This window comes from Rosa chinensis, chromosome 5 (genome assembly GCF_002994745.2).
Source record: "Rosa chinensis cultivar Old Blush chromosome 5, RchiOBHm-V2, whole genome shotgun sequence".
Classification (NCBI taxonomy): Eukaryota; Viridiplantae; Streptophyta; class Magnoliopsida; order Rosales; family Rosaceae; genus Rosa; species Rosa chinensis.
Window position 1 is genome coordinate 3,021,727 of NC_037092.1, and position 500,806 is coordinate 3,522,532.

Sequence of the window (500,806 nt, forward strand, 5' to 3'; positions counted from 1 at the left end):
AAATTTCTCAATCCCAAAGTTAGATTTTAAACAAATCTACAAAAGGGGAAAGTTTGATTTAATGGATAGCCATTATTTTAAACTTCTGGAAATTACAACTCCAGCTACAGCAGGAGGAGAGACTGATCTTCTATTAATCACTCCTTCAGAAGTTGCCAGAGCTCAAGCAAAAAAATATCAATTTATGCATATTGGAGCAGTCCAAGTAGGCATAAATCTGCTTGCACGTGAAGGCATAAACTGTTCGGTCCTATGTGTCCTACAGGACAACAGGTTAACAGACTTCCAAGCTAGTCTGTTGGGAACACTCGAAGCATCCTTATGCGACCAAGTAGCATATTTCAACTGCTTCCCCAACTTCACCACCAGCTTGAAAGATGCAGCTCATTGTCTCAGACTGAGAGTCAAGACAGATGGTATATCCATGAAAGAAGATATGCAAGAACTTGCTATAGTATATAGAATATACTATAAATTGATGAGTACTACAGTAGCCCCTAAGACAAGGATAACAAATATCCCAGGTCTTACTACTGGATTCCTCACCAATCAGAAGAACCATTCACAACAAATCCACAAAGTTACTTGGAATGAAGTAACTTTTCCTCTTGAATGGAAATTATCCGGTCCAAAAAAGCAGCCGGAAAGAGCAAAAGCAAAGATCTACGAGAGTAGAAAGACTGGAGAAATTAGTCTTAATTTTGACAATCACAGAAGAAGTGATGTCTGTCCTGAGAATCTCAGGATAAACAAGAACAATCTTCTAAGAAGAAGCTACAGCACTAGAGAAGCTAGTGTCAGTGGTATAAAACCCACTATTGAAGAGCCAATTTCTGAAGAAGAATTGGAAGCTGATCTGAACAGACCAGTCCATATGTTCAGAACTAAGAAGCTCTATGATCTTTATGAAGAAGCTGGGAATTGCGAAAATCCTGAACGATTAGAAAAACTAATCGAAGAAATGAAAGAATACAAATTCAGGAAGACAAGAAAAGTCTTTCCTTATCAAGATATTGAAATGGAAGAAGGAGAAAGCTCCAGAACTTTCATTAGCAGAGAAAAAAAGAAATAAAACTCCCATTTCAGAAAGCCCCCACGGGTAAAAAAGGAGAAAGAAATTCTCAAAGATTTGTCCCAGAGGACAATCTGCCTAGAGTTCCGATCACGAACTATGGCATATGGTTAAATCTAGACAAGAGTCTAGACAAAAGAAAAACCATTGACCAATGGGTAGACAGCCTGATGATGGCTTCTGCACTCACCCTTGGCAAATTTGAAGCACCAGATCTGCAGGTGTACTATGAAACTACTCTCACTGGAGTAGCAAAAAAGTACTACCTATCTTTCAAAGAAACTGCCAGAGGAAAAGACTGGCTGGAAGAAATCAAAAATTCAAAATCTCCGTATGATTTTGCAGTACCACTGTACGATCAGTTCTGTGGAGATCTTTCAAATCTGAGTGAAAAGGCCAAAGAAACGGCAAAATCGAATATCTATGCTCTTAAAATCTGTGACATGAGATATTTCGAAGAATACTTGAATGAGTTTCAAGAGTACTACTGTACAATTGGTGAACTAGAAAATACTGATCTAGTTAATCTGTTGCACAGAAAACTCCCTGAACCATGGAGAACAGCTGTGAGAGAAAGCATAGCTGAAAAACCAATTGAAAGATTTTCAGTTGGAGGGATTGCCGATAGAATCCGGCAATTACTGAAAGAGCAATGCAAAGCCAATCTTAGAGCTAAGATGGCCAAGAAACAACTCAAAGGAGTTGAAAATTTCTGTTATGGAATATTAGATATGCCCACAAACTGGGGATGCCATGACTCCGAATTCCACAGAAAGAAGAAAAAAGAAAAATATTACTCTAAAAAATTTAAAAAGAGTAATCAGAAGAAGAATTGGAAATTCAAGAGAAGTTCCAATTACAAAAAGCAACAGGATGAAGATCCTAAAAAGAAGAATACTCATCAGCATAAACAGCCTAGCAAGAAAGCTTGCAGATGTTGGTTGTGTAAAGCTGAAGGACACTATGCAAATGAATGCCCGGAAAAGGGTAAAAGATCTACTAAGGCTCTCTTTGAAGAATATGAGCAAATAGTAGAGGTAGCAAACATGAAAGGCTACGAAATAGCCTATTCTGATGATGAAGATGACGACAGGTCAGTCTACTCTGCCTGGTCTGGAGAAGAAGAAAGTTCATCAGAAGAGTCTGAGATTGATTTTGAAGTAGAGTACTTCGAATCTAGACAACAGAATGTTTTGAGAATAAAAAACTGGGAAGAAAGCAAGACAGAATCCTTCATGTCTTCTTATCAGGTGAACCCTGGTACATTCGTTTGTGACTACTGCTTTTGTCATGAAAAGAATGGTCTCCCAATGTTTTGTGAAGAGTCTAAGAAGACTTATCACAAAGAATGCTTCATAGCTGAAGCGAGAAGAAAAACCAAGAATGGTCTTGTCAGCCAATTGGTTAAGCAAGAATATGAAGAGTATTTTGCCGAGCAAAAGGCAAAAGAAATTGAAACTCTTTTCCAGGAAACCATGGAACCATCTTCCTCGAAAAAGGAAGAAATCGTCGATGAAGAAAAAGTCGATGAAGATATTGAACTGGTTGAAATACCAGAAAATGTAGAACTGGTGAAACCACCAGAAACTGTTCATCTCTTAGAAAGACAAGAGGCTACTGACACATGGGATCTACTTGGCCAACCTTCTGGCAAGTATGATTATAAAGTCAGCTATGATCCTCCGTCCTGGTTCAATGATCCAGACATTAAAGAGATAATTCCTACAAACTGGGATGATAGTGAAGATAAATCACCCATGCAGGAAAATGTTTCAGAAGAATGTAAACCATTCATTCCAAAAGAGCAAGCTCAAGAAAATGAGCCTCACCAATCGAAAGTCGTCTCTACAAGTAGATACAGCAACTACATAGAGATCGGGCTCAAGTTCCCTGATCACAGAAAATATCATCTACATGCCTTTGTAGATAATGGATCAGGTTTTACTGTTGCAAAGAGATTTGCAATTCCAGATGAACTCTGGAAAGAAGATAAGAAAAAGTCTGCTACTGGTGTTACATTTGATGGAAGCCATCTCACCATGAAGAAAGTAGCAAAAAATGTTCATATCACCATTGGTGGAGGAACATTTATCATCCAGAATGTTTGGCAGTCAGAAGGCCAAGGATCTGATTTCCTGTTAGGAAATGATTTTATTCTCCAACAAAGATTTATTCAGGATGAAGAAGCGATAGGCTTCAGGAAAGGAGGACGGGTGTTCTGGGCAGACCGACTCACACATGCATTCAGTGTGGTAGGTCCCGGTTTTACTACTCACTATCAGAGATCGCAACAGAATAGTGGTGATCTTACCCCCTACAAACCCAAATTCGAGCCCATACTTCAAATCAAACAACAAGAAGAATTGCTTGTTGAAGAATCTTCAGAAGAAGAAGAAGAAGAAGTTAGTGAAGATGAAGAAGCTAGTTTCATCCATGAACACAACCTCAAGCACTTTCAGAATAAGCTTGAGTCTCAGCAAATTCCCACTCTTGAAAAAATCAAGAAACTACTCGAGCAGAATGTGGATACAAATCCTCAAAAGTTTTGGGAAAAAGACCCAGTGGTCTGTGAATTGAAATTGCATGACATGAATGCTATCTGCCATGTCAAAGCCATTCCTCATTACAAAGAAGAAGATCAAAAAGAATTCAGAAAAGATATTGAAGATCTCCTGAACAAGAGATTGATTCAACCTTCCACTAGCCCTCATCATGCTCCAGCATTCTACGTGAGAAATCATGCAGAAACTCTAAGAGGAAAAGCTAGAATGGTGATTGACTACAGAGATGTCAACAAGAAGACTGTCAAAGATGGTTATCAAATTGCTCAAGTAAGAGTACTGATCAACCAGCTCAGAGGAGCCAAAGTCTTTTCGAAATTCGATGCAAAGTCGGGTTTCTGGCAAGTCAAGATGCATCCCGAGAGTGTACCTCTCACTGCATTTGGAACACCACAAGGTCATTACGAGTGGTTGGTGATGCCTTTTGGTCTCAAGCAAGCTCCCTCAATCTTCCAAAGAAAGATGGACAACATCTTTAAGCATGTGGCGGAGTTCTGTGTCGTCTACATAGATGACATTCTGGTCTTCTCCAAAAACAAAGAAGAACACATGAGACACCTCCATGAGGTAGTAAAGCTGATAGTTCAGCATGGAATTATCTTAGGAGAAAAGAAAATCTTCTTTATCCTCGATGAAGTTGATTTCCTAGGAATAAACATAAAAAATGGGGTCATAAAACTCCAACCTCATATCCTTGAGAAAATCTGGAAGTTCCCAGATAGAATTCCTGATGCTAAGAGTCTAGAGAGATTCCTTGGTGTCATAAATTATGGGAGAGACTTCATCCCTAAAATCTCAGGGTTAACAGCAATGTTATCTCCTAAGACAAGTTCCAAAAGAAAATGGAACTTCACAGAAGATGATGAAAAGATTGTGAAGCAGATAAAAAATCTCTGCAAAAACCTCCCTCCTCTCCAACAACCAGAAGAGAATGATGAAATTATCCTCCAGACAGATGCGAGCGATAATTACTGGTCCGGTGTTGTTCTGGCAAGAGCGCCTGGAACTAACATTGAAAAAATCTGCAAATTTTGTAGTGGCAAGTTCAGCCCTGCAGAACTGAATTATCCCACAGGGGAAAAAGAAATTTTGGCTGTCAAAAAAACGATTTTAAATTCACCAGCTTTTCTTGGAAAAACCTTTACTGTCCGCACCGATTGTGCCAGAGTAAAGAATTTCAAAAATTTTAAACTTGATAAAGCTGCTGATAGAGGAAGATTAGCAAACTGGCAATTATTTCTTAACCAATATGATTATAATGTTGAATTAATTGCAGGAAACAAGAATTATCTTCCAGACGCATTAACCAGGGAAATGGCAATGTTTAGCCAAAGAGAAGACGACGAAGGTCGTAATCCCAGAAGCAGAAGGACTGGGAAAGAACATGAGCATCAAGAAGATCCTATGGAAACCAAAGAAAAAGTTCTTAAAAGGTTTCTGCTAAGTCCTAAAGGACTAGCCTCAACTGATCAATCCCAGGGTAAAGGATTGGCTAGCCCGTCTCAAACGGCAGACGGTAAAGGCTCATCAAGACCGTTGACGGCTGCTGCTTTGCCAAAAAGCAGACCAACTCCAACTGGAGTCATAAATGTTTTTAACTATGAATTAAGAACTTTTGACACTCCTGTGTTCAGAACTGGCAGGAGACTAGCTTATCACCAGAAGGCAATCCTGGATAATCTCTTATTTGCTTTTCAAGAAAGAAGCAGTGGTCTAATGTTCCCGGCACTCTTTGCACTAGCTGAAGAACTATATGAGAACGCCAGACCACAATTTGAAGAAAGTCATATACAGGAGAGTGCTGCAAGAAAAGAAAAAATTCTCTTCCTTGAAAGTCCAGAAAGTGCTAGAGTTCCTGTCATGGCACTTAATGAATCAGACTGGCATGAATTCCATAGTCTGATAGGAAGACATAATCCAGAAGACCTAGTTCCTCCAACTCTCTTTATTGTTTCAGGTCCTTATGTTGGAAGATACCTGGTTAATGTTCAGAGTGAACATCCTCAAGAACACAAGCTCTGGCTTGTTGAAAATGGTTTTGTCCATAATCTGTGGACTAAAACAAATGATGATCTAAAAGGTTTGCCGCCTATCATTGTCAATACAGTCAAAAATGTAAGAAAAAATGACTGTATGCTTAGACTGAAGTTCAGATCCACTCCTCCAGAATGGATCCAGAAGGCAAGCGGTGAAGTTGAATATATTCCTCCTTATCATTATGTAAGAATTATTCAGAGGAAATATCTTCAACCAGCCTGTGTAGGGTACAATGGCCAACCAAACTCAAGTATCCATTGGATGAAAGCCATGACTCTAGAATATATCAAAAAGATCATCTCTGAGGATACCTACAATACCTTCCTGGCAGCAGGAGAGAAAATTATCATCACTGCTTACGATCATCCTGACGTAGTCAGCAGTGACTTGTTCCTATCTCTTACCAGAAAAGAGATAGATTCGACACTGGCATGCTTACGATGGGTGGAAAAACTTGAAACTGACAACCACTACAAGATGTATGTTGATACAGATGTCGAAGACAATGCAACAACAGTAAGGATGGCCCAGGCAGATAACGACTCGTTTGTCCTTGGTCACAATTCAGAAACCGACGAGAACATGTGAAGCAGCAGGTGTAGAAAACACCGAAAGTCCTTTTGGATTTTTCCTAAAAGTGACTTTTGCTTTTCAAAAAACAGGTGAAAAACATTTCACCTAAAAGGAATCTGCTTTTCCCCGGCCGACCTCCACCAGCAGGAGCACTAAGGAAAGCAGGAAATCACGGAGTCGTTCTGTACATTTTGTTGTTTTGAATTGTAATTTGAGTTCCGCTCCCTATATAAGGAGCTTTAGTTTCTCTTAGAGGGCATTCGAAAAAAAAAAGGCATTAGTTCTATATTCGAAAATCTCTAAGATCAGCATATCTCAGTAGCAGTAGCAGTCCGTCTGTGGACACAGTGTGCTTTCTATTACAAGTAAGTGTTTGTAAATCAGTTATGAGTAGCTAAAACAGCTTCTAGCTGTTTGCCCAAGAGTGAGGCTCTGGGTTCTGTATCTGTATTTATGTTTGAATAAATAAATTCAGTTTGTGCCCAGTACTCTGTCACAAAAATATTTTACTGTTTTTGCATCTATGTTTTGGTAGCAGTAGCAGTCAGTAAGCAGTAGCAGTCTTTCTATAAAAACTGACCCCTATCATACTAAGGCAGCAGTGATTCCGCCCTGGTAGTAGCCGCTTAGACAGGAAGTCGTTAGGTGAAATTGTGGCATGTTGAAGGCTAGTCCTTAGGCTGATACTGTGTTAGTTTGGAAAAGAAATAGGCTGATACTGTGTACTGTAGCTGATATTATGTAAAAAGCAAAGAAGGTAAAAGGAGAATAGTGTTTGTCCTTAATTGTATAGTGGAAAAGGTTGTGGACTTAGTTGTCAAAAAATATGTTGTCTGGTAGTGCTTTGTAGTTAACCCAAAAAAAATCTCATCAAAGAAAAATTCATATTCGTCTGGGTGCGGCTGGAATGCGCCCCTGTGGGGCAAGCCCGTGTGGGTGGTACCTATCCACACAATTTGAAAGTGAAGGGCACAGTAGTAATTGCCCAGTTAACTGCCGTTATAACCAATCTGTTACGAGTTAGGAGGTAAAAACGTGTTGCTTGGGTAACTGATAAAATTACTTAGGTAAATTGTTTGGTAACTGATTAGACACTCCCTCTTTTATGAATTTGAGTTTAATTGATGGGGTTCCTTGCTTCCTCTTCCTCTTGTCCCATCGATTACCTCTGGTATTTTGATATGGTGGTTTACTGGGTTTGAGCAAGAGAGGCGGCCATGGCATCCTGCATTTGGAGAATGAAGGTCATGTCGAGGTCGGACTCGAGGTACTAGTGTGAAGGCGGAATGATTACTGTCTCAAATTTCTGAGATTCAGATCGTCAAGACCCGTATCAAAGGCGATCGGATCACCACTGGCAATCGGAAAAGCAGCGTATCCTTGGGTAAAGGAGGTGATGGTTAAATTTTCATTAAACCAGGGTAATATCTACAACAATCGTAATATGTAAGGAAGGAAAAGTGGAGGTCCGTGAATTTTCGGAGATAGGGGCTCTCTGTGCTCTGTCGTTTGGAGGTGGAAGAAGAATCAGTAGAATTGTAGAGATTTGAGGTCGAATTGAGGTGAAAGGTCCGAGCTTTGGTGGGTGGGATTTGTGGGGTTCGAAAGTCTCTCATTTGCGTAGAGACTAGGGAACGGAAAAACCAGAAACTACCTGGTTATATTCCAATTGAACGACAATAATTCAATTAAGATTGGTTAGAAATAATGGTGAAGCCACATAGCACTACTTGAGTTGGCTGCAAAGGTTAGAGCCACGTGGGCTGGATTTTATTTTATTTTGGTACAAATTTATTTGGTGGTTTTTTTTTTTTTTTGGAATGGATTTGGTGTTTTTGATAAATGGCAATTTAATTTGTTTAACTTTTTTATTTTTTTAATTTACTTTGAAATAACCGTGTAAAAAATTATAATAAACAGATTTATTACATTACACCAAAAATGTTTAAGAAACAATAAGTAAACATTTTAATTTTAATGTGGACTAATTATTGTTTAGTACCCTGCGATATGGGTCCAACATAAATTCAGTTCATCGACTTTCAATTTCATCAAAAACACCCTCACACTATTATTTCTTGTCCAATAGGTCAATCAGTTATGATTTCGTCAATTTCAGCCGTTTAGCTGCTGACGTGCCGATCCAACTTTGCATAGGTGGGGCCCACATGGAGGCGAATTTCCCAAATTGACCCTCTCTCTAACCCATACACGACATCCCCAAATCCCATTATGCCTCCCGCCTCCCTCATTACGCAATCTAAAACCCTTACCACAGCCCCAAATCGCATCCCTTTGGAGAAACCCAAAATTTGGAAAACACCCAAGGAATAGATGGTTGTTAAAGAAGGAGAAGGCTATATATTGAAAGCGACGCCCTAAAATCTAGAAGGAGACGGTCAATTGATAGCTGGAGAAGGTTTTGACACAGCCGATGGTGTGCTTGATGTTTGGATACCCAGAAAAACGGAGGATGGAGATGACATCCTTCATTACAGTGAGAGTGGGTTTACTGTTTTGCATTACGGTGATCAGGGATTAAATAATTTCTAGTTTAAGTTTTGAAATTTAGGGTTTCAATGTTCGAAATTGGGGGGAAATGGTTTACGGGTTTTGTTTGAAATCTTCTAACTTGGTAATAAGGTTTAAGGTTTTAGAGTTTGGAATCTGATAAAGGGTTTGAAACTTTCAGAAATGGGAAAAAGGGGTTTGAGTTCTTTGAAATTTGAAACCTGGGTTTACAATTTCTGTTTCTGATATGGGTTTTAGAAGTTTAATCTCGACATGCTTTACTGATATGGGAAAAAAGGGTTTGAGGTTAGGGTTTCAATCTGATACGGGTTTTAGAAGTTTTGAAATCTTCTAACTTATAGGTTGCAGAAAACATGCTTTAATCCCGACACAACAAAGTACAATATAAAACAATGTTGTTACCCTTTCCAGAAACATGCCTTTTCTATTCTGACTCCTGTTTTTGTCGCATATGATGGATTTAGCTTCTACTTTTTGTGTCATACTTATTGAATCACAATAATTGTGAACAATAGCCTGCAATTGTATACCACTAATACATATTAAAGTACGAATTGTTGTCTGTTTGTGAAGGATTGACCTTTAAAGTAAGAGATTAAAGTAAGGTGGTGCATGTGAAAGTTGTTGGGGATAATGAATGAGGGTTTTAATATTGTTGTAGTTATGGTTTGGATATAGTTGTTGTTGGATGTGGTCATTGTTTGTCTTGTTTGCCGACTTAGTAGTGTTTTTATAAGTGTCTTATTGTTGGGTAATGACTGACAAGCTATTGCGTTTTTTTGTTCCATGCAGATGACCCCGATAACTTCACTATGAAGATATATCATAGGGGTAACATACTTGGAAACAAGTACGTTGGTGGGAAGATATCCTTCTATGATTATGTTGACAAGGATAGGATGTCGTTGACCGAGTTAGATAACATGGTCCAAGGGTTGCAGATTATGTAGGTACTAGGATTGATTATTGGTGGAGTATAGGAACAAAAGATGATGCTTTGACAAAAATAGCGGATGTGTGCACTATGCTATGTTGTGTACCCGAAGTGAGATTGGTTGTTGTGTACTTAGATCATATTCATGAAGGTGATGAGAGCTAGAGTGAAGATGAAATCTATATATATCCAGCTGGTTTTGATATGTTTAGTCAATCCGGATCTACTGGAGTTGTGATTGAAGAGCTCCCTAATGAGCAAAGAAAGAAGGCTACATGTGTGATTGAGGAGATTATTGAGGAACCAAAGCAGTCTATTTGTGAGACAAGAAAACCAAGGCAACAAGGTATAGTCATCAGAGAACCAGAAGTCTCCATCCCAACTCAAGGCAGCAAGGTGGCTGAAACAAATCCAAAAGATAAGGGTAAAGGAAAGATGTACCTCGAGATAGGTCTTGTAGCAAAGAGTGTTGATGGTGTAAGTGGTATAGATGAAGAGATGCTTTAAGATATAGATATTCTATATTATATGCAATCATTTGGGTTAAACCCTAAACAAGAAGATGAAGTGGATAGCAGTGAGAGTGATGAGGATGATGAATACATACCTGCTGCTGAAGATGATGAATATGATCAGTATGGTGTTGATGACGACTATTGGTTAGAGGAAGCTGATATAGGGTTTGAGGTTAATGACAATGGTGAATGGGTTGGATCAAGTAAAGAAGCTGTTAAGAATGTGGAGATGGAAAGTGGAAAAGAGTTTGAAAATCATAAAGATATGTTTGGATCAGCCGAGTCCAATGAAGAGAAATTGCGGCCTGCTTTGAATTCTGATGGTGAAAAGGAAGTACCATTCCCTGAGTTTAATCCAAAAACATATATGAAGGACCCGGTCTTCAAGAAAGGGACAATATTTGGCAGCGCTCCATTTTGAGAAAGGCCATAAGGGAGAGGGCTATTAGAGATAGTTGGGAGGTATATTTTATCATAAATGACCGGAAAAGGTTGAGGGCTATATGCAAGTCCCAAGACTGTCCATTCGAGCTCTATGCATCTAGGATGCAACATGATGAATCGCTTATGATCAAGACTTATGAGCCGGAACACAAGTGCACGAGAGTTTTTGATAACAGCATGCTCAGTGCTAAGTATTTAACTAAGCGTTTCATGGAAAGGATCAAGCTGAACAGTGGCTGGAAGACAGGTATCCATTCTAATCTCTTCATGTTTTTGTTTGGTTACTGTTTGTTGTGTAGTTTTTCTAATTTTTTTGACAAGTTTGGTTGATGCAAGTAGGAAATTATAGTGCAGAATTCAGAATTTTGTCTTGTTTCCTTTTTTTTTGTTGCAAAGTTTGGTTGGTTGCAGCAAGTTGCAGGTGTTATATGATTTTGTACATTCCTAAGTTCTTCTGTGAAAAGCTTGTTTCAATGGTTGCTTGTTTGAGATCTGTTAGTTCATTATATGCTTACAGGTTTTAGAGTAATTAACCAGCTACTGTACAGTTTTAGAGTGATTAAGCCTTCTTGTTTGTATTTTTCTTCTTTTAGTGTAATTAACCAGCTAATGCTTCAGTTTTGGAGTACAGTTTTTTTTTGTGTATTGTTTGAACAAGAATATTTTTTTTGCTTGTTTTGCTTGCTTCAATGGTTGCTGATCCTTGTTTTGGTTTTTTTTTGGGTAACATAATCCTTAGCTCAAACTATGTCTTCAGAAGTTAGAGTAAGGGTCTCCAAGCAGATGGCTTATCAAGTAAAGAAAGCAGCCCTTTTGGTGTTGGAGGGAACTATCATGGAGCAGTATGCCAGACTCTGAGATTATGGGAATGAGCTGAAAAAGGTGGACCCTTCTACAACCGTTGACATAAAATGTGATTTCAGCAAGGGAGAGAGCTTTCCAATCTTTAAGAGGATGTATATCTGTCTTGGAGCTCCTGAAAATGGATTTAAAGCTAGATGTAGGTCTGTCATTAGGCTAGACGGTTGCCATTTGAGGTCTGCATATGGGGGTCAGCTCTTGACAGCTGTTAGCATTGATGCCAACAACACTTCATGGGTGATTGCCTACACAATGGTGGAGATTGAAAGCAAAGACTGGTGGATTTGGTTCCTAGAGCTTCTGTGCAAAGACCTGAGTATCCTTGAGGATGGAGTAGGTTGGACTTTCATCAGCGACAAGCAAAAGGGTTTAATCCCTGCCTTTGAAGAAGTGGTTCCGTTGGCCAAGATTAAATTTTGTGTGCGCTATATGTGGACAAATTTTACGAAGCTGTTTCCGGGAAAGTTACTAAAGGATCAAATGTGGAGATGTGCAAAGTCAACTACACTTCCTTACTTTGGAAAGGCAATGGAGGAAATGAAGGCTTTGGATAATGAAGCGTACAAGTGGATGACACGTAAGTTTTCGAGTTTACAAAGTTGCTGATTTTTTTTTGTTTTGTTTGTTTTTTTTAAGTTGACCCATATCAAGACTAATGGCTACTACTACTTGTTTTGTAGATAAGGATAGGACTCCACGGCATTGGTGTAGAACACACTTCGACACTTGGTCGAAGTGTGACATTATGATTAACAACTTATGTGAAAGCTTCAACTCGTTCATTTTTTATGCTAGAGTAAAACCACCAGTAAGTATGTTTGAGGAAATGAGAGTAAAGCTAATGAAGAGAAACCAAATCAGAAATGATAAGATGCAAGCAGTGGTGGGAAATCTGTGCCCCAAGCCTAGAGAAGTACTAGAAAAGAACAAAAGGAAGGCTGCTTCAGATTGCATTTCTACTGGGAATGGTGGTGACCAAGTGGAGGTGGAGACTTTTGAAGGAACAAAGAATATGGTCAACCTTACTGCAAGGACCTGCACATGCCGAATGTGGGACTTAAGTGGTGTTCCATGTAAGCACGATGTCTCAGCAATATACAACAACATGGTAGATCCAGAAGACTTAGTTGCAGTTTGCTACTTAAAAAAGACGTACATTAACATTTACAACAATTTGATCAAGTCGGTGAATGGAATGGAGATGTGGACTAGGAGTGAAGAACCACCAATTCTGCCTCCATAGTATTCTAGACAGCCCGACGAACAAAGAGGATTAGAGATTTATCGGAGAAGTTGGCTGAAAGGGAACAAAGCTTGGAAGAGTTCGGTGGTCGTTGAAGTGTAGCAATTGTCAAAGAGTTGGCCACAACGTGAAGACATGTCACTGACATCTTCCACCAAAAGATAAACAAGCTGCAAATGTGAACAAGAAAAGGAAGCTGAACAATGGAGAATGAAGTTCATCACAAAAGGCCCAGGTAATTTCTGATTTTTTTTTTTTTTGCATATGTTTAGTGTACTTTTTCAAATTATTTTGTTTATGAAGCAGCTTGTTTATGTTTCAGTTTTAAGGTTGATCCCATATTTTTTTGCAGCCTAAACCTAGAAGAAAGCCACCATTGAGTACGAATGACTTGAGGAAAAACCATCTAAAAGTGATAGAATATCAAAGGGTATGAAACATGGATTTTAGCTTGTAAACTTTGTATGTATTTGTTGATGAATAGGTCTGTGATTGGGCTAGTGATGCTTTGCTTTTGGTAAGTATGTGTTGACAATTATATTCTTATTTCTGATTTTTTTTGTGAGTGTAGAAGAAGATGGCTACATTGAAGGCATCTAGAAAAGCTGCTGCTGCCACCCCTGCTAGGCTTAGTTTGGGATTGCTGTGCTGTGAGAGGAAACACTTCTGAACTTGTTGTGAGAGGAAGCACTTCTAAACTTGCTGTGAGAGGAAGCAGCTGAGGTGTTTGGTAAACTGTTTTTAAAAGTGCTATGAGAACGAAAAGCAATTTCTAGGTGTTTGGTAAGTTGAAGGCAAAAGTGCTTTAGGTGCGTATAATTACCGAAATGGTCATACATCCTAAGATATGCTACTAAAATACATAATTTTGTTTTTTGATTATGTAACCATACCAAATAAAAAAATTTCTCATGTATTATCCTTGTACCTTTGCTTGGACCGAATAAAAGATTTACTTTAAACCCTTCGATATGCATATTATTTTTTTAATATTACACAAAATAAGTCAAGAATATTTGGATTAATTTCCTGACCATAGTTCAACGGGAACCATTACACAAAATATATTAAAATCACTTGAAATTTGCAACTAAATGCTAATTAAGTAGATGCATTCATTAGACTTTGTGCAATTATATTTCTTAACACCTTCATTTCTTGTCTTCCCGAACCATCTCCTTCATGTTTATTATCCTCCCTGAACCATGTCTACATTAGAAAAGGAGCTTGCTAGGTAAATTACCTCCCTGATTGCCAAGGCCTTAGCTGCCATTGGCGAAGGGGCTAACAATGTCACTGCCCTTCCAGCAATTAAGCAAGCAAGGAAGCAATCAGAAGTTTCTCCTCCTTACTATCAGATACTGAACAAAGCAAGGAACAAGCAATTCACAGCCAAATAAGTGAAAAGGAGAAATCTGTGGTATACAGAATGCAAGTAGAGACTTGGAAGCTAAAGAAAACTTGTTATGAGGAAAAATGTGGTGAAATTCATATGATAATGAACTTGTACACAAAATTTGGCAATGCTGCCTTATAAATGACTCCCTTCTCCACCATATTCTGCCCTCTTCAAAACTAATGCTTTGGAGCCTCTGACTTGCTGAAGTACTTCTTCAAAACATCCATATCGACCCAAAATTAGCCCTCACTAAATCCGGTGGGTTAGCGAACCGGCAGGCCAAATCCGGAATCTCTTCAGCGCATACACAGCACAGATAGATGCAAGATTCGATTCTCATAAGTTGCATAATTACTGGGTTTCTTGTTCATCATCTGGTTTCCAAATACATAAAGAAAATTAAAAAAATTGCAAATATTAGAATCCAAATTCTAATTTACTTGAGTCTGTAAGATTGTGACAGTGAGACTGAGTTAAGGATCACAGATTGCTTTAATTTTTTGATTATTTGGGTGTACCTAGGTTGGACTGTTGGAGCGATGCATCTGAGGCACCAATCAGACCTACATTTGACAAGCTGTGGGGTGGCCATGACAGATCAAAGAAGGGTAATTTTCTTGTAGACACAAAGCCTGCTTCATTTACTTCTTTTTTTCGGCCCTCGTCACTAGGAGATTAATTCCTTTTTGCAGAGGATTGGGCAAGTACTCATGCATCCAATATTTGATTGGGAGCCCAGCCCAGGTCTCAGTTCCCTATTCCTTTTTGCTTATACGAATTTGCCTGTATGCTGATCTCTACTTGTGCTGAGAGGATAATCAAGGTATGAGTAACAGATTTTATTATTATCTTACAATTAGATAAGTTGATTTTAAGGAAAATATATAGATAGAAAATCATAGGGTGCAAGATTGTTATATGTGCTGTCATTCCAACTAAAAACTGTAATGAGCAGAGAAAATTCCTGTAGAAATCTGTAAAGTAACATGACTATCAAAACTTCAACTGATATCAAGAAAGTTTTATGGACTTTCTAGTACTAATTATTTACAATATCATAAGCCTGTTACAATTATACTATCAAAATAGCTACATGCCAGTATATACCTGCTTGAAGTTCTTGAGTTTTGAGTGTCTGTGGGATTGATGCAAGCAGAACCAAAACCCAACCAAATGTGTGCCCATCACTTCCTCACATTCCTTCCTTTCATCCATACCAGACTCCTCAAAATTATTATAAATGCATCTTTCTCCAGTCTATCTACCTATCTTTCTCTAATCATCATCAATCTGCTCCCCCACTTCAAACAGAGTGTGAGTCTGATCTCTAGCTAGCTAGCCACTCAGCATATATATGACAATAATTCATGCATGTTGTCTGACACGACACATTTTTTCTTCTTCGAATTAAAAGGGAATACATATATATTCGAAGTGAAAGACAAGCTATATATTTAGGGGGGGTGAAATTGCACACCCCATATTACAATCTGCACACCCACTATCAATTTTAATATTTTTATATGTTCTCTATATATGTCTTTCCAATATTACCCTTATATATTACTACATTTTTCTTCAGTCTCTCTCTCTCTCTCTCTCTCTCTCTCTCTCTCTCTCTCTCTCTCTCTCTCTCTCTCTCTCTCTCTCTCTCTCTCTCTCTCTCTCACGTGTACAGCAGCTACTGGCAAGAGTTCTTGGAGGAGGGTTCTTGGAGGAGAGCTTGTCGAGGCTAGGTTTACAGAAGCTGAGCATCAACAAGGCGTTGAAGATCCCGTGGCAGGATCTTGAGGATGAAATCAAACAATGGATCAAAGCAGCCAACGTCTCACTTAGGATTCTATTCCCGATTGAGCGTAGATTCGTTGACCGAGTCTTCTACGGCCTCTCCTCTGCCGCTGACCTCTCGTTCATGGAGGTCTGCCGAGGATTGACGATTCAGATACTCAACTTCACCGACGCCGTCGTAATCGGAAGCCGATCGCCTGAGAGATTGTTCAAGGTGTTGGATGTGTTCGACTATGCACTACTTGATGCCCGAATTTGATTCCTTGTTCTCAAATCAGTACTCTTGTTTCTCAGGAACGAAGCAATTACGATCCAGAAAAGATTAGGTGAAGCAAGCAGAGAGGCAGTTGATCGAGAATAAAACAGAAAATGAGCTCCTGCAGGAACTTGGTTTCCCTCTGGTGCAGAGAGGAAGTTGATCTGTTCCTTTGTGAATGGTGGTTTGGATAATGGAGAATTTTGAAAGATTTGTGGTAGAATTTTGGTATCAATTTAGAAGATTTGTGTTTTAAAATTGGGCATCAATATTGGGTGGCAATCGTACTTTCATAGTGTTCATTGGGTAATCAATCTGAATCTGGGCAGTTTAATTTTGGAGAGTGATGATCGGTAGGTGAAAAGGAGAGTGTGTGTCTTGAAAGCTGAGAATAGGGGAAAATGTGGGATAGTATAATGAAAAGGTAGAAATGCAAGCAAAAAATATTAAACAAATGTAAAGGGTGTGCAAATTGTAATATGGGGTGTGCAAATTTCACTACCCTATATTTATTACTGGGCAAAAGGAATTCCAGGTATTAGATTATATATAACCATGCACAGTCGATTTGTTGGAGTGTGAAAGAAAAAAAAAACAAAATTAGGTTTATATATATTGAACTCAAATTCATAATTTGTATGAATTCAACCTAGATCTCTAAATTACCGAACTTTCTTAGCAAACAGGCACATGGAAAGTGATGTAGAATTAGGGTAAGATAATGAAGATAATAAATAAAACAATTCACTTGAACATTCAAATTCCCACAAATTTGGTGTATTTCAATGAGTAGAGAACGACTCACAGCTGATGCTTTAAGAGAACCCACAGATTGTCTCCATATGGGATTCTAGGAACAAACCCAATTTCAATTGGCTCCATCCCATAATAGAGATAGCTGGAACAAACAGAAAAAGAAACACGAACTCAAACAACCAACCAAAACAAACTAATCTTGCAATATGAACTCTATGATGTTCAACCATATTTGTTGTGGAATCAAGTCATCAACCCAACCATTGTCACACAGAACGCACGTTATTGTGCAGGGCTTTAAGTTTGACACTAATATACAAAGGTTGAAATATATACATATAAACCAACCAGTAGCAAAAAAAAAAAAAAAAAATTCCCAGGTAGCATCATAATCAAAGAAATGAAATCAAACTACGAAAATCTGGAGTGACTGAAATTGAATTGAAAGAGTGATTCTTACTTACCCCGTCTCTGCCTGCGGAAATTTAGTACCCAAAATACCACAAATTGACCAAATCTAGAAATAGGTCAGGCCGCAGCTCTTGTTTCTATTTGCTACTACTTGTTCTATAGGGGACCCATATAGAGAAAAGTAAGAACTTTAGAGGAGAGAAAGAATAAGAAGCGCAGTGAATCGAAGCAGCTTCAGCAATATACTATAAATTTAGGGAGAGATGGAGAAGGAGAGGACTTATCGTGGAGTTTGATTCGCTGAATCAATTCATCACTTTTGGCTCAATTTGCTGCTGAGTTTGAGTCAGAGAGAGAGAGAGAGAGAGGCCGTGAGAGAGAAAATATGGCGAAGCCTTGAAGATGTGGGAGACACAGAGGGATCTCTCGAGCTGGGAAGAGAGAATGGAGACGCTAAAAGCAACTCTATTGGCTCAATGTAATTGTTAGAAAAGGAAGAGGACATAACAGGTCATTTGGTAAATTTCATTAAACATACACTATTCACTCTGTGTTTTCCACAGAAGCATAATCCAAAAGCTGGGCCTTGGCTGCTTCTCACTTTTAGCTTCCGTGAGAAGCTATTTGGACCAAAAGCAGTTTCTAGTGAATTTACCAAACACCATACCATAACCCCAAAAGCAGAAACACCCCCTAAAGCAGGTCCAAAATCAATCCCAAACTGGGCCTAACTCTACCAAAGCTGCTGCTGCTGCTGCCACATCTACCTCAGCAACCATGAGGCCTCCGACATCAAGTAAAGCATCAAAAGGTCAAACTCCAACACCTTCCAGATCATCTCAAAGGATTAGGCAAATTCCAAGCAAGGGGGAAAGTAGGAGGAAGTTTGGGGAATGATAAGCAGGGCCTAATATTTTTTGTGCAAACTTGGTGTATGCTACCTAGGTTGCTAGCTCTAATTTTTTGGGAGGATGATTAGAGCTATTTGAAATGCAAACATTTGAGATGTTTTAAACATTTGGGCTGCTTATTTTGGTGGATTTTAAGAAAGTTCGATGTTGTTATAAGATCAAATGTAGAATTGGTGCTTCAAGTCAATAACATGTTAGTTAAAAATGTAGATTGGTTCCTTTGAAGTACATGTTGTTACTTTGAACATTTACAGGTCAAATGTTATTACTTTGATAAGCCATTCTGCAAATACATTATTTTGAGCTGGAGGATACAAGCTTACAAGTATTTAGGTCTTCTTTGGTGGGAAAAATAGGACTTGGAGCTGTGATAGAGCCAAGGTCAGTTTGGGAAATTTGCCTCCATGTGGGCCCCACCTGTGCAGAGTTGGATCGCCACGTCAGCAGCTAAACGGCTGAAATTGACGAAATCATAACGGATAACGGATGGACCTATTGGACGAGAAATGATAGTGTGGGGGTGTTTTTGATGAAATTGAAAGTCGAGGGACTGAATTGATGTTGGACCTAAACCACAAGGTACTAAACAGTATTTAGCCCTTAATTTTAAGGGTCCTTGCCCAAAAGCACCAAAATGAGCCAAATTTTTCCCATTTACCCCAGCAACAGATTTTTATTCTCACTAACCCAATTCAGAGTACAATGACAAATATACCCTCAGTCTAATTAAACAACTTCATTTTATGCCATTCTCTCATCTCTCTCTCTCTCTCCAGCACAGCACGATATTCTCTCTCTCTCTCTCTCTCTCTCTCTCTCTCTCTCTCTCTCTCTCTCTCTCTCTCTCTCTCTCTCTCCATAATCCCGTACAGATAACCGGCCATCTTCATAGGAGAAAGTTTCACGGCGACATGGAGAACTATTCTTCCCGGACGACGACTTATTCAATCTCGGAGGCGACGCAAAAAACCCATGGCTCTACACTGTTCGACGTTGTCCGATTTGGACCGGACGATTTACAAAACGGCAGCTGGTGAAATTTTTAGCAAATTCAGGTGGGCGGTAGCTGGTGACCGGATTCTGGCAGCCGGTGACAGGAATCCAGCGACCGGTGACGGACTTCGGCGGCCGGTGACGGGGCTCCGGCGAAGTCTCCTATGATTTCTCTCTCTTCCATTCTCTCTCTCTCCCTCTCTCTAAGTAACAAAGGGGTGAGGGTAAAATGGTATTAAAAAAAATTAAAAAAAAAAAACTTAATGGGGTATTAGAGAAGACCTCCTTAGAGTGTTTTGGGTAAGAGGGAATTAAAAAAAACTTAATGGGGTAAGTGAGAAAAAAATCTCTAAAAATGGGGTAAATAGACAAAAACCCTATTTTAATAGTACTGGAGACAAACTTTTAGATAAAAGAAAACTCTTTTTAATTAAAAATGTAAGTATTTTAATTTCAATAAGTAATCGATAGATTTGACATTATCTATGTATTTACTTATGTCAAATTTATCGATTTTCAATAATTTTTGGAGCACATACAATGTTTATATGTTGTTTAGTATGTTTATTTATTATTATTATTTTTTTAAAGGGGTTTGGAACCCAGCCTAACTGGGAGGCTCAGCCCCACGCCCGGTTCCATTTATTATATTACTAGTAAAATTTTGCATCGAGGGGGACATAAAACCTGAACCTCCAGCTACATTAGATACGTACGTTACAATAATCCTCGTAGAGAACGTCCTGAATAATAGCAGGAGTCTCCCTAAACCAAACATCATCAATCAAGCCAACACTAGCAAGGTGCGCTAATCTATCAGCTACACCATTTGCTTCTCTATAGATGTGACAAATGTTGACTGACTGAAAAGCAGACATATATGCTCTACAATCATCCAACACACGTCCCACCACCGACATATCTTCCTCACCTCGTTTCAGGGTAGCAACCAAAAGGATAGAATCGCTTCCAATGTCTACTTCTGTCCAACCTTGGTGGATACCAAGTAAGAGACCTGCTCCACATGCTTCAATCTCCATATTTAATGCTGAGAGAACATGCACAACATGCCTAGCTAAAGCTGCGACCCCCACACCTTGATCATTTCTCACTACTACCCCAATACCACCGGAACCATCTTCCCTTCGAAAGGCTCCATCAATATTAATTTTGAGTCTCCTACTTGGTAGGCACTCCCAATTCGTCACCCGCCTCTTCTGCTTCACACTAGGCTTGCAGTGATACTTCTGAAATTCATTCAAATACTGCACTGACCATTGAGCCGCAAATGAAGGTTTGAAAACAGCCCCATTCTACACCACTTTATTTCTCTCGTTCCATAAGGCATACAATGCCATGAAGAAAGTATAAATCTGTTCACCACCCAACTCATCCATAATATTCATTACCCAATCCTTCACGTTAAATGCATGGTAGTCCTTGGTATTCAACTTAAGAGGTCCCACATACCAGAACCAATCAACATGCACACAATCCCTAAAAACATGCAAGGTAGTTTCATATGTAGCAGAACAAAAAACACACCTGGGATTGGGAATTTGAACTCGTCGATCCATCAAAGCAGTGCGTGTGGGTACAATCCCACTCAATAACTTCCAGATAAACACTTTAACCTTTGCTTACACATTAGCCCTCCAGACGGTCGACCAGTAAGCCCCCAATAATCCTCCGACCTTCGAACAAGATGTAGAGGCATGGTTGTCCTTCACAAACTCCTGTCTCCATATATAATATCCACTTTTAACATTGTAGACACCTTTAGAGTCGTAATGCCAGATTAACTGGTCCTCAGGTTGTTTGGTATGTTTATTGGTTGTGGGAAAAAATATACCTTCCAAAATGAACAAGATGAAGGAAATAGAATTCGGCAAATTCGACCGTTGGATTGATCAAGGTGGGGAAATATGGCTATGATAAAAAATTTACATGTTTTCGTCATCGTTTAGGTCTCGATCCACTTGATCAACCCTAAACTCTAAATACCCGTCAAATTAAAACACCCGTAACCGCTCCCTAGCAACTTCTTTTCTAGATCTGTCAGCACTCACACTCTCATGAGGACGAGGCGTATAAACCTATATAAAAAATTTGGGGCATTTAGGTCCCTATGATTCAACTTCCCTTAGGGGAGCATAAGCACATAGTGAGTTGACTCCTTTGACCAAAATGAAAACGAAGGCCGATCAAGTTGATTTTTTTTATATGGTACCTATTAATACGAGTTAAATGCATGGAGAATGTCAAATCTACCAATTTCCAATTTTAGTTATTTGGAACATACAAAATTCTTATATGCCTACTAATGTTGTTTAGCATTTTTATTGGTTGTAGGGAAAAGTATACCTTTCAAAATGAACAAGGTGGAGAAAATTGAATTCGGCAAATTCGGCCATTGGATGTGAACAAGGTGGGGAAGTATGGCTATGATAAAAAATAAGGGAAATGATCATTTACCCAATTTCAGCTTAAAAATTACCCACTTGCTCCACTAACAGTTTTTTAACCCGTTTACCCAAAACACTCTAAGAGATTATTTCCCTAATACCCAATTAATTCTTTTTTATTCTTTTTTATTTATTTTTGGGACTTTTTTGCCCTCTCCTTCTTTCTCACTTAGAGGGAGAAGTCATCCTCCACCTTGCCGGACTCCGGTGACCAGTGGCCTGCTGCTGACTAGTGTGATGGGAATCCGGCGACCGGTGACCGGAATCCGGCGCCCAGTGACAGGAATCTGGCGAGAGGTGAACGGACTCCCGAATCCGACTCCCGGTTTGGTGACCGGATTCCGGCGTCTGATTTTATTACCCCCCAATAATACCCAGTAATCATATTATTACCCCCCAAGAATCATATTATTGCTCCCCAATAAACATATTATTGCTCCCCAATAACAAGAGTATTAGGGATCAATAATTAGTGAAAAATGAAAATATTTATAATTTTGAAAGTTTTTGTAGGTTTATCCAAATAACTAATCTTATTATTGCCCCGTAATAATCTTATTATTGTCAATAATAATTTTACTGCCCCCTAATAATTATATTATTGACCCGCAATACACATGCATAACTCCTCGATAAAACCTTTTTTTTCCTTTCTTCTTTCCTCTTTCCTTAGACATGTATAAGCCTTATGCTAAATTTACCCCCAAAAAAAAAAAATTCCAACAGAACGATGCGTCTGAGCGACGTTGAAGCGTCAACGTCCGAGCAAAGCCCAAACTTGAAGAACGACGCCTTCTGAGCGACGTTGAAATGTCAACATCCGAGAACTTGGAGAACGACGCTCTGAGAACTTGAAGCCCAGACCCGAACTTGGAGAACGACGTCGTTTGAGCGATGTTGAAGCATCCGAGCGAAGCCCAGACTCGAACTTGGAGCGTGGAGCTTCGAAGCGTCGCCTCTGTCCAGATTGCCTCTGTCTGGGAAAGGAAAGCCGCAAGGGAAAAGCAGCGTAGTCGGCGTCACTCAGCCTCACCGTGTTATTGCCGCCGTCTCCGTCGCCATCAGGATCCGAACCTGCGCCGCCAAAATTGATGGGGATGTTCCTCGCCGGAAAGAGATGAGAGAGAGAGAGAGAGAGAGAGAGAGAGAGAGAGAGAGAGTCTGCAGCTGCAGAGAGAGATAGAGGAGAGAGAGTAACCTGTAACTTTTTAATTAGTTGAAGGTTGAAATTGTCATTTAACACTGAATTGGGTAAATGAGGTTAAAAAACCTTTAGTAGAGCAAGTGGACAATTTTGAAATTGAAATTAGGTGAGTGGTCACGGCCCCTAAAAAAATATACATGTTTTTGTCATCGTTTTAGCCTTAATCCTCGTGGTCAACCCTAAACTCGAAATACTCATCAAAGTAAAATGCTTGTAACCATACCCTTACAGCTTCTTTTCTTGATCCGTTAGCGCTCACACTCTCGTGGGGAGGAGGTATATCAACGTATGTAAAAATTTCGGGACGTTTAAGTCCCTGTGATTCGGCTCCTCTTAGGGGAGCATAAGCACATAGTGAGTTGACTCATTTGACCAATATGAAAACGAAGGCTGATCAGGTTGATTTTTTTATATGGTACCTATTAATACACGTTAAATACATGGAGAATGTCAAATCTATCAATTTCCAATTTTAGTTATTTGGAACATACAAAATTCTTACATGCCTACTAATGTTGTCTAGCATGTTTATTGGTTGTAGGGAAAAGTATACATTTCAAATGAACAAGGTGGAAGAAATGGAATTTCGCAAATTCGACCGTTGGATGTGAACAAGGCGGGGAAATATGGCTATGAAAAAAAATTTACATGCTTTTGTCATCGTTTCAGCCTTAATCCACGTGGTCAACCATAAACTCTAAATAGCCATCAAAGCGAAACGCTTGTAACCATGCCCTCACAGCTTCTTTTCTTATCCGTCAGCGCTCACACTCTCGTGGGGACGAAGTGTATCAACTTATGCAAAAAAGTCGGGACATTTATCTATCTGTGATTCGGCTCCTCTTAGGGAAGCATGATCGTGTATTGGGTTGACCTTTTTGACCAATATGAAAACAAAGGCCGACAAGGTCAATTTTTTTAATATAGTACGTTTTAATCACTACACCAAAAACATCCTTTTACCGCCCACAATGTGCGCCGTAAATACCCTTTTACAGCTTACAAAAGTAGGCTGTAAATGCCGGAGCCGTAAAAGACATTCCTCTTTAACGGCGTGCATAAGAAGGTCGTAATTGTGCATCCATGCAGGCCGTAAAAGACATTCCTCAATAATCCAATTTGATTTGTGGGATGTTTGCACGCTGTGAATGTGAAGAAAGCATGCCGTAAATGACTCTCTGACCACTTATTTACGGTGCACTAGGCATGCCGTAAAAGACTTTATTCACGGCCTACGACGAACGCCGTAAAAGACTGTTTTTATGGCACACTTTTGCATGCCGTAAAAGAAGTAATTGCCCAATTTTTTAAGGCCCAATTTGCACGCTGTAAAAAGATTTTCTGTCAATTTTTATATGTCATTCACGACGCACATAACCTGCCATAAAAGTCTTTGTGGCAAAGAGGTTTCCTGGCTGCTCATAATCCAAAAAATGATCAACTAACAAAATGACTTGAGCAAAAATAATATTAACCTCAACGTACAGGTGAAACAGCATATATATCATAGATAATAGAAAGGGTTTTAACAAACTTTTTATATACAATCTGCTACAGACCAAGTACAATTTCTAGCAAACTTTAGTTTAAACTTATGTTAAGAATATAGCATATTACAAAATATACTACATCATCTTTTAAACATTTAACTATCCAAATGCAGATTCTCTCAATTGACCATCACTTTGAGCACTTTATCATCAGTAGGGCATGTTAATAGAAACCTCAAAAAGTGGAAGTCCCTCAAAAACTCGAAGTCCCTGTTATAAATGTAAAGCACAGTTAATAATAAATGAAAGCAAGTACTCAGCAAACTATCTAATAGCAGATGACCATCTGAGTTAAACATACATATGAAGATGTCAATTTTCCTGTAACAGTAACAAGTTCAATTATCCAATACTTCACAACAACTTTTCTGAAAACAATCAATGACATAAAAACACAAAATAGACAACAAACACTAAAGGAGAGAGTATCCATAGTGCTTTTCCATTCCTCCAAACACACCAAAAGTAAAACCCCGGCTCTCAACTCAGGCAAGGAAATATGAACTCTGTAAAATAGAACCTGTATATAAACCCAAAATCTAGCAAAAAAAGTGCAGCTCTTTCAGACTTTCCAACAATGCAATGAAATCTGATGCTAAATGAAAACTCAGATAATTTAAAATGAAACTAAGAAGTAAGAACCAGAAAATCAAAGAGAACAAAAGTAACCTTATATCTGCATATAGATATGGAAGAAAAGGAGATGACGGAATAAATTACCTCAAAGTTTCAATACTAGCTAAACCAGATTGATGTACTTGATAGGCCATGCAATTGTACTTCCTTGAGCCATACTTAGCGTTCTAAACTCTCTCGTTGGTCGATACAAAGCTATATCCTCCAAAACATCAAGAACCCAAACTTTCCAACAAAGCTATATCATTAACATTAAAAAGAAATAACCCTGGGAAATCTTTAGTCCCTAGTCTATACCAAAGCAGTCATCATACCCTCAAAAAAAGTTTACAAAGCTTGAACATTCAATCTTAAACATCTCTGACAATGTAAGAAAAAAGTGGTCGACAATGTAAGAAAAAAAGTGGTCACCAATTGGGAAAAAGAATTACCTTGCTCTGGAGGATAAGCCATCAAACAGATGTGAGCAGGTGTCAAAGATTCTAGATTGGTAGTGGCTTCTCACTCTAAACATATAGGAGTACAAATAAGAAAGGTGCTGAAATTACATATATTTAATCAGAAATATGAAAAAAGGATATGCTCAATTCATGGGAATTTTTGCAGCATGGCTAGTTTCAACATTGAATGTTTTGGAACAACTTGGAGGCTGTAGCGTTTTCCGATCACTTTCATTAGGACTCCCATCATCATCGACATTACAATTTCCAGTATTTCTAAATAAATAAATAAATAAAAGAGTATATCAAAATTTAAGGAAGGCAAAAGATGCAGGTACTAAATACGTTACACCCTTCCTCATACCTGTTGGATGGCGCATCCTCCAGAAGCCCAAATCTTAAAACATCAACTAGACAAAAAACCCAATTCTACCTATCAACAACTCATCTGAATAAATTTTTGTTTTAATTATCATGATTATTTTATATTGTCCATCTTTTTTATATGGTTCAAGGCACAACAGTCAGAATTACTCAACTATTTATACAACAGTAAGAATTCTCAACTATTTCTCAAATAAGGAGCTGCTTCTTGCTTTGCTTCTCATTACATTTTTCATTTTCCTCTTACCCATACCACCCCAAATCAAAACTTTACTCAGTGGAACTTTCTCCAATCTTTCAGACTTGTTAAATGAAAGGCTGCTGCTAGCACATACCAGTTTCGCAGATAAAAAGCCGCTGCTAGTACATTCTTGTATCTTTACATTGTGATCCAGAGTTGGTACCTGCGAATAATCAATCAAAATATTTAAACAGCTTGACCCTATTTGCAAAAGTGCAGAAAAATTTAATTTGGGGCAAAATTCAAGAAACTACTTTCAAGAAACTCAAAGTAGTTTCTTTAAGCAATTCTATTTCGATGGGTTCAATCATAGTAACTGAAAGTATTTTCTTTGTATTTTTAGCACTTGCCTATTTCCATGTATTCTTTAGCTGAAAATATATAAAATTATATTTCTTGACAGCATTAGAGTAACGGATCAAACCTACATTTTAAATTTCTAGACAGCTTCTCTTCTATCTTAGCAGGTATTTATGATAAGAATCTTTGACTCTATTGATCCAGACCCCTATGATTAAAAGTGTTTAATATTTTTCTTATAGTCATATGGATGAAATGGTTATCTAAACAAACTAACAAAGTAGAGAACGGTTCAGAAGATTTTGACAATCTCTATGGACAAAGCAACTCAATGGAGCTCAAGCTCAAGTTTATTACCAATCTCTATGGCATTAATTGAAAATCCAAGGGATGCGAAATTACAATGAAAATGCTCAGACAAAATCTGTCATGTAAAATTTTGAAATAGCAAGACAGTAGCAAGAGCAATCTTAGTCAATGACCATTAATTCTAGAATTGTCCAATTACACATGAAAACAAACAACAAAACTTAAACACAGATTATGAAATATAATCAGAAAACAAAAACTGGAAATCAAATAATAACCTTATAGAGAATGGTCGCCTATCGGGTTGAGAATGGACTATGATTTAAAGCCGGATCATAGTCCTTATCCCAAAAGAGGCACCAAGAAGACAAAATTTGCTCCTCAAACTTTTGGCTATCCGAACAATGATATTGCTGCTCTTCATCCTCTTCTTCATCCCCTGATTATTAGGAATAAGCAAGGCCCTGGTGTATCGTCTCTAAGTCCACCACAATCTTGAACCCCTCCTCTTCTCTTTCCCACCCCAGCAACCTACGATGACATCAAATCAAAATTGAAAATCTCAAATCCGGCAAATAAGTTTAGGAAACCAAACCTGTCCTACTCGTTTTCAGTCCAACCTCTCTATCTCAGAGCCTGATCGATGCTATTAACTGCCATCAAAACCTAAATATCAAGGTTTCTGGGAGAGTTCTGTCTACCTGATTTCAATTACAAACATGATTAGCAAACATAGGAAATCTTCCAGTTACAGTAAAATCATCTGAAACTCTGTGGCTATCCTGTTTACTCAACATATGATCCTGACATGCACAGTCCAGAAGTTCCAAGAACACTCACCTTCAATGATATATAAATGGAGCATATATAAATCCAAGTCTCAAATGTCTTCTTGAATAATAACATCAGGGTATAAAAACAAAAAAGAAAACCTAGAAAAAATCAAAGTCACACCCAATAAAACAAACAAAAATAATGGATTCTTGAAATTGCTTAGCAACGAATTCGCGCTTTTTCAAAAAAAAAAATACCAGCTAAGGAATGCTTTCACATAAAGATCAAAACTTTACCACAACCCAAATGAAAAAAGTTACCTTCTTGGCTGGTCGAAGCTTCTTGATCCAAGCAAATTGGCTTCTGATTGAGGAAAGAGTTGAAAGGAAAGATCTTTGGAAGAGTAATAGGTGGCTTTCTGTAACTGAAGCTTGGTGGCCTTTTCTGGTAGCCAAGATAGCAAATGAGCAAGACAAGGCCAAAGTTCTCAACTTTCTCCAAATGGGTTTCAGAAACTTCAAGACCCGGATTCCGGTGGCCCGAATATCCCAGAGCGGTGATCACTTCAATGTTCTTTAATTTAGAGCTCAATCGATCCACGGAATCTCGATGATAGGGGCAGAAAACGTGGTGGTGGTGGGAGGTGGCCGGCGACTCGGCAGTGGAGCAAATCCACTGAACGGCGACTCGGCGATGGGAAGAGACGTGGAGGGAAGAGATGGAAAACTAAGGTCCGTCGGGGAGAGAGAAAAGTTTTGTTTTATGAAATGAAAAATAAATACAATTAGAAAGTGTAGAGGAAAAAGATGGAGGGAAATAAAAATTTTGGTGAAAATTTCGCGCCTTTTACTTTTACGGCACACATTAATGCATGCTGTAAAACACCATATTAAAAACCACATTAAGCACACACTTGCAGGCTGTAAAAGACCAAACTACAATAGACATTAACGGCGTGCATTAATGCATGCAGTAAAAGACCAAACTAAAATAGACAATAACGGCGTGCATTAATGCATGCCATAAAAGACTAACTAAAGTAGACATTAGACATTAATGACGTGTATTAATGCATGCCATAAAAGACCAAACTAAAATAGACATTAACGCACGCCGTAAAAAACCATATCAAAAAGTGTATTAACGGCATGCCGTAAAAGTGCGCCATAAATGTATGTCTATTACGGCACGCATTGATGCATGCCGTAAAATGTGCGCGGTAAAAGAGTCATTTTCTTGTAGTGAATACGTGTTAAATATATTGGTAATGTCAAATCTATCTTTTTCCAATTTTGATTTTGCGGATCGCTAGAAATACCTATGTGCCTACTAGTGTTGTATAACTTGTAATTGCTTATATAGTGATGTGGACTTTTTAATAATAACAAGAACGAAGAAATTGAATTTTGGCAAACCAACTGTTGGATTAGATGATTAAAATGTTTTATATGGTCAACCGATTATACATTTATAACACTATTTATTAATTACATTCCTCTAAGGACAACCCCCTCAATAGGGCTGTCAATGGGTCGTGTCAGGTTGGGTTCGTGTCGGGTCAAGGTATTTGTCGTGTCGCAAGATACAAACCCAAACCCAACCCATTTAATAATCGTGTCAAAAATTTAAACCCAAACCCAACCTATTTATTAAACGGGTTACCCGTTTCCAACCCGCTTAACCCATTTAATAAATAGGTTGTGTTGTTTTTGATAAAATGACTCATTTAAGGGTCAACAATGCGACCCATTTAACTAAAAAAATGCATAAATTGATTAAATTCACTAAAAACTCCATAAGACGAAGAATGTAAATAATTATATATTATTCATAAATAATTAAATCCAATAATTATAAAGCAAAATATTTCAAATTGTCTAATCCTATGATCAAATACTCCCAACGTCTAAAATTTCAGGATGAAGTATAGCATAATCGGGTTATACGGGTTCACTTCGTGTTGGCGGGTTGACCCGTGGCCGACCCATTTATTAAATGGGTCATGGCGGGTTGACCCATGGCTGACCCGCTTTTTAATCGTGCGGGTTCAACCCGCTTTATTTCGTGCGGGTTTCGAGTCGTGTCGGAATTGACAGCCCTACCCCTCAAGACATAAGACTTAAGAAAAACTGACTGTTGGATGCAATGATTGAGATATTTTTTGTTCACTTTTTTTTCTTTCCAATTCATTGTTAGGTCACTAATGTCATCGAAAATGAGAACAATAACCAACAAAATTAATTTATAATAAATTGGAACAGTCTATCTCCACTATTAAAATTAATAGAATAATTTTCTTATCTCAAAAATTAAACATTTGTATTAAAAAAATTAGTTTATTATAAATTTTTTAGGCGGTTATAGCTAACTAAATAAAAATAATAATAAGAAAAAGCTAAAGAATTAAATTGCCCATTGCCAAAAAAGACCCAAATGAGTTGCAACCCCTGTCTCGAACCTTTGCTGTCACGTGTCAACACAACTGCAAGGTGGCTGCACCACTATGCCAACCAATCAAAATTGAACAGTTCTCTCTGATCTGTGAGACTTGTTCTTCTTTTAGGCTCGCAGACGTTCTTCAAAGAATGAGCAGACATGTATAAAACTATAAATTTACATTATTGCACTACAGGAAAACAAGCCATTTACGACGTGCAAAACACGCCGTAAATGACAATTTACGACGTGAAAATCCGAGCAAAAATGCGCCATTATAGACTGCGTCGTAAAAAAGGAAATTTTTTAATCTTTTTACGGCGTGCAAAATGCACGTCGTAAATGACCCAAAAGCATGCCGTAAAATTTAGTACGCACGCCGTAAATGACCCAAAAGCATGCTGTAAATTTTGGTTTAAGGCATGCTCTGCACGCCGTAAATTCAATTTTTTTTAAATAAAAAAAAAATTCTCTGTTGTTCCAATGTCACTCAGAAACACTATAAATAAAAAGAATAACAAATCTGTCAAATTCTTTACTTGTTGCAATTTCATAAGAGAACATTCACTTGTATAAAAAGTTGAGCAGTATACAAACAAATGTTGTGGATGCAATAACAAATGAAGCTTATAGCAAAACCAATACAAATAAAATGAACCTAAACTGGTAGTGTAAAGCCATTGGGGTGGATTGCCTCAACCGTTCACTGCACATTACCACATTCCACTTCAAATACATCTTGTGTCTTAAAAGAACAGCTTTACTTGGATCTTCATGATAAATTCAACACTTACGGATGCCTCTTGTTTCCCCATTGAAGTTGGAGCTGGACAATATTGAATGACATTAATAAAGAGCTACAAAATTTACTATTTCAGTTTAACCCTGAAGTTATTTCATAGAATTTACAGAGAATGCAAAGCTCTCAATTCTCCAAAAAAAAAAAAAAAAGATCAGGAGGAAGACAAGGCTGGTGTTCAAAATAGTTTCTCCAATAAGATGGTATTGTATTTTGACCCCCCACATCCCATATACCAAAATCATATAAATACAAATTCAATAAACCGAAATCATTGCTAGTGTTGCATAAAAGAAAGAAGTTACTTTTGGTAAGTGAGGGTGTTGATGTTGAAGCCGAGAGTGGGAGTGACAAGGCTGGTGTCCTCCCCATTAATCGTGAGCACAATCCTAGTCTTGCCCGAATTGTCAACCCCACTGCATCAACAAAAACAAGAACCAAATAAATGAGGCAGCCATTAAATTCTCATATACGTGTGTGTGTCTATTATGGAGCGAGACTCACACCATGAATTGTCTAACTGTTACTATATATACACAGATACTAAACTAAGGATCAGCTAATTTGTTTGTATAAACATACACATAAATGAAGTACAGAAACTCTTGTACCTTGATTGAATTTGCGAACACAGGGGCCATCTACGCCATCACAGACAAAGAAGTAGAAAACAGAAAACAGTAATGTTACACTCTGTATCTAGGGTTCATGAGAAGACATTGCATACATCTTTGCAAAGGTTTTCCTGAGAAATCAGTCGAACTACCGGCAGGTAAACAAAACTTCATCTTACAAACAACAAAAGGAAGGTATACCATATATTTAAAAAGATAGTATTAACATAATGCGATTATTACTTGGGAGCCCCAAGGTCAAAGCAAGAGAAAAAAAATAATGCATTCAAGTATTATTGTCTATGCCTGGCCAGGAGTGGATGATTCCACTAACAAATGGATGTCAAAGCTTTGAGAAATACCTGCCCAGTTCAATACAATGTTGTCCCTCAATCAATGGCCTGTTTTGAATTAACCATTCTGCAAATGCAAATGTCCCTGGCCAGAGTAAATTGGCATTCAGCTGATGAAATGAAAATTCTTGAACGATCAACTCTTGGAACAAGCCAAGATTCACATATTTATTTCAATAATTTGAGATTCAAACTCTATAGGCCAAGGAATAACAAAGACCAGGCGAAATACACTGAAAAATAGAAATCAAATACAGAATTTTAAGTGCCACAACCTTCTAAGAAATACTCGGGAAGGATAAAAAAACCCAGGGGGAAAAGGTCAAAATAACTCTTGTAGAAGAGCTGCTGCTACTATGTAAGTAAATGCATCACTAAGTATCCAATTAAATACAGTTGAATACATACATGCTCGTCTATATATTTGATTCCTCCATTAAACACCAGATAAGTATGAAGTTAAAGTTTGTTTCTAAACAAGAATAGAACATGTAAACTCTTCACAAATTTGCAAATTTCATTGCACAGCTTCCACATTCTGTCACTACCAAAGCTCAAATGTACTATATTACTCCTAAACAACTCATGAAAAGCATTTGCTTGTCACCAGCCATAGAAATTTAAAGTGGAAGCTCACACATTCCATCATTCAAGCTCAAAACTTTCAATAGGGAAAGATCAACTCTGACATTATAAATATCAATACAAGTTTACAAATGGACCAATGAAAGTCAAAATTACGTTTCTGGGTGTTGACCTGACAAAAAAAGAATAGATATTTACCATTCCAGGAAACTGATGCTTCCTCTCTACGAAGCTTTGCTGGGTCTCTGTGTTTTCCTCACCTGCAAATAACAACATGCACCCACCCAGTAAGTCAAAATTTCACTAAAATTGAGAGTTGGTTAGAGAAACAGAGAGAGAGTGTATGTATGTACCACTGGAAGAGTCGTCTTTGCCATCACAGACAAACTCTTGATCACTGTTTTAATATCCCTGGTGATCGCAAATTTAATCAAATCTTACGCCATCTACTCCAATTAACAAGAATCAGATCAAACTGATATACAAATCCAAATCGAGTAAATAACGTATACATATGGATTGAATTGAATGATCGTTGGGATCAAATTCAAAAATTCAAAACGAAAAATTCAAATTGAAAACCCTAGATTACTGACCGATGAGCTGCGAGGAGCGAAGTGCAGAGCATCAAGGATTAGAGAGTCGACTATTTGATCGAAACGGTGCGCATTTGAAGAACCGAATCAAAAAATTCGGAAGTGAGTCCCTTGACAAAGGCTCTGATATCGTCGGAGACACCGAACTTATCGAGCTCCGCCTCCGATGGCTCACTAGCGAAGGCGGAGGCGAAGGAGAAGGTGGAGGCGGATTTGACAATTGAGAGGTTGGAGAGCTGAGGGGGTGTGATCTCGGAGACAGAGAGTGACTTGATTTTTGCAGAGGAGCTGCCGAGCTGGTAATGGTTTGAGATTTCTCGAAGCTTTCAATGGAGAGAGAAAGATAAGAGCGAGGGATGGACTGAGAAGGAGATTTAACTTTAATTTTGGCCAAATTTCGTAGCTATTTTGATTACACAAAGACGGCAATACTCCAAACGCGTCGTAATAAACATTTGCACAATAACAAACACGGCATGCTTTCAGTGTACGCTTTGCTTTATTATTTAAAAATACAAGTTTCACGGCGCACATTCAATGCACGCAGTGAATGAGTATCATTTACGGCATACATTTAATGCACGCCGTAAATTCAGCGTCGTGAATGATCAGTTTTCTTGTAGTGTTGGTTTCGCCTTCTTGGCTTACTCTTCTTATATGTTTTCATCTTTCATCTCACTTTGTTCCATTTCAATCTCTGTTTCTGATCAATTAATCTACTTTCTGGGTCCTGGTTTTCTCATTCTTCCACCTACTCTTCTTCCACCTCCAAAAGACAGAGACCAGAGAGCCCGACAATCACATTAGTAGTGAGTTTGCGTTCAGCTTCCCCATATATATGTCTATAACTCTTATATCATACAATTGCATCAGATGAAATAACTTCATCCACCATACCCACCATTGTCAGGACTTGGGACAAAGCAACCATCTTGATGCCGTCTCCATTGCCCGACAACATACAGTCCGATCTCGAAAGCTTAATCTAGTTTTATAGGAACACTCTGAATTGATGGGTACCTCGAGTCCAACCTCGACATGGCCTTCAATCTCCAAATGCAGGATTACCAGAGGTCGTGTTGCTAACTGATTACACATATTTATATGCATGTAATTGTATCTAAAACACTAGAAATAAGTTAATCCTCAAGTCAATTATTATGTAATTAATCCATTTTTATTTATTTTGTAGTAAATAAGCGGAGTTGTGGATTTCGGAAGAAGTTGTGCGAAATTGAAGCTAAATGGAGTTTACTACAAAATAACGAAAAGTCAACACTAGTCAACCATGATCAACTCGAGCGTGAGAGTAAAAGTCAACCATGATCAACTCGAGCGTGAGAGTGGAATATGTGAAAATGTCACGGGGAAGAAAGGAAAATGACAAAAAAAAAAAAAAAAAAAAAAAATTGCAGAAAGATCAAAAAAGGGGTGGTACTAATCGAATAATTGATCATTGATTAATTAATCAAATGTGATTAATCAAATGATTAATTATCAATCTCACCTCCAGTCATTCACGTGGTGCAGCACAATAATTTCCATGAGCCAATTGCATGCATACAAGTGGCAGCTCCCATTCTTCTTTCTCACAACCAAGTGCCGTTTTTGCTTCTTCCTCCCTCCCATTGAAACGCACCGGATCACAATTAGCATCTCCTTTCTCCTCTTATACGACAACAGCCACATATATATCAAGGACTGAAAAATCGAAAATTTCGTTTTTTTTAGGGTTCGATATATCCGTAACATACCAAGCAACTTTCGGACGAAATTTTGGAAATTTTCCGATATATCGGATATATCGCCGAAATTAGCGATATTTCCGAAACTTCCGAAATTTCTCATGATTTCTCTCCATTCTTGCATGATTTCTCCTTTCTCATGATTTCTCTCCAAACTTCACACATGCAACACAAGATGAAGATCATGGGAGTAGGAGAGCAGGATCGGGTATTGGTGCTATAGGAAAACACTATACACCAATGGAAAGAGGTTAAGGAAGCATGTCAAGGCATGAAGATGATTCTTTATCACCCACTTTTGACTCATTTGGTGTGGGAGGAAGCAATTATGAACCTTACTCTTATGGGCAAAACTTGGCAATGCCTTACCCAGCATACATGACGCCTTATGGAATGCAATCAAGTGACAACTCATGGACACAATCTGAAGGACAATCTTCAAATGATTATGGTTATGGCCAAAGTCAAGCAATGCATGATCCCTACTATAACTACCAGCACCAAAACCCGCAACCAATCCCCCCGGACCCATATGGTTGGCATGTAAGTCAATACATGCAAAACTACAGAGGGGAGGTATCATTTAATGACTATTCTTCACAATACACTCAAGACTCCACATATAGAGATGATGAAGATAGTGAAGATTTTGTACCTCATAGGTCTTCTACGTGGTTCTAAGTTACTCATGTAATTCAAGGTGTAATGTATGATATGTATAAAGAATGTATATAAGGCATGATGGCCTAGCCTCCCATTGGGTTTCCAGCCATCAAAAAAAAATTAGATGTTTATTTCAAAAAATTTCAGAGTTGTCGACGATTCAGCAATGACCGTTTTATGTTAAATTATAACAAATTACTATATAACAATGTTTATTCAAGGTTTTCTTTTCATATATAGTAGACAACTGATAAAACAAACATATCCAAAAGTTTCACTTAAAATTTCCATTATTTTTCTTGATTTTTTATCGAAATCGATATATCCTCGAAATTTCCGTTTTCGGGACCATCGATATTTCCTCGAAACTCGATATTTTGGTCCTTGATATATATACGATCATTTCTCCTTCTATCCCTATAGACCTACAGCGCCGCTCAACACAAAAACAGGGCAGCCCAAAGCAGCCCAAACCTTCTCTATTTTTCCAGATTTTTGTTAGTTTTATTTTAGAGAATTGAAGAATTACTCATCCAAAGCTTCATGGATTCATCAAAGTCCTCTACCTCTACAAGATTCAAGACTTGAGTAATTGTGGGAGTTGTAATTCAAGACTAGTCATGCTAGCTTTTTAGCTATTTGTGATTATTCTTATTTTCTCCTACACTTCTATACTTTAAATTTTGTATATTTGATGTTCATAATTATGGGTTGTGAGTAATTTTCTTGTTGGGGGTTAGGGTTGTGTCCAAATTTTGTGTAAAAGATGTTTAATTTAATGTAATGATGCAATTTTCATATGATGGATGCTTATATCTATTTTTTGTTGGGTTAAAATGCATGTCTAGGAGCTTAGTCAACTCTAGGGTGTGTATTTTGAGCATGTCTAGGATGGAGTTAGGGGTTTGACCCCCTCTAATTCCTAAGCTAGAAACCTTCAATTTCGTATTCGAGGGGTTATAAGCATAGTGATTTACACCCGTTGCGTGATTGCGCGGGCGGGTAGCTTAGTAGTCTAATTCTTCGATCTCTATGCCTCTTGATGTGAATTAGTGACCCTTGAACCGGCCTTAATTCATGTCAAGTGAGTTCCTACGACCCTTGAACCGGAGTAGGAATACCATGAAAGGGAATTTTGGTCTTTGAGCCTTGAACCGCCTTGGATAAGACTACAACCAAAGTAGGAATTTGCATCTACATTAGATTAGCTTCTGACACATAGAATTTGGGTGAAGGAGCCTCCCTAACACCCGTCATTCTCATTTTTATTGTTTACATCTCATTTTTATTAATTGCTTTACATTTCATTACATTTTGTTAATCTAAAATCAACTCTCAAAATATTGAACTCCAACTCATTGTAAATATTCATCACTAGGCTCTTAGTTTTGATTAGGCTTTGGTGAAAATTAAAGTCGAGCATTGCTAAGGCTTGGTGCCTTAGATTAACATTTTTATTTATTTTTTTATTTTTTCTTTTCTTTGTTTGCTAAGTGTCTTTATTTCTGATTACTTAAGGATTGTGGGTTAGCCACTAATCCCTGTGGTACGATAAACTTGGGCTTAATATTTCCCTATCTTGACAATGATATGTACGCTGCGTAAATGTGTATCAAGTCACTAACGAACACGTGAGTGGGAGGTCGCCACAGTTAAAACATATTTACGCACCACACCTTGTTTGTCGTTTATGGAAATGGAACTGACCATTTTGTCCCTCCGTTAACATCCATTTGGGGCGCACCCTACACAGGGAACATTCCAGAATTCTCCTATTCGTCTCCAAGTTAGTTTCTCATTAATTTCAAAAGTACCACACACATGGATTGAACTATTGAAGTATGCATGCACTAGCAAAACCCTCAATAAGTTGATAAGCGGCAGATACTAGAATGGCAGACGAAGTCTGAACCCTCTTCTGCGAATACTCAGTACATGATCAAAGACGATCTGCCAATTACAAGCCGAATATTTGGAAGTAGGATTTTCTGGAATCCCTCAAACAGCAAATTTGATTTGATTTCTCATTAACTACATGTTAATGCTCAAAGTCCAGCGGTAGCCGATCTTTCGTTTAACGCGGGTCCGGTGGGCGGACCGCTACTCTAAGGATTTGATGGCCTCCGCTAGCTGTCACACGAGAGACAGGACGTCAAAGGGAGACCGCGTTGGGCGGTCTTCACTTCTCCGATGCCTAAGTCAGTCAATGCATATAGGCAGCATAACAATAAATGAGTAGTAAATGCGTAATTAATGAGGAGAGAGGAGAGAACCTTTTATAGGTGAGGAGAAGGTTGATCTTCTTCTTGTTTTCGATGTGGGACTGATGTGCTTCGATTCCCAGCGTCTGGAGCTTCTGATACTACCTTGGCGCAGCGCGTGGCGGGGCGTCAGCTGTGATCTGGGGGCGATCCCGGGCTCGGGCGGTAGCCCGCCTGGCTGTGTCTCCGCAGGTCACCCCCTTGGTGAGAGTCGGTACCTCTGGCGGTACAATGAGCGTGGCTCATTATAGCCAATTATGCTTGCAAATGTACATGTAGGTACAAGTCCCCCAAGTCCCCAGTCAAGGAGGGCAATCTTGGTTGGGGAGTTGATCGGCAGTGTGAAGCGTTATCTCCGCTTAGACTTGCAAAAGCATAATTAGCGTCAGTGCGTTGTCAACCATGGATTTACTGAGCGAACGCTTTATACCCTTTCAGATGGGCCCCTGCTAGGCCCGCCAGGGAGTCCCCCACTCCCTAACCAAGACGGACCTCCGGATGGTCGGTAAATTGTTTGTTGAGGGGGAGCTGCACGGAGCAGAGGGTGTTGGGTAGCGAGCCCAATCTTAGTACCCAAGTGACGGGGGTCAACGTACCTGATCAGGGCCGTCGTAGACTGTTGACAAGTCCCCGTGTCCCGTAGGGACGATCTGACCATAACGCCGCGTGGCAGTCGTTGTCAGAGTGAGGCGTAGCCTCGAGATTAGCCTCTGGCGGATACCCCCCGCTGGTTGTAGCAGGAAACAGCGTCGCATAGACGTGTTTGGTGGTATTTTATTGAGCGGTGTTGCGCTCAGCAAAGCACGGGGTTTGCAAGATGGAGGGAGCTCTGCCGGCAGTGTTGCGTGTAGCAGAGGCTGCCTGCTGCAAGTTGATGAGTGGAAGTTCCGCTGGCGGGGTTTTGCTCAGCGGAGACTTCGACACTTGGAAGGTGCTAAGTGAGAAGTTCCGCTGGCGGGGTTTCGCTCAGCGGATTTCAACGCTTGGAAGTGCTAAGTGAGAAGTTCCGCTGGCGGGGTTTCGCTCAGCGGACTTAGACACTTGGAAAGTGCCAAATGAGAAGTTCCGCTGGCGGGGTTTCGCTCAGCGGACTTAGACACTTGGAAAGTGACAAGTGAGAAGTTTCGCTGGCGGGGTTTCGCTCAGCAGATTTCAACGCTTGGAAGTGCTAAGTGAGAAGTTCCGCTGGCGGGGTTTCGCTCAGCGGACTTAGACACTTGGAAGGTGCCAAGTGAGAAGTTCCGCTAGCGGGGTTTCGCTCAGCGGATACTGCCGACGATTTGGCGCTTTCTTCCCAAAAGTGGTGGCTTCCATTAGACTCTTCGTCTGATGGTGGTCGACACGTGGCGATCCCCTAGAGGGTTAGCGTGCGGAGGCGTTTCTCCTCCGCCTAGTGGTCTCCCTACCATTAATGCTAACTAATGATGGATCTCGTAACCGAGGCGACGCCTCGGTTAATCCGGAGAGTAAGTGGAATCGTGGGACACGTGTACGGGTGGTATGTGATGTCGTTTTTCAGTGGACGGCGTAGAACCGTTTGACGTTGACATAAAAGGGGGGGAAGTGAGCGAGATGTGACACTTTGCTAAAGCTTCAAACTGCATTCTTCGTCTTCAAGCTCTGTTCGTCTGAGATTCGAGAGGAAAAACCGCGGCGATCTGGGGGAGTTATCATACCCGGAGCGACGACGACCTCCTGCCTCGAGGATAAAGCGCTCACGATCTCACCAGAGATTTCATCACCAAGGTTAGCACTCTGTATCCATGTTTCATTGGTTGTCTGGCACAGCCAGTTTCTGGGTTTTGGGTCATCTTGTTGATATGTTCTTCGTTGACGTGTTGTGAGGGTGTGAGAGTGGGTTTGGGGATGGGTTACTGTGTTTGACAAAGTTGGGGCTTTTAGGGATTTGCTAGATGGTCGCATCTGGGTTGAGTGTGTTTGTTCTTGTTTTGGTATTTTCTGGGTGACTGTTCTTGATGTTCTTGGGCACTAACTGATATAGGGATAGATTAGATCTTGTGTGAGCTAACTGATTTGGGTTTTAGGGTTTTGGGATGGCCGACGTCATAGAGATTTCAAGCAGTGAGGATTCCGGATCTGAAGTGTCATTCGGCGCGGCGGATAGAATTTTTATTGACTCGTTGCGTCCGTCTGCCCGTGCAGGAACCTCACTGCCAAAACCGCTAGAGGTTGAGCCACTACAAACCATACTGTGGGAAGTAGTTATGGGTCGTGCCTTGCGTCCAGAGAGTTCTAGGGCAGGGGAGGCTGCCGCTGCCCACAATATACGTGAAGAGCTGTTAGCAAGCAATAGTGCCGCCAGTGGTTCTGCGGACGGGGGAGATGTAGCTGGAGAGGATGCTGAGTCGGCGTGGGTCCTCCAGGACGGCACCTCCGTCGACGAGGCGGGAGGTAGGATGGCTGTTGTTGTCGTCAACCGGCTGAAGCAGATGTTCCGGTTGCCCGGCGTGGTGAAGTTACGCCCGCCAAAGGTGGAGGAGAAGGCCTCGATCCTGCCAGCGGGCTTTGCCGCCGTGCACGAGGCTATATTCTGCCAGGGAGTAACCTTCCCGCTGGTACCCAACCTTCAAATTTTGGTGTGCGAGTTTGCCGTTGCCTTTGGGCAGATCTGCCCCAACATGTGGTGATTGATGCTGGCGCTGAACTCGCTATGGCGGTTGTCGAGTTGCGAGGGACCGACTGTAGCGGAGGTGCTGCACTTCTACGAATTGGTGTATGTGAAGCGCCAAGGTTGCAGAGGGCAGGTGAACCTGAGTCGCCGCCAGGGGGCACCAAAGCTGATCGAGAACCTGAGGGATTCAATGTCGTATTGGCGGGGGACCTTCTGTGTCATCACGACGGGGTGGGAATACCAGGCGGGGTCCAACGAGGGGGAGCCGACGTTTAGGATTAAGTCGGAGTTTCAGCCTATCCGAGGTTGTTTGTCGGTCTCCGCCGAACATGACTGGCGGGTTTTTTTTTTTTTTTTTTTTTTTTTTTTACAGCCTTGTATTCTGTACTGATAATGACCTTTTTTGTGCAGCGGGGTTGCGGTATAACCTGACTCGCGAAGAAGAGTCCCGCGTGGCACGTATCAGAGGTTGCTGGCGAAATCGCAACTTGCTGGATTTCCGTCTCCTTACAGGCTGGGAGTTGTTGGTCGATCAACAATTGACTCGTGCCGTTGGTAAGCACTCTCCGCCATACCGCACCTTTAAAGAGATTGTTCCATGCTGACTAGTTTGTTGCTTTTTGTAGAAACTCCGCAGGGGAACAAAGCGAGCCGTGATGCCTTTGCGAAAGCCATGGACCGCGCTGAGATCGACAACTTCTTGGAGACCATGTACGCTTCCGGGCTGGCAGCTCAGAAGACGGTGGTGAACCCAGAGACGCTGGCGCTGAGCCCGTCCGAGGTTCCCGTGGTGCTATTAATGCCGCACCACTCCCATCTTGGCGATGACGGGCTGCCTGCAGTTCAGGCGGGGACCCGCACGGTAAGCGAGGCAGTGCTGCAGAAAGAGAGAGCGCCGGCCACCCGGCGCGGGGTGCAGAAGAAAACAATGCGCCCAGCGGAGGGTGTCACTATAGAGGGGTTGGAGCCGCCGACGAGGGGTTCGAGGCTTGCCCTCGCTGGAAGCATGCGGGTGCTTCAGCGAAAACGCCATCAACTTGACTCCGGCGGGGAAGAGGAGGATGCCGTGAAGATTACTGGGGCCCGCGAGCCGAAGAAGGCAAGGCAGGGTTCGCCCGAGGCTCCTGCGGACGTGGTGAAAGCGACGGCCACGAGCGACCTGGACTCATTTGCCGCGTACGCCGAGTTCCTAAACGACGGTGAGCGGGAGTTCCTTTATCACCTCTGCGAGCGGCTGGGGTTCGGCGGCTTGGAGGGGATTGTACAGTTGACCGCCGTTAACCAATCGCCCTTCAACACGGCATTTGGGCACATCTCCGTTGGGCTGCATGAGATGTTCCTGGCGGCGTCGAAACAGCCCCTGGTTGAGAGGGAGCTCAGGGAGGAGGTGGCGGGCCTGCAGAGGGACTTGGAGGAGGCCCAGGACAGGTTGGTTGATGTGGAGCGACGCCTGACAAAGGCCGACTGTGATGCGGCAGATGCCTGTGGCAAGTTGGCTGTTGCCATTGAGCGGGACCTGGCACGGAACGAACAATTCGCCCAATTGGGGCAAGACATGTCCCTACTGCAAGACCGGGTGGCCGCCAAAGATAAAAAGGTTGAGATCCTTCAGCGGGAGTCTGCCGCTAGGCTGGCCGAGGTTAAACGACTGGAGGGTGAAGTCGCTCGGCTGGGAGCTGAGGGGAGCTGCGCTATGACCGCCGCTGTAGAGTCATACAAGCAGTCAGCGGAATATAAGAAGGCGCTGACTGAAGCGGCGAAGGCCGGTGCCCTAGCCAATATGGAAATGCTACAGCAGAAGGGCGCCATTGACTGGGCGAAGGCGTCGACGCCAGTTGTGCCGCCAGCGAAGGAAGCTCTGCTGACAACAAGTACTGCCCCTGCTACCGCCCCTGGTCAGGTTGAAGGTGGCTGCTCGGGTAGTGGGGAGAGTAGCGGACCCCCGGAGGGCGACTCTCAGCGGACTCCTACCCAGTCTGAGGAGTCCCGTGCTGGGTTCCTGGTGGCCCACACCCGGGCGGATGGCACAATAGAGACCCCCAGTCCTACAGCCCGAGGATCAGACCAAACAAGCCGTTCACATCCGCCGCAGGCTGCAAGTGGAGATGCCGAAGGTAGTGGAGCCAACCCCGCCAATCCCTGAAATGGAAGTTGGAAAAAAATTTGTAGCCGCTGAGGCGTAACTTTATGTAATTAACTCTCTTTGGGTGGGGGAGCCCAGCCCTAAATATATGAAGTTTCAGAATTTAGGCTTTTTTTTTTTGTGATGATGTATGTACCGCTAGAGTTTTTGACAGTTTTGCTTTTGCCAACGAATGAAACATTAAAGGAATTAAAATTGGTCCAAGTGCACAATGTAGCGGACGTGGTCCGCTGACTGGCGTTGCCAGTTGCCCCTAGTGCTAGACTTGGTAACAATGGTTTGAATAATTCCTCGTTTCATTGATAGCTACCTGAACAACGTTTACAAAAGCGGGGTCGTACCCGTTGGGTAGCTTCCCTTAGCTAAATATTGAACAAAAATTTAGCTAAGTCAAGATGCTCTTGGGTAGCGGCATGACTATTTGTAGTAATACCGAAGGTGTTCAGTGTTCCAAGGGCGTGTCGTTGTGACGCCATCCTTGTCAATTAAGTAGAAGGTGTCTGGGCTAACGACTTCTACAATTTTGTATGGACCTTCCCAAGTTGGGCGGAGTTTCGTTGGCAGTGGTATGACTTCCTTCATTACCCAGTCCCCCAGTTGAAGGTTGCGGGCTTTGACCCTGGCGTTGTAGAAACGCGATACCCGTTGCTTGTTCTGGAGGTTGTGCAGATGGGCTTTATGTCGTTTTTCCTCTAGGAGATCCCTGTCAAGGTTGGCGCCGTCGCTGTTGGTCTCGGGGCAGTAGCCTTCGACCCTAGCGGTTGGTTGAGTTACCTCAATGGGCAGGACGACCTCAGTTCCGAACATCATACAGAAGGGGGTTTCACCAGTGGCAGAAGTTGGGGTCGTTCTGATGGCCCATAGAACTTCCGGGAGTTTCTCCACCCACAAACCCTTGGCCTCGTCGAGTTTCTTCTGTAACAGCTTCTTGATTATCTTATTTGCCGCTTCGACCTGGCCGTTGGTTTGGGGGTGAGCGACAGATGCAAAATGCATCTTGGTACCCAGGTTGGCGGTGAAAGATATGAGTTCCTTGTTATTGAACTGTGTCCCGTTGTCTGTGATGATTGTATGCGGAACACCGGAGCGACAGTAGATGTTCTTCCAGAGGAAGTGAATTACTTTGGCGGTAGTTATTGCCGTCAGGGGCTCCGCTTCTATCCATTTGCTGTTGTAGTCGATAGCAACAATGATGTATTTGAACTGGCCCTTTGCGGTTTGGAATTTGCCCATCAGGTCAAGGCCCCACGAGGAGTGAATCCATGGACCGATGATGATTGATAGTGGTTTCGCCGGGGCATGTGGAAGATCAGCATATTGTTGGCATTTGTGACAAGATTTCGATATTTGTCGGGCGTCGTCACCGAGTGTAGGCCAGAAGTAGCCCTGTCGCATTGTGCGATTGGCCAAGGATCTGGCGCCCGAGTGGTTTCCACATTCTCCGCCGTGTATTGTTGCCAGCACGACCTTGCCCTCCTCTGGGGTTAGACAGCGGAGGTTGGGGTGAGTGAATCCCTGGCGGTAAAGTTTGCCGTTTTGGATGTTGTAGCGGGTTGCTCTCTACTTGAGTTATCGTGCGTCGACTTTGTCCTCTGGCAATGTCCCGTTGTGCTTATATTTGATAATCTCGTCCATCCAGCTAGGATTGACCTCAATGTTGAAGATCTCCGCCAGGGTTTTCGTGATACTTGGCCTGTCGAGACATTCTACTCTTGTGTCCGCTGGACTTTGGTGTGGCTGGGCAATTGCCAGTCTTGCTAGTGCATCAGCCTTGGCGTTCTTTTCCCTGGGGATTTGTGTGATGGTGTGAAATTTGAATTTTTTAAGCAGTGTCCTGACGTACCCTAAGTATGCTGCCAACTGCCGGTCCTTGGCCTGAAAGCTGTCGTTGACCTGGTTAACGACTAACTGAGAGTCGCTGAATATGTTGACACTGTCGACCCCTGAATCGATGGCCAGGAGTAGGCCGGCAATGAGTGCTTCGTACTCCGCCATATTGTTGGAAGCCTTGAAGTTGAATTTCAACGCATACTCCACTTTTAGCCCCCCAGGACCTGTCAAGATAACCCCGGTGCCGTTGGCCTTTGCGCTAGCGGAGCCGTCGACATGCAGGTTCCAGTCTGACTGCTGGGGAGCTGGATTTTCAGTGGTCATCATTTCCGTTGCGGGTTGTGCATCAGTTTTGGGTTGACGCTCGGTAAGCTCAGCAATGAAGTCTGCCACCGCCTGGCCCTTCATGGCGGTTCTTGGTTTGTAATTGATGTCAAACTCGCTGAGCTCAATGGCCCACTTGTTGAGGCGCCCCGAATGTTCAGGGTTCTTCATTACTTGTCTCAGTGGTTGATTGGTTAGCACATGGATTGTGTGGGCTTGGAAGTACTGGCGGAGGCGTCTGGCGGCAACGATGAGTGTGAGAGCAAGTTGCTCCAAGGGAGGATACCATGTTTCCGCTCGTTCATGCCTCGGCCGACATAGAACACTGGGAGTTAGTCCTGGTTCTCCCGCCGGACGATGGCGCAGCTTACCGCTGATTGCGATACCGCTAGGTATATGTATAGTGTCTCGCCTTGCACAGGAATGGAAAGTAGTGGAACTGCCGCCAGGTACTCCTTCAGGCGCCGGAACGCCGCCTGGCACTCTGGGTTCCAATCGATGACTTTCTTGTGGGTTGTTGTTTTAAGGACTTTGAAAAATGGGGCGCACCTGTCGGTCAGTCTGGAGATGAATCGAGACAGGGCAGTTAGCTTGCCCTGGAGGCATTGGACGTGCACTTTCCATTCTGGGTCCTTCAAGTCGAGGATGGCTTGCACCTTGTCAGGGTTGGCCTCTATGCCCTGTTCACTGATGATATAACCCAGAAATTTGCTGGCGGTGACGCCAAAGAAACATTTTTCTACGTTGAGGCTCATACCGTAGGCCAAAAGGATGGTTATTATGATTTTTAGGTTTGCCACATGTCCGCTGGCTTTTATACTCTTGACCAACATGTCGTCTACGTAGACCTCGATTATCTTGCCCAGATGTTCCGCGAACATGGCGTTCATCAGTCGCTGATAAGTTGCTCCTGCGTTCTTCAGACCAAAAGGCATGACATTATAACAATACAGGCCTTTGTCGGTGGTGAAGGTGGTGCATTCCCTGTTGTCGGGATGCATCCTGATCTGATTATAGCCGGAGAAAGCATCCATCATGCTGAGGAGCTCGTGTCCAGCGGTTGAATCAACTAGTTGATCAATGCGGGGTAGTGGGAAACTATCTTTGGGGCATGCCTTGTTAAGATTTTTGAAGTCAACACACATCCGCCACCTGCCGCTAGCCTTTTTGACCATAACCAGGTTGGAAATCCATTGGGGATAGATGACTTGGCGGATGAATCCAATGCTTCGCAGCTTGGCAACCTCTTCTCCTATAGCACGGTATTTCTCTTCGTCGAAGGCTCTGCGCTTCTGCTTGATAGGGTAGAAGGATGGTTTGATGCTCAACTTGTGCGTGATGATTTCAGGGGAGATACCTGGCATGTCTGCATATGACCAGGCGAAGACCGTAGCGTTATCACGTAGGAACTGAGTTAGTTCCGCCACCAGCTCTGGGTCTAATTGAGTGTCTATGTGGACTGTCCGCTCAGGGTGCTCGTCAGAGACGCTGACAACCCTCAATGATGTTTCTGGGTTGACCAGCTCATTCTTTACGTACTTCTTTTCATCATCCCTGGGGTCCTCAAAGATATTTGGTGGCGGTACCAGACTCCCTACCGCTAGGATCTCATGGCAGCTGGTTGATCGTGCTATATTAGTCGAATAACATTCGCGTGCCAACTGCTGACTTCCCCTGACACAGCCTGTGTCGTTGGGTGTGGGGAACTTCATGAGCAGCATGTATCCGGCGATGATGCACTTGAGTTTGTTGAGTGCTGGCCGACCAATGATGGCGTTATATGAGCTGAAACAATCGACAATTATGAACTCCGTATGTATCTCCGCCATATATGGACTAGTACCGATAACTAGCCGCATATAGTCTGAACCCAGCGGTTGCGTGATGTCACCGGAGAAACTGAGCAGTGGTTCATGGTCTTGGAGTATTTTTCTGTTTCGCTTAAGGTCGTTGTAACAACCGCTGAATATGACGTTGACAGCGGATCCGCTATTTACCAGAATTCTTCCGACTGACATTTTGCTGAGAATGGCGTCGATCAAGAATGGGTCATCATGTGGCAGATGCACTCCGCGTTCCTCCTCCTCTGAGAAGGTAATGGGCTCCCAACCAGACTTTGGGAGTTTTGCGGATCTTTCGTAGCGGATGTTGCAGACTTCCTTTGGGTGATTAGCTCGCGCATAACGCTTTCTTGCCCTTTGAGACATGTTGGTGATTGGAGCACCCCCGTCGATGGTGTTGATGTGGCCTAAGGGTTCAATGTCGGCGATCACAGGTGGTGGTTGGCGCACCTTGAATTGCTCCATCTTGCCATCACGGTACAAGGTCTCAATGGCCGTTTTGAGAGCATTGCAGCTGTTGGTGTTGTGACGGCTGTCCTTGTGGTATTTGCACCACCTGCCTGTGTTCCTTGGTTTGCCCGCCTTTGGGTATCTTCCCTGGGGCAGCGGTGGGATCTGATCTTTGTACTGATTGTATATTTCCTCATAATAGGCTGTGAGGACCGTAAATACTGCATACCGCTGAGAGGACTCCGTATGTTTATTGCGGTTATCCCCATGGGATGGGCGGTTTCCCTTGTAGTGTTGGTCCTTCTGTCGCTTATTCTGGTATTGGCCCTGCTGCCACTCCCTCTTTTTGTCAGTTGGCGGCGTGTTGAGGGTTTGTTAGCGGTCCCCTGCTGACTGGAGAAGGGTTGTGTCGACTTTGCTAGTGCTGCTGGTGGCGGTGGGGTTTCTCTATATGTGATGAATTCTGCTTGGGCATGAATGACCGCCTCACTCATGAGGTGGTCATATACCGCATTTGGATGATTGTAGTTGAGGTGATAGAGGAATGGCCCTTTGAGGAGTCCCTGCTTAAAAGCCGCCGAAGCCATTGTTTTATCAAGATCACGACATTGAGATGCTGCCGCCCGCCACCTTGTGACGAATGCCTTTAATGTTTCCTCCGTACCCTGCTTGACGTTGAACAGTTGGCTTGTATTTTGGTGCCCGGCGGACAGTAGGATGAACCGAGAAAGGAAAGCGTGTGATAATGCCTGGAATGAGTCAATGGATCCCGGCGGGCATTCGAAGAACCAATTCATTGCCTCATTGTCCAGCGTTTCGCTGAACAAGTGGCATAGGGTGGCGTCATCGAATCCTTTGTTGTTGGTGACCTTCTTGAAGGTGTCCATATGGACGAAGGGGTCAGTCTTACCGCTGTAATGTGACATCTTTGGAGTCTTTGCGTACGCCGGTCTGACAGCCTGTAGAATTGCAGCAGTGAATGGTCCTGGCCTGGACGCGAAAAGTGGATTTGAAATTGGTGCTGGGGTGCCTAACTCCGCTCGGATTAACCTTTGCTCCAACTGCTGCATCCTTTCCAGTATTTGAGCGGTTGTACCGCCAGCGGGGTCCGGCCAGGCACTCCGCTGGACTGATCCTTGCCTGGGGACCGGTGGGTTTCCCTCAGTTCTTGCCCTTAGTCTCAAGCGGTGGGGTTGCAGCGATGATTCTGCCTCCTGGTCTAACATTAACTGGGATGCGGGGGGCGGCCCCATTCCCAATAGCTCTGGTGGGTTCAGCGGGACCTGCATATGTACGACTGGTGTTGGTATCAATGCGCCTGTACTAGGTCGGCTGTGCCTGGTGCTCCGTGACTGTTCACTCCGTGCCGAGTTGGCAGTTACCTCTAGTGTTCTTCTTAGTTCATCAAAACGTGATACTAACGTGGCCACCTGCTTTTGGGCCTCGGCCTTTTCTTTGCGCTCTTGTTCGCGTTCTCTGTTTGCCGTATGAAGATCCGCCAGTGCCAGCTCATATAGGGAGGTGAGGTCTCGGCCTGGTGGGCGGCTGCTACCTGGGTTTGTCTCACCGCCAGGGTTTACCTGGGTGCTGAATAATGCGCGGTTGACGTTTACCGCCGGGTGGGTATGTTGGGGAATGGCTGACTGGTCTGCCTGCTCTTCAGCGTTTCCCCCGCTATCGTTAGTCATCGTGATTGTGGCGGGATGATCTTTTGTTCAAGAGTTCCCACAGACGGCGCCAATGTTAATGCTCAAAGTCCGGCGGTAGCCGATCTTTCGTTTAACTCAGGTCCGGTGGGCGGACCTCTACTATGAGGATTTGATGGCCTCCGCTAGCTGTCACACGAGAGACAGAACGTCAGAGGGAGACCACGTTGGGCGGTCTTCACTTCTCCAATGCCTAAGTCAGTCAATGCATATAGGCAGCATAACAATAAATGAGTAGTAAATGCGTAATTAATGAAGAGAGAGGAAATAACCTTTTATAGGTGAGGAGAAGGTTGATCTTCTTCTTGTTTTTGATGTGGGACTGATGTGCTTCGATTCCCAGCGTCTGGAGCTTCTGATGCTACCTTGGCGAGGCGCGTCAGCTGTGATCTGGGGGCGATCCCGGGCTCGAGCGGTAGCCCGCCTGGCTGTGTCTCCGTAGGTCACCCCCTTGGTGAGAGTCGGTACCTCTGATGGTACAATGAGCGTGGCTCATTATAGCTAATTATGCTTGCAAACGTACATGTAGGTACACTACAATTGCTACTTCTTCGACGCCATTTTACTACATTAACTTGTAATTAATTAATGTGTAAATGCATGCAGGGAGAATATTATCAAATTCAGATTAAGAAGCTAATAGAATATGTTATGGAATTGTTTGTTGAATGTAAGGAATCAGATTTAATAGCGAAGTTTGAGCTGATTGACAGCGTCTAAACACTAGGCCTCAAGAACTACTTTGACAAGGAAATCAAGGAAGCTCTAGACACCATAGCATCTAATTGAACTCGAAAACAACAGCACTACGTACTCTTTCAGATTCTTTGCACCATATATGGTTATAAAGTTTCACAAGGTACACATACAGATATATTGATTAGTCATGATTCGTTAAAAGATCTAATAACGTACATAATGATCCAGTTTCCTGAACTTTTCAGATATATTTGGGGGTCTCAAACTTAGATGGGGATGTGAAAGGAATGCTTGAATTTTTGGAGGCCTCAAACTTAGCTTTAGAGCAAATGCACCTATGAACCAAGGGCAATTGCTTATTTGCCAACTAAATTTATACTACCAATCTATTATTCATCCCAAATTGGTAATTGCCTCTAGCTTACACAATGCACCAATGAAAGACAATTTGCCTGCCAATCCACTATTCACACTTCAAATTTTCATATGCCATCAATTCAAGATAATTTTAAACTTATAATTTAATTAAGTAAATCATTATTAATTAGAGGAGGTTATATGTTTTTCAGTGATCGGGCAAACGGTCTTACATGCCCATGAATCGCACAATTGAATTTGATCATCGGCTTGCCGATTGGAACCCGAATCTCCCATTGTTGGACATTTAGCCGCGGTCATTCACTAGTCGCGATCATTTGATAGCCGCGGCTATTCAACCGTTTGTTACTGCCAAAAGCTAGAAAAACTCGCCGGTACCACCCAAAGAGTTAAGGATTAAAGATTATACGTTCTATATGCCCAGTAGACAATTAGTTAACCATAGACCTTTATTAACTGCATCCGTTCTATTGCGGCTCTTCAACAACCGTGGTACTCGTGATACCAACTAGCCGTTCACGTACCCACTAAACAATTATTCAAATGTGGTCCTTTGCCGGCTACGGTTATTCATTGAATTCATGAGATGTAGCCCCCCCCCCCTCCTCAAGTGAATCGACTATTGATTGTCTAAGCATCAAGTCGAATCACTTAACTTGTTACTAAGGTTCTGACATCTCCCATGCAGTAGGATAATACTTCTTCAAGTGCTGGCCATTGATAAGCATGTAATGGAGCTCGCCATCAAGGTCCCGAAGATGATACGCTCCATTACCAAGGATTTGATCCACTACGACTGGTCCTTCCCACTTGGGTGACCATTTTCCTTATTTTGGATCTTTTGCGGTCTCAGGGAGGACCGCCTTCCAAACCAAGTCATCCTGAGCGAAAGTCTTGCCTCGAACCCGTTTGTCATAAGCCCTTGCCATTGCACATTTTTGAGCTTCAATCCTGTTGTAGGCATCCAATCTAGCTTGGTCCAGTTCTTCCAATTCTTGTAGCATTGCTTGAGTATAATCACCAGTAGTTAGACTATTTTGTTCTGCTTCTAGTAGAGCTTAGATTTTCATTTCAAATGGAAGAATGGCATCATGGCCATATGTCAAGGCAAATGGTGTTATACCAGTTGCTGACCGCTTGGAGGTTCGAAGGGCCCATAACGTCTCGGACAAAATGTTATGCCAATCGCGCGGTTTGTCTGTTATCATTCACTTTAGTACATTAATCACCACCTTGTTAGAAGCTTCTGCTTGGCCATTTGCTTTGGGGTAATAGGGGGTAGAATGAATCATTTATATTCCCAAATCCTTGGCGGCACTATGTACAACATCAGAGATAAAGACGGATCCACGATCCGCAACAATTGTTTCTGGGACGCCAAACTGATGTACAATCTCTTGGTTAATGAAGGTAATCACTGTTTCACTTGAGATAGAAGTGTACGGCTTGGCCTCAACCCATTTTGTGAAGAAATCTGTCGCGACAAGGATCCACACATGTTGCTTGGATGGGGGATGAATTTTTTCCAATTATATCCGTGGCCCAACTATGGAACGGCCACAGTTTAATAATAGGATGCAATAAATCAGCCCCTCGTTGACGTGAACCATGGATTTGACATTGTTTGAGATGTATTGAGATAAAATTTGAGTAATCATGTAGAGCGTTTGGTCGAGGACCCCTAACAATGAATCCTATGGTCCTTTTTATAGTGAAGCTAAACTACTGAATGAAGGAAAAGAAGCACTCTCAACCTATACAGCTAAGACCGCATTGATTACAAATAGAACAGTATTCATGTTTGTGATATCGTTATCAATGATTAGTTCTATCATGAGCAATCAATCAGGTCTTGTAACTAATGATTGGCAATAACACCTCCTGATGCTCATTCAAGTTAATTGCCCCAAACTTCGGTAACGTTTCTCCTAACAATCAACCTATTTGATGTGCCACGGCTAATTAGCCGCGGTCATTTATTATGACTTGTGGGTCATTTGATCTCTTCCGATTTAATAACGGCTCTTTGCACATGTTATTTTTTGTCATCAATTTAACAATAAACATTTATTGTGTCGCCACTACTTAGCCGCGGTCCTTTATTAGCTGCTGTCCTTTATTAGGCCTTACGGGCCAGGTCCACTTATCTGCTACGTGGGCCTTGCCAAATATAGGTTCAAACAATATTGTGTGTGTAGATATTTCAGAAATTAAGAATTTCGTTGAAATGTACTGAAAATTTAGGGAAACTTCTGACGAAAATGATATAGCATATGAATTTCGTTTCGGTACTTCAAAATTATGGCAGTTTCGGAGAAATTTAAAACCTTGGTATATATACATTAGGGTAGAAATAGAATTCTCGTAAACTTTAATAGAAAATTACATATAAGTGTCAATTTGAGATTTATATTAGTCATAAGGCCACCTAATTTTTTTTGTACATATAAGGCCACTTTAGGGCAGAAAACCATTAGCTCATTTTTATGTTGTACCTATTTTACCCTCAGCTGTCTCTTTCTTTCTCTACCATTTATCATTTCAGTTTCAGTTTCAATTAACCACGATTTCTCTCTCTCTCTACCACAATGAAGCTCTCTATCTCTCTCTCTCTCTCTTGCACGCAGATGAAGACGAACCTCTCTCTAGATCGTTGCAGAAGCTCTCTCTCTCGTCGAATCAATCTCAATGTTCTCTCTCTCATCAAATCGATCTCAGCGTTCTCTCTCTCATCTAATCGATCTCAACGTTCTCTCTCTCTACACTCTGTAGTCCGTGAATTGCACACTCTCTAATCAATCATTGAGGTTTGATTCCATCTCTCTGCACTCTGTTTAGCTTAATTTATACTTTGATTTTCATCACTATGCTTTCATTTTTATTTTTATTCGATCTTAGCTTTCTCTCTCTGCACTCTGTTTAGCTTGATTTGTAGTTCAATTTTCATTACTGTGATTTCATTTTTGTTGTTAAACCTAAATCATGCGTAGCTAATAGTTAAAGAAGCTGATTGTGCTATAGAAAAATGTACAGAGAAAGTTACTAATGCAGTGTGTAATTGTTACTGATACAGTTAAAGACTGCAACTAACACATTGAAATAATTCTACATCTATTGTTTTGTTATAAATTCTTTGTTTTTTCCTCTTGCCTTTTTATTCATATCAAAACTAGAAGCTGATTGATAGAGTTATAGGTTTGTGGTGCAGCGACACGCTTCTTTCTATTAATTCTTGTCATATATATCTTTGTTCTTCCATTATTTTTTCATTGTTGATTGTATTCAATAGCTTTATATAATTGTTATAGTGACTTTACCTTACTGTGATAGTAGTTTTTTTCTTCTGTTCTATTAACTTTACGTTACTGTGACTTTAGCCTACTTGTGTTTATTTTGTGTTTTCATTCGTATCAAAACTAGAACCTTATTGATAGAGTGATAGGTTCGCAGTGCAGCGGCACACTGTTGTCTTCATTATAATACCAATCTTTATAACATGTCTTTGTTTTCCTGTTATTTTTTCCTTTTTGATTACATTTAGTAGCTTTGTATAACTATTATAGTGACTTTACCTTACTGTGATAGTAGCTTTCTTCTCTTCCGCTAGTACTTTTTCAATTTGATTCTAGTAGGTTTTGTGTTTTCATTGATATTGAAAATAGAAGCTAATTGTTCTTCCTCTAATGTGAAATTGCAGTAACTTAGCCATGGATGCAAAACCTTATGTGAAGTGCACGTATATGTCCGAGATAATCATGTTCTTTCTTGATATGAAGCATACGTTCGATGATATTGTGAGGGAGGTTTTATGAAGATGCGGCGAGTTCAACTTCTGTGGTCAAGCCTCCATTGGTTAAGAGGTCATTTGGTCGACTCAAATCTGTTCGAATGAAGTATATTGCGGTGCCACGATAAGGCCTATCAAGTGTGGTCGGTGTGGTGAGTTGGGGCACCACAACAAGATAACGTGTATTGCACAAATCTGAAAGCCGACAGTAGTACATGAACAGATAGAGTATCTTTTTACAATAGCATTAAGAGTAGTTTTTGATAATATTTGTAGTAGTTTTTATAGAATGGGGAGTTCTTACTGCTGATGTAATAACTTTTACCATATTGTCATCTTTCAATATTTAGAGTAGCTTTTGCAATAGTTTTCGAGATTGATGTTGAACTTTGCTGTTTAACTTTGTCATAATTCGGATAGTTTCAGTTTATTGAGAATCTATTAGATGTTGAAACTTTTAAGTTCATTACATTTCTACAATTTCTGCTTTACTCTTTTTTGTTATGTTTTTAAGTTACACAATATCGAACGCAAATGGGCTAAACCTGTTGTAACTTCATTAAGAGTAGCAAGAAATGTTGTAACTTCAAAACAAACCTGCAAATGGACATTCGTGTCAAATAAGAAATTCAAAGCTAAAAATAACAAAATACACATTAATTTCCATCCAATATCAAAGTTGAAAATTAAACATAAAGCTATTGTTAACAGTTCATAAAGCCACTTTCAATACTTTAAATTACTATTGTCACCCTCACATCATTTTCCATCAAATATCAAATCTGGAAATCAAACAAACATAAAGCTAATGTCCAGACATGAAAAATCTACTTTGATAGACTAAGAAACCTACTGTCACCACTACATAATGCTATTGTTTCAATTATCATCTAATGCCTTTTGCCTCTCCTTGTTCTTTTACTGGCATACATGAACTCCTTGTCTTGACCAACCTTCCTTTTTTCTTCTTGATTCGATCGACCATTGAATTTCTCTTTACAATTTGCTTCTTCCCTTTCTTCATCTCTTCAATTGGTTCCTCTTCAAGGTCTTTTTCTTCATCAGCAGTAGCTTTTTTTACCCTTTTGCTTCTTGTTGCTTGTCCTTTTGTTTCCTCTTTTTCAGAAGCCCTGCTTTTTTTTGGATTTTCTTGCTACTGTGTGCTTCTATCTTCTTGTCCTCACTATGGATTCTTCTTCTATGTCTTCATCATCGTCTCCATCACTATCACTATGGATTCTTCTTCTACGTTTGATCTAGTTGATCGAATTCGAAACGATAACCAAATTGGCTGGATTTTCTACAATCACCATAAAACATTACAATCTCTCCATCGAGCGGTTGGTTTCTCCGAATTCATTTTCTACTTCATGGTTGCTTTAGAATGAACCTAAACAATTTAAATGTAATGTATAAGTCTTACAACTTTAGGAATAAAATTGGTACAGACCAATGTGTTTGTAATTAAAATTAATTTTTTTTATCTTATGTCCACGCACATCCATTGATGGAATATATACAAACGTGATGTGAAAAAATAAGCACGTTTCGCGGTTGTCACGGCATCGGTCAACCAATAAAACATATAAGTGACTACGGTTGACCAATCCGATCGGATTCGAAAATATGGTGAAATTGGCTAAATTTTTTATCACACTCATAATTTATTGTAATAAACTCATCTAACGGTCGGTTTTTCCATTTTCTTTGAATTGATAGGGGTTGCTCTTTGGAGTGTATGATATATAAATATAGGTTTATAAGAGTAACTACGTTTGACCTAGTTGATCGAATTCGAAACGTGAACCAAATTGGCTGGATTTTCTATAACCACCATAAAACATTACAATCTCTCCATCAAGCGGTTGGTTTCTCCGAATTCATTTTCCACTTCATGGTTGCTTTAGAATGAACCTAAACAATTTAAATGCAATGTATAAGTCATATAACTTTAGGAATAAAATTGGTATAGTCCAATGTGTTTGTAATTAAATTTTTTTTTTTTTTAATCTTATGTCCACACACATCCATCGATGGAATATATACAAACGTGATGTGAAAAAATAAGCACGTTTCGCGGTTGCCACGCCATCGGTCAACCAATAAAACATATAAGTGACTACGGTTGACCAATCCGATCGGATTCAAAAATATGGTGAAATTGGCTAAATTTTTACCACACTCATAATTTATTGTAATAAACTCATCCGACGGTCGGTTTCTCATTTTCTTTGAATTGCTATATGTAGCTCTTTGGAGTGTATGACGTATAAATATAGATTTATAAAAAATTAGTGTCTTTAAAAATTTATTTATCAACAAATTAGTATCTATATATAAATGTAGATTTTTTTGGGTACAATATAGTTATATAGATTGTTATCTTTGGTTGTATTTGATCATTATCCATTGAATTTCCAAAGCTTGATTAAAAAAAAAATACTCGTGCCTTTAAATATTTATTTATAAATAAAGCCCGCAAGGCCCGGCCCAAAAAAGCCCGCAAGGCCAAGCCCGGCCCGGCCCGAAAAAGCCCGCTTTATATGGACGGGCTTGGATCCTTTGATTTTTAATAAAGCCAGGCCCGGCCCGGCCCGCAATTATTTAAAAATATAGCAAGGCCCGGCCCGGCCCGTTGACGACCCCTACCTATACTTATAGGATTCATCGTTTCAGTCCCTGACCTTCGAATTTCACCTAAAAAGTCTCTGAACTCTCAATTTCCTCCTAATTCGTCCCTGCTGTCAAGCTCCGTCCAAATTGTCCTTTAAATTGCTGACGTGACATCCATTTTACACTGAAATGTTCATTTTACCCTCAATTACTGTTTTTTTTTTTTCTCTCTCTCTCTCTAGAAATTTTAAATACACACCCCAAACTACTTAATACACATCTCTATTATTTTATATTTCAAATCAGATTTCATAGGTAGATTAAATGACCAAAATAGACATCTATGTATTAGAAGAAAAATAAGAATAATCATATCTTCCTTTTTTTTAATTCTATAATTATAAACACAATGAACTTCTATAAATGACTTCCTCATTTAAAACAAGAAGTAAAGTTAGAAACCATCTAATTTAAATTTTCCTTAAATAAATTGTAATTAAATGGGGTGAGAGTCTGAGAGACCCAATGGCATTAAGTGTTTTTAAAACATATATCGCTTTATTCCCACTTTTTAGTTCATTTTTTTTTTTCCTAAAAGTTATGATTAGTCAATTTATTATCTAATATAAAACATTACAGGTATAAAACTTTGTAATTGTTAATTTGTTTGACCATCCAATGACAATTTCGTAGTTTTGCCACTGTGGAGAAACTACGGATACAATTTTGATTGAATGTTCAACTCAAAATTTTATACTTGATCAATAGGGTGTTTCAGTGTTTGGTGAATGAGAACTCAAATAATACAAAACCTATTTCTAAGCATCTATTTGAAGGGAACAATGATGAATCTTTATGGATTTCCCAATAACTAACACAAGTAATTAATATGGTCAATTATATATACTAATCAAATTAAATAGTAGCCCTAATGTAGTTAAATAATAGTGTATTTCAAGGTTTTTTAGTTTAAGGATGTTTTAGGTAATTTGGGTTGTGTATTTAGTACAATATTAGAATGAGAAATTAAATGGTAAGTGTATTGAGTAAGGAGTGTGTATTAAGTAATTTGGGGTGTGTATTTAAAACTTCTCCTCTCTCTCTCTCTCTCTCTCTCTCTCTCTCTCTTCTTTTTCTTTTCCTTTTTTCTTTTTACCGGAACTTCTCTCTCTCCCTCTCTTTCTCTCTTCCTTTAACCAATGTTAACGACCACTCACCACCACCATCACAACCCTTATTCCTCTCCTAAGTTACGCCTCCCTTCTCTCTTTATCCCACACCCTAATGTCCTCACCCACCTCCTGTCGGCGCTTCCCACCGCCGTACTTAGAAAATCAGATAGCCACAAACTAATAGATCAAACCCCTAAGTTGGAAACCTACAAGTTGCTATTATTTCAATTCCAATTTTGCAACCCAGTTCTCAGAATTATGAGACTTTGTGATGAAAAAAACAATTACCAACAGCCTAATTCTTCCCCTGCATTTGGCCAATCCAATCTCGACTCGAAAAAGCAATCTATGCCCCATAAGTTCTCCCAACATTTCTCATACACTCTTAGACATGAAGTTGAACTTACAGTAAAACCCAATTGCCATCAAGTAGCCCTGGGTTCTTCGTCGGCGCTGGAGTGAGATTCGCCACCTTCAACTGCATGGTTAACCAACTCCACCACTTCTGCTCTCACCTCCGACCTGGCTCGAAAGCCCAATTCAGTCCCATAAAACAAATCTACCAAGCACCTCTTCAGCTCAGTAAGCTTGGAGTCCACTTTCTCCGTGCTTTCAGCCTAAACTTTGGTCGGACTTCCATTCCCGATCTTCACGACCTCATTAGTTCCTTCCCACTCGTCCTCGTTCACTGGAGGATCAGATTAAGAGATTTTCAACTCTGGCTATGCCTCCTCGCCCTACTCGTTGGTGATTTTCACCGCCAGATGGTAGCCATATTGAAGCAAATTATGTATCTGGATCAGAACGATTGGAATGATGTCGCCACCGCTCTCGCTGCCCAATTACCCCTCGTCTCGCCGTCTAAGACCATCGTGCAGTGCCACAACAAGATCGAGAAGCTTCGAAAACTGTACCATTCTGATAAGCAGCGTCCCCGATCGATTCTTACCTTGGGTTTTGTATCGGTTTATGGAGGAATTAGAGGTCGAGTTCGGGTCAGGCCACACAGACCATAAGGCTCGTAAATGTGAGGTGATTTTGTTTTAAATTATGCTGAGTTTGCTAGGCATATTCATCTCCAAAGAAGAAGAAGAAGAGAGAGAGAGAGAGAGAGAGAGAGAGAGAGAGAGAGAGAGAGAGAGAGAGAGAGAGAGAGAGAGAGAGAGAGAGAGAGAGATGGGTTTGGTTTGGTTTGGGAAGAAGATGGAGATAAACAGAGGAGGGGAGAGAGAACCTAGAAGAAGAAGTGATAAAAAGGAAAAGAAAAAAAGAGAGAGAGAGAAAAAAAAATTAAAAAAAAACAGGAATTGAGGGTAAAATAGACATTTCAGTGTAAAATGGATGCCACGTCAACAATTTAACAGACAATTTGGACGGAGCTTAACAGCAGGGAGGAAATTGAGAGTTCAGGGACTTTTTAGGTGAAATTCGAAGGTCAGGGACTGAACGATGAAACCCTATAAGTATAGGGAGTAAACAGTATTTAACTCTAGATAAAAACACCAATTTAGCAATCTACTACAATACTAGTTAATTACTTGTCCATATAAAATATCATAATTCTATTATAAATGTATAATTTTAGAGATGTTACATTGTAAATAGATTTATTATAGGTTAGTTTAGTCTATGTAAAAGTTTCATTCAAAAATATCATTTTATAAATGCAATTAATTTAATTTATTTATTTTTAACTGAAATTTCCACTGAAATATCCTTAAATTTAAAGTACCGAAACCGAAACCGAAATTTGAAAACTTGATATATACTTATTAACCACCGCCATAAAACCCAAGCAGATGATCCGGGTTTGTATTGTTGGGCCGCGTTTCATCTGGACCTTGGGCTTCGAGAATCTCCACCACCCGAGAAAACTTTATCGAGCTTCCTGCCAAAAAGGAACAGAGAGAGAGTAATAGCTTGGTTCGGAATATTTTAAGAAGTAGGTCGGTGGATGATCGGACGGTTCAGGTAGTATTAAATCATCATCATCTGATTGGGAGTGTTTAACGAACAGTACGGACAAAAAAAAAAGGCGAGAGAGAAGCAGAGGCGCGCGATCTCTAAGGTTCCTTCCGGCGGGTTTCTGAAGCTCTCCCCTCCTCTGCTTCTTCTTCTCCGATACGTCGTCGTTTTGCTTCCCTCCGCAGCCGTCACCATCAACAACCGCAGCTAAAGGGTTAGAAGAATTTGAGGTTCGATTTGAAGAGAGAGAGAGAGAGAGAGGGAGGGGAAGAGGAAAATGTCGAAGAAGAAAGTGAGCGGAAACACGATGACGCTCAAGGACTTTCACGGCGGTTCTATTCCCTCCGATCTCCCTCTCCCTTCTGCTCCCGGTGTGTAAGTCCCTTTTCATCCCTATTCCTCTTGATTCCGCACTTGTTTTGATTAGTCTTTTGTGGTTCGAATCCTCGAAGAAAGTAGGATAATCGATTAGATCTTGTGCGTTTTGAACTTTTGATTGGATCCATTAGGTAAAACCCTAGCTAATGGTGAAACCGGTTTTGGATTTTTTTTTTTTTTTTTTAATTCGCAGAATTGTTAGGGCTACGGATCGGCCCGGTTACGACCGGCCGGCCGCTTGGGGAAACCCGATGGGACGGCCCGATCACCGTTCCCGGCCACATACGTCTCCCGCCACCAGGCACTTTGATGACAAGACTCCGTTTCTAGCGCACTCTGTGCACATTGGGCGGAACTTTGATGAGGATGAACGCAAGCCACTGGATGGTGTGTCGGTGCCGCGCCGGATTATAAGCGATGACAGCATTCGGGTGGCCCCAGCCCTTGCCGAGCCGAAACCGGTGTTTGCATCCCCTGGGGGATTATCAGGCGTGCAGGGATGGGCTGCGGCGCCGCAGTCCCCAGGGAAGCGGTGAGTTCTTACTCGGAGAGGGTTAGTGACGCGGTGGGGGTTAATTCTCAGAGTGTAAGTGGTAATGGTGGGCGTGGCGGTGGGAGTGGTGCTCAGCCAAATGCGTGGGCAGTTAGGAAGGAGATGGCGGGTGTTACTGAGCCGGTGCAATCTGCATGGTCCGGACAGAGTGCTGTTGTGAAGTTGGCTCATGCTAGTGCACTTGAGAAGGTGTCTTCTGGTAGATGGCAATCAAAGCCTTCAATCCAGTATCAGGCGAATAACATCGAGGTTGCTAGGTCAGCTGAAACAGAGGGTGGTGTACATTCCAAGGGTTATGGTAGTGACGCTTACAAGAGGATGGATGTGATGGTTGAGCGGCAAAACTATGATGCCACCTTGGCAAGACAAATTGAAAGAGGTCTACAAATGGATGATGGGATTCAGAATGTTAGGAAAGAGTTGCCGGATTATGAGAGGGCTAGGGGACCCATCATTTCAGAAGTAAAAGAAAGGAGCCCAATGGTTCGGAAGGAGTTGCCTGATTATGAGAGGGCTAGGGCCCCCATCATTTCAGAAGTAAGAGAAAGGAAGCCAACTGTGTATAGTAACAGGGTTCAACCTGCTCAGGCTGATGGCAAATATGGTCAGACTGAAGTGCAGCCCTTTACTTCTTCAGAACACGTAGACCGCCCTAAGTTAAAGTTACTTCCAAGAACAAGGCCAGTGGACCATTTGGAAGCTCCAGTTGGTGATCATGCACAGGTATCTACAAGGTTACCAATTCATGTTTACCCGTGTTTGAGTATTTTCTTTATCAAATATAATGACTCAGTTCCACTTAATGAACTAATTTCACCTTCTTTGGTCGACTATAGGAGTACCAGCACCCTGTTTATGTTGAAACTGTCAATGAAGTGTATGGAAATATGAATTCTACAAAACCTGGTTCAGCAGGCTCTGAGAGTGGGAAACTGGCCGTGGAGCGTCCAAAATTGAATTTAAAGCCCCGGTCTCAGCCTCTTGAACAATTGGATGCAATTGCCGAAAGAGAGAGGTAATGTTTCTTTGGCAATGATTTTGATTGCTCATTGCTGTATACTGTGTTTATCTATGCGTTTTCTATCAAGAGGGTGAATGCAATGATGTAAAGCTGAGTGAAATGTTAGAGATCATTTGGTACCATGCATCACTGTTTGCTCATTTTCGCATGCAATCGAATGAGTAGTGTGTTCATTATATGGTGTCTATTTCTTTCAATCCCAACTTTTTCTGTTTAATAACTGAAAAAATAAGTCTCATTATGGACTGACACTTGATGCTTTGTAATATTATAGTTTTAAATATCTATTACCCTCTCTCTCTCTCTCTCCGTAGTTCCCCCTGTCCAAATTTGGTGAAAATATTGGTAACTGCCCTTACAATGAAGGGAAGAAGGGAAATCATTTATTATGGATATAGTCTCTGTCTCTGTGAAAATTAGTAATATGTTTAAAGAGCATTTCTAGAACATAGGCTGCTGATTATCATGTCAAAATATGGGATTGAGGATTATGTAACATAGTTTATGCATTCTTCATCTAGAATTCTACTCATTTTCTGTTATGGTGTCTAAATTCTGAAATTCGGAAAAATTGTTATATATTTTTTTGTTCGTCATTTGTTTCCCTTCACATTCTTGTCATCTACTTTACATCCATTACACATCTTGCGTGATACGAGAAAGGACTTCTCCTATACTGCACACCCACACTACGGTTATTACATTTGATAACACTACGCAGACACAATGCTTTAGTATTGCGCATTGTACTGTTGTGTGGGTACTGTTTTTAGAAGTGGAAGCTAGTGGTCTTTAAAAAAGTTTGTGCTTCATTTCTGTAATTATTGGGCCTCTACTCTGGTACTTGCAATTTACATTTGATGATATCATGCAGGAATGGGTTATTTGGTGGTGCTCGCCCACGAGAACTGGTGAGTTTTTAAAACTAAGTTTGAGATTTCATTTCCTATAGGTAACTTTATGGTTTGTTTAAAGAGAACTTATGCAAGTTCTATACTTGCTTTGACATGTGGTTGTGTCCAAGCCTCGGAAGTCAGAACTGTGTAGTTTAGATTCCTGTTGCAACCCCTTGCTTCATGCCTCCAACCATTCATAATTGGCTTTTTTAATCTGGCTTACTATTAATCACTCAATAGTACTGAAATCATTTCCGTTGAATTCTCAGGTTCTTAAGGAGCGAGGGGTTGACGATGTTGTGATCAACAATGCTGACATAGTTCAGCATTCTGACAAGTAGGGTTTCTTTTATATCTCAAAATTCTGATTGTTACACTTTCGTCTGTAGACAATTTGTATATTTTCTTACAATAATGTGGTTTATTGCTATTTCAAGGGTTGAGCATCATGTTGCCAGGGTTGAAAATCATGTTCCAAGGGCTGAACATCTCTCTCCAAAGCCTGATAGAGTTCCTGGGCATTCCAATCCTACTCGCCACCCTGATAAAGCTGAGAATCATCCTTTTGATCAGAGAACTGGAAAGAAATTTGATAGGAGGGATAATCAAGTTGAGAGAATAGATATGCAGAGGAGGAATTGGCGTAATGATGGGAGGAAGAACAACAGAGAGACTGATAGGCAGCCGCAACAGTCAGAGAGGCCACCATCACCAGAGACCTGGCGGAAGCCTGAACAGCCAAAACCATCATCTCCTGATGGTGCTGGCCTGCATCACGGAAAAGCAGCTTCAGCTCTTGAGCTTGCGCAAGCATTTTCCAGATCAGTCTCAGATCCAAAATTAAACGATCGAATTTCTGGCCAAAGGGGAATTCCTAGCCGCGGTCAAATACCTTTTTCACGGTTGATGGGCCCAAGTCCAAGGCCTCAGATAAATGGTTACTAAGTGTATGCATGATTTCCATGGCCGTTTGGCATCAATTCGTGGTATACAGATTCGGAGTTTTACTGGCGATTTTGTTCAGTTCAAGTAGCTGGGATAGAAGCAAGCAAGCTGACAGAGTGCATTCCCTAGCAAGTGAGTGCCTCCACCAGATATTTCCAGTTTCTTCGGAATAATTACTGCCATACAAAACTGATTGGAATCTTCTAGCCTGAGTGGTGTCTTGTCTCTGCAACCCTCATCTTATCTATGTTGTTCCTTTCATATTTTTTCTTTTTAATCTTTTTTTGGGGTTCGCTTGTCACCATTGTCAACTGTATTTGCTCTCACCTTAAAGTGGAAGAAGTGCTCTATTGCCTATTTTATTGAAGAATGAAGCCAGTGTAGCAAGAGTTAAATTATAGATTATTTATTTAAAGAGTCTTCTTTTATTTAAAGGCGTGGATATATTATATTAGCTGCTTTTAGATTTCTTGTTTTTTAGGTAAAAATTCATTTCTCTTTATTCTAGTTCTGGTTATGGTTATGTTTTCAAATCAGCTTCTAGGCTCAGAATTTTTCTTCTCTTTCTGAAGCAAAGTGTGTTTGTTGGCAAATCTTGAAAACACTAAATTATTGAAAATTTTGTTCAAGGTTTTTCCCTGTTCTGATCAAACAAATATTTGAATGAACATTATAGAAAAACCTTTTTATTTTTTGTTCAAATAATTTATGGAAAAGCCTTGAACAATGAAGAAGAAACACACAATTTGGCGATTTGATATTTGACAAAACTTCTATGTAAAAGTTCAGAAATCATCTCTTATATTGGATGCAATCATCCCGACAAATTTTCTTCGTAATTGCGGTCTAATGAGTCATATAATCTCCTACATTGAATTTATTTCCTTTCTTATCTTGCTGACTTAAAAATTTAATTGACTCCTAATATGTTCTTATTTAATATTTTTTAATTGAAATCAATACATTAATTGTAATCTTGAATTCTTGCTAATGTGATTAATAGGTTGATTTTAATATCAATAATTTCTTAATTGAATTCAAAAAAATTAAAGCTAATTGGATTGACAGATTGACAATTCTGAAGAATATAATATGTATCAATTAGGACAGTGTGGACCTTAATGACGTTTAGATTTTGGGTCCTGGGGATGTCCCTCAAGCTTTGTTTTTATCTAATTTAGTAATTAATTTTAATCTTTTTTAAAGTGCCCTGGTTTACTCTTATTCCCTCCATTGTCTCCTGACTACTAGCAGACATTGCCTTCTATGCTCTCATTTACCCATAAACAGCATTCAAATTTCAAAGCCAACCCTTTCATCTTTCTCTTATTCTCCTTTTTGGGTCACTCTGGAAAGTACATATGTTGTTCCTGACACAAAACCTCTCTTCAAGTTTTCATGGATGTTATGCTTTGATTTGAGATTTTCTTCTTTGCTGTTTCTGTGGCAATGGCAATGTTCTGTGATCTCCAAGTCGATGTCAATGGCGAAGAAGTCTTCATGGTGAACAAGGTAATGGTTCTTCATTTACTTATATAAGTTATATCGGTTCATTGTTGTTGAATTATGAATTTATGACTGTTTCCCAATGAAGAAAGCTGAGATTTCTATCTTCTTCAGCTCTTTGAATGGAACTATTGGGTTCAATAGGTTCAATTTTCATTTTCTGTACAGAATTTGGTTTATTTTGAGTTTCTCCACAGCGTTATTGTTTTTCGGTCCTTGCTGTATCATTATTATGCACACTTTTTTTACATGACCATTTAATTTGCACCTTCTATTTCAGAAGGAGGTAGCCATGTAGGGCTCATGAGTTTTGTCGTTCTAATTTTCTTTATCTGGATTCATTGATTCATTGGAATTGATATTGTGAGATATCCACTAATTTCCAATGAATTAAATTGGACCACCCCTACAATTTTATTGTCAAAAGCAACCTCTCACAAAATGTTCCTGTGGATTCCCTCGTTTGTTGCTCAGTGACACTAATTAATGCTTTTGTTGGGTCTGTTGGTCTTTACCAATTCAAGATCAGTCTGCATCTCAAATATTGGAGTGCTTCTTGTTCACAAAGTTCCTTATCTTGTTCATGACTGAAAAGAATGTTATTATGCAAACATTAACCATGCCATATATGTTTGCAGAAAACTTTGGCGTCTTTCTCTTGTCGATTAAGCAAACTATTTGGTAAATCAATGGGTACAACGAGCCTCAAAGTGATATTCCATGACTTTCCTGGAGGTGCAGAGGGTTTTGAGCTCATGACAAGGTTTTGTTACAACAATGGAACAATCGAAATAACTCCTTCCAACTTAGTCCTTGTATACTGCATTGCCAATTTCATGGAGATGGATGGTGATATACTATTGCAAGCTCAAAACACTCTTGATGGTATCAGCTCTTGGACGTGGTCTGAGCTTCTAGTAGCTCTGAAGCAGTGCCAAGATTTACTTGCCCCCTCAAATTCTTCATTGATATTGCAGATAGTCATGGACTGCATCATAGGTAAGCTTTCTTGTCCATTTTTTCCAACCCCCAATGATACTACTTCATCAGAGAACGTGAGTAGTTTCCAGTTTTCTAGTGGTTCGAGGAGCAGTTATAATCTGAAAAGCAATTGCTCTATGAAAACATGGTGGTTTGAAGACTTGATGTTCTTAAATACCAAATCGATCGAAATGGTTATAAGAAGCCTGATATCCAAGGAGATTGAACAGTCTACAGTTTTCAAGTTTCTCCTTCGTTATCATCAGTCAAAGTGTTTTGGTGCCAAACCAGAAGAGAAGTGCAAGATCACAGAGGTTGTTATCGGTCTACTTTCTCTGCTTGATAGGCGCTCCCTTTCTTTCAAGGGATTATTCAATATATATCAAGCGGCTTTGAACATGAAAGTAGGCAAGAAATACAAAAACAAGTTGGAGATTATGATAGGTTCACACCTGGATCAAGCAACAATCGATTATTTACTTGTTCCATCTCCCTGTGGGAAAAAGTATGTTTATGATGTGAATTTGATTTTGAGGTTAGGGAAATCATTTCTTCTTCAAGAAGGGGTTCATTTATCCCGGAAGAGTCGCTTCACAAAGGTCGCCAAGTTGATGGATTTATACCTTGCAGAAGTGGCTCCAGATTTTCATTTGAAACCTTCAAAGTTTGCAGCATTAGTTATGATGTTGCCAGCGTCTGTGCGAGAATCTCATGACAGACTTTACGAGGCCATTGCTGTATATTTTAAGGTATGCTAGTTGTAATTAATGTGTTCATGTATAAAAATAGACGAAAAAAATTCATCATGTGTATTCTCTATTCTTGAATGCTAGAACTGACTTATAGTATTTGACAGTGCCACACTGGTCTATCTGAACAAGAGAAGCTGACAATCTGTTGTGCACTGAACTATAAGAAGCTCTCAGCAGGACCTTTGAAACAAGCCTCTCGCACAAAGTTCCCTTCCAGAAGAGCAGTAGAAGCTTTCAAGAAACAGCGATCCAAGCTCAGAAGCGTACACCAGGAAGTCTACTACATCCGAACCAAGGATAAGAAAGAGGAAATTGAGTCAGTCCTACTTGACGCAAAGAGTCTTGATCTCCCAACAGAGGCTCAGAAGCTCAGTGCAGATTTGATGCATTTGAAGGCATTGGAATTGGGGAAGGTTTTCGGGACAATGCAGATACGAGTGACAAGTGTAATCAAATCAAGATTGCCCTTTCAGGCAACCAATACTCGATACTTGTCAAAACTCTTTCCATAATACAAAATTTCCAACAGTTTGCCATGTAGATTTCTCAAGACCAAGAAAATCAATGCAAATTCTTCTCCTTCCTTCCTTGTATCTACTACGTACATCCAAAGGGCATAACTATAATACTAGTTGCTCTTTGGGTATTATCAGACAATTGAGCACTGTGTGAGGACCAAGACCAAAAGTTATACTTAAAATGAGCATTTGGATGATCGCAGGAATTGGATGTTTCTAAAGAATATCGAAGTGAGGTAAATGGCACGGCAAACCATTATGCAGAAACCTATACTGCAGTTGCAGAAACCAAAGCATTTTTTACCAATTCATGACTGTAACAAATACTGGTAATAATGGTTTAATGATTAACAATGTTACAGGAGTACACAGTCAACTGTGGATGTGGTAAAATACTAAAATGCAATGGGGGTGTGTGTCTGTGTGTAAGAGCCATAGATTGTGCAGCTTAACCAAGGAAATAAAGCTTCTTACTGGATGAACTCCAAGACCAACATTTGTTTCTTGAAGGTAACTTCAAGACCAACATTACATTTTCTAAACAAAAACATTTTTGATTACTGTGAGATTATTAGACTTTTAACTAGTTGGAAGCAGTGATCATTTAATGGAAGGACCAAGCCAAAGAGAGAGAAGCTTTTCTTTGAACTTCTTTTTCTCTTCCTTCAATATTAGACTACTTTTGGTTTAGTTGTATTTTTCTTCTTTTCGAAATTCTAAGTTTGAAGATCAAAAGGGGTTTTACTTTCAAGTCTCGCATGAGATCGCTGCAGTACTGCTAGAACTAAATAGTGGTGGTCTTGTTTAAACATGATCTTAGATACATGGATTATGAATGCATAATCATAATCAACATTTATCACGCTTATTTTAGATGTTAAGTAAGGTGTATCTCAACAAAACCTATTTATTTTGTTTTTCAATTGAGGCCTAAACCGTCGTCGTCTTACACCCTAACAAGAATGACATTGTTTAAGGGTGTCACCCAATCGGAATCACGGAATGTTAAAGTTAAAGTTGTGAATTTGTTCATCGACCACACAAAAAAGTCATGATTTGTCTCTCTTTCTAGGTTCTTAAAATGTCTAGCAAATTAAAAAAGGAGCTTTAAAAATCATAAGAATGAAATTTCGGCTGATACTTTCTTAGGATGAGGAATAAAGAATACAAAGAGGACGAATAAATTCATCTTTATTCTTTAGGGTTCTCTCTTTTCTCCTTGGCAATATGATTACTGTGGAACATTGTTACCCAATTAATGTCCTTGGGCCGTTGGATGCTGAATAGAGTTGGGCCTTCTTCAACTTTTGGGCCCGTCATAATCCAATGTCATGCTTCCCGCAGCCCAACGAAGAACGACACCGTTTAGCTGCATCTACCTAGACACGACTTTTCTTTCCTTCTTCTCTGTTCTCTTCTCCCAAACCAATAAAAAAAGGAAAAATTGAAATTGATTTCAGCTGCAAATAATTGAATTTGATTTTTCGGTTTGTGGGTTTTGGGAATCTTTGATTGAAATCGAAGCAGAGAAGATGCTGGAGAAGATCGGGTTGCCGGCGAAGCCATCACTGAGAGGGAATAATTGGGTGGTTGACGCCTCACACTGTCAGGGATGTTCTTCTCAGTTCACCTTCATCAATCGCAAGGTTCATTCTTTTGCCTTCGATCCAAATACCCATCACCTTTTTTCAACTTTCTTGAATACCCATGTTGTAAAGTTTTGTGCTTTTTTAAGTTTCTCAATGTTTTGGAAAAAAAAAATATAAAAAAAAATTGGGTTTGTGAGATAAAAAAGAGCATTTGCTATCAGACTTGAGCTTTTTATTGTTCTTGATCGTATATATGCATTGTGTAATGCTGAAAATATAGACTTTTTAATAACAGAGTTGAGTTTGTAGTTGGATTTGTTGTGATGGTTGTTTTCTTGTTCTTGAATCTTGATCATGTACATTGTGGAATTTCAGCATCATTGCCGGAGGTGTGGGGGCATTTTCTGTGGCAGCTGTACACAGCAGAGGATGTTTTTGCGTGGGCAAGGCGATGCGCCTGTGCGGATATGTGAGCCTTGTAAGAAGCTAGAAGAAGCAGCGCGGTTCGAGAGATATGGACACAAGAGTAGAGCTGCGAGAGGTACACTTCTTGATTACTTTTTGAGGTTGTTAGTTCATTTCTCTATCTTGTTACTGTTTGTACTCATTTTGCGATAAGCCGTGTGCATTGTATTTTTAGTTAGGAGTGGTCAATGTAGAGTCAATTTTCTTCCTCAGACATTTGCATTCTGTTAGTGGCACACACGAAAGGTTGAACTACTGTAAATGGTGCCCGTCTGTATCAACGTCTCAACCCTCTTGTGCAGGCAGTTCAAATTTGACATCAAAGCCTGAGGATGAAATTTTGAACCAGATACTTGGTAATGAAGGGAAGGAATCAGGACAAGAGGTTAACAAGAATGTAGTTTCCAGTATGCTGAGGGCAACTAGTAGTGCATCATGTTCAAATAGTCGAGGAGATTCCAGCCATGATGCGGTGGGAGAAATACTTAGTAGTGTTTCTGTTGATAAGTTTAGTCAATTACAGAATGATAGTCAATCTGTTACTCCTGAGGAATTGCGTCAGCAAGCTTTGGATGAAAAAAAGAAGTATAAAATTCTGAAAGGAGAAGGGAAGTCTGCGGAAGCATTAAGAGCCTTTAAGAAAGGGAAGGAGCTTGAGAGGCAGGCTGATGCGTTGGAAATATCCTTAAGAAAAAAGCGTAAAAAGGATTTACTCTCTGACAATGTGGCTGAGGGCCAGACTAAAGATGACTCTTCCCAATCTGGAAGAAGAAATAGGGTCACTCCTCCAGTGGGTAAAGAAAAAGATGACCTTTCAGCGGAGCTTAAAGAATTAGGGTGGTCTGATATGGATCTCCGTGACAAGAATAAAAAACAAGCGAGTCTGACTGTGGAGGGCGAGCTGTCTTCTCTTCTGGGAGAAATCTCACAAAAGAGCAATAAAAGTAAGGCTACTAGTGCCATTGACAAAACACAGGTTGTTGCACATAAAAAGAAGGCTCTCCAGCTGAAGCGTGAGGGCAAGCTTGCAGAAGCCAAGGAAGAATTAAAGAGAGCTAAAGTTCTAGAGAAGCAACTTGAAGAACAGGAATTGTTGGGTGAGGCTGAAGAGTCCGATGATGAAATATCTGCACTGATTCGTAGTATGGATGATGACAAAGAAGATTTTTCAATTCAATATGAGCAGGAGGATGCCTTTAATTTTGATAGTCTTATTAATGCTGCTGATGATCATATTATAGATAGTAATTTTGAAGTGACAGAAGAGGATATGGAGGACCCAGAAATAACTGCTGCCTTAAAATCTTTAGGATGGGCTCAAGATTCAAATAATCCTCCTGAAACCTCTGCTACCCAGATAGCTTCAGTTGACAAGGAAGCACTATTAAGTGAAATTCAATCCTTAAAAAGAGAGGCTGTAACTCTTAAACGAGCAGGTAATGCCACAGAAGCAATGGTGCAGCTAAAAAAGGCAAAACTGCTTGAAAGGGACCTTGAAAGCATTGAGTCCCAAGAGGGCAATGTCGTGAAACCTTCTGCAACAGTTCATAATCAAACTATTGATAGATCATCAAAGTCATCTATGGTGGATGATGGAAATATTAGTGCAATGGAACATATTGACTTCAAACCTGCGAGGAAGAGTAAGTTAATGATTCAAAAAGAGCTTCTGGCTTTGAAGAAGAAGGCCCGTGCTCTGAGACAGGAGGGACGATTAGATGAAGCTGAAGAAGAGTTGAAGAGAGGCAGGATTCTTGAGCATCAGCTTGAAGAAATGGAGAATGGTAAGGACTCAGTTTTGGAACATGAGCATGCCAATGTCTCTGGAAGTCTGTTATTTGCAGATGAGGAAGGAGAGAATGTAACAGATCAAGATATGTATGATCCAACATATCTTTCCATGCTAAGGAATTTGGGTTGGAATGATGATAATGAAGTTGCAAACTCTTCATCAGCACCTGATAAGAAAATAGGTAACATGCAGGCTAGTGAATCTTCTGGAGCACAAGCCCGAAGTGATTTCCCGGTTGGAGGATCAAGGAAAAGTAAATCTGAAATTCAGAAGGAACTATTAGGGTTGAAAAGAAAGGCTCTTGCTCTGAGGCGCCAGGGAGACACCGAGGAAGCAGAAGAAATGCTGAAAAAGGCAAAAGCATTAGAGGGGGAGATGTCGGAGATGGAAGCACCGAAGAAAGTTCAGTCGGACTTTGGTAGGGACAAGGACAATTTCATTGATAATCTTCCTTTCAGTGTAGAGGAAGAAGGTGATGGCGGGGATGTAACAGAAAATGATATGCAGGACCCAGCACTACTCTCAGTGCTAAAGAGTTTGGGGTGGGAGGATAAAGAGCATTCTGTAGAGGCATCTCCTCTGCAATCTTCTTCCAAACTTGCTGTTGCTGCACCAAGAAGTAAGGGTGAAATCCAAAGGGAGCTTTTGGATTTGAAAAGAAAGGCTCATGCATTTAGACGAAAGGGGCAGACTGAAGAAGCTGAAGAAGTGTTGAAGATGGCAAAGGTACTAGAAGTTCAAATTGAAGAGTTGGAAGCCCCAAAGGGTTTACCAATGGAATTGGGTCCAGGTCGCCCAGACAACCAGAGAATTGCTCAAGGCGCTAGTCAGTCTTCACCTGCCCAATCTGGGAACTTCGCAGATTTATTGACGGGGGATGACTGGAAAGGTTCTCCAGGGTCTGCTGAAAAACAATATGATAACCTATCTTATTCTGTTGATTCTGTTAACGCCAGTCCTCCCATTCAGTTGAGATCCTCACAGGAAGATCTGAGAAAAAGAGATGATGCAATAATTAATAAACGGGAAGATACGATTGTAGCCAATGAGAAGCAAGATGCTAAAGACGTCAATTTGGTTCTGGGATCTTCTTCACAGAAGAATGAAAGTGCCAATGAGAAGCAAGATGCTACAGAGGTCAATTTGGTTCTGGGATCATCTTCACAGAAGAATGAAAGTGCCATTCGGCAAGAAATCGTGGCTTTTAAGAGGAGGGCATTAGCTCTAAAGAGAGAAGGAAAACTGACAGAAGCCCGTGAAGAACTTAGGCAGGCTAAAGTGTTGGAGAAGCGTCTTGAGGAAGACAGTCCTCAGTCCAAAACTAGTTCGAGTGATGTGTCCGGTTCTGCTAACAATGTTCCTCCAGCTGCCCAAAAGCAGCATGGATCACCGTCGTTGGGCCAAAAACCAATGTCCAGTCGTGATCGCTTCAAGTTGCAACAGGAGTCTCTAGGTCACAAACGTCAAGCCCTGAAGCTGCGAAGGGAGGGTCGGATTGAAGAAGCGGAAGCAGAGTTTGAATTGGCCAAGGTACTTGAGGCTCAGTTAGAGGAAAGTGCTACTCATGATTCCACTAGTGTAGCACCAGTGGATGATGCGGCCGTAGAGGGACTTCTTGATCCTGAACTTCTGTCTGCCTTAAGAGCAATTGGAATTGAAGATGCCAATACATCATCTCAAGGTCCTGGAAGACCAGAGCATTCAAAACCCAATGTTGGCAAGAGTGACGATGTAATCCAAGATAGAAGTAATCTGGAGGAACAGATCAAGGCAGAGAAGGTGAAGGCACTAAATCTGAAACGTGCAGGAAAACAAGCCGAGGCCTTGGATGCTCTTCGAAGGGCCAAGATGCTTGAAAAGAAGCTGAATTCCTCGGCTCCAAAGTGAATTTATTGTTGAAGCAGGATGACTGAGGATATAAAACGGACTCTTTTTTTTTTTTTTCTTTTTCTTTTTTCCATTTCAATCATGTATGTCAGTTTTACTCATTGATTTGTAAACCAATAGTATCATCATAACGTTAAAGTGCCTTCCCTGCATAACTGGAGATGTGTAACATTCTGCATGTTTGTGTTTCAGATTCTGTATCATTGAATTAAAGGTGTAATAAGATTGAGATAAACGAATGCTTATAAATCCCTTGAATAACTCGTCTTTTTTATTACTGTTTGGTAATGGGGAAAAATGATGCTGACACTCACAAATATATGTATTAGTAATTGTCTTTAATTAAGCATGGATCATGTGCAGCATATATAGCCAGTTCATCGATCTAGTTAGAAATTTAGGGTTCCAGCTAATTCACAAGTCAGCCTCCGAATGATAGTAGCGGTGGACTAGTACTATGCCAAACATACTTTCTGGAACCCCCAAACTACCAAAAGGGAAGTAGTTCATGAAGATGAGACCTGTCTCACTGTCTCTGCAATAAATCAATGCGCCGATTCTTGAGATGCTGTTCATCACCCCTTTAATCGAGGACATAGTTCCAGCAACTTGACCAATTCAATGGTCTATGAGGTGTTTAAGTTTTTAGTTCAGAAGATATTATAGTGCTAATAATAGTTGGATCATCGATATATAGTTAAACTAATGGGACTAATTGAGTGAACTAATTAACTAAGAGAAAATGTTACAAACAGTATCCAAACTAAGGCTCATTCTTAACTTCAGTACCTGACTATGCAAAACTATCACTTTGGTACCCCAAGTTTGAAGTCCGACCCAAGAATATATAACGCCGTTATCTAGCTAACCACGTGGCATATTTTGGGGGCCCTCATGGTTTGCCACGTAGCAAAGACTTAACGCTGTGATGAACGGCGTGTACTATTCTTGGGTCGAGCTTCAAACTTGGGGTACCAAAGTGATAGTTTTGCATAGTCGGGTACTGAAGTTAGAAGTCGGCCTTAATTCGAGTACTGTTTGTAAAATTTTCTCATAAACTAAATGTAAGACGAGGCGTAAAATGGGAATGACGGATCATGCATTGAGGGCTACATAAAAAGAACATCAAGGCTCTTGATCAGTTGAAGAGAGGCACAAGCATTTGTTATCCGAAAGATTTCGGATCAATGGAAGAACCTCAACCAAGAATGCTTCTCTTGTAATCCGTATTCAGAGTCTTTCACACAACTCGCTCTCAGTGTATCAAAAATGGTTCCGATGATGTACGACTACAATGCTCAATTGCTCATCATCGTCTTCCAGGTCTCGAGGGAGGAGAATATGAAGTCGCTGCTTTAAGATGGTTCTCTTGCAAAAGACATCACTCATGGCTAGCTAGTTAAGCCCAATATAATCGAATTGAGCCCGAAAGAAAAGCCTCTTTTTTTTTCTTTTTTGGTCGAAGTGGGGTGAACGGTTCAGATTAATGTAAGGATCAGATTGTGAAATACCGAATTAACACTTCCGTTTTTTTTTTCATTTGAACACTATGGTCATGACAAGTCAATAAAGTCAATGTTCCAGTAAAGTGGAGAATGAAGGCCACATGTCTCTCATCCAATGATTCTGTTAGGAGAATAGGAGGTGATCACTGCTAATCAAAGTATAAATGGCCTGTATTAGTTACATTTTCTTTTAAGCTTGACTTTCGATCTATTTCCTTATTAATTATTCTCTCTCTGTTTATACAGATATTGCGATTAGGGTTTCCATTGTAATCGTTATGTGATTTTTCTTCTTGTGATCCTTCTAACTCATTAGGATGAGTTTTTCTATTGGAACCTCCAAATTTACTCACTTGACCTCTATACTTTTTACACCTCCTATCAAATTTTCAAATACTAAATTTACTCATTAAACCTCACTAAAGTTCCTCAAATAACCTCACTCATATAATTTACAAACAAACTAAGATCTTTATAATAAAAAACTTAATCATTTCAATGATTTAATTACTCTATAAATCTTAATTACATCTCAATTCCTTAATCAGACAACATAAATCTCTTATCCAATAAAAAAAAAAAATCAAACACAAGGTATTGAGTTTTAAAAATTAATAAAAATAAAATAACATGAACTATTATGTGATTTTTTTATTTACTTTTTCTTTTTTAGTTGTGCAAAAAAAAAAAAACTGATTAATCATTTTTACTTAATGTTTCTCTATTTTCTGTACCTCATGATTAATTATTTAAATATTTTTTTATTTATTTTTATTTGCTAGCTCTATTTTTTTTTTCTTCTTTTTGCAAATATAATGGATAGATTTAGATTTAGGTCATAATACAATTTATTTTGTTCTCCCTGACCAATATGCGTTCAATTTGCATATCATACATTTTTATCTTAATCATAGTTTTATTTCTTATTATATATATATATATATATATATATGAATGCTTTAATGACCATGTAGTGAAATTGGAAAATGAAAATAGATAGGGAAAATAATAGTGAATGCAATCTAATATTATTGAATTGGAAAGTTTAGAGAAAATAAATATAACAATTTTTTTAGTATAATTATTGTCTTTAATAGTCATTTTATAGTAGGTTATATATGTCATTTAATAATTCATAATAAAGTGAGGTCAAGTGAACAGATTTGGAGTTCCCAATAGAAACTCTCATAATGGATTTATCAACTATCAAGCTTCTCCTATGAGCTCTTATAATGCATTTCATATCCATGGAAGCAACGTACTCGACAAAGAACCATAATGTTTCGGATCAATATATGGAAACAACTTGGAATAATATGATTAATGCTTCTCGTCAAGCATGATACACTAAAATATGTGTTCTATATCCAAGGAGTGATCATCGCCACCCGCTCCATGTGATGTGGGTCTCCGTTTCCATAACAACCATAAAAAAAATCATGATGATAATGACTTAATGTGACATTGTGATCGGGATGCCAATTTTTCATTTCCCCTCGGTTTGTTCTTTGGAGACTTCGTGTGATTTGAGATAATTGTGTGATGCATGTCTCTTAAATGTAATTTTGTTGTTTCATTATTTTCAAAAAAAAAGAAGTTGTTTTCATATTTTTCGAGAATGAAATCAAGTTGCCGATGCTTATTCTTTATGAACTTTTGTCATCGGGATCAACTTGATTTACCTCATTTTCGTTTTCTCCAATGAGTTTCATTTAGTTTTAATTGCTAATAAAATTTTATATGTAGATTGCTTTATCTTTTATTTGATGGGGTTTTGTTTGGCTCATTTTGATATTTGTTTTATCCCAATATCATTTAGTTTTCTGCTCATAGGTGGTTGAAAGTGATGAGTTGAGATATTATGTTTCTAGGAATCTTCTTAGTTTCAAGCAAAAAGTTACAGTTAATTATACTACTGTATGCTTGTCTTTCTCGTCATTGAGTTATATTTCTTGATTTGATTGATATCTATCATACATTTCTTTCTTTAATCAAATAAGGAAGAACATATATGCTGAGAATATATACATCGATCCCACATGAAAAAAATGGGACATTGCCTGTGTATAAGGGTTTGTGTCACTTCATCCATTGCCAATTAGTTTTAGATGTGAACCTCATATTACTTTATCATGATATCATAGTGGGTTATCCCACGTGCATGTCTCACCTCCACGCAAGCTCCACGTTACCCACTTACCCAAAGTTATGCACATGATCCATTGTCAGTTGATTTTGAATGTGAATCTCAAATTTCTTTTTATCAATATATACGGTTAATTATTGCTCATATTCAACAAAAGAAGCTTGTCTTTCTTTGATCATTGAGTTATTTTACTTGATCTGATCGATCATCGCTCATATATACTTGTCTAGTTGTCGTGATTTCTTAATCAAATTAGGAAGAACGTACGTATACTCTTCTTTTTGGGGCAAACATACGTACGGTTTTGTTGCTGGTTTTGTTGCATGTTTATATTAAAACTTAAAAGAAACCACAATTAAAACTATTAAAGCTTCAGTAGTGTGTACTTTCATGTACTTTCATGCATCTAGTTAGTTCTAATTAAAGCGATTGAAATGTTTGAATCTTGTGAACCTGCCTGGTCTTGTGAACCTGCCTGGTGAATTGAAAGTTTACACAGAACATGTAAGATTTATGAACTTTGCCTTTTATGATGGTTCAGTTTACCTGTGTCGGTGGACTATTGAAGAAATAATCGAAACTCCTTCACTTACGTGCTGTACCATTTGCTTCAGCAATTGTAGAATGAGGTGAGTCACAGAGTCAGCTTGTCTCCGCGGGGTAGCTATGCACATTATGAGTTATTCGTTTTGTGTGATTGAGATAAACCCTCCTCCTTTGTCCAAGAAATAATAATAATAATAATAATATATGCCCGTCAGCAATAATTTATTTGTTTTATAATCGCAAGATTTTTTTTTCTTTTTTATTCTTTTGGTCGGGAAATTAATTTTATTAAGAGGCAACAGCCCAACACGTCAAATTTTCTTTGCGAATTTTGATTCTACAACACTCAATTTGGAAAATTATATGCCACATGAAACTGTCTGCAAATATTTATGACCAACATACAGTGTCATGTGCCGTATCTAATTAATGTAACTAATAGTCTTATTTTTATATTGCATCTCAAAACACAAAAATTAAAAGCAACTCCAACAGCTTCTCTATAATTTTTGTATTATAGAGAAACAAAAGTTAAAGGTTTAAGTAATTTTTATTCTCCAACTCTAAATTTTATATTTTACAACAATTTCTAAAATCTCCATAATTCTTACTTAAAATTTTAGAGATTGTTGTAAATTTAGAGAATTTTATTTTCTCTTTCCTCACTATCCCTAAAATGGGAATAGTGATAGGGAATCTGTTTGAGCAAAAGATACTCATTTTTCCCTATAAAATAGAGAAAAATCAAAATATGGGGTAAAATATTGGAGTTGCTATAATGTGAAAAAACAAATCATGTCAAACTTAATTGCCATGCATGGATCGTTAGGGAATAAAAATTCTTTAAAAAAAAAATGAAAAACTGGGAAGGTGCCTTGATAAGAGAAAAAATCTGCATGCTCCCGACTCTCAACTTTCTACTTCTGAATCTCACTAAAGTAGATCTAAGTGATCTAAGTCTGGTTCTTGAAGAGAGGGGATGATGGGGGAGAGGGACATCTACATTTCTTATTGTACCGTCGAAGTGATAGACTAAAATAAATCATCTTTCTTGACTCCCTATTGATGCATTACTAATTGATTAGTATTAGTTAAATAACTCATTAAGAGAAGAAAAATAGCAATTTAGAAGCTAGGGAACCAAACCAAAGAACTCTACAAAGTCAAGGAAAAAGAAATAAGCTATCGAAACCAAAAGTCAGAAAGACTATTAGTGAGCGTTGCACCACACTATGTTAGAGAAAGTCGCACTATAATCTATTAAAACATCGGCTACCTTATAATTTCCTTTGTGAAAAATATGTGAAACACGTAACTCATTTGTGTGCAAGGGACTATTCACATCATGAGCTTATTGAAACCCTACATATATCAATTGCAAACATGGAAGGCGTTTTGTGGTCCCCTATCAACAAAGTTAGGAATGTCAAGGTTTGAAGCAAAGCACCAAGGAAAAATCTCCGACATACCACAAAGAACGCGATGAGAAGTCAAATCAATCCCGCAACACTACAATATATCGTCCGATAACACCCTATGCCGCAATACTTTTCAAGAATGAAGAGAAATACGGAGGATAATGAATTTAGACCAGATGATAAAAGATAAGATAAAGCAAAAGATGGAGAAGCGACCCACCACATTATATTAGAAGAGTTGGTAGCATAGTTCACCAAAAGTGTCGGCTATTTTATTACGTTCGCGAAAAATATGAGACACTGAAAATTCATTTGAGAAATTCAGTATAAGCAATTAAACCAACTAACACAAATTTGTCATGGAATTATGGAAGGAGATTTAATAAAATCAATGATCGAGAATAGTCAACTTCTAGTCTAGTCATATGTGGTTCAAATTATGAACATGCGGCAATGAAACTTGGGATATCAACACTATAGCATGCAGAGACAGCTATTTGTTCAAGAGAAAATGCTACAAACAGTACCCGAATTAAGGCTCATTCTTAACTTTAGTACCTGACTATGCAAAACTATCACTTTAGTACCCCAAGTTTAAAGTCCGACCCAAGAATGGTACACGCCGTCCATCACGGCGTTAACTAGCTAACCACGTGGCATATTTTGAGGGCCCTTATGGTTTGCCACGTAGCAAAGACTTAACGATGTGATAGACGGCGTGTACCATTCTTGGGTCGATCTTCAAACTTGGAGTACTAAAGTGATAGTTTTGCATAATCAGATACTGAAGTTAGGAGTCCGCCTTAACTCGGGTATTGTTTGAAATATTTTCTCTTTGTTCAATTAGACAAGTCTTTAACTTTCAATAGCCAAAACCAGCAATTAGAGCAAGTGCACCCGTAGTCAAGAAAAGGCAAAGTCGAGAAGTCAAAAATTCGACCAGTCAAGTTACTATTCACTGCCACTGGACATAGGTTTGCACCCGTTTTTTTCTTGCCCGGTCAACACTGTTCACTTTTTTACTGCTCACTTTTACTGTTCACACTTTTTACTGTTCACTTTTTTGTTTTTTTTCTGCTTTTTTTTACTGTTTAACGTTCTGCGTTTTTACTGTTTACTTTCTGCTATTTTACTGTTTCATTTGACTCGTCTGACCCGACCCGCCTGTTTCTCCCTCCTCCGGCGTCCTCCGTCCACGGACCCGGCTCCCCCGAGGTCGCCTCACCTATTCCGGCCACTCCGTGGCGTCAGCCGGCCCGGACGCTGCCCCTAGGCCGAGATCGAAGCAACCCCAGGCCGAGATCGAAGCAACCCGAGGTCGCCTCACCTCATCCGGCCACTCCGTGGCGTCAGCCGGCCCAGACGCTGCCCCCAGGTCGAGATGGAAGCAACCCCAGGCCGAGATCGAAGCAATTCTGTGGCGTCTGTTTCTCTTCTCTCTCCGCAGCCCCTGTGAGGTCAGCCACGTTCTGTGGTTGGCCGAGCTGGCAGCCGGATGACTTCGGGCAAGAGTTTAGTCATGGGCTTGCCCCTTTTTTTGACCTCAGTCATGGAAAGCCAAAGTTTGGCTGGTCAAGAGTTTGCCGGTGGAAGCTGGTTTCTCTCCATGCCCGGTCACCACATCATCATTCTCTCACTTTGCCCGAGCAAAGTCATACCGGTGGACTTGCTCTTAGATGCAGAGTTGGCTACTTGGTTTGAACAAGTCAAAATAAGCATTGAACATTTGGGCATTTGAGCCGGTCTCTGCCCAAAGACTTGAGAGCTAAGACTTAAGACACATGCACTGACTTGTCACCGTCACATCAATTAAGAATTGAGACTAAACGAGATTGGTGTGCAACACACATTCGCAAGCGACCATTCACATTTCACGAGCATATTGAAACCCTACATGGACTCACAACTAATTGCACTAGTGGAAGGCATTTTGTGGTCCCCTGTAGATTGTTATGTTTTTTCCCAGATGTATTTCGTGTGTGTTAACCCCATTCAACCACGCGGCAGTTTTTCATTTAGTAAAACACTAAAGCAATCAAAACGTTTCTCTCTGCCCATTTTACCCTCTGTTTCTTATATCGGGTCTTTTGGTTGGTTCTCTTCTCCCTCATCATCTCTCCGTTCTTCTTCCTGAAGAAGTAGAGCCCAGCCCAGCTTCTAATTTTGTTCTACTTATTGCACCTCAAAATTCATGGAGAAAATACCAAAATTATTATAATTAATTATTAAATAAAAGGCTGCATGTTTCTTTGAGTTCCTAATAACAACAGCTTTCGGGAAATCTGAATCTTCTGAGAATTAAGTGCTAATCATTTGATTATTAGCTTTCTGAATGCATAGAATATTTTCGTCCAGAAGCAAAAATTTAAGTTGTTTCCAACTAGTAACCCATTATATATATATAGCAAGAAGCCAGCAATTTCCAAATAGCTTATCACTAGGTCTTCTCTAACTAGATCTGTTTATGGTTTCTTTCTTTTTTTGTCCTTTTTCAATGAAGTTGGTATTTATTCTGTCTGGGCTTTTGTTCTTCAGATCATCTGCCTTTCACACCCCAACATAATCAAATCTCAAATGGAAAAGATTTTTTTTTTTTTTTTTTTTTTGAATTTCTGCAAAAGTTTTGAACCGAACGAGAACGAGTTGAAAACTCCGGGCAATCCAATCTAATTTCTACCTCCGAGAATTAAACTAAAAAGCATAGCAGATCCAACGCAATTGCAGAAGGAGTTTTACGAACTCAATTTGGAATCGCATCCTAAACTTGAAGTGGTTAGATCCGGTAGGTTTTCGTTATCGGAGAGAAGGCTTTGGTCACGAACGATTTGGCATGTTGGGCTCGGGTCAGGCAGACAGGAGAACACAAAGGTCGGGTCGGGTCGGGTCCGGGTAGGTGGAGGACTCTGAGAGAAGACGCAGAGGGTAAAATAGGGAGAGAAACAATGCCACATGAGGAGAGAGAAACGATTTGACTGTTTTAATTCTTTAACAAATGAAAAACTGCCACATGGCTGAGTGTGATTAACACACACATACACTTCACTTCCCATCACGCTTCCGTTTCCTATAAATGGGGTCACCCTGACCCTCCATTATTACACCAAAACCAGCATCTCTCTTTCAAGCTTCTAACTTATTTCTCTCTAGACTTGAAATAGTCAATGACGTTCATTCTTCAAGCTCATTCTGCCTCCTCAAAGTCTCAGACTGTAAGTAGATTAATAAAGCTCATCGGTGGAAATTTGCCACAGTTTCTTTTCCTTTTACGGGTTTCATCCTTACTCTGTCAAGTTTTTCACTTTTGCATGATATATACATACAGGCTGATCTTCACGTCCGTCATCAAGAAAAACTGAAGGAGTTGAAGGAAACACTCGCAAATTCCGGGGAAGATCAACTGCAGCAATTGGTTGTGGTTGATGCCATGCAACGCCTCGGCGTCGCTTATTACTTCCAAGAAGAAATTGATGCAATTTTAGAGAAGCAATACACCAGGTCATCAGCTTATAATGATAATGACGATGGCAATCATCAACTTCTTGAGGTTTCCCTACGTTTTCGACTATTAAGACAACAAGGCTTCCCTGTAACTCCAGGTAGATATTGTTCTTCTCATCTTGTCTTCACTAGAATTCAACTATATATATGTAATTTACATATCATTAGAGAAGGGATAGTCCGTCTCAATCTATTAGTTTAGTATGTTGTCGAAATAATTACTTTCAGCCGGGGTAGAAGAGTATAATGTGGTCAACTGGTCATATACTAGGTATTTAAGGTGGGGCTGTGCTTTTGTAACATTTGAACATGAAAAGGAAAGTCGTCGATAATATGTACTGACTTAATGAGGGTGACAGATGCAGAGGCATGTAACAAGATCAAGAACAATGAGAAACTCAAATCCGGACTAATAGCTGGTGATGAAGACATAAAAGGATTAGTGGAATTATGTGAAGCATCTCACTTGGGTTTCCACGGAGAAGAAACGCTTGACGAAGCAGGAAAGCTCAGCCGCCAGCTACTCACTGCCTGGGTCCCCAACAATCTCAAAGATCATCGCGCAGCACTTGTCTCGCACACACTGGAGCATCCTTATCACAAGAGCTTGACAAGATTCATGGCCAAGAACTTTTTGAATAATTTTCAAGGCCAAGAGAAATGGGTTTGTTCTTTACGAGAGCTAGCAAACCTAGAGTTCAACATGGTTGAATCCATAATCCGAAATGAAATCCTACAAGTATCTCGGTCAGTATACTAACTAGTACTTCATTTAAAAGAATGTTAAATCATTTTTGGTTCTTATTGTTCTTTACTTAATCTGAGTTTTTCTTTCAACATCTTATAGATGGTGGAAAGAACTAGGTTTGACCAAAGAGTTGAAGTTTGTGAGAGACCAGCCAATTAAATGGTACACATGGCCGATGGCGAGCCTCGTTGATCCACGATTATCAGATGAAAGATTTGAACTCACAAAAGCAATCTCTCTTGTTTACATTATAGATGACATTTTTGACGTTCATGGAACTCTGGATGAACTCACTCACTTCACAGCAGCAGTTGCGAGGTATATATGCGCATATGCATAATGCACGTGCATGTACATATAACCTCACATCACAAAAATCTAATTAGTTCGTTCCTAATTGAAATATATATATAAAAAATATGCAGATGGGATACTGATACAAATGATGAGCTACCGAATTACATGAAAACATGTTTCAAGGCTCTTAATGAGATTACCAATGATATCAGCGAGAGTGTCTACGAAAAGCACGGATGGAACCCTATTGAAACCCTAAGAGAGTCGGTATGTGTACATATATCAAGTAATAAGTGACTAATTAGCCATTTAATTAACTCTTGTTTGAATATTTATCACTGAGAACGTTGTATTGATGCTACAGTGGGCAAGATTGTGCAAGGCATTCTTAGTAGAAGCAGAATGGTTTAGACGTGGGCAGTTGCCAAACTCCGAGGACTACTTGAAGAATGGGATTATCAGTTCAGGGGTGCCTGCAGTTTTAACCCATGCCTTCTTTATTCTTGGTCAAGATATGACCAAGGAAACCATAGATCTTTTCAACAACATCAACTTACCTAGTATCGTGTCTTCAACGGCCACGATACTTCGGCTATGGGATGACTTTGGAAGTGCCATGGTAATGTGTTCCTATAACCATTTTAGTTGGATAGTTTAATAAAGCTTAGTTAAAAATTAATGGGACTAATTTATCGAACTAATTAACTGCAGGACGAGGAGCAAAATGGGTATGATGGATCATACATGCAGTGCTATATGGAAGAACATCCAGGCTCTTTGGTCGAAGAAGCGCAAGCATATGTAATCCGAAAGATTTCGGATGAATGGAAGTACCTCAACCAAGAATGCTTCTCTTGCAATCCATTTTCAGAGTCCTTTACACAACTCGCTCTCAATGTTTCTAGAATGGTTCCCATGATGTACGATTACAATGCCCATCGTCGTCTTCCAAGCCTTGAGGAGAATATGAAGTCGTTGCTTTTGGATAGTTTTTTTTCAAAGGCATCACTCATGGCTAGCTAAGCGCGGGAAACCCATGCAGTAGATCAATTTATGAATGAGGCCGGCCATAAACAAAAGCTTTCTAGATTTATGTAAAAGCGCCAAGATTGAATGTCTTGAGAACTATAAAAAAAAAAAATGTTTTAAGAAATGAAGGAATGAGTAATAAATAAAGTCTCGTTTGGTAAGATTTTTGTTCTTCTATCTATTTATAGTTGTAATTTTTTTATTTCATGATATAGGAGAAACATATGGCAGAAGTGAAAGAGTATGTATATCTGAAACAAAAATTTAGAAACGTTCAAAAATTATCTGAAATAGTGTGAAGCATAAAGTGTGTAGAAAATATATGAGCTTTGGTCATTTATATTGGAAAATGATTATAGATTGAGCTACCTACAAGCTAGTTCCCATGTTGCAGTGGACTCAACCCCAAAATCTAAAAAGAAACATATCATAACCTTCCAAAATCTAATGGCTCTAAATTATTTTGGTTTTCTTCTAAAAAAAAGTTTTTTTTTTCTTTTCATTACACTCATGCTTAGATTTAAACAACAATTTTTTTCTTCAATCAAGAATTCTATTCATTTCATGTAATTCAATCGATTTGCATATATATTCGATCAATTGATTTGTATAACACATTTATAGGAATATATGTATATATATTTTTCGTCCAATATATATATATATATATATATTTATTCAAAGCGAGGCCTCACTCTGAAATTAAAGTGTGAGGTTAGAGTTTAGAGTCATTTTTTGGTCTCATATCCACATCTCGACTGTTCAGTTTTTAGGTACTAATGTATAGATCATCTTTGCAAATTTTCAGCCAAATTGATGATTTTTAAGGTATCTAACTTATTTAAACCAATGGACGAACTGACTATGTCCAACCTTAACCGTACTAGCTTTAAGGCAGTTATCAATGCCTTAACGACTATCAATTTGGTTGAAACTTTGCAGAGATGATATATCTATACACTAGTACCTAAAAACTAAATGGTCGCATATTAGTCGAGATGTGAATATGCGACCAAAAAGTGATCATAAACTCTAAAAGCGTACTTTAATTTCAGAGCGAGGTTTCACTCTGGATAGGATTTGATATATATATATATATATATATATATATATATATATATATATATAGTTAGTTAGTTAGTTAGTTAGTGTTGTGGTGTAAAAAGTTGTTTGTAAATAAATTTAATAAAATTAATTTGGACAATTGGACATACGTATTTTTTAAATTCAATTTATTAATGCTATTTTTTTTAGAATAAGAAACAAATTTTATTCCTTAATTGAAAATAATGAATGTCCTTGATTCACCCCTTATGAATCTAAAAGGAAATATAAAAGGGTAAATTTGGTGTTGCAAGATTATGATGTGGCAAGATATATTATGTGGAATTGAAAATAAATTTTTTATTTGCTTACATGGCATAACACTTAAAATTTGAGGCCACAAATCTTAGACCTCATTGAAAGCCCCTATCATTGCCCTTAAAAGTATGGAGCACAACAACGATATGAGATAGCTAGATTCAAATCTATAGACATTATCATGCAATTGTTACGTTTTTCGGCCCCCTGAAATTTCCTAAAGATGGATCATGTGCAACAGATGAACAATCGTTACGTACGTCGGTACAACATGGATCATGCGCGTACTACTAAAAGGCATCAAGCATGGATCACGTGCATCATATATAGCCAGTTCATTGAATTGATATCTACTAAAAATTTAGGGTACGTTCTACTTTTGAAATCATGTGCATATATAGTACGTAGTAGACCACTATGCCAAACTTATTTTCTAAAACCCCCAGATTACTTTAAAGGGTAGTAGTTCATGAAGATTAGACCTGTCTGTGCAACAAGCCAACAAATCAATGCGTCAATTCTTGAGATGCTGTTAATCACCCCGTTAATCGAGCACTTTTTTTTTTTATGACAAATCGAGCACATTGTTTGTGCAACTTTTATCAACTGTTTCAATGATCTATGAGGTGTTTTGCAAGTAAAAAAAAAATTAATAAAAAAGATCTATAAGGTGTTTATGTTTTAGTTCAAAAGATATTAGTACTAATAATAGTTAGATCATCGATAGCTGGCTTTTCTTTTAGAATGGAGTTTGTCAGTTCCCCTTTACATATCGAACGACTAGTCTTGAAGAATGGATTAGAGCTGTTGCAGGCTATGCAGATTACACGAGCTGTTGTGGAGATCGACTGCTTACTTGTAGTTCAGGCTATTAACTCATTAACTGTGGATATTTCCCCATTGAGTGCCTTGATTACTGATAATCTGATATCAAGGCTCTACTAGCTGCAAGTCCGGATTTTAAACTCTGTTTTGCTCCTCTACAGGCTAATATAGTAGCTTACAGATTGGCTAACTTTAGTTATGAGTCTAATGTCCACATAGACTGGTTTGTTAATGCTCCAGAATTCATCCTGAATGCCCTCATATACGATTTTAATTGTATCTAGTAATAAAATTCCTATCTTCCTCAAAAAAACAAAAAATAGTTGGCTCATTGATATATATTCTTATTTGTTTTTTTTGCTATATTATAGATTGTTTTGAATATATCAAACTAGGTATATACAAATAAAATTTATTTTAATCTCGCGACCATCAAGTTCGAGGTACGTGAGAAGTGTTCGTTATCGAGTTAAGTTAGGTTTTGATAACTTCTTAATTTCTTCTTTTATGTGTTAATAAAATGAAAACTCGCGGGTAGCTCTTCCCCCCGAGTTGTTAGCCCTTTTCTATTAGACTGCAGGTAATTCATACTAGAACTGACTAGGACTAAGATGCTAATCTCGTCTAATCTTATATTTAATGTTTATCAATGTACATGTGTATCGACTAGATTTTACCAAAAGTCAAGACCTAATCAACAAGCTCGTTCCCCTGCTAGGTAGCAATACTGAATATAACAGTTTGCTTTTATGTGATTGTTGGGATGTCATTTCCTGCTAGCAATCCTAGCATGCATGTGCTTGGTGGGTCGGCTCCGTCCTTCTTCCCTGAGTCCTTGTTATAGCCCCACTGAAATAAGGAGCCACATGCATCTGAATAATGTCAATCTGTGTGCTGTGTGTGTAGGAGGATGGGTTCGTAGTCATAATTGATTAAGCACACAGTGGATAATGAAAGACCAGCATTTGTAGGTTTTCTTTCTCTGGTCATAAGTGATCAAGCACACAGTGGATATTTCCGACCAGAAAATTAAAGACAAGCGGTACATTTGTATCCGCATAATATCGTCTTCCTAAGGGAATCTGACCCACATAAATAACGCCATTGACGAAGAGCATGAGTGATTGGGAGACCTATGATGGTGTCCCCTAGATATTCTGGAATCTCCGCGCTACGTTCGGCGTTTACACGGTGATGAGGACCTAGCATCCTATGATTTCTTATGGCCACACACGTGTTTTTGTGTATCACGGTCGCTCACGTTTACCCTACTAGCTCACTTTTACACGTAGTTGGATCAATTCTACAGTAGACGCGTCTCTACAATTTATAATCAATTAATCATGTTGCAGACCTTCCTAGCTCGATCATTTTTAAGATGTTTTTAGAAGAAGTTTTGTTCAAATATGAATCAATCCGAAATTAGTCAACTATTTGATTAATATCAAATTCTGATTTAACAATAAATTTATGTTGAGGGTGATTGTTTCAAATGAAGCTAAGAAATAAATAGTTTAATCCTTGAATTATAATTTATATTACATAAATATTTTCATTTTCATTCTTTAGAAAAATTAAGATCATTTTAACCAAATGATAAGTACGTGGACATAACATGCATGGTTGGTGTGGGGGGAGTTGTACAGCACTACAGTGCATTATTTAGAAGAATCAAATCAATCAATAGCCTCCACTAGATATGCATTAGCATTTTGCGGCAGATAACTATAAATTTTATCACGTGCTATAATCACGAATTTGTTTAATTATTGGATTCCTTGTTCACTCGGCTATCGATCTCCTGGTCCAAATTTGAGCATTGTGTAGTCCATTTATTCACCCGTACGGCCATACCTAGTACAGTAGTACCCTTGGAATTGACAGGAAACACAAGAAACATGCGATCCTTGTCTTCTTTCAATTTCTCAAGTTTTCAAAAACTATTTGATCTTTTTCTCTTGGGTCTAATCTTTGAAATTATATCATGCATGACGAGATCATTTGTGTTATGTACTGAAACTGAACAGTTGCAAATCGAGACTGCGTAAGCATTAAGCATATTATAGTCTTATTTACATAAGCATTATGGTCAAGTGAGGTTCACATTATGAAAACCAAAATCCCTCTGTTTCATCCATCCAGCATTATTACACTCTAGTATCTTGAATTCGTGATCAGATAGAATCTTTCATTTTCTATATCACACCTTAGTATTCACTCCAATTGTATTGGATTCACAGACAAGTTTTAAGAAATTTCAACTTTCAACTGTATTAAATTCATGGACTACTATTAAGAAATTGTTTATTGAGTTGGTAGAAAAGAAAAACTTGAGTTTGAGGGAAAAAAATACAAACAGTACCCAACCTATGGCCCACTAATAACTTCAGTACCCAAGTTTTCAAAACTATCACTTTGGTACCCAGGTTATCTAGCCCGACCCAACTTTAGTACCTAAAACACTGTTGACCGTTACGGTGTTAGCCACCTGGCAAACTTTGAAGGGTATTATAGTCCCTTCGCTGTTCATCTTCTTCTTCCTTACACTCTCTTCGTCTGATCAGCCATCACCCATCTTTCTCTCTTTTTTTCTTTTCTTTGGGCTGGGTCACAATTTTTTTTTTCCACTCTTTCTCTCTTCTTCCTTTTTTCTTTTCTCTCTTCTTCTTCCACTCTTTCTCTCTTTCTTCTTCTTTCTTTTCTTTTTCTTATTTTTATTCCATTTTCTCCTCTTTTCTGTCGTCCCCTCCCCACCGTTTCTGCACTTTTCTTCTCTTTTCTGTCTTTTTCTCCTCGTCTTTTCTCCTCTTCTCTTTCTTCTCTTTTCTGTCGGCCATCCTCATCCTTTCCTCCCTATTCTCCTCACCTTTTCTGTTTTCTTCTCTTTTATGTCATCTCCTCCTCTCCCCAAAATCAGCTCACTTCCTCTCTCCAAAATCAGCTCACTTCACACAGGAAACACACTACACTCTCTGCTTTCCTATGGATCCACCACTGATTAACGATGCTTCTTTCTTGGCGATGAACCCGACGGGGTACAGCCTGGCAGAGATTTGGCCGTTCGGCGGCGAGCCGGGCCGGTTGGAGGAATCGACGGTAACGGAGTAGAGTGGTGACGGAGCAAATTTGGGTGTAAGTTGTAGATTTCAAACTGGTTTGTGATTGTTTGTGCAAATTTGGTGTTGGAATTTGGGAAATGGATAGTGAAGACAAATCTTCCAAAAGAACCCAAAAAAAAACTTGAGGAAGAACTTGGCAACCTAAGATTTCGCCCCCTCAATTTAATTTTCTGGTTCCGTCCCTGTTGTTGGCGAGGGTGCCGTAGTTGACGCCGATGGAGTACGCGGTGGTGGCGAGTTGAAAGAGGAGAAGGGAGAGGACGAGGTTGGTTGCTGCTACCATGGTTTAGGCGGGGGAGGGGGGGGGCTGCTGGAAGAATTTTTTTTTTTTTGGTCGTTGATAATGGTTAGAGAGAGAGCGAAGAAGAGGTAAAAAAAAAAAACAATATATATAAATAATGAATTAAATCTGAAAAGACGAAATTACCCTTCAATATATGCCACCTGTCAGACGCCGTTACTGAGTTAACGGCTTCAGGTACTAAATTTGGGTCGGGCTAGATAACCTGGGTACCAAAGTGATAGTTTTAAAATTTGGGTACTGAAGTTATTAGTGGGCCATAGGTTGGGTACTGTTTGTATTTTTTTCCCTTAAATGATTAAATCAATACATAGTTCAATACTATTTAGAGATTATCTTTAAAGAGTGTTGGTAAAATGAATTCTTTCGAGCATGACCCTGGAGTGCCGTAGGAAAAAAAAACGTGAATATAAATGATTTGGCAGAAATTATTATGGACGCACAGAATCATCATTGGCGGACCCAATTAAGGACAACCGAGGACTTATTCATCCACCGACTCTTTGCTATAACTCTTATAAACATCGTTGATCCATCATATATATGCCCCAAATGCTCAATATTTTCATTTTCTACGCTAAAATAAAGAGATATGCCCCAATACTTCAAATAATATATTAAGAGTTTTTCTATTGGAACCTTCAAATTTGCTCACTTGACCTCTATGCTTTTTGCACCTCTTATCAAATTTTCAAATACTAAATTCACTCACTACACCTCACTAAATAACCCCACTCATATAATTTGCAAACAAACTATTATCTTTAAAATAAAATAAAACTTAGCCATTTCAATGATTAGTTACTCTATAATTTTAATTACATGTCTATTCCTTAATCAGACAACATAAATCTCTTATCCAATAAAAAAAATCAAAAATAAAATAGCATGAACTATTGTGTGATTTTTTTTTAAACTTTTTTTTTCTTTTAGATGTGCAAAAAACAAAAAGTAATCATTTTTTTCTTAATGTTTTTTTTTCTCTATTTTCTGCACCTCATGATTAATTATTTAATTTTTTTTTATAGTTTTTCTATAAATGCTAGCTCTTTTTTTTTTTACAAATATAATAGTTAGACTTAGATTTAGGTTATAATATGATTTATCTTGCTCCCTCACAATATGTGTTCAACATGTATATCATATATTTTTATGTCACATGATCTTAATCATAGTTTTAGCTCTTATTAAATATATATGAATGCTTTAATGAGTATGTAGTGAAATTGGAAAATGAAAATACATAAGGAAAATAATAAAGAATGCAATCTGATTATTATTGAACTGGAAAGTCTAGAGAATAAAAATAATATTTTTTTGATGTAATTATTGTCCTTAATAGTCATTTTATAGTAGGTTATATATGTAATTTAATAATTCGATTATAAATGAGGTCAAGTGAGCAGATTTGGAAGTCTTAATAGAAACACTCATATATTAATATATATATATATATATATATATATATAAAATACAAATTGATAAGACAAGTCCAAAAGCTGTAGGCCTGTCACTGCCAAAAAGACAATTTTTTTTTAGAGTGCTATTAAACAACATTTAATAAAGGAAAAATTTTACAAACAGTATACTAAGTAAATGCCACTAATAATTTCTATACATAAAGTTCTAAACCGAGCATTTTGGTACACGAAATCTGAAATTCGACCCACTATCTAGACATGACGTCAATAACGCCGTTAATTTAAAGAGTAATATGGTCTATTCAGATTTTTACTATGAGCAACCGACCTTCTCTCTCTGGGCACCCAGCGTTCCCTCTCTCTCTCTCTCACTGTGATTCTATCAGCACCCCATCTCTCTTCCCCCCTCCCAATCCCGATCACCTCTGCAATTCCAACCATCCACATCTTCTCTCTATTGGATTCATCAAACAACCATTGCAACAAGAGCAAAACTTACAGTAAATCAACATATATCAAAAGCACTATTCAAAACTAGTTCATACGAGGATTCAATACAATCTGGACACTTGACCACCAACGCAATTTCCATGTTTTTCAATTCTTAATATGGTAGCTAATCAACATGATGCCAATTCCATTGTCCAGCATAATCAATCAACATATAATAGAGCCAAAATAAGCATATGTCCACCACCCATTCCAATTCTGCACCGAGAAGAACAATCGCAATGCCCAGACCTTAGGATTCAGAATTTACCTTCGACAATCATAATAGCTCAATCTGAGCTAATAGATTGCTGAACAAGAATGAACTTGCAGCCACGCTACTCGGTGAACGTCGAACGAAACAGAGCACATCCCGATCTTCTCTTTCATGCCGCAGTCCAGCAAGGACCCAAGAGCATCTTCTTGATCCTAGAATCGAGGCCGGCCGCCAGAAGAATGGATTGATCTGAAAGGGAAGATGGAGAGGAGATGGGTTCTGGGGACAGAGAGGTGTGAGGATAGTGGCAGCTGTGCTGGTGCTGAGTCGGGGTCGAGAGAGAGAGAGAGAGGAGATCTGTTTTTTTTTTTTTTTTTTTACTAAAAAAGTGAGTGAGAGTACTAAATTACCCTTTAACAAATGAACAATGACATAAAAGTTAACAGCGTTATTGACGACGTGTCTATATAGTGAGTCAGGCTTCAGATTTCGTGTACCAAAATGATCGGTTTGAAACTTTATGTATCAAAATTATTAGTGGACTGTTTGCAAAATTTTCCCTTTAATAAAAGAAGAAATCCAAATAAGGCCTACAAACTTGACTATTTAATCCCTATCAAAGGGTGGCATATTTCCAAAATGAAATAGAGAATAGGGAGCCACAAAAGTCAATACCATTGTCCTATATATATTGCCAACATTTCTGAAAACTTTCAATCTTAATTCCCGAACAAAGAGCAAGAAGAGCCAAAGTAATACCATCTCCCACCTTCTTTGGTGCTGATATTTACAGATCAAATGCAATCTTCTTCTCTGGCCTTCTTTAGAATCTGCAATCCCTAAATTTCTCCAAAAAGAATCTCACATATTGGCCACTCTAACCTCATACATCTTACACCTAAGAAGCGCCCTACTACTCAAAAATGCGGCATTGCCCAAGATCTTAGCTTGCTTTCCAGTTCCAGTACTCCAATAGAACTAATTAGCTACGAAACTAAGCATACTAAAACTATGGTAATTCTCGGAGCTTTACCTGACGTACATTTTTTTGAATGATGCTAGCCACTAAACATATAGTTAAAATTGACTCTATTAATTTCCATGCAGGATGACATTTTTGTCCAACATTCTCAGAAGTTGGAGTTATTCAGGCATGTACTGAGAAATGTAGCAGAGCTAGATGCCCTTGAAGGTTTGAATGTGATCGATGCTGTTCAACGGCTAGGCATTGATTATCACTTTCAACAAGAAATCGATGAAATACTTCACAAGCAGATGAATATGGTGTCTGCCCATGATGATCTTCATGAGGTTGCACTTCGCTTTCGACTACTGAGACAACAGGGTTACGTCGTGCCTGATGGTATGTATAATTTTTGGGGTACTACTGCACTAATTTTAGTTCACTAAACGATGTGGCAATATTTCATTCATTAAACAGCTATAAAGCATGCATGTATAATAGTACCAAGTGTTTGCTACAGATGTGTTTAACAACTTCAAGGAAAGCAATGGGATGTTCAAGCAAGCTTTGGGTGAAGACATCAAGGGATTGATCAGCTTTTATGAAGCTTCACATCTAGATACAGAAGGAGAAGATACACTTGTCGAAGCTGGAAAATATAGTGCTCATCTGCTAAAGACCTCTTTGCCTCATCTTGATCATCATCAGGCGAGAATTGTGGGCAATACATTGGGGAATCCTCATCACAAATGTTTGGCCTCATTCATGGCCAGGAAGTTTTTTGTTACTTCTCAAGGAACCAATACATGGTTAAATTTGCTAAAAGAAGTAGCACAAACAGATTTCAGTATAGTCCAGTCTTTGTATCAGAATGAAATTGTTCAAATCTCTAAGTAAGTTCGACAATGACTCATCTGGACATTGATACTTTAACTCACATAGCAGGTACACAGTTTAATGATGTGTCTATTTTTGAAATTTTAGATGGTGGAAGGAGCTAGGATTGGCTAAGGAACTGAAGTTTGCAAGAGACCAACCACTGAAATGGTACATTTGGTCCATGGCATGCCTAGCAGATCCAAAGTTATCAGAGGAGAGGGTTGAGCTCACAAAACCCATCTCATTTATCTATTTGATAGATGACATTTTTGATGTTTATGGAACCCTTAATGAACTCATTCTCTTCACAGAAGCTGTTAATAGGTATATACTCGTCAATGATGAAATAAATTTAGAATTGATACCAATTCATAATTGATGAACAAACTATTGCATATATACAGATGGGATATTGCTGCTATAGACCATTTACCAGACTACATGAAGATATGCTTCAAGGCTCTCTATGATATGACTAATGAAATCAGCTGCAAGGTCTATAAAAAGCATGGATGGAACCCCTTGCAATCTTTGAAAAAGACGGTATATAACTGTGACTAATCTACCACATTTAACGGGATTATCATTAAAATCATGTTCTTGCATTAGAAGGTTTACATTGAGGCTATTCATTATGTTGCAGTGGGCGAGTCTTTGCAATGCATTTTTGGTGGAAGCAAAATGGTTCGCATCTGGGCAGCTGCCAAAGTCAGAAGAGTACTTGAAGAATGGCATTGTTTCTTCTGGGGTAAATGTGGTTCTTGTCCACATTTTTTTTCTCTTGGGTCAAAACATAACCAACCAGAGTGTGGAGTTGTTGAATGACACTCCAACTATTATATCGTCCACAGCAGCAATTCTTCGACTTTGGGACGACTTGGGAGGTGCAAAGGATGAGAACCAGGATGGGAACGATGGGTCGTATGTAAGGTGCTACTTAGAGGAACATCAAGGCTGTTCCATTGACGAGGCGCGAGAAAAGGCTGTTAATATGATTTCAGACGAATGGAAAAAGCTGAACAGAGAATTGCTCTCTCCAAATCCATTTTCAGCAACATTCACTTCGGCTTCCCTTAATCTCGCAAGAATGGTCCCCCTGATGTATAGCTATGATGGCAACCAATGCCTTCCATCACTTGAAGAGTATATGAAATCAATGTTGTATGAGACTGTATCGATGTAATAAGACTATCAGAAATGTATTTAAACCTCAAAGGTTGTCAAGACCAACAAGAAGCGTAAGGTTGCTTTACAGTTTTATGTTCGAGACAATTTCTGTAATAAACTGAATAAGAATAAACATTGTCTCGCCATTATAGAAATTCGTATGTTACTAAGAATGCTTATTTGAAACAATAAAAATGAAAATTGAAAATTGATCAAACTGTGACCTGAATAGAGTTGCGTGTTTATCTTATATTTTTGTGTTTCAAAACTAAAAGGGAATTCAGCATACAAAAGAACGCAGCAGAAAGAAACGAAAGACCCTATTTATCTGAAGTCAGCTTCAGATTAAAACGCCTGTAGTTAATTATTAGTGTTCCCAAATTTGACAAGTTCCTTTGCCTCCTCAATCATGGAGGCCTTGACCAGACCATCCACCACAGGCTGCAACAGTGCCGCACACACAAGGTGGCGCCTTTGGAAAATGTCCTTGCAGAGCTCAAAAGCAAACTCCACATCACCCTTCTCACAAACAAAGGGAGCAAGCATTTCGAAAGTACGTTTATCCGGAGCACAACTACTCTTCTCTGTTTCACCATACCACCGCTTAGATTCATCCAAGTTACACTCATTCCAATACTCCTCAACTCTTCAACTAATTGAGCCCCTTCTTCACTCCTCTTCTCCAAAGCCAACCCCAGTAACTTGGCATTATAGCTCCTAATATCAGGAACAACATTCTTCTTCGCCATTTGACCCCATATTTTTTCAGCATCTGAAAACCGCTTACTCCCATACAAGCAATCCAAAATCGTATTAAACGTGATTACATTCGGCTTCACACCCTTCTTGTCCATCAGCTCAATCACCGAAACCGTACAGTCAAACGAATCCATCTTACAAGATGCCTCGATCACAGTATTGTACGACACCAAATCAGGCTCAATCGACAACTTCTCCGGCACGTCCCCGAAAATTTTCTCAACCATATCAAACTTGTTGGAGTTCACACAGGCCCCCAGGAGGACATTGAAGGACAACATTGTACGCCCACAGTTTCTCTGAGGCATTTCGTCAAACACCTTCTGGGCATTATCTAACATGTCGGCGGGCATTATCTAACATGTCGGCCTATCCATAAAGGGAAATGATTCGGACGATGAAACCCTCGTCGGAGAAATCTGGGTATTTCTTCTGGTCTTCTAGGATTTCTTAGATAGCACGGAAGCGCTTGGCATTGGTGAGGTCGGCGGAGATGGCTCTGATGCTCTTGGCGGTTGCGGGTTTGGGCTGGATGGTGGTGGTGGTGGTGGTGGCGGTGGAAAGTAGCGGAGGAGGCAACAAAACGACATCGTTTTGGGGGGTGGCTGGGGTTTTGGGCTTACGGTTAGAGTGTGACCTTGAAGTAGAAGTTACCGTAAATATTTTGGACTGGGTTTGGGCCTAAAGGACTATTGTCTTGGGTCTTGATGCCTTTTACTAATTTATTCAATTTGAACCTAATTTGGAACAATATATGCTGAAGATAACAATTACAACATGTTTGCTCGCAAAAAGAACAGTTTTAGGATCCGTGAGGGACAAATGTATCTCAACCACGTGTATTAAATGAAAAGAATAAAATTATAACAATTTAAAACTGTGCATTTATTTTCAGCCATCAAATTTATTTATTCCTCATAATCTCTTAAAAATTGTCTCTTAAGTAAGCTGGCCTCGCAATCACAATATATGAAATATGTTTCGGACTTGATTTATTATTATATGATTTAAATTTAAGTAGTGGTAGTGAAGTATGATGTGCGAGAAACACTAAAATTTGACACATAAACACACCTGGCGCACTAAAGTAACAGGGATGGCATTCACACAGGCATGCATGTGAATGGTGGGTCGGCTCCGTCCTTCTTCCCTGCGTCCCTGTTATAGCCCCACTGAAATCAAGAGCCACACGCATCTGAATAATGTCAATCTGTGTGTGTAGGGGGATGGGTTCGTAGTCATAATTAATTAAGCACACAGTGGATATTTCCAACCAGAAAATTAAAGACAAGCGGTACATTTGTATCCACATAAATATCGTCTTCCTTTTCTTGAATCTGACCCACATAAATATCGTCATTGATGAAGAGCATGAGTGATTGGGAGACCTATGATGGTGTCTACCTTCGGCATTTACACGGTGATGAGGACCTAGCTTCCTATGATTTTTTATGGCCACACATAGAACATGATTTACGTGTTTTTGTGTATCACGGTCGCTTTACCCTACTAGCTAACTAAGTAGTTGGATCAATTCTACAGTAGACGCGTCTCTACAATTTATAATCATGTTGCAGACCTTCCTAGCTCGATCATTTTTAAGATGTTTGTAGAAGAAATTTGTTCAAATATGAGTCAATCCGAAATTAGTCAACTATTTGATTAATATCAAATTCTGATTTAACAATAAATTTATGTTGAGGGTGATTGTTTCAAATGAAGCTAAGAAATAAATAGTTTAATCCTTGAATTATTATTTATATTACATAAATATTTTCATTTTCATTCTTTAGAAAAATTAAGCTCATTTTAAACAATTGATAAGTACGTGGACATAATTGAACACAGAATTAGCTTCCCACCATGCATGGTTGGTGTGGGACTGTGGGGGGAGTTGTAGAGCACTATAGTGCATTATTTAGAAGAATCTATCAATGGCCTCTACTAGATGCATGTTTGCGGCAGATAACTATATACTTTATCACGTGCTATAATCATGAATTTGTTTAATTATTGGATTCCTTGTTCACTCGGCTATCTACTGCTCCAACTTCGAGCACTGTGTAGTCCATTCATTCACCCGTACGGCCATACCTAGTATAGTACTAGTAGTACCCTTGGAATTGACAGGAAACACAAGAAACATGCGGATACTTGTTTTCTTTCAATTTCTCAAGTTCTCAAAGCTAATTTGAACATTTTCTCTTGGGTCAAATTAATCTTTGAAATAATATCTTGCATGATGAGATCATTTGTGTTACGAGTCAAATAAGACACGATTGAGAAAATAATTTTCTGATATGATATTACACCCATTCTGTGGTGTATATAAACAGATTACAATCGTACTACACCTATTGTGTACTACTGTACTACAACACATACAAGGTAAGTATTTACAACAATATATTCCCTTGTAGCCTATTCCTAATAGGTAACGATGACTCACACTAACACTCCCCCTCAAGTTGGCGCATATACATCAACCATGCCCAACTTGCTTAGTGAGTCATAAAACGCCTTCCTGGAAACTCCTTTGGTAAGTACATCTGCAAGTTGCTCTTCAGTTGGAACAAAAGGAAAGCTAATGATTTTGGCATCTAGCTTCTCCTTTATAAAGTGACGATCAACCTCCACATGCTTAGTACGATCATGCTGTACTGGATTCTGTGATATGTCAATAGCTGCCTTGTTGTCACAATACAACTGCATGGAATTTTTGAGTATGAAACCTAGATCACGTAACAGATTTCTTAGCCACAACAATTCACACACTCCGTGAGCCATACCTCTATACTCCACCTCAGCACTAGAACGTGCCACAACTTTCTGTTTCTTACTCTTCCATGTAACCAAATTACCTCCCACAAAGGTAAAGTAACCTGATGTCGACCTCCTGTCTGTGATATTTCCAGCCCAATCTGCATCTGTGAAGCCACAAACCTCAAGAATGTTGTTGTGTTTAGAAAATAGTACTCCCCTACCTGGAGCTGACTTCAAGTACTTCAGAATTCGCATAACAGCATCCATGTGACTCTCACTCGGATTATGCATGAACTGACTCACCACGCTCACTGCATACGCAACGTCAGGTCTGGTATGAGCCAAATAAATCAAGCGCCCAACTAACCTCTGATAGCGAGCTCGGTCAGTTGGTACCTGATCTAGATACTCAGCTAAACCATGGTTCTGCTCAATAGGAGTATCAATAGGTCTGCAATCTAATAAACCTGTCTCTGTCAACAAGTCAAGAACATACTTCCTCTGGCACAGATAGATTCCTTCTCTCCCCCTGGCTACCTCAATTCCTAAGAAGTACTTAAGCTCACCCAAGTCCTTCATCTCAAACTCAGAAGCTAGCTGTCTCTGCAGTCTATCCATCTCAACAGTGTCATTACTAGTGATTACCATATCATCCACATAGATAATTAGAGCTGTTACCTTCCCCTGTTGATGCTTGAGGAACAAGGTATGGTCTGAGTTGCTCTGCCTGTAACCAACCTTCCGCATGAACTGTGAAAATCTTCCAAACCAAGCACGAGGTGACTGTTTGAGACCATACAGAGACTTTCTCAATTTGCATACAAACTCACCAGGAGAAGCAACTACATACCCTGGTGGGAGGCTCATGTATACTTCCTCGGCTAACTCTCCATGAAGAAATGCATTCTTGACATCAAATTGTCGGAGTGGCCAGTTTAAACTAGCAGCGAACGAGAGCAGAACCCGAATAGTATTCATCTTGGCAACAGGAGCAAAAGTTTCATCATAGTCTATACCATATGTCTGAGTAAATCCCTTTGCTACAAGACGTGCTTTGTATCGATTCACTGATCCATCTGCATTATGCTTCACGGTAAACACCCAACGACAGCCTACAGCCTTCTTGCCTTGTGGTGGAGACACAAGTTGCCAAGTACTGTTCTTCTGCAACGCCTCCATCTCTTCATCCATAGCCTTCCTCCACTTTGGATCCCCCAATGCATCCTGCACTTTGTTAGGTACTGATACAGCAGATATTTGATTCACAAATGATGCATATGACTTAGACAACCTCCTAGTGGACATATAGTTGGCTACTGGATATGTTGATTTGGCAGTAAGAGTAGGTTCATATCTTTTGGCTGATTGACCTCGAGTGGTCCTATGTGGTAACACATATTTCTCACCATTAGACTCACTACTACTAGTATCAGTGGATGGACATACCTCAAATGGATGATCTTCAGTACTAGGAAGCTGTGGGTCAGGGGTAGAAGCGATGGCAGGAGGGGCAGTTGTGTCTTCAACCTCATTCTGAGTGATGGGAACTGGTGCTTCTGCTGCTGGAGGAGGCAAGCTAATAGTTTCAACCGGATTCGTCAAAATACCTCCTGGCTGTGTGCCTTCTCCTTCTCCCTCTGATTCCTCCCCCTCTCCATGATATAGCTCTTCAAAATATGAATTCTCCCCCTGAAGAGCTGTATCTGAAGAGGAGAAATAACTCATGTCTTCAAAGAAAGTAACATCCATAGTGACATAATACTTTCTGGTGGGTGGATGATAACACTTGTACCCCTTCTGATGACCTCCGTAGCCAACAAACACACACTTAAGGGCCCAGGCATCCAACTTAGACCTCTGATTTTTTGGTACATGGACAAAGGCAACACAACCAAAAACACGAGCTGGAAGATTGTGAAAAGATGGTAAGGAGACATGAGAGGCGAGAACCTCAAATGGAATTTTGCCCTGAAGGACACTAGATGGAAGACGATTGATAAGATGAGAGGAAGCATGTATAGCATCGCCCCAAAGATACTTAGGCATATGAGCACTAAAAAGAAGGGCACGAGCCATATCAAGTAAATGACGGTTTTTCCGTTCGGACACTCCATTCTGTTCTGGTGTTTGTGGACACGTGGTTTGGTGAACAATCCCATGGTTTTGAAAAAACTCTTGGAACACATGATTAACATACTCCCCCCCATTGTCAGAACGAAGGACTTTAATGGTGCTATGATATTGTGTCTGAACAAGATTACGAAAGGTTTGAAAAGCAGGGAAGACTTCATCTTTGGTTTTAAGAAGAGCAACCCATGACAGTCTTGTACAATCATCAATAAACAACACAAAATATCGCATACCCGAGACAGTAGGCTCTCGAGAAGGTCCCCAAACATTAGAATGAATCAACTCAAAAGGAATAACACTTTTATTAGAAATACTAGGAGAATAAGTAGCACGATGACTCTTGGCCAAGACACATGTTTCACAATGTAAAACTGACTCATCCACACCAATAAACAGAGTAGGCATGGTTTTCTTCATAAGACTAAAAGATGGATGCCCTAAACGGCGATGCCACAACCAAATCTCACTTAGCTTATCAGAAGTCGAAGTCAAAGCGGCTCGGGACGGGGCTCCTGATTTCTCTCATGCGTATGTCTGATCCAGATGGAACAACCGGCCCCTCAGATACCCCCGACCGACTATCTCCCTGGTGAGAAGATCCTGAAAAATCACATACATAGGATAAAAGGTTACAGAGCATTTAGACTCAGTGTTCAATTGTGGGACAGATATCAAGTGATGAGATAAGTCAGGCACATATAACACATTATGAAGTTCTAAGGTAGGAGTAAGACGCACTGACCCTGACCCTAACACAGGAAAAGCCTCACCATTGGCATTGGTTACATAGGACACTGATGGGGAAGACAATTCAGTAAAATATGATTTATCATAAGTCATATGATCGGAGGCACCCGAATCAATAATCCATGTATCAGAACCAACAAAGTTAGAAATCTGTAAAGCCATACCAATTTTACCTCGACCAGCTATAGAGGCTGTAGGGGTAGCTCCACCTGCTGTATGATGATCTTGGCCAGCCACTCCGTAGAAATATGGTTCTTGGACCAAGTGAACCGCAGCTGCTTTCCCCTTAAGGCGATAACCTTGTTTTTTAGGTTTAAGATGTGGGTTCAACTTCCAACAAGTCTCCCGAACATGCCCAAGATCGTTGCAATAAGAGCATTGAGGACGAGGACGGTTGGAGAAGCCTTGCGGGAAACCTTGCTGATGAAGTGGGGCTGAACTCTGTTGCTGAAGGAAAGGTGCAGGTGACTTGGCCTGAATGGCTAGGCTAGAGACTTCAACCTGTGCATGTTTGACACTTTCCTGCTGAGACTCATCTTTGCGGATGTATGTAAAAGCTGTGTTCAAACTAGGAGGGTCTGTCATTCTGAGCAATTCTCCCTTGGCACTGCTATGCTTCTCATCAAGGCCTCTTAGGAAGACATGAACCCTTTCTAGCTCCTTCTCCTTCTGGTACCACACAAGATCTTCCTGATTCTTGATCTTGCAGGGACGCTTCTGATCAATTTCAGCCCATACATTCTTCAGCTTGGTGAAAAACACTGACACTGGTTGCCCATTCTGTTGCATTCCTGCAGCTTTGCACATGAGTTCATGAACCTGTATAAAATCAGACTCATTTGTATAGAGATCTCCTAACGTCTTCCATATTGCCTCAGCAGTTGCACATTCCTCTACCATCTGTAGCACATCATCAGTCATGGCTCTAAATAAAATAGACATTACTAACCCATCATCATCTTCCCACTTAGCATAGGCTTCTATGTCATCTTCACTAGGAACCTTGATTGTCCCTGTCACATGTCCCATCTTGTGTATCCCGCGAAGATAAACGGACATAATCTTCTTCCATGTTCGGAAATTGGTACCAGTGAGTTTGGTACCACCAAAAGAACCACCTTCTGAGCTCTTAACAGAGACCTCAACTTTCTGAACCTCAGTGGTCTTAGAACCTTGACCTTCACTTTGATCACCACCCATCACAACAATTCAGTAGTAACAATCACAAAGTATGCAGCGGAAAAGAGGATATTCCAACAATTGCAGCGATATATATATATATATATATATATATATATATATATATATTTGTTTTTTTTTTTTTTTTTTTTTTTGAAAACTGTTGGAGTTGACTGAGTTACCGAGTTGAATGGGTTACCGAGTGGACCGGGTTACTGAGTTGACCCGGTTACCGAGTTCAGCAGGTTCTGACAGAGGGAGAGGGACAACCGGAAGAGGGACGTCGGACTGATGGGTTTCGGCGATCTGAGGTAAACAACAGAGGACGAAGACCGATCTGATGTCGGAGACAGACGAAGACGAGGCCGGAAGTCTGGGCGGTCTGGACTGATGTCGGAGACAGACGAAGACGAGGCCTGAAGCGGGGCGACGCCGAACTGATGGGATTCGGAAGCGGGGCGATCTGTTGCCGGACACAAGACGAGCCGGTCTGGACTGAAGGTCTGGGCGATCTGTTGCTGAAGACGCAGTCGAGCGAGCGAAGGCTCTTGCTGAAGACGGCGTCGAGCGACCAAACAAGATGAAGAGGACGTCTAAACGACGTCGTTTCAAAGCCTGACCAAAGAAGTGGCTTTTAACCCAATAGTTTTTTCCTTGGATTGAGAAAAAAACTGAAAGAAGAGACAAAGTCCTCTCCGGATCTTTGCTCTGATACCAAGTCAAATAAGACACGATTGAGAAAATAATTTTCTGATATGATATTACACCCATTCTGTGGTGTATATAAACAGATTACAATCGTACTACACCTATTGTGTACTACTGTACTACAACACATACAAGGTAAGTATTTACAACAATATATTCCCTTGTAGCCTATTCCTAATAGGTAACGATGACTCACACTAACATTACGTACTGTTTGGCTCCAAAACCAGTATGAGTGCAAACTGTCTCTTTTGAGCGTGTGCGCAGGCGTGCCAGCACCGTGGGGTGCAGTCGTCGGAGAATCCCTTGACCTGAATTCTTGATCAAACGATGTGGACGAGGAGAGCACCAATCTCGTCACAAGATTCTTTTATCTGCCTTCCAGAAAATGACTTCTTGCCTTACGGGTAAGGGCTTTGGTTGTGATCGCGTCACCGAATCGATACTCAACATTGTAGGTTGAGCAGAACAATCACTGGGAAGTTGGAGAAAGCATGGGTTTTGCTAAAGCGTGACTTTAGCTTCGCTGGGTTGCGAGGGCGTTACCCTTGCTTCGTTGGTCGAGATAGTCTCGGAGGCAGTGGTACTGGCAGTCGGCTCCTGGGGAGACTGGGACTGGAAGTATGGTCGCTGGGTTGGTTTGGTGGCACTGACAGTCGGCTCTTGAGGAGACTGGGACTGGAGTGTGGTCACCGGTAAGAGAGGTTGCTCCGGGGAGACTTGGATAATCGTAGAGATTAATTGGTTGATTGACTGTCCCTTCTATATCGTCTTAAGCTTCTATATATAGGCTGCCCGTAGATTCTCCTTCCTAATAGGAATGAAATACTATATTTTATGCCACAGTTATTGGCATTTGAATCAAATCAAAACTCTTAATACTTTGAATGTGAATCTATTTGATATACATTAATTGAATATATATCTTCGCGGGGACTCCGTAGCATAGTGGCATGCAATCAGAAAGTCTTGTTTATTGCAATTAAGCATGATTGCATGCTACTTGAATTGTTCACGTCCATGAATCCTTATTTGCATGGGAGACTTGATTACTTGCATGACATGAGCCCACCATAGGACTTAATTGCATGACAACTATATATATATAATCATACTTTCCTTGATGATTGCAATCAAGATGGTTGATTACTACCCATACTGTTTGCGCTCTTGATGGCTTGCATAATCTTCCCGTCTCGCACAGTCTTGATAACCAAGCAAATCACCATTAATTATCAAATATCTTGATAATTAAATAGTAAATCAATGAATATCCAAAGTTGCCTCAAGATTGCTTGACCTCCAAGTAGGCTTTATTTAGCCTCTAAGCAATATATTTTTGACAAGTCAATATATTTCGAACTTGTCGAAAATATATTGCTTGGACCACGGATATTGGCCGGGTTCTCTTCGAGTCCCCCTTGTCGGGAAAAAATGTTATTTTGGGTTCAAACACGTACTGAAACTGAACAGACTGCGTAAGCATTAAGCAGATTATAGTTTTATTTACATGAGCATTATGGCCAGCTGAGGTTCACATTTTTTGAAAACCAAACTCTCTCTCTGTCTGATCCATCCAGCATTATATATGGTCTGGAAAGGTTTAGCTCCTAATTTTTGTCATCTTACACTCTAGTATCATGAATTCGTGATCCGATAGAATCGTTCATTTACCATATCACTCCTTAGTATTCACTCCAATTGTATTGAATTCACGAATAAGTTTTAAGAAATTTCAACTTTCAACTACATTAAATTCATGGACTACTATTAAACAACTGTTTATTGATTTGGTAGAAAAAAAAAACCTGAGTTTAAAAGATTAAATCAATACATAGTTCTATACTGTTTAGAGATTATCTTTAAAGAGTGCTGGTAAAGTGAATTCTTCGGAGCATGACCTTGGAGTGTCAAAGAAAAGAAAAACATGAGTTTAAATGATTTAGTAGAAATTATTATGGACGCACAGAACCATCATTGGCAGACCCAATTAAAGACATCCGAGAACTTATGCGTCCACCGACTCTTTACTATAACTCCTATTAACATAGCTGATAAATCATATAGCTGCCTCCACAACCCAATATTTTCATTTTCTACTCTAAAATAAAGAGATCATAAAATGGTGGTCGGGTGGGACTACCACTCCGGGGCCGAGAGCAACATGGGTAAGACCCCTTCCCATAGAGTGTTTTTCACATGCGGATGATCGAACCAGTGACCTCCTTACTACCAGGAGTATCACTGTAGCGTTCGCCCAACATGCAGGACCAGCTTGCTACCACTGGACCAAACCCATGGGTCTAAAATAAGGGAGAGGATCCTCTCCTGAGCAAATTAGAGACCTGAGCTGCCTGAACTTTCTCTCAGATCATGACACGTGTAAAAACAACATCTAACGGTTTACATAATGCCACGTAGTGATTGACTCTCCCAACTCCTCTTTCTCTCCCTAACCCATAGAACCACCGCCATCAGAACCCAGAGAAAGAGGGGAGACCCGTACCTGAGGAATCTAAATCGAGTGATCAGTGAGGGTCGGGTGGGGAAATCCGTACCTGAGGAACCTCGGGTCGGGGTTTTCAAGACTCTGGAGCTTAGATTTGACGTCCTTGGCGAGGCGATCGTAGACCATGGCGGTCGACAGAAGAGGCCTCGACAGTGGGGTTGAGAATGAAGGTGTGATGACGGGTGAGGTGGAGCTGGATCGAACGGCTTGGGTCAGCACCGGCGAGGCCTTGACCAACCGGCGGCGGGCCAGCGGTGTGAGAAGGTGCTTCACCGCCATGGCTGTAGCTCAGAGAAGAGCCTTACCGTTTGGTGATACAACCCAGTTTCACAGAGAATACTCTCTCTCGCTCTGTTAAGTTTTTTCACTCGTCCTTATGAATTTTGGTGGTTGCTAAATTTTCTTCTGGGATTGGTTGCGATTGAATTGATAGGACAAAATTGCTTGGGATTCAATTGATGGGTTCAATTTCTGGGGCTGGGTGTTCAAATGATGGGTTTCTTCCCTGTAAAATTTCATCAATGTAGATTAAGTTTGGTTATTTGAATTGTTTTTTATTTTCACTGGGTGTTCAAATGATTTGTATCTAGTTACGGGTTTGTTCTAAGTTCAATATATGCATGTTCTTGGATTTACAATATTCAATTGTTAATTTAGATCTACTTTCTCATTGGTTTAGCGACCTATGTATTATGAGTTTGTTTCTTGATCTTTGCAGTTTTACAGCTATGTTGTAACCAGCTGAATGCGAGCTTACCTACACAGATACAACTCTGCTCTCTAGGAGCTAGAATAATGAAAGCCCTGCTTTGAAGAGGTTAAGTGTTCTTGCTTTGCAGTATAACAGAATAACTGGTCAGATTCCTACAAGCTTGGGGAACTTGGAAGAGTGAGCTTTTTGGGATTGATTCATGCTTGATGATTATCATAATTAAGTACTACTCAAGCTCATACTTGCAATGCATTTTCTTCTCTAATTTTGAAGCAGCTCAGTTTAAAGATTTCCTCCAGTCGTTCCAAACTGAAGGTAAAATGGTTTGTGAATGGACCACAAAGCATTGTGTTGAAATTCTGTTTTTCAAATAATCTATTTTGGATTGGTGGACTCAAAAACAGTTTGTATTGAACAGCAGGGTTAGATATAAGTGCTGCAGTTCTGAAGAATTTGAAAGCATCACAAGTTGCTGGTAGAGCCAAGGAAGTATGTAGAGAAGCCAGCCAAGTTTGCGAGTCCAAAATGCAGCTCCCGCTTCATCCAGCAGCCTCGTTGAATTAGCTTACCTCTTATGTAGTTTAGCCAATGGCAAAACCAAAGTACTTGTCATGTACAGTTCCTTAGTAGAGTAAAAGAGATGTTAGCCGTGATCTTTTCATGGATTGGCTGGTACTTAGAATTTTCTTTGTTTTTGTTTGTTTATAAAGGATAATCAAAAAACCTTACTTTTATGTAATTAATCATGTTGAAGATAAATAAATTTTCTTTTTACCATTCTCAATTCATTTAATCTTGTTTATTGTTAGCAAGTCTTCAATATGAACTAAAGCAATGAAAAGAGTGCCAAATCAGACATAAACCAGTTTGGAACCCAGAAATTGGTATTCTATATATGTAACCCAGAAATTGGTTCCAGTTTGGAAGTTAGCAAGTACAAGGCTGCACATTTGCCCTCTCTTAAAGAAACAAAACAGAAAGCTGCACATTTGCCCTCTTAAACAAACAAAACAGTAAGCTGCAGAATTGCCTTCTCCATTTCCTACAAAAACTATACAAAAGCTGCAGAATTGCCTTCTCCATTTCCTAGAAAAACTATACAGAAGCCTGCACTGCACAATTGCCTTCTCCATGAAGCCTGCACTACACAATTGCCTTCTCCATTCTTTACAAAAACTGTACAGAAGCGTGCACTGCACAATTGCCCTTTCCATTTCTTATAAAAACAAAACAAAAGCCTGCAACTCTTCTCTTACAAAAACAAAACAGAATGATGCACAACCTGCTAAAAACAAACCAATTTCATATAAATTACAGAGACAATATATGAAAGACCAATATATGACATAACAATATATGAAGACAAACCTTTCATATCCAGAGGCCATGAAAAAATGCATTTCATTGGGTATCGTTGTTTAAATCAAACTCCTAGGATATATATAGTGAAACACATAATGGTTAGTGATATTGAAATCTAATACCATAACTCTTAAGACCAACTAAATAAATATTGATATACCTGGCTACAAGCAAGAAATCTAAGTGAAGATGCAGATATATCTTGTTCCAGAAATTGGTCTGCATTACTTGTTAGATTAGCAACAATATTCTCTTCATCACATAGTGGATCAATAGACACCTTGTATACATTATTCATTGCATCAGGAGTTACCTGAATTATAAAAATTCAAGAATGATATCTGTAAGTAAATTTAAACAAATTAGTTTGAGATTAGTTTTATAGAAACAAGAATACCTCAATAGCTTTTTTACTAGATTGTTTCTATCTTTTATTTTGTTTCCATGCTTATCTCCAATTGACTCTTGATTCGCCGTTTTCTTCCTCTAGAAGATTCCTTTTTCTTCAGTCCCTTTGCATTCACCACATTACCATTGAGTTGTTCAATAGGAGTAGATTGAGTTGTATGTTCATTCTCATCCCCATAAGCATTCATTTCAGACCGTAGCAAGTCTTCAATTTCTTTTGCTAATTTCTCTGCATGTATCATTGCTAATTTGTATGCCTTTTCATTTTCAGAACCCCTGCTTGATATCCTAATGTAGGTGGAACATAAGGATCTGTACCAAGAGGCTTGCTGCAACTTAGGGTCGGGTTGAATTTCACGCCCATGCATGTCTTGAACACTTTCAGCTCTAGCTTTTTTGGTCCATCTTTTTAAGATATAATGCTCAGGAATTTCTTTGATTTGGATCACTTCTCTAAGGACCTTGATAATGTGCCTACATACAACCCCTTTCATCTCAAACAATCTGCAACTACAAGACACTATATCATCACTATCTCTCTTCACTTGGCGTTCTCTAGAGTAACCATCTCTAATAACTGTATATATCTTTCCACCATCAATATCAACACAATTTGTTATAGAAGCTTCAAGGGATGATTCAAATTGATCCTGAAAATCTTCAAATATCAGCTTAGTGTAAACTTTTCTTGCTTCATATAGCATTTTCACATGCATTTTCAGAATAGGCAACCTGAAGCACATATCATATTCTGCTTCTAACTCCTTGTACCTTTTATTAGCAACCATCCTCTCAATGATTTTAATCCAGCATGAAAAACCCTAGGTTTTCTCTCTAGTGTGAGAAAACTCTTAAGGCCGGCGGCGTCCGTGTACGTGCAGATCAGCCTTGTCCGGTGGCACTCGGACATCTTTGCAGGCCTCTAGCCTAGCCGACGTGCCGCGGTCTGCTGCCGGACGGGATATTGATGCTATTTGCCCAAGAGCTTTCATGGGAGAGAGGTTTTCGCTTGTGGTTGCGGTATGCTGGTTTTGGTGGAGTCTCTTGGCGTCGTCTCTAAATCACAGTGGGTATTGGTGCTTCGTCGTGGGTTTCCAGGACCGACGTCCGACGTTTGGCTCGAGGAGGCTTTGATCTGGTGCGTTGCATCGTCGTTTGTTCGTAGTGGTGCGGACCGGTTTGCTTAGGTCGAGGTGGCGTGGTACCATGGCAACACGGCGGTACGAGTCGCGAAGGCTGAGGAAGCATGGGATGTGGCGGTACGGGTCACGGCGCGGTGGCGGTAAGGTAGTGTGGCGTTGTCATCTCCTGATGTGAGGGTGTGATGACGTTTTTGGGCTGGGATCATTCTAGTATTGCTGGGCCATGGATTGTGCCTTTTCTCTTTAGGGCTATTGGGCCTTCTATTTATGGTGGGTTTTTTTTAGCCCTAAGCCCAACTCTAGGATAGTAATTTTATTACTTTCAATAAGTCCCTAATTGTTTTAGGGAGCTACGCACTTTTGTGCCTCTAGCGAATCTTCCAGAGTAGTACCGATGGAAGATTCATGCTATTTTGCTGTATTTAATGTCAAATGAGTGACCTAGTTCTATGTACCACTGTGGGTACTAACACATCTTCTTGTCCGTCTATAGATGGCAGCGGAAGGGTATGTAAGGGCCATTCTGTCTTTTGATCAATATATTGGCTATTGCCTTCTTTAAAAAAAAAAGTGTATAAAAAACTCTGACAGATTATGGTCAGAGTCTAAATATTTTTTCAAGGTCGAGTTAAAACTTTCACTCAGTTGAGTGCTTCTTATTCCAACTGACCATGCTTGCTTAACATACGGAAAGCCCCATTTTTCTCTTAAATCATATATGCTACTTAACCAAGTATTGTCACGAGCACCATATTTATCAAGCATAGCCTCCCAAGCAGATATAAACTCATCTTCCTCCTCAATATTTTCCATGAACCTTGACAAAACACTTGTGATCCCACCTTCTTCTGTCAAAAAACTATGTCCATGCTTTATGGCATTTTGCATCATATGCCATTTGCAAAGCCTATGATATGCATCAGGCATAACATGTCAAAGAGCCTTTGCCATTGCAGCATCTTGATCTGTAAATATTGCATTTGGAGCCTTTCCAGACATTGCCCTCAAAAATGTCTCAAACAACCATATAAATGAATCGACTCTTTCATCATACATTATAGCCACCCCAAATATAATAGTCTCGCGGTGATGATTGAATCCGACAAACACAGCAAGAGGTCTATTAGATTTGTTAACCTTGTATGTTGTATCAAAACTAACAACATCCCCAAATTGGCCATAATCAATGATCATTTTAGCATCTGCCCAAAATAAGTTTGTTATTTGCTCCTCACTATCTAATTGCATAGCATGGTAGAATGAAGGGTTTTCCAATGTTTGATCTGAAAAATATTTCATAATATATCCAGCTTCTCCATACTCCAAGCTTCTCTGTCTCCTTGATTGAAGGTAGTTTTTTACATCCTGTTTTGTATACCCAACAACATCTCTTCCACCTGCTTGCTTACCCATCAATTCATATAGAGAAGTCACACCAATTCCAGAATCGTGTGCTAAGTCTATGTCAATGCCTTGAGAGTCTTGTACTTTCCGTTGTGAAGGTAGCATGTGGGAACATTCTTTCCCCACAAGAAGATGATTGTGCTCTTCAACAAAATCGCTAACAAAGAACTTATTGTTCCTCCTATTCAATTTAATACAAAGTTTAGCACCGCAACCTGTTCTTGTCTCTGCTTTGGGTTTTCTGATCATGTAATCCCTCTTATCTTTAGATCGAATACCTTCCTTACAGCAAACAAATAATCTTGAAGTGAGTTCTTTTGTTCTTTTATTCTTACCATGAGTCTCCCTTCTAATACTAAACCCCTTTTTTCCTCCATATCTATTGTAGAAGTCATAAGCTGCTTGTTCAGAATCAAACTCCATTCCTTTTCTAGGTTTCCAATCCAACTTCAAATCAGAATTCTCAATATCAATGTCTGTAGCACCCAATGAATTATCCATCTGCAACCAATTTCTTATATAGTAATTATAACAATCTGCAATTGACACTTATTAAACTAAAAAAGGACAACCGATACAACAAACCAATGCAGCTACAGATCAATAATCAGACCCAAAAAAAAATAATACTGTAGATACAAAAATTACATTGCCTTGATGCGTTCTTATGGTTTGATATCAATAATGAAGCACTGAATCCTACTTGGTCAATATCAAATACAAGATTCCTACACTCTATATCACACAATATGAAGAGAGAACTTTGAAAAAAAAAAAAAAAAAACCCAAAATAATGGAGTATAACACTTACCTCTGGCAATGGAATGCAGGAGAAAGTGAGAAGACTCAAAGCTAAAGTTTTGAACTTTTGATTAGATCTCCCTGCACATAGCCATTGAATTTAAAGACTGAAGACTTGTGTTTTTTTGTTTCATAGCAGAAGAGGCCAAGAACAAGAGGAAGCGAGCGGGGAAACGAAACCAAGTTCGCGGCAACATAAAACTCAAAAAAAATTTGAGATAGAAAACTTAAATTTATTGTGAGCCATCAGATGTTAAGTTGGCCACGTGTCATGATCTGAGAGAAAGCTCAGGCAGCTCAGGTCTCTAATTTACTCAGGAGAGGATCCTCTCCCCTAAAATAAAGAGATATGCCTCAATACTTCAAATAATATATTAATATATATAATACAAATTGATAAGACAAGTCCAAAAGCTTTAGGTCTACAGCAGTCAAAAAGACAATTTTATTTTTAAAAAAAGTGCTATTAAACAACATTTAATAAAAGACGAAAACCAAATAAGGCCCACGAACGAGATTCCCCCACGAACTTGAAATAGAGAAATACGGGAGCTACAAAAGTTAATGCCATTGTCTTATATATATTGCCAACATTTCTGATAACTTTCAATCTTAATTCCCGAACGAAGAGCAAGAAGAGCGAAAGTAATATCATCTCCCACCTTCTTTGGTGTTGATATTTACAGATCAAATGGCATCTTCTTCTCAGGCCTTCTTTAAATTCTTCAATCCCCAAATTTGTCCAAAAAGAATCTCACATATTGGCCACTCTAACGTCGTACGTCTTACACCTAAGAAGCGGCCTACTTCTCAAAAATGCGGCATTGCCCAAGATCTTAGCTTGCTTTCCAGTTCCAGTACTCCAATAGAACTGATTAGCTATGACACTAAGCATACTAAAACTATGGTAATTCTCGGAGCTGTACCTGACGTACATTTTTTTCGAATGATGCTAGCCACTAAACATAGTTAATTGACTTTATTAATTTTCATGCAGGATGACATTTTTGTCCAACATTCTCAGAAGTTGGAGGTATTCAGGCATGTACTGAGAAATGTAGCAGACCTAGAAGCCCTTGAAGGTTTGAATATGATCGATGCTGCTCAACGGCTAGGTATCGATTACCACTTTCAACAAGAAATCGACGAAATTCTGCACAAACAGATGAATAGTATATCTGTTCATGGTGACCTTCATGAGGTTGCACTTCGCTTTCGACTACTAAGACAACAGGGTTACTTCGTGCCTGATGGTATGTATAATTTTTAGGGTACTACTGCACTAATTTTAGTTCACTAAATGATGTGGCAATATTTCATTCATTAAACAGCTGTAAAGCATGCACATATAATAGTACCAAGTGTTTGATACAGATGTGTTTAACAACTTCAAGGAAAGCAATGGGATGTTCAAGCAAGCTTTGGGTGAAGACATCAAGGGATTGATGAGCTTATATGAAGCTTCACATCTAGGTACAGAAGGAGAAGATACACTTGTTGAAGCTGGAAAATATAGTGCCCATCTGCTAAAGACCTCTTTGCCACATCTTGATCATCATCAAGCCAGAATTGTGGGCAATACATTGGGGAATCCTCATCACAAAAGCTTGGCCTCATTCATGGCTAGGAACTTTTTTGTTACTTCTCAAGGAACCAATACATGGTCAAATTTGCTAAAAGAAGTAGCAAAAACAGATTTCAGTATGGTCCAGTCTCTGTACCAGAATGAAATTGTTCAAATCTCCAAGTAAGTTCAACAATGACTCTTCTGGACATTGATACTTTAACCCACATAGCAGATACACAGTTTAATGATGTGTCTATTTTTGACATTTTAGATGGTGGAAGGAGCTAGGATTGGCTAAGGAACTGAAGTTTGCAAGAGACCAACCACTAAAATGGTACATTTGGTCCATGGCATGCCTAGCAGATCCAAAGTTATCAGAGGAGAGGGTTGAGCTCACAAAACCCATCTCATTTATCTATTTGATAGATGACATTTTTGATGTTTATGGAACCCTCCATGAACTCATTCTCTTCACAGAAGCTGTTAACAGGTATATACTCATCAATAATGAAATAAATTTAGAATTGATACAAATTCATTATTGATGAACAAACTATTGCATATATACAGATGGGATATTGCTGCTATAGACCATTTACCAGACTACATGAAGATATGCTTCAAGGCTCTCTATGATATGACTAATGAAATCAGCTGCAAGGTCTATAAAAAGCATGGATGGAACCCCTTGCAATCTTTGAAAAAGACGGTATATAACTATGACTAATCTACCACATTTAACTAGATTATATTTAAAATCATGTACTTGCATTAGAAGGTTTACATTGAGGTTATTCATTCTGTTGCAGTGGGCAAGCCTTTGCAATGCATTTTTGGTGGAAGCAAAATGGTTCGCATCTGGACAGTTGCCAAAGTCAGAAGAGTACTTGAAGAATGGCATTGTTTCTTCTGGGGTAAATGTGGTTCTTGTCCACATTTTTTTTCTCTTGGGTCAAAATATAACCAAACAGAGTGTGGAGTTGTTGAATGACACTCCAACTATTATATCGTCCACAGCAGCAATTCTTCGACTTTGGGACGACTTGGGAAGTGCAAAGGATGAGAACCAGGATGGGAACGATGGATCGTATGTAAGGTGCTACTTAGAGGAACATCAAGGTTGTTCCATTGACGAGGCACGAGAAAAGACTGTTAATATGATTTCAGATGAATGGAAGAAACTGAACAGAGAATTGCTCTCTCCTAATCCATTTCCTGCAACATTCACTTCGGCTTCCCTTAATCTCGCAAGAATGGTCCCCCTGATGTATAGTTATGATGGCAATCAATGCCTTCCATCACTTAAAGAGTATATGAAATCAATGTTGTATGAGACTGTATCAATGTAATAAGAATAACAGAATTGGATTTAAACCTCAAAGGTTGTCAAGATCAACAAGAAGCATAAGTTGCATTACAATTTTATGTTCGATACAATTTTAGTAATAAACTGAATAAGAATAAACATTGTCTAGCCATTATAGAAAGTGTATGTTACTTAGAATGCTTATTTGAAACAACAAAAATGAAAACTGAAAATTGATCAAACTGTGACTTGAAAAGAGTTTCATGTTTACCTTATATTTTTGTGCTTCAAAACCAAAATGGAATTCAACATAAAAAAGAACGCAGCAAAAAGAAATGAAAGGCCCTATTCAGCTGAAGTCAGCTTGGGGTTAAAATGTCAATAGTTATTTTGGTGTTCTCAAGTTTGACAAGTTCCTTTGCCTTTGCAATCATGGAGGCCGTGACCAGACCATCCACCACAGGCTACAACAGTGCCACACTCAAAAGGCGGCGCATTTAGAAAATGTCCTTGCAGAGCTCAAAAGCAAACTCCACATCACCCTTCTCACAAACAAAGGGAACAAGCGTCTCGAAAGTCCGTTTATCCGGAGCACAACTACTCTTCTTTATTTCACCATACCACCGCTTAGCTTCATCCAAGTTTCCCTCATTCACAAAGCCCTTAATCAAGGTATTGAAGGTGAACACATAAATTGTCAGGAGCCACACGCAGCTGAATAATGTCAATCTGTGTGTGTACGAGGGTTCGTAGGTAGATATGTTTCTTTATCTGGTCGTAAATTATAATTGATTAAGCACATGCAGAGTGGATATTATATTTCCGACCAAGAAATGAAAGAAAAGCGGTCGATTTGTATCCACATAAATATTTTCTTCCATATCTTGATCGAATCTCAGACACATAAATATTGTCATTGACGAAAAACTCAAGTGATTGGGGGACCTATGATCTTTACATGTCCCCTAGATTTTCTGGAATCTGCCCAATACCTTCGGCATAATGAGGACCTAGCTCCCTATGATTTTTTATGCCACACATAGAACATGATTTATGTGTCTTTGTGTGTCACAATCACTCACTTATGCCCTATTAATTTAATTGATTACTTGGGTCAATTCTACAATAGACGCATCTCTGCAAATTATAATCGTGTTGCAGACCTTCCTAGCTCGATCATTTTTTAAGATGTTTGTAGAAGAAGTTTGTTCAAATATCAGTCAATCCAAAATTAGTCAATTAACTATTTGATTAATATCAAATTCTGATTTAACAATACATTTATGTTTTTTTACTAGGAACAATAAATTTATGTTGAGGGTAATTGTTTCAAATGAAGCTAAGAAATAAATAGTTTAATCCTTGAATTATAATTTATATTACATAAGTATCTTTATTTTCTTTTTTTTAGAAAAATTAAGATCATTTTAACCAAATGATCAGTAAGTGGACATAATTGAACACAGAATTAGCTTCCCACCATGCATGGTTGGTGTGGGACTGTGGGGGGAGTTGTAGAGCTCTATAGTGCATTATTTAGAAGGATCAATGGCCTCTACTCAACATGCATTAGCATTTTGCAGCAGATAACTAGATATTTTTATCATGCGGTACAGAATCACGAATGTGTTTAATTATTGGATTCCTTGTTCACTAGAGTCCAAACTGGAGTACTGTGTAGTCCATTCATTCACCCATACAGCCATACCTAGTACCCTTAGAATCGACAGGAAACATGAGAAACGTGCGATCCTTCTTTTCTTTCAATTTCTCAAGTTTTCAAAAATACTTTGAACTTTTTCTCTTGGGTCAAATGACTCAAAATCTTTGAAAGCATGATGAGATCATTTGTGTTACGTACTAAAACTGAACAGACCGCGTAAGCATTAAGCATATTATAGTCTTATTTACATAAGCATTATGGTCAGGTGAGGTTCACATTATGAAAACCAAACTCTCTCTTTTTGATCCATCCAGCATTATATATGGTCTGGAAAGGTTTAGCTCTTAATTCTGTCATCGTACGCTCTAGTATCATGAATTCGTGATCAGATAGAATTGTTCATTTTCTATATCACACATTAGTATTCAATCCAATTATATTGAATTCACGGACAAGTTTTAAGGAATTTCAACTTTCAACTGTGTTAAATTCATGGACTACTGTTAAGCAACTGTTTATTGATTTGGTAGAAAAGAAAAACGTGAGTTTAAATGATTAAATCAATACACATTTCAATACTGTTTAGAGATTATCTTTAAAGAGTGCTGGTTTAAGATCAGAGACCCAGATCAAGTCCACAAAACTGATTTAAGATTCAACATCTGGTTTAAGATCAGAGACCCAGATCAAGTCCACAAAACTGATTTAAGATTCAACATTATGTAATTTTTGAAAGAAAAGTAAAGCTAAATGATTAAACTGTGAATAGAGTAAAGGGTTTCATTATCTGGTGCTGCAAATCATAAAAGTTCAAAACTTTAAGAGCCCAGATCGAGCAAACTTGAAAGAGAAATAGGGTCTAACCTCAAATGTGTTCTTCAGCAGCTTATCAACTGTAAAGTTCAAAAGCACAAAAAACGACAAAGCAAAAAAAAAAAAGAGAACAAATTTCAGATCAAACAAAAGGATGATCCCATTTACATATTTGAAATGGGTTTTTCAAACTCTACCTTCCTCCATTATCAATTGAAACTGCTTGATCACAACTGGATTAGGAATACCCATCTTCGTTTCTGTCGGTTCCCTTTGCAGATATTTAAACATAAAGAAAGAATGCAAATTTCAGTTCAACTACTGTAAACCCGAAACAAATTGCAGAAGCATTTCAATTCTGTATTAATAAAATTCATATACATCCCAAATTCAATCAATCTAATGGTTTTATACATCAATTCCATATATTCATCTCCAGCACAAAATAACAGATTTAATTAATCTCAATATCCCAACAGAAACACATTCACAACTCAAAGGCTTGGAATTCTTACCTTGTACCACTTCTGCCGAGACCATAGTCTCAAGGACCTGCTGCTTCCTGCAGTCCTCCTTAGTTCCTCATCATCCCTTTAAAAACTCAATCGAAATCAAGACCAGAAGCTCCCCTTTACCTTTGAAATTCCCCCATTTCCTCCAAGTACGAAATTCTAGAACAATCAAAAGAACTGAACATTCATAACTTCATTACAGTGAAATTGGAACTCAGCCTATAAGTAGTGAAAGAAGTTTTTTTTTAGAAAATATAGGTAAACAGAACTACCTTGCTTATAAAAGTCTGGGAGCAAAATATGAGAGTTTCCAGATTGCTAGTGACCTCATGAAGGAAGTTATCAGTGACCTGAGAGAAAAGCAGTACATTAGAGCTCCTAAAAAGTACAATGACATATTTGAATTGATAGGAAAAGAGGTACTGAGGCTTTGAAAAGTAAATTAATCTTGTTTTGTAGATGACCAAGTTGAAAACTGATTACAATGTTTAGTCATAATACAATCAGAATAAGCAAATCCATTTTAATATCTGAATTTGTGTAAGTTGTATATAAACAGATACAAATTCTAGGTGTCAACTTCATTCTGTAGTTTGGTTAAAATCTATTACATTCACAACAGATTTGAAACAGATGGTATTGAGTGCCCTCACATTAAATTGGATAAAGGCTATCTAGAAGTGAGCTACCGGGAAAGAAAAAGAGATTGGATCCATGGCAAACTCTATTAGCAAACTGAAAAAATTCCTTCACACTATAAGCAAACAAAAAGAAAACCAATTACTGATTGATTAGCTTGTGATAGCAGAAATCAACAAAAACTCAACTGACATAACATGCGCACAAAAAAAAAAAAAAACACAACTTTCCAAGAAAGACAGATATAACATATACATACTTGCATATACAGATACTTAACAGAAACATAAGATAAGAAGGACTTGCCTGAGAGAGACAGAGTTCTTGCACTTGTAGAGATATAGCAACCGAGTCAATGAAATGCTAAGTGATAAAATGATTGATATAAAACTTTTGCTTCTTTGTTACCAATTGAAACAACCCTGTGCAAATATATAGCAAATTAAATTGAATCACAATTGATAGAAATAAGCAAAAGGTTAAAGATGTTTCTGATCAAGTGACAAACTGAAATTTCTAAATAAATAGCTTCTAGAGAAGCAAGTTTCTTGTATCACTCCAATAAGTAGTTGCATGAATTGAAACAATTCAATATCTTCATTGACACATGAGCATTTTCACCATATCGAAAGTGAGTAGAATTTTAATGTTTGCTGTAAATAAAATGTGTGATTATGAACGAAATTGCAGATATGTACAGTAATCAAATGAGGCCTTTACTGGCAAATTGAGTTCAAATGAAAATAATATATTGTGTTATTTATATGCAAAGGGGGTTGATGTATTGCACAGTCTGGTATGGCATTTACCTTGACTTGAGTCACAACGGAAAGAAATTAAAAGGTTCAAGTTTTACATATATCCACTTAAATGTGAAAGAGGCTGCTAGAGATGGATCAAGTTGTGAAGCTGTGAGCTAAAGCCACCAAGTCCATACAGTACCAAAAAAAAAAAAAAATCACAAAAAACATTACACTCTATCAACTGAAATCGATTCTCACATCATCCATATAACAACATGAAACAAAACACTTAAAAATTGAACCTTCAGGGCTGCAATTCTATCAGCATGCAATTTTTCCAGCTCAGGATCCTAGAAATAACCAAAATTCACGTATTATATCATTCTTTACTAAAAATTGAAATGCAATTTGCAAGAAAGAATTAAACTTACATCCTTTATGTCAAGGTCGACCTCCTGGTCGCCGGAGCTTTTCCTTCGGCAAGAATTTCCTTCTGGTAATTGCAGGCAGTGGTGGCCATTACATTTCCAAATGCTATGTTTTGGAGAATGGATTTGATTGCATCTGGATCCATCTTTGGAGAAGCACATGCATGGTAACCAGAATGAAATTGAACATTGTTTCTCAATTCAAAACTGAGAATGAAGGAAAAAAACTGAAATTTGCATTGAAAAGTAACAATAATGAAGTTTTCTCAATTTCTATCGGGTAAACTGTGCCTTAATCCTGAAGATCGAATCATAAGTCTCTGATTGAAAACAACAGAACAAACTCAGAGCAAACTTGATTGGAGACGATGCTTCCGGAGAGAGAGTGATCGGGGGAATTTTCTCCTCTGCACTCTGCTTTCTCTCTCTCTCATGCCATTGTTGAAAGTAATTAGGTGGTGGCTCTGCAGATCAACAGGTGGTAGTGTAATTTGATTGAAAAGCATTACTCAAATTGTTAACACACTACATAATTCTCAACAATTTCGATAGATTCTTAGAAAATTAACACCAATCAATACCAACCAATGTAATCAACAATCACAAAGTAAATTTTTGAACTAATCTCATAAAAAATCACAAAGTAAATCCAGGTCAAAACCATACCAAACCAAACTCCTAAAACGTAAAAACCGATATCAATTCAAGACAAACAACAACAAAAAACCCAATCAAACAACAAAAGAAACAATAGCAGAAAAGTGCTAAACATCAAAACCATACCTTGAAACCTTTCCAATCATTCACCAAGATCCTAGAGCCGAAGATAAACCAAACCCCTAAAATGTAAAAAACCCATATCAATTACACACCAAAGCACACAAAAACTAACAAAAACAACAGCAGAAGAAAACTTCCAAACCTGCAATCCTCACTCTCGCCAAACCCACCAAAACCAAAATTGGGTGTTGTCGAAACCAAATCCTCTTCTTTCGCTTTCTATTCGAGCGCCACAGTATTCTCCAAACCAAACCCAGTCCCTTCTAGAGCATCAAAAAAACAACAGGAAAGCAACGACCACTCTTAACCCAAACTCACAGTGGCACCCCGTAATTGATGGGGAAAAAAAAGAAGAAGGGCAAGAATGGTCCCCCTGATGTATAGCTATGATGGCAACCAATGCCTTCCATCACTTAAAGAGTATATGAAATCAATGTTGTACGAGACTGTATCAATGTAATAGGACTATCAGAATTGGATTTAAACCTCAAAGGTTGTCAAGACCAACAAGAAGCATAAGCTGCATTACAATTTTATGTTCGAGACAATTTCAGTAGTAAACTGAATACGAATAAACATTGTCTAGCCATTATAGAAATTCGTATGTTACTAAGAATGCTTATTTGAAACAACAAAAATGAAAACTGAAAATTGATCAAACGCACCCTTGAAAAGAGTTCCATGTCTACCTTACATTTTTGTGCTTCAAAACCAAAATGGAATTCAACATACAAAAGAAAGGCAGCAGAAAGAAACGAAAGGCCCTATTTGTCTGAAGTCAGCTTCAGATTAAAACGTCTGTAGTTATTAGCGTTCCCAAGTTTGACAAGTTCCTTTGCCTCCTCAATCATGGAGGCCTTGACTAGTCCATCCACCACAGGCTGCAACAGTGCCGCACTCACAAGGCGGCGCCTTTGGAAAATGTCCTTGCACAGCTCAAAAGCAAACTCAACATCATCCTTCTCACAAACAAAGGAAACAAGCGTCTCGAAAGTCCATTTATCCGGAGCACAACTACTCTTCTCTATTTCACCATACCACCGCTTAGCTTCACCCAAGTTCCCCTCATTCACAAAGCCCTTAATCAAGGCATTGAAGGTGAACACATCAGGTTTCACTCCAATATTCCTCAACTCTTCAACTAACTGAGCCCCTTCTACACTCCTCTTCTCCAAAGCAAACCCCAGCAATTTGGCATTGTAGCTCCTAATATTAGGAACGACATTCTTCTCCACCATTTGACCCCATATCTTCTCAGCATCCAAAAACCGCTTATTCCCATACAAGCAATCCAAAATCGTATTGAACGTGATTACATCCGGCTTCACACCCTTCTTCTCCATCACATCAACCACCGAAACCGCAGAGTCAAACGAACCCATCTTGCAAAATGCCTTGATCACAGTATTGTACGACACCAAATCCGGCTCAATCGACAACTTCTCCGGTACCTCCCCGAAAATCTTCTCAACCATATCAAACTTGTTGGAGTTCACGCAGGACCCCAGGAGGGCATTGAAAGACAACACGGTGCGGCCGCAGTTTCTCTCAGGCATTTCGTCGAACACCTTCTGGGCATTCTCAAACATGCCGGCCTTTCCATAAAGAGAAAGGATTCGGACGGCGAAACCCTCGTCGGAGAAATCCGGATACTTCTTCTGGTCCTCTAGGATTTCTTCGATCGCACGGAAGCGCTTGGCGTTGGTGAGGCGGCGAACGGTCTCTTCGTAAATGGGGGTTTTGGTTCGGAAGCGGTAGAGCTCTGAGGACTCTTTGAACTTCTTGACGAGGCGTTTGAGGTTGCGCTCTCTGTCGAGGTCAGCGGAGATGGCTCTGATGCTCTTGGCGGTTGTGGGTTTGGGCTGGGTGGTGGCGGTGGAAAATGCACGGCGGAGGAGGCGACAAAACGACATCGTTTTAGGGGGGGTGGCCGGGGTTTTGGGTTTAACGTTAAAAGAGTGTGAGAGAAAATGAGTGTGACCTTGGAGTAGAAACATTTTGGACTGGGTTTGGGCTAAAGGACTACTGTCTTGGGCCTCGATGCCTTTTACTAATTTACTCAATTTGAACCTAATTTGAAACAATATATGCTGAAGATAACAATTACAAGAAACAGTTTTTAAGTTTTTCAAAAAAAAATATAAAGAAACAGTTTTAAGGACTGTAAGGGACAAATGCATCTTAATCATGTGTATTAAATTAAAAAAATGAAATTATAACAATTTAAACATGTGCATTTGTTTTCAGCCATCAAATTCATTTGTCCTTTATAATCACTTAAAAATTGTCCCTTAAGTGAGCTGGTCTCGCAATTACATTATCTGAATTATGTTTCGGACCTTCATGTTAGAATTTGGATTGGATTGACTTGATTTTCTAGTATAAATTTAATTTCCAATTTTTTTTTTTAATCACTGCACCGCAGACGCACGAACCATTGAGTGTTTTAACTAACCCGGGTCCCTCAAATCTGCTGGCCACGGGTTGGAGCTGGGATTAGAACTCTAGACTTGGGGGTTCCAGACTAGGCAGCTCGACCAACACACCACACCACATGGTTATGGAATGGTTAGTTGGTTACTGACGAAGTTAAGAGAGACACACACAAAAAAAAAAAAAATCAATAATTATATTCCATGATTTAAATATGTATTTTTTAATCAATTATCTATTATTATATGGTTTAAATTTAATTAGTTGTAGTGAAGTATGATGTGCCAGAAACACTAAAATTTGATACATAAAAGCACCTAGAGCACTAAAGTGGTTTTTATCGTTCCTTGGTACATAAGAAGTCTTAACATGCACAAAATCTGAATATATACACTAGTTGGATATGTACATATTTCTGTTACAAACTTCAAACTTAGAGTCAGATAACAGGAAGAGAATATGTCTCCTCTAACAACCTTCGTTCTTTTGATCTTTTTTCCAGTCAACAATACCAAAGACCATGACATGAATCACATGCACCATGCCAGATATTTTTGTAGTGATTGTTATTGGCACTCCTAATTTAATATCTTCCACTCCAAAAATTATTTACTGTTGTATTTTTATTGCTACGATATCTTTATTTCAATAAATTTGGAGTGGGAGAGCACTTTGCTCTTCCCGACTCCTGTTTTAACCAAAAAAAATAAAAAAATTATGAGTGCAAATAGCATTACACCTAATAACACAAAGAAATAATAACAATAAATAATTGAACTCTCTAGAATAAGTATCAGTCTTTCTCTCTCTAGTTAGTTAGTCTATATAGTATGAACTGTGCTGTTGTGATTTTTCACAGCTGCAGCACCAATTTCTTCCCTATCTTGCCTTCCTCTACACACACAAAATGGCATGACACCCTTGTGAGCACCACATATATGAATCTTGCCCCAAATACACTCCCACTTTGGAAAATGCTTGTTGATCATTATCTGAACGATATGGAATTTGTAGGCTCTGCCTTGGATGAGCTATGCCTAAGTCCCGATCAAGAAGGCTGCAGCCAAGGAGGTAGGATGGGTCGAAGGAGATACAACGACCAGGAAGATGATTCGATTTACAAATCCAAGAACCTGAAAGCCGAAAGGAAGAGAAGAGCGAAGCTTAGTGACAGGCTCCTCAAGCTACGATCATTGGTTCCCATCATCACAAATGCAAGTACTCAAAAGTTCTTGACGAGCATTCGTGAAAAAAAATAGTTTCTAACTGTGGTAATTTCTTGCTTTGTTTCAGATGAATAAAGCAACTATCGTTGAGGACTCAATCACTTATATCTATGAGCTGCAGAAGAATGTGAACATGCTCCAGGACCAGCTCTTTGAGATGGAAGCATTGTCTTCACTGGAGGTGCCGGAGTCAAAGCCGAGGAAAGAAGAAATTGATGCTGCAGAAGAGATGAAGAAATATGGGATTCAGGTAATAATGTTCTGTATATTTCATCTCCTTGAAACATGGCTCTTCTACCTAGTTAATGTTATTGGTAATTCGATTTGCAGGTGGAGGTTAGTGTGACTCAGATTGATGGGAACAAACTTTGGATAAAGGCGGTTCTTGCGAAGAAAAGAGGTGGATTCACCAAATTGATAGAGGCCATGACTGAGTTTGGCTTTGAACTCACTGATACCAGTGTCACTACCTCCAATGGAGCAATGCTTGTTTCATCCTGTCTCATTGTAAGTACTGAAATTTTCCCAAACCTAGTACTCTTCTGTGGTACTGTGGTACCTAAAAACTACATGCCAAATCAAAGGGAGCTATGCACAGTACAGAATAGACATAGATGAATATACCTTGATAGAACAGATTCACTGGACTTAACGGATAATGCAAAGTTAATATAGATCTTAATGATTTCAGGGATTCCATTGCGATACACTTGCAGTCGAGCAAACCAGGGAATTGATGCTGGATATCATTAATGGAATATAGCTAGAGCTAATGGAAGTAATGAAGTACCATACAGGACTATGTATTCATTTTCCTTTGAAGTTCATACTCAAGTCCTTTACTAGTTGGTCTTTGTGTTTGGTTGGCATATACCAACCCTGGAAAGAATAATGTATCAATTTTATATATTTATTAAGGAAATGGAAAACTGTGTTAGATGTTATAATTTGGTTAACAGTATAAGTTGATATATATAAAATTTGATTACTTTTCCTTCCACCAATTCGAAGTAGTACAATTGAACAATAAAGAGTTGTTATACATCACAAATGATCAAGAAGGTGACGGAGAAGGCAGGATTGGTATAAGGAGACACAACAACAAGAATGGTATATCGTTCAAACCAGCATGTTGAGAGGAGAAGGCAGAAGCTCAGTGACTGGTTCCTCATACAATTAAGGATCATTAGTACCGGCTATTACTCATGCAAGTATTCAAAGCCCTTGGTTAGCACATATGATCAACTGCATTTTAAGTATCCAGGACAAGGTCTTTGAGATGGAAGCATCATTCGACATTCGCTAGAGGTGCTAGAGGCTAGACAGAGCTGCGGAAAGAAGATACTTATGCTGCATGGGAGATGAAGGTAGAGAAGAAAAGATTATGGGAACAAACTTTTGGTAAAGGCCATTCTTAGAGAAGAACAGAAGGGGTTTCACTACAAGAAAACTTCGGAAACCTATTCTATGGTAATTACTTGAAAACCTAATGCTAATTCAAAGTACAGCAAGGTCATAGATGAACAAACTTGGTGAGTCAGATTCCACTCATAAGTGATTCCATCATTTATTCCATTCAATTATCAAGGCTTCAATTAATGCAAACACTTCAGCCTCCACCGCGCTGTGACCTCAACTCTCTGAGAGAATGAACCTAAGAATGCCGCAGAATGATTGCGAAAAATACCACCGGCACCTGCCTGGCCTGGGCCATGAAATGAGCCATCTGTATTAACCTTCACCCATGGGGGATCCGGAGGCTTCCAAACAACTGGGATGAAACTTGGGGCAGCAGCTCTCAACGGGGATAAATTCCACTGTTTGAAAATAGGCAGATTATTAGCTACTGGACTAGCTTGCTTAAAAGCTAGGCAGGCAAAGTCCTTGAGTGCGGTACAAAAGAATCGCCGAAACCGGATTGGACAGAAAATACCTACCTTCTGCCTCAACCGATTTCTCTCAAACCAAGTACACCACAACATGCATGTTACAACCTGCAATAAACCAAAGTAGCTTAGTAGAAGAGCTAAAACCATTTAACAAAGAAGCATTGAAGTAATCATTTAGAGACATACCCGAATCAAAAGCCCGTTGGAAGAGAGCTGAAAGCCACTCCCATAACCCCAAAATTAATGGGAAATCCCAGAACAAATGTCGACCGATCTCCCTAGCATTCAAACAGATTGCACACCTTGAGCATAACTGAACACCCCTACGCTGAAGAAGCTCCTCCGTTAGGATCTTATTACATAACACTTTGGATTCAAATTTGCTCACCACCAAATAAAAGTGGTGAGCAAATTTGATTCCTTAGATTTTAAAATGATCAATGGTTCATATTTATTATTTAAATGGTGTCAACATACAATAAGGTGACGTGACAAATGACATGACATTACATATTTCTAATATAAAATTAAACTTTTCTTTATTAAAAGAAAATACAAAAATTAAAATTTGAAAAATCAAAACCAACAAAAACTAAAAAGAAATAAAAGAGGAACAAGAATTACATAATAAGAATTAAGAAGTACTATTCTTATCAACACTGTACAATATCAAAAGAAAAAAAAATTAGCAGAAGAACACGCCACATCGATTGCAGGTATATCTTTTGACATCCTAAACTCTTTGTGGTCTGGCTGTCGGGACACGTGCTAAACTTATCTATCATCCACTTGATGTGGTCAAGAGAAAAGATTCCAGGTATATATATGGAGAAGAAAATGATGACTTTTGCTGCGCTGAAAGTCATACGGAGAACAAAAGCATCAGTCCAAACAAAAGAAACAGAAAATTTAGGCAACAGAATTTGTAATTTCACATAAAGAAACAGATTTATCATTTGATTTGAATACAAGAAGCCTCATCACTGTTACAACTTTTTGCTGACTTGGAAACCAAGCACTAGCTACAAAAATCCTACATGTTTGAGATGCCGTGGAAATATAGAATTCTCTATCACTTGCTCTATGAGTCTCGGCAATGAGCAAATTCCTCCCATTGACATGGTTTGCCATATAAGTCCCTATATCTTCAAATTTCCGTATTCAACATAAAACCCAGTTAGTACGTAGTGTAGAAGATCAACCACAGCTCTCAGTCTCCCTACTAGAAAAACAGGTCATCTTTTCACACAGTACAACCACGGATTCAAAGTTTGTGGGCGTACTACGGATTCAGAGTTTGTGGGCGTTGCGAGCGTTGCTAATACTCTTTCACACGGAAAAGTCTGCCCGTGTAAAATACTCATACCGACCCCAATTCAATTTCAGAACTGCAATCCATGTGCAATTTAGATATTTATTGAATTATTAAAATATTTAAATATATATTTTTTGGTTCCCCAATTTATTGTGGTTCACAGTGAGTTTGTTGTCTGGAGTTTTGCAGATCTGCAGTGTTTCGACCTTGAGAAGAATGGATGTCGACAATCTTCTCATTCGCTTAGTTTCTTCGGCATCGAGGTACAAAGAAATCAAAAATATGGTCCATGTAATCAAAAGCTGAAGAACAATCAATTCTTCAGCTTCTAAGGTCTGCATTGCCTTGGCTTTAGCTTCACTTTCCCATGTTCTCTAGCTATATATAAATCTACAATGAACTAACATAAAGCAATTAGTCTCAGTAAATAGGACCCCAGTTCCATTAGAAAAAATTGATTGATGATGTGATAAAAAGAACCTTAATTAATCATGGTGTACATACCTCCAACAATATGGAGTATTTACTACATCATCAAGCATAAGTAACACCCTCTTTGAGACACCCACAAGCCATGGTGAGGCCCAACCGAGACATGCATCTTGTAGCCCTATGTTCAAGCTACGCTACGGTATCCGGAAGTCGCAAATCCGTCGCCGGGAAGCCACCTTCCCGACCTTGCCAACATGCCCTCACAAATAGGCTCTCTAGACTAGAATGGTTATGGTTGCTTGTCCCACATCGAAAACAATGTAAAGGAGAAGCATTCCTTCACCTATAAAAGGAATGCCTCCTCCCACTTAAACACCATTCAACATCATCCCATTACATCTCTTGTAATCTTGTTAGGCCTCAAGGCTTGACACACTAGTACACATTCAAGTGGACGTAGTTTCCCGCTAAGGCGGGAGACGAACCACTATACATCTCATGTCATTCTCTCTCTCTTACTTATCGTTAATTAGATCCCCACGGATACAAACATTAACATTGGCGCCGTCTGTGGGAAGCCGACACACAAAGGCTTCGTCACCTACCACGAACTTTGACCCGAAAATGTCGAGTCGACGCTCATTCAACATCAAATTGGGGTCGGTCAATGGTCGGTCAACGCCCATGGGTCCGGTCAACGTCTGGTCAACGCTGACAAGGTTGGTCAACGCTGAACCTTCAAAAAAAAAAAAAAAAGAGTTGTGCCAATTTGCTGTGGACACCCAGAAAACTTCTCTGGGCACCCATGTTCACTCTTCAAATCATGCATCAGCGGTACATTTCCCGCCAGATACTCCCAGCAGAAGCAACCTCCGCTCCGTTAGCGACAACCCAGTCCGCCAGCGGACCCCCGCCGGCATCCTCCTCCGCCGAGCTCCTGTTTCGCTCAACTCCTGGCTTTCTGCGACGTCCGCCGAACTGCAGGCTTGCTGCTAGTCTCCGCCGAACTAGCTCCGACGTTCCCCGTCAGCTGCACAGTTCCACCGGATAGGAACTCCGCCACCCAAGATCTTCACTCCGCTGGACAGAGGCTCCGTCGGCCACAGATCACTGCCGAACTCAAAACCTCTGCTTCCCGCCGAGCATCACTGCACAACACCTCCGCTGGTCACAACTTGCTGCCATCAGAGGCCAGCCACCGCAGCTAGCCAAGGCTACCGCCGGCAAAGTTTTCTCCGCTAGCCCCCTCCAACGGTAGCAAGAAAGCAGGCCCCCGCATACCAAGCCCAACAGCCAACACACCAGCGAGGCCTCCCAACCAATCCCCGCTAGCTGCCTCCGCTGCAACTTCTCCGGTCAACTCCGCCACACATCCCTCCGCCCAGTGCTGCACCGCCCGGCCCCCCAAGACTGCCAGCACCGCTCCGCTAGCCAGCTCCGCTCCGCTGAGCTTGGAGCTCCGCTCCGCCGAGATCGCCAAAACGCTCCACTGCGCTCGAAGCTCCGCTTCCACGCACCGCTGAGCTCCTATTTCGCCGGACACCGGTTCCGTCGAACTCCTGTTCCGCCGGACCCCAGTTCTGCAGCTCATCACCTCCGCTAACGAATACCAGCGGCTAACCTCCGCTGACCATACTGCAATCTCCGCCGAACCTCTGCTCCGCCGGAATACTCTGCTAGCCAACTCGGCCGAGCACTCCACTCCGCCGGACAACCCCTAAAACACTTGCACGCATAGCTCTCAGCAGCAACCCAGCGCATATCAGCCGGCACCGCCTGCATAACACTGTAGCCAAAGCCAACGCCGCCGCTAGGCCTATCCTCCTGCTGCCCCGCTACTGCAAACTGCTGAGTTCCAAGTACCGCCGAACTCGGAGCCTCCGCCAAGCTCCAGGTCCGCTGCACCCCAGCACCGCTGAACTCGGATCCTCCGCCGAGCTCCAGCTCCGCTGAACTCGGAGCCTCCGCCAAGCTCCAGGTCCGCTGCACCCCAGCACCGCTGAACTCGGATCCTCCGCCGAGCTCCAGCTCCGCTGAACTCGGAGCCTCCGCCGAGCTCTAGGTCCACTGCACCCCAGCACCGCTGAACTCGGATCCTCCGCCGAGCTCCAGCTCCGCTGAACTCGGAGCCTCCGCCGAGCTCTAGGTCCACTGCACCCCAGCACCGTTGAACTCGGATTCTCCGTCGAACTCCGAGTCCGCTGCTCCGCCTTACTCCGCTAGACATCTTCTGCCTGGCACCACCGTCATTGCCAGCTTTGGATACCCAACTGATCGCACAACCACCACTGCTTTTCCTTCTTGGCCATCAAGCTGATTTCTCCTTCAGTTAACCAACCCACGCTCGACTGAGCACCTGCCTTCAGTCATGGCTTCAAGCTTCGCACTTCGCACTTCGAGTTGCTGTGCTGTTCAAAATAGTGAAGCTAAGTCTCCCTCCGCTACACACTTATCTTATCTTTACTGATATGCACAGTTGCACACCACGTGCTTACTGGTGGACATAAGCATGAATTCTAGTGTTGACACGCTATATGCTTATTTGTACATACTCTGTATACTTAAATACCTGCAAGACTCTGCTCATCAATCACATTTTCTCTAACTTGTCATATCTCACCGTCCACTTATATGCATGGTTTACCTTACTATGCTCTACGATCAACTGCCACGCACTAATAGCACAAACACTTGTCTACCCATACACGTACAACTAGCTAGGCTAGCTTGCATAAATTGTCAAACCGCCATTTACTTGGACATGACTTTCTGATACACATTAACATGTTATTAACTATCCCTCCAGTCGTACATTAGCTGCATGTGCCTTGTTCTCAACTTGTGGACACCTATGCATGCTATATTGAGGTAATTATCACACAACCACATTTAGTTATGGGCTGCTTGGCGGTATCTACAACCATCTTTACTGCATGTGCATATACAGGTACATAGTCAACCTCATGGTATATGCATATACCCCCACCGCCCAGGTGCCATTAATATGCCATGCAATTACACATGCATATAATTGTCACTTGCTCTCATCTATCTCTATATATATGCCACCACTTGATGACTATTGTGTCATAAGTCCAAATTACATGTGATAATTATTATGCATAATTCAGTTTGGCTAACATAACATCACACACATATGAATTTGCCGGGGAAGTCAACCATGCATGTCTACCTAAGTCCAAAGGAAATGATGTGTATACCATATGTACCCATCTTTAATTAATGGGTCTTTCATACTTCTACGGCTCTCTATAGTGAAAGTATACATCTCGACAAAGTTATACCCAATCTGTTTCGCCTACTTCAATGTCTATATTGATATATGCAAGTTGTTTGTCATCGACTACCACTCTGCTTACAATTTTATCAAAGTACATATGCAAATTATTAGTGTTGATTTTTCAAACCTACATATTAATCATCTATTTTGTTTCAAGGAAATTCAACTATTTCTATTGAGCATTCAACCTCAACTACGAGTTGACGTACATTATCGGAGTACTTTATCCGCCACAAGCAATGAACCTCAAATCGACACAAGATAAGTCACTACATCTTATCTTTTACGCTCTTTCAAATTGAGCTAATGCCATGCCAATCACATACTTTTACTGCTTCTAAAGCATGCTTATAGAATATCACACTTGATATGTATTTACATGCTTCTATGACCCTTAAGCATGCCTACAAAATGTTATTAGCAACTTTACTACAAGAACATGCTATACACATATGCCATGCTAGCTATGCCATGCTTCTTATATCGATCTCAAACAATCTCTAAGCATGCCTACAAAAATATAAAATATTATTAGCATCCACATTATAAATATATGCTAGACACATATGCCATGCTCCTATTTAATTGCAACCCAATTAAATAAACATGGGACATAAACAAAATATTATTACTTGCTCTATGTGTTTATCATTTTTCATACAGATACAAACTTTACGAGTCTATGTTCTACGACCAACCGCCAGGCGGTAAGGCAACGCCTCATAATGACAATGACCGCTACGCGGCATTGCAGTCAAGTTTCTCTTTCTAGAAAACAGCTAGGGACTAGTTAACATAGCCCACGGCAGCCATTGATCCGGCAGTTAACCCCGACGCTTGGGTATCTAAGATTGGGCTCGCTACCCAACACCCTCTGCTCTGCGCAGCTCCCCTCATCAAACAATTTTCCGACCATCCGGAGGTCTATAGCCAGGAGTGGGGGACTCCTCGCAGAGCCTAGCAGGGGCCCACCAGAAAAGGGCAAAAGCGTTCGCTCCAACAATTCTAGATGGACGACGCACTCGCACTAATTATGCTTGATATACGACACAAAGCTACGCTTTGGTATCAACCCGCAAGGACACCCTCCTTGATTGGGGACTTCGGGGACTTGTACATACAGCCCAGCATAATTAGCAACGGTCACGCTCATGCCTCAGGGCATCACCTTCGAGCTACCCGTTAATGCCTTCCCGGCAACCCTTGAGCTTCCGCTCACGAGCTTTACGCTCATGCCTTCCCGGCACCCACGAGCTTCCCGCTCATGCCTTCGCGGCACCCACGAGCTTCCCGCTCATGCCTTCCCGGCAACCCACGAGCTTCCACTCATGAGCTTCCCGCTCATGCCTTCGCGGCACCCCGAGCTTCTGCTCATGCCTTCCCGGCAACCCTTGAGCTTCCGCTCACGAGCTTTACGCTCATGCCTTCCCGGCACCCATGAGCTTCCCGCTCATGCCTTCGCGGCACCCACGAGCTTCCCGCTCATGCCTTCCCGGCAACCCACGAGCTTCCCGCTCATGCCTTCCCGGCAACCCCGAGTGTTTCGCTCATGCCTGCCCGACAATCCTCAAACTTTACACTCATGTCTACTTGACACACCACACGTTAATGGAACATTGAATTCTTCTACCATTTGTCGCTTGTGACAAATCGAATTCTTTTCACGTTCCATTAATACGAGCGACAACCAAACAAACACAAACGTTCAAGCATTCAACACTCACGAATTACAAACGCTTACCTCCGCAACGCTCATACAACTTACATTTATGCAATCCATATGCTCACACGACCATACGCGTTCTCGAGTTTGTACGTCATAAGCGATCGTACTCGGCGCCATTCGGGTGTATACATCAACATGTATCATGCACCCCGTACGTTCGTATATGCCAACGCATATAATTGCAACTCACATTTGTTGCCCAATGCAACGAGAATCCTACATATGCCTGTTTTTTGTCTTTGTTTTGCAGGTTCACGAGTCCCTTCTTGCTTACGGAGTTCGGGGACTTGTAGGGGCTCCGTGCCGCCCGGTTACTTATGCTTGATGACATCGTGGTTATAACTCCCCAACCAAGAAGCTCCTCTTACTTGGGGACTTCGGGGACTTGTACATACCTCCAACAATATGGAGTATTTACTACATCATCAAGTATAAGTAACACCCTCTTTGAGACACCCACAAGCCATGGTGAGGCCCAACCGAGACATGCATCTTGTAGCCCTATGTTCAAGCTACGCTACGGTATCCGGAAGTGGCAAATCCGTCGCCGGGAAGCCACCTTCCCGGCCTTGCCAACATGCCCTCACAAATAGGCTCTCTAGACTAGAATGGTTATGGTTGCTTGTCCCACATCGAAAACAATGTAAAGGAGAAGCATTCCTTCACCTATAAAAGGAATGCCTCCTCCCACTTAAACACCATTCAACATCATCCCATTACATCTCTTGTAATCTTGTTAGGCCGCAAGGCTCGACACACTAGTACACATTCAAGTGGACGTAGTTTCCCGCTAAGGCGGGAGACGAACCACTATACATCTCGTGTCATTCTCTCTCTCTTACTTATCGTTAATTAGATCCCCACGGATACAAACATTAACACATGGGCAGGACAATGGCAAAGAAATTGTAAACAACATAAGTCATGCCAAGCACAAAATTAATCGGTGAAGTTGTTCAAGACTTTGATGAGATGCAAAGGACTCATGACCCTGACAACACATCAAAACAAAACGAGACTTTTTACCCAATTGAAAGAAAACAAAACGTTTTTTAGGCATCGAGATGAGGCCGAAGATCACGAACCCAGACTTGAAGTGGGAGACCCATTATGATTCGAATCAGAGCCGTCCCTTGACTGAGACAACCAAGGCAGTGGCCTTGGGCCTCAGTTTGGGGAAGGCCTCCATCTCAAAAATAAATAAATATATATATATGTTAAAAAAATAGTAAAAGAAAAAAGACGCAAAACTACAGTTTGTAGAAGAGTACGTTGAGGCCAACGAAATCAAACCCGTGACTCCATGAGGCCTCAAAATTTCTTTTTTTTCTTTTGTATTTGTAAGTTAAACACCCTAAGCTTTCCTCTTTCTCCATCACTTTGGGATTAGAAAAGAAGATAACCAAAAGTTTTGCTCTCACTTTCACTAATTTGGGTAAAAATAAAACATTGGCTATTGAAACATGAATTTTTTATTCCCCTCTGATTCTTTCAAAGACAAATGGTAACATTTCTTCCTTTTATGTCTATGTAAGCCATTGACAGACTCTCATAGATGCATAGAAACAATCGTTCTCTTCCTTTTACTCAATTCTGAATTTCACCCTTTGTTCTAATTTCGTAATCATGATTCAGATAGTTGATACAGTTTTAACAAACCGTCAAGGCTTGAAGTCCAAAATTTTGTGGTTAGAAAATTAGGTTCTAATGTTCTTTATCAGCATTGTTACCTTTTATTTTGTTTATATAATCTACTTTTTTTTTTTTTAATCAAGGAGGTCAGATATATTAATATTCAGCAAGCAGTACCAGACACGACACACCCCAGAGGGGCCAACTGAAAAAGCCATCCTTTAGGACATACAAAGAGTCTATTCTAAAAACAGAACATCGCACTCCTGGGTACACCCACCTTTTAAGGACTAATAAACACCTTTATTCTTGCAAAATCTAGTAACTCAGAAGCAAAGAAATGTAAAAGTAACAACCGAGCCACCAGATTCTGTGACCTATAGAAATTTAAACATTACTAGTTGAGGATGGAGCTCCAGCATCCCCAACAATGCCAACACCTGCCGGCACCTGCTCCATGTATGCAGAGGTACTACTCTTTTCCTCAATGACTTGACCATTACTATCGCTTTCCCGAAGTTTCCACTTCTTTGACTTCCTACCCTGGAATTCATTCTCCAGAACTTTTGCACATTTCAGCTTGTTCTTGCTTCCCTTTGGTCTACCCAGTTTCTTCTTCCTTGGTGAAACAAGTAGATACCCATTCTTATGTTGCAAGACAAGTTGCATCCCATCATCAACTTGGAGTAAAGGTTCATTGTTAAACACACATCTCTTGCCCAACCGTCCCAGTCCCTCCACAGCCTTACGCTTAGTACCTGAGACAGGATAGGTATGAGTTGAAGCGACCATCATTCCTGTATCCTTACCCTTATCCAGGCACGGGGGTTTGATAACAACCATCGGAAATGTCTTCCCCACTTTTTCCAGAGGAGGTTGACTAGCTTGCTTTGTCCAAGTTTCCAAAAACGCAGCTAGATTAAAATCTGCGAACATTGAAGGAAACAATGCAACACTACCAGACAACGAGGACTGATGTTGTGGATCAGTTTCCAATATCACCGGCCCCCTACCACCTGTTCCGGTTCAATCACCATCACCCTATGCACCTGTAGATCTTCCCTATCAGGCCGAGGACCACGTTTCCTATCAGATAATGATAGCCCAGCCATAGCCTTCGCCTGGATCTGAGCCATGATCTCATCTCTCTCCTTAGTCAACCAGGCATCACATCCGGTCTCACCATGTATGAATAAGCCACAGCTCCGATCCGACAGAAACCTCGTACCTTTTCAAAGTTGAACGACAGCTCAAGCGCCACCGTCGCTGAAAACTCAAAAAGTATCCAAACCCTAATCCGCCTTAGAACATCAAAGACTAACCGGATCCTTTGCTCTGCCTCCTTCTGATATAGGGCATTCTGATCAAAGCAAATCACAAAGCCCAGAGCAGAACCGACCAAGTTCAGCGCAGCCTTATTGCGAAGCCCCACCAGAAGTCCCTTAACTGCAACCCATGCTTCCACCAGATTCAGAGGAATCTCATGCACCGGACCAATACAGTCATAGCTGCAAAGCACCACCATGGTATTTCAATAGAACCAAGGTCCTCAATGCAGGATCTTGTTTCTTTTAGCCTCACGCTCAAATTGAAACACAAAACGCCCCCCCACTTCATGAATCATCAGTCCAGATTTCATACGCCAAATAATAGATATAGGACTTGAGAATCCTGGAAACTTGCTCTTCGGGCCAAGCAAACGAGCCACTAGATACCAACGATCAGCCTGCAGCGCTACAAGTCTCGCCGAACCCAAAGATACCCGCGCCGTGTCTGCCAGATGAAGATCATCGAGATTGCTCTCCACCCAATGAGCCATGTCGCTAGAATTCTTGGAATTTTACTCGAGATATCGAGGAAACCCTTGCAGACGGCTAGGTCAGAGTTTGACATAAAATAAGATTACACTGTATAATGTTTATATAATCTACTATGTTTTAGTTTGAACTTTGGTTTGCTGACATTTTTTTTTTCTTTTCAATGGACAAAATTATTAGGAAGGTCTCTCTAAATTTTGCCTTAGGCCTCACTTTGTCACGGGATGGCCCTAATTCGAATCTGAATTAGAGGACTTTGGAAGAGAAGTGGGTCAAAACATCTTATTAGAACCAGCAAGATTATACACTTATTAAATTTTATGTATTTAAATTGTTTTCTGTTTATTTTAAAATAAAATTGACACAGATTTTTGTGTGTCACACATTATTTGATATAAATTTTTCTTTTATCTTTTAATATACACACAATTTTTATCTGTGTAAAGGTCTGTGACAACCTTTTCTGTGTGAAAAGGCTTGTTTGGCTAGTACTACTAACAAACATAGAAAGATACAATCTTGACGAGAAAAGTAGAATCCAAAGAACCCAATAAACCAAAAAAAGATAGGAGCTTTGATTAGTACCACATGGAGAGGAAGTGATCGGAGAATAGAGGAAGACGAAGACGAAGATAAATATGTCGACAACAGAACAAGATAAATACATATGTGTGTGTGTTTTTTTTTTTCCTTGTTGTAAGTAATGTTGAGTTCCAATTAGCAAAGTAACTGGGAGGATGGAGATGAGAGCTTGGAGTTGGAAAGGACAATGAGAGCTTGAAGTTAGAGAGACGATCGATGTTCCTTTTGGCGTTTGGCATGTTCTTCAGCTATTTTTTTTCTTCTTCTTTTGATCATGTATAGTATTGATAAGAATAGTACTCCTTACTCTGTTGTTCTTCTTCCTCTTTTATTTCTTTTTACTTTTTGTTGATTTTGGTTTTCTAAATTTTAATTTTGAATTTTCTTTTAATGAAGAAAAGTTTAATTTTAGATTAGAAATATATAATGTCATGTCACCTTGTTGTATGTTGACATCATTCAATCAATAAATCTGAACCACTGACCATTTTAAAATCTAATGGCTCATAAGGTGTGTCAAAATTTCTGTAAAAAAAAAAAGTGTCACTTGATCCGGATTTATTTATTTAAAAAAAAATTGGGATTTGAAACCTAGCAGAACTTAGAGGCTCAGCCCCACGCTCTTTATTATTTATTATAGAAACAAAATGACTCGGAGGGGACATACAACCTGAACCCTGAGCTGCATAAGATAAGTTACAAATATCCTCGTAGAGATCGAACGTCCTGAATAATGATAGGATTCTCCTCTAACTAAATATCATCAAGTACATCAAATCTAGCAAGTTGGGCTAAACGATTAGCTACAACATTTGTTTCCCGATATACATGTTGAATATGGATGAACTGAAAAGCAGACATATAAGTCTTATAATCCTCCAAAATCTAACCTACCTCCGAGAAATCTTCCCCACATCAATTTAGGGCAGCAATCAAAAGGGTAGAGTCACTCCCAATATCAATTTCCGACCAACCTTGATGAATACCAAGTAAAAGCCCCGCTCTACAAGCCTCAACCTCCATATTGAAAGCAGATTGAGCATGTACAAACGATCTTGCAAGTGCAGCGACTCCCAAACCTTCCTCGTTATGCACCACCACCCCAATACCACCATTACCATGCTTTGCATCAGAGGCCCCGACTATGTTAATCTTGAGTCTTCCCCTAGGAGCAGGGGCGGAACTATTAAAGAGTCTGTAGGGGTTCAGACACCCGCCCCGCCCCCCCCCAAAAAAAATCAATTAAACATAACAACTAATTAATACATTAATTATGTATAATTATATATAATAGTTAATATGATTTAGCAAATCAGACCCCCCAGGCCCGAGGGATGAAATCAGCTGTCCCCATTATTCTATCTCAATTCTGTTCCCTCAACATGATTGGTCCACAGAGATTAAAAAAATATTTTCGTAATCTTTTGTTTCATTTTTTAATCTCTGTGCACCAATCATGTTGAGGGGATAACATTGAGACACAGAAATCTAGAACAGCTGATTTCACACCCCCCCCCCCCCCCCCAATTATTCTATCTCAATTCTGTCCCCTCAACATGATTGGTCCACAGAGATTAAAAAAATATTTTCGTAATCTTTTGTTTCATTTTTTAATCTCTGTGCACCAATCATGTTGAGGGAATAACATTGAGACACAGAAATCTGGGACAGCTGATTTCATCCCCCCCCCCACTCCTTATTGCACAGTAATTAATGTAGTGATACTAAACCTCTCATTATTATTAGGGTTATTATCACAAATGGTACCTGAACTATACCTCAATTTTATTGATGGTACTTGAACTTCAATTTTGATCACAACCAGTACCCGAACTTTTCGATTTCATTTTAAATGGTACCTAGAGCCACCTCCGGTCACTATTCTGACTAAAAACGGCATGGGAGGCGATCATAGTGATGATTTTTGATGATTTCAAGGGTTGTGATCATATATAGTGATGATTTTTTTGTAATAGACTTGCCTTGAAATTATTTTTTTATTTTTTATTTTTTTAGATTTGGGTTTTTTGGCCGGAATAGTGACCGAAGGTGGCCTTAGGTACCATTTAAAATGAAATCGAAAAGTTCGGGTACTGGTTGTGATCAAAATTGAAGTTCAGGTACCATCGATAAAACAGAGGAAAAGTTCAGGTACCATTTGTGATAATAACCCTTATTATTATGTTGGTGAAAAAGCTCATTAATTATTTACTAAATTTCATAAGAATTCATTTATTAGAATTCAATCATATATAAGGAAATTTTTTCTTGTGGAATTTCAACATCTTTTTCTTGTGTTAATTTTTTGGGTTTTTGTCCATTTACACCATTTTTAGAGATTTTTTTCCCACTTACCCCACTAAGTTTTTTTAATTCCCTCTTACCCAAAACACTCTAAGGAGGTCTTCCCTAATACCCCATTAAGATTTTTTTTTTTGTTTTTATTATTTTTTTAATACCATTTTACCCTCACCTTTGTTACTTAGAGAGAAAGAGAGAGAGAATGGAAGAGAGAGAAACCATAGGGGACTTCGCCGGAGTTCGATCACCGGCAGCCGGATTCCGGTCACCGGACGCCGGATTCCGGCCAACTTCGTCGGAATCAGGCCAATTTTTGCCGGAATCCGATCACCGGCTACCACCCACCGGAAAGTTTTTTGCCCCCAATAGACGTCTATTGCCCCCCAATAGACGACTATCAGCCATGTATTGCCCCCTAATAGACGTCTATTGCCCCCCAATAAAGGGGCAATAGACGTCTATCAACCATGTATTGCCCCCCAATAGACGTCTATTAACCAATTTTCGCCGGAATCCGGTCACCGGCCGCCGGATTCCGATCACCGGCTACCAACCACTGGAAAGTTTTTTTGCCCCCAATAGACATCTATTGCCCCCTAAGAGAGGGGCAATAGACGTCTATTGGCCCGCAATAGACGTCTATTGGGAGCCAATATTGCCCCCTAATAGACGACTATTAGCCATGTATTGCCCCCCAATAGACGACTATCAGTCATGTATTGCCCCCCAATAGACGTCTATTGCCCCCCAATAGAACTTTCAGTTACCGAAATGAGAACTAATCTCTCTAAAATTAGACAAATAGAACTCTAATTACCAAAAAAAAAAAGGAGATTGCATCAATTTAAAACATGTATTGCCCCTCAATAGACATGTATTATCCTCCAATACACCTTAAATAAAAGTTTATTGCCCTTCCAATAGATGTATTGAAAAGCCAAACTGCCAAAGCACTAAAGAAGCATGCTTTTAGTATTTTTTAATTAAAGAACAGAGACTCTCTCCCAACTAGTTTAATTAACGACTTAACAATTCCAATTTTAAAACCATAGACATCGAATCCAGGTATAAAACTCTGATAGCATAGAGAAATAGAATGATTTAATTCATTTCTCTATGCACGAAATGGTATTCTTATGACTATAAAACTATTAAAAACAGAGCAGAAATAGAGCATATGAAGGTGATGGAGAGAATCGGGAGAGAAGCGAGAAGGTCGAGCATGGCAGCTGCTGCAACTGATGGACTTTTCGGCCGCCGTGAATCAATTTCTCATCCAAGGACCTGGACGACGTCGTTTTCCGATCGATCACAGTGTCGCGGTCAGAGCCAACCCCTCGGTGCTGTTGCAGCTTTTGCTCATCTTCTTTGATGTAATCTTCGTTGTCGTCGTCGTCGTCTTCGAAGAGGACGCGAGACGGCCGCTTGCGGCGGATCTCGGTGAGGCGGTCGATGACTTGGTCAATGCTGCGTTTGTAATGTAAAAGGCGGAGACGGCCATAAGGGAGGCGCCGACTAAGGCGGCCATGGCTAGGTTCAGAGCAGAAGTTGATGAGTAGAAGAAGATGAAGATGACGAGTCCATTTTCCGAGTGGACTCAGCGCAGTGGCTCTGTAAGTTGAGATGGCTATGGGGGAGTGTGAGGAGAAGAGAGTTGTGCATCGTGACTGGAGAGAGAGGAGAGAGAGAATATCGTGGCAGTATTATAGTTTAGTAATTAGGGTGAGGGTATGTCTGTCAATTTGTTTTAAATTGTGTTAGTGGGATTAAAAATCTGTTGGTGGGGTAAGTGGGATAATTTTTGCTTATTTTTGGGCTTTTGGTCAATGATCCTAATTTTTTCTTAAGGTTTGAGGTTAATCTTTTAGATTTGAAGTTTCATCACAAGGGTTGAAGAATAACATCTATAAAGAGATTGTTTGCTATAGTTGAAGTCTAAATAAAAAAATTGTGAAGTTTTTTTTTTATTTTGTTTTTAGTTATATGTTTATTTGTGTTCCGACCCCCGCAGGTTACGCCTCTGCCCGGATGTCGATGTCATAACTCATACGGTGTTTCCTGAACTCATGCAAATATTGAACAGTCCATTGCGCAGAAAATTCCCTTGTTCCACGACACCCTGTTTCGTTCGTACACCACAGTAACCGTATAGCAACAAAAAAGGGTTCAAGATGCTCGGGCCCAATGAATCCACTGTTGTGAGAACACGGGTGCTCAGTGCTCACTCACTTTCATATTTAATGCATCCACTGACCAAAATTAGCCCACAGTGACTTTTATCTCTTATTTTATTGCTTTCTTTATAAAATAACTTTTTTGTTTTTTTTTTTGAAGTACAAACTGACGATTGGGTTTAGAGAAATTGATTTGGGTGGGGTCCCATTTGACCACACCATCTGTACGTGTTAACATATGTTTGCCGCAAAATTAAGGGGCGGAAATCATGTGTGTTTAAATAATCAAATCATTAAAACGTATTTGCCGCAAAGCTAGGATGGGGTCCGCACCCCAGTCGTGCGGAACTACTGGTCTTATATATAGTGCCAACATTTCTGATGACTTTCGATCTTAACCCAAACAAAAGACCAAGAAGAGCGAAAGTAGATATCTCCCTCCTCCTTTGGTGCTAATATTTACATATCAAATGGCATCGTGTTCTCGGGCCTTCTTGATAATCTTCAATCCCCAAATTGCTCCAAAAAGAATCTCGCATGTTCGCCACTCTAACCACATACAGCCTACACCTAGAAAGCAGCCTGCTTCTGAAAAATGGGGCATTGCCCGAGATCTTAGCTTGCTTTCCAGTTCTAGTACTCCTACAGAATTGATTAACTACGAAACTAAGCATACTAAAGCTATGGTAATTCTCACAGCTTTGTCGACGTACATTTATTTGAATGATGCTAGCCATTAAACATAGTTAATTGACTCTGTTAATTTCCTTATAGGATGACATTTTTGTTCAACATTCTCAAAAGTTGGAGTTATTCCGGCATGTACTGAGAAATGTAGCAGATCTAGATGCCCTTGAAGGTTTGAATGTGATCGATGCTGTTCAACGGCTAGGCATCGATTACCACTTTCAACAAGAAATCGATGAAATTCTTCGCAAGCAGATGAATATAGTGTCTGCCCATGATGATCTTCATGAGGTTGCACTTCGCTTTCGACTACTGAGACAACAGGGTTACTTCGTGCCTGATGGTAAGTATAATTTCAGGGGTACTACTGCACTAATTTTAGTTCACTAAACTATGTGACAATATTTCATTCATTAATTAAAACAGCTATAAAGCATGTATAATAGTACCGGAAGGAAATCAACTGTCCTCATTTTTCCTATCCCAAACCTATCCCACCAATTATATTTCGCCACAAATTTCTTTACTAACAGAAACATAACACCGTTTACGTCCCCTTAAAAAAAGAAAAAAAGTCTAATTTTTTCTTGTACTATTTCTTTCACTCTCATCAAAACCAGAAGCTGCGAGGTTGAACTTTCTTTCATCAAAATCCCAAAAGTTGTTGAACACTTTCTTTCTCATCAAAACCCAAAAGCTGCCATCCAGATGAAGTTTCCTTCTTCTTCTTCTTTTTCCTCAGCAAACCCATGTTAAATCCCTCAATCTCCTTTGACTAAATCCAAAATTTTGATTTTGAAGCGTGTATTCTATCTTTTAGATTGGAGAGAGAATGCTAAATTAACAATTGATTTCGGTGACTAGAAAATTGGGTACAAAATACTTGCTTTGAAAATATGAGATCTAAATCATAAAGAGCTACAATTCAATCTCTTCCCTTTTCTTCAATTTGCTCAAATTAGTTTTGATGAAACATGTATACCATGGTTGGTGGCTCTGTGCTATGAAATGGTGGAGACTGGCCGACTGGGGAAGAAGAGGTCCTCGGTTTGTGACTTTGTGTCAAAATATATTATTTTTCTTTAAGGGTTTTTGTCTATTTACTCCATTTTTAGAGATTTTTTTCCCACTTACCCCATTAAGTTATTTTAATTCCCTCTTACCTAAAACACTCTAAAGAGGTATTCCCTAATACCCCATTAAGATTTTTTTTTTGTTTTTTAATTTTTTTTAATACTATTTTACCTTCACCCCTTTGTTACTTAGAGAGAGAGAGAGATAAAATGGAAGAGAGAGAAACCATAGGAGACTTCGCCGGAGCCCTGTCACCGGCCTATGGAATCCGGCCAACTTTCGCCGGAATCAGGTCAGCGTTCGCCGCCCACCGGAATTTATTGAAAATCTCACCAGAAAGTTTTTTTTTGCCCCCAATAGACTACTATCAGCCATGTATTGTCCCCCAATAGACGTCTATTGCCCCCTCATAAAACTTTCGATAGCCGGAATCAGAGCTAATATTCCTAAAATTAAACAAATAAAATTTTAATTAAAGAAAAAAAATGAAGAGATTATATCAATTCAAAACGTCTACTGCCCTCCAATAAACGTGTATTGCCCCCCTATAATAGACATTCAAAACTTTTTCTTTTCTTTTCTTCTGCTCGTTACTTTAAAAAATATATATATTGATTTGGGCACCCTGAAACTGCTCTGGGCACCCAGTCATCTTCTTCCCCCTTTTTTCCCAGTTGCAGACCATCGAAACCCTTTCTCCTTCATTGTTTTCCCCAATTTCAGAATTTTTCCATCATAATTTCTTTTGATTGATCTGCACCCACAAAATCGTTCAATCACAGCCTTAGATTCTAAAACGAAAGGAATTAGCAACTAAAAGAGAGTGACAGAGAAAGTACAAATGCAGAACATGACACCGGCGATGCCGAAGATGACGATGACGACGTCGGTGCTGGAAAACGACAGGAAAAAAGCTGACGGAGGGATGAGTGCAGGGAAGAAGGCTGGACTTTCCGTCTTCTATTCGTTGCAGTGTCGTCGTTGCCTCGGCGTTCCGTCGCCGTTCAGATCGATCGGCTCGGTCACGGGAATTGAAGAAGGCTCCAAAACCTCGGTTGCCAAGTTCTTCCGTGGCTCTGTCGTCCCTGAAATATAGTACCGGAAACGCCGTCGCAGTGGAAATCCACCGGCGTCGTGCTGGAGAGAGAAAGAGGGGGCGACGGGGTCGTGCTGGAGTTAGAGAGATGAGGAGTGGCAGTGTTGTAGTTTATTAATTAAATTAGGGGTAAAATAGTCATTTCAGTTTAAATTAAGTTAGTGAGAATAAAATTTTGTTGCTGGAGTAAGTGAGATAGTTTTAGTCTATTTCGGTGCTTTGGGTCAAGAACCTTTTCTTTAATATATATTTGTTTAATTTTAGTTTTTAGTAAAGTTAACAGAGTTAGGGCAACTCTAAGTCTCTAACAATAGGTTCTATTTAGGGATGCTATTCTCATTTTAGCACCATTTTGTTGCACTATTCATGTAGGACTCAATTCTCATCTCCAACAATGAGATGCTATATGGGGGTGCTATTTTCACTATTCTTGATTAAAATATAATATGAGAATAATGCATGTTTATGAATATTATATTAAAAATATGTTAATTTAATTAAATAAAGAACAAATCTTAATTTTAATTTTTTATGAAAAGAATGGGTTGGTATTTATAGAATTTCTTAAAAATCACTATTTCCTCCATTTTCTGGTATTTTTTTAAAAAAATATTTTTGGTTAAAAATGAAATCAATAACCCTCGATTTAATAAGAGCCGTTGATCTTTTTTTTTCTCTCTCAAATCTCAACCCACAGATTGAAAATATAACCTTTTGAAGAAAAAAAAAAAAAACACAAGCCCAACATCGGCACCGTCCATATTCAAAATCGACGGATCAAAACCGTTAATTACATTAGTAAGAGACAGCTCGTGACCCATAGGCCCCACTGCAGCAGAACTCAGCTGACTTTTCTCTCTCCAGCGCACCGTAGCGCGCGCCCTTCTTCTCCTTAAGCTTGTGCGCGCGTCTCTTTCAACGTGCCTTCCTAGCACGTTTCGTCCAAAATTGGGCTGTCACAGCCCACTTGGTGGCCCCATCTACAGTGAACGGGTCTTGGTTCTGAAAAAGTCTCATATCTAAGACTTGGGATGAGCCCAAGTCCTATAATACTAGGACCAGCTCCCCCTAAAAGCCTTGTTGGAGATGAAAAGTCCTATAATTTTACAAAATCTGGCATGAAACCCTTTGTTGGAGTTGCCCTTAAGAGCATCTTTAGCAATTCTAGCCATTTTTTATTCAAATTTGTGCCAAAGTAGCTAAAAAGTCATTTTGACTATCCACTTTAGAAATACGTCTGTATTAGTGCTCTCTATTTTAGCTAATTTTAAATTTATATTATTATTCAAATGAAAACTAAATAGTTTAAATGTATTTATAAATTACATAAAATAACTCAGAATGAATGTTTTAAAATTATAGAGAGCATCATCTCACTCTCTATATTTAATAACGAGATAGCTAAAAGTTATAATGGAGAGCTACTTAAGAGTTTGGTGCAGCTGCTAAAATAGATAAAGAGCTAGACATGCTCTCTAAAATAGCTAAGGGACCAAAATAGAGAGTCTGCTAAAGATGCTCTAAGAGTAGGTTAGTAGTCAGGACATGTGTCAATAAAATATGGAAATGACAGAATTGGGACACCATATTTGGGGACAGGTGATTTCATGCCTAATAGTACCAGTGTTTGATACAGATGTGTTTAACAACTTCAAGGAAAGCAATGGGATGTTCAAGAAAGCTTTGGGTGAAGACATCAAGGGATTGATGAGCTTATATGAAGCTTCACAGCTAGGTACAGAAGGAGAAGATACACTTGTTGAAGGTGGAAAATTTAGTGGCCATCTGCTAAAGACCTCTTTGTCACATCTTGATCATCATCAAGCCAGAATTGTGGGCAATACATTGGAGAATCCTTATCACAAAACCTTGGCCTCATTCATGGCTAGGAAGTTTTTTGTTACTTCTCCAGGCACCAATACATGGTTAAATTTGCTAAAAGAAGTAGCAAAAAAAGATTTCAGTATGGTCCGGTCCCTGCACCAGAATGAAATAGTTCAAATCTCCAAGTAAGTTTGACAATGACTCATCAGGACATTGATACTTTAACTCACAGTAGGTACGTAGTTTAATTATGCATCTATTTTTGACATTTTACTATTTTTGACATTTTAGATGGTGGAAGGAGCTAGGATTGGCTAAGGAACTGAAGTTTGCAAGAGACCAACCACTGAAATGGTACATTTGGGCCATGGCATGCCTAACAGATCCAAAGTTATCAGAGGAGAGGGTTGAGCTCACAAAACCCATCTCATTTATCTATTTGATAGATGACATTTTTGATGTTAATGGAACCCTTGATGAACTCATTCTCTTCACAGAAGCTGTTAATAGGTATATACTCATCAATGATGAAATAATTTTAGAATTGATACCAATTCATTATTTATGAACAAACTATTGCATATATACAGATGGGATATTACTGCTATAGACCACTTACCAGACTACATGAAGATATGCTTCAAGGCTCTCGATGATATAACCAACGAAATCAGCTACAAGGTCTATAAGAGGCATGGATGGAACCCCTTGCAATATTTGAAAAAGATGGTATATAACTGTGACCAATCTACTACATTTAACTGGATTATCGTTAAAATCTTGTACTTGCATTAGAAGGTTTACATTGAGGCCATTCATTCTGTTGCAGTGGGCGAGTCTTTGCAATGCATTTTTGGTGGAAGCAAAATGGTTCGCATCTGGGAAGCTGCCGAAGTCAGAAGAGTACCTGAAGAATGGCATTGTTTCTTCTGGGGTAATTGTGATTGTAGTCCACTTTCTTTTTCTCTTGGGTCAAAACATAACCAAACAGAATGTGGAGTTGTTGAATGACACTCCAGCTATTATATCGTCCACAGCAACAATTCTTCGACTTTGGGACGACTTGGGAAGTGCAGAGGATGAGAACCAGGATGGGAACGATGGGTCGTATGTAAGGTGCTACTTAGAGGAACATCAAGGTTGTTCCATTGAGGAGGCACGAGAAAAGACTGTTAATATGATTTCAGATGAATGGAAGAAACTGAACAGAGAATTGCTCTCTCCTAATCCATTTCCAGCAACATTCACTTCAGCTTCCCTTAATCTCGCAAGAATGGTCCCCCTGATGTATAACTATGATGGCAACCAATGCCTTCCATCTCTTAAAGAGTATATGAAATCAATGTTGTATGAGACTGTATCAATGTAATAAGAGCATAAGACTATAAGAATTGGAGTTAAACCTCAATGGTTGTCAAGACCATCAAGAACCACAAGCTGCATTACAAGTTTATGTTCGAGACAATTTCACTATTAAACTGAATAAGAATAAACATTGTCTAGCATTTATAGAAATTCGTATGTTACTAAGAATGCTTATTTGAAACAACAAAAATGAAAACTGAAAATTGATCGAACTCTCACTTCAAAAGAATTCTATGTTTACCTTACATTTTTGTGCTTCAAAACATAAAAAAATTCAACATACAAATTGATCGGCTCACAACTTGTTTTTGGGTTAAATCTCTCCCAACTTGTTTTTGGGTTATATTTCTCCTAACTTTTGTTTGGGTCAAGTCTCTTACAGACTTTCATTACCTTTTATTAGGCCTGCAAGCCTTATTCGCTTGGACTATTGTATTATGGTGGTTTTTTTCGAATATCTAATACAATTTTCCCTCTTTCGATAAAAAAAAAAAAAAGGACAGCAGAGAGAAACGAAAGGCCCTATTCGTCTGAAGGCCACTTTAGATTAAAACGCGCGTATTTAGGAATTAGTGTTCCTAAGGTTGACTAGTTCATTTGCCTCCTCAATCACGGAGGCCTTGACCAGACCATCCACCACAGGCTGCAACAATGCTGCACCCACAAGGCGGCGCCTTTGGAAAATGTCCTTGCAGAGCTCAAAAGCATACTCCACATCACCCATCTCACAAACGAAGGGAACAAGCGTCTCAAAAGTCCATTTATCCATAGCACAACTAATTGAGCCCCTTCTTGAGTCCTCTTCTCCAAAGCCAATCCCAGCAACTTAGCAGTGTAGCTCCTAATATCAGGAACAACATTCTTCTCCACCATTTGACCCCACCTTAATTGCAATACGATTGCAGTCGAGCAAACCAGGGAATTGATGCTGGACATCGTTAATAGCATGTAGGCTATATGATATAGCTAGTACTAACGGTAGTAATGAAGTACCATACCGTACTATATGTTAATTTTCCTCTTAAGTTCATACTGAAGTCCTGGTCTTTCTGTTAAGACTCTATTATGTATCAATTTTATATATTGATTAAGGAAATGGCAAACTGTGTTAGATGCTATAACTTGGTTAACAGTCTAAAGTTGAGCTATATAAAATTTGATTACTTTTCCTTCCACCAATACAAAGTACAAATGAACAAAAAAGACTTGTTATACATCACTGCTAATCGAGAAGGCAACGGAGGAACCGGGATTGGTAAAGGAGACCATTCTTGCGAAATGGATCATAAATCGTTCAAACCTGCATGTTGAGAGGAGGAGACAGAAGCTCAGTGACAGGTTCCTCATTCAAGGATGATTAGTACCGGCTATTACTAATGCAAGTATGCAAATCAGGAGCTGCAGAAGAATGTGAACATCCTCCAGGACAAGGTTTTTGAGATGGAAGCATCATTCGCTAGAGGCGCTAGACAGAGCCGTGGAAAGAAGATAAGTATGCTGCATTGGAGATGAAGGTAGAGAAGAAAAGATTATGGGAACAAACTTTTGGTAAAGGCCATTCTTGAGAAGAACAGAAGTAGTTTCACTGAAAAACTCAGAAACCTATTCTGCGGTACTTAAAAACCTAATGCTAAGTCAAAGTACAGCAAGGTCATAGATGAACATACTTGATATTAAATCTCTGCTTACTGAACAGATAATACAAAGGTAATACAAGTTTTAAACTTTAATGCATGATTTCAGAGACTCCATTGCGTCACACTTGCAGTTGAGCAAAACCAGGGGTTGATGCTATATCATTGTTGGCATAGAGAGCAAATATATACGCACATATATTCATTTTGAATCAATCAAAGTAACAGATTTCAGATTGAAGTTGCATACTGCTTAATCATAGTGTTGGTGGCATATAACAATCCTGGTGACAATATTATGCATCACTTTAGATGATATATTATTCAAAGAAATGGGAAACTGTTTTGGATGGTATAACTGGTAAGCAGTCTAAATTACTGGTAATGAAGGTATGCGAAAACTACAGCTCCATATCCATTAATAGTCTGGTAGCTGCACAAACCCAAACTACGAACATGAATTTTCATTTCAATGATTCTTCTGATTGGGTTGGTTGGCCATTGTAATGCTCTATTGAGATAAACTAGACATAATATCATAACTTCAGAAGCAAAGACTCACAACCATCATACTCCAAGACTATCATTTGATTCCAAATATCATACTCAGTATATCTTTTATACAACCCTAAGAGCTTCTATGAACACTGAACATTAACCCCCTTTTTCGTCACTACAACCAAAACACACCACAAAAAGAAGGATAAAGCTATCTGTCACTGAAAGAACCTCATGTCTGGGTCCGAAATCCAGTTTTCTTCTCCCATCCTCCTTTCGAAATCAATAACTCTGGCAACTTCCTTAGCCACAGACTCAAATCCAAATTACTAACTGCAATCCAAATTCCAAATTTCATGCTTGCACTGAAGCTGAAGACCACAAGTATTCAAGCAAATACCGCACATAATAGATAAGACCTAGTATCACAAGCAAATACCACAACCAACAGAAGGAACAGAATTCCAAAGTTCTACCATTTGATTCCAATTCTTTTACTTTTTTACAACCCTATTAGCTTCTATCAACATTAATCTTCCATTAAATACAAAAACAACAGCACACAGAAACAAGAGCCAGAAATTTATCTGTCAACGAAATAGACTGATGTTCTCTCATCTTTGCGCCTCAAATCCAGTGTTCTTCACCACATCCTCCTTCAGTGAAACCCCTGCATCAATTTCAATTCTATCACACTCTAATCCAAATTAAGAACACCAATCCACGCAAATTGGGGAACAAAGATAGTAAATTTGGAGTTACCTTGAGGGTTACAAAGCGGAGGGTCTTCAAAGAGAGAAAGAGAAAGCTGCTTATGGGCAACACCAATATCAAACAAAATCAAACCAGAAGATGGATCACTAACTGAGATTCCTTTGACTGGTAACCACAGAAACAGCTCTTCTTGAATCAGACCCTCCAAGCCTTTAAGCACACCAAAGCTGAGATTGGCTCTGACTGTGTTGTCGAAGTAGACCCGATTCTCGAACTTGGCCATGCAAGAAGAGTCCAGGTGGACCTCGAGGCGGCCCATCGGGTCGAGATTGTAGGACTTGACGTTGTTGGGGAAGAGGCCGCCGGGGAGGCCTTGGCTCTGGAGGAGGTTGTGGAGAGATGAGGTGACTGTGGAAGGAAGATGGAGGAGGAGGAGGAGAGAGAGAGTGAAGAGAGATACGGGTGTCAGAGACATTGTGAAAGAAGGGACAGAGATGAGTGCGAAGGTGTCTGAGGTTTTCAATGTAGAGGTTTGGAGACCCTAAAGGTTTTTATTTCGGAAACTACGATGAGAAGGTAATTAATTCTTATCTTTTTTCTTTTTTATTGTTACAATGAGAAGATAATTGATTAATAAGCAAGAAGTCCAAAATTAATGTAAAATGCTTGATTGGCTCAAGTCTTGCATATTAGTTCAAATTAATTTCAAAATAGTGGGAGAGGGTAGAGAATTGTGGTTATGATCGAGTTAAATCATAAGTTTCATTTCCTAGCAAACCATAATCAATTGAAAGCGAAGTTACTTGGCACTATTTTTGCAAGTGCTCGAGTACTTCGAATTATGTAGCACTAGTCGCTCAAGTCTCATCGCATTACTTGGCACTATCTCTCCACTTGGTCATTTTGTCACGAAAATGAGAGATTTATATGATGAAAAGTATAACGAGAAAATTGAAATGTTCTCTCATTTTAGAATATTCTTGAGTAATGAAAAGAGACTAGACTAATTCGCATTATAAAAAATCTGTAAGTGAGCTTGTAGGAGAGTGCTCTGCTACACCTACACTGCTTGCATAATGATATTTTTCATTTTTTCTGCGTTAAGTTTAATTACTTTGTAAGCAAGATGATACTGATGCATCAGAAGGTTTGGGGCAGCATAACAATCAAGTCACAGCCATGCCTTAACCATTGTCATTATCAGATCTAAGAAAATGCAATGAATATCAACAATCCATTAAAAAGCACTAAGAAAAAGACAATGACCAACATAATTATTCAAGTTACATCAAGATTAATGACCAGAAATTACAGGCTCCACTTGGATTCAGAATAGATCCCATAGAAAAGATGTGTCCAAATAAGTTGTGGACAATTAATTATCCTCGGTAGTCTTCATACTCATAGTAAGTGGTTCTTTCTCCCCCATATGGATTTGAGCTCCCAAATAGATAATCTGCAGCTCCTTTCCATGAATTTTCATACCTTCCTTCACAAGAATATCGCAGGTCATTGCCTGGCTCGCAATTCGATCTCCTCAAATCACGAGCCAGACAAGGCCAGTACCCAAATAGACTCTCACACATGTCCATGGCTTCCAATCCATACCCACTAGGCACTCGATCATATAACCCTCTCCCACTTACAGACCCAGAATTGTATACCTCACCTTGATTAGTCTTTCCCTGGCTTTTAGTGTCATCCCCATTCTCAATTGCAAGTACCTGCCTTGGCTCTTCTTCCTTAGTAGGTTGGCTAATTTCCTTGATGGGTTTTGCTGCTTGCTCATCAGCAATTGGTTCATTACCACCAACACTAACTGGAACAATGGCGCCATTGAGATTTGGGGGTTTTAGATCAAGAGGAGAGGACGAACCGCCGCGAGGATAACAAGTTTCATTTGAAGGTGGAAGGGGTTTACCATACTGTGAATCAATGTTGTATCCACCACCGTAAGGTGTTGGATCATAATCATCATAATCATCAATTTCAGGGTCATTAAACTCAGGGGAAACAGAGTAAGAAATCAGAAACTGAGTCACACCAGTCTCATAACTCTGTTCATAGAATTTTGGGGGGTCATATTGAATTGAAATGGGGTTGCTGTAAGCAGAGGCAGAGTGGTAATTGGCATGATAATATGGAGTTGGGTTTGGATATTGATATTCAAGCAAGTTCTGAAAGCAGGGATCTTCATAGCTAGAATAAGAAATTGGAGCAGAATCATCAGGATTATGAGTATAAGAGGTTAAGTAATACTCACCATGATCATCATGACCAGTTTGATAGTAGCTGGAGCTGTAGTAGGCCATTTTACATCCACACAGAGCTTATCTATTGAACTCTGAACTGAGAATTGGAGAGCTGAGAACTTTGGATTGAAAGATTTGGATTTTTGAATTTTTAGTTTGTTCATTCGGTGGGGTTTGGACTTTGGAGGATTTAGAAGTGGATGAGTCGTGCCAGTATGCCATCATGTGGAGGCTGCACTAAAGTCACTCCATTCGTTGTTGTTGGTGGCTTGTCTCGGTCATTCATGGTCCCATAAGAAAAAACGGATCCAATTGATCCAACGTTACCTCTGTTTGGCCCTTGGGTGATGCTAAATTGCTAGTCATGCTATAGTTTGATAGAACAATACAAATCCAATTAACAGTGGAAGGAAGATTATACTACTTGTGATCAAAATTTTATAATAGCCAAGAAGAAAGTTTTGGCTTTCCAAACTGGATAATGGTTTTAAGACATGATACTTCCTGGGTTCCTCTACGCTTCTTAATTTTCATGACATCATTTGTTAATAGTAATTAGCTCTAGCTTTGACACGCATTTTGCTTTCTCTTTTTTTCTTTTTTTTTAAGAGAAACGCAAACACCTTTATTGATCAGAATTAAGTACAATCAGTAATCAAAATATCCAAAAACTATTTTTGCGTTGCCACTACACAATTTTATGTTGAGATTCGAACGTATTCGATTAGTGATATGAACTTTTGTAGTCAAATGTGTACCTTCAAATTTACCAAGTGAGTTCTAAAAACACAAATGTCTTTTTTGACCTAGCCATCTCTGCTAGGGTTTCTCGGTGATTTTTACATCGATAATTCCAAAACTTCATCGATCTTGTATCGATCTCTCTTTTCCTCTTATTGCAGAAGGCACGAATGGGCTTCTTGCTTCATCCATCGATTTGGATTCGTCTTTGGTTACGTTGGGGGATGCAGGGGCTGCTGTGTTCAATGAGGGCTTTTGGTACTTGGTTGGCTGTCTGTTGGCCCCTAAAGCCAAGTTTCCAGGTTTCAAAGGTACCATAGCTGCTATTTGGCACCTTCGATCAGGGCTTACCATACAAGATGCAGGGGAGCGTTTCGTTTTCCAATTTGAAAATGAAGCAGTGCAGAATCGTATATTGCATGGGGGTCCTTGGTTCTATTGCAACACCATGCTGGTGGTGGGAGAGGATGATGGTTTCCCTCCGGTGGAGGCAGTGCCGTTGAACACAACGGAAACTTGGGTTGCTATTAAGGGTCTTCCTTTTTCTCTGCGCAACAAGACGACACTCGAATTGGTGGGGGCGTCCTTAGGGTTCACAGTCCGAGTGGATCAAAACACTGTCAAGAGGAAGGAGGAGGAGCAGCGGATTAAGATTGTGTTTGACGTCCGACGTCGGATCCGAACGTGTAAGGTGTTCGAATTCTCTCCTGTGGTGAAGCCGGAATTGTCCTTCATTTATGAGAAGGTCAAGGGTTTTTTCCGTGAATGTGGTTTGTTCATACATAATGCCCTAGGATGTGATAAGATGTTGATAAGAGAGAAGGAGGCGATTCAGGCCGCTCCACCAGCGTTTGCCATGGCTGGGTTGTCTCTGAACTCAGGGTCAGCTGTCCATCGTTCTCCGGCACTGCATGGAGGGGCCTTGGAGATTGTGAACTAGACGCCGAGAGGCAATTCTGCTATTGTGGAGAACGGCTCGCAGTCAAGTGGTGATGGTGCAGGAGCAGCTCTAGCTGGGGAGGGAGGCCAGGCGGCTTTACTAATACCCGGGCTCTTGGGCATGATGATGGGAACTCCCATTTTCTTGGATAACATCTTAACTGGTATCAAGAATGTCGGCAGTGTGCAACTTCCAGTGTTTGAAGGTGGGGTTAGTGCTTTATCACATGCTTTGGTGCCAACTGCTACGATGACTAGGAAAGAGACTGCTCAGGTGAAGTTGTCCTCTATGCAAGTGGTGTCTGCGGGGAGGAAAAGAAAAGCAAGTACAAAATTGGATCGGTTTGGGAAAAAATACTTGGCATTTCATAATCCATCGCTAGAGGTAGAAGATGATGTTTCGCTGATTTTGTAGTATAAGAATAGGAGGATTGTGGTCTTACCGAAGAAGAAGAAGAAGAAGGTTGGGCGCCCCAAAGGAAGCAAGAATAGGGTGAAAGCCACTAATGAGCAGGATGAGAAAAAGCTTTGTAAGTATAAGCGTCGGGGAAAGTTTTGGGTTTTGATGCAAACCTTGAAGGGTGTGATCCTGATAGGGTTGGTGAACAAGCTGTAGTGCTAGAGGGGGTGAATGCGACTATTCATTCGTCGGCTTCTGGTGATGTGGAGGGATCAGTGGAGTGTGATAGTGCACACTCTACCAATGATTTGGTTTAATTTTGTTTTGGGTCGCAAAAACCAGTGCCTTAGTTAGAATCCTTTTATGCAAGTTTCGAGGTTACTAGATTTTTGTTAGAATAAATTAAAGTGCGTAAATTTACCAAAAGGTGGGACTCGGGATTTCTTGCGATTTTATTCTGATAGGATAGTGTCTCTTGTGGTTCTAAGGAACGATTCTTTCTGTCGACCCCAAATGGGTGTTTCGTTTTTGTACTGCTTGCTGAAGATTAATGAAAGGGCTGACCTATTTCCATAAATAAAAAAAATAAAAAAAAAAGTAATCAAAATATCCATCAAGAAACTTGGGGTTTAAAACTTTATTTGTTAATAGTAACTAGCTCTTTAACACACATTTTGCTCTTGTTAAGTTCAAATGTGCAACAATTTTCTTGACGAAAAAAAATGTGAACGTATGAACTTTTTCTCGTTTCTTCTTATGGGGGTTGTTTTTGGTGAATGAGGTTTTGTTTATGACTCCATTTCTTAATTGTTTCTTTTTCTAAGGAACATGTATTGTTGGAGATCATGTCAAAGAATAGTTGATTTACTAAAACTTTCGGTAAAAGAACAAATTTTAAATGGTTTACATATATAAATGGGAAAAACTCACAAACAATACCTGACCTACCGACCACTAATAACTTTCGTACCTCAAGTTTAAAAAGTATCAGATTGGTACCTGGACTTTTAACCTCGATCCAATATTGGTACCTGAGAACAGTAAAATCGTTAACTAAGTCAACTTTTGAAGGGTAAATATGTCCTTCCACTGTTCATCTTCTCCAAAACTCTCTCCTCTCTCTGCAATCTCAAATTTTTTCTTCTTTCATACAAAGATGGAGCTTTTCATATCTAATGACAGAATCATCCACCATTCAAAGGCTACACCAGTCATCAATTTCAAGTGGATACAAAGAGCTTGTGGACGAACCATGCGGGGAGTGAATTGCAAGTTCGGGTTGAAGGACCCGACCTGAGTGGAGGCATAGAGCTTGTAACGGTAATAGCCATGGCCTTCACCGCCAGAGAGGAAAGCGTAGTTCTGATTATCCTACTGCTTCTCTTGAATCATGGCTTTGAAGTCAGGTCCGTTCTTGGCGGTGTACTCGACGAGCTTGTCGATCCGTTTGTGGAGCTCTGGTGATCGAAGGAGCTCGAAGGAGGAAGGCCGACGTGGAAAGGAGGGGGGATGAGCGGAGGGGGGAGGTGGTGGGGGGAGAAGGCAGCGATGCGTGGGAGAGAACCTGGGGCGACGGTTGCTGTTGCAAGTGGGGTGGTTGGAGAATTGTTGGAGGGGTGGGTGTGGCCATTGCTGTGCATTGGCCATTGCTAGGTGACAAAAAATGAGATTCTGGTGCAATTGAATCATAATAATTCGGAGAAATTGAATTATAATGATTAGAAGGGGTTGCCCAAGGAGATGGTGATTGTGATGTTGGTGGTGGTGAGTAGTCCGACGAAAGATGTGATGGTGTAGGTTGTGGTGAGGGAGAGTGAGATGAAGGAGGTAACGGTGGTGGTGGTGGTGGTGGTGGAAGTACTAGAGGGGAATAATTAAAGGGGATGGTGGTGGTGGTGGTGGTGATAGATGTGACGGATGTGATGGAGATGGGGCGATGGTGAATGTACTGGTGGAGAGTAGCGAGGTGAAGATGGTGGCGGTGGTGATGACAAATTTGTGGGTGGGAGTGTTGGAGTAGTTTTGTTACACGTACATGCTGGTGGTGGTGGAGGTTAAGCTTTGTAATAGCAGTATTATTACACGGTGGTGGAGGTGGAGGTAGAGAGAGTTTTGGAGAAGACGAACAGTGGAAGGACATATTTACCCTTCAAAAGTTAACTCAGTTAACGATTTTACTGTTCGATTTTACTGTTCTCAGGTACCAATATTTGGTCGGGGTTAAAAGTCTAGGTACCAATCTGATATTTTTTGAACTTGAGTTACGAAAGTTATTAGTAGTCGGTAGGTCAAGCACTGTTTGTGAGTTTTTTCCTATATAAATAGAGAGACGAAATACTAAAAAGATTGAATTACGATTAAGATGCGTCATTTGCACGTACAACGTACTAAATTATAATTTTATATGCAAATACAGTGAAAATGCGGAATGTTTTATCTTAATTTGACTCCTTCACCTCAAGTCTTAACTGTGGTTTTTGATCAATTCCGAGCATCAGAACCCTTGGTTGGCGTCACCAATCCCACCATCAAAGAGCACAAACACCGCTATATTCATCTTTCCCAAACCTTCCATACCCGGACAGTCACAACCCATTGTCGACTTGTCCTCTTCGTCGTCGTTCGTCTGACTCTGTGGTGGCGTCCATATTTATATGGTGGCAGTTGATATAGAAGGAAGAGGGTGGTGGTAATAATTAATATATGAATTTCTACTGTAAAGCTAGTGTAAACAAATAAGGCAGAGGCAGAGAGGAGAACTCTACCAAATGAAGCAGAAGAGCTAGAACAGAAAACAAAGAGAAGTTAGGATGAAAGGCAAATGGATTGGTCGTTTTTAGATCCCCCAACCCTGGTTATTGAAGTGAGGGATATAAATGAAGTGGATGAGTATCTAGAAGTTAAAAGTAATGGTGGTGGGTGAAAAACAGTGAATGTGAAAAAGGAATTGCATCAACTTCTGATTCAAAAACCCTATATTCACTTCAATGCAAATTTGAGACTGATTAATCTCAACCCTAGCTTGAGGCAATACGTATTTTGGACCACATATATTTCAGACGGTCAAATTTTTTCTGTCAAATGTACCAGTATGTAAGTGAGTCAAACTGACCATCCAGAAGTTTTGATTCGACCTTTTCAACAACCCTACTTCAAAGTGGTAAATCTCCCAAAGCTAGCTGTTTGTATGTTTCTTCAATTTGTTAATTAATTACTTCAGTAATTACATATGCCTCAAACCAAGTTATTCATAATGTAATTCTTTGATAACTAATTCTGAGCAATTTTTTTAGTGGCGCATTTTAGACTTATTCAGATTACCTGCAAAACCATGAATGAATTAATAATTTGCTACCGGCCGGTCAAAACTCAAAAGTAAGCTAAAAGGAAGGCTTGTAGTCATTTAGTTACTATTCTCTTCATTTCACATGAAACATCAATACATTAAGTTCTATATAATTTTCGATGAATTCAGAAAAAGAAAATATAATTTTTGATTTAGAACTGGGCATGCAATATGCCTTTGCAGATGCCAGTCATACCACTACTAAAAGGCTTTGTGACATAGAACGGGCCAGACAAATGGCTGAATATATATAGCATATGATAGAAGCAAGGAGCCCAACTTAATTTGGGGTGCCCAATCGAGTTCAAATCAAGGTCTTCTCCAGGCTCCAGCCACAATTGACTTGTATAAGCGCGTAAAGATCTGAAAGGATTTTCTCCAAGGAAGAAAGTCCTATATCAACCATGGCAGCTGCGTTTTACACATATCAGGTACTTAATTTCCTGAGTAATTACAAGATTAGGTGCTGTATTACATCACTAAAATTGTCCACTATAGTTGAATTAATTAAGAAAATCAAGAAAAGTCCTAACTAAGATACGTCAATGATAATTCAGTCCCTTGAAAAATATGTGAGGCTAAGGGATGTGTATGATTTTGATGTTTATTTTATGGTTATTACTTGACCAAATCTTATTTATATTAGTTGTTGAAAAGAAACCGGCTTATTTAAAGGATTTGCGAGGAGCTTACGAAATAGGGAGGTAATTAATAAACCAACAAAACTAATTTTTTTTCATGCGTGTTTTTGTGTTGTATCGGTAGTTAATACACATATTATGCTCAACATGTGTTGAATCTCTCCTTTTTTTTATTTCATTCAATTTACTTGAGTTTTACGCTAGAAACCTCTTGGATTTGATTAGGGTGGTGAAGTCTGAGAAATAAGTTCTGATCTAGTTAGGTTTCAGGTCTCGTTTGGTTTGTGGAAAGCAAATTGGTTCCATGGCCTTTCCTATGAGAATAGTTTCCCAAATTTCCCACTAGTTTCACTTCCAATGTTTGGGAATGTTAGGAAAGTAATATGAAAATGTATTTTATTTTCCTTTCCGATGTTTGGTTTGTGCATAAATAAGAAAGTAAGCGACATCAAATTTTCAATGGTATCCTTAATATAAAAACATAAACACTTCAAGATTCAAAATTTGCTTGGACAATTTGGTAATAATAATCTTTAAAATAATATTTAAAATAGGTAATTAATGTGCAATTAATAAAGGAAAAGTAGAAGGGAAAGTGAATCTCTGAGGTGTGGGAGGATCCACTTTCTCCCTATTTTCCCTTCATGTAGGAAATTTGTTCATTTTCTAGGGCGTGCCAAACACAGAAAATGATAAAGTTTCAATTCCCAAGCTTTCCATTCTGCGAACCAAATGAGGCCTCAATGTAGCATAAAGTATTTTAATTTTCTTCATTTCACATAAGAGAAACCAACTATCTAGGCCATTGCTTCTCTAATTTCAATGAAAATGAAGCATATATCCCAAGTAGACATATGACTAATGTCACGATAAATAAAACAAACATGTTATAGATAATAACTTATAATACAATTTATAAGTCAAATAGGTCGTTCTTTTAACATATAAACCAAACATGTTTCATGAATTATAACAACAATATATAGAATGAACAACTAAATTAATTACACACTCTTTTGGAGGAAGAAATGAGAAGAAAGTGATGATCTTGCATGTACTCATTGATCAAAAAATTAAAGTCAATATCATAACCAATTCTGTTGTTTGAATCTTTGGCTTCCGTGTCATGATTAAATAAAATTGTATAGGTCGACTTTTGGAATTTAATTCTTGGACGCAGGTAACATTGACCCTTAGGCTATATGGTAAAGGCCGGGGTGTCTCACAAATTTTGACTTGGTTAAATTGTTAATATAAATGATGATACTGTCTCGTGTTGTTCCCCATTCTTAATTGATTTCTTAACTGTCTCTTATCCCACATAATACAAAAAGCTGTTGTATGTGACTCTTCTTGATTGTTTGATATCAGTTTTAGATCAAGTATACGTATGTTCATTATATGATATCTACAGGGCAAGTTACTTAATCATCCAACTTTCTTCACCAGCTACAAGAGCAGCAACTGTTTCCAATTTATATATCTTCCTGTATTGTTCTTTCAAAGCAACCTAACCTGGGGATATCACTCTCGTTCGATCATATCTAATTATTCATCTTATGGCCACGACTATGATGTTTGTTAAACATTTTATTACTTGCACAAAGTTAGACTTGAGAACTAATTAAGTAGTGATATCAGATAGGGAACAAAACAGACGTAAGAAAATTATGCATGTCTTTGTTTTTCAACAGAAACAAATAGAGCAAATTGCGAAGTTAGAGAAGAAACAGAAAGAGCAGGTCCAACCCATCTCTCAACTCCATTTTACCATCTTCAAACCTACTGTATATATTATTTTATCAGATGTCCCCGAAGGGACACTGTATATATTATTTTAAGCCGTCTGAAAGGAGCAAGTCCTGTTTTTTGGTACATGTTAATTGATTTTAAAGTCCTTTGATCAATAATAACACAATTGACCCATCTTAAAAACTGTCTCTATAATGTTGATCATATACATCGATTTACTTTTCGAGTTTTCGTACACGAGGATACGATGAGAAATTAACCTAGTAATCATATTATTACGAGTATGAAATGTTTCATATCCAAACAAATTAGCTTTAAGCGTCTTATTCACGGAGCATGATGATGGGATCAAGAGATTTTGTAGGATTGCCTGAAGAGCACGCATGGGACAGAGAATGACCTTATTTCAATCAATGTCCTTATTAATTAAGAATAAACTTGGGTGTTGATTTTAATCAGGAATTCAAGATTAAAATTAAAAAAATTAATTAATTGACGGTTTATGAGATGAGTAAAGGACCCATTAATCATCCATGTCAACCCCATTGCCAAGCTAGCTGGGGCCAGAGGAAGACCAATTTGGTGACGAGTAATAGCTAGTTCAGCAAAGCCAATGATTAATCATGACTTGTCATTCTTTAGAATTAGGATATAGGAGATTGCCATCTCTTTAATTGGTGAAAATTAAATGCATTACTAATATGTTAATAGAATTATCTATATAGACTCGTGCAAGTCAATCTTGACAGAGATGGCCATGGAGGGATCAAGTTAGAAATATATATATATATATATATATATATATATATATATATATATATATATATATAAGGTTATAATGGGACTGCATTTTGGATACTTAATGATAGAGAGTAGGTAAGGGCTCAAAATTAATACCTACTCGATCAATTATATGACATGAACATATAAGCTATAAGTAGGAAAAGGCATAGTCTTGAGCTTTAATCAAGTTTCGATTTCTCATGCCATATCTGCATCAATATAATATGCTTAGCTGCTTTACTTAGAAAAACATAGTTAGGATTATTGCTTGTCTCCGAACCATTAGTTGATATAATTCAATCCCCACATTAAACTATAATCACTGCCTCACTTTAATTTTGTTTAGTGATTTACTTGGGATTGTTATCAGATTTTTTTTTTCTGACACCCTCTTTTCAAATTGTTCACGGTATTTTAAAAACTTCCTAGTCCCAAAGGTTAAACCTCTGGGAGACCGAACGGCCAACATGGTATGCATCCCCTCCCCTGAACAAGTTTATAATTCAATAAATAACACTAAACCAACCCAGCGTTCGAACGTAGGACGTAAGGATTCCAAATCTTGAACATTCCCGTAGAGGGACCTAGTGCATCCACTAAACCACTTGCTAAGATTGGATTGTTATCAGATTATTAGTTAAGTAATGGTGATTGACGAATGGAAAGTATAAAGTAGAATGTTCATAACACATAAAACTCTGCGATAACTCTGCGATCAAGCAAATAGCATCTAAATATGCAAATATATATCATTTTCAAACTAAATCATCACTCTTCTGTTTTGATGATCCTCGTAATTGTTATTGATCAATACTAGCGGAACTAGCTAGTTTGTGGATTTTAGAAAAAAATAATTATGTCGAACCAAAATAATATATACTCTACTTTATATTTATAACACACTTTATCCTCAAACAAGGAGAATATCGAACGATCATTTTGAATAACAAGCTCTTAATAATAATTTTTTTATTAAATTAGAAAAGGAAAAGAGTTAAAAATAAAAATATAAAGAGCACATTTAGAAGAAGAAAAAAGAGCGTGACTAATTTATGTATGCATAATATGTATTTCCACTCTTGATGAGTATTACTTAGTCTAATCCGAAGATTATGTATCATATATAATCCATCACGAACCATGTTTGCCAACATAAATTTGTGAAACACTTGCAACATACAAATAGTATACATAGTCCTCAATCACTTAGGGTGGAAAAAGAGAATGTTAAATGTATATAAAAACAACAATTTAGTAGGACAATGGACGGCTCGAAATATGGTGCGTGTTTCACTTAGTTTGGAGTTGACTAAAATGGTTGGGCAAACACGTTTAATTTACAAAACAAAATGGTCCAACCCCTAAGAAAAATATGGATTCAAATCAGATGGTCAACACACACTCGTGTTTTTTATTTTCAACGCATATGATAATGAGTACCCTTGAGTATTTTTCTTTTTTCTTTTTTCTTTTTTCTTTTTAGGGCAACTTGTTAGTATCATTTTCATGGGTTGCTAGATAGGGCATGCCCCGTGGGGTTACTATTCCTTTCATAGGTCACACCTTTCTTGATGGGTCCAACTTGTCTCGCCAGGTGTTAATTCTTTTGTCATCATGTACACCTCAAAATGACGCCAGCATGACATCAGTTTTGTGGCAATTGACTATTATCCATATCTAGCATTTTTTATAACATATTTTCTTAATAATAGTATCGATTAATTAGTTTCATAATTAGGTTAATAATCAATTTTATGTTGTTACATGCATGGTTAAACCCTAATCCAACTACTTGTGGATATTAGAAGGCAAAGATTCATAATAATCTGGTAAAGTATATAGATAGATACGATCATGGGTTGGGGAACAGTTGAGAAGCGAGGATTGATTATATAAACAATTGCGATGACATCAGTTTAGCTTGAGAACAAAGATATGCACAACTAATATGATCGGCGGTATGGTAGACAGTCACAAGATATGACATGAGCATGAGGGTCCAAAGTGGTCATTTTCTTTTCAGCAAAGGAACATTTCTGAATGCAAGAGGAGACAAAAAGAAAATCCAAGGGTTGGATGGGGGTGACAGCCTAATTAGTCATATCATTTTTCTTTTCAAGACTATCAAGAATGTGAGGAGCCGTAGATACTAGATAGTGTCTTGTTCTTACTCGAGTGCAAGCCGACTCTTCTCTTAAAATTCACGACTGCTTTGTCACAAACATACAAATTCTCGATGGGAGTTTTTAATAGAACTAGAAAATTAATTCTTATTATTGTAGTCTACATATTTCAATAAATTCACTTTAATATAATTGCAAATCAGTACAAATGTGGAGCTTTGAAGAGCTCTTGATCCCATTTTCTTTCTCTGCAGACATTTTGTTCTCTCTTATTTTGCCATGCGAACACCTCTACAGCCAAATGATAAATAGTGTGTTACTCTAACTCAAACGCATGCACGTCCAGTCTCGACTCTCGAGTCTTTTTATATACGACTTTTTGTTTTTTTTCAAATGGTATGGTCTATGATTTGTACACCTTTCGAGGTTTGATTTGATGAGACGCCTGTTATTATTCGGGATATCCTCTATAAGGATCAAAGTCTTGTACACCTTTTAATGTTGATGAGACGCTTGTTATTATTCGGAATGTCCTCTATAAGGATCAAAGTAATGTTTTAAGGGATTTGGGCTTGATGTCCCACCCCCCCCCCCCCCCCCCCCCCGCGGCGCCAATGTACTCTTTCCTTATTAATAATAATCAAAGCGAGACACCCCTACCTAAGAAGACTACGTACTCTGCCATTTTTAAAACAAAATAAAAAAATTGTACATTTAATTAGGATTTTATCAGTTTTTTATTCATTTTAAATTCTCAAAAAAGAAGAAAAAAAGTTTGTTAGTAAAAGAAGTAATTAACTTAGTTTAATACTTGAACATTGAAGAGATCCATTTGAATCTCAACCTTAAGCAGTTGAAACAGATCGAGCTCAACCGGTCAACCCTAACGAAAAAAGTCTAGTCGAAAGCCGCCCAGGTCAGTATCTAGCCCCACACGGTGTGTGCAGATTTGCGGTAGAAAACTGCAAGATTTGATTCACTGCTGTGATTGGAAGGGAGGTCAAGATAGATATGCCTTTCTTTTACCACCCAATATAGTCGACGGAAAAAATTTCTCGGTCACTCTCGGCCTTTGACTCTGGTAGGGCTTACCTAAGCTAAAGAGAGGCCCAGGTGTACGTCTTGTCACGCGCGCGTGCTCGTTTGGGTCCCTGGTTGACTCATCTTGTTTCTCAGACAACACGGGTCTTAAACAACCCCCACTTTGCCCTAAATTAATCCAACCATCTTCCTCAACTCAGATGATGAAGCTTTTGTTTAAGAGTTTTATTGAATCAGTTAGGTTAATTCTTCTCGTTTCTTCTGAAAGATTGAGCTAGTTTGAGCTTGAAACCTAAACTAAAAGCAGGTACATCAAAGTAGTTGACTTTTTGAAGTCCAGATTAGGTGGTAATCCACTATAAAATACCACATTAGCAATCTAAAATTCTATATACAGAACTTTATATGATTACTCTCACGATTAAAACTTTTATATGATTAATACAGCTAAAACCAAAAAAATTCCACACGTGTATGGGTCGCTGAAAAAGTGCTTAGACATAAGATCGATGCATAGATGATAAGTAGAATCACTGTCAAAACAGATTGCTTCATTCTCCTGAAACTCATGGATCTGACCTAACTTGAGCCTGTTGAATTTAAATGTGTAAGGGGTCAACTATATTCTTCTGTAATGTTTTAACTTTTCTCTGCAGAAGTTTTGATGGTACGTAACAGCCAACAATATCTATCATCGACGATCTATCTGTGGCTTGTGAAGATTGCGTTTTGGTTATTTTGATTTTGATGTCGAAGTTGAAGGAATAATATTCATTCAGTACATGCATAATGTGGACCTTCTCGGCATGAACTGATCCTTCATTAGGGAATTAATTGACTGTAGAATTTAACTTTCACGGCATCCAAATTAGGAAATATCAAACTCAATTCCATTGTGGAAAAAATTCGAGGAGCACACAATTTACTTATAGCTAGTCAAGTCCACTACTGCGCTAGCCACTCATTAACTACCCACCATTCGCTGACTTTAAAGAGTTAGTCTGGTTAGAGCCATCGATATTCTTCCTTTGATTAATTTCCTTCCAACGCCCAAGCTCGTTGGCTTATGAGTCTTATCCTTTTGATTTTTTGGTTGACATCAACCGAGATTAACCATACGAAACTTCAAGTGATAATGTTGTCCAATCACCTTATTGATTGGGGGTATAACTTTGCATCTATAATACAACAGCTTCAGAGGGAATAAATTTCCGTTGACACTGTATATTAGTGTATATCTTATGCTAGTTAAGCATGTTATACATGTTGTGTGTGTGTATACATTCTTGTCTCGAACATAATTCTAAGTGAAAAGTCTAGTTGATGTATCTAAAAGGAACTCGGTTATAATTTTCGATTGTAATAGCGACAGTATGGGTCTTCCTTAGTTTCGGTTTTGCTAGTTTTGTTTCATTTCATTGTTAGTTTGCTACGAGAGGTTTCGGTTTGGTCTCCGTCTCTTGTTATTTACTTTTTCTTTGTTTAATTCAATAGTGTTAGGGAGGTTTTTCACTCATCTTTCCACCAAAAAAAAATTTCGATAAAAAAAAAAATTTCTTAAATGAGTTTTTCTATTGAAATCTCCAAATTTACTCACTTAACCTCTATGTTTTTTACACCTCTTATCAAATTTTCAAATACTAAATTTACTCACTAAACTTCCTCAAATAACCTCACTCATATAATTCGCAAACAAATTATTATCTTTAAAATAAAAAATTTAGTCATTTCAATGATTTAATCACTCTATAAATCTTAACTAAATATACATTTCTTAATCAAACTTGAGTTTAAAAAATTAATGTCTAATCAATAAGAAAATGCCATGATCTATTTTTTTTTAATTTCTATTTTAGCTGTGCAAAAAAAAAAATCATTTGTTTTTATTCTAAAAAAAAATTTGTTTTTTAATATTTTTTTTTTATGTATTTTTAGTACCACATGATTAATTATTATTTTTGTTTTGCAAATATAATGGATTGACTTAGATTTAGGTCATAAATCACAGGGAAAATGATCATTTACCCAATTTTGGGGTTAATTAACCCATTTATCCAAACACTCTAAGAGATTGTCCACTTACATAATATTTATTATTTAATATATATTTTGCCCTAATACCCAATTAAAGTTTTTTTTTTAATTCATTTTTATTTATTTTTGGGACAATTTTGCCCTTTCCTTATTTGTCACTTAGAGAGAGAAGTCATTGGAGACCTCACCGGACTCCGTGACGGGTGGCCGGCCACAGACTCTGAAGACCGATGACCGGAACCCGGCAACCGGTCATCAGAATCCGGCGACCGACCACCGGAATCCCGAATCCAGCGTCCGATTTTATTGCCCCTAATAATACTCAGTAATCATATTATTGCCCCCCAATAAACACATTATTACCCCCCAATAAATACATTATTACACCCCAATAATCATATTATTGCTCCCCAATAAACATATTACTACTCCCCAATAATTATATTATTACCCCCCAATAATTTTTTTATTGTCCATCCATAATAGTGTTACAATAACGCCAGCTCTTCTGCTTAAACATAGCAACTTTGCCCATACGTTTATAATCTTTTGAAGAATCAATTATTAGTTTATCAAAATTTGCACTTCATCTGATGACCAACATTCAGTCTGCAGCTAACAAATATGTACCAAACACTACATCTTGCTTCTTTATAATCCAAAAGAACTACTCACCATGCCATTCTTTCTCGCAACACCTAGTAACTACAACAATGCAAATTGGTAAAGAAAAGTGTCACACATCTTTAAAAATCTTGTAATACCTTTTTGAAAATCCAATCGCACAAAAATCAGACACTTACCAGGTCAAACTTCCAGTCATCCATGGAGGCCACGAGCATGCATTTCATGCCCAATCACGTTGATCATGCCGTCCACGGCGATGCTTTGTTCGGTGGCAACAAAGCTCCCATCCTCTAAGGATGGGATGAGGTAGATCTCGTGCTCGTGTTCGACCGGGAATAGAGCAGATCTGACAGAGAGGCGCACCACTGCTGGCTACTTCAACTTCGTCGCCGTTACGGTTTTGATTTCACTACTCTTCAGAAATAAGACATGCATCTTTCTCCACCTGCTTCAGCTTCTTCTTAGCTGAAGAAGAAGCCGGAGAAGTCTGAGATCGCTTCAACTTACGCTTGGTGGCCATTGAAGAGATGAGAATTGAAGCAATTTAGAGATAAGAGGGAGTAGGAGAGAGAGAGAGGAAATGAATCAGCGCCGATCTGGTCTATGTAGAGCCAAACAGTACGCCACCACTCAGAGATGGAGGACGACGGGGCGGCACAGAGAAGTCTCACTCATCGCCAATGTCGCCGGAGTTGGCAGAGACTCAAAGCGGTTAGAAATTAGGGTCAGACTGTATGACTCCGCCAAAAGGAGAGAGAGCGAGAGAGAGAGAGAGAGAGAGAGAGAGAGAGAGAGAGAGAGAGAGAGAGAGAGAGAGAGAGAGAGAGAGAGAGAGAGAGAGAGAGAGAGAGAGAGAGAGAGAATGTCTGAGGGGAGTAGTTGTTAATTAAAATGAGGGCATTATACTGTCAATAGATGTTAAATTGGGTAAATAGGAGTAAAAAACTCTTAATAGAGTAAGTGGGAAATTTTTAGACTCAAATTGTGTAAATGGTTATTATCCCTAAATCATAAGAGGATTTATTTTGTTTTCCCTCAGCAATATGTGTTCAACATATATATCATACAGTTTTATGTCATATGATCTTAATCATATTTCCAATTCTTATTAAATATATATATGAATGCTTTAACTATTAATACAATCTAATATTATTGAATTGGAAAGTTTACATAAAATAAATATAATATTTTTTTGGTATAATTATTGTCCTTAATAGTCATTTTATAGTAGGTTATATATGTCATTTAATAATTTATAATAGAGTGAGGTCAAGTGAGCAGATTTGGAAAGCCAAGGTTCCAGCCTTCCAGGTAAGGTTTCAATTTGCCTTTGGAGAGCTTGTCATAATATACTTCCCACAAGAGATTGTTTGAGCAAAAGGGGATATTCTTGTGAAATGCGTTGCTTACTTTGTCCTCAGTGGTATGAAACTGTGAGTCATGTTTTTTGTGGTTGTTCTGTGGCAAAGGAAATCCTCACATCCCCTCCATTTTCTATGCAACTACCTATTTCTCCTTCTTTTATGTTTAAGGAATGGATGCTTGAACAGGCGATTTCTTTGTCTGATGAAAACTTTGCTAAGTTGTTGATGATGATATTATGGGGTTTGTGGAAAAATAGAAATGAGAAGCTTTGGAATGATTCTGCTATTGCTACTCTTGCTATTGTCGCTAGTACTATGGCCTGGTTTGAAGAGTATAGCCTCATAAACAAGGCTACTGGAAGTCAGGCTTCTCCTCGAATTAAAGGCAATCAACCTTGGCGCCCACCTATAGCAGGGATGCTAAAATTGAACACAGATAGAGCATTTCTACAGTCAGCAACTCATGGAGGGGTGGGAGGTGTCTTGCGGAATGAAAAGGGTGAATTCATTGCTGGATTTGTTTATCATAAAGAGTATGTCACTTCTGGAATGCATGTGGAACTTCTTGCAATTAAACATGGGCTAGAATTGTTGCAAGCCATGACAGTAACGAATGTTATTGTTCAAAGTGATTGTCTCTTGGCTGTAAAGGCTATTTGAGAGGAGGGTGAGGATTTCACAACTCTAGGCAACTTAGTGGCCGATATCAAGGCTCTTCTTCATCAGTTGCATTCGATTGGGATACAACATGCTTATCGAACCTCCAATAGAGTAGCCCACAGGTTGCAAGTTATGGTTTTGATGCTAATACCCATATTGAATGGTTCTCAAACACTCAAGAGTTTGTTCTGGATGCCCTCATTTACAATTGTAATCGTATGCTTCAATAATAAAAGTCATTTTTTTCTTTTAAAAAAAAAAGTAAGCAGATTTGGAGGTCCCAATAGAAACTTTTTTCTTAAATAAACCAACCAAGTTTATATTACGAACCAAGAGCCAATACTTCAGCAGGGTTCACCCTTGGCATTCAACTATAAATGTTAATCAATAAATCCCGTTTTTCATCTTTATTTGTTTGATTTTTTCTTCTCTAGTGTCAATACAAAAAGGTCTCATATAGGGTTTCTGACTCTACTTCGGAAAGCTAATTAATCTACTACTATAAGAAATTATTGGATTGATGTATAATGCACCTCTAACTTTTCCACAATGAATAATGTGCAGCAGATTAAATCTCTATGAAGAATCGTAACACATAAGCATACACCTGGTCCATATAGTCCCCCATGTCCATGGGTCCTATTCTTTCAAGATTTATGATAATCACAGGTCTTGGCCTTACAGCTTACAGTATTATTCTGAAACCCACAACGAATTTCAACCGCCTGATTACATTAAAGACAATGTTAAAAAAGTGAGCGTTATTCCTTCGAAACAGTGACTTGGGCAGAGTCAGATCAAATACCGTCATCATCATCATCCGACCACCACATCGCTTTATTCATAAGGAATACCAGAAATTTTCAACACAAAAATCATACAACACAGAATAAATAATAACAGTATGAAAAACAAAAGCAAAGCATAAAAAAATGAAATTGGATAAAAGCGGAATAGACAATACAACACAATAATAATCAATTGAAAGCTCACAGAAAATTCGATTCAAAATGCCCTCTCATTTGTCCAATCATCAACCTCTTTCAGTCTTTCAGAAAAGAAAATGTCAACCGGATTCCTGTAAAATAATTTTCTTCTGTCCGTACTACCCCTAACCGTTCGATATATAAATGCAACTTTGCAAGTCACAAAAGCATATTTCAGCTTTGCTTACATATTAAGAGGAAAGAGCAAGCGACATACTCAAAAGAGATTAATTAAGCGGTCGAATATTATTAAGGTTATGGCAGAGGAGTATCAGGGCGGGATTTGCGGTGGCAACTGGTGGAGCAGTGCATCGAGACATGCGCTCGTGGCGACGTCGCCGTGTTCTGTAGGTTTCAATGATCATATGGGAAGCTTTGGCTGCCCGAACGACGTGGACATGATCAAGTCAAGGTCTACTTGCGGCGGTGAGATTAATATTAACTCATCAGATGTAGTCTCGCTTAATATGGATCATGATCAAGATCATGTTCAAAATCCTCATGAGAATACTGATATTTCTGCTACTGATTCAACCTTGCAAATGATAGGTTTTGGTCTTAATTCATCGTCTTCCACACTGCCCTCAGATTTGAACCAAGCGTTGCTCCTGTAAGTTTACTTGTTTACTTCTTCTCGTATGTATTAGTCAATCTAAGATCCCTCCAAGTATGTTTATATCCCTATAAAATCCCTACAATCTTAATTTGCAGGATTCTCTTTTTCTTCTTTTTTGGTATCAATGAATCAGATTCTATATTTGACTTATTTATTGCAGTCGCGGTAGTAGTGGAAGAGGTGAGAGCAATTTTCATAATTCCATGCTCCAAGAAGACATGGGTTCTTTCAAGCAGCCTATGAATAATCAAGATTTTCCATTAGACCAAAGCAGCTCCTCCTCTGGGTTTCCTATAACCTCATCGCCAGCTAATAATTCTTACGGTGGGGGCTTCCCTTCACAATTGTTGCAAAGTTTGTATGATCCGGAAGAAGTAGTTGTACCCCAACCACAGCTACAATCACTATTCAACAACGGCTCGTCATCCATGAGTTATTCTTCAGCTGAAAGTTATGGCACACTTGGTTCCAATGATTTATTATCATCACCAACTTCTAGTACTACCTGTTGGCCTAGATACTCTCCCAGCTGCCTAAGACCTTCCCTGCAGCCAAGGCAACAACAACAACAACAACAACCCAGAGGCGGCAGTGGCAGTGGCGGTGGCGGTGGATTGCACTTTTCGAATATTAATACACCCTTCTGGAATGCTCCCGCGGCCGCTTTAAACCATGACATCCGATCAACTGGTCTTTTTCCCTCATTGTCACAGTCACAATATACAGCACCTACTGCAGCAATATATGATGAACATAAACCCATTACTTCCGGTAACTTCACTAAGGTGAATATACCTATATTGAAATAGAGATACTTAATTTCCTCGTGATGTCTACTAATATTGACTGCCTAGCTAGGGTTCGAGGCTAATCATTTAGATGTTGAAATTTCAGCCCACTACTACTGAAGATGTTCAGGACTCGAGCTCCAGTACAGTCAAGAAGAGCGGCAGCAGCTTCTGTAGTAGTACTGAACCCGTATTCAAAAGAGCTCGGATTGAAACACCTTCACCATTACCGACTTTTAAGGTACCACAGTCGAACCAAAACTTTCCGATGATCGAGTTTTTCTTTTTCCTTGACAGAGTTGTTTTTTGTTTTCTTTAATTCAAAGTTTAAGTTGTTAACTGGATGATTAATTAGGTTCGGAAAGAGAAGCTAGGGGACCGGATCACAGCTCTCCAGCAATTGGTTTCGCCTTTCGGAAAGGTGATGTAGTTTTGGAGTTTTCTGTTCCATCTCTTCTGCTTTTTCAAGGACTAGTACATTACATTGAAAAAGGAAAAAAGCTTTTTTTTTTTTTTTCTGTTAAATAAAATGTAATAATAACTTGCCTCCATTCCTTTTGGTATTTTTTTTTTCCTTTTTTCAGACCGATACAGCTTCTGTCCTCCACGAAGCTATTGAGTACATCAAATTCCTCCACGATCAAGTCGGTGTATGTTTCATATATTAGTTTCTTATTTATTTCCGTTATTGTTAGAATAATTGAGATCATTTCAAACTAGGAAACCCTAGCTAATGGCCTTCTTCATGTAATTTCAGGTTTTAAGCACTCCATATATGAAAAATGGAGCTCCCATGCAACACCAACAGGTAATTAAGGTTACATTATTGCATCTTTGTCGATCTTAGTATTTTTCTATATATGAAGTTCATTTCAGCATTGAAGACTATAATTAAGCAAACATATTCCCTATGGATTTTTTCTACTACCATATATACAACAAATGCTACTATAAGAACCAATCTACTGAAATGAAAGCCTATTTCACTCTCTTCATAATCCAATATCTCTGTTCATATATGTATATATTAACAATGACTTTTTGTTAGTTTACACGTACCTCAGCAACACCTGAGTTGTTGTCTATTGTTAGGCTAAAACTTACCTAAAACCCAATTTATTTAGAAAACGTACATTTATGTACTGAAAAATGTCGCATCAACTATTCCACTTTTAATTTACAGGGTTGTGATAAATTGAAGGAGGCAGAACAAGAAGGAAAGCACGATCTAAAAAGTCGAGGGTTGTGCTTGGTTCCAATTTCAAGTACATTCCCTGTTGCTAATGAGACCACGGCTGACTTTTGGACTCCGACATTTGGAGCAACGTCTTTCAGGTGATCGATAACACGAAGAGGCCATAGGAGCCAACTGAGGAACCCATTTAATTTTTCTACTAGGGAATTACTGTGTTGTAAGCAATTAAGACCAGAGACCCAATATTAATGATTAATGAGCTGAGAGTACTTAGCTAGTTAGATCAGGTGGGGGTTTGGAACAGGAACAGGTGCTAAATTTAGCGGAAGGTGTTGACATTAGTTTAATTAGTAGTTGTTAATTTTTGTTAACAATAGCTGAATTTAGCAGATGGGGTTCGATAAACTGCCCTTTTTGTTCCTGTTCATGTATTAAGTTGTCAGCTAGGGCTGGCAGCACCACCTTTTAATTATTATCTCAGAGAAAAAAGAAAAGAAAAAGAAGATGAAATAAATTAAGAGATTATTGTGGATCTATTTTATCTTTGAGTGGAGCTTTTTTCACTTCTCTTTTTTTTTTTTTTTTTTTTTTTTTTTTTTTTATGATTGGAATTTATGTGATAGTGGGAAGTCAGAGGGCGGCCCATTGTGTTCTTCCAGCTTTTAGGGCTTGCTTTGTTTTTTTCTTTCTTTCTTTCTGGTCATGACTACTCATCATAACAGATCAGACAGAGATAGAGATGTGTGTGCATGCGCGAGTGCATGTCGATCTGTATTTGCGCGCGTGAAGAACATAATCAACTAATGCAATATTAATTATGATGTAATTAACCTTATTGATGAACATAATTGATCATTCCTTAGCTATGTCTTCGATGATCGAGGCTTTCAATGGTTTAAAGATTAGGCCTACTAATTATTTGGGAAATAAGAATACAAGGTATCTTACGGATTAGCTCAACAAGTTCCTAACCTTAGAGTTCTGTATTGTATATGAGTTGTTGTATATAGGATTAATTAGTTTTCAAGCTAGCAGCCAAGAGTAGTTAACGTTTCATACATGTACGCAAGTTCGTTTCCCCTTTTTTTCCTTTGTTACATTAGAGGATGGATCAAACTTTTAATCTATTATAAATTTATAATCTTTTTTTTTTGTCAAGTATAAATTTATAATCTTAAGGACTAGCTTCTATCATTTCGATTATAATTTATCTTGTGTGGCAAATAGACAACTAGAATTCGGTTAGTTGATTAACACACTCAAATTAACTTTTCTTTTGTTTAATTACATCTAACGTTCTTAATGAAGGAATGAGATTTTTCATATTGTTCCAAACACGAACAAATGTGAAGGTAATAAACCGGTATATCGTTGTCTACATTGACATTATAGGATGAGTTTTCTCACTTCATTCTTGACCAATGTCGATGAGATAAGTTTGGACTCCCTATATTTCGTTTTTATTGATTTGTTCTTTTTCCTTGTAATAGTTGTATTGTTTAGATTTGATGTCATTCGCTTTGTTCTTCAGGGGTTTAGTTATTGTGCCACCCTATTAGATTGTATATTATCTTTATTTCAATAAATTTGGGGTGGGAGAGCACTCTACTCTTCCCAACTCATGTCTTTTTTCTTTTCTTTTTGTTAAATGATTATTATGAGAATAGAGAGTAAACTCTAAGTTGATTTCATAAAATTTTCTGCCTCTTCATCTGCTCATTACTAATTAGTCTTGAGTCAATTAGACGTTCAAACTTCAATATAATACAAGCACACAAAGCTCTACGTTACTCGGTATAAATTGAAGAATATATGCTTAGACGGTTTATTAATTACCTTTGCTAGACAACAATTATATTGAGTGGTGGTATCACCACCAATATAATATTGGTGGTGAGCAAATTTGAATCCCATTTTGTATCTTTGTAATTTTGTATGACATATTATCCCATAGACCTCACGAATTTGTGAGATCTAATTATAAGCATTAATTAATTGTATTATTATAATTATTATTATTGATGAGGGGAGATGGATAAGAGTTTTTATTTTTATTTTTATTTTATTTTTTAAAATTGGATAAGAGCATCTTTAACAATGATTTTAGCCAAAATAGCTAAACAATATTTTGGTTAGCCACTTTAAAAAAGAAAGAAGTAAAAAATAAAACCAATGAGGAGAGGGATGAAAACCAGCTTCTCTAGAAACAACACAGAAGGGAAAAAAACCCTTCATTTAATCAACAAGAAAGATCAGCGAATCTGAAGTTAAGAAGTCCAAACATATTCTGCCAATCATTTAATTGTATCAATTCTTTCACTTTCCCTAGCTAACTTCTATAAGCATCCGTGCACATATGACATGTGAAAATCCAAAAAAGTGTAAGATATATTACCAGTCATTGTTCTTTGATGTTACTTTGAACAAATTCTAAGTTTTAGATATGATCGAATTCTATACATATAATAAGTTCCTGAATTAAACCAAAGCTTTTTTTTTTTTTTGAGAATGAATTAAACCAAAGCTTAATAATAGAAACACCAAGGAATCAACTGAAGAGCCTAACTAATCAAGTATGCAAAATCCAAGAAACTAGATATTGTTAGCTTACTATTGAAGAATCGCTTTAACTTAAAATCTAGACATGACTAATCATGAGGGGAAAAAAAGAGACCCACTTTTTAATGGTTAGAAATGATCTGTTTGATTAGTATCTCTTGGCGCTCACTTTAATTATTACCCATCTTTTTTTGTGACTTGTGAATTGATCGGCCGAATTGTGGCATACCCTACTTAATTTGAAGCATCAGGATCAGTACCATTGGCTCTCTCTGGGGTATACTCCATGGAATTGAATTCTAAATTCTTGATGTTCTTGAGCTTGGCTCTATATATTCATATAGTTTACTTATATTGAAAAGAAAAAACATGAAAGGAATACTTCAAAGGAAAGCATCTAGGAATCATTGTGTTGTTAAAATAAAGCAAATGTATGACTTCCAGCAATTACAGTCTAGTATACTTTAAATCTTTAATAGAAAGATCGATACTTCTTTTTCTTGTTCTGGCTAATCAATTGAGGGATCAAAACCCTATTTTTGTCTTCTGCTTCACGTTTTCCAGCTTAAAGCCCTATTTCTTTCTGCAACTTTGGATCTTTATCTTTCAGCCATTCACAAACACTATAATAAGCTAAACATACAGGTTAACTAGCCTCCTAAGAAACTGAAATTTGAAATTTGACACCCACCATATATAACACTCACTTTGATTTGAACCCATGCTGAGAGCTAGGACATTAGCTCTCCCCCTCTCTATATGGATGAAAAGATAACCAAGATTCAATTAGAGTTATGGGGAAGCTAGGTAGGTGTTTCAAGTGGTTGATATGAGGACCCAAATCTTTTTGGATATTGGACTAGCTAGCTCACTCTTTCCTTTGTGCTCACTGCTCATTGGATCATGATGATCTATGATGGTAGAATGGGGGTTGATACAAGGAACTTCATCCAAAATCCATCCTCTGAAGCTATGACAAAGTTATGTGATAAGATCACATGGACCACTTATCATGTTGATACTCTACAATATCATGGAGGAAATTTTTCGGCAGGCCTGTATGCCTAAATTTTTCACCGTCAATCTAATAAGCCGACAGATCTAATTGGGAAAATTTCCTCCTGTTTGCCACTCCAGTATTGTAGAAAGGCTATATGTATACACAACATTGTCTACATATCCAAGTAAGAGAATCCCATATTTAGCCAATCCATATTGGGGTGTCAAAAATTGCCACATTATAGACATCATCTAAGGAGACATCGGTTTTTTACTCATATTCAAATGAACATATTGTATCGTTCATTCGGTAGCATGTGCCACCCAAGTTACATATTGGGTGTCGAAAATTGTCACATTATAGACATCATCTCACGGAAATTGTCACATTAGACATCATCTAAGGAGACATCGGTTTTTCATTGAGATTCAAAAGAAACGTATTGCATCATTCATTCAATATTTGTAGCAGTTTTAGCATAACTGTGATTTTAGAGGAACAGTTCATTCGTAGCACGTGATAAAAATGGATGACTGGCATAAGTGGAGGAACGGACTTGTGTGTTGGCCCTCTCTCACTATGAGAGTATATATGAGGAGAGTAGCAGCTTTGCCAGTTATATGACACTTCCTACGCAACGGCAAGTCTTTCAATACTATCGTTGAGCTGCGTAGCTAGTAACAATGATCGATGTTTTTGGGGGTAAAGCACAATTTACTTGATCATCAACTTAAAACAAGCTGGCGATCGAGCAAACGGATTGGGACACTTATTCAGGCAAATCATGTACTCTATAGATAGAATTGGGCTTTATACCTTGACAATAAATATACAAACTTTTTAGTAATATTGTGACAACAAATATATTCAACAAAGCACAAAGTTATTTTGGAAAGTGAAATTCTGCCATGGGAATTTAAGTAACAAAGAAAATGTGCATGTATAGCGTACTAAACAGAGTCCATAGTCAAGCAGTAGTCCCCTTGAGTTTCTTGGCAATGCTGGCGAAATACTTTCCCTGGTGGAAAGCTTGCTGTAATTCGAGTTCAGAAGGTTGTCTTGTGCCATCCCCGGCATAAGTTCCTGCACCATAGGGGCTGCCACCCTTGATCTGCTCCATCTCAAACATGCCAGCTCCAAATGTGTACCCAATTGGCACAAACACCATTCCATGGTGAACAAGCTGAGTGATGGCTGTCAAGCTGCATACCAAAAATCAAACTCGAATTAAATTTAACTAAACTGCAATGCATGACCTAACAATAACAGAGAAGCAACAGTTGTTTAGAAGAAAACTGACGCGGTAGTCTCTTGTCCACCTCCTTGAGAACCAGTGCTGTAGAAAATTCCTGCAGGTTTGCCTGCTAACTGTTGTGTCCTCCATAAACCTCCGGTTGCATCTAAAAATGCTTTGAACTGTGCAGCCATCATTCCAAATCTAGTAGGGAAACCAAATAGTAAACCATCGGCATCAGAAAGCTCATTGGGTGCAATAATAGGTACTTCGCTCTTTGGTGGTGCACCCATCTTTCCGAGAACCTCATCTTGCAGTGTTTCTGGTACCTGTTAAGGGGTCAATAGGTTGAATCAGGCAATCCCATTCAAGAGAAACTGATATCCTTTTCAAACAAATTCCCAAATTACCATGAAGCAGGTTACCGAATACAAGAATTTATTGCAGTACACCATTTAGAACACTACTTCACTCCGCAAGCCTATACACTAAAACCATATGATATTTTAAATGAATTTTGAACAGCAGGCAACACACAGCAGGAGGTTGAAGAAATACCAGATACTTGGATTCTAAACATAAAGGTATCATACTAGACTTCTTAACAACCAAATAGATTTTCAACGAACAACAATCAGCAAGAGAGCATCATGGTAAGAATATCAACTCAAGGGAAGGCTGCAAATTACTAAAGGAATAGTTTCTGAGAAAGATGTTCACTTCTTAAAGTATCCATTTCAGTCAGTGAGGGGGAAAAAAGGAAAACCATTTCCTAAGTCCTCATAGGATTAGTGTACCATATCAATCCTGAAAGCTTAGTCAGCAAGTAGTTTGGTCCTCAAATCAAGGTCAAAAGTGCAAAATACTTGGTAGTACAGATTCTAGAGAGTTGAAAATTAGATAAATCTACAGGTAACTTCACTAAAATTCTCAAAACTGATCTTACTTCATGGGAAAACTAAATTTTGAGAATAGCGGTCAATGTTCTGTCTAACAGATAGTTTATGCAGCTTGTTGATTTACAGTATACCAATTCCATGATATGAAGTGATAGATTAATTCTCACACCTGATATAGTTGGGCTTCTACTCCTTCCACAGATGCAGCTCCCTTTTTAATCTCTTCAGCCAGCTTCTCAACATGTCCATACATAGAATAGTAACTGCAATATGCATTAAGGATCTTCAAAATTAACCCAAATTTCTACTGGTATGTAAAACATCATTTGGAAATCAATATTGTAGTGTTACGATCTTAATGGAAAGCAAAGTCTGGCCTAAAGGATATAAAGATAGGAAACTATGTCACTATCAATACAGCAATAAGTTAAGGTAAGGTAAGCTTTTCAATCAACTGTGATGTCAAAACATAATTACATTACTTTCCAACACGTATGGTTTGAGTGTTCAATTTTTTTCACCGGAAGTGCAAAACAGAAAAAATGCTAAACATTTCAGAAGCAAATCCAGAAAGGCTAAAAGCCAAGAAGTGAGTGCCAAGTAAAATGCATATCTACACATACAGACAGAAGCTAATAGCAATATAGGCAGAAGGAACTAATCTTAATAATGATGCATTATTCTGGGACCACAAAAAGCAGAAAAAAGCAGTGGCTTTACCTTTCAATGTTGGTTTTGGTTTGTAAACTTTCTAAAAGGTAGGTCAGTTCTCACAATCACTTTCTAGTCGTTGCTGGGTTAACATCACAATCCCACAAATTTTTTTTAAGCAATTGGTAGAGATCGGAAAAACTCCAATAATTTCTACCCTAACAGTAGTGAAAATCAGTTCATAACATCTCAATCGCATAACATAACCAAAAAGAACAACATAAATTTATCAAGGATTTTTTTATTCTTTAAACATAATAATTGTAAACCAGAGGAATTCTCCTAAAGATTTGCTCTTTCTGTTCCAATGCACTCTGAAAGGAACATCTTAGCACTCCAAAAACAGAGGTCTGGAAGTGGAAGATCATTAAAATTAAAGTGAATTCAATTGGGTTAAAATTAAAATCCCCGATGCAAATTCAACTCCAACAAAGTACCCATCTTTTCAATTACTTCACTCACAACTCTCAACTCACATCCCATTACCTCCCAAGAAGCAAACTGAACAAAACCCAGAAATGTTATAGCTTTCATTGATCGAAGATCATAGTCACTTTAAGTCAAACATTGAAATAAAACCCAGAAATCATTCTCTACCTCTAAGCACTAAATTATATTAATCAAGCACTGAGCACCAAAGAGAGGGATAGAGGAGTAGAAGACTTACACAATGTAGACTTTGGTGGCCATTGATGCAAAATGTATGTCTGTCTTTCTTGGGTTTATGCGCTTTGTGCTTTGGAGCAATGAGAGATGTTGTGAGTGAATGAAACTTTGAACCGAGGGACCCCTATTTATAATGAAGCATAAGCCCTCGGAGCTTTGTGTATTTTAGTGCATTCCTTTACAATTAAGCACACTATATTAATACGAGCTTATTGGCATAATTAATGGATCATGCTTCTTGACACCTAATATGCGTCGGTTTTTTGAGGTCATACCACACATCATTACTCATTAAGAGAAAAACTAAGTAGGTTAACATGAGTTACACTATTCAAGACATTCATAGTTTGAGGTCATACCACACATCATTACTCATTAAAAGACATACTCAGCAAGCTAACACGAACAAGTTACTATTCAAGTCTTTGATAGGATATTTCAGTGTTTATTCTTTTCTTTAAAGAGACAAAAACCTTGACTTTGACAATATCAAGCATTTCAGCACAAAGCCATAATCAAGGGTTTAATGCATCTCATTGCTTGAACGTAACAATGAGGTATGCATCTCATCATGCCAGTGGTGATTGACTTTGTATATGCCAAAGCCAGAAGTTCATGGCTAACAATTTCAAGTCAGAGCCACCCTACTCCATACATGCTGCAAATTTATGAATCTTTTCTAGTACAGTTTGGAACATTATTTATGATATATTATTTACTATATGATAAGAAATGGTGTGGTCAAACCATACATGATGGAGTGATCCCCTTGAGTTTGAGACTGATTTTATTGCACTTGTGCAAATTTGAATAGGCAATGCTCCTTAGTGCGTCAACTAACAACTGCTTCATTATACCAAAATTAAGAAGGGAGTTGATGGCAGCCTTCTTTCCAAAGTTGATGTTTCTCGGAGGATTTAAACGTTGGTGGTGGACATCAAAACTTTTTCTCAATTTTCTACTATATATTGCAAAATATCTATATAGAAGCGAATTTTGTTGCTGATTAGTTAATTTCGTTAGGACATAACCTTTGTAATACTTATGTTTGATTTTATTGTCTCCCCCTTTCTATGTCCCTAGCATTCTGCTTTGATCAAGTGAGAGAAAGTTGTCTTCGTGATTTATTTTATAATTTTGTTTTTAGCTATATAAAATATAAAATAAAATAAAACAGTTTAAGAAGGGACTGTGTGGCATATTGGTCCAAATTGTCTACTTAATAGAATGTAGGGTAATGCTTAAAGCCTTGTACGAAATGATTTTGCCATCAAAGTGTGACAAGGCCAAATGATGAGACTTTGCTGTGAAACCTTGCTCATTGTTTGTATCTTTGGAGGAACAAACCTGAAAAAGGCCATCAATGGCCTTGTCTTGAAGCGTGCTTCTCTTCTTATAACAACCATCCATGCCCCTTAAATCTCATCGAGTAACATTGCCATTATTGCACATGATTTATAACCCACGATGATGATCATTCACCTTATTATTTTATATTTGAATATGAATGCTAGTAAGTAGTAACTAAGGCAATGATGGGATCTTCGATGATATCAAATCCAAGAGAAAGGGAATTGCTTGTTAGTTGTTAGAGAAAGAGAAAGACCGGACTGAGGAGAGATACGCTACTCAAGAATTACATCTTCAAGAAATAAATTAACAGTGTATATCAAATTTATGTGATCATGTCCTGGGAGAGTTAAATATTAAAGAGCAAAGTTTAAGGGGTGGAAATTTAGGCCTGGGCCTCATCGGAAATAGGATTTAATACCGGCATATGTCAAGCTAACCCTCGGTTACTTTTTCGTTGAATTGCAAAACTCAATGAACTAGAGAAGTGCCCCCGTGAAGCCCTGAAACTACTCCACAATCATGGCTTTGATTTTTGCTTTTTGCTTTTTGCTGGTGGATGTTCTCATCCGAGAAGACAGCATTTGTGTTTGTACAAGCTTTCTTCTTTAACAATGCTTGGTTTCACTGTTCACAAATCACAAGCCACAGTAAACAGTAGCTACAATGCGCTTGGTTTGGTCAACCACCAACAACACCACTGCTCACCGGTCAAAGGGTCCATCTCATGTCCCCCCACCACTTTGTGTTTACAGTTTTGTTAATGGAGTTGGTCATAAAATGCAGGCGTCATAATCATGGTCCAAATGTCAAGCATGGAATATTCAAGCCCAGTTCAATGTTGGACACCCAATGAATATCCAAACAGGCCCATTTAGTGAACCAACAGAATCATAAATGTTGCTGCAGATTTTGAAACCACAAAAGCCAAGCTCAAGGGAGGCAAATCTACAGGAATCAAACCTGTCTTCTTCCTTTTTATATCAAAGAAGATAAAGATTTGTCAAACAGAGTATATTTCCTGTCAAAGCAATGAAAGACCAAGAAAGCATGTACTAGAGTAATCAATCCTTTCACTTTTTTAACACAAACAGAGGAACCTGATCTCTATATTGTTTCTTTCAATAGCATAAATGAGCAAAAAGACCGGCAGCGACAGCTCACCTAAGATATGTATGCATATACATCATTCATTAAGTGTTTTAGGGGGCCCTGGAAAGAGATGTAAAACAAGGTCAACTTTAAGTGCTAGAGGAGAGTTATCCAAGAAATTATTTAACAAGCTCCCCATGCTTCCTCAAATGGCAGAAAAAGGACTACTTATCTAAAGAAAAGAAACAAGAAGAATCAAAATTTTAAGTGACCTACCAGGTACCAACCAAACAGAGACAGACAAGGAGCCTTTTTGTACCAGATATACCAACATAATTAGCAGGATCTTCATTCCAAATCATAAAATGCAGCATCCAAATTTCCGATTTTGACAATCTAGTATCAAATCGTATAATAGATATGCAGAAATTTGCATTACAAATAAAGATCAAAAAATATATATCAGGAATATCAGGACATAGCTAAGCCAAAACATCAAAAATCAGTCAACATTCATAGGCAGCAAATTGCTTCATTACAATAAAAGTAGCAATAAAAAAACACAAACAAGAGGACTTCACAGAAAAGGCCGTATTACCTACGCCTGAAAACTATAAAGGTTAAAAAAGATTAAAGCGTGCAACATGTTTTGCAAGATAAGAGATTAGCAGTTACAAAATGCCTAACAAGAAATGCCCTTGAACTCAGAGAGAAAAAGCCATTGAACTCAGAGAGCTCTGAGTCTGACAATACACTTCAAGCTTGAAATTCATTACTTTCCTAAGTGCATCTTTCCCACAACAACAATTCAACAGCTTAATTATCACCAAGAGTTACTTCAAAAAAAAAAAATTATCATCAAAAGTTAGAAAGACATCATATGGCTTAAGCTTAGCATTTGTGGGACGTCAAATGCTAAAGCTACAGGAACAAAACTGAAAGGAAGCTAAGTATTACAAAGAGACTACACCAAATTTCAAATGCCAGTTCCTTATTCTACTTGATTCACTGAACTTATAGAAGAAGCATCAATACTCATGGCTAACTCGTGCATAATCATGAAAACTATAGCAAGTCCATAGAGTACAAGTTCTAAGCCATTTTAACTCTTCATAAGGAAGGCATGAGAATAGCAGGACTTCCGATTGCAAAATGTGAAAGCATTCATGTGTCATTGCATAGAGAACATAAAAGTCTCTGATCATTACAACTACCAACCATATATACTTGAATCCAAAATAGGATACTAGTAAAGTACTTTACTTTTGTAACCTTCTTGATCAAGAAATTATTGTATGCGCCGTAACACCATGTGACATATTGGCCTAGCAAAACAAATCCATACAAATTGTAACAGGCTGTAACACCGTGCCTACACGGTGTTGGTGTTAAAGTCCCATACCTCTCATCATTTCCGAAAGAATGTTATTGACCAAACTTTCCTTGCTTACTACAATCCCACAAAGAGTTAAAAGTTCATATCATACAAGTACAAGTACAATGCTATAATGATCATAGGGGTCCAAATGAGCTGGCATTGAAGCATCTAAGATAAGGCAGAGGTTTCATTTCTGCAAAATTCTATAAGCTGAGACACATTACAGTTCAGATGACTGATTTTGAAACTTTCATAATACAAACATTTAGCTCATTTGTGTACTCTTTATTTAGAATGTACAAGATACAAAGAAACAATATCCCAACCAAAAAAAAAAAAAAAATCTAAATCATTTTTTGTACAAGAACTATCCCAGCAAAAGTAAGAACCAATAAATCAAAATTCGGACTGACCTCCACCGATGAAAACACCTCTAACCCGCAAAGCCCATCACTTTCTGCACTTCTCATTCGTAACTCAAATCATGGAATGGTTCCCATCCAGAACCTGAATCAAATAAGAAGCATTTTTTCTAATCTTTTCGTTATCATCTTCAACCAAACGCATGCAAATCGCCAGGACGCCTTCTTTTCTTGCTTCCGCACACATTTTCTCACTGAAATGGCAGAGCGAACTCAATGTAAGCAGAGCATACTGAACTCCCCTGGAGCTCCCATTCTCTAAAACCCTCACTAAAATCCTCACACACCCACTAAACCTCTGCATCTCTTCTCTCCCATCCTTGCTTTTCGCCAACAGGCCCAAAACCTCAACGGCCCGCTCCAAACCCGAATCCGCAATTCGGATCAAAATCGAAACCGCACCGCACTCCACCGCCCGCCGCCGATTGTCCGGAAACGAACAGATAGCATAAAGCGCCGTCGCCGCCTCTTTCTTCTCCCGGCCCTTGCCGTCCCTGAGAAGCGAAACAAGAGCCCGAATTGCATACGGGTACGACCCGATTGTGGCCTTGTTGACCTCCACGACGGCCAAGCTGGTCAACATCGTCGCCGCGACGGCCCGGCTGTTCGGCGAGCCGCCTTGCAGCACCGCCACGACTCTAGCAATCGCTCCTTCCGCCACCAGACCCACCTTGTTGTCATCGTCCAAGCTCACATTCAGCAGCAGAGTCAGAGCCTTCTCCTGCAGGCTCGGCTCGTCGGAGTCCACGCACTTCAGCACGGCGGCGACGGCGCCGGACTCCGTCAGCTTGGCGCGAAACGCCGCGTCCCGCTTCGACAGGCGGTTGAGCTGGTCGAGCGACTCGAGCTTCGAGTCCAGGCTCGACGCCGCCGAAGTCAGGGTGGCGATTAGGGTTTGGGGTTGCTGGTTGGGCTGGCTCTGGCTCTGGTTGGGGAGGTGGGTGTTGTGTAATTGTGTAGGGGAGGGAAGGGTATAATTGGAAATCAAGCTGCGGAGGGCATGGTTGGGGATGAGGGAGGGGTGTTCGGGGAGGGGTAGTTTGGTAAGTGGGCAAGTACGGTGGCCGGCGTCGAGCCAGCGTTGGATGTTGGGCCGGTCGAAGGTGTGACCCGAAGGAAGTATAACCGGGTCGGACATTATTTCCAGCGAAATCGGGCACTTGAAATCGTCCGGGAATTGAGTCGCCATTTTGGGGTTTACGAGGGTTTCGGGGGAAGTGTGAAGAAGAAGAAGAAGAAGTGAAATTTGGAGGAATTGAAGGGAGGAGAAAATATAGAGGAGACAAAACAGAGACTTTCTCTCCACCAAAAATCCCCCACACACTCTTTTTCTTTCAGAACTCTCTTCTTACACTTCCCCGAAATGTTGAGATTACGGTTTTGCCCCTTTCGTCTTTCGCCTCCAATCTCCGGGGTGGGGGGTTGGGTTTTTCAGCTCCTGAATTGACATTTGACGTCGACGTTGGGAGGCTGAAATAACTGTAATAGGCTTCTTAAAAAGGTGAGAAAATTAGAAATGTGATCACGTGTATCTATCATTATTTATCTATTTTAGATCGGATAATTAAAAGATGGTTTAAAAATAATTGATTGCGTATCGAATCTTATTTATTATGGAAAATCTGATGTGAAACTAGAAATTATTGATCTTTTTGGTTGCGTATATGAATTTATTCATCGACTTTATATCAGATAACTAAATATCGTCAATTTTAATTGCATATCTAATGTCCGTTATCATTGAAAATTTGATTCGAAACTATATATGATGATGTTTACATTGTAGTTTCGGTTTTAAGAATAAACTAGCCTTAAGCATGTGTGGAAGAGCCGCGCTAGCGTGTGCGTATTTTGTTTTTGAAAAATACATTTTACATACGCACATTGTCCTTCCTTTCTTGCTATGCATGTGTGAAATGTCGCTCGGGAGTGCAATGTGATTTTCGTGTTGCATATTACCTAACTCTTACCACATGCTAACATTATAAATGTTGTACATGCCCTTTAGCAATCCATTAGTGGGAAACATAAAACTTTGTACAAAAATATGCATTGGCATATACAAATCCCAAGTAAGATCGGTTCAGGATCATGGGATACAATTTTAATGGTTGAAACTCAGTAAGAGGGTAGGTCATCATACCTTTTAGGTCTATTTATTATTGAAATTGGTTAACTACACATAATATATACCTTTTTAAAATAAAAATGTTAAACTCTTAAATTAGCCTACTAAAAATGCAAAATATAGTAAATTCAAGATGTTATCGAATAACACCATTAAATATCTCTTATTGATCATATTTAGTTTGAACATACTCTAATTTTCTATGTGAAAATTTATTTGAAGAGTGGTGTCGGTTACTTACCGAAGGGTAAGGGAGGGGACTTTTCTTTTCGATTAAATGGAAAAAGTCATCATTCCCTCTGCTCTTTTTCCAAATTGACAAGAAAAGTCTCAACTCTGGCAGAAACTGCAGAAGGGTGTTCTAGTAAATTCACTTCCTGCCTGGTTTCTAACGGTCCTCTGGGTTTGTTATCGCTGTCACGGGAAAACCTCCCACCGTTATCCGGTAATCGAGACACAGAATCGATCACAACCTTTACGGGAATTACCTAAATATCCCTCTTAAAGTCAATCTTGCTGGCCGGAAAAAAAATAATAATAAAAAGGTTTGTACTCGAAACACGTGGTTCCTTTCTTGTCGTCACGTGAGTAACCAAACTTGTGAGTTGACATATATGCCCTCTGATTATGTTTGGCTAAAGTGCTAAACTTAACATGAATGACTAGACCATTAACTAATAACCATATTTGGGTACCATTTCAAAAAAAAAAAAAAAAAAAAAACCATATTTGGGTATACAACATAGTAATGATGATTAACGAAACTCCCTAATTGGAGAATCTGTCAATTTATACCCAAACTTATAGAAGGAAAACATGAAGAACGTGATAGAAAAGAAATGTGTGATTCCCTCCAATGGCCTCAAGGTAATTCTTAATTTGGTCATTAAAGGTTTTTTTTTTTTTTTACCTTCTTAAAAAAAAGAAGGTATTTCTATAGTTTTAATCATATATATGACTTCTTTTTAATGCAAGTAATGTCATAGAGTCTCTCAAAAAAAAAAAAAAAGTAATTTCATAGAGGATTTTTATTGGGACATCCAAATTTACTTATTTGACCTTTATATCTTTAGAATTATTGAATTACATATATATCTTCTTACAAAATGACAATTATAGACAATGAATTATAATCAACTAGTATTTTCTTTACAACCTTTCCACCTAGTTTTAACACAAATTAAAAACTAAGAAATTGTTCCAAAACTTTTATTGAGTTCCTAGTCTAGACTTCGTTCAAAGTTTGGTTGGAGGATGAGAGTTTTGGGTGGGAGACGGTGGTTTTTTTTTTTTTTTTTTTTTGCTGTATTCATGAGCTACGTGTTTCTTTCTTTTGTGTTCCGAGGTTTTTTTTATTTATATCAATTTTTGTAACGTTTCATTTTTTAGAAGGGTTAGAAACGTAGGAATTATAGTCTAATAATTTGATTTATGACATTTTGATCAATTTTTGTATTATGACAGTTTGATTCATGATTTAAAGTTCTAGAAATCTATTTTGGGTATTTTTTAGTGTTTCATGCAAAAAAAAAAAAAACAAGGAATGGAGGTGTAGTGAGTGAATTAGAGGTATAATAAGTATTTTATTGTCTTGTATGTGAATAGTATAATTAAGGTTATTTGAGGAATTCAAACAGAGGTTTAGTGAGCAAATATTTGTATTTAAAAGTAAAAAAGAGGTGTGGAGAGTATGAGAGGTCAAATGAGCAAATTTGGAAATCTCAATAAAAACTCTCAATGTCATATAAACTCTCGGCTTATATGCAAATAAGACGATCATGGCACTGGTATGTCTAGCTCATTAATCAAATCAATTTACCATAGTTATAGTATCATATGACTGATCATTGTGATTCAAATAATTAGCCAGTCAGACGCATCAGGTAAATTATATTTAACAAAAATAAATTTTATACTTATTTTTTAATTACGGTTGAACTTTACATGAATGACTGCATCGTAGACCTTAATAACTTAACACAATGCATTTATATTCAACTTTTAAAAGTAAGGACAACATGAAGATAGACATGAAATATGTGACTGGTCCAAAGCCTCAAGATACAAATGTAACTACCCTTAAACACTATTATTTTAGTTACAACAATGACCTTCCTTTTATAAGTTTTCTAATGCAAGCAATGCCTAAATTCCTATTGCAGTTGTTATCTCACCGTTATAAATTAAATCAATTTGCAAAAAAGAAAGAAAGAAGAAGATTTAATAGATTATAATGGTGGCATCATGAGGAAAGTGACACGCTTGGGAATCCTGGCCTTAATTTCAAGATTAATATACGAAAACGATGGATGATGTAGAAGACATTGAACACATAAAAGCCCATATTATGTTAGAGATTTCTTCCTCTTCTTGGGGGTATTAGATTTGTTAATTGTCAGCTAACTAATTAGATAGGTAGTTAGGACAAATTATCCATCTTTTAGGACTTTATCACAGGTGTAGGACCATCACTTTTGCTAATTGCTCCTCTAGAATAAGTAAAGCCCTCAGATGTCAAATCATACATTTTATTTTGACAATTTGATTGGAAAGGCTCCAAGAACTTTGTTAAGCTAATGTCAAACCGTTGCTTAACTTAGAGGATTATTCATTGAGCTCAACAATTTGATGGTACCGGAAAGACGAGGGTCACCTTGAGGGTAGGAAAACCGTTTTGTTAGTGTCTCCGTGCGTACAATGATCGAGCTCGAAAGTTTGTGGTGAAGATGGTGGTCCGGATGATGATTTATCGCATATTAATTACTTTATTAAGATTAAGAGGATCCAAAATAGTGGTTCCAACTTTGGTGTTTTAGTTAAAATTTTAGGGTTCCATTGCTTTTAGAGTTTTAGGTGACTTTTTTCTATTATATTGCTATGCTTCTTTATGAATTTAGGGTTAAGTTTTTCTATTATGACCTCCATATTTGCTCATACCTCTCATGCTGCTTACACCTCTTATTTGCTTTTTAAAAAGTAAAATTTATTATCTAAACCTCTTTCAAATACCTAACTTAACTTTACTTATAAATGGAATATTTCGAGCATTAAAGATGGGTTTTACTGCTTCCATAATTATTTGTTTGCCAAAAAAAGAAAATTTACAATAATTTGAAAAAAAGTCATAGCTTGATAACTAAATAAACTAATTAAAAAAATATCACCATAATTGTTTTCAAGCCTAATTTTTCATGTTTTATGGTTATAAAAATTAAATTTGCTCATTTTATTATTTTTATTTAACTTTATCTTATATGCCTTTGATAAAAAATAAAAAAAAATTATCTTATATGCCGCTTTACAGGCTTATTTGGTTTAGATTACACGATGGCTCTCTATCCCTCGTTTCATGATCTTGTTATACTAATGAGAAGAACATTTATCTAATATTTATCTATTGCATCATAGTTTTGTTCTTGTATAATTCACCACTAGCCCTTTAACATGTGCTCCGCACATGTCAATTGGCTTTTTATTTATTTATTTTTAAATTAAAAAAGTTACAGCAATTTCTCTCCTCATTTTGGGGAAGTTTCTTCTTTTTTCATGGAATGTATTGCAATTTTTTCAAATATGATATAGTCTATTGACTATCTTATCCTCATATAGAAATAATTTGTTTATTAATATCTATATTATGTGAGGGCATATATGGTAGTTCAAAAATTTAACCATTCTCTCAAGAATTGGCTTAATTAAAAGTTATAGCAATTTCTCTCCTCATTTTGGGGAAGTTTCTTATTTTTTCATGGAAGGTATTGCAATTTTTTCAAATATGATATAGTTTATTGACTATCTTATCCTCATATATAAATAATTTGTTTATTAATATCTATATTATGTGAGGCATATATGGTAATTCAAAATTTTAACAATTCTCTCAAGAATTGGCTTAATTATATAAGAAGTAATTTTAAATGCATTTTCTTTAAAAAGATTCAAATCTTTGAAAGCTTTCATGAACAAATAAAATCATAAATGAGATTTGAAAATAGAAATGAATAATAAAATTAGTACAAAGCTTTGGAGAGAGAACAAAAATGTATATTTTTTTTTAATATTTTGTTGTCTGTAACAGTCTTTTCATATAAGGATATATATGTTATTTAATAATTAAAAAATAAGGGATGTCTAGTAAGTAGATTAGGAGGTGGTCCCAATAAAAACTCTCTTTAGGGTTTAACTTTCAAGAAAAAGAAATTGATTACCATTTATTAACTTACACCGAATCTCTAGCAAGAATGCAAGACTAAAAAGTCTCCACTTATGAGGTACCTAATTTTGGAGCTAAGAATGGTGTGAAACTGATACACGTAATCAAGTAGATAAGAATCTAAACCATCTTTTGGGATGTATTTAACCTTTTACTTTCCCCATTTGTCAAGTTCAGTTTGCATAACCTCTTCCTCTTACGTAACCAAAGTACGCGGATACAACGAACTATGCTTAGCCTTGGATAAGATATACCATTTTTTTGCTCGTGAATAAAAGCTTACTGTGTTAATCAATTTGATCTCTTCCCTATTATTAATCAAATGAAGCTATAACAAAACACAAATTATCATTATTTGCATATGATCTACATCCTATATTCATTTCACGGTTAATCTAACGATGGAAAAAAGGAGTTCTATACACGTATTAAAACTTCACATATAATATTTTGGAGTTTAACGAAGATCTGTATGGAGGTAAAAAGAAAAAGTTTTACTCGTTTATTGAAAAAGAAGAGGCTAAAATCGATTAGACAGCTGTGAAAAAAGTGATGGGCACAGATTATTAGATTGAACAACGAAATTAAAATGGAGAGGATGAGAGTGATGGAATGAGACTACTATAAATTTCTCTACCTCATATTATTGTTTTGGTCTCGACTATTCTACCGTTTTAGGAGGGAAAAGATGGAAAAAGAAAGGCTGGAATAAGACGTATTAGAGAAATATAAAACGGAACGTGATCCACGATATTGCCACCTGTCTGACCGTTAGAGGTGTTTATAAGGTAATCAACTTTATAGTAATCAAAAATATTAACACTAGCCTTTGCTTAACACACAAGCTAGGTTTTAGAGGGAGCCTCAAGTCTTTAGCGAGCTTCAACTATAGTGCATGTAACATAATTTATGGAATTAGCATCTCCAGTACTTGTGCTGGGGTCTCCACTGGTATAGTTACTTCTCTTCAACAAAAATCCAGGTTTTCTTGGTGAAGGAAGAGCTGCATCGTTGCCTAATACGGACACAACTTTTGACATGGTCGGTCGGTCGTCTACGTACTCTTGCACGCACAGAAGCGCGATTTGAATACACCGTAGAACTTCACTTATGGGATAGGATTCACCCAAAGATGTGTCGATGATTTCCGAAGCTCGGCCTTCTTTCCACAAGTCCCAAACCTGAAAACCATTTACATCGATCATCACGTTAATTATCCAAAATAATTGAGTAGATTCATAAAGTCGTGATTGATGATTGTGAAAATAGCTAGACTAGCCAGTACGCTTACATGTCCAACCAAATTTGAATCAGGATTATCATAGTAGTACCCGGTGTTCTTTCTACCAGTAATGATTTCTAGCAGCAAAACACCGAAACTGTATACATCAGACTTCACTGAAAACAATCCTTCCATTGCATATTCAGGTGACATGTAACCACTATAACAACATAGAGAAAAGTGTTATCAAGCACACTTCTTTCATTAGTTAAACAAATATGTAGTCTTTGGATTGTGTACTTGGTGAGTTTTTGGTGGTCATAAGATAGAGGAAATGAAATAACACACAACATTAGGACTGAGAATATAGTATGACATCGATCAAATTGGAGGAGACTTACTATGTTCCAACTACGCGATTTGTATTTGCTTCAATTTGGTTTGCTCCAAATATTCTAGCCATACCAAAATCTGCAATTTTGGGGTTCATATCATAGTCCAGTAGAACATTGCTAGCCTTTAGGTCTCTATGAATGATTCTTAATCTCGAATCTTGATGAAGATATAAGATCCCTCTAGCAATGCCAAAGATAATCTCCAAGCGTCTTGCCCAATCTAGAAATGCCTTTTTTGTTTCATCTAGAAATTGCAAGATGTTTTTAGATCATATAACTTCTTGCTAGCTTTTAACTTAATTTATGGTACTAGAGCAAGAGGAAGACATACTGAAAATGAAAGAGTCCAGGCTTTTGTTAGGCAGGTATTCATAGATTAGCATCTTCTCTTCATCTTGAACGCAATAACCTAACATTCTCACAAGGTTCCTGTGTTGAAGTTTAGCAATCAGCAGCACTTCATTCTTGAACTCTTCATTTCCCTGGCCAGAATTCTTGCATAGTCTTTTCACGGCTATTTCTGTTCCAGTAGAAAGCACACCCTGACATGATAATTCAAGACCTTACTTACGAGAAAATACTAGTATGATAATTCATGCATTCAGCCGGCCCTTGATAGTGCATTTACATAGTGCATGCATTCTGAAAAGAGTGAACAACAATCTGAGTTGGAGTTGATTGAGACACTAATTAAGGACAATTACCCTATAAACAGGGCCAAAACCGCCTTCTCCAAGCCTGTTCGAATTGGAGAAATTTTTTGTGGCTGCAGATATGGTGCTTAGATCAAAGAAAGGCAGATCTGACTTTAATCCGCTATCATCAGGATCTGTTCTACAAGGAGAATTTTCCAAGTAGATTGAACGTGTGGCACCAAATGAAAATAGATTTGGTCTTTCCTTACCTGTCACCAGTTATAGATTTGAAGCAACTTGAAATTCTTGCATTTATGTAGTGTGCTAGAAGGTACTACCTGAGCTGAACTGCCCATAAATACTGAAAATATCATCTTGGTAAATCAAACTGTTGACATAATGTAGGAAAATAAGTTTACCTTTTCTCTTCATCTTTACAGACCAATATGCGATAAAGATCACAAGAAAGAACACTAAAATAGATGTTATCGCAATTGCAAGCTTCCCCTTCTTGCTAAGAGAACCATTCGACTTCTTTGCGTATTTAGCTGGCGAAATAATTAACACAATGAACTTAAGAAAATGAGTAACAATAGATTAAAAATGTATCCTACTATATATGAAATGTGAAACCAAATTTAGGTTTGAACAAAGGAGAAGGAAGAATTACCTAATTCAATTGAATCAACTCGAACATATAAATCTTGACCGGCATTCGTATAAGTCCTTGTATCCATCAAGTCCCCATACCATGTCACACATCCATTCCCTCCTTGCAAGTCATATGCATTCGAGTATGCCATGCAAGAGCAATTTCTTAAGCATTCCTCTTCACATTCTTTCAGACCTAAGTTCAAGTTTACACGTGCAGTAGATGAGTCTGGTGCCTTTACTAGTGACACCTTCACGAACCCTTCTCCGTTTTGACACACGGATACTCCTTTTTTCCTCACACACCCACCCGAGCCATCTCTCAAGTACCATTCACGGAGCAACTTAGGTTCAAACCCAGGTAGGCATGTACACTCGAACTTATCAGCATGATAAGGGTCACAGTTGCTATTTGGACCGCATTTTCCGTAGTTGTCACATAGCTCTACTGGGGCAGACCAAAACTTGATCCATTGGTGTACCTGATCATGCCACGTGGACCGTTCAACGATTCCCGATTCATTAAGCACCATCCTTGAGAAGATTGAGTCGTCGGTAATACCATACATGATGGATAACTCATCTTGATTGTTCAAAAAACTAACGTTGAAGATGAAATTTGGAGTCATTTCGGGGACACCACTCCATCTGTGCCCGATCCAAGATCCGGCGCGCCACCAGGGAGCTCGACCCTTGTACAAAAACAGCTGCGGAAACCCATTTGGATCAATCCTATATGAACAATTTCCCGTTCCCGGGTCATCTTGAGATTTCCAAGAAGTTAGGAACCGGTTGAACCTGGACCGCCGGTTCAGCCCAATTTTCATAAATGGAAGCATTGTATTTGAGGGATAATCAAACCCTTCCCACAAAACCCTCTGGCTTCCATTCTGAAACAAAACAAAATTTCCTGTATCCAGCAGCTTGGCCGTGGAATTTTTTGGAGAAGAGAGAGTAACATTAGCAGACCAAAGAGGGATTGTTCTGTCCTTTCCATATATGACAAGGCCTCCATCTCCATCAATCACTAAAACTCCAGAGGTACCATTCACAGGATTGTCTCTATTTGCAACCCAAACAATGGTCTGCTCCGGAACTTTGTTATACCAAACTCCAACATAACGTTTGCCAGAATTTCCAGGGCTGAAAAACCCAAGTGCAAAGCGCTTTCTGCTCGAGACTAAAACGTCGCCGTCTTTGATGATTTGGTTTGATGTAATGGAATCAATGGAAATGCAAGAGGGGAGATGAAGAAGAAAGATGAGCAATGCTGTGATCTTAGACCAATATTGACTAGAATTCATGGTTGCGTTTCTAGATCAGTGAGGCTGAGATTGATTGATATGGGGGGAGTAGCTGAGATCTTAAATGCTATAAGAGCTGGACTTAATCAAACAGAGGTCCACCTGAGTGTGGTTGTAAAGAGACCCTGACATAGACACTCAACCAGAAAAGTTCATCTAGCTGTACAAAATGTGAAACAAGTATCCTGAATTGAAAGAAAAGATGAACCTCAAAATCTACTTCTTACTTGACCAGTTTCTACACTAATATTTGACATGGGTTTATGTACAAGTAGCAACAATCTGAAAAAGAACTTTATATTCATATTCATAATCATGTAGAGTACGTCAAATTCATCGTGTCATTGTGACACAACATTTTGTTATCATAACTCACTCAAAGCTGGACACTGGAAACTATATATATCACCCACGTAATGCAATTGTAGACTTGTTGTAGACATTTCAGTCTTTAAGTCCAGCATTGATGTGTGATCAATGCTGTCATTTTAGGTACGGTGTTGTCAATACATGTAGAGACCGATAACACTAGAGCCATGCCCTCCACTTGATCGTTATTGTTCCACGTACGTTCTTTAGAAGCCGAGAAATTGTTAGACTACATAGTATGAATCAAATCGAATAAAATTTTATTAGTTATACTTCTTTTGCTAATTATTGCTAATTCCAGTAGCTTAACACACAACCATTTGGATCCCATGGGCTTTTGCCGTTTAGCGAGCCTCTACAATAGTACATGTGAGGTCATTCACAGAATTAGCTCCTTGAGTCCTGGTATAAGATCTATTCATTACCAAAAATGGAGGTTTTCTTGGCGAAGCAAGAGCTGCTTCATTACTTAAGATGGAAACAACTGTTGACATAGTCGGTCTGTCAGTCGCGGACTTTTGCACACACAAGAGGGCAATCTTGATGCATCTCAAAACTTCATTGACAGGGTAAGATACACACATAGATGAGTCGACAATTTCCGAGGCATTACCTTCTCTCCACAAGTTCCAAACCTGAAAAAAATGTTTACATCATAAAGTCAGCATGAATAAGTTTGATATAGTCTATATATGCAAATAGACTAGTATACTTACATGTCCAACCAAATTTGACTCGGGATAAGCCTCATTGTAATAACCACTATTCTTTTTGCCGGTAATAATTTCCAGTAGTAAAATGCCGAAGCTATATACATCAGATTTAAATGAAAAATGGCCTTCCATTGCATACTCAGGTGACATATAGCCACTATACCAAAAGAACAAAAACAATCAAGTTCAGATCTAATGAATCTTCAAAACTAGTGAATTTTTATTGTGTGCTCTTGTGACATGCATTATCACCTAGGTTGTGGTAAAGTGAATGGATCGAAGCAATTGAATAACATCAAGGAGTACTAGAAAACTTATGGTATTTATCTTCTCTATTTTACAGGAAATAACTTACTATGTTCCAACAACACGATTGGTGTTTGCTTCACTTTGGTCCCCTCTAAATATTCTAGCCGTACCAAAATCTGCAATTTTGGGGTTCATAGAAGCATCTAGAAGAACATTACTTGCTTTTAGATCTCTATGGATGATTCTTAATCTCGAATCTTGATGAAGATATAAGATTCCTCTAGCAATTCCACAAATGATCTCGAAGCGTCTTGTCCAATCTAATAGAGCTCTGTTTTCTACATCTTGGAAGTATAAGAAACTTAGACCAAAATTCTAGCTTGCTTGGTAAGTTCAAGAAATATAAGAAGAAAAAAGACTTACTGAAAATGAAAGAGTCCAAACTTTTGTTTGGGACGTATTCATAGATTAGCATCTTCTCATCATCTTGAATGCAACAACCTAAAATCCTGACGAGGTTCCTATGTTGGAGTTTCGCAATCAATACAACCTCATTCCTGAACTCTTCAATTCCTTGGCCTGAATTCTTCGATAGTCTTTTCACTGCTATTTCCTTTCCATTATAAAGCACACCCTGACATTATAATAATATTCCAGTTTAACTAATGCGTATTCCATTTATCCTGCCCTTGAATATCTATGCATACATACGTAATTTGAATCTAACTAATAACACATCCTATTTAATTTAATTTTTTTTTTGAAACGAACACATCCTATTTAATTATGAGTTGAGAAAATCTTCTGATCAGGGCACCTACGTACCTTGTAGACTGATCCAAAGCCACCTGTTCCAAGCTTGTTTGCGACAGAGAAGTTATTCGTAGCGGATGCTATTATTGTTAGATCAAAGAATGGTAAATCTGAGTTTCTACTTTCATCATCAATATTTGCAGTTGAGTTTTCCAAGTAGGATGACCCTCTGGTAGCTCTGAAGAAATATTGATTTTGTCTTTGTTTACCTGCATACAGAACAAGTAATTAATTTGTAGAACAAAGTAATTAAGGTGAAATGGGATGCTGGATTAATGGAAGACAAAAAGGTAAAAGGAAAGGTAATTACCTTTTCTCATCCTTCTTACTAACCAATACAAAGGGCAAACTAATATAAATGAACATAGAACAGAGGCTAGTGAAATTGCCAGCTTTCTCTTCTTGCTACGAGAACCATTTGACATTTTCGCATATTGAGCTGCAAGATCAAAACTATCAAAAAAAAAGATAAATCCAATGAACTTAAGCCTAGAAATTAGAGAGATAAACAAAGTATCTACCTAAGACAGTTGCATTAACTCGTATATATAAATCTCGACCAGCATTTGGAAGTGTCCTTGTGTCCATCAAGTCCCCGTGCCATGTCACACATCCAGTCTCTTCACCGCTATCATCTGCACTCGAGTATGCAGTGCAAGAACAATTTCTCAAGCATGCTTGCTCACACGCTTTTGTACTCATAGTCATCATGTCTACATGTGCCATAGACGATTCTGGTACTTTAACATGTTCCACCTTGACAAACCCTTCCCCCTTTTGACATGAAGATACTCCTTGTTTCTTTAGGCATCCACTGGACGCATCGCTCATGTACCAATCAGCTGGGGACTTGGGTTCAAAGCCAGGCAGGCACAAGCAGCTGGGGGCATTAACATGGTAAGAATCACAGTGACCATTCGGACCACATTGTCCATAGAAATCACAACGCTCTAGTGGGGCAGACCAATAATCGGTCCATTTATGTGCTCGATCATTCCATGTGGATCGCAAAAGGACCCCCGATTCATCTAGCACAGTCCTTGTTACATTTGACTGATTGGTGGTAGCGGTATACATAACAGACACCTCATCTTCATTGTTCACCACTGTATATACACTACCCCATGTCTTGCCGATCCTCATTACAGACCGCCACCGTGGAGCTCCGTCTTTGTAAACAAACATCTGAGGCATCCCTCTTGGTTGAACTCCATATGAACAGTTCCCGGTTCCTGGGTCATCTTTGGACTTCCAAGATGTTAGGAACCGGTTCAGCCCCGACCGCCGGTTCAACCCAAGTTTCATAAATGGAAGCAGTATATTTGTGGGATAATCAAAGCCTTGCCACAACACCCTTTGCCTATCCCCATTGTCAACCAAGACAAGATTTCCTGTATCCAGAAGCTTTGCAATTGAATTGTTTGGAGAAGAGAGAGTAACATTAGCAGACCAAAGAGGGAAACTTTGGTCACTTCCATAGATGACAAGACCTCCATTTCCATTAATGGATAGCACTCCAGAGGTATCAGGGACAGGGTTGTCTCTGTTTGCAACCCACACTACTGTTTGGTTAGAAATTTGGTAATACCATATTCCAACGTAACGGTACCGAGAATTGCCTGGACTGAAAAAACCAAGTGCAAAGGTGTTCCTGCTGGAGATTAAGATATCGCCATCTTTGATGGCTTCGTTTGGAGTAATGGTATCGAGGGAAGTGCATAAGGGAAGAACAAGCAAGATCAGCATTATACTGATAAACCACTTGTTAGTAGAATTCATGGTTCACTCAATGAGGAATGTAAGTGCTACAATTGGATAAATGAGATTTTCCGCTGATGGAAAAAAAAGTAGACAAAGGTGGCTTTGACACAATCTTAATCTAAGATATAAACTGTTGTGAAAAATGAAAACAACCTAAATTCCACATAATTTTATTATTCTATCTCCTCTTGAAGGAAAACCAATCACTTAAGTTGCTTTATTATTAAGCTGTCCTTAATGTGCATGCACAACTGGATTCATATTAGAACTTAAAATATAAAGTGTTGAACAATATCATAGACCAAGACAGTCTCCGACTGTTAATTAAACACAAGTTTAAGTCTTCAAGCTCTTGTAGTTCAATGTTTTCAAACTCGGTGAGTTTGACAATCGTTTTTATCATTTTCACACATGAGCTTCGTTTCAAAATTTTGAGAATTTAATTCAACTTTTCTCCATACTGATGTGATTAGGTTCAAGTTATATACTGAAAAATATAAAAAAGTCCTTATATTCAAAGACTTCAAGTTTACAATAATTTTTCTGACCTTTCATCTCCTTTCTAGCTGATTCCTAGCTTCAATTCTTCTCCATCCCGTAGTTCCCATTGATCGGATATATTCGTCTCATCCTTTACTCTCTCTTCCATCTTTTATTCAACTCGAGCGACCATGAATACTCTCACGTCCAAGTTCTAAGATGTAATCACCTCCAACGTATAGTATGTCTATTACTTCTGGTAAAAAATTAGTATCCAATCTGGGTTTTGTTAATTCAGTAGTTGGTGGGTGTAGACAAATCCAGTAATTAAACTAAGGAAGTCAACTCCCCGCATGTCCCTCTTGGCTTGGAAAGTTTTAAAAGGACGTGTTCTTTCAGAGGATTTTCTTCAAAGACGGGGTATCTCTTGCATCAAGATGTGTTCTTTGTCATCATCATGGTGAGTCCGTTGATTATATTTTTTTGTCTTGTTCCTTCGCGACAACAATTTGGCAGCGTATGGCAGAGTTGTTTGATTTGGGTGGGCTTCATGGTTCTCTTCTGGACATATTGCATCATGGGTTGGCCGGTCGTAGTCCCCAACTACGTGAACTTTGGCTTGCATCATTTGTGGTGGTGCTATGGTGTATCTGGCACTTCACAAACAAGGTAAAATATGATGGAATTATTGTCGAGCTACCCAAGGCATATTAATTTATTAATGGTCAGATCTTAGCTTCCAGTAAGCTTGATTCAGGTACTATGTCTAATAATGTGCAAGAGCTAATTGTTTTGAAAAGGTTTGGGGCTACATGTAGGCCACGTAGAGCTCCTTCAATCATTGAGGTTAATTGGATCCCTCCTATAATGGGTTGGGTGAAAATTAATACAGATGGCTCTTGGAGGAGTGCCTTAGGTCAGGCTGTTTCGGGATTTCAAGGGTACATTTCTTGGTGGCTTTTGTTCTAATCTTGACATTCCAAGTTCAGTGGCAGCTGAGGTAATGGCAGTTATTAAAGCCATTGAGCTAAATTGGATTCGAGATTGGAAACTTGTGTGGTTAGAGGTTGACTCAACTCTAGTTCTTCATTTTCTTAAATCACCCAATTTGGTGCCTTGGCAAATTCGAGTGGAATGGGGTAATTGCTTACACCGCATCTCTCAAATGCAATTCCGGTGCTCTCATATATTTCGGGAAGGGAATCAAGTTGCAGATGCTCTTGCAAACTTTGGTCTCACTTCAGATACTATGGTTTGGTGGGACTCGCCCCCGGATTTTGTTGCTTCTTTTTGCAATAGAGATTTTATGAGGCTTCCTAATTTTCGCTTTCGGTAGTTTTTTGCTTGGTTGTTTGGTCTGTTGTCTTTCAACTTTCTTACTAGAGGGGTTAGGTTCCTGTCTCCCCCCCCCCCCCCCCCCCCCCCCCTTAAAAGGACGTGTTCTTTCAGAGGATTTTCTTCAAAGACGGGGTATCTCTTGCATCAAGATGTGTTCTTTGTCATCATCATGGTGAGTCCGTTGATTATATTTTTTTGTCTTGTTCCTTCGCGACAACAATTTGGCAGCGTATGGCAGAGTTGTTTGATTTGGGTGGGCTTCATGGTTCTCTTCTGGACATATTGCATCATGGGTTGGCCGGTCGTAGTCCCCAACTACGTGAACTTTGGCTTGCATCATTTGTGGTGGTGCTATGGTGTATCTGGCACTTCACAAACAAGGTAAAATATGATGGAATTATTGTCGAGCTACCCAAGGCATATTAATTTATTAATGGTCAGATCTTAGCTTCCAGTAAGCTTGATTCAGGTACTATGTCTAATAATGTGCAAGAGCTAATTGTTTTGAAAAGGTTTGGGGCTACATGTAGGCCACGTAGAGCTCCTTCAATCATTGAGGTTAATTGGATCCCTCCTATAATGGGTTGGGTGAAAATTAATACAGATGGCTCTTGGAGGAGTGCCTTAGGTCAGGCTGTTTCGGGATTTCAAGGGTACATTTCTTGGTGGCTTTTGTTCTAATCTTGACATTCCAAGTTCAGTGGCAGCTGAGGTAATGGCAGTTATTAAAGCCATTGAGCTAAATTGGATTCGAGATTGGAAACTTGTGTGGTTAGAGGTTGACTCAACTCTAGTTCTTCATTTTCTTAAATCACCCAATTTGGTGCCTTGGCAAATTCGAGTGGAATGGGGTAATTGCTTACACCGCATCTCTCAAATGCAATTCCGGTGCTCTCATATATTTCGGGAAGGGAATCAAGTTGCAGATGCTCTTGCAAACTTTGGTCTCACTTCAGATACTATGGTTTGGTGGGACTCGCCCCCGGATTTTGTTGCTTCTTTTTGCAATAGAGATTTTATGAGGCTTCCTAATTTTCGCTTTCGGTAGTTTTTTGCTTGGTTGTTTGGTCTGTTGTCTTTCAACTTTCTTACTAGAGGGGTTAGGTTCCTGTCTCCCCCCCCCCCCCCCCCCCCCCCCCCCCCCAAATCTAGTTAGTCTTTCTTCTTTCTTCTTTTATTAATAAATTTGGGGGGAATTTTCCTCTCTTATTCAAAAAAACTAAGGAAGTCAAATTATTGCCTCTGACCCTATCAAGTTAATATTAGTAAAGCAGGACTTTTGAGTTTTGATATATGACACAACTTCCAAACTACTGAAATATTGAATGAATTTTTATTTATTTATTTTTAAGAATTTTCTTTGCTTTTCTACTTTGAAAAATCATAAGAAAAAATCGTTATAGATTTCGGTATTATATCAATTGGAACATATTTTTAACATTATGTTTCACCATTAGTGACATTAAGAAACATGAAAGTTTGAATATAAATGGGGCCGTACATGATTTTGCATATTGGATGGTGTCATGGAGTGCCCGTGGATTACAATAGCATGTTGAAGCATGTTAAAGAAATTGATTCTTTAATAGCAGACCAAGTAGGCTTCCTTTGCTCGTAAGATGAAGTTTTGGTGATAATGAGGTTTTGAGACATAATGGTGATGAATTAATTTTTTTTTTTCCTAAACTTTTGGGGTTTTTCGGAATATTACATCAGAATTTGTAGTAAATGGCAAGATCACATTTGCAGTAGGAACCACAACGTTGGAAAAACGAATCTCATTCCTAACCCAAGTTTAGAAAACAACAAAAGGAGCGGAACGTAAATTCTACAAAATGTCAACTTACCACAAAGTCTAACCATAGACTCTCACAACAGCATCCTATTTTTCGACATAACAAATAGAAAAAACTACAAACTGATCAAATGGAAGACAGAGCTAGAAAAATCTCTAGGACATCCACCCCTAAACTGATCAAATGGAAGGCAGAGCTAGAGGAAAAAGGAAGGGCGCCATGCCGAAGACGTACCGATTAGGATGACCCAAATTTGCCAAAGAATCAGCCACAAAATCAGCCAATTTAAAAATATGATGGAATGAAATCCTTGGAAATTGTCGAGCGAGGATCTGAATATCTTGCACCAGAAACTTAATTCTCCAAGGAATATCTATCCGGTCATTTAGAGCGACGATCAGGATTTTCGAAACCCCTTCTACAATAAGATCTGAAAGACGATATGGAGCAAGGATTGCAAACCGTCACGAAGTGCCATTGCCTCCGCTACAAAGATGTCCATAAATCCTAGATAGGATAGGAGAACCATGAATATTACGAATCAAAAAACCCGCTGCAGCTTTATGAACAGAGCCATTGAAATTCATCTTCAAGGACAGATAAGGTGTTGAGAATATATACATCCCACATGGGAAAAATGGGACCTTGCCTATGGATTTATAAGAGTTTGGGCCACTCCATCCATTGCCAATTGGTTTTGGATGTGAACCCCATATTACTTTATCATGGTATCAGAGCGGGTTACCCACGTGTGGATGCCTAACAGCCACACGGGCTCCACGTCACCCAAGTTGTCCACGTGTATGGCTTGAAAATTCGCCACACATGTGGGGGCGTGTTGAGAATATATACATCCCACATGGGAAAAATGGGACCTTGTCTATGGATTTATAAGGGTTTGGGCCACTCAATGCATTGCCAATTGGCCAATTGGTTCATAAGGAGCTAGGCGGATGCCACTTGATATGTTGAGAAAGATGTTTACTATCAAATGGAAGAGTAGGATTCGCCCTAGTATATTGCAAAAAATGTAGAAGGTAGCAGCTGCACAGACTATATTGGTAGGCTTGCAATGAACATCTTATAAGATTCTTTTATTGCGTGCCCTCCAGATTTGATGACAAAGTGTTAGCACTTTTTTTTTTTTTTTTTTGAGACCTGACAAAGTGTTAACACTTGGCCAAGTAATTCGTCCAAATGAGGAAGCAGCCTTAAAGAATCCAACCAATCTACAAAATGAAAATGCCAGTTATTCAATGCAAAGCTGCTCTGCCCCAGATTTGATGAGTTAAAGTGCAGTGCATAAATAAATGATCTAACAATTCTTCCTGATTTCCACAAAAATCATAGAAAGAAGGAGTAACGTACATTAGTATAAGCATGTAGCTGCTGCCTTTTTTTCAATCTCTCGCAAATGAATGACCAACTGAATACTTTTAGTTTTGGGTGAATGATCAGTTTCCACATTGCAGTTAGCAATTTAGACTTGGCACGAGAAGCCACCTTAGCAGCTTGAATTTCAGAAGCGGATTTTATAGAAAATTTGAGATTCTAGTAGGGCCCCAAATGGACTCATCTGGTCTTTCTTCAATTGGGAGAGGCAAAGAAGCAATATGGCAAATAGTATCTGTAATTCTGTACTAAGAGAGTCTTGAACTGCTGTCAAATCCCACATATTATTAGTAATCACTTCTATAGTATCATATATGATCAATACAGTCAAATCCCACATAATATTAGTAATCACTTCTATAGTATCATCTATGATCAATACAGTGTCATAATGGCATTGTACATGTTCATTTGTGTCTTGGTCAATGATTTTAGTCATTAATTTACTTACTAACCAAATACATCTTACACTGTTGGCCTCTACCGAGCTCCTACAATAGTACATGTCACATAATTGATAGAATTTTCTTCACTGGTACCAGCTTTCTTCACTAGAAATGCAGGTTTTCCTGGCGGAGGAAGAGCTGCATCATTACTTAACATTACAAGAACTGCTGACATGGTTGGTCGCTCGGTGGGAAAATCTTGCACACACAAGAGCGCAATTTGTATACATCTCAGAACTTCATCAAACTGCAATGAGTCTCCCAGAGATGAATCAACTATTTCCAAGGCATTATCTTCCCTCGACAAATTCCAAACCTGAAAACAAATTACCTCATCAAGTTAGCATGAATTGTAGGGGATAAACAATTGGCAGGGTCATTATTTGGATATACGTGTAAGCTTACATGGCCAACTAAATTGGAGTCGGGATATGTTTCATCATAATAACCAATGTTCTTTCTACCACTAATGATTTCTAGTAGTAAAATGCCGAAGCTATATACATCTGACTTTACTGAAAACAATCCTTCCATTGCATACTCTGGTGACATGTAACCACTGCAACAATAAAACAATAAAACAGAAGTGTGAATGCTACAACAAGTATGTGGTTTTATGACAGAGGGAATGGGTAAAACACAACCGAGTATGTGTCGAGATTCTACTTTGGAGGAAGTTGACTTACTATGTCCCAACCACACGATTTGTTTTTGATTCATTCTGATCTCCTCTAAAGATTCTAGCCAAACCAAAATCTGCAATTTTGGGGTTCATAGAAGCATCTAGTAGAACATTGCTGGCTTTTAAGTCTCTATGGATGATTCTTAATCTTGAATCTTGATGAAGATATAATATCCCTCTAGCAATCCCACAGATTATCTCAAACCGTCTGGTCCAATCTAAAAGTGCTCTGTTGGTTTCATCTGAAAAATTTAACAAATTTAGACTAGGTTCTTATTTGCTTTTAGTGTTTGAAGTGACAATATATTCAAGAACGCAAATAGAGGGCATACTAAAAATGAAGTAGTCCAAACTTTTGTTTGGCACATATTCATAGATTAGCATCTTCTCTTCATCTTGAACACAACAGCCTAAAATCCTCACAAGGTTCCTGTGTTGTAGTTTTGCAATCAGCATAACTTCATTCTTAAACTCTTCAATTCCTTGGCCAGAATGCTTAGACAATCTTTTCACTGCTACTTCCTTCCCATTAGAAAGCACACCCTGAAAATATGATCAAAATTTAAACTTAGCAAAACCCAGTTCAATGTCTTGCCATGGTAAGTATGCTTACAATTTGTAACACATTCAAGAAAGAACAATTCTAGGTTCACCCCTAGGCTGAACAAGCATATTCATCCTTATTGTCGATTAACTCACTTTTACTTAATAAATTTATAATCCAACGGTCCATATCTTAAATTAGCATTTAAAGATCAACTCTGTAAAAAATCAATCGAATCGAAAATTGTTTAATTATCGAATTGAATCAAACAAATGGACGGTTCTAACAACACTTACTGCTATTATGATGAACCGTCCATGTATTTCATATAAATGAATAACTAAAAGGTCTTCAATTTGATTGATTTTTTACAGAGCTAATTTTTGTATTACATTATATATACAACATGAATGGTTGGATTAGAAAATTATAAAGTTATTATATGTTAATCACAAGAGAGGGTGAATATGCTAATTCACCTATGGGGTGAACATAAACACCAATCAATGCATAAAGATATACACCCTATTCAACCAAATGTCAGATATATGATTTGAGACATTATTCGAAAGAAACTACCTTATAAACGGAGCCAAAACCGCCTGCTCCAAGCTTGTTAGACACTGAGAAATTGTTTGTGGCTGCAGATATGATGCTTATTCCAAAAAATGGTAATTCGGATGAGTTTATTGTACTCTCATCATCAATATCTGCAGTAGACTTTTCGAAGTACATTGATCCTTTGGGAACTCTTGATACAAATATATTTGGTCTTTTCTTTTCTGCCATCATATAAAAAGAAGTAACCAATCAAAGTCTATTTGTCACTTTCATTCACTATTGAGAGAGACAAATTGTGCAGAACTAATAGCAACTGATTCATTTCTCGACCTAGAATCATAGATCTTGATGTAAAGGAATTGGAGATTTTGTTGATGTGAAAGATTTGAGGAAAATCCAAAAATGTAGCCAGTGAATTGAAGAAATAACAAAAAAATTATTTACCTTTCAACTTCCTCTTCACCAGCCAGTACACAAGGAAAACCACAAGAAAGAACAATAGGACAGAGACCATTGAAATTGCCAGCTTTGCCTTTTTGGTAAGAGAACCATTGGACTTGGCATATTGAGCTACAGAGAAAATATCTAATTATGAACTCAAGTTTAGAAAATAATCAATTCATACAATGTGGAAACTTCAAGTTAAGTTCTATATAAAAATTAGCGTAATTGTTGAATCTTTGAGGCCACTAATCATAAAATGTAATGCATATTTACACATTATTTCAACATCAGAAACCATTATTTGGTTTTACTAGAAATACTTTGGTTAGATAAAATCGCCATTTTCCTAAATATCATTCATTCTCTGACATGGTAGGGAAATTTTTCTGAAGAGATAATTGGATAACTTGAAGCTATAATTTCTGTTCATTCAATAGAAGATATATGAATATGAAAAGTTAAGAATAAACGTCATCAAGATCGTGGGTATAAATCATCATGAGCAGGGGAAATTTAGTAACCAGAGAGGAACCAGAACAGAGAAGGATTAATTGTTACCCAAGACAGTAGCATTAACTCGAACATATAAATCTTGGCCAGCATTTGAAAAAGTCCTTATGTCCATAAGATCTCCATGCCATGTCACGCATCCAATTCCTCCCTTGTTCTCATCTGCAATCGAGTATGCAGTGCAAGAACAATTTCTCAAGCACTCTTGTTCACACGCTTTCAAACTCATATTGATGTTTACACTTGCCATAGACGACTCTGGTATCTTTACTCGTACAATTTTCACAAATCCTTCCCCATTTCCACACATGGATACTCCTTTTCCCCGAATACACCCACCGGACCCATCTCTCAAGTACCAATCGGTGGGCCGTGGGCGACTTGGGTTCAAACCCAGGTAGGCATGTGCATTCAGTGGTATCTATATAGTCCGGGTTACAGTTACTATTTGGACCACAGCGTCCATAGTAATCACACCGCTCTACTGGGGCTGACCAAAACACGTTCCATTCGTGTGCTTCACCATTCCATGTGGACCGTGCCACGGTTCCTGTTTCATCTAGCACGGTCCTAGTGAAGATTGAGGAGGCATTATTAACAACATACATGACGGATATCTCGTCTTGATTGTTCACAAAACAACTATTGAAGATGAAATTAGGTGATGAGACAGGCACGCCACTCAATCTCAGGCCGGTCCAAGTTCCAGCTCGCCACCACGGAGCTCCATCCTTGTACAAAATCAGCTGTGGAAATCCACTTGAGTCAATCCGATATGAACAGTTCCCGGTTCCTGGGTCATCTTGAGACTTCCAAGATGTCAAAAACCAGTCTATTCGAGACTGCCTGTTCACCCCAAGTTTCATAAATGGAAGCATAGTATTTGAAGGATGATCAAAGCCTTCCCATAGTACATTTTGGCTTACCTCATTCTCCAGCAATACAAGATTTCCTGTTTCCAAAAGCTTGGCCATAGAATTGTTTGGAGAGGAGAGAGTAACATTAGAGGACCAAATAGGAATCTTTTGGTCTTTCCCATAGATCACAAGGCCCCCGTCTCCATGAATTGCTAGGAGACCAGAGCTTCCATTGACAGGATTATCTCTGTTTGCAACCCACACAATTGTTTGGTTAGGAACTTGGTAGTACCAAACTCCAACATAACGGCTGTGAGACTTTCCGGGGCTGAAAAATCCAAGTGCAAAGATTTTTCCGGTTGACACAAGAACGTCGCCATCTTTTAGAGGTTGGTTTGGTGTAATAGTGTCGAGAGAAATACAACAGGGTATGAGAAGGAGGATGAGGAATTTACTGATCATAGATCCTTCAGTAGAATTCATGGTGAGTTTTCTGTATGAGGAATATTGTGAGGGCTGTGGGCCGGTTAATGATTGATTGGCCATTGAGAGGGAAGAAAAATATGACATTGACACAAACTTAATATACAAAATCAAGGAGAAGTAATACCTTGAAACAGTCTCAATGACAATTTTTTTTATGTTAAGAATTGAATTTTTACACACCGGTCAACTATAAGGACTGGAGAAAAATGTCACCAGGATAAAGACATCTATAGCCAGGTCTGATCAGACAGAAACTTGAGGATTTGTCTTCAAGTCCAAGAAATGGAAAAAGTAAATCTACTAAAAAATGACACCTGATATATTAGGGCACCTAAGTAAAGACTAAAGCTCCATGAATTTAAATTTTTCTACTCAATTAACTAATTTTGAATCTCAATGAATTTTCTCTGTCTTTTTTTTAGAAATAGATAACTTCATTAATTTATCCATGACCAGAAGGCACATACATCACAAGCTGTTTCATACCAATAGTTCTAGGTGGCACAAGACATCAAACAGATGACAAGTGACCCTCATTGCAAACAAATACGCACACTTATTGAAAGTGCCTAGCTAAAAGCTCAAAACCCAAACTATCCAAGTTCTTGCTATAGCAACCCTACTCTCCTAGAGACCTCAATTGGTGTACGATTAGAGTGACTAACTTACATAGCACTAGACTTTAAAGCAAATGCTAGGCACAGAGTCGAGAAACTTAAAGTTTCTCCTTGCCCTTAGTTTTAGGGCCAACCTCTTGAGTAGCAGTAGCAGCAGAATAGGTAAGACGTAGAGGAGTCAATCCTACTTTCTTGTAAGATCGGGAACTCTTGTTTTTGCTGCCAAGCGGTCTACCTAATCTCTTCTTCAATGTTACAAGCGCAACATCATCATCATCAGCAGCCAAACCAAGAGCTTCAGCTTGTAGAGTGAGAAGCTTGCCTCCCAAAATAGTTTTAAATTTCTTAGGAGATGGTTCAGTGACCTCTTGTCGACCTCTTTTCTTATAGGTCATAGTGTGTTGCTGCCCATCTTGCATAATAGAGGCAGGTTGGAGGTCTTTAGTTCCGAAACCAGAAGGGTCCATTGAGATCACCTCATCCGGCAATGCAGCCTCATGTTCCATACCGTCCAAACCTGACGTGTGAGTCACGGTATCTTCAGAAGGTGTAAGTTCGGTCAAAGATCGCTCTAGGCGGTGAATAACTGGCTTCCTTTTGTTCAGCAGGGAAGGAGAAGGCCTAGGGAGATCACGGCAGGACTGGGCAGAGAAAGCAAAAACACCACCAGAGGTGGAGGTTCCGACACCAAATTTCAAAGCCCTAGATCGGAGAGAGCAACATACTCCTCACACTTCGCCCCTGAATACGTTAACATGCCACACTGAGGGCATCTACCCTTAAGATGCTCAAACTGGAACTGTAGAATATGTTCGACACCTAGAGCCAGGAAAACCCTTCGCTCGAGTAGAATCGGTTTGGAGATATCATGAGAGAAGAAAATACGCACAACTCCTTTGCGAAATTCTCTCTTATCATAATCCAGATAGCCTCCCAGAAGGTTGCTAATGAGAATAAAATTGTCAGGTTCCTCGTAAAGGGGAGGGATACTCGAAACCCTAACCCATATCCTTATATGTTTCAGGGGAACATCAGCAATGGGGGTGACCCCATCATACTCCTCCAGACAGACTGGAGCCCGTTCATAGGACCATACCCCGCCTCGAAGCACCTTGTTCCTATCCCTGGACAACTCGAAAGAGAACAAGAACCTGTTGTCTGCCTTTTCTTGGATCTAGAATTCCTTCTCCACCATCCAAGTGCGGAAAAATTGAGATTTGAAAGCGTTGGAATCCACTGGTTTGTGGGTGAGTGGTTTTCCGAGAAGAAAAGATTGAGCAGATCGCCGAACCGGACCTCCTCCAAGTTTTTCTAGATCTGGGGCTTTACCCCCTTCAGCCAACGCCAGAGAGGCTGCAAAGCTAGCAGTGACGGCATCGATTGAGGCCATGGAGCAGTGAAGAAGAGTCGAGAGTGGCTGAGACGCCGACTAGGGAGCTAGGGTTTTAGAGAGATTCGCTAGAGGTCGAGAGGAAATCTCGCTTGTTAATGTTTCTCTGTTTTGTTATGTCATGTTGCTTTAGTACATTTAAGTTGCTTTAGGGTAACGTAGCATGAATCAATTTTGACGTAACTCTCGAGTGTAAGTCATGATATAATGAATTTTCTCTGTCATTTACAAGAGTGTTGCACAAACACATGCAAAACCAAGAAAACATATATGCTTGTGAGTCCTTTCAAAAAAAAAAAAAAAAAAGCTTTCTGAAATTGTTTTATATATACCCCTTCTTGATACGCACTAGCCCGAAATGCAGAATTCATTCCCAAATCTAAGTGTCTATACTATTAAAATATCAAATTAAAACTAGAATAGGTGCCCGCGCGTTGCTGCGAGTGTTCAAACAAAATCTGCTAGTTTGGACGGCTAGAGACTTATGTTTGCAACTAACATTACCATTAATATGAATGTTCTGATAATGTGCAAATATACAATATAACTGTGGTTGACACAGCTTGTCAAAAATATATTGTTCTACTTATAGGCTAACCTAGCTACATTTCCTCTGTTTGCTGAAAAGAGGTGTTGATGTTCGTTACCATGTATCAGCAGAAGGTTCTTCAAAATGGTGCTTCCTCCAGTTACATTTATACCAAAAGTGACGGCAGTTGTTGAAGAGTTGTTAGCCTAGCCAAAAAGGTGGTAAGTAGTTGTGGAGGTTGTTCAAAAAGGTGTTTCCTCCATTTGTATTTACATGAAAAGCGTCATGACACTTCAATCTATTTTTTCTTTGTTCAGAGTGTCTAGTGTTGAGGCTGCTGATTCAATGCTTGTCTCTGTATCACTGTGAAAGCAAGAAGTTATAAAAGGTGTGAAAGAATTTATGAGTGGAAAAATGGAGTTGAAATGTATGTAGTTGTTACCAGCGGGGTTTTTTCTCTGGACTGGTAGCAAACAATTGTTTCTTGCTTCTATCAACCAATCTTTTTTTTTTTTTTTTCATACAGTGGATGAGCTGGTGTGCTGGTATCTGGTTGATGATCTGTGTCTGGAAAGATTCCTTTTACTATGAAGTCGTTCGTCTCAGTGATTTGGATTTGAAAAACATGGATCTGCCCGTGTTTGTAATATCTCTGGTGGCAATGTTTCTTGTGGTGCATAGGGGCACTTGTTCAAGAGTTCTTTGCAAGTTATTCCGAATAACTGTTCAGCTGGTTTTCCTCTAAGCTTTACTGTGGCTTCACTGTTTGGATCTTCAATGGTGACATGAAGCCTGTAACTGTAAAAATAAGAACAGTCATTGTGTCATTCAAAATTTGTGAAGAAGTTTATATTTAGAACTTAAAAGAGTTGGTAGACAGAGGATAAAATGAAATTTGAGGTACTTAATGTGAAAGTAGAGACGGAGTCATGTTTATAGCAATGTGTTTTATTGAATAATATATGAAAAACACTGTCAAGCAAACAGAGGATAGATCATACTTTCATGTCCAATTAAAAAATTTACTAAGCTCGGACATCAACGCTTAATAGATTTATTAGCATTTTCCTTGTTTGACATTCCAATGGCTTTCTATCGCAAACAAAGATTTTCACAGTCCTGTCTCAAATAAAAACACTTAGAACACAATGTCTTTGAGACCCAACTATCACGTTTGAAAATGACCAAGACACAAACAATGGAACAAAACTTTGACTTGAATCAAAGTAGTCTAGAACTATAGAAAAAGACCAAACCTTTAGCAAAGAGTTTGCATCACAAAAAGTAACAACAAAAAGGCAATATAATCTTTCAGCAGAGTAGTTGTCAATACATGGGGACTGGTTTTGAGGGATAAATGAATATGAAGAAGTTAGGATTTTACCATGGAAGAGGTATTTGCATACCATGCTCTTGACAGATTCGTAGATCACTATTTTTCTTCACTGTTAGTTGTTTGTAGCATTGTGGACATGCCTCATACCACCAGCCTTCATGTGTTGAGAATGTGCGAATGGAAGCCTTGCAGTAGACTAACTGATTCTGCATTAGAACAAAAATGTATTAGAATTTGAACAGTTTTTGTTACTTATTTGTAATGGTATGTATCTAGACCTACAGAGTTTGAGTTTTCTACCTTGTACTTTAGTGGATTATGTTTATTCAGCTGGTGCACTGTGGTCTTGGTTTCTTTTTCGACTTCTGCTGCTGTTATTTGTTTTTATGGAGCACAAAGTTTTTTCATACTATCAGTTGGCTTGGAGAACCTAGGATTTTGCAAAAATGTTAGAACCATGCAGTAAGAAAGAAGATGCGGTGCATGGAGACATTTTAAACATTAAGTTTACTCAATTATGTAGTGTTCTATCTCTGGGAATTCTGGATTGATGAAAATGCAGGTATGGCTGGTGTTTGAGGGTGCAGGCTTTTCTATTAATTGAGGAATGAAATTAGGCAACTTTGTAAATTGAAATTGTTGTAGTGTGCTAAATTTTCATGTTTGCGTTACCTTTGAATTTCTTCACTTTCAAACTGGTTATCACCATGAGTATTGGCGGAGGCAGACTTTCGATAGCTTCTATGTCAACCATTCTAGCACTATCTCCCTATAATGTGATGTTGATTTCTTCTCTTCTGCATTTTGGGTATGGAAGATTAATCATATGTATTTATACAGCTGTTAGTAATAACAGAGTACAAAGTTGTGTAGATTGTACCTAAAGTTTTGGAGATTGATCTCACATTTTGACGCTAATCCTTCTTTGGTATTAACTTCCTCAATTTGCATGATTGATTTCACACAACCAAAGAGATCTTATTTTTTTACAAAAAAGAGGTGTTAACAATAGCTGCGAAATTATGAATGTAAGGATAATGTTGTTATTTATGAAAAGTTCGTAAACTTGCCAGTAAGAAGATCGGTTTTATTAATGCGCGCGTTTTTCAGCTGACTGTAATCCAATAGATGGAATCGGTGTTGTGGAATTTGTGGGAAGCTGTTGTGGAGCAGTATGAACTCTGTTTTTCCATTGAAGTGAGCTTGCATTGAATTGTCCACAACTTTAAAATCATCTTGACTCTGTCGTACATAAAAGTTCGAGATCATGTATACTTCTCTTTGTTTCAATTTTCTGGAAACTGAGGAATAATTTGCCTCGTTGACTATGCCATGAATTGCGTCACCCTAAATTTCATATAAACAATAGTGTGTAAATGCAGTTTGCTTTGTTAATATTGAAGTTTTTTTTAACTACTATTTTGTTGTAATTTGAAGGATAAATAAATGATTACCCTTTCATCAACCAGCACACAATGGAGGCCATCATTTCGATCTGGTTTGATCCTTTTTCCTCGCCACAGTCTGCATACACGAACTCTTATTTTGTAATCTTCCTCTGCATAGGGCTGCAGTTCACGTATCAACAAAGGGTTCGTTGTCTGTTGAACCTGTCAGAAAAAGATAGCATGTTAAGCAATTATCTTATTATTTCGATCTATATATATGAAATTTGCTGATATATAAGATAATAGCAGCTTTAAATTTCACTGTCACCTGCTTCAGAGAAGTTTCTCCTTTGGAATAGAGATACAGCCAACCAAACAAAATAATATGATGACAATAAAGAAAGGCCTGAAGTTACACTCAATTTTGATATGTTCCAAACATCATATATGAGCTGTTTTGATGCGGATTTATTAATTAATTCTAGGGTTCTGAGAAACTGTAACATTTTTGGAGAGATCCCTACATATATCTGGTCCATGAAGAATCTGGGAATGCTGTAAGTAATGAAAGTTGCATAAATTACTTTTGATGTTTGAATATGACCAACAGACACAAATAATTATGTGTCTATCAACCTTTGAAAGTAATCAATGTATGTTTGCAATCCCAGTCTAGTGATGAATTGAGCCGTGTGCTCGATCAATTATATTTTGATAGAAAAAAAAAGGGAAAAAAAAATGATATAGTGATAGATACTCATGCATACCTTTAATAAGGCTGGACTTAAATTCGAAGGAAACAATTACTTATTTGATAGTTGACGATCCAAATCAAATGAAGCAATAGGGCACCTGCCACAAATATCAAATGAAAAGGGCATCACTTCCTTGAACCCATGAACACACATTTTACTTCACCATCATTATCAAGTAATTGCACCCAATGGTTGGGAAAGTGCTTACAGATACTTCCATATAATTCCTAATTGCATTTACAGAACACATTAAACACAGAGCAGAAAGCATATATCTACACTTTACATATCCACAACTTTGAGTTCAACAAAACTAAGAATCAATGTTCGAAAGTCTCAGCAAGTAAAACTGTATTAAATTTGACCATTGTGACTAAACAGAGACAAAGAGTTGACATTTTGCTTCTTGAATGCATTCACCCAGTTCAAATAAACATAAGATACAGTGATAGAATGATAGAAATTAGCGAACTGACCATACCCAAACACCAAAATTGACGAACCAGTAAAAAGAACTTAAATTCTACCGCTAAATGATGTCTTCTAAGCTGCGTCTTCAAATTTATGATGACCTTCCTTTCTTTTAAAAAAAGGCAGTATTTTTAATCTGCTAATACACATGACAACAACGTCTTCTTCTTCAATTCACTATTAACTGCACCGATAATCACAACCCAGAATGCAGAACTACAACAATTAGCTCTCTCTCTTTCTCTCGCGCTATTTCTCTCTCAAACTGAAGCTCTCTGTCTATCTACCTCTCGGTGGAGTGAGGTATCATAGACACGATTGTTGAGCAGCACCCAGGTGTCAAAGCAAGAGAAACACACACTGTGTAAAGCGAAGAACAGAGACACGAAAGCTTTGAAACGATAAACAGGTATCGGGCAAGAGAGATGACGCAGGGACAAAATAGTCTTTTCAGCCATAACCGGCTCGGCTCGAGCCGGCACTGTTCATCGGCATTGAGAATTAGGGGGGTGTATTGTATATGGAATTAGTGGAACTTTTAAAGAAATCTATGAAATTTAAAAGTCTGGATATATTCAATATAGACTTTTAGTAGTCCATGAAAGTCTTGAGGTATTCAATTAAGATTTTTAAAGACTTCATGAATTCCACCAAAATCTAGGGGTATTCAATTAAGACTTTTAAAAATGAATAAAAGTACAGAGGTATTCAAAATATCATTCATACTTATGGAATTAGAAAATCATGGACTTTGTAGTGTTAACCATACATACTAAATTCCAATAATCTTCCAGCCTCCAGACTAAAGATTTGAAAAAGTCTACCAAAGTTTCCTCTTAACACCAAAAAAAAAAAAAAGTCTATCAAAGTTCTTCTGTCTACGCACGAAGAAGTTGGTCATTCATCATCTCTCTTTCTTAATTTTTTGTATCTGTAATTTTTTATGATATCAACATGTTCATTTTAGTTGTTGAATGTGAATTTTTTTTTCAATTGTGATACTTCGAACCCTAATAGCAATAAAAATGATTTATGAAACCTTAAAACTCAAATATTGTGGTCTACCCCTAAGACCTTGAACAGTGTTGCTATGACATACTAAATTTTATCTTATTAATTAATTATTCTCATTAATTTGAATTTATATTATGGTTCAAAGAAAGGTTGAACAATTGAATTTCAATTGATTGATTATAGATTAAGACAGTGACCAATATTGCTACAATATATGTTAATCGGCAAAAACAAAATTGATGAGAATAATTAACCATAAACATCAAGTAATCTATATTGTATATTTATGTTGTTGGGAGATTAGGAATGAGAACAAACTCGCTAGACAGACTAACAATCATTCATTTGAGTCAATTTCTATTAGAAGATACTTGAACATTGAAGAAGCAACGAATTATTATCTTGTTTTGTGTTTGGGCTGCATTTGTTTTGTTTTTTGTTTTTATATTTTGTACATGCTAGGAAATCTGTAGAAGTCATTCATAATAAAGTATATAGATTTTCATGAATCAATAAAAGTTTGTTGGTAAAATCAATGGTTTTAAGAAATCTATAACAGTCTATCGACTTTTTAAAGAGTCTATGAACTGTTCAAAAAGTCTGTCATTTAAAAAAAATCTGCACAAATCCAAATACAATACACCCCTTTTAGTATATAGTAAATATGGATATGTGTTACTAAGAGCATGTGGTAACGATAAATTTAAGAGAAGAAAGAGAGTGGAAAACGAATACATACCCAAGACATTTGCGTCAACGCGTAAATACAATTCTTGACCAACATTTGCAAACGTCCTTATGTCCATCAAGTCCCCATACCATGTCACGCATCCACCCTCAGATTTTCCATTCGCAGTTGAGTATGCAGTGCAAGAACAATTTTTCAAGCACTCTTGCTCGCACTCTTTCAAGCTCAAGTTCATGTTTACAAGTGTGCCTTAGATGACTCCGGTATCTTTACTCGTGACATCTTCACAAACCCTTCTCCCTTTCCACACATGGATATATCCACAGATTATCCACATATTTTAATCTGTGGGTAATAAGACTTTCTCACACAGATTTCAGTGTGTGATAGCTTTTACCCACGGTACACTCACAGATTGAGTTACCGTGTGGTTTGGAGGGGGGGTAATGCTCATCTCACACGGATTATGTTGTCCGTGTGAATATTAGACATGGGCCACACTATCTTTCCATAAATATAAATTACCGTAATGCAACACAGTCCGTGTGAACAACTCTATTTCACACGGATTTCTGTAGCAAATGTATAAACTCTATTGCACACTGATTTCTGTGCCAAATGTGTTTCACACAGATTTCTGTGACAAATATATAAACTCTATTTCACACTGATTTCTGTGTCAAAACCTATAACATTATTGACACAGATTTTCGTGTGAAATTTATATAATCTAACTCGCAATGATTTCAGTGTGTAAAAGTGACCGCATTTTAAAAAAAAAATTTACTAATTAATCTGCAACCTGAACATAATAATACTTTTATTTTTCTACAATAAATATACTTCAAATATTGCTTATAAAATGAACAAATCCACAACTAAATCGAAAATATTAAAACTTTACATTCATAGCAAGATGTTCTTTACATTTCTAGCAAAATACATTTCATATAAAGTTAAATTCTTGGATTACAAAAAAAAGGTAAATTCACTATCATCAAATTGGACGTTGTCATGCATCGATGGTAGGGCATCATCATCCAACTGGAAATCCATGTCGTAATTGGACATATATGCAATTATTGAGCAGGCATCTCAGATAACATTAACATATTAATATCAGCAATATGAACCATAAGTACTATAATCACACTTAAAAATAGGGGGACAGGCGGTGGGTTCCCAGAGTGTGGCAAACCCCTCTCCTTTGGGATAGAGGGTGGGACTTGTTCCCTACATCGTTTGCCTCTGAGGAGCTAATATCGCCTAATCCCTTATTATTCAAAAAAAAAAAAAAGTTTATATGACCATATGAAAATATATAAGCTTATCAAATTGAGTCAATTATGAATGCACACCTATATTTCTCTTACACTTGCAGACCGAGCCTTTTTGTAGAAACAGATTGTTAGTCTAAATCTGCAGTATGGCAATGTATGTTAGAAGACAAAAGGAGCACATGGAAAAAGTTTACCAAACACCTTGGAGGTCAAAGCAATATTGCATATTGAGAAAAAAAAATCGAGTGGACATGGTTTATGGTAAAAATATTTTGAACAAGAAAGAATAAGCTTGTGAACAAAATTAATTATCTGGGATATGAATAGGGAAACTTGGTTAGACTGTAAGATATGTTAGCAGTATTAATATCACACACTATAATCACAAATGTCATCAATGGTATATCAACTGTTGCATCATGTTTCTGCCCAAAACCAAGAGGTTCAGATGCCAATGGTGGAATCCGTGATTTCCCATTCGAAAAGGGATTGACCTCGAGCTCTTCTTCTTCAAAGGGATTGGGGTCGTGATGCCGATTCTGGTCTCTCCGCGCTAGTATATGGCTGCATGAACGAAGAAGTAGATCCCCAAATTTTGCAGATAATTTAGAGAGAGAAAAGGATACCAAACGAAGAGAGGATTCTGTTGCAAAAGCTGGTCTCCCTGATGATGGAAAAAATTGGCCTCCATTCTTTCAGATTATTCATCATGATATTGCCAATGAAATTCATGTACTTGCTCAAAGGCTACAGTATATGGCTTTTGCAAGTTGGTTTCGTATAGTTCTTTGCTTGTGTTCAATGTAATTGCTGTTATCATCTGTTGGGTTAGAGGAGGAGGTTCCAAAATATTTTTCCTTGCAGTCATCTATGCTCTACTTGGAATACCACTCTCATCAGCTTATAGGAAAACCACACCAGACCAACCTAATATGTGATATTAATATTGATAACAAGATATAGAATTGAGAATGCTGCTGATTCGTTGAACCATCTGTATGTTCATTGTAATTTTTCATAGCCATGCAACATACTTTATTTTGCCCTCCTCTTATTTTCAGTACTAAAGATCATGCCAAATTTGCAACTCTTATGCTCAGGTCTGTGGAATAAGGTTCATAGCAATGCCCTTCCCCTTCCTCAATTAGGGATGGCATTAAAACCCATGGGTACGGGTATCCGCGGGTAATTATTCCTTTTGGATATTTGTTAATGGGTAATACCCATAGTTTATGGGTATGAGTAATTACAAAATACCAGTATAAAAATGGGTGGGGTATGGGTATACCCGTGGGTACCCAAATTTTACCCGATTTACCCATATAAAATTGTAGACCACACCCAAATTTTTTTTTTTAATTGAGAACTATTATTTTTCAACCAACATATGAGACATTTTTATAATTTTCTTATTCTAAAAAAAAAAAAAAAACAGAAAACCTATATGGGGTGTTGCGATGACTTTGTGGTCTCGGATGAGGATCTGACCGTTGGATCATAGTATAATTATGAAAAGTTGGTTCAAAAGGCGATCTATTAGGATCTGACCGTTGGATCATCGTATAATTTTGAGAGGATGATCCTAAGGGCGATTCGTGAGGATCTGACCGTTGGATCATGGTATAATTGTGAAAAGATGATTCCAAAAGGCGATCCGTGAGTATCGGACCGTTGGATCTTCATATAATTTTGGGAGGATGATCTTAAGGACGATTAGTGAGAATCCGACCGTTGGATCAACGTATAATGGTGAAAAGACGATTCCAAAAGGCGATCTGTGAGAATCAGACCGTTGGATCATCGTATAATTGTGAAAAGACGATTCCAAAAGGCGATCCGTGAGAATCTGACCGTTGGATCATTGTATAATTGTGAAAGATGATTCCAAGAGGCGATCCGTGAGAATCCGACCGTTGGATCATCGTATAATTGTGAAAAGACTATTCCAAAAGGCGATCCGTGAGACTCCGACCGTTGGATCATCGTAAAATTGTGAAAAGACGATTTCAAAAGGCGATTAGTGAGAATCCGACCGTTGGATCATCGTATAATTGTGAAAAGACGATTCCAAAAGGCGATTCGTGAGAATCCGACCGTTGGATCATCATATAATTGTGCAAAGATGATTCAAAAGGTGATCCTTGAGGGTGGTTCATTTACGATCCGAATTTTATTATTTTACATTTAATCGTGACATTCTAGCTATTCCTGTATCTATTGTTGCCTCAGAGTCGGCATTTGGAACTGGTGGACGGATTGTGAGCCCGCATAGGAACCGACTTAACTCAAACACAATGGCGGCTTTAATGTGTGCTCGTGATTGGATGTGGAGTGAGATACGAGATGCTCCTAGCACATTAGAGCATGATGTTGATGTTGATGAGGAGTCTTGCCATGATATTGATGATCATCTTACTCTACTTCAGAGGATGCAGGGGGACATTTATACACCCAGAGGAAGAGCACACTCTTCACCTTTATTTTAGTATATAGGATTTAGATATTAGAATTCTCATTTTGTAATTTTTTTCTTCTAATCATTGAAGTTATATTTAGAAGATACTTATTCATTTTCATTATCTGAGTCGGTGTTGAAAAATAAATTTAATTTTATTCACGAACTTAACACTAAAGTAGAAATATTCAGATAAAAAAAAAAAAACCAATAATGTAGTGGTAGATGTTTGTAGCAAGTATAAAGAAAAAAAATTATAAATAAATAAAAAAAATTGCCCATATTGAAAACGGGTGAATGTTTGTAGTGGTAGAAAATTAGAAATATTAAGATTAAAGAAAAACAATAAAGTAGTAATAAAAATGGGTAAATAGGTGGGTATGAGTTTTACCCATTTAGAAATAGGTGGGTAAATACCCACACCCGCTAATTATTTGATGGGTATTACCCGTTGGGTGATTAAAATTCTTTTTACGTTCTATGCAATGGAGTTGTGTGATATATTTTCAAGCTTCTCAAATGCTGAGGGATTTCAAGGTTTTCTAAACAATCACGCAGCAGCCTAAACATATGTATCAAGCATATAAAAAGTGCATAAAATCCAAGGTCAATAAACATATCAATCACACCTCAACAAGGGTGTTTCAATCAGTCTTGCAACATATATAAAGACCTCAACAAAGCTATTCCAATCAATCCAGCAACATATATAAAGACCTCAACAAGGCTATTTCACATCAATATTGCAACATATATAAAGGCCTCAACAACACATCAATCAAGCATCAACAAAGCTACTGATATTATGAATAAGAAAAAGCATTTATACCTTTCTTCTGAAGACAATCACATTATTCACTACCCGGAACCAACTTGGGTTTTTGACACTGTGGCGTGAACTGCAGTAATGCATACAAGTGGATTGTCAATATAATCTTCGAACCTCACTGGAAAAAAAAATTGCAAATGTGGAACTTATTTTTCTGAAAGTGATTGTGTATGGACAAGAATCAAGTATGTTATTCATTAGTTAGAAATTGAAACAAGCCAAAGAAACACCAAGTGATAGAAATCAGAAAGGTACCTCTACATTGAAATGGAGACAGAGAAGGAATAGATTTGGGGGTTTCCCGATTGCACCAAATTCCAACAATGGTATCAAAGCCACAAATTCTAACAGTGGTATCAGAGCTTGTTCGATCATCTATTTGGGGAGTTGATTTGTGTACGTCTTCCACCATGTCTACCTCCACTTCCAACGTAACATCAATTCCTCTTCCCATCTTCAAGGGAGAAAACTATGATTTTTGGAGTATCAAGATGAGAACCTTCTTCATGCCTCAAGATCTATGAGATTAGTAGAGAAAGGATTCTCGACTCCGAAAAATCCAATGGTGGAGTAGTTGAGGCAAGAAAAGAAAGAAAAACTAAGAGACGCAAGTGCTCTTTTTGCCATTCAACAAGCGGTGGACGATACAAATTTTTCATGAATCATGCGAGCAACTACATCAAAAGAAGCTTGGGATCTACTAAAGGAGGAGTTTCAAGGAACTAGAAGGGTACGTTCCGTCAAATTACAAACTATGAGGAGAGATTTAGAAAATTTGAAAATGAAAAATTCTGAGATCGTTAAAGATTACTATTCCCGGTTAAAGGAAATAGTAAATCAATTAAGAGCCTATGGTGAAAATATTAGTGAGACTAGAGTAGTTGAAAAAATACTCATTAGCCTCACTGAAAAATATGATCCAATAGTAACTGCCATCGAACATTCGAAAGACATAACGAATCTTTCAGTGACAGAATTGATAGGCTCTTTAGAAGCTTAAGAGAAAAGATTGAGTAGTCGGAATAAAAGTCCTATAGAAAGTGCATTCTGATCTAAACTCAATATTTGATCTTAGAAAAATGAAAAAGAAAAGAAGGTTGAAGAATTTTCTAGAGGAGGAGATTGTAACGCCCCAAATTGCACCTCGCCAGCTTGAGCACGTCACAGTGCCGCGAGACTCTAAAACATAAACCGAATGCTCGATTTACATTCTAGAGAATCGCAAGGCATTTTTGTTGATAAACTTTTTTGTAAATCGCACAGCGGAGACTTTAAAATACTTTTGAGGTGAAAGCTTCTTGAAATTACAAAATTCACTTTGTTCGTCTAGAACTTGTCATTTTTGACTGGTCGAGGACTAATAAACTTAACCACACAATGAACACTCAACAACAAGTTTCAGAATGGCGTGGATCAAGAAATAAAGATCAAGAGTACATCAGAAACTCGTTTACCGTCCGGAAAGGTTATCAAATTCCGCGCACCCAGCTCCGTCCGCTACAATCCCGTTACCAGTGCACAGTACCTGCACATACACTGTTGTAGGGGTGAGCTTTCGTCCTCGCTGCTCTATGGGACCTACTCCGGCTAAGTTTGAAAATCAACTAAAACTTTGTAATAATTTGGATTTGGGCCCAGTGTGAAAACAAAGCGAATATAGAGGTAAGAATGACAAACTTAAAATATCATTCATCTTAAAACTCGATGCATGATTAGAAAACTACGTGCGATTTACCTGATGGCTTGGTTCCATAGAACCAACATCTGACCTTACCAGTCACAGAGCGCCAAACTTTAACACACTAGCTACACACACGGAACCGGGTCGTCATTGCGATTGCGCACCGTCCGACCGGTGTAGCTAACCCTCAGGAGGTTTAGGGGTGGCTAATCCCCAAGGAAGTCATCGACCACCTTTCCGCTCTCACACACCGCCATCAACAATCTTATACGCACGTTAACTTAAAAACATTTCAAATTTGAACTACAGTATACTTTCATCATGCATCAAATATAATCAAACATGGAAAACCATTAGCCAATAGAGAGTCCCGAGTCCCCTACCTGGATTTTGAAGCTTTACCATTTCACGTTGTTCGGAGATCACGAACCTTCCGTTCCTCGGGTAGCTGGAGTCCTAAGTTCTGACATTTCGATAGTTAATATATTTTGAACAATTATTTAAATCTTGACGATTAATAAATCGTCCGACCAACTTTTCCTAGTTTGACTAGGAGTTGACCAGTTAGACCAACGGTAATAGGTTCGATAATTAACCCAAATTACCGAACATTTTACGTGAAATTACGATATCGACCAATTACGACTATGTCGAAGTAAATCAAGCAACGACTTAATTTCAAACATATTAGGTGTACCTGAAATTTGCTAAGGCCACCCAATACTTTCCAATTTTCATACAAGGTGAGCCCAAAACTACTAAGGGCACCCAACCCTAACTTTTCTCCTTAACTGAAATATAATTTCTTCCGATTCACATCAACGCAACCACTAACATAACAAATTGCCTTAGCAACCTTAACTAAATATCAAACTGATAAAACCAACTCCCTTACAAACAGTAAGTACCAACCAGAAACGAACCCATACCAATTCAATCCACCATTCTCAACACAACTTCACAGTAAACTTGTAGACACAGGCATTCAACTTCAGAAGCAAACTATACAAACAAGTTCCCAGAACTGTCAATGGATTCTAACTAACCTTGCCATCAAACTCGATCACAAACAAAATCCCAAATTGCAGGTCGGCTCTCTGTCGAAGAACACAGCAAACCGGAGTCAGCCTAGTCGATTCTGAGTTGATCAACTCAACCCAAGACTGCAGATTTATCTCGACCAAGACCCAAGTGGTGGTTAGGACGCAGAAGTTAAACCGAGGAAGCCAAAACAACCACCGGCAACGTCAATTTCGACGGCGTCCGAAGCATACCCAGAAACACAATCCATTAATCTCAATCGAATTGAAAAACTAATTAGACTAACGTGCAGAGCGTGATGAGAGTGAGTTTCATACCACAAGCGGCTCTGTCAGTGGCCCGAGTCGCCGGAGTTTGCAGAAATCGCCGGAGGAGACCCAAGGCTTTCAGTCGTCGAATCCCCGCTTCTAGTCGCTGCATGTAAGATCTGGAACCACAGGGACGTAGACGACGCGGAGGCGAAGGGAATGGTGGGTGTGCGCCGTCGTGGGGTGGCCGGATGGTGGCGCGACGGCCGGGTTTCTTCTTGGGTCGCAGAGGCGTCTGGGTCAGAGAACTCTAGTTCTCTCTCTCTCTCTCTCTCTCTCTCTCTCTCTCGTGTTTTCTGATTCAATCTCTGTCCTTGATCTAATCAAGGGCCCTATATACCTCAACCAAAATAGAAATCAAGGGCCAGGATGAAGCGGTGATAGATCAACGGCCAGGATTGCACCGCTGAAAATCTTATTTCTTTAATTTATTTTCTAAAATTCCACAACTTCGGAAAATAGCTATAAATGGCTCAGGTATCCGGAAAATTCCCAGAAAATTTCCACGAACTCGTTGTGACATGTACTTTATTATCCAACTCCTAAATTGAGGATTTCACTTTATGAAAATTTCTGAAAATTTCCTCGAGCATCTTAACCTTTTTCGAGATCGTTGAATAGTTTCGCGTACGATCTCCGTTAAGCTCGATACATTTTTCCGGGGCTCACAGAGATAGACCCAAATATTGGGCAAATACAAAAGATAAAAAGGAGAAAATAAATTATTCTCCATGTGGAATTTGCCACAAAAAAAATCACCGAGAAACAAACTGTTGGTTTCGGGAAAACCAAAATGCCGAAATTGCAACAAATTTTGTCATATCGAGGAAAACTGTTTCCTCAAGAAAAATCACCAAACAGACTTTTCAAAAGAAAATGAGCCAGATGAGCGACTCTTCTATACATGTCACCCGACGATTGAAGAGAAAAACAAGAAGTGGTACGTGGATAGCGGCTGCAACAATCACATGTCAGGAGACAAAATCATTTTCTCCAAACTTGATACTTCACAAAAGTCTCAAGTGAAACTAAGAAATAGAGAAATGGTGAAGACTAAAGGTAAAGGTACGATTTTCATCCCAACTAATTTAGGAACTAAAAATATTAATGATGTTCTATTAGTTCCTAGCTTGGAGCATAATCTCCTAAGTGTCGGACAAATGATGGAAAATGGATATGATATATTATTTCATGGAGACTTCTGCAAAATATTTGACAAGAAAAATAGAAAAATAGAAATTTTCCAGTCCAATGGCAACAAATGGCCATGAAAGTAGAAGTCAAGAAGAAAAATATTGGCCTAAAGAAAAAGCAGCCGAGGACTTCACCAAGTCATCAAGCAAATAAAGAAGGAAATTCCAATCCTTCAAAGTCTAAAAGATGTGAAGTTGCGATGAAGAAGAAAGCCGGAGAAAGGCTATGGAATAAGAAATTAAGCTGAAGGAAGGCCATGGAAAAAGAAAGCAAGAACGAGAATACCTTTGCCAAGGCACTTCCAAGATCGAGACTTGAATTACTACGAGTTTACTCTGAGTAACCCAATGCGCATTAAGAAGGAGTGTTAAAACAAGTAATGCACGTACATTGGATTTTCTAGATCTTTCTCTAGCTATCTAGATCATGTCTAAGTCTAGAATGATCATGTAAATAATCATGTGTAGTATGTTCTAGAATTGTCTATTACTGAGTGGTTAGCAATTAACCACACATGCTTGGTCAGTGACTAAGTCGGTGAAAACTCCGTATAAATATGGGATGCATGTACGTTGTAATCAATCAAGGAGCAAAGCACAAATCAAAAGCTTAGCTCCTCTGTTTCAATTGAATATCTCATCTGTTTCAACTACTCAACCATCTCCTCTACTCCTTCTCCCAAACCCTTGCTCCCAAAACTAAAGTCCTAAACACATTGTCCTAGCCCACTACTCCTAAAGCTTCCGCACCAAATTCCAACAGTGGTATCAAAACCACAAATTCTAACACTTTCTTTGACAATACAATCAAAGACCGGTCATATGATTATAAGAAAACCTTTTCCTGAAGTTCATACTGTATTTTCAAGTCTAACATAAATGTTCACGAAGAGTAATGCAATCTGAAAAACATTACGTATGTACTGGAATTACCACCTACATATGATCTTAATTCCAATGATGGAGAATTATGTTATGTTGCTGTACGTACTAAATTAGTGTGTGTGTGTGTGTATATATATATATATATATATATCCTATCCAGAGTGAGGCCTCGCTCTGAAATTTCAAAGTGAGGTTAGCATTTAGGGTCACTTTTCGGTCGCATATCCACATCTCAACCGTTCAGTTTTTAGGTACTAATGTATAGATCATCTCTGCAAAATTTCAGCCAAGTTAATGGTCAATGCCTTAAAGCTAGTACTGTTCAGGTTGGATAGATTCAGTTCGTCAATTGGTTTAAGCAAGTTAGATACCTTAAAGATTATTAATTTGGCTGAAATTTTGCAAAGATGATCTACACATTAGTACCTAAAAACTGAACGGTCGAGATGTGGATATGAGACAAAAAAGTGACCCTAAACCCTAACCTCTCTCTGGATAGGATCTGTGTGTATATATATATATATATATATATATATATATATATATACATATCCTATCTAGAGCCGAGCTCCGCTTTGAAATTAACGTGTGAAGTTCGAGTTTTGGGTCACTTTTAGGTCGCATATCCACATCTCGACCGTTCAGTTTTTAGGTACTAGTGTATAGATCATCTTTGAAAATTTTTAGCCAAATTGATGATCGTTAAGGCGTAGATAATCAATGGACGGACTGAATCTGTCAACCTGAACTGTACTAACTTTAAAGCAGTTATCTATGCCTTAACGATAATCAATTTGGCTAAAAATTTACATCGATGTTCTATACAGTAGTACCTAAAAACTGAATGGTGGAGATGTGGATATGCGACCGAAAAGTGACCCAAAACTCGAACTTCACACGTTAATTTTCAAAGCGGAGCTCCTCTCTGGATAGGATCTGTATATATATATATATATATATACACACACACAGAGATGCGACCGAAAAGTGACCCAAAACTCGAACTTCACACGTTAATTTCAAAGTGGAGCTCCGCTCTAGATAAAATCTCTGTGTGTGTGTATATATATATATATATATATATATATATATATATATATATACAGATCCTATCCAGAGCGGAGCTCCGCTTTGAAAATTAACGTGTGAAGTTTGAGTTTTGGGTCACTTTTCGATCTCATATCCACAGCTCGACCGTTCAGTTTTTAGATACTACTGTATAGAACATCTATGTAAATTTTTAGCCAAATTGATTATCGTTAAGGCATAGATAACTGCTTTAAATTTAGTACAGTTCAGGTTGACAGATTCAGTCCGTCCATTGGTTTAAGCGAGGTTAGGTATTGATAACTGCCTTAAAGCTAGTACGGTTCAGGTTGACAGATTCAGTCCGTCCATTGATTTAAGAGAGTTAGATACCTTAACGATCATCAATTTGGTTGAAAATTTGTAGAGATGATCTATATACTAGTACCTAAAAACTGAACGGTCGAGATGTGGATATGCGATCGAAAAGTGACCCAAAACTCGAACTTCACACGTTAATTTTAAAGCGGAGCTCCGCTCTGGATCGGATCTGTATATATATATACAGATCCGATCCAGAGCAAGGTTAGGGTTTAGGGTCACTTTTTTGTCTCATATCCACATCTCGACCGTACAGTTTTTAGGTACCAATGTATAGATCATTTTTGCAAAATTTTAGTCAAATTGATGGTTGTTAAGGCATTGCTAATTGCCTTAAAGCTAGTACGGTTCGGGTTGGACAGATTTAGTTTGTCCATTAGTTTAAACGAGTTAGATACCTTATAGATCATTAATTTGGCTGAAATTTTGCAGAGATGATCTATACATTAGTACCTAAAAACTGAACGATTGAGATGTGAATATGAGACCGAAAAGTGACCATAAACTCTAATCTCGCTCTGGATAGGAACTGTATATATATATATATATATATATATATATTGTAGATAATTGATAATTGTATTGTATTCATCTCACCATGAGGTTTATATAGGGTTACATCATGTATACAAAAGGCAATACATAATAGTTATACTAATCAATCGCACATTACAAGTATGTCAATCGCATACATTACGAGTCTGTCAATCGCATACATTAAGCAATACCTATTGCATGAATAGTCATTATCATTCACAACACTCCCATTTGGATATTCCATGTCAATAGTGTTGCCTCTGCTATGCGCTTCTAAATTGCCTCATCAAAAACCTTGCCAAGTAATAAAAAATATGTGGGAAAAACAACCTTGGTCGAAGGAGAAAAAGAGCACAATGCGCGTGAATGTGGAGTAGTCGATATCCTTCAACACTCCCCCTTGTGCCGCTCAAACTCGGTGATGACGCTTTGATCGTTGCCTCACTAAAAACCTTGCCAGGTAACAAAAACCCTGTGGGACAAAAATAACCCTGGTTGAATGGCAAAAAGAGCACAACACGTCCTTCACTCTTCGAGATCGAACATGTAGCTAGACATCATACCTCCCCCTGATGTCAAGGTCTCCCCCTGATTTCTACAATTATGGGAGTTCGGATAACTTTCTTAATCCGATGCTCTTCACATGTTTCTCGAAGGTGGATTTAGGTAACGACTTGGTAAACAAGTCTGCTACATTATCCTCTGAACGGATTTGATTCCCTTCAATATTTAGAAGTGTTTGTTGTTGCTGATTGTAAAAGAACTTAGGCGATATATGTTTGGTGTTGTCGCCCTTGATGAAACCTAACTTCATTTGCTCAATACAAGCTGCATTATCTTCATAAATGCATGTAGGTTCATCTGTGGTAGACCTCAAACCACAAGTTCCTCGAATGTGTCTAACTACAGACCTTAGCCATATGCATTCTCACACGGCTTCATGTAGAGCGATAATCTCTGCATGATTTGAGGAAGTAGCAACAAGGGTCTGCTTTATAGACCTCCAAGATATCGCAGTGCTTCCTATGGTAAAGACATAACCAGTTTAGGAGCGACCTTTGTGAGGGTCAGAGAGATACCATGCATCAGCAAAACCCATCAAGACATCGTTGTCATTTTGATGGAAGGGAGGAGGAGCACGGAAGGTGGCGTTTTGCCTTGTAGAGTCCGATCCCACACTTCCATTATGTCTTTTCTCTCTATAGGGATAGAACCAGCCCATATCAATCGTACCTCTCAAGTATCGAAAGATTGTCTTTATGCCAATCCAATGGCGGCGTGTTGGCGCAGAACTGTGTCGAGCTAACAAGTTCACTGCGAATGAGATGTCCGGTCTTGTGCATTGAGCTAAGTACAATAATATGCCTATTGCACTTAGATAGGACACTTCAGCCTCTAATAAGTCTTCGTCCTCATCCCTTGGAAGAAACAGATCTTTTTCAGGCTTAAGACTACGACCGATCATGGGAGTACTCACAAGCTTTTCTTTATCTTCATTAAAGCGCCTTAATAATTTTTGAGTATATGCTGACTGATGGATCATAATCCCATCACTACGGTGCTCGAGTTCTAGTCCGAGGAAAAACTGTGTTTTCCCAAGATCTTTCATCTCAAATTCAGATTTCAAGTACTTAGCAGTTTCCTAAAACTCATCTAGAGTTCCAATTAGGTTCATGTCATCGACATAAACTGCTACATTGAAAATCCAGAACTTGTCCTCTTTATAAACACGCATGAGCATATTTCATTGTTGACATATCCCTTCCCAATCAAGTAGTCACTTAGACGGTTATACTACATCCTTCCTGATTGTTTCAATCCATATAGTGAGCGTCTCAATCTTATTGAAAACGCGCTCCGTGGTTTAGAACCACTTGACTTGGGTAATTGAAGTCCATTTGGAACCTTCATATATTTCTCTGAATCTAGATCCCCATAGAGATATGCTGTAACCACATCCATAAGCTGCATATCAAGTTTTTTAGAAACTACCAAACTGACAAAGTAGCGGAATGTTATAACATCCATTACGGGAGAATATGTCTCCTCGTAGTCGATTCCAGGGCGTTGTGAGAAATCTTGCGCCACAAGGCGGGCTTTGTAACTAACAACCTCATTTTTCTCATTACGCTTTCTAACAAAGACCCACTTATGGCCAACATGTTTTATACTTGGGGGTTTCAGCGTTATAGGCCCAAATACATGTCTCTTTGTTAGTGAATCCAATTCAACCTGGATCGCGTCTTTCCATTTAGACCAGCCTGCTCTTCATTGACATTCTTCAACGGAGCGAGGTTCGATATCATCGTGTTCTATAATTCCTTGAGCAATAGAATATGCAAACATATCATCAAGGATAATAGAATCTCGATTCAACGTCTCATGTACACTAGTGTAATTCATGGAGATCTCCCTATTCCCTGGAATTGGTTATAATATTAGAGCGTCCCCCAATGATGTCTCTTGGACATAACCATAATCCGGAATATCTTCATGAGACGGGTTATTTATGTCGATGATTAATGGATCTTTTTGTGCCAAACTTGCTTTCTTTCTCAGGCGAGAATCCATCGAACCTTTGGGACTCCCATGTTTCCTTGCTGGGAGCCCGACCTGAGCCACATTGCCATCACTATTAGTGGTGGAGGCGTCATGCCTAATACCCCTAGGAGTGGCGCCATGTCTATGATTTTTAGGGACATCAATCCTTGTAGGCACGTTTGCAGCAGGTATATGTGATCTTGTCACTTTAGCGATATCAGAAAACGCATCAGGCATCGATTCTGCTACGTTTTGAAGATCGAGAATTCTTCGCACTTCAATTTTGGACTGTGCGGTTCGGGGATCAAGATGATACAAAGTGGGGACAGACCACGACAATTCCTGTCGTTCCTGTTGAACATTATTATTCCTATCTCCCCCTAACGACGGGAAGACTGTCTCATCAAAGTGACAATCCGCAAATCTAGCGGTAAATAGATTGCCTGTCAAGGGTTCTAAGTAGCGGATAATGGGTTGGAGAGTCATATCCAACATAAATGCCTAATCGTCTTTGAGGACCCATTTTGGTGCGCTGTGGCGGCGTAATTGACACATAAACTGTACACCCAATTATGCGTAAGTGTGAGACATCAGGCTCATATCCAGTAACCATCTGGGACGCAGAAAAGGGTTGAGTGGCAGTAGGCCTCAGACGAATGAGCATACCTGCATGCAATATTGCATAGCCCCAAGCAGAAACAGGGAGATTGGTGAGCATAACCAATGCTCTAGAGACCATTTGAAGTCTTTTAATGACAGCTTCTGCGAGACCATTTTGGGTGTGAACATGAGGAACAGGGTGTTCAACTTCAATCCCAATGGACATGCAATAGTCATCAAATGTTTTTAATGTAAACTCTCCAGCATTGTCAAGACGAATTGACTTAATGGGATGATCAGGGTGGTGAGCCCTTAATTTAATGATTTGTGCTAAGAGTTTAGCAAATGCAGCATTTCTTATGGATAATAGCATGACATGTGACCATCGTGTCGATGCATCAACCAACACCATAAAATATCTAAATGGTCCGCAAGTTGGTTGAATAGGTCCACAAATATCACCTTGGATTCTTTGTAAGAATGGAATATTTTCCTTAGTGTCCTTTGCATAGGATGGTCTCGATCCTAATTTTGCTAAAGAGCAGGCTTTGCAAAACGAAAGATGGGCTTTAGAAGAAACCAGGGAAGTATCCGGTTGAGCCACGAAGTCACAATTGACTTTAGAAGTAGAAAAAGGAACCAAGGAGGTATTGGTGGCGTCAATACCACTTTTGGGCCGCAGGGGGTAGGTGTTGCCAGCCCTACCTTGGATTGAATTTTGGTTCTAACTTCTTTTCATTTTGAAAAATGGATGTTCGTGTGAAATCTTTAATATACGGATCATCATATCACGACCTGGGTGTCCCAAACGGTCATGCCAAATCCTATATGTGTCAGAATCCCATAAGTCATCTCTTATGACATGGTTGGATTCAATAATTCGAATAGTGCTTGCGTACAACCCACTAGATCGACACATAAGTTTCTCTAATACTCATTTATGTCCGTAGTCATTAGAGGTGATGCAAAGAAACTCTTGTCCATTCTCACAATATGTTTCCACATGAAAACCATTGGCTCTTATATCTTTAAAACTCAATAGGGTCCTTCCAGCCCTAAGAGCATATAGAGCTTTGGTGACATTAATACTTATGCCATTGGGCAACATAAATTGAGCTGGCCCTCGACCATGAATCAATTGTGATGGTCCAGCCATCGTAGTCACAGAAGATCGACTAGGAGTCATCGATAGAAATAGTTGCCTATGTCGCAATATAGTATGTGTGGTGCCACTATCAACAAGGCATCCCAACTCTCCAGGAAACATACTGAAAAATAATAAAGTTTGGAATTAAAACATCTCCATGACATTGAATAATAATACGATACTTTATTAATAAAGATAGCCAATGATTACATCAAAGGTCCCAAAAAGTCTAATCTAAAATAAAATCAAACCAAGACACATTGTAGTCATTTATCCGTTTGGTAACTCCAATCAAATATGACCAGGAAAGTAGAGAGAGAAGTTGGTGGAGCGAGGCTCTCTTAAGTACCATTAATCTCAATGACTTTCCTAGACATCATATTTCATTGGGTGGATCACATAAGAAAGAGTTTAATGCAATTGTCATTTATTGAGTAAGGCATGTTGCCATTACAAAAATTCTTGGAAAATAAAAGGACTAATCTAATCAAAGTCTGCGACATCCTTGTGCACTTCATCGTCAGCTTTGAAGTCCTCTATGGTGAGATTGACATCTCCACCTTCTTCTTCTTCTTCTTCTTCTTCTTCTTCTTCTTCTGCAAGGTATACTTCTTGCTCCCTCAGGTCCCTGTATGCCCTATATCTTGGAGCTAGTTGCTCGCTTGCCTTGCATTGCTTGAACCAATGCTCACTTGATCCACATCGATGACACATGTCATTGTGGTTGCCTCCCTTTAATTGAGGTGCATGTTGTGGGCGTTCCCTAGGAGGGTTGACGCCGCCACCACGACCCATGACGCCTCCACCATGAGCCATGGCGCCACCACCACGACCACCTCTCCCACGTGTGGCATTGCCACCACGTGTATTCACACCAAACCTGCGGTTTCCTTCCTTTTTAGGGCGGTTATATGGACCCATACGTCCCTCATATCCCTTATTATTAAGGTTCCGCTCCTTGTGCCCTCTTTTGGGTGCATTATAATTCCCCTAATGAACGCTCTTAGTTCCAATGGGCCTTGAATTATAATTCCTCACGAGTATGTTATCATGTTTCTTAGCTATAAATATGAGATTGATAAGCTGATGAAACCTCGTAATCTGTCCAGCATTGACTTCAGTGCGGTATTGCTTTGATACCACAATGGCTGAAATAGGGAAGGTGGAGAGAGTTTTCTCAATTAGCTCTTACTTTGTGACAGCTTGTCCACAAAACCTCAATATGGACTGTAGGCGAAGAGCTTCTGAATTATATTCAGCAACATACTTGAAATCAGCAAAGCGCAGATTGTTCCATTGAACCTTCAAGTCAGGGAAGAGGGAATCTTGGACATTGCCAAAGCGCTCTTCTAGTGCTACTCATAACTCTCTTGCATCCTTGATCGACATATACTCCAATCTGAGTGCCTTGTCCATATGGCGTCGCATCAAGATAACTGCTTGAGCATGCTTTGTAAGTGTTCGCACGAATACACGATCCGGGTTAGGTGCCTGGATTATGGGTAATATTCCCTTTGAAGTGAGGTGGTTCTCAACATCGGTTACCCAACTGTGGTAATCCGAGCCTGTTGAGTCAAGCATGGGAAAATCGAGTCTAGGTTCATTCGACATCCTGAAAATAAGAAGAGAATATATATTAGTTTCGGAGCTAAACTTCCACGAAAACTAAAATAATAAGATTTCCGAGCTATGCTACCAAGAAAAAAATTTCCAAGAATCTCTTTTGGATTAGACCAAACAATAATGTTTTAATATGGTCATAATTTGATGCTTACGGACGCTCTTAGTCCGAGCATTATGAACACTCTTAGTTCATACGAACACTCTTAGTTCGTTAAGCATGAATCCCCACAATTCCGCTTTATTAAATAATCGAACCCATGTTCGTATATTGAAAATCCTGCAGAAAATAAAAGAATTTAAAAGACAAGAAAGCAGGAACTTTAATCATTAAAACTTACTTGTTGAAATTTAGAGCAGATTTGCTACTGAATAGCTCCCACTTTGAATGGTATATAGATCTCAAAACGACTCCAATAGGGCTGAAATTTGGAGGTCAGATAGAAGAGGAGAGACAAACAACTTTGATGAAGGAAGGATTTTTATTTGAGGTCCCGATCAAGACTTTTCGGGGCGTGCAAACAGGCTCATCTGCACAGGAACGAGCGTGCTGCTTGTACTGCAGGGGCAGCAGGCGTGCGACGATGCTGCAGGGGCAGTAGGAGGCACACGGGTGCTCAAGGGCTGCAGGAGCAGCGCACGGTATGGCTAGCAAGGGCTAGGAGCTTGTGGCAGTTTTTGGTGAAAAAAATTTTGGGTGTTAGTTTTTTTTTTAGCTAGGACTTGGGTTACAGTATCGTGCTGATAACGTGATGTAGAGAATTGGATAATTGTATTATATTCATCTCACCATGAGGTTTATATAGGGTTACATCATGTATACAAAAGGCAATACATAATAGCTATACTAATCAATCACACATTACAAGTATGTCAATCGCATACATTACGAGTCTGTCAATCGCATACATTAAGCAATACCTATTGCATGAATAGTCATTATCATTTACAACATATATATATATATATATATATATTATCATTGGCTCTTAGCGAAAATTCACATTAAGATTGTACGCTCCTACCGAGCTTCTACCACACTACATGTGAAATCATTTAGAGAATTAGATCCTTCACGGGTTGACAACTTGCCACCCATAGAACTGCTACTTCTCTCCAATAAGAATGCAGGTTTTTGTGGTGAAGGAAGAGCCGCATTGATACCTAGCATGAAAAGAACTTCAGACATTGTTGGCCGGTCAGCTGGATACTCTTGCAAGCACAAGAAGGCAATTTGAATACATTTCAGAACTTCGTTGACGGGGTATGATTCACCAATGGACGAATCAACTATTTGCAAGACTTTACCTTCTCTCCACAAGTTCCAAACCTAAAAACAATTTATGTTGAGTAATTAATTAGCAACGATAAGTAGGGGGATAACACTGTTTGCTCTCAGAATAGTGCGCTCACATGGCCAACTAAATTTGAGTCGGGATGTTCCTCATGGTAAAAGCCATTATTCTTTCTCCCGGTAATGATTTCTATTAGTAAAACGCCAAAGCTATATACATCTGACTTCACTGAAAACCTTCCTCGCATTGCATACTCTGGTGACATATAACCACTGCACAAACATAAACAAATAGTTGATTATCAAGCTTCTTTCACCAATCAACAGGAAATTAGCATTTGGATTGTGCAGTATACTGGAATGCATGCATTATCAAGTTTATATCATCTCACTTGGAGAAATTCACTTACTATGTTCCAACCACACGCTTTGTATTTGCTTCATTTTGATCTCCCTTAAAAATTCTAGCCATACCAAAATCTGCAATTTTGGGGTTCATAGAAGCATCTAATAGAACATTGCTGGCCTTTAGATCTCGGTGGATAATTCTTAATCTTGAATCTTGATGAAGATATATAATTCCTCTAGTAATTCCGTGGATAATCTCAAAGCGTCTTGTCCAATCTAAAAGTGCTCTGTTGGTTTCATCTGCAAACATTAGGAAATTCAGACTAAATTCTTGGTTGCTTTGTTTTAAGTGAGAATTTAAGAAATAAAAAGCAAAAAAGAAGACATACTAAAAATAAAAAAGTCGAGGCCTTTGTTTGGTAAGTACTCATAGATTAGCATCTTCTCTTCATCTTGAACGCAACAACCTAATATCCTCACAAGGTTGCGATGTTGGAGTTTCGCAATCAACAAAACCTCATTTTTAAACTCTTTAATTCCTTGACCCGAGGTCTTCGATAATCTTTTCACTGCTATTTCCTTTCCATTAAAAAGTACACCCTGAATTCATGTTTGACATATAGTATATACTTCAGTAAATTATGAATGACGCATTCAGTTAGCTTACACAAAAATATCACATATCCTCATCAAAATGTACTTACATAAACAATACATAATATAGATAGATGTAAATCAGCACAAAATTCTCATTTATGATTTGAGAAGTTATCTGAGGGAAACTGTAGTACCTTATAGACGGAGCCAAAACCGCCTGTTCCAAGCTTATTTGCAAGAGAGAAGTTGTCTGTGGCTGCTGCTATGGTTGTTAGGTCAAAGAATGGCAAATCTGAGCTCATGCTACTTTCATCAGGTTCCATTCCACCAGTAGATTCCTTGAGGGAGCTAAATGAATATTCATCTCGTCTTCTTTTACCTATAAATATTAAATTATTACATATAGAGCTGGGTGAAATATAATTGTGCTATATATAGAACAAACACTAAATAACTGAATAATGAATCACTTTTCATGAAATCAAAAAAGAGATAGGACCATGAAAAATATGCATCTCAAAAAAGAGTGACGTGATCACCTTTTCTCTTCATCCTCAGCAACCAATAGACAAGGAAAACTAGTAGAAATAGCGCTAAAACAGATAGTAGTGAAATTGCCAGCTTTGTCTTCTTGCTAAGAGAATCATTTGACTTCTTTGCATATTGAGCTACAAAGAAAATAAAAATAAAAAGAAAGAACTTAATAAGAAAGATTAGGGAAACAATAAAACGAGGAGGAACGTACCAAAGACGATTGCATCAACTCGTACATATAAAGTTTGACCAGTATTTGGCAGCGCCCTTGTGTCCATCAATTCCCCATACCATGTCACACATCCAGTCTTGTCGCTGCTACTGTATGCAACGCAAGAACAATTTGTCAAGCATCCTTGCTCGCACGCTTTCATACTCACATTCATATTAACAAGTGCCCTAGACAAGTCTGGTATTTTCTTACTTTCCAGAGGCACAAATTTTTCCCCATTTCGACATGTAGAAACTCCTTTTTTCTTTACACACCCATCCGTCCCATCTCTCGAGTACCAATCAGTTGGCGACTTGGGTTCAAACCCCGGAAGGCAGGTACAATCTATAGTATTAGTAGCGTAGGGATCGCAGTTACCATTTGGACCACATTCTCCATAAAAATCGCAACGCTCTATTGGAGCAGACCAATATTCTGTCCATTTTTGTGCTCGATCATTCCACGTGAACCGTCCTAATGTTCCTGATTCATCTAACACCGTCCTTGAGAAATTTGACTGATTGTTCTTAGCTGATGACATAAGGGATACCTCATCTGCATTGTTCACTAAAATTGTTGCAGTACCCCATGTCTGGTCAACCCAAGATGCCACTCCAGCCCGCCACCATGGAGCTCTATCCTTGTACAAAATCGTCTGTGGAAATCCACTAGGGTCAAGCCGATATGAACAGCTGCCGGTTCCTGGGTCATCTTTCGACTTCCAAGATGTTAAGAACCTGTTCAGCCCAGACCGCCTGTCCAAACCAATTTTCATAAGTGGAAGCATTGTATCAGTGGGATAATCAAATCCTTGCCATAGAACCTTTTGACTATTCTCATTCTCGAGCAAGACAAGATTTCCTGTATCCAGAAGCTTGGCAATTGAACTGTTTGGAGAAGAGAGAGTGACATTAGCAGACCAAAGAGGGAAACTTCGGTTATTTCCATAGATGACTAGGCCTCCATCTCCATTTATGGATAGCACTCCAGAGGTATCAGGGACAGGGTTGTCTCTGTTTGCAACCCACACAACTGTTTGGTTAGAAATTTGGTTATACCATACTCCAACGTAACGGTTAGTAGAATTGCCTGCACTGAAAAATCCAAGTGCAAAGATTTCCCTGCCGGAGACTAACACATCACCGTCTTTGATGGCTTGATTTAGAGTAAAGGTATCAAGGCAAATGCAAGAGGGAAGAAGAACAAACGAGATGAGCAATATTTTGTCAAACCACATGGTAGTAAAATTCTTGGTTTACTCAATGAGGAATGAGATTGCTCAATAAAAGAACAAAAATAGATACAAGATCTTCTTATCTGGAATACTGTTCTGTTCTGGAGTGGTTGGCTCTCCTTATTTGACTTTCTGTTCTTGTGCAGCTGAGAGTCAATTAGAACTTAAATACACAATTTCATTTCCTTCCTACTTCCTCTTCATCCCCACTCGATGAAGCTTCCTCCTCTTTTTGTCTCATAGGCGACTTATCCTCTCTTATTTGACTTTCTGTTCTTGCCTTAATAGCATCAACTTCAAGATAAAGCTTTTACACATTTAAAATCTTTTTCCTCGCATTTGCGAGGTTTGATTAAAAAAAAAAAAAAAAAAACAAAAAAAAAAGCTTCTACACATTTAAAGAATGATTAAGAGTCTTGTTAGGGGGGCTTTACAATATACCTCATTGAGTCATTGTCAAAGTGTTCTAGACTTTCCTGCCCTGCCCGACCCATTATATTTTTATTTAGTGAACTAGTACTTCCATAGCCATCTATCTATCGTCATAAACTGGATCGTAGATTTACTCGTAAGTCATGCAATAACGGAAACTAATTTTAAAGTAAGTGTACAGTACAGAGTTCTAGTGATGCAACAGGCAACCAACGATGTATATATTTTGATTTGTGTATATTGCAGCTTAATTTGGAGTAACGGTGTCAAGGGAGATGCAAGACGGGAGAAGAACAAGGAAACTGATGAACCACCTTGTAGAACTCATGGTAAATTTTTCAATGAGCTAATGAGGTTGCTCATTGATGGATTGGAGGGGTTCTAGAAACGGTGACCAGACACCAGTCTCAAAGAGTTTGTTTATATTGTTCTGGTCTAGTTTTTTAAAGGCAACGGTCAACAGGGGACTCGTGATAAAAGTGACAGTGACAAAGACAGAAGCCAGCAAGCTTAGCTAGGTACTCATTTTAATGCGTCTTATGGCCTCAGGCTCATTGTGTAGGTGTAACTATAACATAACTTGTTTCCTAAGGTCATCATATCATATTTGACAAATCATAGTTGTTGCCTTTCTCTAGAAAGTCCACTAGATGATCACCATATATCCAGTATATTTGACAAAGAAAATTTGTTGATACTTACAACGTCTGCTCTGATTTAAAACAGGACACGAACAAAAATAGGGCAAGATGCCTTGAAGAGTCTTCAGAGTATATTGAACTGGCATTTGACATTGATAAACAATTTGGGTTGACCCTCTATACATTAACAAAATGATAAAGTAAATAAGCTCTTTTCTCACAGTTAAATTCAAACAAAAAGTTGCAATGGGGAAAAAATCACAAAATTGTTCTGGGATGATGAAATTTTTCTGTGTTTATGTACTTCCAGCATTCTAGGTTTCTGAAGTCAATAGGAAGAGAGCTTCCTTTAATTTGAGTATCAAGATCCAATGACGAAATTACAGAAACCCAGCAATGACGCCTAAGCTAAGTTTGGGAGATCAAAATCAACTGGCACAATGGTTTTTTGATCCAGCTTATAAGTCCAAATGCAGTAAGAAACTTCTTCCATAGCCAAACAAGACCAGCATTACAACTAGGCATACAATTGGATCCTAGGCCGTTAGCGAGCTTCTACCATTGTACATGTGACATCATTTACAGATAGCTCTCCATCAGAATAGATTCTCTTCACTAAAAATGCAGGTCGTCTTGCTGAAGCAAGAGCAGCATCATTACCTAACATGAAAACAACAGTTGGCATGGTTGGTCGGTCCGTTGCAAATTCTTGCACGCACAGGAGAGCAATTTGGATGCATCTGAGAACCCCATTGACAGGAAACGCTTCGTCTAGACAGGAATCAACTATTTCCAATGCTTTACCTTCTTTCCACAACGCCCAAACCTAGATATGATTTCCAGAGCATAAAGTTAGCAATATTAGGAGGGAATGAAGTGTAATTAAACTTGTTACTTGTAAGCTTACATGGCCAACCAAATTTGAATCCGGATACTTCTCATGGTAATAACCAGCATTCCTTTTGCCTGTAATGATTTCGAGTAGTAAAACGCCAAAACTATACACATCAGACTTTACCGAAAACAGTCCTTCCATTGCATATTCTGGTGACATATAACCACTGCAACCAAACATAAAGAAAACTATATATCAAGGCAAGATTTGCATTAACAACTAGTTTCTACTGCTTCAGCTTGTGGTCGGGAGATAGAAAAATTGAGTACCACAAGGGAGTACTTGAAACTATTATGGTATATATCTCCTATTTTTGATGAAATTACTTACTATGTTCCGACAACACGACTTGTACTTGCTTCACTTTGATCTCCACTAAATATTCTAGCCATTCCAAAATCTGCAATTTTGGGATTCATGGAACCATCAAGTAGAATATTGCTTGCCTTTAGATCTCTATGGATGATTCTTAATCTTGAATCTTGATGAAGGTATAAGATCCCTCTAGCAATTCCACAAATGATCCCAAAGCGTTTTGTCCAATCTAAAAGTGCTCTTTTTGTTTCATCTGGGAAGTTTAAAAACTTAAGAATAAGTATTTTTTCTTTTAATGAATTCCTGAGTGGTAAATTAAGATATAAGACTCAAAAAGGAATTAAGACATACCAAAAATGAAAAAGTCCAAACTTCTGTTTGGCACGTATTCATAGATGAGCATCTTTTCTTCATCTTGAACACAATAACCTAGAATCCTTACAAGGTTCCTGTGTTGGAGTTTTGCAATCAGCACAACTTCATTCTTAAACTCTTTGACACCTTGGCCAGAATGCTTTGACAGCCTTTTAACTGCTATTTCCGTTCCATTACATAGGATGCCCTGCAATTGTAATCCGAATAACAAAGTAAAAAAAAAGTAGTAAAATTGATGCATACACATCTAAAAGTTTGGTTTATGATCAAAATATGTGTGTGTGTGTACACCTTATATACTGAGCCAAAGCCACCATTTCCAAGCTTGTTTGCAATTGAAAAGTTGTCTGTAGAAGCTGCTATGGTTCTCAGGTCAAAGAATGGCACGTCTGAGTTCATCTTATTTTCATCATTAAGATCTCCAGTGGAGTCTTCCATGCTAGCTCGGAATATATATTTCTCTTGTGTTTGCTTAGCTGCCATTTAGTACAGAAAAAGTGAGTAATCTTATAGCTTTTCTTCCATTAGCAATCAGAAGATTGAAAACAAGAACTTATTTTTTTGCTTCTAAAGAAAAAAAAGAACAAATCATATATGATACATTTTTCGGTTGTCAATCATATAGATGGCGGTGATGTGAGTGCTAACAAATAAGGTGAAAAACTGATGCTCGATGGAATAGGTGACTGCAAATTTGCTTACCATTTCTCTTCCTCCGCATGAACCAATACAAAAGGGAAACTAGTAAAAGTAAAGCGAGAACAGCTGATGAGGCTAATGAAATTGCTAGCTTTCCCTTCTTGCTTAGAGCATTTGACTTCTTTGCATATTCAGCTACAAAGAAAACATGAAAAGATAAATTAGAAAATGATAGTCCAAGAAACTCAAATGTTAGGGATACTTGGAGCTGGCTAAGCACATTCACCCTACAACGACAGATGCTAATACATAATTGGTTTTTATGATTAGGAAAATGTTTAAAAAGTTCTAACAGAATATGAATCATAAGAAAGGAAAGCTCTACTCATATTAGGAAAATGTACCTACCTAACACCGCTGCATCAACACGGACATATAAATCTTGCCCGACATCTGGATTAGTTGATGTGTCCATCAAGTCCCCATACCATGTCACACATCCAACCTCTCTGCTGCTCTCATTGGCACTTGAGTATGCAGTGCAAGAACAATTTTCCAAGCACTTTTTCTCACACTCTTTCAAACTTAAACTCATGTCTACACTTGCCAGAGAGGAATCTGGTAGTTTTACATTTTTCACCTTCACGAAACCTTCCCCACTCCGGCACATGGATATTCCTGTTTCATTTACACAGCCACCTGACCCATCTCTCATATACCAATCTTCCGGAGACTTGGGTTCATACCCGGGCAAGCAGCTGCAACCGATTGTAATCAGTGTGGTGTCAACAGTATATGGGTCACAGTTACCATTTGGACCACATTGTCCATAGAAATCACAACGCTCTATTGGGGCAGACCAATAGTCGGTCCATTGATGTAGCCTATCGTCCCACATGAACCGTCCAAGAATTCCCGATTCATCGAGTACTGTCCTGGAGAATGTTGACTGATTGGTGGTAGGGATAGTCACCACGGTGACCTCATCTTCATTGTACACAAAAGTTGTTACAACACCCCATCTCTGGCCAGTCCAAGATCCAATTTCGGACCGCCACCTTGGAGCTCCATCCTTGTAAAGAATCATCTGTAACCCACCTGGATCAACCCAATATGAGCAGTTCCCTTTTCCCGGGTCACTTTGGGACTTCCAAGATGTGAGCGACCGGTTCAACCCAGACCGTCGGTCCACCCCAAGTTTCATAGTGGGAAGCATTGTATCTGTGGGATAATCAAAGCCTTGCCACACCACCCTTTGACTATCCCCATTCTCAAGCAACACAAGATTTCCTGTATCCAGAAGCTTGACGATGGAACTGTTTGGCGAAGAGAGACTGACATTAGCTGACCAAAGAGGGATATTTCGTTCATTTCCGTAGATAACAAGGCCTCCATTTCCTTGAATTGCTAGGAATCCGGAGGTATCATTTACTGGATTGTCCCTGTTTGCAACCCAAACGATGGTTTTGTTAGGAACTTGGTTATACCATACTCCAACATAACGCTTACCAGAATTTCCTGGGCTGAAGAACCCAAGTGCAAATATTTTCCGGCTAGAGACTAATACATCGCCATCTTTGATTGCTTGGTTTAGAGTAATGGTTTCAGTTGAAATGCAAGATGGAAGAACAATGAAGATACACAGTAAGGTTAATCTGATGAACCATTTTTTAGACTCCATGCTTCACTCAACCTCAGTTAAGGGAAAGAGAAACAGAGACAACTCGAACAATAAGACAGTCTGAATTCTCGAAGACAGTTTTGAATGCCAAAGTTAGACATTTTCAAGGTTGCGGTCAATAAAGAATGTCAGCCATAAAGCTCAGTTTGTGACTTTTCACGCCTTTCAGGTCCAAGCACTGATGGCTAACATGTCCATGTATTTGACAAAGCTTTCATTTCCGCATGCTTTGTTGACAAAGTTTATCAACTCCGGTCTCCCTTTCGAATCCCTTTGTTGACGAAGTGCATCAACTCCGGTCTCCCTTTCCCATCTCAGAAGTTTCCACTCAATATCTTTAAAAGTGGCTAGCAACGGTCAACACGTATCCACTAGATTACACAAATAATATTGGAAAAACGTACCTCATTTTGCATGTGAAGAAAAAGGCCTTGTGAAAGCCGAACTGATTTGATCCTCAAGGTGCATCTTTTTACACCTGACAAATGTGCATTGTGAACAGGAATTTCAAAGGAAAGTTGGCTTCTCTTGATGAACGAAAATATGACATTCATGCTTACAATTCTGCTCCTGAACGGGACACGAACAAAAACAGGGAAGATATCATCAAAGCTGATTAGGTTCGGTGGCATTTGTTTAAATAAACATATAAGCTGCCATTCCAAACAGTACAAATTATGAATTATCTTGATGGTGCAGTAATAAAAGTTATGATGTACATTGCAAATATACTTGGGTGCAATGGGGTAGAAACTTACGATTAAAACTCCTCTGGATGGAGATCATCTTTATCTCTATATGCTTCAAGGTAACACTCCAATTACATTCTACATTACTCAGAAGCCCAGTTGGAGGATAATAGAATCTTCCATACATTGCTCAATTGGATTATCGTTGCAACTAGACATACAAATAGCCTTTAGCGACCTTCTACAATTGTACATGTGACATCATTTACTGAATTAGCTCCTTCACCGCTGGATGGTTCTCCACTAGGAGTCATTCTCTTTAGTAAAAATGCGGGTCGTCTTGGTGAAGGAAGAGCTGCATCATTACCTAACATGGAAACAACTGCTGACATGGTTGGTCGGTCTGTTGCATATTCTTGCACGCACAAAAGCCCGATTTGAATGCACCTTACAACTTCACTAACAAGGTATTCTTCTATAGATGAATCAAAGATTTCCACAGCTCTGCCTTCTTTCCACAAGTCCCAAACCTGAAAATAGTTTAAACACCATCAAGTTAGTGTGATAAGTACGGAGTATATTATGATAGTCATTGTTTGCAAATAGCTAGACTTGCATGCTTACATGTCCAACCAAATTTGAATTAGGATACTCCTCATGGTAATAGCCAACATTCTTTTTGCCAGTGATGATTTCTAGCAGTAAAACACCAAAACTATATACATCAGACTTGATTGAAAACAGTCCTTCCATTGCATATTCCGGGGACATATAACCACTGCAGAAAACAGAAAGTAAATGTTAAGCTTCATTCAATAGAATATATCAATGACGTCTGCTAAGAGTATGATCACACAGACCAAAAATTATTAATGACGTCTGCTAATTTTGTAGGAAACTTACTATGTTCCAACCACACGATTGGTATTCGCTTCACTTTGCTCCCCACTAAATATTCTAGCCATACCAAAATCTGCAATTTTTGGGTTCAAAGAATTATCCAATAGGACATTGCTGGCCTTTAGATCTCTATGGATAATTCTTAATCTCGAATCTTCATGAAGATATAATATCCCTCTAGCAATCCCAAAGATAATCTCGAAACGTTTTGTCCAATTTAAAAGTGCTCTCTTTGTTTCATCTGGATAGAGTAAGACATGTAAAGTTTGAAGTTACAAATAATAATTGTAGACATATATAACTAAAGATATATATATACATATATATATAAATATAAAAGACTTACTAAAGATGAAAGAGTCCAAACTTTTGTTTGGCAAGTATTCATAGATTAGAATCTTCTCTTCATCTTCAACACAACAACCTAAAATCCTGACAAGGTTTCTGTGCTGGAGTTTTGCAATCAGAAGAATTTCATTCTTAAACTCTTCAACTCCTTGGCCAGAAAACTTGGATAGTCTTTTTACTGCTATTTCCTTTCCATTGTGAAGTATGCCCTGAAATTGAAAAGAGAGTAGTTGAAGCGAGTGACGCATCCACCAATTTTTTTATATTTTTTTTAATGATTTCAGACATAATGTAAGGGCAACTACCTTATAAACGGAGCCAAAACCTCCTTCTCCAAGCTTGTTTTCAATGGAGAAATTGTTTGTGGCGGTTGTTATGGTTTTTAGATGAAAGAATGCTAACTCTGAGTTTATTCTACTATCATCAAAAGCTGTTCCACCAGAAGATTCTTCGAAGTAGGTTGACCCGGCCGTAAGTATAAATGAACATTTATTTCGTCTACGATTGCCTATCATCAAACAAGAACAAGTGATCTTTATAACCATACTGCCATATTCGATCATATATATCTTGACAGTTAAGCTTAGTTAGCCTCATGAGGTGATATTCGTAATGCAAAACAGGGGAGTAATTTACATAACGGTGAGGTGAAACATGTTGATGAATGATTAGAAGGCGAGATCAAGTTTATTCACCTTTCATCTTCATGCTTACCAACCAATAAAGGGTAAGTAAGAGAAGGAAAACTGTAACAGATCCTAGTGAAATTGCCAGCGTCGCCTTCTTGCTAAGAGAGCCATTTGATTTCTCATATTGAGCTACAAAGGTATGGAATAAGAAATCATCAGTTTTGGAGATTACTGAAGATTAGGAACAGAAGATTAATAACAAGACCAAACAAAAAAAAAATCCGAAGAACAGAAGATTAAGAAATCCTCAATTTTTGGTGATTACTGAAATTTTTAAGTTTAGAGGCAAAGGAACATAACCGTAATGAGCAACCAATAATGGATCTCGGGTGGGAACTCACTGGTCGCCATGGTTTCGTTGGCGGCTTGGATGTCGGTGGCAAATGGCCGTTGAAGGATAAAGGTGGCTAGGGTTCCTTGTTGGATATGGGTTAGCATTAAGCTTAGAGCTAGCTAGTTTTTGGACTGATGCTTTTGATGCTTGGTCTGCAAGTTCATCATTTTATTTACATAAAAATGGCCCCTTCTATTCCAATTTCCAAAGAAGGTGGCCTATATAAGTTTCTGAGTTCATACCACAATTAAAATTCTGTAGTTGTTTTTTGTTTTATTTTTTCTATGTTTCATTGAACGACCACAATTAAGTTTAGTGTAGTATTATAAACATAAAGAAACGTACCTAGAGAAGTTGCATCAACTCGAACATATAAATCTTGACCAACTTTGGGGTAAGTCCTCGTGTCCATCAAGTCCCCGTGCCATGTCAAGCACCCATTTCCACCTCCCCGCTCATCTGCACTCGTGTAAGCCGTGCAAGAACAATCCATCAAGCACTCTAGCTTACAAGCTTCCAAACTCAAACTCATATTCACACGTACTGCCGTAGATGAGTCCGGTACCTTTACACGATTCACCGGCACGAACCCTTCTCCGTTCCGACACACAGACACTCCTGCTTTCCTAATGCACCCACCCACGCCAATTCTCAAGTACCAGTCACTAGGCGATTTGGGTTCGAAGCCGGGTTGGCAAGTGCAAGCAAACTTATAGTCATTGTATGGGTCACAGTTACTATTTGGACCACAGAGTCCATAGTTATCACACCACTCATTCGGGTCGGAGACCAATTCGATCCATTTGTTTTCCTTATCATTCCACATGAGCCGTTGATATATTCCTGATTCATCTAGCACCCCCCTTGTGAACAATGAGTCATTTGCAACAACACGCTTGTAGGATATCTCGTCTTCATTGTTGACAAAACTTAAATTGAAGAGTCCAACGGTACTGCTTAGTTGGGGTTCACCGCTCCATCTGTCCCCGATCCAAGGGCCGCTCCGCCACAATGGGCCTCCCTCCTTTTTCAGAAACAACTGCGGAGACCCCCTCGGGTCTATCCCATATGTACAGCTCCCGGTTCCCGGGTCATCTTTTGACTTCCAAGACGTTATGAGCCACTCCAACCCGGACCGCCGGTCCAGCCCAAGCTTCATAGAGGAAAGCACTGTATCTGAGGGGTAATCAAAGCTATCCCACACAACTCTTTGGTTTCCATTCTCAAGTAAAACAAGATTTCCTGTATCCCGAAGCTTGGCTGTGAAATTGTTTGGAGAAGAGAGAGTAACGTTTGCGGACCAAAGAGGGGTACTTTGGTCCTTTCCGTGTATGACAAGGCCTCCATCACCACTGATCGATAGCACTCCAGAGGAATCATTGACTGGGTGGTTTCTGTTCGCAACCCAGACAATGGTTTTCTCTGGAACTTTGTAAAACCAAACTCCAACGTGGCGGTGCTGAGGATTTCCGGGGCTGAAGAACCCTAGTGCAAAGAGTTTCCTGCTAGAGACTAAAACGTCGCCGTCTCTGATGGGTTGGTTTGGCGTAAGGGTGTCAAGGGGAAGTTGGCAGATGCTAGAGGGGAGAAGGAGAAAGATGAGCAATATCTGGATAAACGCTTCGCTACTGAAACTCATGGTTAGTTTTACTCGATGAAATTTTTTGCTTTGGCTGAAACTGATGTATTTGCACAGCACTTATTTCAGTTGGACTGACTTCATTTAAAGCCAATTGACTAGTGACTAAGTCCTTAACCTCACAATTAAAGCTGGTTTGCACGTCACGTGCATATATATCCACACCAGATCAGAAATCTAGGGACAAGACTATTATTAGCTAGACATTTCTAAAGTAATGGGTTCACGGGAAGAAAAGTACAAACCATTTTTGAAGAAGAGCAAGTGTACGTGTGTTTGGCAAGTCTACGTCATAGGTCAACAACTTGTTGTATGAACCAAAAGCCTCATCAAATTCCTGTATATAATGAACTAATTAAAAACATATGTTTGTATTCCAGCTGCCTGCTTATTGATACAAATATTACGCATTTGAATTTTGAACATCAGAAACAATCATTATCATATGTAGCTTATATATTTCTACATATATGTATCATTAATTCAAGATTTGAGGCTCTTATTAGGGAGCTCCTACTGAAGTACATGTTACATAATTTACGGAATTAACTCCTAGAGAGGTCGGGTCTTCACCAGTAATAGAAGTTGTCTGCAAAATCCAGGTTGTTTAGATGAAGGAGTTGCTGCCTCATTAGCTAACTACACCAATTTCGGAATCAGACAACACATATCAGACGACAGCAAACATTTTAACTGTCGTCTGATTTAATCAGACGACAGCAAGAAATATTGTGTCGTCTGAGCTTTCGAATTAGACAACAGTTTTTTCTTGGCTCTTGTGCAATAGCATTTCAGACAATGGTTTATTTTTTTGATGTTGTCTGAATGAATTAATTCAGACAACAGTTATTATGTGATGTTGTCCAAGGTTCATTTATACAATGGTTGATTTTTGCTGTTGTCTGATTATTTTCAGTCACACAACTGTTATTAGGTGTCTGTTGTCTGATATCTTGTAAGTTAATGGCTACTGAAAGATGTTGTTTGATTTAAGTGGTTCAGACAATGGTTTTTAATTTGTCTGTTGTTACATGAGTTTCAGACAATGCACTTTATTTAATGTCGTCTGAGTTTTAGATTTTTTTTTTTGGATACAATGAATAGCTGACTTTAGTTAGGGTTTGACTTATACTTTTAACACTAATACTCTTTCAACTCGTTCCCTCTCCATTCCATCGAGCAAAACACCCAGTCCGCCTCCAGCTGAAAATCACTCTCTCTCACTGTCATCCCTCAGTCCCGCTCTCAGCCCAGCCCTCAGCCCGCTCTCAGACTACGAACCCTTCTCTCTCAGCCCCGTCCTCAGCCCGCTCTCAGACCACGAACCCGTCTCTCTCGATCAGCCCCACCCTCAGCCCGCTCTCAGACCACGAACCCGTCTCTACTAAGCAGTTTGAAGGCAGATCCTCTCAAACTTAACCTCCATCAACAACAGCTTCATGGTCTGGAACCCGCCGGAGTTCGTCAGGGATTGTATGGATGATGGGGAAACCATGAGAAAAGAGAAGAAACAGTAGTGTGAATCCTGAAATCCTGTTCGATATCATGTCCCAGTAGGTTGTTAAGAGATTTCAGGCAAATAGGCTTGAAGTGCGAAGTGTTAGATGTGTTTTTTTTTTGGGTTGCCCAAGCTCGATCTGCTCCGACTCATTCACCCTGCTCCCTCTGAACTTTAGGTACTCAACTTTGTTTGATTTTACTCTCTGGGTATTGCTGAATATCCATTTGTGTGATTAAAGTCTGAAGCTTTTGATAAACTTTAGAAGAAAGATTGAAACTTTGGTTGCTGTCATTCAAATTTTGCATATCTTTTAGTTATATGCTTAGCTTTTGATAAACCCATTTGATATATTAAAGAAAGAATGAAATTTTGGCTGCTGTATCATTAACATTTACATATCTGTTTTATAACAGTAGGTGTAATTAGTCTTTTTAGCCTATTGATGAAGTTGAGTCCATCTGAAGCAGAAGAGCTATCTTACCCCCACCCCACCCCTTTTTTTTTTTTTTTTTTTTTTTTTTTTTTTTCAGATTTTGCATATTTATTACGGACCTATTGATGAAGGTATTGTTTCCCAGATTTCTATGTTTTTTTCGTTTTTGTTGGGGTTTTTGTTTTCTCTTTTGATTCATGTTATTGACTCTGGGTTTCGGAAATTGGGAATTGAGTTTTATTGTGTTGAGTTTGATTAGCTTTTACGGTTAGGGTCACTGAATTGGGGTTTTTTTGGGTGATTGAATTTGATTCTGTAATTTCAGAGTTTTGATTCTGAGTTTGTTCTGTTTATGCTTAATTGAAGAGTTGGCTATCTGCCAAGGCCTTTAAGTATTGTAATAGCAATATAATTTTTTTTTCCAAATGTGGTTCAGTGGTGTGTTCAAATGGTAGAGGAAGAAGAGGAGTAATAGATATGAGTTTGGTTTGGAGAGTAGGGATTGCAGGTTCGGAAATTTGTGTTTTTTGGTGTTGTGTTCTTCTTCTTTTAGTTTTGTTTGTGCTGGGGTTAGAGATATAGGTATTTGAGTGGAATGATTTTATCAACTAGATAAATTAATCCTCTTTGCTCTGTTTATATGTTTGTGAAGTAAAATTGGTCGCAAGGAAATCCATATTTTCTGGTTGAAGTTGCCTTTTTTTATGATCTGTACTGGACTATGTATTGGAATTATTGTTAACTAAGGCAAATATATATTGTTTGTAGTAATTTCTGTAATTTTTGGTGATTTTTTTTTTCGTGAGAGGATTTGCTTAGTTTTGAACTTTGTATGTGGTAATATCTGGGGACTGGGATCTCTTTCATTGCATGTTATGGGGTCTTGGTTTGAATTGAAATTCGTTTTTCGTTTAAGTTTTTGTTGTTGAGTGCCATTAAGGCTTCTGTAATTCCAACTGGTTGTTTTCGAGTTTGGAAATTTACCCAAAGACATTTTGAAGTTTGGGGCATAGAGCATAATCACTCTACCTCTCTAAGAAAAAAAAAATTCTTTCAAGTTCGAAAGGTTAAGCATCATGTTTTTTTTTTAACTCAATCTTATTTGGTGGTACATTCAAGTGGTATGGTGCTTGTTCAAGTGGTACATTCATTGAGCTGGAATAATCCCCTAGTGTCTGCAGTAATAGGTCATATGATTGTAATTAAATCAATAATTTTGCTTCAATAATGAACTAATGCACGAATCCCTGTTTTGCATTAATCGGTAAGCATTCTTGTACTGTGTGTGTATGGATGGGGCAGCTTTCGCATAAGAGGAAGGTGACAGTTCAGGAGTTCAAAGGGAAACCATTGGTGTCGTTGAGGGAGTTTTTTACTAAAGAAGGCAAGGAGCTCCCTACTTCTAAAGGTATACCCTACTTGATTTTTCTATTATAGCAGATTATATGCTATGTAATAGTGTTCATATATGTGTCTAAAAGTAAGTTGGCTACAAACTTAATTTGACATTGGATGAATTGAAATGGGGATGAAGTTGGTCCATATGGAATTCGATAACATGTGTTCCAGAATGTATGCAGGGTTTGACTCCTATAATGTGTTTGAGAAAATCTAAAAATGGAATACTGTTTTTGGTGGTACTATACTAGTATCTAATATAATAGTTGTAATCTCAACTTTCCCTACTCTTTACCTTACCTAATATTCTTTTTGTTCTCCTAACATTTGCAGGTGGAGTATTATTTCAGTGATCTGAACTTAGCTACTACTGATCATCTTATGAGGTTCATAAACAAAGACCCTGAAGGATTTGGTAATTACTAATCTGTTTGTATTGTTTCTTTCCTTTGAGAACTGTTATGGTTTTAAATGTGTGTGAGAGAGTTAGATTCAGTGTTTGTGGGCTCTGTAATATACTTAATATGATGCTTAAGTGTCAAGTTAAAGGGCAAGATTTGTCCCTGCAAAAATACCTAATTTGTTTGTGGTGCTGCAAACCAGTTTTATATGCAAGGGTGTATATTGATTTTGCATTGGAATTCAGTGGGTTGAGTTTTCATCACTATTAACTGTTTATTATTCATTCTGATATAGTGCCAATATCTGTTGTTGCATCTTTCAAGAAGATTAAGGCCCTAGTAAGTAGTCATTCCTAGCTTGCAACTGTATTGCGGAACTACTCAAAGCTTGTGAGTTCACTTATTTGTGCTCTGGCTTCATATTATGTTGTTGTACATAAAGGCTCTTAACTCAAATTCTTTATTCGGTGATCACAGATTCTCAATCTGTTTCATGGATCCTAATAAGTGCATGTTCTTTGACAGTGTGAAGACAATTCGTACTTGCCAGCTGCAAACCTCAAATAGTAATTCTTCCTTAGCATCCAGATCAGCAAAAGCAGATGGCATGCATTTCAGTAACAATGGAATACTGAAAATGGAATACTGTTTTTGGTGGTACTATACTAGTATAGTTCCTACAATGAATACTGTTTTTGTCAAGCTAAAATCTTGTATGTCTTTTGCAAATGCTTTAAGCCATACTGTTACTTTTGTGTAATTGCATTTACTTAATCCGGACAGATTGCCCACCTCAAATTTATATTCCAGTTTTCCACACCATAGAGTTAAAGACCACGAGTTTTACTGAGAGGTATGTTTGATTTATACTTTTGATTTTCTTTCTGGTGTTGATGAAGGTTATACATGTCGGTTTCGTGGTCGTAGTGGAGGACTAGACCTCACATTAATAGTTTTTTTACTTTATTCTCTAGCCAAGTCCAAACTAAACTATTTGATTTGTGCAGAACAAGAACTTTGAATTGATAAAAATAAAAATAAAATTAAAAAATCTATATCAGTATGTGTAGATATGCATTTTAATTGGCTTTTAGTCTTTCTGGAATTGCTTCTGCAAACCTGAGATAGTTGGGAGTATAAGCCCAACTATCTCAGGTTTGCAATTGTCGATCACTTCATATTATGGAATTGATATACAGTAAATCAAGAAGCTGCATAAACTATCTGTTAGCTAGAACTTGGACCACTATATTTGAAATTTAGTTTCCAATGAAATGAGATCAGTTTGAAAGAACTTTAATGAAGTTCAACATGAGATCACATTATACGCCTTAAATGGGAATGCAATCAAATACAGCCTGCCTTTGTGCGCCGTAAATACCCTTTTACGGCACACATTGTGGGCCGTAAAAGACTCTTTTTGGTGTAGTGTGAGTGGTAGTTAATATGGGTTGGAGTACTTGACTTATGGGTCTTTGTTATTCAGGGAAATGCTTCCTCTGGCATGGGTGTTGCTGAGGACTGCTGCAATACATTCTTGGAACTGCAGAGAAAGAAGGCCTTTCGCTATGTGATTTTTAAGATTGATGAGAAGAAGAAAGAGGTTGTGGTAGAAAAGACTGGAGGCCCAGCTGAAAGTTATGATGATTTCACTGGTTCATTGCCTGAAAATGATTGCCGATATGCAATCTATGACTTTGATTTTGTCACTTCAGAGAATTGCCAGAAGAGCAAGATCTTCTTCATTGCATGGTTTGTTTCTTTTGGTTATTATGTTTGACTGAAGTGATGGTGTGTTTGACTGAATTTTTCTCTTGGGCACTATGTTTTATTGAAGATAATGGCATGCTTTGACTTTTTATTATCAGAAAAGATCAGCCAGAGGATGAAAATTCTTCAGGATTTGGTTCCTGGATGTAATAAGGTATTTATGTACATTACCTCTACTTGGTTTTAGGTCAGTCAAATTACTTAGCACATGTAGGTAGTATTTCCTATAGAATGAAGTATAGGGAATTGAAGATGAATTTGGTATCTTTGGTACTACTTCTGATTACTAGACAACTCTAAAAACATCTCAGTAAATTATCTAGGGCTCTGTATTCTGAGTTTAATTTTGTTTCACTTAGTATGTTTCCTTACATATCCTGGTGTACTTTTTTTTTCTGAGAAGGTTATTGGGAAAGCACTTGTTGTTGATGAGATTATTAATTACATCCAGTCACTGCAGCGCCAAGTCGAGGTATCTATCCCCATCAGGCTCTGTCTATTGCTAACTGGTACATGGTTTTGCTTTAAACTGTTAAACCTGAATCTCTCTGTTAATTTGGATTCTTTAGTTCCTTTCGTTGAACCTTGAAGCAGTCAATTCAAGGGTGAACATGAATCCCGCCATTGAAGTGTTTCCTTCAAAAGATGTAAGTCTACTGCACCTTAATACTTACATAGAGGCCACTGACTTGTGAAGTTTGAAACCATTTTCTGTCTGGAAATCTAGATCATCACCATGTTGGTTCGCACTATAATTCTCAAAAATGCTTTCCTTTCTATTAACACCTTGGCATTTACCCATCTCTATATCCTCGAACCTTCTAGTCTTATTTGGTGGACGTGACATGTTGAGTAATCTTGTTATTGTGAATATTTTTACGTTCTATATGCTGTAAAATTTTCTTACCTTAAAGGTGTTTTTCCTGGTGCACAGCAATTTGATGCAGCTGCGTTGTTATTTGGACCACACACACCAAGGGAGTATGTGCAGGGCTCGCAAGCCGAATGGCTGCATATGCAGGTTGGTGGTAGCTTTGAAATGACAACATAAACTCGGAATATAAACTCTTCAAGTCCCAATTGGTTCGGAATGTGCTTAATTAGTTTTGCATCTGGTGTAATAGAAATCTATTTTCTGAATGTACTAATGTAGTGTGAACCTGGTAGTATATCATATTAGCAGTTACAAGACGGCTGCCAGTGGATTCTCTACTAAGCTCACTCAACAGCGAAAGTAAAGGTTGTTGTTGATGCGAAAGTAAAGGTTGTTGTTGATGCAACTTCTGCATTTTACTAAATTGTGTTCTTAAAGACTTGGTTGGTTTCAACATTTTACTAAATTTTGTTAGAAAACTAGTTCAGTTGATGTAATGACTTTGTTGGATATATGGATGAATGTATTGGATTTTAACATAAATGAATGTGTTTTGGATGTGATGTCATTTTGAATGTCTATCATACCGTTCCATCCAGCTAAAAACTATTGTCCAATAATTGATCATCACAAAATGCCTAACAAAAACTGTTGTATGAGCCGTCTAACTATAATACGATAAGGACTAAAAGAATGAGAAAGTCATTGTCCAGCAAAACAACAAACAACCGTTTTTTGGAGAAATCTATAGTATCAGTAATGGATGGACAATGGGATTTGCAAGTACATATTGTCTGATTAAGCCTTCAGACAACAGCAAGCATATAAGCCCCTGTTGTCTGGCACAACATTCAGACAACAGTAAGTATATAAGCCGCTGTTGTTTTTCTTGGTGTTCAGACAACAGACAGCATAGTAGTCGTTGTTGTAGTAAACTTTATCAGACGACAGTTTTTTGGTATTGTCTGATCCATGTATCAGACGGCATTGAGATAAACAACAGCAAAGTCTATAAGATTGAAAAATTGGTGTAGTATATATAACAGGAAATTTGAAACAACAACTGACGTGGTTGGCCGAGACAAGAACAACTCCGTCTATAGATGACAAGCCCTCCTTTCCATATAGGGGTACTTCGGTCCTTTCCATAGATGACAAGCCCTCCTTTAATTTCCATGTAGTGCTAGGAGTCCAGAGGTATCATTGACAGGTTTGTTTCGAATTGCAACCCACACAACTGTTTGGTTGGGAATATTGTTATACCAGACTCCGACATAACGCTTGGTGGAATTTCCTGGGCTGAAAAATCCAAGTGCAAAGATTTTTCGGCTCGAGACAAGAACAACTCCGTCTCTAATGGGCTTGTTTGGAGCAATGGTGTCAGAGGAAATGGAACAGGAGAGAAGAAGGAAGATAAGCAATATGCTGATATACCAATCAGCAGAATTCATGGTTTAATGTGATTGATTGCTCATAAGTGGAAAAAAGGAAAGAGAATTATAAGGTTGGTAGTCTTTCTTGGTCAGGTGACTCATGTCTTTCATATATATGCTGATTAATTTTTACAGACTAGGTCAAACTGTGACATAAAAAGCGCCATGCATGAGCAGATATATTGTAGCGAAGTGTACGTGAATGAGGCCAATGGCCCAGGGCCTGAATAAACGAGAGGCACACTGCTTGGTCTTTACCCCGAGGACAAAATTCTCCAAATTATTGGAAAGCCATCATCCCCGATATACTATAGTAAAAGTATTGTCTGGAGAATGTATATGCTTCATCTTTGAACGAGTCCCTAGTTTGACCTAATCTGTAAAATTAGCATATATATGAAAGACATGAGTCACCTGACCAAGAAAGACTACCAATTAACCTTATAATTAATTCCCTTTCCTTTCTTCCACTTATGAGCAATCAATCACATTAGACCATGAATTCTGCTGAGTGGAATATCAGCATATATATTGGTTATCTTCCTTCTTCTTCACTGTTCCATTTCCTCTGACACCATTTCTCTTAACAAGCCCATTAGTATATAGTAAATTTCAATATGCTTGTTTCTTGGATTGAGAGGTTTTGGACACCTCCTTTGTAATCTTTTTTTTCCTTTAATCTCATAGAGTGATAGAGAGGACCAGCATTAATTTGAAAGCATTCTTATATATGTCTATCGAGTCCCTTAGCCAAGTTACACATCCATTTTCTTCGTTGCTCTCCTCAACGATCGAATATGCCATGCAAGAACAGTTTCTCAAGCACTAGCTCTTGCTCGCATGCTTTCAAGTTCAAGTTCATATTCAAACCTGCCCTAGACCAGTCTGGTACATTTCCAAGTTCCACCTTCACAAATCCTTTGCCATTTCCGCATGGCCAGTTCATGAGGAAGATGACTGTGACTACATATTTGACATTTCAAGAACAGAATTAAATATATTGAAACAGTAGTTCAACCCTTTTGACGTTGAAAACAGTTCATCGATCATTCGATATATTAATCAACACACAGCAGCATGAAGTCTACGCCAATAATTCGAAACAAGCAAAATTTTTAACATATATAGGTTACTTGAGTCGGTCGTTTGAATTTGGAAATGTTTTAAAATGCCAAGAAAGGATCTTGAAATGGAAATGGATGATGGGAGGTGAACCTCAAATGTATTACTATTCACGATAACATTACTATTTGTTACTATTCATTATTGTTTTTAGTTGTACATAAAAGAATTACAAAACATGCAGCTACGACATTTTCAGGGTTATATCACAACTTATCAGTCAGAAACCTGAAGCATCAAAAGGCAGAGTAGGTGTAAAATCGATATTCTCTGGCTAAAGTATCAACATTCATCCTTTAAGATAGATCGCAGGCTCTTATCTAGCGAGCTTCTACCATAGTACATGTCACATCATTTACAGAATTAGCTCCATCTTGGGTTGATGAGTCTCCAGTACTAGTGGCACTTCTCTGCAATAGAAATGCAGGTTGTCTAGGTGAAGGAAGTGTTGCATCATTACCTAACATGTTAAGAACTGCCGACATGGTTGGCCGGTCAATTGCATACTCTTGCACACACAAGAGAGCAATTTGGATACATCTCAGAACTTCATTCGTGGGGTATGATTCACCCAGAGATGAATCAACGACTTCCAAGGCATTACTTTCTCGCCACAAGTTCCAAACCTATGAAAAATTTACGTCATCAAGTTAGCACGGGTATTACGGGATAAAGTTGTTTCCAAAGAGCATTGTAAACTCACATGTTCGACCAAATTTGAGTCGGGAGATTCCTCTTGGTAATAAACTCTGTTCTTTCTGCCTGTAATGATTTCTAGTAGTAAAACCCCAAAACTATACACATCTGATTTTACTGAAAACCGTCCTCCCATTGCATATTCTGGTGACATATAACCACTACACAAGGAAATTGAATAAGTAAGTGATTATTTTACGTAAATAGATCAACATAGCATATATATATATATATATATATATATATATATATATATATATAAGAACGAAATAGGGGAGTGAAATTCACACCTTTTATTTTACAATCCACACTCATTTTTGTTTGTTTATTACAATTCTTATAAAAAAACAAAATTTAAGTTACTAAAAAAGTAAAAAGAAAAGAGTGTGGATTTCACTCTCCATAAAATAACATGAAGTACTACTCTGAATAATAATGTTGTGTCTATCTTCTATTCTGAAGGAAATCAGTATTACTCACTATGTTCCAACCACCCGATTTGTATTTGCTTCATTTTGATCTCCCCTAAATATTCTAGCCATACCAAAATCTGCAATTTTGGGATTCATAGAAGCGTCTAGTAGAACATTGCTGGCCTTTAGATCTCTATGGATGATTCTTAATCTTGAATCTTGATGAAGATACAAGATCCCTCTAACAATTCCACAAATTATCTCAAAGCGTCTGGTCCAATCTAAATAAACTCTGTTGGATTCATCTGGAAGGAAAAAAAAAAAAGCAAGACATTCAAAAATTAAAAACAATTCTAGTTTCCCTATCAAGTTACGGTTAATGGTGCAAAAGCAATATTGACTTACTAAAAATGAAGAAGTCTAAACTTTTGTTTGGCAAGTATTCATAGATTATCATCTTCTCTTCATCTTGAACACAACAACCTAAAATCCTGACAAGGTTCCTGTGTTGGAGTTTTGAAATCAACACAACTTCATTCTTGAATTCTTCAGTTCCTTGACCTGAATTCTGCGATAGTCTTTTGACTGCTATTTCCTTTCCATTAGAAAGCACACCCTGAAGTTATAATATCCAAATTCAACTTATACTGCAGCCTTTCCCTGAGTAACTTATGAATGCAGAAAATATGTAATAGATAGGGCCAACTTGAAAATATGCATAAAATAGGAATCCAATTCACTTGAAAATTAATGTACTAAGCACATTCAGAAAAGTCTATTGAGGAAAACTACCTTATAGACAGAGCCAAAACCACCTGTTCCAAGCTTGTTTTCAATAGAGAAATTATTTGTTGCTGTTGCTACGGTTGTTAGATCAAAGAATGGTAGATCTGGGTTAATCCTAGTTTCATCAGCATCTGTTCTACCGCTAGATTGCCCCAAGTACGTTGACCCTGTACTATGTCCAAATAGATATTCATTTTGTCTCCTTTTACCTGCCATCAAACACAGAATAAATTCTTTTAGTCTACTCTTGTCATTGACAATGATCAGAACAAACTGAATCACACAGAGTGAGAGAAGTTAATTGGTGTGTGTGATTTGAGCATGGAATAAAAAAGGTGAAAAATGAAGTTGAATCAAGAATCAAAATAGTGGAAGACAATTAATTTACCTTTTCTCTTCCTCCTTAGTAACCAAACCAAAAGAGAAAACACAAGAAAGAGCACTAGAACAGATGTTAGTGAAACTGCTACTTTCTGCTTCTTGCTAATAGAATCATCCGACTTCTTCACATATTGAGCTATTAAGAAAGAAAAAGAATTCTATGAACTATACAGCTTAGGAAACAATTAAGTTTTGATAATTGCAACAAAATTTCAACAGACTATAAAAAATGAGTGCACATTATGATATATAATTTGGCTTTTTCCTAAAGGAAAGACTGTATGAGCTAAAAATGCATCATCACATTTCAATCTACCTAGGAGTCATATGAATTCTAACTTTCTGAGTATCCCTAATATAGTCCCAACTCCAGGGGTCTAGACATTTTTAAAACTCTGAGCAGTAGAAGAGGGATATGATCAATACAGTATTATATATTACGCACCTAAAACAATTGCATCGACTCTTGCATATAATACTTGACCAGCATCAGGAAGCGTTCTTATGTCCATCAAATCCCCTTGCCAAGTCACACATCCGCTGCCCTCATCGGAACTCGAGTATGCCGTGCAAGAACAATTTCTCAAGCACACTTGCTCACATTCCTTCAAATTCAAGTTCATGTCGAAAGATGCCTTCGACAAGTCTGGTATTTTTACACGCTCAACCTTTACAAATCCTTCCCCATTTCCACACATTGACACTCCTTCTCTCCTTAAGCACCCACCTGATCCATCTCTCAAGTACCAATCAGTTGGTGACTTTGGTTCATAACCGGGTAAGCAATTGCAATCGATGGCTTTCACATTGTATGGGTTGCAGTTGCCATTTGGGCCGCACTGTCCATAAATATCACAACGCTCTATCGGAGCAGACCAGTACATGTTCCATTCATGTACTCGGTCGTTCCATGAAGACCGTTCTAAGGTTCCTGATTCAGCTAGCATAGTCCTTGATAAAGCTGAATCATTGGCCGGAACATACATTATGGAAACCTCATCTTGATTGTTGATGTAACTCACCGTACCCTTCCATCTCTGCCCGGCCCAAAATCCGATTAGAGTCCGCCACCGGGGAGCTCCACCTTGGTGCAAAACTAGCTGTGGGAACCCACTTGGGCTAATCCCAAAAGAGCAGGTGCCGGTTCCTGGGTCATCTTGGGACTTCCAAGTTGTTAGCAACCAGTTCATCCCGGACCGCCGGTTGAATCCAAGTTTCATATATGGAAGGAGAGTATTTGAGGGGTAATCGAAACCTTGCCATATTACCTTTTGGCTCTCATTCTCAAGCAAAACAAGATTTCCTGTATCAAAAAGCTTGGCAATAGAATTGTTTGGTGAAGAAAGAGTAACACTAGCGGACCAAAGAGGCTTACTTTGGTTCTTTCCGTAGATGACAAGACCTCCATTTCCTTGGACTGCTAGGAGTCCAGAGGTATCATTGACTGGATTGTCTCTGTTTGCAACCCAGACAATGGTTCGGTTTGGAACATTGTTATACCAAACTCCAACATAACGCTTGCGAGAATTTCCTGGGCTAAAGAAGCCAAGTGCAAACTTTTTTCCGGTAGAGATGAGAATGTCGCCGTCTCTAATGGGCTGATTTGGAGTAACGGCATCAGAGGCAATGCAACAGGGAGGAGGGAGAAGAAGAAAGATGATTAATATGCTGATATCAGTAGGATTCATTGTTTATTTTCTCAGAATGGGTTGGCTAGTTCATGAGGAATGTGACTATATGGCTGTGTGACAAATTTGACATTTCAAACGCACGATATTTGAGAACCAGTTGTCAACCTTTGGACTCTTAAAGCACTGCCGTGTGCCCGTGTCTCAATTGGTTGTCCACATGGAAACAATATAGAGTTGTTTGAACATAGAATATCAAAGCATCTCCAATGGCTTATTCTTTTGGTATGAGTCAAATTTAAATTTGACATATGACATGGCAAATTTGATATAACAACATTTTGACATCCCTTAACTCCAATGGCTATGTCAAATTTGAATATTACTTTAATATATAAAATTCTATTTATGTTGTTTTTCCTTTTTTGTTTTTTAATCTTATAAATGAAAAATCATACAATGAATGGTGCAATTGAGAGATGCAATTGAGATTATGAGACATTTGAGATATGGGAATACATAGCAGGAAACATAAACCCTGTTTAAACATAAACATCAACATCAAGTACACCCCTGGAAACCAACGAACTGATCCAAACAAAAAAATCTAGAAGGCTTTCATGACCACCTCCATTCTGCAATGCTGCATATTACAAGACCAAGTAGTGTTCAAAAACAATCGGAGGAATATTGCAGCATAAACTTCATATATCACATTGCAAAATTTTCATCTGAAAGCCAAGAGAGATTCTTTTGAGATTACATGCAAAACACCATTGAAGGTTTTAATTGATCAACCAAAAATATAAAAACTCCAAAATCTCAATTGCAGACGGAGAGCCACACAATAATCTCAACAACCAAACAAGACGCTGCGATACAAAAGAAGAACAGAAATTTAGTTTTAGATTGAAAAAGAAATCGGAAAACTCTATGATGGCACAGTCAAAAGGTAAAGTTACAAATGGAGAACCAGAATTCGATCAAAACAGCCAGAAATGTTTACCTTGGTCGATGACACCTCACACTTTGGAGCCTCACTCTCAACGTACGCCATCATCTCCTCCTCCAAATTCTCAGGATCATCATTATCCTCCTCGTCATCGTAATAGCCTTCGTCCTCGCTTCTCACATAATAGTCGTCCTCCATTGTTGAAAACCAAACCAAAATTGCTGCAGAGAAACCAAGACTCTGATGAGGGAGAAAAGAGAGATAAAAAATTTTCCGGGGGAAAAAAGAAAGCTTCTAGGGAAGCAAAACCCCTAGAGAGAATGAGTCTTTTTTCCCCTTTCCCTTCTTCTCTTTGTTGCTCTTCTTCTTATTCTTCTCTTGTGTGGAATTAAACGAATCGGAAGGAGCCATTGTGGGGGGTTTATATAGTGATCGGGTCCGATTGAAACTCTCCTTCTTTATGATCACCCGAGTCATCTGCAATCTTGTGCTTACTACATGCTAACAGCTAATTTATGATCATGAGCCAATTAAAAGTCAAAACCAATCAAGATGCCACTGAAGAAATAAATACCAGATCTATTGATACAAACTGAAGAAATAAACAGAGACAAACTGCAACTAGATGCCACTGGATACCACAGGCCTTGTTTTGTTCTGCTAATTGCCTTAAACAACAACATAAATAATGATCACCATGTTCCATATACTTACTGATATACAAGTCTTTAGGCTATAGCAACTCTGTTCTCATCTACGAGCAAAAGTCTTCATTCGCAGCATCTGAAGATGAATATGAGCATCTTTGATCCATGTTCTGGTTATTCAAGAAGAGACGTGAGATTTGAAGACATGCAAAGTGTTTGAGTTTCTGGGTGAGATGAAGGAAGAAAGATGGTGAAAAGGGAAAGAGAGACGCACTGAGAGAAAGTGATCGAGAAACAATAAAAAAATAAATGACAGAAAGGGAAGAGGCTGTCAAATTTGACAGAGGAGAGAGTTAGGTCAAATCCACGTGGAAAAAACAGGCCGGTTGGAGAAGGGTTTGGGCTGTCAAAAATTTCCGTTGGGCTTCCACATGGCATTTGACCTCTCCATTGGAGATGGTCTAACATCGCTAGAAGCATCATAGAAATTGAACCTCCACACACTTTCAATTTTGAACTTGCAAGTTTTTGAGGGCGCGAATTGGTGTGTATAGGGAATTCCGCTTAGTGGTTATGTTTTTAGAAGTCGAAATTACAAATAAAATGAATGTATCATGTTAAACAGTGATAAATTTGGTTCATGGCTTACCTTAAAGTTTTGGGTTTTAACATAAAAGACTTTAATACAATTGGATAACAGCCACTTATTTATCAGTTATATTTTCTTTTGTTACTATTTTAATGTGAAATTTTTCCTCTCCAACGTACCCATTTCCTTTGCTAAATATTTTTCAAGTTATACATGCTATTTTTATAGTGAATACATAAAAATTAGAGAAGAGAAAAAACAAGATAAAGTGAATACGTACCTATTAACCCGTACATACAAATCTAGACCGGCATCTAGAACCGTTCTTATGTCGATCAATTCCCCGTACCACTATATCTCAGCCCGGTCCGAGATCAGACTCCGGTCCGCCACGAAAGAGGGGTGCTTTGGTCCTTTCCGGATATCACAAGGCCTCAATTCCATGAATGGATAGAATTCCAGAGCTATCATGAACTGGGTTGTCTCTGTTTGCGACCCAGACGATGGTTTGGGTGGGCACATTGTTGTACCAAACTCCAAGTTTAAATCTTTCTCCGGCGGAGACAAAACGTCGCCGTCTCTGATGCGGTGGTTCAGAGCAATGGTGTCGGAGGATGTGCCACTGTGGAATTGGAGGAGAAGAAAGATGAGCAATCTGATGGAGTTCATGAGGTTGCAGAGTCCAATGCTCATTGGGGAAGTACTATGTATGATTCTATACGACACATTTGACATTTGAAATACACATGTTAAACCACCTCACTAATCTTATTCAGTTGACTCTATACTGGTTTCCATAATAATACTGCAGTAAAGTAATTAACACTAGGTTACTAAGCAGAAAATTCCGTTAGATTTTTTGTTTCGGAAACATGTGTAAAGAGGAAATCTTGATACTTGAATAAATGTGTGAGAAAAGACAAATTGAGGTCTCAGTAATCACCACAATGCAGACATGTGTGAGAAAGTTTTGAGGATACAATTCACAAGCTGCGCCTTTAGCGTGCTTGAAGCATAGTTATAGTTACATTATTTACGGAATAAAGTCCAAGCTTTTTTTTGGCAGGTACTCATAGATCAGCATCTTCTCTTCTGAGTTGATGCAGCAACCATAAAGCCTCACCAGGTTCCTGTGCTGAAGGTTTGCTATCACCATAACCTCATTTTTAAATTGTTCTAAACCTTGTCCAGAATCCATTGATAACCTTTTCACAGCAACCTCTTGTCCATTAGCTAGGAGTCCCTGCCATTATATTCCTGACTTCAGTTCAATAGTTGAGATTATAACGGAACTAGAATTTCAATGTGTCATGTAATGGGTAGGAGGGCTTATTTGCAACTTTACGTCTCTGTCCTTGCTTGACAAGTGCTTAGTCCTGTAAATTAATAGTAGTAATGCAAATAACTGATTGAATTGATTGGTGTTTAATTAGGAGTGCGCTTATTCTTTACAGGGATATGTAGCTACCTTATAGACTGAGCCAAAACCACCTTCGCCGAGCTTGTTAGCAATGGAAAAGTTGTCTGTGGCAACAACTATGCTGTTTACGTCAAAAAATGCCAGGTCTTGGTTCATTTCCCCATCATGCGAGGTCAGTGGAATTTTACTGTCATCATGCTTCATTTGCCTCAGAGATCCTTTAAAACATAGATTGAAGTAGCATGTTTTGTGCCAGTAACCATTTTTGGCTTCCCTTTTACACACTATGCTTCATAGATTATCAAAGAAGTCAATAATTATTATGATCTGAAATAAAATATATATCTTGATCAAGAAGTTTTGCTTACTTTTTGTCTTCCTCCTTGAACACCAACGTGCAGAAAATATAATGAATATCATTGCAATAGTTGGCAATACCAAAATCAACAACATCCCCTTTTTGGCAAGGAACCTCTTTGACTTCTTTGCATATCTTGCTAAAGAGTGGGAAAACAGGGAAAATATACTTGGATATTGTCAATGCACGATAAATAAAACATATGGAATGATAGATGAAGAAATTCTTACAGAATAAAGTACCTGCCACTATTGCATCAGCACGTATGTAAAAAGTCTTGTCCTTGTCATTCAATATACTGCTTAGTATCCATTAAATCTCCATACCAGGTCATACATCCACTTCTTCCATTCCTGATATCTGCACTGGCATATGCCAGGCAAGAGCAGTTACTCAAACACTTCTGCTCACATGCTTCCATACTCATATTCTTGTCCAATTCGACTGTGGAAGTATCTGGAACATTCACATTGTCCATCCTTACAAACCCCTCACCGTTCCTACACATGGATGGAGCCCCCTGTTGCCTCTTGCACCCACCTGACCCTTCTCTTAATTTCCAATCCTGTGGGAAGTTGGGTTCGTATCCAGGAAAGCATGCACATTTCATCCAGTTTTAGCCGTGTGTGTATTGCAAACTCCAAATGGACCACATGTACCATACTTGTCACAGACATCCGTTGGTGCTGACCAAACGACAACCCACCCCTGCTGCTTCCCCTGCCATGCTAGCTGTTTAACTGATGCGGATGTATCAGACTCAGATATCACTATTATTGAGAAAACCGAATGGTCAAGAACAGCCCATGGCGTCGTAATCTCATCTTCATTCTTCACAAGAATTATGTCAAATGTATCACTGCTGCTTCGCCTGCTTATCTTAGGTGACTCACTCACAAAAACCGCATCGGGTTCACTTAACCGCCACCACTTAGCATGATTGTTGTACAATATTATCTGAGGGGATCCATATGGTTCTGTCGTAAATGAGCAATTCCCCGTTCCAGGGTCATTGTTTGAGTTCCACGATGTGAGATACAGGTTCTTACCATGGTCCATCCCAATTTTCATATTTGGAAGAAGAACATGTGTGGGATGATCAAAGCTCTGCCATAAGACACTGTTGTGGTTGGTGTCTTGATTAACCAAAACTAGATTTCCTGTATCCAGGAGTTGCGCCATGGTATTAGTGGTACTTGTTGGTGAGACAGAAACATTTGATGACCACAGCGGGAGGCCTTGCCTATTACTATGCAATAGAACGAGATTTCCATCAGTACTAATTGTGAGAATTCCTAAGGTATCATTGACAGGATCGTCTCTGTTAGCTACCCACACAGCCATGTCTTCTGAGAAATTGTACCAAATTCCAACACAGCGTTTTCTGGATGTGCCAGGGCTGAAGAATCCAAGCACAAAGGTCTCGTCGTGGGAGAGCAACAAGTCACCGTGTCTGATTGATTGGTCAAAAGTGATGTTCGTGGTAGAAGAATTGCACAACTGGAGAAGAAGAAACTGAAGTAATGCATTCAGTAAACCTTTTCCAGAGTGCATTGTTGCAGAACAAGGTTGTGAAAGGAGTGTTTCTTCTACCTTTTTGTTTATTTCTCTTCATATTTGAAGGTTGTGAAAGGAGAGTTTCTTCTACCTTTTTGTTTCTTTCTCATTTTTTATTTGAAGATAAAGTTAGCGCTAGATCATAAAAATCCTGCCAAAGTTGAATTCGATTTGGAAGAAAATGAGAGCCTTGATAAACTAATGGGACCTTTTTGTCATTTCAGATTATAAAAGTGACGAAGAATTTGATGAAACTTATGTGGTGGTTAAACGTGATATTCATGTTAGGCATGATGAAATTTATATCTTTTAATCTCGAATTTTGTCATGAGAGCAAAGTTTTGATGGAGTTGACACCAGAGCTGACACGGAAATTTCTCACTCAAGTTGATGTTTCTTGACTTGGGTACTGTAAACATTTCTAATCTTAGTCAATACTAAATTACATTGTTAAATCATTAGATTCAAGAACAGTAAAATAAAAGGCGAGGTAACAAAACAGGGGAGCAGGTTTTTCATGAGTAAACCATACATACTCGTCCCAAAACAGAACAAAAATTAGTGCAAAATCTTCCTAATCCTCATCAGAAGAAAATTTTGTCTTCTTCCTCCACCGGTAGGCAGCTTCCAAAATCTTGAGATTTGTCGTCGCACTTTCTTCTGGGAACAGGTAATCGATGTATTCCTCGTACCCAGCAGGACCGTCGTCAGTTATTGTTTGCCTCCTCTTCTTCAGTTTCTTTGGCAGCTTAGGTTGAACTAAGCTTACACCACCCAGATCCCCAAAGCTAGCCTCCATATTCAACCATTCTTCTAGCAACATGTTTCTTTCTTCCTTCTTATCAGGTGCTGAAGTTATAAAATAGTCAAGAGCTCTCTCAAAAACCCTTCTAGCACGCTTGATGCATTGTCTCTTCTCTTCAAGAAGATCATCATCATCCTTGGCAGGAGCTTCTGCCTCAAATTTTGCATAACTGATCCACACCAATTCAGGATTGTCAAGTTCTAGTTGGCTGATTGCGAGTTCAAAAAGTGCCCTTGCTCGTTCTGTTTCACCTAAAGATTTCTCAAACTCTGCATACTTGATCCAAACATAACAACTCTGCGCATTCCAAAGCAGATACTTATCATACAACTTCCGACAACGATCTATCTTTGCAAGTTGCAGCTCAATCTCAATGTACTTCTTAAATATCTTCTCTTTAGGTGCCTTACCTATAGCAGTACCAAGAATGTGGCGTGCGCCGGTGAGATTCAGCTGTCGAATCTCAAACTCGGCAGCTAGAATCCATATTTTCGCAAATGAGAATTTCTTATGAGGAATCAGATTAAGGCACTCTCTATAGACCTCTCGTGCACGTTCCACCTCTCCGGTATCAAGCTCCTCATATAGTGCATAGTTAATCCACAGATAAATATATCGCTTCCAATACCGCTTCTCATTAGCTGGAGGAACATTAGCAACAGCTCTCTCGTAAACCTCTCGGATTCTTTCCTTATTACCTGCACTCTCTTCTAGCCTTATGTAATCAAACCAGGAGTCGTAGTTTAGAGGATTCTTCCTAATCTCATCCTCATACTCAAACCTCCTTGTTCCCACAACTGCATCCTCAATCCCTTCTCTATCCCCATATCGCTTCTCAAAACACACAAACTTCTTATACAAATCCTGTGCTCTTCCTTTCGGTATTCGATCCAATGCAAATTTATAAACACACCTTGCTCGATCAATATCTTTGCACTTCTCTTCGAACTCAGCGAAAGCCAAAAACAGCTGCTCGGCCTCCTCATCATCGGCTAGAATCTCCACTGCCCTCTCATACAATTTCCCAGCCCTTACAACATCACCACCATTCTTCACCTCAAACTTGGCATACCGGATCCAAGCTCCAACTCCAGGATGACACTGTACAAACCTCTCAAAAATCCCTCTAGCACGCTCAACTTCGTTATACCGGACCTCAAACTTGACATACGAGAGCCAGCCTTCCTGCTCCGGCATCCAAGTCATCCACCTCTCAAAAATATGTCTAGCACCGGCCACATTCCCAGTCATCTCTTCCATATGAATGTACTTGTACCAAAGTCGGTCCACTCTAGGCAAGAGTTGGACGGCACGGTCCAACACATTCCTAGCATGGTCGATGTACTCGTTCTTTATCTCCATCTCCGCATACTTGATCCACAGCGTGTGGTTCCTATAATCGACTTCGAGGGCTCGCTCCCAAACAGAGCTTGCACGGTTCAAGTCCTCCTTTTCCTCCCATGTTGCATACTTGATCCACACACTGATATCCTGCCTTGCTCGCCGGACTTGGTCCTCGAATAGCTTACGTTTTCGGAGACGATCATCTGCAAGCTCAGTTGGGTCTGTGATTTTCTGTTTGGGAGGTCGGAATTCTGGCTCCTGTTGCTCACGGGCCTCCCGGAGGATTTGCTCGGCGGTGATTTGAATAGGGGCTGGTGTTTTGTTCTTAACCCTACTCGGTCTTGGTAGATTGACCTTCTTATTCTTTCGTGTTAGGTCGTCTGTGTCTTTGTCAGAAACCATTGTATGTAGTGGGAGAGGAGAAGAAAGGGTGTTAGGGGCTTAGGACTTACAAAAAGAAGGGTGTGCGGAGCCCTTTTATTGGTGATTACAGGTTTGTTTAAAACTCTGTATTTTCCTCGCAAAATAAGGATTCGGGTAAGCTTTTCCCATTTAGATTAGGAATCCTTGCTCTAGTCATATTTGGATTTACAACTAAACCTTATGAAAGGAAGACTTCTACCTTTTTGTTTATTTCTCATTGATACTTGAATCAAGTAGCTGCTAGGTTATAAAAATCCTGCATGAGGTACATCAGCAGGTGTTACAATAATACGTAGATGAGTTTTGGCTGGTACAACCACTAAAGTTGAATTCAACTATGAGAACTGGGACAATATTTGACTATTTGTGTTTCCCCACTATAAAAAGCCTTTGTCCTTTGACATTGTTGCTGATGTTTCTGGTTCACGCATTATTGTTAAATGCTAATCAAATATTGATGTTCATGTATGTTTGACTGTAAAAAAATTCCTACGTCAGGACAGTGCACCTGAGATATATATGACAGTGTCACACTTGTAAGTTGCATCTTCCTTCGATGGATTGAAAAGAATAAGCATTAGTTAATACACGCATGCCGGGTTCTAAATAATGACACTCTAAATATTAATTAAGTTTGGTAACACAGGACATTACAGCAGACTTGTGCACTCGACACCTTCAGCGTGCTTCAGGCATAGTTATGGTTAGATCATTTAGCGAAGCAGGTGCTCCACTTGATGCTGCTGAGTTTGGATTGCTAGACTGTAATATGAATGCAGGTTTCTTAGGAGAATGAAGAGGTGTTTCGTTACCCAACATGGAGACGACTGCCGACATGGATGGCCGATCCGATGCAGATTCTTGCACACACAACAGCCCAATCTGGATGCATCTTGAGACCTCATGAGCAGGATAGGACTGACCCAGAGATGGATCAACAATACTTAATGCTGTATTCTCTGTCCACATATCCCAAATCTAATGAAAACTAAAAGAACACTCAGCACCCACATTCAAAAGTAAAATCATTACTTTCATAGATGGTTAGAGATATAAATTCCCGTACCTGTCCAATTAAATTTGGGGAGGGATCTTGAGTATCGTAAACAGTGGCTCTTTTGCCACTAATGATCTCTAGCAGTAAGACACCATAGCTAAAAACATCAGATTTTGTTGAATATCGCCCTTCCATTGCATATTCAGGTGACATATAGCCACTGCATTTACAATTCACAAAACATGAGATAAAACCATATATGAATTGAGCTAGGTATACGCGCTCTGTAAAATACTTACTAAGTTCCAATCACTCTGTTTGTTGTTGCTTGAATTTGGTCTTCCCCAAACATTTTGGCCAGTCCAAAATCTGAGATCTTTGGGTTCATTGTAGAATCCAATAGGGCATTGCTAGCTTTTAAATCCCTATGGATAATTTTCAGTCTTGAGTCTTGATGAAGGTATAAGATCCCTCGAGCAACTCCAATAATAATCTCAAAACGCTCTTTCCAGTCCAACAAGGAGCTACTATGTCGATCTTGTCGAGAACATAAACCACCATTGAGAGATTTACAGTGAGGAAAACAAGCATAAGATCTACATAATTCTTTGTACTTTAGTTCATTTAAGTTGTAAAGCATTCATATATCAGATGAAGTAATCAGTACTACATGAGCTGAGGTATATACCAAATATGAAGAAGTCCAAGCTTTTGTTTGGTAAGTATTCATAGATCAACATCTTCTCTTCTGCATGGATGCAGTAACCGAAAAGCCTCACCAGGTTCCGGTGCTGAAGTTTTGCAATCAACATAACTTCATTCTTAAATTGTTCTAAACCTTGACCAGAATTCTTTGACAATCTTTTCACAGCGACCTCTTGTCCAGTAGCTAGTAGACCCTGAAATGTCATCCTGATGACTATAGTACTTTGAAACTTGACAATATCCACCACATATGCTTCTACTCATAAAGGGTATGATGCAATTAAGCAATTGAACAAATATGATTAAACTATAAACTCAGATGCTCTATGTGCATACCTTATACACTGACCCAAATCCACCTTCACCGAGCTTGTTAGCATCAGAGAAATTGTCTGTTGCAGCAACTAAGCTTTTCAGCTCAAAAAAAGGCAGGTCATGATGAGTTGTACTGCTATCATGCTTTCCCTCCATCTGACGGTCTTCAGAAGACATATTGAAATAACATTTGCATCAATAAACAATTTGGTTTGCCCTTTTATACAGGAACAAATTATGCTTGATAGATCATCAGACTAAATACTAAATACTAAGCTTTATTGTAATGGGAAAGACTGTGTTGATAAACTAACATGAACCTAGCAGTGAAATGTGCATAGACACGACTCACATGATATAAAGAAAAAAGAAAGGAAGTAAGCTTACATTTTTTCTTCCTCTTTGAATACCAACATCCAAAGAAAACAAAGAGGAGTATCAGAGCAATGGACACTACTAAAATCAAGAGCATCCCCTTTTTGGAAAGAAAATCCCTGGACTTCTTGGTGTATTCAGCTAAATCAATTGCATCTACGCGTACGTATAAATCTTGACCCCCTTCAGCAAAATTGGTTGTATCTACTAAATTCCCGTACCATCTCATACATCCCTTCACATTTTCTTTGGTTCCATGAATTGCGTATGCAGAGCAAGAGCAGTTCCTCAAGCACTCCTGCTCACATTCTTTCCAACTCAAGTTCATATCCATGGTTGCTAGTGACATATCAGGAACTTTCACCATTTCCTTCTTCACAAAACCTTCTCCATTGTGGCATGCCATGCGTTTCCTCATACAACCATCCGATGCATCTCTCATGTCCCATTTATCTGGTGACTTGGGTTCAAATCCAGGAAGGCATTGGCACTCAAACAGGCTAAGACTGGAAGAGTCACAGTAACCAAATTCTCCACACTTGCCGTAATAGTCACATTTGTCCATCGGCGCAGACCACATTTCTTTCCATCCAAGGTTTTCTTGAAACCACGTAAGCTGTTGGATTGATCCGGAGTCATCTATTACCATTATTGAGGAGATAGAGGAGTTAAGATGACCCCATGTACTACTGATCTCATCCTGATTGTTCACGTAGCTGGCATTGAAAATGAAAGGAGCACTCAGCACTACCCGGGTGTTATTCCACGACCACCTAATGCCATTCCAATTGCCAGTTTGCCACCATCGAACATCACCTTTGTACAGGATCATTTGAGGAGCTCCACTTTCGTCCATCACAAAGGTGCAATTCCCCGTTCCTGGGTCATCTTCCGACTTCCAGGAAGTTAGGAACCAGCTGAATCCCGTGTGCTTGTTCACTCCTGTCTTCATATATGGAAGCAATGTATTCGAGGGATAATCAAAGCTTTGCCATGTTACCTTTTGGCTCTCCTTGTCAATCAAAACAAGGTTTCCAGTGTCCAAGAGCTGAGCTTTAGGATCAGCATGTGTTGAAACATTGGAGTTGGTGGACCAGAGATGAACATTGCTTTCGTTCTTGGCATAGAGGACGAGGTTTCCATGATCAGCACTAATTGTCAGGACTCCGGAGGTATCATTTATAGGATTATCTCTGTTTGCAACCCATACAACCGTTTTCTTCATATCTTTCTTGTACCAAATTCCAACATAGCGGTAAGTGGATTTTCCGGGGCTGAAGAACCCCAGCTCAAACACTTCTCCCTTAGAGACCAGAAATTCACCATCCCTCACAGGTTGTACACTTGTTATGCTATCTACCGAAGCACTGCAACACCAGAGAAGAACGATTTGAACAAGTGTTGTAAGAAACAGCGCTTTTGTAAAAATCAAGATTTCTGCCATATTAAACATGACTATTTAGAGAGGATCTAGTACACAAATTTGGAGACTACTCTTTGTAAACTGGTTATAACCAAATAACTCTTGCAGGTAAACAAAATCTATCCCTGTCCGAGAAGAAGTTATCATTCAATATGAATAAAGAAAAATATATCACACATTCCACGTTCAAGGATTATCTTTACTTGACTAAGAAGTCCATTACGACAGCTCTTAATTTCGTGTTTCGTGTCAATCTTGTTGATGACATCATGTGCGGTTGAAATATTGGCTACACTACAGTTTCTCTGGGTCATTCCAACTACTAAAACTCACATCAGTATTTATTAGCAAAACAATAACTTAAAATGTAAAAAGAGTGTGCCAAAAAAAAGCAAAATTTTCATCACAGATATCTAAAAGCACATAACTTTTTACCTCTATGAAACACAGAGATTGAGTTTGAAGATATGTGTTCTCCGAAAACCCGCATTGCTTCTGCAAGTGAAAAAGCTCGACCATTCCTCCACACATTTTCCATCAAGCTTCGTAATGAAAAGCACATTTTTTTTAGACTTCAAAGAATAAAAGGGGAATGATCATATGAAGCAAACAGAGTGAGAACAGAGTCAAATGGGCAAAAGAAGCTTACCCAATACCCATGTCGATCGTAATCCGGAGGCCCATTTACACAATCAAGATCTTCATGGCTGGAGAGCTCAGCCCCTGGTCTCACTTTGCTTGGTTTCAATGGATGCCGTTCAGAGTTTTTGGGTTTAATAGTGAGCAGAGGAGACGAAAAGAAAGAAAGAAAGACTGAAATGACGAAATATCCTAGGGTCACTTTAAGCAAGGAATTTTGATAGAAAAACTGATAAAAGTATATAGAACACAGTCAACACACCCTGGGGGAGTGGTGGTTGGGCCGGGCCTTTGCTTTTGGGCCTTGCTGGTGGTCTTTAATTTCTAGTTATTTAGCTTCTTGTTGTTTTGATAATAAGTCTCTGCCTTGTTTCGGTAGGACGTGAAGGGCCTTGTGTCGCTCTATGCACCTTGTGTGCCTTATTTACTCTAGGTAGGTGGCTAATTCTTTGTTTGGTCAAATGGTCGTAGCCTCCTAGTGGCAGGATGAAACTAAGTGTCGTCGGGTTTATCCTCCGGAGGCAACATAGTAGGGAAGCTGTGCAATTGGTAATTATGCTACGTTGTAATCGTATTACGTACATATCTAGTTATCTTTCCGTTATGTCACCGCTATGTTAAAGCAAATGGAGTAGCCAGTAGAGCACTCTTTGTTAGTTGGTGCTTGTTAGAATACCTGTACTTTGTAGAGATTCCTTATATTATTTAGGGATTTCCTCTAGATATCTTAATAAGGGGTTTAGGTTTTATGTCCCTCATTTATATTCGACAGTTTCATTAATCAATGCTTGAGGGCAGCAGCACCAGCCTTTTATTAAAAAAAAAAAAAAGTATATAGAACAAGGACAATAAATGTACCACATCCTCAATTCAAACTCAAAATGCACATCGTAGAGTCAAATGGTTAAAGACTTAAAACGAAGTTAATTTATGATAAACTAGCCTTATATTTGTATGATTATCTGTGGCTAACTGATTGATGCATGTCGTTTGATTGTCACTTTCTTTTTTTTTTTTTTTTTTTTTGTATTTATGTTTTTTTGCTTTTTTATTGTACTAAATAAACTCATTATGATTTTTTATTTTTAAATTAAAAAACATTTTGGACAATCCATAATAATTGATCATGTGTGAAATTTGCGCTTCTTTTTGAGAAGAGAAGAAAATTTGCGCTATACTGCAGATATGGTTATGTCCATCATTCGGTTATGTTCTAGGGGTCCTTTCGTCAACCCAGCTGTGTTGGGCCTCTGCTGTTTTTATATCTGTTGGCCCATTTGTTGTTGTAACTTCTTTTGGAGATGGTCCATTATGGACCTCATCGATCTTCGTTTTAAAAATAAATAAATAAACAAATATAAAAATTATTTTACTGTCCATTTTCGTAAACCCTAAAGTCGTTCTCTACTTCTCTCTCCCACGTCTTCAGTTGAAGTTGGAACATTGGTATGTTCGCATCCGTCTTCTACTAGGTATTCCTCTTTTCTTTTTTCAGTTTCTTTCTTTGTATTGGTAATTCTTAGGTTGCGGTGCTATTCAAAGATTGCGCGGAGATACTTGGTGTTCGGTTTACTTTAATATCCTTGCAAAAGAAGGATCAGGATCAGCTTTTCCCATCGTGAGGTAGCATTTCTTGTTCTAGTCATATTAGGATTATGTATTGACTTTCCTAGTCATATTAGGATTATGTATAACACTCATCAAAGCTTATATACAATCAGAAAACCACAAGTTTCAGAAGTACTCTGGTGAAGACAATGGAGAATCGGTTGCTCGTGTTGCAATACTGAACTCTGACAAATGCAAGCCTAAAAAATGTTGCCAAGAATGCAAGAGGAGTTGTCCCGTTGTCCGAACAAAGTGCTGAACCTGCATCAAAGATTGCTTTTATCTCCGAAGAACTGTGCATTGGTTGTGGTATATGTGTTAAGAAGTGCCCATTCGGCGCAATTCAGATCATCAACTTGCCAAAGGGTCTGGACAAAGATACAACCCATCGCTATGGGCCTAACTCTTTCAAGTTGCATAGGTTACCAGTCCCAAGGCCAGGGCAAGTTCTTGGTTTGGTTGGAGGAATGGTACCGGGAAGTCAACTGCCCTCAAAATTCCGTCCGGCAATCTGAAACCAAATTTGGGTCGTTTCAATAAACCTGCGAATTGGCAGGGGATCTTGACTTACTTTCGACGGTCTGAGTTGCAGAATTACTTCAGTCGTGTTTTGGAAGATAATTTGAAGGCCATTGTAAAGCCGCAATATGTTGATAACATTCCAAGAGCAACACAAGCTAGGAACTATAGGGGAGGTGCTCAACAGGAAAGATCAGTGGGGGTTGAAGGAAGAACTATATATGTGTCTATCTTGAGCTCAACCAGGTTCTAGATCGCAATGCAGGCGATTTTTTTCTGGTGGGGAGCTGCAGCGTTTCGCCATTGCTGCAGCTGTCATGCAGAATGCCGAGATATACATGTTATATGAACCGCCTTCAAGTTACCTCGACGTCAAACAAAGGCTTAAAGCAGCCGGTCATTTTGTTTCCGGGATGAATCTTTGACGTTTAAGGTTTCCGAGACTCCACAGGAAACTACCGAGGAAATTCAGACCTATGCCCCGATATAGATACCCAACAATGACTAAAACTTAAGAGAAGTTCAGGCTTCATGTGATGGAGGGTGAGAATGGAACAGGGAAATCGACATTTATCCTCTTGCTGGCTGGTCTATTGAAACCTGATTCTGAGTCGAATGTGGAGATACCTGAGTTTAATGTATCTTACAAGCCCCAAAAAATTAGTCCCAAGTTTACAAGAACTGTCAGGGACTTGCTTCATATGAAAATTCGTGACTCGTATACTCATCCTCAGTTTGTATCGGATGTCATGAAATTGAGTGGGTTTGAAGCGACGTCGTTTTTGAAACGGATTGGGTTTAAAGCCTTGTCTCTTTCTAAAGGCAGCAAATTCGATGCGTAACCCAGAGTGAGTGTTGGAGTTCGATTTCGATTCGCAGCAGTCAATTTGAAGGTATGCTTCCAATTGATTCCATTATAAATCTTGAAAAATTGAGTGTTTGTAACTTTGAACCAAGGCTATATTTATCTGGGTAATGTCAAGAATATTTATGTATCTGGCGAATGTGAAACCTCCGATCTGTATCAAGTTCCTCTCTGCTTCTGCCAATGAAAAAGTCGAAAAACTTTTATCTGGTCATTAGAGTATATCATTATAAATTTAGTTGCTGAGTTGATTTTCAGGTGATTGTGTTTATAGTGCAGGTTGCTAGAATAATTGGATTTCATGGCAAATAAGTTGGTTTATAGTGCAGGTGATTATAATTGATTCTCAGCAGTTTCCGTGTACCAGTAATCAAAATTAGGAGAATCCAAATTAGGAGAATCAAAATTAGGTTGCTAGAATAATTGTGTGTATATCTACTTTGCCTTCTACTGCCATGCAGGGCCTTACAGAGATCCCATACATTGCTGTACAGACAATAGTATATGGATTTTCATGTATTATGTTCTCTCTCTCTCTCTCTCTATATATATTGTGTGTGTGTGTAATTTTTTTATATCATAAGGCTTACAGCCTTACGCCTTACGCCTCGAAACTTACGCCTTTGCAAGGCTCTCCCGAAAACGCTCGGGTTGCTCCTTAGGGTTTTAAAACATTGATTTTAACCCAAAAGAAAAAAAACTTATTTCCAGATTAGGATATGCCAACTTCTGTCTGCTGTTTATGGGATCATCATCTTCTTCTTTTGTCAGGTATTCCTGTTATGTTGTTTTAGTTTTTTTTCTGTTCTAATTTCTGATATAGATAGCCTATAATTAAGATTTCATTTCAGGGTTTTGCTTAATTGAGATGTAGGAATGAATATGGGGGACAATATTGAAGATTGAAACTTGGCTCAGGGACTGGTTAATCTTTGGAGGTGTATAAAAATAGGATTATAGCAAATGTTGTCCCAGAAATTGATGTAAAAAAGAGAAATTGAAAGTTTATTTTATTCACAGGGTATTAAAACTTGAAAATTGGGTCGAAAACTGTTACCTCAGTGACTACTGCAATGCAGAAATACATTCCTAAGTCTGATAATATATACAGAATAGAAAGTTGAGGTGATTGAAGTACAGCAGACTTATTGGAAGGAAAAAAAAAAGATTGGGAATGATTTATGTCCTGCGGCTTTAGCGGGCTTCAAGCATTGTTATTGTTACATTATTTAGAGAATGTCCTCTTCTTGGTGCTTCTGAGTTTGGATTGCTGGATTGTAATATGAATGCAGGTTTCTTAGGAGACGTAAGAGGTGTTTCTTTGCCCAACATGTAAACTACTTCCGACATTGTTGGCCGATCTGTTGTAGATTCTTGCACGCATAGTAGCCCGATGTGGATGCATCTTGAAACCTCATGAGCAGGATATGAACTCAAAGAAGGATCAACTATTCCCAATGCTTGACCCTCTCTCCACATATCCCAAATCTGATGCACCATTTTAGACCAAACATTTGCAAACTGGTAAGTCATTAATTGCATATATTATATAGAGATACAATATAATATATATATATATATATATATATATATATATATATATTAGATGTTCATAGTGTTTTTAATTTGCTTACTTGTCCAATCAAATTGGGGGAGGGGCTCTCAAGATTGTAGTTAGTGTTCCTTTTGCCACTGATGATCTCTAGCAGTAAGACACCAAAGCTAAAAACATCAGATTTTGTTGAATATCGCCCTTCCATTGCATATTCAGGTGACATGTAGCCACTGCAGTAAGAAAACATGAGATAAGCAATTGAACATATTCTGCATTGTTTCATATGAAATCACTATATGCTTTTAGTTCTGGTTCCTATATACTCGGTGAAGTGTGAACTACTTACTACGTTCCAATCACTCTGTTTGTATTTGCTTGTATTTGGTCTTCCCCTATCATTTTAGCGAGTCCAAAATCTGAGATCTTTGGGTTCATTGTGGAATCCAATAAGACATTGCTAGCTTTTATGTCCCTGTGGATAATTTTTAATCTTGAGTCTTGATGGAGATATAAGACCCCTCGAGCAATTCCATTTATAATGTCAAAACGGTCTTTCCAGTCTATCGACAAGCTTCTACTTCTACCTGACAAAAAAAAAAAAAAACCTTCAATCAGAGAATTAATACAGAGTGAGGTATGCAATATATATTGACTTCTCTTATTTCTTTATGCTTTACTTCTTTTATGTTGTAAACAAGCTTTCAAATGTCAGATGAGATAAATCAGTAGTTCTAAAATAAGAGGCATACCAAATATGAAAAAGTCCAAGCTCTTGTTTGGCAAGTATTCATAAATCAACATCTTCTCTTCTGCATTGATGCAACAACCAAGAATCCTGACCAGGTTCCTGTGCTGAAGTTTTGCTATCAGCTTAACCTCAGCTTTAAACTGTTCTAAACCTTGTCCGGAGTTCTTTGATAATCTTTTCACAGCAATCTCCTCTCCATTAGCTAGTAGGCCCTGTGAGGTCCATCCTGCCTTTAGTTTAATAATTGAAATAGTAATGGAAAACGACAATATCTATACCACTTTGTCCCTGCTGAACATTTGTCTACTTACATAAATTTAAAATAGTGATGCAAATGACCAATCAAATAAGATTTGTTTATTTCAGAGTAATTATCTTGCTTTATGGGGATCTATACCTTATACACAGAGCCAAATCCTCCTTCGCCTAGCTTGTTAGCAGTGGAGAAATTGTCAGTGGCAACAAGTATGCTTTTTAGGTCAAAATATTCTAGGTCTTTGTGAGTTGTACTTCCATATTGCTTCGTTTCCCTTAGAGAGCCTGCAGGGCAAAATTGAAGCAGTATTTGCGTCAATAAACATATTGAGTTGCTGATTTACACAGTATTAAGTTATGCTCGAATAATTTATAGTTGTTAAATCATCAAGAAGAAGTTTGCTTACCTTTTGTCTTCCTCCTTAAACACCAACATCCAAAAAAGATCAAGAATATCATAGCAATGGGTGGGAATACCAAAATCAACCACATCCCCTTTTTGGCAAGGAACCTCTTTGACTTCTTCGTGTACTTAGCTAATGAGTGGGAAAACCAAAACACCAAAACTCACATATTGCACATTCATAAGAACTAAAAGATATGCAATGATAGACCATTAAGGCTTTTGTTTTAAATTATGGATTTGATTTGATGCATTTAGATTTGGAGCTTTCAAATCCAAGTAAAGAAGTTATTTAGAAAACAGACTACCTGACACTATTGCATCCGCGCGTATGTAGAGATCTTGTCCTTGTCCTTGAGCAAACTGAGTAGTATCCATTAAATCTTCATACCATGTCATGCATCCGCTGCCTCCATTTCTCACATCTGCACTGGCATAAGCCAAGCACGAGCAGTTATTCAAACACTTCTGCTCACATGCTTCCATACTCGAATTGATGTCCAATTTGATTGTGGAAGTATCTGGAACCTTCACGTTTGGTATCTTTACAAACCCCTCTCTATTCCTACACATGGATGGAGCCCCCTGCTGCCTCTTGCATCCACCTGATCCTTCTCTTAATCTCCATTCCTCTGGGGAGTTGGGTTCATATCCTGGCAAGCATCCACATTTCACCCAGTTAGCAGTGTACGCTTTACAAACACCAAATGGACCACACGTTCCATACTTGTCACAGACATCCGTTGGTGACCAGAGTTTGACCCACCCTTGTTGCTGTCCCTTCCATGCTAGCAGTTGGAGTGATCCAGATCCGTCAATTTCTATTATTGGGATAACTGCAGGGTCAAGAACAGCGAATTTTGTAGTAACCTCATCTTTGTTGTTCACTAATACAATATCAAACGAATTATTCTTGCTTTGCCTGTTTATATTAGGGAATCCATTCCAGTGAAGCCCATCCCAGTGACCTGACCGCCACCACTTGGCCAGATTCTTGTACAAGATTATCTGAGGTGACCCGTTTGGTTCTGTCTTGATTGAGCAACTACCAGTTCCTGGGTCATTTTGCGAGTTCCAGGATGTAATAACTATGTTCTTACCCTGTTCCAACCCAATTTTCATGTTTGCTAGAATAATATGTGTAGGATGATCAAAGCTCTGCCATAAGACACCACTCTGGTTGTTGATCGGCTGATTAACCAAGACGAGATTTCCTGAATCCAGGAGCTGCACCATAGTACTATTGTTACTTACTGGTGTGACAGAAACATTCGTTGACCACAGAAGAAGGCCTTGACTGTTGTTATGAAGTAATATGAGATTTCCTTCAGTACTAATAGTGAGGATTCCTGAGGTATCATTGACAGGATTGTCTCTGTTAGCTACCCAAAGAACTTTGTTTTGTGAGAACTTATACCAAATACCAACATAGCGGTTGCTTGATGTGCCAGGACTAAAGAACCCGAGCACAAATGCCTTGTTTTTAGAGATGAGAAAGTCACCATCTTTAATGGATTGGTTAAAAGTGATGGTCGTGCCCAAAGAATTGCAAGACTGTAGAGACAGAAGAGGAAGAAGAAGCCGAAGCAACAGATTCCGCGGGCCTTCTGCAAAAGGCATGATTGCATATCATCAAACTGAGAAAGGCCTTGCTTCCTGAATTAAAGATTCATCACTCTTATCTTATTCTTGTTTTGTATGCTTCTCTTTCCATATTTTATTAGTGGCTGCTGGATTATAAAACTGTAATTGCCAAAGTTGAAAGTTAGCAAGACAGTGAAAGGACTTATACCATTTGGACCAGAAATGTTTGACATGATGAAATTTAGAACTATAAGAATGTTCTGATATGATATTTGGTCATAACAGGAGAGCATATGGTATGCTATTGGCCATTGACAGAAGAGCCAGGCTTTCATGAAGTTAACACCACAGTTGACCATCCTCCATTCCACTTTTACATATAAGCAGCTCTGCACTGCACCAATTAAAACTTTGTTGAATATATCTTATCTAAGTCAATATTCCTAGCATCACATTTTAGTATTCTATATAGGTATCAAGTTTTCTGTAGCAGCCAGGGAGCTGGATGCTACAGACATATCAGGGCCAAGACTTTTGTATTAATTTCTGAATGTCAATATGCTACTCAGTTCTGCATAAGTAATTATGAGTTGACCAAATATGAGTCGTTCTATTTGAATTGAACAGCTAGGTGATTTTCACTCAAGCCGACAGTTGTTTTTTTTATTATAAGTTTGCATATATCTTGGTCTTCAAAGCAGAGAAAACACGCTGGAGCCATTCCATTTGTATGGGACAAGAATCATATCCTCTTTAGTAAATTATACAGTGATGATGTTAAGGTATTGTGCTAAACTCTATCCACTGGCGAATGAAATACCATTTGGTTCTCAGTAATCTCTGAACAATGAACAATTTAGTGTGCAGTGCTTATATGTAATAGAACAGAGATCAGTTTGGAAATGTGAAAGTACCATTCGAGTAGAAACAGTTAAAGAAAATGTGAAAATCTATGAAAACTTGGAAAGCCAACGAGCTTCGATGACTCTAACTGTTACATCATTTAGAGAAGAAGCCTCTATTTTTGCAAATGAATGCAGTCTTTTTTGCAAGTGGAAGACTGGTTTCATTCCGCAGCATGAATAACTCTGTAGGGATTTGGGAGGGGGAGTGAGGGAGCCACCACCCTCCCACCAGACATTAATATGTCCGAGTAGCAATTATGCGACATAAAAAAATAAATTGCTTGGTAAATTTTCTAGATATTTTGCATTCAAATTAAGAAAATACGATCCACATGCAGGAAAACAAAAGAGCATATTTTTTGGCTTTAAACTTTTTGTTATACATTCTTTTTGTTGGAAAATAAGGCAGAGGAAAAACTCCATTCTATACTTTAGTAAATTTGCAGGAAGGTCCTGTTGATTGAATTAGAGAAAGTTTTGTGATGTTTGATAAACACTAGAATAGACTTATTTAAGGAATAAAAATATTGATAATGGTGTATGTCACTGCACCTTTAGCGGGCTTCAAGCATGGTTATTGTTACATTGTTTATAGAAGGTACTCTTCTTGGTGCTTCTGAGTTTGGATTGCTGGACTGTAATATGAATGCAGGTTTCTTAGGAGAAGTAAGAGGTGTGTCTTTCCCCAACATGCAAACAACTTCTGACATTGTTGGCCGATCTGTTGCATATTCTTGCACGCAAAGTAGCCCAATCTGGATGCATCTGGAAACTTCATGAACAGGATATGACGGACTCAAAGAAGGATCAACTATTCCTGATGTTTGTCTCTCTCTCCACATTTCCCAAATCTGATGCAATTAAAACTCCATTTTAGACCAAATATTCGAAAGTGCAAACAGGTAAGTCATTAATTGCGCGCGCGCACACACACACTCATACTATTTCTAAATTACCTACTTGTCCTATCAAATTGGGGGTGCGGCGTTCAATATCGTAGTCACTGTTCCTCTTGCCACTGATGATCTCTAGCAGTAAGACACCATAGCTAAAAACATCAGATTTTGTTGAATATCGCCCTTCCATTGCATATTCAGGTGACATATATCCACTGTAGTCACAAAACATTAGATAAGGTATTGAGTATGTTCCATAATTTTTTCATATGAAATCCATATATGCTTTTAGTTCTATGTCTGCTTATACTCTGTGATGTGTAAGGTACTTACTACGTTCCAATCACTCTGTTTGTATTTGTTTGGATTTGGTCTTCCCCAATGATTTTAGCTAGTCCAAAATCTGAGATCTTTGGGTTCATTGTGGAATCCAATAAGATGTTGCTAGCTTTTATGTCCCTGTGGATAATTTTTAATCTTGAGTCTTGATGGAGATATAGGACCCCTCGAGCAATTCCAATAATAATGTCAAAACGTTCTTTCCAGTCTAACAACGAGCTTCTACTTCTATCTGATCAAAATGAAACCATAAATCACAGAAATAATGCAGAGTGAGGAAAGCACATGTACAAAAGTTCTGCCTTTATTTGTTCATGCATTACTTCATTTAAGTTGTATAAAGACATTCATATATCAAATAAGATTATTCTCTTCTTGTAAATTGAGAGGCATACCAAATAGGAAAAAGTCCAAGCTTTTGTTTGGTAAGTATTCATATATCAACATCTTCTCTTCTGAATTGATGCAACAACCAAGAAGCCTCACCAGGTTTCTGTGCTGGAGTTTTGATATAAGCTTAACCTCAGTTTTGAATTGTTCTAAACCTTGTCCAGAGTGCTTTGATAATCTTTTGACAGCAATCTCCTCCCCATCAGCTAGTATACCCTATAAGGTTCATCCTGCCTTCAGTTTAATTATTGCAATAGTAATGGAAAGTTGGAAACTCTAATTTCCATACCAATTTGAGGCTGCTGAACATTTTTTTTGTTATATAAATTAGAGATAGTGGTGCAAACAACCAATTGAAAAAGATATCTTTATTTCTGAGTGATTTCAAGCATTACATGGATCTATACCTTATATACTGAGCCAAATCCTCCTTCGCCTAGCTTGTTAGAAGCAGAGAAATTGTCAGTGGCAACTAGTATGCTCTTTAGGTCAAAATATTCCAGGTCTTTGTGAGTTTTACTTCCATCTTGCGTCGTGTCCCTATAAGGGTCTTTAAAGCACAAAAAGAAGTAGCATTTGCATCAATAAACATTTTGAGTCGCTGATTTACACAGTAATGAACTTTACTTGAATAAATTGTCCTTGTGAGTACTTATGAAGAAGATGTGTGCTTACTTTTTGTCTTCCTCCTTGAACAACAACATCCAAAAAATATCAAGAATATCATAACAACGGGTAGAAATACCAAAATCAACAGCATCCCCTTTTTGGCAAGCAACCTCTTTGACTCCTTTCTGTACTTAGCTAAAGAGTGGGAATACAAAAGCACCAAATCCTCACATATTGTCTATGCATGATAAATGAGATATGCATTGATAGACTCATTAGGCATTTATTGTAATTTGATATGATGCATTTGGATTTGTCTCTCTAAATCCAAGTAAAATGACTGTGTAGAAAACAAAGTACCTGTGACTATTGCATCAGCTCGTATGTACAGATCTTGTCCTTGTCCCTGAGTAAATTGCGTAGTGTCCATTAAATCTCCATACCATGTCATGCATCCGCTGCCTCCGTTCCTCACATCTGCACTGGCATATGCCAAGCATGAGCAGTTACTCAAACACTTCTGCTCACATGCTGCCATAGTCAAATTGATGTCCAATTTGATTGTGGAAGGATCTGGAACCTTCACGTTTGGTATCTTTACAAATTCCTCTCCATTCTTACACATGGATGGAGCTCCCTTCTGCCTCTTGCACCCACCTGACCCTTCTCTTAATTTCCAATCCTCTGGGGAGTTGGGTTCGTATCCAGGAAAGCATGCACATTTTTCCCAGTTAGCAGTGTATGTATTACAAATACCAAATGGACCACATCTACCATACTTGTCACACACATCTGTTGGTGCTGACCAGATTGTGACCCACCCTTGCCGCTGTCCCTGCCATGCTAGTTGTTGGATTGATCCAGATCCGTCAATTGCTATTACCGAGATTACTGATGGGTCAAGAACAAGCCATTTTGTAGTAACCTCATCTTTGTTGTTCACAAAAGCTATGTCAAATGCATGATTGTTGCTTTGTCTGTTTATGTTTGGTAATCCATTCCAGTGAAGCCCATTCCATTGACCTGACCGCCACCACTTTGTCCTACTCTTGTACAAGATTATTTGTGGGGACCCGTTTGGTTCTGTCTTTAATGAGCAAACCCCAGTTCCTGGGTCATTTTTTGAGTTCCAGGATGTGAGGAATATGTTCTTACCATGGTCCAACCCAATTTTCATGTTTGCAAGAAGAACATGTGTAGGATGATCAAAGCTCTGCCATAAGACACCACTCTGGTTGTTGACCAGCTGATTAACCAAGACAAGATTTCCTGAATCCAGGAGCTGCACCATAGTACTATTGTTACTTACTGGCGAGACAGAAACATTTGTTGACCACAGAGGAGGGCCTCGACTGCTGTTATGAAGTAGTGCAAGATTTCCATCAGCACTAATTGTGAGGATACCTGAGGTATCATTGACAGGATTGTCTCTGTTAGCTACCCACACAACCATGTCTTCTGAGAACTCGTACCAAATACCAACATAGCGGTTGCTTGATGTACCAGGACTAAAGAATCCAAGCACAAAAGTCTGGTTTTCAGAGACAAGGAAGTCACCATCTTTGATGGATTTGCTTGAAGTGATAGTTGTGTCCAAAGAATGGCAAAGCTGAAGAAGAAGAAGAAGCTGAAGCAATGTATTCAGAAAGTCTTTTGCAAAATGCATAATTGCATATCTAAATTTGCGGAAGGACTTGGTTCCTGAATTTAAGATTCCTCACCCTTCCTTTTGGTTTATATAGTTGTCATAATTTATTAGTGACTGCTAACTTATAAAATTTTGTAATTCCAACCTCCATATGCGAGAAATTGAAAACACTCACTAGCAATTATGTGGCCGAATAAGTTAGTTATGATAGAATTAACAACTATAAGAATAATCAGATGTCAGATTTGGTCATAAGAGGAGGGCGTATTGTATGCTATTGTCCATTTTCAGAAGAGCAAAGTTTTGCTGAAGGTGACACCATAGTTGACATCAACACTTTGTGCTGATAACCCTCAATTCTAGTTTGAAGAGAAACTCTGCACCAGTTAAACGCTTGCTTAAGTATATGTTATCCAAGTCAATAATTGAATGAGTTGAATTCCTTACATTTATGTATTAAATCATCATGTTTAAGTAATGCTATAAAGTTTTCTGTGGTACTCTGAATCAAAACAAGGGCTGGATGCTACAAATTATGAAGGCCAAGATATAAATTTCATAATGCCAATTTGCTAGTCAGCTCTGCTTCTGCATTCATGAGTTGACCAGATATGAGTTTCTCTATATGAACTGCACCGTTAGGTTATTTAATTCGAGGCAACTGGTGTTATTTATTTATTAATGTTAATTTTTCTTTCTCAAGTGATTTATTGTAACCCAGTATTGTGTAATTGAGTTTAGTCAAGTGATGTTCATTTGTTATTATAGGTTTGCATTTTGGTCTTTAAAGCAGAGTAGGCACTCTGGAGCTATTCAATTTGTGTGAGACATGGAACATTCTCTTTTCTAAGTAGACGGTGATGTTGTTGAAAAGGTAATCTGCTATACTCTATCACTGAATGAACTAAGAATGAACAATTTTGTGTGAAGCGCTTATGTTAAAGACAGGAAGATCAGTTGGAACTATAATGTGCCCCCTTGACAAATAATCTTCATGTACAAAGAATTCTCTATTTGATTACGTAGAAACAGTTAAAAGTTAATGTCAAATTTAATTTTATATAATCCTGGAAACTCAACGAGCTTCTATAACTGTAACTGTTACATCATTTACAGAAGAAGCTCCCCTAGATGTTGAAGAATCTGGGGCACTGTTCTTGAAACTAAATGCTGCCTTTTTCGGACGCAGTAGAGTAGTTTCATTCCCCAGCATGAATACAACATCCAACATTGTTGGTCGATCTATTGCATTTTCTTGCACACATAAAAGCCCAATTTGGATGCATCTCATAACTTCATGAGTAGGGTATGACTGACCCAACGAAGAGTCAACTATATCCAAGGCTTTTCCCTCTATCCACAAGTCCCATAACTGAAATGTTTGAGCATAATATTTAGATTGACTATTTATAAGGCAAGTTTATAATCTGAAATCAATATTTGTATACTTACTTGTCCAACCAAATTCAGATAGGAATCTTCGAATTGGAAATTGTTCTTCTTGCCACAAATGATCTCCAGTGCTAAGACTCCAAAGCTAAACACATCAGATTTTGTTGAATACAGTCCATCCATAGCATACTCGGGTGACATGTAACCACTGCAATGGCACAGAATTGGTACGTAAATACTATTGATTCCATCTCTATTTCATTTGTAAATCATGTGTTTATGTATATGGTTTGGAATTGAGACAGATAGAGAGAGATTTACTATGTTCCCACGACTCTGTTTGTATTTGCTTCGATTTGGTCATCTCCAAACATTCTTGCCATGCCAAAATCTGATATTTTTGGGTTCATTGATGAATCCAATAACACATTGCTTGCTTTCAGATCCCTATGGATTATTTTCAGTCTCGAATCTTGATGAAGATATAGGACTCCCCGAGCAATCCCGATAATAATTTGAAACCGCTTTCCCCAGTCCAACAATGACCTTTTGTTTTTATCTAGAACCAGAACATGATAGCTTTATCAGATGATGCATGATGAAAGTGCAATTGATATCTGATGACAGTATGTGTTATGTGAAAGTATATAGCAGTTTGTAGAGATTGCATACCAAAAATGAACAAGTCCAAGCTTCGGTTTGGCATGTATTCATAGATTAACATTCGCTCTTCTTTATCTATGCAGCAACCAAAAAGCCTCACAAGATTTCTATGTTGTAGTTTTGCTATAAGCTTTACTTCATTCTTGAATTCTTCTACACCTTGTCCTGAATTTCTTGATAATCTTTTGACAGCTATTTCCTGTCCATCAGGTAGACTTCCCTGAAATCACAGTCCAGACTCAAAATGTTATGAAAATTTCTGATCACTTTGATGATTCATAATGTGAATTTATCACTGGACTGAGATGATCGATCACAATGTTTCAGGGAAAGTACCTTATACACTATGCCAAAGCCACCATGTCCAAGCATGTTAGCAGAAGAGAACTCCTCTGTGGCTTCAACTATGGTGCTTAAATAAAAAAAAGGTAAATCTGCCTTTCCTCTCTGTTCATCAACATCATTTTCAATTGGCAAATCTTCACGGCTCCTTGAACCAGAAGCAATATCATTCAGCAATTTCGGTTGTTCTCTTCTCCCTGTTTCACTCATACCAATTTTGCTATTTTAAGAAGTAACAAACAGAATTCTATGTAAAATCCAAATCATTTTCTAAAGCAATTAGTATATCGTCTAGGAAATGATTTACAACAATGACAGTACTGGCATAAGACGTGCACATCCAATTGAAACTTGAGCCGAAAGAAAGCTGTAAAATGAATTTACAAGATGGGTTAAAGGGTAAATCTTTTCATACCTTTATTTCTCCTTCTCTTAAACCAACATAAAACAGCAATGATGAGAAATGAGGTAACAGAAATTGACACTCCCAATATAATAGCTAGTCTCTTATTGTTGGCAGAGGAATCTCCTCCTGACTTCTTTGTATACTGAGCTGAAAATAGAAAAAACTACTTACTAATAGTTTAACTAGTATTTTTCTTAAGTTATTCCTTGGTAAATAGAGTACCTGAAACTAATGCATCAGCTCTTACATACAAAGCTTCCCCTCCTTCTGTAAATTGCTTAGTATCCATCAGATCTCCATACCATGTCATGCATCCACTCCCACCATTCCTCACATCTGCAACCGCATACGCCAAGCACGAGCAGTTACTCAAACACTCCTTCTCACACGCTTCCAAACTCAAACTCCTCTCTAATTTGATTGCAGAAGTATCTGGAACCTTCACATGATCCATCTTCACAAACCCTTCGCCATTTCTACACATGGATATTGACCCCTCCTGTCTCTTGCACCCACCTGATCCATCCCTTATATCCCAATCTTGAGGTGAGTTGGGTTCATATCCCGGAAAACATGTACAATTGAACCCACTGACTGTGTAGGGATCGCAATTCCCGAATGGACCGCACTTCCCATACCTGTCACAAGCATCTATTGGGTCTGACCAAACTGCAACCCAACCTTGCTGCTGTCCCTGCCATATTAGCTGTTGTATCTGTCCAGACCCATCTACCGTTATAACAGAGAAAATTGAAGGGTCAAGAACTTTCCATGTCACAGTAACTTCATCTTGATTGTTGATAAAACTAATGCTGAACACATTGTTGGGGGTCATTCCTGGTATGCCACCCCACTGAATCCCATTCCATTGACCCGACCGCCACAACTTTGCCTCATTCTTGTACAAGATCAACTGTGGAGACCCATTTGGTTCCATCCTCAACGAACAATTCCCAGTCCCCGGGTCATTGTTTGAGTTCCAAGAAGTCATATAGCGATCGATGCCCCTTTTCCTGTCCAACCCAATTTTCATACTTGCAAGAAGAATATGTGTAGGATGATCAGAGCTTTGCCATAAAACGTTCTGGCTTTCTTGTTGGACCAAAACAAAGTTTCCTGAATCCAGTAGCTGTGCTGCTATAGTGTTTTTACTTGATGATGAGACAGAAACGCTTGTTGACCAGAGAGGTAGGCCTAGGCTGTTGTTTCGAAGTAGTACTAGATTTCCATCAGAACCAAGTGTGAGGATTCCTGTGGTGTCATTGACAGGGTTGTCTCTATTTGCCACCCAAACAACCATATCATCTGAAAACTTGTACCATATACCAACGTACCGGTTGCTAGAAGTGCCGGGACTAAAGAATCCAAGCACAAAGGTTTCATTTTTCGAGATCAGAAACTCGCCGTCTTTAATGGATTGATCAAAACTGATGGTGTCTAAAGCAGTGGAGATCTGGAGAAGAAGGAGCTGAAGCAATAATGCATTCAACAGACCTTTTGGAAATTTCATAATTGCAGGAACAGATCATATGGTTGCTGAAAGGAGCCTTGTTTCGCTGGATGGTGAGGTTAATCACATTCACTATCTGTGTTTATTTAAAAATAATTCGGGACCACCACAAGGTCCAAATGGGAGAAAATATGGTCATAGAAATATGATAGATTAGCATGCAATTGTGCACCCTCACACCCTTTAAGACTTTGAACAGGTGGTGGGATATTAGTCTCCGAGTCAAAAACATATGCAAAAGGTTAAGGCTTTATCAATATGTCTAATATACCTGTCAATATCACAAAGCTTGGGAATTGAGGAAAGAAAATGACTGCACCACTAGAAACGTCTGAGATTTTGAAACTTGGAACGTTGTCGTTTGAATTCTCAAAGAAAATTAAGATGATGGTAGCTGTCGTCAATTTTTTGGTGCTGCTGTGCTTTTACAGCTTGAAATCCACTTAGGAATTTTATCACGAACTTAGATGCCTTCAACCACTCGTGTATTAGTTAGTCACTTTAAATCTTTTCTTATACAATGCTTAACCCCTCGCACTATCATACATATTTCTCAGCGGTGACCTGGGTCTTACAAATTAAAAATCCCCTCTTTGGACAAAGTAGTCATAGAAATTCAAGGTAGTTGGTGTCTTTCCTTTCACACTTTTTAAGCTAATGAACCCTTTAAACCAATACATACTATTGAACTCTATGAATATATATATATATATATATATATATATATATTTGATTATTGCAGGAGGGAGTCATTTGCTGTATAATGGTGGCTCATCGGCTCGTTCAAAGATCGGTCCACTGTTCCAGGCTAGCCAATAAAGCAGAAAGCTCCATGGTTTATGGTTGAGATGGAGACATGTAAACGTTGACAAACCAACAGATTGAAACTTTTCAGTCGGTGGTGATTGTGAAAGAGGAAGACTGTGCGCAAAAGCCAAGTTCAGGAAGAACAGTCAAGGTGAGTTATCACATGCATTCATTTGGCTTCTTGAACATTCAGTGTTTCTTTTTTTAGACTATCTATACAGAGAAAGAGAACTTGTTATCATGAGAGTAACTTAAACAGAACTATCAGTCTCAAGAAGGAAAAAAAAATATTATGCAGAATGATACATTTTACACAGTATCACTTACAATAGGAGTGCTAAAATCCTCATTAACTTTACTCTTGAGGTAACCACAAGTACCTAACTAGTTTTCTATTGATTGATGCTGTCTTTGATTGTGTATGTGTTGTTGATCAACCTATATATCTTATGAGAAGCTTAAGATTATGATTCCTCTTAAACTGAACCTATTACTTGTACCTCCTCCTCATGATTGAAAATCAAAAATATTGTTTCTTCATGCAATATCAGCTTTTTGCTTTTTGGCCAATTCCCTAGAGACTTGGACAGAACTGTCTCTTTTCAGAGTCCAAGTCTGCAATTCTTATCATTCTCTGAATATACCTTCATCTCCAAAAAGAGAGAACAATCTTGTATATGTAGTAGTAGCATGGAACCTTCATATGAACTATCAAAATCCCCTTGATCATTACCAATAAAAAATTCCTTAAAATATCCAGTTTTAATGCCATAGATATCTAACCAAAGATATTAAACAAGTGTTAATTTATAAATGAACCATGTTTGATTATCTTAAGTTCCCAAGATTGCAAGCCAAGTAAAAATTAGTTAACAAGTATCGATTCATAGTCATGAAGACTCCTTGCTAGACATAATTGGACTTTTGATTGACAAGGCGCTGAGCTAATAGCCTCCTTGGCACAAATTCAATGTATCAGCATTGCCGATGTATGTAACTTTGTATAACACACCAAATGACAGAACATAAGTGGATGATCACCAATTCATATATGCAAATGCCCATAAAATGTTACTGAAAGCCTTACTTCTGTTCTGCCACTTTTCATTTTGCATTTCCAGGGGTATCAGTAGATGGAATGAAGAACAAGTGAAGGATGGTGACCTTTTAGTGTCCAAAGAAAGCAACTTTGAGTTGCGTTTCTTCAGCCCGGCAACTCTAGCAACCGGTACGTTGGAATTTGGTATTCTAAGTCTAAGATATCTGAACAAACAGTTGTATACTTGTGTGGGTTGCAAATAGGAACAATCCCATCTGTGATACCTCTGGTATCCTCACAATAAGCAGGTATGGAGGACTAGTGCTCTATGCTCATAACATGGAGAGTATTCCTATGTGGTACACAAATGTGTCGCAGTTGGTCCAAAACTCAAGCACTTTATCTGCACAGCTTTTAGATACAGGAAATTTAGTTCTCTTCCAGGATGATAAAACTAGGATATTTATATGGCAAAGTTTTGATTATCTTACAGATACTCTAATCCCAGGTATGAAAGTGGGGATAATTGGGAAACTGGGCTAGAATGGATTATAACATCTTGGAAGTCACAAGATGACCCTGAAGCCGGGGACTATACCGATAGGCTGTATTCAAATCAAACTGCAATCCATGAATTTTTGATATACAAAGGTACACACCGGTATTGGAGAAGTGATTATTCTGGGATTAATTTTGTCAGGAACCAGTACAATACTAATATGTGGTATGGACAGTGTGGTGCCAACAGTTAATGCAGCCCTGACAATGCCAAGATGTTCGAGTATGATTTACCAGGGTATGAACTGAAGTCTTTAAATGATTGGAATCAGAGAAATGGGTCAGATGGATGTGTCAGTAAGCGAGTTGAAGTGTCAAAGTGTGGGAATGGAGAAGGGTTTGTGCAGATGGTAAAAGTCAAGGAGCCAGACACATCCAAATCTGCAAGGTAGGAAAGAATTATGAGTGCCAAAAAGTGCAAGCAGCACTGCTTAAGAAATTGTTCTTGCACGGCATATATGAGCATGGACATTGAAGGGCGCATTGATTGCTTGACATGGTATGGTGAGTTGCTGGACATCACAGAGCACACTGCAGTGGGATGAGATCTTTATGTTCATGTAGATCATATGGAGTCAGGTACTAACTTGCAAATGAAGAAATTTCAATTAATTTTTTTTTATTCAAGAGAATCTGTGAAAATGACTGGACTGGTTGTTTGTCCAGGTAATATCTCCTAGTCATGGCTTTCTAATTCTTTGTCAAACTGTTATATGTAGCTGAGAATGCCAGAAAATCAAAAGGCTTCTTTGGAAGGAGGGTGATGCTGACTGTTCCAATATTGTCTGTTCTTCTGCCATTGGTACTGGTCATTGGCTTAAGAGGAAAACAGAAGGTATGAAAAGTTTTCATACTCTCATATATTTGGAATTTATGTTCCTTAACCAAGAAAGAAAAGTATTTATATATATGGGCCTTTAAATTCTGTGCTATTAGCATTACAGATTGTGTAGTTTGTAAATCACATGAAATCACTCAACTTGAACAGGATACATATTGAAGCATTTTCAATGCCATTGCCAGTTATAACATTGAGCAGCAAATGATGTAGTTTTTTTTTTATTAATTTTATTTTTTTGTAATCAACGATTTTACAGAGGCCGATGAACTTCAGGAAACGAGGAGACACCCAGAATTACAGTTTTGCGATCTGAACACACTAAAAGATGCCACGGAAAACTTCTCTCCAGTCAATGAACTTGACCAAGGTGGTTTTGGCTCAGTCTATAAGGTAAGTTGCATATCACCATAATTGGGCAATTTCTTCTTTGTAGTTGAAAATGATGTTGGTCTGTTTCTCAGTGCTGGTCTAACCTTTTCTTTTACTCAAGTAATCACACTATAATTACTCCTTAAAAGTGATGATGTGTATTCATTCTGAATCATAACTTCAGGGTTAGTTACCAGACAACAAGAAGATTGCTGTAAAAAGATTGTCCAAAAATTCAGGACAAGGGATTGAAGAATTCAAAAATGAATAGGTAGACTTCAACACAGGAATCTTGTGAAACTGTTGGGATGTTGTATAAAGGGAGAAGAAAGGATGTTAATCCTGGAATACATGCCATACAGTAACTTGGACTCCTTTCTTTTTGGTATCACTCTAGCAAATTTACATTTGTATATGCCTTATCCAAAGACATGAGGAAATGTAGCTACGACCAATAAACATGTACCCCATTTATTGACATAAAACCCAAATCTCTTGATATAGATCATAGAAGAAGCACATCCTTAGATTGGAACGAGCGCCTTGAAACTATCAATGGGATTGCTCGCAGACTTCTTTATCTTCACCAAGACTCGAGACTGTGGATTATCCACAGAGATCTGAAAACCAGCAATGTTCTTCTAGATGCTGAAATGAACCCAAAAATTTCATATTTTGGCATGGCAAGAATATTCCATGGCGACCAACCCCTGGAGAAGACAAACAGAGTTGTTGGAACATAGTAAGACTAAAACTTGCACGCTCATACTACTTGACTAAATCACCTTTCATATTCATTCGACAATGCATTTTGGTTGTAACATTGTGTTTTCTTCATATGCAGTGGCTATATGTCACCAGAGTATGTTGTATTTGGAATTTTTTTCACAAAATCCGATGTCTTTAGTTTTGGGATCATACTATTGGAGATTCTAAGTGGCAAGAAAAGTAGCGGTCTTCAAGAGGATCATTCCATGAACTTGATAGGATATGTGAGTAACGAACCATGCTAAAGAAGTTAGTCATCCCTATGATCTTTCAAATAATCCTTTCAACTACAGGTCTGCCAGTTGTTGAGAGAAGACAGAGCCTTAGAAATGTTGGACTCATCACTAGAGTCATATCAGCCTAATGAAGTGTTGAGATGTATTAAAGTTGGGTTGTTGCGTGTAGAAGAGGATTCAAATGGACGACCAACCATGTAAGCTGTTTTTTTTCATGTTAAGTGGTGAAGCATCCCCACCATCTGCTCAACAGCCAGCATTCGTCTTCAAAAAGCTTTCTAGCCATGATGCGATCCATTTAATCCAAAAGGATTATATGCTGTGAATAGCTTGACAATTAGTAGAGAGGAAGGTTGGTATGAGGCACGTTTTTGCTCACATAATTACTAGAAATTTTGACCCGCACTTTGCCGCAGGATCTCCATTCGAATTGAAACTTAAAGCCAAATTATTTTCATTCACATGTTAACACAAAATTTAGTAAGAAAAAACTCACCCGAGCAGAATTTTAGATAACTGAATGAAACAATTTTGATCAAAATTTTAGCAGCCACTTCTTTTGAAACAAAGCTGAAGCTTCCTCCAAAAATTGACCAAAATCTTGGATCTCTCCTAAGGTCCAGTGCATCATTGCCGGTCTAAAGTTCTACCAATCTCAGTCCCTGCAAGGTAAAATGGTTGAACATTAAATTCCACAATGCATATTTGACAAATTTGCTCAATCTAATATGGAATTATATCAAGAGCTAGAGAAGTTGATATGATCATGAAATTTTGAAGTTGTTGTGACTTCATTATCGTTTACATCTAGCTATTCCTATATATGCTTATGAAATTCATGGAATTGTTTAGTTGGTTTTCTAGATTTGAGGATTCTGCAGCTGATTTGCATAATATCTGTAGAATAGTAAGCTTAGAAGTAATATGGGGAAATTCTGCAGCTGATTTGCATAATATCTGTAGAATAGTAAGCTTAGAACCATGTACTAAACAACAAAACACAGACACAGATAAAGATGATAACGCAAGAATTAAATTCACTACTGAATCACAAAACTGCTTCTCTTACCAATAGACCAACCAAAATGAAAAACCCACTCTTGAAAAAAACAACCTTCTCTACCAAACAAATTTCAATAAGCAGTCATCACTTTAAATACATTTCCTGATTATCTTTATTTTCAATGTCTATAAACAACGATAGCTTAAATCAAATAATACTAAAATGGTTATCAACCCCTCCCATCCTAAACCACCAATAAACAGTAAGAAACCACTGAGAACAATATACCAGTTCATACGATGAAAACCACCACAAAAAAAAAAAAAAACCAATTGTTTCCCCATCAAAAGTTCCGATACTTGCAGGACAAAGCCAATCCCTAAACTCAATCACCAAACACCAATATTTTGAACCCAAATCAATAACGGAAACCATTACTGGTCGGATTCACCAATGAAGGAAGCAAAAACAGTGAGATTCTCCGGTTCCCGTAAATGGTGAAATTTCGTACTCGTTTTCAACCCAACCTCTGTATCTCAGAGCCAGATCGATGTGGTACAGCTTGATGGCCTCTCACTTGTAAAATTGGAGATCAAACTGATTTGCCTTCTTCTCTTCTCTATTGCAGTGCCCAAGGTTTTGCAAAGACTGCAAATTATGGAAAATTAATTTTAGATAAATTGATTTTTAGACAAATAGAGACCTAGTTTTGATATCAGAAGTTAGAAACCATAAAATGGCAAAACCCATTGTAAAATAACTAAAATTAAACTCAATGTAATCTATCTGTAAGAAGAAGAAAATAAATAAATAAACTAAAAAAAAAAAAAAAAAAAGATAAATGGCCAAGACAGTCACATTTGTGGCCTCTCAATCCGGCGAACACAGGACCAACTACTTGATAATTTTTGAAAGCAAGCAATGTACTTAGATTAGAAAAGACAGAGAGTAAAAGATTGAAGTCTTACTTGTGAAATTGCAGATCAAACTGATTTGCCTTCTTCTCTTTTCTATTGCATTGCCTGTGGTTTTGCAAACACTGCAAATTATGGAAAATTAATTTTAGATCAATTGATTTTTAGACAAATAAAGGAGACTTAGTTTTGATATCAGAAGTTAGACATATACAAATATCTGATTCATTTAGCGTTCAGAGTATATGAAGGTTAGAATTTCATGTTTATCACCAATGCATAAAGGCATACACACTACACTGCCCACAGGTTTCTCTTATTCCCTATTTCTATCTAAACCCTATAATTATAATTGGTTGCAAAGTTTAGCCAAAGTTCCACCTTATGATACCTTTGCACCAGAACAGTGGATTGTCTGATTTCATTTCAACAATTAACACTAACAGACTATTTCATCTGATACAGATCAGTTGGGGAACGGGAGCGGGAGGGGAGTTAATCTAATTCAAATAGTGCAAACCTTGATGTAGAATAAGTCTAATATATTGTAAACCCATGTGGATTTTCACTTAGAATAACAGACTTTCCAGTGTTGAGTCTAATATCAATTTTTAAGCCTAAAGGACTACAGACCTTGCTAAAGCAATTGGTTCAGTTGTTCCATTCCAATTAACATTTGGTTAGGAAAAAAGTAATGCTTCTTTTGGTTGCTGGGATTCTGAAACTGGACTAAAAGTCTCCGATTTCAAAGTTCCTAGAAATCAGAGATACATAAAATTGAGGAAAAAAAAACTCAATCAAAACTAAATAAGTATCTGGACTTTGTTCTCATTCTCAATAAAAAGGTTGATGCCTACCTTCCCGAGGCATAATGGATCATCCCTTTGCATGTGGGACTGGTATGATATGTATAATAAAAGCTGGGAAGCTTTAAGCCTTTTCGACTACTTCTAGGAATCTAGTTCCATACTTCCATGCAATTAATCCTTAAATTAATATATGATATGTATAACTTCCAGTCTTCCACCCCCATTTTACTGCTTGAAAAAAGAAAAAGAAAAAAGAAAAGGAAAAGTAGTACTATAACATCATGGGATATTAGGAAGTTCAAGTTTACGCTCAGAAAAGAAGAGAGCAGCTTACATAAAACTCAAGTTTATTTCAGTTTTGCTCTGTATCACTTAGATAAAAACAAATAGTTAAACGTACTAAAAGGTCTAGACCAAAAAAAAAAAAATGCTAAAAAATCCCAACTCCTAAGTGCCATTAATTTAATTTGACTTGAGCCTCCAAATTCTCCGGCTCTGCGCAGACTTTTTCCATTAAAGATGAAAGGACTGTAGAATTTCCGTGGCTAATAATCTACTCCACAATGTTAAACTGAGCAGAAGGTATGAGTATGACCCATTAAAAGTGAACCAAGTTAGCCCAACCTTCAGAAGCGTAAGAACAATTCCCAACTATGCCTGTACTTTTTGTGTTTCAATTTTCAATTTTAGCTACCACTACGTATGATTTGTCACTTGCAATGCCAGAAAAATAGGGTCTATCTTCTCCAGACAACGTGAGGCAACACTAAAACAGATTTAAGGACATTATCATATTGAGGTAACAGATGCATTACAGTCTAAAACTTCTAACAGCAGACTTTAAGATCATAGTTACATTAGGATTGAAGAACAGCAGACTTGATGAAAATCTCTAAAATAGAAAACGCTTACCATTTATTATTGATTAATGAACTACTGAGAAGAGAAGAAGAAAGGAAGTAGCAAATATAAAGGACCCACACACATATGAAATTCATATCACAACAGCACACATTGAAGCGTTGTCCAGTGGCATTTCACTTTCTGTTCATAAAAATTGTGGTTGCAGTTCTATGCTTTCTCTACATGTATGCAATCAACTCAACTATAACAATCCCCTCTATACTACCTACTTCCTCTGCCTCCCATCATCTTAAATAGATATGGGATTCCTCTACTCCATCCGCATCTTCATATTTTCATTACTTTCTTTTCCTAAACTTCTTCTCTTTCCTCACACTCAAAATCTTCACAGGCAAATCCCTTGGAAACCCAAACCATGCAACAGTGAAAGGCAGTCTTTCACCTGCTATGACCACCAAACCCGAGTGGCTAGAGGAACCCCAACTCAAAAGGAAAAACAAAGTTTATGACATAGACCCAAAATCTGGAAACAAAAGGTTCGCTTCAATCAATCATATTAGCTAACTCTTCAATGAAGCCTAAACACAGCAAAGTGACTAACTGAATTTAACTTTAAACAAACTCGGAATTGAAATTCTGAAATGAGATAATCAAATTCAATCACCCAAGAAAACCCTCCATTCAGTAACCCTAACCCTAAAAGCTAATCAAACAAAATTAAGGCCCTAAATCTTTCTGAAACCCTAAATCACAAACAGAAAGCGAGAAAGATAAGAGAAACGCACCAAGATTAGATCGAAGAGCCTGGCTCCGACACGGGTGGTGGTGCGGTGGGTTTGGTGACGGCGTGGTGATGGTGGTGCAGCTGCTGATTTGGGTCGAGGAGGATTGTTCTCTCTGCGGCCTTGGGCTTCTGGAAATTTCCGACTTCAGATGTGATTACAAAGCCATGAAATGGTTCGAGCAAGAAGTGTGTGGGATTGGCTTTGTTTGGCGAATGGCAGCGATGTGATTACAAAAAAAAGGAGGGGCAAAATCGTCTTTTCCTCCCCTCTATGAACAGTAGTAACAGTGAACTCACCTTTCATATATAAATACAATCAAAGATTGGTAGATGCGTTGTTGACCCGGAATACGTATTTCTTGCATTTAGTAGCTGTAGCTTTACGCTAATAATTGTACCCCCAGAAGATTATCAATACGAGTCACAGTCAACATGGGCACAAGTTCAGTTGAGCTGAGAATGACGGCTTTCAGATGAGTTATTGTCATCGTTTTTCTTGCATTATTGACAAAAATGACCCTAGTCGGATAAGTACAAAGTAGAAGAATTGTCCAGAAGATCAACCAGCTCAAGTATTCAAAATGAGAAACAAGATGCCATTGGTTCATTCCTACAGAATTGAAAATGCAGAGAAAATGGTTTTGAAAGCTCTGCTTCTCTTCCTCCTCTTTCAGTTCTGCACTTGCAGGGACACCATGAGAGGGAACGGAGAACAATTGAAGGATGTTGATGGTGACTATTTAGTGTCCAAAGAAAGCAAGTTTGAATTGGGTTTCTTCAGCCCTGGAAATTCTAGCTACCGGTATGTTGGAATTTGGTATTCTCAGACTAGAGTATCTGAAAAAACAGTGGTGTGGGTTGCAAACAGAAACAATCCCATCAATGATACCTCTGGTGTGCTCACATTTAACAGGTATGGAGAACTAGTCCTTTATGCTCACAACATGGAGAGTATTCCTATATGGTCTACACATGTGTCGCAGTCGGTCCAAAATGTTAACACAAGCACTTTATCTGCACAGCTTTTGGATACAGGAAATTTAGTTGTGTTCCAGGATGATAATAATGATATCTTTATATGGCAAAGTTTTGATTATCCTACAGATACTCTGCTTCCAGGAATGAGACTTGGATTGAATCGGAAAACTGGGCTAGAATGGGCTTTAACATCCTGGAAGTCACAAGATGACCCTGGAACTGGGGACTATACACATAGGCTTTATTTGAATCAGACTGCAACCCCCCAATTTTTTACATATAAAGGTTCAAGTAAGTATTGGCGAAGTGATCCAGGGCCATATGCTACGTTGGTCACTAATCAAGACGAAACGTATTATTTCCTGAATAACACCAATGGAATTGCAAGAATAATTTTGAATGGTTCAGAGTTACAGCGCCTTACATGGAGTGATGGAGACCATCAATGGAAGGAAACCTATGCTGTACCGACATTCCGGTGTGACTGGTATGGACATTGTGGTGCCAACAGCAAATGTAGCCCTGACAATATTAGTCTGTTTGAGTGTGACTGTCTACCCGGTTTTGAACCAAAATCTGTCAATGAGTGGAATCAGAATAATGGGTCAGATGGATGTGTGAGTAAGCGAAATGAAGTTTCTAAGTGTGAGAATGAAGAAGGGTTTGTGAAGGTCACAAGAGTTAAAATTCCAGACATATCAATAGCAGCTCGATTGGAAGCACGTATGAGTAACAAAGTGTGTAGGCAGAAGTGCTTGGCAAATTGTTCTTGCACAGCATATATGAGCATTGAAAATGAAAAAGGGGTTGCTGATTGTTTGACATGGTATGATGATTTGATGGATATTTTAGTGTACACAGAGGTTGGACGAGATCTATATGTTCGTGTGGATCGAATCGAATTAGGTAATGTACTACATCGCTTGCAATGGAATCAGGCATAAGTTTTTATATCACAATTCCTGTTTTGTTTTTTATGCTTTTCTAAACCTTTGTTACTCTCTTATATATGTAGCTGAGAATTCTAGAAAATCAAAAGGTTTCTTGGAAAGAAGGGGTATGCTGGCTATTCCAATACTCTTTTCTCTGCTAGCACTGGTACTAATCATTATGTTCGCTTGCTGGTGGCGTAAGAAAAAAAGGAATACAACAGGTACAATTTGCTCTTATCTACTTTTATTTGTTATCTGCTTTAATTTTCATGAGCTGATAAGGTTGTGCAGTAGGTCATATTAATGAAAGAACTCCAAGATCAAATGCATTTAAGAAAATGCACTGAAGTCATTATGTCATGCAGTCAGAACTGTGAGGTTCAAATATTGGTGTATAGAATAATTGTTAGTTCTTTTGGCAGAAATTGTGGAGGCGGATGAACTTGAGGAAACTAAGAGACACCCCGAATTGCAATTTTTTGATCTGAACACACTAATGGCAGCCACAGATAACTTCTCTCATGTCAATGAACTCGGCCAAGGTGGTTTTGGCGCTGTTTATAAGGTGAGACCAAATTTTGAAACACTTTGTAATTGAATGATTTCTTCTGAACACCAAAATTCTATTTCTCTGGTTATTTGATTGTGTTATACTATTCTTCTTTAACTAATCAACAATTTAGTGAAAATTTTATATTAATCTTAAACCATAACTTCAGGGTCAGTTACCAAATGAGCAGAAGGTAGCTGTAAAAAGGTTGTCTAAAACATCAGGACAAGGGACTGAAGAATTCAAAAATGAAGTTGCACTTATAGCAAGACTTCAACACCGCAATCTCGTAAAACTCTTAGGCTGTTGTATAAAGGGGAAAGAACGAATGTTAGTCCTGGAATACATGCCGAACAAAAGCTTGGACTCATTTCTCTTTGGTATGTCTTTGGTAAAGATTAATTCATTTGTGCCATTTTAAGATAATAACATATAGAGCTTCAAAAATATGTATCATAAAGTAACAAAAAGGCCAAATATCTGATGTAGATCACACAAGACGGTCCTTCTTGGATTGGGAAAAGCGCTTTGAAATTATCAACGGGATTGCTCGTGGGATTCTGTATCTTCACCAAGACTCAAGATTGAGGATTATCCATAGAGATCTAAAAACCAGTAATGTTCTTCTAGATGCTGAAATGAACCCAAAAATTTCTGATTTTGGCATGGCAAGAATATTTGACGGGGACCAAATTCAGGATAAAACAAACCGAGTTGTTGGAACATAGTAAGAACCATAATGTAACTTTTCATATTCATTTTACTATGTTTGGCTGTAACGTTTTTTCTTTTCTTCATATGCAGTGGCTATATGTCACCAGAGTATGCAGTATTTGGCAGATTTTCTACTAAATCTGATGTCTTTAGTTTTGGGATCATTTTGTTAGAGGTTGTAACTGGCAAAAGAAACAATGGTTTTTCTCAAGAGGATCCTTCCATGAACTTGATAAGACACGTAAGTTGCACATATTTTTCTATGAATTTACCCATAGTACTTGTTCATCCATTTCTCAAATCATACATCCAACTACAGGTTTGGGAACTCTGGAGAGAAGACAGAGCCTTAGAACTTGTGGATTCGAATCTGGAGTCATATAATTCTGATGAGGTCATGAGATGCATTCAAGTTGCGCTCTTGTGCGTGCAAGAAGAATCAAAGGACAGGCCAGCCATGTCTGCCATTGTTTTCATGTTGAGTGGTGAAACATCTCCTCCATCGCCTAACCAACCTGCATATGTTTTCAGAAGAACCTCCAGCATTGATGCTGATCCATCAGTACCAATACGATTATATTCTATAAACGACTTGACAATAACTGCAGAGGAAGGTCGGTAATGATACAAGCTCCTGCTATTTGTAATTATCATGTAAAAATAGATTTTCATTGATTTGTACAATTGCATTCTTTACAATATATAGGAGTATGTACCATCAGTTCTACATGAGACAATAATGCTGTATTAACTACATTAATAACAATATCAAAACTGATGCAAGATAGCAAAACGAATGCAGGACATTATAGCCATATTATTGGCTATTCAATGGAGAAGAGTGATTGTCGCTAACAGCCCCCCTCAAACTTGGCGGTCCTGGATGGACAAGTTTGGAAGAGAAAAGAAGATGACTAGATTTGTGAAGCGGCTTTGTTAGCAAGTCAGCTAGCTGGTCTCTGGAAGGAATGAAGCAAACTCGGTGACTACCACGAGCAACCTTTTCATGAACGTAGTGGTAATCAAGCTCAATATGTTTCGTGCGAGCATGGAACACAGGATTGGAATCCATATAGGTGGTGCTGAGATTATCACAATGGAGCAAAATTGGAAACTGAATTTGGGCACCAAGCTCATACAATAAATAACCCAACCATGTTGTTTCGGCACTAGCATGAGCAAGAGATCTATACTCGGACTCAGCACTAGACCGTGCTATGGTGGGCTGCTTTTTAGAACACCAAGAGATGAGGTTGGAACCAAGATAGACAAGATAGCCAGATGTGGAGAACCGACAATCAGGACAACCAGCCCAGTCAACATCAGAGTAAGCCGAGAGATGAACCGGTTGACGTTGGGGAGTGAACAACAAACCATGACCAAGAGAACCTTTAACGTAACGGAGAATGCGCTTGACAACTATAAGATGAGGGACACGAGGATGACTCATAAACTGGGAAACCAAGTTAACGGCAAAGGCAATATCAAGCCGAGTGATGGTAAGATACTGTAAGGACCCAACAAGCTCACGATACAGTGTAGGATTTGGAAGCATAACTCCATCAGTAGAAGTAAGATCAGACTTGGCAGACATGGGTGTGCTGACAGGCTTGCTGAACAAGAGATCATGTTTGGAGAGAAGATCATGAGCATATTTAATTTGGTTTATGGGCAGGCCATGGGAATGTTTAGTGACCTGCAACCCTAGAAAATAATGAAGAGGACCTAGATCCTTGATGTCAAAACCACGACCAAGAGCATCAATAAAACATTGGAGGAGATAATCACTGCTGCTCATAACAACAATATCATCAACATATAGCAGAAAGTAAATTGTGTGTAGCCCATGTTGATAATTAAACAAAGAAGGGTCTGCAATACTCTGAATGAACCCAACAGATAAAAGAAATGTACTCATGCGATGAAACCAGGCACGGGGTGCCTGTTTCAAGCCGTAAAGGGCTTTGTTGAGTTTGCAGACATGAGTGGGGCGAGAATCATCGACAAAACCAAGTGGCTGAACCATATACACATCTTCCTTAAGAATGCCATGAAGAAAGGCATTCTTGACATCTAATTGACGAAGAGACTAACCCCGAGACACAACAAGAGTAATCACAGTACGAATAGTAGCAGGTTTAATCATAGGGCTAAATGTTTCATCATAATCAATACCTTGCTATTGATGAAAACCCTTGGCAACAAGACGAGCCTTGTATCACTCAACCGAACCATCAGACTTCTGTTTGACCCGAAACACCCATTTGCAGCCTACTGTATTTTGTGTGGGGGAGGAAGGCACCAAAGTCCATGTGTTGTTCTTCAACAGAGCATTGATTTCTTCGGTCATAGCTGCACGCCATTCTGGTTTCTGAGAGGCTTGAGAGTAGCAAGTAGGTTCAACTGTATCAACCAAGGTGAGAAGAGCCCGAGGAATGGGATACCGTACAGTACCATCGGTGCGGGCGAGGGGCTGAACAATTCCTTCGCGAAGGCGGGTGACCATAGGGTGGATTGGGTGAGGAGCGGTGGCCGAAGGAGGAGCGGTGACAAGGGGAGGGGCCACCGGCTGAGAAGAGACACTAGGGGATGTAGTGGCGTCATGGGACGGGGCAATTGGAGAAGTGGGGGAGGCCGGAGCCAGACGGTGCGGGCTGGGTTGCTAGAAGCGCTGGGGCCTGAGGAGGCGCGGCTTGAGCAGGGAGAATCTGAGGCGCAACCGCTTGGGGATGGCGCGTGTAAATGAGCAGCTAGAGGAGCGACGCGGGTGTGCGTCGACGACGGGAGTGGAGAGGCGCCGGAATCACCGGCGGTGGTTGGCAATGGCAGATCGACCGACAATGTAGGGGAGGGCACCTGGGAAGGAGAGAGCAGATGTGGCAGTTGTGCTGGTGTGGTGGACTGAAGAAAGACAGACGCATTTGCGTCCGATGCACCAAGGCTGGGGGCTGATGGACCTGCGTCTGAGGCAATAAGAGAGGGAGCTAATGGGCTCGGCAGGGGGGCTTGCGGAGAGAATGGACTGGACAAGGAGATGAATTCTAGTAGATCAGTATTAGTATGGACCTGCAATTCTTTAAATGGAAAATGATTTTTGTTAAATAAAACATGACGGGAGACATAGACTCGACCAGTTTTGGGATCAAGACACCTATAACCCTTATGAGTAGGACTATACCCAAGGAAGACACACTCAACGCTTCGACTAGAGAGTTTGTTGGAAACATAGGGACCTAAATGAGGAAAACAAGAGCATCCAAAGACACGAAGGGAAGAATACGAGGGAGGAGTATGGAAGAGACGATGATGAGGAGTATCCCAATTGAGTACAGGGGTACGAAGAAGATTAATGAGATAGACAGAGGTCAAGGTGGCCTCAACCCATAAGTTTTGAGGCACAGCAAAGGTGAGAAGAAGAGTGCGAATCACGGTGGCGATGTTTGCGTTCAGCGAGGCCATTTTGTTGTGGGGTATGGGGACATGAAAACCGTTGTTGGATACCCAAGGAGTGACAAAAATGAGAAAAGGCGTTATTGACATATTCAGTGCCATTGTCACTTTGGAGGAATTTTATGGATCCATTAAAGAGATTAAGAAACATGGCTACCAAATTTTGGAAGTGTGTAAGGACCTCATTTTTGCGACGCATTGGAAAAATCCAAGTGTAATGGGAGAATTCATCAGTGAAAAGAACATAGTATTTAAAGCCACTAACAGACAAAGCGGGGGACATCCAAACATCACTATGAATAATATGAAATAGAGTGGTAGCAGATACATTATTGGAAAGGAAGGGTAACTGATGTGATTTTCTAAGTGCACAATCACGACAAAAATTATTAAATGTAGAATAAGATCCAAGAGCAGTCTTTAACGAAGCTAAAACTAGATACGAAGGGTGACCCAGAAGATTATGCCAGAGAGAGGAGTGAATGGTGGCTAGAGCATGAGGGGTGGTGGGGACAGACGACAAACGAAGTGGATACAGGCCATCTTTACAGGGGCCCTGAAACAATAGACAACCGGTTCGTAAACAACGGATTTGATAAAAGTTAGGAGCAAAAAGAAAATAAACAAGATTATCTTGAGTGAAACGAGCGACAGACAATAGATTTTTATGAATGGAAGGAATATGTAAGACAGTTTCTAAGAAGAAACGAGAACTGCCTAATGATAAAGAAAGGGTACTAGAATGGGAAACCGGCATTGTATCACCGTTACCCATATAAACATTGTGTGGGCCACCATAAGGCTGAGAGTTTTGGAGAGGCATGGCTGTCATGTGGTGAGTAGCACCAGTATCGGGATACCAATTCGGTTCACCAAGAAAATGGGCACAGGCAAATGGAGGAACGGTAGTTGGGCCGGAAAAATGATGTGGGCAATCAGTGACAGCATGCTGATTTGTTTGACAATTGGAACACCACTGTGGGCCTGGATCAAGTAGCCCATTGGACCATGTAGGACGGGCATACTAAGGAGCTAAAGGGAAAGGTGGGTTCGAGTTTTGATGGAACGCGTTGTGTTGAGGCCGTGCACCCCCAAGGCGGTAACGCTGGGTATTGCGCCCACCAAACGGCGGTCGGTGACTGTCACGGCGAGTTTGGGGAGGACGGGGCTGTGGCTCGGGTGCTGGGTTTTGATGAAAGAGGTCTATGCCTGAGGTAGGATCAGAAGAACGAGTCTGTTGAGATTCAAAAGCAAGGATGCGAGCACGGAGGTGGGAGAAATCAGGTAGGGATTAAAATTAGGCAAGGGCAGTACGGAGCATGAGGTAATCTGGACCAAGCCCATGAAGGGTGGCGACGACTAGATCAGCATCAGAGACCGGTTGATTGATGGAGGCCAGAGAATCAGCAATGGATTTGTCTTGTTAAAGATACGCATCTACGAATTAGGAGCCCTTTTGAAGATCAAAGAGTTGGAGCTTGAGGCTGGTGGCGCTGGTAACGGAACGTTGGGAGAAGTGGCGGGCGAGGCAGTCCCATATCCCCTTGGATGTATCAAATCCAATGGTAAGACGAGCTACGTTTTCGGTCAATGATGTTGTGAGGATGCTTATAATTTGTTGGTTGGTGGTGAACCATTTTTCGTGCTCGGGATTCGGAACAGAGGTGGCAGGATGGCCGTCAGTGGCAGCGGTGGTGGTGGTGGCAGAGGGTTCAGGAATAGAACCATCGACATAGCCCCAAAGTTTGGCACCATGAAGGTAAGGTTTAACCTGACGGAGCCATACCAGGTAGTTTGTGTCATTGAGTTTGGTAAACTGGGCAGTATTTTGGGAAGGAGGATTAGACAAGGAAGAAGCCATGATAAAGGAGGAAGTAGGAGCTGGAGAGAAAGAGGAACACGACACAGGAGGGAAGTTTGACACCCTAAACAACTGATACCATGTAAAAATAGATTCTCATTGATTTGTACAATTGCATTCTTTACAATATATAGGAGTATGTATCATCAGTTCTACATGAGACAATAATGTTGTATTAACTACATTAATAACAATATCAAAACTGATGCAAGATAGCAAAACGGATGCAGGACATTATAGCCATATTATTGGCTATTCAATGGAGAAGAGTGATTGTCGCTAACATATCACTACACGTAACTCTTTTTGGTTTTAGTTCGTTATTAAATTTACTGCTTTGTTAGGCATGCATACAATTAAGTTTATCATCATGTGATGTACTATCACATCCGTTGGCCTTTAATTGATACATTAGCATTGCAGTAGTAGACAATCACTCGCTGTTTCATTCTGGTTCCGGAAGAAAAGGTATACATAGAAGAAAGGTACATACATAGGCGCAGACTAAAAAGAATGTTTTGGCGTTTCTCCCTTATAGTTTTCTGTTTTTGTCAAACGAAAACAAAATAATATATTATGATCCTACAAGCAAGAAATCAGATACTTCGTTAGTGCATACTCCATTAAGTCTCAGCAAAGAAAATCATTTTATTACATTATAATATGAATCATATAGTCAACATCCAAGACCATTTTAGTTTAAAACTCGATCAATTTTTCCTCGATCAACATCCAAGACCATTCTAGATAGCTCATTCTCAATTTGTTGTGCATAATTGACAAAATGTGTCCTATTGGACTATTGGGGAAGTTCAGAAAATAAGAAGATCAACGTAAGACAACTATAAAAATTAGAAAAATGTCACTGTTGCGTACCAACAAAGTTGCAAATGCCCAAAAAATGTTCTTCAAAACTCTGCTTCTCTTCTTCCTCTTCCGATTTTGCGATTCCAGGGACACCATAACATGGAACCAAGAACAACTGAAGGATGATGGTGGAGTTTTAGTGTCCAAACAGAGCAAGTTAGAATTGTGTTTCTTCAGCCCCGGAAATTCTAGCAACTGGTATGTTGGAATTTGGTATTCTCAGACTAGAGTATCTAATAAAACAGTGGTGTGGGTTGCAAACAGGAACAATCCCATCAATGATACCTCTGGTGTGCTCAAAATAAACAGGTATGGAGAACTAGTCCTTTATGCTTATAACAAGGAGAGCACTCCTATTTGGTCTACTAATGTGTCGCGGTCGGTTCAAAATGTTAACATAAGCACTTTATCTGCACAGCTTTTAGATACAGGAAATCTAGTTGTGTTCCAGGATGATAATAATGAAAACTTTTTATGGCAAAGCTTTGATCATCCTATAGATACTTTAATTCCAGGTATGAAAGTTGGGGTGAATTGGAAAACTGGGAAAGAATCGGTTTTAACATCTTGGAAGTCACAAGATGACCCTGCAATTGGGGACTCTACCTTAAGGCTCTATCCAAATCAGATTGCATCCCCTGAAATTTTTATGTACAAGGGTTTGAGTAAGTATTCGCGAAGTCTAGGGCCATCGCCTAGTGTGGTCACTAATCAAGAGGAAACTTATTATCTCATGGATGACACCAATGCAATTACAAGAGCAACAGTGATTGATTCTGTGCACAAGCGCTTTACATGGGATGATGGTGGCCTTCAATGGAAGGAAGAATACTCTTAACCGAAGTCCCTGTGTGACTGGTATGGACAGTGTGGTGCCAACAGCAAATGTAGCCCTGACAACATTAATGCTATGCTGTTTTGGTGTGATTGTTTACCAGGGTATGTGCCTAATTCTATAGGTGTTGGAATCAAAGAAATGGGTCAGGTGTATGTGTGAGTAATCGACCTAGTTTGTTGAAGTGTGGTGATGGAGACGGGTTTATGAAGGTGGCAAGAGTTAAATATCAGGACACATCGACAGCAGCATCGTTAAAATCAGGAATGAGTGACAAAGAGTGTGAGTAGGAGTGCCTAAGAAATTGTTCTTGCACTGCATATTTGAGCACTGAAAAAGAAGGGTTGATTGCTTGACATGGTATGATGACTTGATGGACATTTTAGTGTACACAGAGCTTGGACAAGATCTTTACGTTCGTGTGAATGCAACCATGTTAGGTACTAATCTGCTTGCAATTGAAGCAAACTTAACTAACTACATATAAGTGTTGAATGTCAAAATTACTTGTTTTTTTATGTCATTGTTTACTAATCATTTGTCACCCTCTTATGTAGCGGAAAATGTTGGAAGATCAGAAGGTTTCTTGGAAAGGAGGGGTGTGCTGGCTATTCCAATACTATCTACTGTGCTAGCATTGGTACTAATCATTATGCTTACATGTTGGTGGCGTAAGAAGAACAGGAACACAAAAGGTGAAAGACGTCAACGTTCTTATCTATTTTAATTAACTAGTTAAACTGCTTTAGTTGTTATGAGCTGGTAATACTTGTTCCATCGATCTATAAATCACATGAAAGAACTTCAACAAGATCATCTGCATCTTGAAAACATGGACTAAAGTGATGATCTTATGCAGTTAGAACAGCGAGGATAAAATGATGTCGAGAATTATTGTTTATTGTTTAGGCATAGGCTTTGGTGAGGCAGAGGAGCTTGTGGAAACCCAGAGACACCCAGAATTGCAATTTTTCTATCTTGACACAATAACAGCAGCCACAGACCACTTCTCTCGTGTCAATGAACTTGGCCATGGTGGTTTTGGCTCTGTTTATAAGGTATAGCAACAAATTTCTAAACATTTCTAGGCTCTAAAAATCTCTTATTGTTATGGCTATGTTAGGTTCTGGCATGGCTGTTTCTTTCACTATTCTTAATTAATTAATCAACAGTTTAGTTGCTCCTTAAAGGTATTGACTATGTGAAAGATTGATATTGAGATTAGACATAACTTCAGGGTCAGCTACCAAATGAACATAAAGTTGCTGTGAAAAGATTGTCCAAAACTTCAGGACAAGGGATCGAAGAATTCAAAAATGAAGTTTTACTTATAGCAAGACTTCAACACAGGAATCTTGTGAAACTTTTAAGCCGCATGTTGTATAAAGGGAGAAGAAAGGATGTTAGTGCTAGAATACATGCCTAACAAAAGCTTGAACTCCTTTCTTTTTGGTACGTGTAGATGAAATAGTGATTGGTTCAAGCCATTTCTCAAATATAAAAAAGGGTTAAATACTTGTTACTCCTCAAACTTTTGCCTGAAAAACAGTTTAGTCCCTCGCCTTTCAAATTAAACTGAATAGTCCTTATTCTCTCTAATTCTCACACAACAGGTCTAAAATGACTATTCTATCCCCAAGATCCTTTTATTATTATTATTTCTCTCTTTTTTTAATTTCTCTCTCTCTTTTTATTTATTTTTGCTTCTTTTCTCTCTCTCCCTCTCCACAAATCAATCTTGTCCTTCTCAGTCTTCACTACTCTCTATAATTTTTCATCTTCATCTTCTTCTTCAACTCTCCAGAACCCACCACTAAATGGGTCTTCGTCTTCCTCTATCAGAGTGCTGTACTCGAAGCCCGTCCGCTTTAAGCAACCCTCCACTCCGTTTCTCGCCAGATGATGAGGTTGTCGGAGACGCCGGCGGGTTCTTGGGGCTCCAGAGCTTGGAGGACCAGGGTTCGGGTTCCAGGTCGAGCTTCGTGGCGGTGGACCTCGTGAATTGCTGGATCGAATTGGTAAATTGGTTACCCTTCATCCTTCTGAAATCTCAACCCGACGCCTCCAATTCTGATCGACAAGGCCCAGCCTAAATTCAGAACCCGAAGATGATTTTGGTGACCGGCAACAGAGGAAGAGGATCCACATCGCCGGAAGATGATTTTGGTGACCGGATCCACATCGTTAGGGTCAATGTCGTCGTTTGGGATTGGAGAGCCCGGATGTCATTTGGGACGGTTGGTCTATTCCCTCTGGTGCTCAACCCAGGACCTCCGGCGCTCAACCTCTGGTGCTTGACCCAACTCTCTGGCGCTCGACTCAGGCCAGTGGCAGATGAGAATGATAAACCGGGTGCCCAGAGCTTTTCTCTGGGTGCCCAAAGCAATTATTTTCTTTCTTCTTCTTTTTTCTATTTTGGTAAAATGGGATCGGAGCTGGGTGGAGATGGTGGAATTGGTCTATGAGGTTTGGTTGAGTTGGGCAGAGTGGTGTGACGAGGCTGTGGGCGGAAGAGACTGTCGAAGTGGGCGGAGGAGATGTTGAGGTCGAGGGAGAGATCTCCTCTGGTCCAATGGCGCCAGGAAGTTAGTCTTGGCCTTGTTGACAAGGAGAGACCTAGCAGCGCCGCTGTAGACGAGAGCTGAGATGGAGAGAGAGAGAGAGAGAGAGAGAGAGAGAGAGAGAGAGTTAAGCAGAAAACATAAAATAAAATAAAATAAAATAAAAAGAGAAAAATAAAAATATATATATAGAAAAAGGAACTGAGGGGTATAAATGTCATTTTGGACATGTTGTGTGAGATTTATAAAGAATAAGGACTATTCAGTTTAATTTGAAAGGCAAGGGACTAAACTGTTTTTCAGGCAAAAGTTTGAGGAGTAACAAGTATTTAATCCTATAAAGAATATCTTTGAAGCTTCTTTACTAAAGAGTACCATTTGCATTTTGATGTAGATGACACAAGACGGTCCTTCTTGGATTGGAAAAAGCGCTTTGAAATTATCAACGGGATTGGTCGTGGGATTTTGTATCTTCACCAAGACTCAAGATTGAGGATCATCCATAGAGATCTGAAAACTAGTAATATTCTTCTAGATGCTGAGATGAACCCAAGAATTTCTGATTTTGGCATGGCTAGAATATTCCACGAAGACTCTCTCTACCTTCCTCGTCTCTGCATTGATGGTTGCTAAGAACTATCGAATTGATGTTACTGTTAGACGGATTAGAAGGTTTCATGAGCTCATTGGAGCTATGAATGTCGCTGAAAAGCATGACAACATCCTTGTGAATAACTATAATTTGAGATCCGAGGGAACAGAGCACATTCTGGAATCCAATTATAATCGCGCCCCAAAGAGAGGGCGCCAAGAGCGAAACCTTAATCTTAGGGATACATTTGGACGTTCTGCTCCATATAATCGCTCTACTTGGGAAGGCAACCGCCAAAATAGGCGAACACGGAACCGAAGAGGTCAACGTGGAAAGAGAGAGGGAGGCAACGCCTCTGGCCATGTTGGTGGCGCCACCAACACTAAGAGCCATCTAAATGACGCTTTCAAAGCGCCTCAAACAATGGAGTTTGAGCAAAGAGATGTATGTTCTCGATGTGGAGTGTCTGATCCTTGGGCACATATTTGTAGAGCTTGTGAAGAACTAGTCACCGCCTACAAAGCATATTGTGAAGCAAGAGAAGCTCACTATGTGGAACAAGAAGATCAAGAAGATGATCTAGAGTGAAGGGTTGAAGACTACAAATCTGGCTAGGATCAATGGATCGTCAATTCTGTTTAAGTCTTTATTTTTCCATGAGATGTAATAGACAATTTCCATATACTTTGTAGTAAATACCAATGGCTTAGTCGTTCTTCAAAGTAGGCTCACCCAAAGTAAGTGTGATGTCTAGGAAGGTTTTGAGATTAGTGGTACTTAAGCAAGCCTTGCTCCACTGACATCTCTTTACTCACCTGGTCACATTTATTTTGGAATTACCGAAATAAGTTAGACAACTACCATTGTTTTGCATTAGCTAGCATTTTGGATTAGATTTTCTTTGGTTAAAGAGACAATGATGTAACTCCGTTGGCTTATGAATAAAATTTCGAGTTCTTTTCATTATGACTCCATTTTGATTATGAGCATATGACTTTGTGATTACAACGGCTGGGCCATCACTATTAATCCAAGGACATGGAATAGCCCAAGTTCCCCTTACCAAAAGGCACCTTGATTACTGTCGCAAAAACTCTCTGCGCTCCTAGGGCAAATCGCACCTATGAGTAGCAAACGGATTTCATTCAAAAACGCATGTAGAGAACGGAAATGAGTTCCTTTGCAATACCTCTAATGACTGCGAACAAAGACACGTCTTAGAGAAGTTTATGTGTCTCTCTAGTGGACTCTATGTCACTATTCGAGCTATTAATCCAATAAAAGTTATGAGAGAAGATCTCTTGGATTTAGACACATATTGGCTTTCTCACGACAGGATAGGTTATCCTGGTCATGATATGATGATCCGTCTACTAAACACTTCACATTGACATCTTTTCTCTCGAGCGAAATGAAGCATGAATCAAAAGTTGATTCCTGGACTAAGTGTGACCGACGTTGCTGCCTAGGGCACCATCTCCGTCCACCACACACCTAGGGCTGGCGCAGTCCCTCTCCATAACACTATGGATGGCGTCCATCATGGTGATTGCGCCCCAGGTGATGTTGCAATCACCAACTTGCTTCAAAATAACGTTTAAGACGCTCAGGCATAACCAAAATTCTCATTGGTTGCTTCTAAAGCCTCTCGCTCGTTTTACAAAGCCCGTTTCTTAGGGAAATTAGGACTGAGACCGTCCTATGAAAAGGATATGAAAATACTCATTATGTTCTTACATAGAATCCGTGGGGATTCTGTGGACTAGTTCAACCAACTTGCAGACGCTTAAATATTTCATGATATTGGTTGACACGCAAACACGCTGGTCACGTGTTGTACCATTGTCCACCTATAAATGATGCTTATGCTCCACTCCTAGCACATATCATATAACAACGGGCTCACTCCCCGGATCATCCTATTCCATCAATTGGACTTGACGATGCTAGCGAGTTTACATCGAAGACTTTCGATGGTTATTGCATTGGGACTGATGTTGGACATCATATTCCTATGTACACACCCAAATGGTCTTGCGGAAACGACTACGATGGTAGTCCGGACATTGGTAATGCGCACCAATCTCCTTATATCCGCTTGGGGTGATGCAATATCGCATGCAGCTATGCTAATTCGTCTACGACCCACCGTCACTTAATGTACCTCTGCGTTACAACTAATGACTGGGTACAAGTATCGTACTTACGCATATTTGAGTGTGCCTTTATGTGCCAATTGTGTCGCCACAGCGCTTTATGACAGGTCCTTACAGATGAATGGGCAACTACGTTGGATTTAAGACTCTAACAATCGTCCGCCACTTAATGCCCTTGCAAGGCGATCTCATTACTGTTAGATTTGCGGGTTGTCACATTGATGAGACAGTCTTCCCGTCATTAGGGGGAGATAAGAACATGAATGTTCAGTAGGAACGATAGGAATTGTCGTGGCCTGTCCCCACTATGTCTCATCTCAATCCCTGTTAAAGTGACGAGATCACACAAATATGCTGCAAACATGCCTGCAAGGAAGTACGACCCTACGAGAGGACGTAGCGCCACCCTACACGGAGGTAGGCTTGGCGCCAATGCCATAGAGAGTGACACTTTGGCATTATAGGCCATGGCCCCAGCTAGGATGCGTGGGAGGCCCGTGGGTTCGAATGATACTTTGGCACATTCCAATCCTTGATCATCAAGACTCAAAATCCGTCTCATGAGAATCTTCCAGGTTATGGTTATTATTGGGGGACGCCTCAACGTCAGAACCTATTCCTGAGAATATAGAGCTCTATGAAAATTACACTAGTGTACATGAGACGTGGGATAGAAACTCCATCATAATTGATTATGTAGTCGCACATTTCGTTGCGCATGAGTTTGTTGAGTCCGATGATATCGAACTACGCTCTGTTGATGAATGAATGCTACAACGTAGAGAAATTTGGCCTAAATGGAAAGATGCTATCCAGGTTAAGTTGGATTCTCTAACGAAGAGGAAGGTTTTCGAGCCACTGATGCCAACACCTCCTAACATAAAACCTATTAACTAATGGGTCTTTGTTAGAAAGCATGATGAGAAAAAGAGATGACAATCTCGCCTTATGGCGCAAGGCTTCTCACAAAACGCCCTGGAATCGACTACGATGAGACATATTCTCTCATAATGGATGTCATTGCACACTACCCTGTCAGTTTGGTAGTTTCCGAATAATTGATCATGCAGCTTACAAATGTGGTCACTACGTATCTCTATGGGGATCTAGATACGGAATATACATGAAGGTTCATGGTGAACTTCATTTACCCAAGTCAAGTGGCTCTAGACCACGGAGCGCGTTTGTAATAATTTTGAAACGCTCACTAAGACGACTAATTGATTGGGAAGGGATATGCCCACGCGTTTCCATAACAAGTTTTGGATTCTATCGCAGTTCATGTTAGACATGATCTTTATTAGAAGCCCTTAAAGAGTTAAGGGAAACCGCTGAACACTTGAAATCCGATTTTGAGATGAAGGATTATGGGAGAACACGATTATGTCTCGGTTTGGAACTTGAGCATCGTGTCGATAGATGCTTAGGCATTTTGACAAGGTCAAACCTTCAAGCATCCCCATGATCGTCCTTAGTCTTGATCCTGTAAAGGATCCTCTTCATCTGAATGATGATGACGAAGATGTGCTAGAGGCAGAAGTGCCTTACTTGAGTACAATAGGCGCATTATTGTACTTAGGTCAATGCACAGGACCAGACATCTCATTTGCAGTGAACTTGTTAACTAAGGTATAGCTCTGCACCAACGTGACGCCATTTTGATTGGTGTAAAAGACATCTTTCAGTACTTAAGATGTACGATTGATATGGGCTTGCTCTATCCCTACAGAGAGATGATGGATTCGGACCCATCACACACCAGAAACGCCGCCAGCGCTGGCCTGCGTTCTCTATCCCCACCATAAAAACGACATAAGTGTTTTGGAAGGTTTTGCTGATATTGGGTATTTCTCTGACCCATACAAAGGTCATTCCCAAAATGGTTAAGTGTTCACCATGGGTAAAGACCATGATATCTTGGAGGTCTACAGAATAGACCCTAGTCGCTATATCTTCAAACAATACAGAGATTATTACTCTTCACGAAGAGGTTCGTGAATGTATATGGATTGGATCCATAATTACACATGTTCGAACAATTGTGGTTTGAAGTCTACCACAGATGAGCCTACGACCATTTAGGATAATGCTACTTGTTTTGAACAAATGAAGCAAGGCTACATCAAAAGCAACAGCACCAAGGATAATCAGCAACAACAGACTCTTCTCAAGATCAAAGTGAACTAGATTCAATCTGAGGACAGTGTGGCAGGCTTGCTCACTAAGTCATTGCTGACTTGATACACATTTACGCAAGCGTACGTATCATTGTCAAGATAGGGAAATATTATGCCCAAAGTTTATCGTACCACGGGGCTTAGTGGCTAACCCACAATCCTTGAGTAGTCGAACTAGAGTCACTAAGCAAATAAAGGAAAGTAAAACAGATAAAAATGTTAATCTAAGGCACCAAGCCTTAGCAATGCTCGGCTTTGATTTTCACCAAAGCCTAATCAAAACTAAGAGCTTAGTGATGATTATTTACAATGAGTTGGAGTTCAATATTTTGAGAGTTGATTTTACATTAACAAAAGTAATAAAATGTAAAGCAACTAATAAAAATGCAAAGAAATTAATAAAAGCGTAAACAATATAAATGGGGATGTCAGGTGTTAGGGAGGTTCCTTCACCCAAATCTCATGTGTCGGAAGCTAATCTAATATAGATGCATATTTCCTATTTTGGCGGTAGTCGTATCCAAGGCGGTTCAAGGCTGAAGGACCGAAATTCCCTTTCATGGTGTTCCTACTCCGGTTCAAGGGTCGTAGGAACTCACTTGACATGAATTAGAGCCGGTTCAAGGGTCACTAATTCACATCAAGAGATCAAGGAATTAGACTAGTAAGCGACCCGCCCGCGCAATCACGCAACGGGTGTTAATAACCATGCTTATAACCCCTCGAATACGAAATTGAAGGTTTCTAGCTTAGGAATTAGAGGGGGTCAAGTCTCTAACTCCGTCCCAGACATGCTCAAAATACACACCCTAGAGTTGACTAGGCTCCTAGACATGCATTTTAACCCAACAAAAATAGATATAAGCATCCATCATATGAAAATTGCATCATTACATTAAATTAAACATCTTTTACACAAAATTTGGGTTAGGGACACAACCCTAACCCCCAACAAGGAAATTACTCACAACCCATAATTATGAACATCAAAGATACAAAATTCAAAGGGAAAAGAGTATAGAAGTGTAGGAGAAAACAAGAATAATCACAAATAGCTAAAAAGCTAGCATGATTAGTCTTGAATTACAACTCTCACAATTACCCAAGTCTTGAATCTTGAAGTGGTAGAAGCCTTTGATGAATTCTTTGAAGCTTTGGGTGAGTAAATCCTTCAAAACCCTAAAATAAAACTAAAGAAAATATGGAAAAATGGTGGAGAAAGATGGGAAAGAGAGCAGCCCAAAGGGCTGCCTCTGTTTTGTGGTGGTGCGGCTACGTTCTAGCTAGGGTGATCTCTCCTCAACAGACGGCGAGGAGTGTGTGTGTGTGTATATATATATATGTATATATGTATGTATATATATATGTGTGTGTGTATATATGTATATATACACACACAATGCTTCTCAGTTACGGAGGTCAGTAACTTTTGAATTCTGCGGATTTGCAACAGTAGCCATTGGATCTGCTTAAATGATCCTCTGCGGCTATGATTAAAACAAGAAGGCATGGATCTGTTTAAGGTCATACGGGTTTGGAGATTAAAATGGATCCGACCTGGGTCTTATATAAGACCCACCTGCAAAGGTTTGAGTTGAATCTCGATTCTTCTCAAGCTGTCTTCTTTAGCATAACTTCGTCCCTTTCTTCAGTCCTTCAAGCCCACCCCAACTCCCGACCAGGCTTCAGTTACTTCAAGGTTGTTGCGTACTGAAGAGCTTCACTCCTTCAATCCTTCAAGCCCACCCAGAGTCCCAACCAGGTGACCACGATCGTCGAGCAAGGCAGCAAGGTGCTGCATTCCTTTCTCTTCTTCTCTCAGAGTCTTAGAGATCGAAGGCTCATTCTCTTCTACTCTTCTTCTTCTTTGGGGAAATCAATTGAATGTAGTGTAAGTAAGATTCAATTTTGTTGTATTTATTCAATTCAATTTGGGGAAATTTTTAGGGTTAAGAATTGATGTTGATTTCAATTTCATGGGTGTTGATTTTGGGTCTGGAACATGCTCTCTTGCTTACAATTTATTGTGGGTTTCTCCTTCTCTTTCTTCCAATTTGATGTGAGCAACTGACTCAACTGAGGACTGAGCCACTGAGGAACAATAGTTTCAAATTTATTGGTATGGTTTTAGTTTAATTTTCTTATTGGTATGGCTTTATAGCAACTGACTCAATTGAGGACAGAAGCTGATATTTCTAGAAAGAATCTGCACCTCGTTTTACTTTAGCCTTTAAAACCTTTACACTTCACATGGCTTCACTCCAAAATTCTATAACCATTTCATTCTTACTGAGTTGGTTGTTAAACCATCTTCTTTCCAAAATTTTCCAAGAATCACCTCAAGTATTTTGGACACTTTTCCTTGCCCCTTAACAGTTCCTACTTAAACTCTGTTTCCAGCTTTTGACAATTCATCTTCTAAAGATGTTTTTGCCACTTTTTCCTGAAAAACCAACTCTCCCTTAGAGCCCTCTTGGTCTGGTTATTAGTTAGTAATTAGGTTAAAGGGAAGGTTTTCTTCGGAGAGTATTGAGAGTGAATAGCTAGCCTAGTTTATCGTTATTAACGTCGCTTATTGATCTAGGCACGATACTGTGGTGGAATCTTGTGAAGTTGGTGGTTGCTACAAGGTTGCATTGAGCCCAAGTGCTGCAAGAGAAAGCTCAAGTTCCAGGTAGGGGATGCCTTTAACTCTATCTATGCTTTTCTTGTATATACTATGTTTTATATGAGGCCTCTTGCATGGTTTTTGGAAATTATCTGTTTTACAATTGAAATGGTTTGCGTGGATTGGATTGATGTGTTGGCAATTGATGGGGATGTAAGGAGAGGTCAGTTCCTCCTTGAACCATGCCTTTGTTATTGAATACTCCCCTTTGTCTCTAGCCTTGTGATTATTGAATTCCGGAAAGTGATTGGCTAGATGATGGAAGTGTGAAGGATGATCAATTGCCGTGGGATTGGAATTACGTGGTGATGATCACGTGGAAGCGCAAACCGGTTTTTATCTACTTCTTTTATTCAAAATGATAACTCTTGTTTTTTAAACTTAGATATGGGGGTGGGCATGGGCAATGACTGGATGTAGGAGCCTAACCCCTACTTTAGTTTGTTTTGCAGGCTGTTGTTGTCAAAGCTTGGGTACGGAGGATAATCCTTGGAGGACACAATTTGTTTTATTCTATTTAAAGTTTATTTCTTTTTGGCTTGCTTGATTTCACTAAATTTTTGTAACGTTATGTATGGTTGATGATGTGTGTGATTGCTTACCACCAAAGTGGAACCCTAGGGTTAGAACCTCCATTTGAGTTTAGGTCCTAGTGGGCTAGACCTAGAAGACTCACGTAAATTACCATTCAATGAACTTAATGCAAACTTGGGCTAAGAACTAAAAAAATGACATAGGTTCTAAAACTCAACACAACACCACCTTTCTTTCCTCTTCCTCGCCTAGTTCGCAATCTTGTGATTACGAGCCAAGCCCACTATACAAGCCCAAAAATTTCGGGTTTATAGATTTCTTGTTTTCCAACCTAAAGGCCTTGTCTCTTTGAGGAATTCTAGGCCCAAAACACTTACTCCAAGTGTCGCGGGTGTAGGGTTCCTTGGGGAGGTGGCGTTGTGGTAATCCGGTCTCTGAGTCGCCACATTATCAATGAGAATACACAGCAATTTTCTCTCAATTCTTATTTCCCTAAAACACCACAATATTAATGATATTTTCATCCAATCAATTGTGAAAATTTGAGAAATATGTATTAGAATGATTGGGAGAATTGATTAACGAAAATGTTCATCTGGTCAGTTATTGACCAAGAAAATAATGTTCAACCACTCTTGGATGTAAATCCAATGGCAGAAAGAATTATTATTAAGTTGAGGTGTTTTGTTTTCCACCATTGGATGTAAATCTAAGGGTTATTGAGCATAAAATCTTTGGTCAGCAACTGATCAGGTGAACACCACTAAGTGATTAAAGTGAGAAAAAAAAAAACTCTTTGGGTGACTAAAGTGATTGACAGTGTAATAGTTGAGTGACCAAAGTGATATATTTAAAACTTAAGTGACCAAAGTGTCGAATGAGTCATAATTGAGTGACCATTTGTGGAATTCTTCCTATAACTTATTATGACTAATCAAATTATGTTTGATAAAATAGTCATGCCATGTCTATAGCATATTGAAAGAGTGGCATTTTAGTCATCGAACATCCACATTGGTTATTGTTAAGTCATTTATTGAACATAATCCATTTGCAAGGGATGGACCATTACTGCATGCACTTTTTCTAAAAACAAATGCAGGCTGCTTAGGAGTTGAAAGAGATGCTTCACCACTCAACATGAAAACAGCATCTGACATGGTAGGTCGGTCCTTTGAATCTTCTTGCACACATAAGAGCCCAACTTGAATGCATCTCAAGACTTCATCAGGTTGATATAACTCTAGTGATGAATCAAGAACTTCTAAGGCTCTGTCTTCACCCCACATCTGCCAAACCTATAGTTCAAAGAATCAATTCAGAAAATGGATGAATAGGTCGGCAAGATGGTGTTAATAAAAGGTACATCGCCAGCAAACTTTTGTTACTTACATTTTCTATCAAGTTGATGGAATGATCCTCCTTATAAGAACCAGAGTTTTTCTTGCCACTTACGATCTCCAATATTATGATCCCGAAGCTAAAAACATCTGATTTTGTTGAATATCTTCCAAAAACTGCATATTCTGGTGACATATACCCACTGCACATAACAACATAAATTCACATTAAGAATAGTAAAATAAACATTGAATAGTGACACTAATTCTTTTGAATGCATGTTTTACTGCAACTCTACAAGTGCGATTCTCACTATGTTCCAACAACTCTGGCTGTCTTATCCTGCAATGGGTCCCCAGAAAATATTCTTGCCATGCCAAAATCTGAAATTTTTGGGTTCATCTCAGCATCTAGAAGAATATTGCTGGTTTTTAGATCCCTATGTATAATTCTAACTCTCGAGTCCTGGTGAAGATAAAGAATCCCACGAGCAATCCCATTGATAATTTCAAAGCGCTTTTTCCAATCCAAAGAGGACCTTCTTGAGTGATCTGCATCAAATATTTGGATTTTATATAAATAAATGTTGGACGGTATACATACTTCTGTTATGTTAGAAATGGCATAAACAATTGATCTTTCCTCCGGATGTACCAAAAAGAAAGAAGTCCAAGCTTTTGTTCAACAAGTATTCAAGGACCAACATCTTTTCTTCTCCCTCTATGCAACAACCCAAAAGTTTCACAAGGTTCCTGTGTTGAAGCCTTTCTATAAGCACAACTTCATTTTTGAATTCTTCAATCCCTTGCCCCGAAGTTTTGGACAATCTTTTCACAGCAATCTTCTGTCCATTTGGTAACTGACCCTGAAATTATGATTAGGTAGTAAGGTTTCAGATAATGGAAGTACCAATGTAATTGCTACTATTTGAAGATAAATGTGAACGAAGCAATCAAATCCTAAAAGAAATAGAACATAAGCAGTACTTTGTTACTAAGCAGAAATGCTACAAATGATGAAATTTTGAGGACATCTAATTTGGGACTTGCCTTATAAACAGATCCAAAACCACCTTCCCCAAGCTTATTTCCAAAATGGAAGTTGTCTGTGGCTACAATTATTGTGCTCAGGGAGAAAAATTGCAGATCAGGGTGTTTCCTGGCTTTTCCAAGTTCATCCGCCACTGCAGAGTCTTCATCAACACAAACAGAAAATTATTGGAATCATTTTCTCCACACTGTACTAGGAGTATGTCTGTATGTATTAGAAAAACAAGTTGAAAATGCTCGTGCATGAGGGATATGGATATTATTTTATAGAAAAAGACTAATCCGGCAATGCCATACTTCCATGAGCACTGTATTCCTATTTAGTAGACCAAAAGTTGAAACTCATTTGTTTCTTGATCATGGAATATTATATATACTTCCACCTTTGCCTGAACTAGAAAAGACAAACAGTTCTAACCTCTTGTTTTCCTCCTTTTCTTAAGCCACCAACAGCCAAACACAGGGATTAGTGCCAACACCACCAAACCAGACAATAATATTGGAATAGCCAGCATCCCCCTCCTTTCCAAAAAACCTTCTGATTTTCTGGAATTCATAGCTACGTATGAATACAAGAAGGTATTAGAGAAGAACTTACATGGATAAGTAAACCATTATAGTAACTTTCATAGTTTTGTTCTGTTCTGTTAATAGAACACTGACATTATTTGAGGGTAAAAAAAACCACACGACTTGGAGATATTTAACTCAAATTACAAATAAATTCAGAATCTTCAAATTAAATTTAACTCTTTTAAACCTTTTTTTGACTTTGTCAATGGGAACCCAAAGGCTTCCTAAGCCTAAGATAAACTCCTTCGGTGCATGTGAAATGCTCAAACTGTGCAATACAGCACAGTGCCTGACCACTTTGACAGCTTTGGGGTTCGAACCTAGGTTGGGGAGCATACTCAACTAGGCAAGAACCACTAAGCCACTTGCAGTGGTTAACTCTTTTAAACCTTAACAACAGTTGTTAAGATGAAGTTCCTCATGCACAATCATGTTTGCCGGATTAAATATGACATTATCATCGACCCAAAAAAAACAAAACGAAATACATAATATTCCGAAACTTGCAAGAATTTGCTTCATTAGCAAGCAAAGTATATTACCTAACTCGTTTTCATCCACACGAACATATAGAACTTGTCCTCCATCCGTGTGCTCTACAATATCCAGCAGCTCACCATACCATGTCAAGCAATCAATGCGCCCTTTATTATTGAAGCTCATACATGCTGTGCAAGAACAATTTCTCAAACACTCCTGCTTGCACTCTGTGGCACTCATACCAGTATCCAGTCGTGCTACTACTGTCGATGTGTCTGGAGCTTTCACCCTTGCCACCTCTAAAAACCCATCTCCAACTCCACACTTTGACACTCCAACTCGCTTACTCCGACATCCATCTGACCCATCATTCTGATTCCAGTCATTTATAGATTTAGGTTCATACCCTGGTAAACACTCGCACTCAAACATATTAATATTGTCAGGGTTACATTTACTATAGGCACCACACTGTCCATACATGTCACAACGGTATTTCGGTACAGCCCATAGTTCCTTCCATTGATGGTCACCATCATTCCATGTCAAATGCTGCAATAACCCAGAATCATTCACAACCATTCTAAATTTTCTAGAGTTATCACTATATTGTAGGTAATATGTTTCATCATTATTACTAACAAAACTGCGCCAATTAGGCCCAGGATCACTTCTCCAAACCCTAGTAGTTAAACCCTTAAACAGAAAAAATTGTAGCACAACCGTCTGATTCCAATAAAGCCTATGGCTGTAGTCCCCAGTTCCAGGGTCATCTTGTGACTTCCAAGACGTTAAAAACCACTCTAAACCAGTTTTCCAACTCACCCCAAGTTTCATACCAGGGATTAGAGTATCTGTAGGATAATCAAAACTCTGCCATACAATAAAGCTTTCACTTTCACCATCCTGGGTCAGAACTAAGTTTCCTGTATCTAAAAGTTGTGCAGATAAGGGGTTTGTGTTTATGACTGACTGAGACATATTTGCAGACCATATAGGAATGTTCTCCATATTGTGAGCATAAATGACTAGTTTTCCATACCTGTTTATTGTGAGAACACCTGATGTATCATTGATGGGGTTGTTTCTGTTTGCCACCCACACCACTGTTTGGTCAGATAGCTGAGACATGGAATACCAAATTCCAACATAGCGGTAGCTAGAGTTTCTGGGGCTGAAGAAACCCAATTCAAAGTTGTTTCCTTTGGACACTAAAAGGTCACCATCTTTTACTTGCTCTTCGTTCCATGTTATGGTGTCCTTGGAAGTGGACAGTTGGAAAAGGAGGATGAGAAGCAGAGCTTTCAGTAACATTTTCTGGAGATTTGCAGGTATGAAAAACTCAAATGTAGTTTAAATTTCAGTCTAAGTTTTTTTTTGTGGATTGGTGTGTACACATCGATATTGTTTGAACTGGTTGACAGTTTTGTTTATGGTTGTAATTTAGTCTTAAGGGCGTCTGGTAGTTTTTTTTCTTCGAATATAGACATTGATTAATCAAGGATATTTGTGTTGAAAATTTGACAACGAAACGATTACTCAAAGACCAACTTGAGCAGAAAGATAAAATTTTAGTTTAACGTATGCTAGCTCCTTGACTTATCAGAACATTGTAGTCTTCATCTAGAAGGAAGGGGCTATATAGCTAAGCAAAAGTCCAATCTAGCTTTCTTCTTTGGTTGGCCTCAGTCTTACACAGAAATTTACTTCTGTGGGGGGTGATGTAAACTAAAGATTAACGAATTCTTTCTTCAATGATTCTGATATTTTATTGTGGTTTTGAAGAAATTTTTTTAAGGTTGTGTGATGCAGAGGACCCTATCAGGAGGTTATCTGGACTCTACAACCAGTTTATTTTTATGAAATGGTTCTCTTTAGTCTCTCCACATTTTTTGCACTGCAATTTTTAATTCTTCATTGTGTCAGACTTCAGAAAGCAGTTCACAACTCACAAGATTATTTGGTTCATCTTCATTGTCAAGTACCTTTCCGTCTGTGTGTGTATGTGGAGATGGAGTAGGCTGTCTATCATTTGGTACATCGACAGCTGAGTTTTCAACTAGTTAAGTAGTTATCAATGCCAAAACAATTCATAAACATTTAAGATAAAGATATACCAGGAAGAATAGTGGTCAGTATGCAGAAAGTTCAGGTCCTGAATTGCACAAAGAAATATTCTATTCTTGGTCCAATTTTGCTAGCAAGTTTGAAATGAAATGAAAGGACTAATGACATTGTTTATAGTTTATAAACCAACTTGATCACATGTTTAACATCTCATAAATTTAAGTGAAAGACAATTGATACAGAGTCTAGATCAACTTGTAAATTAGCCAAAATGTTGCCGAGTACTTTGCTTTTGTTCCTTCTCTTCCCATTTTGCAGATCCGTAGGCACCATAGGACCAAACCAGTATGTCAAGGATGGGGACACCATAGTATCTAAAGAAATAAAGTTTGAGTTAGGCTTCTTCAGCCCAGGAAACTCTAGTTACCGGTATGTTGGAATTTGGTATGCTAAAGTACCTCAAAAACCAGTGGTATGGGTGGCAAACAGAGAGAAGCCAATTACTGATTCTTCTGGTGTACTCAAAATAAACAGGAATGGAAGCCTGGTACTTTTTGCTGACAATAAGGAGAACTTGGTAATATGGTCAACAAAGATATCAGGCAAAACCAATAGTAGTGGTACTTCAGTTCAGCTTTTGGATACAGGAAACTTGGTTTTGGTCCAAGGTGAAAATAGTGACGATGTATTATGGCAAAGCTTTGATTATCCTACAGATACTATGCTTCCAGGAATGAAACTTGGGTTAAATCGGGAGGTCCAGCTGAACAGCTTCTTAACATCCTGGAAGTCACAAGATGACCCAGGAACTGGGGACTTTTCATATAGGCTAAACAGTACTGGCTCTCCAGAATTCTTTTTGTACAATGGTTCAACTCGGTATTGGCGAAGTGGTTCATGGCCATGGCGAAATATATCAGTCTCCACAAGTCACTCAAATCCTTTCATTTTTGTCAATAATCAAGTTGAGACATACATAATCGATTCTGCTCATAACACCTCTGAACTTTCAAGATATGTGGTGAACTATCATGGGACACTTCAGCGCCTAACGTGGAATGATATTGAGAGTCAATGGAAGGAAATATGGGCTGCTCCAAAGTACCCATGTGACCAATATGGAGAGTGTGGTGCCTTCAGTACATGTAGTCCTGACAATATTCAAGGTCTTAAGTGTACATGTTTGCCGGGCTATGAACCAAGGTCTTTTGAGGATTGGTATCAGGGAGATGGATCAGATGGTTGTGTGAGTAAGCAGCCACAAGTGTCGAAGTGTGAGAATGGAGGTTTCAAGGTGGTGCAAAATGTGAAGCTTCCAGATGCATCAATATCAGCTTGGATGGACACAAAAATGAGTGCCGCAGCGTGCAAACGTGCATGCTTGAGGAATTGTTCATGCCTTGCGTATTCAAGCCTAGAAATTGAAGGAGGAAGTGGTTGCTTGGCCTGGTATGGTGAATTGATGGACATTTTATTGTTTGCAGAGGAGGGAAGCGACTTCTATGTTCGAGTGGATTCATCTGAATTAGGTACATGTTTCCTATTCTAAGGCAGCAAACATGAGTTGTGACAAGAGCTTTTGTTTCCCTCAAGTGCAGTGTTTGCTTATTATTATTTTGGATTAATTTCAGTTTACCTACCTGAACTTTCACTCATTCTTCATGTTAGTCCCTGAACTTCTAATTTCATCAAGATTACCCCTGAACTCCCAATTTTAATCACCCGTGTCCAATTTTCAAAGCTCCGTCTAATTTGAACGTTAAATCTGACGTTGGGGCCCACTATAAAGGCTAAAATGGTCATTTTAAGACAAAAAAAAAATCATAACAAAAAAATATATCTTCTTCTTCCTTCAAACTTCTCTCTCACTCTGACGTCTTCTCTCTCATCTCTGACCTAATCTAACCTCTCCATTCCACAAATTCTCCACTTCCTCACCGAAAAACTCCAAACCCAAAATGGCGTGGCTGCTGACATCAGGTCGAAGCCCAGATCGAGTCTCCACTAACCCAGATACCCGTGATGGAGACCGGGCCATTTCTCCTTCCTTCGGCCACGAATCGGCGGCAGACTGGTGGCGTTAGCTTTGTCTTGACGTCACCGTCCTCTCTGTGTTCTCTATTTCTTCATACAATTTCCGGTGAGAGAGAATTGAAGCCCAAACATTTCTGGGTTCGCCGATGGGTTTTCCGATTCCGGTCAAATCGTGGCGGCTTACCGGTGTCGAAGCTTTCTCTCGTCCTTGACGACTTATCCGTGGCGTTCGTTGTCCAGATAACAAGTTTTGAGGGAGAATCGAAGAAGATAACTTTTCTAAGTTTCCCGGCGATTTGCCATGTTTTCCGGTGATGCTAGGCTTCAAACCCGGTATCAAACTTCATCTCCTTGTCGAGCTCTACAAGATGGTATAATCAATTTACAGTTTTGTTTAGGATTCAAGGAATTGCAATTTTGGGATATTCTGTTCTTTCGAGTTTCACTATTCATGGTGATTATCCGACTTTGCTTGGTTAATTTTCGATGACTTATGGATCACAGAACATGATTTTGGCTCTTAGATACTAGATTTGCAGAAATTTTTTTTTCTGTGTGTTTGAGCACTATGCTCTGATGAAATGTGGTGATTTTGAAGTTCTGTTGCCAATTTTCGAGCAATTATCTCTACTGTTGTTTAAATGGAGAATTTGTGGTGACAATAAGAATTGGGTGGAATTCCAGAATCTGGCCATCGAGAATTTGTGTTATGAAACTATGGTTGTTTGGATTGAGTCTACATGAGGCAGCGGACCATGAGGGAGTGGACTCCAAATTGAAGGTTGTGCAATTGTATATGCAGATGAGGATGTGCGGCTTGGACATGGTTGGTGAAACAAAGAAAATTGAAGAAATTTTTTTTTTTTTTTTTTCTGTTTTCTTCTCATTTAGGTTTGACAAGGGGTATTATAGAAATTTAACAATTCCATCTCTTGCCACGTCATCACTTAAAGTCCAAATTGGACGGAGCTTTGAAAATTAGACACGGCTGATGAAAATTGGGAGTTCAAGGGTAATCTTGATGAAATTAGAAGTTCAGGGACTAACATGAAGAATGAGTGAAAGTTCAGGTAGGTAAACTGAAATTAATCCTATTATTTTATGCCTTGATTAATATGTGAGGCGTTCCTCTTTTCTTTTTCACTCTCATTTGCAGCTGCCGGAAAATCAAGAGGTTTCCTCAGAAGAAAGGGAACACTTGCTATCCTAATTCTGCCAATATTAGTGGCACTGTATCTCATCATGTTTGCTTATCGGTGGCTTATGAAAAAGAGGAAGAGAACAGGTATGAGAGTTTCATCTCCCATGAGAAGAACATGGTGGAGACAATACTCTCACTTTAGTCATTACACCGAGTCTATGGAGGAGAATAAGCTAGAGGACACAACAAACCATCCCGATTTGCAACTTTTCCATCTGAGCACGATAATAGCTGCAACAGAAGACTTCTCTCTGGCTAACAAACTAGGAGAGGGTGGATTTGGCTCTGTTTTTAAGGTGAAGTCCCAATTTAAAATTCCAATAATTAAGGAGCTCTTAATTTCAAATCCATGCATTTTGAAGTACAAACAAATATAACTTCTAAATGAAGATTGTGAGTTAAGGAATTGAACTTTATGACCAAACAAATTGATAACGCAAATACTTTACGTTGGATTATTGATCCAGGGTCAGTTATCCAATCAACATATGATTGCTGTGAAAAGATTGTCCATGAGTTCAAGACAAGGCATTGAAGAATTCAAAACTGAAGTTATGCTCATCGCAAAACTTCAACACAGGAATCTGGTGAAACTATTAGGATGCTGTATAGAGAAAGAAGAAAAGATGTTAATCTATGAGTATTTGCCAAACAACAGCTTGGACTCTTTTCTTTTCGGTACATTTGGACAGATTTTTTTACTTTTTGTATTTTTATTTTTTATTGCCAGTTGTTTTATGTCAGTTATGAAAGTCAAAATCTTGATACAGATCAAACTAGAAGATCCATCTTGGATTGGAGAAAGCGGTTTGACATAGTCATTGGAGTTGCTCGTGGAATATTGTATCTTCATCAAGATTCAAGGTTGAGAATTATCCATAGGGATCTAAAAACCAGCAATGTTCTTCTAGATGCTGAAATGAAGCCAAAAGTTTCAGATTTTGGCATGGCCAGAATATTCAATGAGGATCAACAACAACATGAGACGAACAGAGTTGTTGGAACCTAGTAAGAATCACTTTTGCACACATATTTGGAATCAAATGCCATGTAATCACTTCTCATATTTTTATTTTATTTCTTGTCCTTTTGGTATGTGCAGTGGTTATATGTCACCGGAGTATGCAGTGTATGGGAAATTTTCAACAAAGTCAGATGTATTTAGTTTTGGGGTCATATTGTTGGAGATTGTAAGTGGCAAGAAAAACAATGCTTCTTATCAGGAGGATCATTCTCGCAATTTGATAGGTCATGTAAGTAAAAGAAATTTATGCTAACAGTGAAATTTTGTAATTTTTTTCTTATTTAGATGATGCTTTGAGCTGCACAGGTTTGGGATCTATGGACAGAACAGAGAGCCTTAGACATTGTGGATTCTTCACTAAAGTCATATCATATTGATGAAGTCCTGAGATGCATTCAAATTGCGCTCCTATGCCTGCAAAAAGATGCAGCGGATAGGCCAGCTATGTCAGAAGTTGTTCTAATGTTGAGTGGTGAAAGAGCTCTTGCATCCCCTCAACGGCCAGCATTCATCTTCAAATGCAATAATCCTGATCCATTGATAGAAGAAGGATCATATTCTACTAATTATCTGACAATGACTGAAACCGTAGGTCGATAGAGAGGCAGCTCTAAGTGGCTGCATATAGACTGCTTTTATGGGACTATGGTGAACATACATGCGCAGATCAAGAAAACTTTGGATGATCAATGTTCTTCTTCTCTTTCTTTTTCATTACTTTGCCGCCTAGGCTGGAGGAGACTTTGGTAGAACAACACTGCTTTCTTGAGGCAAGATGTTTATTTTTCATTTTTGCTCTCTGAATTACATTAAGATTTGAAATGCATGTAATACATTAGGAACTCATAGTCATTCTGATTACATACCAAACTTCTAGACCTGAAAACAATGTGTTAATTGTCATGAAATTCCTATATGATGAATTGTTAATATGAAGATTGTGAGGATTTTTTTGTTCAATAATGTATCGAACCTGTGCATCCAGTATCATTAAAGGAAAGTGATGGTTGGGGTGAGAAACTGTTGGTCTAAGTCAGGCTTCGATGTATATTTCTATCTCTTTCTTCAATAGTTCTGCTATTTTATTAATATTAAGGTTTGATTATTCAAGTTAGATAATGCAGATAATTCTTTTCGATCAGGAGGACTATGCATTCTAAACACAATGTTTATTATATGGTCTTCTTTAATCTTGCCACATCTTTTGCATTGCAATGTCCGCTTATAAATAGGATTCACTAAAGTATTCCTATAAACATTCAGCCAGAAAGAAAAAGATAAGTTACCAGGAAGCTGTTTATAGCATACACGTACGTAGCTCAGTCCATGTTTAAACAAACACGTAGTTTTTAGTCCAATCTTTCCTTGCAACTTTGAAATAAAACGAAAGGATTAGCTAATTAACCAAATTGATTATAATTTATAGACCAACCTCAAGGGGTTTACTATTTCTATAAAATTGAATCAAATGACCACTGAATCACTGGCAAGTTAGCCAAAATGTTGCTGAAGAGTTTGCTTTGCCATATAATAAAGCTTTCACTTTTACCATCCTGGGTCAGAACTAGGTTTCCTGTGTCCAAAAGTAACGCATATAAGGTGTTTCTGTTTATGCCTGATTGAGACATATTTTCAGACCATATAGAAATGTGTGAGCATAAATTACTAGTTTTCCATACCTGTTTATTGTGAGCACACCTGATGTATCATTGAGGGGGTTGTTTCTGTTTGCCACCCACACCACTGTTTGGTCAGATATCTTAGACATGGAATACCAAGTTCCAAAATAGCTGTAGCTAGAGTTTCTGGGGCTGAAGAAAGTCGTTGCCTCTGGACACTAAAAGGTTACCATCTTTTACTTGTTCTTCGTTTCATGTTATGGTGTCTTTCGAAGTGCACAATTGAAAAGGGAGGATGAGAAACAGAGCTTTCAGTAACATTTTCTGGGGATTTGCAGGTATGAAAAACTCAAATGTAGTTTAAATTTTTTTTTATGTGCATTGGTGTGTACACATCGATATTATTTGAAGTTGACAGTTTTGTTTATGGTGAGGCAGGTCTGGTAATTTTGTCTTGTAATGTAGACTTTGATTACTGTTGTATTGAACAAATAATGAGGAAATGATTATTGAAAGGCCAACGTGAGCAGAAAGACGAAGTTTTGGCTTAACTACGAATCCCTTGACTTAGCACAACATAATCAATGGGAACCACCCCCTCAAAAAAAAAAAAAAAAAAAAATCAATGGGAAACAGAAGGAAGGCCAAGTCAGCAAAAGCCTTATCTTTCTTCTATAATTGGTTGGCCTTTGACTTTGTGTAACTTTGTATATTGGGGGATGATCATCATGATGATGTAAATTAAAGATTAACAATGTCTTTGTTGAATGTTTCTGGGGGATGATCATCATGATGATGTAAAGTAAAGACTAACAGTTTCTTGTTGAATGTTTCTGATATTTTCTAGTGGCTTTGAAGAAATTTTTTAAGTTTGTACATGTTATGCAGATGGGCCTATCAGAGGGTTATCTGCACTCTAAACCCACCTTTTTTAATTTTGTGTGTGAAATGGTCTCTATAGTCTCTCCACACTTGCGTGGAAAACATGACGAAAAAATGGAAACTAAAAGGTTTGGATGTACATTTATACATATACTATTTTTTTACTTCAATAATTCTGATATTTTATTGCGGTTGGAGAATTTTTCGAGTTTGTATAATGCAGATAACTCTATCAGATGGGTTATCGTTCTGTACTCTAAAATACTAAACCCCATCTTTTATTATATGATCCATCCTCTTTAGTGTCTCCACATTTTTCGTATAATTCTTCATTTTGTCAGACTTTCAAAGCAATTTCCCACTGGCAAGAATAGAAAGACATAGCCAATTACCTATAAGTCTGTGTCTGTTCTTGAAAAACAGCTGATACAGAGTCTAGCTTGGACTTGGAAGTTAGCCGAAAATGTTTTTGAATACTTTTCTTCTGTTCCTTCTCTTCCCTTTTTGCATTTCCATAGACACCATAGGACCAAACCAGTATGTAAACGATGGTAAGACCATAGTGTCTAAAGAAATGAAGTTTGAGCTAGGCTTCTTTAGCCCTGGCAACTCTAGTTATCGGTATGTTGGAATTCGGTATGCTAAAATACCTGAAAAACCAGTGATATGGGTGGCAAACAGGGACAATCCGATTAATGATTCATCTGGTGTCCTCACAAACAGGTATGGAAACTTGGTTCTTTATGCTTATAAGGAAAACTTAACTATTTGGTCCACAAAGGTGTCAGACCAAACTACTACTAGTACTTCAGCTCAAATTTTAGATACAGGAAACTTGATTTTGGTCCAGAGTAACAGTGAAGACTTTTTATGGCAAAGCTTTGATTATCCAACGGATACTATGATTCCAGGAATGAAACTTGGGTTGAATCGTGAGACAGGTCTGGATAGCTTCATAACATCGTGGAGGTCAGAAGATGACCCTGGAACTGGAGATTATTCATATAGGCTCAACCTGACTGGCTCCCCACAATTCATTCTGTATAATGGTTCAACTAGGCATTTTCGAACTGCTATGTGGCCATGGAGCCCATCACCGAGTACAACACCTTATGCATATGACTACACTTTTGTCAATAATCAAGATGTGACATATTTGATTGATTCTTCTAATAAATCCTCTGAAATTTCAAGACTTGTGGTTAACTATTATGGCACACTTCAGCACCTAACATGGAATGATGTTGAGGGTCAATGGAAGGAAAAGTGGGCTGCACCAAAGTTCAGGTGTGACCCATACGGACATTGTGGCGCCTTTAGTGGATGTAGTCTTGACAATGTTCAATCTGAGTGTTCTTGTTTGCCAGGGTATCAACCAAGTTCTTCAGAGAATTGGTCTGAGAAAATTTGGTCAGATGGGTGTGTGAGTAAGCAGGTAGAAGTACCTAATAAGTGTGGAAAAAGTTTCGTGAGGGTGGAACATGTGAAGCTTCCAGATGCATCAATATCAGCTTTGCTGGACACAAATATGGGTGAAAGTGAGTGCAAGAAGGCATGCCAGAATAATTGTTCATGCGTCGCATATTCAAGTCTAGAAATTGATGGAGGTGGTGGTTGCATGGCATGGTATGGGGAATTGGTGGACACTTTAATACTGGCAGAGCAGGGACGAGATTTCTATGTTCGAGCAGATGCAACTGAGTCAGGTACTACTCGAATGAAATTATGATTTAGCTAGGCACCACTTTACTGGAATTTGTTGGTTTACATGTAAATACTCCTTGTCATGGTGATATCCTTTTTTTTCCTCTTTCTTTTTTGCTTTCACTTGCAGCTGAGAATGACAGAAAATCAAGAGGTTTCCTCAGAAGGAGGGGAATGCTTGCTGTTCTAATTATACCTGTTCTGCTGGCACTTTCTCTGATCATGTTGGCCTATTGCTGGTTTATCAAGAGGAAGACTGAAGGTATTAGTGTTTCAACTCCAATGAATTGTCTCTGTTATTACTATGTTGCAAAGGTGAAATTGGGTTCACATCCAAAACCAATTGGCAATGGATGGAGTGGCCCAAACCCTTATAAACTCATAGGCGGTCCCATTTTTCCTATGTGGGATGTATATATTCTCAACACGCCCCCGCATGTGTGGCGAATTTTCAAGCCATACACGTGGACAACTTTTGGGTGATGTGTAGCCGTTAGGCATGCACACGTGGGTAACCCGCTCCCATTTTTCCCATGTGGGATGTATATATTCTCAACAGAAACCACATTTTATATTCCATGATTTGGTTGATTCCTATCAAGTTATCAATTTTTTTTGTTTGTCAATGTAGCCGGTAGATTGAGAAGAACATGGGGTAGACAATACTCTCATTTTAGTACTTACAATGAGTCTATGGTGGAGAATAAAGTAGGGCAAACTAGTAGACACCCAGATTTGCAACTTTTCCATCTCAGCACAATAATAGCTGCAACAAATGACTTCTCTCTGGCTAATAAACTCGGAGAAGGTGGTTTTGGCTCTGTTTATAAGGTGCATTCCCAACTTTTTTTTTTTTGAAAGGGTGCATTCCCAACTTTAGACCTGTATTGTTTGAAGTAATTCAAGTCCACGCAATTTGCAAATGGAAATTTCCAATTTGAAAATAAAAAATGTAAGCTAAAGGAATTGAACTTTATGACTGAAAATTATGTGATTTCTTTGCGTTGGATGATTATTTCAGGGCCAGTTATCCAACCAACAGAAGATTGCTGTGAAAAGATTGTCCAAGAGTTCAATACAAGGGGTTGAAGAATTTAAAAACGAAGTTACACTCATTGCAAAACTTCAACACAGGAATCTTGTGAAGCTATTAGGTTGTTGTATAGAGGAAGAAGAGAAGTTGTTAATCTATGAATACTTGCCAAACAAAAGTTTGGACTTCTTTCTTTTTGGTATGTCATTATTGGCCGGATTTCATTTGGTTTAGTTTATTTTGTGTCAGTTATGAACTTATGACCTTGTTATATTTGAAACTTCCTAGCTAAGAGTATATTATCACCGTACATGTTGACGTAGATCAAAGTCAAAGGTCGGCCTTGGATTGGAGAAACCGATTTGGCATAATTACTGGAGTTGCTCGTGGAATTTTGTATCTCCACGAAGACTCAAGGTTGAGAATTGTCCACAGGGATCTGAAACCCAGCAATGTCCTGCTTGATGCTGACATGAAGCCGAAAATTTCGGATTTCGGCTTGGCCAGAATATTTGATGGGGACCAACTGCAGGATGAGACAAAAAAAATTGTAGGGACATAGTAAGTAACCAAGTATCACACTTGCACTCAGAATATGGAATGAAATGTTATATGATCACCTCTCAATTGTTTATCATTACTTTTCGCCTGTGCAGTGGTTATATGTCACCAGAGTATGCAGCATATGGAAAATTTTCAACAAAATCAGATGTGTTTAGCTTTGGGGTCATACTGTTGGAGATTATATGTGGCAAGAAAAACAATGCTTCTTATCAGGACGATCATTCCCTCAATTTGATAGGACATGTAAGTAAAAGACATGTATATATGATAACAATCTACCCCCTAGTTTGTACTTATTAATTTCGTTTTAGATGATGCTGTGAACTATGCAGGTATGGGACCTATGGAGAGAACAGTGTGTCCTAGACGTTGTAGATTTCCTACTGGAGTCATATAACATTGATGAAGTCCTGAGATGCCTTCAAATTGGGCTTTTATGCCTGCAAGAAGATACAACAGATAGGCCAACTATGTCCGAAGTTGTCCTAATGTTGAGTGGTGAAAGAGCTCTTGCATCCCCTCAAAGACCGGCATTCATCTTCAAAAACACTTGCAATTGCCACAATAGTTCCGGCTTATCAATAACAGGAGGATCTTATTCTGCTAATGATCTGACAGTCACTAAAGTCGTAGGACGATGAAGATTCAGTCTCTCAGTGGCTGCATATGTTTCTTTAATGGGACTCGGGTGAACAAAGCTGTAGGTCAAGAAAATGGAAGTGTTTTGTGGTTTATGATGGATTTTTTGTTTTGCATTCCTCTGTTTTCTTCGACCGTGCAAGTGTTTCTAATCCAGGCTGAAGGAGACTTAGGAGGACTGTTTTCTTTTGCATTTTCGCTCTCTAAATTACCTTGCATTCATAGTGTAATACTCTGTAAATTTGTGACACAGACTATATAATTAGTTACAATTAGTTAATTTATGTAAGCCTAGGAAAATTAAAGGAGTTAAGATTAAGCTTTTGAGATTAGTCTTTTTATCTCAGTAATTATTAAGCATGCGTAGGACAAATTTTTCTGAAATTTTGATGAGTGATGATGTCCAATTTGAGGACTTACTTACGTATTAAAGTTTGTATCGAGAGACTACGATGAAATTTTTTAGCTGCTTAAGCTATTTATTATGTTTTTTTTTTTTTTTTAATTTGAGAAATAAGAAAATTTATTTGGAATAAAGAAAATTGGCTGAATCTGGATCGTTGTCTACCACAGCTTCATCTTGGCCATTGAAATATAGGTCTATATAAGTTCAGCCCCTGAAGGGGGAATTCTCTCGCTGTATCTAGAACTCTCTCTCTCTCTTCTCTCGGAGGTCTCCTCCTAAGGATTTACTGTTTGATGATGTGATCCTACCACTCTGTTTATGAGATCACCGATTACGATGAAAGCGAATCAGTCGGGTGGGTCTGGTCGTTTCAAATGTTTCTTGTACTTTTCAATTGACTCAGGTATCTTATTTAACCTAGACAACAAGGTCTATATGATGATGTGGTTTAATTTCATTTTGATATATTGGTTGAACGAATATGGTTTTTAGGGGAAATATCCCAATTCACCCTCAATCCGGATTCGTTTCGATTAATCCGGGTTGGGATGTTACACATAGATTATTGTGATTTGAAATACATCAGTTGTACATCAGAAACTCAAAATCTGTGTGATTACATACAGAACTTCTGTATCACCAAGGATGTGTTACATTCAATGAATTTCCTATATGATGAACTGTACAAAAAGAAAGACTGAAGATTTATTTATCTTCAGCATTTGTACATTTAAATTCCTCTATGATTGTGTCATACAATTGAATGATTCATTTACCGTCCAGCTAGAATTGTGACTGTTACATCATTAGCGGTATGAAGTTTCTTTCCGCTTGATGATGTATCCCCCATGGGAAGAAGTTCAGTAATAAAACCAGGTTCTTTCGGTTGGGGCATCAAATAATTCTCATTAGACAACATCAATAAAACAGTTGACATAGTTGGTCTATCATCCATCCGTTGCTGCACACACAAAAGTGCTACTTGAATACATCTTATCACTTCATTGACAGAAGAAGATTTCTCTATCTGGGCATCCAGCAGTTGCAATGGATTTCCTTCATTCCACAGATTCCATGCCTGAAAAAAAGTTGAAGCCAACATCATGAAAATTGAGCTAGTGTCAGAAGAGCGAGTACATATCATGTTTCATTTGAATGTGCACTTACATGTCCTAAAAGATTGAGGTCATGTTCAGGGTGATGAAATCCTGAATTCTTTCTGCCACTTATTATCTCCAAGACCAGCACACCGAAGCTGAATACATCTGATTTCACAGAGAAGTGTCCACTCATAGCATATTCTGGAGACATATAACCACTGTGTGCCAAGCCAAGAATTCGTTAAATCGTAGCAATGTAAAATTGAAATATATACTCTTTGAACACTTACTATGTTCCGATCACTCTCCTGGTCATTTGTTCAGTCTGTTCTCCCCCAAAAATTCTTGCTGTTCCAAAGTCAGAAATCTTCGACTTCATCTCACTGTCTAGTAAAATGTTGCTTGCTTTGAGATCTCTATGGATAATTCTCAGCCTGGAGTCTTGATGAAGATAAAGTAGTCCTCTCGCAATTCCCATAACAATGTCAAAACGTTTCCTCCAAGTCAATACTTCTTTTCTTGTTCTATCTGAGAAATTTATTGTGCAGAAAGGTCAATGCAAATTTATAATGGATAACCAAATATATGAGGACACAGGGCTGCAGATATACAAACCAAATAGAAATTGGTCCAAGCTCTTGTTGGGAAGGTACTCGTAAATAAGCATTTTTTCTTCTCTTTGTATACAGCATCCCAGGAGCTTCACAAGATTCCGGTGTTGAAGCTTTGCAATCAAGACAACCTCATTCTTGAATTCTCGGAGGCCCTGTCCAGAATGCACCGACAGTCTCTTCACTGCAATTTCTTGCCCAGAAGGTAATACACCCTACAGTGTATCATAATGGATTTAGCAACTTAGTCATTCAAGAAGCCATTTTACATATGGTTCTTATGATAAGTCCATAACATTAATAAAGAACTACCTTATATACAGTACCAAAGCCACCCTCTCCAATTTTATTTGCTATGGAGAATTTGTCAGTAGCAGCTGAAATAGAATCAAAATCCAAAATAGGTAACTCGAGGTCCTCTTCCTGCATTTCTTCTCTGTGTACTTGATACGGAACTTCTCTCCTTTCAGCTGGTTTATTGAAAATTAATCAGTAGGAGAAGATAAAAAATGAAGTGAAATAATCACTAAAGGGATTTCATAAACTGTAATACCTCTCCTCTTCGTCTTCCTAATCCGATTAATGATGCAGACAACAACACCAAAAATAAGCATCCCACTAAGTGATGAAAGGACAATGGTGACAGCCACTTTCACTCGCTTTTTCTTCTTAGCATCAGCAATAGACTCTAAGCAACCAATAAACTGAAACATTAGTCACTATGCTTTGTAATTAACTAATTATCAGTATATTTCATGCACATATACACAGTCTTAACTTGCACAAACTAAAGCAACTTAATATGAAGGGTGAAGCAAGACAATACATACGTACCTAGTTCTTTTCTTGCCATTCGAATATAAATCTCTTCTCCGCCATCAGGATAGTTTCTCATATCAACCAATTCATCAAACCACATAACACAGTCTCCCCCTCTTGCATGAATATCAATCCTAGTATAAGCCATACAAGAACAGTTCTTCAAACACTCTGCCTCACATTCCTTGAGGCTCAAACTCCTGTTTGCAAACAGGAACGAATTATCTGGCAACTTCAATCCCTCGTACCTAACAAAGCCATCTCCATTCTTACAATCCAAGTCCCAATTTCGCACACAGCCTCCGGTCCAAGTGAGCCGCTGCCATTCCTGTGGTGATTTGGGAGCAAATCCTTTCAAACACATGCAACTAGGACCCTTGGAGTCACAACTACCATAAGGACCACAGATTCCATACCCATCACAAGTGTTTTGTTGAAGTGTCACCACACCACCCCATTGATTGTCGCTTGCTCTCCAAGTAAAATATACAACCGAGCCATCTTGATTCATCACAAACCTTGATAAAGTAGATTTGTCTATAAGTTCAAATGTGTAATAGACCTCTTCACTGCTTATATTGAAAATTGGAGTGAAAACCGGATTGGACTTGAGCTCATTGCTACCACTGAATCTGACTCCATCCCAAGGCCCCCATCTATATAGCATCGCAGACCTTTTCCTAACCACCAACTGAGGTGCTTGAGCAGGCCTGTCCACACTGAAAGTAAATTCTCCGGCAGAGGGGTCACTGGAGGACAACCATGACGTCATATTCCGGTTTAAACCTGTGACCAAATTCCAGCCAAGCTTCATTTCAGGCAACAAAGTGTCTGTTATGTCATCAAAACTCTGCCAAATCACATACCCCTCTGCATCTGCACCACTTTCATCTCTCAAGATCAGATTGCCATTGTCCAAGAGTTGCAATATGGGACTATTTAAGACCACAGAGACATTCACAGACCACACAATCAGAGACTCATTAGTGGAAATCGAAAACCCCGAAGAGCCTAGAGATAAACTTGCTGAAGAAGAACCAGGAATAATAGGGTTGTTTCTGTTGGCCACCCAAACCACAGTTTGAGGGAGAATATTCTTGTACCAAATACCCAAGAAACTGTTTTTTGAGCTTCCGGGGGTGAAGAACCCAAGCTCAAAGCTTTGGCTTGAAGACACCAAAGTCCGGCCATTTGTAAAAATCTGATTTGGCCTCAAAGTATCTTCTGCAATTGAAATTAGTGACTTTGAAGATAGCAAAATGTAACAGAAAGCTAGCAAAAGAGGGTAGCCCATTTTGTCTTAAAATCTCCAATGGTATGAAAATAGAAGCAACTGTCTGTATAAGATTAGTTGATTACTAGTACAATACAATTCAATAACGATTTTGATTAGTATTTCTGGTTTTTATGTGGACAAAGTCAGACTGAACTAATGCGCGTACTCTACCAAGTCAAAGGGTTTACATAATCATGTGAATATGATTTAGATTTGATCGACTAAATAAGAATAAACAATATTAGAGAGGAATTTTGCCTCTTTTAGTACAAAACTTCTTATTTATTAAATGATTTAAATCGAAACTTGAAAGAATAATAAATTTTTCAGCATCTATCTGTTGAACTTTCATTTTCTTCTGGATATGATAAAGGATGGTCGCTTCAGGAACCAAGGCTATTTGTCATCCACAATGGACCAGAAGACTTCTTCTGTCTTTGAGGTAATGTTGACAATTAAAAGTTGCAAATATAATGTCAGAAGTTTCAACTCTTGGGGGTGATATATATAGTAGTGACCAAGAACTAATATAAATTTCATTTTTTCACAACTAAAATCAGATTGTAAAATGAAACAAGGATTTCTCTTCTATGTTGCCTTGTAGACGATCCGTTTATACACAAGAAAATTGTCATCTTTTGTGTGATATACAGATATACAGGGTGTGCTAGTTGATGAAGAGGAGGAGACTTGGGAGAAGGATTGTTTTCTTTTGCTTTTGGCTCTCTAAGTGAACTTGTATTTATAGATTATTGTGATTTGAAATACAACTGTTGTAGATTAGGAACTCAAAATCTGTGTGACTACATGCAAAACTTCTATACCACCAAGGATGTGTTGCATTCAATGAATTTCCTATATGATGAACTGTACAAGAAGAAAAACTGAAGATCCATTTAACTTCATCATTGTACATTAAAATTCTCTGTGATTCTGTCTTTCACTTGGATGATGCATTTACCGTCCATCTTGAATTGTGACAGTTAAATCATTAGCAGTATGAAGATACTTTCCACTTGATGATGTATCTCCCATGGGAAGAAGTTCAGTAATAAAACCAGGTTCTTTCGGTTGAGGCATCAAATAATTCTCATTAGACAACATTAATAAAACAGTTGTCATAGTCGGTCTATCATCCATCCGTTGCTGCACACACAGAAGGGCTACTTGAATACATCTTGTCACTTCATTGACAGAAGAAGATTTCTCTATATGGGCGTCCAGCAGTTGCAATGGATTTCCTTCATTCCACAGATTCCATGCCTGAAAAAAATTGAAGCCAACATCACGAAAAGTGAGCTAGTGTCAGAAGAGTGAATACATATCAAGTTTCATTTGCATGTGCACTCACATGTCCTAGAAGATTGAGGTCATGCTCAGGGTGATGAAATCCTGAATTCTTTCTGCCACTTATTATCTCCAAGACCAACACACCGAAGCTGAATACATCTGATTTCACAGAGAAGTGTCCACTCATAGCATATTCCGGAGACATATAACCACTGTGCACCAAGCCAAGAATTTATTCAGCTTCGTAAAATTATAGAAATGTAAAATCGAATTATATACTCTTTGAACACTTACTATGTTCCAATCACTCTCCTGGTCATTTGTTCTGTTTGTTCTCCCCCAAAAATTCTTGCTGTTCCAAAGTCAGAAATCTTCGACTTCATCTCACTGTCTAGTAAAATGTTGCTTGCTTTGAGATCTCTATGGATAATTCTCAGCCTGGAGTCTTGATGAAGATACAGTAGTCCTCGCGCAATTCCCATAACAATGTCAAAACGTTTCCTCCAAGTCAATACTTCTTTTCGTCTTCTATCTGAGAAATTAATTTTGCAGAAAGATCAATGCAAATTTATAATGGGTAACCAAATGATGAGGACACAGGGCTGCAGATATACAAACCAAATAGGAATCGGTCCAAGCTCTTGTTGGGAAGGTACTCGTAAATTAGCATTTTTTCTTCTCTTTCAATACAGCATCCCAAGAGCTTCACAAGATTCCGGTGTTGAAGCTTTGCAATCAAGACAACCTCATTCTTGAATTCTTGGAGGCCCTGTCCAGAATGCACTGACAGTCTCTTCACTGCAATTTCTTGCCCAGAAGGTAATACACCCTACAAAGTATCGTATTGGATTAAGCAACTTAGTCATTCAAGGAGCCTTGTAGCCATATATATTTTAAGATAAATAGAGAACTACCTTGTATACACTACCAAAGCCACCCTCTCCAATTTTATTTGCTATAGAGAACTCCTCAGTAGCAGTCGAAATAGTATCAAAATCCCAGATAGGTAACTCGAGGTCCTCTTCCTGCATTTCTTCCCTGTGTACTTGATATGGATTTTCTCTGCTTTCAGCTGGTTTATTGAAAATTACTCAGTAGGAGAAGAATGAAAAAATGAAGTGCAGTAATTTAAGGAATTTCATAAACTTTAATACCTCTCCTCTTTGTCTTCCTATTCCGATTAATGATGCAGACAACAACACCAAAAATAAGCATCCCACTGAGTGATGACATGACAATGGTGACAACCACTTTCACTCGCTTTTTCTTCTTAGCATCAGCAATGGACTCTATGCAACCAATAAACTGAAAAATTAGTCACTAATCACTATGCTTTGTAATTATCAGTATATTTCATGCACATACAACTTGCATAAACAAAAGCAATTTGATATGAAGGGTGTAGCAACAGCTCACATATACCTAGTTCTTTTCTTGCCATTCGAATATAAATCTCGTCCCCTTCATCCGGATAGTTTCTCATATCAACCAATTCATCAAACCACATAACACAGTCTCCCCCTCTTGCAAGAACATCAATCCTAGTATAAGCCATACAAGAACAGTTCTTCAAACACTCTGCCTCACATTCCTTGAGGCTCAAACTCCTGTTTGCAAACAGGAATGAGTTATCCGGCAACTTCAATCCCTTGTATCTAACAAATCCATCTGCATTCTTACAATCCAAGTCCCATCTTCTCACACAGCCTCCAGTCCAAGTGAGTATCTGCCATTCCTGTGGTGACTTGGGAGCAAATCCTTTCAAACACTCGCAACTAGGACCTTTGGAGTCACAACTTCCATAAGGACCACAAATCCCATACCCATCACAACTGCTCTGTTTAAGTGTCACCACCCCACCCCACTGATTGTTACTTGCTCTCCAAGTAAAATATTCAGCCGAGCCATCTTGGTTCATCACAAACCTTGTTAAAGTAGATTTGTCTATATCTTGAAATGTGTAATAGACCTCTTCACTGCTTATATTGAAAATTGGAGTCCATACCGGATTGGGCTGAAGCTCCTCGCTACCACTGAATCTGACTCCATCCCAAGGCCCCCATCTATTTAGCTTCTCAGACCCTTTCCTAACCACCAACTGAGGTGCTTGATCAGGCCGGTCCACACTGAAAGTAAATTCTCCGGTAGAGGGGTCACTGGAGGACACCCATGATGTCATATTCCGGTTTAAACCTGTGACCAAATTCCAGCCAAGCTTCATTTCCGGCAACAAAGTATCTGTTATGTAATCAAAACTCTGCCAAATCACATACCCCTCTGCATCTGCAGCGCTTTCATCTCTCAAGATCAGATTGCCATTGTCCAAGAGCTGCAATATGGGACTATTTAAGACCACAGAGACATTCACAGACCACACAATCAAAGACTCATTAGTGGAAATCGAAAACCCCGAAGGGCCTAGAGATAAACTTGCTGGAGAAGAACCAGGAATAATAGGGTTGTTTCTGTTGGCCACCCAAACCACAGTGAGAGGGAGAATATTCTTGTACCAAACACCCAAGAAGCTATTTTTTGAGGTTCCTGGGTTGAAGAACCCAAGCTCAAACCTTTGGCCTGAAGATACCAATGTCTGACCAGTTGTAAAGACCTGGTTTGCCCTCAAAGTATCTATTGCAATTGAAATTAGTGAGTTTGAAGACAGCAAAATGTAACAGAAAGCTAGCAATAGAGGGTAGCCCATTTTGGCTTCAAATCTTCAATGGCATGAAAATAGAAGCAAGTGTCTGTATAAGATTAGTTGGTTACCAGTACAATACAATTCAATAAAGATTTTGGTTAGAATTTCTGGATTCTGGTTTTTATGTGGACAAAGTCCAATGACTAATGCGTGTACTCCACCAAGTCAAAGGGTTTACATAATATATGATTCGTTGAAGTGAACATGATTTAGATTTGATAAATTAGTAATAATAAACAATATTAGAGAGGGCATTTCCCATGTTGATACTAAACTTTCTTACTAATTAAATCTAAACTTGAATGAATAATAAATTGCGCAGCACCTATCTTCTGGATATGATAAAAGACGGTCGCTTCATGGAACTAAGGCTATTTGTCAAAAGTCTTCTTCTGTCTTCATGCTAATGTTGACAATTGAGCCTTGCAAATTTAATGTGAGAAGTTTCAACTCTTGGGGGTGATATCAGTAGTCAGACCAAGATTACTAAACACATCTTTTTTTCACAATTAAAATCAGATTGTACAGTGAAACAAGGATTTCTCTTCTATGTTGCCTTGTAGATGATCCGTTTATACACAAGAAAATTGTGATCTTTTGTGTGATATACAGATATATAAGCTATGCTAGATGATGAAGATTATACCTTACACTACCTAGGATCTAATATTGTGATAGTTACTTGGTTTACAGTGAATGACTCGTCTTGCTTGCTTGAGGATGACTCTGTTTCTGGTTTCTTTCCTAGGCAAAAACCGGGGTTTTTAGGCTGCGGTAGTGGTGCATTTTCACTACTTAACATCAGAACCACAGAGGACATTGTAGGCCTATCTTCTGCACGCTCTTGGACGCATAAAAGCCCAACCTGCATGCATCTCAACACCTCAGATTCCGAAAATGAAGCACCAACCGAAGAATCTATTATATCCAATGCACGACCTTCATTCCATAACTCCCAAGCCTGCAACAATTCATAGCATTTCTTTGTTAGTAGTTATAAAATTAAATGACATTACAATATGCTCATGATGTTGTTTCACTTACATGTCCTAGGAGGTTTAGCTCATTGTTTGAATAATAAAATCCTCTGTTCTTTTGACCACTAACAATCTCCAACACTAGAACACCAAAACTAAATACATCTGACTTGATTGAGAAGAGGCCATCCATTGCGTATTCAGGAGACATATAGCCACTGCAGATCATCGATAAAGTCAAATTAGTATGTATGGTCTAAGCATGATTTATTGAAATTGAAAGCTTAGTATGGTACTCACTATGTTCCCACTACTTTTTTTGTATTGGCTTCTGTCTGATCCTGACCAAATATTCTTGCCATTCCAAAGTCCGATATCTTGGGGTCCAATTCTCCATCAAGCAGAATGTTGCTAGCCTTGAGGTCCCTATGGATGATCCTGAATCTCGAATCCTGATGAAGATAAAGAAGTCCTCGAGCAATCCCACATATAATGTTGAAACGCTTTTGCCAATCCAGCAAATACCTTTTCGCTTTATCTACAACCATTTGCAACTTAAAACTACATTCCAACTCAAATTGGTTTGTATGTAGAAAATTAAAGAACTGCAGCTATTAAATAAAGGTGAAGTTGAGGCATGCACTAACCGAATAAAAAAGAATCGAGGCTTTTATTTTCCATGTATTCGTAAATCAGCATCTTTTCATCCACATCAACGCAGCAACCGAGCAATCGAACAAGATTTCTGTGTTGAAGCCTTGCAATTAACTTTACTTCGTTTTTGAATTCTTCAGTTCCTTGTCCAGAGTTTTTTGAAAGTCTCTTCACAGCGATCTCTTGACCTTCGACCAACCCCTGCATTAGCCCCAGATAACCATGCCATGTTACCTCTTTCTGTGCATTTGCAAATTCTTTTAAGATTCTAGTGATTTGTAACATAATATTTACCTTGTAAACACAACCGAAACCTCCTTGTCCCAGTTTATTTTCATCAGAAAAGTTGTCCGTAGCCGCTACTACAGAGCTGAAATCAAACAAAGGCAACTCTAGGTCATCATTGCTCCTGTCACCAGAGTAGTGATCCTTCTTACTTGAGACTACCACACTGTTTAGCAGAAAATCCTGGCTTCTTTCAAGCGGACCTGTTCAGAAGTAAGCAAAACATAGAAAAACAAAAATTTGGTAAATATGTTTGTTAGCTAGGTTTTCACTTGTTGAACATGTATAGAACTTCCTTTTGTACCTTTTGATTCCCTCCTATTTAAAGTGCTACCCGAATTCCTCCTCCTCCGCACAAAACAGATAATAAGACCAGCTGATAGCAGAACGGCAATACCAACTACAATGCCGACGATCATAATTATTTTTGTTTTCCCATCACCATCTGGAATCAAATTATCATACAAGTGGTTAGTGACACTGAATCTTGTTACAATTTACTGTGCACATGTTACGGATCATAAGTTTACAAGTTTAATTTGATTAGTGCTGGTGATCAGACTCCACATTTACTGTTTTTGATTGGCAGCATGAGTAAAAATATGTACAAGATCAATTACATGCAAAGGGGTACCAAGACACCAAATTGATGTGGAATCATACCTACCCACCAATAAAATTGACCCACATTTCTTTCATTGTCCATATAATTGGTAGACAGTAACAGCTATGAACATAAATGAATCAATGGCAAGATTATTAGATCTCTGACATTAGACATTTACTAAACCTATTTGAATTTCTCATCGCATGAGGTTTACAGAGGTGCTCTCGTATTAAACAAAAGTACGGCCCAAACGAAACTTTACGGACTCATTGGGGCAGTGAATAGTATGGTACAGACAACCACCTCCATTTCAAATTTTGTTCACCCATCAAATCCATCAAGCCTCTCAGCAAGTTCCAATTTATATGTCGTTGTATTTTTTTTCTAAAAGCATCGTAACTAGGTGTTCGACAAATTTATTCAAATACACTAGGAGAAAGTTCAATAGACAAACAAATTAAATTAGCAGCGGGTGAACTTCTACGTGTTGTCTCTAAATTAAAACTTTCCAATCCGACTTGATGAAGATGAACGAACTCTGTATTGAGGAGAAAGTCTTGACTATTCATTCTCTCGAAGAATGCAAAAGACTCATATTTGAAAAACGGGTTTTAAAGTCCTATTTTCAAAGTATAAAATTGTCGGAAACTATCACATTGGACCGGTAAAAGAAAATGTTCAATTTCTATGCCCTTTATTTGTAGGCTCCCACCGTATTATTGTCCCGCTTCTAATATTTAAAGTTTTAAACCATTTGCCATGGTATAATTTGTCCAAAGCAGAGAACGAAAAGGACCGCCGGCTCTAGCTCCGCAAAACCTAAACCAAGTCAAAAATGTCGGCCAACGAACGTTCAGATTTTCCCTAATCTGCCAAAACGTTTATTCATGATTCCATGTGGCCAAGTGACCGTCCAAGAAAGCAGTTAGAAGAGAAATATGACTCCAAAACTCAACTTTGCTTAGATTTCTGGCTTAGATCACGCAACTACCGGTGATTGAGTGGAGCCTTTTCCAGTCACCAAGAAACAAATAATTCCAAGCATGAGTCACCTTCATCTCTTTGTCTACCACCAAATGATAAATGTTTTATGTGAAAGCATCACAACAAAAGTGGTCCAATTTCATGAAATTGACAAATATTGAGTCACACTTCCATGTAATTATTTCCCTTATTATTTTGTTCCTCATATAGTTCCATAAGTTCTTTGTCTGCAGGCTAACTGTTAATTAAAACTGATAGTTGGTATTAGGTGGGACGGCCGTGCCATATAGCACACTAGATCTGTGGACCCTTCGTCTTATTTGAACAAAATAAAATTTTAGCATTCAAACCAATCCTACTAGTCTTACTGAAAATTCTCCCCCTACCCCAGGCTGAAACGTCATCGATGGGTCAAGAACTTCTCCTTAATTTCGAGGATATATATTAAGGAAGTGAAAAAGAGAGGAGGATGTTCCACAATTTGTTTTTCTAGTTTACTTTTTTGTTAGTTACCGACTGGCTACAATGTTATATATGATGTTCATGGGTGTCATTTTTTCCTTTAATAATACACTATAAAATGACTAGAAACTTGTTGAAAATGACTTCAATTGGTCGAACTCTTTTGGAGACCTGTAGTCAACATTAAATTCTTTGAAAATTCACATACTCTGTAAATATTTTCAAGAAATTCGACCATCACCCTCAAGAGTTCAGACAGTACTACTCAAGAAATCAATGACTATTTTAACTCCTAATTTGAACCAAATAAGATTTCAATCTAATGCTACTTAATTCTATGAGTGTTCTGGTGAATATAATCTCAAAATTCTAAATGTACTAAACTAACATTAACATGAACGATAATCTTATTAAAAAAAAAAAAAAAGATGATAGTTATGATAATAGTAAAGAAAGAAAGTAGAGGAAGAAGAAGGTGGTACCTAGTTCAGAAGCTGCTAACCGGAGATAGAACTCTTGCCCGCCGTCGGCATAACTCCTCATATCCATCAACTCCCCAAACCACATCACACATCCACTTCCTCCATTCTGAATCCTCGCCCTTGAATAACCACTACACGAGCAGTTCCCCAAACACTTCACCTTACACTCCTCCAAACTCATCCCCATGTCCACCACCGCTCCGCCGCTCTCCGGCAGCTTCACATTCTCCACCTTCATAAACTTGTCCTTATTCCCACACTCCAGCTCCGTCTCTCGCTCACACCCGTCGGAGCCATCTCTCAAGCTCCATGCCGAAGGGTTCTTAGGTTGGAACCCCTTCATGCACTTACACACTGGCGAAGCGTTGGCGTCGCAGACACCGTAGGGCCCGCACTCTCTGTAACTGTCGCATTGGTCCTTGGGAGCGAACCAGTACTTATTCCAGACCTTGCTGCTCTCGATCCACGTCAGCCGTTGGATGTTGCCGGAGGGAGCTACGATCAGCCTTGAATTCAGAGCTGGATTAGTTTCATTGCCTTGTTCCGAAAACGAGTAGTACACTTCCTCATCATTTACAACGAAGTTGAAACCAATACCATTACCGGCGTTCATCTCTGGAACGCCGCTAAATCTCAGTCCATTCCAGGGCCCGCTCCGGTATATTATGGACTGTTTCTGCCGGAGGAAAACCTCCGGGAAACCGTGGTAGTCGATCTTGAAGGAGTAATCACCTGTAGAAGGGTCTTCTGGAGTTTTCCATGACGATATGTATCTGTCCAAACTAGTATTCAAGTTCCATCCAAGCTTCATCTCCGGCAACAAAGTGTCTGTGGGATAGTCGAAGCTCTGCCAGAGAAACTTGTTAGGGCTGATATCATTTGCTTCTTTGAGGACCAAATTGCCGGAGTCCAAAAGCTGCAGGATTGGATTTTTAGAGACGCCAACAAATTGTGATTGATTGCTGGACCAAGAAACGTTTCCGGATTCATCCACAAGAGAAAGTTTTCCATCGTAACCAATTTTGAGACTGGATGAGTTGTTTGGGAGCGGGTTGTTTCTGTTGGCTTCCCAAACAACAGTTCTTTGTTCGATTTTCTTGTACCATATGCCCAGGTACCATCTTGAGTCTGTGCCTAGCTCGAAGAAACCCAATTCGAAAACCTCACCGGCGGAGACGAGGGTCTGGTTTGGTCCGAGAGATTCAGTTGCAGACAAGGTGTCTTTGGATTTGGCAACGGAGAAGAAAGAGAGTAAAGTGAGGAGAAGAATAACGGTGGAAAAGCAATGGGGCTTTGCTAAATCTCTCATTGTTGGTGAAAAGCATAGGGGAGTAATTTGGGTTGTTCATTTTGAAGAAGACATATATGGTAGGTAGTATTATTATATGCAATTGATAGGCAAAGCCGCCAAGGGAAAGAGAGCTACTCTGGCAGTGGCTCTTTATGAATTTATTTTTGTTGGTCTTTCACTCTTTCATATGCATTTAAATAAGGCAGTGAAAAGAAACATACCATATATAACGTTGGGTTTGAAGGCATTTAAAATATGGCAGTTACTTGGATTCTTTCCTAGTCTAACTTGATTTTGCTCAAGATTTGAATATAGTTTTCCAAGAAAAGCTCGGTTGATTTGCCCAAAATTTATATTCTTTCTCAACTTAAGCGGGTGTACTATTCAGTTCAGATTTTAAAAAATTTTGTTTGATTTTTTTTTTTTTAAATGGGCTGGTGCGACTGCCCTCAAGTCTTGATTAATAAAACTGCATAATACAAATTAAGGGGGGACATAGAGCCTGAACCCCATATTACAATATCAAGAGAACATCCCAAAATAATATCAGGAGTCTCCACTACATCTATGTATTCTACTAAATCCATGAATTTACTTAATCCATGGATTATTTGAATTTTTATAATCCATGGATTTATTTAATCCACGGTTTGTTTAAATTCTATATGGACTCTGATTGATTATAATAGATTAATTTACTAGTATTTGTTTAGATTTTACAAATCTTTATGATGTTTTTGGTAGGTTAATTTTTTTTCCTTCTTCTTCTTTAATTAAGTAATGAATGTATGGATTCAACTATAATGATATGACAATCTACCATTCTTTATCTTGTGTATAATGATATATGAACAATAAGAGAAAATTAACTAGCCAAAATGTTACACAAAAAATAAAGTAGTAAACTAATGACATAATTTATTTCATATCTAATTTACAAAAGAATCATGTGTGTATGTATCATCTTAATAATACCATTGAAAGTGAGCTTAATTAGCTAGAACGATTAAGACTTCTAGAGCTATAGTGATAAAATTAAAATAAAAAATTATTAGATGAGTGTCACATATTGAGACTTGCTTAGTTGCTTTTTCTTTTTCTTTTTTTTTTGGTGAAGACCTTCTTCATTTTTTGAGTGAGAAAGAATCTTTTGGGAAGTGGTTGGATTGTTTTAGAGTTTTGATATGTATAAAAAACACTATAAAATCCTCCAAAATCTAGCATTTAATGAAATCCTTAAAAATCCGTATACTTTTGAATATCAGCATAGTTAAATGGATAGTTTTAAATCTTAATTGAATACATCAAGATTTTAAAGGACTATTTAAAGTCTCAGTTTTTTTTTTTTGAGGGAAAATGAATCAGGTTCCAATATATTACGACGTCACTGCGTCAAGCTAGAGGGCTACAAGAACCACTCATAGTACAAAATCAAGCACAATACAGACTGCACAGAGCAGCCAATCAAACTGCATAATCAGAATGACAAATAACAAAACAAACAAACTAAAAAAGAAAATGCAGAAATTAAACAACCCCTACACCTATCCAACCCTAAATCAGTGCCACTAACTTGACAAGCTTTGACGCCTAAGACCTTTCTGGTGTACATCGCCACTCATCAACCAGTATACGGCTACGACCACGGTTAGACAAGGTAAGAGCACTTATTCAAAGCAACAAAATAAAATTGGGCTTTGCCACTCCCCAAAGGTCCACAACATTCCCAAACTAACAGAAAAAGGAGAAAAGGAGGGTAGGCTAGCCCAACCAGACCACAGAACAGCAGCCCAGCCAGACTAGGCCCATGGCCAAAGCCCACCTCCATCCACCACTCTTCCCAGATAGACCTGCTATCAACCATCGAGAGAGCAGCCTCCCCTCATCAATCCGGTGGCCGGCCCCGTTGCTCCATCATCACTGATGTTCGGTGAAGATCAAGCCCTGTCGCCGAGGTCAGTTACCCCTGGATCACCGCACAAAAAGCCGCCCCAAAGCACAGAGCCTTGACGCGAATGCAATCCCCACCGCTGAGACGAACCTCTCCGGCCCCAGGTCTGCACCCTGAACCGCCACACCCGAAACTGCCGCAGATTAGAGCATCGCAAGCTTTCTCTTTGAAACACCAATCTAAAGAATCCAGAGGACTGCAACGCCGCCGCTCCTTGCCCTCGCCGTCGCTGTCCCGTCACCGCTTGGTCTGGGGACCGTGAGATCGCCGCCTCCAGCAATCGAAACCCTAGGTTTCGCAATCGAGGTCGCTCAGTTGAATACCCATAAACTTCTAAAATACAAAAAAAATCTTATAGACTCTTAAATGAATGCACCCCCCTTAATTTGGATTAACTTTTATTACTGGAATATAATGATAAAATAAGTTTGAGGCAAGAAAATTATATCCAATACATTGATCGGTTAAAATATCATGCTCTGATTCTAAGTGTGACCACGTAATTCACTATTAATTTAACGATCACCAATTATGTACTCTTCAACTTAAACCTCTTGTTCGTATAAAATAATAATAATAATAATAATAATAAAAACTTAAACCCCCTGTACATAAGTTTTTAAAACTCATTTGGCACCCTTTCCTTTTTCCTTAACTAGGTATCAATTGACTATGTAAGCCATACGTGCAGAATTCGTATTTTATGTATAGTTGTTGCGCTTTGTCTTGTAGTATCAAGAGTCGTATTTGAATTAGGGAATTTAGAGGTAAGTGTGTCTACAAGTCTTCACTTTTGTATCAAATCTAGAAAACATGACTTCTAAAAAATAAAGTTTAGCTGTTTAGTCTATCAAATGTATGATGATCAGCCCCAAAGGTCAAAATTGTGAACAAGGAGCAGTACATATTGCATCATCAAGCCTTGCTTAATAAACTACATAATATAATACAAAAAGAAATGAAATATATTTTAGACATTACGTTTCAAAAAGTGATGAGATAACATCCGGAATTATAATAAGAGCCTCCTCTAATTTCATACATCCAACCTAATTAATGTTTATTCTTTTCAATATTCAAGTTTGCAAATTGCAGCCCTTGTTGGATAACACGCATGATAATCGATAAACACACCCAAAAAAAAGTACGTTTGGAATGAACCGCAAAAAATGGGGAATTAAAGCTACCAACCAAGGTCGTGGACGTGGTGCACATGTTCTGAATTCTCTGCTGAATTATTTCGATACAATCCGTTGTATAATAATTTTCATCACTGACCAACTGATGGAAAATTTCAGAAGTCGCTTTTCTATCAGTTTACATTTGGTACCGACTAATAAACCAATCATTTGGATTCTTTCTTCATTCATCCGTTGTAGCTTTTCATTTAAAATACCTAAACAGGTCGCATTCTTGTTTAGTTCAAAATTAATGTAATTACTTTAGTTAAAGAGCCACTTATCAATCAGTTATCACGTTATGAACGAGTAAGTCATGATGTACAATACTAAGTGCGGTTATATGATCAGTTGATTCAAGTTATATATTGCACTCGATTATCTTGTTCTTTCTCATATTACATTTAGGCTTTGACCTACCTTGCATGCTAACCAGGATGATGCCGGTGATTATTTAGGCCATGTTCAGTACTGTTTCCCAAACCTGTTTTATGTTTTGCAAAATCAAAAAAGCATGAAAACGCGTTTAACTGGCGTATTCCAAAAACTCATAATAAAATACACAAAATACAACTCTTAATTTATGAGTAAGTTTGGAAAACATCCATACAACGTTGATGGATGATAGAGATAAACTTCACCAAAAATTTGTTGATGGTGTTTTGATAGGAATAATCTTACAAAAGACATTATTTTTAGTTTTAGATATACTATTAAACATGTTTTTACTTTTTTATTTTTGGTAAAACTCTTTTACAATTTTGCAACTACACGCATATTCAAATCCTAAAAATGAAAAATTTGATTATCCATTTTCATTTTGTAATACAGTTTTTCAAAAATGACTTTGTAAAACGTTACTGAACGGGCCCTTAGTTAATTTGCAAGGAACTCGAATCAAAACAAGCTCAAACACATGTACGTGCAGGGGTTGAATTAGTTATATTGTATGTGTGTCAGTTTTTAATATAGGATATATATATATATATATATATTTTTTTTTTTTGATTAACTGAAAGAAAACAGGAAAGCAAACTACAAATACACGATGGTTTTTTGGTTCTATACATGTAATCTTGACTAAACTTTAGAAATGAGTCCGAGATCCAGGCCTTCTATTGTGAATATATGACATACAAAGGGGAGATTACTGTTTAGGTAACCAAACTGAAGATACTACCTACAGATTTTTTTTTGTCATAAATATCTGTAGGTAGTTTACTCAAAAGGTGGATCATGGAAGATCGGTTTCACTGAGTAACATGACAATTATTACATCTCGTATTGTTGGCTTATCCATGGTATGGTCTTGAACATAAGCGCAACCTGTATGCATCTTGTAACTTCTGATGAGGAAAATGATCAAGGCTGCCAATGCTTCATCATTCAACTCAAGGGCCCTGCCTTCCTTCCACAAATGCCATGCATGTATTGAAGTAGGGGTCGTCAATGGGCAGCCCTGCCCAAAATTAATGGGCTCGGGCCGGGCCGGGCCAGGCCAAAACATATATTTTTTATTTTTCGGGCCGGGCTTCTCTTAAAAATCAAGGCCCAGGGCCGCCCATGGGCCCAGGGCCTTACGGGCTTTTTAGGGCAGGGCCGGGCCGAGCCCATTATATTTATATGTCATATTATTTTGTTAAAAAAATACAAAAACCTATGAAAAAATGATGATATGTTAATTATTGAACAAAATAAAATACAAAATTAAAAAAACATATGGCCTAATGCAATAATTAGTTCAATATAACTACATAAAAATATATTAATACAAAAATTGAATGGGCTTTCGGGCGAGCTTTAATGGGCATATAACGGGCCGGGCCGCGGGCCGGGCCTGGGCTTTGAACCCTCCGCCCTAGCCCTGCCTCGTGCCCAATGGGCAAGGCCGAGATGGGCTTTTCTGCGGGCCGGGCGGGGCGGGGCTTTTGCCCACTGGGCCGGGCGGGCGCCCATGGGCTTTTAGGCCCGCGGGCCAAATGATGACCCCTATATTGAAGGAAATGATCCCAACTGATTCTGTAATTATCTTGTATTGAGTAGATAATCTCTTGTAATCTTCTGTAGTTATTATTTTTGTTTTGCTTACCTAGAATAGCTCCTAGATGTGAGGATATCAGAATAACAGTAGTTGCATATATATGCCTTGTAATCTTGTTTGCGAAATACATAGAAGTATTCAACACCACAATTCTGTTTATGGTATCAGAGCAACACTCTTGAGACCTTAGAACATAATACAACCATTACCCCATGGCTGGTGACGAAGATCGTTCGATCATCAGACAAGACAAGGGTTCGAACACTTCCAGGACTGCAAAACCATGGGAGAATTCCAATCACCCACTCTTTCTCCATCATTCGGATCAACTAGGGGCAATTCTTGTCTCACAACCGTTGATGGAAGATAACTACACAACGTGGGCACAATCAATGAACATGGCGCTCACTATCAAGAACAAGAAGGGTTTCATTGATGGAACCCTGAAACGACCGGCGCACAACGCCGATGAACAAAACCAATGGGATCGATGTAACACTCTTGTCAAAATTTGGCTTCTGGCAGCCATGTCAAAGGAGAATCAAAGTAGCATTGTTCACTGCAAGGATGCTCGAGGTATGTGGCTAGAATTGCAAGAGAGATTCTCTCAGACTAATACAGTTTTGTTGTTCAATATAGAGAATGCTAGACATGGATGTGAACAAGGATCAAGCTCAGTCAATTCCTTTTACACGAAAGCGTTGTTCATTGCAAGGATGCTCAAGGTATGTGGCTAGAATTGCAAGAGAGATTCTCTCAGACTAATACAGTTTTGTTGTTCAATATAGAGAATGCTATACATAGATGTGAACAAGGATCAAGCTCAGTCAATTCCTTTTATGCGAAACTCAAAGGTCTTTGGGATGAAAAGGATGCTCTTTGTTCCTTTCCTCCTTGTACCTGTGAGGCTGAAACGGAGGTCAAGACTTTCATTGAAACTTAAAAGACCATGAAATTTCTTCTGGGGCTAAATGAGAGTTTCGCACAAACCCGCAACACCATAATAGGAATGGATCCTCTTCCCAATCTCAACAAAGCTTATGCAATGGTGTTACGCCAAGAGAAGCAGGCGGAAACTGCCGCTAATAAATCCACACTTCCATTAGAATCTTCTGCCTTTGCAATCAAGCGAGTGAACAGAGCCTACAATCCTAAAGGAGGAGAGAACTGCAACTTCAATCCTAATACGGGAACATCAAGATTTTGTGAGAAGTGTGGGATGGATAATCACACTGCGCAGTATTGCAGGGCACACTTGAAGTGCACATACTACGAGGGCAAAGGGCACACCTACTCATATTGTCGCAGAAGGAAGAATGATAATGCTGCTGCTGAAGGTGGACAAATTCGATCCAAGGAAAATCATGTTAAGGCACAGAATGGTGACAAGGAAGCTGCTTCTGTCAATTTTCCATTCACAAAAAAGGAGTGTCAACATCTCCTCAACCAACTCATAACTCAAACAAAGCCTGCATCTGCCAATTTGGGCGTTAACATCTCAAACTATGAGGAACTTTTAGGTAAAATCTACCATCTTGCACAAAACAGTAAAGAGCCAATTTGGATCCTAGATAGTGGGGCTAGCGATCATATTGTTTGCAGTCCTAGTTTTCTTACCTCATTTAAATCAGTACCTAATCAAAAAGTTAAACTCCCTGATGGAACCACAATGCATGTCACTCATATTGGCACCGTTGTTTTCTCTCCCCATTTTGTTCTTCATAACGGTCTTTGTGTTCCGCTATTTTATCTTAATCTGATTTCAGTGAGTAGGCTAGAATCCGACTCTTTCTATATTACCATCTTTCTCAGACACCTCTGTTTCATACAAGATCTACGATCGGGGAGGATGATTGGGACGGGAACTGAAAAGGAGGGACTCTACCGCCTCAATCTGCAACGGGAAGGAACATGCAATGTGGTTCATGCGAGCTCGTATGCCTTGTGGCACCAACGAATTGGCCATCCTTCAAATAAAGTTTCATCATTATTTTCTTGTCTTTCAAATAAAGCTTGTGATTCAAACTCTTGTTCTATTTTTCCTTTAGCCAAACTTACTAGGCAACCCTTTCCTTTGAGTGTCAATCGTAGTGCATCTTGTTTTGAGTTAATTCATGTTGATATTTGGGGTGGTTATCGTGTTCCAACTTATTCGGGTGCAAAGTATTTTTTGACAATTGTTGATGATCATTCACATAGCACTTGGGTGTATTTGGTGGCACAAAAATCTGAAGCACGCACTTTGCTCATCCATTTCATCCATTTAGCTGAAACTCAGTTTGGTAAAATTGTTAAGGTTGTTAGAAGTGATAATGGTCCCAAATTCAACATCCCTAATTTTTATTCTTCTAAAGGCATCATTCACCAAACTAGTTGCGTCAACACACCTCCACAAGATGGTGTGGCTGAGCGCAAACATCAACATCTGTTAAACGTTGCTATGGCCCTTCTTTTCCAAGCACATTTGCCAAAATCTTTTTGGGGGGATGCAATCGTCACTGCGACTTACTTGATCAATAGGACACCAACTCCAAATCTTCAAGGTAAGACACCATTTGAAATTTTTTTTAACAAGGAGCCTAATTATTCTCATTTAAAAGTTTTTGGCTGTAAATGTTTTGTGTCCACCCATCCTACACGTCCTTCCAAATTTGATCCAAGGTCAACTGAATGCGTTTTTGTTGGCTATCCAAATGGGAAAAAGGGATACAAAGTCTCTGATTTGACAACCAAGCAACCCCTAGTTTCAAGGGATGACGTGGTCTTTGTTGAACAAGAATTTCCTTTCAAAACAAATTCTGTTTCTTCTTCACCTCAAAATAATTTGTTCCCTTCTTTGACTTATTCCCCTCATTATGATGTTTTTCACACTTCAACTCCTACAATCTCTCCTTCAAATCCCACACAAGAGTCTCTGACGTCAGTTTCTCCTCCAAGTTCTCCCAGTTTTGCCGAACCTAATTCTCTTCCTCCAAATTCTCAAACTTTCGCTGCAACTGATCTCCTCTCTTCTCCTTCTAAAACCGCAACAGATTATACTTCTCCCATTCTCTCAGAACACCATTCCTCACCTTCTCCTCCAACTTTAGCTACACCACATCTCCGCAAATCCACTCGTGCCACCAAAATTCCCACGGCATTGCAGGACTTCCACATTGAAGTGGCCCTTCCCTCACGACCCGCTCCATCATCTTCTTCGGATGAGGTTCACTGTCCTAGTACGGCTCATAGTATCTCTCAGGTTCTTTCTTATGCCAACCTTTCTTCTTCTCACAGAACCTTTGCTACTAATCTTTCTCTGCAAGAGAATCAACTTCCTTTTCTCAGGCTGTTAAAGATCCTAAAGGGAGAGAAGCTATGCAACTTGAGATTCAAGCGCTACAAGCCAATCATACATGGAGTCTAGTTCCTCCTCCAGCCCACAAACAACCAATTGGCTGTAAATGGGTGTACAAGAGATGGCACCATTGAAAGGTATAAAGCGCGGTTAGTTGCAAAAGGATACAGCCAAGTCGAAGGTCTTGATTATCGGGAAATATTTGCGCCTGTTGCCAAACTCACCACAGTCCGGTTATTACTCAGTCTTGCAGCTCAACAGAATTGGCATCTCCACCAATTAGACGTGAACAATGCATTCCTTAATAGGGACCTTTATGAAGATGTGTACATGCAACTTCCACCTGGTTTTGAACGAAAGGGGGAGTACAGAGTTTGTAAATTACACAAGTCATATTATACGGCTTGAAGCAAGCCTCCAGACAATGGTTCTTGAAGCTCTCCTCAGCACTCAAGTTCGCTGGTTTTCGACAATCATGGTCTGACTATTCTTTGTTCGTCCGAAACCATGAAGGTATCTTTACAACTTTGTTGGTTTATGTAGATGATGTGATTCTAGCATGCAATAGTCTAGATGACATCACCAGAACCAAGAATTTTTTATCAAGTCGTTTTAAGTTGAAAGATATGGGGCAGCTGAAGTACTTCCTCGGATTGGAAGTAGCAAGGTCTAAACGAGGCATTGTGTTGAGTCAAAGAAAATATGCACTGGACATACTTGAAGGCACAGGTTTTCTTGGCTCGAAACCCTCAACGTTTCCAGTTGATTAGAATACCGTTCTCACGAAGGCAGAAGGGAAGTTGATAGAAGATGTATCTCAGTACATGAGGCTTGTTGGACGCTTCATTTATCTAACCATCACATGGCCAGACCTTGTGTACGCAGTCCATATTCTCAGTCAGTTCATGGACAAACCAAGACAGCCTCATTTGGACGCAGCATACAAAGTGCTGCGATATCTCAAGCAAACCCCGGGTCAGGGGATTTTTCTACCTTTTACAAGACCATTGGAATTAAAGGCATATTGCGATGCGGATTGGGCGCATTGCAAGGACACAAGGAGGTTGACAACAGGCTATTGCATCTTTCTTGGAGATGCTCCCATTTCATGGAAGACTAAGAAGCAAACAGTTTCACGTTCGAGTGTGGAAGCCGAGTATCGGTCTATGGCCACCACTTGTTGTGAGATTCCTTGGTTGTTATACCTCTTGAATGATCTGAATGTTAAACAGGTGCAACCGGTCAAGTTGTTTTGTGACAACAAGGCAACCATACACATAGCATCTAATCCCGTGTTTCATGAAAGGACCAAACACATTGAGATCAATTGTCATGTTGTACGAGAGAAGCTGCAAAGGGGATTGGTTCGAACAATGCATGTCAAGACGAATCAGCAACCATCGGATATCTTCACCAAGCCCCTCAGTTCGAATCAGTTCACTGTGTTGCTGCGCAAGTTAGGAGTGATCAACATCTACACTCCTAACTTGAGGGGGAGTATTGAAGGAAAGGATCCTAACTGATTATGTAATTATCTTGTATTGAGTAGATAATCTCTTGTAATCTTCTGTAGTTATTATCTTTGTTTTGCTTACCTAGAATAGCTCCTAGATGTGAGGATATCAGAATAACAGTAGTTGCATATATATGCCTTGTAATCTTGTTTGAGAAATACACAGAAGTATTCAACACCACAATTCTGTTTAGAAACATTCAAAGATTTTATGAAATATGCCACATAGAAGAAGACTGAAGTGAGGTATTTCCCATGCAATATAAGGAGGGCACATACATAACCAATCAGGTTTAGATGTTTCTCATGATAATCAGGGTTTCTGTTCCTCCTGCTGCTAACAATCTCTAACTCCAAAACTGAAGATATCAAATTTCTCAGAAAATATTCCTTCCATGACGTACTCGGGTGACATATAGCCAGTGCATAGACAGAGATAAACAATTGAGGTGTTCGATATTCTTCTAAATAAATTGAAGACACACAATGGCTTTGAAATCAATAGCTTAGTAGAGAAGAAATGATGCTTACAATGTTCCCACAACTCTGCGAGTGTTTGCAAGATCTTGTGTTCCTTGGAAAATTCGTGCCAGCTCAAAGTCGGAAAATTTATTTGTTCGAAAAAGTATGTCCAGTAGTTGCATATATATGCCAGCTCAAGGTCCTTTGATAATGCCCTTGATGATGTGGAACCTTTTATTCCAACTTAGCTGCGCAATTGTGGAAGAAGAAGAAGACAGATGGATGACCTAGCTATAAGAATGCTTTATGAAAAATGGCACTGAGCTCACGAGGCAAAGACTGCTTGTGAGATTACTAGAATTGGTTGTTGGGAACCATGTGATTTTCCAAATCTTGTATAGTTACTATGTCCGTGATGATGTAATTCCACGTATATGGGAGAGATTAACAATTTTTCCGATAAGTATGTTATTTCCAACCAAGGATTTATTCCAATCTCTAATAATTATATAACAAATTAAGTAACAATGTATCCCACGATTGGCCAAGCTATTGTCTACTTTTGTGAAACCTTCAAAAACTGTCCCAAGAGAAAGAAAAAAAAAAAAGGATTGGTTTCTACATCAGAAGGCAAACATTCAATATGTATAATAACAGTTTCGAATGATCAAAAGTCATTGCATTATGATGTACCAATTTTCTATCATCTATCGTCCTTCGATCATTGAAATGGTAGCTTCATTTGCAGAGAAAGCATTTACATACTGTGGTTGGGGATCACAGACTGGGCTTTGGAAAGTAAATATAGGCCGCTTGGGTACTGGACCATCGGTAACACTACTAATTAGCATGAAAACTACATCTGCCATGGTTGGTCTATCTGCAGCATTGTCTTGTACACAAAGAAGCCCAATATGCAGGCATCTCAACAATTCTGAATAGGAATATGAACTAGTCAATGCTTCATCTGCCAAATCCAATCCCCTGCCTTCGCTCCATAAGTGCCATGCCTGAGAAAATTCATATATTGTTTCAAACTGTTATATTGCTGCATTTATCTACATATAAATTGTTGAAGCTCATCAGACAGACAGTACTCATAAAATATTAATACTTAAGCGTGTGTACTTACATAAGGTAGGAATCCTAGCTGTTGTTCGTTGTAATAGAAGCTGGTATTCTTCCTGCCGCTAATAATCTCTAATAATAAGACCCCAAAGCTGTACACATCAGATTTTTCGGAAAATATCCCTCCCATGGCATACTCTGGAGATATGTAGCCACTGCAGGCAATACATACAGTATTAAAATGAAAAATTGCTTCATGGTATCAGTTTTAAGAAAAATATGACAAAGCTAATATATCTAAACTCGATGTAACAGACCTTCGGTTAAGTTTTAACCCACATGAGATTCCATGTTGTAATTAGAAGGACCTACATTCTGATTTACCAACATGCTATCCCACTTCCACTATTCAGAAAAGCTGTTATTACCGGTCCTAGTTTTGTCATTCTACCCTCCAAAACCAATATCTCAGTATCTTAGAAACACTCAACAAAAGGAGTACAAGAATATGAATGGCGCTGCTAAACATTAATAACTTGAGGAGAAACAAAAACTACAAGTACTGGAAAGAAATGATACTCACAGTGTTCCCACAACCTTGCGAGTATTCACTAGATTCTGTGCCCCTTCAACTATGCGTGCTAATCCAAAGTCTGAAATTTTTGGATTCATTTTCTCATCCAATAGGATATTACTGACCTTCAAATCTCTATGTATTACCTTCAAACAGGAATCATGATGAAGATAAAGAAGTCCTCTAGCGACACCCTGAATTATGTTGAAGCGTTTGGCCCAATCAAGCAGTGATCTTTTCGTTGGATCTAATCAGTAACCAATAATGTCATTCACATATCCAATACATTATCCAATGAAAACATTGACTATCACTATCTATCTGGCCTTTAATTACTAGAAAATACTAGCACCGTTGTTCAAACAATACTGAAATAGGGGCAAATTAAAAATCAGTTAGTCTCTATATATTGGTTGAAAGAATTCCATGATTTTATGTACCATGATTATTTAGTTCATATGAATTGATTCATATAATGTTAGCAGACAGTTGTATTGCTAAAATCGAATTTTACTTTATGAATAGAACAAATAATAATGTTGCATCAGCCCAACTTCAGGATATAATTAAGAGCCTATAGTAGAGATTACCAACTATATTGAAAAGATACGAGAGGTAACAGTAAGAAATTGCAGCAATTAGAAATCACTACTGAAACTAACCGAATAGAAAAGTATCCAAGCTTTTGTTTGGCATGAACTCATAAATTAGCAACTTCTCATCCTCTTTAACGCAGCAACCCAAGATTTTAACAAGATTTTTATGTTGGAGTTTGTAGATCAACAGCATCTCATTCTTGAACTCTTCTATGCCTTGCCCAGAGCTACTAGATAACCTTTTTACTGCTATTTCATTCCCATCTTGCAGCTTACCCTAGATGAGGTCCTCAAATTAATCATTGCATTCATGGAATCATGTGGGTATTTTGCAATTGTAGTTATAACTGTTGTACTAATACATTTTCATTAGGGAAAATTTTGTATAAGAAAATAGTTACCTTATAAACTGGGCCAAATCCTCCTTCACCAAGTTTGTTTGTGTTACTGAAAGTGTTTGTAGCAACTAATATGCAATCAAAATCATAGATGAATAGCTCCGACGGATCATGTTCTCTTATATATTCTTGCAGAGGGTCTGTTGAGGTCACAGTTGTACCAGTCGATCCAAAGTACTTCGTTTTTACTTGCCTTTTTCCTGCAAATATAGCCACGAAATTCAGAGTCCAATGAAACAAAGCAGTTACATGTTTGGCTCATCAATCCATCACAGCAAGGTTACCAAGAAATGGATATCTGCTAGACAACTCCTCTGTTTCTAAAACACAAAAAGCCCTCCTTTGATACTCTGTTTCATATCCTCTGTCCTAAATTTCTTGTCCAAACCACCTTACCTAAATACCTTCTTATTATTTTAACAATATCAACCCCTCAAGAAAGTTAGATTAATTGCATCCCTCTATCATTCCCTAATGTAGTAATTGAATCCCTCTACTCATTTGCTTACCCTTTTTGTTCCTTTGCAACCTGTGCCAACCGAACACAATGGAACCCAATATACTGATAAAACAAATAGCTGCAAGGCTGGCAATTAATTTTATCTGCTTTCCTTCGCCTGAAAAGAAAAGAAAAAATTAAACAATCAATGAATTTGGAGTACATAAAACACAAGACAGAGAAAGATACTGCTAATCCAAGAATGCTGCAATAATGTTGTTTACCTAGGTCTGCATGTGCTAGGCGAATGAAAATGTCTGTTCCTCCAAAGGAAAACTCCTGCATATCAATAAGGTCTTTGGACCAGACCAAACACCCTATATTATTAACAAATGCATACGCCAGGCAAGGACAATTATTTAGGCAATACATCTTACAGTCTTCAGATTCCAAAGATGTGATATATTCGTGAAAATCTGGTACCTTCAACCTTACCCTCTTCTGAAAACCATCTCTTCCTCTGGATGAGACAGACTTATTTGTGTTGCTGTCACAGAACAATTTGGTTTGCCTCACACACCCTCCTGTCCAGTTTTGTTTTCTCCATTCCTCATCTGACTTGGGTACAAACTTTTCCAAACACTTGCACATTGGAGATTCAGAAGTTGTACAAACCCCAAAAGGTCCACAAACTCCATATCTGTCGCATGGGCTATCGGGTGCCCCCCAGTTACGATACCAGTTGGAGCCATTTTCTGAAAGCATAAAGTTCAATAATCCTTTGGAAGAGATATCAAGATATGAGATAGTATTGTCAAGCAAAGTATAAGAGAAATACTTTGTCCCCAGTATGGGATCATCGTCAAGCTTAAATCCACTTTGATATTGATGATCCATTTCTGGTAGGCCAATGAACTTTGTTCTATCCCATGGACCACTTCTCCAATAGGGAGTTGATCCATTATTAATCCAGATAAACACTTGTGTTGGCGTCTGTGATTCAAGTCCAACCAAGAACATCCCCGCTGATGGATCATTATCACCTTTCCAGGAAGTCAAGAACTTTCTCTTTCCAGATTTGCTATCAAATCCAACCAACATGCTTGGAAGGATTGTGTCACTAGGATAATCAAAGCTCTGCCATACAACATCTCCCATACTGTTTTTGACAACTAATTCTCCACTTTCTAGCAGAAGGGCAGCTGCTGAAGTACTATTAGATGAAGACACCTGAGTAGTAATATTAGTTGACCAGACAGGATTTTGTTTACCAGCTACAAGCTCCAGATTCCCATTGCTACCGATTCTCAAACTCGACAAGGTGTCTGTAAGAGGCTTTTCTCTGTTGGCCACCCATACAACTTTACGAGGAGATATATTCTTGTGCCATATCCCCACGTACTTACTACCATCGAAGAAGCCCAATTCAAAAAGGTGACCAGGGGAGACAAGAATTTGTCCCGGTGCTAATGGCTGTGAAGAAGTTATGCTATAAACTTCAGCACCATATTGTGATAGAAGCAAACTGAAGATGAATAAGAAAAACAAAAGACCAATACCTATATGCATCCCAATCCCAATCTACTTCCCAGAAAGATCAACTATAGAGTGGTTTAATAGATTAGTGGTGCTATTGAAAACACTAAAGCATCTACACCACACAGAACTGAGCATAGACAAGCTAACTAGAGTTTAGTTTATATGCTTGTTACCCTGCTCTGTTTTGTGCAAAAATGCAAACACTACTACACTAAACTATTCTATTAAGATCATTCTGAAGCTTGTTAATCTCCTTACCAAACCTTCAAATATCTAATTGTTGACAATTTTTTGTCAACAAATAAAGCATATATTAGTGAACTAGAAGACCTTTCGTTCTTTTGATATGGAGAGAGATCTATGAAAGTTCTGCCAATGCTTTCAAAGTCATAGCAGACAACTTTGACATAATCTTAGGCTCCTATTGGAGATCATTTGACTCGGTAACGTAGAGTCCAAGACTCCTATATGTGGTGCACTGGTAATCTACCCCCATCGAGTTGAAACTTTTCTTCTCTACCACAAAAAAAAAAAAAAAAAAAATTCACTTTGCAAAAGAAAAATGAAAAGGCCAGCCATACCGACTTGCACATCCCCATCACTGAAAGTTTATGCATTGCAACTGTGTTGCTGTGAATGTTAAAAATTGCATAATGAACTCTCGGCGCGGAAATGATAAAATTGCATGATTAACTTTCACAGAAATTCGAAGTTAAGTAGAAAATAAATTATTTAAAATCAGATTCAAGCATTCAAAGAAATCATACATAGAGTTTTGAGTAATATGACGTAAACTTACAAACAGCTACCCGCTGTGGAAATTGAGAAGCCACAGAGCAGCAAGATACAACGAAAACAAAATTTCATGCATGAGGTTTCACCATTGCAAGAAACCTTATACATCGAGCAATAGGTCAGAGAGCAGTGTCGCCGTACGATCTTGACACGTATTGCATGATGTACAAAGTTACCGGAGATAGGAGCTCTTTTGTTGCGTTCGGTGGTCTGCAAATTCGAGCCACTAGAGATTTCGCATTGTTCTGGGCCAGTTACAAATCTAGGCCAATACAGTGTTGGGCCATAAATTTGTTACAAAATTCTACACATTTATTTTCTCGTCTTTGATTTTTCTTTTTATTCTTATCCTTCTTTTTTTCCCATGCATTCTATATGCGCAGATCGTTTTATTTTATTCTTTTTGTAAATTCACAAAATTACAGAATGTTTGATGATGATTTCGGTCCTAAACTGAAAAGCTGCAGATGGTGTTGTCAAACCTGCTTTGTAGAATAATATCTACCTATTGATTTAGAATTCTTCAAGTGGCCTTGTAAACCACGGCCATCATAACCTGTCTTTTCGACTCTTTTCCTAATCAAAATCAGATTATCATAACAATAGACCATATCATCTATTCAAATGAAAGTTGGAGGCTGTTGTTAATTCTATCACATTAACTACTAAATGCCCATGATCTTGGACAACCGTTTTTTCTTTTTTTTCTTCTTTTTTTTTTGAGAAGATCTTGCACCACTGTGTTCCTTAACAATGAATTAAAAGAGCAGGATCCTCCAGAGTTAAAAAGAGGTAGCTCATACCACAACGAATTGAACTTGAACTCTTAAGAAGAGATTAGAGAGAAATGGAAAAAACAGCTGAATAAAAAGAGAATGGAACACAGTAGATGCGTGACTAGATGGATAGACTTGAGGAAAAGAATGAGGGCAAGAGTTGAAATAAGACTAGCACATGGAACACAATCAGGATGTAACACCTGATTGAAACCCGAAGGAACCTAGAGAATAAAATCACAATATGCTCTTTAGGACCATTCAAATTACAAGCAAAACTGAAAAATATGCAGTCAAGGACATTGGCTTCACATTGGTGGGGATTGAACTGCAAGCTCTACTCTGCTCTCAATTGAATTGGGTGGTTGGTGCAAATCAAAGGGTGTACTTAACATCTGTGTGCAGCTACTATGGTCGAAGTGTGATTGCCTGAAACTCGATCTGCAACTGTTACTACAGACTAAATTATGACCACACAAGTTACATTTATAATGAGATAAGAGTTTTGTTAATTTGGCATCAAGGACTTCTTCAACATGTTCTTTAGGGTAGTAAAACTCGCTACCTTCAACTTATAATATGCTACTGAATATGCCTATGACAGAAAATCAAAGAAAAAAACAGACCTCTATCTGATACCAAAATGGAACTGTCAAAGTTTGCTTCAGCACATAATGAAAATTTCATTTTCAGCACCAAACTAATTACTATGCTAAGCTAGAGGAAATGTGCATGACCCCTTTTCCTGAGGAGGGCTCTTCCTTGACTAGTTACTACAAAAAAGGCTAATAGTGCCATATGAGAAATCAAGACAGCAGCAATTGATCTCTGTAAATTTTGGTGGACCTAGAATTTTAATCTGGGAAAATGTTAAACAGTTTTGACTATAAAACTAGTTGAATGTACATACACCTTCACTGACTAAGTACACTGAATAATTATGATTACCGTCCTTCAATCACTGTTATGGAAGCTTGATTTGTGGAGGAAGTATTTTCATACTGTGGTTGAGGATGAAACACTGAGTTTTGGATAGTGAATACAGGTTGCTTAGGTTCTGGACCATCTTTGTCACTACTTAGCATCAAAACTACATCAGGCATGGTTGGCCTATCCATGGCATTATCTTGTACACAAAGAAGCCCAATATGAACGCATCTCATTACTTCTGATGAAGAATATGAATCATCCAATACTTTATCTAACAATTCCAATCCCCTGCCTTCATTCCATAACTCCCATGCCTGAAAAGGGAAATATATGTTGGAAATAGTAGTTAAGATCGTGCAGTATTTAGCATTCGTGTGGTTTAACCTTATAAAATAGAAATGTTCACCAAAATAATACAAGCTTCTGCTTATAAATTAGTATTTACTATTTAGACTATGAACTTACATAAGCTAGAAATCCTAGCTGTTGGTCTTGGACACAGAAGCTTGTATTCTTCTTGCTGCTAATTATCTCCAATATCAAGACCCCAAAGCTGTAGACATCAGATTTTTCAGAAAATATCCCGCCCATGGCATACTCCGGAGACATATATCCACTGCACAGGAAGCTCAGTAGTATGAAACTAATAAATTACTTGGTTTTTGACTTGGGAAAAATGCCACAAAAATTTTATATCTAATGCAATGCAAACAATCTGTGGTTAAGTTTGAACCAAAATGAGAGGGGAGTCTGTTAGATTGCACGTCTGAAATAAGTAGAGACTGTACCATGCTAATTAACTATTGACTACCATATCAGTTTGCCTGATATCATGCCATGCATTTGAACTTGATTTATAAAAGAACAAACCTGAGAATAGGAAAGATATGATTCATACCGAGTTCCCACAACCTTCTGAGTATTTTCTAGATTCTGTGTCCCTTGAACTATTCGTGCCAATCCAAAGTCTGAAATTTTTGGGTTCATTTTCTCATCCAGGAGAATGTTGCTAACTTTCAAATCTCTATGAATTATCTTCAAATAGGAATCATGATCGAGGTAAAGAAGCCCTCTTGCAACACCTTGAATAATATTAAATCGGCTATTCCAATCAAGCATTGCTTTTCTGGTTGGATCTAATAAAACAATCAATACAACCATTAGCATGTAATCAGTAATGTAAGTCACAATTCCCATCGACACACTGTTGTGAATGTATGGTAGAGAACTGAATCAAACTGAACAAACATGAGCATCTACGTACATATGCAATTCAATATATTTAGATTAGTTTGTTTGTACTGGAGAATAGATTCCTTGTGTATCGATCAGAAAGTAATTCAATGATAAGAAACTGCAGTACTATTGCAAGAGCCTATACTAGCCAAAGATAAGAAACTGCAGCCCAATGAAGCGCCAATAATATTAACCGAATAGCAGTACTATTGCAAGAGACTAGCAGAACTATATTGCAAGAGCATATATTGCCAGAGATAGGAAACTGCAGCCCAATATAAAGCGCTGATAATACTAACCAAATAGAAAAGTATCCAAGCTTTTGTTTGGCATGAACTCCAAAATCAGTAACTTCTCCTCTTCTTGAATGCAGCAACCCATGATTCTAACTAGATTTTTGTGTTGAAGATTGGATATCAACAACATCTCATTCTTGAACTCTTCAATGCCTTGTCCGGAGCTACTAGATAGTCTTTTTACAGCAATTTCCTTCCCTTCTGGTAGCATACCCTACATGAGGTCCAAACTTAATCATATCATTCATGCCTGCTGCTATATCATCATTTAACGGAAAAAAAAGAAATTTACCTTATAGACTGGACCAAAGCCTCCTTGCCCCAGTTTGTTTGTCATGCTGAAATTGTTTGTAGCAATTAATATGGTATCAAAATCATACAACAATAGCTCTGAAAGATCATGCTTTCCCATGTATTCTCGAAGAACATTTCTTGAAGTCTGCATTGTATCAGTCGGTTCTAAGTGCTGTGGTGTAAATATGACATGTCCTAACTCTGAAATTAATCATCAAACACTGAGTCAGAGCAAAACATCAAACAAGTTGTAGATAGAGCAACCAGTACCATCCAGTAATGCATGGAAGTTATTAACATCAGAGAAAGTGAGGTAATGTGCTAACGCTGCAAATATGCCCCCCCCCCCCCCCCCCCCCCAACAAATAACATTCTCTTACCCTTGTGCTTAGTTCGCAACCTGTGCCAAATGAACACTATGGCAACCAAAGTAATGGCAGAACAAATAGCCGTAAGGCTGGCAATTAATTTTATCGGCTTTCCTTTACCTGAAAATGGAGTTTAGATTACAAAAAACAAGCATGAGACAGAAAAGAAAAGATACTGCTACTCAGAGTTGTGCAAGAAATAATATATCATTACCTAGTTCTGAATGTGCGAGGCGAATATAAAGATCAACTCCACCAGAGGAAAACTCCTGTACATCAAGAAGGTCTTTGGACCAGACCAAACAACCTATGTTATTAACAAATGCATAAGCCAGGCAAGAACAATTCTTTAGGCACCGTATCTTGCAGTCGTCAGCTGAGTTTTCATCATCCAAAGATGTAACAACAAATTCATGAGAATCTGGTACTTTCAACCTCACCATCTTCCAAAACCCATCATTGCTGGTGTTAGTCTCACAAAACAAATTGGTTCGCCTTACACACCCTCCTGTCCAGTTTCCTTTGCTCCATTCCTCATTTGACTTTGGCATAAACCCTTTCAAACACTTGCAGATTGTAGATTCAGAAGCCTTGCAAACACCAAAAGGTCCACATGTTCCATAGTAGTCACATGGATTACTTGGTGCCTCCCAGTTAAGAGACCAATTGCCACTATCTGAAAGCATAAGGTTTGATATCCCTTCTGAGGAAATGGCTAAATATGAGACACCATGCACTGTCAAACAAATTATAAGAGAAATACTTTGTTCCCTGTATCACATTATCATCTAGACTAAATCCACTCTGATATCGATCATCCATATCCGGTATCCCAATGAACTTTGATTTATCCCATGGTCCAGTTCTCCAATGAGGAGTTGATCCATTAATCCAAACAATCACTTGTGATGGCGTCTCGGGGGTAAGTCCAACCAAATATTTCCCAATCGATGGATCACTCTCACTTTTCCAGCAAGTCAAGAAGTCCCTCTTTCCCGATTTACTATTGAATCCAAGCAGCTGGCTCGGTAGGATTGTGTCAGTAGGGTAATCGAAACTCTCCCATAATCCAGCTCCCTTATCATCCTGAACAACAAAGTTTCCACTGTCTAAAAGAACTGCATTTGAGCTATTAGATGACCCTGAAATATTAATATTAGTTGACCACACAGAACTCAGTTTTCCATCGACAAGCTCTAGATTCCCATTGCTGCCAATTCTCAAACTAGCCAAGGTGTCTGCAACTGCAAGAGGCTTTCCTCTATTGGCCACCCATACAACTTTATGGAGTTATATTCTTGTGCCATAACCCCACATACTGATAATCAGAATCATTAGGAGTGAAGAAGCCCAGTTCGAAAATATGACCAGGGGAAACAAGAGCTTGCCCCTGTGATAATGGTTGCGAAGCATTTAAGCTATAAACTTCAGCACAATCCTGCAACGAAAGCAAACTCAATATGAACAACAAGAACAATGACAACTTCAAAACACTGAACCTTTTGATCCCAACAGCCATTTCCAAACAAATATGTGTTCCTTACAACCAATGAAAGCCAAAGCATGTATTAGGATAAATTTCAGTCACAAACTTTGTCAACTAATATCCAATGCCATATAATAGTAACTCATTCTGCAAAATACAATGATTGCTTTCAAAGTATTGCGCAGTATACTTTGAAATATGTTGACACGTGTTTTACCAAAGACAAAATGAGAAGCCGCCATATGGCGGCTTTGCCCCCCAATCCACATCAGAGCTCGAGTGGATTGCAGCTATTACTGGTGAACAGAACCAATTGATAAGATAAAAAATGACAATTCTGACTCTAAACAGGACCAGTTGATCACTAGTAAACAAGAATGCATGGGACATACCAGAAAACAATTATGGGCAAAGGCTTCAATCTTTAAAAGGGTCAAGCAGCCATTGCTGGCTATTCTTCCCTCATTTTGGTTTTTAAAGAGCAAAGCTGGTGGGCTTCAGAATGTCTTTTAGTGTAAGGTGCAGTGAGCATTAGTCTGGGTGTATTAAGAATTAGCCGCTAAAAAATTGGCGGAAAGAGGGAAGGACAGGCGAGCTGGCATAGGCCCACAGCTAGGGTGTGTTGGTGGCAAACGTGAGGCCCAATAGTTAGAATGTCGTTTAGTGTTGGGTGTACTGAGCATGAGATTGGGTGTGCAGTGACTTGTCCGCTAAATAATTTGGCAGGAAGAGGCAGCACTCCATTTTGAAACGAATGTCTAAAGTTTAAATGTTTGGGCCCCTCTTTGCATATCTAAACAGATTGAAAACATTTGAGTAAATATCAAGGTCGATCTTTGCAATTTATTGGATGATTGTGATGCAACAATTTCCAGTCGCTTATCGTCCTCCAATCACGGTATGGTGGCTGCATCATTAGGAGCAAATATTTTCACACTGTGGCCAAGGATGAAAAACCAAGTTTTTTAATATTGGCCGATTAGTTTGAAAAAGGACACTTCAGAATGTTAAAATAAGCAAAGCACATATAGGCTACTGAATATGCTTTTTGGCAGAAAAAAAAACAGTGAAAAATAAGACTTCTGAATACCAAAACAGAAGTGTTACGCGTTTGCTTCTAGAAGAACATTTCATTCTAAGCTCCAAGGTACAGATTAAGCTAAGCGCGAGAAAATGCACATGACCTTTTATTAGAGCTGCAATTATTCTCAGGAACTATAAAGAGACCTAGAGATTTAATCTGGGCAATGTTGATCAGTTCTGGTCAATATAACTTACTGATTAGAATCACCAGATACATTGAATAATTATTATTACCGTCCTTCAATTACTGTTATTGTAGCTTCACTTATGGAGAAAGTATTTTCATACAGTGGTTGAGGATGAAAAACCGAGTTTTGGAGAGTAAATACCGGCTGCGTAGGTTGTGGAATATCTGTGTCAGTACCTAGCATCAAAACTATATCCGGCATGGTTGGCCTATCTGCGGCATTGTCTTGTACACAAAGAAGCCCAATATGAACACATCTCATTACGTCTGATGAAGAATATGAATCAGCCAATTCTTCATCTACCAATTCCAAGCCCCTGCCTTCATTCCACAACTGCCATATATGCCTGAAAGAGTTCATATATATTGCAAACACTTGTTAACACCATTTAGTCCGTACTGTGTTTAGCTTCACAATATAAAAATTCACCAAAAGTAAGAGACTGCTCATGAATTCTCAACTTCACGTTAATATTTAGACTATGAACTTACAAAGGCAAGAAAGCCTAGCTGTTGCTCAGGGATACAGAAGCTTGTATTCTTCTTGCTGCTAATTATCTCCAATACCAGGACCCCGAAACTGTAGACATCAGATTTTCAGGAAAATATCCACCACCCCCCCCCCTCCCCCCCCCCAATGGCATACTCTGGGAACATATAGCCACTGCACTAAAAGTCATTATTAGTCTATAACAGATAACATTGCTACTTGGTAAAGAAAAAGTCACAAAACATTACATATCTAATGCCCTGCAAATAATCTGTAGTTAATTAAGTTTAACTCAAACGGGATGTCAGACTAATGTGGCTGAATTTAGAACTTTAGTTGTGAATTAAAGAACATGTCCAAGAATAGCAAAGAAATGGCTCATACCGTGTTCCCTTCTAGATTCTGCGTCCCTTGAACCATTCGTGCCAATCCAAAATCTGAAATTTTTGGATTCATTTTCTCGTCCAAGAGAATGTTGCTGACTTTCAGATCTCTATGTATCACCTTCAAATAAGAATCATGGTGGAGATAAAGAAGCCCTCTAGCAACACCTTGAATAATATTGAACCGTCTGGCCCAATCAAGCACTGCTCTTCTCGATTCATCTAACCAAAAAATCAATACAGCTATTAGAATGTAATCAGTAATGTCCTTAACAATTCTAGTGAACATCAGATTTTAGGTAGAGGTTAAAATTAGATAGAACAAGTGAAAATTGCAAGGAATTACAGACATAATTGTTATTGTTTAGTAGAGATCTCAATCTATATATATTCCTACAGGCATTGTAACATATACAATTCATCTTTTAAATAGTCAAAAGCATTAAATTTGCAGGGCCGAATATCTATATTAATTTATTTGTGTAGTCATATAAAAAGAGTAGATTGCTTGTATTGATCAAAAAGTATTTCAAGGATTATTGATCATGCTGGTAATTAAGTCCACCTGGATTAATTTATAGTTTAATGTTAGTGGGCATGAAATTATGAAATATAATCATGCTTTGGTTGAATTCTTATCGATGCTTTTCCCTTTTGTAAGAAATGGTATCTTTTACTTTAGTGAGAGACTGAGAGTCTCTTTCAAGGTCCTAATTTTCCACACAGTGAGCTCAGATATGACCAATAATATGAATGAACAAGATTAATAAAGATAAGAAACTGCAACCAAACATAAAGCGATAGTAAAACTAACCAAATAGCTAGAAAAGTATCCAAGCTTTTGTTTGGCATGAACTCATAAATCAGTAACTTCTCCTCCTCTTTGATGCAGCAACCCATGATCCGAACAAGATTTTTGTGTTGAAGATTAGAGATCAACAACATCTCATTCTTGAACTCTTCAATGCCTTGTCCCGAGTTGCTAGATAGTCTTTTAACCGCTATTTCCTTCCCTTCATGTAGCATACCCTACAGGTGATCCCAACATTAATCATTTTTTTCATGTATGTATTATGCACCTGTTCTAGTTCTATATCATTTGAGGGAAGAAAAAAATGATTACCTTATAAACTGGACCAAAGCCTCCTTGCCCGAGTTTGTTTGTGATGCTGAAATTCTTTGTAGCAATTGATATGGTATCAAATTCATAGATCAACAGCTCTGATAAATCATTCTTTCCTATATATTCTCAAAGAGCATATTCTGAAGTCTGAATCGTACCAGTCGATTCAAAATGCTGTGTTGTTGATTTGATCTGTCCTGATTCTGCAATATAATCATCAAACACTGAATCAAAGCCAACAACAAACACTTTGTAAACATGCTCCTATGTCCTATCCAAAGAAAAGGTCACTTTCTCATTCTCTTACCCTTTCGTTTAGCTTGCAACCTGTACCAAATGAACACTATGGAAACAAGATACTGATAGAAAAAGTAGCTGTAAGGCTGGAAATTAACTTCATTGGCTTTCCTTTACCTGAAAAAGAAATTTAGAATACATGCAAAACAAGCATGAGATAGAAAACATAAGATACTGTTAATTCGTTATGCAAGAAATAGTAGCAATCACCTAGTTCTGAACGTGCTAGGCAAATATAAAGATCTTCACCACGAGAGGAAAACTCCTGTATATCAAGAAGGTCTTTAGACCAGAGCAAACAACCTATTTTACTAACAAATGCATATGCCAAGCAAGAACAGTTATTTAGGCACCGTATCTTGCAATCGTCAGATGTGTTTTTAGCATCCAAAGCTGCCACAACAAATTCATGAGAATCTGGTACTTTTAACCTTTCCATCTCCCAAAAACCATCATCATTTTGTTTTCCTGTTGATGAGACTGCCTTGCTTGTGTCACTCTCACAAAACAATGTGGTTTGCCTTACACACCCTCCTGTCCAGTTTCCTTTGCCCCATTTCTCAGCTGACTTGAGTACAAACCCTTTTCAAACACTTGCATATTGGAGATTCAGAAGGGTTGCAAGTACCAAAAGGTCCACATGTTCCATAAAGGCTGCATGGATTTCGTGCCTCTGAGCCAAGTCTCCAGTTCTTGCCATCTGACACCATAAGCTTTGATACTCCTTCTGGAATCTGGAGAGATGTATAAATATTAGAGAGTGTCGAAAAAACTATATGAGAAATAAGTTGTTCCCTGTATCAAACTATCATCTAGACTAAATCCACTATTATACCGATCATCCATAATTGGTATGCCAATGAACTTTGATTTATCCCATGGCCCACTTCTCCAGTAGGGAATTGATCCATTAATCCAAATGAACAGCTGCGATGGTGTCTCTGCTGACAGTCCAACCAAGAATATCCCCATTGATGCATCCTTATTACTTCTCCAGGAAGTCAGGACATTCTTCGTACCAGATTTAGTATCAAATCCCTGCAGCTGAGTCGGTAGCAAGGTGTCACCAGGATGATCAAAGCTCTGCCATATTGATTGACCAGCTCCAATAACATGTTTGACAACAAAGTTTCCATCGTCTGAAAGAACTGCAGCAACTGAACTAGTATTAGATGATGAAACCTGAATCATAGTAACATTGGTAGACCACACAGTATTCTGCTGCCTATCTACAAGCTCAAGATTGCCATTGCTGCTAATTCTCAAACTAGCCAAGGTGTCGGTATCTGCAAGAGGCTCTTCTCTGTTGGCCAGCCAAACAACTTTGCGCGGAGATATATTCTTGTGCCATAATCCCACATACTGATTAGCAGAACCATTGGGACTGAAAAAACCCAATTCGAAAATACAGCCAGGGGAGACCAGGGATTGTCCATGTGCTAATGGTTGCGAAGCAGTTATGTTATAAATTTGAGAACAGTAATAATGAGATGGAAGCAAGATTAAGATGAATAAGAAGAACATGGAGCAATTTAAAATGCCAACGCTTTCGATTCCCATACCCATTTTCTTCCCCAATCCCATTAAGTTGTCAAAAACACAATGACAATAGTATATACTGCAACAAAGGATTGAAAGCTGTTGGTCATTTCTTAATCAGATGCTAGTTAACTTTTAAAAGCATGCATATTCATATTGGAGTGGGAACTCCATTAACGGATCGATAATAATTTAAATAATTTTACCCATCAAGGTACAGAAATCAGTCTAGATGAGCACCATGTTTCTACATTACAAAAATAATAAAGCATCATGTTTCCTACATAAAAATAAAAAAGCAATAGAAGAAAAGAAGCAGATGGCCCCTCTTATTACTATATTCTGATGAGGAATCAGGAATGTGAATTAGCCAATACTTCATCTACCAATTCCAATCCCTTGCCTTAATACCATGCCAGACGAAATCCATACACATTCACTTGAATGTTAGACTCTGCTGTATTTAGAATCATGTAATTACCTTCAGTTAAATATGTAAGAAACCACCACTCTTGAATACTCAAATTCACATAAAGATTTAGTGTCCACTTACATAAGCTAAAAAGCCTAGCCGGTATTCTTCTTCCTGCAAATAATATCCAATACCAAGACATCTGGAATTGGGAATGTAAAGAGCCAACATTCTTGTCTCAGCTTCTTATTCGTCGTCATCATCATCAGGAATTCACTTCTCACGTTTCACTTGGTTCAACTCCATGCCCATCAAGTTCAAGCAGCTGCCATCGCCCTCTGTTTTGTAAAGGGTACAGTTGGTGGGCTTCAGAATGTCTTTTTAGTGTCGGGTGTACAAAGCATAAGTTTGGGTGTACAAAGAAGTGCCCTTTAATGTTCCGAACTGCTATACTCAAGACTCAAGAAAAACTTCCACTTTCGTCTTTTCGCCTCCTCTCTCTGGTGGCGGGTCTCCTTACCCTTTCCTCTTCCTTCGATGGCGGCGGAAACTGACAGTGGCGGGGTTGTTTGGGTTTCGACCCATCCTTTCTTGGCGGCAGAAGGCCGCTTTGGTGTGGCTCAAGGGCTGGATCGGGATCATGGGCCTGCTGGTGGTGGGCTTACAGTTAGGGTTTGGACTCCTAGTCTACTTCAGAGTTCAGACTTTTCCTTGGTCTGCAATTACTCTTTTGGGCCCCTAGTTTTTTTTTTTTTTTTTTTTTTTTTTCATTGAACCTAGGTAGGGGTCGTCATGGGCCGGGTTAGGGTCGGCCCTATCCTAAATTTTTGAGCTTAGGGTCGGGCCTAGTCAAAGTCAACAAAATTTAGGATCAGGGCTTAAATATGCTAACCCTTACCCTCCCTAAAAGCCTGATCTATTAGGGCTGAAAGGACCGGGTCTGGCCGACCTTCCGAATAAGGCCAAATAGGGCCGAAAATGGCCTTACTTTGTTTAATAAAAAAAAACTTACATTATTTTTTTTTACTCAAAATGTGGCTCAATGGTTATATAGGTAATATAAGACATTGTTTTTAGTTGATCATATTTAATATGTGTGTGTGTGTAGGAATTAACTTATAACATTTATTAATATTAGTTAAAGTGGTTATATTCAATTAACTATCTCTCTAAATCTCATAATATTAATTGTTATGTAACAAAGAAAATAAAAACTAAAGAAAACAAAGCTTAAGAAATCAATTACAAAGAAAGAGATAAATTGCATATTATAGAAAAAAGAGAAACATGATTAAAAAATAGAAAATTATTAGGGCTTATCCAACGCACTGGCCTTGGCCCTAAAGGGCTCAAATGGGCCGGGCCGGGTTTCATTCTCATGGCCCATACCCTACCCTATTTTAAAAAGGGTCGGGTAGGGCTTCGGCCTTACGAGCAGAGCGGGTTTAGGGCCTAAGGGCCAAATGATGACCCCTAAACCTGGGAAGTCTTCTCTACGTAGGGTGCTTCTTTGGGAATAGGCCTCATCATTTAGCCCTTCAACTCTAACCTCGCCCGGCCCATAGGGCTGAAGCTCGACCCGGCCCTTGCATTAGGGCGGGCTGGCCCTGCCCTTTCTCAAATAGGGTAGGGTAAGGGTCATGCAAATGAAGCCTGGCCCGATTGAGCCCATAAGGGCCAAGCCCGGCCCGGCCCTAAAAGCCCTACCCGGCCCAACTCTAAAATTTATATATTATTTTTATTATTTTCTATTACATAGGCTTTGTTTTCTTTAATTTTTATTTTCTTTGTTACACAACAATTAATATTGGGAGATTTAGAGAAATAGTTAATTGAATATAATCACCTTAACTAAATTAATAAATGTTATAAGTTAATTTCTATATGTGTGTGTGTGTGTGTGTCTTGTATTAAATATGATCAACAAAAAACAATGAGTCTTGTGTTATCTATATAATCATTGAGTCACATTTTGAGGAAAAAAAAATTATATATATATATATATATTTTTTTTTTTGTTAAACAAAATCAGGCCCTATTCGGAAGGTCGGCCCGACCCAGCCCTTTCGGCCCTAGCGGATCAGGCTTTTTGGGCGGGTAAGGGTTAGCATATTTAAGCCCCGGCCTGATCCTAAGCCCTAAAATTTAGGGTAGGGCCGGCCCTAGCCCGGCCCATAATGACCCCTATTTGGGAACATGATTAATATTGGAGAAGACTTTTGACTGCATTCGAAGGCTTCTCTGTTCGAGTGAGTCATTTTGTAATGTTTCCTTCATTACATTTAATGGATTGACACCCCCTTTGATAAAAAAATAATAATAATAAAAAATAAAAATAAAAAACTTCCACTTTCTACTAATCAATATGTTTTATGGTATATATATATTTCAACCCAAGATTACAAAAGTAAAAGTTGCTGAAATAATTATGAGTACGACTTAACTAAATGATTGTGCAGTGGAGAAACTTTAGTAGTCGCTTGTCTCATTTATTATGTGTGGTAAACGATTTGCATGACCATCTCACCCAATACTTTTTCCATGTTGTGATCTAAAAAATGATATTTAAGTCCAAAATAAAATAAGGAGAAGAAAAGCCACAAAACATATACATCTTATACCGATTGAAAACATTGAATAATTAGCAACATTCGACACATTTTATTCTAATGATACTGCAATTCACCAATTCGCTATTGCCTATCGTCCTTCGATCACTGTTATGGTGGTTTCAGCATTACTAGAGCGAGTATCAACATCATGTGGTTGAAATTGAGAGACTGGGTTTTGGAAAGTGTAAGCAGGCTGCTTAGGTTTTGAAGAGGCATCTATCTCACTACTTAGTATGAAAACAACATCATGCATAGTTGGCCTATCTGCTGCATTGTCTTGTATACAAAGAAGCCCAATATGAATGCATCTCATCACCTGTGATGGTGAATATAAATCACCCAATACTTCATCTACTAACTCCAACCCCCTGCCTTCGTTCCATAATTGCCATACCTGATTCATATTATGTTTGAAAGAACTTTTCAGACTGTGCTTGGTATATGAGAGAAATTACCATAATTTAAAACTACGAACTTACATAGGATAGAAAGCCTAGCTGTTGGTCATGGATAAAGAAACTACTATTCTTCTTGCCACTAATAATTTCCAAGACCGAGACCCCAAAGCTGTAGACATCAGATTTTTCAGAAAATAACCCTCTCATGGCATACTCTGGAGACATATAACCACTGCACGTACAGTAAAGTTATTAGTATATATGCAACTCACAAAACTTGCTTTTTTTTCTTCTATCACAAAATAAGATGCCCGCAAGATTGTATTTTGAAGGCTCTGCAGTACGGAGTCGATCAAGATTGCAATACTGTAACTAGAAGGGCTATCCCGGACCAATAAACCACTCAACATATTAATTAATTTGTGTAATACCATGTATGAGAATAGGAAAGATCAGAAATAATTTCTTACATTGTTCCCACAACCCTCCGAGTATTTTCTAGATTCTGAGTAGCTTCAATTATACGTGCCAACCCAAAATCTGAAATTTTTGGGATCATTTTGTCATCCAAGAGAATGTTGCTGACTTTCAAATCTCTATGTACCACCTTCAAACAGGAATCATGATGAAGATAAAGAAGCCCTCTAGCAACACCTTGGATAATGCTAAAGCGTGTAGCCCAATCAAGCACTTTTTTTCTCGTTTGATCTAATCAGATTATCAATATAAACCATTAGAATTAATGTACTTGGTAATGTTAATCACAAATCTCATGCATTGTACAATTGAAATGAAGACAATCACAATTCTCATGAATTACTTTTTCTAACTCCACGACATAATGAGGCTTCATTGAAAACTTATTTCGAGCCAAAGAGCTTCAGAATTGACCTATACTAATGAAAGAACAAGATTGCTAAATAAAAGAAACTGCAGCAAAACATATATAAAGTGCAAGTGAGACTAACCGCACAACAAAGTATCGAGGCTTTTGTTTGCCATGAATTCATAAATCAGTAACTTCTCCTCATCTTTAATGCAGCAACCCAAGAGCCTAACAAGATTTTTGTGCTGAAGATTGGAAATGAACGACATCTCATTCTTGAATTCTTGAATACCTTGACCTGAGCCGCTAGATAGTCTTTTTACCGCAATTTCCTTCCCTTCTTGTAGCATACCCTACAGAAGTACCAGAAATTAATCACATCCAAGTGTGAATTTTGGACCTTTGATCCATATGAAAAAATAACAAAAAAAGTTACCTTATAAACTGGACCAAAGCCTCCTTGCCCGAGTTTGTTTGTGATGTTGAAATTGTTTGTAGCAGTCGATATGGTATCAAAATCATAGATCAAACGCTCTGATAGATCAGATTGTCCTATATATTCTCGAAGAGCATCTCTTGAAGAAAGAATCGTATCCGTTAATTCCATATGTTTTCCTGATTTTGCAATTATAATCATCAAACACTGAGTTAGAACAAAACAACAAACATGTACATGTTGTGGATATAAACCAATAAATTAGTTAAATCTCATTGTCTTAACCTTTTTGGTCAGCTCCAAGCCTATGCCAACCATACACTATGGCCCCCAGGATAGTGATAGAACAAATAGCTGTAAGGGTGGCAATTAACTTTATTGGTTTACCTTCATCTGCAGAAAGTTCACAAGATAAAAACAAGCATGAGACATCACAGAAAATAAAACACGATGCTAATTAGACAGAGTTTTGCGAGACATGTAATCCTTTACCTCGTTCTGCTTCTGCTAGGCGAATATAGAGATCTTCTCCGCCAAACGAAAATTTCTGTATGTCAATAAGCTCTTTGGACCAGACCAAACACCCTATTTTATTTACAAATGCATAAGCCAGGCAAGAACAATTGCTTAGGCACTGCTTCTCGCAGGCACCATGCTCGTTGTCAACATCTAAAGATGTAACAACAAATTCATGAGAATCTGGTACTTTCAACATAGTCATCTTCTTAAACCAATCATCATCTTCTTTAGCTCTCAATGAGACTGACTTGATTGTGTCACTTTGACAAGACAATTTGTTTCGCCTCACACAACCTCCTGTCCAGGTTCCTTTGCTCCATTCCTCATCTGACTTTGGTACAAACCCTTTCAAACACCTACATATTGGAGATTCAAAAGCTTTGCAAACACCAAAAGGTCCGCATGCTCCATAATTGTCGCAGGGATTAGTTCGTGCACTGAAGTTTGGATACCAGTTCTTGCCACTTTCTGACAGCATAAGCTTTGATCTTCCTTCTGAAGAGATGTCTAAATATGCGAGAGTACTGTCAGAAAAACTATAAGAGAAGTACTTTGCTGTTAAATTCTCATATAGACTAAATCCACTTCCATATCGATCATCCATATCTGGTATGCCAATGAACTTTGATCTATCCCAAGGCCCACTCCTCCAATAGGGAATTGATCCATTGATCCAAATGAACACTTGTGATGGTGTCTCAGGTGTCAGTCCTACCGAATACTTCCCAGTTGATGGATCACTTTCACTTTTCCAGGAAGTCATGACATTCTTTCTTCCAGATTTGCTATCAAAGCCCAGCAGCTGGTCTTTTAGGATTGTGTCAGCAGGGTAATCAAAACTCTCCCACAATTGATAGCCACTATATTCGACAACGAAGTTTCCATTGTCTAAAAGAGATGCAATGACTGAACTAGTAGTAGATGATGGTACCTGAAAAGTAGTATTGGTTGACCAGACAGATATCTTCTTCCCATCTACAAGCTCCAGATTCCCATTCGTGCCAACTCTCAAAGTAGCCAAGCTGTCTGCAACTGCAAGAGGATTTTCTCTGTTGGCCACCCACACTATTTTACGCGGAAGTACATTCTTGTGCCATAACCCCACATACTTTTTAGCAGAACCATTAGGACTGAAGAAACCCAATTCGAAAATGCGGCCAGAGGAGACAAGAGTCTGTCCATGTGCCAATGGTTGGGAAGGAGTTATTGTTAAAACAACTAATGCACATTGGAGTTCTCTAAATCTTTCTCTAACTATCTAGATTAGTCTAGAACTTGTTCAAGTACTGGGTCTAGATTAATCCATAATGATCATGTAATCAAATGTCTAGAGAGTTCTAGTGTTGCTCACTAATGTGTGGTTATTAATTAACCACATGAGGAAAGTCGGTTGACTTGGCCTATATATATATATGTACTAAGCTTTGTGCAATTAAGAATGAATCATCAATTATCAAAACTCCTCTGTTTTACATTCATACACCTCCTCTGTTTCTAACTCTTTAGCACCTCCTCTACTTCTAGTCCTAGCTCACCTAGCTCCTAAACATCTTTTTCTAAACACATTGTCCTAGCCCACTACTACTACAGCTTCCGCACCAAATTCCAACAGTGGTATCAAGGCCACAAATTCTAACAGTGGTATCAGAGCTTTCTTCGATCAAATTTGGGGCGTTGATTTGTGTCTTCCACCATGTCTACCTCCACCTCCAACCAAACATCAATTCCTCTTCCCATCTTCAAGGGAGAAAACTATGATTTTTGGAGTATCAAGATGAGAACCTTCTTTATGTCTCAAGATCTCTGGGACATAGTAGAGAAAGGATTCTCGACTCCAGAAAATCCGACGGTGGAGCAATTGAGGCAAGAAAAGAAAGAAAAATTAAGAGATGCTAGTGCTCTCTTTGCCATTCAACAAGCAGTGGACGATACAAATTTTTCAAGAATCATGGGAGCTACCACATCAAAAGAAGCTTGGGATCTACTAAAGGAGGAGTTTCAAGGGACGGCAAAGGTACGTTCTGTTAAACTACAAACAATGAGGAGAGAGTTAGAAAATTTGAAAATGAAAGATTCTGAGATCGTAAAAGATTACTATTCCCGGTTAAAGGAAATAGTAAATCAATTAAGAGCCTATGGTGAAAATATTAGTGAGACTAGAGTAGTTGAAAAAATACTCATTAGCCTCACTGAAAAATATGAACCAATAGTAACTGCCATCGAACATTCGAAAGACATATCGAATCTTTCGGTGACAGAACTAATAGGCTCTTTAGAAGCTTATGAAAAAAGATTGAGTAGTCGGAATGAAAGTCCTATAGAAAGTGCATTCCGATCTAAACTCAATATTCGATCTCAGAAAAATGAAAAAGAAAAAAAGTTTGAAGAATTTTCTAGAGGAGGAGATAGACCCAAATATTGGGCAAATAAAAAAGATATAAAGGAGAAAAGAAATTATTCTCCATGTGGAATCTGCCACAAAAATAATCATCAAGAAAAAGATTGTTGGTTTCGGGGAAAACCAAAATGTCGAAACTGCAACAAATTTGGTCATATTGAGGAAAATTGTTTCCTCAAGAAAAATCACCGAGCAGATTTTTCAGAAGAAAATGAGCAAGATGAGCAGCTCTTCTATGCATGTCACTCGGCGATTGAAGAGAGAAATAGGAAGTGGTACGTGGATAGCGGCTGCAGCAATCATATGTCTGGAGACAAAACCATTTTCTCCAAACTTGATACTTCACAAAAGTCTCAAGTGAAACTAGGAAATGGAGAAATGGTGAAAACTAAAGGCAAAGGTACGATTTCCATCCCGACTAATTTAGGAACTAAAAAGATTAATGATGTTCTATTAGTTCCTATCTTGGAGCATAATCTCCTAAGTGTCGGACAAATGATGGAAAATGGTTATGCTATATTATTTCATGGAGACTTCTGCAAAATATTTGACAAGAAAAGAAGGTTGATATTCAAAATAAGGATGAAAAATAGAAATTTCCCCATCCAATGGCAACAAATGGCCATGAAAGCAGAAGTCAAGAAGAAAAATATTTGCCTAGTGAAAAAGCAGCCGAGGACTCTACCACGTCAAGCAAATAAAGAAAGGAGTTCAAATCCTCCACAACCAAAAAGTTGTGAAGTTGCGATGAAGAAGAAAGCCAGAGAAAGGCTATGGAAGAAGAAAGCTGAAGGAAGGCCATGGAAAAAGAAAACAAGAGTGAGAACACCTTCGCCAAGGCACTTCCAAGATCAAGACTTGAATTACTACGAGATTGCTCGGAATATCATCAATGTGCATTAAGGAGGAGTGTTAAAACAACTAATGCACATTGGAGTTCTCTAAATCTTTCTCTAACTATCTAGATTAGTCTAGAACTTGTTCAAGTACTGGGTCTAGATTAATCCATAATGATCATGTAATCAAATGTCTAGAGAGTTCTAGTGTTGCTCACTAATGTGTGGTTATTAATTAACCACATGAGGAAAGTCGGTTGACTTGGCCTATATATATATATGTACTAAGCTTTGTGCAATTAAGAATGAATCATCAATTATCAAAACTCCTCTGTTTTACATTCATACACCTCCTCTGTTTCTAACTCTTTAGCACCTCCTCTACTTCTAGTCCTAGCTCACCTAGCTCCTAAACATCTTTTTCTAAACACATTGTCCTAGCCCACTACTACTACAGCTTCCGCACCAAATTCCAACAGTGGTATCAAGGCCACAAATTCTAACAGTTATGTTATAAACTTGCTGAGAACAATGATAATGTGGTGGAAGTAAGATTAAGATGAATAAGAAGAACATGGAAAGATTTAAGCAGCTAACACTTCCAGATTCAATATCCATTTGATATGTTTCCCATGAAAACAATGACAGTTTATATGCTGCTGGTTATGGACCCGAACTACTTAATTTGTGAATTCATATTGAAGCTGGTTAGACTTTGAAAAACTTGGAAGACGTTATGGTGGAGCGCGCGGAAGAAGGATGGAAACTTCCTGATTGGCTCATAAATTTGCCACTTGTTAGCTTATTAACTACTTTGTTTTGAATATTAATTGCTACCTGTAACAATTTCCTGGAAAGATTTCTAGCCAGAAAAGTTTTGCAGGGCTGCACGGTTCCGGTTTTTTCTGGGTACTTGTAATTGCTCTCTTTGACAAAAATTTGTACAGTAGGCTCGTTTGGGTTTGCTTCACATTTAACTCGTTTATTTCTTCAGTATGCTTTTAACTCGTGTATGCCGTCTTCTTCAACATTCTGTGAAACACATGGAAATGGAGCGGCAGCAGCATTCACGTACAACAAATTTTGTTTCTATTTTTTTATTTAGTCGTAGAAAAATTTAGCTATACTGATCAATAAATGTGGTAGCATTACAAGAGAATCTATCATGTAGTGGCTCGATAAAAAAAATTCTCACACATAACACTACTGTCACTAAATTAGCATATGCATGATGCACACAAATACAAACAAAACTATACAGACTAAAAATAAAAATAACGTCAAACCCCGTACTTAAATTTAACCATGAGGGACCAAAAAAAATAGGACTAGAATTTAGTCTCTCTCAAAGTCGGCCTGAACCCGAACTCCAACCCAGCCTGCACCTGAGGCCCAACCACACCCATGTCGGAGACGTCATAGACCGAGCACTACTGCAAACAGCCACTCATGACCAGTCACAAGCCGCCACATAAGCTCTGATGCAAAAATCTATCTAAAACCATTGCGGGCAGCCGGGCACCACTGGGACACTACCTCCATCAAACCAATGAATGATTGTCATGAGATTGTTAACTTTCACCGTACCTGTTCAGTTTTTTTTTTTTTTTGAAATAGGACCAGTACGGCTGTCCTCAAGTTTTGATCATTAATGAAACCTCAGAATACATGGGGGGACATGATACCTGAACTCCAAATTACAAGAAGCATAAAGATAACATCATGAGATAATAATGAGAGTCTCAACTAAGAATATGTATTTTATCATGCACCAATTAGCGAAGAGTGCATCATTGACTACTCCATTCGCTTCACAAAGGTGGTGACATACCGGAAAGATATCGTTCACGCGGAGCCATAATTTACTATTACTATCAGCTTTCCCACTATGTTGCCACCTGAAAACAAGTCCGGTGACACTTTGTTTCATCCTGCCACTGAGAGGTTGCGACCATTTGATGAAGCAAATAACTCGCAGCCTAACCAGAGCAGACAAGGCACACAAGGTGTGCAGTCCGGGACAGAGCCCACGTCGCCCTACCAAGTGATAGGGACTTATTTCTAGCATTAAGCCACATCTAATTAAAAATAAATAGCAATAAAACAATAAGAGAAAAACATTCTAGGCCCAGAGCCGAAGCCTAAGCCCACAAACAAACATGTCCAAGCCCAAGCACCAGAGGGCTGGAGGCACGACGCCAACCCCATACCTGCACCACCCATACTTTCCGGCCACCGGCAACCCCGTCGCCACCACCAGCTTGACGCCGCATGATTGTGATCCACCCAGTATACTAGAAAGAGGCACCTCTCCTCCCCAGATCAAACCGCCTAGAGCAAATCAGATCCCACAGATCCGATCAAAGAACCGTCGAACCCAACGCTGCCGTCACGAAGACATCACATCCAGGCAGCCTGCGATCTTGCAGCACCAACTCCAACCAACCCCCAGGCCTATCGCGCTTCAATCTCGATTCAATCGACACCATCCCCGACTCAAACCCATCAAATCCACCAACCGTCCTGGGCAGTACCGCAGCACTGGCTTCGACTGGACCTCTCTACTATGACACCAGGTCCCCTCGAGCTCGTCCAATGACAACGCCGCCAAGGCATGCCATCAGACACGGCATAAGTTTCGCAACACGGCTAGGTTTTCCCCCGCTTTTTGTGGAGCTCACTTATCTTTTTGGATATTTTCTATACCATATAGCTGTTGTTTCAGTTGTTTGATGTAATTGAATGAGTAAACGATTTTTGTTTACAATGAATTTTTGCAAAGATGATCTATAAATGTTGATTTAACTTTTGAACAGTTAAATTATAGATTTAGATTGCTGACTGTAAGTAAATAAAAGATAATTTGAATGCTCACATACATACTGATTCAAATGCAAGTATTTTCTTAAATAATTTTTTTAATTATTATTATTATTTTTTTTATAAATCTTAGCACACCCCACCCTTACATATGCTAGTGAGAATCGAACTTATAATTTTTACAAAATATGATTCAACAAGAGTTGAAGGTTGAACTGGATCAAGACAACCTCCATGCGCCACCTTTGTTTGCCGTATTGATTGACAAACTAAATGCGGATCTAAAAAATTATAGCATTTGGGAACATAAATTGATTATATGGTGAGAGGACCTTTTTTGTTTTGTTTTGAGGCACCACCAGGAAAATGCCTACACTATGGCTAAGCTCCTACAGCATTGCAATGCTAAACTTATTTAGCCTAAACGGAAAATGAAAACCTAGCAAATAGATATTCTAGAACTTACTGCACGCTTATTCACGCTTATTCAAAGCGACTACAACAATAAAACATAAATAATCAATTAATGCATCACTTCACATAGAACTCAAGAAGACTGGGACCATGCAATGATGCAATGGTAAGAGGAATTTCTTTGCCAAAAAGTATTAGGTGTTGCTAATGTAAGACTGTCACGATGAGGTGCAGATTTTTGTGGAATTACTTTATGTGAGATAGAGTTAAATGCAAGAAGCCTTCTTGATCGAGGTAGCTACGGAAAAGAAGTCAAGGAACATTTCAATACAAACTGTAAAAGTATTCAATGGAGGTCCAGGTTGGTGTCTATATATTTTGGGGAAAACATTCATATACTACATAGCCCAAGAGAATGGGGTTATTTACTATATATCACTTATCGCCCTTCAATCACTGTAATGCTAGCTTCATTTTTGGAGGAATCAATATTTTCATATTGTGGTTTAGGATAAGAAACTGAATTCGGGATAGTGAACAAAGGCTCCTTAGGTTGTGGACCATCAATTTCACTACTTAGCATCAACGCTATATCTGTCATGGTAGGCCTATCCGTAGCATTGTCTTGTACACAAAGAAGCCCAATATGCACACATTTCATTACTTCTGATGAGGAATATGAATCACCCAGTATTTCATCTACTAACTCCAATCCTCTGTCTTCCTTCCACAACTTCCATGCCTGATCCAAAAAAAATAAAAAAATCATATTTGTTGCGAATAATTATAATTATTTATGGTTTAAGAAAAATGAAAGAGATTTCTAATAATTCAAAATAAGATTATAAAGAATATGAACTTACATAGGCTAGAAAGCCTAGCTGTTGGTCATATAAATAAAAGCTGGCAGTCTTCTTGCTGCTAACAATTTCCAATACCAAAACTCCAAAACTGTAGACATCAGATTTTTCGGAAAATATTCCACCCATGGCATACTCTGGAGATATATAGCCACTGCAAAGAAAACTGATCAGTATGTAAAAGAGAAACTTGATTTTTTGGGTTTCTGGCTTTAAGAAAAATGCCATGCAACTAATCTGCAAGTAAGTTTTGACCAAGCAGGTCAATCAACCATTTAGTAAACATTATTTTTCTTGATAAAATGTCCGAGATATAATAGGAAAGAAATGATTCTTACCGTGTTCCCACCACCCTCTGAGTATTTTCTAGAATTTGTGTTCCTTCAACTATGCGTGCCAATCCAAAATCTGAAATTTTAGGATTCATTTTCTCATCCAAGAGAATATTGCTGACTTTCAGATCTCTGTGTATTATCTTCAAATAGGAATCATGATGGAGATAAAGAAGCCCTCTAGCTACACCCTGAACAATATTAAAACGTGTAGCCCAATCAAGCACTGCTCTCTTCGTCGGATCTAATCAAATAATCAGTAACGTTAATCATAATATTGACCATCACGAGATTTAAAATTGATGAAATCAGTACATTCCTAGCCTTTATTCTCTAATGAATAGGCACGGTTCCAGTATAATATGTAGATGAAATGTAGTGAGAAATGAACTTAACAAACAAACAAATGTTGTACAGATAAGTTCTAATATGTAATGAGTTTCTCATTTATTTTTGTGATTGAGAAACAAAATCAATTGCGAATTCCTTACATATATTGCGATGTTTTTCCTTAACCAAAACAATGATCCTTTTGTATGTCGATGGGTAAACAAGTGAATGATAGATTATTTGGTCCATGGTACGTAGTTTAGTTAATGTGAATTGAGTCATAGCTTTATATTAGAAATTTACATTTTACAAAGATCTAGTTCAGCTATACAAAATTATATTTAAAAAGAAGACGGGTAAAACATAGTTACTGCAGCCAAATATAAAAGCACTGAACTCACCAAATAGAAAAGTATCCAAGCTTTTGTTCGGCATGAACTCGTAAATAAGTAACTTCTCATCCTCCTTAACACAACAACCCATGATCCTAACAAGATTTTTGTGTTGAAGCTCAGAGATCAATAGCATCTCATTCTTGAACTCCTCAACACCTTGTCCTGAGCTACTAGATAGTCTTTTTACTGCTATTTCCTTCCCTTCCGGTAGCATTCCCTACATGAGTTCCACAAAACAATAATTCTATTAATTCCTATATCTTGTACCTGTTGAAGTGCTGTATATGTTTTTCTTAGGCAAGAAGATATATACCTTATAAACTGGGCCAAAGCCTCCTTGCCCGAGTTTGTTTTTTATGTTGAAGCTGTCTGTGGCGATTAGTATGCTATCAAAATCATATATCTTTAGCTCTGAGGAATCATGTTTTCCTATATATTCTAGAAGACCTTCTCTAGACCATTTCATTTTCTTACCCTTTTGGTTGGCACGCAATCTGTATAAACCAAAAACTATAGCAGCCAACAAACTCATAAAACCAATAGCTGTGAGGCTGGCAATTAACTTTATTGGCTTTGCTTCAACTGAAAAAGAAAAAAAAACTTATAGTTATATATATCATCATACAAAGTTACATACACAAGCATTAGACATAAAGAAAAGATCAATATTGCTATACGAGTTGTGAAAGAGCTCATTTACCTAGTTCAGATTGTGCTAGGCGAATATATAGATCTTCTCCTTCAGAGGGAAACACCTGTATATCAATAAGGTAATTGAACCAGCGCAAGCACCCTATAGTATTAACATATGCATAGGCTAAGCAAGAACAATTTTTCAGGCACACCATCTTGCAGTCTTCAAATGTGTCTGCATCGCCCAAAGAAGAAATATATACATGATGATCTGGTACTTTGGACCTTGCCATCTTCAAAAACCCATCATCTTGTTTTCCTGTAGTTGACACTGAGATATTTGTTTGTCTCTCACAAAACAATTTGGTTTGCCTCACACACCCTCCAGTCCAGTTCCCTTTGTTCCATTCGTCGTGCAATTTGGGTACAAACCCTTTCAAACACTTGCAGATTGGAGACTCAGAAGCTTTGCAAACCCCAAAAGGTCCACATGTTCCATAAATGTCACATGCATTATTTGAAATCTTCAAGACAGCACTCCAGTTCTTGCCATTTTCTGAATACATAAGCCTTACTGAACCATCTGAAGACATCTCTGTATATCCAGTAATGTTGTCGACTAAATTATAGTAAGACAAATACTTCGTTCCTTGCTTCACATCATCCTCTAGAGTATATCCACTTAGATACTGCCACTGGGAATCCTTGTCCACTACCCCAATGAACTTTGATTTATCCCATGGTCCACTTCTGTAGTGAGGAGTTGATCCATTGTTAATCCAAACAAACACTTGTGATGGTGTCTCTGCTGAAAGTCCAGACGAGAATATACCCATTGATGGATCATTATCACTTTTCCAGTTAGTGAGGACATACCTCTTTCCGGATTTACTATCGAATCCTAGCCGCTGGCGAGGTAGCATAGTGTCACAAGGATAATCAAAGCTCTGCCATATAAACTCATCAGCTCCCATATCATCTTTGACGACAAAGTTTCCAGTGTCTAGAAGAACTGCAACAGCTGAAGTACTATTAGATGATGATACTTCAATGGTTGACCAGACAGAGTTCTGTTTCCCATCTACAAGCTCCAGATTCCCATTGCTGCTAATTCTCAGATTAGCCGATGTGTCTGCACTTGAAAGAGGCTTTTCTCTGTTGGCTAGCCACACAAATTTCCGGGGATATATATTGTTGTGCCATAACCCCAGATACCTATTAGTGGAATTACTCAAACTGAAGAAGCCCAATTCATAAATGCGGCCAGGGGAGACTAGAGTTTGTCCTAGTGCTAATGGTTTTGAAGGAGTTATGTTATAAAGCTGAGCACTATACTGGGAGGGAAGCAAACTGAAGATGAACAGGAAGAACAACAAAACAATGCCCATTTGTTTAATTGTTTACCAGGAAAAAAAACTCTGAATTATATAGTTTTTTGAAAAATAGCTCTGATATTGAAAGAAGTGAAGCACCTAGGCCACACAGAACTGCAGTCGATGAAAGTTCTATGATAGGTCTGCCAATAGTTCAAAAGTCATGGCAGACAAATTTGACATAACTAGCTTTAGGCTCCTTGGAGATTTTTGACTCGAAAACATTGGGGTCCAAGACTTGGTGGTAACTTCTCCGCCACAAAAAAAAAAAAAAAAAAAAGAAAAGAAAAGAAAAAGAAATTGAAGCCAGGCCAGCCATACCGACATCAGGCAACATCCCCATCAAAATGAAAGCTAGCTTGTGTATTTAGTTAAACTAGCGTCTTCGTTATCCAGGTCACTCGACAGGTCAGTTTCCTGACCCAGAGCAACTGGTATCCAGCGTGGAGGAGGTAGCGCGTGTTGGGCTTCGCTTGTCGCTTGGTGTGGAGGAGAGCAGCGGGCGTTGAACGGTAACTCCGACGACACCCCAAAACACCAGTTGGAAATCAAAACTCAAATAAAAAAAACCTAATTATATCTAGATTTAGAGTTTGACGAGATGATCATTTTCCATACTTCATGCATCTCCGATGATGATCTGAGTCGCCGGAAAATGCTGAAACACGGACAGAAATACCAAGAGCTTCCCGGCTTCGACTCACATTCCTTGTTTAGATTTTGGATGAAATGTCCCCAGAGGGAGATCGGCGATGAGAAGAGGAGTAGTGAGAAACTGGCAATCTGGCATAGGCCCACAGTCAGGGTGTGTTGGTAGTTTAATGATGGGTAGTGAAGCAAAGGAAATATGAAAGTTGGCGTGGTGGGAAAAGAACCGGAAGCAAGTAGGTAAAAGCAAAAATTATTAAGGGTCAAAACAATAGAAGAGAACTGAATTTTTTGAATTTTGTACTTCAAGTGTGATACAATCTAACCAATTTAAACTCCGATCAGATCAAATCTGTTCAATTGCATACTCAACTCCCAACCATTTCATAAAGAATACCAAAACTTCAACTCCTTGTTTTCCAAAAATATAAATTGAATACAACATTGAATAATGATTGACCTGAAAAGCAGTTTAATCTACAGAATCTGAATGGATATTTTTTACATGTAGCCACCATATGGATGATGGTAAGCATGGCATGAAGCTACAAATAAAGTCTGTCTGCTATGGAATTGTGTAGGCAGGATAGCTATTTGATATGCAACAATTTGTTATTATCTATCGCCCTTCGATTATCGTTATGGTAGCTTCATTTCCTGAACAAGTACTTTTCACATACTGTGGTTGAGAAGGAGAGACTGCGTTGTGGAAAGTGAATATAGGCTTCATAGGTTGTGGACTGTCTGTGTTACTACTTAGCATGAGAACTACTTCCGACATGCTTGGCCTATCCACAGCATTGTCTTGTACACAAAGAAGCCCAATCTGCAGACATCTCATTACTTCTGTTGACGAATATAAATCAGCCAATACTTCATCTACTAACTTTAATCCCCTGCCTTCACTCCACAAGTGCCATACCTGAAAAAATTTGAATATGATGACTACAATTGTTAGACTAATGTATTTAGCTTGTTAAGTATTGTTTAAGCTATACGAAAGAGACTGCTCAAGATTTGAGATTGAGATTTAGTGTGTGAACGTACATAAGCTAGGAGGCTGGGCAGTTGGTCATTGTAATAGAAGCTGTTATTCTTCCTACCGCTAATAATCTCCAATACCAAGACTCCGAAACTATAGACATCAGATTTTTCAGAAAATATCCCTCCCATGGCATATTCCGGAGACATGTAGCCACTGCACAGGAAATTTATCAGCAAAGTTGATAAAATTGCACCAAAACCAGAATACCTCCACATATGGCATGAAACTATCTTCAGTTAAGTTTAAATGACAAAGGGGAACAGGAGTTGATCTCTCCATTCATTCAGTATATCATTACAAATGATAGAGTATAACACTAGAACTTTAGTCGTAAAAGAACATGTCCAAGAAGAGGAAAGAGATAATACTTACCGTGTTCCCACAACCTTCTGAGTATTTTCTAGATCTTGTGTCCCTTGAACAATTCGTGCCAATCCAAAATCTGAAATTTTTGGATTCATTTTTTCATCCAAGAGAATATTGCTGACCTTCAAATCTCTATGTATTACCTTCAAACAAGAATCATGATGAAGATAAAGAAGTCCTCTAGCAACACCCTGAATAATATTGAAGCGTCTGGCCCAATCAAGCTCTGCTCTTCTTGACAGATCTAATCAACACAAATATTGGAAATGTAAACAGTATCCCATGCATTGGACAATGAAAACGTTGACCATGACAAAATTACTAGCCTTTAGTTGCCAGGAAATTTTTGACAAAGTTGTATGAACAATAGTGAAACAGGGCTATAATTTAGACTAAAATTGGTCCTGTTTAAGATAGTTCTCCAAGGAAATAAAAAACTGAATGTGTACTCACAGAAATTGCATAATAGTTAAAGAGTACTAAATCAGAGGGTTATCTTGCTTGATTGTCTAATTGTTGAACATAATTCAAGGATTTTTCCTTCCCTGATTATTTAGTACAGGAATTCATTAATAGCTCTGTAACTAGGCAGTTGTATTGCCAAAATCTAATCTTACATTCTGAGAGAACATCGAAAGGGTTCAGAGATCACCAATTATATAGAAATAAAAAGAGAGAGATAAAGAGAAATTGTAAAGTGCTAGTGAAACTAACCAAACAGAAGGGTATCCAAGCTTTTGTTTTCCATGAATTCATAAATCAGTAACTTTTCATCCTCTGTGACACAGCAGCCCATGATCTTAACAAGATTTTTATGTTGAAGTTTGGAGATCAACAACATCTCATTCTTGAACTCTTCTACTCCTTGTCCTGAGCTACGAGATAGTCTTTTTACTGCTATTTCCTTCCCTTCTTGTAGCTTACCCTACACAAGGTACACAAATTAGCCATCGCATCATTGTACATGTCTTGTAAATTTGTAATTAATACTACAATGTCTAGGGGCATGGAACAAATGATAGAAACTCACCTTATAAACAGGGCCAAATCCTCCTTCGCCGAGTTTGTTTGTGGAGCTGAAATTGTTTGTTGCAATTAAGATGCTATCATAATTATACATGAATTGCTCTGCCCGATCGTGCTCTCTTATACATTCTAGAAGAGTGTCTCTTGAAGTCTCAGTCGTATCAATTGACTCAAAGTGCTCTCTTACCATTATGTTTCCTGCAAATATAGCATGCATAAAATAAAGAGTCAGAATGAAACAAGAAAAATGTCAGATCAATTAGCTCACAATTTTATCAAAGTAAGGCAACTCAAGAAGTGGATATCAACCAGCGAATACACTCTTAATATAAACTTATGCATGGAAACTGTACTGACTACATTAATACTAAGAGAAATGAGGGAAATCATGGCCTAATGTAGTTGTACCTTTGTAACTCAAACTCTTACCCTTCTTTCTAGCTGAGAACCTGTGCAAACCGAACACTATGAAACCCAGAATACTAATGACAAAAATAGCTGTGAGGCTGACAATTAGTTTTGTCCGCTTTTCATAACCTGGGAAAGTTGAAATTATAATACTTAACACAAGGCAGAAAAAAACAGATACAGCTAATCCTAGAATTCTGGAAATTTATAGTTCACCTGAATCTGGAAGTGCTAGCCGAATAAAAATATCTTCACCGCCAGAGCTAAACTCCTGTATATCAATGAGGTCTTTGGACCATACCAAACACCCTATATTGAAGACATACGCATAAGCCAGACAAGAACAATTACTCAAGCACTGTGTCTTACAGTCCTCATTCACATCGTTAGATAAAGATGTCAGATATTCATGAAAATCAGGTATTTTGGAGTTCTCCATCTTCCAAAACCCATCTTTCTTCCCCATTGACGAGACTGATGTATTTGTGCGTCTCCCACAAGACAATGGGGTTTCCCTCACACAACCTCTTGTCCAGTTTCGTTTGCTCCATTCCTTGCCTGACTTGGGTGTAAACCCTTTCAAACACTTGCAGACTGTAGGGTCAGAAGCTTTGCAAAACCCAAAAGGTCCACATGCTCCATAACTTTCACATGTATTAGTCGGTGCAGCATAGTTAATACTCCATTTCTCGCCATTTTCCGAAAGCATAACCGTTAAGATTCCATCAGAAGATATGTCCATATATGCAAGAGTTTTGTCAAATAAACTGTAGGAGAAGTACCTTGTTCCCTGTTTCACATTATCATCTAGAGTAAATCCACTTAGATATTGAGAATCCATATTAGGTACACCAATGAACTTTGATTTATCCCATGGACCAGTTCTCCAGTGGGGAGTTGATCCATTTTTCCAAATGAACACTTGTGTTGGCATCTGTGCTGACAATCCAACCGAGAATATCCCAGTTGATGGATCATTTTCACCTTTCCATGATGTCAACAAATTCCATTTTCCAGTATTACTATCAAATCCCAGCAACATGCTTGGCAGAAGTGAGTCACTAGGATAATCAAAACTCTGCCACAAATCAGCTCCCATATCATCTTTGAGAACAAAGGTTCCATTGTCTAAAAGAACTGCAGCTGAACCATTAGTTGACATCGAAACATTGGTTGACCAGACAGAACTCTGATTCCCATCTACAAGCTCCAGATTTCCATTGCTGCCAATCCTCAAAGTAGCCAAGCTGTCTGTAACTGCAAGGGGATTTTCTCTGTTCGCCACCCACACAATTTTACGAGGAAATATACTTTTGTGCCACAACCCCACATACTTATTAGCAGAATTATTAGGACTAAAAAATCCCAATTCGAAAATTTGACCAGGAGAGACTAGAGTTTGTTCCTGTGCTAATGATTGTGAAGGAGTTAGATCATAAACTTCAGACCAATGTTGTGAGGGAAGCAAGCTGAAGATGAATAGGAAGAACATGGAGGAATTTAAAACACTAACACTATTGGTTCCAACACCTATTGGCATCGCAATAGTGAGACCATCAAAATAATGAAGAGTATGAACTGGTTTTTGATGAAATTCAGAAGCAGAACTTTATTAACTGAAGATGATAGATATTCATGTATCAAGGGTGTTAATTTCTTACCAGACACGGGATGCTTAATTGTCATTGTCAACCAATAAAGCATATATTACTGAACTGTCAATGTAACCAAATGAAATTATCATTTTTTACTATATAGTAGAAAGTTCTGTCAAACCTTTGAAAGTCATGACCAGAAAACTTTAAATAACCCTGGATACCTGTCTCAGCAAAAATAAACAACTCTTAGGTTCCTTGTGTAGCAAGACTGACTTGTGGAGGTCATTTGACTCAGTAAACATAGTTCCATATAACCAATTCAATTGGGTACTTAATATACATGTATCAACAGTTCAATTCCCATCCACCTATTAATCTAGACGCCAACAAATATATGAATGGCACATACTAATTGGGATGAAATAACAAACACGAAGAGTGTCAGGCTCCAACGCACACAAGTAAGCCTGTGAAAACCTTGAGCTGTTACAGCACAGATCATTGACACAGTCCACATTTCACTATCTTCTGTGGTCGCTTTCAGATTTTCAACTAAGGGCATGATTAATATTGAGAAAAAGAATTGAAGTTTAAGTGAAGGAAGCAAAGACCGTATGATACTCTCATCTTGAGAGAGACCCAGATTACATGCAAAGAAAAGAATCCAAAACTATGATTCCAAGAACTGGAACCTCAATTGAATCATCTGATAGGTAAATCTTTTGGATAGACATCTGATAGGTAAATTCAGCACGAAGAAATTCAGAAAAAGTCAAACAAACACAGTAAATATAACCCATAAATCTTCTCCCTCAGTCCCTCACCTAAAACCAATCAATCTGTACACGAATCTATCAAAACAATCATCATGACAAATAGCTCTTCAAGAGCCCAAACCATATAGAAGCAGAAATTGATAGTTTCCAATGTTCTGATGCTTGTAAAGATCTAAGGATCCCAAAAAGGGTCCAATGGGCAACAATCAAATAAAATTGCAATGCCAAACTTACCCAGAATCAATTCATTAGAACTATAGTAGTGAACAAGAATCCAACATACCAGAAAGGAATGGTGGAGACTCAAAATTCCGAGAACAAAGATAATAATGCACCATTTGAGGAACTCACCAAGCTGCATTTCATCCCTGGAACAGAAGCAGAAGAGACATGTCCTCACCTCTAGCGCAAGCTTGAGGAAGATTACATGGATGGCTTTTCTTCTTCATAATTTCTCATATTCTCAGTCAGTGCACCAATATGAACACAGTCTTGTTGACATATAAAAGTTGAGAATTTCAGAATTTTTTTTTCTTGGGTGTACAGAATATATAGGTAGTCAACTGGCATAAACTGATTCACACTAATTAAGCCTATAGACTACAATCAAATATTCAGAGCAAAAAAGAGAGAGAAACGCAAGTCATTTAGGTGGTTGTGTTTTTTCTTTGATGCAACAGTTTGCAAGCACTTATCATTAACAATCACCGTATATTATCCCAATATGCAAGTATACCCTGAGAAAGAGAATAAGAGAAATACTTTGATCCGAGTATATTATCTTCTTTCAGACTAAATCCACTTCCATATCGATCATCCATATCTGAAATTCCAACGAACTTTGATTTATCCCAAGGCCCACTCCTCCAGTGGGGAATTGATCCATTGATCCAAATGAACACTACTGTCACTAAATTAGCATATGCATGATGCACACGTTTTTTATACAGACTAAAAATAAAAATAACATCAAACCCCATACTTAAATTTAACCGTGCGGTTGCCTAACTCCTCAAAAAGTTTTGTAGGCCACCTCTTTAGGAGCATGAGGGGCCAAAAAACTAGGACTAGAATTTAGTCTCTCTCAAAGTCGGCCTGAACCCGAACTCCAACCCGGCCTGCACCTGAGGCCCAACCACACCCATGTCGGAGACGTCATAGACCGAGCACTACTGCAAACAGCCACTCACGAGCAGTCACAAGCCGCCACATAAGCTCTGATGCAAAAATCTATCTAAAACCATTGCGGGCACCACTGCCAAGGACACTATCTCTATCAAACCAATGAATGGTTGTCATGAGAATATGAGATTGTTAACTTTCACCGTACCAGTTCAGTTATTTCAGTTGTTTGATATAATTGAATGAGTAAACGATTTTTGTTTACAATAAATTTTTGTAAAGATGATCTATAAATGTTGATTTAACTTTTAAATGATTAGATTATGAATTTAGATTGCTGACTATATGTAAATAAAAGATAGGGTTAATGCTCATACACTCGGATTCTATCAAAATACCTCCCAAAAACCCTAACAAATTATTTTTATCCCTCTTCACCCAGCCTCATGTCCTTTTCTTTCCTATCTACCCAACTTATCCATTTTTCATACCATCTGTACCCTTCTGTTGATTCTTTGCTTTAATTTATAATATGTTTAATATTTTTTACATTTGATGAAACGTAGTGGGCCCATTCTTAAAGTTATTTGTTTAAATAGAAGTGTGATAGAATTCATCCTCTACCTCAAAGATAAACAGTACGTTTTATTATTCATAATTTCGATCGTTGACAGACTTGAATTAGTTGCTATCTATAAGAATATTAGCAAAAAATTGCAAAAAGAAAGAGAAAAATTGAGAAAATTGAAAGAATATAAAGAAAGTTTTAACAGAGAAACTCCCAACTATTGGGATATCATCTATAGACTGCAAACCAAAATTTATAGAATGGAACAAGATATTGATAATCTTTTATATGTTCTGGAAGAGGAACAAAAACCTCTTGATTATTTGAGTATTGGTTAGATCCGCAAATCACTGGTATCAGAGCTTGTAAAATAGCTCAAAGGGGAATCCCTCCTAATGGGGACAATGTCAGAATTGATATTAGAGAAAATAAATTCTCTATTAAATTCCTCTGATGAGAAATATCAGAGGCTGTTACTAGAATTATCTAGATGTCAAACTCATCTAGAAAAATTACCTGCTATAATCCACCAATTAGAAAAATTGGAAAACAAATTGGATTATATCAAGGAACTTCCAAAAACGGAAGAAGAAAAACTAACAGTCGTTAGTAGAAAAATCAATGAACAGCAAAAAATGCTGGATTCTATACTGAATGACAAGAAAGTGCCTACAGTACAAACAAAGAAAGCTAATAGATTCAAACCATTAGAAAAACCAGACAAGAATCTTGTTCCAAACATGATTTTTCTGGAACCATCTACTAGTCAGACTAGTATCCGGTATGAAAACCCGGAAAAAAGAGATATCAAGATGTTAAGCATCTTTGGAAAAAAGAAAGGAGTACAGCTCCTAAATGCTGAAGAATTCGAATTCAACTAAATCGAACAGGAGGTAAAAAACTCTTCAATTCCAAAATTAGATTTTAAACAAATCTACAGAAGGGGAACGTTTGATCTAATGGATAGCCATTATTTTAAACTACTGGAAATTACAACCCCCTCTACAGCAGGAGGAGAGACTGATCTTCTAATGATCACTCCTTCAGAAGTTGCTAGAGCTCAAGCAAAAAAATACCAATTTATGCATATTGGAGCAGTCCAAGTAGGCATAAATCTGCTTGCTCATGAAGGCATAAACTGTTCGGTTCTATGTGTTCTACAGGACAATAGACTAAAAGACTTCCAAGTCAGTTTGTTGGGAACTCTTGAAGCATCTTTATGTGATCAAGTGGCATATTTCAACTGCTTCCCAAATTTCACAACCAGCTTGAAAGATGCAGTTCACTGTCTACGACTGAGAGTCAAGACAGATGGCATATCCATGAAAGAAGATATGCAAGAACTCGCAATAGTATATAGAATATATTATAAATTGATGAGCACTGCAATAGCCCCCAAGACCAGAATAACAAATATTCCGGGTCTTACTATTGGTTTCCTCACCAATCAAAAGAACCATCCACAACAGATTCATAAAGTTACTTGGAATAAAGTGACTTTTCCTCTTGAATGGAAATTATCCGGTCCAAAAAAGCTACCGGAGAGAGCTAAAGCAAAAATCTATGAAAGTAGAAAAACTGGAGAAATCAGTCTCAACTTTGACCATCACAGAAAAAGTTATGTCTATCCTAAGAACCACAGGATAAATAAAAATCTTCTCAGAAGAAACTATAGCACTAGAGAAGCTAGTGTTAGTGGTACAAAACCCACTACTGAAGAACCAATATCTGAAGAAGAATTAGAAACTGATCTAAACAGACCAGTTAATATGTTCAGAGCAGAAAAGCTCTATGAACTCTATGAAGAAGCAGAATCTTGCGAAAATCCTGAACGATTAGAAAAACTAATCGAAAAAATGAAAGAATTCAAAATCAGAAAGATAAGAAAAGTCTTTCCTTATCAAGATATTGAAATGGAAGAAGGAGAAAGCTCCGGAACTTTCATTAGCAGAGAAAAAGGGAAAACAAAACTCCCAACTCAGAAAGCCCCCACGGGTAAAAAAGGGGAAAGAAATTCCCAAAGATTTGCCCCAGAGGACAATATGCCCAGAGTTCCAATTATGAACTATGGCATCCGGTTAAATCTAGACAAGTGTCTAGACAAAAGAAAAACCATTGACCAATGGGTAGATAGCCTAATGATGGCTTCTGCACTTACCCTTGGAAAATTTGAAGCACCAGTTTTGCAGGTATACTATGAAACTACTCTTACTGGAGTAGCAAAAAAGTATTATCTGTCTTTCAAAGAAACTGCCAGAGGAAGAGACTGGCTAGAAGAGATCAAAAATTCAAAATTTCCTTATGATTTTGCAGTACCCCTGTATGATCAGTTCTGCGGAGATCTCTCAAATCTAAGCGAGAAGGCTAAAGAAACGGCCAAATCAAATATTTATGCTCTCAAAATCTGTGACATGAGATATTTTGAAGAATACTTTAATGAATTTCAAGAATATTACTGTACAATTGGAGAACTAGATAATACTGATCTAGTTAAGCTATTGCACAGGAAACTCCCTGAACCATGGAGAATAGCTGTGAGAGAAAGCATAGCTAAAAAACCAATTGAAAGATTTTCAGTTAGAGGAATTGCCGACAGAATACGGCAATTACTGAAAGAGCAATGCAAAGCCAATCTTAGAGCTAAGATGGCTAAGAAACAACTCAAAAGAGTTGAGAATTTCTGTTATGGAATACTTGATATGCCAACCAACTGGGGATGTCATGACTCCAAGTTCCACAGAAAGAAGAAAGAAAAATATTACTCTAAAAAATTCAAAAAGAGTAATCAAAAAAAGGATTGGAAATTCAAGAAAAGTTCCAATTACAAGAAACAGCAGGATGAAGATCCTAAAAAGAAATTCTTCAAGAAAAAGAAAAATACTCATCAGCATAAACAACCAAGCAAGAAAGCTTGTAGATGTTGGTTATGCAAAGCTGAAGGGCACTATGCCAATGAATGCCTGAAAAAGGGTAAAATGAGCAGATAGTATAAATAGCAAATATGAAAGGCTACGAAATAGCCTATTCCGATGATGAAGAGGACGACAGGACAGTATATTCTGCCTGGTCTGAAGAAGAAGATTCATTTGAATCCGAGTCAGATTCTGAAGTAGAGTACTTCGAATCAAGACAGATGAATGTTCTAAGAATCAAAAATTGGGAAGAAAGTAAAACAGAATCTTTAATGTCTTCTTATCAGGTGAACCCTGGTACATTCGTTTGTGACTATTGCCTATGTCACGAAAAGAATGGTCTCTCTATGTTTTGTGAAGAGTCAAAAAAGACTTATCGCAAAGAATGCTTCATAGCTGAAGTAAGAAGAAAAACCAAGAATGGCAGTGTCAGCCAATTGGTAGAACAAGAATATGAAGAATATTTCTCTGAGCAAAAAGAGAAAGAAGTAGAAACTTTGTTCCAAGAAATCATGGAACCATCTCCTCACAAATAAAGGAAGAAGTCATCGATGAAGAAAAAAACGATGAAAATATCGAACTGGTTGAAACACCAGAAATTGTTCCAAAAGAATGTAAACCATTCATTCCAAAGGAACAAGCTCAAGAAAATGAGCTTAACCACTCGAAAGTCGTCTCTACTAGTAGATACAGCAACTGCATAGAGATTGGACTAAAATTCCCTGATCATAAAAAATATCATCTACATGCCTTTGTAGATAATGGATAAGGATTTACTGTTGCAAAGAGATTTGCAATTCCAGAAGAACTCTGCAAAGAAGAAAAGAAAAGAACAGCTACTGGTGTTATTTTTGATGGAAGTCATCTCACCATGAAGAAAGTAGCAAAAAATGTTCATATCACCATAGGTGGAGGAACATTTATCATCCAGAATGTTTGGCAATCTGAAGGCCAAGGATCAGATTTTTTGTTGGGAAATGATTTTATTCTCCAACAAAGATTTATTCAGGATGAAGAAGCTATAGGCTTCAGAAAAGGAGAACGGGTGTCTGGGTAGACCGACTTACACAAGAAAAAAGTGTAGTAGGTCCTGGTTTTACTACGCAATATCAGAGATTGCAACAGAATAGTGGTGATCCTACCCCCTACAAACCCAAATTTGAGCCTATATTCCAAATCGAACAACAAGAAGAATTACTTGTTGAAGAATCTTCTGAAGAAGAAGAAACTAGTGAAGATGAAGAAGCTAGTTTCATCCATGAGCATAACCTCAAGCACTTTCAGAATAAGTTTGAGTCTCAGAAAATTCCCACTCTTGATAAAATCAAGAAACTACTCGAACGGAATATCGATGAAAATCCTCAGAAGTTTTGGGAAAAAGACCCAGATGTCTGTGAATTAAGACTACATGATATGAATACAATCTGTCAAGTCAAAGCGATTCCTCAATACAAAGAAGAAGATCAAAAGGAATTCAGAAAAGATATTAAAGATCTCCTGAACAAGAGATTAATCCAACCGTCCACTAGCCCTCATCATGCTCCAGCATTCTACGTGAGAAATCATGCAGAAAATCTAAGAGAAAAAGCTAGAATGGTGATTGACTACAGAGATGTCAACAAGAAGACTGTCAAAGACGGTTATCAAATTGCTCAAGTAAGAGTTTTGATCAACCAGCTTAGAGGAGCTAAAGTCTTTTCAAAATTCGATGCAAAGTCGGGTTTCTGGTAGGTCAAGATGCATCCTGAGAGTGTACCTCTCACTGCATTCGGAACACCACAAGGCCATTACGAATGGTTAGTAATGCCTTTTGGTCTAAAGCAAGCTCCCTCAATCTTCCAGAGAAAAATGGACAACATCTTCAAACATGTTGCGGAGTTCTGCGTCGTCTATATAGATGACATTCTGGTCTTCTCCAAAACCAGAGAAGAACACATGAAACACCTCTATGAGACTGTAAAGCTGATAGTTCAGCATGGAATTATCCTAGGAGAAAAGAAAATCTTCTTTATCCTCGATGAAGTTGATTTCCTAGGAATAAACATCAAGAATGGAGTAATAAAACTCCAACCTCATATTCTTGAGAAGATCTGGAAATTCCCAGATAGAATTCCTGATGCTAAGAGTCTAGAGAGATTCCTTGGTGTCATAAATTATGGGAGAGATTTCATTTCCAAAATCTCAGGGTTAACAGCAATGTTATCTCTTAAAACAAGTTCCAAAAGAAAATGGAACTTCACAGAACATGATGAAAAAATTGTGAAGCAGATTAAAAATCTCTGCAAAAACCTCCCTCATCTTCAACAACCATAAGAGAATGATGAAATTATCCTCCAGACAGATGCAAATGATAATTATTGGTCCGGTGTAGTCCTGGAAAAAACACCTGGAACTAACATTGAAAAAATTTGCAAATTTTGTAGTGGCAAGTTCAGCCCTGCAGAACTGAATTATCCCACAGGGGAAAAAGAAATTTTGGCTGTCAAGAAAACAATTTTAAATTCTCCAGCTTTTCTTGGAAAACCTTTTACTATATGCACCGATTGTGCTAGAGTAAAGAATTTCAAAAATTTTAAACTTGATAAAGCTGCTGATAGAGGAAGATTAGCCAACTGGCAATTATTTCTTAACCAATATGATTATAATGTTGAATTAATTGCAGGAAACAAGAATTATCTTCCAGATGCATTGACTAGAGAAATGGCAATGTTCAGCCAAAGAGATGATGACGAAGGTCGTAATCCCAGAAGCAGAAGAACTGGGAAAGAACATGAAGAAGATCCCATGGAAACCAAAAAAAAAAATCCTCAAAAGGTTTCTGCTAAGTCCTAAAGGACTAACCACAACTGATCAATCCCAGGGCAAAGGATTGGCTAGTCCCCGTCTCAAACGGCAGACGGTAAAGGCTCATCAAGACAGTTGAAGGCTGTTGCTTTGCCAAAAAGCAAACCAACTCCAACTGGAGTTATAAATGTTTTTAATTATGAATTAAGAACCTTTGATACTCCTGTGTTCAGAATTGGCAGGAGACTAGCTTATCACCAGAAAGCAATCTTGGATAATCTCCTTTTTGCTTTTCAAGAAAGAAGCAGTGGTCTGATGTTTCCAACACTCTTTGCACTTACTGAGGAACTTTATGAAAATGGTAGACCACAGTTTGAAGAAATTCATACACAGCAGAGTGCTGTAAGAAAAGAAAAAAAATTCACTTCCTTGAAAGTCCTGAAAGTGCTAGGGTCCCTATCATGGCACTCAATGAATCAGACTGGAATGAATTCCATAGTCTGATAGGAAGTCATAATTCTGAAGATCGAGTTCCCCCAACTCTCTTTATCATTGCAGGACCTTATGTTGGGAGATACTTAGTCAATGTTCAGAGTGAACATCCTTAAGAACACAAGCTCTGGCTTGTTGAAAATGGTTTTGTCCATAATCTGTGGACTAAAACAAATGATGATCTGAAGGGTTTGCCACCTATCATTGTCAACACAGTCAAAAACATTAGAAAAAATGACTGTATGCTTCGTCTGAAGTTTAGATCCACTCCTCCAGAATGGATCCAAAAGGCAAACGGTGAGGTTGAGTATATTTCTCCATATCACTATGTGAGAATTATCCAAAGGAAATATCTGCAGCCTGCCTGTGTTAGGTACAATGGCCAACCAAATTCAAGCATACCATGGATGAAGGCCATGACCCTGGAGTACATCAAGAAGATCATCTCAGAAGATATCAGCAATACCTTCCTGGCAGCAGGAGAGAAAACTATTATCACTACTTACGATCATCTTGACGTAGTCAGCAGTGACCTATTTCTATCTCTCACCAGAAAAGAGATAGATTCGACAATGGCATGCATGCAATGGGTGGAAAGACTTGAAACTGACAACCACTACAAGATGCATGTTGATACATACGTCGAAGAAAATGCAACAACAGTCAGAATGGCTCAGACAGACAATAACTCCTTTGTCTTTGGCCACAATTCAGAAACGGATGAGAATATGTGAAGTAGTCACGGGTGAAGAAGAATAGCACCAAAATTGCAACTGTTGTCTTTAAGACTTCTGCTTAAAGCAACCTTTTGCTTTTTCCAAAAGAAAAGTAAAAAACATTTCACCTCTCACCTACCAAGACTTTTGGCTTTTCCCTGTACGACCTCCACCAGCAGGAGCACTCAGAAAAGCAAAAGTTCACGGAGTTGTTCAGTACATTTTTATGTTTTGAATTCTAGTTTGAGTTTCGCTCCCTATATAAGGAGCTTTAAGTTCCATTTGTAGGGCATCAGAAAATTGAGTAGAAGAGTCTTCTCTCAAGAAGTAAGAAAGCCATAGTATCAGTGTGTTTTTTCTTCCTGTTCGATGTGCAGTAGTGTGCTTTCATTACAAGTAAGTATCTGTTCTCATTCTTATGGATAGCTAAACAGCCTTTTGCTGTTTACATGAGAATGAGGCTCTGGATTTCTAGCATGTATTTCTATTAAATAAATAAAATAAGAATTACCCACCCATTTTGTCAAAAGTAGCACTCTATCTTTAGCAATCGCTATCTGTTTCATAGTTTTGCATTATATCCGTAGCTATCACTATCCGTTTCCTATATGCAGTCTGAAGTTTTAAATGTTTTGCCTACCAGAAAAACCAGTTTTAAAATTAAGATTGAGACAAGCAGCAGTGATTCCCCCTATTAAAGTAACCGCTAGGCAGGAAGCCGTTAGGTGAAAAACTTGGGCATGTTGAAGGATAGTTTTGTTTTCATTTTTGTTTTTAAACAAAGTTTCTAAGGTAGACAAAAGATCTAAAAGCTCAGGACAGCATAGGATACTACCCCTTTTAGTCTTTTCCTAAGCAAATAGTAAGATACGAAAAGGTTGGTGCATTTGGGCACAATACATAGAATTTTTGGGCATACGGGAAATATCCCTAAAAGATAATTTGAATGCTCACATACATACTGATTCAAATGCAAGTATTTTCTTAAAGAATTTTTTTTAATTATTATTATTTCTTAAATAATCGAACTCATGGTTTTTACAAAATATGATTCAACAAGAGTTGAAGGTTGAACTGGATCAAGACAACCTCCATGCGCCACCTTTGTTTGCCGTATTGATTGACAAACTAAATGCGGATCTAAAAACTTATAGCGTTTGGGAACATGAATTGATTATATGGTGAGAGGACCTTTTTTGTTTTTGTTTTGAGGCACCACCAGGAAAATGCCTACACTATGGCTAAGCTCCTGCAACATTGCAATGCTAAACTTATTTAGCCTAAACGGAAAATGAAAACCTAGCAAATACATATTCCAGAACTCACTGCACGCTTATTCAAAGCGACTACAACAATAAAACATAACTAATCAATTAATACATCACTTCACATAGCACTCGAGAAGACTGGGGCCATGCAATGATGCAATGGTAAGAGGAATTTCTTTGCCAAAAAGTATTAGATGTTGCTAATGTAAGACTATCACGATAAGGTGTAGATTTTTGTGGAATTACTTTATGTGAGATAGAGTTAAATGCAAGAAGCCTTCTTGATCGAGGTAACTACGGAAAAGAAGTAAAGGAACATTTCAATACAAACTCTAAAAGTATTCAATGGATGGTCCAGGTTGGTGTCTATATATTTTGGGGAAAACATTTATATACTACATAGCCCAAGAGAATGGGGTTATTTACTATATATCACTTATCGCCCTTCAATCACTGTAATGCTAGCTTCATTTTTGGAGGAATCAATATTTTCATATTGTGGTTTAATTAGGATAAGAAACTGAATTCGGGATAGTGAACAAAGGATCCTTAGGTTGTGGACCATCAATTTCACTACTTAGCATCAACGCTATATCTGTCATGGTAGACCTATCCGTAGCATTGTCTTGTACACAAAGAAGCCCAATATGCACACATTTCATTACTTCTGATGGGGAATATGAATCACCCAGTATTTCATCTACTAACTCCAATCCTTTGTCTTCCTTCCACAACTTCCATGCCTGATCCAAAAAAAATAAAAAAATCATATTTGTTGCGAATAATTATAAATATTTACGGTTTAAGAAAAATGAAAGAGATTGCTAATAAATTCAAAATAAGATTATAAAGAATATGAGCTTACATAGGCTAGAAAGCCTAGCTGTTGGTCATATAAATAAAAGTCGGTAGTCTTCTTGCTGCTAATAATCTCCAATACCAAAACCCTAAAACCGTAGACATCAGATTTTTCAGAAAATATTCCGCCCATGGCATACTCTGGAGATATATAGCCACTGCACAAAAAACTCATTAGTATATATAAACGAGTAAATTGATTCTTTTGGTTTCTGGCTTTAAGAAAAATGCCATGCAACTAATCTGCAATTATGTTTTGACCAAGCAGGCCAATCAATCATTCACTAAAACATTATTTTTCTTGATAAAACGTCCGAGATATAATAGGAAAGAAATGATTCTTACCGTGTTCCCACCACCCTCTAAATATTTTCTAGAATTTGTGTTCCTTCAACTATGTGTGTCAATCCAAAATCTGAAATTTTTGGATTCATTTTCTCAACCAAGAGAATATTGCTGACTTTCAAATCTCTGTGTATTATCTTCAAATAGGAATCGTGATGGAGATAAAGAAGCCCTCTAGCTACACCCTGAACAATATTAAAGCGTGTAGCCCAATCAAGCACTGTTCTCTTCGTCGGATCTAATCAAATAATCAGTAATGCTAATTGTAACAACCATGCATGTTACTATGAAATATTGACCATCACGAGATTTAAAATTAATGAAATCACTTCATTCCTATAGCCTTTATTTTCTAAGGAATAGGCGTGGTTCCAGTATAGTATGTAGATGAAAAGTAGTGAGAAATGAACTGAGCAGACAAATAAATGTTGCACAGATAAGTTCTAATATTTAATGAGTTTGTCATTTATATTTGTGATTGAGAAACAAAATCAATGACAAATTCATTACATATATATTGCAATATTTTGCCTTAACCAAATCAATGATCCTTTTGTATGTCAATGGAGAAACAAGTGAATGATAGCTTATTTGTGCCATGGTACGTAGTTTAGGTAGTGTGAATTGAGTCATACCAATATGTTAGAAACTTAAATTTTACAAAGATCTAGCTCAGAGATAAAAGATTATATTTAAAAAGAAAACAGGTAAAATATAGTTACTGCAGCCAAATTAGTGCCTTTATAACTCACCAAATAGAAAAGTATCCAAGCTTTGGTTTGGCATGAACTCGTAAATAAGTAACTTCTCATCCTCCTTTACACAACAACACATGATCCTAACAAGATTTTTGTGTTGAAGCTCGGAAATCAACAACATCTCATTCTTGAACTCCTCAACACCTTGTCTTGAGCTACTAGATAGTCTTTTTACTGCTATTTCCTTCCCTTCCGGTAGCATTCCCTACATGAGTTCCACAAAACAATAATTCTATCAACCCTTGTATCTTGTACCTATTGAAGTGCTATATATGTTTTTCTTAAGAAAGAAGATATATATACCTTATAAACTGGGCCAAAGCCTCCTTGCGTGAGTTTGTTTTTGATGCTGAAGTTGTCTGTGGCGATTAATATGCTATCAAAATCATATATCTTCAGCTCCGAGGAGTCATGTTTTCCTATATATTCTAGAAGACCTTCTCTAGACCATTTCGTTTTCTTACCCTTTTTACTGGCACGCAATCTGTATAAACCAAAAACTATGGCAGGCAACAAACTCATAAAACCAATAGCTGTAAGACTGGCAATTAACTTTATTGGGTTTGCTTCACCTGAAAAAAAAAAAGAAAAAAAAAAGAAGCTTATGAGTTATATTATCATATATAGAGTTACAAACACAAGCATTAGACAGAAAGAAAAGATCAATATTGCTATACGAGTTGTGAAAGAGCTCATTTACCTAGTTCTGAGTATGCTAGACGAATATATAGATCTACTCCATCAGAGGGAAACACCTGTATATCAATAAGGTAATTGAACCAGAGCAAACACCCTATAGTATTGACATATGAATAGGCCAAGCAAGAACAATTTTTTAGGCACACCATCTTGCAGTCTTCAAATGTGTCTACGTCGCCCAAAGAAGACATATATTCATGATGATCTGGTACTGTGGACCTTGCCAACTTCAAAAAGCCATCATCTTGTTTTCCTGTAGTTGAGACTGAGATATTTGTTTGTCTCTCACAAAACAAATTGGTTTGCCTCACACACCCTCCAGTCCAGTTCCCTTTGCTCCATTCGTCGCGCGATTTTGGTTCAAACCCTTTCAAACACTTGCAGATTGGAGATTCAGAAGCTTTGCAAACCCCAAAAGGTCCACATGCATGTTCCATAAATGTCACATGCATTATTTGGAATCTTCAAGACAGCACTCCAGTTCTTGCCATTTTCTGAATACATAAGCCTTACTGAACCATCTGAAGACATCTCTGTATATCCAGTAATGTTGTCGACTAAATTATAGTAAGACAAATACTTTGTTCCTTCCTTCACATCATCCTCTAAAGTATATCCACTTAGATACTGCCACTGGGAATCCTTGTCCACTACCCCAATGAACTTTGATTTATCCCATGGTCCACTTCTGTAGTGAGGAGTTGATCCATTGTTAATCCAAACAAACACTTGTGATGGTGTCTCTGCTGAAAGTCCAGACGAGAATATACCCATTGATGGATCATTATCACTTTTCCAGTTAGTGAGGACATACCTCTTTCCGGATTTACTATCGAATCCTAGCAGCTTGCCAGGTATCATAGTGTCACAAGGATAATCAAAGCTCTGCCATATAAACTCATCAGCTCCTATATCATCTTTGACAACAAAGTTTCCAGTGTCTAGAAGAACTGCAACTGCTGAAGTACTATTAGATGATGATACTTCAATGGTTGACCAGACAGAGTTCTGTTTCCCATCTACAAGCTCCAGATTCCCATTGCTACTAATTCTCAGATTAGCCCATGTGTCTGCAACTGAAATAGGTTTTTCTCTGTTGGCTAGCCACACAAATTTCCGGGGATATAAATTGTTGTGCCATAACCCCAGATATCTATTAGTGGAATTACTCAGACTGAAGAATCCCAATTCATAAATGCGGCTAGGGGAGACTAGAGTTTGTCCTAGTGCTAATGGGTTTGAAGGAGTTATGTTATAAAGCTGGGCACTATACTGGGAGGGAAGCAAACAGAAGATGAACAAGAAAAACAACAAAACAATACCCATTTGTTTAATTGGTTACCAGGAAAAAAAATCTGAAGTAAATAGTTTTTTGAAGCATAGCTCAGCTATTCAAAGAAGTGAAGCACCTAGGCCACACATGATGAAAGTTCTATGATACTTCTGCCAATAGTTCAAAGTCATGGCAGACAAATTTGACATAGCTTTAGGCTCCTTGTGGAGATTTTTGACTCGATAACATAGGGTCCAAGACTCTGGTGGCAACTTCTCCACCACCAAAAAAAAAAATTGAAGCTAGGCCAGCCGTACCAAGATGAGGCAACATCCCCATCAAAATGAAAGCTAGCTTGTGTACTAAGTTTAACTATGCTAACCACAGTGCTTAGAATAATCTAAGCAAATCAAAGAGGCATATAACAACAGTGAAATATGAAACTCATTTGGAGATGGAAATGGCAATGGCAATACTAGACTACTTGAAGAAAAGAACCGGCAGCCAGCAGGTAAAAGCGAGAATTATTAAGGATCAAGACAATAGAAGAGAACTGAACTTTTGAATTTTGTACTTCAAGTGTGATACAATCTAACAATTTTAAACTCCGATCAGATCAAAATGTTCAATTGCATACTCAACTCCCAACCACTTCATCAGGAATATCGACACTTCAACTCCTTATTTTCCAAAAATCTAAACAGAATATAACATGGAATGATGATTGACCTGAAATGCAGTTTAATCTACAGAATTTTTTATGCAACAATTTGTCATTTTCTATCGCCCTTCGATTACCGTTATGGATGCTTCATTTCCGGAACAAGGACTTTTCACATACTGTGGTTGAGGAGAGACTGCGTTGTGGAAAGTGAATGTAGGCTTCATAGGTTGGGGACTGTCTGTGTTACTACTTAGCATGAAAACTACTTCCGGCATGCTTGGCCTATCCACAGCATTGTCTTGTACACAAAGAAGCCCAATCTGCAGGCATCTCATTACTTCTGATGACGAATATAAATCAGCCAATACTTCGTCTACTAACTCCAATCCCCTGCCTTCACTCCACAAGTGCCATGCCTGACAAAATTCAAATATAATGGCTACAATTGTTAGACTAATGTATTTAGCTTGTTAAGTATTGTTTAAGCTATAAGAAAGAGACTGCTCAAAGATTTGAGACTGAGATTTAGTGTGTGAACGTACATAAGCTAGGAGGCTTGGCAGTTGGTCATTGTAATAGAAGCTGTTATTCTTCCTACCGCTAATAATCTCCAATACCAAGACCCCGAAACTATAGACATCAGATTTTTCAGAAAATATCCCTCCCATGGCATATTCCGGAGACATGTAGCCACTGCACAGGAAATTTATCAGCAAAGTTGATAAAATTGCACCAAAACCAGAATACCTCCTCATATGGCATGAAACTATCTTCAGTTAAGTTTAAATGACAAAGGGGAACAGGAGTTGATCTCTCCATTCATTCAGTATATCATTACAAATGACAGAGTATAACACTAGAACTTTAGTCGTAAAAGAACATGTCCAAGAAGAGGAAAGAGACGATACCTACCGTGTTCCCACAACCTTCTGAGTATTTTCTAGATCCTGTGTCCCTCGAACAATTCGTGCCAATCCAAAATCTGAAATTTTTGGATTCATTTTTTCATCCAAGAGAATATTGCTGACCTTCAAATCTCTATGTATTACCTTCAAACAAGAATCATGATGAAGATAAAGAAGTCCTCTAGCAACACCCTGAATAATATTGAAGCGTCTGGCCCAATCAAGCTCTGCTCTTCTTGACAGATCTAATCAACACAAATACTGGAAATGTGAACAGTATCCCATGCATTGGACAATGAAAACGTTGACCATGACAAAATTACTAGCCTTTAGTTGCCAGGAAATTTTTGACAAAGTTGTATGAACAATAGTGAAACAGGGCAATAATTTAGACTAAAATTGGTCCTGTTTAAGATCGTTCTCCAAGGAAATAAAAACCTGAATGTGTACTCACAGAAATTGCATAATAGTTAAAGAGTACTAAATCAGAGGGTTATCTTGCTTGATTGTCTAATTATTGAACATAATTCAAGGATTTTTCGTTCCCTGATTATTTAGTACAGGAATTCATTAATAGCTCTGTGTAACTAGGCAGTTGTATTGCCAAAATCTAATCTTACATTCTGAGAGAACATCAAAAGGGTTCAGAGATCACCAATTATATAGAATTAAAACGAGAGAGATAAAGAGAAATTGTAAAGTGCTAGTGAAACTAACCAAACAGAAGGGTATCCAAGCTTTTGTTTTCCATGAATTCATAAATCAGTAACTTTTCATCCTCTGTGACACAGCAGCCCATGATCTTAACAAGATTTTTATGTTGAAGTTTGGAGATCAACAACATCTCATTCTTGAACTCTTCTACTCCTTGTCCTGAGCTACGAGATAGTCTTTTTACTGCTATTTCCTTCCCTTCTTGTAGCTTACCCTACACAAGGTACACAAATTAGTCATCGCATCATTATACATGTCTTGTAATTAATACTACAATGTCCAGAGGCATGGAACAAATGATAGAAACTCACCTTATAAACAGGGCCAAATCCTCCTTCGCCGAGTTTGTTTGAGGAGCTGAAATTGTTTGTTGCAATTAAGATGCTATCATAATTATACATGAATTGCTCTGCCCGATCGTGCTCTCTTATACATTCTAGAAGAATGTCTCTTGAAGTCTCAGTCGTTTCAATTGACTCGAAGTGCTTAGTTGTTACTTTTATGTTTCCTGCAAATATAGCATGCATAAAATAAAGAAAAGAAAAATGTCAGATCAATTAGCTCACAATTTTATCAACCAGCGAATACGCACTTAATATAAACTCATGCATGGAAACTGTACTGACTACATTAATACTTAGAGAAATGAGGGAAATCATGGCCTAATGTAATTGTACCTCTGTAACTGAAACTCTTACCCTTCTTTCTAGCCGAGAACCTGTGGAAACCGAACACTATGGAACCCAGAATACTAATGACAAAAATAGCTGTGAGGCTGACAATTAGTTTTGTCCGCTTTCCATCACCTGGAAAAGTTGAAATTAAAAATTATAATACTTAAAGAAACACAAGGCAGAAAATAACAGATATGGCTAAGCCTAGAATTCTGAAAATTTATAATTCACCTAAATCTGTTTGTGCTAGTCGAATAAAAAGATCTTCTCCACCAGAGGTAAACTCCTGTATATCAATGAGGTCTTTGGACCAAACCAAACACCCTATATTAACGACATATGCATAAGCCAGACAAGAACAATTACTCAGGCACTGTGTCTTACAGTCCTCGATCACGTCGTTAGATAAAGAAGTCCGATAATCATGAAAATCGGGTATTTTCAAGTTCTCCATCTTCCAAAACCCATCTTTTTCCCCCATTGACGAGACTGAAGTATTTGTGTGTCTCTCACAAGACAATCTGGTTCGCCTCACACAACCTCCTGTCCAGTTTCTTTTGCTCCATTCGTCGACTGACTTGGGTATAAACCCTTTCAAACACTTGCAGACTGGAGGGTCAGAAGCTTTGCAAAACCCAAAAGGTCCACAGGCTCCATAACTGTCACATGTATTCGTCGGTGCGGCATAGTTAAGACTCCAGTTCTCGCCATTTAGCAAAAGCATAAGCTTCAAGATTCCATCAGAAGATATTTCCAAATATGCAAGAGTATTGTCATATAAACTGTAGGAGAAATACCTTGTTCCCTGTTTCACATTATCATCTAGAGTAAATCCACTTAGATATTGAGTACTCATATCAGGTAGACCAACGAACTTTGATTTATCCCATGGACCACTTCTCCAGTGGGGAGTTGCTCCATTTTTCCAGATGAATATTTGTGTTGGCGTCTGTGCTGACAATCCAACCGAGAAAATCCCAGTTGATGGATCATTTTCACCTTTCCATGATGTCAACAAATTCCAGTTTCGAGTACTACTATCAAATCCCAGCAACATGCTTGGCAGAAGTGAGTCACCAGGATAATCCAAACTCTGCCACAAATCAGCTCCCATATCATCTTTGAGAACAAAGGTTCCATTGTCTAAAAGAACTGCAGCTGAACCATTAGTTGACACCGAAACATTGGTTGACCAGACAGAACTCTGCTTCCCATCTACAAGCTCCAGATTTCCATTGCTGCCAATCCTCAAAGTAGCCAAGCTGTCTGTAACTGCAAGGGGATTTTCTCTGTTAGCCACCCACACAATTTTACGAGGAAATATACTTTTGTGCCACATCCCCACATACTTATTAGCAGAATTATTAGGACTAAAAAATCCCAATTCAAAAATTTGACCAGGAGAGACTAGAGTTTGTCCCTGTGTTAATGGTTGTGAAGGACTCAGATCATAAACTTCAGCCCAATATTGTGAGGGAAGCAAGCTGAAGATGAATAGGAACAACATGGAGGAATTTAAAACGCTAACACTATTGATTCCAACACCTATTGGCATCGCAATAGTGAGACCATCAAAATAATGACAAGTATGAACTGGTTTTTGATGAAATTCAGAAGTAGAACTTTATGAACTGAAGATGATAGATGTTCATGTATCAAGGGTGTTAATTTCTTACCTAACGCGGGATGCTTAATTGTAATTGTCAACCAATAAAGCATATATTGCTGAACTTTCAATGTGACTAAATGAAATTTCATTTTTTTGCTATGTAGAAAGTTCTGTCAAACCTTTGAAAGTCATGACCAGAAAACTTTGAAAAACCCTGGATACCTGTCTCAGCAAAAATAAACAATTCTTAGGCTCCTGGTGGAGCAAGACTGACTTGTGGAGGTCATTTGACTCAGTAAACATTGTTCCATATAACCAATTCAATTGCGTACTTAATAAACATATATCAAAAAAAAAAAAAAAAACACACAGTTCAATTCCCATCCACCTATTTACTATACACACCAATAAATATATGAATGGCACATACTAATTGGGATGAAAATAACAAATACAAAGAGTGTCAGGCTCCAACGCACACAAGTAAGCCTGTGAACACCTTGAGCAGTAACATTGTTACAGCACAGACCATTGATACAGTCCAGATTTCACTATCTTCTGTGGTCGCTTTCAGATTTTCAACTAAAGGCATGATTAATATTGAGAAAAAGAATTGAAGTTTAAGTGAAGGAAGCAAAGACCGTATGATACTCTCATCTTGAGAGAGACCCAGATTACATGCAAAGAAAAGAATCCAAAACTATGATTCCAAGAACTGGCACCTCAATTGAATCATCTGATTGGTAAATTTTTTGGATGGAATTTATTTGTGCTGAATTTACCTATCAGATGTATTTGTGCTGAATTTACCTATCAGATGGTACCTATCAGATGTATTTGTGCTGAATTTACCTATCAGATGTACCATCTGATAGGTAAATTCAGCACAAATAAATTCAGAAAAAGTCAAACTAACCCAGTAAATATAACCCATCAATCTTCTCCCTCAGTCCCTCATGTATACACGAATCTATCAAAACACTGAACAATGTATGAAGAGGATCATAACAACAATCATCATGACAAATAGCTCAAGAACCCAAACCATATAAAGCAGAAATTGATGAAAAGGATTGATAGTTTCCAATGTTCTGATGCTTGTAAAGATCTAAGGATCCAAAAAAGGGTCCAATGGGCAACAATAAAATAAAATCACAATGCCATACCTACACAAGAATTAATTCACTAGCACTACAGTAGTGAACAAGAGTCCAACATACCTGAAAGGAATCAAGGAAGTGAAAGCAGAGTAATGGTGAGAACAAAGCTATAAATAGTACCATCTGAGAAATTCAACAAGCTGCATTTCATCCCTGAAACAGAAGCAGAAGAGACCAGTCCTCTCGTCTAGTGCAAGTTAGACTGCTTGAGGGATGGTTATTCTTCTTCATGACATCTCTTTCTTTCAGATAAGTCTTGGTCAGAGCACCAAAATGTACTAGTTTTGGTTGAAAATATAAAATTTGGGATTTTTAGATATTCTTTTTGTTGGCTGTACAGAGTATATGAATTAACTGGCACCAACAAATTCTACCACATAATCATATAGACTGCAGTCAAATATTCAGAACAAAAAAGAAAAGAGTGCCAGTCATAAATGTGGTTCTGGACCCTAATAAAGACATTCACCGATAGAAACATTGAATGATTAATATTACAATGCAGGCTGTGATATACATTGATTCAACAGTTTGCAATCGCTCATCTTCCTTCAATCACTGTAATGGTAGCTTCATTTGTAGAGTAAGTATTTCCATATTGAGGTTGAGGATGAGAGAATGAGTTCTGAATAGTGAATACAGGCTCCTTAGGTTTTGGACCATCCGTGTCACTACTTAGCATCGAAACTATATCCCCCATGGTTGGCCTATCCACAGCACTGTCCTGTACACAAAGAAGCCCAATATAGGCGCATTTCATTACTTCTGATGAGGAATATGAATCACCCAATACTTCATCAACTAATTCTAGTCCCCTGCCTTCATTCCACAAGTTCCACGCCTGACAATATTTAGCTTCATATTAATTTAGCTTTGCATTTATGGTTTCAGCTATGTAAAAGAAACTACTCAGAAATTCACAATTTTACATTAGGATTTAGTGTATGCACTTACATAGGCTAGGAAGCCTAGTTGTTGGTCATATAAACAGAAACTGGTATTCTTCTTGCCACTAATAATCTCCAAGACCAAGACCCCAAAACTGTAGACATCAGATTTTTCCGAAAATATCCCACCCATGGCATATTCTGGAGACATATACCCACTGCACAGCAAACAAATTAGTTTATAACTGAGGAAATCGTTTCTTTCAGTTTCTGACATCAAGGAAAATGTGTCATACTGCTAATCTGCAGTCAAATATGCCAACTAATTACCTTTCCATAGTACATTATTTTTCCTGACACTGTCCGTGAATAGAAAAGAAGTGATTCTTACCGTGTTCCCACCACCCTCTGAGTATTTTCTCGATTTTGTGTTCCTTCAACTATGCGTGCCAATCCAAAATCTGAAATTTTTGGGTTCATATTCTCATCCAAGAGAATGTTGCTTACTTTCAGATCTCTATGTATTACCTTCAAATAGGAATCATGGTGGAGATAAAGAAGCCCTCTAGCAACACCCTGAATAATATTAAAGCGCCTAGCCCAATCAAGCACTGCTCTTCTTGTTGGATCTAATCAAACAATAAATGCAAATATTAGAATGTAAACTATGTCATAACATTTATAATATTATGATAAATTGATTATGATTATCTTGTGAAGGTTAAAAGTAAACAGAGCCTAAAAAGAACCAGAGAATTACCAACACAGTTGTGAATGTATAATAGAGAACTGAATTAAACTGAACAAGCACAGGCATTGTACGGACACGATGCAGTATTAAACAGTTATGACCAGTAAATTTGGAGGGCTGAATGTCTAGACTATTTGTTTGCGCATTAGAAACAATGAGTGGCTCCCTGGTGTATTGATTGGAATGTAATTCAATGATGGATTGTTTGTGCAGCCATTCAATGATGAACTGAATATTCTTTTCATTCTGTTAAGCAAAAAAGGATCTGGCATTTCAACATCTTTCAAAGGTCCCCAAAGTTCAAGGTGTTACAAAGAGCTCAAAGACAATGAACACTATTGAAAGGATAAGACAGCCAAAGATAAGAAAAGCATCAGAACTAACCGAATAGAAAAGTATCCAAGCTTTTGTTTGGCATGAACTCATATATCAGTAACTTCTCCTCCTCGTTAAGGCAGCAACCCATGATCCTAACAAGATTTTTGTGTTGAAGGTTTGAGATCAACAACATCTCATTCTTGAACTCGTCAATACCTTGTCCTGAGCTACTTGATAGCCTTTTCACTGCTATTTCCTTGCCTTCTTCTAGCATACCCTGCATGAGGTCCATAAATAATCATTGCAATCATGTCTGAATCTTGTACATGTTGCAATGCTGTATTACACATAAAAGAAAATGATTTTACCTTATAAACTGGACCAAAGCCACCCTGCCCGAGTTTGTTTATGTCGCTGAAATTTTTCGTAGCTATTAATATGGCATCAAAATCATAGATCAATAGCTCTGATAGATCATGCTTTCCTATATATTGTCGAAGAGCATCTCTTGAAGACTGAAACATAGTAATCGATCCAAAATTCTGTGTTGTTGATTTGTTGTGTCCTGATTTTGCAAATATAACCATCAAACACTGAATCAGAGCAAACCAACAAAAAAGTTGTGGATATCAAACATTTGCTCCTATCCAGCTATGCATCAAAGTATAATTTGATTGTTACATTAGAGTTGGAAAGGGAGACCCCACAATCACATTCTCTTACCCTTTCGGTTAGCTCGCAACCTGTGCCAACCAAACACTATGGCAACCAAGATACAAACAGAACAAATAGCTGTAAGACTGGAAATTAACTTTATTGGCTTTCCATCACCTGAAAAGAAAAAAAAAAAGGAACTTAAAATATAAAGATAATCATTTGTTAGAAAAGAAATGATACTGCAGATTAGAGTTATGCAAGAAATAATGATAAAAAATTACCTAGTTCTGATTGTGCTAGGCGAATATAAACAGTTTCTCCACCAGACGAAAACTCCTGTATATCAATAAGGTCTTTGGACCAGACCAAGCACCCTATTTTATTAACAAATGCATAAGCGAGGCAAGAACAATTATTGAGACACCGTGTCTTGCAGTAATCAGGTGTGTTTTCACCATCCAAAGATGTGAGAACTAATTCATGAGAATCTGGTACTTTCAACCTTACCATCTTCCAAAACCCATCATTGTTTTGTTTTGCTCTTGATGAGACTGAGTTGGTTATGTCAGTAACACAGAACAATTTGGCTTGCCTTACACAACCTCTTGTCCAGTTTCCTTTTCTCCATTCCACATCTGACTTTGGTACAAACCCTTTTAAACACTTGCAGATATGAGATTCAGAAGCTTTGCAAACCCCAAAAGGCCCACATACTCCATAACTGTCACATGGATCATATGGTGCTTCCCAGTCAAGATACCAGTTCTTGCCCGTTTCAAAAAGCATGAGTGTTGCTATTCCTTCTGAAGAAATGTCAATATAGGAGATAGGATAGTCATAAAAATTGTAGGAGAAATACTTTGATCCCTCTATCACATTATCGTCTAGACTAAAACCACTTTGATACCGATCATCCATAACTGGTACGCCGATGAACTTTGATTTATCCCATGGCCCACTTCTCCAGTGCAGAGTTGATTTATTAGTCCAAATGACCACTTGTGATGGTGTCTCAGGTGTAAGTCCAACCAAATATTTCCCAGTTGATGGATCATTCTCACTTTTCCAGGCAGTCAAGAAGTTTTGCTTTCCAGATTTACTATCAAATCCTAGCAGCTGACTTGGTAGGAGTGTGTCACAAGGGTGATCAAAACTCTCCCACAAATCAGCTCCCCTATCATCTTTGAGCACAAAGTTTCCAGTGTCTAAAAGAACTGCAGATGAACTATTAGATGACGCCGAAATATTGGTTGACCAGATAGAATTCTGCCTCCCATCTATGAGCTCCAGATTCCCATTACTACCAATTCTCAGACTAGCTAAGGTGTCTGTAACAGCAATATGACTTTCTCTGTTAGCCACCCATACAATTTTACGAGGAAAAACACTTTTGTGCCACAACCCCACATACTTATTAGCAGAATTATTGGGACTAAAGAAGCCTAATTCAAAAATTTGGCCAGGAGAGACAAGAATTTGTCCCTGTGCTAATGGTCGTGAAAGAGTTATATCATAAACTTGACCTGAATACTGAGAGGGAAGCAAGCTGCAGATGAACAGGAAAAACATCAAGCAATTTAAACCACCAACTGTTTTGGTTCTAACACCCATTGGCATCACAATGTGAGTCCTATACAAATAATGGCACCTAGGTACTGGTTTTGGGATGAAACTTAGGAAAGCTCTACTGAAGGTTTTAAATTTCTTACCAAATGCAGGATATTTAATTGTGATTGTCAACCAAAGCATATATTAGTTTATACTTTATAGAGGGTGATAGTATCTTTTTCTCTCAAATTGTAGTTTTTAATAAGGTCACATTTCTTCCCCTTGCTTGGAAGCTGATTTATTTAATGCAGTTCACATAAAAAAAATATGTATTGCTAAACTTCAATCTGACCTGAAGCACATTTCATATTCTAATGGAGAAACTTCTGTTAATTTTCTGAAAGTCATGAACACACAAGACTTTGATCAAATCCTGGTGCCCTGTGGAAATCATTTGAACCGAGGGAAAAAATATTGCTTTATGACCAATTCAAATTGAGAGTAAAATAAAGTATAAAAAAGTTTGTACGCTTCCAATGGATTCAAATGAAGTCGCTAAATCAAACAATATGGCAATGCTAAATTATATCGAATATACCTCAGAGGAATGAAGGGAAGTGAGAGCGGCGGAAGCTGTGCAGACCTGTGAAACTACTACAACGCCGACCGGCGCACCAATATGGCTCTCCATTCATATTAACGCAACTACACGTTCGTGCTCTAAACCCCTTCTCCTTCTTCTGATTTTTTATTTTCACAAAATACACACTTGCACAGTTACAAGGTCCAATTTATCAGTTTTTTCTTTTTTTTGTGTGGGCCTTTTGTATTGGGTCTACCGAGTATTTGATTAGTTGGGCCGTTTGTGTCGGATGCACTAAGTATCTGATAAGTTGCCTTAATCAATGATTCGGTGTCATAAACAGATGATTTATAAAAATAAAACAACAAAGGACAATTCACTTGAATTCGATATGAAAATGTAAGGTGAAAATACGCTGACCACTGGCTGAAATTTCATTAATCACAAATAGGGAAAGTCAGCAAGTTCACTAATGTTCTCTCTTTTTATAGCTTTAGATACATTAACAAACAAACAAACAAACCAAAAAAGCCATAAAACAAAAATGAAAGCATCTTGACTGAATAAATACACTAAAGATAAATGGGATTATGCTATAGCAAACAATTTACTAACGCTTATCGTCCTCGAATCACCGTAATAGTAGCTTCATTTGTGTAGGAATTAGTATTGTCATACTGTGGTTGAGAATGAGGAATTGAGTTTTGAATCGTGAATACAGGCCTCCGAGGTTGCAGACCATCTATGTCACTAGTTAGCATCAAAACTATATCCGGCATGGTTGGCCTATTAGCTGCATTGTCCTGTACACAAAGAAGCCCAATATGCATGCATTTCACTACTTGTGATGAGGAATATGAATCACCCAGTACTTCATCTACTAACTCTAAGCCCCTGCCCTCATTCCACATTTTCCACGCCTGCCAATATGTAGCTTCATATTTATGGTTTCAGGTATATGGAAGAAACTGCTCTGAAATCACGAATTTACATTATGATTTAGAGTATGAACTTACATAGGCAAGCAAGCCTAGCTGTTGGTCAAGTAAACAGAAGCTGGTATTTTTCTTGCTGCTAATAATCTCCAATACCAAGATCCCAAAACTGTAGACATCAGATTTTTCGGAAAATATTCCGCCCATGGCATACTCCGGAGACATATAGCCACTGCACAACAAACTAATTAGTATATAATTCACGGAATTGCTTCTTTTGGTTTCTGACTTTCAAGAAAAATGTCATGCTACTAATCTGCAGTCAAATATGCCAATTAGCCTTTCACTAGTACATTATCTTTCCTGATACCATGTCAGCAAATAGGAAACAAATGATTTATACCGTGTTCCCACAACCTTCAAAGTATTTTCTAGATTCTGTGTTCCTTCAACTATGCGTGCCAATCCAAAATCTGAAATTTTAGGATTCATTTTCTCATCCAAGAGAATGTTACTGACTTTTAGATCTCTATGTATCACCTTCACATACGAATCATGATGGAGATAAAGAAGCCCTCTAGCAACACCCTGAATAATATTGAAGCGTGCAGCCCAATCAAGCACTGGTCTCTTTGTCAGATCTAATAGAATATTAAATGCACCCGGTTAGACTGTAATCAGTAATGCGTATTCATATTTCCCATGCACATTACAATGAAACATTGACGATCACGAAAATTCTAGCCCTAAAATTTTTGTTAAAACTAGATTTCTAGCCCATAATTGCAAGGAAATACAGACACACTTGTATAAAAAGGATGCATAATAGAGATCTGAACTGAATAAACACAGACAGTATTGTAAAGACACATTCCAGTGTTTGATAGTCATGAGCATTAAACTTGCATAAATGAATGTCTCCCTTACTCAGAGTCAATAATTCTTTGTTTATCCATCGACAAACAAATCAAGGATGGATTGTTTCTCACTTGGTAACTTAGTTCATGTGAACTGATCCATAGCTTTATGTTCAAAAGAAATTTACAAAAAACTTAGAGATGTAAAGATTATATTGAAGAAGACGATAGACAAATATGAGCAACTGCACAGAACATAAAGCACTAAGGAAACTAACCGTATAGAAAAGTATCCAAGCTTTTGTTTGCCATGAATTCGTAAATAAGTAATTTCTCATCCTCTTTAACACAACAACCCATGATCCTAACAAGATTTTTGTGTTGAAGATTGGAGAACACCAGCATCTCATTCTTGAACTCCTCAACACCTTGTCCTGAGCTACTAGATAATCTTTTTACTGCTATTTCCTTCCCTTCTGGTAGCATCCCCTATACGAGGTCCACAATTCAACAATTCCATTAATGTTGGTATCTTCAACATGTTGAAATATTCTTAAGAAATAAAATACCTTATAAACTGGGCCAAACCCTCCTTGCCCAAGTTTGTTTGTGATGCTAAAATTGTCTGTAGCAATTAGTATGCTATCAAAATCATATACCTTTAGCTCCGAGGAATCATGCTTTCCTATATACTCTCGAAGACCATCTCTATAAGTCTTAATCATACCAGTTGATTCCAAGCTCTGTTTTCTTAATTTGATGTGGCCTGATTTTTCAAAATAAGTATCAAACACTGGGTTGGAACAAAACCACAAAAAATATTTGACCAACCAATAAACAATAAATTCTTATGAAGTTATTCATGATAGTTAAATTGAGTTCATAAATAATTCAGAGAGAGCAAGGGAGACATAATGTGCAAATCATTAATTGGACCCCTTCATCTCATCCTCTTACGCTTTTGATTGGCACGCAACCTGTGCAAACCGAAGACTATGGCAGCCAAGATACTCACAAAACCAATAGTGGTTAGGCTGGCAATTAACCTTATTGGCTTTCCTTCATCTGAAAAAGAAAAAAACAAATATCATCATAATATACTTTACATCACAAGCACAAGCACGAGACAAAAAGAAAACTGTTGCTGAAAAGTTGTGCAAGAGGCCAAGAGGTATAAACATTTACCTAGTTCTGAGCGTGATAGGCGAATATAAAGATCTACTCCACGAGAAGGAAACTCCAGTAAATCAATAAGGTCTTTGGACCAGTCCAAACACCCTATATTATTGAGATATGCATAAGCTAGGCAAGAACAATTTTTCAAGCACTGCACCTTGCAGTCCATTTCAGATAAAGATTCCAGATATTCATGAATATCGGGTACTTTCATGTTTTCCATCTTCAAAAACCTATCTTCTTTTCCAATTGACGAGACTGATTTATTTGTGTGTGTCTCACAAAACAATTTGGTTTGTCTCACACAACCTCCTGTCCAGTTTCTTTTGCTCCATTCCTCATCTGACTTGGGCTTAAACCCTTTCAAACACTTGCAGACTGGAGTGTCAGAAGCTTTGCAAACCCCAGAAGGTCCACAGGCGCCATAATTATCGCATGGATTCTTTGGGGCGTGCCAGTAAAGATTCCAATTTTCTCCCGTGTTCGAATACATAATCTTTGTAATTCCTTCTGAAGATATGTCAAGATATACAAGAGTTTTGTCAAATATAGTGAAAGAGAAATACCTTGTTTCCTGTTTCACATTATCATCTAGAGTAAATCCACTCAGATACTCAGCACTCATTTCAGGTATACCAATGAACTTGGATTTATCCCATGGCCCACTTCTCCAGTAGGGAGTTGATGTATTAACCCAAATGAACATTTGTGATGGCGTCTGTGCTGACAATCCAACCAAGAATATTCCAGTTGATGGATCATTTTCACTTTTCCAGGATGTCAAGAAATTCTGTTTTCCAGAATTACCATTGAATCCCAGGAACATGTTTGTCAGAAGTGAGTCACTTGGATAATCAAAACTCTGCCACAATTCAACTCCCATATCATCTTTGAGAACAAAGTTTCCATTGTCTGAAAGAACTGCAGCTGAACCATTAGTTGACACTGAAATATTGGTTGACCACATAGAACTCTGTTTCCCATCTATGAGCTCCAGATTCCCAGTGCTGCCAATTCTCAAATTAGCCAAGGTGTTAGTAACTTCAAGAGGATTTTCTCTGTTAGCCACCCAAACAAATTTACGAGGAAATATACTTCTGTGCCACAACCCCACATACTTACGAGCAGAATTATTAGGACTGAAGAACCCCAATTCGAAATTCTGGCCAGGAGAGACTATTGTCTGTCCCTGTAATAATGGTCGTGAAGGAGTTATGTTATAAGCTAGCACCCAGTGGCATGAGGGAAGCAAGCTGAAGATGAATAGGAAGAACATGGAGAAATTTACTATACTAATACTATTGGTTCCAACACCCATTGGCATCCCAATTAGTGAAACATCAAAACACGACAATTATGAACTGGTTTTGATGAAATTCAGAAGTAAAGCTTTGTAGTTTCTTACCAAACCCGGAATACTTAATTAGTTAATTGTGATCGTCAACCAATAAAATCATATATTAGTAACCTCAATGTGACTAAATGACAATCTATTTATTTATTTATTTTAATGTGGAAAGTTCAGTCAAATCCTCTGAAAGTCATGAACAGAAATCATTGAATAATCCAGGATACCTGCCCCAGCCAGAAAACAAATACATTTTTAGGGTTCCTTATGGAGCTGGCCTTGTGAAGATCGTTTGACTTGATAAATATATTACTCTATAACCAGTTGATCTGAGCACTTAAAATAGTCAACAGTTGAAAAAATAAAAAGAAGAAAAGAAGAAAGAGTTTTGAGGAAAAAAATAACTAAAGAATGGTTATTCTATGCATGCTACTACTCTCTGGGTGCAGGAAGAATTAAAAAATTGAAGAATTAAAGAAGAAAGTGGCATACCATTGATCACCTTGAGCTGTAACTTATTCCAGCAGACCATTGATCAAGAATTCAAGGTTTTCTCACTATCTTCTTTGGTCACTTTCAGTGAAGGAAGTAAATTAATGTATGATATTCTCACCCTGATAGAGAACCGGATTATATGCAAAGAAATCAACACCAACATGGTTCCAAGAACTGGAACTATTGAATTGAATCATCTGATGGTAAATTTAGCAGAAAGAAAATTCAGATCAAGTAATCAACCAGTGAGTATAACCTGGAAAAACCAAACCATGTAGCAGCAGAAATTGATGGAAAAGATTGACAGTTTCCAATGTTTTGATGCTTGTAAAGATCATAAAGATCCCAAAAATAGTCCAGTGGGCACACAATCAAATAAAATTGCAATGCCAAACTTACCCAGAATCAATTCATTAGAACTATAGTAGTGAACAAGAATCCAACATACCTGAAAGAAATCAAGGGAAGTGAGAGCAGGGTAATGGTGGAGACTCAGAATTCCGAGAACAAAGATAATACTGTACCATTTGAGGAACTCACCAAGCTGCATTTCATCCCTGAAACAGAAGCAGAAGAGACCTCTCCTCTCCTCTAGCGCAAGTTAGGTTCACTGCTTGAGGGAGAATACATGGATGACTTTTCCTCTTCATAATTTCTCATATTCTCAGTCAGTGCACCAATATGAACACAGTTTTGTTGACATATAAATAAAAATACTAATAAAAGAATAAAAAGTTGGGAATTTCAGAATTTTTTTTCTTTTGGTGTACAGAATATATAGATAGTCAACTGGCATCAACAGATTCACACTACATAAGCCTATAGACTACAGTCAAATATTCAAAGCAAAAAAGTGAGAAAAAAAAAACACACACACACACACACACACTAGTCATGTATGTGGTTGTTGACCCACATAAAGTCATTAACTGATAAAATACAAAATCATTATTATTATTACAAAGCAAGCTGTGATATACATTCTGATGCAATAGTTTGCAAGCACTTATCGTCCTTCAATCACTGTAATGGTAGCTTCATTTGTACAGAAAGTTTTTTCATATTGAAGTTGAGGTTGAGGATGAGAGAAAGTGTTCTGGATAGTGAATACAGGCAGCTTAGGTTTTGGACAATCTGTGTCACTACTTAGCATCAAAACTATATCCCCCATAGTAGGCCTATCAGCAGCACTGTCCTGTACACAAAGAAGCCCAATATGCACACATTTCATTACTTGTGATGAGGAATATGAATCACCCAATACTTCATCTACTAGCTCCAGTCCCCTGCCTTCATTCCACAAGTTCCATGCCTGATAATATTTAGCTTCATATTAGTGTAGCTTCATAATATGGTTTCAGGTATATATGATAGAAACTGCTCAGAAAGAGGAGATGGAGTATGAAACTTACATAGGCTAGAAAGCCTAGCTGTTGGTCATATAAACAGAAGCTGGTATTCTTCTTGCTGCTAATAATCTCCAATATCAAGACCCCAAAACTGTAGACATCAGATTTTTCGGAAAATATCCCGGCCATGGCATACTCGGGAGACATATAGCCACTGCACAACAAACTAATTAGTATATAACTGACAGAATTGCTTCTTTTGGTTTCTGACTTTCAAGAAAAAGGTCATGCTACTAATCTGCAGTCAAACATGCCAATTAACCTTTCACTAGTACATTATCTTTCCTGATACCATGTCAACAAATAGGAAAGAAATGATTCTTACCGTGTTCCCACAACCTTCAGAGTACTTTCTAGATTCAGCGTTCCTTCAACTATGCGTGCCAATCCAAAATCTGAAATTTTCGGGTTCATTTTCTCATCCAAGAGAATGTTGCTTACTTTCAGATCTCTATGTATTACCTTCAAATAGGAATCATGATGAAGATATAGTAGCCCCCTAGCAACCCCCTGAATAATATTAAAGCGCCTATCCCAATCAAGCACTGCTCTTCTCGTTGGATCTAATCAAACAATCAATACAATTAGCATGTAAACTCTGTCATTCACTGGGTCCATTCATATTATGTTTTTGCAAAGGTTAAAAGTTAAAACTACAGAAAGCCTTAAAACTTGCGAGGAAGACCAGAATTACCAGCACAGTTGTGAATATATAATAGACAACTGAACTGAACATACACAGGCATTTCACAGACACATTGCAGTATTAAAAGTTAAAAGCATTAAATTTGCAGGGCTGAGTGCCTAGCTCAGTTTGTTTGTGCACTAGAATCAATGAATAAATTCTGTGTATAGATCAAAAAGTAATTCAATGATGGATTGTTGTGCCCTGGTAATTTAGTTCAGGTAATTATATTTGTAGCTTAATGTTAGCAGGCATTTCTAGTTCTAAATATACATCTTGCGTGACTGAATTCTTCTTCTTTTCTAAGAAGAAAGAAAGAAAGAAAAAACAGGCATTTTAATTTAAATAAGAATCTTTCAAGGTCCATCCATTGAAAGACAAGACAGCTTAAAATAAGTAACTGCAGCCAAGCATAAAGAGCATTGAAACTAACCGAACAGAAAAGTATCCAGGCTTTTGTTAGGCATGAACTCATAAATTAGCAACTTTTCATCTTCTTTAATGCAGCAACCCATGATCCTAACAAGATTTTTGTGTTGAAGATTGGAGATCAACAACATCTCATTCTTGAACTCGTCAATGCCTTGTCCTGAGCTACTAGATAGTCTTTTCACTGCTATTTCCTTGCCTTCTTCTAGCATACCCTACACGAGGTTCAGAAATTAATCATTGATTCATGTCTGATTCCTGTACCTATTGCAATGCTGTATCATTCTTAAAATAATATAATTACCTTATAAACTGGACCAAAGCCACCCTGCCCTAGTTTGTTTATGATGCTGAAATTTTTCGTAGCTATTAATATGGTATCAAAATCATATATCAATAGCTCTGACAGATCATGCTTCCCTATATATTCCCGAAGAGCGTCTCTTGAAGACTGAAATGTATTAGTCGACCCAAAATGCTGTTGTGTTGTTTTAATGTGCCCTGATTCTGTAACTGTAATCTTCAAACACTGTATCAGAGCAAAACAACAAACAAGTTGTGGTTATCAAACAGTAAATATGCTCCTATCCAGTTATGCACCAAGTCATAATATTTCGATTGTTACATAAGAATGGGGAAGGCAGAACCCCCTCACATCTGATTCTCTTACTCTTTCGGTTAGCCCGCAACCTGTGCCAACCAAACACTATGGCAACCAAGATACTGACAGAACAAACAGCTATAAGGCTGGCAGTTAACTTTATTGGCTTTCCTTCACCTAAGAAAAAAGGAATGTTCATTACAAAAGCAAGCACGAGATACAAAAAAAAGATACTGCTAAATCGAGTTATGCAAGAAGTATTATATTTTACCTAGTTCTGCGTGTGCTAGGCGAACATAAAGATCGTCTCCACCAGAGGAAAACTGTTGTATATCAATAAGGTCTTTCGACCAGACCAAACACCCAATTTTATTAACAAATGCATAAGCGAGGCAAGAACAATTATTCAGGCACCTTATCTTGCAGTCATCAGGTGTGTTTTCAGCATCCAAAGGTGTAAGAACTAATTCATGAGAATCTGGTACTTTTAATCTTATAATCTTCCAAAACCCATCATCATTTTCTTTTGTTCTCGTTGAGACCGACTTGCTTGTATCACTATCACAAAACAATTTGGTTTGCCTTACACATCCTCCTGTCCAGTTTCCGTTGCTCCATTCATCATCTGACTTTGGTACATAACCCTTCAAACACTTGCAGATATGAGACTCAGAAGCTTTGCAAACCCCAAAAGGTCCACAAGCTCCATAATTGTCACATGGATTATATGGTGTCTCCCAATTAAGAAACCAGTTCTTGCCACTTTCTGAAAGCATAAGATCTGCTATTCCTTCCGAAGAGATGCTAAAATATGATATAGTATAGTCAAAAAAACTATAAGAGAAATGCTTGGACCCCTTTATCACATTATCATCTAGACTAAATCCACTTCGATATCGATCATCCATACTTGGTACACCAATGAACTTTGATTTATCCCATGGCCCACTTCTCCAATGGGGAGTTGATCCATTAATCCAAATGAACACTTGTGATGGCGTCTGAGGAGAGAGTCCAACCAAATATTTCCCAGTTGATGGATCACTCTCACTTTTCCAAGAAGTCAAGAACTGCCTCTTTCCAGATTTACTATCATATCCTAGCAGCTGGCTTGGTAGGAGTGTGTCACAAGGGAAATTAAAACTCTCCCACAAATCAACTCCGGCATCATCTCTGAGAACAAAGTTTCCAGTGTCTAAAATAACTGCAGATGAACTATTAGATGACGCTGATATATTGGTTGACCAGACAGAATTCTGCTCCCCATCTATGAGCTCCAGATTCCCATTGCTTCCAATTCTCAAACTAGCCAAGGTATCACTAACTGCAAGGGGACTTTCTCTGTTAGCCACCCATAAAACTTTACGAGGAAATATACTTTTGTGCCACAACCCCACATACTTATTAGCAGAATTGTTAAGACTAAAGAATCCCAATTCGAAAACTTGGCTAGGAGAAACTAGATTTTCTCCCTGTGCCAATGGCTGTGAAGAACTTATATCAGAAACTTCAGCCCAATACTGTGAGGGAAGCAAGCTGAAGATGAACAGGAAAAATGTGGTGGAATCTAAAACATTAACACTTTTGGTTCCAACACCCATTGGCATCCAAATTTGTGTCCTTAAAACTAATAGCATTAAGGTACTGGGTTTTGGATGAAACTCAGAAGCAAAGCTCTGTTAACAGAGCATAATAGCTATTGATTTTGAAAGTTTTAAATTTTCTAATCAACCATGATATATTTAATTGTGATTGTCAACCAATTAAGAGTGGCACTATTTTTTTTTTCTCTCAAATTGTAGTTTTTAATGAGGCTACCTCTCACCCTCTTGCTTAGTTGCTGTTTTAAGTAATGCAATCTTCCCAGTTTGATATATATAAAAACAAAAATACAACATGTATAGGAAAGAAAACTTCAATCTCACATAAGGCACATTTCATTTTCTAATGGAGAAAGTTCTGTCAATCTGTTCAAAGTCATGAGCACAAAACTTCAAACAATTCCTGCCTCCCTGTCTCACCAAACAAAACAAAAAAATAATTCATGGGTTCCTACTTCCTACTTGAGATCATTAAACCAAAATAAATAAATAAAAAGTATACCAGTTAGTGAACAAGAACTTACTCACAACAGAATAAAAAGGAAAAAAAAATTCAGAAAATAAAAGAACGCTCAGTAGTCTCAGAGAAAAAGAAAAAGAAAAAGGCTTTACTCGCATGAATTAAAGCTCAATGTGTTGCAGCAATGCTACTTGAAATTACTTAATAAATCAATATCACAATGCTAAATTTACATCAAGTGAACAAGAATTGAAAATACCTGAGAGAGCTGAGACTCAGAAGTTCAGAGAAGAAAGCTGAACTGCCAATCCGAGAGCTGCAATTGAAATCGGAACCCGACGGCGGAGCTCTGACCGGCGCGCCAAAACGCCGCCATCGATGGCTCTTCTGCTTCTTAATTTGACAGAATTGTCTAAAGGTTCATAATTTGAAGTTTTCATTTTGGGCTTTAGGTGTTGGGTGTAGTGAGTAAATGATTAGGTGACTGGCATCGAAAAGGTTACAGTGAATTGGGTTATTTTTGAACTGTGAAACAACATTTCAACGAAAGGCAACAAAACTGAACATCCTTTTATTCATTTACAGGATTCAACTTCATGTAAATAAGACTTGGAAGTATTTTACGTTCATGCCGAATATACAAAGTGTGAAAGCATGAATGAGGGTCTATCTACTTTGGGTAAAACCTTCATATACTACAAACCCCATGAGCAAGGGATAGTTTTCTACACCAAAAGGCCTGCAATGTGTACTAGAAGGCTTGAGAATGACCAGAAGGCATTTGCATTTTGATGCAAAAATTTGATGTTGCCTAACGTCCTTCGATCATCGTGATGCTAGCTTCATTTTTGGAGGAATTAGTATTTTCAGAGGATGGTCCACGATGATAAGTTGAGTTTTGGATGGTAAATACAGGCCTCATTGGATGTGGACCATCTTTCTCACTGCTTAGAATTGAAGCTACATCCGTCATGGTTGGTCTATCCGCAGCATTGTCTTGTACACAAAGAAGCCCAACATGCACGCATGTCATTACTTCTGATGAGGAGTATGAATCACCCAAAACTTCATCTACTAACTCCAAGGCCCTGCCTTCATTCCACAAGTTCCATGCCTGAAAATAATCCCATTAATTATTGTTAAGACTTGTCAAGACCCCAAAGATGTAGACAACAATTACATTATGTATAAACTTACATATGCAAGGAAGCCTAGTTGTTGGTCATATAAATAGAAGATGGTATTCTTCTTGCCGCTAATAATCTCCAATACCAAGACCCCGAAACTGTAGACATCAGATTTTTCAGAAAATATCCCACCCATGGCATACTCCGGAGACATATAGCCACTGCACAGCAAACACATTAGAACGGATTTGACAAAATCGCATCTTTTGGTTTCTGGTTTAAAGAATTGATTCTCACCGTGTTCCGACAACCTTCTGAGTATTATCTAGACTCTGTGTTTCTTCAACTATGCGTGCCAATCCAAAATCTGAGATTTTTGGATTCATTTTCTCATCCAAGAGAATGTTACTGACTTTTAAATCTCTATGTATCACCTTCACATAGGAATCATGATGGAGATAAAGAAGCCCTTTAGCAACACCCTGAATAATATTAAAGCGTGTGGCCCAATCAAGCACTGCTCTCTTCGTCGGATCTAATCAAATATTCAATGGACCCAGTTAGAGTAGTAATGCTATTCATAGCACGTAACAAAGAAACATTGACAACCACTAGACTTCTAGCCTTAAATATAACTAAATTTCTACGCTTTTAGTGTTGACAAATAGAAACATTTGCATGAAAAGTAGCGAGTATATAATACAGATCTGAATTGAACATACAAACAAAATAATTCGACAGTGTTAAGCATTAAACCTGCAGGGCTGAATGTCTTCCTCAGTCAAACTATATGATAATTCATGTCTTGGTAAATTTAGCTCATGTGAATTCGTCATATCTCTATGCTAGAACTTTTCAAGCATATTAATATTAAAAGGAATAGAGGTAAAGATGAGTAGCGTACAGCAGCTAAAATAAAACATGAGTGAAACTAACCATATAGAAAAGTATCCAAGCTCTTGTTTGGCATGAACTCGTAAATCAGTAACTTCTCATCCTCTTTAACACAACAACCCATCATCCTAACAAGGTTTTTATGTTGAAGATTGGAGATCAACAGCATCTCATTCTTGAACTCTTCGACACCTTGTCCTGAGCTACTAGATAGTCTTTTTACTGCTATTTCCTTCCCTTCTGGTAGCATCCCCTACACAATGTCCATAACTCCATATATTAGTCATTGCATAGACATAACCTTCTGAAGTGCTATATATGTTTTTCTTGGCAAAGAAAATACCTTATAAACTGGGCCAAAGCCTCCTTGACCGAGTTTGTTTGTGATGCTGAAGCTGTCTGTGGCGATTAGTATGCTATCAAAATCATATATCTTTAGCTCTGAATATTCATGCTTTCCTATATATTCTCGAAGACCGTCTCTATAAATCTTAATCATACTAGTTGATTCCAAGCGATGTGGTGTTAATTCGACATGTCCTGATTTTGCAAATAAAACCATCACACATAGTGGAACTAAACAAGAAGCAACATTTGGGTTATAGACAATAAATAATAAATTCTTATAATGTGCTAAATTAATTGACCCCCTCATCTAATTCTCTTACGCTTTTTGTTAGCATGCCACCTGTGCAAACTGAAGACTATAGCAACCAAAATACTGAAAAATCCAATAGTTGTAAGACTTGCAATTAACTCTATCGGCTTTCCTTCAGTACCTGAAAAGGAAAAAAAACAAAATCAACCTACAATACAAACGAAAATGAGTGGTATAAAAGTTGTGCGAGAGCTATTATCATTTACCTAGCTCTGAGTCTGCAAGGCGGATGTAAAGATCTTGTCCATATGATGGAAAATGCTGCATATCAATAAGGTCTTTGAACCACACCAAACACCCTATGTTATCAACATAAGCATAAGCCAGGCAAGAACAATTACTCAGGCACTGTATCTTGCAGTCCTCGAACTTGTCCACAGCCAAAGTATTCAGATATTCATGAAAATCGGGTACTTTCAATCTTTCCAACTTCAAAAACCCATCTTTTTCTTTTGATGAGACTGATGCATTTGTGTTAGTCTCACAAGACAATTTCTTTCGTCTCACACAACCTCCGGTCCAGTTTCTTTTGCTCCATTCTTCATTTGACTTGGGAATAAACCCTTTCAAACACTTGCAGATTGGAGAGTCAGAAGCTTTGCAGACCCCAAAAGGTCCACAGGCGCTATAATTGTCGCATGGGCTCTTCCACGACTCATAGTCGAGATACCAATTCTTGCCACTTTCTGAAAGCAAAAACCTCAGTATACCTTCGGAAGATAGGTCGGCATATGCAAGAACTTTGACACCAGGAATTTTGTCAAAACTGTAAAATAAATACCTTATTCCCTGCGTCACATTATCAATAAGAGTATATGGATTTATATAGAGAGAATTAGTCGTGGGTATACCAATAAACCTTGATTTATCCCATGGCCCACTTCTCCAGTGGGGAGTATCTCCATTAATCCAAACGTACGATTGTGTTGGCAACTCTGTTGTCAGTCCAGCCAAGAATGTCCCTGATGATGGATCATTTTCACTTTTCCAAGATGTCAAGAAATTTTGTTTTCCAGAACCTCTATCATATCCCACCAACACGCCTGGCAGTTGGGAGTCACTAGGATTATTAAAACTCTCCCATAAATCAGCTCCCATAACATCTCTGACAACAAAGTTTCCATCATCTTTGAGAACTGCAGATGAACAATTAGATATATTGGCCGACCAGACAGAACTCTGTTTCCCATCTACGAGCTCCAGATTCCCATTGCTGCCAATTCTCAAAGTAGCCAAGGTGTCTGTAGCAGCAAGAGGAATATCTCTGTTAGCTACCCATACATATTTACGGGGAAATATACTTTTGTGCCACAATCCCACATACTTATTAACAGAACTGTTTGGACTGAAGAAGCCCAATTCGAATATTAGGCCAGGAGAGACTAGAGTTTGTCCCTCTGCTAAAGGGTGTGAAGGAGTTATGTTGTATACTTCAGCGCCATACTGTGAGGGAAGAGAACTGGAGATTAATAAGAAAAACAAAGTAACGGTACCTAGTTGCATCCCTGCTTGGATATGTTTCGCAGAAGAACAATGTCAAATATTTCCTGTTTCACAGGGATAGCTCGGCTGCTGAAAGTACTAAAGAACTAGGCCACACAGTACTAAACAAAATACTATGATAGTTCTGCCAATGCTTCAAAAGTCACAGCAGACAAATTTGACATTATTAAAGCTCCTTCTAGAAGATCATTTGACTCAATGACATACCATCCAAGACATATATGAGACAAGTTTGAAGTTGACAGTTTCCTTAAATCTTAGTGGGTTTGTGTAACATTGTTTTCAACCATGGACACAATTAACATTAAAGAATTGAACTTGAAGGAAGCAAAGCAGTGTGATGTTTTCATCCATCAAGGTGATATTTTCATCCTGACAGGGACCCAGATTAAGCAGTGTGATATTTTCATCAAGGTGATATTTTCATCCTGACAGGGACCCAGATTAAGCAGTGTGATATTTTCATCAAGGTGATATTTTCATCCTGACAGGGACCAGATTAAGCAGTGTGATATTTTCATCAAGGTGATATTTTCATCCTGACAGGGACCCAGATTAAGCAGTGTGATATTTTCATCAAGGTGATATTTTCATCCTGACAGGGACCCAGATTAAGCAGTGTGATATTTTCATCCTGACAGGGACCCAGATTACATACAAAGAAATCATCTGAGAGGTAATTCAGCACCAAGAAATTCAGAAAAAGTAAATGAAAACCAGTAAATATCTCCCATCCAAACCCCTCAACTAAAACCAATCAATCTCAACATCAAAGACTTATAATTAAGACCCATCATTATCATAATGACATAAGCACTGGGCAGTGTGATATTTTCATCCTGACAGGCACCCAGATTACATACAAAGAAATCATCTGAGAGGTAATTCAGCACCAAGAAATTCAGAAAAAGTAAATGAAAACCAGTAAATATCTCCCATCCAAACCCCTCAACTAAAACCAATCAATCTCAACATCAAAGACTTATAATTAAGACCCATCATTATCATCATGACATAAGCACTAGATGAAAAACATTGAAACCTTGCAATCTTCAGTAATTTACAGTACAAACAATTCAGTACCTGAAAGGAGTCAAGGGAAGACGTCTACCGGAGACCCAACAACCGCCATTTACGGCTTTCCTTCTTCTTCTTCTTCTTCTTCTTCATTTTTGGTTGACCGGTAATTCATTTTTGGTTGTGAAATGGGATTTTTGGTTGACCGGTAATTGACCCAGTTTCTAATCTACAATGATTGGCATCTACAAGTAACACCCCATAATTACTTGAGTTTTAGTCTCATACGGCAGTAAATATAAATCATGGAATAGTTAGGTTGAACTTTGAGCACCATGGAATTGTGGGTATGGACAAGTGGTGCAGTGTTGCAGTGATAACTCAAAAGCTAAGCTGGTCCAAAATGACTCAACAACAATGTATATCAAATTTTGTCATGATTTCAAGGAAAATCTATCACATGGTGAAGACTTGACTTCTGTATACAAAATTGTCAATACAAAGTGTAAAGTGTAAACACATCAATGAAGGTGCATCTCCTTAAAGACCTTCATATACTAACTACCCCAAGAGAAAGGGTTTGTTGTCTACACCAAAAAGAAAACCTTCAATATGTATAAGAACCCCTTGAGAATGACCAGAAAGCATCGCATTGTGGTTTAACAATGTATATTAAAGCTATATCCATCATGATTGGTCTATTTGCAGCATTGTCCTCTATGCAAGGAAGCCTAACATGCACGCATGTCATTACTTCTGATGAGGAATATGAACCACCCAATATTTCATCCACCAACTCCAATCCCCCATTTTCATTCCACAAGTTCCACGCCCGTAAAGGTTCATATATGTGGTTTAAGCTACACTAAAGAAACTGCTCATGAGTCCACATATTACATTAGAAGTTGTAAGTTAGCCTAGAAAGCCTAGCTGTTTGTCATATAAAGAGAAGCTGGTATTCTTCTTGCTGCTAATAATCTCCAAGACCAATACCCCAAACCTGTACACATCAGATTTTTCAGAAAACATCCCCCCAATGGCATATACTCTGGAGACATATAGCCACTGCATAGAAACTAATAAGTACGTAACTAATTCAACATGTTGGAGATTAGGAAGAAAATGATTCTTACCGTGTTCCCACAACTTTTTGAGTATTTTCTAGATTTTGAGTCCCTTCAACTATGCGTGCCAATCCAAAATCTGAAATTTTTGGACTCATTTTCTCATCCAAGAGAATGTTGCTGACTTTCAGATCTCTATGTATTACCTTCACATAGGAATCATGATGGAAATAAAGATGCCCTCTAGCAACACCTTGAATAATGTCAAAGCGTGTTGCCCAATCAAGCACTGCTCTCCTTCCCGTATCTGATCAAAAAATCAATGCACCTAGTTAGTGTAATCAGTAATGGGTTTTTCATAAATCATGACTCCCCTTGCATGTTACAATGAAATATCATGAGCCTGCTCCCTTTTCAAAATTTGGTTAAAACCAGATTTCTAGCCTTCTTTCATTGCTACGAAATACAGACAAAGTTGTATGAAATTAAAGTAGTAGTAAATGCATCATAGAGATCTGAACTGAACACACAGCAGAGATTATATTGTACAGACACATTCAATATCTAATAGTTCTCTGCATTATATATGACAGACATAATCGATATCTAATATCTGAAAGTAGTCAAAGGATTATTTGTCTCTTGGGTAATTTATTTCATGTGACTCTATTCATAGCTTTATGTTAGTATGCAGTTGTGATTCCAAAACCCAAATTATGCCGAGGTTGAATTCTTCAGACTTCTCTAATCTTTTCACAAAGATAGCTTGGCCACTGAAAGTACTGAAGAACCAAGGGACACACAGAACCAAGTGTAGACCAGGTAATTGAGAAAGTTTTATGATAGTTCTGCCAATGCTTTTAAAAGTCATCGCAAAAAAATTTGAAGACTTAAGCTCCTTCTAGAAAATCATACAATTCAATGATGCATGGTCTAAAACTTACGACAATAACCCTCGCTAAGCATCGAGCTGACAATTTCCTTCAAACTTAGTGAGCTGCTGCAACATTGTTTTCAGTAACATTCAAACATAGTGAGCTGCTGTAACATTGTTTTCAACCATGCATGGGCACAATCAACATTGAAAAAAAGAATTGAACTTTAAGTGAAGGAAGCAAAGCAGTGTATGATTGTTTCATCCTAAGAGAGACCCAGATTACATGCGAAAAAATCATCTAATAGGTAAATTCCGCCCAATGAATTCAGAAAAAGTAAATGAAACCCAGTAACTATCACCCATGACTTCTCTCCCCCAACCCTTCAAATAAAACCAATCAATCTCTACATGAAAGAATAGATCATAAGACGCATCATCGTTATCATCATGCAAAATAGCTGGAATACATTAGAACTTGATGTGAAAGATTGAAACTTTGCAATGTTCAGAAATTTACAGAAGAAACAATTCAGTACCCGAAAGGAGTCAAGGGAAGTGAGAGCAAAATGCTTTGGCTTTTTGATGAGTTAAATGCTTTTAGGGAGTATATGACACCTGTGAGGGAAGCAAGCTGATGATGAACAGGAAAAACATGGAGGAAACTAGAACACTAACACTATTGTTTCCAACACCCATTGGCATCCAAATTTGTGTCCTTAAAACTAATAGCATTTAGGTACTGGGTTTTGGATGAAACTCAGAAGCAAAGCTCTGTTAGCAGAACATAATATCTATTGATTTTGAAAGTTTTAAATTTTCTAATCAACCATGATATATTTAATTGTGATTGTCAACCAATTGAGCAATATATTACTTCATAGAGAGTGGCACTATTTTTTTTTCTCTCAATTTGAAGTTTTTAATGAGGCTACCTCTCATCCTCTTGCTTAGTTGATGTTTTAATTAATGCAATCTTCCCAGTTTAACATATATAAAAACAAACATACAACATGTATAGGAAAGAAAACTTCAATCTCACATAAGGCACATTTCATATTCTAATGGAGAAAGTTCTGTCAATTTGTTGAAAATCATCAACACAAAACTTAGAATAATTCCTGCCTCCCTGTCTCACCAAACAAAAAATAATAATAATTCATGGGTTCCTACTTCCTACTGGAGACCATTAAACCAAAACTCACAACAGAATAAAAAGGAAAAAAAAAATTCAGAAAATAAAAGAATGCTCAGTAGTCTCAGACAAAAAGAAAAAGGCTTTACTCGCATGAATTATAGCTCAGTGTATTGCAGCTATGCTACTTGAAATTACTTGATAAATCAATATCACAAAGCTAAATTTACATCAAGTGAACAAGAATTGAAAATACCTGAGAGGATTCAAAGGGAAGTGAGAGCTGAACTGCCAATCCGAGAGCTGCAATTGAAATCGGAATCCGACAGCGGAGCTGTCACCGGCGAGCCAAAAAGCCGCCATCGATGGCTCTTCCGCTTCTTAATTTGACAAAATTCTCAAAAGGTTCATAATTTGAAGTTTTCATTACGGGCTTTAGGTGTTGGGTGTACAGAGTAAATGAATAGGTGACTCGCACCACCTCATCAAAAAGGTTACAGTGAATTGGGTAATTTTTGGACTGTTCAAATTTTAGAGTATCCATGAAAGAACATTTCAACAAAAGGCAACAAAACTGAACTTCCTTTTATTCATTGATAGGATTCAACTTCATGCAAATAAGACTTAGAAGTGTTGTAGGAGAATTGAATTGTGTGTTATCATTGATAATAGGAGCCCTTTAAATAGGGAGTTACAAGGTACCCAAAAAGGTAATAGAATCTGATTACAATTGAATACCTAGAACACATTCCTATTACAACTCTAAACCCTAGTTTGTAGAGGCACACATTATGTCGATATCCTTCAACACTCCCCCTTGTGCCGCTCAAACTTGGTGATGACGCTTTGATTGTTGCCTCGTTAAAAACCTTGCCAGGTAACAAAAACCCTGTGGGACAAAAATAACCCTGGTCGAAGGACAAAAAGAGCACAACACGTCATTCACTCTTCGAGATCGAACATGTAGACATCATGCCTCCCCCTGATGTCAATATCTCCCCCTGATTGCTACAATCATGGGAGTTCGGATAACTTTCTCAATCCGATGCTCTTCACATGTTTCTTGAAGGTGGATTTTGGTAACGACTTAGTAAATAAGTCCGCTACATTATCCTCTGATCGGATTTGGTTCACTTCAATATTTAGAAATGCTTGTTGTCATTTTGATGGAGGGGAGGAGGAGCACGGAAGGTGGCATTTTGCCTTGTGGGGTCCGATCCCACACTTCCATCGTCTCTTTTCTCTGTAGGGATAGAACAAGCCCATATCAATCGTACCTCTCAAATATCGAAAGATTGTTTTTATACCAATCTAATGATGTTGCGTTGGCGCGGGGCTATGTCTAGCCAACAAGTTCATAATAATTGAGGTGTCCGGTCTTGTATTGTGCTAAGTACAATAATGCGCCTATTGTACATAAATAAGCACTTCAGCTATTAACACGTCTTCATCATCATCCCTGGGACGAAACGGATCCCTTTTAGGGCCAAGACTACAGACGACCATGGTGCATCTTTGACTTTATCAAAAATGTCTCTTGACACGGTATACAAGTTCTGAATTTAGACAAAACCGTGTTCTCCCAAGGTCCTTCCTCTTAAACTCAGATTTCAGGTGTTCATCGGTTTCCCTTAACTCTCAAGGGTTCCAATTATAAACCGCGACAATTGCAAATCCGGAACTTGTCATGGAAACGCGTGGGCATAGTTCATCATATCCCTTCCCAATCAAGTAGTCATTTTAGTGAGCATTTCAACCTCGTTGCAAATACGCTCCGTGGTCTAGAGCCACTTGACTTCGGTAAATAAAGTCCACAAGAACTTTCATTATATTCCGTATCTAGATCCCCATAAAGATACGTAGTGACCACATTCGTAAGCTGCATGTTCAGTTATTTGAAAACTACCAAACTGACAAGGTAGTGGAGTGCAATGACATCCATTACGAGAGAATATATCTTCTCGTAGTCGATTCCAGGGCGTTGTGAGAAACCTTGCGCCATAAGGTGAGATTACCATCTCTTTTTCTCATCATGCTATCTAACGAAGACCTATTAATGTCAATAGGTTTTATGTTAGGAGGTGTTGGCATCTCAGGCCCTAAATCATTCCTCTTCGTTAGTGAATCCAATTCAACCTGGATCGCATCTTTCCATTTAGGCTAATTTTCTCTACGTTGGCATTCTTCAACGGAGTAAGGTTCGATGTCATTGGTCTCAATAATTCCACGTCCTCATGTACACTAGTGTAGTTCGTAGAGATCTCTATATTTTCAGGAATTGGTTCTAACATTGAGGCGTCCCCCAACGATGTCTCTTGGACATAACCACAATCCAAAATATTCTCATGAGACGGATTATGAGTATCAATGATCAATGGATCAAGTTGTGCCAAACTCGCTCTCTTCTTAAGGCGAGAATCCATCGAACCTATGGGTCTCCTACTCTCTCTAGCGGAACCCATGGCCTATGACGCCATTATGCCACCTTTTGTGGCGTCACCATACTACCATCCATGGTAGTGGTGCAGTACCCATCTTCTCTGGGTGGCACCATGTCCTCTTGTGGGGACATCAATCCTTGCAGGCATGTTTGCAGCAGGTATATGTGATCTCGTCACTTTTAGGGGATCAAGATGAGACATAGTAGGGACAGACCACGACAATTCATGTCGTTCCTGTTGAACATTGACGTTCTAATCTCCCCCTAACGATGGGAAGACTGTCTCATCAAAGTGACAATTCGCAAATCCAGCGAAATAGAGATCGCCTGTCAAGGGTTCTACATAGCGGACTTATAGTTGGAGACTTATGTCCAACAAATATATATATATGCATTCGTTGCAAAGACTCATGTTGATGCGCTGTGGCGGCGAAATTGGCACATGAACCGCACACTCAAATATGCATAAATATGAGATATTAGACTCGAACCCAGTCACTAGCTGTAACGCAAATAAAAGTTGAGTGGCTGCTATGAGTCGTAAACGAATTAGCATAGCTGCATGCGATATTGCATAACCCAAGCGGAAATATTGGTGCGCATTACCAATGTCCGGGCTACCATCGTAGTCGTTTAATGGTGGCTTTTCCGCGAGACCAATTGAGTGTGGACATGGGAATATGATACTTGATATCAATACCCAATGATATGCAATAGTCATCGAAAATTGTCGATGTAAACTCTCTAGCATTATCAAGTCAAATGGACTGGATGGGATGATCTGGGTAGTGAGCCCGTAGCCATATGTTATGTGCTAGGAGTATAGTATAAGCAGCATTATGAGTGGATAATGGCACAACACGGGACCAGCATGTTTGCGTATCAACCAACACCATAAAACATCTATACGGTCCGCAAGTTGGTTGATCAAATCCATAGAATTCCCTTAGATTCTTTGTGAGAATGGAATTATTTCCCCAATCTCCTTTGCATAGGATGGTCTCAATCCTAAATAACAGGCTTTACAGAATGAAACATGGGCCTTATAATCAACCAATAAAGGTTTTGGTTAAGCCATAATGTCACAATAGACTTGAGAAGTAGAGAGAGGAGTTTATGGCGTCAATGCCATGTATTTGCCGCAGGGGGTAGGCGGCGCCGGCCATGTATGGCCTATCTTTGCACAATCATGGCGCCATGAGGCGCATGTGCAGCTCCTCGAACCAATTCTTGGTTCTTACTTTTCTTTGTTCTGAAAATGGATGTCCGTGTAAAGTCTTTAATACACGGATCATCATGTCAAAGCCTATATGTGTCGAAATCCCATAAGTCGTCTCTCATGACATAGTTGGATTCAATAACTCAAATAGTGGTTGCATACAACCCACTAGAGCGACACATAAATTTCTCTAATACTCGTTTATGTTCGTAGTCATTAGAGGTGATGCAAAGGAACTCTGTCCATTCTTGTAATGTGTTTCCACATGAAAATCATTGGCTCTTATATAATAAAGTTCGAATTAAGGTATGTCCAAGACATTAAGTAAAAGAATTGACACTTTATTAATAGCCAATGATTACATCAAAGTTTCCAAAATATAATCCAAAATAAAATCAAAATAAGACACATTGTAGTACTCTATCCGTTTGGTAGCTCCAATCAAATATGACCAGGAAAGTAGAGAGAGATGTTGGTGGAGCGAGGCTCTCTTAAGTACCAATAAGCTCAATAACTTTTCTAGACATCACATTTTATTGGGTCCGCCACATAAGAAAGAGTTAATACAATTGTCATTTATTGACTAAGGCACAATTGCCATTACATAATTCTTGGAAAATGAAAGACTATTTAATCAAAATCTGCGGCATCAACATTGTTGTTTTCCTCGTCAGATTTGAAGTCCATAATGATGAGATTGACGTCATTGTCATCTCCATCATCTCCTTCAGCTGCGAGATGAGCCTCATGCTCTCTCATATCTTTTATATACCTAGTATTGTGCAGCTTTGTTTTTTCACTCGCATTCTAGCGCTTAAACCAATGCTCTGAAGATCCACATCTATAGCATTACCTCACCCACTAATTGAGATGCACCTTGTGCATTTGGATATCCTCCATGGATCCCACGTTGGCCAATGTTGCCACGTGTCTATGTATCTCGTGGTTTTTCTTCCTTTGTGGGGCGGTTGTATGGACCCATACGTCCATTTTGTTGTCCCCTAACTTTAGGGTTCCGCTCCTTGCGCCTTTCTTTAGGTGCGCTATAATTCACCTCGTGAATGCTCTTAGTTCCAACGGGCCTTTGAATTATGGTTTTCACGAGTATGTTGTCAACTTACTCAGTATATGACATAAGTTGATGAAACCTCGTAATCCATCTAGCATTGCACACAAGCCTATATTGCTTTGCAACCAATAATGCTGAGACGGGGAAGGTTGAGAGGATTTCTCAATTAATTCATATTCTGTGAGCTCTACTCCACAGAATCTCATTAGTAGTGAGGTGATTCTTGACTTTATTCACCCATCGGTGATAACAAATGTCATTTGAATCTGGATTAGTGAAGTCGGGTTTTTGCATGTTTGCATTCGACATTCAAAGATGAAGGAGAATAGATTAGTTTCGGAGTAAAAACTTCCACGACAACTAATATAAGGTTTCCGAGCCTTAATGCTACCAAGAAACCGATTTCCAAGAAATTTTGGATTAGACCAAACAATGATGTTTTAATATGGTCACAATGCGGACGCTCTTAGTCCGAATATCATGAACGCTCTTAGTTCATTGATTACGAACGCTCTTAGTTCGTTTAATTATGAACACTCTTAGTTCATTGGTTACAAACACTCTTAGTTCGTTAAGCGTGAATCCCCACAATTCCGCTTGTTAAATACTCAAAACCATGGTCATATATTCATATATTCCAAAATTCTGCAGAAAATAAAAGGAATTTAAAATACATGAAAGCAGCAACTTTAATTACAAAAACTTACGTGATGGTTCTGGGCTTGAGAACACGCGCGTGTTGGAGCAGGCGTGTTGGGGCAGCAGCAGCAACAAGTGGCAGAAAACGGCAGCAGCAGCAAACAGAAGGTTCAGCAGCAGTTTCTGCAGCAGTTTTGGACAGCAGCAAGCAGCAGTTTCTGCAGCAGGTTTGCTTCTGAACAGCTCCCACTTAGAATAGTGTACAAGTCTCAAAACTACTCCAATGGGGCTGAAATTTGGAGGTCAGATAGAAGAGGCAGAGACGAACAACTTTCATGAAGGAAATATTTTGATCTGAGGTCCCGATCAAGAGGTTTCAGAGCCTGCAAGCAGACTGACGTGCACAGAAAAGGAGAAGGATGCAGTTGGTGCTGCAGGGGCAGCAGGGATGCGTGCGCAGGGGCACGTAGGTGCTGCAGGGACGCGTAGGTGCTGCAGAGGCAGGTGCGCAAGTGAGGCTAGCGTGGGCTAGGAGCTGCGGCAGTAGGCTTGCGGCTGGAGACTTGCAGCTGGAGGTTTTCGGCAGTGTTAGTGATTAGGGTTTTAGGTTTTTTTTCTTTCTTTTTTTCTGCTAGGGTTAGGGCTCGTGCTGATAACGTGTTATAGGAGAATGGAATTGTGTGTTATCATTGATAATAGGAGCCCTTTAAATAGGGAGTTACAAGGTACCCAAAAAGGTAATAGAATCTGATTACAATTGAATACCTAGAACACATTCCTATTACAACTCTAAACCCTAGTTTGTAGAGGCACACATTATGTCGATATCCTTCAACAAGAAGTGTTTACATTGCTGAATATACAAAGTGTGAAAGCATCAATAAGGGTCTATCTACGTTGGGTAAAACCTTCATATACTACAAACCCCAAGAGCAAGGGATAGTTTTCTACAGCAAAATACCTGCAATGTGTGCTAGAAGGCTTGACAATGACCAGAAGGCATTGCATTTTGATGCAACAATTTGATGTCGCCTAATGTCCTTTGATCATCGTCATGCTAGCTTCACTTTGGAGGAATTAGTATTTTTATAGTATAGTCCAGGATGATAGACTGAGTTTTCGATAGTGAATACAGGCCTCTTCGGATTTGGACCATCTTTCTCGCTGCTTAGCATTAAAGCTACATCCACCATAGTTGGTCTATCCGCAGCATTGTCTTGTACACAAAGAAGCCCAATATGCACACATGTCAGTACTTCTGATGAGGAATATATATCACCCAATACTTCATCTACTAACTCCACCGCCCTGCCATCATTCCCCAAGTTCCATGCCTGAAAATAATCCCATTAATAATTGTCAAGACCCCAAAGCTGTACACAACAATTACATTATGTTTTAGAGTATAAACTTACATATGCAAGGATGCCTAGACGTTGGTCATATAAACAGAAAATGGTATTCTTCTTGCCGCTAATAATCTCCATCACCAGGACCCCGAAGCTGAAGACAACAGATTTTTTGGAAAATATCCCACCCATGGCATACTCCAGAGACATATAGCCACTGCACACCAAACACATTAGTACGATCTGACAAAATTGCTTCTTTTGATTTCTGGCTTAAAGAACTGATTTTCACCGTGTTCCAACAACCTTCTGAGTATTTTCTAGACTCTGTGTTTCTCGAACCATGTGTGCCAATTCAAAATCTGAAATTTTTGGATTCATTTTCTCATCCAAGAGAATGTTACTGACTTTTAAATCTCTATGTATCACCTTCACATAGGAATCATGATGGAGATAAAGAAGCCCTCTAGCAACACCCTGAATAGTATTAAAGCGTGTAGCCCAATCAAGCACTGCTCTCTTCGTCGGATCTAATCAATATTCAATGGACCCAGTTAGAGTAGTAATGCTATTCATATTTCCCATGCACACAGCAAAGAAACATTGACGATCACTAGACTTCTAGCCTTAAATATAACTAGATTTCTACCCTTCAAGTGTTAAAAAATAGAGATATGTCTGAAAAGGAGTGAGTACATAATCCATTTCTGAACTGAACATGCACAAAAAATATTTGACACTGTTGAGCATTAAACTTGCAGGCCTGAATCTCTTCCTCAATTAAACTCTATGATAATTTTGACTTGATAAATTTAGTTCATGTGAATTCATCATAACTCTATGGTAGCTAGAACTTTTCAAGCATCTTTATATTAAAATGAATATAGGTAAAGATGAGTAAAATATGCAGCTAAAATAAAACACTAGTGAAACTAACCATATAGAAAAGTATCCAAGCTTTTGTTTGGCATGAACTCGTAAATCAGTAACTTCTCATCCTCTTTAACACAGCAACCCATCATCCTAACAAGGTTTTTGTGTTGAAGATTGGAGATCAACAGCATCTCATTCTTGAACTCTTCGACACCTTGTCCTGAGCTACTAGATAGTCTTTTTACTGCTATTTCCTTCCCTTCTGGTAGCATCCCCTACACGATGTCCACATATTAGTCATTGCATGCATGTCTATATCTTGAACCTGCTATATATGTTTTTCTTAGGAAAGAAAATACCTTATAAACTGGGTCAAAGCCTCCTTGCCCGAGTTTGTTTGTGATGCTGAAGCTGTCTGTGGCGATTATTATGCTATCAAAATCATATATCTTTAGCTCCGAGAAATCATGCTTCCCTATATATTCTCGAAGACCGTCTCTATGAATCTTAATCATATTAGTTGATTCCAAGCACTGTGCTGTTAATTTGACATGTCCTGATTTTGCAAATAAAACTATCAAACACAGAGTTGGAACTGAACAAGAAGCAACATTTGGGTAACAGACAATAAATAATAAATTCTTATAATGTGCTAAATTAATTGACCCCCTCATCTAATTCTCTTACGCTTTTGGTTAGCCAGCCACCTGCGCAAACTGAGGACTATAGCCACCAAGATGATCATAAATCCAACAGCAGTAAGGCTGGCAATTAACTTTATTGGCTTTCCTTCACCTGAAGAAAACAGGAAGAAAATAGTTCTGTAAGAGTTGTGCAATAGCTATTATCAACATACAATACAATACAATACAAACAAAAAATAGTGCTGTAAGAGTTGTGCAATAGCTATTATCATTTACCTAGTTCTGAGTCTGCTAGGCGGACATAAAGATCTTCTCCAAGAGATGGAAACTGCTGAATATCAACAAGGTCTTTGTACCAGACCAAACACCCTATGTTATTAACATCAGCATAAGCCAGGCAAGAACAATTACTCAGGCACTTCATCTTGCAGTCCCCAAACCTGTCTGTAGCCAAAGAAGCCAGGTATTCATGAAAATCGGGTACTTTCAATCGTTCCACCTTCAAAAACCCATCTTTTCCTTTTAATGAGACTGATTCATTTGTGTGCGTCTCACAAGACAAATTCGTTTGTCTCACACAACCTCCGGTCCTTCTTTTGCTCCATTCTTCATTTGACTTGGGTATAAACCCTTTCAAACAGTTGCAGATTGGAGAGTCAGAAGCTTTGCAAACCGCAAAAGGTCCACAAACGCCATAATTATCGCATGGGTTTTCCGATGACTTCCAAAGAAGATTCCAGTTCTTGCCACTTTCTGAAAAAAAAAAAAAAAGCTCAGTCTACCTTCTGAAGATATGTCCATATATGCAAGAACTTTGTCACCTGGAATTTTATCAAAAATGTAAGAGAAATACCTTGTTCCCTGCATCACATTATCGATGAGAGCAAATGGATTTAGAGACAGAGATTTCATTGTGGGTATACCAATAAACTTTGATTTATCCCATGGCCCACTTCGCCAGTGGGGAGTAGATCCATTAATCCAAATGAAAATTTGTGCTGGCAACTCTGCTGACAGTCCGAACAAGAATAACCCCGGTGATGGATCATTTTCACTTTTCCAAGATATCAAGAAATTCCTTTTTCCAGAACCACTATTGTATCCCATCAACATGCTTGGCAGAAGTGAGTCACTAGGATTATTAAAACTCTCCCACATAACAGCTCCCATAATATCTTTGACAATGAGGTTTCCATTATCTAAGAGAACTGCAGATGAACAATTAGAGATATTGGTTGACCGGACAGAACTCTGTTTTCCATCTACGAGCTCCAGACTCCCATTGCTTCCAATTCTCAAACTAACCAAGGTGTCTGTATCTGCAAGAGGATTATCTCTGTTAGCCACCCATACATACTTACGGGGAAATATACTTTTGTGCCACAACCCCAAATACTTGTTAGCAGAACTATTAGGACTGAAGAAGCCCAATTCGAATATTAGGCCAGGAGAGACTAGAATTTCTCCCTCGGATAATGGGTGTGAAGGAGTTATGTTATATACTTCAGCGCCATACTGTGATGGAAGCAAACTGAAGATGAATAAGAAAAACAAAGTAACACTACCCAGTTGCATCCCTCCCCAGATATGTTTGCCAGAAGAACAATGTCAATTACTCTCTGTTTCACAAGGATAGCTCTGCTAATGAAAGTATTAAAGCAGCTCGGCCACACACAACTTAGCTTAGAACAAGTAATTGAGGAAGTTCTATGATAATTCTGCCAATGCTTTCAAATTCATGGCAGACAAATTTGAGAATCTAAGTTCCTTCTAGAAGTTCACTTGACTCAATGACATAGTAATCCAAGACTTGCAACAATAACCCTAGATAAACATCAAGTTGACAATTTTCTTTTGGACCACAAATACAATTTGCAGGAAGGAAAAAACATGGAGAAACTGAAAAGACTTACATTCTTGGTTCCAACGACCATTGGCATCCCAATAGTGCGTCTGCTAAAACAATGACAATTTGGAAGAATTTCAGAAGCAAAGCTCTGTTCACTCTACATTATACATATTCATTTTTAAGGCTGTCCTGGGTTTTTTAATTGTGATTGACTGATTGTAAACCAAAAAAAGCTTATATCAGTAAACTTCAATGTGACTAAATGACATTATAATATTGATACAGCTCACATCCCAGTATCTTCTATGGCCACTTTCAGTTTTTCAACAAACACGGAGCGTGTTAGGCAAGTAAGCCTGTGGACACCTTGAGCTGTAACACCAAAGATACAGTAAACATCTCACTATATTCTCTGGTCACTTTCAATAACATTCAAACTGTAAGTGAGCTGTTGTAAGATTGTTTTCAACCATTGACACAATTAACATTGAGAAAAAGAATTGAACTTTAAGTGAAGGAAGCAAAGCAGTGTATAATATTTTCATCCTAAGAGAGACCCAGATTACATGCAAAGAAATCATGTAATAGGTAAATTCAACACCAAGGAATTCAGAAAAAGTAAATGAAACCCAGTAAATATCAATATAAGCCTCGGATGATTGAATTGAATTGAATTCTCAGTAGTCTCAGTGAGGAAGAAAGCTTCTTAGTTCTTACTCACATCAATGGAAGCTCGAGTGCTACTAAAAATTACATTAAGCCAACAAGAATCGAACATACCTGAGATGATTGAAAGGAAATGAGAACAGAGTAAGGGTGGAGGCGACTCAGAAACTCCGTGAAGAATTCGGAAACTGACGGTGGACCGGTGAATCTAATACGATGCCGACCGGCGCGCCAAAAAGCCGCCATGGATGGCTCTCTTCATCTGCTTCTTAATTTCACCAAAATTTCCAAAAGGTGTACAATTTAAAGTTTTCTTTTTGGGCTTTAGGTGTTGGGTGTAATGAGTATGATTAGGTGACTGGCATCCAAAGGGTCCAGATTATAAGTTTCCTTATTTGGGCCTTTTGTGTTCGTCATAAAAATCGCATAAAAATAACTAAAAAGGTTAAAATAAATTATACAACAACAGTGTTTACCTATTCAATAACTGACTAATAAAATTAGTATATCTAACCATGAAAAACAAAACAAGGCAACTTAATAATAATTAATTTCAACTATTAGATTTACACCTAATGGTGGTTTAGTAAAATTTTTATGACCAGTTACTGATTAAGTGAACACCGCAGTTTTCTTATACAAGGCTTGAAAGTTAAACATCGTGTTAGTCATTTATGTATATCAAATCAATAGACCCATTACAGCAGAACTCTCTTTCCCGTCTACGAGCTCCAAATTCCCATTGCTGCCAATTCTTCTTTTTATGACCAGTTACTGATTAAGTGAACACCGCAGTTTTCTAATACAAGGCTTGAAAGTTAAACATCGTGTTAGTCATTTATGTATATCAAATCAATAGACCCATTACAGCAGAACTCTCTTTCCCGTCTACGAGCTCCAAATTCCCATTGCTGCCAATTCTTCTTCTTCTTAATTGACATCCACAATTAAAATCTCATATTTACCCTAGTGTCACTCTCATACGGCAGTTAAAAAAAAAAAAAAAAGTAAAGTATTCAAACTACTACCTCATGTCGTATAGAAGTATAGAACTATAGATAAGTGGTGCCCCAAAAGATTAATTATGGGAAATGACTCAACGATGTATGTTAAGTTTTGTTATTATCAATTTAGACGAATTAATTTTAAAAGAGGAATTCTTTTAACGTAGAGTATAAGACTAGAAAAAATGGTATCACTAAGTGCAGAGTAAATATGTATACAAAAATTGTGTGGATCAATTGAAGGCTAAACCAATTGCTTTCCAGTGTGGACCCAACAAACCATTTTGCCCTTCAAACCACCGCAAACAATTTTCAAAGTAAAACAGGGAGTGAATCAAAAAATGGTTTTAGGCTTCTTGGCATTGTTTTGGCTATATTGGAAGAATACTCACCTGGATGACATGGTTCTTGAAGTTTACATTTTTTTTCTCCTTCCGGCTTCGGTACTCAGCATACAGAATACTAATGATATAAACAGTCCAGCTTCCCAAAATGCCATAAAACACTTGAAATATGCAACAAGTTGAGAGAAATAGTATGGCAATGTCAGCAGAACTTGAGCAACCTGTAAAAAACAATCAAAGCCCAATTCTCAGAATCTCAAAGGGTACTCAAGAAGCAGAAATTCCGAGTTGGGTTTTCGTTAAAGTTTCTTACTTGATTTGACGCACAGCTGAACAAGGCATCATAAAACAGAGCCACCATGCCAGAGAAAGTTGCTGAGGCTGAAACCAGTTTGATGGTGATCCGGGATTTCTTCGACTCTGTCTTCATGATCAATGCTCTGGCTCACTATGGCCTCCTCTGCTTGCTTCTAAGGTAACATTGCTACAGATAAAATCGACCTGAGAAAGATGCAACAACCTTTCTGGTTAGAAGTAAACCAAAACGTAAATGAGAGTGAAAAGCCATGATCTTTTGCTTACCCGGAAGAGAATGGAGGGTTGTTTCACCTTGTTTAGAAAGTTTGACCTGGTATTTATAATGTAGAAAGCCACAGAAAGCCTGAGAGCTTTTCAAGGTTGCTCTCTGGAACTCCCAAATACCATTTGCCAGTAAAAAACAAAGAGTGGTTTATCTCGTGTAACCTTTGAAACAAGAAAACAGAGCAGTCCGTTACTTTTGTGTTTTCCTGCAGAGAGTATTATTTAACTTTCAAGTTCAAAGAATTTATGTTACAGAGAGACTTGAATATAAACTTGAAAGTTGAAAGACTTGTCTGAGATGTCTCAGACGCAGCCAAACATTGAATGCTGGCTTTTTTGTGAGAATTGAATTAGCAACAAAATCTGGGGGAGCGTCAAAGAAGGTAATCCTTCGAAAGAACGTTTCAACAAAAGGCAAAGAAAACTGAACGTCTTTTTATTCATTGATAGGATTCAACTTCATGCAAATAAGAGTGTTCACGTACACGCCGTATATACAGTGTAAAAGCATCAATGAGGGTCTACCTACTATGGGTTTTGATGCAACAATTTGCTGTTGCCTAACGTCCTTCTATAGTTGTAACGCTAGCTTCATTTTTGGAGGAATTAGTATTTTTATAGGATGGTCCAGGATGACAAACTGAGTTTTGGATGGTGGACACAGGCCTCTTTGGATGTGGACCATCTTTCTCGTTGTTTAGCATTGAAGCTACATCCGCCATGGTTGGTTTATCCGCAGCATTGTCCTGTACACAAAGAAGCCCAACACACGCCTGTCATTACTTCTGATGAGGAGTATGAATCACCCAATACTTCATCTACTAACTCCAATGCCCTGCCTTCATTCCACAAGTTCCAAGCCTGAAAATTTCACATTAGTTGTTGTGAAGACTTGTTAAGACAGTGTTGTATTTAGCTTCAACTTAATGGTTTAAGCTAAATAATGAGCTAGACTACTACACATAAAATCAACTATTTTACATTAGTTTTTAGAGTATGAACTTACATAGGCAAGGAAGCCAAGTTGTTGGTCATATAAATAGAAGCTGCTATTCTTCTTGCTGCTAATAATCTCCAATACCAAGACCCTGAAGCTATAGACATCAGATTTCTCGGAAAATATCCCACCGATAGCATACTCCGGAGACATATAGCCACTGCATGGCAAACACATTAGTATGTATCTGATAAAATTGCTTCTTCTGGTTTCTGGCTTAAACAAAAATGCCATTTGAGTATGTAACATAAAAACTAGGAGAAATTATTGGTAACTCCCTGTACTTTTAGGGCGTCGACAGTTCAGTCCCTACTATCCTAATTTCAACAAGTTACTCCTCAAACATTCAAATCTCACACAATATGGTCCAAAATGACTATTTTGCCCCTCGCTTCCTCTTTTTTTTTCTCTCCTCTCCCCCCCCCCTTTCTTCTAGTTGCACCAAAAGGCGAAGAGGCCTAGAATCAAAGTTCCCAAGCTAGCCAATACGGTAATCAAAATTGGTATTGTAACTAACTATGTTCTAAACAAGTGTCCTAGCCATAAATTAGAGAAGTGATTAGGTCCCCTAATTCGTTCTAGACATGCTCATTTACATATTCAAGAGTTAATCAAGCTCCTAATCATGCATCTAAGCCAAATATTATAGAATAAAACATATGCCAAACACGAAATTGAAAACCATTATTCCATTAAATCAAAACATATTTATTACATTAAATTCATGCTAGGGCTCAAACCCTAGCTTCCTAAATAGACTACTCACAACCCATTCACAAATCAACAACAATATACATCAATTAAAGAGGTAAAGGTGAAGAGGAGTGAAAAGTAACAAGAACAAGTCACAAATTGCTATGGAGCAATTATGACAAGCCTTGATTTATGGCTTTCCACTGTACTCAATCTCAAATCTTGATGTCTCTTGAAATCTCTTGAGAAATTGATGAGGATTTGATGGAATCTTGGTGAGATGGATCTTGGTGAGGTGGAAAATGAATCTTGGTGAGGTGATGGTGTGGAGGGGTGGTTTTGGTTTGGTAAAGGGTGAGAGAGAGAGAGGGTAATGGTGTGAGTGATAGGAGCATTTTAATGCGACGTTTTAACTGTTATTTCCCTATATTTTCTGCGTTATTTCCTTAATAAAACTCTGTTTAGGAAAGTTTCCATTCTTCGAATGGGAAAGTTCCTAATTGTAGAAAGTTTCCGTTTTGTTGTTTCTATTTTCCATTTTTAGAAAGTTTCCATTTTAGTTTAAGAAAGTTTCCATTTCTTATTTTAGAAAGCTTCTATTTTCAGGTTTTTGGAATAAATAAGCTGAATTGAGTTCATAAATGGAACGAGAAGTTTTATGAAGATGACATGGCAAGGAGAGAATCAAGGAAGAGTTTTTTTTAAAAAAGGAAAATATATTTTCCTTGGGGATTAAATTTGCCGTGTAATACTTAAGGAAAAACAAGGTGACAACGTGGGAATTGAAGATGATTGATTGAGGATTTCAAGGAGAGATTTTCTTGGGAGACTTTTATGGAAAGAAATATTGTTGGAGGAATAATTTGGTGTGATTGCCAATGTGAAAATCAGAAATAATCAAGGAGATGACGCCAAGAGAGATTCAAGGGAGATATTTATGGAAGGAAAATATGTGTGCACCAAGGAAAAGCTAAAAAGGCGTCTAGATTCATCCCTAAATTCCCTAAAGGAATGTTGGTCGAAATTCATGAAGAAAATCAGAATAATTTCAAGGAAATTTGGCAATTAAATATTAAGGAGGTATTTTAGAGAATTATGATTGGTTGGAACACATCACAAGGCTTACTTGGCATTCTATGATTGGTTGGACCACATCACAAAGCTTACTTGGCGAATTCCTATTGGTGGAAGCTATGTGGAAATTTCTGATTGCTTTGTGAACCCTAGCCGTGCTCCTATATAAAAGTCCCCCTTTCTCAACGTCAAGGTTCCTCTCCTTTGGCGTTTACACTTTAGAAAAAAATCAGAAAATCTTCTTAGCACAGCCGTGAGTTTCTCCATCCTCTAGTCATCTCCACGAGTTCAAGCAAGGCCAAGGGAGAAGAAGCACAGCCGTGAGCATCCATCATCCATCTCCAACCTTGAAGCTTGCTTTCGAGATTCAAGAGACCACCACATCAATCGTTCATCACCATCTCCATCTCACGGTGTAATCCGATTCTCCTTTGTAACCTTTGCTTTGAATTTCGTTGGTTATGAACTAGTTGACATATGTGTTTGAACAAATATTAATTTCTAGAATTTTATGATTAATTGAGAATTTTCAGATTCATATATTGTTCTTCGAGAGTTGCTTATGTGGGTTTGTTTAATTAAATTTGCGTTATAGATAACTTTTGTATTTTAATCTTATGTGGTTGCAAACACTTAGGGTTTCGATATAATTGGTGCTAGGTTTAAGAACATGAAATCGACTTTTCGTTTTGTGTAAACTTGAATCAAAGTAGTAAAGGTTTTGTACAAAGATCGAATTTAATTAAAGAGAATTGCAATTAGGTGGACTTTTCCATACTAAGTTGTACACTTGAGTTGATAGCCTTTCTCTATGTGTAATGCGTTAAACATGACATGATTGACTAGCTTTCTAGGGTTTGATTGCATGTTTGATAGAATTAATCTAGGTGCTTTCGCTTAGGTTAATTAGCATTGAAAAGTAAAAAATGGGAATTCATTTGCTTTCGAATGTTTCACATGATCAACTCCTTTCACATCACTTAGATGATCAATTATAGGGTTTGAATCGAATTTGATTACATGGAATTGGTTTTGATCTTTGTTCCTTGCGTTCCACCCATATATATATGTTTTTACGTTTTCTTTATTTTATTTATTTTAATTTTAATTTAATAATCCTAAAACCCCTTTTGTGTTCATTTGTATATATTTTTATTCTTTGTTTTATTTTTGTAAATAATACTTTTTACTTTTATTAATTTGTTTTTGCAATTACAGGTGTACCCTCAATCCCCGGAATAGAACGATCCCTATTTACTATATACTAACGATGACATTTCAGGGTTAAATTATGCGCTTGCTTTTTAGCGGATCAATTTTTGGCGCCGTTGCCGGGGATTGAAAAATCACTTGTTGAATTGTGAATATTTGTTGTATATATTTTGTTCGAAACATAGATTAATTAATTTACTTAGGTTGTTTTTTATATTGTTGAATACGAGTTTTAATTGTAAGTTGTAAATTGAATGGAATAGGTGAAGTCGCGTTTGCTAATATTGGCCTAAACCCCTTATTGGTACCTAGTTCAGGTCCCTTAAGGTTGAGGGCGGCCTTTATTAACACTTGTTGAACTGTCTTCACACTTAGGACCTTTTTCATCTTAGTAAGTATAGCCTATGTGGAATGGTGTCTAGGAAGGGGACAACGTTCATGACGGGTTTTTGAATCCAGAAGTGCTTAAAACTGGGCCTAAACCACTATGTGGGAGTAGCTCATGCCAAAATGGATTTTTCCTCTCGTGTTCGCCCTCCCCTACCTGGCCATTTCAGTAAGGTTGCCCAAAGGATGTAGGAGGGACTTTGTGTCTAGGCGACTATACTTGGGCCGCACGTCCACTTGATTTACCGCTTGGAATTAGATTCGATATCAACAATATTTATAACAAAAGAAAATGTTGTGATACACTAAGGTAAAAAAAAAAACATTTGTGTAAATATTTTTCATGTTTTTTTTAACTCACTTGTGTACCTAACTCGTGTCTTGTGTACAATGTACTTGTTAATTATATTTGGAGTTTGTAATTTTTAGGACACTTGTTTTTATACATTGTATTTTTTTTGTTAATTATAATCACTAACTTTATTTAATGGAGGTACCGTCTGGCTGAAAGACGTTAAACTCAAGCGCTGCTTGGGAGGCAACCCAATTCATAAGCAGCTGTGAATGAGCCTACAAACACAGATTTGCTTTCTCTTTCCCTATTTCTTTTTATTTTTATTTTTTAATTTTTCTTCTTTGTTTTTATTTTTGTAAATATCTTCTATCTATGCTTATTTGTTTCATTGCATGTTTATAATTGATTACATTGAGGACAATGCAATATTTAAGTGTGGGGGAAGGGATTTACACTTTTTTATTTTGAGTCATATATATTGGAAAATACAAAAAAAAATTGAAAAATGTCAAAAATTTAAAAATTTTCATTGCTTTTATTTTTGTTTTTGAGTCATAGGATGCCTTTCAACTGTCTAGGATGAGCTTATATCTCTGAAATTATGGCTAAAAGAGGATCACATGATTGAGATGATTTTAAATGGTATTCTTTGGTTAATTGAGATATATGAAAAATATATGCATGTGTAGTGGATATGGATTTCGTGACCTTGGTACAGAATATGAGCATGTTAGGATGAGTTTTGATTCATAAAAGCCCATGTGAGATATTTGAGCCATGTCCCTTTTTCTTGGAGTGATAAATGAAAAATATATTCTTATTTTCTTGGCGATGTTTTAATGATCTCATTATTCTTTCATTTGATTGATTACTTGCCATAGATTAAGTTTGATGGACTAGAGAATGCTAGAATTCGCTCTTGTGCTTGTTGAGACATTTTATCAATACATGGCCCTGATTCTGGAAAGGATAGAGGCACCCTATGAATTACCACCATTGCCAAATAAGCCTGTGTCCCCTTTTGTGCCCGTCGTGGGACTCCCCTAGTTTAACCCCTTTGAGCCTACGTTAAGCCTTTTCTTTCATCACCCTTAAAATCCTTAACCCTGAACCTTAGTATAGCTACACTCCTACCCTTTGCTCTAAAAACTTAGTGGAGCTATCTTTTGGGACATTACTTAAGGATTTGGCATTGAGAATGAAGATTGAGAAGAGGTGAAAGTTCAAGTGAGGGGGTAGACTTGTCCATACAGAGAAAAATATGTGAAAGCCGTGAAAAAAAGAAATGAAAAAAAAAAAATGAAAAAAAAATGTGTACGGCCATAAAAGAAAAAGAAAAATATATCTATGGATTTTAGTCCCCCATGCTTGGTGAGTTTAGAGTTTGTTTTGAATTGAAGGCCCACTACAGAAAAATTTGGCCTTTGTCCAATTCACTAGAGTTCAAAGGAAGTTTAGAGTGAAGTTAGGGCCCAACATGAAGACATTAGGCCCTCTTTACATTACCCCTAGGAAGGACATGACGTTTTGCTATGCCTTGGTGGATTTCTAGAAGTCTCTACATCTACATGAACTCTACTAGGTTTTTAGGACACTTTGTTAAAATCCTTATCTTTCATTTCTTAAAACCTTGAGCCTTAGCCCCATTACAACCTTTGAGAAGACCTTCTTGATCCTTAAGATGGGACAGCCTTTGATGTGGAGATGAGTTACAAGAGTTGAACCTATGGCTTGGGTCCATCCGTGCAAGTAGTTGGTATCTTTCATGAGATCTTTTGAAAAAAAAAAAATTATATTCACAAAGTGTTTTTCGTTTCTTATATATGTGAGCTATTTGATTGCCTCAAAATATTTTCTCTCACATATAATTGAGTGATTATAAGCTGTTAAGCATTGCCTTGAATTCTGAGAGAAGAAAGAGTGATATACCTTGTGAGGATATAAATCATATTTATCTGAAACATGCTTAACAGACCCCATCACCATTGTTACAACCAAGTTCTACTTGTGTATGTGAAGATTATGTGTTTCAATTAACTCTCGAATGCTTAAACATTGATTCTTGGTTGAGTGCTAATCTTGGTGTTGTGAAAGTAAGAGATGCTGAGACAAAAAGTTGAAGGGCATTAGAGTCATTGTTTGTGTAGAGTCTTTAAATTTTCGTTGAGTCTTAGTTGAGTCTTTGTGTGATTTTGCTAAGGGACTAGCAAAAGCTAAGTGTGGGGGAATTTGATAGGAGCATTTTAATGCGACGTTTTAACTGTTATTTCCCTATATTTTCTGCGTTATTTCCTTAATAAAACTCTGTTTAGGAAAGTTTCCATTCTTCGAATGGGAAAGTTCCTAATTGTAGAAAGTTTCCGTTTTGTTGTTTCTATTTTCCATTTTTAGAAAGTTTCCATTTTAGTTTAAGAAAGTTTCCATTTCTTATTTTAGAAAGCTTCTATTTTCAGGTTTTTGGAATAAATAAGCTGAATTGAGTTCATAAATGGAACGAGAAGTTTTATGAAGATGACATGGCAAGGAGAGAATCAAGGAAGAGTTTTTTTTAAAAAAGGAAAATATATTTTCCTTGGGGATTAAATTTGCCGTGTAATACTTAAGGAAAAACAAGGTGACAACGTGGGAATTGAAGATGATTGATTGAGGATTTCAAGGAGAGATTTTCTTGGGAGACTTTTATGGAAAGAAATATTGTTGGAGGAATAATTTGGTGTGATTGCCAATGTGAAAATCAGAAATAATCAAGGAGATGACGCCAAGAGAGATTCAAGGGAGATATTTATGGAAGGAAAATATGTGTGCACCAAGGAAAAGCTAAAAAGGCGTCTAGATTCATCCCTAAATTCCCTAAAGGAATGTTGGTCGAAATTCATGAAGAAAATCAGAATAATTTCAAGGAAATTTGGCAATTAAATATTAAGGAGGTATTTTAGAGAATTATGATTGGTTGGAACACATCACAAGGCTTACTTGGCATTCTATGATTGGTTGGACCACATCACAAAGCTTACTTGGCGAATTCCTATTGGTGGAAGCTATGTGGAAATTTCTGATTGCTTTGTGAACCCTAGCCGTGCTCCTATATAAAAGTCCCCCTTTCTCAACGTCAAGGTTCCTCTCCTTTGGCGTTTACACTTTAGAAAAAAATCAGAAAATCTTCTTAGCACAGCCGTGAGTTTCTCCATCCTCTAGTCATCTCCACGAGTTCAAGCAAGGCCAAGGGAGAAGAAGCACAGCCGTGAGCATCCATCATCCATCTCCAACCTTGAAGCTTGCTTTCGAGATTCAAGAGACCACCACATCAATCGTTCATCACCATCTCCATCTCACGGTGTAATCCGATTCTCCTTTGTAACCTTTGCTTTGAATTTCGTTGGTTATGAACTAGTTGACATATGTGTTTGAACAAATATTAATTTCTAGAATTTTATGATTAATTGAGAATTTTCAGATTCATATATTGTTCTTCGAGAGTTGCTTATGTGGGTTTGTTTAATTAAATTTGCGTTATAGATAACTTTTGTATTTTAATCTTATGTGGTTGCAAACACTTAGGGTTTCGATATAATTGGTGCTAGGTTTAAGAACATGAAATCGACTTTTCGTTTTGTGTAAACTTGAATCAAAGTAGTAAAGGTTTTGTACAAAGATCGAATTTAATTAAAGAGAATTGCAATTAGGTGGACTTTTCCATACTAAGTTGTACACTTGAGTTGATAGCCTTTCTCTATGTGTAATGCGTTAAACATGACATGATTGACTAGCTTTCTAGGGTTTGATTGCATGTTTGATAGAATTAATCTAGGTGCTTTCGCTTAGGTTAATTAGCATTGAAAAGTAAAAAATGGGAATTCATTTGCTTTCGAATGTTTCACATGATCAACTCCTTTCACATCACTTAGATGATCAATTATAGGGTTTGAATCGAATTTGATTACATGGAATTGGTTTTGATCTTTGTTCCTTGCGTTCCACCCATATATATATGTTTTTACGTTTTCTTTATTTTATTTATTTTAATTTTAATTTAATAATCCTAAAACCCCCTTTTGTGTTCATTTGTATATATTTTTATTCTTTGTTTTATTTTTGTAAATAATACTTTTTACTTTTATTAATTTGTTTTTGCAATTACAGGTGTACCCTCAATCCCCGGAATAGAACGATCCCTATTTACTATATACTAACGATGACATTTCAGGGTTAAATTATGCGCTTGCTTTTTAGCGTATCAGTGAGGTCGGCTACTGTTGGTAGGGATGATGAAGATAATTGATGGTGGCGGCCCTGTTCTAGGGTCAGAATATATATATGTGGCTGTTGTCGTATAAGAGAGGAAAGGAAATCCCAACAGTGATCCGGTGAGTTTCGGTGGGAGGAAGGAAGAAGCAAATCAGGCACGTGGCTGTGAGAAAGAAGAATGGGAGCTGCCACTTGTATGCATTCAATTGGCTCAAGGCAATTAATGTGCTGCACCACATGAATGGCCGGAGGTGAGATTGATAATTAATCAATTGATTAATCACATTTGATTAATTAATCAATGATCGATTAGTCAATTAGTACCACCCCTTTTTTTTGTCTTTCTGCAATTTTCTTCTTATTTTCTTCCATTTTTCTTTCTTCCCACGACACTTTCACATATGACCTAATGGGTTGGATTCCACTCTCTCGCTCGAGTTGATCATGGTTGACTAATGTTGACTTTTTGTTATTTTGTCGTAAACTCCATTTAGCTCCAATTTCGCACAACTTCTTCCGAAATCCATAACTCCGCTTATTTACTACAAAATAAATAAAAATGGATTAATTACATAATAATTGATTAGAGGATTAACTAATTTTTAGTGTTTTAGATACAATTACATGCATAGAATTACGTGTAATCAAGTACTCGCCTGAGTTAAGAACCACACTGAAGGAAAAGTAAAACGAAACGAACAAACTAAAGCATAAACCCGAAGCAAAACAGAAAGCCAAATATGGATAGAGAGTAACGATAGTACTACTAGTTGGACTAAAGAGCAGCAACTATCTGTTAATCATAAGTTTTGAGATCATTCCCATGATTTTCACAAAGCAAAATTCAATTCAAAATGTCCTAGCTCCTTCAGATAATGCTTACAGTTATCTTATTACTTTACAAATCAGCAAGAAAATTGAAAATAGCCACAAATTAATACCAGCAAACAAGACATACTCCTCATATTCTATCTCCAATGCCACAATTGTTGAGAGTTTGAAAGCCCATGCTTATTTATTGAAATTGCAATTCAGCTAATGATCACAAATTTTCAATAAATGCACTGCCTGATGGTATGAGATATAAACACATTTGATCTTTAAGTAATAATTCCTGGAGAAAAAATTAAGCTAACAATTTTTACACCAGTAACAATCTACATTAAGGTGCCAAATTCTCCTCTTTCTTCTCTTCTTTTCTTATTTGAATTCGGAAGCATATCTTATGCTCTTGTTTCCATAGAAGAAGAGGCTTGTCCAAAAAACCCAGTGAACTATTCTTATTAAATCTAAATCAATAAAATTGAGTCCTTCCAACTATATCACAAGTGCTTAAACAATTGCGAAAGAACCATATTTCACCTACATCAAATTATGTTCATGAAGTGTCAATCATCACCTACCTAACACAAAACTACATTATCTCATTATCTTTCAATTACTTTTATCAAATTGTACATTGAATGTACGGTCTCTTTAATTCTCATGTCGTTGAAAACTTAACATTTGCATACAAACACATAGCAAGGAAAAGGCAATCGAATTGCATATTCAAGTATAATTGTAAAGAAAATTAGATCAAAACCCCATAAATAACCTCAAATTGGGGCTTCATTTCTGGAAGCGAGTTGGCCTGCAGAAGACGCAATTGGGTTGAGAGAGGAAGAAGGAAGAGTCTCTCCTCTGTGGATTAACAAGTGCAGGCGGTTAGCAGATTCAGCTCCGCCATCGTCTAATCAGAAATTTCAAACGAAATAGTCGTCACTCATCGCATAATCAAAAAATTGAAAGAAAAGGACGCGCAGAGTTACTTACCATCTTAAAATCTATGTGAATCGCAGTCTTCTCTCTGTGTTTCAATCTTTGCCTGAGTGGGTCTGCTATATCGGAGGTTGAAGTCACTGAATAATCAATTTGAATTTAGCCACTGAATAATCAAAATCTAATATAAAAAGCATGATTCTTGCAACAACAAAAAGAGACGGAGTTTGATCACCTTTCCCTCAAGTCAAAAAGCTCAGCAGCTCCAGAAAGACCCCAGAAGAGTTGGAATTAGAGAGAACCCATCAAAGTTTCCGAGCAACAGTGGCGCGAAAAGGTGAAGAAGAATAAAAAAGGTCTTGAATTGGAAGGGAGCGAAATAGAAAGGCGAAGTCTTCAAGAACAAAGATGAGTTATGAAACCCAGAAGATTTAAACCAAGAAGAACGAGGGTGAGTCTCGATCGACGGAGACAACCCACTGAGAGTGTATCGAGTGTGAGTGAGAGCAAGAGTGAGTGAGATAGAGGCTGAGAGGCTCGACGAGGGTGAAAGGGTGAACGGGATTGAGGATGAGGGGTATTAATGGTGAGTGAGAAAAAATAAATGTAAATTAATTGTCTGTTTATTTTTTTCATTATTCAGACAACACATGTCCTTGTTAGTGTTGTCTAAAATCTCTCAAATTTAACAAATGACGATGTGTTGGTTGAGTGGAGGTGAAAGTGAAAAACTACTGGTTTAAAAAATCTGTCGTCTGATTAACTCAGACAACAGCAAAAACTCATGTGTTGTGTGATGACTGTTGTGTGATTAACTTATTCTAGTAGTGATAAGTTAATAAGATCATCGGGACATGGGGTTTTAAAAAGAAATTAATATAATTAGTTATTATTATAAACAAGCAAAGAATTACAGGTATGGATTAAAACCCCTGCCTAATGTTGCATTGATAAACGGTGCGGTTGTGTCTCAAAAAGTTAAATAACTCAACGATGTAAATTTTGGTCAGAGAAATTCTTAGGTAGAGCGCAGGGCAAACATACCTATCACGTGATACGTTCAGCCAATCATATTTCTCTATTTTTAATTGTATTCTGAAACTACCCATGTTTAATTAAAATAAAACGAGTTAATTACATATAAGTGCATCTTTGAATGTTATTTTAGCCATAAGGCCACCAACTAATTTTTTCCTTCATAAGGCCACTAGATTAAAAATGGTGTTATCTTTTGGATATAAAAACTAACATATTTACATAAATGCCACTAGAGTAAAAAGTCAACAACTATTCTCTCTCTCCTCTTCGGCGAGGTCTCCGGTCAACTCCGGACCTCCGGCCAACTTCTGACGGGACTCCGGCCAACTCTGGCGAGTCTCCCGCAAACTCCAGAGACCATAAAAGCTACTGTCACTAACACCAAAAGCTACTGTGACTAGCAACAAAAACTACTCTGATGAGATTTCCGACAACCTCCAGTGAGGTCACAAAAGGTATTATCACTAGCAATAAAAGCTACTGTCACTAGCAACAAAAGCTACGCTGGTGAGATTTCCGGCGAGGTCACAAAAGCTACTATCACCAGTAACAAAAGCTACGCTAGTGAAATTTCTAACGAGGTCACAAAAGCTATTGTCATCAGCAACAAAAGATACTGTCACCAACAAAAGCTACGCTCCTTAAAACCAAAAGATATTATCCCTACCAACAAAAGTTACTATCACCAACACTAAAAGCTACTGACACCAATAATAAAAACTACTGTCATTAATACCAGAAACTACTCTCACCAATAACAAAAGATACTCTCATCAATGCCAAAAGTTATAACCAAGCAGAACAAAAACTACTACCAAGCAAAACAAAAGCTACCCCCAGAGATTGAGAAAGCTATTCTCAGAGACTAACAAAGAGACTAACAAAGCTAGAAATATAAAGAATACAACCAAAACAAAAATGCTATTGCAATCGAGAAAAGAAAACATATTCAATGATATAAAAAGTATGCAGGGTTCAATAATGATATCACTATGTAAAAAGCAATTTCCATAGTTGGAAAAAGCCACTACTCTAGTTGTGAAAATCTATTACAATAGTTGTATAACGCTATTGTCAATGTGTTAATGCTACTATCATTTTTCAATGGTGACGCTCTAAACCCATAGGCATAATCTTGTAACCTTTAGCATGAGACTTCATTTCCACATTTCTTGGTTGGCTGAATGATCTCTTGGTCAATGGAGGCTTCAATATCCAAATTCACATGATTTTTGGAATCTACTACTACAAATGCAAAGGGGAAGAATTCTGCAAGAACAAAGATACAACAAAATATTAGTACTGGAAATGAAAATTAAAAACAGCAATCTACTATTGCGCTGCAAAGGTGGCACTCTTTATCAACTTGATAATAAAAAATAAGCAATTTAAAAATCTACTGAGATAGGTACAAAAACTATTATAACACACGTACAAAGCTACTGTAACACACGTACAAAGCTACTGGACCAATAATAAAAAACTATTGACATAGGTACATAAAGCCACTATAAAACATGTACAAAGTTACTGGACCAATAATAAAAGCTACTAACATAGGTATATAAAGTTACTATAACACATGTACAAAGCTACTGGATCAGTAACAAAAACCTATTGACATAGATACTAATTGCACAAAACCAGCTTATTATACATGTTGATAGTGTAAAGACTAGAGGAGGGAATGAGAGACTACCCGTCAGGTCGTCTATGTTCGGTGGCTTCATTTCTATAATATTGAAACATTGATCACTGATCTCAAGATTCCACAATAGGTTTATCTTCTATACTGATGAAGCTCTTTTTAGACAGAAGCACACTATCTGAACTCGTGAGTGGACCAGGGTTCATTTCTTTTACTTTGTTCACCTTAGCTTCCTTAACCTGATCACAGAAACCAGAAAAGCACAAAATTCAACATTGCCCAAGCATCTAGAGTCAACATGGTTTCCCAAAAAGAACATTTAAACTAGCATTGATTTTCCACAGCGACCGCCTCGATCTCCAATGGCAAGGTGATCACCACTCTTGTCAAATCCAATAACAAATATGACACCAACTACATAAAGAGCATCACATACGAAATCATATATATGCGAAACCAAGCAAGCACAATCGAAGCTTATAGTTAATTTAATGCTAAATTATAATCTCATTTCTGCACTGCCTTAGTTCATAACGGTCAGAACCGATTGAATTGAACTAAATCACAGGATCTATAATGCTCAGAATAAGACAAAACGATACTGAACATCATAGAAATTTCTCTTATTTTAAATCAAACCAAGTGAAATTCTAACCTTCCTGAAGTTCATCTCCGGGTCCCCATAAGCACCACCGCTGTGATGACTCGATCTGAACCCTAACAGATCTCATCCAAGTCCTAGTTCACAATTAAAGCCCCAAGTTCCGTCGGAAACCCTAAAACCTCCATCGAACCAGAAACCAGCTTTGATTCCACATTGGAAGTGGTTGACGACAGTGCCAATGCCGGACCCAATCTTTGCCGATGAATTCAGGCCGTTCAGAGCTCTTTGCGCACTCGATCTCGTCAGTTGAAGCTTTATCTTCAGCCTCCTCGCCTCGCATGGTGGGAGCATCAGGTTGCCGGAGTTGGACGATGCGGTGATGGGCTTGCCATTTGGATTCAAAATTCGAGGCTGAACTACTCAAACTGGTCTCCGTTCGGGTCGGCTCCGGGTGAGAATGGTAATAGAGAACGGAATCGACGACGGCATTGTCACATCCGACAGTCCTATGCTTTTGGAGTCGAGCAAGATGGTGAGGAAAGGTGCTGCCGGAGCTAAGCAAGATCGTGAGGAAGGGTTTACTCGCCGGGGGGAGAGAGAAGAAAGAGAGAATGACTCTCTTTTTTGCAATAGAGAGAGAATGAATGATGCCGTGGTTTTCTTTCAGGAAGGGCAAAATGGTCAGAAATAAAATAACTTAAAATACAAGTGGCCTTATATGTACAAGAAAAATTAGCTAGCCTTATGGCTAATTAAAGTTTTAAAATGACACTTATGAGTAATTTTCTAAAATAGAATATCCACAACACCCCCTGCATGAGCACTTATTGGTTGGGAGTACCGCCACGTGACATGTCTGCTCTGCCTAAGAACCTCTCGGTTGGTCATGATCAAATATTAAAATATCAGTTTTTACATATCTATCGGAACTTTAAAAAAAAATGATATCGAGGATTTTTTTTTTTTGAAGAGTCAATTTATTGGATTTATATATAAATAGATATGTATGTCAATTTCATCTATATCCAAAAAATTACTCTAAGTGATTTAAAAATCGCTCGCTAGTCTACGAAATTACAATAATCAAACTAAAACATATGACCCATAAAATACGAATTGTAGTGATGAATGATAGTAATAAATCTCTTTCAAACTGTCGACTGTTTCCCATATAAGAAGATAATAAGGATAAATTCAATTGGATAACTGGTCATTTACTTCTCCATATTGATTGTATCCATAAGTGTCATAGCCACATTAATTGTTGCATTCATCTTAGGTGATTTGAGGTCCCGCTGTGCTTTGTGCCAAAATTGATATAGTAAAAACTTAGGTCTCGTTTGATTTGCAGAAAGGAAATTGGTTCCGTGGCATTTCCCATGAAAATGGGAAACTAAATTTCCCACTAGTTTCCCTTTATTTTTTTTTTTGAAAAAGAGCCGGTGGGCGAATTTATATTCATCAAAGCCAGAATAGGCCGTTACATACATTTCCGCTGTCAACTAGACAGACAAGAAGATAGTGGTAGTACCCACAGTGGTACATAGAAATAAACCTACTCATTGTACAATCAAATATTGAGACATAGCGGGATCCTCCTTTGGTACTACGCCGGAGGCGTTAGAAAGATCCGGCCTCCCCAACCTAACTCATGACCAGTAAATCTAGTTGCCTAGAGACCTCAATTGGTGTACAACTAGAGACACTGAGAATTAAGCCAACAAGACCAAGACCAAATACTAAAACTATATGCACAAAGGTGCGTAGATTGTCCCTGAAAACAGAACCTTATTGTAAAATAGACAAAAAGCTAAGAAACATAGTGATGGGCCAAGGCAAAACCCTAGTCCAAATTAAAGGCTCAATGGGGTATCAAAGGAGTAAGCCCAAAAAGCCAAGGCCCATCAGGATTTGGAGTAAGGCCCAAAGCATCATCGTCCACATGAGTTTGCCCGTGCACCACCGCACGCCACCCCCATGTCCGCCCTGTTCGTGCCACGATGACCCATCCAACCAAGTCGCGCCTGCCCGACTATGACACACCACCGTCCACCGCAATCAGACTTGCTTCGCCGCACCCCTCTCCAAGATCGAAAGCTGTTGCCTGATCTCTTAGATCGTCACTGCCGCAAAGTTCCTCAGAGCCGCGCCGCCGCTCCCCATCAGAACCCCGCCGCCACCCAGATCCTTAGAGCCTCGCCGAAGCATGCCATCCTTACACGACGCAAACCCCACCCAGCGATGTCCTTTAGAACTCACCACTGTCACCCATCCGAAGCCCTGAGTTTCAGAACTTCTCTCCAGATCTCCCCGAGCGAATAGAAACTCCCGTCCGGCAGCGGCCCATTAGCGGCGAGGCAAAGCTCACCGAACCTGAGCGCCGCTGGACGAGTGATATTCCGAAAACCTAGACCGAGAGAATTCCGAGTTTTTTGGAGCTCTCTCTTTTAGATTTCCTCGGTTCCCACTAGTTTCCCTTTCAATGTTTAGGAACGTCAGGAAAGTAATCTGAATATGCATTTTACTTTCCTTTCCAATGTTTGGTTTGTGTATGAATAGGAAAGTAAGCAACATCAAATTTCCAATAGTATCCTTAATATAAAAACATAAACACTTCGAGATTCAAAATTTTCTTGGATAAATTGGTAATAATAGTGTTTAAAATAATATTTAAAATAGGCAATTAATGTGCAATTAATGAAGGAAACGTAGAAGGGAAAGTGAATCACATAGGGTGTGGGAGGATCCATTTCCCCCCTATTTTGTTGTTCCTTTCATTGGGCGTGCCAAACACAAGAAATGATCAAGTTTCTATTCCCAAGCTTTCCATTCCGCGAACCAAATGAGGCCTTAAAGCAACTTACCTCCTCCCATAAACAATTTTCTCTTGAGCAACATGACCAACTATTCTAACTCCGTGGTTTTCATCTTGGGTGACATGATCCATATAATAGAGAAATATGAAGCGAGTAAGTTATCTTTTAAAACATGGCTCCATCGGGTTTATTTTCTTTTGTTGAAATTGCTCCATCATGATTTCTCCTCATTCGGATTCTCTTTGAGAGGATTACTCCTTATCTGGATTTCCTTCAAGGGATTACTCCTTACTTAGATTCTCCTTAATGGGATTTCTCCTCACTTAGATTCGCCTTAAGGGGATTACTCATCACCCATATTTGCCTTCAGAGGTTTTCTCTTCACACATATTTACCTTTTAGAAATTACGTCTCACCTAGATTTGTCTTCAGGGAATTTCTCCTCACCCAGATTTCTCCTAAAGAGATTTCGCCTCACTCAAATCTACCTTGGGAAGTTTCACCTCAAAGCATTTTTTCCAAACAGGTCACGCTGCCTCTATTAGGTCATTTCTTGACTAAAAACAGTTTTTAAAATTTTACACCCTTACATAACATCCATATTCCATAATCTTCTCTGTGAATAATTGATGATATCAAATAAATTTTGCAAAATATTGGAAGATAAGATATTTTCCCTCTATGCGTATTTGTGAGAGTTTTGAATTTTGGTGAAATCTTTGACACTAAACCAAATGCTTCCATTTCAAATATCTAATAATAGAGATTTAGATGAATCAATTTTAGAGGAATTCTTTCAATGAAAGTGTAAGACAATGAATTTCCATTTAGGAGACCATGCATTCCAGTTCCATCAAAAGATAAAAAATTAAAACAACACAAAATAAAGCAAAAAGTATTAGACTACATAAAAATGGTATCACCAAGTGCATACTTAATATTTTGTGCATAAAATTTGTAAAAGCATCAATATAGACTTTTGGAGCATCTTCTAAACGAAAAAGACTTCCACATACTACCAACTAGAAAGCCTTTAATATGTACAAGAACCCCTTGAGAATCACCAAAAGGCATTGCATTGCGATGTACCAATTTGTTGTTGCTTACCGTCCTTCAATTATTGTAATGCTAGCTTCATTTTTTGAGGAATTTGTATTTTCATAGTATGGTCCAGGATGATAAACTGAGTTTTGGATAGTGAATACAGGCCTCTTCGGATGTGGACCATCTTTCTCGCTGCTTAGAATTGAAGCTACATCCGTCATGGTTGGTCTATCCGCAGCATTGTCCTGTACACAAAGAAGCCCAACATGCACACATCTCATTACTTCAGATGAGGAATATGAATCACCCAATACTTCATCTACAAACTCCAACGCCCTGCCTTCATTCCACAACTTCCATGCCTGAAAATAATCCAATTAATTGTTGTTAGGATTGGTCAAAACTACAAAGCTTAGACAACAATGACATTGATTAGGATTTAGTATAAACTTACATAGGCAAGGAAGCCTAGTTGTTGGTCATAAAAATAGAAGCTGGTATTCTTCTTGCTGCTTATAATCTCTAATACCAGGACTCCAAAGCTGTAGACATCAGATTTTTCAGAAAATATCCCACCCATGGCATACTCTGGAGACATATAGCCACTGCACAGCAAACACATTAGTATGTATTTGACAAAATTGCTTCTTTTGGTTTCTGGCTTAAAGAACTGATTCTCACCATGTTCCAACAACCTTCTGAGTATTTTCTAGACCTTGTGTTTCTTCAACCATGCATGCCAATCCAAAATCTGAGATTTTTGGATTCAATCTCTCATCTAAGAGAATGTTACTGACTTTTAAATCTCTACGTATCACCTTCACATAGGAATCCTGATGGAGATAAAGAAGCCCTCTAGCAACACCCTGAATAATATTAAAGCGTGAAGCCCAAGCATTGCTCTCTTCGTCAGATCTAATCAAATATTCAATGAACCCAGTTAGTGTAGTAATGTTATTCATATTGCCCATGAGCATAGCAAAGAAACACTGACGATCACTAGACTTCTAGTATAACTAGATTTCTACCCTTCTAAGTGTTAAAAAAAAAAAAGAGTAGTACATAATACATATCTGAATTGAACATATACAAAAAATATTTGATAGTGGTGACCAATAAACTTGCAGGGTGTGACTGGCTTCCTCAATCAAACTCTATAATAATTTTTTGCTTGATAGAACTTTTCAAGCATATTTATATTAAAAGGAATATAGGTAAAGATGAGTAAATTACTGCAGCTAAAATAAAAAGAGTTAATTAGATCTAAGTCCAAAACTCACAGCCCATATTGGATGCAGTCCGGATGAATTTTTTTGTTAATCGCAGTCCTATGACTCAGCTGCCACATTTGATTTATTTCATTTTTTATCTTGCTGACTCAACACCTAAATTTTTCATTCCTAACATACCCTTATTTAATATATTTTGCACAATAAACAGTAAAAGCCAATATATTAATTGTAATTCTAAATTATTGCAATCTTATTAATGTAAAATTAGCAAATTCAATGTGTTGAATTTAATTTATATTATTAGTTTCTTGATTGAATTCAAAAGATGAATCTATATATATTAAGACATAATGTTTCCTTGATCTTGTCTATCACGCATTGTCTTCTTCTTCTTCTTGTTCTTCTTCTTCTTCTTGTTCTTCTTCTTGTTCTTCTTCCTCCTCCTCCTCCTCCTTTTTTCTACCGAATCATCGTTTTTTTCCTCTTCTTGTTCCATGCATATCCTATTTCCAACACATACTTCTTATTTCTTTGCTTATTTCTAGCTATTTCTTTCATATCAGTAACTTTTTTGTGTGGCTTCTCCCTTCTTAGTTCGTTTTTAGGTCTTACTAAGAGGACATCTTCAATTCACAGCTACCTTTATTATAGATTTGGTAAGAAGTTTTTGCTTACCTTTAATATAGAATCGATTATGGTGTTATAGGTAAGATTTGTCCTAGAATTTGATTAGACATTTTATTTCACATTTACATGCCTTATTTATTGGTAAGATTTCACAAGTTTAAAAAAATTTAAGTTTCTCTATATCTCTATATCTAAGGTTCTCTCATTATCGCACATTTTCTCTTTCATACATTTTATCTTTTAATTAGGTATAGGTTCTATATATACATCTTTGTACCTTTTGATTAGATTAGGAATATATTCTATATTTTTTTTCCTGCTTCGTATGTCTAGGTAAATTAAATCTCTACTATACAACTTTAAATAGCTACTATATAGATACAATTGAAGTAATATTGTTTGAATTTTTGTTCTAATGTTTTTCATCCTATAATGTAGGTATATAAGTATTAGACCTACATCTTAGGTATTGAGTTTATATGAATGCATTTAGTCTTCTTTGTCTAAAAATTATTCATTGATGAATTGTAAATTTTGGAATTTGAATTTAAAATTTAAAATTGAGCTAAAATTGTGATCTAATTCACTAATTAGAAATTATTTATCTTATTTGGTTCTTAGGCCTACATCTTAGGTATATTGAGTTTATATGAATGCATTTAGTCTTCTTTGTCTAAAAATTATTCATTGATGAATTGTAAATTTTGGAACTTGAATTTAAAATTTAAAATTGAGCTAAACTTGTGATCTAATTAGTGAATTTGAAATTATTTACCTTATTTGGTTCTAAGGGTAAAATGGACTATTAAAAAAGGCAAATAGACCGCAATTAACAAGAAAATACGTGCGGATTACATCTAATTTTTATATAACAAAAAAGACTTGAATCGAATAACCTCAAATAAAAATTAGTGAAACTAACCATATAGAAAAGTATCCAAGCTTTTGTTTGGCATGAACTCGTAGATCAGTAACTTCTCATTCTCTTTAACACAGCAACCCATCATCCTAACAAGGTTTTTGTGTTGAAGATTAGAGATCAACAACATCTCATTCTTGAACTCTTCAACTCCTTGTCTTGAGCTACTGGATAGTCTTTTTACTGCTATTTCCTTCCCTTCCGGTAGCATCCCCTACACGATGTCCACAAATTAGTCATTATAGATCTTGGACCTTCAAACATGCGATATATGCTTTTCTTAGCAAAGAAAATACCTTATAAACTGGGCCAAAGCCTCCTTGACCGAGTTTGTTTGTTATGTTGAAGTTGTCCGTGGCGATTGATATGCTATCAAAATCATATATCTTTAGCTTCGGGAAATCATGTTGTCCCATATATTCTCGAAGACCATCTCTTTGAATCTTAATCATACTAGTTGTTTCCAAGCGCCATGCTGTTAATCCAACGTGTCCTGATTTTGCAAATAAAACTATCAATCACTGAGTTGGAACAAAACAGGAGGCAACATTTGGATAACAGACGATCAATATCAAATTCTTATAATGAGATGAATTAATTGACACCGTCATCTAGTTCTCTTACGCTTTTGGTTGGCACGCCACCTGTGCAAACTAAAGACTATTGCAATCAAGATACTCATAAATCCAATAGCTGTAAGGCTGGCAATTAACTTTATCGGCTTTTCTTCATCTGAAAAGAAAAAAACAAAATCAACTTACAATACAAACAAAAATTAGTGGTATAAGAGTTGTGCAAGAGCTATTATCATTTACATAGTTCTGAGGGTGCTAGGCGGATGTAAAGATCTTCTCCAAGAGATGGAAACTTCTGCATATCAATAAGGTCTTTGGACCAGACTAAACACCCTATGGTATCAACATATGCATAAGCCAGGCAAGAACAATTACTCAGGCACTGTATCTTGCAGTCCTCGAGCTTGTCTAGAGACACAGAATTCAGATATTCATGAAAATCGGGTACTTTCACTCTTTCCAACTTCAAAAACCCATCTTTTCCTTTTGATGAGACTGAATCATTTGTGTTAGTCTCACAAGACAAATTCGTTCGTCTCACACAACCTCCGCTCCAGTTTCTTTTGCTCCATTCTTCATTTGACTTGGGTATAAACCCTTTCAAACACTTGCAGATTGGAGAGTCAGAAGCTGTGCAAACCCCAAAAGGTCCACAGGCGCCATAATTATCGCATGGGCTTTTCCATGACTCCCAGTCAAGATACCAGTTCTTCCCACTTTCTGAAAACATTTTCCTGAGTACTCCTTCTGAAGATATGTCTATATATATAAAAATTTTGTCACCTGGAATTTTGTTAAAACTGTAAGAGTTATACCTTGTTCCCGGTGTCACACCAATATACTTTGATTGATCCCAAGGCCCACTTCTCCAGTAGGGAATAGATCCATTAATCCAAATGAATGATTGTGATGGCAACTCTGCTGAATATCCGGCCTTGAATATCCCCGTTGATGGATCATTATCACTTCTCCAAGATGTCAAGAAAATCTGTTTTCCCACCATGCTTGGCAGAAGTGAGTCGCTCGGATTATTGGAACTCTCCCACATATGAGCTCCCATATCATCTTTGACAACAAAGTTTCCATTATCCAAGAGAACTGCAGATGAACAATTGGATATATTGGCGGACCAGACAGAAATCTGTTTCCCATCTACAAGCTCCAGACTCCCGCTGCTGCCAATTCTCAAACTAACGAAGGTGTCTCTAGCCGCAAGAGGATTATCTCTGTTAGCCACCCACACATATTTACGGGGATATATACTTTTGTGCCACAAGCCCACATACTTATTGGCAGAACTATTAGGATTGAAGAAGCCCAGTTCAAATCTTAGGCCAGGAGAGACTAGAGTTTGTCCCTCTGCTAATGGGCGTGAAGGAGTTATGTTATATACTTCAGCGCCATACTGTGAAGGAAGCAAACTGAAGATGAATAAGAAAAACAAAGTAACACCACCCAGTTGCATCCCTACCCCAATATGTTTTGCAGAAGAACAATGTCAAATATTTTCTTTTTCACAGAACTCAGCGTAGAAATGCTTCAAAAGTCACGGCGGGCAAATTTGACATTATCTAAGATCCTTCTAGGATATCATTTGACAAATCTGACGTAACATTGAAGTGGACAATAAACCTTAATAAGCATGAAGTGGAGAGTTTCCTTCAAACTTAGTGAGCTGCTGTAACATTGTTTTCAGTAACATGCAAACTTAGTGAGCCGCTGTAACATTGTTTTCAAACATGGACACAATTAATATTGAGTAATAGAATTGAACTTTTAAGTGAAGGAAGCAAAGCAGTGTATGATATTTTCATCCTGAGAGGTAAATTCATCAACAAGAAATTCAATGAAAGTAAATGAAACCCAATAAATATCTCCCACGACTTTTCTTCCACCAACCTCTCAACCAACACCAAGAAATCTCAACATTAAAGAATCATCATAACACCCATCATCATCATCATCAAAAATAGCTGGAATACATTAGAACTTGATGTGAGAGATTGAAATTTAGCAATGTTCAGAAATCTACTGAAGAAACAATTCAGTATCTAAAAGGAGTCAAGGGAAGTGAGAGAAAAATGCTTTTGCTTTTAGTCTTTTACCCAACAAGCCGCCATTGACGGCTTCTTCGATCTTCTTCAATTTTTAGTCACTGCACCAGAATGTAAAGTTTCTTCACTTTCTTGTTTCTGTGAAATGGAAATTTTTACTTTTTTTGGTGGGGAGGTGGGTAACCATAATTGACCCAATTTTAATCTATAATAATTGACATCCACAATTAAAATCTGATATTTACCTGAGAGAGTTATTTTCATACGGCAGCACCAAAAACAAAAAAACAAACAACAAAAAGACAAGTAAAGAATTAGAGTGCGTGTTTTTGGTGGGGTGGTAAGACAATAATTTTTCATTTGAGAGAAGTGGTGTGTTTGAACCTCATTAAAGCTAGAGAGGGGTCCTTTTGCCTGGCGTAAGAGAATTGACCGAAGTCCAACAGTGTTAAGACGAGTCTGTTGATGACTTTCTCCATGGTCCATATTGTCACGCCCCTGATTTTACACACATGAAAATCGATATATATAACCCCATAATTATATATGCGTGAACGTCCAGTCATCAATACAAAATACCTGGAATCTTTTTCCCTTTAACTTACACAGATATTGATGCCCTGAACCCTCAAAGTTAATATAAACTCGCTCCATAGAGTTATATATTACAATGCTTACGAAATAGATTGTCAACAACAAAATAAAACGTAAATGCAGCTCAGAGTAACTATACAACGGAAGTCCTTAATCAACGGTAAAGTTACAAAAATGGCATCCTACCGTAAAGCCGCAAAGGCGCTACCTCCGCTTCAGCCCTGATTATCCTAACCTGCAGGATTAACCCCTACACCGTTTGAATAGTGTACCGGGTTGCCACACAACAAACCCGGTAAGCTTTTGCAAGCCCGTATGAGTAACTCAAACCACACACAACTCACGCCAAAAATAAGGAAAACAACTCACGCTTTAATTCCTTAAAACACGAAATAAAGGAGAATAACTCACACTTTAATTTCCTTTCAAATCGAAATAAAAGAAAGCAACTCACACCTTGTTTCCTTTTAAAACGAAACATAGAAAACAACTCACACTTGATTTCTATCAATAAAACATAGAAAGCAACTCACACCTTGATTTCTATCAATAAAACATAGAAAACAACTCACACCTTGAATTCTATCAATAAAACATAGAAAGCAACTCACACCTTGATTTCTATCAATAAAACATAGAAAACAACTCACACCTTGAATTCTATCAATAAAACATAGAAAACAACTCACACCTTGAATTCTATCAGTTGTACCATAAGCGTACCATAGAAAGCAACTCACACCTTGATTTCTATCAAATCGTTAATAAGGAAAATCAACTTGCACCTTGTCCCCTTAAAAACCATTAATAAGGAAGCAACTCACACCTTGTTCCCTAAAAATACGTAATGTCATGAGTTGTAAATAACCAATTCCCGTTACCCCATGAATTACCTATATGGCAGACAGATTAGAGCTCTAACTGAAAAACGTAACCACTCGTCCGGCCAAAGACGTGGTCACCTGGTATTCTGCCCAAGGTCTCAGACCTTCGATCCTCGGGCCGCAATGTCCCTTGGAGCAAAACATTAAAGGAGTCGCATTGGACCCAAAATGTTACACAAATCACAACGCTTTTGAAAACAATCGAAATCAACATTTCCATAATTATTGTTTTCCGAAAAAGCCATAACACAAAACAATAAAAAGCATCAATTCATGCCTATTGTTTTCATACCCAAATCTCAACACTTTTCTCAAATCTCAACGCTTTTCAAAACAAATCGAAATCAATCATTTCCACAAATCATTTGTTTTCCAAAAGCCGCACCCCAAAACAATAAAAAGCATCATTTCATATCATTTCATGCATATTGTTTTCACAAATCCACAAACCACCCAAAACATATATATTTCACGTAAACATATATCTACTAATACATGAATACGTATGTATATATATACATCCCATAATATATATATACACACACGTAATCATCTACTCTAAAGTGCCACTAATACCATCTATAGTTTGTAGTTAACTAAATAACTCTCAAAACAATAAGGGTATTCCCGTTCGTGAAATGAACTTCGTGAGATTACTCACCTCAGAATCCCGCTGCGTCTTCTATACAGAACCGAACTAGTACACTATCACCAACAACTCGTCCAATTCACCTTCTAGAAGCACCTATTCACCAATGATCTCCAATCAGTAACGATTCATAACAAATTTTAAGTCCGAAACCCCTGTTTTGAACTAAAATCCCCCAAAGTGGCGCCAATCGAGGCAAAACCACATCCGAGACCTCCCGAAGTCTCTGGAATACGTCCACGATCGATGTGACCAAACCACAAGTCGATCGGACGCTCAAATCCTCACGGATAGAATAATCGATCGGTATGAAATTGCAAAAATCATAACAATTCCATACGAACTCCAAAATTTGCATATTATATATCGAAACGCTCGTATCAACGAGTAGAACATATATAATACCAAAAACAGTTCCTTAAGTGGCCGGAACACCGCCGGAACGCCACCACAGACGGTGGTGCACCGCCACCGGCCAAAAACTCATTATTTCACAAAACTCCCAACATCAAAAAGCTTCATCTAAGCATGCTTGTGAATTCTCATAACTGGATCGAAGTCAGAAAACAAGCCTAAGGGATCGAAAACTACCTCACAAGCCGTGAACAGTGATCCAATCCGAGTTGATCGAAGTTTCACGTGAATCGATCCAAACAACCACCAAGGATCGATCGGCGAGCTTGTTCTGAACTCAACCCAAGAAAATCGAAGCCGTGCCGACGTCGGAACTGTGTTTTCCGGTCGGGTCCGATTTCTCCAGTCTGCACCGCCTTGAACTGCCATCGAGACGGAGAATCGCCGTAAGAGAACACCAGAGGGACGACCAGACGGAGGAGACGACCCTGCTGGCCAAGTTTCAAGGCCGGAGACCGCCGCAGTTGGCCGGAAAAGTCGGGTCGGATCGGCCGGGTTCGGGTCGGGTCAGGCGGTTTTCTTCGATACTGAGGGAGCGGACGAGAGAGAAGAGAGAGAGAAAAAAAAAGCTTCCGGAAAAGGAAATGAGGAAATGAAAATATATTTCTGATTTTTCCTATATATACTAAAATGGAAACTTTTTCCAATAGCCATAACTTCCTCATACGAACTCCGATTCTCGCGTTCCACATGTCCACGAACTCGTATCGACGCGCTCTACAACTTTCGTGAAGGAAGTTTTCGGAGAATCCCAACGAATAAAAAGTCAACCTTTGGCAACCCCCCTAAAACCATATTCTTCAATTAATTATTCGCCCGAAACACTTCCGCTCCATCCACGAGCCACGAAACCGTCCAATAGTTATAAAATTAATTCTGGAAAAATCCTCAGAAAATAATTATGAATTTCCGGGGCATCACATTCTACCCCCCTTAAAGAAATTTCGTCCCGAAATTTACACGCACCAATCCCACAAGTACGCATAAACCAAGCTCAAATCCAATTTTCATTCTCAGCAAGAATTCCTTCATTTCAAAGTACAACTTCCTCGATCAATAGTGGATATAGGTACCTCACCTAGTATCACAACAATAGGAATCGTTACCACACCGCTTGGTGGTAACCCAATAATTTCATGAATTCCCGTCCTCGTACCCTACCCACTAAAACTCTTGTGATTGCAACACTACACACAGATCACACAAAAGTCCAGAATCCTGTTATCACAACAGTATCTGCACCACTCAACGATGATGTAACCCTTACGTTACAAGAATTGAAAATGAAACCGTCAATTCAATTCAATTCGACCAAGGCCTATGCATCACAACATGCCACACTCAAAAGTCTAGCTATAGACAACAGACAAAACTCAACACAACACAACACATTATTCTAGCACACAAGCAGAATTAGATAAGGTACTTTCTTATCCGCACACACATCAGCTTGAGGAAACCATGCAACCATGATTCCATCTAGCACTCCATAACCTTTCCATCTAAAGGAAAACATAAATCACCGCTGTGACAATGTTCTATTTGCTAACTTAACCATCAAGAAGAAAATCAAGTCTCATCTAGACAATAAAGGAAGAATACTCTCGGAATTCTCCTATAATTACATACTTATGAGTCTCCAGCAACCTCGACCGTTACTCCCATAAACTATCCTGGCAGACAGACAAGAACTCTGACTGACATCGTAACCACTCGTCCGGCCAAGGACGTGATTACCTATTTCCTGCCTTGATCACCGTCTGCGATCAGTCACCGTCTATGACTCAATATATCACCATCTGGGATCAGTCACCATCTGTGATTCAATATATCACCATCTGTGATCAGTCACCTTCTATGACTCAATATATATCACCATCTGTGATCAGTCACCTTCTGTGACTCAATATATCACCATCTGTGATCAGTCACCATCTGTGACTCAATATATCACCATCTGTGATCAGTCACCGCCTGTGACTCAATATCGATCACCATCTGTGATCAGTCACCGTCTGTGACTCAATATCGATCACCATCTGTGATCAGTCACCATCTGTGACTCAATATCGATCACCATCTGTGATCAGTCACCATCTGTGACTCAATATATCACCATCTGTGATCAGTCACCATCTGTGACTCAATATCGATCACCATCTGTGATCAGTCACCATCTGTGACTCAATATATATCACCATCTGTGATCAGTCACCATCTGTGACTCAATATATATCACCATCTGTGATCAGTCACCATCTGTGACGCAATATATCACCATCTGTGATCAGTCACCATCTGTGACTCAATATCGATCACCATCTGGGATCAGTCACCATCTGTGATTCAATATATCACCATCTGTGATCAGTCACCTTCTATGACTCAATATATATCACCATCTGTGATCAGTCACCTTCTGTGACTCAATATATCACCATCTGTGATCAGTCACCATCTGTGACTTAATATATCACCATCTGTGATCAGTCACCGCCTGTGACTCAATATCGATCACCATCTGTGATCAGTCACCGTCTATGACTCAATATCGATCACCATCTGTGATCAGTCACCATCTGTGACTCAATATCGATCACCATCTGTGATCAGTCACCATCTGTGACTCAATATATCACCATCTGTGATCAGTCACCATCTGTGACTCAATATCGATCACCATCTGTGATCAGTCACCATCTGTGACTCAATATATATCACCATCTGTGATCAGTCACCATCTGTGACTCAATATCGATCACCATCTGTGATCAGTCACCATCTGTGACTCAATATATCACCATCTGTGATCAGTCACCATCTATGACGCAATATATCACCATCTGTGATCAGTCACCATCTTTGACTCAATATCGATCACCATCTGTGATCAGTCACCATCTGTGACTCAATATATATCACCATCTGTGATCAGTCACCATCTGTGACTCAATATATATCACCATCTGTGATCAGTCACCATCTGTGACTCAATATATATCACCATCTGTGATCAGTCACCATCTGTGACTCAATATATCACCATCTGTGATCAGTCACCATCGGTGACGCAATATATCACCATCTGTGATCAGTCACCATCTGTGACTCAATATATCACCATCTGTGATCAGTCACCATCTGTGACGCAATATATCACCATCTGTGATCAGTCACCATCTGTGACTCAATATCGATCACCATCTGTGATCAGTCACCATAACTTAGACACGATATACACATAGCTCACACTTACGGTCATCAATTCCCTAATCTTCCATATCGTGCCTACATAAGTCAACTGGTGACTACATCCTCATGCTTAGATTCTCAACTAGCGTTCAATTACACAAATTAAACCAACAATCAATCAAATCAACCACACACTACGTCAGAAGATACAATTCTATCCCCTACGTAAACAAGAGTTAAATCTAAAGGTCCTCATTCCTCCAAAGACTATAACTCCTAGAAGCTACCTTAAGCTCCTACAACTCATTCACTGAGCTAACACTACCCTGAAGACTCACATTCCAACACTCATTGCATACCCAATGACTATATCAATACCGAAGAGCATCAGATGGGGATCCGCTGCAGACGGGCCATCACTCGAGGAGTATTGATTGTCACCAAATATGCACCTTACGCTCTGATACCAAACTGTCACGCCCCTGATTTTACACACATGAAAATCGATATATATAACCCCATAATTATATATGCGTGAACGTCCAGTCATCAATACAAAATACCTGGAATCTTTTTCCCTTTAACTTACACAGATATTGATGCCCTGAACCCTCAAAGTTAATATAAACTCGCTCCATAGAGTTATATATTACAATGCTTACGAAATAGATTGTCAACAACAAAATAAAACGTAAATGCAGCTCAGAGTAACTATACAACGGAAGTCCTTAATCAACGGTAAAGTTACAAAAATGGCATCCTACCGTAAAGCCGCAAAGGCGCTACCTCCGCTTCAGCCCCGATTATCCTAACCTGCAGGATTAACCCCTACACCGTTTGAATAGTGTACCGGGTTGCCACACAACAAACCCGGTAAGCTTTTGCAAGCCCGTATGAGTAACTCAAACCACACACAACTCACGCCAAAAATAAGGAAAACAACTCACGCTTTAATTCCTTAAAACACGAAATAAAGGAGAATAACTCACACTTTAATTTCCTTTCAAATCGAAATAAAAGAAAGCAACTCACACCTTGTTTCCTTTTAAAACGAAACATAGAAAACAACTCACACTTGATTTCTATCAATAAAACATAGAAAGCAACTCACACCTTGATTTCTATCAATAAAACATAGAAAACAACTCACACCTTGAATTCTATCAATAAAACATAGAAAGCAACTCACACCTTGATTTCTATCAATAAAACATAGAAAACAACTCACACCTTGAATTCTATCAATAAAACATAGAAAACAACTCACACCTTGAATTCTATCAGTTGTACCATAAGCGTACCATAGAAAGCAACTCACACCTTGATTTCTATCAAATCGTTAATAAGGAAAATCAACTTGCACCTTGTCCCCTTAAAAACCATTAATAAGGAAGCAACTCACACCTTGTTCCCTAAAAATACGTAATGTCATGAGTTGTAAATAACCAATTCCCGTTACCCCATGAATTACCTATATGGCAGACAGATTAGAGCTCTAACTGAAAAACGTAACCACTCGTCCGGCCAAAGACGTGGTCACCTGGTATTCTGCCCAAGGTCTCAGACCTTCGATCCTCGGGCCGCAATGTCCCTTGGAGCAAAACATTAAAGGAGTCGCATTGGACCCAAAATGTTACACAAATCACAACGCTTTTGAAAACAATCGAAATCAACATTTCCATAATTATTGTTTTCCGAAAAAGCCATAACACAAAACAATAAAAAGCATCAATTCATGCCTATTGTTTTCATACCCAAATCTCAACACTTTTCTCAAATCTCAACGCTTTTCAAAACAAATCGAAATCAATCATTTCCACAAATCATTTGTTTTCCAAAAGCCGCACCCCAAAACAATAAAAAGCATCATTTCATATCATTTCATGCATATTGTTTTCACAAATCCACAAACCACCCAAAACATATATATTTCACGTAAACATATATCTACTAATACATGAATACGTATGTATATATATACATCCCATAATATATATATACACACACGTAATCATCTACTCTAAAGTGCCACTAATACCATCTATAGTTTGTAGTTAACTAAATAACTCTCAAAACAATAAGGGTATTCCCGTTCGTGAAATGAACTTCGTGAGATTACTCACCTCAGAATCCCGCTGCGTCTTCTATACAGAACCGAACTAGTACACTATCACCAACAACTCGTCCAATTCACCTTCTAGAAGCACCTATTCACCAATGATCTCCAATCAGTAACGATTCATAACAAATTTTAAGTCCGAAACCCCTGTTTTGAACTAAAATCCCCCAAAGTGGCTCCAATCGAGGCAAAACCACATCCGAGACCTCCCGAAGTCTCTGGAATACGTCCACGATCGATGTGACCAAACCACAAGTCGATCGGACGCTCAAATCCTCACGGATAGAATAATCGATCGGTATGAAATTGCAAAAATCATAACAATTCCATACGAACTCCAAAATTTGCATATTATATATCGAAACGCTCGTATCAACGAGTAGAACATATATAATACCAAAAACAGTTCCTTAAGTGGCCGGAACACCGCCGGAACGCCACCACAGACGGTGGTGCACCGCCACCGGCCAAAAACTCATTATTTCACAAAACTCCCAACATCAAAAAGCTTCATCTAAGCATGCTTGTGAATTCTCATAACTGGATCGAAGTCAGAAAACAAGCCTAAGGGATCGAAAACTACCTCACAAGCCGTGAACAGTGATCCAATCCGAGTTGATCGAAGTTTCACGTGAATCGATCCAAACAACCACCAAGGATCGATCGGCGAGCTTGTTCTGAACTCAACCCAAGAAAATCGAAGCCGTGCCGACGTCGGAACTGTGTTTTCCGGTCGGGTCCGATTTCTCCAGTCTGCACCGCCTTGAACTGCCACCGAGACGGAGAATCGCCGTAAGAGAACACCAGAGGGACGACCAGACGGAGGAGACGACCCTGCTGGCCAAGTTTCAAGGCCGGAGACCGCCGCAGTTGGCCGGAAAAGTCGGGTCGGATCGGCCGGGTTCGGGTCGGGTCAGGCGGTTTTCTTCGATACTGAGGGAGCGGACGAGAGAGAAGAGAGAGAGAAAAAAAAAGCTTCCGGAAAAGGAAATGAGGAAATGAAAATATATTTCTGATTTTTCCTATATATACTAAAATGGAAACTTTTTCCAATAGCCATAACTTCCTCATACGAATTCCGATTCTCGCGTTCCACATGTCCACGAACTCGTATCGACGCGCTCTACAACTTTCGTGAAGGAAGTTTTCGGAGAATCCCAACGAATAAAAAGTCAACCTTTGGCAACCCCCCTAAAACCATATTCTTCAATTAATTATTCGCCCGAAACACTTCCGCTCCATCCACGAGCCACGAAACCGTCCAATAGTTATAAAATTAATTCTGGAAAAATCCTCAGAAAATAATTATGAATTTCCGGGGCATCACACATATACCAAGTAAGTTGATAAGATGAGCTCAACCAAACAATGACATAAAAAGGGAAAGACCAAGCTAAAATGGGTCATGATTTATTCAGAAATTGAGATCAATTGGAAAAAGAAACCACAAATTTCCCACTTGTTTTTTGTACGAAACCACAATGGGTAGTTAAAACTAAACATGGGCGAAGACGTGAAGCCATCTCCCTACTGTACTCTAATTTTTGCTCTCCCACGTTTTCACATCTTTTTCTAATTTTTATTTTGCTTTTCTTTTTTGTAGCTTACCATGTTACCTTTTGACCCTGGCATGGGCATTTTCGGGAGTTTAAATTTGGGTGAAGCCTTTAACAACAAACAAAACGCTTCCATTTCTAATAGTAGAGATTTAGATGAATCAATTTTAGAGGAATTCTTCCCACGAAAAGTACAAGACAATCAATTCTGATTTGGGAGATCAGGTGCATACTTAATTTTTGTGTATAAAAATCTGTAAAAGCATCAATATGGAACATCTTCTTAACGAAAATAAACCTTCATATACTACCAAATAGAAAACCTTCAATATGTATAAGAACCCCTTGAGAATGACCAAAAGGCCATTGTGATGTACCAATTTGTTGTCGCTTAACGCCCTTCAATCGTTGTAATGCTAGCTTCATTTCTGGAGGAATTTGTATTTTCATAGGATGATCCAGGATGATAAACTGAGTTTTGGATAGTGAATACAGACCTCTTTGGATGTGGACCATCTTTCTCGCTGCTTAGAATTGAAGCTACATCCGTCATGGTTGGTCTATCCGCAGCAGGAGTATACAAAGAAGCCCAACATGCATGCATGTCATTACTTCTGATGAGGAATATGAATCACTCAATACTTCTTCTACTATATCCAATGCCTTGCCTTCATTCGATAACTTCCATGCCTGAAAATGATCCCATCAATTGTTGTTAGGACTTGTCAAGTCCGCAAAGCTGTAGACAACACTTACATTAAGATTTAGTATAAACTTACATAGGCAAGGAAGCCTAGCTGTTGGTCATAGAAATAGAAGCTGGCATTCTTTTTGCCGCTAATAATATCTAACACCAGGACCCCGAAGCTGTAGACATCAGATTTTTCAGAAAATAGCCCACCCATGGCATACTTTGGAGACATATAGCCACTGCACTATAAACACATTAGTATGTATATGAAAAAATAGTTTCTTTTGGTTTCTGGCTTAAAGAACTGATTCTCACAATGTTCCAACCACCTTTTTGTATTTTCTAGACTTTGTGTTTCTTCAACTATGCATGCCAATCCTCAAAAACCGTGAGCTCCAAAAAAGTCGAAGCGATTCCGAAACCTAAACCTAGGTTTCGTGAGCAGTGCGGCGGCGTCCCTTGGCTCCGATCTGCAACAGGGCGCTCCAGCGTCGTTTTCCAGACAAAAGAGGATGAGACTTCGATCTCGGGTTGAGTTGTGGTCGAGTCCGGTTTGGTTCTCTCGGGCTAAGTTGTGGTCGACGACCGTGGTAGGCTTCAGGCTTGCGGGGGAGGCTCTTCTTGCATCATTGGTTTTCCACTCTTCCAGTCGGAGTGATCGACGCTTCGGGACTAGAGGAGGAGATCGGTCGTGGTTTCGGGACTAGAGGAGGCGTGAGATCGGAGCTTTCCTGCTAGAGATCGGCGTTCGGATCGGCGGTCAGTGCAACAAGTCGCTAGCACAGGCTTTGGTGGGCGGCGAGATGGTTGCCACGGTCCCTTGCCTGGGGAGGCCGCCGGACTGATTTGGAGGTGGCAGGCGGCTTCTTGGAAGGGCCAGATTCAGCGGCTGGGTGTGCGGCGCATAGGGTGTGGGTAGTGGGCCTTGGGCCTCTGCCTTTCTGGGCTGCAGGGATGCAGTCTAGAGAATTGGGTCTATAGCCCAATTCCCCTATTTTCTCATACTTGGGTCTGGTTTGAGCTTTTTGGGGGTGGTCTGTCCTGCTCTTTGTCCTGCATCTGTTCCTAGAATGTTGCTGTGGGTGTGTTGAATGTCGCGACGTACACCAAAAGGGTCTTAGGCGTGAAGATGTTCAGGACATTGGTTCCATTTTTGGGTAGTGTAGGTTAGGGAGTTGTTTTCAATTCTGCATTCTCTTTTTCAGCAGTTCCTTTAGGATTTTAGTTTTCAAGTATGGATTTCTTTTGGATTTAGTACTCTTCGTGAGCTTGCATTGTAATATGAGTGGTGCTTGTACCCTTCATGCTTGACCGAGTGAGGTCGTCATGATTTCGATCAATGGATTAGTCTTCCGTTGCCCTCAAAAAAAAAAAAAAAAACTATGCGTGCCAATCCAAAGTCTGAGATTTTCGGATTCATTTTCTCATCCAGGAGAATGTTACTGACTTTTAAATCTCTATGTATCACCCTCACATAGGAATCATGGTGGAGATAAAGAAGACCTCTAGCAAAACCCTGAATAATATTAAAGCGTGTAGCCCAATTAAGCATTGCTCTCTTCATTCGATCTAATCAAATATTCAATGGACCCAGTTAGAGTAGTAATGTTATTCATATTTCACAAGCATGTAGCAAAGAAACATTGAAGATCACTAGACTTCTAGCCTTAAATATAACTAGATTTCTACACTTTAAGTGTTAAAAGATAGGAGACATTTGTATGAAAAGTAGTGAGTACATAATACAGATCTGAATTGAACATACACAAAAATATTTGACAATGGTAAGCATTAAACTTGCACGGCTTAATGCCTTCCATAGTCAAACTCTATGTTAATTTTTGACTTGGTAAATTCAGTTTATGTGAGTTCATCATAACTCTATGCTAGAACTTTTCAAGAATATATATATTAAAAGGAATATAAGTAAAGATGAGTAAAGTATTGCAGCTAAAATAAAACACTAGTGAAACTAATCAAATAGAAAAGTATCCAAGCTTTTGTTTGGCATGAACTCATAAATCAGTAGCTTCTCATCCTCTTTAACACAGCAACCCATCATCCTAACAAGGTTTTTGTGTTGAAGATTGGAGATCAACAGCATCTCATTCTTGAACTCTTCGACACCTGGTCCTGAGCTACTAGATAGTCTTTTTACTGCTGTTTCCTTCCCTTCTGGTAGCATCCCCTATATGATGCCCACAAATTAGTCATTGCTGCATGTCTATATCCTGAACATGTAGACATGCTATATATGTTTTTCTTAGCAAAGAAAATACCTTATAAACTGGGCCAAAGCCTCTTTGCCTGAGTTTGTTTGTGATGCTGAAGTAGTCTGTGGCGATTAGTATGCTATCAAAATCATATATCTTTAGCTCTGAGAAATCATGCTTTTCTATATATTCTCGAAGACCATCTCTATGAATCTTAATCATACTAGTTGATTCCAAGCGTCGTGTTGTTAATTCAAAGTTTCCTAATTTTGCAAATAAAACTATCAAACACAGAGTTGGAACTAGAAAGGAAGCAACATTCGGGTAACAGACAGTAAATAATAATTTCTTATAATGTGACAAATTAATTGACCCCCTCATCTAATTGTCTTACACTTTTGGTTAGCACGCCACCTGTGCAAACAGAAGATTATAGCAACCAAGATGCTCATAAATCCAATAGTTGGGTGTTAGCTCAGTGGTTAGAGCACCCCCTACCTAAGATCGAGGTCATAGGTTCGAGTCACCATGGGGGTTCGAGTAAAATCCTTTGATCCTCTTTTTTAATGAGCAAAAAAAAAAACTTACAATACATATGAAAATTAGTGGTGTACAAGTTGTGCAAGAGCTATTAACATTTACCTAGTTCTGAGTGTGCTAGGCGAACGTAAAGATCTTCTCCAAAAGCTAGAAACTGCTGCATAAAGCTCTTTTGACCAGACCAAACACCCTACGTTATCAACATAAGCATAAGCCAGGCAAGAACAATTACTCAGGCACCGTGTCTTGCAGTCCTCGAACTTGTCCATAGCCACAGAACCCAAATATTCATGAAAATTGGGTAATTTCAATCTTTCCAACTTCAAAAACTCATCCTTTCCTTTTGATGAGACTGATTCATTTGTGTTGGTCTTACAAGACAAGTTCGTTCGTCTCACACAACCTCGGGTCCGGTTTCTTTTGCTCCATTCCTCATTTGACTTGGGTATAAACCCTTTCAAACACTTGCAGATTGGAGATTCAGAAGCTTTGCAAACCCCAAAAGGTCTACAGGCACCATAATTATCGCATGGGTTGTTCCATGACTTCCACTCAAGATAGCAGTTCTTGCCACTTTCTGAAAACAGAAATCTCAGTATACCTTCAGAAGATATGTCGGCATATGCAAGAACTTTGTCACCAGGAATTTTGTCAAAACTGTAAGATAAATACCTTGTTCCCTGTGGCACATTATCAACAAGAGTCCATGGATTTAGATACTGAGAATTCGACGTGGGTATACCAATAAACCTTGATTTATACCATGGCCCACTTCTCCAGTGGGGAGTAGATCCATTAGTCCAAATATTTTGTGCCAGCAACTCTGCTAAAGTCCAACCAAGAATATCCCTGGTGATGGATCATTTTCACTTTTCCGAGATGTCAAGAAATTCCGTTTTCCAGAACCGCTATCTATCATATCCCAGCAACATGCTTGGCAGATGTGTGTCACTAGGATCATTGAAACTCACCCACAAATCAGCTCCCATACCATCTTTGACAATGAAGTTTCCATTATCTAAGAGAACTGCCGATGAACAATTAGACATATTGGCTGACCAGACAAAAATCTGTTTCCCATCTTCAAGCTCCAGAGTCCCATTGATGCCAATGCTCAAAGTAGCCAAGGTGTCTGAAGCAGCAAGAGGAATATCTCTGTTAGCTACCCATACATATTTACAGGGAAATATACTTTTGTGCCACAATCCCACATACTTATTAGCAGAACTGTTGGGACTGAAGTGTTAGAGTTATAAGAAAGCTTGAAGAAGATGATGGAAAAACCCAGAAAAAGAGAGAGTTTTGTACATCACTATAATGATGAAAATTACAATCTGTTTTTGTTTACAACAAGATATCCTATATTGACTTGACTTGGGGTAATATACCCCTTTTACCCTTAACATCCGCCCTCAAGCTGATGAGAGGGAACCAGCATCAGATTGCAGCAGATGAAAGAGTAAGATCCATCATATCTTTGACCTTATGCTTGATAGCTGTGACTCCACATATTGTTGTAATGTAGATGAATGATCAATCACGGGGAAGCCTTCATACAAGCCTTCGTTGAATGCATCACCAACAACCTTTGAAATAAGAAGAACTAGCATGATAAGAGGCAAAAATTTCAGATTATTTGTGATTTCAATCATTCGCATTGAACCTCCAAGAAAAGAAGCTCTTCCAAGTAGTGCATATGTCCCCTCTTCTGGACAAAGAATTTTACCACCAACATGGTTCCAAGTAGTGCATATATCTCCGGGCAATTGGTCAGTTCCAGAAGTTCTCGTCTTTGAACCCACTGAAGATTGTCTCAAAGCATTTCCAATTGCACAATGTTCAACTTTTCCACACATAATATCAGAACCTAGGCGTAATCCTCGCCCAACCTGCACGTTCATGTTAATGTTCCTAGATTCTATCCCACAATATTCAGTTTCTCTGCATTCCACTTTTCTTGATATAGAGTGATCAGCAGCATTAGTGACACATGTATCAGAACCATAATCAACAGGTTCAATTTCTTCAAAATCATTCTCCTCCCCATAAGGTACATCTGATTCCCTCAACTCTCCATCTTCAGTGTCACATGCCAGATCTATTAGCTCCAAACAGCTCCCAGAAACCTTTACCTTCTTAGCAGATACATCTTCTAAATCACTATGCATTTGAAGATCTCTTTCCTGGCGTGAAGTCTTTTGAGTTTCTTGAGCTAGACAAGTCTGTTCTTCTTTTCCTTCACAAACTTCAAGCTCCAATATAACTTCTCGGTTTAAATTCTGTGATTCCCCAAGAAGCTCAGTATCACAACTATCATATCGAGACCACTCATACTCTGCTAACTGGGCATCTCCGTCCAAGCATTCAACAACAGTCTCTGAGTTTTCTCCTTTCCAACCAGAATCAATAACACTAATGTCGTCCAAACTAAATTTTCCAGAATCAACTGGAACAACTTCAGAACCATCGTCTTCAGCACAACCATTTGAAACACAAGTAGCCAATTTAACATCATCACATATGGAGGCCTCAAGTGATTCAAGAGTAGCTTCAGGAGCTTCTTTCTGATTCTTTGAACAAAAATTGGATGAATAAACAGAGTTGCCTTGCTGTGGAAAACCTTCACCTCCGGACTGAGAAAAATCCACATTGTTATTGTAGCTATAGTTCATATTTGGAGAGAAGTTACCATTTTGTTGTGGGAAGCCATTTTGTTGCATGAGACCTCCATTTTGCCGAAAGTTGTGTCTCTGCTGAAATATTCCTTTTTGCTGAGTAATACCATAATCAAATGCTCCAAAGTTGTATTGAATTCCACCATCATATTTGGCATTTGTAACATGAGTTGGTGCAGGAGCATACCTACTGAAACTATCACCATGTGCCATCATTTCAGTCTTGAACCTCTCAAGCATGGACTTTATAGTTTGTTCAATCTCACTTTCAGCTATCAACAAAAGAGATCTTAATTCTTCCGTCGAAACAGAGGAGCTTAGTGCTTTGATTCTTATTATAGTTTTTATGGTAGCAAACTCTGAGGGAAAACCATGAAGAACCGATTCTAATATGTCTCATCAGCCATATAAACTTCCATTGTAGCAAGCTGATCACAAATTGACTTGACTCGAAGTAAGTACTTATCAATAGAGTCTGAGCCTTTTTGGATGCTGTATAAGGAGGCCTTGAGATTCATTATGTTATACACTGAATCATCAACATATCTCTTCTTAAGTCGACACCAAATTCCATAGAGGTCTTACTTCCAACAATGAAGGAGAGAGCATCACTAGACAGAGTAGCTGCAAGAATAGACATAACAGCATAATCATTCTGCACCCAATCCATGCACTCCTTTGTCATATCAGACGTAACCCCACCTTCTTCTATAACTATGTATTGTGGTGGACGAGGGAATGATCCATCGACATATCTAATGAGCCCACAACTTGAAAACATTGTCTCTACTAGAAATTTCCATAATACATAGTTTGAGTCATCTAGGCGAACTGTAATTAGATTGTAGAAATTGGACAGAAGACAATTTTGTAACACAGTACTGTTATCCATGATGCAATGCAACACAGACTTGTAAAAAAACCTGAAAGAGACTCACAAATCTTCACAACCTGAAAGAGACTCACAAACCTTCACAATTCAGTTCTTCTTGACGATACAGCAAAATACACTTATTTCCTTCACCAATTTTTCATCGATCAACAACCAGATTCTAGAAGAAATCCCAATTCATAACAGAGAGAACCTCTGAACTAAAATCCCCAAAATTCTAAGGTTTCGAAGTATCAAATGTAGAAATTACAGAGATTCTTGTATCTTCAACTATAATTTCCAATAATCATATACTCAGAACTGAAATCCAAAGCTTCGATAGTATGAACAATAGCTAAAATTTCAACAACAACAAAAACTCCCAAATCGGTGATGAACTTATCTGAATCTTGAGCCGAAATTAAACGAACAGCTTGCTATTTTGATCAAATTGTAGTGATTCTGAAGAAAAACTTGATTCTTGATGACTTTTCTTGATGAAATCTAGGTCACAGATCAACCTGAGCTCTTGATACCATGTTAGAGTTATAAGAAAGCTTGAAGAAGATGAGGGAAAAACCCAGAAAAAGAGAGAGTTTCGTACATCACTATAATGATGAAAATTACAGTATGTTTTTGTTTACAACAAGATATCCTATATTGACTTGACTTGGGGTAATATACCCCTTTTACCCTTCACATGAAGAAGCCCAATTCAAATATAAGGCCAGGAGAGACTAGAGTTTGTCCCTCTGCTAATGGATGTGAAGGAGTTATGTTATATACTTCAGCACCGTACTGTGATGGAAACAAACTGGAGATTAATAAGAAAAACAAAGTAATGCTACCTAGTTGCATCCCTACTTGAATATGTTTCGCAGAAGAACAATGTCAAATATTTTCTGTTTCACAGGGATAGCTTGGCTCCTGAAAGTACTAAAGAACCTAGGCCACACAGAACTACGTGTAGACCAGGTAATGCAGAAAGTTCTATGATAGTTTTGCCAATGCTTTCAAAGTCATGGAAAACAAATTTTGAAGACTTAGCTCCTTATGAAGGCTGTGATTGACTGATTGTCAACCAAAAAAGCATATATCAGTATACGTCAATGTGACTAAATGACATTACATTGATACATTTAACTCTCACCATCTTCTATGGCGAATCTCAGTTTGCTAACATACTTATTGGGAAGGAAATAACAAATACGTAGCGTGTAGGTCAAGTATCATGTGGACACCTTGAGCTGTTACACGATTAATACGGCACATCTCACTATCTTCTTTGGTCACTTTCAGTAACATTCAAACTTTTAAGTAAGTGTTTCAACCAAGGAAACAATTAACATTTAAGAAAAAGAATTGAACTTTAAGTGAAGAAAGCAAAGCAACGTATAATATTTTCATCCTAAGAGACCCAGATTACATGGAAAATTGGAAAGAAATAATCTGATAGGTAAAATTCAGCACAAGGAATTCAGAAAAAGTAAATGAAACCCAGTAAATATTACCCATGACTTTTCTCCCCCAACCCCTCACCTGAACCAATCAATCTCTACATGAAAGAATCATAACATGCATCTTCATGACAAATAGGTGGAATAAATATGCCTCCAATGATTAAATTGAATTCTCATTAGTCCCAGTGAGCTTCTTACTCACAGCAATGGAAGCTCAAGTGCTGCTACAAATTACTTAACACAATGCTGAAATCACATTAAGTAAGCAAGAATCAAACGTACCTGAGAGAAGTGAAAGGAAATGAGAACAGAGCAAGGGTGGAGGCGACTTAGAAATTCCATGAAGAAATCGAAAACTGACAGTGGACCGGTGAATCGAATACGACGCCGATCGGCGAGCCAAAAAGCCGCCATCGATGGCTCTTCTTAATTTCACAAAATTCTCAGTGCAAAAGGTCCATGATTTGATGTTTGAAGTTTTCATTTTTGGTTTTTGGTGCCGGGTGTAGGGAGTAAACGTTTTGATGACTGCAACAAAAGTACAAAATCGCACCACACCAAAAGGTCCATGAAAAAGATGACAAATTCTGTTAATCTGAACTGTTTTTTTTTTTTGGAGAAACTACACCCACCTCCTTGACCAAACTCTAAAACACAAAAAACTCCACTACATTTGTTTTTAGACACTTAAGGACATTTTGTCTTTAGCAAGTTTCACTTTCTCTTCAAATTTTTATCCTTCCTTTCAGTAAAAAGAAAATTGACGGAGCGTAGTGGGCCCATGCTTTTGAATTTGTTTGTTTAACCATATTGCAGGTATAAGTCCATCCTCTATACTCGAAGGTAAACGGTTATTTTTACCATTCATAATTTCGATTGTTGATAGACTTGAGTTGATTGCTATCTGCAAAATTACTACTAAGGAACTGCAAAAGGAGAGAGAGAAATTGAGAAAATTAAAAACCTATAGAGATAATCTTCTATAGATAATCTCTTAGATGTTCTGGAAGAGGAACAAAAACCTCTTGATTATTTGAGCATTGGTTAGATCCGAAAATCACTGGTATCAGAGCTTGTAAAATAGCTCAAGGAGAACCCCTCCTTAATGGGGACAATGTCAGAATTGTTATTAGAGAAAATAAATTCTCTATTGAAATCTTCTGATGAGAAATATCAGAAGTTGTTACTAGAAATATCTAGATGTCAAACTCATCTAGAAAAATTACCTGCTATAATCCACCAATTGGAAAGATTGGAAAATAAACTGGATTATATCAGAGAACTTCCAAAAACGGAAGAAGAAAAGCTGACAGTCGTCAGTAGAAAAATCAATGAACAGCAAAAAACGCTGGAATCTATGAAAAATATACTGAAGGACAAGAAAGGGCCTACAGTAAAAAAGAAAACTAATGGATTCAAACCATTAGAAAAACCAGACACAAATCGTGTTCCAAACATGATTTTTCTGGAACCATCTACTAGTCAGACTAGTATCCGGTATGAAAACCCGGAAAAAAGAGAAATGAAGATGTTAAGCATCTTTGGGAAAAAGAAGGGAGTACAGCTCCTAAATGCTGAAGAATTCGAATTCAACGAAATCGAACAAGAGGTAAAAAATTCCTCAATCCCAAAGTTAGATTTTAAACAAATCTACAAAAGGGGAAAGTTTGATTTAATGGATAGCCATTATTTTAAACTTCTGGAAATTACAACTCCAGCTACAGCAGGAGGAGAGACTGATCTTCTATTAATCACCCCCTTAGAAGTTGCTAGAGCTCAAGCAAAAAAATATCAATTTATGCATATTGGAGCAGTCCAAGTAGGCATAAATCTGCTTGCACGTGAAGGCATAAACTGTTCGGTCCTATGTGTTCTACAGGACAACAGGTTAACAGACTTCCAAGCTAGTCTGTTGGGAACACTCGAAGCATCCTTATGCGACCAAGTAGCATATTTCAACTGCTTCCCCAACTTCACCACCAGCTTGAAAGATGCAGCTCATTGTCTCAGACTGAGAGTCAAGACAGATGGTATATCCATGAAAGAAGATATGCAAGAACTTGCTATAGTATATAGAATATACTATAAATTGATGAGTACTACAGTAGCCCCTAAGACAAGGATAACAAATATCCCAGGTCTTACTACTGGATTCCTCACCAATCAGAAGAACCATTCACAACAAATCCACAAAGTTACTTGGAATGAAGTAACTTTTCCTCTTGAATGGAAATTATCCGGTCCAAAAAAGCAGCCGGAAAGAGCAAAAGCAAAGATCTACGAGAGTAGAAAGACTGGAGAAATTAGTCTTAATTTTGACAATCACAGAAGAAGTGATGTCTGTCCAGATGTCTGTCCTGAGAATCTCAGGATAAACAAGAACAATCTTCTAAGAAGAAGCTACAGCACTAGAGAAGCTAGTGTCAGTGGTATAAAACCCACTATTGAAGAGCCAATTTCTGAAGAAGAATTGGAAGCTGATCTGAACAGACCAGTCCATATGTTCAGAACTAAGAAGCTCTATGATCTTTATGAAGAAGCTGAGAATTGCGAAAATCCTGAACTATTAGAAAAACTAATCGAAGAAATGAAAGAATACAAATTCAGAAAGACAAGAAAAGTCTTTCCTTATCAAGATATTGAAATGGAAGAAGGAGAAAGCTCTAGAACTTTCATTAGCAGAGAAAAAAAAGAAATAAAACTCCCATTTCAGAAAGCCCCCACAGGTAAAAAAGGAGAAAGAAATTCTCAAAGATTTGTCCCAGAGGACAATCTGCCTAGAGTTCCGATCACGAACTATGGCATATGGTTAAATCTAGACAAGAGTCTAGACAAAAGAAAAACCATTGACCAATGGGTAGACAGCCTGATGATGGCTTCTGCACTCACCCTTGGCAAATTTGAAGCACTAGATCTGCAGGTGTACTATGAAACTACTCTCACCGGAGTAGCAAAAAAGTATTACCTATCCTTCAAAGAAACTGCCAGAGGAAGAGACTGGCTTGAAGAAATCAAAAATTCAAAGTCTCCGTATGATTTTGCAGTACCACTGTACGATCAGTTCTGTGGAGATCTTTCAAATCTGAGTGAAAAAGCCAAAGAAACGGCAAAATCGAATATCTATGCTCTCAAGATCTGTGACATGAGATATTTCGAAGAATACCTGAATGAGTTTCAGGAATATTACTGTACAATTGGTGAACTAGAGAATACTGATCTAGTTAATCTGTTGCACAGGAAACTCCCTGAACCATGGAGAACAGCTGTGAGAGAAAGCATAGCTGAAAAACCAATTGAAAGATTTTCAGTTGGAGGAATTGCCGACAGAATACGGCAATTACTGAAAGAGCAATGCAAAGCCAATCTTAGAGCTAAGATGGCCAAGAAACAACTCAAAGGAGTTGAAAATTTCTGTTATGGAATACTGGATATGCCCACAAACTGGGGATGTCATGAATCCAAATTCCACAGAAAGAAGAAAAAAGAAAAATATTACTCTAAAAAATTCAAAAAGAGTAATCAGAAAAGAGATTGGAAATTCAATAAGAGTTCCAATTACAAGAAACAAAAGGATGAAGATCCTAAAAAGAAATTCTTCAAGAAAAAGAAGAATATTCATCAGCATAAACAACCAAGCAAGAAAGCTTGCAGATGTTGGTTATGTAAAGCTGAAGGGCACTATGCCAATGAATGCCCTGAAAAGGGTAAAAGATCTACTAAAGCTCTCTTCGAAGAATATGAACAAATAGTAGAGGTAGCAAACATGAAAGGCTACGAAATAGCCTATTCTGATGATGAAGATGATGACAGGTCAGTCTACTCTGCCTGGTCTGAAGAAGAAATTTCATCAAATGAGTCTGAGATCGATTCTGAAGTAGAGTACTTCGAATCCAGACAAATGAATGTTTTGAGAATCAAAAATTGGGAAGAAAGCAAGACATAATCCTTCATGTCTTCTTATCAGGTGAACCCTGGTACATTCGTTTGTGACTACTGCTTATGTCATGAAAAGAATGGTCTCCCTATGTTTTGTAAAGAGTCCAAGAAGACTTATCATAAAGAATGCTTCATAGCTGAAGCAAGAAGAAAAACCAAAAATGGTCTTGTCAGCCAGTTGGTTGAGCAAGAATATGAAGAATATTTTGCTGAACAAAAGGCGAAAGAAGTGGAAACTCTGTTCCAGGAAACCATGGAACCATCTTCCTCGAAAAAGGAAGAAATCATCGATGAAGAAAAAATCGATGAAGATATTGAACTGGTTGAAATACCAGAAAATGTAGAACTGGTGAAACCACCAGAAACTGTTCATCTCTTAGAAAGACAAGAAGCTACTGACACATGGGATCTACTTGGCCAACCTTCTGGCAAGTATGATTATAAAGTCAGATATGATCCTCCGTCCTGGTTCAGTGATCCAGACATCAAAGAGATAATTCCTACAAACTGGGATGATAGTAAAGATAAATCACCGCAGGAAAATGTTTCAGAAGAATGTAAACCATTCATTCCAAAAGAGCAAGCTCAAGAAAATGAGCCTCACCAATCGAAAGTCGTCTCTACAAGTAGATACAGCAACTACATAGAGATCGGACTCAAGTTCCCTGATCACAGGAAATATCATCTACATGCCTTTGTAGATAATGGATCAGGTTTTACTGTTGCAAAGAGATTTGCAATTCCAGATGAACTCTGGAAAGAAGATAAGAAAAAGTCTGCTACTGGTGTTACATTTGATGGAAGCCATCTCACCATGAAGAAAGTAGCAAAAAATGTTCATATCACCATTGGTGGAGGAACATTTATCATCCAGAATGTTTGGCAGTCAGAAGGCCAAGGATCTGATTTCCTGTTAGGAAATGATTTTATTCTCCAACAGAGATTCATTCAGGATGAAGAAGCGATAGGCTTCAGGAAAGGAGAACGGGTGTTCTGGGCAGACCGACTCACCCATGCATTCAGTGTGGTAGGTCCCGGTTTTACTACTCACTATCAGAGATCGCAACAGAATAGTGGTGATTTTACCCCTTACAAACCCAAATTCGAGCCCATACTCCAAATCAAACAACAACAAGAATTGCTTGTTGAAGAATCTTCAGAAGAAGAAGAAGAAGAAGCTAGTGAAGATGAAGAAGCTAGTTTCATCCATGAACACAACCTCAAGCACTTTCAGAATAAGCTTGAGTCTCAGCAAATTCCCACTCTTGAAAAAATCAAGAAACTACTCGAGCAGAATGTGGATACAAATCCTCAAAAGTTTTGGGAAAAAGACCCAGTGGTCTGTGAATTGAAATTGCATGACATGAATGCTATCTGCCATGTCAAAGCCATTCCTCATTACAAAGAGGAAGATCAAAAAGAATTCAGAAAAGATATTGAAGATCTCATGAACAAGAGATTAATTCAACCTTCCACTAGCCCTCATCATGCTCCAGCATTCTACGTGAGAAATCATGCAGAAAACCTACGAGGAAAAGCTAGAATGGTTATTGACTACAAAGATGTCAATAAAAAGACTGTCAAAGACGGTTATCAAATTGCTCAAGTAAGAGTATTGATTAACCAGCTCAGAGGAGCCAAAGTCTTTTCGAAGTTCGATGCAAAGTCGGGTTTCTGGCAAGTCAAGATGCATCCTGAGAGCATACCTCTCACTGCATTTGGAACACCACAAGGCCATTACGAATGGTTAGTAATGCCTTTTGGTCTCAAGCAAGCTCCCTCAATCTTCCAAGGAAAGATGGACAACATCTTCAAGCATGTGGCAGAGTTTTGCGTCGTCTACATAGATGACATCCTTGTCTTCTCCAAAAACAAAGAAGAACACATGAAACACCTCCATGAGGTAGTAAAGCTGATAGTTCAGCATGGAATCATCCTAGGTGAAAAGAAAATCTTCTTTATCCTTGATGAAGTTGATTTCCTAGGAATAAACATCAAAAATGGAGTAATAAAACTCCAACCTCATATTCTTGAAAAGATCTGGAAGTTCCCAGACAAAATTCCTGATGCTAAGAGTCTAGAGAGATTCCTTGGTGTCATAAATTATGGGAGAGATTTCATCCCTAAAATCTCAGGGTTAACAGCGATGTTATCTCCTAAGACAAGTTCCAAAAGAAAATGGAACTTCACAGAAGATGATGAAAAGATTGTGAAGCAGATAAAAAATCTCTGCAAAAACCTCCCTCCTCTCCAACAACCAGAAGAGAATGATGAAATTATCCTCCAGATAGATGCGAGCGATAATTACTGGTCCGGTGTTGTTCTGGCAAGAGCGCCTGGAACTAACATTGAAAAGATCTGCAAATTTTGTAGTGGCAAGTTCAGCCCTGCAGAACTGAATTATCCCACAGGGGAAAAAGAAATTTTGGCTGTCAAGAAAACGATTTTAAATTCACCAGCTTTTCTTGGAAAAACCTTTACTGTCCGCACCGATTGTGCCAGAGTAAAGAATTTCAAAAATTTTAAACTTGATAAAGCTGCTGATAGAGGAAGATTAGCAAACTGGCAATTATTTCTTAACCAATATGATTATAATGTTGAATTAATTGCAGGAAACAAGAATTATCTTCCAGACGCATTGACTAGGGAAATGGCAATGTTTAGCCAAAGAGAAGACGACGAAGGTCGTAATCCCAGAAGCAGAAGGACTGGGAAAGAACATGAGCATCAAGAAGATCCTATGGAAACCAAAGAAAAAGTTCTTAAAAGGTTTCTGCTAAGTCCGAAAGGACTAGCCTCAACTGATCAATCCCAGGGTAAAGGATTGGGTAGCCCGTCTCAAACGGCAGACGGTAAAGGCTCATCAAGACCGTTGACGGCTGCTGCTTTGCCAAAAAGCAGACCAACTCCAACTGGAGTCATAAATGTTTTTAACTATGAATTAAGAACTTTTGACACTCCTGTGTTCAGAACTAGCAGGAGACTAGCTTATCACCAGAAGGCAATCCTGGATAATCTCTTATTTGCTTTTCAAGAAAGAAGCAGTGGTTTAATGTTCCCAGCACTCTTTGCACTAGCTGAAGAACTATATGAGAACGCCAGACCACAGTTTGAAGAAAGTCTTATACAGCAGAGTGCTGTAAGAAAAGAAAAAATTCTCTTCCTTGAAAGTCCAGAAAGTGCTAGAGTTCCTGTCATGGCACTTAATGAATCAGACTGGCATGAATTCCATAGTCTGATAGGAAGACATAATCCAGAAGACCTAGTTCCTCCAACTCTCTTTATTGTTTCAGGTCCTTATGTTGGAAGATACCTGGTTAATGTTCAGAGTGAACATCCTCAAGAACATAAGCTCTGGCTTGTTGAAAATGGTTTTGTCCATAATCTGTGGACTAAAACAAATGATGATCTAAAAGGTTTGCCGCCTATCATTGTCAATACAGTCAAAAATGTAAGAAAAAATGACTGTATGCTTCGACTGAAGTTCAGATCCACTCCTCCAGAATGGATCCAGAAGGCAAACGGTGAAGTTGAATATATTCCCCCTTATCATTATGTAAGAATTATTCAAAGGAAATATCTTCAACCAGCTTGTGTAGGGTACAATGGCCAACCAAACTCAAGCATCCCGTGGATGAAGGCCATGACTCTAGAATATATCAAAAAGATCATCTCTGAGGATACCTACAATACCTTCCTGGCAGCAGGAGAAAAAATTATCATCACTGCTTACGATCATCCTGACGTAGTCAGCAGTGACTTATTCCTATCTCTTACCAGAAAAGAGATAGATTCGACACTGGCATGCTTACGATGGGTGGAAAAACTTGAAACTGACAACCACTACAAGATGTATGTTGATACAGATGTCGAAGATAATGCAACAACAGTTAGGATGGCCCAGGCAGATAACGACTCGTTTGTCCTTGGTCACAATTCAGAAACCGATGAGAACATGTGAAGCAGCAGGTGTAGAAAACACCGAAAGTCCTTTTGGATTTTTCCCAAAAGTGACTTTTGCTTTTCAAAAAGCAGGTGAAAAACATTTCACCTAAAGGAATCTGCTTTTTCCCCGGCCGACCTCCACCAGCAGGAGCACTAAGGAAAGCAGGAAATCACGGAGTCGTTCTGTACATTTTGTTGTTTTGAATTGTAATTTGAGTTCCGCTCCCTATATAAGGAGCTTTAGCTTCCCTTAGAAGGCATTCGAAGTAGAAAACATCAGTCTAATATTCGAAAATTGAGCAGAATCAGATTCTCTCAAAAATAAGGAAGCCATAGTAGCAGCAGTAGCAGGTTTTATATAAATCTCTTTATGCAAGTGTGCCTCTGATTCCAAGTAAGTATTTGTAATCAAGTTATGAGTAGCTAAGCAGCTTCTAGCTGTTTGCCCAAGAGTGAGGCTCTGGGT

General features: G+C 38.5%; 48 protein-coding genes, 8 long non-coding RNA genes, 1 other non-coding gene and 2 pseudogenes across 115 annotated transcripts; 18 read left to right on the top strand and 41 right to left on the bottom strand.

Moving 5' to 3' along the window:
• Nucleotides 1-10,237: 10,237 nt before the first annotated feature.
• LOC112202062 lies at nucleotides 10,238-12,772 on the top strand. Its single transcript, XM_024342963.1, has 5 exons — nucleotides 10,238-10,547; nucleotides 10,598-10,915; nucleotides 11,408-11,510; nucleotides 11,592-12,106; nucleotides 12,210-12,772. The coding sequence occupies exons 1-5, from the start codon at nucleotides 10,238-10,240 to the stop codon at nucleotides 12,770-12,772; spliced, it is 1,809 nt and encodes a 602-aa protein (XP_024198731.1).
• Nucleotides 12,773-30,549: 17,777 nt separating this feature from the next.
• LOC112165790 lies at nucleotides 30,550-33,394 on the bottom strand. Of its 10 annotated transcripts, none has more exons than XR_002922971.2 (7): nucleotides 32,973-33,393; nucleotides 32,730-32,822; nucleotides 32,575-32,636; nucleotides 31,801-31,876; nucleotides 31,436-31,465; nucleotides 31,130-31,240; nucleotides 30,550-30,851 (listed from the first exon to the last, which is right to left on the bottom strand). XR_002922971.2 is itself a non-coding variant. In XM_040519491.1 (7 exons), exons 3-7 carry the CDS (start codon nucleotides 32,575-32,577, stop codon nucleotides 30,809-30,811), a joined length of 288 nt encoding a protein of 95 aa, XP_040375425.1. In that variant the 5' UTR covers nucleotides 32,578-32,636; nucleotides 32,730-32,787; nucleotides 32,973-33,394; the 3' UTR covers nucleotides 30,550-30,808. The 10 variants fall into 10 exon arrangements, 3 of the variants coding, with proteins under 3 accessions (XP_040375425.1, XP_040375424.1, XP_040375426.1); XR_005810760.1 differs by having other exon boundaries at nucleotides 31,436-31,569; nucleotides 31,801-31,901; XR_005810759.1 differs by having other exon boundaries at nucleotides 31,436-31,586; nucleotides 31,801-31,901.
• Nucleotides 33,395-59,208: 25,814 nt separating this feature from the next.
• Nucleotides 59,209-63,402, top strand: LOC112203671. The gene is given in 7 exon segments (XM_024344599.2): nucleotides 59,209-59,556; nucleotides 59,753-60,062; nucleotides 60,065-60,835; nucleotides 60,949-61,127; nucleotides 62,008-62,044; nucleotides 62,299-62,366; nucleotides 62,467-63,402. Coding segments are annotated over 7 exon segments (1,971 nt in total). The 5' UTR covers nucleotides 59,209-59,458; the 3' UTR covers nucleotides 62,975-63,402.
• Nucleotides 63,403-63,562: 160 nt separating this feature from the next.
• LOC112166115 (BTB/POZ domain-containing protein At3g22104) lies at nucleotides 63,563-66,806 on the top strand. 2 transcript variants are annotated; one of them, XM_024302883.2, is made up of 4 exons: nucleotides 63,563-64,486; nucleotides 65,119-66,210; nucleotides 66,318-66,458; nucleotides 66,501-66,806. In XM_024302883.2, the coding sequence occupies exons 1-4, from the start codon at nucleotides 64,424-64,426 to the stop codon at nucleotides 66,723-66,725; spliced, it is 1,521 nt and encodes a 506-aa protein (XP_024158651.1). In that variant the 5' UTR covers nucleotides 63,563-64,423; the 3' UTR covers nucleotides 66,726-66,806. The 2 variants fall into 2 exon arrangements, with proteins under 2 accessions (XP_024158651.1, XP_040362720.1); XM_040506786.1 differs by having other exon boundaries at nucleotides 66,318-66,806.
• Nucleotides 66,807-68,135: 1,329 nt separating this feature from the next.
• LOC112202634 (restin homolog) lies at nucleotides 68,136-72,715 on the top strand. Its single transcript, XM_024343632.2, has 3 exons — nucleotides 68,136-68,377; nucleotides 68,696-68,861; nucleotides 69,088-72,715. Exons 1-3 carry the CDS (start codon nucleotides 68,264-68,266, stop codon nucleotides 72,462-72,464), a joined length of 3,657 nt encoding a protein of 1,218 aa, XP_024199400.1. The 5' UTR covers nucleotides 68,136-68,263; the 3' UTR covers nucleotides 72,465-72,715.
• Nucleotides 72,716-81,127: 8,412 nt separating this feature from the next.
• Nucleotides 81,128-83,833, top strand: LOC112202305 ((3S,6E)-nerolidol synthase 1). The gene is made up of 7 exons (XM_024343251.2): nucleotides 81,128-81,288; nucleotides 81,402-81,675; nucleotides 81,937-82,324; nucleotides 82,425-82,643; nucleotides 82,751-82,889; nucleotides 82,987-83,241; nucleotides 83,334-83,833. Exons 1-7 carry the CDS (start codon nucleotides 81,241-81,243, stop codon nucleotides 83,643-83,645), a joined length of 1,635 nt encoding a protein of 544 aa, XP_024199019.1. The 5' UTR covers nucleotides 81,128-81,240; the 3' UTR covers nucleotides 83,646-83,833.
• An 8,214-nt stretch (nucleotides 83,834-92,047) lies between these two features.
• Nucleotides 92,048-94,488, top strand: LOC112166460 ((3S,6E)-nerolidol synthase 2, chloroplastic/mitochondrial). The gene is made up of 6 exons (XM_040506787.1): nucleotides 92,048-92,399; nucleotides 92,493-92,748; nucleotides 92,870-93,242; nucleotides 93,334-93,552; nucleotides 93,633-93,771; nucleotides 93,872-94,488. Exons 1-6 carry the CDS (start codon nucleotides 92,397-92,399, stop codon nucleotides 94,409-94,411), a joined length of 1,530 nt encoding a protein of 509 aa, XP_040362721.1. The 5' UTR covers nucleotides 92,048-92,396; the 3' UTR covers nucleotides 94,412-94,488.
• Nucleotides 94,489-94,755: 267 nt separating this feature from the next.
• Nucleotides 94,756-96,567, bottom strand: LOC112202905 (annotated as a pseudogene).
• An 8,476-nt stretch (nucleotides 96,568-105,043) lies between these two features.
• On the top strand, nucleotides 105,044-106,686 carry LOC112166003. The gene is made up of 2 exons (XR_002923075.2): nucleotides 105,044-105,543; nucleotides 105,909-106,686. It is a non-coding gene; the product is annotated as an uncharacterized LOC112166003 (long non-coding RNA).
• A 3,061-nt stretch (nucleotides 106,687-109,747) lies between these two features.
• Nucleotides 109,748-110,719, bottom strand: LOC112202906 (protein FAR1-RELATED SEQUENCE 5-like). The gene has a single exon (XM_024343962.1). It carries the CDS (start codon nucleotides 110,717-110,719, stop codon nucleotides 109,748-109,750), a length of 972 nt encoding a protein of 323 aa, XP_024199730.1.
• A 964-nt stretch (nucleotides 110,720-111,683) lies between these two features.
• Nucleotides 111,684-114,053, top strand: LOC112202907 ((3S,6E)-nerolidol synthase 1). Its single transcript, XM_024343963.2, has 6 exons — nucleotides 111,684-111,926; nucleotides 112,017-112,272; nucleotides 112,394-112,766; nucleotides 112,858-113,076; nucleotides 113,157-113,295; nucleotides 113,396-114,053. Exons 1-6 carry the CDS (start codon nucleotides 111,711-111,713, stop codon nucleotides 113,933-113,935), a joined length of 1,743 nt encoding a protein of 580 aa, XP_024199731.1. The 5' UTR covers nucleotides 111,684-111,710; the 3' UTR covers nucleotides 113,936-114,053.
• A 2,079-nt stretch (nucleotides 114,054-116,132) lies between these two features.
• Nucleotides 116,133-119,327, bottom strand: LOC112165600. The gene is made up of 6 exons (XR_002922907.2): nucleotides 118,694-119,327; nucleotides 118,565-118,612; nucleotides 117,153-117,230; nucleotides 116,884-117,039; nucleotides 116,566-116,639; nucleotides 116,133-116,448 (listed from the first exon to the last, which is right to left on the bottom strand). It is a non-coding gene; the product is annotated as an uncharacterized LOC112165600 (long non-coding RNA).
• A 594-nt stretch (nucleotides 119,328-119,921) lies between these two features.
• On the bottom strand, nucleotides 119,922-121,490 carry LOC112165598 (pentatricopeptide repeat-containing protein At3g13160, mitochondrial). The gene has a single exon (XM_024302171.2). The coding sequence runs from the start codon at nucleotides 121,465-121,467 to the stop codon at nucleotides 120,235-120,237; it is 1,233 nt and encodes a 410-aa protein (XP_024157939.2). The 5' UTR covers nucleotides 121,468-121,490; the 3' UTR covers nucleotides 119,922-120,234.
• A 1,244-nt stretch (nucleotides 121,491-122,734) lies between these two features.
• Nucleotides 122,735-124,067, top strand: LOC112165599 (transcription factor DYT1). The gene is made up of 4 exons (XM_024302172.2): nucleotides 122,735-123,117; nucleotides 123,197-123,379; nucleotides 123,460-123,636; nucleotides 123,821-124,067. Exons 1-4 carry the CDS (start codon nucleotides 122,842-122,844, stop codon nucleotides 123,890-123,892), a joined length of 708 nt encoding a protein of 235 aa, XP_024157940.1. The 5' UTR covers nucleotides 122,735-122,841; the 3' UTR covers nucleotides 123,893-124,067.
• Nucleotides 124,068-124,213: 146 nt separating this feature from the next.
• On the bottom strand, nucleotides 124,214-125,396 carry LOC121049431. Its single transcript, XR_005800217.1, has 3 exons — nucleotides 125,205-125,396; nucleotides 125,067-125,123; nucleotides 124,214-124,946 (listed from the first exon to the last, which is right to left on the bottom strand). It is a non-coding gene; the product is annotated as an uncharacterized LOC121049431 (long non-coding RNA).
• Nucleotides 125,397-140,720: 15,324 nt separating this feature from the next.
• LOC112165597 ((3S,6E)-nerolidol synthase 1) lies at nucleotides 140,721-146,348 on the top strand. The gene is made up of 6 exons (XM_024302170.2): nucleotides 140,721-140,984; nucleotides 141,073-141,328; nucleotides 144,792-145,164; nucleotides 145,271-145,489; nucleotides 145,570-145,708; nucleotides 145,809-146,348. Exons 1-6 carry the CDS (start codon nucleotides 140,769-140,771, stop codon nucleotides 146,346-146,348), a joined length of 1,743 nt encoding a protein of 580 aa, XP_024157938.1. The 5' UTR covers nucleotides 140,721-140,768.
• A 2,197-nt stretch (nucleotides 146,349-148,545) lies between these two features.
• On the bottom strand, nucleotides 148,546-149,723 carry LOC112167687. Its single transcript, XM_024304729.2, has 2 exons — nucleotides 149,239-149,723; nucleotides 148,546-149,146 (listed from the first exon to the last, which is right to left on the bottom strand). The coding sequence occupies exons 1-2, from the start codon at nucleotides 149,663-149,665 to the stop codon at nucleotides 149,091-149,093; spliced, it is 483 nt and encodes a 160-aa protein (XP_024160497.1). The 5' UTR covers nucleotides 149,666-149,723; the 3' UTR covers nucleotides 148,546-149,090.
• Nucleotides 149,724-150,410: 687 nt separating this feature from the next.
• On the bottom strand, nucleotides 150,411-151,716 carry LOC112165935 (uncharacterized protein At5g39570). The gene has a single exon (XM_024302645.2). The coding sequence runs from the start codon at nucleotides 151,500-151,502 to the stop codon at nucleotides 150,570-150,572; it is 933 nt and encodes a 310-aa protein (XP_024158413.1). The 5' UTR covers nucleotides 151,503-151,716; the 3' UTR covers nucleotides 150,411-150,569.
• A 15,553-nt stretch (nucleotides 151,717-167,269) lies between these two features.
• Nucleotides 167,270-167,896, top strand: LOC112202908. Its single transcript, XM_024343964.1, has one exon. It carries the CDS (start codon nucleotides 167,270-167,272, stop codon nucleotides 167,894-167,896), a length of 627 nt encoding a protein of 208 aa, XP_024199732.1.
• Nucleotides 167,897-168,915: 1,019 nt separating this feature from the next.
• LOC112167988 (transcription factor bHLH112) lies at nucleotides 168,916-172,017 on the top strand. Of its 2 annotated transcripts, none has more exons than XM_024305097.2 (8): nucleotides 168,916-169,308; nucleotides 169,432-169,492; nucleotides 169,659-170,283; nucleotides 170,393-170,527; nucleotides 170,642-170,707; nucleotides 170,871-170,930; nucleotides 171,044-171,094; nucleotides 171,470-172,017. In XM_024305097.2, the coding sequence occupies exons 1-8, from the start codon at nucleotides 169,140-169,142 to the stop codon at nucleotides 171,623-171,625; spliced, it is 1,323 nt and encodes a 440-aa protein (XP_024160865.1). In that variant the 5' UTR covers nucleotides 168,916-169,139; the 3' UTR covers nucleotides 171,626-172,017. The 2 variants fall into 2 exon arrangements, with proteins under 2 accessions (XP_024160865.1, XP_024160864.1); XM_024305096.2 differs by having other exon boundaries at nucleotides 168,918-169,308; nucleotides 170,871-170,936.
• A 3,795-nt stretch (nucleotides 172,018-175,812) lies between these two features.
• LOC112201889 (NAD(P)H dehydrogenase (quinone) FQR1) lies at nucleotides 175,813-178,708 on the bottom strand. Of its 2 annotated transcripts, XM_024342813.2 has the most exons (4): nucleotides 178,552-178,708; nucleotides 177,343-177,436; nucleotides 176,341-176,603; nucleotides 175,813-176,242 (listed from the first exon to the last, which is right to left on the bottom strand). In XM_024342813.2, exons 1-4 carry the CDS (start codon nucleotides 178,572-178,574, stop codon nucleotides 176,008-176,010), a joined length of 615 nt encoding a protein of 204 aa, XP_024198581.1. In that variant the 5' UTR covers nucleotides 178,575-178,708; the 3' UTR covers nucleotides 175,813-176,007. The 2 variants fall into 2 exon arrangements, with proteins under 2 accessions (XP_024198581.1, XP_040375654.1); XM_040519720.1 differs by lacking the exons at nucleotides 177,343-177,436; nucleotides 178,552-178,708 and adding an exon at nucleotides 176,685-176,974.
• A 3,816-nt stretch (nucleotides 178,709-182,524) lies between these two features.
• On the bottom strand, nucleotides 182,525-184,129 carry LOC112167210 (U-box domain-containing protein 8). The gene has a single exon (XM_024304185.2). It carries the CDS (start codon nucleotides 183,979-183,981, stop codon nucleotides 182,848-182,850), a length of 1,134 nt encoding a protein of 377 aa, XP_024159953.1. The 5' UTR covers nucleotides 183,982-184,129; the 3' UTR covers nucleotides 182,525-182,847.
• A 5,769-nt stretch (nucleotides 184,130-189,898) lies between these two features.
• LOC112166046 (G-type lectin S-receptor-like serine/threonine-protein kinase At1g11410) lies at nucleotides 189,899-193,473 on the bottom strand. 3 transcript variants are annotated; one of them, XM_024302799.2, is made up of 7 exons: nucleotides 192,056-193,473; nucleotides 191,805-191,933; nucleotides 191,455-191,654; nucleotides 191,082-191,292; nucleotides 190,757-190,826; nucleotides 190,425-190,575; nucleotides 189,899-190,314 (listed from the first exon to the last, which is right to left on the bottom strand). In XM_024302799.2, the coding sequence occupies exons 1-7, from the start codon at nucleotides 193,338-193,340 to the stop codon at nucleotides 190,006-190,008; spliced, it is 2,355 nt and encodes a 784-aa protein (XP_024158567.1). In that variant the 5' UTR covers nucleotides 193,341-193,473; the 3' UTR covers nucleotides 189,899-190,005. The 3 variants fall into 3 exon arrangements, with proteins under 3 accessions (XP_024158567.1, XP_024158566.1, XP_024158568.1); XM_024302798.2 differs by having other exon boundaries at nucleotides 190,757-190,994; XM_024302800.2 differs by lacking the exon at nucleotides 190,425-190,575 and having other exon boundaries at nucleotides 190,179-190,314; nucleotides 190,757-190,994.
• Nucleotides 193,474-193,717: 244 nt separating this feature from the next.
• On the bottom strand, nucleotides 193,718-197,398 carry LOC112166054 (G-type lectin S-receptor-like serine/threonine-protein kinase At1g11410). 2 transcript variants are annotated; one of them, XM_040506293.1, is made up of 8 exons: nucleotides 196,006-197,398; nucleotides 195,795-195,923; nucleotides 195,497-195,693; nucleotides 195,095-195,305; nucleotides 194,778-195,015; nucleotides 194,426-194,579; nucleotides 194,135-194,344; nucleotides 193,718-193,938 (listed from the first exon to the last, which is right to left on the bottom strand). In XM_040506293.1, exons 1-8 carry the CDS (start codon nucleotides 197,261-197,263, stop codon nucleotides 193,792-193,794), a joined length of 2,544 nt encoding a protein of 847 aa, XP_040362227.1. In that variant the 5' UTR covers nucleotides 197,264-197,398; the 3' UTR covers nucleotides 193,718-193,791. The 2 variants fall into 2 exon arrangements, with proteins under 2 accessions (XP_040362227.1, XP_024158581.1); XM_024302813.2 differs by lacking the exon at nucleotides 193,718-193,938 and having other exon boundaries at nucleotides 193,949-194,344.
• A 5,984-nt stretch (nucleotides 197,399-203,382) lies between these two features.
• Nucleotides 203,383-236,963, bottom strand: LOC112202909 (annotated as a pseudogene).
• Nucleotides 209,388-212,266, bottom strand: LOC112166066. The gene is made up of 5 exons (XR_005799765.1): nucleotides 212,108-212,266; nucleotides 211,534-212,000; nucleotides 211,326-211,450; nucleotides 210,702-210,859; nucleotides 209,388-210,115 (listed from the first exon to the last, which is right to left on the bottom strand). It is a non-coding gene; the product is annotated as an uncharacterized LOC112166066 (long non-coding RNA).
• Nucleotides 236,964-238,193: 1,230 nt separating the features above from the next.
• On the bottom strand, nucleotides 238,194-241,721 carry LOC112166056 (G-type lectin S-receptor-like serine/threonine-protein kinase At1g11410). The gene is made up of 7 exons (XM_024302817.2): nucleotides 240,417-241,721; nucleotides 240,072-240,203; nucleotides 239,661-239,845; nucleotides 239,346-239,556; nucleotides 239,010-239,247; nucleotides 238,692-238,845; nucleotides 238,194-238,610 (listed from the first exon to the last, which is right to left on the bottom strand). The coding sequence occupies exons 1-7, from the start codon at nucleotides 241,687-241,689 to the stop codon at nucleotides 238,329-238,331; spliced, it is 2,475 nt and encodes an 824-aa protein (XP_024158585.1). The 5' UTR covers nucleotides 241,690-241,721; the 3' UTR covers nucleotides 238,194-238,328.
• Nucleotides 241,722-242,383: 662 nt separating this feature from the next.
• Nucleotides 242,384-246,509, bottom strand: LOC112166048 (G-type lectin S-receptor-like serine/threonine-protein kinase At1g11410). 3 transcript variants are annotated; one of them, XM_024302801.2, is made up of 7 exons: nucleotides 244,995-246,509; nucleotides 244,322-244,444; nucleotides 243,932-244,134; nucleotides 243,625-243,835; nucleotides 243,282-243,519; nucleotides 243,003-243,156; nucleotides 242,384-242,908 (listed from the first exon to the last, which is right to left on the bottom strand). In XM_024302801.2, exons 1-7 carry the CDS (start codon nucleotides 246,286-246,288, stop codon nucleotides 242,609-242,611), a joined length of 2,523 nt encoding a protein of 840 aa, XP_024158569.1. In that variant the 5' UTR covers nucleotides 246,289-246,509; the 3' UTR covers nucleotides 242,384-242,608. The 3 variants fall into 3 exon arrangements, with proteins under 3 accessions (XP_024158569.1, XP_024158571.1, XP_040362228.1); XM_024302803.2 differs by lacking the exon at nucleotides 244,995-246,509 and adding an exon at nucleotides 244,657-244,897 and having other exon boundaries at nucleotides 242,584-242,908; XM_040506294.1 differs by lacking the exon at nucleotides 244,995-246,509 and adding an exon at nucleotides 244,616-244,896 and having other exon boundaries at nucleotides 242,584-242,908.
• A 2,526-nt stretch (nucleotides 246,510-249,035) lies between these two features.
• Nucleotides 249,036-250,403, top strand: LOC112166069. The gene is made up of 3 exons (XR_002923112.2): nucleotides 249,036-249,630; nucleotides 249,954-250,035; nucleotides 250,317-250,403. It is a non-coding gene; the product is annotated as an uncharacterized LOC112166069 (long non-coding RNA).
• A 1,190-nt stretch (nucleotides 250,404-251,593) lies between these two features.
• On the top strand, nucleotides 251,594-252,865 carry LOC112166063 (transcription factor BHLH089). The gene is made up of 5 exons (XM_024302822.2): nucleotides 251,594-251,773; nucleotides 251,890-251,945; nucleotides 252,195-252,263; nucleotides 252,361-252,438; nucleotides 252,726-252,865. The coding sequence occupies exons 1-5, from the start codon at nucleotides 251,662-251,664 to the stop codon at nucleotides 252,840-252,842; spliced, it is 432 nt and encodes a 143-aa protein (XP_024158590.2). The 5' UTR covers nucleotides 251,594-251,661; the 3' UTR covers nucleotides 252,843-252,865.
• A 2,450-nt stretch (nucleotides 252,866-255,315) lies between these two features.
• On the bottom strand, nucleotides 255,316-260,883 carry LOC112166052 (G-type lectin S-receptor-like serine/threonine-protein kinase At1g11410). The gene is made up of 9 exons (XM_024302811.2): nucleotides 260,791-260,883; nucleotides 260,131-260,584; nucleotides 257,942-259,094; nucleotides 257,504-257,632; nucleotides 257,122-257,324; nucleotides 256,735-256,945; nucleotides 256,397-256,634; nucleotides 255,924-256,077; nucleotides 255,316-255,846 (listed from the first exon to the last, which is right to left on the bottom strand). The coding sequence occupies exons 2-9, from the start codon at nucleotides 260,272-260,274 to the stop codon at nucleotides 255,541-255,543; spliced, it is 2,538 nt and encodes an 845-aa protein (XP_024158579.2). The 5' UTR covers nucleotides 260,275-260,584; nucleotides 260,791-260,883; the 3' UTR covers nucleotides 255,316-255,540.
• Nucleotides 260,875-263,568, bottom strand: LOC121053131 (putative G-type lectin S-receptor-like serine/threonine-protein kinase At1g61610). Its single transcript, XM_040519635.1, has 5 exons — nucleotides 263,492-263,568; nucleotides 263,101-263,391; nucleotides 262,781-263,021; nucleotides 261,593-262,555; nucleotides 260,875-260,893 (listed from the first exon to the last, which is right to left on the bottom strand). Exons 1-4 carry the CDS (start codon nucleotides 263,566-263,568, stop codon nucleotides 262,346-262,348), a joined length of 819 nt encoding a protein of 272 aa, XP_040375569.1. The 3' UTR covers nucleotides 260,875-260,893; nucleotides 261,593-262,345.
• LOC112202910 (G-type lectin S-receptor-like serine/threonine-protein kinase At1g11410) lies at nucleotides 262,787-264,925 on the bottom strand. Its single transcript, XM_024343965.2, has one exon. It carries the CDS (start codon nucleotides 264,642-264,644, stop codon nucleotides 263,697-263,699), a length of 948 nt encoding a protein of 315 aa, XP_024199733.1. The 5' UTR covers nucleotides 264,645-264,925; the 3' UTR covers nucleotides 262,787-263,696.
• A 149-nt stretch (nucleotides 264,926-265,074) lies between these two features.
• Nucleotides 265,075-267,618, bottom strand: LOC112166057 (crooked neck-like protein 1). The gene is made up of 2 exons (XM_024302819.2): nucleotides 267,419-267,618; nucleotides 265,075-267,303 (listed from the first exon to the last, which is right to left on the bottom strand). Exon 2 carries the CDS (start codon nucleotides 267,196-267,198, stop codon nucleotides 265,222-265,224), a length of 1,977 nt encoding a protein of 658 aa, XP_024158587.1. The 5' UTR covers nucleotides 267,199-267,303; nucleotides 267,419-267,618; the 3' UTR covers nucleotides 265,075-265,221.
• A 132-nt stretch (nucleotides 267,619-267,750) lies between these two features.
• LOC112166064 lies at nucleotides 267,751-279,414 on the bottom strand. Its single transcript, XM_040519636.1, has 13 exons — nucleotides 277,935-279,414; nucleotides 277,631-277,759; nucleotides 277,366-277,508; nucleotides 276,970-277,180; nucleotides 276,567-276,804; nucleotides 276,300-276,450; nucleotides 275,865-276,153; nucleotides 269,624-271,066; nucleotides 269,258-269,400; nucleotides 268,905-269,115; nucleotides 268,516-268,753; nucleotides 268,286-268,436; nucleotides 267,751-268,197 (listed from the first exon to the last, which is right to left on the bottom strand). The coding sequence occupies exons 1-13, from the start codon at nucleotides 279,244-279,246 to the stop codon at nucleotides 267,898-267,900; spliced, it is 4,959 nt and encodes a 1,652-aa protein (XP_040375570.1). The 5' UTR covers nucleotides 279,247-279,414; the 3' UTR covers nucleotides 267,751-267,897.
• Nucleotides 279,415-279,552: 138 nt separating this feature from the next.
• LOC112166059 (G-type lectin S-receptor-like serine/threonine-protein kinase RKS1) lies at nucleotides 279,553-284,725 on the bottom strand. Of its 4 annotated transcripts, XM_040506309.1 has the most exons (8): nucleotides 282,710-284,725; nucleotides 282,416-282,544; nucleotides 282,148-282,290; nucleotides 281,746-281,956; nucleotides 281,345-281,582; nucleotides 281,076-281,226; nucleotides 280,668-280,966; nucleotides 279,553-279,604 (listed from the first exon to the last, which is right to left on the bottom strand). In XM_040506309.1, the coding sequence occupies exons 1-7, from the start codon at nucleotides 284,013-284,015 to the stop codon at nucleotides 280,670-280,672; spliced, it is 2,475 nt and encodes an 824-aa protein (XP_040362243.1). In that variant the 5' UTR covers nucleotides 284,016-284,725; the 3' UTR covers nucleotides 279,553-279,604; nucleotides 280,668-280,669. The 4 variants fall into 4 exon arrangements, with proteins under 4 accessions (XP_040362243.1, XP_040362242.1, XP_024158588.2 ...); XM_040506308.1 differs by lacking the exon at nucleotides 279,553-279,604 and having other exon boundaries at nucleotides 280,481-280,966; XM_040506310.1 differs by lacking the exon at nucleotides 279,553-279,604 and having other exon boundaries at nucleotides 280,781-280,966; nucleotides 281,072-281,226.
• A 269-nt stretch (nucleotides 284,726-284,994) lies between these two features.
• On the bottom strand, nucleotides 284,995-288,488 carry LOC112166045 (G-type lectin S-receptor-like serine/threonine-protein kinase At1g11410). Its single transcript, XM_024302797.2, has 7 exons — nucleotides 287,023-288,488; nucleotides 286,810-286,947; nucleotides 286,389-286,591; nucleotides 286,062-286,272; nucleotides 285,711-285,948; nucleotides 285,450-285,597; nucleotides 284,995-285,369 (listed from the first exon to the last, which is right to left on the bottom strand). The coding sequence occupies exons 1-7, from the start codon at nucleotides 288,308-288,310 to the stop codon at nucleotides 285,073-285,075; spliced, it is 2,523 nt and encodes an 840-aa protein (XP_024158565.1). The 5' UTR covers nucleotides 288,311-288,488; the 3' UTR covers nucleotides 284,995-285,072.
• On the top strand, nucleotides 285,476-292,881 carry LOC112202914. 6 transcript variants are annotated; one of them, XR_005799761.1, is made up of 9 exons: nucleotides 285,476-285,616; nucleotides 286,380-286,480; nucleotides 289,053-289,268; nucleotides 290,239-290,345; nucleotides 290,465-291,293; nucleotides 291,434-291,549; nucleotides 291,812-291,945; nucleotides 292,109-292,666; nucleotides 292,769-292,881. It is a non-coding gene; the product is annotated as an uncharacterized LOC112202914 (long non-coding RNA). The 6 variants fall into 6 exon arrangements; XR_005799762.1 differs by lacking the exon at nucleotides 292,769-292,881 and having other exon boundaries at nucleotides 285,477-285,616; nucleotides 291,381-291,549; nucleotides 292,109-292,251; XR_005799763.1 differs by lacking the exon at nucleotides 292,769-292,881 and having other exon boundaries at nucleotides 285,479-285,616; nucleotides 290,650-291,293; nucleotides 292,109-292,251.
• Nucleotides 292,217-297,497, bottom strand: LOC112166065. 5 transcript variants are annotated; one of them, XR_005799755.1, is made up of 5 exons: nucleotides 297,304-297,497; nucleotides 294,900-294,970; nucleotides 294,443-294,579; nucleotides 292,710-293,590; nucleotides 292,217-292,634 (listed from the first exon to the last, which is right to left on the bottom strand). It is a non-coding gene; the product is annotated as an uncharacterized LOC112166065 (long non-coding RNA). The 5 variants fall into 5 exon arrangements; XR_005799757.1 differs by having other exon boundaries at nucleotides 293,425-293,590; nucleotides 297,304-297,489; XR_005799758.1 differs by lacking the exon at nucleotides 292,217-292,634 and having other exon boundaries at nucleotides 293,144-293,247; nucleotides 293,425-293,590; nucleotides 297,304-297,489.
• Nucleotides 297,498-297,833: 336 nt separating this feature from the next.
• On the top strand, nucleotides 297,834-306,398 carry LOC112166050 (G-type lectin S-receptor-like serine/threonine-protein kinase RKS1). 4 transcript variants are annotated; one of them, XM_024302807.2, is made up of 9 exons: nucleotides 298,085-298,215; nucleotides 298,407-299,186; nucleotides 299,296-299,433; nucleotides 299,635-299,777; nucleotides 299,932-300,142; nucleotides 300,252-300,489; nucleotides 300,567-300,717; nucleotides 300,796-301,090; nucleotides 301,289-302,268. In XM_024302807.2, the coding sequence occupies exons 1-9, from the start codon at nucleotides 298,107-298,109 to the stop codon at nucleotides 301,414-301,416; spliced, it is 2,193 nt and encodes a 730-aa protein (XP_024158575.2). In that variant the 5' UTR covers nucleotides 298,085-298,106; the 3' UTR covers nucleotides 301,417-302,268. The 4 variants fall into 4 exon arrangements, with proteins under 4 accessions (XP_040362216.1, XP_040362217.1, XP_024158574.1 ...); XM_040506282.1 differs by having other exon boundaries at nucleotides 297,834-299,186; nucleotides 301,289-302,267; XM_040506283.1 differs by having other exon boundaries at nucleotides 297,835-299,186; nucleotides 301,279-302,267.
• A 248-nt stretch (nucleotides 306,399-306,646) lies between these two features.
• On the top strand, nucleotides 306,647-307,492 carry LOC112166068 (G-type lectin S-receptor-like serine/threonine-protein kinase RKS1). Its single transcript, XM_040519643.1, has one exon. It carries the CDS (start codon nucleotides 306,647-306,649, stop codon nucleotides 307,490-307,492), a length of 846 nt encoding a protein of 281 aa, XP_040375577.1.
• Nucleotides 307,493-319,109: 11,617 nt separating this feature from the next.
• LOC112202916 (G-type lectin S-receptor-like serine/threonine-protein kinase RKS1) lies at nucleotides 319,110-323,059 on the bottom strand. 2 transcript variants are annotated; one of them, XM_040506311.1, is made up of 7 exons: nucleotides 321,683-323,058; nucleotides 320,986-321,126; nucleotides 320,568-320,710; nucleotides 320,173-320,383; nucleotides 319,832-320,069; nucleotides 319,570-319,720; nucleotides 319,110-319,475 (listed from the first exon to the last, which is right to left on the bottom strand). In XM_040506311.1, the coding sequence occupies exons 1-7, from the start codon at nucleotides 322,932-322,934 to the stop codon at nucleotides 319,176-319,178; spliced, it is 2,436 nt and encodes an 811-aa protein (XP_040362245.1). In that variant the 5' UTR covers nucleotides 322,935-323,058; the 3' UTR covers nucleotides 319,110-319,175. The 2 variants fall into 2 exon arrangements, with proteins under 2 accessions (XP_040362245.1, XP_040362246.1); XM_040506312.1 differs by lacking the exon at nucleotides 320,986-321,126 and having other exon boundaries at nucleotides 321,683-323,059.
• An 899-nt stretch (nucleotides 323,060-323,958) lies between these two features.
• On the top strand, nucleotides 323,959-334,702 carry LOC112202917. Its single transcript, XM_040519648.1, has 13 exons — nucleotides 323,959-325,216; nucleotides 326,878-327,218; nucleotides 327,390-327,600; nucleotides 327,693-327,930; nucleotides 328,025-328,175; nucleotides 328,253-328,543; nucleotides 330,905-332,153; nucleotides 332,282-332,413; nucleotides 332,783-332,982; nucleotides 333,173-333,383; nucleotides 333,508-333,745; nucleotides 333,841-333,991; nucleotides 334,081-334,702. Exons 1-13 carry the CDS (start codon nucleotides 323,959-323,961, stop codon nucleotides 334,387-334,389), a joined length of 4,980 nt encoding a protein of 1,659 aa, XP_040375582.1. The 3' UTR covers nucleotides 334,390-334,702.
• Nucleotides 334,703-335,278: 576 nt separating this feature from the next.
• LOC112166055 (G-type lectin S-receptor-like serine/threonine-protein kinase SD1-1) lies at nucleotides 335,279-342,679 on the bottom strand. Of its 4 annotated transcripts, none has more exons than XM_040506306.1 (7): nucleotides 341,312-342,679; nucleotides 337,058-337,192; nucleotides 336,817-336,974; nucleotides 336,509-336,719; nucleotides 336,184-336,421; nucleotides 335,961-336,111; nucleotides 335,279-335,871 (listed from the first exon to the last, which is right to left on the bottom strand). In XM_040506306.1, exons 1-7 carry the CDS (start codon nucleotides 342,588-342,590, stop codon nucleotides 335,566-335,568), a joined length of 2,478 nt encoding a protein of 825 aa, XP_040362240.1. In that variant the 5' UTR covers nucleotides 342,591-342,679; the 3' UTR covers nucleotides 335,279-335,565. The 4 variants fall into 4 exon arrangements, with proteins under 4 accessions (XP_040362240.1, XP_024158583.1, XP_024158580.1 ...); XM_024302815.2 differs by lacking the exon at nucleotides 341,312-342,679 and adding an exon at nucleotides 337,339-339,558; XM_024302812.2 differs by lacking the exons at nucleotides 335,279-335,871; nucleotides 335,961-336,111; nucleotides 336,184-336,421; ... (1 more) ...; nucleotides 336,817-336,974; nucleotides 337,058-337,192 and adding exons at nucleotides 339,435-339,862; nucleotides 339,951-340,101; nucleotides 340,184-340,421; ... (1 more) ...; nucleotides 340,804-340,961; nucleotides 341,044-341,178 and having other exon boundaries at nucleotides 341,312-342,674.
• A 431-nt stretch (nucleotides 342,680-343,110) lies between these two features.
• On the bottom strand, nucleotides 343,111-348,432 carry LOC112166043 (receptor-like serine/threonine-protein kinase SD1-8). The gene is made up of 7 exons (XM_024302795.2): nucleotides 347,039-348,432; nucleotides 344,808-344,948; nucleotides 344,513-344,706; nucleotides 344,212-344,419; nucleotides 343,865-344,102; nucleotides 343,632-343,782; nucleotides 343,111-343,548 (listed from the first exon to the last, which is right to left on the bottom strand). The coding sequence occupies exons 1-7, from the start codon at nucleotides 348,345-348,347 to the stop codon at nucleotides 343,240-343,242; spliced, it is 2,550 nt and encodes an 849-aa protein (XP_024158563.1). The 5' UTR covers nucleotides 348,348-348,432; the 3' UTR covers nucleotides 343,111-343,239.
• A 10,864-nt stretch (nucleotides 348,433-359,296) lies between these two features.
• Nucleotides 359,297-363,676, bottom strand: LOC121048747 (G-type lectin S-receptor-like serine/threonine-protein kinase At1g61370). Of its 2 annotated transcripts, XM_040506302.1 has the most exons (8): nucleotides 362,725-362,856; nucleotides 362,171-362,641; nucleotides 361,957-362,064; nucleotides 361,451-361,647; nucleotides 361,116-361,326; nucleotides 360,463-360,700; nucleotides 359,944-360,094; nucleotides 359,297-359,821 (listed from the first exon to the last, which is right to left on the bottom strand). In XM_040506302.1, the coding sequence occupies exons 1-8, from the start codon at nucleotides 362,846-362,848 to the stop codon at nucleotides 359,519-359,521; spliced, it is 1,803 nt and encodes a 600-aa protein (XP_040362236.1). In that variant the 5' UTR covers nucleotides 362,849-362,856; the 3' UTR covers nucleotides 359,297-359,518. The 2 variants fall into 2 exon arrangements, with proteins under 2 accessions (XP_040362236.1, XP_024199737.2); XM_024343969.2 differs by having other exon boundaries at nucleotides 362,171-363,676.
• A 1,953-nt stretch (nucleotides 363,677-365,629) lies between these two features.
• On the bottom strand, nucleotides 365,630-369,743 carry LOC112202919 (G-type lectin S-receptor-like serine/threonine-protein kinase SD1-29). The gene is given in 9 exon segments (XM_040506296.1): nucleotides 365,630-366,240; nucleotides 366,392-366,542; nucleotides 366,825-367,062; nucleotides 367,462-367,672; nucleotides 367,751-367,953; nucleotides 368,133-368,240; nucleotides 368,335-368,863; nucleotides 368,865-369,408; nucleotides 369,410-369,743. Coding segments are annotated over 9 exon segments (2,514 nt in total). The 5' UTR covers nucleotides 369,640-369,743; the 3' UTR covers nucleotides 365,630-365,940.
• A 686-nt stretch (nucleotides 369,744-370,429) lies between these two features.
• LOC112166067 lies at nucleotides 370,430-371,487 on the bottom strand. The gene is made up of 3 exons (XR_002923110.2): nucleotides 371,369-371,487; nucleotides 371,019-371,223; nucleotides 370,430-370,513 (listed from the first exon to the last, which is right to left on the bottom strand). It is a non-coding gene; the product is annotated as an uncharacterized LOC112166067 (long non-coding RNA).
• A 2,422-nt stretch (nucleotides 371,488-373,909) lies between these two features.
• Nucleotides 373,910-375,252, bottom strand: LOC112166062 (G-type lectin S-receptor-like serine/threonine-protein kinase At1g11280). Its single transcript, XM_024302821.2, has one exon. It carries the CDS (start codon nucleotides 374,751-374,753, stop codon nucleotides 373,923-373,925), a length of 831 nt encoding a protein of 276 aa, XP_024158589.2. The 5' UTR covers nucleotides 374,754-375,252; the 3' UTR covers nucleotides 373,910-373,922.
• Nucleotides 375,253-377,571: 2,319 nt separating this feature from the next.
• LOC121049376 (G-type lectin S-receptor-like serine/threonine-protein kinase At1g61500) lies at nucleotides 377,572-381,086 on the bottom strand. Its single transcript, XM_040506313.1, has 7 exons — nucleotides 379,885-381,086; nucleotides 379,678-379,785; nucleotides 379,393-379,571; nucleotides 379,099-379,309; nucleotides 378,601-378,838; nucleotides 378,212-378,362; nucleotides 377,572-378,126 (listed from the first exon to the last, which is right to left on the bottom strand). The coding sequence occupies exons 1-7, from the start codon at nucleotides 380,672-380,674 to the stop codon at nucleotides 377,821-377,823; spliced, it is 1,983 nt and encodes a 660-aa protein (XP_040362247.1). The 5' UTR covers nucleotides 380,675-381,086; the 3' UTR covers nucleotides 377,572-377,820.
• Nucleotides 381,087-386,722: 5,636 nt separating this feature from the next.
• On the bottom strand, nucleotides 386,723-390,570 carry LOC121048748 (G-type lectin S-receptor-like serine/threonine-protein kinase SD1-29). 2 transcript variants are annotated; one of them, XM_040506305.1, is made up of 7 exons: nucleotides 388,997-390,570; nucleotides 388,771-388,878; nucleotides 388,610-388,665; nucleotides 388,303-388,513; nucleotides 387,578-387,815; nucleotides 387,243-387,393; nucleotides 386,723-387,121 (listed from the first exon to the last, which is right to left on the bottom strand). In XM_040506305.1, exons 1-7 carry the CDS (start codon nucleotides 390,315-390,317, stop codon nucleotides 386,819-386,821), a joined length of 2,388 nt encoding a protein of 795 aa, XP_040362239.1. In that variant the 5' UTR covers nucleotides 390,318-390,570; the 3' UTR covers nucleotides 386,723-386,818. The 2 variants fall into 2 exon arrangements, with proteins under 2 accessions (XP_040362239.1, XP_040362237.1); XM_040506303.1 differs by having other exon boundaries at nucleotides 388,610-388,878; nucleotides 388,997-390,568.
• Nucleotides 390,571-391,289: 719 nt separating this feature from the next.
• On the bottom strand, nucleotides 391,290-415,963 carry LOC112202921 (G-type lectin S-receptor-like serine/threonine-protein kinase At1g61500). Of its 9 annotated transcripts, XM_040506288.1 has the most exons (10): nucleotides 415,751-415,963; nucleotides 414,710-414,752; nucleotides 413,153-414,193; nucleotides 412,925-413,053; nucleotides 412,730-412,755; nucleotides 393,392-393,562; nucleotides 393,076-393,286; nucleotides 392,368-392,605; nucleotides 391,998-392,148; nucleotides 391,290-391,872 (listed from the first exon to the last, which is right to left on the bottom strand). In XM_040506288.1, the coding sequence occupies exons 1-10, from the start codon at nucleotides 415,811-415,813 to the stop codon at nucleotides 391,570-391,572; spliced, it is 2,376 nt and encodes a 791-aa protein (XP_040362222.1). In that variant the 5' UTR covers nucleotides 415,814-415,963; the 3' UTR covers nucleotides 391,290-391,569. The 9 variants fall into 9 exon arrangements, with proteins under 9 accessions (XP_040362222.1, XP_040362219.1, XP_024158564.1 ...); XM_040506285.1 differs by lacking the exons at nucleotides 412,730-412,755; nucleotides 412,925-413,053; nucleotides 413,153-414,193; nucleotides 414,710-414,752; nucleotides 415,751-415,963 and adding exons at nucleotides 393,796-393,924; nucleotides 394,012-395,614; nucleotides 396,521-397,062 and having other exon boundaries at nucleotides 391,291-391,872; nucleotides 393,392-393,585; XM_024302796.2 differs by lacking the exons at nucleotides 412,730-412,755; nucleotides 412,925-413,053; nucleotides 413,153-414,193; nucleotides 414,710-414,752; nucleotides 415,751-415,963 and adding exons at nucleotides 393,817-393,924; nucleotides 394,012-397,061 and having other exon boundaries at nucleotides 391,291-391,872; nucleotides 393,392-393,585.
• Nucleotides 406,234-408,450, bottom strand: LOC112202920. Its single transcript, XR_005799766.1, has 5 exons — nucleotides 408,296-408,450; nucleotides 407,987-408,197; nucleotides 407,235-407,419; nucleotides 406,897-407,047; nucleotides 406,234-406,774 (listed from the first exon to the last, which is right to left on the bottom strand). It is a non-coding gene; the product is annotated as an uncharacterized LOC112202920 (transcript).
• Nucleotides 415,964-420,791: 4,828 nt separating the features above from the next.
• Nucleotides 420,792-425,887, bottom strand: LOC112202922 (G-type lectin S-receptor-like serine/threonine-protein kinase At1g61500). Of its 4 annotated transcripts, XM_040506295.1 has the most exons (10): nucleotides 425,770-425,887; nucleotides 425,645-425,693; nucleotides 425,243-425,442; nucleotides 423,412-424,591; nucleotides 423,184-423,291; nucleotides 422,796-422,992; nucleotides 422,505-422,715; nucleotides 421,773-422,010; nucleotides 421,451-421,601; nucleotides 420,792-421,354 (listed from the first exon to the last, which is right to left on the bottom strand). In XM_040506295.1, the coding sequence occupies exons 3-10, from the start codon at nucleotides 425,243-425,245 to the stop codon at nucleotides 421,052-421,054; spliced, it is 2,391 nt and encodes a 796-aa protein (XP_040362229.1). In that variant the 5' UTR covers nucleotides 425,246-425,442; nucleotides 425,645-425,693; nucleotides 425,770-425,887; the 3' UTR covers nucleotides 420,792-421,051. The 4 variants fall into 4 exon arrangements, 2 of the variants coding, with proteins under 2 accessions (XP_040362229.1, XP_024199741.2); XM_024343973.2 differs by lacking the exons at nucleotides 425,243-425,442; nucleotides 425,645-425,693; nucleotides 425,770-425,887 and having other exon boundaries at nucleotides 423,412-425,220; XR_005799754.1 differs by lacking the exons at nucleotides 425,243-425,442; nucleotides 425,645-425,693; nucleotides 425,770-425,887 and having other exon boundaries at nucleotides 421,213-421,354; nucleotides 421,910-422,010; nucleotides 423,412-425,226.
• A 128-nt stretch (nucleotides 425,888-426,015) lies between these two features.
• Nucleotides 426,016-430,848, bottom strand: LOC112202923 (G-type lectin S-receptor-like serine/threonine-protein kinase At1g61500). Of its 2 annotated transcripts, none has more exons than XM_040506284.1 (8): nucleotides 430,690-430,848; nucleotides 428,641-430,381; nucleotides 428,439-428,546; nucleotides 428,073-428,281; nucleotides 427,773-427,983; nucleotides 426,980-427,217; nucleotides 426,658-426,808; nucleotides 426,016-426,557 (listed from the first exon to the last, which is right to left on the bottom strand). In XM_040506284.1, exons 2-8 carry the CDS (start codon nucleotides 430,004-430,006, stop codon nucleotides 426,252-426,254), a joined length of 2,589 nt encoding a protein of 862 aa, XP_040362218.1. In that variant the 5' UTR covers nucleotides 430,007-430,381; nucleotides 430,690-430,848; the 3' UTR covers nucleotides 426,016-426,251. The 2 variants fall into 2 exon arrangements, with proteins under 2 accessions (XP_040362218.1, XP_024199742.2); XM_024343974.2 differs by having other exon boundaries at nucleotides 428,424-428,546.
• A 128-nt stretch (nucleotides 430,849-430,976) lies between these two features.
• On the bottom strand, nucleotides 430,977-439,114 carry LOC112201622 (G-type lectin S-receptor-like serine/threonine-protein kinase At1g61370). Of its 8 annotated transcripts, XM_040506301.1 has the most exons (12): nucleotides 438,959-439,114; nucleotides 437,638-437,693; nucleotides 436,763-437,000; nucleotides 435,696-436,629; nucleotides 434,434-434,552; nucleotides 433,316-434,350; nucleotides 433,120-433,230; nucleotides 432,795-432,991; nucleotides 432,494-432,704; nucleotides 431,855-432,092; nucleotides 431,628-431,778; nucleotides 430,977-431,544 (listed from the first exon to the last, which is right to left on the bottom strand). In XM_040506301.1, exons 6-12 carry the CDS (start codon nucleotides 434,205-434,207, stop codon nucleotides 431,242-431,244), a joined length of 2,103 nt encoding a protein of 700 aa, XP_040362235.1. In that variant the 5' UTR covers nucleotides 434,208-434,350; nucleotides 434,434-434,552; nucleotides 435,696-436,629; nucleotides 436,763-437,000; nucleotides 437,638-437,693; nucleotides 438,959-439,114; the 3' UTR covers nucleotides 430,977-431,241. The 8 variants fall into 8 exon arrangements, with proteins under 8 accessions (XP_040362235.1, XP_040362234.1, XP_040362232.1 ...); XM_040506300.1 differs by lacking the exon at nucleotides 437,638-437,693 and having other exon boundaries at nucleotides 435,696-435,874; XM_040506298.1 differs by lacking the exon at nucleotides 437,638-437,693.
• Nucleotides 439,115-445,121: 6,007 nt separating this feature from the next.
• LOC112202925 (G-type lectin S-receptor-like serine/threonine-protein kinase At1g61390) lies at nucleotides 445,122-449,696 on the bottom strand. The gene is made up of 9 exons (XM_040519657.1): nucleotides 449,565-449,696; nucleotides 447,718-448,450; nucleotides 447,212-447,598; nucleotides 446,979-447,086; nucleotides 446,651-446,847; nucleotides 446,356-446,566; nucleotides 445,711-445,948; nucleotides 445,485-445,635; nucleotides 445,122-445,403 (listed from the first exon to the last, which is right to left on the bottom strand). The coding sequence occupies exons 1-9, from the start codon at nucleotides 449,694-449,696 to the stop codon at nucleotides 445,122-445,124; spliced, it is 2,439 nt and encodes an 812-aa protein (XP_040375591.1).
• A 19,301-nt stretch (nucleotides 449,697-468,997) lies between these two features.
• LOC121048831 (cysteine-rich receptor-like protein kinase 19) lies at nucleotides 468,998-470,062 on the bottom strand. Its single transcript, XM_024343977.2, has 3 exons — nucleotides 469,876-470,062; nucleotides 469,649-469,799; nucleotides 468,998-469,556 (listed from the first exon to the last, which is right to left on the bottom strand). The coding sequence occupies exons 1-3, from the start codon at nucleotides 469,926-469,928 to the stop codon at nucleotides 469,254-469,256; spliced, it is 507 nt and encodes a 168-aa protein (XP_024199745.2). The 5' UTR covers nucleotides 469,929-470,062; the 3' UTR covers nucleotides 468,998-469,253.
• On the bottom strand, nucleotides 469,977-474,077 carry LOC112202926 (G-type lectin S-receptor-like serine/threonine-protein kinase At1g61390). Of its 2 annotated transcripts, none has more exons than XM_040505456.1 (5): nucleotides 472,923-474,077; nucleotides 472,597-472,704; nucleotides 472,269-472,465; nucleotides 471,976-472,186; nucleotides 469,977-470,109 (listed from the first exon to the last, which is right to left on the bottom strand). In XM_040505456.1, the coding sequence occupies exons 1-5, from the start codon at nucleotides 474,010-474,012 to the stop codon at nucleotides 470,015-470,017; spliced, it is 1,701 nt and encodes a 566-aa protein (XP_040361390.1). In that variant the 5' UTR covers nucleotides 474,013-474,077; the 3' UTR covers nucleotides 469,977-470,014. The 2 variants fall into 2 exon arrangements, with proteins under 2 accessions (XP_040361390.1, XP_040361389.1); XM_040505455.1 differs by having other exon boundaries at nucleotides 472,788-474,077.
• Nucleotides 474,078-500,806: the final 26,729 nt, after the last annotated feature.

What these genes read in the sequence shown, in the direction of transcription:
- LOC112202062 (XM_024342963.1), top strand. Translation starts at nt 10,238, where the DNA reads ATGCAATCATTTGGGTTAAACCCTAAACAAGAAGATGAAGTGGATAGC. An exon ending in GAACAGTGGCTGGAAGACAG is followed by an intron (nt 10,916 to 11,407) that starts GTATCCATTCTA and finishes CATAATCCTTAG; the next exon opens with CTCAAACTATGTCTTCAGAA. An exon ending in GAGGGAACTATCATGGAGCA is followed by an intron (nt 11,511 to 11,591) that starts GTATGCCAGACT and finishes ATGTGATTTCAG; the next exon opens with CAAGGGAGAGAGCTTTCCAA.
- LOC112165790 (XM_040519491.1), bottom strand. An exon ending in CATTGTATTGAACTGGGCAG is followed by an intron (nt 31,466 to 31,800) that starts GTATTTCTCAAA and finishes GTGATGGCGTAG; the next exon opens with ATGGCCCCTGTGTTCGCAAA. An exon ending in TGTTCGCAAATTCAATCAAG is followed by an intron (nt 31,241 to 31,435) that starts GTACAAGAGTTT and finishes TTGTTGATGCAG; the next exon opens with TGGGGTTGACAATTCGGGCA.
- LOC112166115 (XM_040506786.1), top strand. Translation starts at nt 64,424, where the DNA reads ATGGCAATGTTCTGTGATCTCCAAGTCGATGTCAATGGCGAAGAAGTC. An exon ending in AAGTCTTCATGGTGAACAAG is followed by an intron (nt 64,487 to 65,118) that starts GTAATGGTTCTT and finishes ATATGTTTGCAG; the next exon opens with AAAACTTTGGCGTCTTTCTC. An exon ending in CCATTGCTGTATATTTTAAG is followed by an intron (nt 66,211 to 66,317) that starts GTATGCTAGTTG and finishes AGTATTTGACAG; the next exon opens with TGCCACACTGGTCTATCTGA.
- LOC112202634 (XM_024343632.2), top strand. Translation starts at nt 68,264, where the DNA reads ATGCTGGAGAAGATCGGGTTGCCGGCGAAGCCATCACTGAGAGGGAAT. An exon ending in TCACCTTCATCAATCGCAAG is followed by an intron (nt 68,378 to 68,695) that starts GTTCATTCTTTT and finishes GTGGAATTTCAG; the next exon opens with CATCATTGCCGGAGGTGTGG. An exon ending in CAAGAGTAGAGCTGCGAGAG is followed by an intron (nt 68,862 to 69,087) that starts GTACACTTCTTG and finishes CCTCTTGTGCAG; the next exon opens with GCAGTTCAAATTTGACATCA.
- LOC112202305 (XM_024343251.2), top strand. Translation starts at nt 81,241, where the DNA reads ATGACGTTCATTCTTCAAGCTCATTCTGCCTCCTCAAAGTCTCAGACT. An exon ending in CCTCCTCAAAGTCTCAGACT is followed by an intron (nt 81,289 to 81,401) that starts GTAAGTAGATTA and finishes ATATACATACAG; the next exon opens with GCTGATCTTCACGTCCGTCA. An exon ending in AGGCTTCCCTGTAACTCCAG is followed by an intron (nt 81,676 to 81,936) that starts GTAGATATTGTT and finishes TGAGGGTGACAG; the next exon opens with ATGCAGAGGCATGTAACAAG.
- LOC112166460 (XM_040506787.1), top strand. An exon ending in GAAATTGTTCAAATCTCTAA is followed by an intron (nt 93,243 to 93,333) that starts GTAAGTTCGACA and finishes TTGAAATTTTAG; the next exon opens with ATGGTGGAAGGAGCTAGGAT. An exon ending in TGCAATCTTTGAAAAAGACG is followed by an intron (nt 93,772 to 93,871) that starts GTATATAACTGT and finishes ATTATGTTGCAG; the next exon opens with TGGGCGAGTCTTTGCAATGC.
- LOC112202906 (XM_024343962.1), bottom strand. Translation starts at nt 110,719, where the DNA reads ATGGATAATTCATTGGGTGCTACAGACATTGATATTGAGAATTCTGAT.
- LOC112202907 (XM_024343963.2), top strand. Translation starts at nt 111,711, where the DNA reads ATGGCATCTTCTTCTCAGGCCTTCTTTAAATTCTTCAATCCCCAAATT. An exon ending in GAAATTGTTCAAATCTCCAA is followed by an intron (nt 112,767 to 112,857) that starts GTAAGTTCAACA and finishes TTGACATTTTAG; the next exon opens with ATGGTGGAAGGAGCTAGGAT. An exon ending in TGCAATCTTTGAAAAAGACG is followed by an intron (nt 113,296 to 113,395) that starts GTATATAACTAT and finishes ATTCTGTTGCAG; the next exon opens with TGGGCAAGCCTTTGCAATGC.
- LOC112165598 (XM_024302171.2), bottom strand. Translation starts at nt 121,467, where the DNA reads ATGTTTCTACTCCAAGGTCACACTCATTTTCTCTCACACTCTTTTAAC.
- LOC112165599 (XM_024302172.2), top strand. Translation starts at nt 122,842, where the DNA reads ATGAATCTTGCCCCAAATACACTCCCACTTTGGAAAATGCTTGTTGAT. An exon ending in TGAAGAAATATGGGATTCAG is followed by an intron (nt 123,380 to 123,459) that starts GTAATAATGTTC and finishes TTCGATTTGCAG; the next exon opens with GTGGAGGTTAGTGTGACTCA. An exon ending in TTGTTTCATCCTGTCTCATT is followed by an intron (nt 123,637 to 123,820) that starts GTAAGTACTGAA and finishes TAATGATTTCAG; the next exon opens with GGATTCCATTGCGATACACT.
- LOC112165597 (XM_024302170.2), top strand. Translation starts at nt 140,769, where the DNA reads ATGGCATCGTGTTCTCGGGCCTTCTTGATAATCTTCAATCCCCAAATT. An exon ending in GGGTTACTTCGTGCCTGATG is followed by an intron (nt 141,329 to 144,791) that starts GTAAGTATAATT and finishes TGTTTGATACAG; the next exon opens with ATGTGTTTAACAACTTCAAG. An exon ending in TTCACAGAAGCTGTTAATAG is followed by an intron (nt 145,490 to 145,569) that starts GTATATACTCAT and finishes GCATATATACAG; the next exon opens with ATGGGATATTACTGCTATAG.
- LOC112167687 (XM_024304729.2), bottom strand. Translation starts at nt 149,665, where the DNA reads ATGTCTCTGACACCCGTATCTCTCTTCACTCTCTCTCTCCTCCTCCTC. An exon ending in TCCGCTTTGTAACCCTCAAG is followed by an intron (nt 149,147 to 149,238) that starts GTAACTCCAAAT and finishes AAATTGATGCAG; the next exon opens with GGGTTTCACTGAAGGAGGAT.
- LOC112165935 (XM_024302645.2), bottom strand. Translation starts at nt 151,502, where the DNA reads ATGGCCTACTACAGCTCCAGCTACTATCAAACTGGTCATGATGATCAT.
- LOC112202908 (XM_024343964.1), top strand. Translation starts at nt 167,270, where the DNA reads ATGCGTTGCTTACTTTGTCCTCAGTGGTATGAAACTGTGAGTCATGTT.
- LOC112167988 (XM_024305096.2), top strand. Translation starts at nt 169,140, where the DNA reads ATGGCAGAGGAGTATCAGGGCGGGATTTGCGGTGGCAACTGGTGGAGC. An exon ending in GTCAAGGTCTACTTGCGGCG is followed by an intron (nt 169,309 to 169,431) that starts GTGAGATTAATA and finishes TGCAAATGATAG; the next exon opens with GTTTTGGTCTTAATTCATCG. An exon ending in TCCTCCACGATCAAGTCGGT is followed by an intron (nt 170,937 to 171,043) that starts GTATGTTTCATA and finishes ATGTAATTTCAG; the next exon opens with GTTTTAAGCACTCCATATAT.
- LOC112201889 (XM_024342813.2), bottom strand. Translation starts at nt 178,574, where the DNA reads ATGGCCACCAAAGTCTACATTGT. An exon ending in GCCACCAAAGTCTACATTGT is followed by an intron (nt 177,437 to 178,551) that starts GTAAGTCTTCTA and finishes TGCATATTGCAG; the next exon opens with TTACTATTCTATGTATGGAC. An exon ending in TAGAAGCCCAACTATATCAG is followed by an intron (nt 176,604 to 177,342) that starts GTGTGAGAATTA and finishes ACCCCTTAACAG; the next exon opens with GTACCAGAAACACTGCAAGA.
- LOC112167210 (XM_024304185.2), bottom strand. Translation starts at nt 183,981, where the DNA reads ATGGCGACTCAATTCCCGGACGATTTCAAGTGCCCGATTTCGCTGGAA.
- LOC112166046 (XM_024302798.2), bottom strand. Translation starts at nt 193,340, where the DNA reads ATGAATTCTAGTCAATATTGGTCTAAGATCACAGCATTGCTCATCTTT. An exon ending in GTTTTGGCCCTGTTTATAGG is followed by an intron (nt 191,293 to 191,454) that starts GTAATTGTCCTT and finishes TTATCATGTCAG; the next exon opens with GGTGTGCTTTCTACTGGAAC. An exon ending in AATCGCGTAGTTGGAACATA is followed by an intron (nt 190,576 to 190,756) that starts GTAAGTCTCCTC and finishes ATGTTGTTATAG; the next exon opens with TGGTTACATGTCACCTGAAT.
- LOC112166054 (XM_040506293.1), bottom strand. Translation starts at nt 197,263, where the DNA reads ATGAATTCTACTAACAAGTGGTTTATCAGTATAATGCTGATCTTGCTT. An exon ending in AGTAAGAAGGATGAGAAAAG is followed by an intron (nt 195,694 to 195,794) that starts GTAATTACCTTT and finishes TTCTGTATGCAG; the next exon opens with GTAAACAAAGACAAAATCAA. An exon ending in AGTCAAATTTGGTTGGACAT is followed by an intron (nt 194,345 to 194,425) that starts GTAAGTATACTA and finishes CATTTTTTTCAG; the next exon opens with GTTTGGAACTTGTGGAGAGA.
- LOC112166056 (XM_024302817.2), bottom strand. Translation starts at nt 241,689, where the DNA reads ATGGAGTCTAAAAAATGGTTCATCAGATTAACCTTACTGTGTATCTTC. An exon ending in GCTTTGGCTCAGTATATAAG is followed by an intron (nt 239,557 to 239,660) that starts GTGTACACACAC and finishes TTACAATTGCAG; the next exon opens with GGCATCCTATGTAATGGAAC. An exon ending in TTTGGACTTTTTCATTTTTG is followed by an intron (nt 239,248 to 239,345) that starts GTATGTCTTAAT and finishes TAAACTTCCCAG; the next exon opens with ATGAAACAAAAAGAGCACTT.
- LOC112166048 (XM_024302801.2), bottom strand. Translation starts at nt 246,288, where the DNA reads ATGAGTTTCAGTAGCGAAGCGTTTATCCAGATATTGCTCATCTTTCTC. An exon ending in TTTGGACTCTTTCATCTTTA is followed by an intron (nt 243,520 to 243,624) that starts GTAAGTCTTTTA and finishes TACTCTATCCAG; the next exon opens with ATGAAACAAAGAGAGCACTT. An exon ending in AATCGTGTGGTTGGAACATA is followed by an intron (nt 243,157 to 243,281) that starts GTAAGTTTCCTA and finishes TGTTTTCTGCAG; the next exon opens with TGGTTATATGTCCCCGGAAT.
- LOC112166063 (XM_024302822.2), top strand. Translation starts at nt 251,662, where the DNA reads ATGATGATTTCACTGGTTCATTGCCTGAAAATGATTGCCGATATGCAA. An exon ending in AAGATCTTCTTCATTGCATG is followed by an intron (nt 251,774 to 251,889) that starts GTTTGTTTCTTT and finishes TTTTATTATCAG; the next exon opens with AAAAGATCAGCCAGAGGATG. An exon ending in AAGTGTTTCCTTCAAAAGAT is followed by an intron (nt 252,439 to 252,725) that starts GTAAGTCTACTG and finishes CCTGGTGCACAG; the next exon opens with CAATTTGATGCAGCTGCGTT.
- LOC112166052 (XM_024302811.2), bottom strand. Translation starts at nt 260,274, where the DNA reads ATGGAGGACGACTATTATGTGAGAAGCGAGGACGAAGGCTATTACGAT. An exon ending in GTGAGGTGTCATCGACCAAG is followed by an intron (nt 259,095 to 260,130) that starts GTAAACATTTCT and finishes ACTCCAAATCAG; the next exon opens with CCCATTAGAGACGGCGACAT. An exon ending in ACTCAAATTTGGTCGAACAT is followed by an intron (nt 255,847 to 255,923) that starts GTGAGTTTACAA and finishes AATTTTTCATAG; the next exon opens with GTTTGGAACTTGTGGCGAGA.
- LOC121053131 (XM_040519635.1), bottom strand. Translation starts at nt 263,568, where the DNA reads ATGGACAATGTGAATGTTCCAGATACTTCCACAGTCGAATTGGACAAG. An exon ending in ATGGAAGCATGTGAGCAGAA is followed by an intron (nt 263,392 to 263,491) that starts GTGTTTGAGTAA and finishes ATGGATACTAAG; the next exon opens with CAGTATATTGAATGACAAGG. An exon ending in TTCAAGGAGGAAGACAAAAA is followed by an intron (nt 263,022 to 263,100) that starts GTAAGCAAAACT and finishes TAATCTATGAAG; the next exon opens with CATAGTGTGTAAAAGGGAAG.
- LOC112202910 (XM_024343965.2), bottom strand. Translation starts at nt 264,644, where the DNA reads ATGCACTCTGGAAAAGGTTTACTGAATGCATTACTTCAGTTTCTTCTT.
- LOC112166057 (XM_024302819.2), bottom strand. Translation starts at nt 267,198, where the DNA reads ATGGTTTCTGACAAAGACACAGACGACCTAACACGAAAGAATAAGAAG.
- LOC112166064 (XM_040519636.1), bottom strand. Translation starts at nt 279,246, where the DNA reads ATGCCTTTTGCAGAAGGCCCGCGGAATCTGTTGCTTCGGCTTCTTCTT. An exon ending in AATAACAATGCTTGAAGCCC is followed by an intron (nt 271,067 to 275,864) that starts GCTAAAGCCGCA and finishes CTCTCTAAATAG; the next exon opens with TCATGTTTAATATGGCAGAA. An exon ending in CCCCAAATTTAATTGGACAG is followed by an intron (nt 268,198 to 268,285) that starts GTACGGGAATTT and finishes AGTTTTCATTAG; the next exon opens with ATTTGGGATATGTGGACAGA.
- LOC112166059 (XM_040506309.1), bottom strand. Translation starts at nt 284,015, where the DNA reads ATGCATTTTGCAAAAGACTTTCTGAATACATTGCTTCAGCTTCTTCTT. An exon ending in GATTTGGCTCAGTATATAAG is followed by an intron (nt 281,957 to 282,147) that starts GTATAGATCCAT and finishes TGAACCTTATAG; the next exon opens with GGTATACTAGCTGATGGGGA. An exon ending in AACAGAGTGATTGGAACGTA is followed by an intron (nt 281,227 to 281,344) that starts GTAAGTACCTTA and finishes TTGTGACTACAG; the next exon opens with TGGATATATGTCACCTGAAT.
- LOC112166045 (XM_024302797.2), bottom strand. Translation starts at nt 288,310, where the DNA reads ATGAAATTTCCAAAAGGTCTGTTGAATGCATTATTGCTTCAGCTCCTT. An exon ending in AGCTGATGCATTAGTTTCAG is followed by an intron (nt 286,948 to 287,022) that starts GTACTCTATTTA and finishes TTCTATTTTCAG; the next exon opens with CTCAGTATACAAAGAAGTCA. An exon ending in AACAGAGTCGTGGGAACATA is followed by an intron (nt 285,598 to 285,710) that starts GTAAATCTCTCT and finishes GTGCCATTGCAG; the next exon opens with TGGTTACATGTCACCCGAGT.
- LOC112166050 (XM_040506282.1), top strand. Translation starts at nt 297,884, where the DNA reads ATGAGAAACAAGATGCCATTGGTTCATTCCTACAGAATTGAAAATGCA. An exon ending in GTTTTGGCGCTGTTTATAAG is followed by an intron (nt 299,778 to 299,931) that starts GTGAGACCAAAT and finishes CCATAACTTCAG; the next exon opens with GGTCAGTTACCAAATGAGCA. An exon ending in GACAATAACTGCAGAGGAAG is followed by an intron (nt 301,091 to 301,288) that starts GTCGGTAATGAT and finishes AGGACATTATAG; the next exon opens with CCATATTATTGGCTATTCAA.
- LOC112166068 (XM_040519643.1), top strand. Translation starts at nt 306,647, where the DNA reads ATGTCACTGTTGCGTACCAACAAAGTTGCAAATGCCCAAAAAATGTTC.
- LOC112202916 (XM_040506311.1), bottom strand. Translation starts at nt 322,934, where the DNA reads ATGTTACTGAAAGCTCTGCTTCTCATCCTCCTTTTCCAACTGTCCACT. An exon ending in TGTGGATGAAAACGAGTTAG is followed by an intron (nt 321,127 to 321,682) that starts GTAATATACTTT and finishes ATTCATACGTAG; the next exon opens with CTATGAATTCCAGAAAATCA. An exon ending in GTTTTGGATCTGTTTATAAG is followed by an intron (nt 320,384 to 320,567) that starts GCAAGTCCCAAA and finishes TCATAATTTCAG; the next exon opens with GGTCAGTTACCAAATGGACA.
- LOC112202917 (XM_040519648.1), top strand. Translation starts at nt 323,959, where the DNA reads ATGTTGCCGAGTACTTTGCTTTTGTTCCTTCTCTTCCCATTTTGCAGA. An exon ending in AGTGGATTCATCTGAATTAG is followed by an intron (nt 325,217 to 326,877) that starts GTACATGTTTCC and finishes TCTCATTTGCAG; the next exon opens with CTGCCGGAAAATCAAGAGGT. An exon ending in CTTGGACTCTTTTCTTTTCG is followed by an intron (nt 327,601 to 327,692) that starts GTACATTTGGAC and finishes ATCTTGATACAG; the next exon opens with ATCAAACTAGAAGATCCATC.
- LOC112166055 (XM_040506306.1), bottom strand. Translation starts at nt 342,590, where the DNA reads ATGGGCTACCCTCTATTGCTAGCTTTCTGTTACATTTTGCTGTCTTCA. An exon ending in GCTTTGGTACTGTATATAAG is followed by an intron (nt 336,720 to 336,816) that starts GTAGTTCTTTAT and finishes GATACACTGTAG; the next exon opens with GGTGTATTACCTTCTGGGCA. An exon ending in ACCTCAATCTTTTAGGACAT is followed by an intron (nt 335,872 to 335,960) that starts GTAAGTGCACAT and finishes ACTTTTTTTCAG; the next exon opens with GCATGGAATCTGTGGAATGA.
- LOC112166043 (XM_024302795.2), bottom strand. Translation starts at nt 348,347, where the DNA reads ATGAGAGATTTAGCAAAGCCCCATTGCTTTTCCACCGTTATTCTTCTC. An exon ending in GTTTCGGTTGTGTTTACAAG is followed by an intron (nt 344,420 to 344,512) that starts GTAAATATTATG and finishes GGGCTAATGCAG; the next exon opens with GGGTTGGTCGAAGGTCAAGA. An exon ending in AGCTAAACCTCCTAGGACAT is followed by an intron (nt 343,549 to 343,631) that starts GTAAGTGAAACA and finishes GAATTGTTGCAG; the next exon opens with GCTTGGGAGTTATGGAATGA.
- LOC121048747 (XM_024343969.2), bottom strand. Translation starts at nt 363,455, where the DNA reads ATGCATATAGGTATTGGTCTTTTGTTTTTCTTATTCATCTTCAGTTTG. An exon ending in CCTAGCACATGCAGACCTAG is followed by an intron (nt 362,065 to 362,170) that starts GTAAACAACATT and finishes TTTTCTTTTCAG; the next exon opens with GCGAAGGAAAGCAGATAAAA. An exon ending in GTTGCAAAGGAACAAAAAGG is followed by an intron (nt 361,648 to 361,956) that starts GTAAGCAAATGA and finishes CTATATTTGCAG; the next exon opens with GAAAAAGGCAAGTAAAAACG.
- LOC112166062 (XM_024302821.2), bottom strand. Translation starts at nt 374,753, where the DNA reads ATGGGATTGGGGAAGAAAATGGGTATGGGAATCGAAAGCGTTGGCATT.
- LOC121049376 (XM_040506313.1), bottom strand. Translation starts at nt 380,674, where the DNA reads ATGACTTCCTGGAAAAGTGAAAGTGATCCATCAACTGGGAAGTATTCG. An exon ending in GCTTGGAGCTGACCAAAAAG is followed by an intron (nt 379,572 to 379,677) that starts GTTAAGACAATG and finishes TTGCAAAATCAG; the next exon opens with GAAAACATATGGAATTAACG. An exon ending in GCTTTGGTCCAGTTTATAAG is followed by an intron (nt 379,310 to 379,392) that starts GTAACTTTTTTT and finishes GTACTTCTGTAG; the next exon opens with GGTATGCTACAAGAAGGGAA.
- LOC121048748 (XM_040506303.1), bottom strand. Translation starts at nt 390,317, where the DNA reads ATGGGCATTGTTTTGTTGTTCTTCCTGTTCATCTTCAGTTTGCTTCCC. An exon ending in CTTGGATACTTTTCTATTTG is followed by an intron (nt 387,816 to 388,302) that starts GTGAGTTCAGTG and finishes TTATTTGATTAG; the next exon opens with ATCCGACGAAGAGAGCAGTG. An exon ending in CAGAGGGTGGTGGGAACACG is followed by an intron (nt 387,394 to 387,577) that starts GTAAGAATCATT and finishes TTTTCTTTGCAG; the next exon opens with TGGCTATATATCTCCAGAGT.
- LOC112202921 (XM_040506285.1), bottom strand. Translation starts at nt 395,335, where the DNA reads ATGCCAATAGGTGTTGGAACCAATAGTGTTAGTGTTTTAAATTCCTCC. An exon ending in GCTAGCACTTCCAGATTCAG is followed by an intron (nt 393,925 to 394,011) that starts GTGAACTATAAA and finishes CAACTTTCCCAG; the next exon opens with GTTATGAAAAGCGGACAAAA. An exon ending in GATTTGGCCCTGTTTATAAG is followed by an intron (nt 393,287 to 393,391) that starts GTGAGTTTCTAT and finishes TACCTTGTGTAG; the next exon opens with GGTAAGCTACAAGAAGGGAA.
- LOC112202922 (XM_024343973.2), bottom strand. Translation starts at nt 424,726, where the DNA reads ATGCCAATGGGTGTTGGAACCAATAGTATTAGTATAGTAAATTTCTCC. An exon ending in GTTGCGTGCCAATCAAAAGC is followed by an intron (nt 422,993 to 423,183) that starts GTAAGAGGATGA and finishes TTGAAAAATCAG; the next exon opens with GCCACATCAAATTAAGAAAA. An exon ending in TTGAAGGTTGTGGGAACACG is followed by an intron (nt 421,602 to 421,772) that starts GTATAAATCATT and finishes TTTGTTGTGCAG; the next exon opens with TGGCTATATGTCTCCGGAGT.
- LOC112202923 (XM_024343974.2), bottom strand. Translation starts at nt 430,006, where the DNA reads ATGCTATTAGTTTTAAGGACACAAATTTGGATGCCAATGGGTGTTGGA. An exon ending in CCTAGCACACGCAGAACTAG is followed by an intron (nt 428,547 to 428,640) that starts GTAAAATATAAT and finishes CTTTTTTCTTAG; the next exon opens with GTGAAGGAAAGCCAATAAAG. An exon ending in GCTTTGGTCCAGTTTATAAG is followed by an intron (nt 427,984 to 428,072) that starts GTAATTATATTA and finishes AACCTCGTGTAG; the next exon opens with GGTATGCTAGAAGAAGGCAA.
- LOC112201622 (XM_024342523.2), bottom strand. Translation starts at nt 434,612, where the DNA reads ATGCAACTAGGTACCGTTACTTTGTTTTTCTTATTAATCTCCAGTTCT. An exon ending in CCTTGCAGACTCAGAGCTAG is followed by an intron (nt 433,231 to 433,315) that starts GTAAATGATAAT and finishes TTTCCTTTTCAG; the next exon opens with GTACTGAAGGAAAGCCGATA. An exon ending in CTTGGATACTTTTCTATATG is followed by an intron (nt 432,093 to 432,493) that starts GTTAGTTTCACT and finishes ATATTTGATTAG; the next exon opens with ATCCGACGAAGAGAGCAGTG.
- LOC112202925 (XM_040519657.1), bottom strand. Translation starts at nt 449,696, where the DNA reads ATGGCGGCTTTTTGGCGCGCCGGTCGGCATCGTATTAGATTCACCGGT. An exon ending in TTTCCTTTCAATCATCTCAG is followed by an intron (nt 448,451 to 449,564) that starts GTATGTTCGATT and finishes CTTCCATCACAG; the next exon opens with TATGGCGCTGAAGTATATAA. An exon ending in CAGAAGGTTGTTGGAACACG is followed by an intron (nt 445,636 to 445,710) that starts GTGAAAATCAGT and finishes TTTGGTGTGCAG; the next exon opens with TGGCTATATGTCTCTGGAGT.
- LOC121048831 (XM_024343977.2), bottom strand. Translation starts at nt 469,928, where the DNA reads ATGGTTGAAGAAACACAAGGTCTAGAAAATACTCAGAAGGTTGTTGGA. An exon ending in CAGAAGGTTGTTGGAACATG is followed by an intron (nt 469,800 to 469,875) that starts GTGAGAATCAGT and finishes TTTGCTGTGCAG; the next exon opens with TGGCTATATGTCTCCAGAGT. An exon ending in AACTAGGCTTCCTTGCCTAT is followed by an intron (nt 469,557 to 469,648) that starts GTAAGTTTATAC and finishes GATTATTTTCAG; the next exon opens with GCATGGAAGTTGTGGAATGA.
- LOC112202926 (XM_040505455.1), bottom strand. Translation starts at nt 474,012, where the DNA reads ATGCAACTGGGTGGTGTTACTTTGTTTTTCTTATTCATCTTCAGTTTG. An exon ending in CCTAGCACCCTCAGAACTAT is followed by an intron (nt 472,705 to 472,787) that starts GTAAATGATAAT and finishes TTTTCTTTTCAG; the next exon opens with ATGAAGAAAAGCCGATAAAG. An exon ending in GCTTTGGCCCAGTTTATAAG is followed by an intron (nt 472,187 to 472,268) that starts GTATTTTCTTTG and finishes GACATCGTGTAG; the next exon opens with GGGATGCTACCGGAAGGGAA.